Consider the following 576,716-nt stretch of genomic DNA (forward strand, 5'->3'; position numbering starts at 1 on the left):
TTCGATTTGTCAAACTTCTTCCCACCATGGGAAGAACTGGATTCAGAAAGAGAAACCTTCTCCTTCCCCTTCTTCGCGTTACTTGTTAAGGCACAGTTCTCTTCATCCTCGATGGATGAAGAACCATCTTTGGTGCTTCTTCTTATCTCCTCCTGTATCAAATCTGACCAAATTTGTTCCTAATCTGGCAGCTTCTCTCTTCCATTAACCGAGTCCTGGTAGCTATAGCAGCTCTTAGGAAGATCGAGGAGTGCAAGACTCACCATGTCCTCATCAGAGGTCACAATCCCTACACTTCCAAGCTCATCCCTGCATGAGGTGATCTTGTTCAGATACATAGAGATCATGTCCCCACTTTCACACTTGATCTTTCGAAGTTTGTCCTTCAGTGCCAGCTTCCTCTAATCACTGCTATTTTGATAAATATCTTTCAATGTTTTCCACATCGAAAATGGAGTCTCCTTCCCATGGAGGCTCGAGACAATGTGATCTCAAACTCCCTCCAATAGGATTCTCCTAGCTTTAGCCACACAATTCTTCCATTCCGCCAGTTGAGTAGTGTCAGTTGGTTTCTAGACTTCCTGATCAGTGAAGTCCTTTATACCATTATCTTCTAATACTGCCTCCATGCAATCCTTCTAGGCTATAAAATTCGAACTACCATCAAGGGCATATTCGAGTCTCAAACCATAGAATGCTATCAGTGAAATAGATGTGATAATAACTCAATTCAATATTCAGAAACCACAAACTTCAACTTCTCCCTTCTTGTATATTGTTCTTCCTTGATCACCTGTGCTTTGATACCATGTAGAATTTTCTCTACAAATCAGCTAGCTCGCTAATATCATGTAGAAATTTCACCTGCAGATCAAACTGATATATGCAATGTACTAAAGCATAATGCTAGATCTACATCTACCATAAACTTTGTGGAAGCTTAATCAAACCTGACCAACATCAAGCATGAATAGATATCACTGAGAATGAGATGTAATCAACCATAACACAGAAGATATGTTATAGCTGCAAATCTCACCCTTGATATTTGTGATGCTGCATTTACGGCCTAGGGCAACCCCTCCTTATAGACTTGGTCCAAATACTTAAAAAACAATGGTTTATTCCCTGTACACGACATTTCCCTGAGCTAAACGCGTGTGTACGCGGGTCAATGTATACCCAACCCGTGTATATGTCTTAAAACACTTAAAAAAATTAAATCTGGTTAATTTCAGGCAGAGATCACGGTTTTACCTATTGATTACATATTAGTGCCCATGGCCACAACTGTTCCCAATGAATTCCCAACTAAAAAACTACTTTGGGAGAAGTATAAAAAGGCTTCAATGGGAAGGCCTTAAGGAGGAGAGAAGAGAGAGAATTACTCTACGAAGATTATCCTTGATCAAGTCTGAAGACCGCTGTGCTTCCAACACTCCCCCCACTATAGGAAACCCTTGTTTCCTTGAGTTTTGATGTCGTTCCACTAGTTGAGATATCCTGAGTCATGGAAGGAGCCTTTTGAAGACTTGAGATTGGACAAACCCAGAGGATGGTTCCGCTTGGAGCCAGCAAGAGGAAGATTTAGGTGATATCCTTCCTTTCTTTGTTTTAGTTATCTGCAATAAAAGAAATATTTTTCTTGTTCCTGAAATCAATCTTCTTTATGCATATGACGTTATTGTTATCGTTCACATATGAATAATTGTTTCAATGTATAATTAACCATCTTTCAATATGTTATAAAGTTGATTTCTATATGATACTTTGTCCATATTGTTATCACTCAGATTTTCCCAGAAGTTGTAAGAAGGGGAAAGGGGTCTGAGGTAACCACAAACCAATCTTTTAGATACAGAATCTAACTAATCTGCATCCATAGAGGACTCTCTCTTTAAGGTTTAGCTCTTTTTTGGAAAGGTTTTAGACTAGTTTTGTTTCAATTTGGGAAGTGAGATTCAATAGAAAAGCGGTAGGACTGAGTACTTTAGGCCATTGGGCTAATGGAGTCAAAGAAGATGGCTTAACTGGATTCAGTTTCTTAACAAAGGATGGTTTCACAGGGAAAAATGGTCAGACAGGGAACAAATAAATACTTAGAATAAATGGAATGAGCTCAAAAAGGTTGAAGGGTAGTTAAGAATCCTCGAGCCTATTTAAAGAGGGAACATGAATGATTACTAATAAAGAGCAGTTAAGAATTCTTTACTAAATAATCAAAATGAACAAACTAGAAAACATGAGCAATTAAGATTTCGTTGTTTATTCTAATTCAAAAGAAAACATAGAGGATAATAACGATTGAAAACAGAGTGCAATTAAGCATATTCTGAATTAATCTTTTTCGTTTATCATTCATATATGAAACATAGATGATATAAGAAACAAGGAAAACTTTAAAACACAAGGCATAGAGAACTTATTGATCCAGTGTTTGATTTAAGAAATTTGTGGAAAGTCCTTTGCTTCAATTCTTCATCCAACAAGCCATACAAAGTTGGTCCAATCAGCACTTTATTTGAAAATAATCAATATTTACATAAATGTCTAAGAATCCACACAAAATACTTCAAATGAAGAAGTATTTATACTAATTATAAACTAAATTATCTTGAAAAAATATCAAGATTAGTTTCATAAAAATCTCAAACTGCTTTACAATAATAGAACTTAAATAAAGGACATTCAAAACTAATGAATCTATTTGGCACTATTTCTATCGATTAATGGTGACAAAAAAGAGAACGCCGAATTTTAGAGCAACTCTTAATTGATGATGAGGCATCCCAGTCACTAATTGCATCCTTCCCTTGTGCATTCTGCCTCAGAAATTCTGCAAACTTAGGGTCAAATGATACACTTGTATAGCTCAATCCGTGGTAAATATGTAAAACGTGAAATACATTTTTGTAGATAAGAATTTTTTTGAGATAAACCTTTCCCAGTTTCCCAAAATTCATCACCAGCTGTTCACAATATTCTCAACAAAAAGATGTCAAAAACAGGACTTTGCACAAACTGAAAACTAGGCTGTGAAGACATGCACTTATCTCCCTTTTGGCAATACCTATGTAAAAAGTGAGATAAAATTTTGTAGAATGTCCTGTTAGGAACAAAAACCTCCACCATTTTATTGAAATACTTCTTGGATTGGCCACAATAGTTCCTGCAAAACTATGACTTAAAAGGAAATTTCTGAAGAATGTACCATTTTTGCTCTAATTTCATCTTTTAGCCTTAAACTTCTTTTGAGTGTTTTTCACTTTTACGTTGGATAAACTTCATTGTAGCTGGTGAAAGTTTTTTCATCTTTGTTTAACCCTTAATGTCTTCATGTTTACTTTTAATTTTTACTTTTACCGCTCTGTTTTTTCATCTGTCTTCACTTTGACATGAATTTGTATACTTTTTTTTGTAATTGTCTTCCCTTCTATTTATCTTCATGCTATCTTATTTACTTGACTTGGTCTTCAATCTGATACTCTTTATTCCTGATACACTTTTACTATTCTTTACTGTGTCCTTTTACCTTCAATGTGTAGTTTAGGTTTTTACTATCTATTTCAACAGTAAATACTTTTAATTCCATGTTTCCTTTGCTTGTCTTTTAACTGTATGTTTTATCTTCCATCTTTGTCTGAATGGACCTGATAACAATCTTGCAGTAAACAAGTCTTAGGACTAGTATCGAGACTGCTTATCCAATGCTATAGTATTTTGATCACCTGTAAAACAAAACATACTGTTAAGAAAGCATTGGTTTGCAGGGGTGGTCGAAAAGGTTTCATTTGAGCTTGAAAGGTTTGTGGAGTGAGTCCAGAATGTTTTTTGGGAGGTGAACAATGCTCGAATCAGTTAACAGAAGCTTCGGGTGGCGCAGATGGGTTACATAGGGTTTTATTGCACAATCATGTGAAAAATGAGCGAAATTGGGGTTTCTGTATTTAAAAAGTAAATGGTTGATATTGGCAGGCGAATGAAAATTGGCATCAACTTAATGACGATACTTTTTGTCATTTAGTGGAGGCAGTGAGCAGTTTCTATCACACTACTTTTGGGAGGCGGGTGGTGTTAAGGGAGGGCCGCACGATTCTATACACTGTGTGACATGTAGCACAGGTAGTATTCATGAAACCACTCTCCATCGCGTGCTAAATGTTGACCAAAAGGATCATGCGATATGCGCGATGACTATTGGATCTACGGGAGCTGATCGGATGGTTTTCGGGGAGGTGAAGTGGTAGAAGGTTAAAGGAGGGCGGGCCTGACATAATTTAAAGGAATTAATCATATCAGGGGTGATGTGATTGGTTATAGAGTTATTAAGTAGTCCAAATGACATAATTAATCCTCATTAAATGGTGGCGGGGTCGAGTGTTGGAAATAATACTGAGAGGGGGGGTGAATCAGTATTATCAGATCAATAAAACCTTTTCAATTTCATACTCAGAAACATATACGCGACTTCAGTTAAGTGAATCCGCGTGTACACGCAACAGTGTCTAAAGAAACTAGCGTATATGCAGATATCTTATGATTCAGTTAATCTTATCTTCAGTAAATGCATCAAAACATTATTAAGCAATTTAACAGTAAACAGGTGCAGTCCTTTACCAGTATGCAGGCTACAACCTGCAGAGGGCTACAACCCTCTCTTTCGTTTTCCAACTACTTCTGGAAGGGAGCTACAACCCCCTCAGCTCTTGTACTAGCTGATCCATTTACTAGTACGTAGGTGCTGACCCTACAACCTTCAGGGACCACGTTTCATCAATTTTCAGACTGGATCCAAGAGTACAAAGCAAACATTACCGCAATACAATCATCAACTTATACTTGCATCATAATTCATTAAACAACCCAATACCGAATCACTGAAACCCTGTCATCAAGAACACAGAACCCAAACCAGAATCTAGAACTCTGCAACAACCACCAGAATCAGCAACAACCTGAAATATCAACCCTTATCATGCATACGCTACTTCACTGTACCAAAACCGCGTGTATACGCGCTTTCTCCAAAGGAAACCCGCGTGCAGATCTAGAAATGATTACTTCTGCCTTCGCTGTCAGATCCGACTCTTGCCAAGCGTCCCGAACAGATAACCAGTACTACCAGATCTTCTCACTGTGTCGGACACACCATCCACACCACTTTGCCTAGTGATCTTCTCCTTATATAGCCTTAGGCCTTGTTCAATACCAAGAGCCAAAACCATAGAAACACAATACCATCAACTTCAAAACTAGGGATCGACACGCCCGTCGAGACACAATGGTCCGAAACCATAGGCACAACTTCCAAGGACTAACCGCCATGGACCAAAGGTACTTTTCCACATACACGCGCTTTTTCTGAAGTCAACCTGCGTGTACACGCGACTTGGGCTTAACAAACCTGCGTGTATGAACTTCCTTGGCAAGCTGTACTAGAATCTGTCTTCTGATTAAGTTGCCATCACCTGTACCAACTTCTGAGCATCTGTACCAACCTCTGAGTGAGTTGCCATCAAGGACAACACTTGAATCATAATGCCAACAATCTCCCCCTTTGGACTTGATGGCAACCACCACACCAAGTCACTCTCCCCCTTTGACATCAAGGGCAAAGGGTGGACCAAGATATTCTCTTCTTTGGTATACCTTCTGCTGTCCATACTCCCCCTAAGTACCTGCTGAAATCTCCAAATGTGCTCCCCCTTTGTGTATGCCAAAGTGTACCAATCTATCCATCCTGCTCTTGCTGAATTGTGCTGTTCATTCTCCCCTTGACTGTAGGCAAGATCTGCAAAAGATGTTCTTCAAGAAGAACAAAGACTTATACATCATAGAAGACCTTCCTATCACCAAAAGACTCAACATACATTCATCACCCAACCTAGTGGGGATATACCAATATTGACTCATCCACCTAACCATGTGAAGATACATGATAATACATGAACATTTCATCATTCATCCCAGGCATAGTGGGGAAACCAACATAGGCCGTTACATGACCTTGACATCATAAAAGAGATACATGACATAGTGATGAAATATCTAGACCAAGACTTTATCAACAACTTCTAACCATAATGCCAACAATGCATTATTTGAAGAATATTCTCCCCCTGAGTGTGAGCCAACCATGTCTGAACCATTTCCTGAGTCTGTTCTGCTCCCCCTGAGCCTGAGCCAACCATGACTGAACCTGGGTCTGTTCTGCTGCCCTTTCTCCATATACGTGACTTTGCAGCCTGTAACTCGCGTATATACGCGACTTGTCTTCATTATATCAGCGTATGCAGGATGGAATACTGAATTTCATCACTTTCAGATTCCCCTGTGTCTGTTATGTCAGTTGACTGAGTTATCCCACACCTTTCTGTCTCTGTCTTCTTCAATTCCTGCAACTGTGATGATGTATGGTCCCCTTGTCTTGAATTTTGAAATCTGCTCCTGCATTCCCTTGCTTTATGCCCATAGTTGTTGCATGTATAACACCTTATATTTTTCATGTTCCTTCTATCACAATCAATTGCTTTGTGTCCATATGCATTGCAAGCAAAGCAATACCCTCTGAAATACCTGGGATGCGATGATCTTTCTTGAACCATTCTACTTCTGCATCTGGCTGCAACATGTCCAAGATTATGACATACATAACATTCAACATTATTCAGTGGAGGAAATAATCGTCTATCACGTCCATAGTTAGGAGTAAAGGATCTTCCTTGAGAAATTTCTTTCCTTGGTTGTTCCTTGAGTATTTCAGATTTCTCATTAGAGTTTCTTGCTTCACCTTGTGAACTAGATTCACCTTCAACATATTCATGAAAACCGAGACCAGTCTTGATAGCAGGAGATATTTGACTATTAAGAATATCATCCAAGATTTTAGAACTATCTTGAAATCGTAAGAGCTTATCCTTTTCTTCTAGTTTACCTTTCAAGATATTTACCTCAACCTGATGTTGTTCTTCCTTTTTCAGATACTGCTTCCTTAGGTCTTCTTCAACTTTTCTCCCTTCTTCCACTTGTCGCTTTAGTTTGATCACTTCATGTTCTTGATCTTCAAGATCTTCTTTTAGAGAGAGGATCTTTGATTCAAGTCTATGAATAGTTGTGCTCTGATCTTTTGCTATATCCTGCAATCTCTCCCTTACCCTGGTTTCTGTTTCCAATAGTTCTTTTAATTTGGCAGCTTCTTCAGTTTCTGCATTCTTCTCTTCATGTGCCATGAGACTTTTAATATCCTCGCTATTATTGGATGAAGCATTCTTCTTCTTGTGCGCCATGAGACTTCTAATATCTTCACTATCATTTAATGAACTTTTAATATGGGAATAATAGCTTCTACCATCTTCTTCATATATCCTTTCTTTGTTATGAGGACATCTAGCAGCATAGTGACCAACTCTACCACATAGAAAACATTTGAAAGGTAGCTTATCTTTGAACCGTCCAGTTCCCCGTTCAAGATTCTTGACAAAATTTACCTCATCTTCTTCCTCTGACACTTCGAATGCGGCCTCTGGTGGTACCTCTTGTCGCATTTCAAAAGCAGTTAAGATCCCGTGAAGCTGTGACATGGTAATTTTCCGCACATTCTCCTTTTCTTCTATGGCAGATACTTTAGAATCAAATTTAGTAGACAGAGATCTCAAAACCTTTTGAACTAAGACAACTTCCTCAAATTCTTCACCCAGATCCCTCATACAATTCACAATCTCATCCATACGCAGGAAATAATTAGCTACGCTTTCATTACTTCGCATCTTAAGAGTTTCATACCGGATTCTGAGAGTTTGAAGCTTCGCTATTTTTACCTCATCATCTCCTTCGTAGCTTGTAACGATTTTGTCCCATATTTCCTTAGCTGATTTGAGATGCATGATCTTCATAAATTCTGATTGAGTCAAAGTACTCAATAGGACATTAACTACTTTGGCATTGAGCTCATATTGCTTTTTCTCTGCTGGATCTGTAGGAGTTGCTGATGGGAATTTGTATCCTCCTTCTACGAGTCCCCAAACTTCTGCTCCAAGAGACTGTAGATATGCAGTGGTTCTTATCTTCCAGTGAGTAAAATTGTTCCCGTCAAAGACTGGTGGCCTGATGTGTGCCTCTCTTTCTGGATTAGCCATTTTGATGGATCTTTTCCTTCAAGCGATCAAGCTTCCTCTGAAGGACCTGCTCTGATACCAATTGTTGGAAATAATACTGAGAGGGGGGGTGAATCAGTATTATCAGATCAATAAAACCTTTTCAATTTCATACTCAGAAACATATACGCGACTTCAGTTAAGTGAATCCGCGTGTACACGCAACTGTGTCTAAAGAAACTAGCGTATATGTAGATATCTTATGATTCAGTTAATCTTATCTTCAGTAAATGCATCAGAACATTATTAAGCAATTTAACAGTAAACAGGTGCAGTCCTTTACCAGTATGCAGGCTACAACCTGCAGAGGGCTACAACCCTCTCTTTCGTTTTCCAACTACTTCTGGAAGGGAGCTACAACCCCCTCAGCTCTTGTACTAGCTGATCCATTTACTAGTACGTAGGTGCTGACCCTACAACCTTCAGGGACCACGTTTCATCAATTTTCAGACTGGATCCAAGAGTACAAAGCAAACATTACCGCAATACAATCATCAACTTATACTTGCATCATAATTCATTAAACAACCCAATACCGAATCACTGAAACCCTGTCATCAAGAACACAGAACCCAAACCAGAATCTAGAACTCTGCAACAACCACCAGAATCAGCAACAACCTGAAATATCAACCCTTATCATGCATACGCTACTTCACTGTACCAAAACCGCGTGTATACGCGCTTTCTCCAAAGGAAACCCGCGTGCAGATCTAGAAATGATTACTTCTGCCTTCGCTGTCAGATCCGACTCTTGCCAAGCGTCCCGAACAGATAACCAGTACTACCAGATCTTCTCACTGCGTCAGACACACCATCCACACCACTTTGCCTAGTGATCTTCTCCTTATATAGCCTTAGGCCTTGTTCAATACCAAGAGCCAAAACCATAGAAACACAATACCATCAACTTCAAAACTAGGGATCGACACGCCCGTCGAGACACAATGGTCCAAAACCATAGGCACAACTTCCAAGGACTAACCGCCATGGACCAAAGGTACTTTTCCACATACACGCGCTTTTTCTGAAGTCAACCTGCGTGTACACGCGACTTGGGCTTAACAAACCTGCGTGTATGAACTTCCTTGGCAAGCTGTACTAGAATCTGTCTTCTGATTAAGTTGCCATCACCTGTACCAACTTCTGAGCATCTGTACCAACCTCTGAGTGAGTTGCCATCAAGGACAACACTTGAATCATAATGCCAACATCGAGTCCTTAATTAACTACAAATTAGTTAATTAATCCCATTTTATTGTTTGATTTACGGTTATATTTAACCATCGGGCAGGATATGTAATATTTGGGGTTTTGTATAATAATATAATACGGGAGTGGGTAATTTTGTTTTATAGGGGAATTATATAATAAAACATTAGTGGTTAATATGACTAGAATGAATGGGAAAGAGCTAAGTCTAATGTTTTCCGAAAATGCATTTCATCATACAACACTTATACCTTAGGCTAATGATATATGAGGGTTTCATGTAGATAGAATGTTTTTAATTTTCCTAAATAGGAATTTACTTAGGAAAATCTTTATAAAGGGAATGAGTGACTTTATGAAAGGGTGAATATTGATGAAGAGGATTTAAGTGCTTTAGGTATTTCAAATTATTGGGCCAAGGGTCTGGTCCCTCCAAAAGTCAGAGAAATGCTCTGAGCCCCCTTAACTTGTTTATAGGTCCGTTTAGCACTTAGGGGAAATTAGTGAATTTTTTGGGAAAAGTGAAGGAAGTTAATTAGTTTGACTTTGTCTCCTTGATGTGTTGTCTCCAATGTGAGTTGTGCTTTGTCTAAGTGATGAAAGAAAAAGATTTAAGCATTTAACTTAACCATTCACCACGCATTTATTCTGCAACCATCATCTACTTACCCTACTTACTCTATCCTAGCATTTTTACTTCTTTATTAGGGTGCACTTAAACTGGCAAACCCTTATCACACTTTCTTTTTCTTTTACATGTAGATCTCTATCTAAGTCTACACTTATTACATCCATGGGCTCAGATTAAACTGTTGAGCTCCTTTTTTCACTCTACCTATCTACTTATCTGCCAAGATTACACTTGTTTGGTCAGATCTTTATTCTCTATTTCTACAACATGAAATTGAAATATGAACTAGCCAAGCTTAAACTATTTGACTATTCATGAATTATGGCATAAGTGACAGACTGCACACAATTTTTTATTATACAAAAGTAAAAATTAGTGGCGTTTAGACTTGCACACTTTCTTTGGTCTTTCTTTTTGTTGGGGTTCATTTTATTTCATTTTTTGACCATATTTATTATTTTTACCCTTTGATTTTCCTTTTAGGGTATACCCTCTTTACATTTTTTAAATTTTTTTATTTTTGGAAATATGGAAAACCTTTTCAACAAGTAAAGGTATGAACATATTACATAGCTCATCAAGTCAATCATGATATATGACACCTATTGGTATAGGAGCATAACACTGGCTCCACTTAGGGATGGCTTTTCCTGGTGGAAAGTCAAGAACAGCAGGTCAGAGGCCTCTGAATGATTTTGACTACACTATGAAATGCTTTTTCTGTTTGTTGCTTTATTGTATGTATGACAGTAATACTTCTGAAGCTTAGTGCCTTCTCTTCGGGCTTCAACTCCAACAAGTTTACCATCCAATCAACACTTAAACATTTATTCTTCCTTCTTGAATCCACTCGAGCACCTTGTAACTTAGGTAGGTATCTTTAGTTTTGGTCTTTTTATCAAAAATCTTTTTAACCTTTTCCTGCACAACTTGAGATCTGACTTGGAACTAAAAGGTGTTGCAACCTTCAAACCAAATTAGTAAATCATCAAGACCTTAGGTCCTTTTGATTGGATTCAAATCTTTAAGGATTTATTTCATAATCTACTAAAAACTGAATTAAATCAAACTAAAATCCTACCTACTTACTCTAATCAACTTTCTGACTGCTGGTTAGGTAAAATGAAACAACCAATGCAACCACTCAAGTAGTATATATGTTGATGGATTTTGCTGCTTGGGCTTGTTGGTGGTTAAAATTGAGATCTTGAAATCAAATATCACTTTGTTAAACTTTGAGAAGATAAGGAAATTCCCGATCTACTTTGTTGAATCTAGAAACTGTACGAAAGGATCGTGTAAAATATATACACTTTTCTGGAGCTGATTCAAACAACTGCACATCTGTTGTGTATGGCCTACATGCCATGGAACTAAAATATCACTTTTATCTTTATCACCCTGAATGTTTTCAACTGCTCTTTGTGATGATATTTCTACTGATTGTTGTGTCTGTATGGTGAAACTATTATCATCTTCATTTTCACTCTCATAGTCTATTAATGGAGAAAAATTTTGATTGCATTCATCATCCAACATATCAACTATTGGATCATAAAGAACTTGGAAGGATTGTTGCAACTTATTACATATAGGTTCAAATGGAACTTCATAAATTTCTACAAGCTACTCCTCCTTTTCTTTAAAAAATTTATACCACATTTCCTTTAAAAATTGAAATGATTCAAAACAAATAGGCAGGGAATCATCTTGGGTTATTTGATCATATGTTCTAGCTTCCATGTTTTCTTCTGAAACCTCACATTCAATGGAATTTTGGGGCAAATCTAGATATGAGAAGTCTTGAACAAAGATTTTATTGCCCTCTAGATAGTTAATATCAAGCTTTGTTGACATTTGATTTCTAATTGCATGATAGTTATCTCTGATAAACTGAAATGAAGCAAAACAAAATGGTAAAGTTCCTTCACTGATTTCGAAATTTTCTGCACTTTCCTCCTCATTCTCATAGCTGAAATGAACAAGCTGATCACTATTTTCAAGTTGCTGAACCTCAACTTCCTTATTTCTCAAATTAGCTTTTGATTGCTCTGTAAAGTTAGCTTGGATTTGAAGAACATAATTATCATCATACTGATCATATTTGGGAAAATCATCAAAAGAAGTAATATCATCAAACATACACATTAGGTCATTAGATTTCCTCTCCACATATGGTTCTATAACTCTATCTTCATATTTATGGTAGTTGAAATTAACAGGAATTTGTTCATGGTTGTCAACCTCTTCATTTTGTGAAACAAATGTGTCATGGTAATTTTGAACAAAAAATTCAACTTTCATGGTGATCTTCTGCATCATTTCCTTTGTTTTCTTTATCAAAATGTCGAGTTTTTCCTCTTTTTCTACTTTCAACTTTTCTCTTCTAATTTTCAGATTAACTTCTACATCTACTACCATGTTTTGCATCTATTCCATTGTTGAGGGGTTTCTTTCTCTTAGATGAAATTCTATCTCTGAATCAAATTCTCTTTGGTAATGGAAAAGAGCTAAATTAGGGGGAGCTCTTATATTTAATTGTATTTAATAATAGATTTGATTAAATATGTCTGAAAATTGTTGTATTGTTTCATCTAGTTGTCTTTTTAACTGATTATATTCTTCTATGATCACAAGAAGATTGACTTTAAATATCAATCTATCAAGGAAGAGTTTGAGAAACTGATCAAGATTTGAGATGCTTGCCTCAAGCAGGGTTTTGAACCAACTCTTGACTTTGTCTTGCAAATAAAGAGCAAAAAGCCTAATACTGACATCCTCTTCATCTACTTCAAATAAGTTAAGATAATATTCAAAAGCTTGAATATGTTTTTGGGCAGTAATACCATTCTCTCCATCAAGCCTAGGGAGATACTTGGGATAATCATTAGGGAAAGCATGGAGTGTAGGAGGCAAAATGAGTGGTTTATATCTATCAGGAACTTTATGAGGTAATGGAATATGTACAAGGATTGTATGATTAGTCATAATTTTTTTACTCTCCTCAATTGGAAAATGATCTTCATAAGAATTAGAAGGTTGTTGTTCAAATGTGTAAGGAGACTTTATATCTACATTTTTCAAAGGAAAATAAAAAAAAAATTAATCTAAAATCATCTCTAAAATAAAATATAGATTGAAAAACTTTATCAATGAGAAAGAACATAATGTCTTGGATAACAATCCAAGCTAAAAGCCTGATCTTTTCACACAGTTCTTTCAGGTTCATTTCTCCAGTGGAGTCTTGATTGTAAAACTGATTTGGAGTCACTAGGTGGATGATTTTAACCTTTGTGTATCTGATCCCTGTCCACCATCATAGATGAGTTCTAAACCTATAAAACAATTCTGAAGAAAAATTTAGTTCTCCAGGAAGCCAAATTTTGAGTATTTTACGATTATTTTGCTTTTTTACGAATTTTCAAAACAACTTCTATGATTTCTTTAAGAGGCTTTAGATATGAGATTTAAACTTTCTTAAAGACTTATTTGACAAGAGGAACTGATCAAGTGTTTGAAACCATATGTTTAATCCATAAACTAGACCATAGATAGACTGAAGCAACATTCATTTACTTGTGCAATTGCAAAGAAAGAGGAGTTCAAAGGATACCTGGCTAACTTCAGGCTCTGTCTGTAGTTTATAAAGTAAAAAATTAGTAACAAACAAATTATTCTATCCCCAGTATGGTCGCCACTATGTTATCACTCAAATTTTCCCAGAAGTTGTAAGAAGGGGAAAGGGGTCCGAGGTAACCACAAACCAATCGTTTAGATATAGATTCTAGCCAATCTATATCCAGAGAGGGCTCTCTCTTTAAGGTTTAGCTTTGTTTTGGAAAGGTTTTAGGCTAGTTGTGAAGTTTAGGAGTTTTTTTTGAATTTGGGTGGTGAGATTCAATAGAAGAGGGGTAGGACTGAGTACTTTAGGCCATTGGGTTAATGGAGTCAAAGAAGATGGCTTAACTGGATTCAGTTTCTTAACAAAGGATGGTTTCACAGGGCAAGATGGTCAAACGAGGAACAAATAAAGACTTAGAATAAATGCAATGAGCTCAAAAAGGTTGAAGGGCAGTTAAGAATCTTTCAGCCTATTTAAAGAGAGAACGTGAATGATTACTAATAAAGAGTAGTTAAAAATTCTTTACTAAATAATCAAAATGAGCAAACTAGAGAACATGATCAATTAAGATTTCACTGTTTATTCTAATTCAGAAGAAAACATAGAGAATAATAACAATTGAAAACAGAGTGCAATTAAGCATATTCTGAATTAATCTTTTTTGTTTATCATTCAGATATGAAACAAATATGATATAAGAAACAAGGAAAACTTTAAAAAACAAGGTATAGAGAACTTATTGATCCGGTGTTTTATTCAAGAAATCTGTGGAAAGTCCTTTGCTTCAAGTCTTCATCCAGCAAGCCATACAAATTTGGTCCAATCAGCACTTTATTCAAAAATAATCAATATTTACAACAATGTCTAAGAATCCACACAAAATACTTCAAATGAAGAGGTATTTATACTAATTCTAAACTGAAATATCTTGAAAAAATATCAAGATTAGTTTCACAAATATCTCAAACTTCTTTACAATAATAGAACTTAAATAAAGGAAATTCAAAACTAATGAATCTATTTGGCACTATTTCTATGGATTAATGGTGACAAAAAAAATAAAGTTGAATTTGATAGAAACTCTTAGTTGATGATGAGCCATCCGAGTCACTAATTGCATCCTTCCTTTGTGCATTCTACCCCAGAAATTATGCAAACTTAGGGTCCAATGATACACTTGTGTATCTCAATCTGTGATATATGTGTAAAAATTGAAAGAGGTTTTTTTATACAATAATGTTGGCAAGAGAAACCTCTCTCAGTGTCCCAAAATTCATCTCCATTTGTTCACAATATGCTCTGCAAAAAGATGTCAAAAACAGGACTTTGCACAAACTGACAAATATGCTGTGAAGACATGCACTTATCTCCATTTTGGTAATACCTGTGTAAAAAGTGAGATATTTTTTTATAGAATGGCCTGTTAGAAACACAAAACTCCTCCATTTTCTTGAAATAATTCTGGTATTGGCCACAATAGTTTCTGTAAAACTATGACTTAAACATAAAATTTCTGAATAATGTACCATTTTTGCTCTAATTTCATTTTTTAACCTTAAACTTCTTTTGACTGTTTTTCACTTTTACTTTGGATAAAAATAATTGTAGCTGGTGAAAGTTCTTTCATCTTTGTTTAACCCTTAATGTATTTATGTTTACTTTTACTATTTACTATTTACTTTTTACTTTTACCGCTCTGTTTTTTCATCTGTCTTCACTTTGACATGAATTTGTATACTCTGTTTTGTAATTATCTTCCCTGTTGTTTATCTTCATGCTAGATGATTTACTTGAATTGGTATTCAATTTGATACTCTTTATTCCTGATACATTTTTACTGTTCTTTACTATGTCCTTTTACCTTCAATGTGTAGTTTAAGTTTTGACTGTCTATTTCAATAGTATATCCTTTTAATTCCATGTTTTCTCTACTTGTCTTTTAACTGTATGTTTTATCTTCCATATTTGTTTGAATGGACCTGATAAAAATCTTGGAGTAAATAGGTCTTATGACCAGTATTAAGACTGTTTATCCAAGGCTATAGTCTTTTGATCACCTGTAAAACAAAACAAACTATTAAGAAAGCATTGGTTTGCAGGGGAGGTCAAAAAGGTTTCATTTGAGCTTGAAAGGTTTGTGGAGTGAGTCTAAAATGGTTTTCGAAAGGCGAACCATGCTCGAATCTGTTAATAGAGGCTTCGAGTGGCCCAGATGGGTTACATAGGGTTTTATTGCACAATCAGGTGAAAAATGAGCAAAACTAGGGTTTTTGTATTTAAAAAAGTAAATGGTTGATATTGGCGAGCGAATGAAAATTGACAGCAACCGAATGATGAGACATTTTGTCATTTAGTGGAGGCGGTAAGCGGTTTCTATCACATCACTTTTGGGAGGCGGGTGGTATTGAGGGAGGGCTATGCAATTCCATACACTGTGTGACATGTAGCATAGGTACTATTCACGAAACCACTCTCCATCACATGTTAAATGTCGACCAAAAGGATTGTGCGAAATGCGTAATGACCATTGGATCTACAGGAGCTGATCGGACGGATTTTGGGGAGGTGAAGTCACAGAAGGTTAAAGGAGGGCAGGCCCGATATAATTTAAAGGAATTAATCATATCGGGGGTGATGCGATTGGTTATAGAGTTATTAATTAGTACAAATGACATAATTAATGCTCATTAAATGGTGGCGAGTTCAAGTTCTTAATTAACTATGGATTAGTTAATTAATCTGATTTTATTGTTTGATTTACGGTTATATTTAACCATTGGGGTGGGATATGTAATATTTTGGGTTTTGTATAATAATATAATACGGGCATGGGTAATTTTGTTTTATAGGAAAATTATATAATAAAACATTAGTGGTTAATATGACCAAAATGAATGGGAAAGCGCTAAGTCTAATGTTTTCCGAAAATTCATTTCATCATACAACACTTATACCTTAGGCTAATGATATATGAGGGTTTCATGTAGATAGAATGCTTTTTATTTTCCTAAGAAAAATATGATTTTACTTAGGAAAAGCTTTATAAAGGGAATGAGTGACTTTATGAAAGGGTGAATATTGATGAAGGGGATTTAAGTGCTTTAGGTATTTCAAATTATTGGGTCGAGGGTCTAGTCCCTCCAAAAGTCAGATAAATGCTCTGAGCCCCCCTAACTTGTTTATAGGTCCCTTTAGCACTTAGGGGAAATTAGTGAATTTTTTGGGAAAAATGGAGTAAGGAAGTTAATTAGTTTGACTTTGTCTCCTTGATGTGTTGTCTCCAATGTGAGTTGTGCTTTGTCCAAGTGATTAAAGCAAAATATTTAAGCATTTAACTTAACCATTCACCACACATTTATTCTGCAACCATCATCTACTTACCCTACCTACTTTATCCTAGCATTTTTACTTCTTTATTAGGGTGCACTTAAACTGGTAAACCCTTATCACACTTTCTTTTTCTTTTACATGTAGCTATCTATCTAAATCTACACTTATTACATCCAAGGGCTCAGATTAAACTGTTGAGCTCCTTTTTTCACTCTACCTATCTACTTATCTGCCAAGATTACACTTGTCTGTTCAGATCTTTATTCTCTATTTCTACAACAAGAAATTGAAATATGAACTAGCCAAGCTTAAATTGTTTGACTATTCATGAATTGTGGCATAGGTGACAAACTACACACAATTGTTTATTATACAAAAGTAAAAAGTAGTGGCCTTTAGACTTGCACATTTTCCTTGGTCTTTCTTTTTTTTGGGGTTCATTTTCTTTCATTTTTTGACCATATTTATTCTTTTTACCCTTTGATTTTTCTTTTAGGGTATACCCTCTTTACATTTTTTATTTTTTATTTTTATTTTTGAAAATATGGAAAACCTTTGCAACAAGTAAAGGTATGAACATATTACATAGCTCAGCAAGTCAATCATGATATATGACACCTATTGGTATAGGAGCATAACACATATATTGATATGCTTCTTTGAATTGGCTGTTTTGCAGGTTCAAGGATTGATAGAAACTCCAAGGGGGTTTGGACCTTGGCTGGATCTACCCAAACAAAGGACCCCCAGGTGTGCCTCTCTTTGCATAGTTTGCTTATTTAAGTATCATGTCTGTGTGGAATGCTTTTGTTTTACTATAGATAACCCCTTGCTCTACTAGGGTGTTGACCCAAAGCCCTAGGCGACTTAGTCCCTCAACAGCATTGGCGACTCCACTAGGGACAACAGTATTGTTGTTCCTAGTTTGGGTTAATTTATGCCAATCAGGGCTCAGCGATTGGCTTTCTTGATGTAACTGATTTATCTGTTCCTATAGGAAATCAGACTTTAAGTCTGAGCAGTTTCTTCAAACCTCTTTTTCGTTTTTTCTTGTGAATTGTTATATATGTAGTTTTGTCAGGTTACAGTGGCGTATGTACGCAAGTTTCCCCATATGAACCCGTGTATATGCAGGTTTCTTTGGGCTAAATAATGTATACATGAAACTGTGTATTGAAACAGTCGTGTATACCCTAATTTTCCAAGACTTTTTCACGTCTTTCTGTTTCAGAAGATTTGTTTGCTGGTCTGAGTATTTCCTGCGCATTCATTTTTTGTTGCTAGTCTTTGGTTTTGAAGCAAGTTAATAGTTTCGAATTCTCTCTTGTTGTGGAAAGTTTTGGTCTTGTTTTGTTTTGTTGCAAGTGTCATCATTTGTGTTTGAGCACACGAGATTTCTTTCTGAGAATCTTGGCTGTTTTGGTCTTCCAGAGCAGAAAGATTGGTTTCAATCTTTGTGACAAACTTTATCTTTGTGATCTTCTTGCTTTGTGTCAAAATTGCATCTTGTGGCCATTTGCTTTTCTCGCTTTTTGAAAGTTTTTGATTGACGATTTTGAAAGTTGTCTTTCTTGGTCTTTTGATCATTGTTACCAAGCTATTTTTGTTGCTTTTTGGTCGTTCAGGGCATCTTGAAACACCTATTTTGTTGAGTTTTCGACCATATTGAGTTGATAACTTGCAAAGTGTTTTTGTTGCCTATTTTTCGGTCTTAAAGTCTTCAATAGTATTTGGAGCACTTTTGAAAAGTTGTGTTTTTCTTTTGTGAAAAAAGAAAACTCCTTAAAAACTTGGTTTTTTGCTTTCTTTTGCCTTGTTTTGATTTGGTTTCTTTTTGCGAGTGAGACTGCATTTTGTTTCTCTTAAGATTTTCTTTTAGTGTTTGGATGAAAATGAGCATTAGGAACTTATATTCTATCTAAACATCTAAGGTGGCTAATTAAAAAGCGATAAACAATTTGCTTTCATTTCTTTGCTTTAGAGTAATCTTAAGTTTTTGCATCAGCATATACTCACTGCATTAGGGTAGTGTTGTGACCACCAACAACCCCCCTACTTCTTTAGTATTAGCAATAATTCTAAAGAAGTGGGACTCTTAGTAAAAAAAATCAAAAAGATTTTATAAATTGTTTTTGTATTATTCTCCTCAAAAATACATCACACGGAGAAGAGTGAAGCACTTCCTTATGAGCACATTAAAACAACTGCGAAGAAGCGGTGCTAAATTCATCACATCGCATACATTAAGAAACGCCCATAAATGAGAATCTTAAGAAATCTCCGATGGCCGATATGCGACATCGCATATCGCAACATCACATAAACAACATACGAATAACTTGACAAATTGCAGCGATCTGAAATCCGCGATGATGCGATAAAAGCGATCTGCGATAACAACGATCTGCGATCTTGCGATGCTGCAATCTGTGAGTCGCAGAAATTACCCATCGCAAATTTTCCTCGACTCAGCATTCAAGAAAAGCTATCCCTAAAACCAAAAATTGGGCGCACACCTTAAAGAAAATTAATGAATGTACGCCAAGGTATTCATGAAGGACAGTTTTGTGTTTTTCGAAGAGTCAGTTCACTGTGGGTGTCATGATTTTATACATTCGTAGAGCTTAAAGCTTTCATGTCAAAATTTATTATCATTACTTTTTTTTCCTTTGCGTGAACTGCAGGAATAAAAAACAGGGAACAACATGAAGCAATGTGCAGGAAACTTCTAAGAAAAAAGGGAAAGCGTCAATGCGTGAAGAACAGAGAAGAGATGCCCTCATACATAGATGTCGCATGCAACAGAAACGCAGATTTCAGAATGTTACTGAGCAGATGCTGATATCAATAGGCGATTCGACACTCAAGGTCAAAAACTCACAAAAGAAGCATGTTTACAAAATTCTGAAGCTCATGCCCGGTAAAGGAAAAAGCGCTAAAGGCGGAAAACGCACCAGAAAGGCCCGGATCAAAGAACGGAGGCAGTTTTTGATGCGCGATTAGCGCTAGCTAAGAAAATTGTTTAGAAAGCAAAGTCCCTAACTTGCTTAGTCATCCACGAGTCCGGAAGCCGAGATAGCAAAAGCAGAGGCAGTTTAAGAAGAATCTGGGTTGTTACCAAGCATACATGCAGTAAATTCGCCCAACCAGAAGATGATTCTCAAAAATATCTTCTAGTTTACTAAAAAGAGGTGCCAGCGCTTGCCATTTCTATTTTCGTAGCTCAAACAAAAGCAGAAGACGACCAGCTGACTCTTCCCAGGAAAATGTTGCATGCTCACAGCACTAAGGAGAAAATGCAGAAATAGTTAGAAATTAGATTCAATTTTTAGAAATAAGTTTGCTTAGATAAAGGGCGGTCATTTAAACCGTATCCGAAATTTATGTAATTAAGTTATTTAGTTAGCAGTATTTAAACCCTTCTCATGCATTTGGAGAAGGGTCCGGAAATTTGTCAAAAACTTGTCCTCAAAACATGCACTTCTGCACCCTGAGAGGAGGTTTTGATGAATGAATGGATCAAGGTTTATTAATTTTTGCATTTGATATCTGCTACTGATGTTGCACTTCTATACTCTTGGTAGATATCAGAACAAGGAGAGATAAATCATTGTTACTTGAAGCTTATGAGTAAGACCAGTCATAAATGGTACTTTTATCTCTTGGCCATTTCTGCTTATATTCTTAAAGTGATATATAGCTTTTAGTTGTTTATATGTTATTGCATGAATGTGCGAGTTACCATTTGGAACTTTTGTACGGTGGAGTCATTTATTTATGTTTGATATATGAATAACTTATTATGCGATATGTTGTTTACAACTATTTTGCCTAGCTTTTTATGCAAAGTGGTTCATCTTAATTGATTTCCATTCTTATGGTAGCTGAATGATCTTTATTATTAGTTATTGTTTGAAATCTCTTTAGATCGCATAATAGAAGAAATACACCCCGGGTTAGCATAGATTAGATGTGTTGTTTTCATTAGATTACAATAGCATAGAATTAGATTAAAGTAGCTTAGATTAGAACTCTTAGATTAGCATCATCCAACTTTTCACACACACACCCTTAGATTGGGAAACTGGTCCCATTATCACCAGTCGGACCCTCTAGACCAAACGGATAAGGAGCTGCCAACCAAGGTCTGGACCGGGTGGGTTCCCCCCCTTGTTGTCGACCCGATTTTCGGGGCCTTCAACATATTTGGCGCTAGAAGGAGGGCCTGAAATATGAATGGCACTTAAATCAAAATCTAAATACCATTCTGAGAGTAAATCACCCTTATCATCTCCCCCGACTTCTCCAGTATATTTAAATCCAGAGTCGGAAGTCGCTCCAGTATCAATCGTTGCTACACACCCTGATATTTCAGACCAATTTACCATTAAACCTCCTGGAGTCGAATCTCTGATTCACAAACTTCAGGGACTTTCCATTTCTCCTCAGAGGTGTGATAAATCTCAAAGCAGTGTGACTTCGCAGTACAATCCTGCTCATCCCCTAACGAGACTGAAAAGTGAAAAATTTGGCATCCAGCCAACTGAGGTGCCTCTTCCCACCAGGAAAAGAGTGAGGAAATCACAACAAGAGTCTGACAGTGAGACTCTTTCGTCTACATTTCCCATTTCAACTACCTCACTGTGAAATCAAACACCCACACCTCCATTCCAAACCATCACTCATCCGTCTACCACAATCCCTCTTCAATCATCCACGATCATAGTATCCTCATCTTCCCAACTATAGAGATCATCTCCTGCACTTTTCTCTACTAGCAGCTCAACGATGGCCCAATCTCCATGGAACAACCCTGGGGCAGTATTGATGCCTGCACCCTTGAGCCTAATACCGGCCCATCCTGAGAAATGGCTACCTAAATTCAATCCACAAGCAGGCATGCTAGCATAAGAACACATAAACAATTTCATGCTTTCTATCAATCTCAACAGAGTTACTAACGAAGATGTTGTTGTTCGGATTTTTCCCTATACACTGCAAGGAACAGCCGGGTCATGGTATTTTTCATTATCTTCCAGGTCTATCACAAGTTGGGATATCTTCCACAATCAATTCCTTATCAAGTTTGGTGATGACAGATCAACAACAACATTAATCAATGACCTATCCAATCTTAAGGCCCAAGCTAAAGAACCTATCAAAGATTTCAATTTACATTTCAATAAGATTCTCAACAAAATTCCTACTGCTTCCCAACCCAGCGAAGAAGTACGATGTGAATGGTATATTACTACTTTACCATCAAACATAACAATCTTCATAGATAGAGCAAATAAAACAACCTTAGTTTAAAACATGACAGAGGTGATAGCAGTAGAGAAACGCGTAATAGCCCTGGAAAAGAGATCCGCGATAGAGGAACGAAAGTCTAAAAAAGTCACCTTCAAGGAAGACTCCAAGAAGAAACAAACAAAAGACTCTTTCGATTTGGAAGGATTACAGAAAGTATTAAAGACCATGTCTAATGAGATCATTGACATAAAAAAACAAGTAGCAGAAACTTCTTTAAAAAAGCCCTACAGAGCTTTTAAAAGATGTCCTTCAACGGATGCAAAACCACCCAATGTCATCTGCAATGCTGAAACTGAGGAAGAGGAAGAAGAAGAAAGTGCCACTGAAGGGAAAACCGATGACAAAGAAGTTGTGGAATTACAAGGAATGTGGGATTTCATTCTCCCATAAGAAGAAGATCAAGAAGTATTTCCGGTTAGCACATGAAGCAAAAATCAGCTTGATCCTCACCAAACTACCCATAAGCAGAAGGGCGCAAGCCCTACAACAAAAGATAAAGTCGCAACAAAGAAAACAACAACTAAAGTGACTCAATCTAGCCCAGTCCAAGCAGATCAAACAACTCCATCAAAAACACTGATAGTGTCGGATGAAATGGAGTACAGTATTGTTGATGACATGAAAAAGACTAGGGCTAATATTACCCTTTATGAATTGAGCAAATTGAAGCATCAACAGAAGATAATGATGAAATAATTACATGCTTTTCCTATTATACCTTTGCCTGTCGCTGTACTCTCTCAAGCTTCCCATAACATAGGAAGACCTCCAACTAACGCGATCAATAAGATTGATCCAAATGATATCGCCTTAATTGGAGGAAGATCAAGATCTCACACTCCCTCGCTTCTTCTCACTTACGAGATTTTCAAAAAAAATGTGCACAATTGTTGGGTAGATTTCGGTGCTTCTTCAAATATTTTACCCAGATCAATATGTACTAAGCTAAATGTTCAACCACAAAAATCTACAGTGCGTATAGTTCAGCTTGATCGATCTCAAGTCGAAGTGATTGGTGAAATTAATCAAGTAACCATAAGATTGTCATCTAACCCGAAGGTATGTCAGGTTATTGAAATTCTAGTGGCCGATATCCTAGAATTCTATGGATTAATTCTTAGCAGGGATTGGTTCGAGAAACTCCACGGATACTTTGCAACCGACTGGTCGCACATCTATAACGGTAAACCAAACCAGATAAAGGTTGAACGAGAGTTACAACAAAAGTACATAGTAACGGAATTGGAGGGAGAAAATGAAACAGTATCATATAACAGCAGTATCATAGGCAATTACTTGGTAGATTCTTTTCTCGATAATTTCAATGCTCACCCATCACCTTACTTAGAAAATTCACTTTTTTCCCAAGTCGAAAATTTTTCCCAAACTGATAATTCAAAGTGTATTAATTTTGTAGATGAACCTGTAAATACATCTTTGTTTCAGAAATTATATTTCGATGGCTCTAAATCTAACGAAGGAGCAGGAGCAGGATGCATTCTGATTAGTCCAGAAGGAAACAAGACCATGCTTACAGGCAGACTCGAATTCAATTGCAGAAACAATACAGCAGAATATGAGGCCTTGGTGCAAGGCCTATACAAAGCAATCGACGTCAAGTATCTTCAAGTCTTTGGAGACTCTAAGATTATCTTCAAACAGGTACGTAACACTATACATTGCCTATCAGGTCATTTAAAACACTATCAATCTTTAGTACAAGATCTGACTGAGCATTTCATAGCATTTAATATCTCTTCAATCCCGAGACTCCAAAACGCGAGCGCAGACCTTTTGGCTAATGTAGCCTGTAGGCTTATTCCCTCCGAAGATTTTAGTCCAGATAGATTCTCAATAGAATTAATCTTTAGACCATCCATCCCTGACAACATTACAAATTTGAGAGTATTCAATGACGATCATGATATTGTAAATTTCCTCACTTCTGAAGGATCCTACTCCAATCAGATAATTGACGAAGACCATCACGATTGACAAACACAACAAAATAGCACTGATAATGCTATACCTAAATCGGTGGTTAAGATAGAAGCACTGATAATGCTATACCTAAAGCTCCATAATTCAACTCTAAACTACGAATTAGTAAACCTATGAACCGATGATAAACCACAAAACGTTAATCTAGGCATAGGCCTGGTCCCTGAAGAAAAACTAGCGTATATTCATCTTTTGAGACAATATAAAAATGTTTTTGCCTGGAATTACGATGAGCTTAATACGTACGACACTTCTATCATTCAACACATTATTCCTATGATTGACAATGAAAAACCTGTCCAACAGAAATTGAGAAAGATCCACCCCAATTTAGAAAATCAGATAAAAACTGAGCTAAATAAGTTATTAAAAGCCAGAATAATTTTCCCCGTCAAACATTCCAAATGGGTCTCCAATATGGTACCTGTTATAAAGAAAAACGGAGATATTAGAATCTGTATCGATTTTCGGAATCTTAACAAAGCCTGTCAAAAAGACAATTTTCCTCTTCCACCTATGGAACAGATATTACAGGCAGTAGCAGGCTCAAAACTGATGTCTTTCTTGGACGGATTTTCAGGATATAATCAAGTGCTGGTGCATCCCAATGATCAGTTGAAAACCACATTCAGAACTAAATGGGGCACATACGCATATCGGAAGATGAAATTTGGTTTGATTAATGCCGGCGCTACATTTCAAAGAGCCATGGACATCGCATTTAAGGATTTAGTCAACAAATCTGTAGTGATTTATTTGGATGATATAACGGTGTATTCCAAGAAGCGAAGCGACCATCTCAGAGATTTAAAGCAAATTTTTCAATGATGTTTAAGGTATGGGATTTCACTTAACCCAAAGAAATTTTTTTTCGCATTAAGTGAAGGAAAACTTCTAGGATTCATAGTGTCAAAATCCGGCATTCACATTGATCTTGACAAAATCAAAGAAATCTCTGAAATATCCCTACCTCATAATAAAAAATCCATGCAATCTTTCCTTGGTCAAATCATTTTTGTAAAGAGATTTGTCCCAGATTTTTCATGAATTGTGTCTCCTTTGCAAACCATGATTAAAAAGAATTCAACTTTCAAATGGGGTCAAGATGAACATGAAGCATTCAACCTGATCAAACAAGCTATTATTAATGCTCCATATTTAGCAACCCCGAGTTTTTCAGAATCTTTTGTTTTATACACATTTTCCTCAGAGAAATCATATGTTGCGATTCTAACCCAAGCAAATCAAGAAAAAACAGAAGCTCCAATTGCGTTTTTTAGCTCAAATTTACAAGGTGTTGAACTCAATTATTCAGACGTAGAGAAACAGGCCTATGCTATTTTCAAAGCGGTCAAATATTTCAGACCTTTCTTACTCAAAACCCATATTAAGATTATAGTATCGTTTCCAGCGGTAAGAAATCTTCTAGTACAGAAGGATATGGGTGAGAAAAGAGCAAATTGGATCACTGCTTTACAGGAATACGATCTTGAGATTAAACCAGTGAACATTGTAAGAGGTCAAGGCTTCTGCAAGATGTTGGCTGGAGCATCGAAAATCCCTGAAATTTCATCCGAAGAGGTACAAATGTATGAGGTAAGCCTAAACGATGTGGAATCATTGTATGCTGATATCATTTATTATCTTAAGAATGGGTATGCTCCATCACACCTGGATCACACTAAGAAAAGAGCTCTGAGATTGAAAGCTAAACAATATCAAGTCATAAATGATATTCTTTTTAGAAAAAATTATGATTCTGTTCTTCTTAGATGTCTTGAAAAAACTGAAGCCGAAAAAGTTTTGCAGGAACTCCACGATGGACCAGCAGGTGGACACTATGCTAGAGATGCTACTGCACATAAAATTTTACGTGTAGGATATTACTAGCCTACATTCAAAGATTCACACAGTTACATGAGGAAATGTCAAGTCTGCTAAACAACTACTGGAAGACAAAAGAAGCCATCCCTACCACTACGACCGGTGAACATCAAGCAACCATTCAGCCAGTGGGGCTTGGACATAATAGGTGAGATCGTTCCTCACTCTTCTAAGAAGCATAGATACATCCTCATGGCAACAGATTATTTTACTAAATGGGTAGAGGTAGTTCCTCTCAAGACAGCTAATTCTGAAAATATTATCAAATTCATAGATCAATTTATAATCACTAGGTTTGGATTGCCAACGACTTTAATGTTTGATAATGCATCATACTTTTCTGGAAATGCAATGACTGAGTTTGCACTTAAAAGAGGATTCAAACTAAAATATTCGGCCAATTACTATCCGCAAGGTAATGGGTTAGCTGAGTCAACAAATAAAAACCTAATCAGGATTATTAAAAGAACAGTTGACCAGAACCAAAAGAATTGGCATAAAGCTTTGGTAAATGATTTATGGGCAGATAGAATAACAAAAAAAGCTTCGATCGGCACTTCCCCCTTTAATTTAGTTTATGGGAAAGAAGCGGTTCTTACAACTCACTTAGTCATTCCCTCTTTGTCTTTAATACAATACATTGATGAAGTACCTACTTCCTCCATACAACTAAGACAAATGGAAATAATCAAATTAGAATAGCAACGAGAACAATCTAAGAAAACCCATGCTCATCATCAAGCACTAATAAAATCCTCTTTCGATTCAAACAAAATGACCAGAAATTTTTTTCGAATGGGAGATTTAGTTTTAAAATGGGATAAGTCTCATGAAGAAAAGGGCAAACATACAAATTTTCAAAAGATGTGGCTTGGTCCTTTTCAGATTGTTGAAGTCATAGGTCAATCAACGTTTGTCTTATAGGATCTAGCAGGTAGAAGGGATTCTTTGCCTGTTAATGGTCAAATCCTTAAAATATATTTTCCATAGAAGATTATTCTTCTATTTTATAGAATAGTTTTGTCTTTTCTTTTTTCCATTTTTTCATAATAAAACCAGTTGTTAATGGTTACTATCGGTATTCGCAAAAAGACACCAATTCTCTTTCAGATTTTGAGCTTTTCGCTTGTATAAATAGAAATTTTTTGAAAATATGATCTTTATTATTGACAGATACAGTTAAAAACTTTAGCCTAGATATGATATTAGTTTCAACTTCAAAATATTTTGATGAAAGCAACCTTTAGTGAAGGAATTGTTTTATATCAGCAAAATGAAAGGTATCAATAAAAAAAATAAATATTCTCTGTAAAACTGATGTTTTCACACTCTATTATTTTCGTCCAGAGCTTTCTTAAGGAAAACAATGATATCCTCCCTGTTAAAGAAAATTGCAGCATTCAAAGGGACAATCCAAGAAACACTATATCTCAAAGAATGAGAGGTCTCATCACGAGCCGGCTTATCATGATCACAGATTTTATAACTTTGCTGACTTTGCCAAACACTATCCATCAAAACAGGACAATGACTCAAGATTATTGAAATCAAAAGACAAGGGGTCTCATCACGAGCCAGCTTGTTCAACAAAAGTGTAAATCAAGTGAATGACTATGTCATAATTTGGCTACCAAACCAAGACATTGTTCTTTAAGAATAAAAAAGGAAAAAGTGTCAAAATGGATTTTTTCTTTGGGGGTTGTAGATAGCCTTAAAACAGGATAAAGGATCATTGCTAGGTAACAAGTAACCCTACCGAGGCTATGGATGCCTGCTGGCAGCAGAGGCTCTACCTAAGGCAAACGAGCATATTTTAAGGCTAGCACGCAGAGAAGAGTTTATTTTATCTTTACATGACCAAGTAATGGCTGATGTATATACAAAGACAAGCCTGAGGAAGCAAACAATTAGAAAAGAAAGAAGTTGAAACAAAATATCATTGATAGAATGAGGCATAATGTACTCTATCTGTCCATAACAAAGTTTAGTTTTGTGAAAAATTTTTTGTTTTGGAAGTTTAAAGAATTCATTAGAAAAGCAGAGATAACTGGTTCTTCCAAGTGAATCGCCATTGTTGTGACCACCAACAACCCCCCTACTTCTTTAGTATTAGCAATAACGCTAAAGAAGTGGGGACCCTTTGTAAAAAAAATCAAAAAGATTTTATAAAAAAAATTTGTATTATACTCCTCAAAAATACATCACATGGAGAAGAGTGAAGCATTTCTTTATGAACACATTAAAACAACTACGAAGAAGTGGTGCTAAATTCATCACATCGCATACATTAGGAAACACCCATAAATGAGAATCTTAAGAAATCTCTGATGGCTGATATGCGACATCACATATCGCAACATCGCATAAACAGCACACGAATAACTTGACAAATTGCAGCGATCTGCGATCCGCGATGCTGTGATAAAAGCGATATGTGATAACAACAATCTGCGATCTTGCGATCTGCGATAAATGCGATCTATGATCTTGTGATGCTGCGATCTGCGAGTCGCAGAAATTACCCATCGCAAATTTTCCTTGACTCAGCATTCAAGAAAAGTTGTCCCTAAAACCAAAAATTGGGCGCATGCCTTAAAGAAAATTAATGAATGTACACCAAGGTATTCATGAAGGACAGCTTTGTGTTTTTTGAAGAGTCAGTTCACCGTGGGTGTCATGATTTTATACATTCGTAGAGCTTAAAGCTTTCATGTCAAAATTTATTATCATTACTTTTTTTCCTTTGTGTGAACTGTAGGAATAAAAAACAGGGAACAACATGAAGCAATGTGTAGGAAACTTCTAAGAAAAGGGGGAAAGCGTCAATGCTCGAAGAACAGAGAAGAGATGCCCTCATACACGGATGCCGCATGCAACAAAAACGCAGATTTCAGAATGTTACTGAACAGATGCTGATATCAATAGGTGATTCAACACTCAAGGTCAAAAACTCACAAAAGCAGCATGTTTACAAAATTCTGAAGCTCATGCCCGGTAAAGGAAAAAGTGCTAAAGGCAGAAAATGCACCAAAAAGGCCCGGATCAAAGAACGGAGGCAGTTTTTGATGCGCGATTAGCACCTAGCGCTAATCGCGCATCGCTAAGAAGATTGTTTAGAAAGCAAAGTCCCTAACTTGCTTAGTCATCCATGAGTCCAGAAGCCGAGATAGCAAAAGCAGAGGCAGTTTAAGAAGAATTTGGGTTGTTACCAAGCATACATGCAGTAAATTCACCTAACCAGAAGATGATTCTCAAAAATATCTTCTAGTTTACTAAAAAGAGGTGCCAGTGCTTGCCATTTCTATTTTCGTAGCTCAAACAAAAGCAGAAGATGACCATTCGACTCTTCCCAAGCAAATTTTGCATGCTCACAGCACTAAGGAGCAAATGCAGAAATAGTTAGAAATTAGATTCAATTTTTAGAAATAAGTTTGCTTAGATAAAGGGCGGTCATTTAAACCGTATCCGAAATTTATGTAATTAAGTTATTTAGTTAGCAGTATTTAAACCCTTCTCATGCATTTGGAGAAGGGTCCAGAAATTTGTCAAAAACTTGTCCTCAGAACATGCACTTCTGCAACCTGAGAGGAGGTTTTGATAAATGAATGGATCAAGGTTTATTAATTTTTGCATTTGATATCTGCTACTGATGTTGCACTTATGTACTCTTGGTAGATATCAGAACAAGGAGAGATAAATCGTTGTTACTTGAAGCTTATGAGTAGGACCAGTCATAAATGGTACTTTTATCTCTTGGCCATTTCTACTTATATTCTTAAAGTGATATATAGTTTTTAGTTGTTTATATGTTATTGCATGAATGTGTGAGTTACCATTTGGCATTTTTGTATGGTGGAGTCATTTATTTATGTTTGATATATGAATAACTTATTATGTGATATGTTGTTTAAAACTGTTTTGCCTAACTTTTTATGCAAAGTGGTTCATCTTAATTGATTTCCATTCTTATGATAGCTGAATGATCTTTATTACCAGTTATTGTTTGAAATCTCTCTAGATCGCATAATAGAAGAAATACACCCCAGATTAGCATAGATTAGATGTGTTGTTTTCATTAGTTTACAATAGCATAGAATTAGATTAAAGTAGCTTAGATTAGAACTCTTAGATCAGCATCATCCAACTTTGCACACACACACCCTTAGATTGGGAAACTGGTCCCATTATCCCCAGTTGGACCCGCTATACCAAACGGATAAGGAGCTGCCAACCAAGGTCCGGACTGGGTGGGTATCCCCCTTGTTGTCGACCCGATTTTCGGGGCCTTCAATAGGTAGTTTGTGCACTTTTTAGGGCATCTAATAGTTTTCGTTAGTTTTTCTGAGTGTGAAGCTTGTTGAAAGAAAAGAAAAGGGAAATTTATTTCTTTATTAGAGGTTCCTTAGAACCTGGTAGAAATTTCTTTTCAGCGAAGAACAAAACAAGTGCATTTGCATATAGTTTGGTTTTTATTAATTTCTTTTGCGTCGACAAACACACCGCTAGTTTCATTTTCATTTATCCCTTGACTTAAGAACAAGCCATTTAAAAACAAGCGTTAAATCAAATATACTAGAATTTTTTTATATTGTCAATTTAGACACACCAAAAATTTTTACGATATTTTAGGGCCTTGGATTAGGCAAGTGGAGAGAAAACTCTCCAAGGCCAATTTAAACTGTCAAACATAGAAGTCTAAATAATGAGTGCAAATCCAATAGCGTTAGGGAGACTAGGAAAGCTCCTGATCTGGGAGTTAAGCACAAGGGTTTTTGAAGATAAGGAAGAGAGATGCCCCCTCTCCTACTTGTCGGATCTTACCTCAAGATTGTTCCGCCTGGCTTTTGACACGAGTTGGTAACCTTAGTTGCTTATCCTAGGGATCTACACAAGTCGTTGCAGAGGGGAATCCCATGGCACCTGAGATCGACATTGTATCACTCTCAATAGTACTTCTGTAGGGCACCCTTACGAAGCTCGGGGGCTTGCACTAACATAGGCTGTTGTTTGGAGGTCAGCGTAACTTCCTCTGATACCTTCACTGGTAGGCCTAGGCTGTCATTATCCCAGACTATCTTCAGAATGACCCTACTTCACTTTCTTGTATTTTGGTGTCTGGTCCTCATCACCCGAAGAGGAAATACTTGAAATTTGTTTGACTGGATGACTTCTTTTAGGGACTTTATAGTTGAGTGCTCTTTCCTCCTTGTATATAATTGGCTTTAGGTATTTTTGTCTAGTCACTTTTTGGACTTTGTATTATGAGTGACTGACTTACGACTCTGCTGATCTTGAAAAGATTTTGGTCATTCTTTCGGAAGTAGTGGAGTTTCCTCCTCAAGGGCGAAGGTTTTGATTGTGTATCTATCTTCCTTGAAAAGTCATTTGTACATTCCTGAAAGGGAAGGGTCTGTGAATCAGTTAGATATGGCAAATATTCCTGTGGAAACCAACCAATATACCCTCCCAAAAGGGGATCCTTGTGCTTTTCTTTTCTTTGGAAATGTTGGTACTCCCTTGATGGCTAGTTTGAATATTCCTGGATTGAATGTTGGACTACCAGTTTGGTTATGGTCCACTCCGAGTATTCCTAATGTTCTTGAAGCTTTTCTGTTGAATGCTTTATTTCAGGGGCATCACATGGGTGCTAATTGTTCATCTTCTTTCAAAGAGAAATATGGGATTCCTTTTTCTCCCCCTTCTTGTAATAAGAAATCTAAAAAGAGGAGAAAGAGGAAGTCAAAGAAGAAGAAATAATTCTATCCATTCATCTTCAACCTCTACTAGTTATGTTGGAGATGAACCTTCAGCCACTGCAAGTAATGTTGGGGGTATACGTCTAGTCACTACAAGTCATACTAGCAATTCATCATCAACCTCTGCTAGTCATGTTGAAGATGAGCCTTCAGCTGCTACAAGTCATGCTGGGGGCACAAGTGTAGTCACTGTAAGTCATACTAGAAATTCATCTTCAACCTCTACTAGTCATGTTGGAGATGAGCCTTCAGCCACTACAAGTTAGGCTAGGGGCACGAGTCTAGGCACTGTGAGTCATACTAGCAAAGAGTCAAGGTCCTCTGAAATCCATGTTCAGGACTCTCTGCAAACCACTGCTAGTCATGTTGGCAAATTGGAGGTTGATAAGAAACCTGGACGTAGAAGTTTTAAACCTAAGTTCCCTTGTAAGATATGCAAGGGAGACCATCTTACTCATTTATCCCCTGGTATTCCAGACGTACAAAGGATATGGTCTGAGTCTGAAATTTCTTCTACTCTTGGATTGGATATGGTTTCTCATCAATCCCATCAACCATTGGTTGATAATGTGGTAGATCCAGTGCAATCTCTAGCCGATTATACTCCTCTTTTGAGGGGTGAAGTGCCTAACAAAAGAGTCTAATTGATTTCTACCACAGATTCTTCTGGTATAGGGGGAATTCTTGTTTCTTCAAATGTTCCGCCTCCAAGTTCTAAGAGTGTTTCCTTTGATTGGCATAGCCTTGTTGAGACTCGTCTTCCTTCCACTGCACTTTTCCAAATAAAGGTCAGAGTTAATTCCACAAACATTTATCGATGTATGGTGGATGAAGGATCCTCTGCAAGTATTATATCCTCTTTAACTTGGAAAGCTTTGGATTCCCAAAAGTTGTCGACAGCTCAGAGTCAGTTGATAGTCTATGATAAAAGACATGGTGAATCTATGGGTGTTCTTCCTTAATTGCCTATTACTTTAGGTGGAAGATTGTCATAATCGATATGATGGTGGTTGATAGCTCTTTAAACTTTAATATGCTACTTGGGCATGATTATGTCTATGCTATGAATGTTATGGTGTCTTCACTCTTTCGAGTAATGTGCTTTCCTCATAAAGGGAACATTGTCACTATTGATCAGCTTGCATCTGATAATTACCACCCTAATTTGAATTTACTGCAGAATACCCCTTGGTTTGTTCCAAGTGTTCAAGTAGACTCTACCTTGCCACAGGTGAATTATGTGGCATTGAATCCTCAATCTTCAATCTCTTCTGAGAAGGATCCTTTGACCTATTATTCTCCTTCTTGGGGCTTGGTCCTAGCAGATGACTGAGAGATTCTTCCTATGGGGACATGGGACCCCTTAATTCCCTCTTTTGATCCTTGTAGTTCTCATGATTTCTCATAACTCAATTTGTCTTCACAGGAGGAACTCTTTGAAGCCATGAGTTTTGACTACCAAAGGAGTCTTTGGCCCAAGCCTTGTAGGGGGTTTGTCCAGAAGAACTATTATGCGTAAGCTACAAGGTTGCGTAGTTCCCTGTACCATATTGTATATATAAGGTACGCATTTTCAAGTTTTGTATTCTATAACACAATATTTATAGGAAGTTTATATGTGGGATGTATTAGCTTCTTGTCTAGTGTTCCTATTTATGTTTACAGAACTTGGAATATTTCTCCTTTGGAATTTTTTATGGTTGATCCGTTTGGACAGGTATTGGTTCTCGAAACTGGCATATAGGTTAGTTTTTCACCTAGATTGTGCACTTATCATTTTCCTTTCCCATTTTTGCCTTAAGATCGACCCCACCAAGTTATGGTGCAGAAAATTCTCATTGCTTAGAAGTATCATGACTTGTGTGGTAGAGCCTACCTTATCATCAGTGCCCTAGATAGTACCTTGTTGTCACTTGGCACCCATGCTGATTTTTAATTCCTAGGCTCGGGAGTCCTCTCTAGTCCCGCCACGACTTGTGCTTTGAAGACTCATTCCTCTTTACTTCTTCACCTCATTCTAGCCTTATACCCTAGAGGCTCCTTTATGTTCAGTTGTAGTACTTTTAATTGCATTTTGACCATTTGCACCTTTTAGCCTTGAGCCAGCTTCACTTGGACTCGTGTTTAAGCCAATTTTTGACCATATCTTCTACAAAAGTCAAACTTTTAATCCCTTAGCTTTTGCAACTCGGCACACCTTCATGACCCATGGAAAGAACATACCTTTGAGTGTCTTTGACCAGTTTTCGCCTCCCTACATTGAGCATAAGATTGTTCCAATCCCAAGAACTAGATCATCTACTTCACCAACACTCATTCTTTCCACTGTATTATAGCATTCTTTTATTCTTTTTCAAGCTTGATGAAAAAGACAAAAAATATATATATATTCCAAAAAAGAGCGGGAACGAGACAATATTTCCATTTATTGTAGGCAGGTAGATTTGTGTCGCCGTTGAACAAAGCACTCAAACAAAGTGTCTCCTTTGTTTGGGTGGGATTTAGCTTGGCTTAGGTATGCCTTAACCTTGTTATTGAGTCAGTCCTCCTCTGATTGGTTATCTCTTCCAATCATATGGAGAGTTCATTCATGCCTCCTACATGACGAGCTTATACAAAGTTATCGTATGCTGCCACAAAGTCATCATTTGAGTTGTGCTTTTGTTCAAGGGAAGTAAGCCTGAGTCAGCCTCTCTGTAGTGTCTCTTGACTCATTTTTCAATCGGCCATCCCTGATTGTCAGTGTCTTGTCTATCATCACATCAGTTATATTTGTCCTTTACTCGTGCCTGTTTGAGAAGGTCTCCATTGACTTCTTGCTGGCGGGTCTTATCCTTATCGACGATGACACCTTGCTCCAAGGACAGGCCTAGAGTCGCAGCCTAGCCCTATTTTCCTTATTGATAGGTCACCTTGTGCTCAGCATCGATCAGTATCATGGGTCTTTGACTTAGTGGTTTCCCTTGTGTTTGACATCAGCTTACATTATCACACATTGGGATTCGTGCAATACCTTGGTTTCCATTTGACCCCATTGGTGGATACCTCACCTTTGTGTCATCTTTCATTATTGGTTGGTTTAGAGGGTTTCTATCGTGCACTAGCTACATCTTGTGTATGCCGGAAACATGCTTCGGTTGGGTTACTACATCTTTTTTGTCCGGTTCCTTCCACATTATTGGCCTGTGGGTTACACTCATGCTAGACTGATGAAGGATGCCTTAATGCCTTCCTTCTAGTGGATATTTCCCCATCGGCTACAACTCATTGCTCTAGGGAAAAGGTCTAGAGTCCATTTGGTAATACCTTGGGGTTTGCAGTCATTAGTGGCAAATCCTTTGCTATCGATAATGGGAAACCATCATTGTCTCCTGATATATATATTCCTCCAGGTGTTCGACTTCAGATCATTTATTTGCGCTTGTTATATTGTACTGGGGTACCTTGTCTCTCATTATCATTATCTGTGACTAGTCTCATGTTTGTTAATGTTATACATCAATGACCAATAATCAAATGATTTCTCACATGGTTGACTTTAGCTCATTCATTCCCATTGTGTAGAAATGTACCATGACGGTCAGTGAAGACCTTGGGTTGCATCAACATTCTTTGGTTCACTTGTTAGTTGCTCGTATTGTTGTTAGTTGACACCATTCCACATTATATGTTGCAGTCCTTCACAGCGACATCTTATATGCTGGCATCCAAGTTGCGATGTAGTACCATATTATTCCATCATGTTCATTTGGTACTATTGGGATCAGTCTTTTGCATCAGTGATCAGCTCCATCTTTCAACATCATTGATCATCTTCTTATATGTGATATTCAGACATGTACTTGTTTGATCATGATGAGATGATCCATTATGTATTTCCAATCTCCTATACTTGTATACTTAGTGGATCTGCTTGCACTTGATATGTGGACATGCTTTACTTTCTCTGAGCATGGGTATGCCCACCTCAGATAGTGTTTCTTTTTTATCTCCTTTTGTGGCTTATCAAGCTAAAATCTGGTGAATTTCTTCTCAGTTTTTGATAGGTTTCCTTTCCATGTACTTAATACATTTCGGCCATCATGAACCCTTTCTGACCTCATATGTTAGGGGTAATTTGTTATAGCTCCAAATATCACCCTTGATATTTGTGATGCTACATTTATGGCCTTAGGGGAAAGCACCAGCCTAAAACCCCATCTCTGTATTATCAATCAAGTGGAAATCCTCACAACATATAAAAAGAATCAACTAAAAAGCTATCCTGCTCTCTATGTACCCTGATGATGTAACTCATGGACTATCTAGGCCTGAATATATATGCTCCACAAGTCATCCAAGCCCTTATTTCCTTGCGCATTTTTTATTGGGGTCCAATTACATAACATGTGCGAATTGGCCCAAATCATATCTACTGTCACCTCAAGTCCAACTACACAGTCATAAAAGGAAGAATATTCCTTCCTCATGCAAGGAATATCCACTAGGAATATCCTAGCATCCAATAGTACACTATCCCTCATCTGATCTCAACTAGGTCTTTGTCTAAACTGCCATGCATCAGTTATCCATGAGAGAATACTTAGTTATCTGAAAATAACAGTTGTCACATGCATGCAAGCATCAAAAAACTGTATCTCATTAATTTAACAACTTGTTAAATTAATCTAACTAAACTTGACTAAGTTAAACTAAGTCAATTGATCCTCTCAATATAGAACTCATCCTTAATTCCTCAATCAGTGGAGCAAATCAAGGAAACATTCCCCAATCAGTGGAGAAGTTATTGCATATTCTCACAAAGACTTCAAGTTTGGTTTTCCTTAACTAATTAAATCATGGAGAATTAATTAATTAATATTCAAACTGTTGGTAAGACCAAATTCGAATTTTACTTCCTATTTTAGAGCAGGGACTGTCTAAAAATAGGAATCCAACTTGAAATGCTAAAAATATAACTTCTATTTTTAGCACTACCATTTTTCATTCCCTGTTGCCCAATCCAGCATTGATGCCCAAACTTCTATTTTTAGTAGTGTTATTTCTAGCACTTCTATTTTTAGCAATTTCTTGTTGCCAATTTTCAACACAACACCCAGCCGAATAGTCCACATGAGTGTGACAGTCAGGATAACAAGTTTTCAAGAATGAATTTGTGAAGTGTCCAATGGAATAGTCCACATGGGTTAGACAGTGTGAACAACTAATACAACACATTTCCAACAACATATGCACTAAAACAACTGAAATAATTCAACTATCTTAGTACAGGTTAAAGCAACATGCATTACAAGCGTCCAAAGAAAAGTCTTACAAACGAATACAATACATGTGTGAAAACGTGTTTCCATGTAAACAAGCTTCTAAATTTAGCGAAAGTTCCAAGACACATTTGTACACCATACATCACTAATCTCGAGAGCAGGGTATTGGAGCCAATGCTCGCTCCTTAAAGAAAAGACTACAAACTATCAAGGCTATGTGGGAGGAGCCAAGGTGAAAAAGTCTTTTGCGTGTACAAATGAAGAGTATATGTAGCCAAGCGTGAAACTGAACCTTGTGATTATTCGACTTCCCTCATGATTGTTCAACTTACATGGCTCTTTGACTTACATGACTCTTTGACTTCATCTGTGGGTCTCTTGGACTTCCACGTTAAATTACATTTATTACACAGTTATGACGCAAAGTAGTGATGTGGTCGAGGCCACTCATGACACAACTCGACATGACGTTGCAAGTATACACATTTTGGATGTGTTGTTCGTGTCGAGTTGTTGAGTGATGAGTGTGTTGGGGGTGTACCATAGCTTCACTTCCACATGGAAAAGTGCGTAGAGTCTTCAATGGTCTTGGTGTTCGCTTCATGGTTCATGCATGTGCATGTGTCCCCTTCGCTTGATACTTGGTATGCTTCGTGTGTTCGTTCAACCACAATCAAGTCTTTTAGCATGCACTCCTTATTCATCTCGTTCATCATCGAGCCATGTCTCATCCATGTATTTATTTCTACAATCACTCATGACGAGAAGACATCAAATTTATAAATCCCATAGTATACCATCATGCATTGTCTTTCGTTTTTGGGTGCAAGTGACCGGGAGAAAAGCTGGGTTAATCATTCCAAGATAGCAGTGACATCTGTAGGATCTGTCTCGGCTAGGAGGTAGAACTACACAATTTTTCCGAGAAAGATAGTGCAAATAGCAGGAGGCACTCGCATTGCAAATTGTGTAGATTTACATAGGAGGTCGGGAGTGAGCTGCAGGAGCTTTCTGGTCAGAACTATGCAGATCTGGGAGGCAGTCATGCAGGACATGTCTGCACAGTTTCCAGGCTGAGCAGGGTTTCGGGAAACAGGTGGACTATCCAAGAAATTTGTACAATTTTTAGTAGTGTCAAGCAGGCCATCAAGGGGACTCACTGACAAAACTGCGTAATTTCTAGAGACAGTGCAGTGACACGCAGCAGGTGCCTCTTCTATGTTCATTTTCTTCAGGTAGTATAAGCAAGCAGAACAATAGCTTCTAAGAAATTTTGAGGATGAGTGTAGCCCTAGGTCACTGCTAAAGTCAAATTCTCTAGTTGACTAGCGGGAGGCTTGATAGATAGGCTTGCGAGAAGTGTAGACTCAGATGGACTCTTGGGAAACTTCTATGTTGTTCTGGGTGATAGTCACCCAGGTTGATTCCAAGATTTTGCAGTGAAAAATAACTGGAGGGAATCCTCAAGCTCTGCACAGCTCTGGGCAGTAGTCCTTGGTCACTGAGGGCTGAGACTATGCAGTGCACCTCAGTGGAGGTCCTACTAATGGAATGTGGTCTGGTCAATAGATTTTCGGAAAAATGGCTAAGTGTGTGAGTGAGTGAATTCATGTATACATGACCTTGCAAACACACACTCAACATGACTCAATGATAAGACACCTCAAACCAACAAGTCAACTTGTCTCAATGCGACTGTCTAACAGTGAAAGTGACAAGTGCGACACTCAAAAGTAGACCTTGAATGACAATGACGACACTTGTGCGACATTGCTATCAACTTCATGTGTGTTTGCGATAGATATTTACATAGCGAACACAACTCATAACCACAAAGAAACACCTTCAACATTGGCAGAACAAGGATGCAAGCATGACATAGCAATAGACATGCCTAAGACGATAGTTGGTCAAACAAGCGAAAAGGAAGCAATTCACGTAGAGGAAACACATGAAATGACTTTTGTGTTTTCACACATGCATCTTATTGACGATATGATGATATGACATTGATAAGCAGTCTTGCAAACTCAACTAAGAGGTTTACTTTGAAAGTTGTTCTTTACTTACCATACTTACCCTTGGGATGATCATGCATCAGACAGAGTTTTCATGCGATCTTGCTATTTTCCATCACTCAGTCTATTGGTCCTTCTTCTTAACTCCTTGGGAATGATCTTAGCATGTCACATTTTCCTATTGTCACTGAGAGATAGGTCAACATTAATTCAGCAGGCAGTGATTGCTACTGGAATGAGGCCGTGGAGGCCCATCTGTCAGATTCTGCATCCAATATAGACAAGGAAGCTTGGAAAACATTGCATAGTTTTGAGGCATAGGGCACTGATGCAAGATGGGGGTCCTCGGAGGACACCTCTCTACAATTTCTCAATGCAGGGAAGGAGTGAAATATATATTACTCCTATATAATTACAATTCAGAAATGTTAGTTGCCAGATTAATTAAGTATATATATACTCTCATGTGTGGGGATTTGAGGCAAAACAAAGGCAGTGAATAAAACAAATAACGGTGAATTTTTAACTATAAATTTTTGGAATAAATTATGTTTGGAGTGATAGTAAAGTATTTGTATCTTTTTTTTTTTCAATTGAAGAAATTGGTCTAGTAGCAGCTTTCTCGTGTACATAGTTTTCGCGAGGATTGGGTCACTCGGTTTGTGAAGACTAAACCTCCAAATTTAGCTGTTGGTTTGAATGGAGTTTAATTTTGAACAAGTTTAGGTTTTAATTTTATGGAGAAGGATTGAGGATAGAATTCACATTTGGGGAATTAAACTATTTCAAAACACATTCAATCTTGATCAAATTTTGCATAATCATGGCTATACCATACCACTAATGGTTAAATTATTCTTCTATTTAATAGATAACCAAACAAAATCCCTAAAAAATACACACACACACATAATTAAAGTTTAATATTTTTGTAATTAAGATGAAAAATAAAAAACAACTAAAATAGTTAAACTATCAATTGGTGTAGTCTAAGGACGCAACATTTTCATCCATAAAACAATGGAAATTCTTATAAGATTTTGACAAAATCTGGTAGAAAATTGTCAGGTTTAGGATTTTGGGCGCCCTATGATTTTTTTTGGTGTTCAATCCATTTCTACATTCAAAAACACAATTCAAACACTCTCACTGCCTAGACATTTTGAAAAAGAACAGGTTGGATTTTGGCGAGAAAAGATCATCCCAAAGAAATTGTAGCCTTAAGAAAGTGGGAACCTAGGTCATTATGCCCACCACTCTGCATTTGACTGAATGGAGATCATTAAATTTTGGGGTGGTGTGGCCACCGTCATGCATGCATCTACATCTAAAGCCTTAACAATAAATTACTTAGCAAGGAATGTTTTATATTGGTTAGGTTGTGAGGATTTTGGCATTCTTTTTGCACAATGAACTAGTAACCCCCGCTATTATTAATAAGCTTGAGTCGAGATTGACTACTAATTGCTCTTGGCTAAGGAAATTCTATTTCAGTTGGTCCAACATTCTTATGAATGATAGCATATGGAGGAATGGAGAACCTCAACAAAGAAATTATGCAAGAACTTTGGAGTTGTGTTCCATCTCCATGTCAGTTTCTAGAAGGCTAATTGATAGTCTCTACATGTAGAATTTAGTGCCCGCTCCATTCCGGATAACTCTTCTGTCACCCGATTTTTCTTCCTCTACAATTGTTTTGTGGTTGAAAGTATATCTTGTTAAATGGATTCATATTTGTTATGATGAAACTATCAATTGGCTTATTACATGGGTGTTCTGGTGCTATCATCATGTCTACGTAAATTTTGATTTTAGTCTAATTTGATGGAAAGGTCTTTATTTTTATTTTATGGAGCTCAAGAGGAAGGGGGGCATACTGTTATATGTATTTCTTTCTCCTAGGGTTCCTGTAGAGCTAATCCACCTATGTTGTAAGTAATAAGTGTCATGTTGTGGGTGGGGTGTAATTCTCTAGGATTTATTTCTATCATGAAGTTTATAGTCATCCTGTGACTCACGCTAGGTATGTACGACATCTCCAGGTTCTTGTAATTAGTGTCTTGAAGCTGTATTTGATAGTGGTCACCATCCTCTACCTCAAGGTGGTGGGAATTCTGTGCTTCCATTAGTGATTTTGGCTTTCGAAGAATTGCATAGCTTTGAGCACCAACATTCTTCTATCTGTGTATTGTACCTTGTGAAGAATTGGGTCAGTGTTTATTGGACTACTACCATGCAACAACAGAGGGTGGGAAGTTCAAGAGGTGGGGAAGGTAGCCACAACCCTCAAGGGTGCAACCGTGATGACTTGCAAGCTTGAGAGGCTACAAAAGCCTTTCAAGAGACCACTCATGCTGATGTTAGAAGTGAGTTGTGAATTTTGGAGAATTTGGATGCCAAAGATCCACATGTTATGTTGAACTTGGAGATACTAGAGGATTTTAGGAAACTACGTTTAAACCCTAACCATACCAAGGGTTAAAGAACATAGTACCTCCAAGGCCTCTTTCTTTACTAGAAAATAAAGACTATTATGAGTATAATTCTTATGGAGCTCAGCAAGAATATGAGTAAAATATATTTGCTAATCTAATAGACATTAAGAGGGAACAACAAAATATCAAGTTCTACAAGGAACATATGGACAACTAGGTAGCTCAAATGGAGTATCATATCCCCTGCATTGCTACTTCATCAGCTCCTCTAGGATCCAATGCAAGAGATCTGACTCGGGTGAACTCTTCTGACTCATAATTGTTTGATGTGTTTTGTGAATCTGCTCTAGTTTGGTGTTTTTTTTAACTCTTTAGTGATGTTAAAATTGTTGTTACTATTATATTTTTGAACATATTATTCAATTAATAGATGGCCAAAAATGCATGGTTTCCTACTAGGAAAATCAAACCCTCTAATAAAAAAAATCTTGATAACCCTAATGGGTTGATCCATGTCATCTTTTTTAATTTATAGAAAGTAATATAAATTAACTTGAAAAAAATATAAAATTATTTAATAATTTTATTAATTTCAAAATTAATATTATAACTTTATTTTTATTTTTTTTAAATCATAAGTAGTAATATAAATTAGATTTGAAAATTTAATTTTAATTTATTTACATATAAGGAAAAAAAGGTTAATTATTAAAATTAATAAAATAAATAAATATATTAAAACTTGACATTATCGGTATTCACGTTAATATTACAAATTTTAATATCATTAAAGATTAAATTTTCAAATCTAAATATTCTTAAGAGTTAGATTTTTGAAAAATGAAAAAAGTTTACCCAGAATAAATTTATGAGTCAATATTATTTTATACTTTTATATATTCTTTCTTAAAAGACATATTTCCACCCAATGCACATATTCTAATTATGATAATAATATTACTTCAAAAGTGCACGTGACTCATGATTTGGTTGAAAGAATAAAAAATTTTCTTAATTATTAAGGATAATTTTTTTTAAGGGAAATATATATATATATATATATATATATATATATATATATATATATATATATATATATTAATTAATTAATTAATTAAGGTTAGCTTAGTATTTTATTGATATTTAAATAGAAAACTATATAAAATAGTAAATGTCATTTGTATTAATAGTATTTGAATATATTTTTTTCCTAAATTGTGTGAATAAGTTTAATATCAAAGCAAAACAATACAAAAGTATGAATGCTCAAAAAATAGTATTGATAGTTGCTCTCTGGCCTAGTATAATAGAGATGTTGTCATGCTTAATTAAGCATTATATAAAAGTATCAATGTTCAAAAAATAGTATTGATAGTTGCTCTCTAGCCTAGTAGAGTAGAGATGTTGTCATGTCTTATTAAGTATTATAATGTCCTCTTAAACATTTTAACTTAGTCAAAATAAAATAAAAATTAAAGTAAAATCCATATGGTAGAGATATTGTAATGTCTTGTTTAAAATTTTGACTCTGTCAAAATAAATTTCAATAAAATATAGTAAAACATAATTAATAATTTAACCATCGTAGATTCAACTTAACTTTAAATGTATCAAGAACCTAGAGGGATCAAATCTCTTGATATGAAAATATCTTTTAGAGTGAAAAGAGATTTGATCCTTCTTGGCACTTGGTAGATCCATAGTTAAGATGGATCTAGGCTAGTAAGTTTTACAAATGTATAAACTAAAAACATAGTAAAAATAATAAAACTAGTGAATCATGCAATAGAAAGCACCAATTAAGGGTTTGAGCCAATAGTCACAAGAGCCTTGGAGAAACATTAAGTAGCATGGTGATAGTGATATGACTTTGATGATGTTGATAATCTAGCACTATTGCCTTTTAGCTAAAGTTGGATTTCATCAAATTGCAATAAAATTTCTTCCTTTCCTTCAACTCTTTTTATCAATAGCTTCACAACAAGTGTTTTTATATGTCCTTATAGCTCCACAATTTTCCAATATTTAGTTTCCCATGCCCTATAATTCGCCATGTGAAGGATATAGTTCCTCGGGTCAACATTAATATCCTAAATCAAAGATAACCCCACATTCTCTGTAAATGTCATTCTTTATTTTCCTAATTTATTCTCAAATATGAGGGGGGGCTTGCTCCCAAAAAAACATTGGGAAAATCCTTGGCTTGCACTTACACTCATGTGGAAGAGTTGTTAGGATTTCTTCCATGAGATGCTAATTATTTTATACCAGATCTAATTTATTTTACTTCAATAATTTATTGAAAACACAAAAATATTTATCTCAAATATTTCTAAAATTATTGATAAAATAAACACACTCGTATATATTAACTCTAAAAATAAAATGTAGTGGAAGTAAAATAGGGAAATCAATCACACCATAGCAAAGAATTTGTGCCTTGAGACAATCTTCCTTCATATTAAATTTCATGGGAAAATTTGGGCCTAGACACATAGAGAATACACAGAAAAATACAATTGTTTGGAACCTATATAACACAATCAACCTTAAGGGAATTATGTTGGAAGTAATGCTTCCATGTAATGTGTGAATTTTCATTGTGAGTCCCTAGCTGTCAATCTAGAAGTAGTCAGTTTCCTATGTGTGAGTTGTAATAGCTATCTAGATGTGTCATTGTCTGTGATCTAGATAATATAAATATGTAACCCTTGAGATCAATAAAACACAATGACTGTGATTTGTGTTGTGTGTAAAATATTTGTCGCTCTCTCTCATGTTTCTAATATGATATCATAGCTAGTTCTAACTTGACTCCCTCAAGGGAGGGCTAGGAAAATGTGAGAAAGCCCTAAATTTTATTCCTGTACATAAATAGGGTAAGAGATTGTGTTGTGTGAGTAAATTATATTATTTTTGTTTGTAAATTTGTTCACCATATGTTTGATATAGATTGGTTGTGTTGGGTTTTATAGATATGGATGTTGAATGGTTGTTGAAGTATTGAGTTGATCCATTGTGAGTCTTCGAAGAAAAATAATTTTTCAAAGGTTCCTTATGCGGCTACAAAAATTTCAATATTTGAAGGGACTTGTTGTTATGCTTCTTCTGCTTCAATGTGATTGCGGTCACAACAAATGGGTGGCTTTGCTCATTTGATGCCAAATCGTGATCTTAGGTCAGATGTGCGAAATGTTGAAGATAAGACCTGACGGCATAAGACAGATTCCTATGAAACCCATATATGTGATGGAATTGTGGGTGAGTGCCTTGATAAGGGTGAATCTTAGGAGTTCATGATGAATTTCATTGAAGTATTAATTCTCCCGGAATTCTTCAATGTGTAAATCTCAACAATGATGATAGAAAATATTGAAATCATTGTTCAATGAGTAGTGAATGACCCATGGATATGATCTAGCATATCAATAATAGACAATTCATTTATATGGAAGAATTAGTCATTGTGTCTAACGGCAGTAAGAGCTTCTTGCAGGTTGATTCCTCTCATGGAATTTCCAGAACATGATGAATTCATTGGAGTTGCTCAATGGAAAATTCTCTTGAGTTTCTCAATGAGTGTAGATTTATGTTTGCGTCCATTTGAATTTCGATGTTGTATAACCATCATAAAGTATGTCTCATATGGATTATCAAGGGTCAACGTCCTGATGTGGAAGTCACTTCATATTTGTCTTTAAACATCCAAGGTGATGAATCTTCATGGAATTATCTCATATGAAACACTTTCTTGGACGTTTGTTGGACTTATTAATCTTATGTTGGTTTGCTTATGGATATCAATGGGTATTGACATTATTTGGTGTGGAGAGAATATATTAGTTTGGTTTTAGTCGTGTTCTAATATTATTGTTCAAAGAATTATCTTGCGGTGTGAGTTGAACTAGTATGTTATTAAATTATGCAAAAGTTAAATGATGTAGAACCAGAAAGAACAGGTCAGTTATTCAATAGAATAATGTGACCCGTTGTGATCCGAGAGAATTAGTCACATGTATTTCTTAATAAGGTCAAGTTGGTGTGACCCGTCGTGCTCCGGGAGCATTAGTACAAGTTATTTTATGCAAGTTCAAGTTGTAGAGTTGTATGTTGAAAACATTCTATATCTAGAATGATATCCTAGATAACTGATGAAGGTTGTGGAGGGTCATGGATTCATACATGGTGGAATTTCCATAGGATGGTTCAGTATCAAGACTGACCTGTTGCTCTCTGTGAGGTTGAGAAGTGTAAATTCTGCAAAGTTCATCAATGGTGGTCAGAGGCAATTACATTTTAAATGGAGGTCAAGTGACATCTCAAAGATGTGGTGGTGAAAGAGTAGTGTTTGCGAGATTCCAGAGTGGATGTGGGTGTTGATGATGATCATATGAGAAATATCTGGCAAATATTTATTTACTGTTATAATGTGAGATTTTTATATTTTCTACATGTAATAATTAAGGGAGGGTGTTGGAAGTAATGCTTCCATGTAATGTTTTAGTTGTCATTGTGAGTCCCTAGCCGTCAATCTAGAAGTAGTCAGTTTCCTATGTGTGAGTTGTAATAGCTATCTATATCTATATGTGCCGTTGTCAGTGATCTAGATACTATAAATATGTAACCCTTGAGATCAATAAAAACACAACAAGTGTGATTTTTGTTGTGTGTACAATCTTTGTTACTCGCTTTTAGATTTCTAATTAATTGGCCCCTAGAAATCAACACTACTAAAGAACTCAACCTTTGGAAAATTTAGCCTCCCTCAGCAGCAATTCAACCCCCCTATTTTTCCTCGTACGACTCTTACACACTTGAGCAATTTGACCTCTAGATATTTTGGCCCTCCTCTCCACCCTAACATCCCTCTCTCCTAGCATCAACTTCCCTAAAATATTCTCTCGAAATCCTCTGATGCAATTCTTCTCACTTTTCAATTTAATTGAGCCTCTCACTTGTTTTTTGGGATATTTTTATTTTATTTATGTATATTTCTCATTTGATATAATTTTTTTGAAACAGTATATTTTTATTTCAAATGTTTTAAGTTTTTCCAAAATATTGTATTTACTTATATATTCAAAAACACAATTTAAAAATAAAATTTATAATATTTTTAAAATCACTAAATTTATTTTTACATCAAAAAAAATTTAAACGATAAAATTTACAATATATGAAAAATGTCCTCAATTAATTTCATCTTATAAAAAAAAAACAAAAAACAAAAAACAAAAACAAAACACTTCTAATAACCCTTTAAATATTTTAAAACCTACCCAGCCCAAACTTCCTCACTCCATCATTTCTGACTCCATCATTTGTGAAATAGTTGCTTATGGACTTGTGCAATAGTCCCTTTTAAGATTTAAATAAATGTTTAAATGGAAATTAAAACTTTTTTCCAACCACAAAAACCTTCGTACTTTTATTAACAAAATAAAAATAGATACATAAGATCTAAATCAACATAACAAACTCTTCTTCTATTTCGCTTTCTTCATAGAAATAGAAATATCTAGTGAAAACTAAAAGTTTCTTGCAGACAAAAAGAAAAACAACAACTAACTGAAGAAAATGTTCATAGAAACACTATGTAAAAAGACATTCAAAGATTGAAGCATCCAGAACTGTATAGTAAGTCACTGTCATAGATTGAGTAGTACATCTTTCATGGTGGATGATAGCAACCTTTCTAGATTCTTAGACACTTTTTGAAAAGATCTTATGAATGTTGTGATGCGCTGCATCCAGAAAATGAGATAGGGTTGTCTAAAAAGAGAACGTGGTTGAACCCAGTCTAGTATAACTTTTGAGTCACCAAAAACAACCCAGTTTTCAATGGCCAACGAATTAGCAGATAGTAACGAATTAGCAGATAGTAGTGTTCCCATGGAGCTAAAAAAATCCGGCTCTATTTTTGGATCCAGAGCCACCGAGCCAATTGAAAGTCACCAAAAACAACCCAGTTTTCAATGGCCAACGAATTAGCAGATAGTAGTGTTCCCATGGAGCTAAAAAAATCCGGCTCTATTTTTGGATCCTGTTTTATAGCTAAGAGGATCTAACTGCCTCATAAATCCTCCTACAACAAATATAGGATGCATTAACTCACTCCCAACAAAATAGAGCTAATATAGCAACCAAATCATATTGTTGTCACCTACTGATATTTTTGCCTATTTTATTAAAACAAAAAATCTCAACAATCTCCAACTTGACAACAATTAGCCTGATGCCCTGTTTCTTTATTATTTATTTTTTCTGCAAGCCAATAGAAGCCAAACACCAACACAGCTTCTCCAACAAAACTGGTTTCGTGAACATGTCTGCACAGTTTTCCTTTGTATGCACCTTTTCAAGAGAGACTCCCCTTTCAGTGATAACGTGTCTTACAAAATGGTACTTAATTGGAATATGCTTTGATTTACTATGATAGGCCGGATTCTTAGCCAAATGTACTGCACTTTGACTATCACAAAGTAACTTGATGTTGTCATGTAACCTACCAAACTCACCAAGCAAACCTTTCAGCCAAACTGCCTCTTTGCAAGCATGCGAAGCAGCAATGTATTCTGCTTCAGTAGTGGATAAAGCAACAATGTTTTGTAGCTTTGACATCCAGCTAATAGCTCCACCTGCAAGAGTAAAGACATACCCTAAAGTTGACTTTCTCTTATCCAAATCACCTGCAAAATCAGAATCAACATACCCGCAAACAGATTCACTACTCTTATTGTAAGTAATACAATAACTACTTGTGGCTCTCAAATACTGAAGCACCCATTTCACTGCTCGCCAGTGTTCTTTACCCGGATTTTCCATATACCTTCTGACAACCCCAACTGCATGTGAAATATCTGGTCGAGTACAAACCATCGCATACATCAAACATCCTACTACATTGGCATATGGAATTCGAGACATATAATCCTTTTCTTCATATGTATTAGGACATAAACTGGAAGAAAGCTTAAAATGGGAAGCTAAAGGGACTGACACAGGCTTCACATTGTTCATACCAAACCTCACAAGTATTTTCTCAACATACTTTTGTTGTGATATCCATAGCTTACCATTGCTCCTGTCTCTGAAAATCTCCATGCCCAAAATCTGTCTTGCTCCTCCTAGATCTTTCATATCAAACGTCCTTGCCATCTGAGTCTTCAACCTATTGATTTCTTCAATGCTTTTGCTTGCTAAAAGCATATCGTCAACATAGAACACTAAGATAATGAACATGCCATTACTTAACTGCTTAAAGCAAACACAATGATCATATTCACTTCTTATATATTTTTGACTCAACATGAAATAATCAAATTTCTTGTACCACTGTCGAGGTGACTGCTTCAGACCATACAATGACTTCTTAAGCCTGTAGACAAATTTCTTATTGCGATGTTGAACAAACCCTTCTAGTTGTTCCATATAAATTTTCTCATCTAAATCACCATGTAAAAACGCAATCTTAACATCTAGTTGTTGTAATTCTAAATCAAGCAAAGCAACTAACGCTAACACAATTCTAATTGAAACAATTTTAACAACTGGTGAAAATATCTCATGAAAGTCTATGCCAGCTTTCTGAGAAAACCCTTTTGCAACCAACTGTGCTTTGTATCTGTCTTCTGAATCATTCACACCCCGTTTCACCTTGAAAACCCATTTACATCCCACAGTTTTCCTGCCTTTCGGAAGTTCAACCAGATCCCATGTGCCATTCTTACCTAAGGCCATCATTTCTTCCTTCATGGCTGCTTTCCATTTGTCACTATTTGAACCTTCTACAGCTTCCTGATAGCACAAAGGTTCATCATCGTTAGCGGTCAAAGCAACTGAAGTAACATAATCATCATACCTTCTCAGAGGGTGTTTGATCCTTGTAGACCTCCTTAACGATGTTTCCAGTGCTTCCACAATTGGCTGACTACCATCTGTAGGAACTTCTTCATGATCACCATCTGAGACCTGTTCATGACCTACATCTGAACCCTGTTCATAATCTGATTCTGAAACCTGTTCATGACTAGAATCTGAACTATGGTCATCATGACTATCATCAGAAGTGTTGTCAAACTGAATGTGCTGAAAATCAGATACATCATCCTATTTCAACTTATTATCTACATCTAACTGTACAAGAGAGGATTCATCAAACTTTACATCTCTGTTGATGATGATTTTTCGGGTAGTATGAGCCCACAATCTAAATCCCTTTGTTCCATCACGATACCCAACAAAGATATACCTCTTTGATTTTGGATCTAATTTAGTTCGTTGATGTTTAGGCACGAGAGCATATGCATCACAACCAAACACTCTGAGTTTAGAATAATCACAAGGGTGACCTTGCCATACCTCTTGAGGAATCTTGCAACCTATCACTGTCGAAGGTGACCGATTTATCACATAACAAGCTGTAGCCACTGCTTCTGTCCACAACTCCTTCTGCAAACCAGCGTTACTTAGCATACTCCTTGCTCTCTCCAAAAGAGTCATGTTCATGCGTTCAACAACTCCATTTTGCTGAGGATTATAAACAGTATTCTTATGTCTCTCGATCCCTGCATCCTTGCAATAGTTTTCAAACTCCTTGGAGGTAAACTCACCACCATTGTCAGTTCTTAAACATTTTATAGTTCTACCAGTGTTGTTTTCTACCAATGCTCTAAACTGCTTGAAAACTGTAAAAGCTTCAGACTTCCTTTTCAACATGTAGACCCATACTTTCCTAGAAAAGTCATCAATAAACGACACAAAATATGACGAGCCACCATACGAGGTTGTAGGTGCTGGACCCCAAACATCTGAATGGATATAATCAAGTATTCCTGTACTAGTATGTTTGCCTGTTTTAAACTTTTGCTTACTTTGTTTGCCAAACAGACAATGTTTACAGAAATCTAACTTTCCATACCTTATATTAGGAAGTAACTTGCGATCAACCAAAATCTTTAACCCTCTTTCGCTCATATGGCCCAACCTCTGATGCCATAGGCAAATGGAACTACTATCATGTTCAGACACGGTAGACACATGAACTGACCCTGTTCTTCCTTCTAACTGAAACAGATTTCCTACTTTCTTAGCTTTCATTACTAGTAAAATACCTTTGTAAATTTTCATTACTCCACCTTGAATGACATTTTTATATCCATTTGTGTCAAGTGCCCCCAGTGAAATTAGATTTTTCTTAAATCTGGTACATGTCTTACATCAGTTAACATTTTGGTTGTCCCATCAAACATTTGCAACTGTATACTCCCTATTCCCACAATATTAGATGTGACATCATTACCCATGTACACCACTCCATCATTCGCTGATCTATATGTCTTAAACCAGGCTCTATGAATACACATGTGGTTTGATGCACCGGAATCTAACAACCAATGTTGATCATGATTTGACAAATTAACTGATAAGACTTCGTCGCTCATACCTGAACCAGATGCTGAACCTGTATCAGTCGTGTTCGCTTCCTTCTTTTCTGTCGATGAAGCTTCTTTAGAAGTTTGTTGTCGCTTCCAGCAATCCTTCTTCAAATGCCCTGATTTGCCGCAGAACCAGCACTTTACTTTACTCTTCTTTCCTTTTGACTTTGAACACGAATCGCTGTGCTTACCAGAGCGTTTTTCTGTAGAACAACCTCTAGCCAGCATTGTCTCTGATGTAGAGGTGTCAGCATTCGACCGCTTCCTGGTCTCCTCGGACAACAAAGCTCCGACGAAATCATCAAATTCAATGGTTTCGGATGAACTAAGACTTATAGAAGTAACAAAATGATCCCCACGACTCACGAAACGAGCACAATAAAGTTATGGCTTTATCCTCGGCTTCAAATTTTACTTCTATGCTTTCTAATTGCACCATTAGAGTATTAAACACATTCAAATGATCAGTAATGGAAGTACCTTCCTTCATTCGCAAACTATATAGCTGCCGCTTCAGGAGAATCTGATTTGTCAAGGATTTTGTCATATACAGCTTCCCCAACTTTGTCCACAAACTAGCAGCAGTCTTTTCGGACACGATGTTAAATAAAACATCATCAGCCAAACACAATCGAATACCGCTCAAGGCTCTTCCATTCAATTCATTCCATTCATCATCTGTCACAGGGTAAGCTAGTTTGGATCTGCCGAACAACGCCTTCGCCACGCCTTGTTGTACCAGCAGATCATGCATCTTTACCTTCCATATCTCAAAATTATTTTTGCCATTAAATTTCTCGATTTCAAATCGGCCACTCTGAGTTTTCGCCATCTCGTTTAAAAAATCAAAGAATCTCCAATTCCAACTTTAAAAAAAAAAAATTAATATATCACACTATCTTTGCCTTAAAAAAAAACTTTTTTTCTGTGCGGATTACAATACAAAACCGAGTAGTAAATTTTACCAACAAAATTGGCGCGTTGGCGCTATCGCCACTTCAGCAAATCCGCGCCGGCAGCAAAATCGCTTAGAGTGACAAAATTGGCGCGACTATCACCTTCGGATCCGCGCTAATGAGGAAATGGGCGCATTGGCGCACTTAATAAAACTTTATCTGCGCCTTTCTGATTTTTGGCGCTACTATCTTACCATATTCCGCGCCAATCCCAAAACCGAGAACAAAAAAACCGCACTCAGTCAACACGCATCAATCTCCTGCGTGTTCTGGCAATCAACACGTGCCAGCACTCAATTATTGTCGTAGATTCTATTATTATGCACCAATTTTTTTTTCCGCACCAATTATCAGATTCAGCGTGCAGGATTATACGCACAGATGGCAGGACTTACGCACGCTAAGGACTAGACGCCACCAATCCACAGTCTTCGTCAATACCTGAACCAGATACGCCACGCATTATAGTAACTATTCACCGCAGACAGTTTCAAAACAGGGCTGTGCTTTATAACCAGCGCGCACAGATAGTTTCACGTTGTCACTTATCATTTGAAGCCCCCCACGCAACAATTTATTCGAACCACTGCAGGTCCACACACGCAGCAAAGTTTAGTCCACCCAGATTTATCAACAAACGCTTTCAAATACAGGATATCCACTGTAAATTAATAATATAGCGTTGAAGATCATGATCACAAACTAGACATAATCACCTTGTTCCGTTGACAACGAGGTAGGTTCCCAATCTTGAGAGATGGGTCAATCCATTTTTTTTTTGGACAGCAAAACTAAAAAAAAAAAAATGCGTGCTATTACCATGTGAAAATGAATAAAGATTTGAATTCACATGATACGAAGTTGCGCCACGCCAAGCCACCGTATTAATGTGATCAACATGAAAATCGACGTGATACCAGACCACCGCCACGCAGGTACATTTAGTGCGCAGGTAAATTGGCATATGCCGGTTCCAGATTATGCCACTCCTCTGCTGCGCCACGCCTCCAACATGCTCGCATACCACTTGTTGGAGAAATCAGTGCGCAGCTAAATAAAAACAAGCAATAGCAGATAATACACATCACAAAAGAGACACAGGAGTTTTACGTGGTTCACCCAACTATTCTGGGCTACGTCCACCAAACATAGGTATCGGCAAAATTTTATTATCAAACAGGAGATTACATGATAATTTAGTTCCTCACAAACTCTCACGCACTCCACCCAATCCGTCTAGACACCTGTTTTATAGCTAAGAGGATCTAACTGCCTCATAAATCCTCCTACAACAAATATAGGATGCATTAACTCACTCCCAACAAAATAGAGCTAATATAGCAACCAAATGAGATTGTTGTCACCTAATGAGATTTTTTCCTATTTTATTAAAACATAAAATCTCAACAGTGTGTATATTTTTTTATGAATATTTATATTTTGGTATTGGAAGAAATTTTAGATCGAATAGATTTAATTATCTTTTTCTTTTGATCTTTTATTGTTTAATATTAAATTTGCATAAAACCATTTCAACTTATATGATTGTGCTAGTACTAATATAGTAATATAAATTAAATGGATGGGAAAAAGACATGTAATAAGATTCTTAACCATGGATACCCCATTTTATCATGGAAATTCTTAACTTATAAATATGTTTTGTTACAAAACCATGGGCCAATATCATATTCTACTAATACCACATACCCAAATAACAATAACTCATGTTCATATTAGATATTTTTAACTAACCAATTTAACTGAAAATGAAAAATAGGTAGAAATAAATATAAATCTCAATATTTCATATGTCAATACTACTAAGAATATTCTAGAATATTCTATAGAAGTTAAATTCCTAACATCCACTTAGTAATTATTGATAATTAAATTAAAAAAAATTAAACCCTATTCCAAAATGGGCATGCCTATCTATATAATTATTACTTTGTAACTCCTTTCATGACCTTAATGATAATTAATTTTTTTCTTCCATGGATTTACTTACGAATTGTTAGGAAAACTCTTCAATATTTATAGTTATAAGTATTGGTTCTTGCAATACATGAAACATTCAAAAGAATCAAACATGGTTATAGGTCCCTTATTGAAACAAGTCTTCCCCCCATTGGAAGCATAGGTATGACTAGGCTATGACTAGGCATCTTATATATAAGAATGTGCTATATGACATGAAAGCGTGATTTGCTAAAATTGTTTCTAACTCTAACCAAAACAGTTGCCTTTCCCTCAAGTGGGGATAGGATAAGGATGTTCAGTCTTAGCTATACCATTGGGGTAAAGGAAGAGATAGTTTTGCAAAATAAGGATTATATTAGGAAGATTATTACTTCAAAATTGTAGAAATTGTGTAGTGATAAAGAGGAAAAAGAAAACTACGATATTATAAGGTGGTGATCCACCCCAATATCTAAACTCAAAAATATCTATACGTCTTGACTAGTGTTAAGAATAAAATAAATATTGTTAAAATAAGAACTAATTCCCATGAGCTTCCTAGTGAAAGTGACACTTGGTCAATTCCCAAAACACCATGGGATGAAAGTATTCGTCACCTTTGCCATACTAAGAAGGTGGAAGATAAAAATTACGTGATCTTACACTATCCATCTTATATTTACATTCTATCTAATTTTTAAAATATTTGTCACAGTACCAACCTTTTTAAGCTTATTCAAATGTTAAAATAAAATGTTAAAAAATAAAGTAATATATATATATATATATATATATCTTTGGTGAAATTTAATTATGATAATGTATTTACAATATAAAGAAATGCATATTTAACTTATTAATAATATAGTAAACATACATAATATATTATATTTATGGAATACTTGTTGAGTAGAGAGGTTTATTCTACAACCCATTATGTATGATGTGTAAAGCTGTCCGTTTGTTATTAAAGTTGAAATTTTGCTATGTCTACCAAATAATAATAATAATATTTAAACAATAAAAAAATTTATAAAATGAAGAAATTAAATCTTCTTTGCTCATATTAAATTCGTATTTAAAATAGATCTATATTTCATAATAAATATATATAAACCTGCAACAATTTTGCTGCAGGATATTTGGCTTCACATTAAATCACTCGTCCATTCATCCTTCCAACTGTTTTAATATGAACTAAATCGCAGACTTCTTAGCAGTTTAACCGTTAACGTATTCACCATTAACTATGTGACCGCAAGTTTGATAGTGTTGAATAAGAATTTCAGGCGACCTCTCTCGACGACCTCTGCTTTCCATTTATAAAACTAGTTAGCGCCTGATCCACTATTCTTGCACAAGCGACCCTCGTCAAGAGCCTTGATCTTTGTTCTTTGCAACTCTTCTGACGGTTGTTTTAATAAATCTCCAGTGTCTGACATGTAAACTTTGTTGTAGCTTCTCAAAACAGAAATATATGACAATTTATTCATTGATATTACTGGTAGGGAGGAAAATTGGATTACTTCGTTAATTGTTATAAAGATATAAATAAACCATGCTCAAAATCTGTGTAAAATGTTTTAGTTTAAAAAAAAAATCCAATATATTAATATGATAGGAAAAAGTAATTATTAATATAATTTTTTAAAAATTTCTGGAAAAAGTTAATAAAATATAATAAATTTTTTTATTATAAAAATGTGTTATTTTGATTTTTTGACTTGATTTCAGTAATAACTAGTACAACCACATTAATAAATATTATTATACATGTTTCTAGACATATATCAATCATACACAATAACATTAGTAAATATAGTTGATATATGTAAACTTGTAGAGTAAGAATGTAATATTGATTATTAATTTTTATTATAATAACTAGTAATATATATTGTAATTATTATATTAAAAATAGTAATCAATAATAATTATTATAATTTTAATAATAATTTATAATTATTATTACTATATCATAACATTGAATGCTAAGATTAATATTATAAACCTTAAGTTTAATATTATAAAGTTTTGGATTAATATTAAACTCTAGGATAAATATCATAAACCCTAAGATTATGTACCTTATTATTAATATTATAAATCCTAGGCTTAATATTAAACCCTGAGATTCATATTATAAACCTTAGGATTATAAACATTCTAATAATGATTTTCACAATATTAGGATTTAATATATTAAATCCTAACATTTATATTATAAACCCTAAGATTAATATATTAATATTATAAAATTCTAGTATTATAAAATTCAATATTATAAACTATAAGATTAATATTATAAACCCAAATATTACTTTTAAACACCAACATCAATATTATAAACCCTAGAATTATAAAACGTAAGATTAATATTATAAACCCTCAGATTAATATTATAAACCGTAGGATTAATATCAAACCTTAAAATGACTCGATTGTATTAATTATGGGGGTGAGATGGTAGTGTTAGTAGGTAGAGTAAGAGCATAGGCGAGTGCATGTGAACCTTGACCTAGGACCTTGGTGTGATGGAGGAATGTGGAGCTTTGTAATAATGTTGCAGGTTTCGGGGCAGCCACACATATGTTGGCCCCACTTTCGGTCTAGGTGTCAAGGAAAGTTTTGAGACTTTCAAGGCATCGTTTTACATGAGGAAATGTTCTCTGTTTTTTCCATTCCCATGATTTTTTTAGGTGACCAAATGTGGTTTCACTATGCTACTCTACAATTTCACTCATCCTTTCATTTATTATCCTTGTGTTGTTAAGCTTTTCCTCGGTTTCACCTTAGGCTTCTTAGTTACTCAGGTTTCAGGTCATCGGTGATGTACTGTTCTCGAGTGGTTCCTCCACATTGGGTAATCTCCCGGTATTTTCGCCTGCTTGCAAATTTCACCAGTTAGTTCAGTGATGTGTTAGTTTTTTAGTTTTTTCTCATTTCATTATTATCAAGATGGTCAGCCTAAGGGACTATGTGGATTTGGATCTGACACCGAAGGATATATTATCGGTATGGGGTTTGGAATTGATGAAACAGAATCTGATGAAGGTTGTCTTTCCATCTAGGTATCCACCTGGAAAAAGTAGCAGTAGGAAGAGGGCATAGAATTTTGGCAGTGGCCTAGGGTTGCTAGACGAGTCTAAAACACCGTCCACAAGAACAGTTTGTTGGTTTCTTGACTCTGGAGTTCTTGAAGGTCAAGATGGTGCAATATTGGTAGGCATATTTGTCAGGTCGTCGGTGGAATTACTGGTAAGCCCTAAAACCCCTCATGTAGTCTTTGTTTATGGGTTTCTAATGGGCAGTTTGGAAGATATCATTAGAAGTAGCGGGCTTAAGAGAAAGGAAGGGTTGCAATCTTGTTTAAAAGAATTTTTGGGGGTGGAAAGGTCAGTTGTGGGTTTGATCTTGTACAAAACACATAAATGTAAAATTATCGCTCTAGCATGTGCCATTAACTTCTCAAAGTATTTTTGTTTAGCTTCCAAGACTTTCGGTAATGGTGAGAACTCCTTTATTAGCTTCCCAGAGTTAAATTCTTAGATGGAATAGCCAGTCCAGAAAGAATTATGGAATGAAGTGCTAGGGCTTCTAGCTCTTCATGGCCAACGTTTGGAATTGGTTGGTCAACTAGAGATGGGTCTTAGGGGCCGAAGGAGGGAATTTATCCCCCCATTCTCAGCTTTGGTGAGCAGGCACTGGTATTTGAGGCTCTGCAAAACATTAATTTTGTACTCGATGAGCCATTGGAGGGTTTTTTGTGCTTTGAAATCCAAGAGGGTGAAGAAAATACTTCAAAAGCCCCTTCAGTTAATGGTCACTCCTCGGACCTGAAGACGGGGAAGACGAAGTTGATAAGAAAGAAAGCAGAGAAACTGAACATGATCCTAGGGATCAACATTCATATGGATGAAGCTATGGATGCATCAAAGCACATCATAGTGGGGCGAGTAAAGGGAAGGAAATTCATTGCAAATTTCATTATGAAATGAATAAAAAATGAGTGGAGTGCAGGTCCAGTTTCAGAGACGAAGGTAATATGTTTGGCCATGGGTTGGTTCATGGTTAGATTCTCTAATTTCAAAGTTGTCGATATGGTGCTTGAGCAAAACTAGGGTTTTGGGAAAGCTCAATTTTTTTTTAAATATGGACTCCCCTCTTTCATGCTCAAAGAGAAACATTAGGAGAGATCCTTGTGTGGGTGTTTCTGCTGACACTTTCCCCTCAGGTATGGTTGATCGATGTCTTCAAGGTGATTGGGAACACTCTGGGTACTTTTTTGGAAGCTAATATGTCCTTTCAGGTGACTAAGGAAAGAAAGGTGGCAAGTATACTAGTTAGGTTAGACCTGAGGGAGGGTTTGGCATATATGATGCAGATACAGGTCGATGGCTACTCTCCCACTCAGTTTCTCGACTATGAACAACTGCCCTATAGATGTCATTATTGCCATAAACATGACCACTTCGCAAGGGACTATCCTTTGGGGATTATACGCTAAAGGAAGAACAAGGTGGAGCTGATACAAGAAATGTACGAGCAATCTAAGGACGTAGTTCTGGAGTAGTCAAAAAATCCTGGGGAACAAAAAGCAGAGGTTCTGGTTCAAATTGTGGTCAAAGAGGTTCCACTAGCAGTACTTGAAGATGTTGAAAGACTTGTAATAGTACATATGCGGGACGAGATGGTATAGGTGGAGGCAACTCAACCTGCAAGTACCGTCTTTTCCCCTCCTCTTTCTCATTCTAATATGTGTATGCCCCTTATGGATCCTGTTCTTAGGCCTAGTCCTTCCAGGCCCCCTATTGATGGTTTTTCTCCATAGTGAAATATTTCTTTAGCCCTTGATAGTATCATTACATTGATCTCAATTTTAAATCTTTCTGGACCCCCTTTGGTGGGCTCTAGTTTACCCCTCCCTTCTGAACATTACCCTGACAAGCCCCATTATAACCTTTGGCCCTAGGACAAAATAGACCATCTTGATGAACCTATAGGTGGTCTCGGCCTTATCCCTATAGGTCCCCCGAAGACTTGGGGCTGGAAAATGAACATTTCAAAGGCCTAGTTAAAAGCAAAACTTTACATAACTGATGGGAAACAAATCTCCCTCAAAGGGTTGCTCAGAGCAGTGATGACCCCTGTGGTGGTTTCCAAATGATTTTGATGTTCTTCAATTGTAGAGGGATTCCCAGCACCCAAAAAAAGTTGTCTTTAAAACAATTACTTAAAATTGTATGTTTTGATGTAATTATTCTTTAAGAGACTCTTGGTCCTGGGGATTCTATAATAAATATTTTGAGAAACATGTTGCCTGGTTGGACTTTTGTGGCATTGGATGCATGTGGGCATTTTGGGGTTTAGCTATGCGATTTAAGGACTGCAACTTAAAACACTTAAATTCTTAGGGCTCTAATTTAATGCTAGGAGTAGATGTTTACTCCTCCAATCTTTGTTCAAATCTAAATCTTATCAACATTTATAGACCTTGTCAAGGATGTATACCCTTTCGGAAAAAGTTGTTTTCAAAATATTTGCTAAATTGTTCTAAGCTTGTGGTTTGAGGGGATCTCCATGTTTCCTTAGGGTTGTCTGAATCTTGGGGAAAAAATGCACAAGTGGACCCTTTGGTTGATTCCTTTCTAAACAAGATTTGGAGGGGGAGACTTATTGATGTTGATCTTCTGAAAGAAAAACCTACCTAGATAAATATGAGGGTTGGAGAGGCAAGGGTGGCAAAACGTTTCAATCGGTTCTTGTTTAAAGAAGTTCTCGCTGCTCAAATTCCTTTCTTTCGTCACTAGGTCAGTTCTCGAGGTGATTTGGATCACTTCCCAATTTTTTTGGAACTAAAAGGGGCCAATAGGATTCCTGGGTCCCCTTTTAAATTCAACTCTTCGTGGCTTAAATAATTTTCGTACAATAAGTTGGTTTGTGAGATTTGGAGATCTCATAATGAAACTGAGGGTTTATCCCTTGTTCAGTCTTTTATGTAGAAGCTTAAAAATTTGAAACAATCAACGATCTCTTGGGCAAAGGAAAAACCTTTAAGGCATGAAGTGGCTCTAAAATCCATTGATATTGAACTGGAGGCTTTAGAAAGTTTGGAAGGGGATGGGTATGAGACAGAAGAGAAAAAGGGAAGGATAAAATCCATGGAGGGTGAAAGGTATAGGATTCTAAAAGACATCAAAGAAAAGTGGAGGCTAAAAAGTAGAGCCATTTGTCTTGAGGTTGGGGACAAAAACTCCAATTTTTCCCAAATCTATGCTAAGGGAAGGAAAAAATCAAACACCATTGGGAACTAAAAAATGATGATGGGGGATCGACATCTTCTTTCATCGAGTTGATAGCCATGGGGGTCTGCTATTTAAAATATTTGTTTAAATCCCCCCGTGAGGCCATCATTGCTGAAGTCATTCGGGTGGCACAAGTTTTTCCTAGCTTTGTTGAAGATGAAAATAATGAGATCCTCATGGCCCCTGTATCAAAGGGGAGAGTGGAGGGATTTCTTCAATCTATGCAAAAGGAGAAGATCTTGGGTCTTGATGGTTGGAACGTGGACCTTTTCCAACATTTTTTTGACTTAATCGGTGATGACTTGGCTGGATTGGTGGAGGAGTCCAAAATCAAGGGTTTTTTGCATGAATCCCTTAATTCAACCTTCTTGGATTCAATCCCTAAATTCCATGATCCTCAAAGTTTTGATGACTTTAGACCCATCTCGTTGTGCAATTGTACATACAAAATTATTGCCAAAACTATTGCAAAACACTTAAAACCAATGTTTTCAAAAAATATTTCTCAGGAATAGTTCAGGGTCGGAAAATCTATGAAGCCATCGAGGTGGCCTAGGAATCCTTGCGCAGTATAAAAAGATAAAAAAGAAAAGGAATGATTTTCAAGATTGATCTTTCAAAGGTGTATGACAAGATTAGTTGGATGTTCTTGCGTCTTTTGATGACTCATCTAGGTTTCAATATTGGTTTCATTAATTGGGTCATGGGTTGTATAACTAATGTGAGTTTTTTTGTTCTCATCAATTGGGCTACCTCTCCTATTTTCACTAGCCAGAGGGGTCTTCATCAGGGATTCCCTTTATCACCCCTTTTGTTCCTTTTTGTTGCTGAAGGTTTGAGCCAATTGATCCATTCTTCCATAATAAGGGGTGAATATAAAGGAATTGAAATTGTTGTTATAAATATTTTTATTACTCATATGATTTTTGTGGATGACATTTTACTATTTTTTTATGGGTCTAGGGGAGTACTTGCACAGCTGAAGTTAGTCGTAGACTTGTTCTTAAGGAAATCAGGATGAGGATTAATGCACACTAGTCCTCTATTACTCACAATGGGCTCTCTTGGGATGGGATAAATAGATCATTACCTTTATTACCCTTTGAAGTAAATCCTTTGTTAGATAGTCTCAAATACCTTAGGTTCCTCTTAAATCTAGACTCCTACAGGAAATTGGACTAGAAATCGTTAGTTGCAAAAATTGAAAAGTGTGTCAAGAATTGGAGCTTTAAGTGGCTCTCAAGAGTAGGGTCCTGAAAGGAATTCCCTCATTTCTTTCTCTTAATTGGATCCTGAAAGGAATTCCTTCATTGATCAGGAAATTTTCCAGTCATTTCTTATGGGTGGTCTCGAAGGAAGATGATGTTCTCCCCTGGGTTTCCTCGGAGAAAATTTCTCGTCCAAAAGATAAGGGTGGGTGGAGCATAAATGATCTTACATGTTTCTCTCACTCTTTGGTAGAAAAAGCAAGTTGAATTTTTTTAACCAAGGAAAACCTATGGACATATGTGATAAAAAATAAATATATTGATCCTCTAGAATTGGATGTGTGGCTGCGAACTCTGGAAAAGTCCTCAAGAAACTCTTCGATGATCTGGAATGCTACGATTGAGTCTTTTGACATTATGGTTGATTGTATATATTGGCTTGTTGAGAATGGTACCAGTGTTCATTTGGGAGTGGACCCTTGCGTTGGTTGTAATGAGATTTTTACTCTTCCAAGGGAGCTAAGAGAGTCCCTTGCTACTAAGGGGGTTTACTTTATCAATCAAATTTCAAATGAGGAAAACACTTCTTTTTGGAACCAGGGCTGGAAGTTGGCTCAGGATTTAAACCTTGAGCCCCAGTGGGAGGGTGTTTGGCTAGACTACACTATGGATTTGCAGAGAACACATGTTCACATAAGGGAAAGGGAAGATGAACTCTGATGGGTCCACTCCCCCTATGGAATATATGCTCTAAAGTTTAGGTACATCTTGTAAATGAATCGAATGGATGGTGGAGATAGACATTGGTTGTTCAATCCTTTGTGGAAACTTGGTTGCCCATAAAAATCCAGAATCTTGTTCTGGTGCCAAAGTCCCAACCTGGGATAACCTTCAAAAAAGAAACAAACAGGGTCCGGGTTGGTGTACACTTTGCAAAAATTTTGAAGAAAGCACTTCTCATCTTTTTTTAAGCTACCCTTTTTCTTTAAGAATATGGGATATCTTTTTGAAGGTAGTTTTTATTAGCATGAATTGGTCTAGTTCTTCCTTGTTGGATGCTTGGAAAAATTGGTGGTCATCTACAATTGATACTCATTATAGGAACATTCCCCCGATAATTTGTTGGGGGATCTGGTTGGCTCGAAACAAAAGCGTTTTTCAAGACCAGCGTTCTCATCCCTATCCTATTGATATTCAATGTGCCTCTATCTATGAACTAATTCCACAAACCACTCTTCATTGCATTGTAGGAATATTCAAGAAGAAATCATCAGACCTGAAATCCCATGGGAATATTTTGATGGGGCTTCTGATTCTCATGATAAATGTGGGGAAGGGATCATCATACACATATATGAACACAGAATTCTAAAAGCTTCAGTGGGTATTGGCACTGGTTCAAACAACTATGCAGAATTAAAAACTCTGAAAATCCTTTTATGTTGGTTAAGACAGTTGGGGATTGATTCAATATAGATCTTTGGTGATTCTTTGAATGTGATAAAATGGACAAACAATGTGCAACGCTGTCAAAATCTTACATTGATTCATATTTTAGAAGAATTTTCTTTTATTAAATCAACCTTTGTTGATTTCTCTTTATGTCACATTTACAAGGAAAGGAATGTGAAAGTAGATTACTTTTCTAAAAAAGGTTTACAACAGGATTTAGACTCCTTTCATATAATTGATTCTAACAATGGGGAGGTCACTGAATTTGATCAACCTCCATGCTTTTAATAGCTCGGTTTTTTCTTTATGGTTTATATCTCTACATATTTTTGTTGTGGGGAAGTTCAGTTCTTTTGGGGTTTTTTCTCTCCTTTTGGATCATGTTTTTGTATATGATTTTTGGACTATGAATAAAACACAATTGCTACTATTTTTTTTTGATGGGTTGTTTTCTCTAAATGTTCGAAGAGACCCAAGTTTATGATTACAGTTCTATAGTCACTTCATATGATTATCACTATTGAGCAAGTGCACTTTCCACTTTCTTTAGTATGTTTTGGTTTCACTTTCTGCGTATGGTGGATTCACAATTTGGTTTTGAATTATTTGATACGTCTACATTGTAACTTTTTATTTCCTTAATAAAAAGTTCAATTTTCTTGTAGAAATAATATATATATATATATATATATATATATATATATATATATATATATATATATATATATATATATATATATATATATATATATATATATATATATATATATAAACCCTAAGATTAATATTAAATCCTAATACTAATGTACGAATGTTATAAAACCTAGTATTAATATTACAAATGCTAGAACTAATATTATAAACCCTAATATTGTAAGCCCTAGGATTAGTATTATAAACCCTAAGATTATTATTATAAACTCTATAATTTGTTGGGGGATCTGGTTAGCTCGAAACAAAAGCGTTTTTCAAGACCAGCCTTCTGATCCCTATCCTATTGATATTTAATGTGCCTCTATCTATGAACTAATTCCACAAACCACTCTTCATTGCATTGTAGGAATATTCAAGAAGAAATCATCAGACGTGAAATCGCATGGGAATATTTTGATGGGGCTTCTGATTCTCATGATAAATGTGGGGAAGGGATCATCATACACATATGAACACAGAATTCTAAAAGCTTCAGTGGGTATTGGCACTGGTTCAAACAACTATGCAGAACTAAAAACTCTGAAAATCCTTTTATGTTGGTTAAGACAGTTGGGGATTGATTCAACATAGATCTTTGGCGATTCTCTGAATGTGATAAATTGGACAAACAATGCGCAGCGCTGTCAAAATCTTACATTGATTCATATTTTAGAAGAATTTTCTTTTATTAAATCAACCTTTGTTGATTTCTCTTTATGTCACATTTACAAGGAAAGGAATGTGAAAGTAGATTAATTTTCTAAAAAAGGTTTACAACAGGATTTAGACTCCTCGCATATAATTGATTCTAACAATGGGGAGGTCACTGAATTTGATCAACCTCCATGCTTTTAATAGCTCGGTTTTTTCTTTATGGTTTATATCTCTACATATTTTTGTTGTGGAGAAGTTGAGTTCTTTTGGGGTTTTTTTCTCTCCTTTCGGATCATGTTTTTGTATATGATTTTTGGACTATGGATAAAACACAATTGCTACTATTTTTTGTTGATGGGTTGTTTTCTCTAAATGTTCGAAGAGACCCAAGTTTATGATTACAGTTCTATAGTCACTTCATATGATTATCACTATTGAGCAAGTGCACTTTCCACTTTCTTTAGAATGTTTTGGTTTCACTTTCTGCGTATGGTGGATTCATAATTTGGTTTTGAATGATTTGATACATCTACATTGTAACTTTTTATTTCCTTAATAAAAAGTTCAATTTTCTTGTAGAAATAAGATTATATATATATATATATATATATATATATATATATATCTATATATATATATATATATATATATATATATATATCAAACCCTAAGATTAATATTAAATCCTAATACTAATGTTATAAAACCTAGTATTAATATTACAAATGCTAGAACTAATATTATAAGCCCTAGGATTAATATTATAAACCCTAAGATTAATATTAAACTTTAATGTTAAGCCCAACACTATAAACCATAATATTAGACTTTAATTTTAATATGGTGCAATGGGATATTGAATAAATTGCAATGCAAGGTCAGATTGTGACAACTATTGTGACACTTATTATCACATTACCTCAATGCTTTTCACACTACGACATAGATAGATTTCCATGTCATTCCAATATCACAATATTAAACCAAATATTATAACTCTAACATTATAAAACCTAATATTATCATATTAAACCTTCAAATTATAAACTCTAAAATTCTTTTATCAATGTAATTTTTTGTTATTTATAATTTATTTTTAAATTTAAAAATAAAATAAATGTTTTCACAATATTTAAAGATAATATAGATCCCAAAACTCAAACTTATTATTTGCAATAAATTTTAGGTGGCAATAAATTTCTGTTGAATTTTACAAAAATCAACCAGGAAAAAACCAAAAATATTCATTAATTTGACTGCACTTATTTTTTACGGCTCCAATTTGGGAAACATAGAAATTTTTTTTTTTTTAACTCGTCTTTCTAAATTAAAAGAAATAAAGTCAACCAGAATTAAACAATTTAGGGTTAAAAATTCTAGATGATGCCCCGCGTCGTCCCATAATTTAATGACTTCCAAATTAGCAAACTTGAAACTTTTTTAGGAATTGGCTCTCTAGGTTAATAACCCAGCCAGCATTCGATTCATAAATTTGAAATAATTTAAATGCTGCGTTACTTTTTGGAATAATGATTGAAATATTTCAAAACTAAATTTGGATTTTCCGAGCATATCTTTTTCTATATTAGATGGAAAGAACGCATATAATTAATAATTAAAAAAAATTATAATTTACTTTGGGTATAATCAAAAGTTAATAGGTATATTTCTTAAAAAAAAATCAAATATCACTAAATAAAAAATAATGCCACTTATAATTTATATATATATATATATATATATATTTAAAATTATTATATAGAGCTTAGTAGGAAGGAAATATGTAACTGAAAAATGTCTCATAAAATAATTAAATTATGCCCTAAATATAATAAAATCATAGCAAAAAATATAAATATAAATATACATATTTAATTAATTTTAATTAAAATGATTATTGTTGATTTATATTACAATGCAAAAACAATGTCAATAATATTACTAAACAAAATTAATTATATAGATTTTCTTAGTTTTAATAGAAATCATTATTGTTTATTAAGATTATAGTTCATGAGATGTGGAATTTCACATGTGATATATATATATATATATATATATATATATATATATATATATATATATAAAAGAATGTTTCTTCTTACAAATATTCAGGTATTGACATTCACTATGAGCTCAACTAGAACTATAGCATTGTAAAAAGGATTTTAGGAGGTTGGAAAGCTTACTATGAGTTTGAAAGCAATTGTAAGACCACTGATCTTTGGGTTTGGAGTAAAAAAAAAAAATTGACTCTCGTTGCCCTTGTTATTTTATATGGATGTGGGGTGTGTAGTCGTAGTCTACTAGAGCTTCTTGGAGAAAGATCAAAATGATCCAAAAGAAATTCATAAACTACAACCTCAAGATTAAAGGTAATACTCCCTACCCTATTCTCTTGATTGACACTAGCATTTCTCCCATTGAATGCACAACTATGTTTAACTCAAGCGAGGGTGGCATAAGGATTCCAAGTCCTGGCTCAACCATTGGGAGATAAGGGAAGAAATCCTCTTGGGGATTAAAGATTATATTAAGAACATAATTACTTCCAAATTTAAGGATAAGTTGTGGAGTGATAAGGAGAGGGGAAAAGAAATTTAAGATACTATAAGTGGGTAATCAACCCCACGCTTACTAACGAGCATTACATTTCTGTATTAACTAATGCTAAGAAGTGAATGAATATTGCAAGGATTAGAACTAATTATCATGAACTTTGGAGTGAAACTGGGCGTTGGTTTATTCCCAAGATTCCTTGGGATGAAAGAATTTTCCTCATTTGTGATACTAAGAGAGTCGAAGAGGAAAATCACTTTCTCTTGGATTGTCCCTCCCTTACTCACATTCGTTTTCACTTCCATAACATTTGCCCCACTACCAACCTCCTTGACTTGTTCAGGCGGGTAAACTACACTGACTTCAGAACAATTCTTTCCCTCCTTTTTTATCATAGAAATAAAATCTTAAACAATCTCATTTAATTGCTTCTTTCTTAAGGTCGAATAGACCATGTTGGATCTTAAACAATCTCATTTAATTTCTTCTTTCTTAAGGTCCAATAGACCATATTGGTTTTAGTGGATGCAGTGATGCGAAAATCGCAATATTATCGTGATATTATTGGATTATCGTGAATTTTAAAATTTAACGATATTATCAGCTAATTTTTAAACATATTTTTTTCATGATTTTTTCCAAAAACAAATTGCGATAATTTCAAAAAGTTGTGATAAAAATGAAAAAATCACGATTTGATAGGGTTGTTATCGTTGGGCCAGCGAACAGCGAGTTTATAACACCAAAAAATGATTTTTTTTTTTCATTTGGAAAGACAACGGTAGCGGCGTGGATTGGGAGTGACCTAGGACAAAAACCTTGGTCGATTGGGAGCTGATTGGAGGAGAAAACCGATTCAAAAACTTTGTTGGATTGAGAGCTGAGGAGGAGAGGAACAATTTTCTCTAGCAAACAGGTATGGGCACCAAATTTATGTGTTTTGTTTTGGTTTTTTTTTGTTTTTGGTTGAGTTTGGATAACCCATTGTTTATCAAATATTTTTGAGTTGATTTGATAGTGTTTTTGTTTGTTAAATTATCAAAAATTCAATGTGTTTTGTCATGTTACTCATGTATGTAATTTTTTTTAATTTTTGTAACTTGCAATCCTTATTTTTCCATAGGTTCACCATTCAACTTCAAAGTTCAAAGTTCAAACTTCATCTTACAAATTTAAAACTCAAGAGTCAAGAGTTCAACCAATTTACAAATATGCCAAGGAAATTAGACCCTCTGTGGGAATTTGGTGAACGTGATGGAGGGTTTGATAGAATAAACTTTAGTTGCAAGTTGTGTGGGCATCATATGTCAGGGGGGTTTATAGATTGAAGTATTACCTTGCAAAAACCCTAGATTCGATGTAGGGTCTTACACAAATACAAATCCGAAAATCATTCGAAGAGCCATTAGATCATTGGAAGAATTAGAGCACAAGAGAGAGGCCAAAGTAGAAATGAAGAAGCAACTAAAAAAGAGGGTGTTAGGCACAAGTGAACAAGGAAGTGGCACTCATTCTACTTTACCATCAATATCTACAACCAACCCAGTAGCTACCCCATCATTTTTTGTTCCTAGAACCACTCCTCATTCACAACCATCTATCACTTAAATGCTTAAAAAAACTGCGAAAGAACAAGGTGACAAGTTGTTGGCCAAATTTCTCCTTTGGAGTGATATTCCTTTCAATGTTGCAAGAAATAATCCATTTTTCCAGCCTGTTGTTGATGCTATTGCAACTGTTGGCCCAGGGTACAAAATCTCTTCTTATGATGACTTTAGAGGCCGGATTCTTCAAAATGAAAAGGTTGACTGCACCAAAAGATTGGAGGAGTTTAGGGCATCATGGGCACAAACAGGATGCATTGTGATGTCAGTAGGTTGGACTGACCAAAAGAGGAGAACCCTTATAAACTTCTTGGTTAGTTGTCCTAAGGGAATAATGTTTATGAAATCTGTTGATACCTCTTCACATATCGAAGATGCAAAAACTTTATGTGATTTGTTGGATGTGTTTATTTTGTATGTGGGTGCAGAACATGTTGTCCAAGTCATAACGAACAATGCTGCAAATTATGTTGTTATTGGCAAGATGCTTATGGAGAGGCATCCTACTTTATTTTGGACACTTTGTGCTGCATATTGTATTGATATGATGTTGGAGGACATAAGAAAATTTTCCTTTGTCAAAGATATTGTTGACACATCAAAAAGCATTACAAAATTTATATATAATCATACATTTATGCTTATCTTCATGATAAAATTAACCAATAACAAGGAGTTGGTGTGCCCCACCATTACACGATTTTCCACCAATTTCATATCTCTTCAACCCCTTTTGAATTCTATGTGGGATGTGAAGAGAATGTTTCTTTCAGAGGAGTGGCATGCTTTGACAATGAGCCACAAATCAGAGAGAGAGGCCATATGTAGATTAGTTTCATACCAGGAAGACTTCTAGGCGAGAGTGCAGGAAGTGTGCACCATTACTGAACCTTTGGTAAAGGTTCTTCGATTAATTGATGGTGAGAAGCCCGCAATGGGATATTTGTATGAGGCCATGCACAGGGCCAAAGAATCCATTTGGGCCTACTATGATGATAAGAGAGATGATGGGTTTCAAAAACAACTCATCGTATGCGAAGTGATTGATGAATAATGGAACAACACATTCCATCGTCCCATTCATGCTACAGGGATCTACCTGAACCTTGCATTTTGTTACCCTTGTGGGTTCATATTTGATGCTGAGATCATGGATGGATTCTTAACCTATGTTCAGAGGATGGTGTGATCTCCAGCAGAACGTACAGAAATTTCCAAAGAAATGGAGACATACAGGATGGCACGTGGCACACTTCGCTTTGAGATGGTTGTGACTGATAAGATGATTAAAATGCTAGGTATTTTTTAGTTTGTTTCAAATTTCATTGTCTCTTCAAGTACATAACTTCATACTTTTTTTCAACTTTTAAAATTCATTTTTTTCTTATGTTTATTTAAAATTTTATTTGTAATTTTGTTGTAGATGCATAGTGGAGAATGTACGGTGTCAGGGTACCCCATCTACAAAATTTTTCCATTCGAATCCTCAGCCAAACATGTAGCTCCTTGGGATGTGAGCGCAACTAGAGTATATTTGAAAAAATACACAATAAGAAGCGCAACAGGTTAAACTTAAAACTTAAAATATTGCAAATTTCCAATTAATTTTTTGAATTCATTAAACAATATTTTTTTATAATTATTATTTCATGATCTTTATACAGGTTGGAGTCCCAACGACTTAATGACATGGTCTACATCTACTACAATATTCGATTGTGGGTGATGCAATTTGAGAGGATACCTTATATGGAAGCCATCTCATTGGATGGGATTGACACCACTGCTGCATGGAGGGTTGAGGGTGAGAAGCCTTTCATGGAGTCTGCCAATGATTGGTTAGAGCAAGAGGTAGTGGAAGGCGTAGGGGGGGAGGAGGAGGAGGAGCAACAGGAAGAGGAGGTCACACCACCTACCTGGGCTACCCCTGCCACCAATAGAGGACGTGGTCTACCCCCTGTAGCTCCTAGTTATTCAACTTTTAGAGCACACCAGAGTCCACTTCCAACTCCACCGATATCTACATCTAGAGGGAAAGGAAAAGCTATTTCATTTCTCGCAAGAGGGGCAGAGGAAATCAGTAGTATTAGACTTTAGTTATTTGGTTCATTTCATTGTATATGACATTATGACTCATGATATGAGATACATTATTATATTTTTTGTTGATTTTTTGAGGCTGAGTTGGGACTCGGGAGTTAGGACTTACTATTCAAGACATGATTGAGTGTTATGTGCGATGTAGCACTAGAAATGATATTACACATCTTATATATTAGTTCTTTTATCATATTTATGTGTCAATGTATTTATGTTATGTTGTAGATGCTTCATATATTAAAAATTTTGAAAACAAATGATTTTTTTTGTATTTTACCATTTTTTCTGATTATTTCTCCATTTTTACTATTTTTTCCCATTTTTTCCCTTGCTGAAAATATCCTATAACTGCAACATTGAGTGGGGGTTAATCATCATATATATATATATATATGGACTATTAAATAACATATTTTATATCAACTTTATATATGGAAATACAAAAATTGAAAGTAAAAAAAAATACCTAGTATAAAGAAGATAATGCAATTATTTTAATTTAAATGTAGACCTAAATAAAATATTAATATTTCAACATCCTTGTTAATTAATATATTTAATTTTATTTATATAAAAGAAAACAAATCAATATATTAATTATAAGTTAAAATATATATATAGTTGTTCAAAATTATATATATATATATATATATTTCAAAATGAAAGAAATATATAATCCATATACAAAAAATTAATATAAATTTATTTTAATTTTGGTTGAGTATTATAAATTTGACTTCTAAACTTTAATTCAAATATTACATTTAAAAAAGTTAAACATCTACAAATTTAATCCAAAATCTAAAATTAAAATAAATATAAATATAAAATAATAAATAATTCAATAATTTTATTATTAAATGTAAATTTAAAAACAAATTCAAACATTTTTAATACCATTTGTAAACTGAATCATTTTTAATACCAAATATCTATAATCATTGTAAACTGAATCAGAACTGGAAAATAAAGAAAACTTAAACCATCACTAGAGTGGACGTGTTGGCTCCCAATAATAGCCCCTAATTCCACCGCCAAAAGCTGCTCTGCCACTGGAGCCCTGAGAAGTTCCATATTCCAATCAAGAAAATAGAAAGAGAGTGAACCATTAATGAGATACTGAACCAAAACGACGAACAATAAATTTACCGTAAACGAAGATTGCAATTCTGAATATTCCCTCACCTTATCACTAAATTCTCCAGATATATTAGGTGAATTTTTTTGATGAAAGTATCTTATTTTTAGTCTTGTGGATTTTAGAATATCATTTATTTATTTATTTTGGTTGTATCTTCTCAAAAATAATTATTGATTCAGAAATATTGGAATTAATCAAAAAAAATATCAAAAAAGTTAAATTTTTTAGATATATTATGTGTTCTTTTAGTATTATAGACTATTTTTAGTCTATAATCTCAATTTTAGTATTATAGACTATTTTTAATCTAATAGATTTTAAAGTATCATTCATTTATTCATTTTTACTTTATCCTCTCAAAAATAACCATTGATCTAAAAATATTGGAACTGACCAAGAAACATAAAAGAAGAAAAAGAAAAAGTTACCAAGGTACTTCTAGAACCTTCTAGAACCCCATGGTGAACCCAATGGTGGGAGAGACACCCATTCATCTTCAGATGTGGCATAATCTGGTTGACGGTAAATATGAGCACACATAATCTCTTTTTCAGTGTATTAGTAAGTGACTTACTGTCTTTACAAATAAAAATAATGTTCCATGGTCTCTAACACCATTGGTTGTTCTTTTTCTTCCTACCCAAATCATTTTGTCTGCCTGTTCAGTGAAAAATATGCAATATTAATGAAGAAAACGAAAACGAAAATAAGTATTGAAATATATATTACTCCTATAAAATTACAATTGAGAAACGTTAGTTGCTAGATTAATCAAGTATATATATACTCTCACGTGTGGGGATTTGAGGAATAACACAAATAACTGTGAATTTTTAATGGTAAATTTTTGGAATAAATTATGTTTGGTGTGATAGTAAAGTATTTGTATCTGCTTTCTTTCAATTGAATAAATTGGTCTAGTAGCAGCGTTTTGGTGTACATAGTTTTAGCCAGGATTGGGTCACTTGGCTTGGGAAGACTAAATCTCCACATTTAGCTGTTAGTTTGAATGGAATTTAATTTTGAATAAGTTTAGTTTTAAATTTTATGAAGAAAGATTAGAATAAAAGTCACATTTGGAGAATTAAACTATTTCAAACAACATCCAAACTTGATCAAACTTTGCATAATCATGGCTATACCATACCACTAATGGTTAGATTATTCTCCTATTTAATAGATAACCAAACAAAAGCCCTAATATATATATATATATATATATTGAAAGTTCGAGATTTTTGTAATTAAGATGAAAAATAAAAAACAACTAAAATAGTTAAATTATTAATTGGTGCAGTCTAAGGAGCCAACATTTTCATCCAAAAACAATGGAAATTCCTGTAAGATTTTGATAAAATCTCGTAGAAAATTGTCAAGTTTTAGGATTTTCTTAGACTTTTTGAAAAAACAAGGTTGGATTTCGGCTAGAAAGGATCATCCCAAATAAATTGTGGCCTTAAGAAAGTCATTGCCTAGGTCATTATGCCCAACACTCTGCATTTGATTGAATGGAGATCATTAAATTGTGGGGTGGTGTGGTCACCCTCATGCATGCATCTACATGTGAAGCCAGAAATTCCATAGCAAGGAATGTTTTATATGGGTTAGGTTGTGAGGATTTTGGTATTTTTTCTTCAAAGGGAACTGGTAACCGAGCTATTATTGATGAGCTTGAGTCGAGGTTGACTACTAATTTCTTTTGGTTAAGGAAATTATGTTTCAATTGGTCCAACATTCTTATGAGTGATAGCATATGGAGGAATGGAGAACCTCAACATAGAAATTATGAAGGAACTTTGGAGTTGTGTTCCGTCTCCATGTCAGTTTCTAGAAGGCTAGTTGATAGTCTCTACATGTAGAATTTAGTGCCCGCTCCATTCACGGTAACTCTTTTCTCACCCGATTTTCCTTCCTCTTTGCGGTTGAAAGTTTAGCTTGTTAAATGAATTCATATCTCTCATGATGAAACTATCAATTGGCTTATTACATGGGTGTTCTAGTGCTATCATCATGTCTACATCAATTTTGATTTTAGTTTAACTTGAGGAAAGGTCTCTATTTTTATTTTATGGAGCTCCGGAGGAAGGGGGCCATACTGTTATAGGTATTGGTTTCTCCTAGGTTTCATGTAGAGCTAATCCACCTATGTTGTAAGTAATAAGTGTCATGTTGTGGGTGGGGTGTAATTCTCTAGGCTTTATCTCTGTCATGAAGTTTATGGTCATCCTCTGACTTAAGCTAAGTATGTAGGACATCTCCAAGTTGTTGTAATTAGTATCTTGAATCTTTATTTGATAGTGGCCACCAGCCTCTACCTCAAGGGTGGTGGGAATTGTGTGCTTCCTTTTGGGATTGTGGCTTTTGAAGAATTGCATAGCTTTGAGCACCAATATTCTTCTATCTGTGTATTGGTACCGTGTGGAGAATTGGCTTAGTGTTTATTGGACTGCTACCATGCAACAACAATGGGTGAGAAGTTGAAGATGTGGGGAAGGTAGCCACAACCCTCAAGGGTGCAACGGTGATCACCTTCAAGCTTGAGAGGCTAGGAAAGCCTTTGAAGAGACCACTCATGCTAATGTTAGAAGTGAGTTGGGAAATTTGGAGAATCTAGATGCCAAAGATCCACATGTTATGTTGAACTGGAGATATTAGAGGATTTTAGGAAACTACTTTTAGGTCCACATGTTATGTTGAACTTGAGATACTAGAGGATTTTAGGAAACTACATTTGGACCTTGACCATACTAGGGGTTAAAGAACATAGTACCTCCAAGGCCTTTTTCTTTACTAGAAAATGAAGACTCTTATGAGTATAATTCTTATGGAGCTCAGCAAGCATATCAGTACAATATATTTGCTAATCTAGTAGACATTAAAAGGGAACAACATAATATAAAGTTATATAAGGAACATATGTACAACTAGGTAGCTCAAATGGAGTATCATATCCCACATTACTACTTCATCAGCTCCACTTGGATCCAATGTAAGAGATCTGACTACTGTGAACTCTTCTGACTCATAATTGTTTGATGTGTTTTAAGGATCTGCTCTAGTTTGGTGTTTCTTTAAACTCTTTAGTGATGTTGAAATTGTTGTTACTATTATATTTTTGAACTTATTATTCAGTTAATAGATGGCCAAAAATACATGATTTCTCACTAAGAAAATCAAAACCCTCTGATAGAAAATCAAGATAACCTTAATGGGTTGATCTATGTAATCTTTTTTAATTTATAGAAAGTAATATAAATTAACTTAGAAAAAATATAAAAATTATTTAATAATTTTAATAATTTCAAAATTAATATTATAATTATAATTTTAAGTTTTTAACTCATAGAAAGTAATATAAATTAACTTGAAAAAATATAATAATTATTTAATAATTTTAATTTTAATTTATTTACATATAAGAAAAAAAAAAATAATTATTAAAATTAATAAAATAACTAAATATATTAAAACATGACATTATCGGTATTCAGATTAATATTACAAATTTTAATATCATTAAAGATTAAATTTTCAAATCTAAATATTCTTAAGAGTTAGATTTTTGAAAAATAAAAAAATTTACCTACAATAAATTTATGAGTCAATATTATTTTATACTTTTATATATTCTTTCTTAAAAGACATATTTCCACCAAATGCACATATTCTAACTATGATAATAATAGTACTTCAAGTGCACATGTGACTCCTGAGACTCCTGATTTGGTTGAAAGAACCAAAAAAAATCTTAATTATTAAGGATTTTTTTTGGGGAAAAAAAAATAAAAATATATATATATATATATATATATATATATATATTAATTAATTAGGGGTAGGTTAGTATTTTATTGATATTTAAATAGAAAATTATATAAAATGGTAAATGTCATTTGTATTAGTAGTATTTAATATATTTTTTTTCTAAATTGTGTGAATAAGTTTAATATCAAAGTAAAATAATACAAAAGTATGAATGCTCAAAAAATACTATTGATAGTTGCTCTCTAGCCTAGTATAGTAGAGATGTTGTCATGCCTTATTAAGCAGTGTATAAAAGTATCGATGCTTAAAAAATAGTATTGATAGTTGCTCTCTAGCCTAGTATAGTAGAGATGTTGTCATGTCTTATTAAGTATTATAATGTTTTGTTAAATATTTTAACTTAGTCAAAATAAAATTAAATTAAATTCAAATTAAAGTAAGATCAATATGGTAGAGATATTGTAATGTCATGTTTAAAATTTTGACTCGGTCAAAATAAATCTAACTAAAATATATAAAACATAAAATTAATAATTATTTTTATAATTATAGTTATAATTAATAATTTAACCATTGTAGATTCATCTTAACTTTAAATGTATCAAGAACCTAGAGGGATCAAGTCTCTTGATATGCAAATATCTTTGAAAGTGAAAAGAGATTTGATCCCTCTCGGCACTTGGTATATCCATAGTTAAGATGGATCTAGGCTAGTAAGCTTTACAAATGTAGAAACTAAAAACATAGTAAAAATAATAAAACTTGTGAATCATGCAATAGAAAGCACCAATTAAGGGTTTGAGCCGATAGTCACAAGAGCCTTGGAGAAACATTAAGTAACATGATGATAGTGATATGACTTTGGTGATGTTGATAATCTAGCACTATCGCCTTTTAGCTAAAGTTGAATTTCATCAAATTATAATAAAAGTTCTTCCTTTCCTTCGACTCTTTCTATCGATGGCTTCACAACAAGTGTTTTCATGTGCCCGTATAGCTCCCCAATTTTCCAATATTTAGTTTCCCATGCCATAGAATTCACCATGAAAAGGATATAGTTCCTTGGGTCGACTTTAATATCCTAAATCAAAGGTAACCCCACATTCTCCGTAAATGTCAATCTTTATTTTCCTAATTTCTTCTCAAATATGAGGGGGGACTTGCTCCCAAAAAACATTGGGAAACTCATTGGCCTACACCTACACTCATGTGGAAGAGTTGTTAGGATTCCTTCCATGAGTTGCTAATTATTTTATATTAGATCCAATTTATTTTACTTCAATAATTTTTTGAAAACACAAAATATTTATCTTGAATATTTCTAAATTTTTTTATAAAATAAACACACTGGTATATATTAACTCTAAAAATAAAATGTAGTGGAAGTAAAATGGGGAAATCAATCACGCTACAACAAAAAAATTACGCCTTAAAACAATCTTCCTTCATATTAAATTTCATGGGAAAATTTGGGCCTAGAGCCACAAAGAATACACAAAAAATACAGTTGTTTGGAACCTATAACTAGCCCCATTAGGAAAAATTGACCTTAAGGGAATTGTGTTGGAAGTAATGCTTTCATGTGATGTCTGAATTGTCATTGTGAGTCCCTAGGTGTCAATATAGAAGTAGTGAGTTTCCTATGTGTGAGTTGTAATAGCTATCTAGATGTCTCGTTGTCTGTGATCTAGATAATATAAATATGTAACCCTTGAGATCAATAAAACAAAACAAGAGTGATTTGTGTTGTGTGTAAAATCTTTGTCGCTCTCTTTCATATTTATAATATAGAATCACAGCTAGTTCTAGCTTGACTCCCTCAAGGAAGGGCCAGGAAAATGTGAGAAACCCTAAATTTTATTCCTGTAAATAAATAGGGTAAGATATTGTGTTGTGTGAGTAAATTATATTATTTTTGTTTGTAAATTTGTTCACCGTATGTTTGAGCTAGATTGGTTATGTTGGGTTTTATAGATATGTATGTTGAATGGTTGTTGAAGTATTGAGTTGATCCATTTTGAGTCTTCGAAGACAAATAATTTTTCAAAGGTTCCCTAAGCAGCTGCAAACAATTCAATATTTGAAGGAATTTGTTGTTGTGCTTCTTTTGCTTCAATGTGATTACATTCACAACAAATGGGTGGCTTTTCTCATTTGATGCCAAACCATGATCTTAGGTCACATGTGTGAAATGCTAAAGATGAAACCTGATGGCATAAGGCAGATTCCTATGGAACCCATATTTGTGATGGAATTGTGGGCGAGTGCCTTGATAAGGGTGAATCTGAGGAGTTCATGATGAATTTCATTGAAGTATTACTTCTCCCACGTTGGAATTCTTCAATGTGTAAATCTGGACAATGGTGATAGAAAATATTGAAATCATTCTTCAATGAGTAGTGAATGACCCATGGATAAGATCTAGTGTATCAATAATGGAAAATTCATTTATATGGAAGAACTAGTCATTGTGTCTAACAGCAGTAAGAGCTTCTTGTAGGTTGATTCCTCTCATGGAATTTCCAGAACATGATGAATTCATTGGAGTTGCTCAATGGAAAATGCTCTGGAGTTGTCTCAATGAGTGTGGATTTATGTTTGGGTCCATCTGAATTTCAACATCATAAAGCCATCGAAAAGTATGTCTCATATGGCTTATCATGGGTCAACGTCTTAATGTGGAAGTCGCTTCTTATTTGTCTCTAAACATCCGAGGTGATGAATCTTCATGGAATTATTTCATATGAAACACTTTCTTGGACGTTTGTTGGATTTCTTAAGCTTATGTTTGTTTGCTTATGGATATCAATGGGTATTGACATTATTTGGTGTGGAGAGAATATATTAGTTTGGTTTTAGTGGTGTTCTAATTTTATTGTTCAAAGAATTATCTTGTGGTGTGAGTTGAACTAGTAGTATGTTATTATATTATGCAAAAGTCAAATGATGTAGAACCAGAAAGAACAGGCCAATTATTCAATAGAATAATGTGACCCGTCATGCTCCAAGAGAATTAGTCATAGGTAGTTCCTAATAAGGTAAAGTTGGTGTGACCTGTCATGTTCCAGGAGTGTCAGTATATGTTATTTTATGTAAGGTCAAGTTGTAGAATTTTTTGTTGAAGACATTCTATATCCAGAATGATATCCAAGATAACTGATGAAGACTATGGAGGGTCATGGATTCATAGATGGTGGAAGTTCCATAGGATGGTTCAGTATCGAGACTAACTTGTTGCGCTCCATGAGGTTGAGAAGCATAAATTCTGCAAAGTTCATCAACGATGGTCAGAGGCGATTAAGTTTTCAATGGAGGTCAAGTGACATATCGAATATGTGGTGGTGAAAGAGTGGTGTTTGCAAGATTCCAGAGTGGATGTGGGTGTTGATGATCACCATATCAAAAAAATCTAGCAAAGATTTATTTATTGTTATAATGTGAGTTTTTTATGTTTTCTACATGTAAGCATTAAGGGAGGGTGTTGGAAGTAATGCTTCCATGTAGTGTGTTAGTTGTCATTGTCAGTCCCACGATGTTAATCTAGAAGTAGTCAGTTTCCTATGTGTGAGTTGTAATAGCTATCTAGATGTGTCGTTGTCAGTGATCTAGACACTATAAATATGTAACCCTTGAGATCAATAAAAAAACAATGAGTGTGGTTTTTGTTGTGTGTACAATCTTTGTTTCTCTCTTTCAGATTTCTAATAAATTTGCCCCTAGAAATCGACACTACTAAAGAACTCAACCTTTGGAAAATTTAGCCTCCCTCACCAGTAATTCAACACCCCTATTTTTCCTCGTACGACTCTTGCACACTTGAGCAATTTGACCTCTGGATATTTTGGCCCTCCTCTCCACTAGACCTGACATCTCTCTCTCCTAGCATCAACTTCCCTAAAATATTCTCTAGAAATCCTCTATTGCAATTCTTCTCAATTCTCTTCAATTTAATTGAGCCTCTCACTTGAGAAAATAACTTCCTCAACATAATGATTCTTCACCTCTCCCTTAGGCTTATATTATAATTTCACTAAGCTGAAATCCTTGACCCTAATCTCTTGAGTGATCAATGTCTAGGATTAAATCTTAAGCCTTAATTGAGATTTTATTTAAGCCACTTAAAATTTTTTATTATTTATCCTTAAAACTTTGTCCTAATTGTCTACAATAATTAATTAAATTAATTATTATACTTTTCTAAAGTAAACCTTATAAAGTAAATCATAAAATCACTTACTCCGCCAAGCAAGCAGCTAAAGAGGCAAAAAAGTATCTCCAACATGCCAATACATCAAGTCAATGTAGAATACCTTCTCAGGCTATAAAATCAAAACTCTCTCCTAGTAAGGAAGATATTCTCCACCACCGCCTTATTATCTCTATAAAAAAAAAAAAAAAAACTTCCTCTTTACTAGAGACTTGGTGAAAATATCTACTACATGCTCCTCTTAGAGATGTACTACAATCTCGCGTCGCCTCTTGAGACCCTGCCTCCAATGAAGTGGTATATGATCTCTATATGCTTACATGTATCATGAAATATTGGCTTCTTAGAGAGCCTAATCCAACTCTTATTATCATAGTGAATCATAATGGGCTTGTTGATGGTGTTAGACCCACCAACATTTAGGGGATCTCCTTGATATGAAGTCCCAACTAGACCTCACATCATTTGGTGTAGGAGTCCCATCTAGTATGATAGCCTAGTTTCAATTACCTTAAAGATATGCCTTAGCTCTTTCTTATCAGCACATGAGAGTGGTATACTTAGTCTTCAAATAGAAAGGTTTTGTGCCTAGTGAGTGCTTAGTGCAACTTGTGTCTAAGTTCTTCCACTAAAGAGGGAGAGGGTGAGAGTGAGTCTCAAGTCGAAAGGGGATGGTCGCAACTCAGTTAGAGACACACAACATAGCAGGACATGTGCATCTTCTAGTGGAGTATTCCACATAGATGCGGAAGTCAAAACAGAAAGTGAACAGATAGCACGTACAACACCTAGTGGAATAGTCCACATGAGTGCGATGGTCATTATAACAACTTTACAAGAATGAATCTGTCGAGTGTATGGCAAAATAGTCCACACATGCGAGACAAATTTAACAACTGATACAATACATTTTCAACATTATATGCACTAAAACAACTGAAATAGTTCAACTATCATTGTACAGGTTAAAGCAACATTCATTACAAGCATCTAAAGTATAGTCTTACAAATGAATATAATACATGTGAAAACATGTTGCCCTATTAATAGGCTTATGAATTAAGTGAATTTTCCAAGACACATATGTACACGATACATCACTAACCCCAATAACGAGGTGTTGGAGCCACTGATCTCTCCTGAAAGAAAATACTATAGGCTCTCAAGGCTATGTGGGAGGAGCCAAGGTGAAAAAGTATTTTGCATGTACAAATGAGGGGTATATATACCCAAGGGTGAAACTGGTCCTTCTGATTGTTCGACTTCGCTCATGATTGTTCAACTTACATGACTCTTCAACTTAAATGAATCTTTGACTTCATCCGTGGGTCTCTTGGACTTCCACATTACATTACATTGATTACACAGTTATGACCCAAAGTAGTGATGTGGCCAAGGTGACTCATGACACAACTCGACATGATGTTGCAGGTATGCACATGTTGATTGTGTTGTTCATGTCGAGTTGTTGTGTTGTTGAGTGTTGAGTGTGCTCTTGGTGTACCATAGCTTAACCTCTGCATGGAAAAGTACGTGAATTCTTCAATGGTCTCAGTGTTCACTTGATGGTTCATGCATGTGCATGTTTCCCCTTTTCTTGCTATATGGTATTCTTCATGTGTTCTTCCAACCACGAGAAAGTCTTCTAGCATTCACTCCTTATTCATCACATTCATTATCGCACCATGTCACATCCATGTACCTATTTCTACAATCATCATGACTTAACGACATCAAATCTAGAAATCCCTTAGCTTACCATGATGCATTGTCTTTCATTTGGGGTTTAGGTGACTGGGAGAAAGGAAAAGGCTCTCAAACAACATAGAGAACATGTCTACTCAGGATGTGAGGCTTAGGTACACTGTTGAGAAAAAAATACACGGAGGTCACTAAGAGGCTGGGTTGAGCAATATGGGGCAGCAGTGACATTTGTGGGATCTGGCTCAATTGGGAGGTAGAACTGTGTAATTTTTCCACGGAAGGCAATGCGGGCAACAAGAGGCACTAGTAGTGAAAACAATGCAGATTCCCAAAGGAGGCTGGGAGTGAGCTGCAGGATATTACTGGTCAGAACTACAAAGATATGGGAGGTATTCATGTAGGACATATGGACTATCTAGGCTAAGTGGGGTGTTGGGTAGCAGGTGGACTATCCAAGAAAAATGTGCAATTTTCAGGAAGAGTGTTAAGCAGGCCGGTAGGGGGACTGACTGACAAAACTATGCAATTTCCAAAGACAATGGAGTGATAGGCAATGGGTTTCTATCCCTCTTGTCTACGTAATTTATTCAGGAAATGCAAGCTAGAAGGATGACAACTTCGACGCAACTTTGAGGATGAGTGAATCCATGCGTCAATGCTTAAGTCAAATTCTTTGGTTGACCAGCAGGAGGCTTGATAGATAGGCTTGCAGGAAGAGCAGACTAAGATGGATTCTTGGACAACTTATGTGTTGTTATGGGTGACAGCCACCCAAGTTGATTCTAGGATTGTGTAGTGCAAACTACGTAGATGGAAGCCTCAAGCTCTATGCAATTCTGGGCAATAGTGCTTGGTCACTAAGGGTTGAAACTACGCAGTGTATTTTAGTGGAGGTTTGGCTGATGGAGGGTGGTTCGATCGACAGATTTTCAGAAAAATGGCTAAGTGTGTGAGCGAGTGAACTCGTGTATACATGACTTTGCGAACACATACTCAACATAAGTCGACGACAAGACACCTCAAGCTAACAAGACAACCTATCTCAGTGCAATTGTCTAATGGTGAAAGCAACAGAGCAACACTTGGAGTAGGCCTTGAATGACCACGACGACACTTGCGTGACATTGCTCTCAACTTTGTGTGTGAGTGCAATAGATTTTTACATAGCAAACACAAATCATACCCACAAAGACACCTTCAACATCGCTAGAACAAGGTTGCAAGCATGACATAGCAATTGATATGCTAAACATGAAAGTTGGTCAATCAAGCGAAAAGGAAGGAAGACATGTAGACGAAACAAATGAAAATAATTTTGTGTTTTCACACATGCATGTTACTGAAGACATGATGATATGACGCTGGCAAGCAGTCCTACAAACTCAACTAAGAGGTGAAATTTGAAAGGTTTTCTTTACTTACCATACTTACCCTCGAGATGATCTTTCTTTCGATGGAGTTTTCATGCGATCCTAGTCTTTTCCATCACTTGGTCTCTTGGTCCTTCTCCTCAACTCCTTGGGAGTGATCTCAGCATGTCACATTTTCATATTGTCACTGAAATATAGGTTAGCATTGTTTCATCGGGCAGTGACTGCTTCCGGAATGAGGCCCTAAGAGGCCGATATACATAGTTTTGGCATGCAAGATAGGTAGGGAAGCTTGGACAACACCGCACAATTTTGAGGCACAGGGCACTGCTAGGGGATGGGGGTCCTAGGAGGAAACCTCTACGTAATTTCTAAATGCAGGGAAGTTTAATTGCTCTGCGCATTAAATATGGAGAGTAGTGTTGGTTGGGAAGCTGAGGGATGACACTGCGTGGTTTCTAAAGACAGTGGGTTCTAGCTGTAGTAAGGACACTGAGGGAAACCATTGTGCAGTTTTGGATGCCAAGGGAAGCTGGGGTCTCTACGCACTATGGAGTTTGAGTAAGCTTGAGGGTTGCAAAAGTGATGTGTAGAGTTTCGGGAAGCTGGATGAGGCTACGTTGCTTGGGAAAATGTCTAAGTGTGAGACCATTGAAAACTATGTAAACAGTGATAGGACTTGAATATGATTACACATGAAAACTTAGTGATATAATGTAGACCATCCAGAATGTATAAAACATATAATTGTTGATGCAAAAACCTTCATGACAAGAGTTCGTGAAGTGAGTGTGAAACATGTCTATGTAATGATAACAACTCATGCGTGCATGATTTCCCCTGAATCAAAACAAAATTCCCTTTGCATGAAAAACAACAATCCCTATGCCCAAAGATGGCACATGTTGCATAAAGATGAGAACATGAATAACTCTTATGATCAAGGAGTGGAAGCTTGAGATCATCAACTTACCAACAAGTGACCAATGATGATCAATTGCAGGATCTAATGTGGGCTCTAAAATTTGCATGTGAGCCAAAAATTTGGAGGGTGGTTGTAGCCACTACAACATTGGTGACACACTTAGAGGACTCAAGCTCTCTGTATGGACCTTGTTTCATGAAAAACGAGTCTAACCCTTTCGAAAGTATTGCTTGATTCTTTTATCGTGATGGATTCCACACTAGCTTGTGTGAATGATGTAGTCCCTACCATTCTCTTGATCGGTCAACACACATTCCAAGAAAAGTAAGCTTATTTGTTTCAATTGGCTATGAGGGGTATATTGATGCACAAGTAATATAACCGTCAAAGTTTAGTTTTCATCTCTAGTGTTTCTTTGTTACGAATAGGCCTGGACAGTACCCCGACGGAGTCACACAGGAAGACAAGCATCACTTTGCTGCCAGTGATCCTAGTTAGTACCCCGACAGAGTTACTTGTATCACATATCTTTGCAGGAAGCCTTTCTCTTCTTTCACCTCACTCATTTTTCATTTTTCATTTTTTCATTTTTTCAAAGAACTATGCATAGGCACTTATTTATTTTAGTGGTGGAAGATGGATCCTAACTTGTTGAGATCATAAGAGGTTTTTCCTTCAGAGAAGTATGTTATATATACCTTTGACATACTTTTTAAGGTTTTTCCCCTCTCCTTACTCTACTTGACCAAGTTAACAAGGGTTAACCCAAAAGAACCGATTACAATATGAGGTACTAGTTAACAGTGTAAGCGTTGTGTTTTCACCAAGACTCACTCTAAACATAACATATTTTCCATCAAGGCATCATTAACTCAAGACAACAAGCTCTTCATAAAGAGAGAGTAAAATAGATAACCATATGTTGATATTTGTACAAGTCCTCTTATATTTTCTCGGCTTGTCTCGAGAGCCAAATATGGTTTCATGTGAGGCTAACCTACATATACAAGCAAGAAAAGAAAGAAAAAAGAAAAAAGCAGAAATAAAGAGAAAGTGAACAAGTAAGCAAAGAAAGCAAGCAAAGTAGGCCAAACCAAGTAAGAAAGCAAATAAACATGCAAACTAGAAAGCAAAGCAAAGAAAGAAAAGAAAACACTACTCATATTCCTATGCTAAACAGTGCATGGGCCTACTCACTTGAAGTGATATTTCTAATGCAACCATTAGCGCATTGGCTAGCCCATGTTGGTGAAGGCATGGCAAACAAGAAAGATATACATGTAAACCAGTGAACAAGAAATATTTAAAAATGAAGACCAACACACTCTGAGTTTAAACGCATCCATAGAAAAGAAAGAGTGAAAGCGCAAGACAAGAATTCTGTGAACTTAACATGGTGTTATGACACACCGCTTGCAGATGATAAGAATGCATACTGTTTTGATTGTGACAGACAAGAAAACATGAGAAATAGAGACAACTTACACTTTTCAAGTGTGCTTGCTGTGTATGACTCCTCTAGTGCATAAGTGATGGGATCATGTGATTGCGGTGGATGAAGAAACATTTGTGTGTTGGATTGATCTTTAGTGCATACAGATGAGTGATGAGGAGCCTTGTGTTGACACCTAATCCGAAACGGATGAGGTGAAGCCGGACAGTCATCTAGAAGATGAACTGATCCATTTCTTGTGTATATAAATAATAGTTATCTAATGTGAAATAATCAGTTCAGTATTGCACTCATAAATTGCTGGAGTTACCCTGGCCTGACATGGTATCAGAGCCCAGGTCCCAGTCCCTAAAATAGTGTAACTCCTCTGCCGCCTCATGAAACCTCTGCTCCCTGGCGCACCAGCCTGACATCCCTTCTGACATCGCTGCATACGCTGCGTTGAGGACCGTTCAAGGAAGAGAAGGTGATGATGCTGTGACCTGCGTTTTTTGCAAGGTATTGAGACCTGCGTTTCATGTATTGAGGCCTGACATGGTAAGATAACTGCGTTTAACGAATAGATGACTGCGTTTATGAATTGATGACTGCCGTTGTTAATGAAACCTGCGTATTGAAGACCTGGCCTGAAACATTGCATTCGCTGCCTTTAATGTTATGCCTTTAACGTTTTGAAGTCTGTGTTTATGGTTGAGTGTGTTTATGGTATCAAAGACCTGCCCTGAAACGTATGGAAGCCAGCGTTTAACGTATGGAAGACCTGCGTATGGTATATTGAGACTGCGTTTTATGTATTGAGACTGCGTTTTTTGCAAGCCTGCGTTTTATGCCTTTAACGTATGTGAAAGAAGTGACTTGAGACCTGCGGATATATATATATATATATATATATTGAGTTTAATGCTGAGATATATATTGAGACCTACGTGTGCTATTGAGACCTGCGCAGTGATATATTGAGACCTGCCTTTTAATATTATGGTTTAACGTATTGATAACCGGGCCTGAAGACCTGCGTTTATGGTATGAGGTGAAGACCTGCGTTTATGGTATGAGGTGAAGACCTGCGTTTATTGCTGCGCGTTTATGGTATGAGGTGAAGACCTGCGTTTATTGCTGCATCTGAAGTGTAAAATTCAAAGTGCCAAAGTTGAATGCCAAGAATGAGTCATGGGTGGATCAGTAGATAAAGGAGGCATTGAGTGACTGCGTTTTCCTTTATAGACTGCATTGAGTAACTGCGTTTTCCTTTATTGTAAATGACTGCCTTACGTTGTATTGATATATATTGAGTTTAATGCAGTGATATATATATTGAGACCTGCGGTGATATATATTGAGACCTTAATGCTATTGGTAACTGCATTTTTTTTTTAAACAGTAATATATATATTGATATATGGAAAAGCAGTGAGCGCCCTCATTTTTTTGTTAAACAATGATATAGTGATATATGTGAGCAGTATTTGAGCAGTGAACACTATTTGAGCGCCCTTTGATTTTTAAACAGCGGTGTATTTGAGCAGTGAACAGTGTATTGAGCCCCCTTGTTTTGTTGAACAATGATATGTGAGCAGTGATATATATATATACTGTTGGAATGTTAGAAGAAAAATAAAATTGCATAAGGCAATCATATAAGGATTTTTTTTTCTCTCAACAGAAGTGTTTTTGGCAGAGATAATTTTTTTTTACAGAATGCATTCAATCATTTCAATGGTTGGAATAGTTCTCACTGGCAAGGAGAACTATCCTGAATGGTCTCGGATGGTGAAACACACCCTCATCTACAATGAGTTGTGGAAAGGTGTGTGTGTCGGAGAAGAAGACAGAGACCTTGTGTAGCCCACATCAGACAAAGAACTCGCCATTTGGGAAAACAAGAACAGCAAAGCCTTTGCATTGATCGCAGCATCTGTAAATGAGGAAGTAAGTCGTCATATTTCATGCTATTCCACTGCCTTTGAAGCTTTACAAAAGCTTAAAGAACTCTATGATACACATTCTGCACTAGAAGTTGTTCAGCTCATGATTAAACTCTTCACTCTTGAACTGAAAAATAATGATCCTCTTACTCTTGCTTCTGAAATAAAGTCTATAGTGCATGACATTAAATCCACTAAGGTTGAGCTGGATATCTCTCTTATTGCCTTTCTCAAAGCACTCTATCCTACCTACTCTAACTATCTTGAGTCTTTACAAGCAAATGGAAATCTTAAAGATATAACCTTTGACACTCTTGTGAAAAAGTTTGCTGAAAGAGAGAAAGCCTTTGGAAAGAAAACAGTCCCTGAATCTTCTGAAGAGACTGTTTGCCTTGCTCATAAAGAAAAGCAGCCTGCTCAAGATTCTACAAGAGGAAGAGGTGGACGAAGAGGAAGAGGAAGATACTTCAGAGGCAGGGGGGGTAGACATCCTCAAGCAGAAAAGGCAGATCTGCATTGCATTCGCTGCAAACGAAATGGATCACATGATGCTTCTACATGCAAGCTACCATGGGACAAAGTTGAGCAGAGAAGAAATCAGCAGAAAGGTAAAACTGATGACACAGACAAAGGTAAAGCACCTGAATCCGCTCACTATATTGAGGCACAATGTAACATTGGAGTAAATGAAGACTTGTTTAATGCTTCACTTGCTTCTTCAAAAAATGACTGGTTGCTTGATTCAGGAGCAACCTATCATATGACTCATAGGAGAGATTTCTTTGAAGATTTCACTAACAATGTTGATGGAGCAGTATACTTTGCAGATCAGTCAAAAATCAAGCCATCAGGGCTTGGCACAATCAGGCTTAAACTGCCTGGTCTTCCAGACTTTCTTCTGGATCATGTTCTATATCTCCCACAGCTGAAGAGAAACTTGTTGTCCCTGGTCCACATCCGCCAGCAAGGTCACTCCATTCACATGTTTTATGGCAAGCTTGAGGTAAGAAAGGCATCTGACCACTCACTTGTCATGAGGGGTATAGAAGAAGAAAGACTCCTTAAACTGCAAGGAACCTCTGCTCATGCACAACATTTCTCATATATTTCTCATCATGAAGAAGGTGCACTTCCATCAAGTTTATTATGGCATGCTAGATTTGGACATTTAAACTATGATAGTCTCCGCTTGTTGAAGAAAAATGGTGTTGCTGGTTTGCCTACAATTCCTAGAAAACATAAACAATGTGATGCTTGCATTCTAGGAAAGCATAGCAAACAGTCTTTTCATGATTCACATTCAAGAGCACATAGGAAGCTTGAACTTATTCATTCAGATTTATGTGGTCCAATGCCTGTTCCTTCTGCAAATGGAAATAAATATATCATGACATTTATTGATGATTACACCAGAATGTGTTGGGTTTACTTATTGAAGAACAAATCTGATGCTTTTCAAACATTTAAGAATTTTCATAAGTGGATTGAAAATGATGCACAATCTCATATTGGGTCTATTCGCACTGATAATGGAAAAGAATATACATCAAATGAATTTGAACACTATCTTCGCCAACATGGGATTAAACATCAAACAACTGTGCCTTATAATCCTCAACAGAATGGTGTAGCTGAAAGAATGAACAGAACAATTTTGAATATGGTACGATCCATGCTTTTCTTCAAAAATGTAAAGACAATGTTTTGGGCTGATGCTGTTCTATGTGCTGCATATATAAAGAATAGATGTCCATCTAGTACTATAAGAAACAAGACTCCTTATGAATTGTGGTATGGACATGTTCCTTCGGTAAAACATCTCAGGATATTTGGTTACACCTGTTATGCTTTAATACCAAAGGTACATAGAAACAAACTTGGTGCAAGAAGTCGTAAGTGTATCTTCCTGGGGTATTCAAACACATCTAAAGCATACCGCCTTTATGATGAAGTAAATAAAAAGTTTGTTTTATCTAGAGATGTCATTTTTCTTGAATCATCCAAATCTGACAGTGTTGTTGAGCGGCAACTTGATCGCTTGGATAGATTCACAAAACCAAAATCATTCCAAGAGTTTGATAATCAGATTCCACATCTTGAAGGGGGGATTCCTATACTAGATCAACATGTGGAATCTTCTTCTGAAGAACAATCTCCCCTGCATGACACTCCAACAACGGATGATGCTTTAAGTGATGTAATTGATAGAATTGGGAGACTCAATCTTGATTCAGACCCAACTCAATCAACAGAACAGCCTGGACCATCTCAGAAAGGTCCCCCAAAGTGGCTGACAAAGACACTTGAAAGTGTTCATCCTGATGAAATTGGAAAAACAGGAACCCGAAATTCAAATCGACAAGATGGAGGTGATGTAGATAACTCTAATTCACCTGTTGATATGGATGTTACTTATGATTGTGAATTGAACTTGTCTATAGATTTTGAACCAACTTCCTTCAAAGAAGCTGCTTCTTATGATGAATGGAAAGAAGTGATGCAGAAGGAGTATGATGCCCTCATAAAGAATGACACTTGGAAGCTGGTTGATCCTCCATTTGGAACCAAACCAATTGGCTGCAAGTGGGTCTACAAGAACAAGTACAAAGCTGATGGCTCACTTGACAAGCACAAAGCTAGGCTTGTGGCAAAAGGTTTTGCACAGAAAGAAGGGGTCAATTACGAGGAAACTTTTGCTCCCACAGCAAAATGGGCCACCATCCGGACACTCTTTGCACTAGCTGCTCAGAACGGTTGGAAAGTCCATCAAATGGATGTAAAAACTGCATTCTTGAATGGAGATCTAAAAGAGAATGTTTTTATGTCCCAGCCTGAAGGATTTGCTGTGAAAGGACATGAACACAAAGTATGCAAACTTGTGAAGTCCTTGTATGGCCTCAAACAAGCACCACGAGCCTGGTATGAAAAACTAACTGAGCATCTTCTGAAACTCAACTTCAAACATTTTGATCTTGATGATGCAACTTTATTTGTCAAGAAAGTTGGCAAAACAGTTGTATATCTTGTGGTATATGTAGATGATCTTTTAATGACAGGGAACAATGAAAGCTATATTGCATCCATAAAGAAAGAATTAGGAAAAAATTTTGAAATGACTGATTTGGGCTATGTTCATTACTATATTGGCATTGAAGTAACCCAACATCCAAAGTCCATATTTCTTTCTCAAAAGAAATACATTGGAGATTTGTTATACAGATTTGGCATGACAGAGTGCAATCCCCTTTCTACTCCAATGGAACAAAACTTGAAGCTCACATCTACTGAAGGAAAGGAATTTGAGGATGCAACAAGGTATAGACAGCTTGTAGGAAGTCTCATCTACCTCACTACTACCAGACCAAATATTTCATTTGGTGTTGGAATCCTCTCCAGGTTTATGCAAAAGCCTTGTGAGGGACATTGGTCTGCTGCAAAAAGAGTTCTAAGGTACTTGAAGGGAACTCAAGACCTTGGAATCAAGTATACACAGGTGGACGACTTCAACTTGATTGGATACTCTGATTCAGACTTCGATGGAGACAAAGAAACTGGGGTATCTACTTCAGGATATGCTATGAGTCTTGGATCAGGAGCTGTCTCCTGGAGATCACGCAAACAATTAGTACCAGCAGATTCCACAACAGAAGTAGAATACGTGGCAGCAATTGAAGCAACGAAAGAAATTGTGTGGCTCAAGAAAATTCTTGAAGATTTGCAAGTAAAACAAATACAATCTACTCCACTCATGATTGATAACACATCTGCAATAAAGTTGGCCAAGAATCCAAAGTTCCATGATCGTACTAAGCACATCAATACTAAATATCATCTGATCCGACATCATGTTGAGGCCAAAACAATCCATCTCCGTCATTGTTCCACAAACGAACAAATTGCAGACATCTTCACCAAAGCGCTTGGAAGAGAAAAGCTTGAAAGATTCAGAACGATGCTTGGACTCACCAACATCCCTTCAGATTAAGGGGGGGAATGTTGACACCTAATCCGAAACGGATGAGGTGAAGCCGGACAGTCATCTAGAAGATGAACTGATCCGTTTCTTGTGTATATAAATAATAGTTATCTAATGTGAAATAATCAGTTCAGTATTGCACTCATAAATTGCTGGAGTTACCCTGGCCTGACACCTTGGGTGTTTCACAAATTTTCTGATCAAAAGTGGAACTAACCTCAGGACAGTGAGGGCCTAACATAACCATCAGCTCAAGCTGAAGTGCCTCAACGGCCTACGGGGTTTCCACTTCATAAATAGATATAGAATCGGAGACCAGTGGCTTAGAAAGATTAATAGCAAGTGAATCAAAATCATGATCAAATGAAGAAGTACAAAGATCATGACAACCACGATCAAAAAATTCAAGATGTTCATCGGCATCCTCATGATTTAATGAATCATGTAGAGGGGTAGAATATAAGCAAGGATGCTCACCCTATGTCTTTTCATAAATGACATATGACAGATGGGATGGATTTTCAGAGGAATATGTGTCCCCTTCGTAATGTAATGTTAGGCTGACATCTAGTGTGTCCTATGAATGATCAAAAGTAGAAACATCCGGAGATGAGTTTTCACAGGGAAAATCAAGGGTGGAAGAATCATAAGAGATGTCAAGATAGAGCGTATGAGGTGCAGATGGAAAGGATTCATCCTTCACTGTGGGTTATTCTTCATATTCCCACACACACTCATCATGAATGATAGCGCAGGTTGGTTGTACGACATCAACTTCGTCAATGGATTGATCCTCGTTCGCAACAAGTGTGGGGTCTAGAACGGAAGAACACAAGATAGTACAATCTGAAGGATCAATAGAACGTGGGGGTAGAGGTTGACGTAACGAGTGCATATGACAACCCATGGGCTTCCCAACCAAATCTACATAGAAATTAAGAAAAGTGAGGGTGGGAGGATGTGACAGTTGAACACGCTTGTGTGCATGCTCTCCCACATCACTCTATGGGGGTGGATTTGTTTGATGAGGGGAAGGCGGATAGTCACTTGTGACAGCGACTATGTCTACTTGAGATTGTGCAGCTCCATCACCAAAGTATGCTGAGCAGGGTTTTATTTTTTCTTCCTTTTTGGACAGAGTGATTTCATACATACATACTCATATCTATCCCAAAGATATTGGAACTTCATCTGACTTTTTGGAGCTTCAAAAGAGAGACGACAGAAACACTCCCGAAATTCTGGTAGAGATTCATGTGGGGCCTTCAATTCTTGTAACATTTGTTTATCATGTGCTTCAAGATCAAAATGGTGAAAAACAGATTTTATTAGATCACTGAATTGTTTGAATGAGTGCACAGAGTTATGAGGTAGTATGCTACACCACAGGAATGGGTAGTTGCAAAGTGTGTGTGTGAACAACATACAGACCTCCATTTCATTAAAACCTTCCATGTTCTCCATGAGTGCATGGAAGTCAACTAAGTGTTCAGACTAAGCCACTTCGCCTTCCACATCATACATGATTTCTGACAAGTCATCCCAGAACTCCCTCTTGAAATCAAAGATAATTCCATTGGATAGACATTTTGGAGGGTGAACTATAAAAAACTCCATGATAGATGTGCGAAGATTCAAAACATGTTGGAAGGACTTAGCTTGTCATCTAGCCCTCCTTCTAGCGCCAAAAATGCTGACAGTGCTAGACCCACCAACATTAAGGGGATCTCGCTAGTATGAAGTCCCAACTAGACCTCATACCATTTGGTGTAGGAGTCCCATCCGGTATGATTTCCATTATCTTAAATATATGCCTTAGCTCTTTCTTCTCAGCACATGAGAGTGGTATACTTAGTCTTCAAATAGCAAGGTTTGTGTGCCTGGTGAGTGTTTAGTGTAACTTGTGTCTAAGTTGTAGAGGGAGAGGGTGAGAGTGAGTCTCAAGTTGAAAGGGAATAATCCCAACTTAGTTAGGGACGAACAACACAGCAAGACATGCGCAACTTCCGGTGGAGTAGTCCACATGGATGCAGTAGTCACAAACCCAAAGTGAATAGATAGCATGTACAACACCCAGTGGAATAGCCCACACGAGTGTGACAGTCATGATAACAAGTTTTTAAGAATGAACCTATCGAGTTTCCGGCGGAATAGTACACATGGGTTAGACAGTGTTAACAACTAATAAAACACATTTCCAACAACATATGCACTAAAACAACTGAAATAATTCAACTATCTTAGAATAGGTTAAAGCAACATGCATTACAAGCATCCAAAGAAAAGTCTTACAAACGAATACAATACATGTGTGAAAACATGTTGCCATGTTAATAGGCTTCTGAATTTAGCGAAAGTTCCATGATGCATCCGTACACCATACATCACTAACCTCGAGAGCGGTGCATTGGAGCCATTGCTCGCTCCTCAAAGAAAAGACTTCAGACTTTCAATGCTATGTGGGAGGAGCCAAGGTGAAAAGTATTTTGCATGTACAAATGAGGAGTATATGTAGCCAAGGATGAAACTAAACCTTGTGATTGTTCGACTTCCCTAATGATTGTTCGACTTACATGGCTCTTCGACTTACATGACTCTTTGACTTCATCTGTGGGTCTCTTGGACTTCCACGTTACATTACATTTATTACATAGTTATGACCCAATGTAGTGATGTGGCCGAGGCCACTCATGACATAACTCGATATGATGCTGCAGGTATAAACATGTCGTTTTTGTTGTTCATGTTGACCTCTTGAGTGATGAGTGTGCTTGTGGTGTACCATAGCTTCACCTCAGCATGGAAAAGTGTGCGGAGTCTTCAATGGTCTTGGTGTTCGCTTCATGGTTCATGCACGTGCATGTGTCCCCTTCGCTTGATACTTAGTATGCTCCATGTGTTCGTCCAACCACGATCAAGTCTTCTAGCATGTGCTCCTTGTTCATCTCGTTCACCATCGAGCCATGTCTCATCCATGTACCTATTTCTACAATCACTCATGACGAGATGACATCAAATTTAGAAATTCCCTAGTATACCATGATGCATTACCATTCGTTTTTAGGTGCAACAGACCAGGAGAAAGGCTGGGTTGATCATTCCGAGACAGCATTGACATCTTTGGGATCTGGTTAGTTGGGAGGCCGAACTGCACAATTTTTCTAGGGAAGATAGTGCAGATAGCAGGAGGCACTAGCATTGAAAATTGCATAGATTTACTGAGGAGGTCAGAAGCAGGCTGCTGGAACTTGCTAGTCAGAACTATGCAGATCTAGGAGGCAGCCATGCAAGATATGTCTTTACAGTTTCCGGGTTGAGCAGGGTGTCAGGCAGCAGGTGGACTGTCCAATAAATCTTTGCAATTTTTAGGAGGAGTGGCAAGGAGGCTGGCAAGGGGACTGAATGAAAAAATTGTGCAATTTCCAGAGACAGTGCAGTGAAAGGCAGCGGGTACCTCTTGTATGTGCAATTTCTTCAGGTAGTGTAAGAATGAAGACTAATAGCTTCTAAGAAACTTTGAGGATGAGTGTAGCCATGGGTCACTGCTAAAGTCAAATTCTCCAGTTGACCAACGGGAGGCTTGATAGATAGGCTTGCGCAAAGTGTAGAATTAGATGGATTCTTGGGAAACTTCTATGTTGTTCTGGGTGATAGTCACCCAAGTTGATTCCAGGATTGTGTAGTGAAAACTACCTGGAGAGAAGCCTCAAGCTCTGTACAGTTTTGGGCAATAGTGCTTGGTCACTGAGGGTTGAGACTATGCAGTGCACCACAGTGGAGGTCCTACTGATGCAGTGTGGTCCAATCAACAGATTTTTGGAAAAATGGCTAATTGTGTGAGTGAGTGAATTCATGTATACATGACCTTGCAAACACACACTCAACATGACTCAATAATAAGACACCTCAAACCAAAAGGACAACTTGTCTCAGTGCAACTGTCTAACGGTGAAAGAAACAAATGTGACACTCAAGGTAGACCTTGAACAACAGTGGTGACACTTGCGCAACATTGCTTTCAACCTCGTGTGTGGGTGTGATAGATGTTTACATAGTGAAAAATACTCATACCCACAAAGAGACACCTTCAACATCACTAGAACAAGGTTGCAAGCATGCCATAAAAATCGACATGCCTAAGATGATAGTTGGTCAAACAAGCGAAAAGGAAGCAATACATGTCGAGGAAACACATGAAATGAATTTTTTGTTTACACACATGAATGTTACTAAAGACATGATGATATGACATTGATAAGAAATCCTGCAAGCTCAACTAAGAGGTTTACTTCGAAAGCTGTTCTTTACTTACCATACTTACCCTTGAGATGATCATGGATCAGATAGAGTTTGCATGCGATCTTGATATTTTCCATCACTCAGTCTCTTGGTCCTTCTCCTTAAATCCTTGGGAGTGATCTCAACATGTCACCTTTTCCTATTTTCAATAAGAGATAGGTCAATGCTATTTCAGCAGGAAGTGACTGCTACTGGATTGAGGCCCTGGAGGCCCATCTGTCAGTTTCCGCATCCAATACAGACAAGGAAGCTTGGAAAACATTGCACAATTTTGAGGCACTGGGCATTGCTGCAAGATGGGGGTCCTGGGAGGACACATTTGTGCAATTTCTGAATGCAAGGAAGCTTGACTTCTCTCCATATTTATGGAGAGTAGTGTTGTTTCTCGGACTGCTCTGTGCAATTCTAGAGAGCAGTGTTGGCGGCCGAACTACTCTCCATCTTGAATCTCTTCAAAATCTAAACTACATACTTTCCTTGCCTTAGGAATATCTCTCCTAGCGACGGTGACACCTCTAATCCAAAGGAGTAGTACATCAAACTGTTTTCCTTCATCTCAAACTCCAAATAAAGGAACTCCAAAAACGTTGAAAGTTTTCACATATTCAAATTAAGAAAATAGAAAGTGAGCCATTGATGAAATACCCACACAAGACGAACAACAATAAATTTACCTTAAGTTAAGTCTGCAATTTTGAAGGTTCCCTAATATTATCACTAAATTCTCCAATATATACACTAGTGGGAACTCCATATGTAGGAGAATTAGTATTTTCCTCTCCACTGTAGTTGTGATTGATTTAGGAATATTGGGGTTGACTAGAAAATGAGAAAAGATAGTTAGCATGATACTTCTAGAATCCATTCATGGTTGTTCCTAAGAAACACACCACCAATTCAATTTTAGATCTAGCATAATATGGTTGAGTGTAAATATGAGGGCACAAGATCGCCTTTTTGTTTTATATATACCTAACACCCAAGCGTTCAATATGAGGGAATTCACCGAGGTGATGCGCATGACCAAGGACATGGTAAATGGACTAACTATGATGCTAAAATCAATTGTTACAACATTGATGCACTGTAATGAACTCTTTGATTCACTAAATGGAGCCACTAATCAAACACGGAATTTGCTACAATGGATTAACTTCAATATCGAGGAGGCCAGGGTGAGAACTAGGTACTAGAATTATTGGGAAAATTGGCCTAGGTTTTGAGTGGCCAGATTAATTTCTATTTCTCATTGGATAGATAATTCATTAAGGTATTTCTACCTCATTCCCCACCCCATAGTTATGGACATGCACATCGTTTTCATAGCCACATTACTATTGAGATGGACTAGAGCCTCCACCACAGAATGTAATGAAAACATTTGGTGATCGTATCTTCAGGATGAATCAAGGATAAATGAATAATTCTATTAACAGGTGTCCCCCTATTGGAATTGGGCATTTTAATCCTTTTACTGATTACAAATTTGATCACGTGATGTAAATTTATAGATGTCAATATATTCTCATCATCGTCACTACATCAATGGATGAAATTCACACCACTAACTTCTTTGCAATCTAAATCATATGATGAAAGCATGTTTGAATTAAAAATTTACAAAACTTGATTATAAATTTATTATGCCATTTGTTAATTTCCACCTATCATCATTAAAAAGAAGTGGAAGCTTAAAAAAATGTTTGATTTTATACTCCAATATTACAATAGTACACTTGGATCAAATTGAATGAATGAGGGTTATCAAAATCCAAAAAATTCATTATGCATTGAATGAATGAATAATTCTTGTCTTAAATCCAAAAAAGCTATAGCACATTCTTTCATCCTTCATGAAATCCCATAACATATTACTTTAATTATACCTTATTTCACAACCATGAAATGAATTCATATCTTCGATTTATCTTCCCAAGGTTTTTGTCTAGCCAATTTCATTATTCTTTCCAATATTCTTAGGTTTTTGGCCAAAGGATTTGATTTGATTAGAGTAACCATTTATGGTCAGGGTTTGAGCCATGTACCACCAATGATACAATCAGATTATAGTATTGATCAGGTTTGAGTGGTGAAGCACCATATTTCGTTGTTCAATCCTCAAATATAAATAAGCATTAACCTATATTTTCCTATTCCATAAAGTAGTATTGTTATTCAAATATTAATTGTCTTGATCTATTAATTCAATGTGGAGATGGTTATAAAATAGGAGTAAATATGGTGATAAAATAGGAGAAATTTACTACACTATAGGAGGTGATTTGTCACTTTCAAACTAAGTGGTAACATTGATGTATTGGAAGCTTCAAGGAATTCAGGGATTGATGTAATCATGAGTGTGGGTAATGGTGAATTAGATGCCATATCGTCCAAAAAATACTTACTCATTTTACTTAATATTTTATTTACTCATGTTGCAAGCCATATATTATTGTAGGTGAATCATGAGTAAAGGTAATGGAACATTACAAGACATGTTCTGCAACCTGAACTTATTTTATTTAGTGTGTTAATGAATCACAGAATAGTGTATTAAAACTCATAGACCCTATATTGAAGGTGTAGTAGCCTCCTTCCACATTTACCTAAGCTAATCAATCCACTAGGATAAACATGTGATGAAGATTTATTATGATATGATTTAACTCCCCATGTATAGTTAAGGAAGTGGAATTGACACACCAAAAAACCAAAATGGCCTTCCTAAAAAGCTATAGGACCCCCAGGGACTATATAACCACTACAGGTGCCCAACCCCTGAGTTAGCTTGTTTTTTCCATAGAAAAAGCATAGTTGCATACACAAGCCTGCATCCATGTGACTGTATTCCTCTAGTCTCTCCCATAAGCCTGCAAGGGAGAGACTCTAGTCTTTTTCATCCAATTTTGTGCTAGATACTACGATATTTAAGACACTTTTCAAGGCTAGTCTCCATACTAGTGCCTCGAACTTGATGATACTTTCCAAAACAATAAATGGCACAAGGAAAAATCCTCTAATACAAAACTTAATCAACGACTTGACCTAACCAATCCTAACCATGACAAGAATTTCGTTGAACACATCATGAGCATGTAATCTATAGGCTATAAATGCATAACTAAACATAAGCATCTGATACTTATCTAAAAATCATCAAGAAGGACTAGTTCCTTCTCATAATAGCTGAAATAACATCTATTAGGCCATGAATTCAATAGCCTTTAATTTACCTATCAAAACATGTTAAGATCCATAACTAAAATTTGTCATGAAAACATGACTATAACTAGCATATAACCATAATAATATCAGTGATAGAATAACCATTAAAACCACATAATAATAGCTGCATTTACATATAGAACACAGGAGGAAAAGATCTATTATTAACATATGCAAAATCCGACCAAGTAAGGGACTTCCATGTACCATCCGACCATAGATTAGGTTGAACCAAATCTTTCCTTCAACTAATCACCCCTGTGCCATATTCCAAGCATGAATGTGGCACTCATCACATAACCAATCAAGGCTTCCTCAGGCTTTACCACATATACGACCAAGGGATTCCTAGGCCCAAACAATGAACATACACCTTACGCTTTACCACAATCCTGTCATATACCAGTTAAGGGATCACTAGGCCCTAAACTAGCATGGATGCCTCTGGATCTCTCCACCTAAACCATCAGGAATTTGTCTAACTAAACCTATAGTCTTTACTGTTTATACCACCATTACTGGTCAAGGGATTCCCAGGCCTACAAGATCTCCACCCTCTAGGATTTACCATGTATCTTGTCATTACCAATCAAGGTATTCCTAGGCCCAATCAATGGTATTCATAACCAGGATTTACTATATATCCCACCAAGGGATTCCTAGGCCCAATCAATGGTATTCATAACCAAGATTTACTATGTATCCCACCAAGGGATTCCTAGGCCTTATGATTAATTATGAGACCACTCCACTTAGCCTCAAATCCATCCAGCAATCCAGTGCAACCAAAACAAGAGAACCCCATCACACCATGGCTATCTAGAAATGGAAAGGCAAGGTTGAAAACCACTATCACATCTAGAAAAGCCCATGCCAATGACAGTAAGAGAACCGAAAAAACACATGCATGTACTATGCATGCCAAAACTAGCAAGGAAAACATATATGTAAATCGATACATGCAAGTAATCTTGCTATAGCCACTTGATCTAACTCTTCCTTGCTTGATCTTTCCTTTCATTTTTCTCTCTTTTCTTTCCTTTTCCTTCCTTTCTCCAAAGCTAGAGTGCTTTAAGAATACTCTAAGTGTCCAAGAGTAAGAGAGAGTAGAGAGAATAGAGAGAGCTCCAAAACTGAAATGACAAAAGGCTATGAACCAATCCTCATAAGCCTTTTTATTAATGCGGCCTCTATTTCTTCAATTTCCATTATTGTTCCTTCATTTTACTCCTCACGTGCAACATGTGACCTTTCACCTTCCTTTTTTTCCTAACTCCCTTTATTTTCATAAATAAAATGCCAATTAATTCCACTTTTCCTTTTCAAAGCCTTTTCCATTGCCTTTGTCTATTTCCTTTAGCCATAGTAAACCAAATGAACACCCACACTAGGATATTTTTCTCAACATTCGGCTTGGAATACGTGTCCTGTGACCTTGGTCTTATTTTTTCCTTTATTAACTTTATTACATGGATTTTTTTACCAAGGTTATTATAGAACCCTCCCCCTTGGGGGAACATTGTCCTCGGTGTTTAATGACACCTATAACTAGCAAGATCATTGAAAACTAAAACATACTACCCATGGAGCTTTATAACCCAACTCATTGCAGTATTTACAATGACTCTGCTAAAAGCATGACAATCATTCCATTTACTGGAGCTTTATAAGATAGCTCATTACGATATTTACAATAACAACCACATATACTTATGCACATTTTCTTCAACCAACAAATAATCATACTATCGATGGAACTTTATAAATCGAGCTCAATATAGTATTTACAATAATATATACATATGCACATTTTCTCAACCAGAAAACAAAAAGATACGATGCATGTATCAACAAGAAGGGAATCCATAGGCTCACACTTCCACCCTCAAAGTAATACCAGGATTCACCTCCTTCCTAGGAAGTCCATAATCTACTTCCAAAGTCAAAGTTGCATCCAATATCCAGCGCTATAATCCTGTGCTACATGTACCTTCAATGAATAGCTATCGGCTCAACGTTCTAGGGCACACTCCCAATGTGCATCTGATTCCATATGGTAATGCTAATGACCAAATAAATTCATTCCCTGCCCTTCCCTTCTCTACTACACAGTCCCTCGGGAAATCTAGTCAGTCCTTCCGTGTAGTACTCACCTTCCAAGTTCCCCGATGTCCCCTTTCTCAGGCGATCCATCCCTTGGCAAGGCTTCCTTGCATTGGAAGATCCAAAAACCAAGGCATGTCCCTACCTCAAAACCATCATACCAGTCATAGCATGCGCATGGAAACCAATGGACAGTATTTGGTACCAGTGTCCCATGATGGCCCTACTCCTAAATAACTTTACCAACATATTGTTGCTTGTTCCAATTCCTTTTGCTACTGCTAATTCTTGCATTCAATTTCAACCACCCAACTAGGAATTTTCATGCTTTCCTATACCAAGCACATAATTTCCATTAGATTCAAAATAAATAGAAATAAATAAACTCAAATCATACCTCATTAGTGGCCCGTCAATAAGGTACATTTGCAATTATGTTCAATTCCTATCACAACAAGTCAAACTAGTTGTTTGATAAAATCATCATGTATAAACATATCACATCCAATTAGCTCAAAGCACAACCATCATAAATAAAAAGCATAGATCACATGTAACCATCATAAACCAAATTCATAGATCACATAAATAATGAAATATGGAAATAAAATATTGATACTTATCCTTCAAATAATTCTTTGCTTCTACATTTTATTTCTATTCACATACCAAATCGATTGCCACACCGACAAGCACCTAGATCCTTTTCTTCTCTTCAATCACATACACATACACACATTGTACACCACACATAGCATACAACACATACACCTACACCTGGTGTACAACACAACACATACACATATACCCTATGTACAAAACCACACAATAGATACACCTATACCCGATGTACAACACCACACAATACATACACCTACCCCCAGTGTAAAATACAACACAATACATTTATGTACATAGAGTACAACACAACAAATACACATTTCATGATAGCATGACTACAAAATGCATATACATAGTATTGCATGTACAGAACATAGCATGTATAATATGCACACAATACCACATGTACAACATGTACTCAGTACCGCCTATACACAACACCACCTACACAATGTGTACACAAAACCACATGTACATAAGACCACCTACACAACATGTACACGACATCACATGTACACAACACCACTTGCACAATATGTACTTAGCACCACATGTACATAGTACCACCTTCACAACATTTACATGGCACCACATGCACACATTACCACATATACAACATGTACACAACATCGCATGCACACAACACCTTATGTGCAACATGTACATAGCACCACATGTGCAAAATACTATATGTACAAGATGTACTCATCACCATATATACACAACACCATATGTACCATGTGTACACCGCACCATATGTACACAAAACTACATGTACATAGCACCATTTGTACCCAACACCACATATGCAACATGCACCCAAAACTTATGTACAGAGTACCGCATATGCAATATGCACACAACACCATATATTCAACATGTACACAACACCATAGATACAAAATATTGCATATGCTACATGTACACAACACTAATACTGCACATCCTAAGACCACACTATCCTTACCAAGTAACCTTGCTTCTAGTGTCTTTCCACTATCCATGTTTTTCCTAGAATTTCGCAGATCCCACTACTTTTATTCCATTGATGTATCCTTCAACATTACCTATCATAGCATAAAAACATACATAGTATAAACACCTAATATCAAATCATATCCACATGATACTAACCTCATGGATATTTCAGGGCTACTCTTCCCACTTGATTCCTCATAAACCAGGAACTGCTTCATGCCATTAACTTGCATAAGCAATCATTTCTCCACAAGAATGATACCTGACAACCCTGTCAAACATCAAAATACATGCATACATATATACATAGAAACATCAATATAAAACAATCATTACCACTAACAACCCTATCAAACAACAACATACATGCATACATTTATACATATACATATAAGCATTAGAAAAATATAATCATGATCCTTGATGAAACTGTTAGACAAGAACTTACACACATACATATGTACATATATAGACATCATCATAATCCTGATCACAACATAATTCCCATATATCATAAGGTCAAGTTTAAGAGAACACCCTTTATCCATGCACAACATTGAGAACATTAGTTCCCAACATAGCGAAGGCATATGATGCTTCAATCTATTTACTTTACCTTTCCAGTTACCTTTCTCATAATTTTCATGTCATCATCCTTTTATACCAATAGACCCAACCAATCCAATTGGTTGTCATATTCTTGCCTTTGGTTTCCCTTATACATGCATTAGCTTCATCAGGGTCTCATATTACCTGTTGGGTTTCATTCACACATGTACGACATGTACAACATGCACACAGTACCACATGTGAACAACACAACATGTGTGACATGGACATAATACCACATGTGCAACATGTACACAGTATCACCTATACACAACGCCACCTGCACAACGTGTACACAAACACCACATGTACACAACACCACCTACACAACGTGTACACAACATCACATGTACAAAACACCACCTGCATGATGTGTAATCAGCACTACCTACACAACGTGTACACAACATCACATGTACAAAAGACCACCTACATGATGTATACTCAACACCACATGTACACAGTACCAACTACACAACATGTACACAGCACCACATGCACATAACACCACATATACAACATGTACAACTATGTACATGTAGTGATGGACTAAGTGGTAGATATACAACATGGATATACAACATGTACAACTATGTATTCCCTGGAAAATTGTCCTAAAGTAAGTGTGATAGCTGAAGGTTGGGTAAAATTGATGAGCTTAATGTGCATTACATTGATGGACTAGTGGACTACTAGATTGAAAGATTGGAGCTCAGGTGTTGGACAAACTACAAGAGAAGATTGGATCAACTTTTGTTCATTGTAGTAGAAGTGACTTGTAGTAGTGATAGGTGGTAGCCCTCATGGAGACTCTATGTGTTTTCCCTTGATGGACTAAGGGGTAGCGAGAGAGAAGAACAAAAGTGAAGGACTGGCACGATGAGATACAACATAGAGGCTGCAATGAGATTGTCAATGCATCTTGTATTCTTGTAATTGTGGGTAATTGAGGGTCGTTATCCCTTGTATGAGAGCCCTGGACTATTTTACTATATATTTATTAATATAACTAAGTTGGGTTGAAAAATTTGTAAAACTTTTTCTATACTTGTGCATGTGTGATTTACAACTATTTATATTCTGCTATGCAAAGTAGATTTGTTGATATTCTTGGTTTGGTAGCATCAGATATTTTTAGATTCTATCATAGATCCCAAGTTGTAAAATTTTAACAATCTACACAACACAACATGTATGACATGCACACAATAATACCTCTGCACAACAAAGCATGTACGACACACACACAATACCACATGTACAACAGTACCACATGTACACAATACCACTTGCACAACATGTACATAACACCACATGTACACAGAACCATCTGCACAACATGTACACAGCATCACATGTATACAACACCGCATGCACACAAGACCTTATGTACAGCATTTACATAGCACAACATGTACACGTACCCTATGTACAACATGTACTTAACACCATATATACACAACACCATATGTACCACATGTACACTACACCACATATACACAGCACCACATGTACACGGAACCATTTGTACATAGCACCATTTGTACCTAGCACCACATATGCCACATCCACACAACACTATATGTACATAGTACAACATATGCAACATGCACACAACACCATAGGTACACAATACCACATATGAAACATGCACACAACACCATATATGCAACATTACACAACACCATAGGTACACAATACTACATATGCTACATGTACACAACACCATAGGTACACAATACTACATATGCTACATGTACACAACACTAGTGTTGCACATCCTAAGACCACACTGTCCTTACCAAACAACCTTACTTATAGTGTCTTTCCACTATCCATGTTTTTCCTAGAATGTCGTAGATCACACTGCTTTTATTCCATTGATGTATCCTCCAAAATTATTGTCATAGAATAAACATTGACATAGTATAAACACCTAATATCAAATCATATCCACATGATACTAACCTCGTAGATCTTTCAGGGCTATTCTTCCCACTTGATTCCTCATAAATCAAGAATTTCTTCATGCCATTCACTTGCATAAGCAATCATTCCTCCGTAAGAATGATCCCTGACAACCCTGTCGGAAATCAACATACATACATACATATATACATAGAAGCATCAATATAAACCAAACATGACCACTCACAAGCCTATTAGACAACGACATACATACATACATATACACATATACATATAGACATTAGCAAAAAAAAATCATGATCCTTGATGATCGTGTCAGACAACAACATACATATATACATATATAGACATCATCATAATCATGATCACAACATAATTTCCATATATCATAATGTCGAGGTTAAGAGAACTCCCTTTATCCATGCACAACATGAACAACATTGACAACAAAAATTACCAACATAGCGAAGGCATCTAATGCTTCAATCCGTTTACTTTACCTTTCTGGTTACCTTTCTCATAAGTGTCCTACCATCATCCATTTACACTAACATACCCAACCAATCCAACTGCCTACCATATTCTTTCCTTCATCTACCCGTATACATGCACCAAATTCATCGGGTCTCATATTACCTGTTGGGTTTCATTCAACTCTCCCTGAGCTCTATTAACTTTCTTCTTTCCTAACCAATTCCGAAGGCCCTCAAAACACAAAAGGAAAGAATAAGAAACAAACAAGAAGAAAACCATGAAAACAAATAGAAATATGACATCAGAAATAAAGTGGCAAGGCCTTGGACCATACATAATCAAAAACCCTATTCAAGCTCAAAAAAAATCACAAAATATCGAAGGCACAAAACTAGAAACAAACATCATGGCTCAATCCCCATGGGTTCCCAATGCTTCCGAGGGGAATCTCAATCCGAGCCTTATTCAAGATTTCATTGTAGTCTATTTTTCTATGCATTCCCCTTCATCATACTTCCATAAACACATAATTGTCAGTGCATGAATAAATATAACAATACACTAGTTATCTTACCTTTTTGTGCTAAGCACACTGCCTTGTAATTGAATAAATCCATGCCATCTCTCAAGGAACAACAATTCCTTAACGAATCCATCTATAATTGAAAACTATATGTTATACCTATCAAATACATGTTCAGTAATAGAGCACATATCCACATAATTTGAGACAAAATCAAGGTTAAGAGGACTTCCTATATTCATGTAAAGCACTCCTTTGTTTGGAATTCCAGTCTCCAAACATAGCCAAAGGAATTCTCACCCAATTCTTTTCTTTTACCTTTTACCTTGATACAATTGAGTTGTATTAAGTGTTATCACATCACCCAACTATTAGTTATATAACAAATCAATTGTTACCTTGTCATGTTAATACCAAGCATGTTCCCTTACAACTATTCACATATGTTAGCAACATATTCCAAAGATCAAAAAATCATGTCTATTAATTTGAAATCAACTTTTACCAAGACTAACAACCATGTCATAATATGAAATCAACTCATAATCATAATCATAATACTACAACTAGCACCCGCTTACGCTCAAGCACATATTAGTTTTCACATCACATAATGTGTTAGTACAATCATCTTAAAACAAGATCATTCCTTCAAGAAATATTATAAACACATACTCATATCATGCAATTAATCAAGCATTCAAACAAAAAATAGACAACATAGCATACACCAAGCACTCAATCTCCAAATGGATAGCATAATCAAACTCATACCTTAATGTATCCCAGGGGAGGCTATCACATCTGCACAGGTCAGTCTAGATTAGTCTGACACAATATCAGAAGTATATTGACTCATACTTGAATACCATGACCATAATCATCTAAATAAACCAATCCAATTTATCATGATACATGTAACATCAAGATCCCAAGTGAAATGACCATAATCATCACGTGTATTTCCACAATGCATACAACAACAAGTTACTACCATTCATGACTATTTGACACATATGCATATGACCACACTGATTAACTATCATTTATCATGTATGTAACCACAAAAACAATAGAATGACAAACATGTATATAACCCTAATGCATATAACAATCCATTAACTAACATACCTGCATGCCCAAAATACAAACATGTATGACGATCTGCTCTTACCCCGAGGTCTCGTGCTACAACCTCACTTTGATAATCTACTTCTCCTACTCTATCTCAGCCAACACATCAGCATCATAATATACCAACAACATCATGATGACACAAACTACATACAATTACCTCACAATGCATGTATGGCCCACTATACATGCATAACTATAACCATGACAATGCATACATAAAAACATATAGACACTAACATGCATAACAAATACATATACAACCAACATGCATTCATGAAAAATACATCCCAATAACAACATCATCAACTTCTACATCTCAACACAACTGTAACAATAACCACTACCATGCATACATAACAAGCACATATACATCCTACATGCATGCAAGACAAGTACATTCCACCCATCTAGACCAAGTACTGAACCATGCTCGGATACCACTCTATAACACCCTCCTCCCACATTTTCCCAAGGTAACCAGTCCGCCCGGGTAAAAATGTGATGAAGAGTTACTATGATATGATTCAACTCCCCATGTGCATTTAAGGAAGCGGAATCAACACACCAAAAAACCAAACTGACCTTCCTTGAGAGCTACAGGACCCCCAGGGACTAACCAACCACTCTAGGTTCCCAACCCTTGACTTAGTTTTCTTTTTCATAAAAAATCCCCCATTCTCATGCGAAAGCATCTTTCCATGCTACTGTAGGCCTCCAGTCACTCACATAAGCTTGCAAGGGAGATATTGTAGTGTTTTTCATCTTCTTTTGTGCTAGAGACTGTGATATTTAAGCCACTTTGCAGGGCTAGTCTCCAGACTAGTGCCCAAAACTTGATGAGACTTTCCAAAATAATAAATGACATAAGGAAAAATACTCTAATACAAAACTTGATTAAGGACTTTACCTAACCAATCCTAACCATGACATACATTTCGTCAAACACATCATGAGCATGTAATCTACAAGCTATAAATGCATAACTGAACATTAGGGTCTGACACTTATCTAAAAATCACCAACAATGACTATTGCCTTGTTGTAATAGTTTCAATAACATCTATTAGGTCATGCATTCAATAGCCATTCATTTACCAATTAAAACATGTTAATATCCATAACTAAAATTTGTCATGAAACCATGCTTATGACTAGCATATAACCATAATAATATCAGTGATAGAATAGCCATTAAATCCACATAATAACAAGTGAATTTACACATAGAACATAAGAGGAAAAGAGGTCTTATCAACATATGAAAAAGTTATCCAATTCAAGGACTTCCACGTACCACCCGACCATAGATTGGGCTGAACCAAATCTTTCTTTCAGTTAATCACCCCCATGCGATATTCCAAGCATGAATGTGGGGCTCATTATAGAACCAATCAAGGCTTCCTTGGGCTTTATCGTATATCCCGCCAAGCGATTTGTAAGCCCAAACAATGAACATACACCCTAGGCTTTACTGTAATCCCACCGTATATCAATCAAGGGATCACTAGGCCCTAAACAAGAATGGATGTGTTGAGCTCCAAAACTGTCATTTCCTTAACAACTTTTCCCATCCATTCTTATTTGATTTTCCATAAAAAAAGGCATCCTTATCATCAAAAACCATTACACATTGCCTCAAGGAGTATATTTCATTGATTTACAGGTTATACTTTTATGTTTGCTATTTGAATAAGTTTTTGTCTTTTAGCTATGGAACGCAGCCACATTCTACAGCTAATCGGCTATTCCGCAGCTACTTCCATGCTTCTGCAGGTTCCACGTGTCAAGAGGGGAAAAGGACTACATGGGTAGCTTGGAAAACATCAGGCCATGGATTGTATCCTATTCATATGGCCTAGATTGACAAGGAAGACTCCGGTCAAAAGCAATTCAAACATAGAAACCTATGGCAAATAGGACTATGTTTTGTACATGTTTCTCAGTGATGGGATACAAAGCAGTTTCCTAAGGCCACGAACTTCATCTACCACCTACGAAAATAGAATCCAATAGCCATTACCATAATATTTATGTTTCCAAGAAACCAAGGACAAGAATTCCGCATGCTTTCTTGTCTACGTGTTTTTCTGTAGCTTATTTCTCTCTTTAAAACAGTTGTATAATTTCTCTATAAATACATGTGTGAAGAACGCAGAACAAGTTCAGTTTTTGCTTATTTGTTGAGTTCATATTTCCGCTTTGTAGTTTGAAGAACTCATTCTATGTTTTTAATATAAAGAGTGTGTTTCATGGATATTTGAAGCATTGTTGGAGTTTTGATTCAGTGCTTATAATCTAAGACCTTTGCAGAGGGCACTTGCGTTGGTCAAGGTTACATTTTATTTCTATTTTTTCTTTCATAGTTAACTATAAATTCACTATGTTTTTTTTCCATGATGTTTATAACTATTTTTTTAACTATGTTCATAATGCAGCTTGTGTTGTCTTCTTATTAGCATAGAATAGCTCTTTTGTTTCACTACTTTGTAGTTTCTTATGAGTAGCTTGAGGTTGATGTCAGTAGCATAGAGTAATTTAGATTTGCTGATCATTAGTCTAGTTTCTTTCATTTGCTGTTCATTAGTCTTTAGATTTTGAATTTAACTGATCAATGCTATTTTGATGTTAGTTTAATAACTCATGTTGTCAGTGAATGTTTCCAAAATCCCTTTCGGTTGATGGTTCATCTTAAAGCTAAGTGGTGAAATATTTCATTTATGAATGAGTCTTTCTCTACATTTTTATGTTTACTTTTTCTTAGAACAATGAAGTATGGAGTCCCTCAAAATGCTATCACAAGGAGGTAGTTCTCCCAAAATTGTGTAGCAGAGTGATAAAGCACTTCATTTAGTTGTTATAGTAGATTAGTTATAATTTCACTTTCAGTCTTAGTCTTTCATTTAATTTTGTTGTAATTTCATTTTCAGTTTTAGAATAATGAAGTATTGAATCCCTCAAAATGCTATCACAAGGAGGTAGTTCTCCAAAATTGTGTAGCAAAGTGACAAAACACTTCATTTAGTTTTTATGATAGATTAGTTGCAATTTAATTTTCAATCATAGTTTTTCCATTTTGTTGCAATTCCATTTTCAGTTGTTCATTAAGTTTTGATTCAGAAATTAGACAATAGTTGTAATCTTATTTTCAGTATTTCATTTTTGGTTCATCATAGATAGTTGCAATCTCATTTTCATTTTTAATATCTCATTTAAGCTTTGGTTTTGTAATTGATAGTATTTGCAATTTCACTCTTAAGTCATTTTAGTTCATTTTTTGGAAATAATCATAATAGCAAGAAGAGACTCTGTTTTCATTTTCTTGGTTAAAACTTTACCTCCAAATCTGGCTTAAAGCATTTTTAGCTCCCATTTCATTTTCTCTAGATTCTTAGCAGCAGTAGATTTAAGATTTTGTTAGGAATTAAAAGATCAAAACCCCAAAACAACTTAAAACTCAAAAACAGTGAAGTAGGAAGGGCCATCTAGCACATATAGTGCAATACACTTCATCAATTTACGATACCCGGATTCATAATTATTGTAGATCAATTTAGGACACTAAATTGACCAAACATTTTGGCGCCGTTGCTGGGGAAGTGTAACTAGGTAGCCTTATCTCTTACATTCATGAACAAAAAAACAAAAACAACAAAAGAAAACAATGACATGCATAAAGAATGAGACTCAAGGGGTAGATTTATAGCTAGGGGTAGAATTTTGATTCCTACAACTCCACCTACTCCACTAAGAGTTAGAAAAGACACACCTCCATCCTAGACTCATACTCCTAGCCATAGGATTCCTGGAATTCAAAGGGCAGAAATTCAATCAGAAGATTCTCCTACATCATCCACCAAAATAGTCCTAGGAGAGAAGACCTTTTTCACCTCCACAGGGGAGCCTATTGTAGTTGAAGAATCAGGAATACCTGGTGAGGAATAAAAAGTAGAAACTCTCTCTCATATTCCATTAATAGAAGAACCAGAGGTGGAGGAAATAACTTTGCAGGTTGAGCCCTATACTAACTCTAAAGAAACTATAATGGCAGAAGAAGAACAAGATGGAGAATTCACACTGTTTGGAGGAGGGGGTAGAGGGAGAGGGAGAGGAAACACTATAGGAGGTAGAGGTAATAATGGAGGAGCCAGAGGAAATAGGGAAGTAGATAACTCATTTGGATTCCCTATAGTAGATGAAGAAACACATACCACAATGAAAAACATTTCACCATCTGTCCTCCCAAACTTTTATGGGCTGAGAAGTGAGGATCCTAAAACATTTTTGTTTGAGTTTGAAGTCTTGTGCAGAACCTATGACTATCTAGAAGACTCTCAAAAACTAAAATTGTTCCCTTCAACACTAAAAGGGGTTGCTTTGAAATGGTTTATGGGGTTAGTCACTAAATCCATTAGAACTTGGAATGACATGAAACAAGAATTTTTGGATAGATATTTGGATTATTGTATGCCTACCAATAATAAAGATGAGTTGTTCAAAATGATGCAAAAAGAAGATGAAAACTTAGAGGATTTTCTTGAGAGATTCATCTATAATTTGAAAAGAGAAAAGATGAACAATTTAGGTGAAGAAACTTTGAAAGCTCTTTTGTTAAACGCCCTTAGAGATGAATGGATAGATATCCTTAACATGATGGGGAAGGGAGGTATCTCTCAACTTCCATTGAGTGACATAGCAGAACTATGTGTTCAACTCTCAAGAGGGAAATCTAAAACTGAGAAAGGGCCAAGTGATCCTTCTTTTGTTAGAGCAAACAAATCTGCAACCGGATCTGTAAGTAGGGTAGAAATTGGCAATATGCCTGATGAGTTTAAAACTAATAGTTTAGGGAGCCTTAGTGAGCAATTAGACACCCTTAAAACTCAAAACAAGTAAAAAACAAAGGTTGATGCTTTAGCCATTCTTTTTCAAAAATGCAGAAAGAAACATGCTCTAAGGGAATGCCCTTTAGATGCAAAAAATTGTAGAAACTTGTATGATTTGTTCAGAAAGTCATGAGACCAAGGATTGTCCTTTAATCCCAGGTCTTAAGGTTGTCTTTCAAGAGGAAACAATCCCAAATCCTGTAGAATCTCTTTGTTTTGTTGCAAGAAGACCTTGGCAGGGGCCACAAAATTAATGATTCAAAAATCCAATGTATTGTATAGATTATCTTTTGGATACATCACATAATCTTGTGAAAGATAATATACATAATCATGAAACTCGCAGAAACCTCAAAGACAAAATCCAATGTATCTTCAACCCCCACCAAACTGGAATTCTTGGCAACAATCTTGGCCTCAACCTCAATCTTAGTATCAATCTTAGCCATGGGCACAAGGGGTACAAAATACTTATGGGAGACTTTCCCAATATTATCAATATCCTCCATCTTATCAGAATTATCCTCCTTCACAAAACCAACCACAAAATTAGCAGCAACTTCCAAATCAAAACCCTCAACTTTCATTGCCATTTCCACAACAAGGTCAAAATCCTCAACTCTTACTTCCATTTCAACAAAAACCAAATTAGCTACATGCCCAACCATTAGCAAACCCCAATAATAAAAACCCTCAAAATGCTTACATGGTAGAAGGACAACAATTTCCAACTTACATGATTACTCCTCTAGATCTTAATGATGTTTAACTTAGATCTGGTAGGATATTAGAAAAGGAATAACCTTCTGTAGTTATTCAAGAGTAAGACACTTCTAAGGAGGATTCTCTGAAATTCAATAAAAGTTTTGAGGGAACATCCCTCCAAAACCAAAACATTGAAAAAGAAAAACAAAAAGAATCAATAGACACAACTCCTATAATTGAGCAACCAACATCTACTTCCACACCTCCTTTTCCTGAGAGATTACAAATTGATAGAAGGGTAGAAAAATAGATCTTGTTGCCCAATTATGATTTTCTAGATGAATTAAAGAATGTTTGCATCAAAATCCCTTTGCTGCAAGCCATTAGAGAAATTCCTATTCTAGGCAAGACAATAAAGGAGTTGAGCATCAAAAGACCAGGAAGAAAACCAAGAGAAACAAAAAGAATTCACTTAGTAGGAAAGATAGAAGACATCATGATGGGAAAGATTGCCATGCAGAAATATGTGGATCCAGGAAGTCCAATTGTCAAGACACATATAAATGGGATTGAAATTCCAAATACATTGATTGACTTAGGGGCAGCAATAAACATTATGAGTAGACAAACTATGGAGCAACTTAAACTTCCTAACCTTCTTTACACACCTACCCTACTGCAACTTGCAGATAGATCAGTAATTAAACTAGATGGTGTGCTAGAAGATATTTCAGTCTCCTTAGATTCTTGGGAATATCCTGTTGATTTCATGATTTTAACTCCCAAGAATAATTTAGGAGGACACCCACTCATATTAGGAAGACCTTGGCTTTCCATAGCTGATGCTTTTATTAGTTCTAGATCTGGTGACATGTATATTTCTGATGGTAATTCAACAAAGAAATTTACTTTGTATCCTCCAGCAAAAGCAATAACAGAAATAGATGACAAGGAATGGATTAGTGATGAAGATGATATTCAACCTCTCTTTACTATATCTGAAATTAGTGAAGATAGTCAAATTTTGAACACATTGGAAAATTTTGAAACATCTTCAGAATATGATCATGCACAATTTCAGGAAATATCTAATATTGAATACTTGTCATCTAGGCAGATGTCTCTCTATTCTATGGAAGAGTTTGGTAGCTCTACAATTGAAATTTTTCCAGGTAGGACATTGAACATAAACAAAAACTTGGAGAAACTACAACAAGAAGAGCTAACCAAAATATTACAAAAACATTCTGCTGCATTTGCATGGGAGTATACCGACATGAAAGGTATTGATCCTAAGACTTGTATCCATCATATCTATATTGAGGAAAACAGTGGACCAATCAAACAACCTCAAGGAAGAATGAATCCAAATCTTAGGGAAATTGTGAAAGAAGAGCTCAAAAATTACTCAATGTAAACTTCATTTACCCAATTTCAGATAGCCAATGGGTTTCTCCTTCAGTAATTATGCCTAAAAAGGATGGTAAATGGAGGGTGTGAATTGATTACCAAGAATTGAATAAAGCAACCTTGAAATATCACTTTCCTTTACCCTTTATAGATCAAGTGTTAGATATATTAACAGGTAAAAAGTATTTCTCATTCTTGGACGATTTTAATGGTTATAATCAAATCCAGGTAGCACTTGAGAATCAGGATAAAACCACATTTACTTGTCCATGGGGAAATTTTTCCTACCAAGTGCTTCCTTTTGGGTTATGTAATGCACCTGCAACATTCCAAAGAGCAGTACTAGGGATTTTTTCTGATCTAATACATGATTGTGTGGAGGCACATATGGATGATTTTACAGTTTATGGTAACACATTTGAAGAAGCTTTGGAGAATTTGGAAAAAGTCCTTAAAAGGTTAAAGAAACAAACCTTTCACTGAGCCATGAAAAATTCTTTATGATGTTTACAGAAGGTATTTTTTTAGGACATCACATTTCAAGAGAAGGGATTAAAATTGACAAATCTAAAGTTGAAGTTATCTCTAAGTTGTCAATTCCAAATTGCCAAAGGATGTTAGAAGTTTTCTACGATTTACAGGATATTATAGAAGATTTATAGAAAACTTCACTAGAATAGCATCTCCACTCTTAAAATTGCTTACAAAAGATTGTGAATTCAAGTGGAATCCTCATTGCCAACTAGCATTTGAAACCTTAAAAGAAAAAATATCTAAAACACCAATCTTAAGAGGACCAAATTGGAAACTTCCATTCCATATTTCTAAAGATGCTTCAGATATAGCCCTGGGAGCTATATTGGGAAAAAAAGACTTGATTTCTTATGCCATTTAATATACAAGTAAAAATTTGCCTCCCACTAAGTTGAATAATACTGTAACTGAAAAATAATTCTTAGCTATTATTCATGCAATTAACAAGTTCAGACACTATATAACAAGTTATGAACCTTTGTTCATACAGATCACTCTACAATTAGATATTTGATGAATAAAGCTATTACTAATGGAAAAGTTACAAGATGGCTTTTACTTTTGCAAGAATTCAACATTATTGTGCTAGATAGACCTGCAAAACAAAACACAGTTGCTAATTTCATGTTTAGGATTCATAATATCAAAGAAGACTCTCTGGTTGAAGATAACTTTCCTGATGAATATCTCTTTGTAGTAACTACTCAAACTCATTGGTTTGCAGATGTTTCTAATTACTTGGTTAAAGGGAAGTTACCTTCACATTTATTTCCTAGAGAGAAAAGAAAGATTATTCAACATAGTGCAAGATATTCATGGATCACTAACGAATTGTATAAAATAGGGCCAGATCTTATGATTAGAAGGTGTGTCAGGGAAGATGAGATTCCTGATATTCTCAAAGCATGTCATGATGAGCCATGTGGTGGACACTATGTTGAAAAGAGGATATCCTATAAAATCCTTTCCTTAGGATATTATTGGCCATCCATCTTCAAAAATGCTAAAGAATATGTCAGAAGGTGCGACAACTACCAATGGGTATGGAAACCTGCTCCCTCAAATGAAATGCCATTACAACCTCAGGTACTTATCAAACCCTTTGAAAAATGGGCTTTATACTTTAATGGACCTATTAATCCTCCATCCAAGTAGAAAAAATATATAGTGGAATGCAATGATTATGTCACCAAATGGGTGGAAGCCAAAGCATTACTTTTTGTTAACGAAAAATATGTAGTTAGTTTTATTTTTGAGGATATTTTTACTTGCTTTGGTGTTCCAAGAGAAATTGTGACAGATCAGGGACCTCAATTCACATCTAACATGATGGAGAAGCTTATGGAGGAGTATAAAATCAAGCATAGGAAATCCACTCCCTATCATCCACAAGCAAATGGTCAAGTGGAGTCTACAAATAAAGTGATTGAAAGAATCCTCACCAAGACTGTGCATCTACATAGAAGAGATTGGGCAGAAAGGCTTCCTGAAGCCTTATGGGCCTATAGAACTACATGGAGGAACACAATTGGACATACACCCTATGAACTTGTTTATGGAAAGCAAGTCCTATTCCCCATAGAGTTCCAAGTCAAAACTTTCAAGATGGCAGTCCAGTTGGGGATGGATTTATCAAAAGCTCAAAAGCATAGACTAGAGCAATTGAATGAACTTGATGAAATCAGACAAGAAACTATTCAAAGGACCGATCTAGTTCAGCAACAGAGGGCTAAGTGGCATGACAAGTACATCAAGGACAAGAAGTTCCAAGAGGGAGATTGGGCACTATTATTTGATTCAAAGTTTAAAGATTTTCAAGGGAAGTTTCAAAATCATTGGCTTGGGCCATATGATATTGAAAATTTTTTCAGTAATGGAGCAGTAAGGATCAAAACAATAGATGAAAGTCAAACTTCTCTCCTTATGAATGGTCATAGATTGAAAATTTATCAAAAACCAATCTCAAAAGAGGAGTTCATCAAGATCTTTCAGAACAATTCTGAAATGAATTTGGTGAAGAAGAATCCTTATTCTCCACCAACTTAGTCTTTTCTTTTCCTGTCTAAATAATAATAATAATAATAATAATAATAATAATAAATTGTATAAGGTTGAAAACTAATCACTGATTGGCATGCTTATACAGAAAATACAGGGTAAAAATCATAAGCTTCTGACACCCTATATTTTCCATTTCCTTTTCTGAAAAAAAAATGGTGACTCACTTTGCATTCTGAATATTTCATTGCTTTATCTCATTTTCACTATGTTTTACTTTTGCAAAGTTTCACTTCACTCCACTACCATATTCCACCAATAAATTTTTCCTCTCTAGCATTTCTTCCATCTCCATTTTTCATTTATCATCTTGTCATATTTTCACTCACACAGCCATCTCCATTTCATTCATTCATAAAGTCATATTTTATTTTTTGTTTTACATTCTACAGCTATTTCCATGTTCTGTAGTTGTTCCCATTCCATAGCTAATCTTGTTCTGCAGCCAATCTGATTCTACAACAACAGTTTGATCATCAGTCCAAGAATAAAGAGGCCAGTTCATAATAAAATTTCATATGCAAGTAATTGAGGAGAGAACAACTTTTGAATACCAATCACATCTACGCACCTGTGGAAGAAAACAATAGGAGATTAGCAAGCGGAAGGTATGGTTCTAAAGGTAAAAACAAAAACTTATTTCAAAAAGAAATACAAAACATAAGTTTGCATAACTCGTATAATCACATGACTCCTTGATTTATCATTATGAGATTTGATTGCCATGATGATTAAGCCACACCTTCAGTCTTTAATGCCAAATGGCCTAATGATGCAATCTCTATTTTCAACTCAATGACTCATACTTAACTAGACTTCTCCAGCACACCTGTTAAACGGTTAGATTCATGACATAACCTATTTGAATACAACTCCTCAAAACCCTGATTGTTCATTTATTACACCAAGTTTTTTTTCTCTTATACTTTCACAGCCTTTTCATACAAACACTCTGTTACCTTGTACACACAGTCACTCTGTTTTCATATTCTCTTTGTATAACAATCACTCTATTTTTCACACAGTTTACGTGAACAACTCCATTTCATATACCTTGAACACATTCCACACATTTTATGCATACAACTACTCTGTTTTTGTATACCCCGTATGTACAGTCATTTTATCCCATACTCATAGTCATTTTACTTCCATATATTTTTTCGCTTCGTCCCCATATCCATAGTTAATTTTGTTTCTATATACCAATTGTTCCACTGCCGTATACACAGTCACTCCATTTCTCAAATAGTGAAGGGAATTTTGAAGAATAGCAGAGAACAGAGGTGATGGGGCTCATCATTAGAACTGAACCCATAGGGGTGAAATACATGGAATGCTATCCTCAAGTGAAAGGAATGTTGCAAAAGGCTAGTTGGTTGAGTTTCATTGAAAAATTCAATGGTTACCATAAAGAAATCACCAAATCTTTTGCCAGGTCGTTTGAGGAATGGACATGGAAATAGGTGACATAAAATTTGCAGTGACCAAGTCTTTTATTGCTGAAGTAATCGAGCTACCAAGGCTAGGAGAAAGGTGGTTCAAGAACAAAGAATTTCATGATGAAACCATGAAGGTCATTCTCAAAAATCAAGGTATGGACACTTCAGTTTTTAGGAAAGGGATTCCAATCTCTGCACTTAAGGGAAAATGGACTACCATGTTATTAATTTTGAAAAAGTTTATTACATGCGAGGGAAGGTTTGGTTCCATGTATGTATATCACATAAAACTTTTAATGAATTTTCTTGAAGATGGAACCCTCAATCTCCCATTTTTCCTATTGAATAGTTTGAGAAGAATGGCTAGTAATGTTCAGAAGAAAATTGAAGCAATAGAAACCACTCTTTATCATCATGAACTAGTAAATATTTTACTTAAAGAGTGTAGGGGACACATGGAAAAACGTTTTGGTCAGAAATTTCTTCCAAGATGCTCCAGAATTTCCTGAGGGAAGTCCTATAAAAAGAGGTAGGAGAAGGAAGACCAGTCTCAGCATTCAAAACACTCCTAAAACTTCAGCACAGAAAAACAATCAAGAAGAGCCCATCTCTGAAACAATAACAGAGATCAGAAAGCAGACAAAGCAGAGAAGAAAAATGAAAGAAAAGATTGAGGAAATCCACAAGAATATTCATAAACCTTCATCATCTAAGGAGGATGAGTAGCTGCTTTCAGAGAGATTAATCAAAATCAAAGATCAACTCAATAAAGAGAAGGAGAAGGGAAAAAAGGAAACAGGTTATAGAGGAAGAAATCATAGGCTCCCAAAGTTTGAGGAGAAGTTCTAGACTCGGGGGAAAAGTGAAGAAATCAAAATCAAAAGAAATCCAGTTCATAGATTTGGGGGAAGAAACTCCAACTCAATCCCATGACAATATTCCATATGAGCAAATCCTACAGAACTCTCCTGAACAAAACTTTGAAAGCAGCCCAAGAAGAGCCTCTCCAAGTATTGATCTAGTCCAATAGTAGATTTATGACTAAATAGAGTCATTGGAGAAAAAGAGTACATTAGTGGACCCAGGGACTTCATCTAATCCAGAGTAGCCTGCCACATCACAAGAAACTTTGACTAGCTCACTTAAACAAGAAATCTATGAGCTATAAGTTCTAAATATGCATATCCAAAGAGAAAATGAAGCCTTAAAAGAATAGAACAAGTTGGCTAAGATTATCCATGATAACACTATGCTTCACTTGGGTTTATGGCACAAAAGAACAGAAAACTAAAAAGGAAGAATAAGAAGCTAAACAAGGCACTCATCTACCTCAAGTACAAATTCCTCATGAGGAAGCCTAGGATGGAAGTTGGTGCAAAGAAAAGCAAGAAGAGGTTGGATGTTTTGGCTGAAGTCTCAGAACAAATGTAGTAGGAGGATGGAGTTCACAATTTTGATTGCATGGGGACATGCAATAGTCTAGCAATGGTGGTATGTTGAGCTCCAAAACTGCCCTTCCCTTAATAACTTTTCCCATCCATTCTTCTTTGCTTTTCCATAAAAATTGCATCCTTATCATCAAAAACCATTACACGTTTCCTCAAGTAGTATATTTTAGTGATTTATAGGTTATAGTTTTATGTTTGCTATTTGAATAAGTTTTTGTCTTTTAGCTACGGAACACAGCCACATTCTGTAGCTAATCGACTGTTCTGTAGCTACTTCCACGCTTTTGCAGGTTCCACGTGTCAAGAGGGGAAAAGGAATACATGGGTAGCTTGGAAAACATCAGGGCATGGATCGTATCCTATTCATCTGGCCTAGATTTATGAGGAAGACTCCGTTCAAAGGGAAATCAAACATAGAAACCTATGGCAAACAGGGCTCTATTTTGTACATGTTTCTCAGCGATGGGATCCAAAGCAGTTTCCTGAGGCCACGAACTTCATCTGCCACCTGCGTAAACAGAATCCAACAAACCATTACCATAAGATTTATGTTTCCAAGCAACCAAGGAAAACAATTCTGCATACTTGCCCGTCTATGTGTTTTGTTGTAGCTTATTTCTCTTTTTATAACAGTTGTATAATTTCTCTATAAATACCTGTGTGAAGAACGTAGAACAAGTTCAGTTTTTTCTTATGTTTTAATTTCAGATTTCTCCTCTCTATTTGAAGAACTAATTCTCTGTTTTTAATATAAAGACTGCGTTTCATGGATACCTGAAGCATTTTTGGAGTGTTGATTAAGTGCTTATAATCCGAGACCTTTGTAGAGGACCCCTGTGCTATTCAAGGTTATATTTTATTTCTGTTTTTTCTTTCATAGTTAACTGTTAATTCACTTTGTTTTTTTCCATGATGTTTAGAACCATTTTTCTAACTCTGTTCATAATGCAGCTTGTGTTATCTTCTTATTAGCACAAAATAGCTCCTTTGTTTCACTACTTTCTAGTTTCTTATCAATAACTTGAAGTTGATGTTAGTAGCATAGAGTAATTTAGATTTGTTGATCATTAGTCTAGTTTCTTTCATTTGCTGTTCATTAGTCTTTAGATTTTGAATTTAACTGATCAATGCTATTTTGTTGTTAGTTTAATAACTCATGTTGTAAGTGAATGTTTCCAAAAGCCCTTTCAGTTGATGGTTCATCCTAAAACTAAGTGGTGAAATATTTCATTTATGAATGAGTCTTTCTCTGCATTTTTATGTTTACTTTTTCTTAGAACAATGAAATATGGAGTCCCTCAAAATGCTATCACAAGGAGGTAGTTCTCCCAAAATTGTGTATCAGAGTGATAAAGAACTTCATTTAGTTGTTATAGTAGATTACTTGTAATTTCACTTTCATTCTTAGTCTTTCATTTAATTTTGTTGTAATTTCATTTTTAGTTTTAGAACAATGAAGTACTGAATCCCTCAAAATTCTATCACAAGGAGGTAGTTCTCCCAAGATTGTGTAGCATAGTGACAAAACACTTCATTTAGTTTTTATGATAGATTGGTTGCAACTTCATTTTCAATCATAGTTTTTCCATTTAGTTGCAATTCCATTTTCAGTTGTTCATTAAGTTTTGGTTCAACAATTAGACAATAGTTGTAATCTTATTTTCAGTATTTCATTTTTGGTTCATCATAGATAGCTGCAATCTCATTTTCAGTTTTAGTATCTCATTTAAGCTTTGGTTTTGTAATTGATAGTAGTTGAAATTTCACTCTTAAGTCCTTTTAGTTCATTTTTTAGAAACAATCATAATAGTAAGAAGAGAAACTCTATTTTTATTTTCTTAGTTAAAACTTTACCTCCAAATCTGGCTTAAAGCACTTTTAGCTCTCATTTCATTTTCTCTAGATTCTTAGCAGTAGTAGATTTAAGATTTTGTTAGGAATTAAAAGATCAAAACCCAAAAACAACTTAAAACTCAAAAACACTGAAGTAGGAAGGGCCATCTAGAACATATAGTGCACTACACTTCATCAATTTACAATACCTAGATTGATAATTTATGTAGAGAAATTTAGGACACTAAATCGACCAAATAGGATGCCTCCATAAATATCCACCTAAACCGTGAAGAATTTGTCCGCCTCCACCCCTGGGCTTTACCGTGTATCCCACCATTACCGGTCATGGGATTCCTAGGCCTACGAGGTCTCCACCCTCTCGGCTTTGTAGTGTATCCCACCATTACCAATTAAGGGATTCCTAGGCCCAATCAAGGGTATTCACAAACATGATTTATCATATATCCCACCAAGGGATTCCTAGGCCTTGTGATTACTTCTGAGATCACTCCACTGAGTTTCAAATCCATCCAACAACCCAACTCAACCAAAACAAGAGAACCCCATCACACCATTCCTATCAGTAAATGGCAAGGAAAACCACTGTCACACCTGGAAAAACCCATGCCAATGAGAGAAAGAGAACCAAAAACACACATTCATGTATCATGCATGCCAAAACTAGTAAGGAAATCATACATGCAACTCAACACCTGCAAGTAATCCCACTGTAAATTCTTGATCGACCAACTCTTTCTTACTTGATCGTTTCTTCCCTTTTTCTTTCTTATCCTTCCATTGCCTTCCTTTCTCCAAAGCTTGAGTTCTCCAAGAATAATCTAAGTTCAGAAGAGTAAGAGAGAGTAGAGAGAATAGAGAGAGCTCCAAAACTGAACTAACAAAAGGCTATGAACTGATGCTTAGAATCCTTTTTATTAACGAGGCCTCTTTTCTCTTCAATTTCCATTATTTTTCCTTCATTTTCCTCCTCACATGAAACATGTGACCTTTCACCTTCCTTTTCTCTTAATTTCCTTTCTTTTCATAACTAAAATTCCAATTAATGTCACTTTGCCTTTTCAAATCCCTTTCCTATTTACTTTATCCATAATAAACCAAATTAACACCCACACTAGGAGGTTTTTCGCAAAATTCAACTTGGAATACATGTCCCATGACCTTGGTCTGATTTTTTCCTTTATTAACTTTATTACATGGATTTTTTGACTAGGGTTGTTATATGAGGAATGCATTTTATAGATGAAGTTCATAAAAGGAAATACATTTTGAATTAGAGAGTTGGGTTGTTCCTTAGGACCCAATGCTATATTTCCAAGTCCCTCAAAGTCAAGTATTTTTTTGTGGGAATCCTATTCTTGAGTTCCACATATTTTTTAACAATCTTCCTTACATTGATTTCAAAAGGATCTCTTGGAATTTTCCTTCTTTAGGAGTCCTTGAGTAAAATGACATAACGGATAGAAAATATTTCACTGTAGGCTTATCAAGGTATTGACCTATCCATATGAAACACTACAAGGACATACAACGAGCGGAAAGAAAATGAGGATGAAACAACCTGTTAATAGAAAAGGTTTAATGGAATTTAAGCGAGCACAATTTAAGTTGATAACGGTTGTAATTTTATAATACAATATATATTTCATTAAATGGTTTGTTATTTTGAATATATTATAATCGAATAGAGCAACCATCTTTCAATGATGTTTTTATATGATGTGCTATATTGTTTCTCCAAGGAAGTTCTTGGTTGGGAAACTATGTTGAGTAACCAACTCGACCAATCTTTAGGTTCAAGTTGTCCCTTGAACTAGAGGGGGGTCCCTCAAGTGTTACAAGGCTTTTAAATGTTGTTCATTGTCACTGGACAACAACCTATGAAGAACAATGTCTATATCTAAGATTTTTTGTATAGGTGGTTGTTGATGAGTCACAAATCCCTGCTCATTAATAAAGCCCTCCCTTCAAAAGGCCTTATAAAAGTGCCAGTGTCCAGCTATGGAAAAATAACAGAGCTTGAAAGAATTTGATCGAGAAATGGAGGAGAAATCAAATGATTAAATATCCTCCCTAAATATCTAATCATGTAATCACGATTAGAGGCATGTAGAATAATTTCTACAACTAACAACAATATATTTACGATATGACAGAAGGAAAAAATTTGTTGATGTTGAGGTACTAATCCACACAAATTGTTCAATTAGTTAGTCTCAGTCTAGATAATAACTTTGCAAGGGCTATGAAGGATATCAAAACTCAACCTAGCCTTACCCAGTACTTCAATGTTACCTCAAATATATGAAGAATAACAGATTATGAAATCAATAGAAAGGATGCATAAGTAACAAATTCTATCATGAACTAGAGCTAGAATTTCTTGATAAAATTCTTTGTAATAACATACTTTACAAAAATATAAAGGTCTTTGGGCACAAAATCTAACCCTTTTACATTACAAATGAAACAATATTGATGGGCCTCTAAGTTAGACATAAATTAAGTCCTATGACCATCCTTCAGCACATTAAACCTCTCTTTTGGCATTAGATAATTTATTTTTAACTTTTATATATATTCATTAGAAAGGTTTATGAATAATTGAATATTTGTGCCTACTATTATTTATTTATGTGGAATATTATGAGAATATTGGGCAGAATATGAAGAGTTGGAGGAGGAGATAATTTAGGACTTGTTCCCTACTACTGGAGGATCAATAATAAATAATAAGTCAACAAGGTATTATGGAATTATGGCACAAATTGTGGAACTCCAATGATTGAGAAAATCTAGGAATGTGTTCCACTAATCAAAGGAGCAAATCCACTAATCAAGGGATTTCAGTGGGGAAATCTTCCTCCATTCATGGGGAATGATTCTTAATAATTTTGTATAAGTACCAAATCGAATATTCCTCTAGGGAATGATTGAGAAAATCTAGGAATGTGTTCCTTTCCATTTAATGCAAATTCCTAGTATTGGGGACTAGATCCACTAATCAAGGGATTTTGGTGGGGAAAGATTCCTCCATTCATGGGGAATGATTCCTAATAATTTTTTATAAGTACCAAGTTGAATTTTCCTCTAGGGAGGAGATTTTCATTAGTGTTATTGGGGAGAGAGCTTGTATTTTTGCAGCTCCATTGTATTTTCTTGCAGGAATGTAATTCTATTTATGAAAATAATGAAGACCGGTGTCATGTTCAACTTCTAAATCTTGTTCTTCTCCATAGCTATCTGAGTTTCCTTGGGCTTGGCCATACCAGGAACCTCAGAGCCCTTTTGTTTCATTTTCTTTCCTTCTTTTCATTTCTTATTCGCATGCATCTCTAATTTGTATTTCTTTCTATTTCTGCATTTAGTATTAATGATTTCTTATTGTAGGATTGAATTAAATGGTTGATGTAAGTTCTTTTGCAAGATCACAAGAATTATTTCATCCTCAGAAAAGCTTTGGAAGTTCATAATAATCATTGAGTTTCTTGGATTAGTCTTCTTATTCCCAAATCTACATTGTTGGACCTCCTTTTTAGCAAAGAACAGTAAATTTCTGCTATTTTTTAGAGCATGATAACTAACTTCACTAGACTTGATTCCACTTGAATTAGATCACAAAAACATTATAGTTCATAAAAAAATTACCCCATTGCTTTTTCACTTGATTTGGTTATGAATTTCTTAGATTTACTAGCTCACTAGTTCTCAAATTTCTAGATTTTCGACTAGTAATGTTTTATTTTTATTTTTATGCATGGGTTAACGTAGGTGTTTTTGGGTGATTCCACTTGGAATAGGGACCTAAGACATCCTATTTAATAACAAAATTTGTTACATCCAATTTGGATTTTATTTTCTTGGTCATTAAATTCTCACCAATTTCATCATTTCACAAGGAAAATTCTCCAAGCTTTTTGAACGAATCCATCCATCTCTCAGCTTTGGTTTTGATTTCTTAGTGATCCTAGGAATTTTCCCACTCCATTACACCCATCACACACATTTCCTAGGCCGCCCATCACCTCCAACACCTCACATTTTTCTCTTGGCTATATCCTGTAGGTTTCCTATAATTCCTACAGGATCATCCTATATGTTTCTAGTACATCCTCTAGGTTTTCCTAAAACGGACTGTTTTGAGGCTGAATTGATGGAAAACCTCTAAGAGGTCACCAAACGCCTCCCAAGGGTCTCCCAAACCATCCAACCATCTCCTAACACTTCCATCTAACCTCCAACATCCTTAATTCACCTTCCACATCACCAAAAGACATAGTTTTCATATTTGATTTTGCATGAAAAAAACAAAAAGAAAAAAATTGATTTATTTCAGTCTCTTTACTTGCACATTAGTGATGTTTGATGCTTCTTACTTCCATTCTTAGATAGTAGCATTTGGTTCATGATAATTTAACGTTATTGCAAAGCATAGTTTCTTGGCAGTTAATTAGGACATGGTGTGATTTAGCATTGAATTTCTGTCTCTTTCCTTGTACTTTCTTTCTTGCAATAGGTTAAGGTTCCATTTCAAACATTTCATTTTCTACAATTCATTTAGGATTTGACTTTAGTACATGCACTCCATTACATCATGACAACAAAGGAAGGACACATTGTATGATGCATATCTAGTGCCGACACCTCTTAAGTTTGTATGAACCTTAGGTTGATAATTAAAGTCGGCAGCCTTAGGAGTTGCAACATTCTTGTTGCAATACTGAGGCTCATCACTTTTTGGCGGAATTTCCAGGGAGGTGTCAAAGTATGTATTTTTTTCTTCCCTAGTTGATTCATTTTTTTTCATTTTTTGTAAAAACAAAATATTTGCATTAGGCATATTTAATTTCAAAAGTAGAAAATTGCATTGCATTATAGTTTTCATTCAATCATAAAAACAAAAACAAAATTTCTCCAACACCAACCCACCCCCCCATTTGATCACATGGTGCAGTAAGAGCCATATCACCATTCACTTTTGTAGGTAGAAGAAGAAGATGGCAAAGAATGTAGAATAAATGGATGGAGATGATGACAATGAGGAAGATCCTCTCGGATTTCCCATTCAAGATATTGATGGTAGTGTGCACATGAAGAACATCCCTCCATCTTTTCTTCCAAAATTTCATGGTCTAAGGTCAGAGGATCCAGAAACCTTTCTCTTTGAATTTGAAATTGTTTGTAGATCTTATGGTTACTTATTAAAAACTCAAAAACTGAGATTGTTTCCAACAACATTGAAGGATAGAGCTCTTAAATTGTTCATGAGTTTAGGGACTAGTTCAATTAGATCATGGAATGATATGGAAAAGGTATTTCAAGAAAAATATCAATATCATAATCTTAAGGAAAAAATCTTTAGAATGAATCAAAGAGAATATGAGAGCCTTGAGGATCTAATAGAGAGGTCCATGTATTGTTAAGAGGGAAAAACTACACCATTTAGGATCTGACACACTAAAAACCCTCTTACTTAGAAAAATTAGGGGTGAATGGATTGATCTCGTTAATCTCATGAGTAGAGGTGATGTATATCAATTATCATTTGAGGAAATTTTTGAAACATGCAAACACATATCAAGAGGGAAAGCAAGGGTAGGTAAATCAGCATCAAGATCAGTAAGTCAAGCTAAACTTGGAATTTTTTTTGATGATTTTAAAATAGAAATTCTTAGGAATCTAACAAAACAAGTAGAAATGTTAAGAATGCAAGATGAAGGAAAAGAAAATTCTGATATTTGTGTTCTAGAATCACATGATGTTAAACATTGTCCATCATTACCAAGGTTGAAGGAAATTCACCAAGAGAACAATGGAGCAAGTTAATTGCCAATGCAGCAATGTTATGTAGCTCCAAGATGACCATGGCAGCCTATTCAGCCTAATATGATGCAAGAGCCTAATTCCCAATTTCAAGGTTATTCATATTCACCTCAAATTAATTGGAACACACCTTTTCCTTGGCAATATTGGCCAGCTCAACCCCAAAACCAATCTTCGCAACAAGGTTGGCAAGGAACTTATGGGAGCCATCCCCAATATCCTCAATATTTTCCTCAATATCCTCCATACCCAACTCCATGTTATCCCCACCATTCACCTCCACTGCAACCACAACCCCATCCACATCCATCTCAAATATACACTCCCACTCAACTACCTGTACCACCATTTCCAAACCCACACATTGAAGTGGCTTAGCCCACTTACAATGCTGAGGTACAACACTTCCAAACATCTCCTCTTGAGCTCAATGGTATTCACCATAGCACATGAAGATTATTACAAAAGAATGATTTTCTTGATGCCATTGAGGGACAACACGTAGAGAAAGAAGATTTGAAAGAGAATATCAAAGAATCATGGGCTACACTTGATGAAGAATAGACAGTAAAATCAGAGATTTAGAAAGCTCCCTCGTGGTTACCATCAAATCCTCCATGTATTCAAGAGAACAATCAACAAAAAGAGGAAGATTTGAAGGTCATAGTAGAAGAAGACATGAAGAATGATCCATCTCAGCAAAAGGACCAAGGACATCACAACTATATTGAAATATGGTTGTAGACAGTCACTAAGTTGATGCAACACTCTCTTCTTCAATTGTGCTTGATATCATCAAATTCAAATAATCTGATCTCTCAAATTCAGGTACATGTCAAAGCATACATCTCAAGCATGCACATCAGTTTTTATGTCATATTGATGTGCACATGGCTCCATTGGAAGTATTCTTATACTTGAAAGTGATTTTGTTTTTCAGGTAAGGTAGGGTAGAAGAAAAGAAAAAATGAAAAATAAGAAGAAAAAAAAAATCTAAGGTGAAAACCTCCTTGGAGGTGCCTCAGAATGGCTCGTTGATTGAAAACCTCCATGAGGCAATGAATGGGTTGGAGAAAAAGAAAAAGAAAAAAAGAAAAAAAAGAAGATCCTAGGTGAAAACCTCCTATGAGGTGCCTAGGTAGACCTACTAGTTGAAAACCTCATTGAGGCGGCTAGTAGGCCTAGAAAAAAATGAAAAAAAAAAGGAATCCTTGCTCCATGCATGCATGTACTCTCCAACATCTGCAAGCAATAAGTACAAATTGGTACAAAAAAAAAATGGTCAAGCCTAGTCAAAAGAAGTCAAATTTTGACTTTCTCCTTCTTTTCTCACATGCTCAACAAGGCGAAGGCTATGCCTATCTATCACCCTCATCTATTTCCACCATCCACTCATCATTTCCAAGATTCTACCATCCATTTTCCTTGTTGTCCTAAAAAACTACAGGATACTCTGTTTTCCTACAAGATGCAAAAATACATAGAGCAAACATTTATTTTTTCCGTAAATTGAAAACCATGCATCCATTTGCCAATTTGTTTCAGGGGAAGATGCATATGGATGATGGTAACATGCTCAAGAAATCTTAGCAAATTATAGTGCACGGTTTCCAATAAATTGGCCTCCATCACCTTCAACCATTTTTGCATTTTCTTGATATCCATGCATTCATTTAAAAAAAAAAAATCATGGGGAGATGTATATGGATGATGGTAACATGCCCAAGAAATGTCAGAAAATTCTAGTGCACGGTTTCCAAGAAATCGGCCTCCATCACCTTTAGCCATTATTATCTTTTCTAGATATCTGTGCATCCATTGACCAAAATTTTTCCATGGGGAGGTGCATAATGATGATGGCAACATGCTCAAAAAGTTTTAGCTCAATCTAGTGTACCTTTTGGGAGATATGGACAAAACAATTCGTTGTCTTGTAAACCTACATGATACAAAACAACACCTACACGATTGGCAGTGAGTAGTTTTAAAGGAGATCTAAAGGTCAAAGAAGCTTCTCTAGAGCTTAGCAGTAGCATCATGATCATCAACATTGCCATCCAACACTTGCACATCAACATCAACTCAGCAACAGCGTGAATGTCTCTCCAACAACCATCAAGTAGGTACATGTATGAAATATTCTTAACCTCTTCTCTTGAGCATATTATAGTTAGAAATTTGTTGTTAATGCATGAGAGATGAGGTTTTATAAGCTAAGGATGGGTCAGAAGTCTCAATCGCCTTCAACTAGTTGAATGCAACTCACTCCTTCACTCATGCAATGTTGAAAAGTCAAATTATGGAGGGTGATGATTTCAAGGAATGAGGAAAGTAGTTAAAAGAAGAAATTTTTGCAAAGGCCAAGGTCACCACAACACCTCAAGCCCTCCATCCACTTCATATTCATTATCTATTCATCATTCATCCATCCCATTTCATTCTTGAAAAAAAAATACAGAGAGAGCATCCTCTCCATTTTCATGAAATTTCCATTTGTAGGTCAGCAAGAAGGATGGTCAAAGAGCAGAGGATCACAAAGAGACCCCTGTCACTCACATATTTATTTTATCACTCATTACCATTCGTTTCCCCACCATTTATGTCATTTTTTCCACTCCTTTACTTCAGTTTACAAAGGGACTATGTTTTCTATAGGATGATCCAATAGGAATTACAGTGACCTAGAAATCCTACAAGAGGCAGTCTTAAGGAAAATAAATGGTGGAAAAAAGTAGTAGAATGTTGATAAGGGTGTGGAAGACTTTGCCAAACTGAAAAAATAATCAAGAACCATCTTGAATAAGGGGAAGAAGGCAAACTAATGGTCTCAATAAACAAGGATTTTTCTTTGCACAAATATGTTTTATGGCTTGTCCTTGCAGAACTTATGGCCAAGATTCTTAATGCACTAGAGAGAGGCCACTAGGGCCATGGATGAGGCACAATGAGGTCACTAAGTTGCTCAGAGGATGAGAAACGCTTTCTGCAGGGGGTATGATGGGCCTCTAAATTAGACATAAATTAAGGCCCATTACTCTAATTTAAAACATAAATTAAGGCCTCTGACCATCCTTCAGCACATTAAACCTCTATTTTTGCATTAGATAGTTTATTTTTAACTTTAATATATTCATTAGAAAGGTTTATGAATAATTGAATATTTGTGCCTAATATTATTTATTTTTGTGCAATATTATGAGAATATTGGGCAGATTATGAAGAGTTGGAGGAGGAGATAGCTTAGGGACTTGTTCCCTACTACTGTAGGATCAATAATAAATAATAAATCAACAAGATATTATGGAATTATGGAACAAATTGTGGAACTCCAATGATTGAGAAAATCTAGGAATGTGTTCCACTAATCAAGGGAGAAGATCCACTAATCAAGGGATTTCAATGGGGAAAGCTTCCTCCATTCACGGGGAATTATTATTAATCATTTTGTATAAGTACCAAGTCGAATTTTCCTCTAGGGAGGATATTTTCATTAGTTTTATTGTGGAGAGAGCTTGTATTTTTGCAGCTCCATTGTACTTTCTTGCAGGAATGTAATTCTATTTATGAAAATAATGAAGATTGTGTCATGTTCAGCTTCTAAATATTGTTCTCCTCCATAGGTCTCTGAGTTTCCTTGGGCTTGGCCATCCCAAAAACCTCAGAGCCCTTTTGTATCATTTTCTTTCCTTCTTTCCATTGCTTATTCACATGCATCTCTAGTTTGTATTTCTTTCTATTTCTACATTTAGTATTAATGATTTCTCGCTGTAGGATTGAGTTAAATGGTTGATGTAAGTTCTTTTGTAGGATCAAAAGAATTATTTCATCCTTGGAAAATCTTTGGAAGTTTATAATAATCATTGAGTTTCTTGGATTAGTCTTCTTATTCTCATATATAGATTGCTCGACCTCCTTTTTAGCAAAGAACAGTAAATTTCTTGTATTTTTTAGAGCATGATAACGAGATTCAATAGACTTGATTCCACTTGAATTAAATCACAAAAACATTATACTTCATAACAAAAATTACCCCGTTGCTTTTTCACTTGATTTGGTTGGGCATTTCTTATATTTACTAGGTCACTAGTTCTCAAATTTCTATATTTTCGACTAGTAATGTTTTTTTTTTTTGCATGGGTTAACATAGGTATTTTTGAGTGATTCCACTTGGAATAGGGACCTAAGACATCCTAGTTAATAAAAAAAATTGTCCCATCCAATTTGGATTTGATTTTCTTGGTCATTAAACCCTCACCAATTTCATCATTTCACAAGGAAACTTCTCCAAGCCTGTTGAGCGAATTCATCCATCTCCTGACTTTGGTTTTACATTCTGAGTGATCCTAGGAATTTTCCCACTCCATTCCACCCATCACACACCTTTCCTAGGCCTCCATCACCTCCAAAACCTCACATTTTTCTCTCAGTTGTATCTTATAGGTTTCCTGTAATTCCTACAGGATCATCATGTAGGTTTCTAGTACATCCTTTAGGTTTTTCTGAAACGACATGTTTTGAGGCCGAATTGATGTAAAACCTCTAGGAAGTCACAAAAAGCCTCCCAAGGGTCTCCTATAAATCCAACCATCTCCTAATCCTTCCATCCAACCTCCAAAATCCTTAATTCACCTTCCACATCACCAAAATTCATTAGTTTGCATATTTGATTTTGAATGAAAAAAATAAAAAGACAAAAACATATTTATTTTAGTCCTTTTACTTGCACATTAGTGATGTTTGATGCTTCTTACTTCCATTTTTAGATAGTACCATTTGGTTCATGATAATTTAGCTTTATTACAAAGAATATTTTATTGGTAGTTAATTAGGACATGGTGTGATTTAGCATTGAATTTTCGTCTCTTTCCTTGTACTTTCTTTCTTGCAATAGGTTAAGGTTCCATTTCAAACATTTCATTTTTTGTAATTTGTTTAGGATTTGACTTTACTACATGAACTCCATTACATCATGACATCAAAGGAAGGACACATTGTATGCCGCACATATAGTGCCGACACCTCTTAAGTTTGTATGAACCCCGGGTTCATAATTAAAGTCGCTAGCCTTAGGAGTTGCAACATTCTTGTTGCAATACCGAGGCTCATCCAATATATATATATATATATATATATATATATATATATATATATATATATATATATATATATATATATATATATATATATATATATACAATATACCAAAAAAAACAATCTTTAAATAGTTCGCTGGAAATTTAGAGCTGCTTGTAAGTCTCCCACCTTGGAAATTGGAGTTAGTTTACTAACTGCTGATATTTTTCCTCGAATATATAGATGATTCTTACTCTCCTCCTTCAAATTTGACTTTGTTCAAACTATCTATTATAAATCTACAATTTTATCCATTGTTGATTGCTAAGATAATGCCTTGAAATCTAGAATATATTCTACAGTTGTCGATTCTTCTCTTTAAAATCTGAGATATGAATTTGTTCCCTGAAATCTATCAGATTCCCTTTAAACATTGGATTTGACCCTTTGAATATTCAATTAACATGGTTGAATTGATCACAAGGGTGAATTTGTAACACATAACCTGGCTTCATGATATTCTCATTAGCCAGATAATCTTGTGTTGTTCATTTTGCATGTTTGGATTATTCTTGAACCTAGCTACCAAAACATCTAATTTTTCTGCCTGATTTTTTTTTGTCTCAAGTTTCACTCTTGAAATTAGTTGTTAATTTCAATCAATTGTTAAATAAGGACCATCCTTTGATAACAACATAATGTTGAGCTACTTCAATCCCTCATCTTTTTTTGTGCTTCCTTTGTGTTTAATACTTACCTCAATAAATTTGTGAGGCTAACATATTTCTTGTCTCAATTCTTGTTGTTCATACCCTAGTAAATTTAAATATGAAGGCAAGTAATCTTCTTACATAGAATGAGACGTGTTCATGACAAATCTTTTGAAAACCTGTCTCTATGAATTGTCATTACAGTTCACCAACACTAATATTCATGATGTTCATCAACACCTTCTCTAATTAAGGAAAACAACTTGACCTGAGATTTCACAACATATGAATACAACCCTCATCATCCAATGCATCCATGCATTAATTCTTGAAGAATGGACTTAGATTGATCCTTCTTTATATCAAGTATGTTTTCAAATGTTGAGCTAGATTCTAAAAGTTGTAATGTTGATTTAACATCATTTGATAGAAATTATATGCCTACGATTTTATTTATTCTTGTATTTACATCCACAATAATGATAAGAATCATGAAAATTCTTTAAAATTTAAGGAGAAGCATTGTCCAAATCACATTACAGGTACACTTAAATTTCCAATTTCTAAAACAAAAATACAAATGGTGAAGAAATGTGAAATCACTTAGTTCTAATTCCATGCCTTCATACTACAATGGAAGTCAGACTCCATATATTTGTTAATTGGGTCATAGGGACTGTTATCACCCAGCAATTTCCCAAGGTTAAAGAAGGAGCTCACCGGGGTAACCATAAACCAATCTTCAGACTTAGGTTCTAGCCAACCTAAGTCCAGAGAGGGCTCTCTCTTTATAATTTAACTTTGTTTGGGTGGGATATTAGGCTAGTTATGAAAGTTCAAGGGGGTTTTGATTTGTGTTGAATATTGGGTGGTGGAATTCTTGGAGCAAATGGATAGAGCTAGGTCTTCAAGCCATTGGGCTATGGAGTCAACAAATGGATAGCATAACTGGACTAGATCATTAAAGGGAATGTTCACAAGGCAGGCTAGCAAAGCAAAATGCAAAGCTTTAGGCCTAATGGGTGAAATGATTCTAACCAAGGTGAAAGGGCACTTAAGAATCCTTGGATCAGGATCAGAATGAAGAACAGAGGGTGATCATGAATAAAGGGCAATTAAGAATCCTTTGTTATAGATCAGAGGAGAAACTACGGAAGCTAAGGAGTAGTTAACAATTCCCTAGCTAAGATAGTTTAGGAGAAAACATTCAGAATGTAAAACAGTCAAGACAGAGTGAATTTAAGAAATTTCTGAAATATCATTCCTTGTTATACATTTACATTTTAGAAATTTACACAAAATATTTCGAAAAAACATAAGGAAAATAACATTGAACATAGGAGAATACTTATTTGTATTTCACTTTACACAAGAATCGTGCAAAATATCTAATCTTTATTCCTTAATCCAGTAAGCCAATCCAGTCATTGATACAATAGAACTTTGATTTGAGAGAAAAATTCTATAGAAATGTCTTGGAATCCACCCTGAAAAACTTCAAATGAAGAAGTATATATACAATTTCTAGACTGAAATATCTTTAAAAATATCAAGATTTGTTTACAAATATCTCAAATTGTTGTACATTAATAGAGCTTAAATAAAGGACACTCAAAACTAATGAATATATTTGGCACTATTTTTAAGGATTTAGGGTGACAAATAAGATAAATTCGAATTCGTAGCAACTCTTAATTGATGATAAGGCATCCTAGTCACTAACTGCATCCTTTCTTTGTGCATTTTGCCCTTGCAATTCTGCAAAATTAGGGTCCATTGACACCTTTGTATGTCTCAATCCGAGATAGATATGTAAAAATTGAAAGAGGTTATTGTAGATAAGTATGTTTATGAGATACTCCTCTTTCCGTTTCCCAAAATTCAGCACTAGCTGTTGACAATATTCTCTGCAAAAAGATGTCAAAAGTAGGACTTTGCATAGTCCAAAAAATAAGCTGTGAATACATGCACTTATCTTAATTTTGGTAATATTTATTTAAAAAGTGAGATAGGTTTTTGTATATTTGACTTTTAGGAACACAAAACTCCTCCAGTTTCTCAAAATTCATCTTGTATTGGCCATAATAGTTTCTGAAAAATTATGACTTAAACAGGAAATTTCTAAAGAATGTACCATTTCTGCTTTGATTTCATCTTTTAACCTTAAATTTATTTTAACTATTTTTCACTTTTACTTTGGATAAAATTAATTTTTCCTGGTGAAAGTGTTTTCATCTCTATTTAACCCTTACTATCTCCATTTTTACTTTTGTTGTTTACTTTTACTGCTTTGTTTTTTCATTTATCTTCACTTTGACATGAATCTGTATGCTTTGTAACTCTCTTCCCTGCTATTTGTCTTCATGCTAGTTGCTTTACTTGACTTGGTCTTCAATCTGATACTCTTTGACCATGATACCCTTTGAATATTCTTTATTGTATCCTTTTACCTTCATTGTATATTTTAGGTTTTTACTATCTATTTCAACAGTAAATCATTTAATTTCATGTTTCCTGTATGTTTTAACTGTATGTTTTATTTTCCATCTCTATTTGAATAGATTTGATAACAATCTCGGAGTAAATAGGTCTTATGACTAGTATTAAGACTATTTATCCAAGGTTTTGGTCTTTTGATCGCCTGTAAAAGAAAACAAACTGTTAGGAAAACGTTGGGTTGATAGGGAGGGTCATTAATGGCTTTATCAAGCTTTATAGGTCTATGGAGTGAGTCAAAAGTGATTTTGGGAGGTAAACCATGTTTGAATTGGTTAGCAGAGGGTTCAGGTGGCATAGAAGGGTTGCACAGGGTTTTACTGGACAAACAGGCAAAAACAAGCAACACTCGGGTTTTTGTGTTTAAACGGGTAAACGTTTTAATTTGTTTGAATTTTGGCGCAAAGTGAATAGTAACCGGTTTGTCATGTAACATGTAGCGGTATACAGTTTTCTTCCCACCGCTTTTGGGCACTGGGTGGTTTTGGGGGGAGGCCACCCAATTCCACTCATCAGGCACCACATAGCCTCGGGGGACCAAGGGAAAACAGCCCAATTCGGGCGAGTAACATTCAGATTTCGGGCTTGTGCAAAATCAACGTGGACCGTTAGATTTGGAGGGGAGAGATTGGGTGGTGATCGGTCGATGAAAATGCACGGATGGGAGTGGGGGGACCCGACAGGCAATTAAATGTGGTGGTTTTAATCTAATTCAGGTTAAGGCAGGGGTTAAGGGATCGGGAGTAATTATATTGGTGAAAGGTTTGAATTTTTAATTAATTGAAAATCAATTAATTTACGTCATTTTTCGGGGTTTTATTTATAAAGTTTATATTACAACCTTTGGGATAGGGGTATTAATATTAAGGGGGTTTAATAAAATATACAGGAAAGGGGTTTTTTTCGGGAATTACCATATAAATAATGTTAATAGTTAATATGAAAATTGCGAGGGATAAACGAAGTGGCACCAAGCATAATGTATTTTTGTGATTTCATTCGCTTTTTAAATAGAGACATTACAACTTAGGCTAAGTGAATTTTTTGGGTTTTTTCATAAAAAGGGGTATCCATGGGGGTGATTTCTTTTCCTTAGGAAAATGATGTTTTAACCTTAGGAAAAGGGATTTCTTAGGGAAAATGAATGAATTAAAAGGGGTGAATGTTTATGAGGGGTTTTTAGTACTTAAGATCTATAAGTCATTGGGTCGAGGGTCTGGTCCCTCCAAAAGTCAGAGAAATGCTCTGAGCCCCTTTGACTTTAGATTTTAGGTACTTGAAACTTATTGTGGGAAATTAGTTAAGGAAAAGGTGAAATGAGTGAGGGGAAATTAATCAATTTGACTTTGTGAACTTTATGCCAGTCTAATTTCTCATTCATACTTAGAACTTTCATGATGAGGGTGATAAATATGCTTTTGTTTGACAATCATCATAATTCTGCAACATTTCTTCTACTTACACATCTACTCATCCTACCATTTTTACTTCTCTTTATTAGGGTGCATTTAAGCTGGAAAACCCTTATCAAAACATTTTTCTTTTATTTTACAATAGTAATCTAACTAAGTCTAACCTTATTACGTCCAAGGGCTCAGGTTAAATAGTTGAGCTCCTTTCATTCACTCTACCTATCTACTTATCTGCCAAGATTACACTGTTTGGTCAGATTTTATTTTCTATCTATAAGCATGAAATAGCCAGGTTTAAACATTTTGACTATCATGGATTTGTGGCATAGGTTACAAACTGCACACAATCATTTATTTTGCACAAAAAGTAAATAGTAGTGGCATTTTGACTTGTACACTTTCTTGGTCTTTTCTTTCTTTGGGGTTCATATTTTTCATCTTTTTTGACCTTTTTCATTCTTTCTTGTCCTTTGATTTTTCTTTTAGGACATACCTTCTTTTTGTTTTTTGACATTTCAATATGGAAAACATTTACAGAAAGCAAAGGTATGTACATATTACAAGGCTTAACCTTAGCCATTCAAAATTATGACTCCTACTGATATAGGAACCTAACAGTGGCTCCACTTGGGGATGGCATTTCCTTGTGAAATGTCAAGAACACCGTCGAATAGTAGCCTGATTCATTGGGCCAATCCCACATATGTATATGATCAGTTGTATAATCTTTGTGACTGAAACTTTTGAACTGAAAATACACCGTTTTCTGCAAATTGAAATCTGATCTAACATAAAGTTGCTGCTAAAAAATGAATTTATTCAATCTGAAATCCCACTTACTTACCCTAATCAACTATCCAACTGTTGGTTAGGTAAAATGAAACAACCAATGCAACCATCCAACCATCATGTACATTGGTGAATTTTGTTGCTTCTGCTTGTTTGTGGTTAAAACTAAGATTCTAAAGCCATTTATAACCTTGTCAACAAATGAGAAGATAAGGAAATAATCAATTCCTTTGTTGACTCTAGAAATTGTACAAAAGGATCTTCCAAAATATACACGCTATTTTTGAATTGATTTAAGCAACTATACATCTATTGTGGATGGCCTCCAGGCCATGAAACTGAAATATCGCTTTCACCTTTATCACCCTGCATATTTTCAAGCAAGCTTTGTGATGATATTTCTTCTGATTGAAATGTTGGACAAATGAAACCTTTATCATCTTGATCCTGAATCTCATTGTTAGTTAATGAAGAAAAATTTTGATTTCATTCACTATCCAACACATTAGTTATGGGATCATGAAAAACTTGGAAGGATTGCTGCAAATTATTACTCATAGGTTTGAATGGAACTTCACAAATTTCTACAAGTTGCTAATCCTTTTCTTTAGAGTTTTCATGCCACATTTCCTTTAAAAATTGAAATGATTCAAAACATAGTGGTATAGAAATTTCTTGTATTATTTGATCAGGTGTTTCAATGGAATTTGATAACTGTAATTGTGAAATTGAAGGATCTTGATCAGGGATTTTATTGTCTTCTTTGTTGTTAATGTCAATACCTAAAGATTGCTGATTTTTAATTACTTTAAAGTTTTCTCTGATGAACTGAAATGAAGAAAAACAAAGAGGCAAAGAAGCTTCACTTATTTCCAAATTTTTTGCACTTTCTTCCTCACTTTCATAGCTGATATGAATAAGATGATCACTGTTTTCAAGCTCATGAAACTGAATTTCCTTATTCCCCAAAGTAGTTTTTGATTGCTCTGTAAAGTTATTGTGGATTTGAAGAACATAATTATCATCATACTGATCATATTTAGGCAAATCATTAAAAGAAGTAATGTCATCAAACATACACATTAGATCAACAGATCACTTCTCCACATATTGCTATATAAATCTATCTTCTGATCTATGGTAGTTGGAATTAGCAGGAATTTGTTCATGAATATCAACCTTTTCCTTTTGTGAAATAAATGTGTCATGGTGATTTTGAGCAAAAAAATTCATCTTTCATGGTGATCTTCAACATCATTTCCTCTATTTTCTTCATCAAAATGTCAATTTTTTCCTCTTTTTCTACCTTCCATTTTACTCTTTTAATTTGCAAATTAACTTCTACAGCTATTGCAATGTTCTGCTTCTGTTCCAATGTTGAGGGGTTTCTTTCTCTTAGCTGAAATTCTATCTGTGGATCAAATGCTCTTGGATAATGTAACAGAGCTGAATTAGGGGGAGGTATTATATTTGATGGCATTGAATAATAGGCTTGATTAAATCTGTCTAAAAATTGTTGTATTGCTTCATTTGGCTATCTTTTTAATGATTATATTCTTCTATGATCACAAGAAGATTGACTTTGATTATCCATCTATCGAGGAAAAATTTAACAAGCTGTTGGAAATTTGAGATGCTTGCATTAGGTAAATTCTTGAACCAACTCTTTACTCTACTTTGCAAAGAAAGAGAAAAAAGCCTAATAATAACATCATCTTCATCAATTTCAAATAAGTCTAGGTAATTCTCAAAACCTTGAATATGTTTTTGAGCAGTGATACCATTCTCTCCATCAAATCTAGGGAGATGTTTGTAATAATTATTAGGGAAAGCATGGAGTGTAGGAGGTAAAATGAGTGGTTTATATCTATCAGGAACTTTATGAGGTACTTGAATATGTACAGGGATTGTATGATTAGTCTTGATTGTTTGATGCTCCTCAATTGGAAAATGATCTTCATCAGAGTTAGAAGAATGCTGCTCAAATGCGTAAGGAGACTTTATATCTACAATTTTCAAAGGGAACTAATCAAAAATTAATCTAAAATCTTCTCTAAAATACAATATAAATTGAAAAAAATTATCAATGAGAAATAACATAATGTCTTGGATAACAATCCAAGTCAAAAGACTGATATTTTCACATAGTTCTTTCAGGTTCATTCCTCAAGTGGAGTCTTGATTGTGGAATTGATTTGGAGTCACCAAGTGGATGATTTTAACCTTTGTGTGTCTGATCACTATCCACCATCATAGATTAGATCTAAACCTGTAAAACAATTCTGAAGAAAATATTAGTTCTCCCCAGTATAGTCACCACTATGTTATCACCTAGTAATTTCCCAAGGTTAAAGAAGGAGCTCACTGGGGTAACCACAATCCAATCTTCAGACTTAGGTTCTAGCCAACCTAAGTCCAGAGAGGGCTCTCTCTTTATAATTTAACTTGGTTTGGGTGGGATTTTAGGCTAGTTCTTATTGTTCATAAGGTTTTGATTTTGATTGGGTGGTGGAATTCTAGCAACAGATGGATAGAGCTAGTTTCTTCAAGCCATTGGGCTATGGAGTCAATAAAAGGATAGCATAAATGGATCAAATCATTAAAGGGAGTGTTCACAGGGTAAGATAGCAAAGAAAAAGGAAAATCTTCAAGGGCTGATGGATGGAATGATTCTAACCAGGGTAAAAGGGCAGTGAAGAATCCTTAGACGAGGATCAAGATGAAGAGCAGGAGGTGATCATGAGCAAAGGGCAACTAAGAATCCTTTACTATAGACCGAGGGGGAAACTACGGAAGTAATGGAGCATTTAAGAATTCCCTAACTAAGATAGTTTAGCAAAAAACATTAAGAATGTAAAAAGTCAAGACAGAGAGCATTCAAGCCAGTTCTGAAATACGATTCCTAGTTTACCATTCATATTTCATAGAAACACATATGATTATTAATAAACATAAGGAAAAGCAATAATACACATGAGAGGAAATACTTATTTGATTTCCTCTTTACACAAGAATCCTGTGAAATGTCTTTACTTTATTCCATGATCCAGCAAGCCAATCTAGTCTTGATACAATAACACTTTAACTTGATAAGAAAATGCCTATAGAAATGTCTTGGAATCCACCCCAAAATAATTCAAACAAAGAAGTATTTATAAAATTTATAAACTAAAATATCTTGAAAAAATATCAAGATTGGTTTACAAATATCTCAAATTGTTTTACATTAACATAACTTAAATAAAGGACACTCAAAACTAATGAATCTATTTGGCACTATTTTTATGGATTGAGGGTGACAAAGAAGAGAAATTCGAATTTGATATCAACTCTTAATTGATGATGAGGCATCCCAGTCACTAATTGCATCTGCAGTTTCTCAAAATGCATCTAGGATTGGCCACAATATTTTCTTCAAAATTATGACTTAAACAGGAAATTTCTGAAGAATGTACCATTTCTGCTCTGATTTCATATTTTAACCTTAAATTTCTTTTAATTGTTTTTCACTTTTACTTTGGATAAAATTCATTGTTTCTAGTGAAAGTATTTTCATCTCTGTTTAACCCTTATTGCCTCCATGTTTACTTTTACTGCTCTATTTTTTCATCTATCTTCACTTTGACATGAATTTGTATGCTTTGTAACTATATTCCCTACTGTTTGTCTTCATGCTAGCTGCTTTGCCTAACTTGGTCTTCAATCTGATACTCTTTAACCCTGATACACTTTGACTATTATTTACTGTGTCCTTTTACCTTCACTGTATATTTTAGGTTCTTACTTTCTATTTCAAGAGTAAATCATTTAATTTCATGTTTCCTCTACTTGTCTTTTAACTGTATGTTTTATTTTCCATTTATGTTTGAATAGATTTGATAACAATCTCGGAGTAAACAAGTCTTATGACTAGTATTAAGACTATTTAAACAAGGCTACGGTCTTTTGATCGCCTGTAAAACAGAACAAACTCTTAGGAAAACGTTGGGTTGACAGGGAGGGTCATTAATGGCTTTATCGAGCTCTATAGGTCTATGGAGTGAGTCCAAAGTGATTTCGGGAGGTAAACCATGTGTGAATTGGTTAGAAGAGGCTTCAAGTGGCGCAAAAGGGTTACACAAGGTTTTACTGCATAAACAGGTGAAAACGAGCAACACTGGGGTTTTTGTGTTTAAACGGTAAATGTTTTGATTTGTTTGAATTTTGGCGCAAAGTGAAAAGTAGACGGTTTGTCATGTAGCGTGCGGTGGTATGTGGTTTTCTTCACACCGCTTTTGGGCACTGGGTGGTTTTTGTGGCAAGTCGCCCAATTCCACTCATCAAGTGCCACGTAGCCTCAAGGGCCCAAGGGAAAGCAACCCATTTCGGGTAGGTAACGTTTGGATTTCGGGCCCGCGCGAAATCAACATGGACCGTTAGATTTAGAGGAGAGAGATCAGGTGGTGATCAGTCGATGAAAATGCACAGATGGTAGTGGGGGGTATTGGCGGGCAATTAAACGTGGTGCTTTTAATTTAATTCAGGGTTAAGGTAAGGGTTAAGGGATCAGGAGTAATTCTATTGGTGAAAGGTTTGACTTTTTAATTAATCGCAAATTGATTAATTTATGTCGTTTGTCGGGGTTTTATTTATAAAGTTTATATTACAAACTTCAGGATAGGGGTATTAATATTAAGGGGGTCTACGAAAATATACGGGAAAGGGGTTTTCTTTTTCAGGAATTACCATATAAATAATGTTAATAGTTAATCTGAAAATTGCGAGGGATAAATGAAGTGGCACCAAGCATAATGTATTTTTGTGATTTCATTCGCTTTTTACATAGAGACATTACAACTTAGGCTAAGTGCATTTTGTGGGTTTTTCATAAAAAGGGGTATCCATGGGGGTGATTTCTTTTCCTTAGGAAAATGGTGTTTTAACCTTAGGGAAAGGGATTTATTAGGGAAAATGAACGAATTGAAGGGGGTGAATGTTTATGATGGGTTTTTAGTACTTAAGATCTATAAGTCATTAGGCTGAGGGTTCAGTCCCTCCAGAAGTCAGAGAAATTCTCTGAGCCCCTTTGACTTTAGATTTTGGGTACTTGAAACTTATTGTGGGAAATTAGTTAAGTAAAAGGTGAAATGAGTGAGGGGAAATTAATCAATTTGGCTTTGTGAACTTTATGCCAGTCTGATTTCTCATTCATACTTAGAACTTTCATGATGAGGGTGATAAATATGATTTTGTCTAACAATCATCACAATTCTTCAACCTCTCTTCTACTTACCCATCTACTCATCCTACCATTTTTACTTCTCTTTATTACAGTGCATTTAAGCTGGAAAACCCTTATCAAAACAGTTTTCTTTTCTTTTACAATAGTCATCTAACTAAGTCTAACCTTATTACATCCAAGGGTTCAGGTTAAACAGTTGAGCTCATTTTATTCACTCTACCTATCTACTTATCTACCAAGATTACATTGTTTGGTAAGATTTTATTTTCTATCTATAAGCATGAAACTGAAAGCATGAAATTGCCAAGTTTAAACATTTTGACTATCATGGATTTGTGGCATAGGTTACAAACTGCGCACAATCATTTATTTTGCACTAAAAGTAAATAGTAGTGCCATTTTGTCTTGCACACTTTCCTTGTCTTTTCGTTCTTTGGGGTTCATATTTTTCATCTTTTTTGACCTTTTTCATTCTTTTTTTTCCTTTGATTTTTCCTTTAGGACATACCATCTTTTCATTTTTTGATTTTTCAATATGGAAAACATTTGTAGAAAGCAAAGGTATGTACATATTACAAGGCTTAACCTTAGCCATTCAAAATTATGACTCCTATTGGTATAGGAACCTAACAGAGACAATGATCACAAAGTTGGTCTTAATTATATATTCAGTGTGAGTATTTTGAGTTTCCTTAAATCACTGAGGGACAACCACCATAAAATCCTAGATTTCAAGCACCAGGCATTTTTGAATGCATGGAATCATTCAACAACAATATCGTAGAAATGTGGCACCAATTTGTTCTTTCAAATCTAATTTAATTTCTTTGCAGAATTACAATCCCAAAGAGATGCTTTGTTGTGGTAAATCCTCCATGAATGACTATTTTTTATCCTAAATCATTGCATAAGTTATCCTTGACCTTTTAACATTGGCTACCTAAGTTAATATCACTTTTATCTCATAACATAGCATTAAAACTGGTAATAGAAGCAGCCTGATTGAATCAGCTCTAGATTTTCCTTATTTTTATCCCTGAGATATTTTGGATCTTAGATGGGAAATTTTTAAAATGTAAATAGAATTTCCATATAGTAAACGGCCTCACTCTAACATATTCCCTTTATGTATTTTCTGCAAGATAACATTCCAATGTACCCTTTCCACAAAGTATTTTGGTTCCACACACTTATGAATCTTGGATCTTAAAACTTTCTCATCAATGACGACAACATTCATTTTATCCTGCCCCATTTTTGTATATGGAATCTCAAACATGGAATCTGTCAAAATGTTTTTTGAGGATAGTGCATAAACCACGGGCTCCAGTACCCTTGGCCATTGCATTCTATGCATTTAGGCTCTATGAGCACCATAATAAATTAGTCTTCAATCAACGCTAAGATGCTAACAAGGACCAAAAACCATCCAATGAACTCTAGAATCAAGTCATATATAGTATCCATCTCATAATGGAAACCACCACTATGCTTTGGGTCATGAATTCACTTCATATTGGATCTATAGAAGTCCACCAAGAGAATACAGATCACCAAGTAGATAATAAAATTCCTTATGCTTTAGATTTGGACCATTCATGATTTCTAAGTAGCAAAGACATATTGGTGTAGAGAGCCTTGACACTGCTAACATTGTGTCAATAGTGTATCAAAGAGAAATTATAATCCCCTCATGTTTGCAACTGTTTTCGCGTATTTTATATGCATCTAGGATCAACATTTTTGTAATAGCAACAACAATGAAAACATCTACATAGCAAATTTATAGCCACCTGCTCCCCAATCTTACATGTATATTTCTCTTCCACATAAATGTTGAAATGGATGAGTCTTGTGTTGATGTTGGAACCCACAAACGGTATGGCGGTGGTTGGTGGGGCACTCACGATTTCTGGTTTTTAGCTGGGGGTGCATAATTTTTCCCAAGAAACCATGTATGGAAGTTTGCTTCTATAACAAAATAAATTGCGGGCCCCCCTTCTGTTAAAGCTCAGTTAGCCTAGGGGTCACAGAATTTAACTGGAGTTGTCGATCTGAATTAGCAAAATCTCCACCATGCAAAGTTGTCAACACTTAAAGCTTTGGATTTTTATTTTTCTTAGTGTGTGACTTGGATGTTGTGGCTTAGTTGAATTTTATTAACAAATATCTAGCATTAAGGGAATAATCCCCCATTCACAAAGAAACATGACAATGTTTTATTGATAATGCCCCTTGTGCTCAATATCTCTTTATATGTTAAGCATATAATGCCCTTTGTGGCTCCTCCACTCGATGGTTTGTATTGGTACTTGATATGTTGAGTGTTGCCTTGGTTTGATACTTAGTTGCTTGGTGAACTTCGATGTTGAAATAGAATTGGAGATTGGCCCACTAAGGCCAATATATTTTTTTAATAGAAGTTTAAATAAATTAAATAGAAATTTTATAAAATATATATAATATAAATTTTATAAAATATATATAATATATATTTTACAAAATCAAATTTATTTGATTTCAAAACTATTATTAAAAATGGCCCAAAAAAATGCATAAGAACCATTTTCCCATTTCAATTTGCATATGCCTAAGAATTTAGGTAGGAAGCAGATTGGAAAAAATTGAAATTTTTTGTAACATTTCAAGGGGGTCAGAAAATGTTATAGCATTGCCTCCAACTGGGGACTACTTCCCCCTATGGGATATAGAGAACTGGTGGACATGTGCCTTTCTATTAGACATGGAGTCATCATCACAAAATAATCAATTACTTGCCAGTTGTAAACTGTAATCGGTTGTAATCAAACTGATGTGAATCTTCAAATTTGCACCTTGTACCATAACCATTGCAACTTGTGACGTATTCCAAATCCTTATCTAAAATCATTGTCGAAAACTAAGAGCTGGAATGAACTAGATTTTGAAAACGAAATTTCTCTACAAAATTCTAAATTCCCAATAACAAAATTAACAAGATAATCATTCCATTTTCTAAAGCTTTGAAGAGAAATATGATTTTCTATAAACATCATTTTCTTTATTCACACATTCAAGAAGATGAGCCAAAATCCTTGAAACAATAGTAGCAACAATTGAGTTTTTCATTAAATCCAGTCAATTATTTGATCTAAAAAAAAATTGACAGTGTAGTTTCCATGAACACTTTGAGTTCTTTGTATACTAAAACAAATCAAAAACCAACTAGTATTTTTCGTCTTCTCAATATGAAACAATCTATGAACCGTAAACAAACTGGAAACCAAAATCCTTTATTGCAACTAGTGATAGTTCCATTCTAAAAACCACACACTTCAAACTAAGTTTGTTGAACTACATTGCTTCTACAAACTGAAATATGCACACTGAATATGAAAACTAAACTGAAACAATTGTTGAAGCAAAACAAGTTGATCTACTACACACATACATACTTTACTGGACTAAAATTTTGCATTGTTAGGTGTAGTCAAACTTCCAATGTAACCACATGAAGACTGGATTAATTACAAAACACCTTGTATGCAGCTGAAACTTGAAAAATATTTACAATATGAAACATAAACTCCATAGACAACCAATATTTACAACTAAATTCTGAAAGCTTCATCCTTTATTGATTTCTGAAATTGTTGACTACCATTAGGGGGAAGAAAAATATGTTTCTCAATGCTTCCATTATTAACCCTTGAAAAAACACAATAGTAAAGACAACTAACATTGTGTTGGAAATAATACTGAGAGGGGGGGTGAATCAGTATTATCAGATCAATCAAACCTTTTCAATGCTCAGAAACATATACGCTACTTCAGTTAAGTAAAACAGCGTGTACACGCTACTGTGACTAAATAAAACAGCGTATAAGCAGAAAACTCATAACTTAGTTAGTTTATTCTTCAGTTAAGTTCATCAGGACATTATTCAGCACATTAACAGTAAGCAGATGCAGTATAACAGAACTGATCAAAAGCCACACACATGAACACCAAGATATAAGGTGGAAACCCAATGTGGGTGAAAACCACCTGCTGCAAGTTATCTCTATCTTTCTTTAAGAAACTTCAGTTTACAATCTTTTGTACTGGTGCAGCCTTATACCAGTACGCAGGCTACAACCTGCAGAAGGCTACAACCTTCTCTCGTTCTCCAAACTTCCTTGGAAGGGAGCTCCAACCCCCTTTGTTCTTGTACTAGCCAAGATACTAGTACGTAGGTGCTGACCTACAATCTTCTTTTCTTCAGGTATCACCTTTCATACATTTTCAGACTTGAATATTCCTGAAGCACAACATTACAATCTGAAGACCACAATTCATTCAATTTCCACAACAGATCATTGAAGCATAAAACAACCAAACTCTGAATCACTGAACCACTGAACCCTGTCAATCACCAGTTACCAGAACACAGAGCAGACTACAGAACTCTGCAATAACTGTCAGACCCCACTGTAAACCCAAAAACAAGCTTCAAAAGATATACGCTACTTCAAGGAGCCAAACCCGCGTATACACGCACTTTTACCGAAGCCAACCTGCGTACAGATCTAAAAATAAACTTTCTCAATTTGCAGCTGTACCAGACATTAGTTAGACCCAGAACATAGCATTGCGACAATATGCAGATCTAGAAATAAGCATAATCAACCATATCATGATAGTGCATTTCAAACCATTAGATCTCGATCTATCCTTAGATCTAGTCTTCCATCAACCAATGTGATCTCTCCTTGGCTTAGATCAAGCAACCCAGCACCTGCAAATCAGATCTCTTTCACTCTTAGATATTCAAGCCCTTGTCGAAAGATGATTTTGCCTAATGATCTTCTTCTCCTTATATAGTCTTAGGCCTAGCTCAATACCAAGAGCCAAAACCATAGTAACACAATACCATCAACTTCAAAACTAGGGATCGACACGCCCGTCGAGACACAATGGTCCGAAATCATAGGCACAACTTCCAAGGACTAACCACCATGGACCAAAGGAACCTTTCCACATACACGCGCTTTTTATGAATCGAACTAGCGTGTACACGCGACTTGGGCTTAACGAAACGGCGTGTATGAGCTTCCTTGGCATGCTGTACTGAGATCTGTCTTCTGATTAAGATGTCATCACTTGTACCAACCTCTGAGCACCTGTACCATCCTCTGAGTGAGTTGCCATCAAGGACAACACTTGAATCATAATGCCAACAATCTCCCCCTTTGGACTTGATGGCAACCACCACACCAAGTCACTCTCCCCCTTTGACATCAAGAGCAAAGGGCTGTGCTCCCCCTGAGGACATGCTGATACCTCTGCTTGGCTGTGCTGACTCGTGCTCCCCCTGACAGTAGGCCAGATCTGAAAAAGATGTTTTTCAACAAGAACCAAGATTTATACACCATAAGGGACCTTCCTATCACCAAAAGACTCAATACTTACATCCATACTCCCTATCAAGAGGGGACATATCAGAAACAACCAATTATATTACAGCATTCATCCCAGGCATAGTGGGGAAACCAACATAGGCCGTTACATGACCTTGACACCATAAAAGAGATATGACAAGAGAGATACATGACATAGAGACAACAGATCTAGACCAAGACTTAGGAAAGACACCAGCAGCATCAGATAAACAGCTTGTTAGATCAGCAACCAGAATTTCTTTCTGAGCTCCTTCTCCTGAAACCAACAACCAAAACATCTGAATGCCAACAATGCTTTATGAGACTTTTGAGCTGCTCCCCCTGAACCTGTGCCTGTTGCACTCCCTGAAACTGTGCCTGAAGAATTCTGACATTCCTATTGCTGTTCAGAACTTCAGAGTTTTCCCTTGCTGTTCAGAACTTCATATACGCGTTTTATCCTGTATAAAACAGCGTATGTACGCGGATATTCTTTCTGCAACAAGCGTCCAGAATACACGCGACTTACCCGACATGAATCCGCGTGTATACGCTCATATCCCTTTCGTAACCTGCGTATACCAATTTTTCTGTAGAACAAACAATCTTCAACAACAGGATGAAGCATCAACTACTCCCAGCTTTTGTCTGAGATATTCAAAAGTTTCCCTGGGCAGTGGTTTTGTGAGAATATCAGCAACTTGCTCCTTAGAAGGAACATACTCCAACTTGACCTTCTGCTCAAGCACTTGTTCCCGAAGAAAATGGTACTTGATTGGTATGTGCTTGGTCTTTGAGTGCATGACAGGATTCTTTGAAATGCTGATTGCACTTGTATTATCACATAAGATAGAGACAGGTGGAGTGCAAGTGATTTGAAAGTCCTGCAAGGTCTGCATCATCCAAAGAAGTTGTGTGCAACAAGATGCTGCAGCCACATATTCTGCTTCAGCTGTAGATAAGGCAATCGAACTTTGTTTCTTGCTGAACCAAGATACTAATCTGGAACCCATGAAGAAAGCACCTCCACTTGTGCTTTTCCTATCATCCACACTTCCAGCCCAATCTGCATCTGTGTAAGCATGAAGAGTGAGATCAGTATTTCTAGGATACCATAAGCCATAGTTTTGGGTCCCTTGAAGATATTTGAAGATTCTTTTGACTGCCTGAAGATGAGTTTCCTTTGGGTTGGCTTGAAATCTTCCAACCATTCCTACTGCATGTGTAATATCTGGTCGAGTACCTGTCAAATAAAGCAAACTCCCAATCATGGATCTATAAGTGGGTTGGTGAACTGCTGCTGATTCATCATTTGCACTGAGGCTGCATCCTGTAACCATGGGTGTACATACTGGCTTTGACTCTTCCATGCCATACTTCTTCAAGATCTGCTTGAGGTATTTGGTTTGAGACAAGAAGATACCTCCTTCATTTTGTTGGATTTGCAATCCAAGAAAATATGTCAATTCTCCAAGAAGTGACATTTCGAATTCTTTCTGCATAACCAAGGCAAAGTTTTGACTCATGGTCTCTTCATTGCTGCCAAAAATAATATCATCTACATAAACAACAAGATTAGCAATTTGTTATTTTCAACTTTTATATAGAGATTGCTATCTGCTGATCCTTTTGAAAAGCCTTGTTGGTGAAGATATTTGTCCAACCGATAGTACCAAGCCCTTGGAGCTTGTTTGAGCCCATAGAGTGCCTTTTTCAATCTGCATACAAGGTTTGGATCATTTCCAAGAATGAACCCATCTGGCTGCTCAATATATACTTCTTCTTCTAAGTCTCCATTCAGGAAGGCTGATTTCACGTCCATTTGAAATACCTTGAAGTTTTGAAAGCTTGAGAGAGCAAGGAACATTCGGATGGCCTCTAGTCTTGCCACAGGAGCAAAGGTCTCTTCAAAATCTATTCCTTCTTGCTGTGCATACCCTTTACAAACAAGTCTGGCCTTGTTTCTAATTACTTCTCCATTTTCATTTAACTTATTCTTGAAGACCCATTTTGTTCCTATTACATTCTTATCTTTTGGTCTAGGAACTAATTCCCAAGTGTTGTTCCTTTCGATTTGCTCAAGTTCTTCATCCATTGCTTTGACCCAACATTCATCTTTGCATGCTTCTTTCACATTTTGTGGTTCAATGGAGGAGAGTAGAGCCAAGTAGCTTGAAGCTTCTGCAAGTGTCCTTCTTGTTTGTACTCCTGCTTCTTTCTGCCCCACAATCTGAGTTTCTGGATGATTCTTTTGGACATATCTGGATGGAGTCTTCTCTTCTATTCTTGTCTGCTCCTCTGGTTCTTCTTGAGATTCTTCTTCTTCTTGAGGTTCTTCTTCTTCATCATTTCGCCTTTGAGAGTAACCTTCATCTTCTTCAATGTCTTCATGATGAACTTGCCTAGGAATATATCCCTTCTCATCAACCACTATATCAATACTGTCAACAATTCTGCCAAGTCTTTTATTGTAGCACTTGTATGCTTTGCTATGTGGAGAATAACCAAGAAGAATGCCCTCATCTGCTCTAGGTTCAAGTTTGCCAAGTTGCTCATCAGTATTCTTAATATAACATTTGCTCCCAAAGATTTTGAAATGCTTCACGGAAGGAGTTTTACCACTCCAAAGCTCATGAGGTGTTTGAGTGCTGTTTACTCGGACATTTGTTTTGTTAAGAATGATAACAGCAGCATGTGCAGCTTCACCCCAGAAGGTTGCAGGAGTACCTGATTCATCGAGCATAGCACGAGCCATTTGTTGGATAGTTCTGTTCATTCTTTCCACAACCCCATTTTGCTGAGGAGTTCTAGCTGTAGAGAATTCTCTTCTTATCCCATGTTCATCGCAGAAATCGAAAAATTCATTTGATGTGAACTCCCCACCTCTGTCAGATCTGAGGCACTTAATTTTGTGTCCTGATTCATTTTCAGCCAATGCTTTGAAGGATTTGAATTTTTCGAATGCTTCATCTTTGTGCTTCATAAGCCCTAACCAAACAAACCTTGAGAAATCATCAATGAATAATATCAGATATTCTTCTCCTCGAGGTGTCCTTTTCCTAAATGGACCACATACATCTGTATGGACTAGCTCAAGAGGCAAGCTAGCTGATCCTTCCTTTTCTGGAAAGTTAGTTCTGGTTTGCTTTCCAAACTGACAAGATTTGCATATAGTGTTGTCTGGAATTTTGATATCTGGAAGATCGCGAACTGCCTGATATTTGCATGCTTTTCTTATTTGTGAGAAGCTTAGATGTCCCAACCTTCGATGCCATAGCCAGTGCTCTTCATCCTTGCTAAGATAGCATTGTTGTTGTCCTTCTTCAAATATGTACAGATTATTTGGAGTTCTTTTGCCTTTGAGAACTGTTTTACCTGTATCAAGATCACGAACAAGACATCCATTCGATCTGAAAATAACCTCGGTTTTTTGATCACACATCTGACTGACACTTAGAAGATTATGCTTCAATCCATCAACATACAAAACATTTCCAGCCTTGACCTTTTCTTTCAAAGGAGCAATACCTTTTCCTTTTATAGTTGCAGGAGTATCATTTCCAAAAGAAACTTTCTTTCCCTTTTCTAAAGTAGAATAAGATTCAAGTTTTTCTTTATCACCTGTCATATGTTTCGAACATCCACTGTCAATGTACCATAGATTTTCCTGTCCTTCTGCATAAAACGCTATCCCACATCTTTCTGTCTGAGGTTCTTTTATTCTCCATTTTTTGGTGCTCGTGGCTTGTTCCTTTTTCTCCTGAAACCTGCTCCTGCATTCAGATTCTTTATGACCAAAATTATTGCAAATAGAACATTCAACTTCATTTTCAAGAACCGAAAAGTTGTTATAGGTCCTCTTTGTAATCCCTGTCATACTTCTTTGTTTTTGAGCTTCCCTAGTCATGATTGTTTTATATGCAACACATTGAGCTGCTTTGTGACCAAAGTTATGGCAAGAAAAGCATTGTCCATTGAAGAAGCTTCTGCGGTTATTGAATCTACCAGCCAACTGATTGTAATTTCTATTTTCATCTATTCTTGTGCCAAACTGAGAAGATTTTACCTGTGGTTGGTTGTAGCTTTTGTTCACCCTTAAGAAGGATTGTCCCTGATAGTTTCTGTTTGTAATTCGTCCCTGCTTTACCTGATTATCTTCATTGTTCTTCTGCTCATTTCTTCTTGCTGCATCAAGATAACTTTTTGAGGTGGATGCTTGAGAGGTTTCTCCATTATAGCCCAAACCTGTCTTGTTTAGAGGAGACCGCTGCACATTGATAATCTCATCCAAAGTTTCAGATCCTTTGACAAACTTAAGATTAATAGCTTTTGTTTTCTCAATTTCTTTTCTGAGACCAACAATTTCACCTTCTAGTTTTTCAAGATGTTTTTCCTTTTCATCAATTTGAAATTGCAAAGTATCAATGATCACACTCTTTTCTTCTATGCATCTCTTGAGTCTAGTAATTTCATTATAGAGATTATCCACATCTACAGCATCCTCATAATCATCATCTTCAAATGCCATTAATAGCTTATATTTATTACCTTGTTCATCTTCATCACTGTTTGATAAGCCATCACTATCTTCATGGGTGTAGTAGCTTTTCTTATTTGCACTTTGTTTCTTATTCCATCTAGCAGGTTCTTTTCCTTTATCTTATTAGGACATTTTGCAGCATAATGACCTACTCTTCCACAAGCAAAGCATTTGAAAGGTAGCTTACCTCTGAACCTTCCAGCACCCCTTTGAAGATTTCTGACAAAATTTGATTCTTCTTCCTCTTCTTCTGGAACATGGCTTGCTTCATAGTAATCTTCTTTTCCTGATGCCTTAAAAGCAGCTTCCCTTCTGTCTGATGGACCTCCCTTTCTCATTTCATAAGCAGTTAGAATTCCATGTAACTGAGACATAGTGAGAACTTTGAGATTTTCCTTTTCTTCTATTGCAGATACTTTAGATTCAAACTTGGGGGATAATGATCTTAGAATCTTTGAAACTACTATAGTCTCTTTTATTTCTTCACCCAAATTTTTCATACAATTAACAATCTCATCTACCCGAAGAAAATAATTAGCCACACTTTCATCATTATACATCTTGAGAGTCTCATATTGAATCCTGAGAGTTTGAAGTTTAGCTTCCTTTACCTGTTCATCTCCTTCATAGCTAGTGATCATTTTGTCCCATATCTCTTTTGCTGATTTGAAGTGCATGACCTTCATGAATTCTGTTTGGGATATACTTCCTAATAGAGTACTGACTGCTTTTGCATTTGTTTCATATGTCTTTTTCTCAGCTGGATCTGTAGGAGTAGCTGAAGGAAAAGCATAGCCTGTTTCTACAATGTTCCAAACTTCTGTACCAAGAGATTGAAGATATGCAGTAACTCTTACCTTCCAATAATTGAAATTTGTTCCATCAAAAACCGGTGGCCTGATTGATGCTTCTTTCTCGTAGTTGCTCATGATGAATGATCTACCTTCAAGCGATCAAGCTTCCTGAAGGACCCGCTCTGATACCAATTGTTGGAAATAATACTGAGAGGGGGGTGAATCAGTATTATCAGATCAATCAAACCTTTTCAATGCTCAGAAACATATACGCTACTTCAGTTAAGTAAAACAGCGTGTACACGCTACTGTGACTAAATAAAACAGCGTATAAGCAGAAAACTCATAACTTAGTTAGCTTATTCTTCAGTTAAGTTCATCAGGACATTATTCAGCACATTAACAGTAAGCAGATGCAGTATAACAGAACAGATCAAAAGCCACACACATGAACACCAAGATATAAGGTGGAAACCCAATGTGGGTGAAAACCACCTGCTGCAAGTTGTCTCTATCTTTCTTTAAGAAACTTCAGTTTACAATCTTTTGTACTGGTGCAGCCTTATACCAGTACGCAGGCTACAACCTGCAGAAGGCTACAACCTTCTCTCGTTCTCCAAACTTCCTTGGAAGGGAGCTCCAACCCCCTTTGTTCTTGTACTAGCCAAGATACTAGTACGTAGGTGCTGACCTACAATCTTCTTTTCTTCAGGTATCACCTTTCATACATTTTCAGACTTGAATATTCCTGAAGCACAACATTACAATCTGAAGACCACAATTCATTCAATTTCCACAACAGATCATTGAAGCATAAAACAACCAAACTTTGAATCACTGAACCACTGAACCCTGTCAATCACCAGTTACCAGAACACAGAGCAGACTACAGAACTCTGCAATAACAGTCAGACCCCACTGTAAACCCAAAATCAAGCTTCAAAAGATATACGCTACTTCAATGAGCAAAACCCGCGTATACACGCGCTTTTACCGAAGCCAACCTGCGTACAGATCTAAAAATAAACTTTCTCAATTTGCAGCTGTACCAGACATTAGTTAGACCCAGAACATAACATTGCGACAATATGCAGATCTAGAAATACGCATAATCAACCATATCATGATAGTGCATTTCAAACCATTAGATCCCGATCTATCCTTAGATCTAGTCTTCCATCAACCGATGTGATCTCTCCTTGGCTTAGATCAAGCAACCCAGCACCTGCATATCAGATCTCTTTCACTCTTAGATATTCAAGCCTTGTCGAAAGATGATATTGCCTAATGATCTTCTTCTCCTTATATAGTCTTAGGCCTAGCTCAATACCAAGAGCCAAAACCATAGTAACACAATACCATCAACTTCAAAACTAGGGATCGACACGCCCGTCGAGACACAATGGTCCGAAATCATAGGCACAACTTCCAAGGACTAACCACCATGGACCAAAGGAACCTTTCCACATACACGCGCTTTTTATGAATCGAACTAGCGTGTACACGCGACTTGGGCTTAACGAAACGGCGTGTATGAGCTTCCTTGGCATGCTGTACTGAGATCTGTCTTCTGATTAAGATGCCATCACTTGTACCAACCTCTGAGCACCTGTACCATCCTCTGAGTGAGTTGCCATCAAGGACAACACTTGAATCATAATGCCAACAATCTCCCCCTTTGGACTTGATGGCAACCACCAAACCAAGTCACTCTCCCCCTTTGACATCAAGAGCAAAGGGCTGTGCTCCCCCTGAGGACATGCTGATACCTCTGCTTGGCTGTGCTGACTCGTGCTCCCCCTGACAGTAGGCCAGATCTGAAAAAGATGTTCTTCAACAAGAACCAAGATTTATACACCATAAGGGACCTTCCTATCACCAAAAGACTCAATACATACATCCATACTCCCTACCAAGAGGGGACATATCAGAAACAACCAATTATATTACAGCATTCATCCCAGGCATAGTGGGGAAACCAACATAGGCCGTTACATGACCTTGACACCATAAAAGAGATATGACAAGAGAGATACATGACATAGAGACAACAGATCTAGACCAAGACTTAGGAAAGACACCAGCAGCATCTGATAAACATCTTGTTAGATCAGCAACCAGAATTTCTTTCTGAGCTCCTTCTCCTGAAACCAACAACCAAAACATCTGAATGCCAACAATGCTTTATGAGACTTTTGAGCTGCTCCCCCTGAACCTGTGCCTGTTGCACTCCCTGAAACTGTGCCTGAAGAATTCTGACATTCCTATTGCTGTTCAGAACTTCAGAGTTTTCCCTTGCTGTTCAGAACTTCATATACGCGTTTTATCCTGTATAAAACAGCGTATGTACGCGGATATTCTTTCTGCAACAAGCGTCCAGAATACACGCGACTTACCCGACATGAATCCGCGTGTATACGCTCATATCCCTTCCGTAACCTGCGTATACCAATTTTTCTGTAGAACAAACAATCTTCAACAACAGGATGAAGCATCAACTACTCCCAGCTTTTGTCTGAGATATTCAAAAGTTTCCCTGGGCAGTGGTTTTGTGAGAATATCAGCAACTTGCTCCTTAGAAGGAACATACTCCAACTTGACCTTCTGCTCAAGCACTTGTTCCCGAAGAAAATGGTACTTGATTGGTATGTGCTTGGTCTTTGAGTGCATGACAGGATTCTTTGAAATGCTGATTGCACTTGTATTATCACATAAGATAGAGACAGGTGGAGTGCAAGTGATTTGAAAGTCCTGCAAGGTCTGCATCATCCAAAGAAGTTGTGTGCAACAAGATGCTGCAGCCACATATTCTGCTTCAGCTGTAGATAAGGCAATCGAACTTTGTTTCTTGCTGAACCAAGATACTAATCTGGAACCCATGAAGAAAGCACCTCCACTTGTGCTTTTCCTATCATCCACACTTCCAGCCCAATCTGCATCTGTGTAAGCATGAAGAGTGAGATCAGTATTTCTAGGATACCATAAGCCATAGTTTTGGGTCCCTTGAAGATATTTGAAGATTCTTTTGACTGCCTGAAGATGAGTTTCCTTTGGGTTGGCTTGAAATCTTCCAACCATTCCTACTGCATGTGTAATATCTGGTCGAGTACCTGTCAAATAAAGCAAACTCCCAATCATGGATCTATAAGTGGGTTGGTGAACTGCTGCTGATTCATCATTTGCACTGAGGCTGCATCCTGTAACCATGGGTGTACATACTGGCTTTGACTCTTCCATGCCATACTTCTTCAAGATCTGCTTGAGGTATTTGGTTTGAGACAAGAAGATACCTCCTTCATTTTGTTGGATTTGCAATCCAAGAAAATATGTCAATTCTCCAAGAAGTGACATTTCGAATTCTTTCTGCATAACCAAGGCAAAGTTTTGACTCATGGTCTCTTCATTGCTGCCAAAAATAATATCATCTACATAAACAACAAGAATTAGCAATTTGTTATTTTCAACTTTTATATAGAGATTGCTATCTGCTGATCCTTTTGAAAAGCCTTGTTGGTGAAGATATTTGTCCAACCGATAGTACCAAGCCCTTGGAGCTTGTTTGAGCCCATAGAGTGCCTTTTTCAATCTGCATACAAGGTTTGGATCATTTCCAAGAATGAACCCATCTGGCTGCTCAATATATACTTCTTCTTCTAAGTCTCCATTCAGGAAGGCTGATTTCACGTCCATTTGAAATACCTTGAAGTTTTGAAAGCTTGAGAGAGCAAGGAACATTCGGATGGCCTCTAGTCTTGCCACAGGAGCAAAGGTCTCTTCAAAATCTATTCCTTCTTGCTGTGCATACCCTTTACAAACAAGTCTGGCCTTGTTTCTAATTACTTCTCCATTTTCATTTAACTTATTCTTGAAGACCCATTTTGTTCCTATTACATTCTTATCTTTTGGTCTAGGAACTAATTCCCAAGTGTTGTTCCTTTCGATTTGCTCAAGTTCTTCATCCATTGCTTTGACCCAACATTCATCTTTGCATGCTTCTTTCACATTTTGTGGTTCAATGGAGGAGAGTAGAGCCAAGTAGCTTGAAGCTTCTGCAAGTGTCCTTCTTGTTTGTACTCCTGCTTCTTTCTGCCCCACAATCTGAGTTTCTGGATGATTCTTTTGGACATATCTGGATGGAGTCTTCTCTTCTATTCTTGTCTGCTCCTCTGGTTCTTCTTGAGATTCTTCTTCTTCTTGAGGTTCTTCTTCTTCATCATTTCGCCTTTGAGAGTAACCTTCATCTTCTTCAATGTCTTCATGATGAACTTGCCTAGGAATATATCCCTTCTCATCAACCACTATATCAATACTGTCAACAATTCTGCCAAGTCTTTTATTGTAGCACTTGTATGCTTTGCTATGTGGAGAATAACCAAGAAGAATGCCCTCATCTGCTCTAGGTTCAAGTTTGCCAAGTTGCTCATCAGTATTCTTAATATAACATTTGCTCCCAAAGATTTTGAAATGCTTCACGGAAGGAGTTTTACCACTCCAAAGCTCATGAGGTGTTTGAGTGCTGTTTACTCGGACATTTGTTTTGTTAAGAATGATAACAGCAGCATGTGCAGCTTCACCCCAGAAGGTTGCAGGAGTACCTGATTCATCGAGCATAGCACGAGCCATTTGTTGGATAGTTCTGTTCATTCTTTCCACAACCCCATTTTGCTGAGGAGTTCTAGCTGTAGAGAATTCTCTTCTTATCCCATGTTCATCGCAGAAATCGAAAAATTCATTTGATGTGAACTCCCCACCTCTGTCAGATCTGAGGCACTTAATTTTGTGTCCTGATTCATTTTCAGCCAATGCTTTGAAGGATTTGAATTTTTCGAATGCTTCATCTTTGTGCTTCATAAGCCCTAACCAAACAAACCTTGAGAAATCATCAATGAATAATATCAGATATTCTTCTCCTCGAGGTGTCCTTTTCCTAAATGGACCACATACATCTGTATGGACTAGCTCAAGAGGCAAGCTAGCTGATCCTTCCTTTTCTGGAAAGTTAGTTCTGGTTTGCTTTCCAAACTGACAAGATTTGCATATGTGTTGTCTGGAATTTTGATATCTGGAAGATCGCGAACTGCCTGATATTTGCATGCTTTTCTTATTTGTGAGAAGCTTAGATGTCCCAACCTTCGATGCCATAACCAGTGCTCTTCATCCTTGCTAAGATAGCATTGTTGTTGTCCTTCTTCAAATATGTACAGATTATTTGGAGTTCTTTTGCCTTTGAGAACTGTTTTACCTGTATCAAGATCACGAACAAGACATCCATTCGATCTGAAAATAACCTCGGTTTTTTGATCACACATCTGCTGACACTTAGAAGATTATGCTTCAATCCATCAACATACAAAACATTTCCAGCCTTGACCTTTTCTTTCAAAGGAGCAATACCTTTTCCTTTTATAGTTGCAGGAGTATCATTTCCAAAAGAAACTTTCTTTCCCTTTTCTAAAGTAGAATAAGATTCAAGTTTTTCTTTATCACCTGTCATATGTTTCGAACATCCACTGTCAATGTACCATAGATTTTCCTGTCCTTCTGCATAAAACGCTATCCCACATCTTTCTGTCTGAGGTTCTTTTATTCTCCATTTTTTGGTGCTCGTGGCTTGTTCCTTTTTCTCCTGAAACCTGCTCCTGCATTCAGATTCTTTATGACCAAAATTATTGCAAATAGAACATTCAACTTCATTTTCAAGAACCGAAAAGTTGTTATAGGTCCTCTTTGTAATCCCTGTCATACTTCTTTGTTTTTGAGCTTCCCTAGTCATGATTGTTTTATATGCAACACATTGAGCTGCTTTGTGACCAAAGTTATGGCAAGAAAAGCATTGTCCATTGAAGAAGCTTCTGCGGTTATTGAATCTACCAGCCAACTGATTGTAATTTCTATTTTCATCTATTCTTGTGCCAAACTGAGAAGATTTTACCTGTGGTTGGTTGTAGCTTTTGTTCACCCTTAAGAAGGATTGTCCCTGATAGTTTCTGTTTGTAATTCGTCCCTGCTTTACCTGATTATCTTCATTGTTCTTCTGCTCATTTCTTCTTGCTGCATCAAGATAACTTTTTGAGGTGGATGCTTGAGAGGTTTCTCCATTATAGCCCAAACCTGTCTTGTTTAGAGGAGACCGCTGCACATTGATAATCTCATCCAAAGTTTCAGATCCTTTGACAAACTTAAGATTAATAGCTTTTGTTTTCTCAATTTCTTTTCTGAGACCAACAATTTCACCTTCTAGTTTTTCAAGATGTTTTTCCTTTTCATCAATTTGAAATTGCAAAGTATCAATGATCACACTCTTTTCTTCTATGCATCTCTTGAGTCTAGTAATTTCATTATAGAGATTATCCACATCTACAGCATCCTCATAATCATCATCTTCAAATGCCATTAATAGCTTATATTTATTACCTTGTTCATCTTCATCACTGTTTGATAAGCCATCACTATCTTCATGGGTGTAGTAGCTTTTCTTATTTGCACTTTGTTTCTTATTCCATCTAGCAGGTTCTTTTCCTTTATCTTTATTAGGACATTTTGCAGCATAATGACCTACTCTTCCACAAGCAAAGCATTTGAAAGGTAGCTTACCTCTGAACCTTCCAGCACCCCTTTGAAGATTTCTAACAAAATTTGATTCTTCTTCCTCTTCTTCTGGAACATGGCTTGCCTCATAGTAATCTTCTTTTCCTGATGCCTTAAAAGCAGCTTCCCTTCTGTCTGATGGACCTCCCTTTCTCATTTCATAAGCAGTTAGAATTCCATGTAACTGAGACATAGTGAGAACTTTGAGATTTTCCTTTTCTTCTATTGCAGATACTTTAGATTCAAACTTGGGGGATAATGATCTTAGAATCTTTGAAACTACTATAGTCTCTTTTATTTCTTCACCCAAATTTTTCATACAATTAACAATCTCGTCTACCCGAAGAAAATAATTTGCCACACTTTCATCATTATACATCTTGAGAGTCTCATATTGAATCCTGAGAGTTTGAAGTTTAGCTTCCTTTACCTGTTCATCTCCTTCATAGCTAGTGATCATTTTGTCCCATATCTCTTTTGCTGATTTGAAGTGCATGACCTTCATGAATTCTGTTTGGGATATACTTCCTAATAGAGTACTGACTGCTTTTGCATTTGTTTCATATGTCTTTTTCTCAGCTGGATCTGTAGGAGTAGCTGAAGGAAAAGCATAGCCTGTTTCTACAATGTTCCAAACTTCTGTACCAAGAGATTGAAGATATGCAGTAGCTCTTACCTTCCAATAATTGAAATTTGTTCCATCAAAAACCGGTGGCCTGATTGATGCTTCTTTCTCGTAGTTGCTCATGATGAATGATCTACCTTCAAGCGATCAAGCTTCCCTGAAGGACCCGCTCTGATACCAATTGTTGGAAATAATACTGAGAGGGGGGGTGAATCAGTATTATCAGATCAATCAAACCTTTTCAATGCTCAGAAACATATACGCTACTTCAGTTAAGTAAAACAGCGTGTACACGCTACTGTGACTAAATAAAACAGCGTATAAGCAGAAAACTCATAACTTAGTTAGTTTATTCTTCAGTTAAGTTCATCAGGACATTATTCAGCACATTAACAGTAAGCAGATGCAGTATAACAGAACTGATCAAAAGCCACACACATGAACACCAAGATATAAGGTGGAAACCCAATGTGGGTGAAAACCACCTGCTGCAAGTTATCTCTATCTTTCTTTAAGAAACTTCAGTTTACAATCTTTTGTACTGGTGCAGCCTTATACCAGTACGCAGGCTACAACCTGCAGAAGGCTACAACCTTCTCTCGTTCTCCAAACTTCCTTGGAAGGGAGCTCCAACCCCCTTTGTTCTTGTACTAGCCAAGATACTAGTACGTAGGTGCTGACCTACAATCTTCTTTTCTTCAGGTATCACCTTTCATACATTTTCAGACTTGAATATTCCTGAAGCACAACATTACAATCTGAAGACCACAATTCATTCAATTTCCACAACAGATCATTGAAGCATAAAACAACCAAACTCTGAATCACTGAACCACTGAACCCTGTCAATCACCAGTTACCAGAACACAGAGCAGACTACAGAACTCTGCAATAACTGTCAGACCCCACTGTAAACCCAAAAACAAGCTTCAAAAGATATACGCTACTTCAAGGAGCCAAACCCGCGTATACACGCACTTTTACCGAAGCCAACCTGCGTACAGATCTAAAAATAAACTTTCTCAATTTGCAGCTGTACCAGACATTAGTTAGACCCAGAACATAGCATTGCGACAATATGCAGATCTAGAAATAAGCATAATCAACCATATCATGATAGTGCATTTCAAACCATTAGATCTCGATCTATCCTTAGATCTAGTCTTCCATCAACCAATGTGATCTCTCCTTGGCTTAGATCAAGCAACCCAGCACCTGCAAATCAGATCTCTTTCACTCTTAGATATTCAAGCCCTTGTCGAAAGATGATTTTGCCTAATGATCTTCTTCTCCTTATATAGTCTTAGGCCTAGCTCAATACCAAGAGCCAAAACCATAGTAACACAATACCATCAACTTCAAAACTAGGGATCGACACGCCCGTCGAGACACAATGGTCCGAAATCATAGGCACAACTTCCAAGGACTAACCACCATGGACCAAAGGAACCTTTCCACATACACGCGCTTTTTATGAATCGAACTAGCGTGTACACGCGACTTGGGCTTAACGAAACGGCGTGTATGAGCTTCCTTGGCATGCTGTACTGAGATCTGTCTTCTGATTAAGATGTCATCACTTGTACCAACCTCTGAGCACCTGTACCATCCTCTGAGTGAGTTGCCATCAAGGACAACACTTGAATCATAATGCCAACACATTGTGAACTAGTGGAATCAATAACCCAATGGAATCACCATATAGACAAAGTGGAGCCACTAGGTGAAAGAAATGCAACCAATATCAAATGTCTACTCCTTGTTCACAAGCAAGGAATAGATCTAGTCTTGATCATTCTCTCAAGAAAAATATCTTCGTTACTTCACTCCCAAAAAATGGTGCCAAATGTTGTAATGTTTCTCGAAAGTAGTTCTTGGCTACGAAACTGCACTGAGAAACCAACTCTGTAACAACCCTGGTAAAAAATTCATGTAACAAAATATAAGACCAAGCTCATGGGGCACATACTCTAAGCTAAATGTTGGGAAAAACATCATAGTGGGCGTTCATTTCAATTATTATGGCTAAAGGAAATTTGAAAAGGCAATGGAAAAGGCTTTGAAAAGGAAAAGTGGCATTAATTGGCATTTATTTATGAAAATAAAGGAAATTAGGAGAAAAGGAAGGTGAAAGGTCATAGGTTTCATGTGAGGAGAGAATTGAAGGAAAATAATGGAAAATGAAGAAAGTAGAGGCCTCATAAATAAAAAGGATTATGAGGATCAGTTCACAATATTTTTGACAGATTTTGGGTGGAGTTCTCTCTACATTCTTTCTCTCACACACTTAGAGCATTCTTGGAGCTGATCCATGTGGATATTGGTGGCCACCCACCAAGTCCACTTGGACCCCCACCATTTTTCTTTCAGCTTTCCAGTTTCCTTAATTGTAGCACAGTTTACTATTTTCAGTATTTTTTTGGGTCTTGAACTTCCAGAGCCGTTTTGAGGCCCTAAACGATGTTTTTTGGGAAAACTAGGAACAACATGGGTCCATGGACTAATGTTTATCTTCCCAAAGTTGTATTTCTTGGATTTATCTTTCTAATGAGATATTGTGCACGTCAAACAGAGATCATATGCCAAAGTTACGACACCAGGAAGTTGATGTACCAATTTACCCAAACGAGGCCCACAGTTTGGCATTTCATCTTCTAGGGTTAGGTTTTTGGATGTTTATGGTTTTCCATTGTTTCTCAACAATAAATAGGCCTTCGAGCCTCATTGTAACATAGTTCAAAGGCATGTAGCTTCCACATCTCTTCTCAGACATAAGCTACCATCGCCCTAGCTAGTTTATTTCCAATTCTGTTAGTAAACATATTTCAGTATTTTATAATAATGAAATGAAGTGTTATTTCTGCTACATCTCTATATGTATGGTTATATCTATAATTTGTTACATTCCTATTTAAATCTAGATTAATGGTATCAGAGTGGTCTACTCTTTCTCTGTCTTTCTTTGCATGTCCCCAACGAGGTCGGGATATAAGGAGTTAGGCCTTGAACTGGTCAAACCTTTGCAAGACCAGCCTTGCAAATCTGACGGACTCCCATGGTGGATGAAAAGAAAGACAAGGGGGCAAGAGATCCTATCAAAATCTTGCTCAAAGAGGCCCTCAAGAGACAAAGGAATGCGATGATGGACAACTTTTCCCGAATCCTTCAACATCTACCCAGGGGCGACACATCTACTTCCAGCAGCTACTCTAGAAGCGCCACACCCTTTAAGGTACATGTTAACTTTGACATTCCCATATTTGAGGGTCAAATAGATGCAGACGCTGTAGATAAATGGTTAAATATACTAGAATGGTATTTTTCTGTTCATGATTTTTCTAGCTAGTGTTGGCTTATTGGGGCTTGACCTAGGTTCAGAGTTAATTAGCCAAACAAATCCATGTAATACTTGCCCTTTCGGCAACAGTCCACAGAGCATGGACTGAGGTCTCACCCGAAGTAGTATGGGCGGATGCTAGAACCAAGTTTCTGCACCCTTGAGATGTCTGAGGGGTTGATTTAGTCCAACTGTGAATACCTTCGCACAGGTTACTTCATGCGCTCCCCTGACCTGCGGGGCCTTTACACCCTCTTATATTCACCTTCGCGCAGCCCTAACCAGGGGTTGTGGGTCTTTCGTGCTGCTGGAGCAGCGATCTATGCTATCTCCCCAAGTCACATCACAGATCTTACTTATAACAATTATTTATCTTCGCGTAAATAGATACCTTATATTACATTTACTTATTCAGCACATTTAAATAAGTTCGCATAGTAAATAAACAATAAACTTGCAATTCATACCCAATAATGCATAAAATAGGAAAATATATACAGAAATATGGTAAAATTTCTCTTTATTAATGCGTCCAATGGTTACAGACTCGACCTACCCTGTGCACTCAACTACAGGGGCCCATGCACTCAGCTACAGACTACTAGGCCTTTGTGCACTCGGCTGCAGAGCCTTCTCCTACTCTACAACCCAAAGACACAACTCTACACTTCGAATCACTGCTTCATTGATTTCTTCTCCCTCAGATGATGTCTCTTTACACATAGAGCCTCGTTTTATTTATACAATCCCATGGACCTGGGTAGATCTCTCAAATTGACAGTACATTTACAAAAGTAAGGGCGGACAACACTATGACTCTATTACAACTTCGCGTGCCCATAAATCATGGAGTTTTTACAATGGACTTAGTCAAAAATTGGGCTTTAAGCCCCACAACTTTCCTTGGGGGGATCCCATGCCCAACAAGTCCCCAACACAAACATCATTACTAACCCTCGAGTCACTCTGTCGGTGCGGATATCTTCGCACGGAGACCTCCCAACTCTGCTTAGACTGCTGCAAGGTTGGCAACGCATTGAGCAGTTGCCTTATGTATCTCTTGTACATGTTGTTCTGAGAGCATTGTGTCAGAACTGCTCCCTTGTATCTAGTCTTGTGTCCCCTACATCTGCTTATAGTCATATGCCTTCTTTCAGCTGCCCGGAGCACGAAGATTGTGCTTCTGATGACTAGTCTGATAGTAGGGCCACCCATGTATGGCTTCAATCGACTGCCATTCACTTTTCCTGGGAAACATTCTCCATTTAGCTTTACCAACTGCACCACACCTCCATCTGTGACCTCCTTAACAACATACAGTCCCAACCAATGCATTCTAAACTTTCCTAGGAATTTATCAAACTTACTGTCATATAGTAACACCAGATCATTTACCTTGAAGGTGCACAACTTAATATGTCAATCATGCCAGGCCTTTTCGCGCTGCTTTTGTACCTGCTGATGGAATCCAGCCAAAAACCATTCCTCTTCGAGTTCCTCCAACTGCACGAGCCTCTCCTCCAGGGCTCTACAGTCCGTCATACCTGTGAGCGCTGCTATGCGTAGACTAGGCACAATATACTCCATTGGCATTACAGCTTCCACTCCATAGACCAACCGGAAAGGTGTCTGTCCCATCAGTTTCTTGCAGGTTGTCCTATAAGCCCATAATACTGTAGGTACACGTAGGTCCCAATCACTTCGTTGCACATTGCATACTTTGGTCAGCGCAGTCTCCAGTATTTTTTTAAATGCTTCTATTGTCCCATTGGCTTGTGGGTGATATGGTGTGATTTTCTGATGATACACCTAAAACTCTTTTGTTAGCGTGTTGATTGTTTCATCCAAGAAATGTGTACCACGATCACTAATCAAGATCTTCAGACATCCAAATTGTGTTAATACATGTTCAAACAGAAACTTCGCGGTTGTGGTGGCCATGCAATACTTTACCAACTACACTTCTACCCAACAAGTCAGGTACTTTGTCGCAATGATAATGTATCTCGCACTCGTCTTTCCCTGAGGTTTGATAGGTCCTACAAAGTCGATCACCTATTTTACAAAGGGTTGTAGCATCATTTATGGACTCAAAGTCATCTCATCCCTTCGTGATGATTTACCTATTCTTTGACATACATCACAAGCCTTGCAATGTGCTTTTGAATCTTGATGAAGGGTTGGCCACCACAACCCTACGCGGATAATATTTTACGCGGTCGCTCACCCTGCATAATTCCCTCCCACAACACCCCCATGCATGTCCGCAAGGATATGAATTTTTTCAAATTCAAGTACATACCTTCGCAGTATCTCATCATTGCCCATCTTATATAGGTAACTTGCGATGATAGAAAAATCTACCGCACGCACCACCAGTTCCTTCTTCCGCTGGATAGATTATTCTTTCGGCACAGTTCCAGCCATGAGAAAGTGGATTATGTCTTCAAAGTGCCCATCCTCTACGCATACCAAAAAGATCCGTGCGTCAGGTAATCCTTCCTCCATATCAGTAGGTTCCTCCCCTATCTCAATGCGTGACAGGTGATCTGATCCCGTGTTCAGGTGCCCAGGCTTCACAAGGACCTCAAAATCATATTCTTGGAACAATAGGAACCACCTGCATATGTTGCCCCCCAACATAGGCTTATTGTATTTCAACATGGAATGATCTATATACATCTTGAAGTGTCCCCCTAGCAAATAGTGATGATATTTTTGGAGCACATGCACCATAGCCAATCCCTCTCATTCAGTTGTGGAATAGTTCTTTTCTGCTTTAGACAACCAGCGACTCGCGAACGCAATAGTGTGATCCAAGCCCTCTCCACCCTCCTGTGTTAGTACCACTCCCAATGCTATACATGACACGTCAACATGGACATGAAACTCCTCATCTCATTTCAGGAAAACCAGAATCGGCGCAGAGGCCATTTTTTCTTTTAGTACATCCAGGCTTGTCTTGTAGTCATCATTCCAGAAGAACATGACATCTTTTTTCAACAGCTTCTCCATCAATGCGGTGATTTGGGCATAGATTTCGATGAAATTTCTATAGTACCCTGTATGTCCCAGGGTAGTGCGAAATTGTTTCACACTTCGCGGTGCTTCCAAATTCAGAATCACCACAATCTTGGTGGGGTCTACCATTAATCCCTAGCTGCAAACCACATGTCCCAACAAGTTCCCAAAAGGAATGAGGAATGTACACTTCTTGAGGTTCAACTCGATTTGGTGTCTGCAACAGGTATCCAGCATCAAGCATAAGCTCTCTACATGGTGCTTCACTATTCCAAATACAATCCTATCATCCAGATAAACCTCGAGGAACTTATGGATATACTCTTTGAATGCTACAACAACTATGCACTAAAAGATGGCCAGCGCGTTCTTGAATCCAAACAACATAGTAGTGTATTGAAAGTAGCCCCACTCAGTCATGAAGGTTGTCTTACTCCTATCTTCCGGTGCGATTTTGATCTGGTGGTACCCTGAAAATCCATCAATGAAAGAATATTCTTCCTTCCCACCGACATTTTCCAATACTTCATCTGTGAACGGAGTTGGGAATGGATCATGCACACATGCGTCATTCAATTTTCTGAGGTCCACGCATATTCTTATCTCACCCTTCTGCTTCTTTTACTGCACCACCATAGGGCTTACTCAATCAAATTCTTCCACCAGCTCAACGATTCTAGTTGCGAGCATCTTGTCTAGTTCTATGCAGACCTTCTCCTTGTACTTTGGATTCAAGCGATAAGGCCTCTTCTTAACTGGCTTCGCTCGAGCTTTAATGTGATCCACACCATTCCTAAATATCCGATGATTCCCTTTAAGTTTGTGATATTGGTCAGGAATAGGTCTTGGTACTCGCGGAGTAAATCATTTACCTTATCGACCATCGTGTCATCCCAGTATTTGTCGAGCGTTGCATACTTAGGTTTGTCTTTTGCACCAATGTTCACCTGCTTTATCTTTACGGGCACGGTTATGTCAGGGTCTTCAATTAGTGGTCCTTGAACCTCATGATAACCTTCAGTTTCTAGAAGGTTAATGTTTCGCAGATCCTCGTCGTCTTCTTCAATGTTTACATTATAACACTCCAACACGAAGCTCAGCTGAGTAGCCCATTCAGGCTGAATCAATTCTATTGGATCCTGGGGTATCTAAAACATAGCTGCTTTTACTGCTTGTAGCGCATCATCAACAGTGTCCCACCAATGATCCTCAAACGTGAATTTTAACAAGAACCATTCGCACAAAATATCCCATTCACTCATCCCATGGCAGAGCTCCATCTCTATGTACTAGTTCATGGGTATAACATCCAGTGTATGACAGAACAAGTGCACCCACTCAAGTTGTGGCTCTTCCCCATTGACCTTTGTCCACTTGGCGAGGTGCACATGCGGATCATCCCGTCCATCATACTTGTCTGTTAGTCGCATCTGAGGCTTCCCAAAATGCATGCCCATCATTTTCTGGCATTCGCGCCAGTCCTCAAAGCTTCCTTGGTGCGTGCTCCACCACCTCGTGGACGTAGCACATGGTACCCATTTTAAAGCCTCGAAACATCACTGTTTCGGCACCTCTCTTTCAAATATGTTCAGGAAAGCATCTACCTCACTTAGCCCATCATACGTAGGCATTTCCCTTACTTATGTTGATACCCAACGCAGCGATCTTGTCATCATGTTGCAGTTCAGCGTGGTTACCTCGCGTAACTGGTTCTACCACTGCTCTATCTCTTCATCCGAATCCGACATATAGGAGCTTTTGCACTACCATGGGATTCATCCATCCGCGGTAGGATTTACCTAGTCTTGCTCTCACGTAGTTATCTTAACAATGTAAAATTTGAAACGGGAACTGATACTGTTACCCATTTCATAGAGATGGCAAAAAAGTGACCTGATTTTGAAAAGGGTTGATGCAGAACACACATGTTCTTTTTAGAGCATAGTTTTTGGCACTTTAATTTTCTTTATGTGCATTATGTTTTAGAATGGTAGTGATTTTCATGCGGATTTAAAAAAGTGGGTATTCTGCATCAAACCCTTTTTTAAAAGACCTATTTTTTGGCTTTAAATTTTCTAATGTATGAAATGTAAATAATTATTTTGTAAATTTGATAATTTTTGAAGTGGTTGTTTTCTTCATATTTTCTTGTTTTTTATTTTAATTTTAATTTTTTTGTAGTGAGGTTTTTATTGTTTTGCATTTTTAGATTAGAAGGTCGATATTTTGAATTTTCGATATTCTACATATTTATACATCCTTAATTAATTTGTCCATCCACATGAAATAATTGTTTCTAAAAAACAATATTTTTTAATAATGGACATAAAAATAACCATTTTTAACATAAATATAACTAAAAAACTACATGTTTTGATCATCTTTTCTAGAATTGACATGTCAAAATCACAATTTTTATACGAAAATTTTAACTAAAAATGGTTAAATAATAGTTTTTTATGAATCTCATGTCAAAAAAATAATAATAATCACTTTTTTTCAAAAAATAATAATTAACTTAAAAATCAATGTGAAAATCACATACTACAAATATTGAACGCATAACAACCTTAATTGAGTGTTTATTCTTTTCATAAAATGTCAAAGTCAAAACATTGCAAAGCTTGATTTCCAAGCATAACTTAAATTTAATCAACAATGTCACGTAATCCAAACTCTTCGTCTTCTAGAGCTTCATCATTGTCTTCTTCCACAATATTTTATGCTTCCTTTTTCTCATTTTCTTCTTCTAATGGAACTTTGAATTGGGCGTGAGTGGGTGAGTGGGTGGGTGTGTGGGTGGGCGGGCAGGCAAGGGGAGGGCAGGCGGGTGGGCAAGCCACCAGGGTGGCGTCGGCCTAGGTCGCGCCACCCGACGGCCTGCCCACCCACCCAGCTAGTGGCTAGGAAATTCTAGGAATCACCCAACCACCAGCCGTGTAGACGGGCGGGCCGCTGAGGTGGCACCAGCCCTGGTCGCGCCACCCTGGCGACCCACCCGCATGCTCGACTGGTGGTAGCCGAGTAGCCCGCACGCACGCCCGGCTAGTGGATGGCTGATTCTAGCTACTGGGTTGGCGCCGGCCTATGCCGCGCCACCCCGGCGGCCCGCCCACCTGGCAGCCAGCGCCCAGCCACTAGCTGGGCAGGCGTTCCGGCCACTGGGGTGGCGCCAGGCCTAGCCGTGCCACCCCAGCGGCCGGCCCGCCCGCCCAGCTGATGTCTGGGCGATTCCCAGAATCGCCCAGCCAGCAACCGGGCAGGCGGGCGGGTCGGCGCCACCCCGGTGGCCCACTAGCCGGGTAGGTGGGTGGACCACCGGGGTGGAACTGGCCTGGGTCGCACCACCCCAGCAGCCTGCCCACCCACCCAGATGGTGGCTAGGTGATTCCAGGAATTGCCCAGCCACCAACCGGGCAGGCGTGTGGGCCACCGGGGTGGTGCCAGCCCTGGCCGTGCCACCCTGGCAGCCTGCCCGCCAGCCTGACTAGTGGACGGGCGATTCTCGGAATCACCCATCCACCAGCCAGGTGGGTGGGCAGGCTGCCGGGACCCGCCCGCCCGGCTGGTGGCTGGGCGATTCCGAGAATCGCCTAGCCACCAGGCGTGCGGGCTGCCGGGGCCCAGGCGGACCGCCCACCCTCCCACCCGGCTAGTGGTTGGGCGATTCTGAGAATCACCCAGCCACCAGCCGGGTAGGCGGGTGGGCTGTCGGGGTGGTGCCAGCGCACGCTGCACCACCCTGGTAGCCCGCTCGCCCACCCGGCTAGTGGCTAGACAATTCCATGAATTGCCCAGCCACCATCCGAGTAGGCGGGCAGGCCGCCAGGGTGAAGCAGCACAGACCGGTGCCACCCCGACGACCAAAGTCACCCAGCCCGGAATCGCCCAGCCACCAGCTGGGCAGGTAGGCAGGCCGCCGGGGTGGCATGGCCTTGGCTGGCACCAACCCGGCAGCCCGCCCACCCGGCAGCCCGCCCACCCACTTGGCTGGTGGCTGGGCGATTCCACCAGCTGGGTGGGAGGGCGGGCGGGCGGGCTGCCAGTGTGGCGTGGCCAGGGCTAGCGCAACCCCATCAGCTCGCCCGCCTGCTCGGCCAGTGGCTGGGCGATTCCCAGAATCGCCCAGCCACGAGCAGGGTGGGCAGGCGGGCCGCTTGGGTGGTGCCCCTGGTGTGGCTATGGGTGGCTGAGGGGGCGGCTGAGGGGTTGGGGAAAGCATTGGCATGGGCGAGGGTGGGTGAGGGGGCGGGGTGGGTGCGTGCGCGAGGGCGAGTGAGGGGGTGGGGTGGGCATGGGCATGGACAAGGGCGGGTGAGTGGGCAAGGGGGCTGGCGAGGGCGGTTGAGGGGGCGGGTGAGGGCGGGCGAGGGGGCGGGCGAGTGCGAGGGCGGGTGAGGGGGTGGGTGGGTGTGTGAGGGAGTGGGCAAGAGGGGAAGTGGGTGTGTGAGGGGGTGGGCAAGAAGGAGGGGGAGGGTGTGTGTGAGTGCGGGGAGGGTGGGTGTGTGTGTGGGGGGGGGAGGGCGAGGGCGGGTGAGGGGATGGGTGAGAGGGGAGGGTGCGTGTGGGGGGGGGGGGGGGGGGGGATGGCGGTGAGGGGGGTGGGTGGGTGTGAGGGGAGGGGAGGGGAGGGTGCGTGTGAGGGTGTGGGCGAGAGTGGGGGTAAGGGTGCGTGTGATGGGGGGGGTGGAAGGGCGAGGGTGGGTGTGAGGGGGTGGGCGAGAGCGGGGCAGGAGGGTGGCCAAGCAAGGGGGGTGGAGGTGGGTGTGAGTGGGGGGGGGAGTGGGTGTGGGGGAGGGAGTGCATGTGGGTGTGTGGGGGGTGGGCGGCTGGGGGTGGTTGTGTGTGACGGGGGTCCATGTGGGGGGGACGTGGGTGTGAGGGATGATGGTGCATGTGGGGGGAGGTGGGTGTGAGGGGGGAGGGGGCCGGGGTGAGGGTGTGGGGGTGAGGCGGGTGGGCCGGCGGCCCCCCCCGCCCGTCATGGGGGTTGGGCGATTTTGAGAACCGCCCAAGCCCGCTTGCCCACCCGGAAAACATGTTGAATTTATACTTAGGAAACAAAAATGATATTCTACCAAAAACATTAATGTGTTCTTTTCCTCATAAACAACTTTGTTTGGCACATAAAAATTTGGTTTTACTATCATTTTTTAAAAAGTTTGAAAATTGACCCTAAAAAAAAAATCATTTTTCTTGTATCATCACTTTCGTTTTGAAGCTATATTTTGCACGAAAATTTCGTAGTCATTGCCATTTTTAAAACATGTTCCAAATTGACCCCTAAAATCTAAAATCATCGTTCCAGTACACACACTTTTCGTTTTTAGCACTGTTATTCATGTTTTTTTGGGGTTTTTTGGCCAGAGTTCCCATTTCAAAGTTTACATTGTTTCTTGTAGATGCAGTCTAATTCATCGTCACTTTCATAGTCATGCACTGGTTCCATGTAGCGTGATCCTTTTGCAGGGTCCAAAGGTACGACTACGCACATAGACTTTTTCTCAAAAATCACCTTGCGCTTCTTCAGATTTATCACCCCGTTCATGTCAGTGGCCCAATCAATTCCTAATAGCTCAGGGTAGGGATTGTTGTCATCAACAATATCTATCACTTCAAATTCTACTAGTGTGCTTACCCCTTTAATATCCATGGTGATTCCCTGCAGTCTCCCCATAGGTATGATCTTTTGTTAGTTCACCATTTGTAGCTAGATTGGACACCATTGTAGCATAGGCCTTCCCATGCACTCCCATGTCTGCTTCAGTAGAACGTTAACATTTGATCCTAAATCTAGAATCACTTGGTCCATCTCATATTCTCCAATTTGCGCGGTCAATCTCATTTCTCTTCCCATCCTCATCGCATGCTTTCCAATCTTTCGGACTACGTGCGGTTCTTTTGGCACGGTCCTAGCACATCTATTTATGAGTTCCTTCAATCCCTTTATAGCCTTTCTGTCGCGCAGTAGCCTCATACATGTTTCTAGGAATGTCATGAGCATTGATGGGTCCATTTCCGGCTACAGTCTATCTTTGCTTCCTGAAGTGGATGCATCAACGAAGCTCTTCCTAGCTTCCATGAAGTTTTCCTTAACACACTCCAAATCAAACTCTAGTTCTCTCATTGGAGCCTTGCGAACCCAAGTACTATCTTCAGGCTACTTCCCTTTATCATCCCCTATCGTAATTCCACTTCGGAGCACAATCTTTGTGTTAGGGTTTTCCTTGCGCATCTTAGACCTAATCATTTGCAGGTTATAAGTCAGGGAAGGTTGGAGCACTCCCTTGTCGTGTAGCCTTGCTATCAGTGTGGGACAATCCTTTGTCTTATGATCAAACGAGGTAGAATACAGACATGATGGACGCATTGGATTCGTACAATCATGGGCATAATGTCCTAGCCCCCCGCAATTGTAACATATACCTCTTCCAGGTCCTCCTCCACCTCGACCTTGTCCATGCCCCTGAAATCTGGGTCCTGCCACTCCTGCGTTCTGGTCAAGGGGTCGTGTTTTGGCCTGAAATCTATAGGTGGGAGTCCTATCCATCATCAGCTCATAGCTTCTACAGGTGCACTCATCATGTCCCACTGATCTACAGAAATTACAGAACAATTGTTGCAAATTCTGCATGTACTTCTGCAACAAATGGCAGTTGTCCATAGCATGCTTTCCTCCTATTTGACAAATTGCACACCACAAAGCAGGCACTGCGCTAGATCCTGCTTGTGCCTCTGGTCTTAACGGCATTAGTCCTCCTCCTGCAAGGTAATTAGCAAAAACTGGGTAGTCATCCTTGTCATGACCTTGACCCTTACATTTAACACACCATACCTCTTCGCACACTTCTGAGTGAGCTGCCTTGTCCTATTTCAGACTCTGCATCTCAAGGCATAATTTTTTCAACTACGCGTGGATCTACTGAGCTCACAAGTTATGATCCTATATCGGGGTCTCATGTAGCCTCATCAGGATCTCTAAGGCCTCTGCTTGAGTTGTTAACCTTTGTTGTGACAGCGCGTTCCTCAAATGTGGCGTTAGCAATGCTACAAACCATTTGCGGTGCTGTACATTTTTCAAATTCATATTAGCTTCGCGAATCATGCACTTCAATCTCTGATCTAATTCCCAAGTGGTCTCACTTGGTATCATCGTGATCTCCTTGAATTGAATGATCGAATGCACCTCTGACTTTGGCCTACTAAATTCTCTGTTCAGCGCAGTTTGGATGTCTGCAATCCCCGCATTCAAGTTGTCATTAGAATGCTTAATATACCAGGTCAGCGCGTGATCCTATAGAGCACTGACCAATGTCACTTTCTTTATATTGTCGTCTATAACTCCCTGTGCTTCCCATACATATTTTATCACCAACCAAAAATATTCTGGATCATCATTTCCTACTCCCTTAAACACTAGAAATTTTCTCAGGCTTGCTATATTGACTCGTGGTGGTGGTGAAGGTGGTACGGGCGATGATGGGGGTGAAGGCGGTGAAACTGGTAGTGGTGTGGGTGGGGGTTGTATGCGCAGGATCCTCTGCCTTATCAAATTGATCACACTTCTTGGTGAGACCTGCGCAAGCTCTCCCTCGTTCGCTCGCAGAGGTGAAATCAAGGGGCTAGTTTCTAGTTTTGTACTACATTCATTTCTGTAAATTCTCTCACTTCACAAAGCCCTAACCAGTGGCTGTGGGGCTTTCGCATTGTTAGAGCAGCAATCTGTGCTATCTCACCAAGTCACACCGTAGATCTTACTTATAACAATTAGTTATGTTCATGTAAACAGATACCTTATATTACATTTACTTATTCAACATATTTAAATAAGTTCGCAGAGTAAATAAATAGTAAACTTGCAATTCAAACCCAATAATGCATAAAACAGGAAAAGATACACAAAAATATGGTAAAACTTCTCTTTATTAATGCTTCCAATAGTTACAAACTCAACCTACCCTGTGCACTCAGCTACAAGGGTTCGCGCACTCAGTTGCAGACTACTAGGCCTCTACGCACTCATCTGCAGAGCCTTCTCCTACTCTACGACCCAAAGACATGACTCTACACTTTGACTCACTGCTTCATTGATTTCTTCTTCCTTATATGATGTCTCTTTACACTTAGAGCCTCACTCTATTTATATGATCCCATGGTCTGCAGACCATGGGTAGATCTCTCAAACTGACACTACATTTACAAAAGTAAGGGCGGACAACCCTATGTCTCTATTACAACTTCACGCTCTACACCCACAAATCACAGAGTCTTTACAATGGAATTAGTCAAAACTTGGGTTTTAAGCCCCAAAACTTGTCTTGGGGTGATCCCATGCCCAACATCCTGGAAAAGATTACTTTCTCTCTTCTCAAAGCCACCCTCCACGTCAAGGACTAGTGGGAAACCTACTGCGAGCAGGAGGATGAAAGTACAGCCTCACTGTCTTCGGTGGCACCCACTTGGAATTCATTCTGGACTGCCATCAAGGAGTAGTACCACCCTGTCAGAAGCTATGAGGATTAATATATAAAGTGTACCACGCTGTAGCGGGGAAGGGACCAAGATGTGTCGAAGTTTACCAATATTTTCCATACCATTCGCACAAAGTTGGGTATCAAGGATTTAGAGCCGCATTTGGTACTCAAATACTGCAACTTCCTACATAGGTACATATAGGAGAAATAGAATTCCTAAATATCTCCTCGCTCAGCATGACATACCGATATGCCGTCAAGATCGAGCAAAAGTTTAAACAGAAGAAGAAAGACTTTGGATCTGTGAATCTAAAGCAAGGGAAAGGTGCCCCAAACCGAAAAATGAAGGAAAAAGCCAACGCGGGTGGCCCAAGACAACCAGCCAAAGCTACAAGCAAAGAACAACGCCGCAAAACCGAAAAAGGACACAGGAAAGTGGTGTGAGTTCCATAAGAGCTCCACTCACAACACAAGTGAGTGTCGGGCCAAGCAGTCACTGGTGGCCAAGCTAAAGGTTTCAGAATCAGATGCATGTTCCAACTCTGAGTCAGAACCCAAAAAAGGGAATGACAAAGGGAAGCAGATCATTGATGTGGGGCCCAACGCCACCGTTGCTACCATGAAGATCTAGAAGGAGGAACTCGAAGATCTAGAGGAGGAGGAGCGTCTCTTCCACTCCTAGATGTGGGTAAAGGGCTCCCCGCTACAGTTCATCGTCGACAGCGAGAGCCAAAAGAACCTCATTTCGGCAGAGGTCATGAAGAAATTGGGCTTACCAACCATAGCACATCCACAACCATACACCATCGGGTGGCTTCACCAAGGACAAGTCTTCGTGTGAGCGAGCAGTGTCACCTTCCATACAACATCAAGCCCTTCACGGATGAGGTATTGTGTGACATTTTTCCCCTTGGTGTTTGTGATGTATTATTAGGACAACCATACTTGTGGAAGCAACATGTTGTGTATGAATCAAGACCTCGTGATGTTATTGTTACTTTGGGAAATAAGTTGTACAGGATATCGGAGGTAGCACTGCCTACCGCCATCTCTTTGGTTACTACAAAACAATGCAGTAAGCTCATTTCCAAAACCATGAAATTTGTTTTCTTAATGAGACGCCCTCAAGAAAAGAAGAAGACAGTGGCCACAACCTCCAGAAAGGGGCCCTCCGCACAAAAAATACAGATGGACAAGTTCGTGAAGGAGTATGAGGACATCTTCACCTCCCCCACAGGGGTTCCTCTACACTGTCAGGTCAAGCACTCCATTGATATGACCCCAAGTGTGTTGCTGCCTAATGGACCAATCTATCGGTGCTCCATTCTGGAGAATGATGAAATCAAGAGGTAGATTTAGGAGCTGCTATAAAAATGTCACATCCATCTGATTTCATCGCCCTGTGGGAGCCCGATCATGTCGGTACAGAAGAAGGATGGGACTTGGAGATTCTGTATTGACTATCAGGCACTCAACAAGATCATTGTCTATAAAAGGCACCTGATCCCATGGATTGATGACCTCTTGGACCGACTAAAGGGGGAAAAATATTTCAGCAAGATCGATTTGAAGTCAAGATATCACCAGGTATCGATCGAACCCTCTGATGTGTGGAAGACTGCCTTCAACGCCAAGGAGGGCTTTTTCAAATGGTTGGTTATGCCTTTCAGATTGACGAATGCTCCTGCAACCTTCATGAGGCTAATGGATGACATCTTATGGACATTCACCAACTCATTTGTAGTCGTATACTTGGATTTCATTCTGATCTTCAACCAGAGTTGGGAAGAGCACCTCCACCACATCTGACAGGTTCTCCAAACACTACAGCAACACAAGTTATGTGCCAATTTGGAGAAATGCACTTTTGGCATGACCCAGGTTCAGTATCTGGGATAAATTATTGATGAACAGGGGGTGAATGTGGATCCAACCAAGATGCAGGTCATTTGGGATTGACTATATCCAACCACTCTGATAGAGATCCGTAGCTTTCTAGGTCTTGCCAACTGCTATTGCAGGTTCGTGTTGGGATTTTCCCATATCACTTGGCCCTTGAGTCAAGTTGCCAAGGGAGGAGCGAAAGCAAAATTCTTTTGGTCTGAATATCAACAGAAGGCATTCACAGAGTTGAAAGATTGCCTTTGCTCGGCACCAGTGCTCACATTACCAGACTTCCAACAACCATTTGAGGTCGAGACAGATGCCTTTGACTATGCTATTGGGGCAGTCCTTACTCAACACGGGCATCCAGTGGCATATCACAGTGAGACACTTTTAGACACAATCTAGAAGTATCCCACTTGTGACAAAGAGATGTATTCCATTGTGTAGTCCTTCCGACAATGGAAGCATTACATTTTGGGGAAGGAAATGGTCATCCACATAGACTACCGACCCCTATAGTTCATACATACCCAAGGGAAATTGCAGAATGATTGTCATCAGAAGTGGTCCACATACCTACAACATTTCCATTTGAATATCAAGTATAAGAAGGGCCGCACCAATAATGTTGCGAATTTCCTTACTCAACCACCGATCATGGTGTTAACCACCATGCTCAACTCTTGTGGGCAGGAGACTTCTGATTGGCCACTTCCCTACAAAAGCGACCTAGGATTCAACCACACATACCAAACACTCTTGGAGGGTCAGCATATTCCAGATTTTCACCTCCAAGATGCCCTGTTATGCCACCTAGGTCACCTTTGTTTTCCTTAAAGCGAGTGTTCCAAGATGATTTGGGAAGCACACTACAGTCGGGCTGCTGGGCATTTCGAGGTCGAGAAAATGGTGGCAGTATTACAAAAGTATTTATATTAGCTGAATCTTTGACAGGATGTCAGGAAGTACATCAGATCATGCACTTCCTATGCCATTGCCAAACCGACCATCAAGAAGCAAGGCCTATATACCCTATTGCCTACCCCTAGTATACCTTGGAAATCCATCTCCATGGATTACATGTCGGGCCTTCCTTCTACTAAGCATGGAAACGACTGTTTTTTTGTGGTCGTCAACAGATTCTCGAAGATGGCCATTATGGTAGCCTACAAGAAGAATATCATAGCAGAAGCCACTGCTAAAATCTTCTTTGAATGAGTATGGGTACACTTTGGGATCCCACAGTCTATCATCTTAGATTAGGACAACAGGTTCCTCAGTACATTTTGGTCCAGTCTCTAGTTGATGCTCGACACCAAACTCACTAAGTCCATAGCCTTCCATCCTCAAACTGATGGCCAGACAGAGGTTGTCAATAGGATGATCGTACACATTTTGCACATGTAGAACTCAAAGCATCCACACACATGGGATGAGAGCATCCCCTATGTTCAGCACAGCTACAACCGGTCTCTCCATAGCTCGATTGGCCACAACCCTTTTCAGGTGGGCTTGGGATTCCAGCCACTATGTCCCATTGATGTGGCCATGCCATTTGTAGCTACTCACGTAGATTTGACTCATGTCTAGTCTGAAACAAATACAGAAAACAGATTCATTGAGCACATCCAACATATTTTCCAGTAGGTCCATGACATTTTGGAGAAATCAAATGCCAAGTACAAGCAACGACATGATCAACATCGGGTGCCAAACAAGTTTCAGGTAGGTAACAAAGTCTGGTTGCATTTGCAAAAGGAATGCCTTACCAGAGCCTATCGGAAACTCATACCACTCTGATATGGTCCTTACACCATTACCAAGGCTATGGGAGACAATGCATTTGAGCTTAGCATTCCCCCATTCCTTGGCCTGCTCCCAGTGTTCAATGTGGACCACCTTCGGCCATACTTACCACCATTACTAGACACATCTGACATTGCAGAACATCTCACACCTAGAGAGTTAAATCCAGATTACATGGAACAAGCTATAACTGATTGGATCATGGACATACAGATCAAGCACACTCGCCAACAGAATATCCAACTGTATCGAGTTGTCAAAGTAGGCCAACTCCTTCACCAGGGAAAATGGCTCACCAAGGACCAAGTTCAGCAGAAGTTTCCTCATCTCATGGAGGAATTCAATGCAATGGGGACCATTGATTCCTAAGGGGGGAGGAATGATCCAGGTGGATATTGGTGGCCACTCACCAAGTCCACTTGGACCCCCACCATTGTTTCTTTCAGATTTTCAGTTTCCTTAATTGTAGCACAATTTACTATTTTTAGCATTTTTTCGGGTCTTGAACTTCTAGAGCCATTTTGAGGCCCCAAACGATGTTTTTCAGGAAAAATGTCATATTGTGCACGTTAAAAAAAGATCGTATGCCAAAGTTACAACCTCGGGAAGTTGATTTACCAATTTACCCAGATGGGGCCCACAATTTGGCATTTTATCTTCTAGGGTTAGGTTTTTGGATGTTTATGGTTTTCCATTGTTTCTCAATAATAAATAGGCCTTCAAGCCTCATTGTAACATAGTTTAGAGGTGTGTAGCCACCACGTCTCTTCTTAGAGATAAGCTACCATCGCCCTAGCTAGTTTATTTTCATTTCTGTTTGTAAGCATATTTCAGTATTTTATAGTAATGAAATGAAGTATTATTTCTGCTGCATCTCTATATGTATGGTTATATATGTAGTCTGTTGTGTTCCTATTTAAATCCGGATCAGGAGCACTCTAGAATTGGATCAAGGAAAGAAAAGGATGGAAAAAGAAGGTGAAGGGAAGAAAAGATCAAGAAAGGAAGAGTAGGATAAAGAGACTACAACAGGATAACTTGCAGGTATCGATTTGGTTGTGTGATTTCCTTGCTAGATTTGGGATCCATGTGTGTATTTGGATCTCTTGTTGTCATTGGCATGGGTTTTTCTAGGTGTGACAGTGATTTTAAGCCTTGCATTTCCATTTATAGATAGCCATGGTGTGATGGGTTCTCTTTTATTTGGTTAAGTTGGATTTTTATATGGTTTCAAAACTCAGTGAGGTGGTCTCTGGAGAAGAACACAAGGCCTAGGAATCCCTGGACCAGAGAAGGTGGGATTGAAGCAAAGCTAGATTTTATGTACCTTGGTGGGACTAGGAATCAACAATCGGTGAACGGTGGGTTACACGAAAAATCCTAGATGTATGTGCCATTGATCATCACTAGGAATCCTCGACTAGTGAATGGAGGGATATACGGTAAATCCTAGAGGGTGGAGTCTCTATTAGGCCTAGGAATCCTCAACCAGTGACTGATGGGATATATGTCAAATCCTAGAGACTGGGATATAGGTAAATTCCTCACGGTGTAGGTGGAGAGATCCAGAGGCATCCATGCTTTCTTAGGGCCTATTGATCTGGTGTAGATTGCGGTAAAGCATGAGTAAACTTGGATTTGTTTTGTTGTGAGTCCCACATTCATGCTTGGAATATGGCATGAAGGTGATTGGATGAAAGAAAGGTTTGTGTCAGCCCAATCTATGGTCAGGTGGTGCATGGAAGTCCCGACTTGGTTGGCTTATGCATTCATTAATAAGAGCTCCTTCTCCTTGGTATTTCATGTGTAAATGTATTGGTTCATATGTAGTTTTTATGGTTATTGTAACCTTGTTATTCTTGTTGGTTGTATGTTGGTTATGAGTATGTTTTATGACAAACTTGATGTATGTATATCATCATGTTTTAATTAGCAAATGAATGTACAATGAATATATGACCTAATAGACGAAAATGTAGCTATTGTAATAAGGCATCAATGCTTCTTTACGAATCTTAGTTAAGTATGAGAACCTTGTGCTCAGGTCTACTATTATGACCTATAGATTACATAATTGTGACATGTTTGATGAAATTCTTGTCATGGCTAGTAGGGGTCAAATCAAGTACATGTACCAATGATTGCATTATAGCCTTATTGCATCATTATTTATCATTTCTGAAAGTTTCATGAAGTTCTTTGCAGTGGCCTGAGACCTAGCCCTGAAATATTGCCTCATAATATGGGGTCATTGGCTTAGAACTACATGGAAAATTCCACAGTCGTTGGCATCTCTTGCTGTGGGAGTGACTGGAAGGCCTCATTTGCATGCATGGATTGTTATGGGAGTGGTTGAGGATCCAGATCAGTCAAATGTCAAGTTGTCTCAGGGGTTGGTAACCTGGAAGGGTTGTTTTGCTCCTAAAGATTTTGTATCATGTATGGAAGGTTAGTTTGGTTTGGTTTTGTCAATTTCACTTCCTTAACTATACATTGGGAGTTGATTCACATCATAGTAACCTCTCCTCACATGTTTACCCTAATGTACTGGTTAACTTGGGTAAATGTGGGAGGAGGGTGTTACAGAGTGGTATCAGAGTGTGGTTCAACACTTGGACTGGATGGGCGGAATGTGTTTTTCATGCATGCATGTAGGTTGTATATGTTCTTGTTATGTATGCATGATAGTGGTCATTTTTACAATTGTGTTTCCATGTAGGAGTTGATGATGTTGTAGTTGGGATGTATTTGTCATGAATGCATCTCAGTTGTATATGCATTTGTTATACATGTTAGTTTCTATATGTTGTTGTGCATGCATTTTCATGGTTATATTCATGCATGTATGGTTATTGCATTAAGTTCTTGATTTTATACGTATGGTTCTAGTCTAGATATAGATTGTGAAAATGGTTATGGTTACAATATTCAAGTATGAGCTGACATATTTGTGATATTGTGTTGTACTAATCTAGATTAACTGTGCATATCTAATTGTTATGCATGAATGACAATTGTTTATGAGCTTATGATGCGAACATGTTAGAAAGTTATTGTCATGGATATCATGATATTATTAATGTTTGAGTTGATGTGTTGTGAAGTTATATTGTGCTAATCTAGATTGATTGTGTAGATAAGATAGGCTCCCATGAGATACATTAAGGTATGAGTTTTCTTGTGTCATCTATTTGGTGTTGGAATGTTTGATTATGTCGTTTATTTGGTGTTTGAGTGTTTGGTGTCTATTATGTCATCTATATGTTGTTTGAATGTTTTTTACTTGCATGATATGAGTGTTTGTCTATAATATTGCATGAAGGAATGATCTTGTTTTAAGACAGTTCTACTAACACATATGTGCTGACACAGCTGATATGCACTTGAGTGTAAGTAGGTGCTAGTTGTAGTAGTATGAGTAATGACTGTTAGTTGATTATGACATGGTTGTTAGTCTTGGAAAAGGTTTATTTCAATTAATATACATGATATTTTGATCCTTGGAACATTTGGCTAACATGTGTAAACAGTTGCAAGGAAACATGCTTGGTATTAGCATTACAAGGTAATAGTTGGTTTGTTTATATAAATATTTGTTGGGTGATGTTACATTACATAGTAAGACGCATTTGCAGGAAGGTAAAGGTAAAAGAAAGAAATTGGGTGAGAATTCCTTTAGCTATGTTTGGAAACCGCAATTCCAAATGAATTAATGCTTTGAATACATGAAGTCTTCTTAACCTAGATTTTGTTTGATATTATGTGGATATATGTTATATTCCTAAACATGTATTTGACAGATATATTAAGTTGGTTTTCAGCTATGGCTACATTAGTCAAGGGAATGGAATACCTTGAGAGATGATATATCCATGAGTTTAGTTACAAGTCAGATTGTTGGGTACAACAAGGTAAGGTAACCGATGTATTGCTATATTTATTTATACACTAACAATTAACATTGTTTATGGAAGTATGATGCAAGGATTGCATGGGAAAAGAGACTACCATGAAACCTTGAAGAAGGATCAAGTTGAATTTCCCTTAGAGGCATTGGGAACCCATGGGGTTGATTCATGGCATTTGTTGGAAGTTTTATGCCTTCAGTATTTTGTGATTTGTTTGAGCTTGTTTTATGGGTTTTGGCTACATCTAGTGAAAGGCCTTGCCACTTTGTTTGTGATTTCATATTTCTATTGGTTTTCATGGTTTTCTTCCTATTGGATTTCTTGTTCTTGCCTTTTATGTTTTGAGGGTCTTGGGAATTGGTTGGGAAGGATGAAGCTAATGGAGCTATGGAAGAGTTGAATGAAACCCAACAATGATGTAAGGACCGGGTGAAGCTTGGTGCATGTATAAGAGAAGTTAAAGGCAAGAGTATGATAGCTAGTTGTATTGGTTGGGTCCATTGATGTAAATGGATGGTGGTAGGACATATATGAGAAAAGTAATCGATAAAGGTAAAGTAAATGGATTTTAGGTGTCAGATGCCTTGGAAAAGTTGGGAATTGTTGTTCTCAATGTTGTGCATGTTGTGCACAAATAAAGGGAGTTCTCTTTACCTTGACCTTATGCTATTTGGTAATTATGTTGTGATCATGATTATGTTGATGTCTATATATGTATACATGTATGCATGTATGTCATTGTCTAACAGGGTCATTAGAAATCATGATTATTTAATGCTAATGATTATATGTATATATGTATGTATGTATCTAATTGTCTAATCGGATCATGATTGTTTTATGCTAATGTGTATATATATATGTATGTATGTATGTATGTATGTATCTTTGTCACTGCCTAACAGGGTTGTTAGGGATCATTCTTGTGGAGGAATGATTGCTTATGTAGGGGAATGGCATGAAAGAGGTTCCTGGTCTTATGGGGAATCAAGTGGGAATAATAGCCTTGATAGATTTATGAGGTGAGTATCATGTGGTTGGTATTATATGTTTATAGTATGCCTATATTTATGTTATGGATAGATAATTCAAATATATACATCAGTGGAATGAAAACAACATGATCTGTGGCATGTTAGGATAAGCATCGATGGCAGAGAGACACAAGAAGCAAGGTTGCTTGGTAGAGACAGTGTGGTTTTGGATGTGCAGTGCTACTGTTGTGTATATATTGTGCATATTTTATATTCAATTATTGTACCTATGGTGTTGTACGTCTATTGCATATATGGTGTTGTGTGTATATTGCATATGCAGTACTAGGTATAAATGGTGTTATGTACATGTTGTATATTCAGTGCTATATACATATGGTGTTGTGTGCATGTTGTACATGTGGTGCTATGTACATATGGTGTTGTGTGTATGATTTTACATGTGGTGTTGTTTGCATGTGATGTTGCGTACATGTTGTACATGTGGTGTTGTGTACAGGTGGTGTTGTGTACATATCGTGCATGTGGTGATGTGTGCATGTGGTGTTGTGTACATGTGGTGTTGTGTATATGTAGTATTGTGTACACGTTGTATAGGTGGTGTGGTGTACATGTGGCATTGTGTACATGTTGTGCATATGCTTCCATGTACATGTGATGTTGTGTACATGTTGTGCATGTGGTGCTATGTACATGTGGTACTATGTACATGTTGTACATGTGGTATTGGTGTACATGTCATACATGTTTTGTTGTGTACATGTGGTACTACGTGTGTGCATTGTATTTTTATGGCATTGTGACAAGTGTATTCATTCTTTTGTACTATGTGTACATATGTGTATTGTGTTGTACACTGTGTGTAGGAGTATGTATTGTGTCTTTTTGTACACCAGGTGTATGTGTCGTGATGTATATCAAGCGTAGGTGTATGCATTGTGTGGTGTTGTACACTGTGTGTGGATGTATATGTTGTGATGTACAATGTGTATGTGTACGTGATTGAAGAAAAGAAAAAGGTTCTAGGTGTTTTTTGGGTGTGGCAACCAATCTGGTGTTTGTACGAAAAGGACAAAGGATAAAGGTAGAAGAAAAGGACCAAATGAAGGATAAGTATAAGTATTTTATTTCAGTTTTATTATGTATGTGATTTATGATTCTGGTTTATGATGGTTATGTTTTGAGTTAACTATGTGATATATTTATACATGATGATTTGATCAAATAGCTAGTTTGACTTGTTGTGATAGTAAGTAAACATAATTGCAAGTGTACCTCGTTGACGAGATACTAATGAGGTATGATTTGGATTTATTTCAATTTTTTTTAGTCTAATGGAAATTATGTGCTTTGTACAGGAAATCATGGAAAATGCCTGAGTTGTGTGGTTGAAATTGACTACAAGCATTAGAAACAACAACAAAATGAATTGGAATAGGTAGCATTATGTTGGTAAAGCACTTCAGGAGTGGGGTCTTTGTGGGACGTTGGTACCCAATAGTGTCCATTGATTTCCATGAGCATGATATGATTGGTATGATGGTTTTGAGGAAGGGTGTTACATCCCTATAATACTAGTGATTCCCTCATTACTATTGTCATTGTAGCCCTTACTGTTATTATTGTGCCCCTATTGTCCCCATATTGTTATTATTGTGCCCCATAGAAACCCATTATTATTATTATTGTGCCCTTATGTTATCACTGTTATGTCACCTTTGATTATATTGTGACCCCTTATACTCCTATATATAGAAAGGAGGTTTATTCATTTGTATCATCCAAGAATTGTTCATTTGTGTAATGTAGAGGAGGTTTCCCCCTCGAAGAGGCTGAATTCTAAGGCGTTTATCTCTCTTTTCTTTCTTTTTTTGAGCTCGAGGCTGAATTCTAAGGCTTTTATCTCTCTTTTCTATCTTTTTGTGAGCTCGTTTCATAACATTTGGTATCAGAGCTTTGGATTCTAAGGTTCCGCTGCTCCAAACAGGTCATCATGGAATTTTCACTATAATGTTTTTTTCTACGATGTTTCAGATGCTACAAAAAAAACCCGTTTGAGCCAAAATATATATGAACCTAAGATCTAAATTTCAGAGCTTTTCTCTCTATATTTTTGAAGATATGATCCAAGGAAGTTAGGGTTTTTGCAAGATCCCAAATTATATCTCAAACAGGTGCTCTAGGGAAAATCGTCATAACTTTTGTTCAGAGCATCATATTGAAATTTCGTAAGATGCTTTAGAAATAGGATGGGAGTTAGTTTTCTATATATTAGTTTCAGGTACTAAGGTCGAAATAGTGACACATGGCACTTCGTAAAAGTTCACTCCATTGAACTAGTATATAATCAAGTCACAGTGGGAGATTTCGCATAACTCTTCCTTGGAGAATCCAATCTTTATCAGACTTGCGGGGTTAGAAAGAGGACTGAAAGGGCTACTGTAGAAGACAATTTCCAATTTTGGAGATCCACAATTACAGAGATAAAATAGATTCAATATCGAGCTCTTACAAAGTCAGAAAAGGTGTGTAGTTTTTTTTTTTTTTTTTTTTTTTTGCATAAGATTGTTTTGAAAAATTAGTTTGAAGGAATTCAAACAAAATAGTGAAGCATTATTAGCATTAATTGATGCTGTGAATAAATAAAATGGAAACACCTAGTAAGCAACCTAAAATCTCTAGCATGACTCATGAAGAAGAGGAAGAAATGCAACATGATATATCAAAATTACAAGACCAAGTGCAACAAAATTCACTCTCACAAAAAGTAACAGAAGCTAAGATGGATGGTTTAAAGAAAGGCATGGAAGATAAAATGGATGGTTTAAAGAAAGGCATGGAAGCTAAGATGAATGTCATGGAAGCTAAGATGGATGGTTTGGAAGCTAAGATGGAAGGCAAAATGGATGATTTGAAGACAGATTTGACAAAGTTGCTACAAGAAATGTTTACGAACAGAGAAAAGGTAGTAAAGGAAACTCATGATGAGAAAAAAATAAATGTTAATCATGATTTCATAGACTCTAACATTGGATTGAAGACCCACCATGTTCCAAATATCAATATGAGGATGTTTGATGGCAAGGATCCCAGAAAATGGATACTACATATGGAGCAATTTTTCGATCTCCATAATGTGCAAAACACACAAAAGATATGTATTGCAACTTTATATTTGGAACCAAATCAGTTTGTATGGTATTGATGGCTTTGCTCTCATAAACAAATTGTCACTTGGGTAATCTTTATGGAAGAAATGATAGCACATTATGAGGATACAAAAAGAAACACCTTTTTTAGCCAATTGATAAATCTCGAACAAAAGGGTTCAATGATGGAGCACATTGAGGACTTCCAAAAATTGAACATAAGGGTAAAATATATTCTAGAGGAGCATAGGATTGATGTGTTCATAGGGAATTTAAAGGGTAACATCTAACATGAGGTTCGCCTTTGGGAACCTAATTCATTGGAGAAGGCATTCAGGTTGGTAGAAAAAATGGAAAGCAAAATTATGGGAACCAGGAAGCCTACCACTCACAACTATAAATATGGAAGTGTTGTTTCCCACAGCCTTCCACAACCTACAAGGTTGACACCACAAAAATTGGAAGAAAAAAGAGAAAAAGGGCTTTGTACAGTTGTGATAAAAATTACACTAAAGTTCAGAAGTGTGCTGAGGAGAAATTATTCTACATAGATTGTGAAGAGGAGGAAGAAAAGGAACAAGAATCATCAAAATAAGAGGATATACACCAACAGCAAACCCTAGAGAAAGAAGAAATGAATCTGACCATATCTTGTAATGTATTGGCTAGAATTACCACTCCTAAAACTATCAAGATAGAAGGGCATATCAAGAAGAAAAAGGTAATAGTTTTGATTGATTCGAGCAGTACCCATAATTTTATTCATTGTAAGATAGCCAAATAATTGAATTTCTTCCTATATCCAGTTCCAGAGTGTTATGTGATGGTTGCAAGTGGAAGAACCATAAATTACTTTGGAAAGTGCCATAATATAAAGCTATCCATGGGAGAATATGTATTGAATAGCTCAATGTTCTCCATTCCAATGGGTGATGTTGATGTTGTACTAGGAGTCCAATGGATGCAATCCTTGGGTACAATAGCTTTTAATTTTCAAGAACTTTTCATGAAATTTTGTGCTGAAGAAAAGGAAGTTGAATTAAGGGGTATTGCAGGGAAATCGGGAAAGATAATCAACTCTAACAGTCTGCCAAATCTTCTAAAGAAGGAACAATGAGGCGTAATTACACAATTATGTTCACTAGAGGTTCCCACATTGAAATCATTTATTTCGACAGATCTCCAAAAAGTCTTGGACAATCATTCCAAGGTATTTGAGACTCCCAAAGGCCTCCCACCTATTCGTGATCATGATCATGCTATTCATTTGATTCCAGGAAGTGTTCCTCCAAACATCAGGCCTTATAGATATCCCTATGCCCAAAAGAGTGAAATTGAATGTATGGTTGCAAAAATGCTAGAGGCTAGTATAATTCAACCTAGTCAAAGTTCTTTCTTTGCTCCAGTAGTATTGGTGCACAAGAAGGATGGATCATGGTGCATGTGTCCGGATTATAGGGAGCTCGACAAGCTCAGTATTAAAGATAAATTTCCCATTCCTATCAATGATGAATTATTGGATGAATTGCACGGATCAATTTACTTCTCCAAGTTGGATCTTCGTTCATGATATCATCAAATCAGAATGAAAACTGAAGACATTCTAAAAAAAAACATTTAGAACTCATGAGGGGCATTATGAATTTTTGGTCATGCCTTTTGGCCTTACCAATGAACCTTCTACATTTCAAGGTTTGATGAATTCCATTTTCAAACCCTTCCTTATAAAATTTGTGTTAGTATTTTTTGATGATATACTAATCTATAGCAAGTCTTGGAAGGATCAGTTCAACATGTTGACGAGGTGCTCAAACTATTGGAGGAGAAACAATTATATGGAAAAAGCTCCAAATGTTTCTTTAGATTACAAGAGCTGGAATATCTACGTCATATTGTATCTCATGAAGGTGTTAAGGTAGACCCTAGAAAAATTAAATTAATTAAGGAATGGAGAATCCCCACATCCATAAAGCATCTGCGAGGATTTCTCAAGTTGACAGGGTATTATCACAAGTTTGTTAAGAATTATGGGAGAATAGTAGCACCTCTAACAACATTATTGAAGAAAGATACATTTTCATGGAATCCAGAAGCAACAAAGGCCTTCAAACATCTTAAAGGGGAAATGTGCCAAGCACCAATATTAGCTATGCTAAACTGCACAAAAACCTTAATTGTGGAATATCATGCTTCAGGAAATGGAATTAGTTTTTTTTAAAGCAAGATGAAAGACCAATTTCTTTCGAAAGTCATCCAATCAAAGGAATGTATTTACACAAAGCTATTTATGAGAAGGAAATTTTGGCAATAGTACATGCACTTAAGAAATGGTGGCCCTACCTAATGAGAAGACACTTTAAGGTAAAAACGGATCATGATAATCTTAAATACTTTTTAGAACAAATATTATCCTCTGAAGATTAGCAAAAATGGGTCACAAAGATGTTGGGTTATGACTTTGAAATAATGTACAAAAAAGCGAAGCAAAATGTTGTGGCAGATGCACTCTCAAGAAAGGATGAGGATGTGGAAGCATTGCTTTGTGCCATTTCTATGATCCAACCAGATTGGATAAATGAAGCAAGGGATGAATGGAAGAATGGCGAAGAAGTGTGGGCACTCATTCAAAAGTTACAACAAGATCCCAGTACAAAGATAATTATGGTACAAAGATCGCTTATACCTATGTAAGAATTCCCAACTCAAACAAAAGATTCTTATGGAATTGCACACTTCTCCATTAGGAGGGCACTCAGTATTTTTAAAAAATTACCATAGGGTTAAGAAGGAATTTTTTTGGGATGGACTTAAATTGGATATTCAAAAGTTTGTGATGGAATGTTTGGTTTGCCAACAAAATAAAGTTAAAACAACTAATACCCGAGGTCTATTACAACCTTTATCCATTCCAAGCCAATGTTGGGAGGAGGTTTCAATGGATTTTATCATAGGTTTACCCAAGTCCGAAGGAAAGAGTACCATCATGGTGGTAGTTGACAAACTTACCAAGTATGCACACTTTTGTGCATTATCGCATCCATTTAAAGCCAGTATAGTTTCTACTGCATTTATGGAAACAATTCAAAAGCTACATGGAAACCCAAAGATTATTGTAAGCGACAGAGATCTCATTTTCACTGTAAATTTTTTGACAGAATTATTCTCTTGTCTTAGTACTCAGTTAACTCATAGCTCATATTATCATCCTCAATCTGATGGGCAAACTCAGATAGTAAACAAATGCTTGGAAGGATATATTTGTTGCTTTGTATCTGATAAACAGACACAATGGGTTAAATGGTTACCTCTAGCTGAATGGTGGTATAATACTTCCTTCCACACTGCAGCAAAAATGACCCCATTTATGTCACTTTATGGATATCATCCAAAATCCATCACATCATATTTAAGAGAAAATTCTAAGGATCAAGCAGTGGAACTTCACATCGAGAATCAACAACAAGTTCTCCAACTCTTAAAGGATAACCTCACATTGGTTCAAAATAGAATGAAACAACAAGCAGATCAACACACAGTGAAATAAATTTCGATGTAGGTGACTGGGTATTCCTACGGCTACAACCATATAAACAAGTGTCGCTCAAGCAAGCTAAGAAGGATAATAAATTATCGCCAAAGTATTATGGTCCATACAAGGTGTTGCAAAAGATTGGTACTATGGCATACAAATTGGAGCTTCCTGCAGCTTCCTAAGTTCACCCAGTTTTCCATGTTTCATGCTTAAAGAAGGTTATAAGGGACAAGCTCCCAGTTCAAACAATATTTCCAGAAATTGACGAGGAAGGAAAAATCATATTGGAACCCGAAGAAGTCACAGAAATAAGAACTTGACAGCTACGAAATCAATCAATTTCGGAGTATCTCATCAAGTGGAAGAACTTATCTGCTGAAGATTCCACATGAGAGGATGAGAATTTTATATAGAAGCATCCATAACTACTAAAGCATTGAGGACAATTCTTTTCTGAAGGAGAGGGGCATGTTAGGTCCCTATAATACTAGTGATTCCCACATTAATATTGCCATTGTAGCCCTTATTATTATTATTATGCCCCTATTGTCCCCATATTGTTATTAGTGTGCCCCATAGAAACACATTATTGTTATTATTGTGCCCTTATGTTATTACTGTTATGTTGGCTTTGATTATATTATGACCCCTTAGACTCCTATACATAGAAAGGAGGTTTGGTCATTTGTATCATCCAAGAATTGTTCATTTGTGTAATGTGAAGGAGGTTTCCCCCTCAAAGAGGCTAAATTCTAAGGTGTTTATCTCTCTTTTCTATCTTTTTTTGAGCTCGTTTCATAACAAAGGGATATGCCTTGGTTTTTGGACCTTCCGATATGAGGAAACCTTGCCAAGGGATGGATTGACCAGGACAGGGGATGCCAGGGAACATGGAAGGTGAGTGACTGCATGGAATGGGTGACTGAATTTTCCGAGGGACTGTGTAGTAGAGAAGGGAAGATTGAGGATGGATTTGTTTTGGTCATTATCATTTCCAAATGGAATTAGATGCACATTGGGAGTCTGCCCTAGAACAATGAGTCGGTAACTATTCACTAAGAGGACAAGTGGCACAAGATTGTAGAGTTGGACATTAGATGTAGATTTTATTTTGACAGTGGATTCTAGACTTCCTGGGAAGGAGGTGAATCATGGTATTACTTTGAGGGTGGATATGTGAGCCTCTAGATTCCCTTGTTGTGGACGTAGGCACTCTATCCTTTTATTCGTTGGTTATAGAAAATGTACCTATGTGTATATGTGTATATCATTGTAAATATTGTATCGAGATGGATTTACATATATCCATAGGTAGTATGATTATTTTCTAGTTGAAGCAAATGTGCATAAACATATGTGGTGGTTATTATAGATATCATAATGATTTGTGTTATAAAGCTCCAATAAACAGTATGTTTGTCATCTTTTAGCAGGATGTCATTGTAAAGGCTACAATGAGATGTGTTATAAAGCTCCATGGGTAGTATGTTTTGTTTTCAGCGTTTTTAGGTTTATATGTGTCATTGAACAACGAGGATGGTGTTCCCCCAAGGGGGAGGGTTCTATAACATCCATGGTCAAAAATTTATGTAAAAAAAAATATAAGACCAAGGTCACGGGACACGTATTCTAAGTTAAATGTTGGATAAAACATCCTAGTGGGTGTTCATTTCAGTTATTATGGCTAAAGGAAATTCGCAAAGGCTTTGAAAAGGAAAAGTGGAATTAATTGGAATTTTATTTATGAAAATAAAGGAAATTCAGAGAAAAGGAAGGTGAAAGGTTGTAGGTTGCATGTGAGAAGGAAATTGAAGGAAAATAATGGAAAATGCAGAAAATAGAGGCCTCATTAATAAAAAAGGCTTATGAGGACCAGTTCACAATATTTTTGATAGTTTTTGGGTGGAGATCTCTCTCAATTCTCTCTCACACACACTTTGTGCATTCTTAGAGGACCCTAGCAATGGATCAAGGAAAGTAAAGGAAGGAAAAGAAGGAAAAGGGAAGAAAATATCAAGCAAGGAAGAGTGGGATCAAGTGGCTACAAAAGGATTACTTTCATATATCAATTTTCATGTGTGATTTCCATGTTAGATTTGGCATGCATGTCTATGACTCTCTCTTGTTGTCATTGGCATGGGTTTTTCTAGGTGTGATAGTGATTTTCAACATTGCCTTGTCATTTCTAGATAGCCATGGTGTGATGGGTTCTCTTTTATTTGGTTAAGCTAGATTGTCGAATGGTTTCGAAACTGAGTGAGGTGGTCTCTAAAGAAGAACACAAAGCCTAGGAATCCCTGGACCGAAGAAGGTGGGATTGTGGTGAAGCCAGAATTTTTGTACCTCAGTTGGCCTAGGAATCCTTGACCAATGAATGTCGAGATATACGGTAAATCCTAGAGGCGTGTGCCCTCGATCAAGCCTAGAAATGCTAGACCGATGAATGGCGGGATATATTGTAAATCTTGCATAATGGAGTCTTGATTAGGCCTAGGAATCCTCAACTGGTGAATGGCGAGATATACGGTAAATCCTAGAGACTAGGAGATAAGAAAATTCCTCGCAATGTAGGTGGAGAGATCCAGAGGCATCCATGCTTCTTTAGGGCCTAGTGGTCTGGTGGGGATTGTAGTAAAGCCTGATGAAACCTAGATTGGTTTTGTTTTGAGTCCCACTTTCATGTGTGGAATATAGGACGCAGATGATTAGCTGAAAGAAATATTTGGCTTAGCCCAATCTATGGTGAAGTGGTTCATGGAAGTCCCAGACCTAGTTGGCTTATGCATTCAGTAATAAGAGCTCCTTCTCCTTGGTATTTCATGAGTAAATGTATTGGTTCATATGTGGTTTTTATGGTTTTTGTATCCTTGTCATTTTTGTTCATTATATACTAGTTTAGAGTATGTTTTATGACAAACTTAAAAATGGATCTCACCATGTTTTAATTAGAAAATGAATGTACAATGAATATATGACCTAATAGACGATAATGCAACTATTTTGATAAGGCATCAATGTTTCTTTATGAATCTCAGATAAGTATGAGACCCCTATGCTCAGATCTACTATTATGACCTGTAGATTACATAATTGTGACATGTTTTATGAATGCATGTCACGTCTAGTAGATTTCAGATCAAGTATTTATAGAATTGATTGAATTATTAGCCTTATTCCATTGTTATTTATCATTTCTAAAAGTTTCATGAAGTTTTGTACAATGGCTTGAGACCTGGCCCTGAAAAATTAGCTCAGAATTCGGGGTTGCTAGCTCAAAACTGCCTGGAAAATTCCACAATCACTAACAAGCCTTGTTTTGGGAGAGGTTGGAAGACCTCAGTTTCATGTATGGCTTGTAATGGGAGTGGTTGAGGGTCCAGATCAGTAAAATTTCAAGTTGTCTCAGGGGTTGGTCACGGTTGGCTCCTGAAGTTTCTGTAGCATGTGTGGAAGGTTAGTTTGGCTTGGTTTTGTTGGCTCCACTTGCATAACAATACATGGGGATTTAAATCACATCATATCAACCGCTTGTCACATGTTTACCCCGACAAACCAATTAACTTTTGTAAATTTGGGAGGAGGGTGTTACAAACTTGGCCAATCTTTACGTTCAAGCTGACCCTCAAACCAGAGGGGTCTCCCTCAAGTGTTACAAGGATTTTTAATGTTCTTCACTATAACTGGATAACAACCTATGAATCACAATGGCCAGATCTAGTATTTTTTGTATAGGTGGTTGTTAATGAGTCACAAATACCTGCTCACAAAAAAAGCCCTCTCTTGCAGAGGCCTTATCAAAGTGCTAGCATCTAGCAATGGAAAAATAACATATCTTGAAAGGATTTGATGCAGGAATGGAGGAGAAATTAAATTATTAAATATCCTCTATGAATATCTAATCATCTAATCAAGAGAAAAATCATGTAGAATAATTTCTACAGCTAACAACAATATATTTAAGAGATGACAAAAGGCAACAATTTACTGATGCAAAGGTATTAATCCAAAAAAATTGTTCAATTAGCTAGTCTCAATGTAGATAATAACTTTGCAGGGGCTATCAATGAGATCAAAACTCAACCTAGCCTTACCCAGTACTTTTATGTTACCTCAAATATATGAAGAATAATAGATTATGAAATCATTGTAAAAGACATACATAAGTAACAAATTTTGTCATGAACTGGAGTCAGAATCCCTTGATAAAATTCTCTATAATATAAGACTTTACAAAAATATCGGGGTCTTTGAGCAGAAATGCCAACCCTTTTACATTACATATGAAACAATATATATAAAAATGTGTCAAGAAACTATCTAGCTTTTTGGAATAAAAATCTAAACAATATACTGAAAACCAAAACAATCTTTAAACAGTTTGCTAGAAATTTGGAGTTTCTTGTAAGTATTTTGCCTTGGAAATTGGAGTTAGTTTACTGATTGTTGATCTCTTTCCTTGAATATCTCGATAATGCTTACTCTCCTCCTTCAAATTTGACGTTGTTCAAACTATCTGTTGGAAATCTACAATTTCATCCATTGTTGATTGTTGAGATAATGCCCTCAAATCTGATATATATTCCACAATTATTGATTCTTCTCTTTAAAATATGAGACATGTATTTGTTCCCTGAAAATCTGTCAAATTCCCTTTAAACACTGGATTTGACTGTTTGAATACTCAATTAACATGGTTGAAGTGATCATAAGGGTGAATTTGTAACACATGACCTAGCTTCATGATATTCTCATTTTCCAGATAAGCTTGTGTTGTTCATTTTGCAAGTTTGTTTGCATTATTCTTAGGCCTAGATACCAAAAAATCTAATTGTGTTTCCTGATTTTTTTCTATCTCAAGCTTCACTCTTGAAATTAGTTGTTCATGTCAATGAATTGTTAAAGAAGGACCATCCTTTGATGACAATAGAATGTGAACTACTTTCATCCCTCATATTTTGTTGTGCTTCCTTTGCCTTTAATACTTACATCAATAAAGTTATGAGGCTAACATATTTCTTGTCTCAATTTATGTTATTCATCTGCAAGTAAATCAAAATGAAGGCATTAATCTTCTTATATAGAATGAGACTTTTTCATGACAAGTCTTTTGAAAACTTGTAGCCATGAATTTCCATTATTGTTCACCAACACTAATATTCACATTGTTCACCGACACCTTCTCCAATCAAGGACAACAACTTGACCTGATATTGCATAACATATGAATAAAATCCTCATTGTCCAATGCATCCATGCATTAATTCCTGTAGAATGAGCTTTGATTGATCCTTCTTTAGATCAAGTATTTGTTCAAATGTTGAGCTAGATTCCAAAAACTGCAATGTTGATTCAACATCATTGGATGGAAATTCTATGTATGCGGTTGTATTTATTCTTGTATTTAGATTCACCATAATTATAAGAATCATGAAAATTATTTAAAAGGAAATCATAAGCACTTTCCAAATCACATTACAGTTACACTTAACTTCAACCATAGCCATCACAATTGCTAGTTTCTAGAACAAAAATACAAATGGTGAAGAAATGTGCAAGAGATTAGTTCTAATTCTATGCCTTAATATTATGATGGAAGGCAGACTCTAGATATTTTTTAAGAAGATCACGGGGACAATGATCACAAAGTTTGTCTTAATCATATATTCAGTGTGAGGATTTTGATCTGCCTTCAGTCACTAAGGGACAACCAAGTCTAGATTTCAAGCACTAGGCATTTTTTAATATGTGGCATCATTCAACAACAATATCATAGAAATTTGGCATTGATTTCTATTGTTGAACCTAAGTTAATTTCTTTGCAGAATTGTGATCCCAAAGAGATTCCCTGCTATGGTAACTCCTCCATGAATGACTATTTTGTATCCTAAATCATTGCATAAGCTATCCTTGATCTTTGACCAATATATACCTAAGTTAATATCACCTCTATCGCATAGCATAGCTTTAAAACTAGAAATGGAATCATCCTGATTGAATCAACTCTAGCTTTGCCCTATTTTTATCCCTAAGTTTTTTTGGATCTCATATGGGCAACTTTTTAACCTCTAAATAGAATTTCCCCAACAATCGATGGCCTCATTCTAATGGATTCCCTTTGTTTATGTTTTTCAAGATAACATTTAGTCCACCCTTTCCACGAACTATTTTGGTTCCACACCCTTATGAATCTATAGATCCTAAAACTTTCTCATTAGTGACAACAACATCCATTTTGTGTTGCCCCATTTTTGCATCTGGAATCTCAAACATGGCATTTGTCAAAAAGGTTTTCGAGGATAGTACATAAACCATGAGCTCCAGTACTCTTGGCCATTGCATTCTGTGCATTTAGGCTCTGTGAACACTAGAATAAATAAGTATTCAGTCAATAGTGTGAGGCTAACAAAGACCAAAATCAACTGATGAACTCTAGAATCAAGACATATATAATATACATCTTAGAAGGAAACCACAATTATTCTTTGGATCATGAATTCACTTCATATTGGACCTATATAAGTCCATCAAGAGAATACATATCACCAAGAAAACAATAAAATTCATTATTCTTTATCTGTGGACCATTCGTGATTTCTAAGTAGAAAATAACATCTTGGCGCAAAGAGCCTTGACATGGAACATTGTGTCCATAATTTATCAAAGAGAACTTCTAATCCCCTCACATTTGCAACTATTTTCTGGTCTTTATATGCATCTAGGGTCAACATTTTTGTAATAGAAACAAAAATGAAAACATTTGCATAGCAAAGTTATAGCCACCTGCTCCCCAATCTTACACATACATTTCTCTTCCACATAAATGTTGAAATGGTTAAGTCATGTGTTGATGTTAGAAACCACAAATGGTATTGCAAGGGGGGAGCTCTGGCAGTTTTAGGTTTTTAGTTGGGGGGTGCAAAATTTTTCCTAATGAGCCACATACGAAAGGTTGTTTCCATAAAACAAGAAATTGTGTACCCCCCCTTCTGTTAAAGCTCAGATAGCCTAGGGGTTATGAAATTTAACTAGAGTTGTCGATATGAATTGGCCAAATATCCACTGAGCAGAGTTGTCAATGCTTAATGCTTTTGATTTTTATTTGTCTCAGTGTGTGGCTTGGTTATTATGGCTTAGTCTTTGAATTTTTTTGACAAATATCTTGCATTAAGGGAATAATCCCACGTTCACAAAGAAACATGACAATGTTTTCTTGATAATGGCCCTTGTGCTCAATATCTCTTGAAGGGTTGAGAATATAATTCCCTTTATCGCTCCTCCACTCGATGACTTGTGTTGGTACTTGATATGTTGAGCACTACCTTGGTTCAAGACTTAGTTGCTTGGTGAACTATGATGTTGAAATAGAATTGGAGATTTTCCCCTAAACCCAATATACATTTTTAATAAAAATTTAAATAACTTAAATATATAATTTTATAAAATATATATAATATATATTTTTATAAAATTAAATTTATTTAATTTCAAAACTATTCTTAAAAATGGCTCAGAAAAATGCATAGGAAACACTTTTCCATTTCAATTTGCATATGCTCGAGGAAGTAGACTGGCAAAATTTGAAATTTTTTGTAACATTTCGAAGGTGTCAGAAAATATTACATGTTGAGTATATGAAAGTGAAATACAATATAGTGTTTTTTATCTCTTTTGAGATTTATTTTCAATGTGATGACAATGTGTATTTGTTTTTATTAAACAATATCATAAATATTTATAAAAATAAATAAATTTATTATATCAACAAATAAATAAATTCAATATATCATATATAATGGTTATGTTGTTATATGTATTTTAAATTTGTAAGTGATATGAAGACTACAATAACATAAAATTACAATTACAATTAATTTATTTGGAAGTTTAAGAAGATAAATTGTTGAGACTCCATTAACTCTTCTTTAAGCAGTGTCACCTTCAACGTTTTGTTCTTCTTGTTGTAAAATTGTAGTTCACTTGCATGGTGTTTTCTTTGAACATAAATGATTAAAATATTGTAAATTCTATCTGCTATAGTTATAATTTGGGTATGGTTTGGAATTTATTTTCACGATAGCATTCACGCCCTTTTACCTTAATGGTTTGGAATTTATTTTCACAATGGCATTTATGCTCTTTTACATTAATATTAGTGTTTGATGTATGTGAATTAATATTAATGTTTGACATATGTGATATAATATGCATTTGATTCACACATTTAAATGAATTCGTGATTATTCTTCACTTAGAAGAAAGTATGTTCTTCACTTAGAAGAAAGTATGCTTTTATTTTGAAACTTTGTTACTCTAAATTAAATATGTTTGTAAATTTTCTTACTTTAAATTTGTGTTGAGATTAAAATTCAATACTTTTATATTTTACTTATTTATTTCAAATAATGGAGACCTTTTCCATAAACTTTTGGCTAAATTTCCTTTTAATATTTTTTATTTAGTTAAGTGTCCTACAATTTTACCAATTTTTTATTTTCATTAAATTTCTATTTTGATTTCTTCTTTGAGTTTGAAATTTTGCTAACTTTCCATCGATACTCGTTTCATTTTATTTGGATACACAGTTTGCAAATGGTGTTCATCCAAAGTTCAATAATTTTTATTAATTGATGTAAATATTAATTCCTAGTTAATTTTTACTAATTAATTAATTTTTCATTAACGGTCCTACAAAATCACCGCAGCCAAATTGTAGAACAATTAAAATTATGTGTTTTTGGTATCTCATTAATTTATTCCAAATCTCAATTTTAAATAAATTACAAGACCTGAAATCTCAAAATTGGAAAGAGGTCGTAGTTCATTTTGTCGGATTCTTAAATTACCAAGTGGATGTAGTTTATAATGGATGAGTCTCACTCATGTGGGCCCCACTTCACCTCGCCTCCTCCTTTACTCCTTCCCACTTTGGCACATCAAAACCACATGAAATAAAAATCGCGATATAAAAGTTCCAATATAAAAACTTCTCATAAAAATAAATAAATAAAAACAAACCCCTATATAAAAGTCCCAAAAGAAAACTCTCAATAAAAAGTTCCATTATATAAAAACAATCAATAAATAAAATTCCAATATAACATATCAGACCTTATCATTTTTTTTTATGTCGAAACTTTGACATTTTAAAATTCCCGATATCCAAACCCTCTAATGTCCTCATATATTTAACGCTATGATGGTTTATGTATTTTTCACATGGGATTTAATAAAAGGTTTTCATGTTAGTTTATTTCATTTACAAAAGCTAATACGTTGAAGCCAAAAAGCCACTTAGGTCCATAATTTTGGACCAATAGCCACTTGACACATCACTACAGTTATTTTTTATATTAATTAATTTATTTTATTTAATATTAATTTAAATTTAATTATTTCAATTATAATATAATTTTAATTTTATAATCATAATTAGTTTGTAAATTAATTTAAACTTTTTAATTAATTAATTTGATAACTATAATAAATTAATAATTATATAGATAAATAGGATCAAAATTTTTAATTAAAAATTCATAGTTTTGTCTCAAGCAGAAATTTTTCTAGAATTCTGGAATTTTGGACACTTCAACTTTGGAAACTCATAAGTTGAGTTTAATTTGGTCAAATGAGGCTCAGGATAGCTCATTAAATAAATAAAATCATGGAGAATATCTCCTAAGTGGTTGAATAGATTCAATCACTAAATGAGACTAAAATTTAGTAAAAAATTAATCTCTGAATTTGTAACCAAAACTAGTTTTCTGAGTTTAATTTTTGCGTTTTCATTTGCTCAAAACCTTTGTTGATTGTAGATCCATTCAATTATTTTCTATTTGACCAATAAGATCTTTACAATGATCAATGTAAAACACATATTTCTTTTTATTTATTTATTTTACTAAAATTTGATTCAAGATGTTTGTTTTCCACATTTTGAATTTTTTATTTTGATTTGCATTTTAATTTAATTTTTTATTGGTTTTTGGCTGGAGAATAGTTGAGGAGATGACGAAGAGAATATTTGAATCAATGGAATTGCTCCAGCAAGAGAAGAAAAATAATTTTGACCAATGAAAATTGTTGGAGCATATTTGATTTTCAACAGCTCTCATATTTGGAATTCGTTTTTGTAATTATAAATAGTGGTTTGTAGAATAGAGAGAAGATTGGGCAAGGGGGGGGGGAGGGGGGGTAGATTCCTCTTCTCTGCACCTAAGGAATTCTAAAGAACTATTGTAAGGGATTTTTAGCTGTAGATTAGGGGAGAAAAATTAGATTTGAGTTATTGAGATTATTCTTTTTCAATTCTAGACTTTGTATTGGGAGTAGAGTTTGCACTATTGCAGCTCTTTTTTTTATCGTGAGGCTTATGATTTGAGAAATATGTTGGATATCAATTCAAGGAACAGAACATGAGACCAGGTTTTAATCAATTTGTAGTTTACATAATATTATTTTTAATGCAAATTTCATCTTTTTAATGATACATTTGTGTAAAATGTTTTTCATGTTGAGAATTATTGTTTTTATAAGTAAATAGTGCTCAAATTTATTTTATACTCAAATCAGATTTTTGAGTAACTATTTACTTAGAAATCTGCTATCTAAATTAGATTTAATTACCATCAACATTAAGAGAACTATTTCCTAATGTGTTTGGTTAATCATTCACCATTAATTGGTCTCTAAACAGAGCATGTTTTGGTAAGTATAATATTAGCTAGTAGAACTATTTCATTAGCCATATATTCACATAAAATTAGGCATGTTAAAATCTCAATCATTTAATTAATTTTCTCTTGTTTGGGTTAGATATACATCTTCCTAATCATTATGGGCTTTGGATTTATGTACTTTTTCTTGTATTCTAGGATTAATTTGCCTTTAGATTTAATTCTGAATTTCTAGATTTCCTCTTATCAAAGAGGAAAGATTTAGTTGTGGCTTAGTTGAGCCCTAGATCAGCTTAAGGATCACTTTCTTACATGAGCTTAGCAAGAGGGTTGATCTGATGTATCTTCTCTATTGTTTAAAAAATGTATACTTTAAACTAGTAGAGATAGAGAGAAGGTAATTGGACCTATTTTAACCAGTTATAACCACCATTTCAAACAGAAAAGAAACTGCTTTAAGTTCCCGACCAAGTGATCTCCCTTATAATGTTGAATGGTCATTTTGGGTCATCAACATTTTTGGCGCTAGAAGGAGGGTCATAGTAAAATTGTGTCTCTCATGATTTTGTGCTTTAAAATTTTATTTTATTACTATGGCTCCATGTAAAAGACTTCAATGGAGTTGCTTTATTGGACCTCATGCAACTACCACTCTGATCAAGGCAGGCAAGGCCCTATCTCAGGTAACTTTTAATGGTAATACATATACTTTTAATTATCTCCTTCAATTTATGTTAAGTTTCAATAATTTCAATATTGACGAAGGTGTTATTTGTGGGATTGTCACTATTACTTTGAAAGGAAAATCTAAATACTGGTACTTATTACTTCTAGTTCCCTCCGTACATGCTGGGATGAATTTTCAAAGATTTTCCTTCACACATTTCAGGAATATGATTATGAAAAGGTGTGTGATCAATTAGAAGAATTGTGTAAGATGGAAGGTGAGACTTTGGACATGTTTTATATTAGATTTAAATTAATTCTAATGCAATTTCGGTCCAAATATTTTCCTCCTTGATTCTAATTAATTGGATGGTTTAAACATTTAGTGTCTTTGTCCTATGATAACTATGAAGAACCAAAAATTATATCCATTGTTGAAAAAATTGTTCAAAACCACAACTCTAATTCTTCACATATTAAAATTACAAATGTTAATCATTGTGCGAGAACTACTCCAAATTTGCATAATGTTAATCAGCTAGAAATTCAACAAGATGCACAATCTATTAGAAGAAATCAACAACAATTAAATCAACCAAAGAATGACAGCAATGCACAGTCTACTGTTGAATTTAATTCATAATTTGTTAATAATAAAATGGAGCAGATCAACAACAATTTGTTGATCGATCAAGTGCATGAAAATTTTGATTTTTGTGAAGACACTAATCAACAATATTAAATTGAAAACAACACAAGAATGGAAGAATTTGAAATGTCTATTTTGGGGAATGAGAAACATTCTTCTAATAGAGAAATTTACATGTTTGTAAATTCAAATTCTCTTTTCTTGGTATCCTGATTTGTTTGATAATTCATTAAATGATAATGCAACTACTCTTTTCAGAATTGATAACATTTCAAAATATGAAGGAGTTCTCATTTACAAAATATCAGTAAGTCCTGATAGGGATAAAGAAAATTTAATTATTTACAATTCTAAAAATTATCTGGCATATGATTCCCTATCTGATTCTAATTTAGGAAAAGAAGATACTAATGAAATTGTTCATGATGATGAAAACATTGAACCTTGTTATTCTTCTTCTTCAAAAATTGTTTTAATTGACTCTCATTCTTTAAGTGAATATGTTTTTGAAGAGGGGAAGGATGTTAGTTTAAATGTTTCAGTTAATTCTTCATCATTCGATCATCATGATGATTTCAGCAATCATGAATCTGCCCCAATTTATGACTCCTACGATGATGACATACCTTTTTGTGATCATAATCTTGAAATTTTCTCATCTCTGCAAGTGAACGAAGACAAAAATGACTTTAATTTTATAGTCACATGTGGAAATGAATTTTTTACAAACAAAATCCCACTATGTTGTACTATTATTGGTGAAATAAATGTACATTATAGTTTCCATTCATATCATTTTCCCCCATTTCAGTTTCTTTCTTTTTCAAATTTTATTTTTTATTTTCTTGCCATTTTGGGTATCAAAACTATAATCTCTCATCAAGTGCATTAATTAGCGTATATGAAAATTGATTTCAGAATTTCAATCATGAACATTGGCTACTTCATATTTTGACATTTTATTTGATGCCTATGTGTGGCCAATTTGTTTCTAATTTTAAATTAATTTTCACAAATGTTGGCATTCAAAAGCCCACTATTGTATTCTCGCTAGCCATGTAATAACTTTCAAAATTTTCTGCATTGTTATCCATGTTTCATCAAAAAGAATATTTCTAATCATGCACTTTATTTTTTGCATGAAATAGTTTTCTTGCAGTAGCCTATGATAGTTAAAGACATCTCATTCAAAGCTGGCCTGTTGTCTCCTCTTCCCCTGAACCTCTTTCAATCATCAATTGAAATACATCCTGGATTTTATGATCATGTATGAAGATGTTTGAATGAATTTCAAGGTAAGGCATATGTAAATAATTTTATTTTTTGAGGTTAAGATGTAAACAGTATCCTGAGTTTTTATTTTAATGATTTAGCTACAATTTTATTTTTGTTACTGATTTTCAAAATTTTCATTTGTACATAATTAAAACTTAGAGAATGGTGTCATTGGAAGTATGACGATACTTAGTCATATTCTCTCTCAATTAGTTACAATAGTAATAGGATTAATTTTTTTTTTCGTAGTTCATATCTCTTTCATTTTTCAATTTAATTTGTAAATTTTTAATAAACAAGTAATGGGCTCAAATGTTTCCTCTGTTATCCATTTCATTTTTGGAAAAAGTGGCTTAGAGCATTTTGGATCATACACATGTGTGATGCTCTTGATTATCCCTCTTCACAAAATTTCATCATAAGATCAAAATTCATTTTCTCAAACAAAATCATGAATGGTGAAATTTCAAAGAATCATTACAACTGAGCATACCAATTTTTCCAAAATTCACAAACATTTATTATGGTCATTTTACCATAGTTTCCTCAATTTAAACGGGAAACAGATGCAAAGTGCTCATTACTTCGTAGTTAATTTAAATTGGATAAGAAAATGATTTTGAACTTATGAAAATGCATGGGAGAACTTGAAGATTCATGAGATAAACTTACAATTCGACTCTTCCACGTATGCATAAATATGTTCATATGCATCTGCTACTAGTTTTCTATTTTCATTAGTCTATTTATTATTTCTCTTTTACTTATTTTTGCATGTATTCATTAGTTTGATTTGGAGACTTGATGTTACAAACAAATTCAGATGGATTTAGAATAAAGTGAGAAATCATCCCTTTAGAATCTGCAACATGTTCAAGGAAGTATTTGCTTTTTCATTAGAATCTGTGTATTTTATGTTGTTGTTTCTATTCATACTTCTTTGACAAATGCACAAGATGAGATAATAATCGGTAATGTAGATGAAATTGAATTCTTAGACATTCTTTGTTCATATTTGTCGTGGGTCTATATATTCTCGCATTTAAAATAAAATAAGGCCCATAAGCAATGGAAATTTGCTCCAAAATCTTGCAGCAAGTCATAAAATAATCATATCCATGATTTTATCTCTACCCATTCCAAACCTTACAATTCCCAAGTTGAGTTGAACCATTGCATCACACTCGTTTATATTGTTTTCCCTTTGGTCATATTCTCTTTTCCAAAGTGACTCAGAGCCTCTATTTGGTAAATCTTGGAGTCTCGATCCTCTACTTTTCATTTTTTCGAGATCTTTCCTCAAAATTTCAGACTTTCTGGCTTATCAGACTCTTTTGTTTGTATAGTATATTGGAATCATTTAAAACCAAATTCCAAGATTTAACTCCTCGAGATACACTTTTCATTTTCCTCCATTATCATGTCCATTACGCTTAGTGAAGGAAATGACCCATGTTTCACTATCTTCATTGGAATCTTTTGGTCTCCAAGTCTTGTAAGTTGATTTGAGTTTCAAAAAGGTTTTTGAGATCTTATACAACCAATTTATTCTCATATTTATTAAATCTTGAACTCCTTTCCTTGGAAGCTTATTTTTATAGAAAATGTAGGTGTTCTTGTTATTTTCTTATCAGAAAAAAATCTATCGGATTCATTTTATAAAAATATTATGATATTGATTACCTTCAATAGTTGAATGCCCAATATACAATATTCCCATTTTATACGTTAAAATTCATTCACTATCGGGCATATTTGATATCGTAAGATTAATTTATAGGAAGTTACAAAAAACTTTTGTTCCAAGATCTTGTTTTCCTTTAATATTATAGATATCAGGACTTCTTATATTGGTGATGAAATTGAATTAAACTTTTGAAAATGAATGTCATTGAAAAGATTATGAAGCAAGGTCTTTGTTTGTCAGAGTTTTCTCATTAAGAAATTTTTGGAAGCCTTGATTTCTTACCTTTGGCACATCATTTATTGATGCCTTCCATATCAGGACCTCTTTTAAAATTGTTACGAGATATTATCTTGCCAAAATTTAGTTTTCTGATAGATCTTTTTATACATTTAAAATATTGTTATTGGAACATATTTATATCATAGCCTTTGTAACTCGTAGTATATATATCGAACCTCCCTATTTCTAGACATTGGAATATTGTAACTTTATCCTTTCTGAAATCCAACGTGGAAAGACTCTCGCTGTCTAACATATTTTCACTCAAAGTGATATAAAAGAGGTTCAAGTCCTTGGCATATTGAATAAATGAAGAAGGTTGACAAGGCACATAAAAAGGCACTCTTGAGCAACTAGCTGGTAAGCAAGTTTGGAACACACAAAGGTAACAGATCATGCTCAATTCATTTTTAAACTCTCTTTTGTTCGAATTTTTAACATATCGCTTTATATTTAGCATACAAAATTCAAGTCCTCTCCCTCTACACAAAGTTTTGATTTGGTCTTGAATTTTGAGATTTTATGAAAATTTTGAAGTTGATATGAAATCTCAAAAGACAAAGAGAACAATTATTGCTGCAATTAATAAAGAAGCATATCTTCATTCTCATTTTTTATGGATTTTATTCATTTCATATTCCTTGAACATGAATCATTATTTTCTTCTAAGTAATTCTTGCTTTAATTTTGATTGAATAAATCATGATTTTGGGCCAATGAAAACTACATTGAAAGCAACTTCTTCATGCTTTTACTTCCAATTAAAAAGAGAGGTTGTGTTTATTAGAGAAAACGATATCTCTCAGGTAAAATTAAATATAATTCTCTAATTCTAAGATTCATATGCCCATGTTCATCCTTTTCCACTTCTTTATATTTTTTTCACTGTTGTTTTTAGTTTTCGTTGATCTTAAACTATGGTTTGCAGGACTTCAAGAATTACTGCACACCACAGATTTGGAACTCATTCTCCTTTGATTGGTATTCTTTCATGTTTTGGGGAGTAGTAGTAATGATCTTCATCAAAACAACTAAATTAGGGAGTTTCAGAACATGTAGTTTGTTTCTTAAGCATTTCTTTTATCAGGAAATGGTTAAGATGCTTTTATGCGGAATTTCCTTTGAAATAAGAAAATTCGTAGCAAGCAGAGACTTCTCATTTAGCTTATTATCTCTCATGACTGCTATTCATCCTTCACATGTTGAGATCCTCATTTCTTACAACTCTGCAAGATAAAATTTATTAAAATCTCAACATAGAATGAACGTTCACATGATTGTCTTATTTTACTCTTTTGTTGAGACATTTGTATAATCAAACGTGTTGGAGTTTGTCTTTTAAATTTGAGCTTTTCTTTCAACTTTTCCTTTCCTCATTTTTGGAGTTTTTTCATTTCTTTCACTTAACTTTCGAATTTTTTTTCACTTTCACAATTGGTTATGGTTTGATTTTGGTGACTCCGCTAAGATTTATGTGAAATACCTTCTTGTCACCAAACATTTATTGGCATACAAGGGAAATTCGTACTTTGTCAATTTCATGAATTTCATTTACCATTAAAGGTGTATCTTTATGGAATCATAAAGCCCTCTTGCTTTAAATATTTTCCTTGGAGGAACATACATCATTTCTAAGTAATATAGTTCACATTTTCAAGGAAAGAACTGACCTGAGTTTAATTCAATGGATCCCTCCCATCCCTCCACTTTATAAAAGCCTCTGATTGATAGTCGCGGGGAAATATTTGGAGTCAACATTATGGAAGTATTATATCCATTAGCATAAGTTTCTATTACCATCCCACCTCTTTCACTCAAGTACATCATAAACTAAAGCCTGCAAATGTGCTTATCAAAAGGGGAAGCATGAGAAATACAAGTAAACTCATCAGGGCTATAGACGCTCTTTGGTAGTGGGGCAATGCTTGTATACCATAAAAGACAACTTCAATGGGGTATTGTTCAGGCTCACTGGCAGCAAAACAATGTCAGAGAACATTCATAACAATGGATATATGCTTTATCAAAATAGTTCTGTTTGTACCTTCTATTTTTCATACGAGGTAATCTTAAATAATAATGTTTTTCCTAGAATTTGAATTCATGATATTAGGCTGAGTCTGTTTTGAGTACTTATCCTTTTAAACTTATATTCCTTCACATTAATTTGGGACCCTACGAGATATTTATTGTTTGACGGTTTAGTAGAATTCCTCACTTTTAACCTTTGGGTAAATTGAAGTTCATCACTTTTAACCGTTGGGTAAATTGAAGTTCATCACTTTTTACCTTTGGGTAAATTGAAGTTCATCACTTTTAATTAGAGATAACTGGTTCTTCCCCGTGTGTCACCAATTGTTGAACTAAAAAATCAACACCCCCATTTTTTACTTATTTATTTCAAATAATGGAGACCCTTTCCATAATTTTTTTGGCTAAATTACCTTTTAATATTTTTCATTTACTTAAGTGTCCTACAATTTCGCCAATTTTTCATTTTCGTCGGATTTCTAATTTGATTGCTTTGTTGAGTTTGTCTTTTTGCTAGATTTCCATCCAGACTCATTTCATCTCAGTTGGATACACGGTTTGCAAGTGGTTCTCATCCAAAGTTCGATAATTTTTACTACTTAGGTTAAAAAATGTACATAATATATATTATTTTAATTTCTGTAAATAATTAGTAATTGTTTATAAATATTAAATTCTAGTTAATTTTTATTAATTATTTCATTTTTCAATAATAGTCCTACAAAATGGCCTCGACCAAATCGTAGAACAATTAAAATTATGTGTTTTTCAGACCTCGGTAATTTATTCCAATTCCAAATTTTGAAAGAAATTACATGACCTGAAATCTCAAGTTTGCAAAGTGGTTGTAGTGCATTTTGTCATATTTTTATATTACCAAGAGGTTGTAGTTTATAATGGATGAGTCCCAATCCACGTGGACCCCACTTCACCTCACCTCCTCCCTTACTCCTTCACACATCGGCACATATCGAAATCACATGAAATAAAAATCCCGATATAAAAATTCAAATATAAAAACTTCTAATAAATAAATAAAAACCACAAAAACAACAACAACAACAACAAAAACAAAAACAAAAAAAACTCCTGATAAAAAAGTTCTAATATATAAAAAGCACTTCCAATAAATAAAATCCCGATATACTTTGACATTTTTTCATGTCAAAACTTTCACATTTTTAAATTATCGATATCCAAATACTCTGATGTCCCAATAAATTTAACCCTATGATGGTTTATGTATTTGTCACATGGGATTTAATAAAAGGTTTTCGTGTTAGTTCATTCCATTTACAAAGGCTCATATGTTGAAGCCACAAAGCCACTTAACACGTCACCACGTTTTGTTTTTAATATTAATTAATTATTGTATTTAAAATTAATTTAAATTTAATTATTTTCAATATAATATAATTATAATTTGATAATCATAATTAATTTGTAAATTAATTTAAAAATTTTAATTAAATTTTATATAATTAATTAATTTCATAATTGTAATAGATTAATAATTGTGCAGATAAATGGGATCAGAAATTTTAATCAAAATTTTCTATTTTTGGCCAATGAAGATTTTTTTCCAGAATTTTGGAATTTTGGACATTTCAACTTTTAAAGTTCATAAGTTGAGTTTTATTTGGCCAAAAGAGGCCCCGAATGGCTCGTTAGATAGATAAAATCATGGAAAATATCTGTGAAGTGGTTGCATGACTAGATTCAGTCATTAAATTAGTCTAAAATTTAGTAGAAAATTAAGCATCAAATTTATAACCAAAACTAGTTTTTTGAGTTTAATTTTTGCATTTTCATTTGCTCAAAGCCTCTGTTGATTGCAGATCCATTCGATTATGTTCTTTTTGACTAATAAATATTTACAAGGATAAATGGAAAGCACTGATTTCTTTTTATTATTTATTTAATTAAAATTTGATTGGAGATGTTTGTTTTCTAGATTTAGTATTTTTCATTTTGATTTGCACTTTAGTTTAATTTTTGATTGGTTTTTGGTAGGAGAACAGTTGAGGAGATGAGGAAGAGAAGATTTCAATTAATGGAATTACTCCAGCAAGAGAAGAAAATTAATTTTGACCAATGAAAATTGTTGGAACAGATTTGTTCTTCGACGACTCTCTTATTTGGAATTCATTTTTGTAATTATAAATAGTGGTTTGTAGAATGAAGAGAGGGGAGGGATTCCTCTTAGCTGCACTTAAGTAATTTTGAAGGACTATTGTGAGGGATTTTTAGTTATAGATGAGGGGAGAAAACTCATATCTGAGTTAATGGGATTATTCTTTTTCAATTCTCTTCACTTAAGTAATTCTGAAGCACTATTGTAAGGGATTTTTAGTTGTAGATGAGGGGAGAAAGCTCATGTCTAATTTATTGGGATTAGTCTTTTTCAATTCTAAACTTTGTATTGGGAGCGGAACTTGCACTATTAGAACTCTTTCTTTTAATGGTGAGGCTTATGATTTGAGAAAGATTGTTGGAGACCAAGTCAAGAAACAGAACAAGAGAGTAGGTTGTAATCAATTTGTATTTTATATGCTATTATTTTTAATGCAAAATTCATATTTTTAATGATAGATTTATGTAAAAAAAATTCATGTTGAGCACTATTGTTCAATGTGAAGATGAAGGTTTTTTGAATTAGTTATCTAGTTCATTAGCTTCGTAGATTTGTTGCTAATTTTATCTTTTGATTTTATACTCAAAGCATATTTCTGAGTAACTTTCTACTAAAAAATATACTATCTAAATTAGATTTAATTACCATCAACACTAAGAGAACTATTTCCTAATGTTTTTTGTTGATCATTCACCATTAACTGGCCATGCTTTTGTAATTATAATATCAGGTAGTAGAACTATTTCATTGGCTAGATATTAACCTAAAACCAGGCATGTTAAAATCTCAATCATTTAAGTACTTTTCTCTTGGTTGTGTTAGATCTACATCTTCCTAATCGACATAGGCTTAGGATTTCTTTCCCTTTTCTTGCATTATAGGATTAATTTGTATTTGTATTTAATTTTTCATTTCTAGAATTCCTCTTATCAAAGAGGAAAACTTGATTTGTGGCTTGGTTGAGCCCCAGATTGGCTTAAGGATCACTTTCTTGCTTGAGCTCAGCAAGAGGGTTCGTCTGACTTTTCTTCTCTATTGGTAAGAAAAAGATATACTTTAAACGAGTAGAGATAGAGAGATGGTAACTAGACCTAGTTGAACTATTTGGAACCACCATGTCAAACAGAAAAGGAACTCCTTTAAGTTCCTAACCAAGTGGTCTTCCTTATAATGTTGAATGGTCATTTTGGTCTATCAACAACTTGAGAATCAAACTAGAAAAAATCATTTACATAAGTAACTCATGGAATGCATGGATTTAGTAATTCAAACAGATGATTTACACCACTAACTCGAACAAATCATTTGCATTAATTGTCGAATACTCAGAAGAATTTTCTTTACAAAATACACTTCTTCAATAATATTACATTTAATATTAGATGTGGGTTTTTTAATATTTAGGTTTAACAATTTTAGGTTTAAATTAGGTTTAATATTACTAGAAATGACAGATCAGAGACAGATGGATGTTGAATATAAATCTTGGAAAGGTATACATGGATCATATGCAGAAAGGTCACATACATATGCGGGTATTATGAAGAAAAGTTGCATATAGAATATGCACCATAGTAACTTTAATATCGGGAGTTTTTACCATGGTATTGGAGCATAGTGATGAGTGCAATAATGGTTATTTGATATCGTCAAAGAATACCAAAGGCATTACTAAAAAATTGGCCCAAGGTATTGGTTAAGGATAAAGTTATATAAGGAGATGGAGATCAAAGTGTTAAGTCTGTAAGTATTATGTTGTCTATGAATGATTTTATCTGGAACAGGTGTGCAACAAGGAGAAAGAAGAAGACTTAGATTTGAAAGATCTAAAATATGTTGACATGTATGCTTAATTGATTTAATTAATGCAAATGTCTAATATTGATGAAACTGCAATACAATGTGTTGTACCTCTGAGATAATAATGGTCAGCTATTATGCCAGAACATCTAAGGTAAATGTTTTGGGGGTTTTTTTTTAATTTGGGAGACCAATGGATGAAACAGATATAGAACTGATGTGCCTAACCTTTTGAATAATATCGATATCTCAACAAAGGGTTTCTATAAATATTTACATAGTGAAATAACTTTTATGATGATGATGAGCAGAAACAGAAAAGTAATATGATTGCCACAGTTTTCAAATGGAAAGCTAGATAATCATAAGTATGAAAACCTTTAAACTATGTTTACAGGTTTGAGAAAATACACATGAGCTTACAAAAGATGTTGATGCTTTATTAATTTTGAGGGAATTAATTAAAAAAACAACTCATTAATTCATTCTCTTTGTAGATTATCACTTCAGAAAGCTTTTAGGAATAAATTGAAATACAATTACTCCTACCTAGTTATCTCAGCAAGACATAAGTATATGAAGAAAAAAATAATGAATGATATTGGAAACACTTACAGGAAACACAAATTGTGCAAAATAGAATTCAAAATCCTTGCTTCAAATCAATGATCCAAAAAGATTAATTACATTAGATGTCTAGAAATGCTTCTTCAAGGGTGCAACCTATGATAACTCGTGAAGAGAGTTATTTATACAATAGTAAGATGAAAAATATCCTAAACTTCTTTTACAAAAATATATTATTTACACAATCAAAAATAAAACTGTCTAATGATGTGGAACTGCATTGGTGCTATGTTGTTTGATGATTGTCACTGAAAAAGTTGAAAAGTGGTTGAAGTTGGCTAACTGTTGCCTCAAATGATGAATGTTGTTCAATAATCCTTAATCAAGTAAATCTGTTAATTCTTCCCAGTGTTTCTTATCTGTGATAGAAATCTTTGTTACCCTCGTGTAGATTTCATCCATCTCGGTGTATTTAGTAAAACTGGGCTTTACCAAAAATATATGCTTGATTTCATCCAGGATGAAGAAAGAATCCCTTAGTGTTTTTACTATGAGAGCTAGTGTTGCTGATCCTTTGATATTGGCTACTGAGGCTGCATGGTTGCTCACCTCTGTTAACTTCTTGACATAATCCTAGATTTCTTTAGACATTGGATCCTCAGATGTTGTTAGTTTCAGTTGTTTCTTTAATGTTGTATACTCTGTCTGGTTCCTCTATTTTGACAGTCAATGTCTGTGTAGTTGTCTTCTTCTCTGTTCCTTGTGTAATGGTCTTCTTCTTCTTAATATAGATTTTTTTTCAAGTCTTGGAGTAAACAAGTTCTGCGACTAGTATCAGAATTGTTTATCCAAGCTTTGGTCTTCAGCTGATTACCTACAAAAGTAAACGATAATTAAGAAAACATAGGTTCAGCAGGAAAAACAATTGATGGCTTTCTAGCACAGGGATGCCTGGGGAAGGGGTTGTGACAGCGTTTTGAACGTAAATGGAGGTGAAATTATGTTACAGAGGTTCAGGGTGGTGTTGAAGGATTTTAATGGTTTTAGCTGTGAAATGGGCGAAAGGCATGAAAATGAAGGTTTTTGGGGTTTTATGCTTAACGAGAAACTTTTTAAAATATGGCACGAAATTTCATATTATGGATAATAAGTGGTTTATTGGGTTAGCAGGGAGGCAGTATTAAAGGGTCATCGCACTGCTTATGAGGTGAAGGCAGTTTTTAGGAGGGATCACACGATATAGTCCATAGCTTGACACGTAGCCTTAGGGGGTCGGGGAAAACCACTTTATCGGGTGGGTATTGTTCGGCCATCAGGCGCGGCTGATATGGATGTGGAGCATTGGATTAGGCCAAAATTGATTTAACGGTAGTCGAGCGAGGGAAGCAAGCGAGATATAAATCCTGGGTTTATGGAGGGGCCCAACACTTTAAAACTTGGCAGTATGGGTTTATTTAAGGTTAATGACGAGTTTAATCGATCGGACGTGAGATATGAAGTGAACGTGACATGGAGCGACAATTGTGGGTCCAAGTGATTTAATGAATGAAGTGATAGCATATCGCAAATCACACGTTCTTCCGCCCAATGGTTCATTCATTTATGAATGATGCGATGTGATATGATCCTTTAGGAAATAACCATTTCAGCATTTCAAACCTTCAATTTCTACCTACCCTTCTACTCTTAACATTTTTACTTATCCTCCCAAGTGCATTTGAACTAGCAACCTAACATTTTATTTTTATGAACAATCTATCTCTATACCTTATTTCTTTCATTGGCTCAGATTAAATTGTTGAGCCAATTTATTTTCTACCTATGAGAATTAATTTATAACAAATCCAATTATGATGCAACTGTATAATTGAATAAAATAACCTAGTGTGGCATCTAAACCAACTACACACAACTATTATTTTTCAAATTGAATTTAGAACAAAGTAGTGGCATTTAAATTTGCAACACTGTCAAAGTTTATTCTTTTTCTTTTCTATCTAACCTAACATTTTATTTTGCCTTCATTTTTTAGGGCATCTACCCTAACATTTTCTTTGATACGGACATATTTATCAAAATATTTTCCTAACATCTTTTATTCAATATTATTTTTGTCAATATGCTATCTTAACATTTTGTAAATACATTTTCATTTTTTGTCTAATTTATTCTAACTTATCAAAACCACAAAAATGCTACAACATTGGCTCCAACTGGGGACTGCTTTCTCCTATAGAATGTAGAGAACCTACAGATCCATGTACCTTCTCCTAGGGCTATGGAGTCCTTTGCTGTAAAAAATCTCACTGACAGCTTAAAAAGTAAAAGAAACTAGAGTTTTTACAATGAAATGTATCCCAACTTCTTAGTATTGAATGAAATGTTTGAGAAACCTTCCATTTACAGAATAAGTGGAATATAGTCCCTCAAGATATTGTAGCACAAAAGTGTTGTTACCCTTTACTTAAGCAATTGCTAAAGTACCAAACCATAGGTTATCAAGCCTACCATGCTTTCCCTTTTCCTCCCTCCTGGAGTCCCAACTTAGAACTAGGTCACCTTCCCTGAAGTCTCTTTCTCTGGCTCTTCTGTCAAACAGGCTTTTCAACTTATTCTAATATTTCTTCAATTTGTATTGAACTTCATCTATGTTTTCATTTAGCTCAATAATCTAATTTACCCTTCTTGAAAAATCATTAAGTTCATCTGTTGAGTCCTGCAAGAATTTTAAAACTAGGAAAGCCAAATTGGTGGGAAAAATTGCATCTTTCCCATAGACTAATTGAAAACGAGATTTCCAAGTATATCTTTTTGGATTTATTATATTTTCCCATACTGCATAAATTAAATGAGAGTCCCAGTTCTTTTTATTATCTGCTAGGGTATTTTTGATTACCTTTACCAGACTTTTATTTTAGGATTCTACGAGGCCATTACCTTGAGGGTAGTATGGAGTTGAATGATGTAAAAAAACCTGATATTTTTGGAAAAAATCAATCATTTTAACACTAGAGAATGTTGCTACATTATCTGTGACAGTTTGAGTTGGGCAGCCAAACATAGATAAGATATTTTCTTCAATGAATTTAATTACTACCGAATCGGTAGCATTTCTTACCGGAATTGCTTCTACCCATTTAGTGAAGTAGTCTATTGCTATGAGGATCCATCTGTGTTGATTACTTGAAGTGGGATGGATTTCTCCAATAAAATCTAATCCCCATTGAAGGAAAGGTGTTGATATTATTGATGGTACTAGTGGAAGAGTTGTTAGTTTCTGCTTACCAGCAAACATCTGACAAGGAACACAGCCTCTAACCTTTGCCTCTACTTGCAAGAACAATGTTGGCCAATAAAATCCTCCACTTAAAATCTTGTATCATGTTGCTCTCCAAGCATAATTTCCTCCACAAAATCCTATATGGAACTGATCAATGATTCCTTCAGTTTCTGATTCTGTGAAACATAATAACAAAATATTCAGTGGATCTTTCCAATACAAATTTGCATTTATGATGTAGTAATTGACTGCTTTCAATTTAAGATTTTTACGTTGGGCTTTGGAAAATGATGCTGGGAATTCAAAATGGAGCAGAAAATTTATAATGTCTTGATACCAATTTGACAATAGAAATTTGTCATCAATATGTAAAGGGATAATCTGATCTGAAGGTAAAGGTTCTTATGGATTCTTTTCTTTGGGTTGAAGAGGAGGTTCTTGTGGATTCTCCCCTTGTAAAATTAGGAAAGGTTCTTTTGGATTATTCCCTTATGCAAGGAAAAAAGGTTCTTATGGATTCTTCCCTTGTGCTTCTAAAATAGAATTGATTCCAATCACTTTGCAATTGGATTCTGCTAGAAGCTTGGCTAATCCCTGGCCTTTTACTGGCTTTGTAGTTTTGATAGTTAGATCAAACTCAAGTATTTGAGTGGTCCACCTACCTCTTTTCGCATTAGTGTCAGGTTAAGTTAAAACGATTTTTACAACACCATTAGGAACATAAGCAGTAAGAGGTGAATGTAGGACATACATCCTGAAAGATTTCAGGGCTTGAATGAGGGCATAGGCTTGCTTCTTGATTATGTCATACTTAAGCTCGACATCTCTCATAACCTTACTAGAAAAGGATATGGGTTGGTCATGAGAATCTTCATTCTTTTGTAATAGAATAGCAACAAGGGTTGTTTCTGAGGCAAAAGAAAAGATACTGAATGGTTTATTGTAATCGGGGTTAGCCAAGGTGAGAGATTCAGAGATAGCTTTCTTGATCTAATCAAATGCATGCTTGGAAGAGATGGTCCATTTAACTTCATGATCCTTTCAAAGCATGTCAGATACATCTTTTACAATCTCTGCATAATTCGGGATGAATCTCCTTAAAAAATAAATATTACCTAGAAAAGCTTGAATTTCTTTCTTGTTTCTAGGTAAGTTCAATGTTTCAATGGTAGACACGTGCTTGGGATCAATTACCACTCCTTCCTTTGAGATTACATGGCCCAATATTTTTCCTTCTTTGATAGCAAACAAAGACCTTTTAGGGTTCAATGACATCCCAAATTTCCTACACCTGTCAAAAATCTTGATCAAGTGCTTTAGATGTTTCTGATCAGATTTAGAAAAAAAAGTAATGTCATCAAGATAAATAACCACAAATTTGTTTACCTAACCATGAAAGCTACATCCATAGCTCTCTAAAATGTTTCTCTAGCATTTGATAAGCCAAATGGCATTCTAGCGTACATAAATGTACCCCATGTTGTAGTGAAGGCTTTCTTTTCCCTGTCTATTGGATCAACATTCACCTAATTATAACCTGAAAAACCATCAAGCATAGAAAGTCTTTGTGCTCCTAAAACCATTTGAGGCCATTGATCAATTTTGGGAAAAAGGGTAATTATCCTTTAATGATGCTTTGTTCAAATTTCTAAAGTCCACACAAAGTCTAATTTCTCCATTATTTTTCCTCACAAGAACTAAATTTGCAACCCAATTAGAATATCTAAGAGGGAGAATGATCTGGGCATCTAGCATTTTATTAATTTCCTTTCGACAGTTGGTATAAGGGTTGGATTAATCCTCCTAAGTTTTTGTTGATAAGGTACTACTTCTGGCTTCAAAGGGATCTTATGCTACATTAATGAAGTATCATAAGTTTTTAGATCAACATAGTTCCAAGCAAAAACATCCTTATAATTTTGAAGTAACTTAAGATATTGAGTTTTAATCTCAGGGTCTAGAGATGCACAAATTTTGATTCTTTTGACATCATCATTTGTTCCAATGTTAATTTCCTCTATGCCCTCTTTCAAATAAATGGACTGAGGATTTTGGAGGACATCATTTTGATCAAACAATTTTTCTAAAGGTATCAAGCCTTCGGGAATAAAATTGTTAGACAATTGAATAATATCATGATCAGCAATTTTTTAACTGAAATCTGAAGTATCATTCTCACTTGTATTTTCATTTATTTTGGATCTATCTTCATCAATTTGTAGAACATAAAATTGATCTGAAACTTGCAGAAAAGATTTCAAGTGTTCATCATCTTCAAATATCTACTAGTGTTTCAAATTGTCTGGGATAGATGGTCTATACTTGACTTGTATTTGGTAGAGTAAATTAGTCTGATCAAGAATTTTAAATGAACTAGCAGAAATAGCTAAGGCATCTGCATGAATATTATGATCTCTTAGAATATAAGTCAAATTAAAATCATCAAAGAAGTTTTCAACTAAATCCCATACTTCATTTTGGTAAGACCTAAGTCTAGGGTGTTTAGTCTAGCAAATATTTCTCACTTGTTTGACAATAAGTTTTGAATCAGTAAAAACACTTAAGTTTTGAACCTTTAAGCTTTTGGCTAATTGCAATACCAAAAGGAAAGCTTCATATTCAGCCACATTATTTGTAACTTTGAAGTCGAGCTTACATGATTGGGTAATTTTTTGTTTTTCTGGTGATATTAAAACTATTCTAGCTCCTGATCGATCTTTTGTACATGAGTCATCAAGGAATAGTTTCCATATATCAGTTTGATTTAGTACCGGACTTTCAATTAAATCTTCAATTTTAACTTGAGTTTCATGCACTTGGTTTGAAGAGAGTTGAAATCAACCAAAATCTTGGTCAATTGCATAAATGGGATGGTTCCTTCGCTGGTCTGTTTTGAAAACACTATGCACAAATCTCACCTCCCTATATAATCTTAGTTGTTCTCCCCCATAAACTGGAATAGAAGGATAAGACATATCCATCTGAAGAGTTCCCCCTAATTTGGCACAACAAGACCTTGAAAGGAGCATTCCAAATTTGGGAGGGATATCTATGACAACTATATCAAGTACTACACTTTTCACTGGAATTTGGGCAAGGGTGACTCCTAAATCCTTAATCAATCCTAAGCAAGGCACCCTTTTAGAATCAAAGGTGTACAAGTCATGATAGGATCTAGTTATGTCAAGTTTCAAATATCCATGATATTTGTTGGCATGAGGTTATGTGATGCTCTAAAATCAAGCATACAATTATACAACATGGAATCATTTGTCTTAAGAGTTACACAGAAAGGAGGCACTATTCATCTATCGTATCTGAGCTTGGGCCAAAAACAATTGCTAATTTTTCATCTTGCAGACTAATGATATCACCTTCAGCATCAACCGAGGTATTTTTTATCCATTTGGAGACCTAATTTTTATACCCAGGGTTTTTAGAGAGTTCTAAAAGAGGAATTTGGATTTTAACTCTTTCTAACTCTTTTTCAACATTAAATGTAGTCAATGTATTTTTGTCATTTTGAGGAATAACAATTGGTTGTTCTAATGGTCGAATAAAATTCGTTTGAGTTTGAGTACTTTTGACACGAGGTTCAATTACTAGAGTTTCTTTAGGAGGTCTTCCAGGGCTAGGCATAGGCCTAAGGTCATATCTTTTGTTCAACTCTACAATTGAAAATTCAGAGAAGGCATGGTATTTAGAAACATGTGAAGATTCTTGATCTTCTTGAACCTGATTTTGTTGTGTAAGAGGAATAATAACCGTTTGATTAGAGGAAGTATCCATATTATTTATATCTTTAGTGATGGTCATAGTATTATCATCAGGTTGCTAATCATCTATCAACAAAGGAGTGGGAATCTGCTGATCATTACTAGGTCTCTGAAGAATTTGTAATTGTGGATTTCTTTTATACTGACCTTGATTTTGATTTTGGGGTCTAGAAAATATTTGTTGAATTGTCCTAGGTTAAGTCTCAATCTTGGAAATTCTATCAAATATATTTCTAAGAAGAGAATTTATTTCATCTATTTTAGGATCTTTTGTTTTAGTCTTAGAGGAACTAGAAGCCTCTGGTGTCGATTTTAGTTTTATTTGGGCATTTTCCTCTTTATATTTCAAATAAGTTGAAGCATCCCTATTTGATTCTACCTGAATAGCATTTGTTTGCATATCTTCAAGAATTCTTGAAGTTCTCTCTCTCATCGTAATAGAAAAATCATCATCAAAGGCTTTAGAAAATCTATACTTTGCTGCTGCTACAAGGGGTTTACAATTAGGGGGCATTTTATGATAAAGCTTATTGAAACTTTTGATAAAGTCTGATATAGGTTCACCAACATTTCTTTTAAGTTGATCAAACTCAGTGAGAAAGTAAAGAGGATCTTTTTTCACACCCCACTGGTTTTTAAATATATTTGTAAGTTCTTCCCAATTTCTAATGGTATTTGCAGGTAACTGCCTAAACCAAATTCTTACATTTCCTTCAAGTGATTGTACAAACAACCTCATGTAAACGTTTTCTTGTTCAGTATTCATGTTATCTGCAAAGACTACAAAGGCTTGAAGATGGTCTTCAGCAGAAGGACCTGTTTCCCCATTATACCTAGGAAGGTATATCAAGTATCCAGCTATGAATGCATCGAGATTAGGAGGTAAGACTAAATCTACGTATCTAGCTTGTAAAATAGGTTGAAAATCCATAATAAGAGGTGTTGTATGAGGTGTTTGTGTGGATGAAGAAGTTGAAGAATATGGAGAAGAAACTGAAGAAGGTGATTGAGGGGGTGAAGAACTAGTTGGAGGTGAAGAAGGAGGGGATCTCCTGAATGATTTCAAAGGAGTCTTAAGAACTAACTTTTGGACCTGTGGATGAATACCTTCCTTTGTTTCAAAGAGTGGATTTGAATACACAGAGAAGGCCTCTTCAGGTTGTTCAGAACTAGAAGCTTCTGGTTGTCCAAAAGTGGGAGGAAACAAAAAAGTGGTAGGGGATATGAAATCTATTAGTTTATATTCTGGTAAATTAACACCCAAGTCAGACTTAGTTTTAGGTGATCCTGGTGGTAGTGAGGGTTCTGGATGAGTTTCAAATGAATTATTTAGGAATGTTGATTTAAAATCAACTCCCCTATTTAAGAGTTCAGCAACCCTAGGTGATAGGTGGGAGTAATCTGGATTGGATGGAATATTACTATAAGCATCAAATGATGCTAAATATTCATACTGCAAGACTGAATAAGAAGAAGAAGAAGAGGAGAAGGGTTGATGTCCCCTTTTAGAACTGGCTTTTCTCATAATTTTTTCAAGGTCTGACAGAGGATCAACTAAGTTACCCTCTGAACGAGATCAGGTGTGCTTAAAAGGTGCCAGTTTGGGAGAGTGGAGTCACCAAGTGAAGGATTTTAACCTTTATAGACCTTTAATCACCTTAAAGGAATAGAATACATATCATTTCCCCAGGAAAACTTAATGAGATTAGAGTCCTCGGTAATGGCGCCAGTTTGATGTTATACCTCTGAGATAATAATGGTCAGCTATTATGCCAGAGCATCTAAGATAAATGTTTTGGGGGTTTTGTTTTAATTTGGGAGACCAATGGATGAAATAAATATGGAACTGATATGCCTAACCTTTTGAATAATATCAATAACTCAGCAAAGGGTTGCTATAAATATTTACACAGTGAAATAACTTTTATGATGATGATGAGTAGAAACAGAAAAGTAATATGATTGCCACAATTTTCAAATAGAAAGCTAGATAATCATAAGTATGAAAACCTTTAAACTGTGTTTACATGTTTGAGAAAATACACATGAGCTTACAAAATATGCTGATGATTTATTAATTTTGAGGGAATTAATTAAACAAACAGTTCATTGATTCATTCTCTTTGTAGATTATTACTTCAGAAAGCTTATAGGAATAGATTGAAATACAATTACTCCTACCTAGTTATCTCTGCAAGACACAAGTATATAAAGAAAACATAATGAATGACACTGGAAACACTTATAGGAAACACAAACTGTGCAAAACATAATTCAGAATCCTTTGCTTCATATTAATGATCTAGAAATATTAATTACGTCAGATGTCTAGAAATTCTTCTTCAAGGGTACAACCCATGATAACTCGTGAAGAGAGTTATTTATACAACAGTAGGATGAAAAACATCCTAAATTGATTTTACAAAAATATATTATTTACATAATCAAAAATAAAAATGTCTAATGATCTAGCACTGCTTTGGTGCTGTGCTGTTTGATGACTATCATTCAAAAAGTTGAAAAGTGGCTGAAGTTGGCTAACTGTTCCCTCAAAAGTTGAATGATGTTCAGTAATCCTTAATCAAGTAAATATGTTAATTCTTCCCAGCGTTTCTTATCTGGGATAGAAACATTTGTTACCCTCCTATATATTTCATCCATCTCGGTGTATTTAGTAAAAGTGGGCTTTACCAAAAATATATGCTTGATTTCATTTAGGATGAAGAAAGAATCCCTGAGTGTTTTTACTATGAGAGCTGGTGTTATTGATCCTTTGATATTGGCTACTGAGGCTGAATGGGCGCTCACCTCTATTAACTTGTTGACATAATCCTCAATTTCTTTAGCCATTGGATCCTCATATGCTGGTAGTTTCAGATGTTTCTTTAATGCTTTATACTCTATCTGGTTCCTCTGTTTTGACAGTCAATGTCTGTGTAGTTATCTTCTTCTCTGTCCCTTGAGTAACGGTGTTCTTCTTCTGAATATAGACTTTTTGTCAAGTCTTGGAGTAGACAGGTTTTATGAATAGTATCAAAACTGTTTATCCAAGTTCTGGTCTTCAGCTGATTACCTGCAAAATTCAACAATAATTAAGAAAATATAGGTTCAACAAGAAAAACAACAGATGGCTTTTTGGCACAGGGATGCATGGGGAAGGGGTTGTGGTAGCATTTTGAACGTAAATGGAGGCGAAATTATGTTACAGAGATTCAGGGTGGAACTAAAGGGTTTTAATGATTTTAACTATGAAATGGGCAAAAGGCACGAAAATGAAGTTTTTTGGGGTTTTAATCTTAACAAGAAACTTTTTAAAATATGGCGTGAAATTTCATATTATGGATAATAAGTGGTTTATCGGGTTGGCAGGTAGGTGGTATTAAAGGGTCGTCGCACCGCTTATGAGGCGAAGGCAGTTTTCAGGAGGGGTCATTCGATATAGTCCATAGCTTGACATGTAGCCTCAGGGGGGTCGAGGAAAACCACTTTATCGGGTGGGTATCGTTCGGCCATCGTGCACGGCCGATATGGATGTGGAGAGTTGGATTAGGCAAAAGTTGATCTAACGGTAGTCAAGTGAGGGAAGCGAGCGGAAGATAAAGCATGGGCTTAGGGAGGGGCCCAACACTTCAAACCTTGGCGGTATGGGTTTATTTAAGGTTAATTATGGGTTTAATCAATTAGATGGGAGATATGAAGTGAACGTGACATGGAGAAACGGTTGTGGGTTCGGGTGATTTAATGAATGAAGTGATAGCATATCGCAAATCACACGTTCTTCCGCCCAATGGTTCATTTGCTTATGAATGATGCGATGCGATATGATCCTTTAGGAAATAACCATTTCAGCATTTCAAACCTTCAATTTCTAACTACCCTTCTATTCCTAACATTTTTACTTATCCTTCTAGAGTGCATTTGAACTAGCAATCGAATATTTTATTTTTATGAACAATCTATCTCTATACCTTATTTCTTCCATTGACTCAGATTAAACTATTGAGCCCATTTATTTTCTACCTATGAGAATTAATTTAAAACAAATCCAATTATGATTGAACTGTATAATTGGATAAAATAACCTAGTGTGGCATCTAAACAAACTGCACACAACTATTATTTTTCAAACTGAATTTAGAACAAAGTAGTGGCATTTAAATTTGCAACAATTTCATAGTTTATTTCTTTTTCTTTTCTGTCTAACCCAACATTTTATTTTGCCTTCATTTTTTAGGGAATCTACCCTAACATTTTCTTTAATATGGACATATTTATCAAAATATTTTCCTAACATTTTTTATTCAATATTCTTTTTGTCCATATCCGATCTTAACATTTTGAAAATACATTTTCATTTTTTGTTTAATTTATTCTATCTTATCAAAACCAAATAATGCTACAACACTATGATCTAAACAATTTATTCATAAGTTTGTAGTATTGACATTCAAGGTTGTGGAAAGTGAAATTATGTTTGCCACATAAATTTTTCAAATCTATACACATGCATGTTTGGGAATAATCATGTACATACATGGATCCACCTTTGAAGGCTCACGTATATTTTCTATGAAATAATTTTCAGTTTGTGCATATCTATATGCGAGTGTGGTGCATGGAAAGCACATACATACATTCATATTCCTTATGAAAGTCATGTACATAAACCAAGGTTTGATCTATTTATTGATGCTTATAGATTTTATTATTGATGTTTACAGTTGATGTTATCTGGTTTTCTTGTTTTTGTTTGTCGATGATGTCTTTATCATGATTGAGGTGACTTGGTTGAATTTAATGGGACAGAAGTGTGACTGAGTATATGATCTATAATTGGTTCAAAAATTTGTGATTGATCTGTAGTTGATGAAATAGTCTATGAATGGTTTAGTGACTAATGATTTAGGTATCCAGTATTCTGAGAATTGTACACAGATTTTATAAAGAGAAAGCGCGTATATACACAATTATTATTCAATGCAATTGCGTACATAATTTGATATTTATTTTTTCTGGTTGGGTTCTTCTTTTAGCAACTTAATACTTTAGAATTTCAGTTGATTTACAATGTGACAGTGTCTCAGATTCAGTGCTTCAGTTTGTTTGGGTTTATGGTTGATATGGGTCCAGTTTGAAAATTTGATGAAAGGTAGCCTACAGGTTGGTTTGATGATTGTTTGATAGGTGGATCCAATTTGAAAAGTGATCCACAAGGAGCTGAGGATAGCAGCCTTCAAAAAGGGGATAGGATCTCCCTTCTGTTAGGAGTCGATAAACAAGTTGAGGGGGTTGTAGCTCCCTTCCAGTAGGTTCTGGAGAATGAGATAAGGTTTTATCCTTCTGCAAGTGGGTACCTGCATACTGGTTAGAGTCTGCGCGAATACAAGATTGTGAGAATTTTTCCTTTATAATAAAAGAAGATAGAGACAACAACAGTTGTGGTTTTCTCCCACATTGGGTTTCCACCTAAAATCCTAGTGTTCATGTGTGTTGATATGTTTCTTGTGTGTTGATGATCTATCCACTCTTTACTGCTACTTAATGAATGAATAATGAAGTAATTATGCAATGATTAAAGATGAGTAGTTAAAGAAATTAATGATAAACTAGTTATCTATATATATGCAGGTTGCATTAATCACAATCGCGTACATATGTTTGTTTCCTTAATGATAGTAGCATACATAAATTAGAATAAGAAATTTAAAAATTGAAGTGTGTGAAATATTGATTCAATCCCCCAATTAGTTTTCCTAACAATTGGTATCAAAGTAGGCCCCTCAGAAGAATCTTGAATGCTTAAAGGGATATCCACCAAGATGAGAAATCAAGAGGGAGTATCTTCTATCTGACCACTTTTGTTTAATGAAACTAACTTGGTTTTCTGGAAAGTTGGAATGAGAGCATATTTGCAGTCACTTGGAGCTGATGTTTTAGAAATTGTTGATGGAGACTACCAATATCCATCCTTCATTCCCACATATGATATAGGGAAGAAATAATATGAGACCAATGCAAAGGAAATCAATGCTCTTTTAGGAAGCTTGGTAGAATCATAATTTGTGAAGGTTATGCAGTTGAATACCGAAAAATCTATATGGGACAAGATTATCCAAATCTATGAAGGTGACACTAAGGTAAAGAGTGCTAAACTTCAAACATTTAGAATTCAATATGACACTCTCATAATGCATAATAATGAAAGTATTGCAAGTTTTTTCCTTAGGGTAGATGACATCATTAACTCGATGAAAATTATTGGTGATGAAGTAAAATATTTGATTGTTGTTGAGAAAATTCTAACATCTCTAACCCCAAAGTTCAATTCCAAAGTCTCTGCCATTGAATAAATGCAAGATTTTAAGAACCTCACTATTGAACAGCTCCACGGGATCTTAACAACTTATGAGATGAGAAAAGGGGATCCATGAGATATCAAAGAAGTAACACTGAAAGCTACATACAAATGAAAGGAAAAGGAGGATCTTAAGGAAACATGTTACATTTCAGATGAAGAAGAAGTGAATTTCATAAAGAAACTCCAAGTAGGAACTGGCAAGTTTAGAGGTAAGCTTCCTTTCAAATGCTTTTCCTATGGAAGGGTTGGTCATTACGGTGCTAAATGTCCTTATAAATAAAATCATGAGAAAGGGAAGAATTCTTTAAAAGGGAATGTTAGAGGAAGGTTTGATAACAAGAAAAGTTTTTATACTCACAAAGATAGTGAATATTCTTCCAATAATGAGGATGTTGAATCTAATCAAGATTGTCAATTGCTTATGGAATTTGAATAAAAATGTGTAAATGAATATGATGATGTTTTTATAGATGCTTTAGAAGAAAATATACTCTTATTGAAGAAATAAATCATCTCAAAATCCATCTAGAAGAAGCTAAATTATTTGAAGAAGTATTAAAGAAACAAGTTATAGAAAAGGAAAGGCATAGTGAAAGTTTAGAACTTGAAATAGTGGGTTTAAGAAAGGAACTTGAGAAAACAAAGGCTCTCAATCTTAGATTTTCTAAAGGACCTGAGAATTTAGAAGAAATCATCAAAGTGTAATGCTCTCCTCTAATTAATACATGTCTTGTATACAATGGTGAATCATCAAAAACAATAAAATCTTATGAAATGGGTACATAAAGTTATCTCAATGCAATAAAAAGAAGTTGTCATTAGAGTTCCAGCTCTCAGCAAAAGAATGAAGGATAAAATATCTCTCAAGAAAAAAAACCTTACCACAATCAAAGGGGAAGCTACTCAAGAGGGTATTAAACTCCCAATTACTCCTACTTCAATGGTCAATGTTTCACTTTTGATCATTTTGGTCACAAAGATATTCAGTGTGTCACTTATAAAACTATTATGACTAGAGAAGAAAGAAAACAAAAGAATGAGATTGGGGAAAATAAATCTTCTTATAATGTTTTCTCACCTCTTCAAGATGAAATTGAATATTCTCTTTCCAATAAATTTGGTCATAAAGAAACTCAATGCAAAAGAAGAATGGGACCATCTTACTAGCATGAAAAAAAAAGAATAACACCTACGGTATGGAAAAAGAAAACCATAGACTTTGAAAATTGTGGTCTCGATTTATATGCATGAGATCAAGAAATTTTTTGGTACATTGACAGTAAATGTTCAAATCATATGACAAGTGAAAAAGATAATTTTATCTCTTTTAATGAAACAAAGAAAGAAAACAGTGTAAATTTTGGTAATAACTCACATGTTGTTATCAAAGGGAAAGGAACCGTGTTGTTAAAGAAAAAGATCAAGGCTGAAAAAAAATTATTTTTTGATGGATTAAGACATAACTTATTAAGTGTTAGTCAAATGTGTTACCAAGGGCATGAAGTTGTTTTTATATCAAATAACTATGTCATAAGAAATCTAGACACAGGTAAGATCATAATAAAGGGAGCAAGAACTCCAAGAAATGTTTATGTCTTGGAAGGCAGCCAAGAACATTGTTACTTAAGACAATCTGAAGAAAGTTGGTTTTGGCACAAAAGGTTGGAACACCTTAGATTTTCTCAATTATACAAATGAAGCAGAATGGGAGTAGTTTGTGACTTTCCCAACATCTCTCTACCTAAAAATAGCATCTGCAAATCATGTAATTTGTTAAGAAAACCGAAGTTAAGTAAGGTACTTCAAGTAAGCCACTTGAACTTATTCATATTGATTTGTGTGGTCCTATGAGAAAGAAGTCTCCTCGTGGTGAACAATACTTCATATTATTCATTGATGATTTTATAAGAATGTGTTGGATTGGCTTACTAAAATATAAATATGAATCATTTGATAAATTAAAGTATTTAAGGCTCTGGTAGAAAATGAGTTATATTTGAAAATAAAATGTCTTAGATATGAATAGGAGAGCTTATTTTAGATAATTTTTTCAATTTCTATGAACAACATGGCATCAAAAGACAATTTTCTATCACTAAAACTCATCAACAAAATGGAGTTGTACAAAGAATGAATAGAACAATCTTGATGAATCAGGAACTCTGCATACTTCTTGGGGAAGCAGCACATACAACCATAAACACTCTTAACAAATATCATCTTCGAGTAAATAGATATAAAACTCCATATGAAATATGGTATGGTAAGCCTATAACTATCAAAAAACTGAGAATTTTTGGAAGCAAATGTTACATAAAAAAAACAATGATGATACCCTTGGAAAATTTGAATCTATAGTTAATGAAGGAATCCTTCTTGGATACTCTTCTAGAAGAAAGGGATATAAATGTTATAATAAAAGGCTTAAAAATATTTTTGAATGCATGAATGTTGTAATTGATGAATTATCCACGGGTACCAAAAGGAAAGAACCAGTAGATGTCAAACCAATCCCTACTACAAGCCAAAAGGTTGTAGGAGAAGGGAATAGAGAAGCATCAGAAGAAAGAAATGAAGCTATAGATACATCAAAAAAGACTCCTCAAAGGTATGTTCATAAAAATCATCATTAGTCTCTAATTATAGGTGAAAAGGATGCAGGAATACAAACTAGAAGAACTCTTGTTGGAACTTCTAGTTACCTAGATTTAGTATCCACAATTGAACCTCAAAATGTGAATCAAGCAAGAAAGGATGAATGTTGTGTAAGGACTCTTGACACCACATATCTCCACAATGGTATGATATTTTCCACTTTGGGCCTAAGCCCTCATGGATTTGTTTTTGGGCTTTACCCCAAAAGGCCTCATACCAATGGAGATATTTGTCCATCCTTATATACCCATGATCCTCCCCACTTCTAGTCAATGTGGGACTTTGGTCGTATACCCAACAATCCTCCCCTCGAACAAAGGACCATCGAGCCTCCCCTCAAACGATTATCCATCCGTCCACTCTCTACCAACCAGGATTCTATGCTCCAATGCGGTTGAAGCACACGCCTTACATGGAAGCACCACCTGCCTCGAGAGCTTGCTCTATCCCAGGTCAACTCATCTTCACCGTGTTGGGATGAGGACACATCCATGAAGAATCCGGAGCACACTGCATGTCTAACAGAGCTCATCCACGGATCCCATCGTGATATTACCGGGGCCCACCACCTTCGTTCGGCATTCCGAGGATTCATCCACTTGGCTAACTTCGGGGCATGGCTCTGATACCACTTGTAAGGACTCTGGACACCACATATCTCCACAATGGTATGATATTGTCCACTTTGGGCCTAAGCCCTCATGGATTTGTTTTTGGGCTTTACCCCAAAAGGCCTCATACCAATGGAGATATTTGTCCATCCTTATATACCCATGATCCTCCCCACTTCTAGTCAATGTGGGACTTTGGTCGTATACCCAACATGTTGGGTTAAGACAATGAATGAAGAACTTGATCAAATAGAAAATAACCATACATGGTAATTAGTACCAAGGTCTCATGATAAAAATGTTATTTTGACAAAATGGGTGTTCAAAAACAAACTAAATGGAAATGGAAAAGTAATTTGAAATGAAGCAAGACTTATATGCAAAGGCTATGCTCAACAAGAAGGTTTAGAAGTTGAAGAAACAATTTCACCTATAGCTAGAATTGAAGCCATAAGAATGTTTCTTGCATTTTCAAGTTTTCATAGATTTAAAGTATATCAAATGGACTTCAAATATGCATTCTTAAATGGGGATCTAGAAGAAGAGGTTTGTATAGAACAACCTGAAGGGTTCATTCTTCGTAGTGATAAAAATCTTGTGTGCAAACTTAAAAAGGCATTGTATTGATTGAAACAAGCTCCTCGTGCATGGTATTATTGTCTTGACAGGTACCTTCAGCAACAAGGGTTCAAAAAGGGGTCTGCAGATAGAAACATATATATTAAAATGGATAAAGATAAACTTTTAATAGTTGTTTTTTATGTAGATGAAATCATTTTTGGAAGAAATGTAGAATCTATGAGTCAAGGATTAGTTATGCCGCAAGAATTTGAAATGTCTCTACTTGGTGAACTAACATACTTTCGTAGTCTTCAATTTCAACAAACTGAGAATGGTATCTTTCTTTCTCAAACCACGTACCTCAAACAAATTTTGAAGAAATATAGAATGGATGACTACAAGTCAATATGCACACTAATGGTAACATGATGCAATCTTAGTCAAAACGATGATTCTCCTTCAGTCAATGAACCAAAATATAGATCTATGATTGGAAGATTTCTATACCTTACATGTATAAGACCAAAAATTATGCATGCAGTTGGAATTGGTGGATGACTTCAAGCTAATCCTAAGGAAAAACATCTCCAAGTAATTAATAAAATATTCAAGTATCTACAAGGAACTCAATATTTTTGTCTATGGTATACCAAAAATGCAGACTTTTCACTTCATGCCTACACAAGTGCATATTGGGCAGGTAATATTAATGATCGCAAGAGTACTAGTGGAAGAGAATTTTATTCGGGACCCTACTTGGTATTATGGTTCAACAAGAAATAAAGTTCCATCACGTTATCTATTGCTAAGGCAGAATATGTTGTTGTTTCATCTTTGTGTTCTCAACTTCTATAGATGATGCAAACATTACATGACATTCAAATCACTTGTCCTCAAAATCTGCCTATTCTTTGTGATAATAATAGTGCCATAAGTATCTCTAAAAATCCTGTCATGCACTCAAAAACCAAGAATATTCCAATCAAATATCATTTTCTGAGAGAACAGGTGCTTGAACAAAAGGTCAAACTGGAATATTTTCCTTCAAAGGAACAAGTTGCACATATATTTACAAAGCCACTTCCCTATGATTACTTTGAATATCTCATACATAAATTCTAAATGATTCATGCTTCATCACTCTGATAATGATTCTAACATGTATTTCATGTTTAGGGGGAGATAAGATTGTACTTTACTATATTTTACTTTCTGTATGCGGATGATGTAAAGAACAGTCACGTATGTACATGGTTTCTAAGTTAGATAGTTGTGTATACATATCAATGATTTGTAAAATTGGCACAGATTCATGGGGATCCTCCTATATGCCTTCGTCATTATTGTATTTATTGTTGTCATTAGTTTGCTACATTTTTTTGGTTCGGGGGGGGGGGGAACTATTATAACTCTAAATCTCCTTGGTTGCATTATGGTTCCATAAGCATGTTATTTTGCATATATTTTCTCATGTGTGGATTCTTCTACTGTTACTATTGGAAATTTATATGTTTCTATTATAATGTTTCTATCAAATATTCATGTTGCAAGTTCCTATATGATATATCGAGGTTGCTGATAACTGTCATGATCTTACAACCTCATCGTTGAGGTCTTAGTTTTGGTTATATATATGTCCCTTGATGCAAAAGTCATGTGAAGAACCAGGATGTAATCATTTTAATATTTAGTCATGTATGGGCTATTGGGATCAAATCATGCTTTGTATGTAATCCCATTGTTTTGGGAAATTGATGTAATAATGAGTAAAAAATGTAAACCTAAATGTTTGGGTATATGATCTAATCATGAGTCATTGGTGTTAGGAAAGGTCATTTTTTTTTAAATCATCTGAATATATTCAACACATGCTTAGGGGGAGCATGGTCACTATGAAATTTCTACAAAGAGGGTCTTCAGTTAGCATTGGTCAGCCCTTTGCCCTTGATGTCTAAGGGGGAGAGAAGCTTGGTGTTTGGGAGAACAATGCTTGGAGGAAGCCTTGGTATTTGCAGGTGTGTTTTCAAGTGTTTACATAGGGTTGGATGGTGACCAAACACCAAAGTGGTTGCCATCAAGTCCAAAGGGGGGTTATTGTTGGCATTTTAGCTCATGTGTTGTCCTTGATGGCAACCTACTTGACAAAGATGTCAACATTGCAATAACATGATGATTATGCAAGCTAGAATAGATGTTATAGAAGTGATGAACAGAGAAATGACAGATCAGAGATAAATGTATGTTGAATATAAATATTGGAAAAGTATACATGGATCTGATGCAGAAAGGTTTTGTACATATGCGGGTATTGTGAAGAAAACTTGCATACAAAATTTGCACCATGGTAACTTGAATACCATGAGATTTTACCATGGTATTGATCCATAGTAATGAGTATGACAACAGTTATTTGATCTCATCAAAGAATACCAACGACATTACTAAAGTATTGGCCCAAGGTATTGGCTAAGGCTAAATCTATAGAAGGAGATGGAGATCAAAGTGTTAAGTGTGTGAGTAATATGGTGTCTATGAATGATTTGATCTGAAACAGGTGTGCACTAGGGAGCAAGAAGAAGACTCAGATATAAAAGATCTGGAGTATGTTGACATGTATACTTCATTGATTTTCTTGCTGCAAATTTCTAATATTGATGAAACTGTAATGCTATGATCTAAAAAATTTATTCAAAAGTATGTAGTATTGACAGTCAAGGTTGCAAAAAGTGAAATTGTGTTTGCAGCAAAAAAATTCAGATCTATACATAGGTATGTTTGGGCATAATCGCGTACATACGCAGATGCACCTATGAAGGTTCACATATATTTTCTGCAAGATAATTTTCAGTTTGTGCAGATCTGTACACGGGTGTGGTGCATGGAAAGTTTGTACATATGTCGATATTCCTTATGAAAGTTGCGTACATAAACCAAGGTTTTATCTGTTGATTGATGCTTACATATCTAATTATTGATGTTCACAATTGATGTTATTTGGTTTACTTTTTTCTATCTGTCAATGATGTATTTATCATAATTGAGGTGACTTGGATGAACTTAATGGAATAGAAGTGTGACTAGGTATATGATCTATAATTGGTTCAAAAATCTATGATTGATCCTATGATCTGTAAATTTTTAAATGGTCTATGAATGGTTCAGTGAATAATGATTTAAGTATTCAATATTCTAAGAACTGTATGCAAGTGTTATATAGAGAAAGTGAGCATGTACATGAGTCTTATTCAATACAGTCATGTACATAATTTGATATTTATTTTTTATGGTTTGGTTTTGCTTTCAGTGGCTTGATACTTCAGAATTTCAGTAGATTTACAGTGTCTCAAATTCAATTCTTCAATTTGTTTGGGTTTATGGTTAATATGGATCTAGTTTGAAAAGTTGATGAAAGGTGGCCTACAGGTTGGTTTGATGATTGTTTTTTAGGTGGATCTAGTTTTAAACATTCTAAAAAGGTGGTCCATAAGGAGTTTAGGGTAGCAGCCTTTAGAAAGGGCATAGGAGCTCCCTTCCAGGAGGATTCGATAAACAGGTTCAGGGGGTTGTAGCTACCTTCTAGTAGGTGTTGGAGAATAAGAGAAGGTTTTAGCCTTCTGTAGATGGGTGCCTGCGTACTGGTTATAGTTTGCACCAGTACAATATTCTAATATTTTTTCCTTTATAATAAAAGAAGAAGACCGAGACGACGGTAACGATGGTTTTCTCCCACATTGGATTTCCACCTAAAATACTGGTGTTCATGTGTGTTGACATGTTTCTTGTGTGTTGATTATATATCTTCTCTTTAATGTTTCTTAATGAATGAATAATGAAGTAATGATGCACTGGTTAAAGATGACAAGTTAATGAAATTAATGATAAACTAGTTATCTAGATATACGTGGGTTGCATTAATCACAGTCTTGTACGTACACTTATTTCATTAATGGCAGTAGTGTACATAAATAAGAATAAGAAATTGAAAAATTAAAGTGTGTAAAATATTGATTCACCCACCTCCCCGCATATTAGTATTTTTCCAAACAATTTTTACCCAAAAAAAAACCATTGTTTGATGCCTCAAAATGCTCCTAGAAGGTTTCAAACCCCAATTTTCCAAACTAAATCCCACTCGTAAAAGTGGTCTTTTGAGGTGATTCCTCCACTTTTTCCACTTTGAAAGCATCGAGATGGATGGTAAACAATATAATGATCCAATCTAGATCACACCTATCCATTTTGGGAGGCTTGGGGTCCCCAAAATCTTCTACTAAATGAGGTGAGGAACATTTTCCTCCACCTTCTCTTAGGTGTACCATTTATCCTTGCCTGGAAGTTGTCCATTCAACTCAATCTACTGAAGGTCATGTTGCACTTGTCTTAAAGTTTTTGACCTCTTTTAATAAATTTAATCTTTTTTCAACCCTTCCTAATCATCTAGTGCCAAATCCTCCATAAAAGGTAGGACTTGTTCATCTTCTTCATCTAGCATGGAAGGCTCATACAATTTCATATTCTTCACATTAAAAAATGAGTAAATGCACATGTATGGAATTATAGTGAGTATATAGGAATTATCTCCCACCTTCTCCATTATCTCAAAAGTCCATATTGTAGAGTCTTGATTTTACTACCAAGACCTTGTAGCCTCTCCTTCTTCAACTATATCCATACTCTATTTCCCACATTAAACGAATTCCTTGTTCTGTGTTGATAATGGTTGGCCTTATATTTTTCTTGTGACTTCTACAGTTTCTCTTGTACTTGTATATGGATTTTTCTAATCTTGTCAATATTTTTTTTTTCCCTTAAGGCATCCCTTGCAAGAGCCTCCCTTAATCCTCCTTGTTTCCCATATGCAATATCCAAAGTTGAAGGTGGGAAATATTTACAACAAGTTTAAAATGGGAACTTACCAATAGAAGTGTGAACTAATCTATTATAAGAGTTTTCTATAGATACGAAATTTTCATCCCAATTATTTGAATACTTCTTATTGTAACCCCTCAAAAGCTGCACGAAATTCCTCTTGACTACTTATTCTATCATTTTGTCTGAGGATAGAATTTTTCATACTTCTTCAAATTTGAATCCATCTTCCCCCACAATGAAGTCCAAAATGCACTAAGAAATCTCATGTCCCTATCTAAAACAATGCTCCTTGGTATCCCAAAGTGCACCTATACCTATCCAAAGAACAATCCTATTTCTTCTTGTCCACTCATGGTATTTTTATAGGACATCAGAACACAAATCATGTTGAACATATCAACTAATGTGAATAGGTAATAATGTCCATTCTTAGTTATTGGTAAACCTCCCAAAAATTCCATGGAACTGCTTTCCCAAGGATGAGTGGGTATAGGTAATTGATGATATAGACCATGTTTATTGTTATTAGGATTTCTCTTACAACAAAAAATGCATCCTCTTATGAACCTAGCTACATTTTCTTGCATCTTGGGCAAATACACATACCTCTACAGGTCAACCATTATCTTCCCTACACCAAAGTTCCGTACAAACTTGGAGGTGTGGGCCTCTCTAATCAGACGTATTTTCTCACCATTAGAAACACATAATTTATCCATCTTGTAGAGTAATTTTTCCTAAAGATGGTATTCAATAGTTATGTCACCATCGTGCATATGACTATGGCCCTAAAACTGTTAAAACACCTCCTTGAAGTCCTCATCCTCTAAATAATTCTCTTTGTATGCATCATGGGTGAATTTCTTTATGTGCATCAGAGTTCCCAAAATTGTGATCTTTTATGTGAGTGGCCTCGAAAGCATATCAACCAATTTTCTTGTGCTATCCTTCTTATATCGTATCACTAAATGAAATTGGTTTAAAAACCGCATCCAATTGTAATACCTAGTCTTTTGTAGCTTACTTTGGACTTGTAGGTCATTAGAGAAAATTTCAGCCTAAAAGTGCCCATGAAATTTTCATGTAATTTCCATGTCATAATATGTAAACCAATAAAAATATTTTAAATTTAAAAAGAGGTGCGTGTAAATATTTTGAAGGGAAAAGAAGAAAAAATACTTTTTTTAAGTGTACTTTTAGCTTATCTCCTTATAGGTTTACTCAAATTTCAAGTGTATACACTCGTTGGATGTAGAATTAAATTCCAAATACAATGAGTACCTATTATGCATACTTTTGAGAAGACCCACATTGATAAAAATTGAAGATACATTACAAAAAAATTCAATAGACTTTTTTAATATATCTTAAATGTTTATCAATGTGAGTCTTCTCAAAATTATGCATAATGGGTACTTGTTGGATGTGGAGTTCAATTTTTCATCCAACCAGTGTCTACACTTAAAATTTGAGTAAAACTATAAGGATATAAGCCAAAAATACAATTAAAAAAAATTATTCTTTTCCCTCAAAAACTAATAACTCCTATTTTATTATTTTAACTATTAATTTTCCTTAAGATGCCACTTTTAGGCTGAAATTTCCTCTAATGAGTATAGTGGTTGGTGTTTTGTGTGGATTATTGTCTTCTTTCCCACCAGATAGTGTTTCACTTCTTCACAGCTTGCACCAAGGAATAAATATCCTTATAATTGGCAAGATAGTTAAGAATTTCCCTATTAAATACTTCATCATGGAGCATATATGTCTTCATCCTTGCATCAAGACCACTCCCATATCATAACGACTTGTATCTATCTCCAGTTTGAAGGGCTACTACAAGTTTGATAATGCCAAAATTGGTGCTTGATAGATCTTCTTCTTTAACTCCTCAAATGCCCTCTAATTACCCTTTCCCCACTAGAAAATCTTTCTACTTGTTGTTAGGGCATAAAGTGGTGCTTCTACTATAGAAAATTAGGCTATGAATTTCCTTTGGTATTGTACCACCTCAAAAAAACTCTTAACCTCAGAAACATTAGTATGCACAAGTCGTTTCAAGATCACCTCCATCTTGGTAGGATCTATCTTCATCTCTCCTCCCCCTATCACATGCCTCGGATATACCAAAGACTGTTTTGCAAACTCATGCTTCTTGAGATTTTCTAGCAATTGGTGCTTATTTAATGTCTCCAACACCCACGTCAAATGTGAGATGTGGCCCTCCCAAGTAGCACTATATACTACTATATCATCCAGATAGACTATAATAAATGAATCTATAAAAGGGAATAGTATATCATTCATTAACCTCCTAATTGTAATTGGTGCAATGCATAGGGTAATTAACATGACTAAACACTCATGCAAACCTTGCCTAGTTCTAAAGGTGGTTTCTAGGTATCTTCTTTGAGTTGAATCTCGTGATATCCAAAATTTTAGGTTAGCTCAGCGATGGCCCTCAGTATTGGAGCAAAAATGCTGCAACTCCTAAGGGTCTCAGCTTTAATTATCAACCCAGGGTTCATACAAAGCTAATAGTGGTCAGAATTATTTGTTTAGTATGTACTTATCCTTTTCCTTTGTTGATTTTTATATGGGTGAAAACATTGAGGTGAGATCTAGTTACTCAAAGACCATTTTATTGTTCTATGCTACAGACAAAATTTAAAATGTGAAATCCAATAAGTAAACCTATGCGAAATACAAGAAAAGTAGGTAAACCATCTTAACTATGATGAATAAAATCATATCTACTCTATTTTGTAGAGAAAGCAAACTCACAATTGAAATAAAGCACATAAATAGAGAACCATGATTTTGTAAGAAAAAGGAAAGTTCTACAACAAAGTAGGTAAAGGAATATACTTGGTATCTTTACATTTAAATTCCATCTTCATGGTTCCATGGACATTGTAACACATCAAATAATATTTATGATGAATTACATGCAAGTTTGGATGAGTTTTAGAAGAAAAATCCAAACTACTACAAGAGTCCTTGTTTTTCTATAAGAGATAGTATAGCAAGAAGTGAGATGTGATAAGGATGTATTTTGAAAGAAAAATGAGGCTAATGAAGACTAAGAAATTATAAATAACTAATGTCCATTTCATCATGTCATTGGTAGAAGGATTTATTCAGCAAATGGATGGTTGTAGAGTCTCTTGTAGCTCTGCAAAACAAGGGATTGTGTTGTCACAACAAAACAACAATGATGGACAAAAAATAAATATCAACAACTAAACTGAAATTAGATGCATTAAAAGAGATTCTAACTAAACAATATAATTACTGTCAAATCTACCATATAGTTCTCAAATACTATGCAAGTAAATATTATTCACAAACAAGCTAATTAATCCTGCATAAAAACAATACATAGAAATAGATTGAAAAAATGGAAAAATTCATAAATAATCATGACAAGTAAGGGATCTTGATCACCTAGGGTGGGACCTAACCCAAGGAAGTTCAATCCATGAAGGAGAAATAGTATAAGAACCAAATATATCTTTCATTAATAAGGAACTTTGTTGTACATAAAAAGTTGCAGAACTAAAACTCCTAGATCTCTCTAGTACAATTATGTTATACTACTTCCACTAACTTCGACTAGTTGCCTAATGGGCTAATCAAGCCCTTTATTTATAAAAAATTAATGAGGGTAGACTCCTTGAAAGGAGGATTTTTCCCCCAAAAAGCCCTAGAAAAAAAGATCATGCTCCCTAAGTGACCTTGCAGCTACACGGAGGGGTATTTAGTGCTCCAAGCCAACTCACTTTGATCTTCCTGTAGCAAGGGACAAGTCGCATGAATATCCTTGACTAGATATCTCTGTGATTTGTGCCAGATATTCTCAATACCCTGTATCATAATCACATTATGCACATAAATCATGATAAATCTCCTTAACCTTCCTAAGAACTCATTTAAGCTAAGAAAACATTATAAAGTGTAAAATCGAAGGTATAATATAGCCTTTATGTGCCTACGGAATGTTAGATGGGATTTATGTTTTACCTAATTAGGAGTTACATCACTTGGTGAAGTAGTTCACTTGTTGCAATTGATTAGGCAATCCATCTACCTTGTGAAATGGGTAACTATTCTTGAGTGTGATTTTGTTCAACAGACTGTAATCAATACACATCCACCAAGTCACATCCTTTTTTGGCACTATGATGATGGGTGACCCACTTGGTGATGTACTCAATTGAATGACACCTTGTTCCGATAGATATTACAACTATTTCCTCACCTTGCGTTATTTTATAACATACTTTCTTTACAGTCCAATGTTTGGCAATGGGGAGTTTGACAATAGTTGGATCTCGTGCTCCATTTATCTCTTGGGTGGTATCCCTTTAGGCTCTTGGAACACATCCTTGTATGCATGTAGAAACTCTTACAATTATTATTTTTTCTTATTAGTAAAACCATCCAAGGATGCATTTCCTCTTACTAACTCTTCTATAGAATGTTTTTTTAAAAATAGTAAAACATACTACTAGCTATAATTACGTAGCTTCTTAGCTTTGTTGGCTCTTACTAGAGAAATTTTTTACTTTCCTTTGTGCGCATTGATGGTGAATTTTTTCCATACTTGAAAAATTGATACTAGTTGGCTCTCCACATGAATATTACATCATTCTTGTACATGTAGGGACTTCTAAACACCACCTCACATACATTAAGAAGAACTACATGTAGTTCTACTTCATCAATAAAATTACCAAAGATAGAAAATCTAATATTGCACTATTTTCTTACCTTTATCTTTGCATTCTTATTCACCAATCCCAATGGATATGTACTTGGATGATCAAGAACTTCCAATCCCAATTTTTTTACCGGATCTATTGAAATGACATTTTCATGTGATCTTGAGTTTAAAATTTCATCAATTGTGGTCTTTTTAACATGTATCTTTATATAAAAGTGCCTAGTATTTTCATTTTATTATTGTTGCTAAAGGCTACTCAAATTTACCTCCTTCTACACTAATATTTTCAACCTGGTTGCTTGAGTCAGTGGCCATGAGATGCTTCTTATTACTCTCTTTTTTACTCTTCATGTTAAGCTCTGGATGCAACTTCCAACATTTCTCCTTTGTATCACCATCAATATTATAGTGGTTGTAAAGTTTGTTCAGATATTTGCACCAGTGTGATGTGTTTTCCATATTTTTATCTTTCCCCCTCTCCACTTCTTACTCCTCTCCTTAGAAACATCTTGGTACTCCTTCTACTTGAATCTGCTTTATTTCCCTTTATTCTATCCCATGTTTTCCACGTAATATGTCTATACACAAGCCTCACCTATCAATGTAATCTTTAACAGCATCATTTTCTTCCGCAAATGGTTGTGTATACCCCTCAAAGACTTATGGAGTACATATGGATTATTTGGGGAGATACCTAGCATCGTGGTCATATTTATAAATTTTGTGATGTACTCTTGTACACTCAGCCCCTGCTTCCACCTGAAGTAGTTTGATCAGATCCATTGGTCCTTTACATGCCCAATAGGGTAAAAATGTTACTTTATAAAGGTTTTAAAGTCCTCCCACTTGGTCATTTGAGGATGTCCCTACAACCTCAAGGTCTTTGTGTGTCTTTCCCACTAGTTCAAGGCATGGCCCTCTAATTTCAATCGTGCAAATGAAATATTTTGTTGTTTCTCTATATGATGAAAACTGAAATAAACTTCTAATTTCTATAACCAATGATTTAGTTTCAAAGTTTTGATATCATCTTGATATGGCTTGAGATCAACTTTTGATTCCATTTTGAATAGGGACTATGAATGGTTCACAACACTCCCTGGGTTGATATTTTTCAACTCCTTTCTTTGACTCATTCTTTGTTTCTTCTTGACATTATGATCTCCCCTTTGATTGGACCTCTATTTTAGAACCCCCATATTCTCTAAGATTCTCGAGCTTATTATTAAGGACAACCATTAGCAGATTCACATTCTGGTTTATATCTACATCTTATGCTTCCAGCCATGAAAACCTCTCCTCCACGAGATCACGAGGGTTATTCACAAATTCATCGGTCATGATTGGGGTTTTCTGACATTTGGCTTAACAAAACTAGATTCCCTCCAAATCTCCATAGTATACCTAAAGAAACTTGCTCTAATACCAACATGATTTATAAAATGTTGTGGATATTCCACTGGACAGTTTGTCACAACAAAATTGAAAAGATTATACTTAAAAATCTAAAATCTATACTATGTGGGTTTATTTTTCTTTAGATGTCTGGATCTATAAATTATTATTTATTGTGTATGAATGTAAATTATCATTATGAAAAAAATAGATAAAAATGAAATAAAAACCCACAAACCGCTATTGACACAAGATATATCATGGGAAACCCTTTTAGGAGAAAACCCAACTTGAAGGTGAGGTTGCTCTACTCTCTTTCTCTTAATAGAAAATGGATGCAAGTACAAATAAGTAAGGCATGCAGTCCATGGGATACTCCAATGGAAAATTCCTCTATGTTTTCTCTCTCCCTATCCATCACAACTACTATGCTTGTCTATGGAATGAAATTTCTTCGAAAAGAATGGAACTCCTTTTCCTCCTAGTGGCCTAGTTAATACACAACCCAATTTCCTAGTAGTGGTTATGTTTGAATAAATTCAACTCTAAAATAGAGTTAGAAGATGTAATCTTTCATATTCGTCTTCATCATTATCACATGGCTAGCCACTTTTCCTTCAATAATGGGGGCTGACATGGCATCCTCTCAAATTATGGTGGCCAAAATAGGAAGGTCAACTTCCAAGTGGCATAAACTTTGTATACTAACTCCAATTGAGGTGATTGTTGTGTCGTTGGAAAGAAATATGTGTGTATAATAGGAATAAATGATGCCACAATAAAGCAACAAATTTTTACCCCAAAAAAATGTCATTTTATGCTTGCACCTGAAAGGTTTCATACACCATTTTTCCAAATTGGTTCCCACCAATAAAAATGGCCCTTTGAGCTAATTTCTCCACTTTTTCCACTCTAAAAGCATTGATATGGATGACAAAGAAATGTAATGATCCAATTGATATGACCTATGGTACCCTATATAGTTGACCTACTATATTAAATGACATTATGAGAATGAACCCATAAATGACATTATGTTTCCACATATAAGCATGTCCTAAACGAACAACACAAAATTCAAGTGGGGAAACATTACAAAGTACCTCACATTTGAAGGGATTGATGTCATAGGATAAGAATCATTCTCTTTTGATGTTTATGTCTCACCCTTGGTCAACTAATCTATCTTGTATGGTTGAGGGTGTAGCTCTATCAACAGCTTCAATTTATTGATAACGTCATATGAGATCAGGTTCTTCTAGCACACACTATAACCAATGAAATGTAGTGAATTGAAGACATGTTCCCCCTCCTTGATATTTTTTAACTCTTATAGTTGCGTATTTGTTTTCATAATGGTAGCATTTGGTTCTACATTGATGATTTGCTTTCTTTATCTTGCTTTGAATCAAAATTCGAGCCAAATCCTATTTCTTTTTCTTTAAGCTTGTCCAACAATTATTGTTTCAAATAACTTCCATCAAGGATTTTGTGGAACTTACACCATTTTCTAATTTCCTTGGTTGACTTACCATTACCCTTCTTTCCTTGCAACCACCAATAGTCATTATCAAACAAAAATACCTTTATGGGAATGCATATCATTGTAGAATCATTCACAGCTTGAAAGAGTGATTATATTGCAAATTAATTAAAACAACAATCTGTCAATGATATCTCATTTTATGGTTGAGGGTAAAACATTGGAAATGAACCACAATGATTTTATTTAAGGGTAATTGCTCATACATAAGCCTACGTTGATTTTAATGGCACATAGACTAGTAAGTCATCCATCTAGTTGAATTACAATAATATAGCTATAATTTAAAATAATGAACTAGGTTAGTCATTTAATTGTAGTATTGGGATAGTTTTTGTGGTTCATTGAGAATGTAATATTAGGTCAAAACCACAACTAAAACAAGAATAAAGATAATTACATTAGCAAATCGATGAACATGTATATTTTTACTTCGGAAACCCAAGCAGAAAAACCATCATTCAATGAGGTGTTTTATTCTTCATTGGAAATAGTTATAATAGTGAGTTATATTTTCAATAATAATGTAATGCATCCTTGCTCACTAACAAAGTTTCAAATGCCTCTGGATTAGCTTTTGTGTTCGATCTTTAAAATGGTTATTCTTCTTAGTCCTTCATGTTCTTCTTCTACCATGCTTCTTCATTTCCTCTCCATATTTCATTCCTTGAATCCATCTCTTCTCCACAACCTTCATATTAATGGGATATATTGGAAGACCAATCATCACTGTGGCTTGTTTTCATCTTTTTAGTGATTCCTCGAATCCACTTCTTCTCCATAAACTTCATATTAATGGAATATATTGGAAGGCCAATCATAAAAGTGGTTTGTTTTCATCTTCTTAGTCAAAAGAATCTTTGGACTATTCACTCTACCTTGCCAAATTGTACCAGTATGGGTGTCGAACCGACAAATATAAAATAAAGTAACCATTAGTAATACTAAAGTATCTTAAAAGAACAAGTAACCATTAGGAGTGCTAAAATATGTTTAAAGACAAAGTGACCATATTAAACAACTCTAAGAAATATAGAGCACTAAAAAAAATAAAGTTAAAAATATAAAATACCACAGCCTAAGAAGCCACAAAATATAAACAACTACCAAAAAAAATCCCTAATCTAAAGATGTTATCATATTCCAAAATCCAAAGTCAAGAATTTGGTGATGGATTTCCTTATCTAATTGTTTGGCATTTCGTATATCTTCCTTAACATCATGAAAGAGATTTGGTATTGAGGTTCAAAGTATGAGATAATGGGTTGGAACTAACAATGTGGGAAGATCAACTATGAATAATAGTATGTAGAAAGTGGTGCATCTCATTAAAGAAATATGTTCAACATATTTACACTTCATACTCTACAGAAATCCTAAAACAATTATGAAGAGATAACGATAATAGCTTCAAATATATATAATAATAATAAATATTCATAAATAATAATAATAATAATAATAATAAATAAATAAAAGGACACAAACCCTTCAACATCAAAACTAGTCAATGCAAATAAGTGTATTGTCACATTGGCATTATATCAATTATTTAATTATTTTCCTCTATGAAGTTCAATTTATTGTCCTTACGTTGGATATTTAATTTATGAATTTTCATTCACTACCTTTTTAAATCACTTCCATTGATTTCGCCATTTAACCACACCAATTTTTCAAATTTTATTTGAAACTTAAACAATAAGCCAACTCATCAAAGACAATCTTTTCAAAATTTATGTAATTACCAAGTCTTTCACTATAACCATAATTTTGGCCATTTTAAATTGAGAAAAAATATTCCACTACATGGTAGAGGAATCAAAACAATAATTCAATCTTGTCGAGTATAATGTTGCCATACTATAAGTCATAAAATTATAAGCAATCAGAATGTCCAGTAGTTTAATGACTTGAATTTTGGACATTTTTCTAGATAGATTTTTGGTCAATTTTACCTTAAATTTGATTAGAAATTAGAAGAATATAGTTTCCAGTTATTGAATTTTCATAATTTGAATGCTCCAGATATTTCAAGGAGACTAAATCTATTCCTCCATTCAAAAATACAATTTAAATATTGAAAGATTTGAAAACTACTCATGAGGAGCAAATCAATTGGTTTGATTGGGGTTTAGTCTCCACTAAGTATTAGGTTCAATCCTCATGTGGTGGGGTTGAGGATAAAAATCACATTTGGGGAATTAAACTATTCCCAAGGGACATCCAATCTTGATTAAGCTTGTGGGTATATATTTCTTCCATCTAATACATAGCTTAGCCTGAATCTAGACTCAACCAAATTACAAAATAAAAACCAAAACTTTGATATAAAATCATTTCACCCACCTCTAACCCAAAATATGAAAAATTCCAAAGGGTTTCCTCCTTAGAATACGATATCCAATAGCCCATTAATTTTTAAAACAAGAAAAGCCATTTAGGATTCTTCTATAGTGTTAACGCCACAGTGTTGAGCATACTAATCAACTGCATTACCACTATATTGAAATCATGTGACATTTATTAACTAGCCTAGATTCATCTTAACGTTGCATCCACCAAGCACCAAGAGGGATAAAATATATTTTCACTCTAAAAGAGGTTTGCATCTCATGATATTTGATCCCTCTCAGTGCTTGGTAGATACAAAGTTAAGATGGATCTATTCACGCTAATTATGTTTCTGTTCAATTACCAACTTATTTCATTTCTTAATTTTAATATGCATTAAAAAGTTTCCTTAACTGTCAAAAACCATCTAACATAGGCATTTAGAATAGGCCGAAATATAAAAGAAAGCAATAAGTGTTATAGTAGAGTGTACAATGAATTTAACTATCTTTTATGTTGATATACTAGTATCGCAAAATAAATTACATGGTAGGAATCAAAACACTTATTTCATCATACATCTCAATCATTTTAGATCGAAAAAATAAAATAAAAACAAGAAGTGTTTAAAGATTGAATATAGAACTTTGTATTAAAAAATTATTTCATATTCCCTATTCACTTATTATTACATGTTATTAGTAGATTCATGGAATGAACAAAATTACATAAATTATTGGATGAATATTTACAGCCTAAAGTAAAAAAATTATAATAAGGAAATCCAAATTTAAAAAGAAATTTGAAAATAAACTAGTATAAATTCATTTTAACATGGCTCTATTAAGCGCCCAAAAGGATCAAATCCTTTGAGGTGCGAACCTCTTCTAGAGTGCAAAGCTTGAAAAAGGGGACATGTGTGTGTGTTCTTCTAAGATATATAATATATAAATAGTTGACATTGAAATATGTTATTTATGGATCATATTATCTATATTAGTTCGTTTTTTTCTTATTTATATATTGTAAATACATGTTAATATTACTTAATCTTGCACATTAGAATATTTTATCTATGATCTGCACTTAGTTTTATTATTATTATTATTAATTTTTAAATGCCACATATCAATTTTATATTAAGAATTAATTAATTTATTTTTATTTTCATTTAAAAAGTCCCATGCACACATACATACTTACTTATAGCTACTCTCTCTATCCACATATATAAATATGAAGTTGATATTGAGATGTATTAATTAAAATGGATATTCAAGTGATTTTTTTTTTTTTTTTAATTAGACACATTGTATTACTAATATCAAAAAGTCAAATAAATCCTGGAGCTTCCATGTTCTAGTTGACTTTGAACAAGGCCACACAAAGTTACATAAATCCTGGTGCTTCCATGTTCTAGTTGACTTTGAAGAAGGCCACTCAAGATATTGAACTTTAAGATCCTTATATTATGATGTATTAGCTTGATAAGAGCATAGTTAGACAAAAAAGAAAGACCATAGTATAGAAGGAATGGATAAAATTAGACTAAGAATGGATTGACATAGTAGATATAGAGGCGGAAGAGAGACATGGTAGTTGTTAGCCTCATCCTTCTTGCTTTTTTTCTAGTGTATTCCCTAAGAAGTTTTGATTGTAAATGCTAAGAAGCTGTTGTGGTGAAACACAACCCCCCCATTATTAATTTGTTCACTTCAAATTATGGGGACCCTTTCTATAAAAAAATTTGCTAAACACCTTCTAGGATTTTTATTTTGATTATCCTACACTTTTGTTAATTTTTCATTTTCTTTGGATTCTTGTTTTGATTGCTTTGTTAAAATTTATTTTTTATAAGCTTCCCATTAACACTTGTTTCACCTTATTTGGTCAACTGGTTTGAAAATGGTACTCCTTTAAAGTCTCATCATTTATCTAGCCTAGGTTAAAAATGCATAAAATGTACAATATTTCATTTTGTAAATAAATTAGTTCAATAATGCATGTATTTTAAATATTAACCCCTAGTGAGTTCTTACTAACATTTTTTTGTTTTTTTTACTTATATAGCCAAATCATGAAGCAACCGGATTTTAATAATTTACTCCAATATTTCAAATAGATTACTAATCTCGAAAAATCATAATTTCGAAGTAGTTGTAGTTTATAAAATAAACCTCATAAAATAAAACCAAAATAAAAATTGATATTTAATATTAAATCTTAAATTAATTGAATTATAATTTAAAATATATATATATATATATATATATATATATATATATATATAGCTTATTTCGCGATCAGAAAATCGCATCAGGGCTTTTCAATTGCATTGGGACTTTTCAATAGACACATCTCTTAAAACCCCGATACCCCTCCCAACGTTGATTTGCCGATTGCGAAAAGGGCATGAGGCATTAACTTGTTTTTGGGTTTAGTTTATAAATTACTCATACGTATGAGTAATATGGAGTGATAGTTATGAAATAGGGACTTATGAAATAGGTAGGGTAGTGTTAATATAATATTATATTTAATATTTAATATTAAAATTAATATTTTATAATAATAAATTTATATTAATAAATTTAATTAATATATAAAATTTAATTAAGTTAATTAAATTTAAATTTAAATATTATTTAAATTAATTAATTTATAAATAGTTAATTATAATAGTTAGTTGGATTAATAATTAGTTTATTTTATGATTAATAATTAAATTAGAATTCTAATTTATGATTAAATTTTTAATTAAAATTCTGATTTTTAGCCGAGCGACAGAATTTCCAGATTTATGCTAGATTTGACTTATCAATTTTGGAAGTTCATAGAATGAGTTTTACTTGGCCAAATGAGGTCCAGGACGGCTCATTGGAAAGATAAAATTAAGGAGAACATTTCTAAGGAGTTTTCACTAATATATTTAGTAATTAACTGAGTCAAAAATCATGCAGAAGATCAATCTATGAATTTCTAAAACAAAATCAAATTTCTGAGCTTTATTTTCTGCATTTTCATTTGTCCAAGTCTCTTCTCAATGTAGATTCATTCGTCAATAATATCCTTGGCCAGTTAAACCATCTTAGGCATCAATAGAGAAATTATATTTTATTTTCAATTATTTATGTAAATTAAATTTGATTGGATTTGTTTTAATGCCAGAAATGATATTTTGATTTTATTGTTACATCTTAATTCATTTTGATTTCTTTTTGCAGGAAAACAGTGGAAGAAATATGGAGAAAATGATCTCAATCAATGAGAATGCTCCAGCAATTGAAGATTAGAATTTTTGAGCAAATAAAATTGGATTTGGCAGATTTACCTTCAACAAACTTTCCTCTCAAAAATTCCTTTGCAAATATTATAAATAATAGATTGCAGAATGTAATAAAGGGCTGCTCTCCTCTACAATTTTAGACTTCTAAAAGCACTATTGTAATAGGAATGTAGAGTTGTAAGAGGGAAGAGAGAAAATCTCAGATCTGGGGATTATTGAGGATTTTTCCTTTGTATCTTGAATTATGTATGAAGGGTAGAGTTTGCACTATTGTGGCTCTAGTTTTGAAGGCAGAAGTTCAAGCAATGTAAAGGACTATTAGAGACTGGAGCTGGAGAAATGGATTCAATAAATTGGTATTTCGAATACTATTATTTTAAATGCTGGTTTCATTTTTGATGACAGGAATGTCTCAATTTACTTTCATATTTGTGCACTTTTGTCGGTATGAGTAATTTGTCTCTATTTTTTGTTATTATGTATCTCTGCTCTTATGGATTAAATTCTGATTTCTGAGTAACTATTTACTCAGAAATCTATCTTACAAAACTGATTTATTAAATAATGATGTGTTATGAACTATTTTTGCATATTATTGTTTAATTATTGAATTTACTGATTTGATAATCAATATCATTTTTGTGAACTACTTCCCGGAATGTTGTTGGTTTATTATTTCAGTTAATAGGTCTCAATAGGATGTGTTTTGGTATCCATAATATCAGTTAATTGAACTACTTCATTAACTTGATATTCATTATAAACAAGACATATTTAAATCTCAATACTTCAATTATCTTGCTCTTAGTTGGGTTAGATCTATATCTGACTAATTAAGATAGGATTAAGATTAGTTTCTTTTTGCTTGCATTATAAAATAAGTTTGCATTTAAATTAATTTCTACATTCTTTTAAGTCCTCTTCTCGGAGAGGCAAAATTTTAGTTGTGGCTTGGCTGAACCTAAATCAGCGTAAGGGTCATTCTCTTGCCCGATTAACAAGAAGAAGTGATCTGATATCCCTAACTATTGGCAGTGAAGGATATATCATAAACCAATAGCGATAAGGAGAAGATAATTGGACCTAATTAAACCAGTCGGAGCCACCACACCAAACGGAAAAGGAGTTGCTTTAAGGTCTGGACCGAGTGGTTATCCCCTAATGTTGTTGCAGTGATTTTTGAGGCATCAACATTTTTGGCGCTAGAAGAAGGGCCTGAAACTTGTTGTCTTTTGGAGTATTTTCAATTTTAACATTTTATTTAAATCACGATGGCTTCTCTTAAGCTTCCAATTTGGAGTTGCATCCATGGACGTGCATCTTCCAACACTCCACTCGAAGTGGTAAGACTCTTGTCTCAGGTAAAGTTCAATGGTAAGATAAATTCTTCTGCTTTTAATCATGTATTTCAATTTATTCAAAGGGTTTCAAGTTATGCTTTTCAAGGAATTGATGAAGGCATTTTATGCAGATTTTTACTCTCACATTCATAGCAAAAGCCAGAAACTGGTGCAGAACTCTTCCAGTTGCCTCAATTCACAACTAGGATCAATTTGTTACAATCTTCATTTCTAAATTTGACAACTACGATTATGAACAGGTATGTAATGAAATTGAATATTTACGAAGATTTGAAAATAAGTCTGTTATTGATTTTAATATTCGATTTCATTTGAATTGTTTAAGATTTAAAGTTGAAGATAAACCTATGGAAGAACAATCACTAGATTTGTTTGAACATATTTGTTCTCTTCCTCCCATTCCCAATCCATATGAAATTAGTTCAAGTTTTGTTTCATCCTCTTCCAACATAAATGACAATTCCAATATGGATATCCAAATAAATTGTGATGAAGTGGTTTCACAAAGCTTGGAAAATATTTCTAATCAAATGCAAGAAAACAATAACAATAATTTTGTAGAAAGAGCTGCATTGAAATCTGAAAGTTACTCTGTATTAAATTCAAAAAATCAGATTGAAAATCAGCAAATGCAAGCAACAATCAAAGTAAAAGATATCATGCAAACTGCTTTACAAATTTCTGCATTTTTCCATGTTGAGCAAATGCCGAAATCAGAGCAGCAAAGCAGCCTTCTTCAAGAAAGCATGAATACACAAAGGAATGATTTTGAATCTAAAATTTATAGTGAATAGAATGCACAAGAGTTCTCAAACACAGACATTTTTAAATGCATTGTTTCGGATTCACATTTTTCCCTTTATCTTGATATTTTTAATGATGATAATTTTTCCCCTCTTGCTATTAATGATATTTTAGAAAATAAAGAGGATGATATAAATGAATTACCAATAAGTTTTTATCAAGATAGAGAAACAATAATTGATCATTCTTTCGCCATTAATGAACATGGAATTCTTGTTCCTCATTATTTGGATATATTGGATGAGATTGAAGGGAATTCTAGAGAATCTTGTGAAGTCATTTATGATAATTACTCTGACATTGAGGACGTTGATTTCTATTCTTCTAAAGAGAGTTTTCTTGAGAAAATTCAAATAACATCTAAGAATGAGGGACATTTCAATTTAGAAATTATTCCAACCAATCCTCATTCTAGATCAGAAAATTATCTTCATGATTTCACTATTCAAGAAAGCATTCCAATTTACGATTCATATCATGATAAGGCTCTCATTCCTACTCATAATCATAATTCAATTTTTAATTCACAAGTTAGCATTCGCAATTACTCAAATTCTATAATTCTGGCCTATCCTTGTGAAAAAAAAAAATTATTTCAAAATGATCCCAATTGTGTTGTAACATTAGTTGTAACAATAGTTATTTCATTTTATTTTTGTTTCCTCACTTATTTTGTTTAAAATCAAATTTTATTTCTATTTTTATTTTTCAGATTTTTGATACTTTTATGCTGCCATATTGAGCACTTTACTATCAAACACTCAATTGATGAATTTCCTTATTGGGAAATTGAAGTTTCATGTTATAACCATGAACATCAAAAGTTGTTAACATGTCAATGTCAATCGATGTTCATTTCCTATCAAAAGCTTCTATTTTCTCAAAGGCAATATCAACAAGAGAATGTATTTTTACAATCTGGCCAGCAATCCAATTTAATTAATAATTTTCCATTTTATTTGAAAGATTTCCATCCATTTTTCATTAGCTTATTTGAAAATTATTTGGAAATTTTTCCTTCAAGGAAGATTGTTAATAGTTTAACATTTGTACATAACACTAACAATTTCTTCCAGGCCTTTGAATGTAAAAGTTCATATCCACAATCTGGCATGTTATCTCTTCGTTTGAACATTTCCCAATCTTTAATAGAAATCCATCCAGATTTCTATGATCCAATTGGTATTCAATTGGAAAGGAAATTTCAAGAGAAAGAGATTTTAATTAACTTGCTAACAATAACTGTGCATTCTACTTACAGATTTAATTTTCTTAGTTCAATTGAATTTGTATTTTTATTACTAACATTTGAATTGTACATACATGAAGGAATTAAAATTAGAAAATGGTTACATTGGAAATATGACTATACCTAGTCATTCTCATGTATATGGTTAGAATAGAAGTAGAATTAATTTAGTTTGTTTATTTTTATTTCAATAGTTTTGCAGATTAAAAAATAAAACAAAGCAATCAACCCTTCTCATACATGTTCAGTGAAAACATTTTCTTCCTATCAGAAAGTTTTAATTTTTGTTTTCCTTTTTAAATTTCTTACAGCAATACCTCTACTCTGCCTATTTTGAATAATGTCTTGATTAAATTCAATTGAGGTTGCACTTGGCATCGATCACCTCAAAGCCACTTTTCTTCATTTCGATATTTCCTTCTAAGATTTTCTTTTGAAATTTATATGATAAAGGTTTTGAGGATATAAAAGCTTCATGATCTCATTATCCCATGAAATGTATGACTGTCTATGATAAGCTTAATTCTAATTCAATCATTATTAGTCAGTCTAACCTTTCACGGTAATCATATGAAGTTCATATTATCTTCCTCGAAATTTGCTAAACTGACCTTAAGGATGTCCATTTTGTTGTGTGCACATATTCAAATCTATTTTGATATTTTTCTACAATTAGTGGCTTTAACCCATTCTGATCTTTAGTTTATTATTTAATTTTGCAATACGCATCATATTAATTTACTAAAGGCATTATTGAATAGTCACTATAACAATACGGATTCTTCTCAAGTTTTTCAGAATAAGCAGAGGTAATAAATTGTTGTTTCAATTCAAAAGGGAAGACTATTTTCATATTTATTTTTGGTAAATTTTATATTTCCTAAACATGAATAAATAGATTTTGTTTAGGCTGATTGCACATTCCGATTTATAATAAATGATGAGATGATTTTGAACAAAGTCAAAATTTTGATAAATCCAAGGAAGAATTTGAAGATTCATGAGGTAAAATCTACAGACAATTTCCTTCCAAGTACACATTTACAAGTTCGTTCTCATCTATTATTAGTTTCTCTTTTCCTTAATTTATTTTTTACTTTTGTTTTGTTTTATTTACAGGGTTTCATTTGTTTTCAAAACTTGAAGTAAGCAGCAAACCCATTTCATATTTACAGCAGGTTTAGGGAAATTTTATTTGTAATTCATTAGAATTTGAGCATTTTTAACTTTTCTTTCAACCATCAAAAAACCCAAATGAAATTTCAAGCAATATCATAGGATTCAACTTGATTTTCATATTGCTGATACTTCAGTGAAAATATATACTACCATCCCGCTCATCTTTGTCAATAATTTCATTCCGATATCACATCATCCACTCCACAACCATTTGTAGCGAAATATTTCATCAGAAGTAGCTTTTAGCATTTTTGATAACAAATTGTTTATAAAATATCTCCAATGTATTACCTCACTCATATGTCATATCGCATTTCGCATATCAGAGATTTGCAATTGAAGTATACTTTCGTTATTGTGAATCGCTGATCTCCGGTAATCGACTTTACCAATATTGCAACGACCACATAATCCCGGACTCGATATGAAATTCAAATCAAATTCATAAAAAATATCGCGTCTGCTCAATCGCAATAATGGTAGGAGCATAACTTCAAAAGGGTCGATGTCTCAGATCCGATATGTTATTAAATTTTCATCATAAAATTATCGGGTCCACTCTTCATCACATATTGAGAATTGTTACATCATGTGTTTAAGATTGCCAATCGTGATCGTCGATTAACCACATCATTCATCGCATATCGGCATCGCAAGAATCATATTGTGTTTCATTCAGTACTTAAAGTTCGTCGATCACCGATTAGCTACGTCATCCATCGCATCGCCGATATTGGCATTTCCAACATGATTATTCTCCTATGTTCTGATACGCTGATATTGTAATTGCTTCATCACATTTTTATTCATGGCCATACCACTATTCCAAATTTGCGATGCGCAATGTACACTATGCAAAGTACAAATCGCGAGATGCGATGTGTGATCTGCAAATTGCAACATAACTATCCCCAATTCGCAATATAACAGTTCTTCAATAGTGTGATCGCTACATCTCATCGCACATATTTTCTTCGCATCATCTCATATCGGCAATTTGTTATTTCAACCTCCGATGCAATAGCTTTCAATGCATGCCTCTAAGCCATTAACATTTAATCAATATATGGCATAGCAACAAAGGTGAAGTCTTGCAAATTAAACTTGAAGCATGGTGAAGAAACATGTTATGCGAATCATCCGATACGACAATATGTTATTTTAAAAGCGAGCTTGGATAACCACTATGGTAAGAAAGCAGTTAATGACCAATTTGCAACATATTTAAATCATTTTGATTTCTCATATATTTTAGTTTTAAATATATAATTCCATAATTAAAAATGGAATTCAAGACCTCTCTATCTTCATATTTAAATTTTATCATCTTGGATTTGGTCTTGATTCTGGACAATTTATAAAATCATGGAGTTTATATGAAACTTACAATATTTTGAGAAACAGTGATTACTGCAAATTTTCATTCTCATTTTTTATGCATTTGTTTTAATTTTGATTCCCTTGAACATAAAGCATTCCATTTTTACATTTTTCGCTTTCTTTAGTTTAAATAAAATAAATAATGATTTTGGGTTACAGGATTTTGGTTAGTTTGAGTTCTTCATGTTTTTAATGTTAATTAAAATAAGAAGTTAGCTAGTTTGGAGAAACTAATACCTTTCAAGTAAGATCAAAAGAAATTATCCAATGGTAAGATTCATATACCCACTTTCATTAATTTCCATTTCATTACTTTAGTTTTGTTTTTAAAGTATGCTGATATAAAAAATTTGTTTTGAAATTCTCCATTTGAAGCTTTCAATCCTCTATCGGATCATATTCTCGAAGTCCTATACTCTTCTCCTGGCTTTATTTCAATAAGCAGCGATAATCTTCGTCAAAACAGCTACACTAGGAAGTTTCTGAACCTTTAATCTATTTCTTTAAGCATTCATTTTTTAGAAAATGATTAAGATGATGCTTTGAAACAAGAAGATTGACATTAGATAGAAATTTTCATTGTGATTGAATTTTACAATCACTGCTATCTAAAGCCTAAAACATCCACAACCTTGCAAGGTATAATGTTTCTGAATCTTGACATAAGAAGGAATGATTACATGATTTTTTTTCTTTTACTTCATGTTGTTGAGACATTGGTCTAACCATTCTTGTGAGGGTTTGTATTTCCAAACTTGTATTTTCCTTTCCACTTTCAAATTTCTTCATTTTTATTTTTGTTTGTTGATTTCTTTTCTCACTTCAGCTTAAGTTCTTTTCCTTCGGTTTTTAGTTTTGATTTTGGTGACTTTGCTGTGATTTATATGGAAGGCATATTTGTTACCTAATAATGGTCAGCATACATTGAGGAAAATTGTTAATAGTCACCTATAAGCTTTTTCTTAAATCTCTTAGTAAAGTTTGATTTTCTTATTATAAAAGTAGACATACTTAAGGAAGAGATTACTAATTTAGAGAAGTTGACAAAGTATCATAAAATCTGGAGAAATTTATTTTTCATCAAAATTGTAATTATTTTAAGATTTCAATATTTTATTATGATCTTTCAAAGTTCTATTATCAGTCAATAAAAGTTATTTTTAACTAAGTAAAGACACTTTACAGTAAAGCACCCTCAACTATGAAATTGTCATTCTTGACTCTTAAGGAATCAATGATTTTCCATGTCCCAAAGGGTCTTATTTTTCTAGAGTGTAATCCAAAAATATATTTAAACTTAAAAGATAAGAGGTTTCATCATGAGCCTGCTTACCATGATCATAGGGAAAAATAGGCTGACATTACCAATACTGCTAAACAAACTACGGTAATGGCTTATGATTGGAAACAATTATAAAACAAGGGGTCTCATCACGAGCCAGCTTGTTCAGTCCAATTGTAACCAATGAATGACATTGCCAACTATGGCTACCAAACCAGGACAATGGCTTTTAGGAAAAAAAATAAAAAATAATACATATATAAATGGATTTATCTCTAGGTCAATAATTCTTAAAGATATGGGATTCTAAATCATTGATGATTAAAAGGTAACCCTGTCGAGACTATAGATGTTTGCTAGCAACAGTGGCTCTACACGTGAAAAATGAGTATATTTTAAAAGCTAAGCTGTAAAGTGACCCCTGCTTTATCTCTGCAACTAATTAAAGACTGATACAGAGTTTTGAAATATTTTAATTTAAAAGAAAATTTGAGAAAAATTACAGTTAGATGATTCTGGCTTTTATTTAGATTAATAAATCTAGTCAAACATTTCAAACATAATTCTCTCTTCTTTAATTATTTTTACTTGAATTTTGGGGAAACATCATTCATATCAAACGGAGATAACTGGTTCTTCTCCCGTGTGTCGCTATTGTTGTGGTGAAACACAACCCCCCAATTATTAATTTGTTCACTTCAAATAATCGGGACGCTTTCTATAAAAAAATTGGCTAAACACGTTCTAGGATTTTTATTTTGATTATCCTACACTTTTGTTAATTTTTCATTTTTTTTGGATTCTTGTTTTAATTGCTTTATTAAAATTAATTTTTGTAAGCTTCCCATTGATGCTTGTTTCGGCTTATTTGGTCAACTGGTTTGAAAATGGTACTCCTTTAAAGTCTCATCATTTATCTAGCCTGGGTTAAAAATGCATAAAATGTACAATATTGTATTTTGTAAATAAATTAGTTTAATAATGCATTTATTTTAAATATTAACCCCTAGTGAATTCTTACTAACATTTTTTTTTGTTTTTTTACTTATATAGCCGAATTATGAAGCAACCGGATTTTAGTAATTTACTCCAATATTTCAAATAAATTACTAATCTTGAAAAATCATAATTTCGAAGTGGCTGTAGTTTATTTTTTCATTTATTTTCAAAATAGTTGTAGTTTAATTTTCATTTTTATTAAAGTGGCTGTAGTTTATAAAATAAACCTCATAAAATAAAACCAAAATAAAAATTGATATTCAATATTAAATCTTAAATTAATTATTATATAAAATATAATTAATTTAATTAAATTAAATTTATATATATATATATATATATATAATCTTATTTCGCGATTGGAGGATCACATCGGGACTTTTCAATAGACACATCTTTTAAAACCCCAAACCCCAATACCCCTCCCAATGTCAATTTGCCGATTGCGAAAAGGGCATGAGGCATTAACTTGTTTTTGGGTTTAGTTTAATAAATTACTCATACGTATAAGTAATATAGAGTGATAGTCATGAAATAGGAACTTATGAAATATGTAGGGTAGTGTTAATATAATATTATATTTAATATTTAATATTAAAATTAATATTTTATAATAATTAATTTTAAATTAATTAATTTAATTAATATATAAAATTTAATTAAGTTGATTAAATTTAAATTTAAATATTATTTAAATTAATTAATTTATAAATAGTTAATTGTAATAGTTAGTTAGATTAATAATTAGTTTAGTTTATGATTAATAATTAAATTAGAATTCTAATTTATGATTAAATTTTTAATAAAATTCTGATTTTTAACATGCCAGATTTGACTTATCAACTTTGGAAGCTCATATAATGAGTTTTACTTGGCCAAATGAGGCCCAGGATGGCTCATTGGAAAGATAAAATCAAGGAGAACATTTATGAGGAGGTTTCACTAATAGATTTGGTCATTAACGGGGTCAAAAATCATGCAGAAGATCAAGCTACGAATTTCTAAAACAAAATCAATTTTCTGAGTTCTTTTTTGTATTTTCATTTGTTCAAGCCTCTTCTCAATGCAGATCCATTCATCAATATTATCCTTGGCCAATTAAACCATCCCAGACATCAATAGAGAGCTTATATTTTATTTTCAATTATTTATGTAAATTTGGATTTGTTTTAATGCCAGAAATGATATTTTGATTTTATTGTTACATCTTAATTCATTTTGATTTTTTTTTTGCAAGAAAACAGTGGAAGAAATATGGAGAAAAGAATCTCAATCAATGAGAATGCTCCAGCAATTAAAGATTAGAATTTTTGAGCAAATAAAATTGTATTTGGCAGATTTACCTTCAACAAACTTTCCTCTCAAAAATTCATTTGCAAATATTATAAATAATAGATTGCAGAATGTAATAAAAGGCTGCTCTCCTCTACAATTTTAGACTTCTAAAAACACTACTCTAATAGGAATTTAGAGTTGTAGGAAGGAGGAAGGAAAATATCAGATCTGGGGATTATTGAGGATTTTTCCTTTGTATCTTGAATTATGTATGAAGGGCAGAGTTTGCACTATTGTGGCTCTAGTTTTGAAGGCAGAAGTTCAAGCAATGTAAAGGACTATTAGAGACTGGAGCTGGAGAAATGGGTTCAATAAATTGGTATTTTGAATACTATTATTTTAAATGATGGTTTCATTTTTGATGACAGGAATGTCTTAATTTACTTCCATATTTGTGCACTTTTGTCGGTATGAGTAATTTGTCTCTATTTTTTGTTATTATGTGTCTCTACTCTTATGGATTAAATTCTGATTTCTGAGTAACTATTTACTCATAAATCTATCTTACAAAATTGATTTATTAAATAATGATGCGTTATGAACTATTTTTGCATATTATTGTTTAATTATTGAATTTACTGATTTGATAATCAATATCATTTTTGTGAACTACTTCCCGGAATGTTGTTGGTTTATTATTTCAGTTAATAGGTCTCAATAGGATGTGTTTTGGTATCCATAATATCAGTTAATTGAACTACTTCATTAACTTGATATTCATTATAAACAAGACATATTTAAATCTCAATACTTTAATTATCTTGCTCTTAGTTGGGTTAGATCTATATCTGCCTAATTAAGATAGGATTAAGATTAGTTTCCTTTTGCTTGCATTATAGAATAAGTTTTCATTTAGATTAATTTCTACATTCTTTTAAGTCCTCTTCTCGAAGAGGAAAAATTTTAGTTGTGGCTTGGCTGAACCCAAATCAGCTTAAGGGTCATTCTCTTGCCCGATCAGCAAGAATAATTGATCTGATATCCCTAACTATTGGTAGTGAAAGATACATCATAAACCAATAGCGATAAGGAGAAGGTAATTGGACCTAATTAAACCAGTCTGAGCCACCACACCAAACGGAAAAGGAGCTGCTTTAAGGTCCGACCGGGTGGTTATCCCCCAATGTTGTTGTAGCTATTTTCGAGGTATCAATAGAAGCATATCAAGATTTTGATCCATGATTTTAGAGACATGGTAATTGTTAGCATGATCCTTCTTGCTTGTTCTCTAGTGCATTTCCTAAGAAGTTTTGACTGCACATCCTAAGAAGCATATCAAGCTTTTGATCCATGATTTCCAATTTCTCTTCAGACTATTCAAGATTATGGACCTTTTGTTGTTGATTTGTGTGACAATCTACTAGGATACGCCCAAGAAGGATCTTGGTGTGCTTGTTGGCAGTAACTACCTGCATGTAGCTGGTATGCCTAGCACAGGTGGAAATGCCCATGTTGGGAATTCATTGATGAGTTTCAACCTGTATGTCTTGATCAGAAGTATACCTATGATCCCACCTAACCAAAGTTTCATAATGAGCCATTTCCTAGAGCACTATTTCAAGAATTATTTTCTCATAATGAGCTTGAGATTGGTTGGCACGAGTTTCAGAACATTTCTAGGTGACTGGAGGAGTGTTTATGGGTGAAGGGGAGGAGAGGGAGGCGTGGCCTCTACCCCTTCCTCATCGAGAAGTTGAAGGAGTTCCAGAGGTCATGTTGTTAAGAAGAAAATGGCTGAAGTGGGGAAGAAGTAGCAGTGGTTTGCAAGGGGGATAATCTTGCAATATGGAGAATCAGGTGGATTTGTGGAACAGGGGCATGAGAGGAGCGCTATGAAATAGGAGAGTTAGACAAGAGGATTGGCAGGGCCAAAGGAGAATGAGAATTTCGATTTGAAATATGTTTGCTCAGTGAAGAAACACCAATCCACAAATTGAAAAATCCAAGTGTAATTACAGAGAGTGTGATCTCACCCTGAGGTTGGGGGAGTGCGTTATGAAGAGACGGGTGATCCAGATCGCTACCACCCGCAGCTTTATTAATCGTGGAAGGATGAAGTGCGGGAATGGTGTTTCATGGTCATGATAAATGGAAAAATGAACCTCGACAAGAAAAAAATTCCATCATTAGAGTGCGTCGATTGATATTTAAGGAGATCCTTGCCTAAGCTGAGATGTTGTCATGATTGTGACTGGTACCATGATTATAATTGTTGGAGGTGTTGATTGGAGCCTTGTCCTCAAAAGGAGGAGGATGGATCATCTAATTATAATGATATATAGTCATTTACAAATGATAAATTAGAGTGGCATTTCCTCACTGTGTGGATGTGTAGCCAGAGGTTGAGGTTGCATAGTGCATGTGAGCTTAACAGTTTTGGCAAATCACTAGTGAGCCATGCCTAAGTCATGTATTGGTATACTATGAAGCGAGTGGAAGACATGCAAATTTCCACAGTTGTGTGTATTCATCGATTCATTATAGATTAGTGAGTTCTACCTTATCGAACCCACCTTGGGGAGAATATAAGTGGTTTATTTATGCACTACATTGAATTTTGTAAAAACATATAATAATTATACATATGTTTTTGGAAATTCTAGGATTTTTTTTTAATAATTATTTTATCTTCTTGTAATATTAATGACCAACGAAGTAAGTAAATTTATGGCAGTGGAATTGTTAATTTTTTTAATTAAAACTAACCAATGTGTATATTCTCTTTTAGTATAGCTGATATTGTTTTAAATTTACAGAATATTTTATTTTTATTTAGAAGGGACACATGTCAACTCCACATTAAATATGAAAGGAATCACAAATTTCCCTCAGTGCTCCTCTTGAAGCAATTGGTGATTGAAATAATGTGAGTCCTAAGAGAGCTGATAGATCCAATGTTCAAATCCTGTACATTGTGACCTTGTTTATGAAAAGGAAGAAGGGTCATAGACCCCAAATAAGCAGTGGAATTGTTAATGTTTTTAATTAAAACTAACCAATGTGTATATTCTTTTTTAGTATAGCCGATATTGTTTTAAATTTACATAATATTTTATTTTTATTTGAAAGAGACACATGTCAACTCCACATTAAGCACGAAAGGAATCACAAATCACCCTCAATGCTCCACTTGAAGCTGTTAGGATATTCCGACACATAGGATATAGTTAAGTTCAACTTGGTCTAGCATAGAGTTAGGTTAGAGTTAGGTAAAATGTGTTTCTTTACCGTTGTACATTTTGTAACTTACAATCCGACGGTCACGATATGTAGTGATCCGACGGTTCACTCTCACCTCGGTATTACCGACACTTGATCCGTGGCTTGACACCCGATTGGTCCATGAGTTCTATTTAAAGCGCATGGAGGGTCATTGTTCGGGTAATCCGTGCATGAGAGAAGCTTATGTAAATTTTCATTCTTTGATTAATAAATTGTCTGTACCCACGTTGGGACAGGCCGTGGACTGTTTCCCTCCTTGCACTCTGAGGGTTTTAACCACGTCAAAAATACTGGTGTATTGATTTGAGATCTGGTTGTGAGCGGTGTCCTTTTGGTATTCTTTCTGAGGAACTTACCCTGTAAATTCCTACATGGTATCAGAGCTATTTGAGGGCCGCGTCCGTTGGTGATCCAAATCTGAAGCCGGTAGAACTGCATGCGGCTGTCGTTTCCTAGATCTGCTGTTTCTGACTGCTTTCGGGCCGAGAGGACTGCTCTGTTGCGTTCGGAGCATCTGTTTCAGTGAGGAACCCCTTTCGTTTCACGCGAAAAGGTTTCCGGTAGCCCTAGCTGCGTCATTTTTCAGATCGGGAGGTATACAGTGTTTTTTTTTGCAGTTTACTGTCATTTTCTCTCTGCTTATTTCGGTTTCGGTTTATTTAGCCTTTTTTTTTCCCGGATCTATACCTTTCATTTCTGCGTATGCTCTTTGCCCTGCGACTCTGTGCGATCTGGGCAAATCAGAAACAGAAAGAAAGGATTTTTCTCATGCGTATGCTCTTTTCCCTGCACCTTAGTGTGATCTCGGAAAATCAGAAACATTGAGAAAAATATTTAGTTTTTCGGCTAAAAGCTAACTTTGAGATTTTTTTTTTAAAATTCTAGTTTTTTGGCTAAAGCTAACTTCGAGCCGTAAGGTTCGTTTTTCTTTGCATATTCGTGTTGGGTTTTGTGTTTTGTGTTTTGTAGGGGAAAAGAGCCTTCCCAAGGCAAGCACGCAAATCGAGGCCCCCCCCCCCCTCTCTCTCTCTCTCTCTCTCTCTCTCTCTCTCTCTCAAATATTTTGTATAGATCAATTGGTTCAAAGACTTTTTAAGAGAGTAGAGGTCTTGGGTTCAAGTCTCCATTTTGTGGGGGCGGATTTTTTCATTCCCGCACATTCGCGCACTTTGCCGGCAACGTCAACAATTTTTTTTTCAAAAAGCCATAACTTCTTCATCCGGAAGCCTTTTTCAGAGCCGTTTTTTTTAAAACCGCCTATTTTTTCGAGATCTATCCATTGGACCACTTACTTTCAGCATCTTCAGCTTCAGTTTTTTTTTCAAAAAATGGAAAGTCCATGCCAAGTCATTCTTGACAGCACTAACTACTTCCAATGGGTAGCCTACATGGGAGATTTACTTAGAAGTAAAGGTCTCTTCAGAATAGCCACAGACCAAGAGAAGAAACCCAAAGATGAAGACAAGGCCGAAAAATGGGAAAATAGACAAGATCAAGCACGTGGTTTGATAGGAATGTCTGTTTCTCCTGATCTTAGATTCCACATTGCAGAAATTGAAACTCCTCATGAAGCATTAGAAAAACTTGCTAAAGTTTTTGGGATTAAAAATGAAATTAGAGCCCATCAACTTGAGAATGAGTTGCTTACTTTGGATCCTAATAATTTTTCTTGCATTGAAGATTTCTTGTCCAAATTCAAGACCCTTAGATATCTCTTGGAAGGTGTTAAAGTTAAGAAAGAAGATGGTAACCTTATTTATTCCATCCTTACTAAGTTGGGACCAGCCTACTCTGTATTTGTTTCCACTTTCCATTCTACAAGGGAAGCTTTCATTTGTCAAGGCAAAGACTACAAACCCCCTTCCTTTGACTCCTTTTGTGATTCCTTAATAAGAGAACAAGAAAAACTCTTACACCTTGGTCTTCTTAATCTTGGAAACTCTTCCACGAAAGCGTTAGCCGCCCAGCAGCAACCAAATTCAAAGAATCCTAAGAAGTCTTATCCTCAAAGGAATGGTCCTAAACCAACTCAGCCTCAAGATGAAAGATCATTTCAGCAAAATGACAAGACCAATAAAAACAAATGGAAGAAGACTGACAGACATTGTAACTTTTGTAATCGAGATGGCCACTTAGAATCTAAATGCTTTAAGAAGATGGAAGCCTTGGAAGCCGCAATGAAGAAACATAACATCCATCTGGAGCCTACTTCAACTTCAACTTCCGGAACGGCACTTTCTGCATGTCATCGTCAATCATCTCAGTCTGGTTATGCATTAAATGTATCTTCTTCTTCTTCTCATTCTCATGAGTGGCTCATTGATTCTGGAGCCTCTTGTCACATGGCCAAAAACCAAGCCATGTTTTCTTCTTTAAATGATTGTAACACCAAAAATATATATGTTGGTGATGATAGATCTCTTAATGTTGTAGGGACTGGAACTGTTCATCTAGACAATGGTCAGTTCAATGATGTATTATGTGTTCCAAACTTATCCTGCAACCTTCTATCTGTCTATCAGATAACTCATTCAGGTGAAGGTAAAATTGTTGAATTTTCACCTCATGATGTTGTAATCAAGGATCTAAAAGATCCTAAACAGATTCTAGCTACTGGTCTTGCTGATGATTCCAAAAGGTTGTATAAGTTTCACAACTTTGGGTCATCCCATCTTCCCTCAGTATTTGTTGCTCATAATGATGAAGTGAGCAAACTTTGGCATGAGCGGTTTGGTCACTTAAACTATCGCTCCCTTCAGCATCTATGTAAAGAAAATATGGTGACAGGTCTTCCTATGGTATCTTGCAAAGATGGTGTTTGTTCCGGATGTGTACTCGGAAAACATCATCGGGACAGTTTTGACAAACGTGCCTCTTGGCACGCCTCAGCCCCTTTACAGCTTGTGCACAGTGATTTATGTGGTCCTCTTCCTGTTGCTTCATTCTCTGGCTGCAAGTACTTCTTAACTTTCATTGATGATTTCTCTAGACGCACTTGGGTATACTTCTTAAAACTCAAGAGCGAAGTATTTAACACTTTTTTGGCCTTCAAAGCATTTGTTGAAAAACAATCTGGACATCAAATTCTTAAGCTAAGAACTGATAATGGTGGAGAATATGTTAAAAACACATTCATCAACTTTTGCACCGAAAATGGAATTCAAATGCAACATACTGTTCCATACACTCCACAACAAAATGGTGTAGCTGAAAGGAAAAATCGCACCTTAAAGGAAATGGCTAATTGTATGCTGCAATCTAAAGGACTCAGTCTTAGTTTTTGGGCCGAAGCAATTAATTGTGCAAATTATATAATCAATCGCACTCCTACTAAGGTTCTAGAGAATATCACTCCAGAAGAAGCTTGGAGTTCCATTAAACCAGATGTAAGTCACTTTCGTGTGTTTGGAAGTGAAGCATGGGCCCATATTCCAGATGAAAAGCATAAAGCTTTAGAACCTAAGAGTGAGAAATGTACTTTTGTTGGATATTCTGAAGATGTAAAAGGTTATAGACTTATTCCATTTAAGTCCAAAAATGTTATCATTAGAAGAGATGTAAAATTTGATGAAAATAAATCGGCCTGCGAGCCTAGTCCGGCGGATGTGCCACCTCTTCCTATCTCTTCTATCTTTGAAAACATTTCTTCTTCTGATGATGAAAGCGAGGATGATAATCCTCCCCCACCTTCTCAGGATCCTCAACTTCCAAGATGGGTCCGTGCTACTCGGGATGCAGCAGGTGATCTTGCCGGTGATCCTACAGATCAGCGACGTACACGTTCTCAGTTTGAAAGAGCCTCTTCTTTACTGGCTCAAGCTCCAGTAAATCATGATCCTGACACTTTTGCAGAAGCTTCAGGCCATCCACATTGGGAAGCAGCTATGAATGAAGAATATCATTCATTGATGACAAATGATACATGGGATCTTGTTCCTCTACCAAAGGGACGCAAACTTGTTAGATGCAAATGGGTTTACAGAACCAAGTATGGACCAGATGGGAAAGTTGATAAACATAAAGCTCGTCTAGTTGCTAAGGGCTTTTCACAGGTTGAAGGCATTGACTACACTGAAACCTTCTCTCCAGTTGCCAAAATGAACTCTATCCGCCTTGTTCTTTCCCTTGCTGCCTCTTTAAAATGGGAAGTCCATCAAATGGATGTTAAATCTGCCTTCTTGCATGGGGACTTGCAGGAAGAAATCTATATGGAACAACCCATTGGCTTCATACAAACAGACTCCAGCCTCGTTTGTCGACTTAAGAAATCCCTTTATGGCCTCAAGCAAGCTCCTCGGGCTTGGTATGCCAAAATGGATAGCTTTCTTTTAGAATCTGGCTTTTCTAGGTGTCATTCTGACAATACTGTCTACACCAAGAAAGTGGGCAACTCTCTTATCATCCTTGTTCTTTATGTTGATGATCTTATTCTTACTGGTAGTGATCCCAACCTTATAAACCATGTGAAGTCCAGCCTTAAAAAGAAATTTGAAATGACAGACTTAGGACACTTACACTATTTTCTCGGTCTTCAAGTCTTGCAATCCCAAGAGGGTATTTTCCTTTCCCAGTCCAAGTATGCTTGTGATATTCTTCGTCATTTTCACATGGAAGACTGTAAGCCAGCCCCTTCTCCCTTTCAGTCTGGAGTCAAACTTTCAGTCTCTTGTACTTCTCCTGAAGTTGATGCTACCTTATACCGTCAACTTGTCGGAAAACTCTTGTATTTAACCCATACTCGTCCTGATCTTTCCTTTGCTGTTGGCCTTGTTGCTCGTTTTATGCAAAACCCCCGTGAAAGTCATTGGAAAGCAGCTAAAAGAATACTTCGTTATGTTCGAGGTACAGTACAGTTTGGGATTCATTACAGTGCCAAAGCAGCTCCTCTGTTAGTTGGTTTCACTGATTCTGATTGGGCTGGTGACCTTGATGATCGGAAGTCTACTGCCGGTTATGTCTTCACTCTTGGTTCAGGACCTATTACATGGGCTTGTAAGAAACAGGCTGCCATTTCTCTTTCGTCAGCAGAAGCAGAGTATCGTGGTGCCGTGGAAGCTAGTAAGGAAGCCTTGTGGCTTCGTCAGATCCTATCAGAGTTTGGCTTTGAGCAGCAGCATCCAACCACACTTTGGTGTGATAATCAAAGTGCCATTCAGCTATGCAAAGATCCAGTCCAGCATCAGCGCAGCAAACACATTGAACTACACATGCACTTCATCAGAAAGCTCATTCATGACCATGTTCTTGAAGTGCAATATTGTCCAACAGATGATCAGGTTGCAGACATCTTCACAAAGGCTCTCACAGAGGCGAAGTTCACTAAACTTCGATATATGCTTGGAGTTCAGGAAGTTGTCACTAAGGGGGGATAGGCTCTAGTGCCTCCTTCCTTCTCCTATTGTGTCATATTTGTAAATCCTTCAATCCTATCCCAAGTTGTTCTTAAGGGGGGATGTTAGGATATTCCGACACATAGGATATAGTTAAGTTCAACTTGGTCTAGCATAGAGTTAGGTTAGAGTTAGGTAAAGTGTGTTTCTTTACCGTTGTACATTTTGTAACTTACAATCCGACGGTCACGATATGTAGTGATCCGACGGTTCACTCTCACCTCGGTATTACCGACACTTGATCCGTGGCTTGACACCCGATTGGTCCATGAGTTCTATTTAAAGCGCATGGAGGGTCATTGTTCGGGTAATCCGTGCATGAGAGAAGCTTATGTAAATTTTCATTCTTTGATTAATAAATTGTCTGTACCCACGTTGGGACAGGCCGTGGACTGTTTCCCTCCTTGCACTCTGAGGGTTTTAACCACGTAAAAAATACTGGTGTATTGATTTGAGATCTGGTTGTGAGCGGTGTCCTTTTGGTATTCTTTCTGAGGAACTTACCCTGTAAATTCCTACAGAAGCAATTGGTGATTGAAATAATGTGAGTTCCGAGAAAACTGATAGATCCAATGTTCAAATCCCCTCTGTTGTGACCTTGTTTATGAAGAGAATGACAAGTCATAGACTCCAAATAATGTGAGTCCTAAGATAACTAATAGATCCAATGTTCAAATCCCCTCTGTTGTGACCTTTTTTATGAAGAGAAGGATAGACCATAGACCCCAAGAGATTTTCCTATGGGATACAAAAAAAAAAATATAGATAAATCAAGATTTGTTTAAAAATGAAAAATAATTATCGAAGTAATATTGATTAAAAAAATTATTTCAATAAACATAATCAAAGGTCGGTGACACAAATCAAGAAACTAAAGAAAAATAATAAATTGTAGAAAGGAAAATTAAAGAAATTTACAAAAATAAAATAGCTAATCAATAAATAAACAATGACTAATCCTATTGAAATGGGGAAGGTTGATAAAGGAACAATGACTAACCCTATTGAAATAAATCAAAGATATTACATGCAAAACCAAAGATGTGTTTATATAGAAATGTTATCAATAAATAAACCACGCTAAGTATCCAAAGAAGAATGTTCCAAAAAGAGATACAAGATATAAGAATTATCTATCATCATCTAAATTATAATAGTCATTGTATTATTCAACGTGTTGAACTAAAATGACATCAATATAAAAAAGCAATTAACAATCCAAGAAATTTAGAAGGTAACTTAATTGTGAAATTTATCATCCCCCAAATCATAGAATCTGTCCACATAGTTTCACAAAGAATCAAATTAGAGTAGTAATACTCCTTTAGAATTTGAAAATTATTCTCAACGCTTCATAATTCATATTATCGTATGTCTTCAACTATCACAACATCAAGAATGATGAATTATGAGAAGATATTGCATTCTAGAAAAAAATACATATCATTTTCCATAAAATAAGTTGAGGACAAAGAATACATAAAGGGAGATGCATTGTAATGAATATAAAATACATAAATAATAATAAATAGAAAATAAACAAAGTGTCACAGCCTAGCTAAGGGACACATCCCTTCACCATCATGACCAGTTAATGTATATAAGTACACAATTTATCTATCTCATAATCATTTATTCATTATATAATTATAATCATATGTAGGTTTCAACCTATTGTCATTCTTATGATAGATATATACTTAATGAACTATTATCCATTACAAGCTCATAATAGGTAGGGCCTTTAATTATGAAAATGGATGCTTAGTGACAAAACCCTTCACTATCATAGCTTAGTCAATCCATATACTATATTGTCATATGACATTGTTTCTATATATCTATTTATCTCATATTCATTTATTCAATTATATAATTAGTATGTTATATGGATTTCAACATTTTCCTCTCTTATGTTGGATGTTTAATTCACGTTACAATCTCATCATTATATGTAGAATGCCTAAAAAATGTATACATCACCATGAAATTTTATATGCAGTGAATAACTCCAATATCCAAAATAAGGAATGAAATGATATCACCTAGTGGAAAATAAATGACACTTAAAAAGAAAATGTGTTTAAAGACTAAAATAATGGCTCAAAAAGTTGTAAAATGACGAAAGAACCTATCCTTAAATGTGATGGATTATTAACTTACAATGAAACCAAAAATGGTGATAACAATGACGAATTACAAAAAAATTCCATACAAATATGAAAGAAGGTTGCATAAAAAGTGAAATATATATCATGGTTAAAATTAAGAAATGGAATGTAGAAAACAAGGAAATTTGTAGAAAGGTGTTGAAAATGTAGCGAAGGAAGGTCTTTTGGCTTGTTCCTTAGCTAGTAAAGACTTTGAATTGTCTTTCTCTACTGTGAAGCAAATTCGTGAGATAGACTTCAGTATGGTGAGTTGAATTTTCATTAGGGGAATTTTGAGGTCTAAAATGGGCCTCCTAAGGAAATTATAAAATAATAGTGGAAATATTAAAATAAGATTATATTACGTCATCAAATTTTAGAGGGAAAAAAGAAAAAATTGTTTTTTCAACTCGTATAATTTTCAACTTATCTCCCTATGGGTTTACTCAAATTTCGAGTGGGAACACTCGTTAGATGCAAATTTTGATTCATCATCCAAGGAGTACCCATGTTTCATACTTTTGATGGACCCTTCCACATGAAAAAAGAGAAATACATTAAAAGAAATGTGATTAGCTACACGAAAAATGAGAAATACATAAAAAAAATGTGATTGTAATCACGTTGTTTTATGTATTTCTCATTTTTCATATAGTAGGGTCCATCAAAAGTATACAACATGGCTACTCCTTGGATGAGGCATTAAATTTTACATCCAACAAGTACTCCTACTCAAAGTTTGAGTAAAACCTTAAGGAGAAAAGTTGAAAAAATAGTTTTATTATTTTATTATTTTTTAATATTTTTACTTTTCTACCCCAAAATGGTGAATCATCCCCCATGATTGACATAATAATATTGAAACCTATTGGTTATTATAAAGTTTATTTTGGTTTTACATTTTTCTTAGGAGGCCCATTTTAGACCTCAAAAGTTCTCTAATGTAGTTTGCTAGAATGACCATCAATAGATTACGTGTGTAGTGTTGGAGCTTCAGTTAACTAGAGTCTTCTTCAGTTAGACTACAGGATGAGGTGGTAAAGACAAATCTAGTTAGGACGAGTTAAGACTGCAGAGGGAAGTTTAGTTAGGACAATTTAAGACTTCAAAGACAAGTGAAGAGAATACAAGTTAAAGTTAGTCAACTCAGTTCACAACTAAAGGAAATCAAGGAGAAACTCAACCTAGTTAATTGAGAGCTAGTCCAAGTGTAATTGAGACTTAATCTAGTTAATTGAGAGCTAGTCCAAGGGAACTTATTTGAACATAAACTTAAACTTTGCCTCCTTACATGAATCAAAGATCTAATAAGGTAGAGAAGGATGAAGGAATAGATTGATTATTATTTATGCTGAAATTTGTGCCTTGGGAGGTAATCCAGGCCTTAAGGATCAAGGGTTTGGAGGAAGGAGCTACATAAGTATGGCTTGTGGGCTTGAAACCCAAGCTCGGGGTTTTATACCCATTGATTTTGAGGCCAAAACCATGGATATAATTTTGCATGTGATGATTTCAGTTGATGGAGGACTTCGAGAGTAACCAGACACAATCAAAATCACTCGAATTTGAGTTGTAGAAGTGAAGATATGAATTTTTTAAGTTAAGTGTGGGAAAGTTGTCTAGAGAATTCAAGTCAGCCTTGATATGATGTGACCCTTTGATGGGATAGATGTTTCCCTAGAGACTTGTATAAAAAGAGGTGATTTAGACCTCATTTTAGACACATCCAAGCAAGCAAATCAAGAGTATACATCTATTTTTGGGCCACAGTGTTATGCGGTATTTATGACTTTGGATAGAAATATCTCCCTTAGATTTGGTGGCTAACCTAGAACAAAAGAATGAAAAAGGACCCAATGTTTTCCTTAAAGTAAGTAGATGATGGGAAGAAACCTACTTGGAATTTGTCGTATGTTTCGCTCCTTCTTTGGCTTGAATGCTCCAATACTTGCTCCAACTATCAAAATTTGAACCTGCACAACTAGACAACACAAGCCAAGAAACTACGAGATATATGTAGCATCGTCTATCTACTTTATTCAACATATCGACAAGGTATTGAAATATATGAAATAAAAACATCACATACAGGAAAATAAAAGAACTCTTTGTATTGATATAAATGGAGTGAGTTACAACGATAAATAGGTGTTGATCTTGTAGAAGAGATCCTCCAAGTTATTGACTTGTCCTTTCTTTGTCACAAATTTTACCTCCAATCACCCTAAATACATGAAAGGATAACTCTCACAATAGCAGCATAAGGGTAGAATCACTCTCCAAAAGTCAACCTCTTGCATATGGAAGGTTATAAATATATAGAGGACTGGGGTAAGTTGAGAGTTCTTATCATTTTACCAATCTTGGGATTGAGATCCACTCTTGATGGGAGGATGAGATCTAAGGGTAATGGATGGAAACTCCAAGGTGGGATAGGATAATATTTGAGTGTTTTATCTGAGGTAAATGGTTACAACAGATCCTGGAAGCTTCTGGAAATGGAGGCTTCTAGATTCTCTCTCTTTTTCTCGACTTTCTAAAACCAACGTAGGTGCAAGGAGAGAAACATGTAGGTTATCAATGCACGCCATAGTGGAACAACCTATAGGTGAATGTTTTCCAGCAAGAGGCTAGGGTGCGTTGGTCCTAAAATTGGCTCAAATGATGCAATTTATGGAAAAAATTGTGGGGAATGAGAGATTCATGCATAGGATTTTGCGAAATGATAATGTAAAGGGGTAATAGTATGTTGATTGATCCCATTAGGAGGTTGATTGATCATATGAGACAAAATATCCTATAACAAATTCACCCCTAAAGCGCAAAGTCATAGATGATGACTGAAGTGTTTCACCTTGTGGCAAATCAGAATCAAGAACATCTGGCGAGACTGTCTCTTATTACAATACATTTACATCATGATATCTCTTTTGTTGAGGGAGGCATACCCATACTCAGCGCATAAGCTAACATTACATGTATAATGATCAAAAGGCATGTCCATTGATGACTGATGGTGGACTCATGACTGGAAGATTGTCAATATGATCATGGCCATCATACATAGTGATATCTATATAATTCTGAAATTGCAATCTGGATGGAGGAAACTAGATCTTGGGTCTTTTATCTCGTTCACATGACCAACCAACATACAATTCTAACAATGTGAATCAATGAGCTAGGTCAAACATGGTAGACCCCATATGATTATGGTCCAATGATGTAAGTTGTTAACAGAATCGAGAGAAACCACTGATGGTGTTAATGGCTCTCAATGTACTCAAGTACAGTCCATATGGTTTGAATAAATGAGTTGACCTCAAACACCACACAGAATCTTTTGATCGAAGGCCATTGATGTAAACTTATCTTTGAGAGTGAGGAAACTTGTCATTGATGTATGCAAGCACCAAGGTACTAATGGGAGTTTCTACGTCAACTTCCTAGATAATGTGTTGATGTCGACAGAAGGCAACCCATCACAGGAGGTCCTTGATGTATCCCCCACCAACGACACGAAAAAGGTATCATGATTGAGACAAAATGATCATAATGATGTTGATATTGAACTGGATTAGGAAAGGAAAACATGGAATGAAGGCTTAAGAGTATTGCAATGGATAACAACGGAATGGCTTCTCTTGAATATAGTAGCGACACTAAAATGGAGTTGGTAGCATTGACCCAAAACTGATATCGGGGTTCTGTGAATGTATGATGAACCGAAATATAAGCAGATTACCCAACCCAATAGCCACAGAGATGAAGTGGAAGAGTGTCATGTTCAAGAGCGACTCACTACCATTAACAAATAGAGTACCATGTTTTCTCAATTTTTCCAACCATACTCGCCACTACCTCTTTATTTTTTAACAAGATTGAGGAGGATAACATACGCTTCATCTGTAATTCCATCCTTCGGATGAATCCATCAAGTACATTTAACAAACCCAGAGAAGGAGTGGTTCAGTCCCATCATGATCGACAAGTCTATCGTTGTTTGATGTTTTTACGAGTCCAAGGGGGGTGAAAACTAGACTTCCTTTTCATGTTTAAAGAGTTTGAAAAAGAGGAGAAAAATAAAACTCCAGATGTTCCTTTTTGTAGGTAGTCCCTTAGGTCCAAAGAGGAAGAAAAAAAATACCTATTTTAGACTAAGGTATTCCTTTTTCATAATTAGTCTATCTCAGTCCGAAAAATGGTTAAACTTGTATTAAGTAAATGTATTTCCATTTATTTTTATGAGTTTGAAAAGGCAAGTGCTCGACAATATTTTCATATTTTGGGAGTTTGAAAAGAGATTAAAGAGGACTCCTCCTGGAGGAACAAGTGGTATAAATGGTAGAAACTGGTTCTAATCATGATGTAACTGCTCAAAACACACAAAGATCAAGAGGTTGGATAATAAGACCACCCATCACAGTTGTTCCTCAGAAAGGTTAAAACAACCAAGTGAAAGCGTATGATCGGCCAAGCAGATGGTGATGATGGAATGAAAAAACAAAGGCTCATCTGGAAAGAACAGGCTGATAAAATGGAAATCGGGATGGATAAAATTGGATTGGTTTCATTTTTACAGAAGCTTGAAACATGGGAAACTATGCTTGAAATTGGTTTCATTTTTACATAAGCTTGAAACAGAGGAAAAAACTATGCTTGAAATAAGTTTGCATTCCCCCATCATAATGACTCAATTCAAGGTACATGCCCCCCAAGCTTCATTTCATGCACCTAACTAGACTACTAGGTACTAATAGGTGGATGGAATGAAGGTTCATTACAAGATCAAGTGAAAGACTCGACTGGAAATTTTCAAGATCTAATCAAAGACTCTAATTGGAAGGGGATCTTTTTCATTTTTTAACAAGATTGACACATAAAAATAGTTATGCTCATAGGAAGCTATTTCATTTTTTAACAAGGTTTACATAGCAAAAGAACTATCCGCATAAGAGCTTGTTTCATTTTTTAATGAGCTTGACACAAAAAAAGGAAATCTACTCCAAGACCTTTCCTCCATTTTTAAGGAGACTGACACAAGAAAAGCACCTATGCTCTAGATATTGTTTCATTTTTTAAAGAGCTTGACACAAGAAAAGGAACACTTCTTCAGGAACCTTATTTCATTTTTTAAGGAGCTTGACACAAGAAAATGAAATTTGCACCAGAATCAAATCATGGCTTCCAAGAGGTTCTCATCTGATGGAAGAACAACGCTCTGGAAGGGATCAAAGGACCCAATGGAAATATCATACTCAAATTCCCCCAATAAATGATTCACCATATCACCTACCGGATCTAGGTTGAAATAATTTGAGTAGATAGTGAAAGGCTCATCTTTAGTAGTAGGTACGTGAATGGGATAGTTTGCCACATAATTAATTTGTGGTGGGGAAGATACCACTTACACATTCGGAACACTTTGGGAAGTAGGATGATTGGTGGTCAATTCAGGACCAACCAATGAAAGTTGATTGATAGCCACAATCCCTCCATCGTGTGGGAAGTACATCACACAAAAGAGTGTGGATACAACAACATTCATAGAACAAAAATAGTCCAGGATAAATTTGAATTCCAAAGGGTCTATGACAACCATAACATCAATACATATAGTTTTTCCTCCCAAGGTAATAGGAAACTAAGGAAGGGCCCCTTAGGGTTGACTAGTTCCTCTAATAAAAAGCTAACATATTCTGGTTAATAGGCACAAGCTACAGATAGCATAAATCTTTCCAAGCAATTGAGGACAGAATACTAACAAATGTTCCTTCATCTATGATTGTGCTAGGTACAGCCACAGTATAAGCATGTACCATGATCTAAAAGGGCAAGTAAGGGGGAAGACGATATCCTGTCAAGCGACTCCAATCAAAGGAAGTGACCATACTACTTGGAGGGGGTGTTGTGAGAATGGGAGAACTACCCCCTTGTGCTATGGGAACAGGAAAACTATCCCCCAGTTCATTGGAACCTAAAGAAACAAGGAGAACCTGAGAGATATGAAGTTCACTCTCTGTAGGAAAGTTACAATTAACTGAAGGTGGAATCGAGTCAACCATTTTCTCAACCATTAGTTGGTCAAGAACGGACTCGTGGGATTCATGTTCAGAGAGACAGGGATTGATTGGATTTGGATGTTGATCAATCACTTCATCAACTAGTGGAGGATTGGGAGAAATCTTCTGGTAACTAGTTGGAAGTCGTGGTTGAGAAGCTATAGGGTTTTCCAAAACTTCTTAGGCTTCATCCATATAAGGAAAAATGTGAATAGGATGATTCCCTTGACATAACTTACAAGGAAATTTCACGTTACCCTTTTCCCATGGACCTTACTATCGCTAGTTGATGGTTTGTCACTAACATGATTTCCAGAAGTTGATGTCAAGGGCTGATGTGAGCCTGTGGACCACACTTCTAATACCTTGGGAATACCAGGACAATCATTAAGAAGGTGGTAACCCTTACATAACATGCAATGTACTTTAACTTTGTGGGGTTGATTGGAATATTTGTCCATACTATTTGTGTCCGTAGCAATGGTTTTTTGGTTTCCCCCTGCTTATTTTGCTTCTTCTTCATCATCCTTTTCTTCTTCTTCTTAGCTTCCTGGTTACTAGAATCAAGACTTTCACGAGGTGAAGAGGAAGAAAGGGATGAAGAAACAATAGGTGAACAAGGCAAAGGGAAAACTTTAGGATCAACTTCAGGTTGATATGGTTCAAGTGGAGGAGAACTTGGTTGAGAAGCAGTTTGGACATTCGGAACCATAGGGTTGAAAACAACCAAACTGGCAAACCAATGGTAAATATGAGAAGGTTCAACGTTGCCATATAAGGAGAATTAATATTTCCAAAAGAATAAAAAGGTCCAGGATTCCCATTAGAGGGGTTCCCTTGGTTGGTAGACTTTGGAAATGTTTCCATCAGTCTCAACCTAAGATCCGCTAAGGAGTTGTTCGACGGGGAGGATTTTGTTCCGTGGTCAATTAGTTGATTTTAGAAATTAAAGACACAAACAAAACAAGGGGTAACTAGGCATAAAGGTTTACCAAGCAACCATGAACTACAATGTACACCTTGGTGAACCAAGGACTTAACGTATGTGCAAGGAATCTCCCCGAATGTTGTGTTTGGTGTATCACAGTATACAAGGCATCCGACTCGGTTACCTATGGATGGATAGAAACCTCTATGGGACTCCCAAAATATACTTGACGGTATCATTAGATGAGAGTGTATATACTTTACATGCATGTAGAATCATCCAATAGACCCAAAGGTACATGGAGAATGATCATGTACACTCGCATACATGGAACGGGATTTCACCCTCGATATGAAATGCTAGAAAACAATGACAGCTCCTATGTTTAATGATGTTGGAACACGTCTCTAACCTAGACCTCGAAATGTTTGCATTAATGTTACAAATGATACTTAGGTTAATTAAGGTGAATTTTAGAGTTTATCTTGAATTAGATTTCAATTTCAAGGCTCAAAATTTGATGTCACCTGAACATGCCTATGATGCAACTAATATGATGAAAAAATATCTTTTCAAATTCCTTTTAACAATGAAAGTCCTATCTAAGTAGGGGAAGAAGAAATCAATCAACAATGCAACAAACAAGTGATGCAACAATCAATCTCTATAACTTCACTTTTCCAATCAAAAGCAAAGCCCTATACGCAATGCATGATGCATAGGTTTTTCTTTTGGATTACACTTAATTTTTAGATGAAAACTAAGAGATTTTTCTTATCATTCATAAAAGAAAACTATTTAGAACGATGACTAAAACACCAATTATTTCAAGCACTCAATGACTAAACAATTTAGTTTGCTAATTACTTAATGAAAAGAGCAAAGGAAAATACAAAAAAAATCTTATCAAAGTGTTAAGTTATGGTATGTTCTATGCTTATAACAGTTTACTTCTTTTTCTTATTATATTCCACAGATTAGCAATCACATGTACATAAAGTAAAGTGTAGATAGAACATTAAACAATTGACAGAAAACAAGCCAAGACAAGAGACACAAGATGTGGAAGCTAGCCAAGGACGAACCCCACAATGTGTGGGGAAACCCTTTGATCAAATCTTCTTTTATATTCAATAATTCAATAGAGAGAAATAGTACAATAAATCTGATTCATATCAGCAATAGCAAACCCTAGATCAGTAGTATCAGCATTAGCGGCTTCATTATCAAACTAGGGCAGATGATATCTCACAAACCAACCGTCGGATTGACTTCATTCCACCACCAAAAGTTTCAGCTTCCAGAGGAGGTTCAGATGAACCTACAGCGCAGTTTAGATTAGGAGATATTCTAGGCCATGCAGGTCAATCTTTACTTCTGCAGTTGCAACTTCAGTTTCAGCAGTTTCCGGCTTCAAACTAGGGCAATCGATATCTTGCAAATCGTTCATCGGAGTGACTTCATTCCACCACCAAAAGTTGCGACTTTCAGAGGAGGTTCATATGAACCTATATCATAGTTCCAAAGAGGAGATCTTCTAGGCCACGTAGGTCAATCTTTACTTCTGCAGTTGCAGCTTCAGTTTTAGCAGTTTCCAGCTTCAAACTAGGGCAGTCGATATCTTGCAAACCGTTCATCGGATTGACTTCATTCCACCACCAAAAGTTGTGGCTTTCAGAGGAGGTTCAGATGAACCTACAGCGCAGTTCCAAAGAGGAGATCTTCTAGGCCATGCAAGTCAATCTTTACTTCTGCAGTTGCAGCTTCAAATTCAACAGCTTCCGGCTTCACATGTGTGAGAGAGAGACCCATTTCAGCGCAGTAGAGAAGAGACTCATTTCTGCGTAGTAGAGAGAGAGAGAGATGTGATGATATGAGTGAGTCCAAATGAGGAAAAGTCCTCTTATATTTATACACAACGTTGGTGGGTGAATAGATGTGACTGTTGGGCTTCTGAGCCTACATGAGTTGTAGGTCGTCTTGATAATAAGTCCATAATCAAAATAAATTCATATCTCCATGAATACTTATCGGAATCAGATGATCTTTATATCAATCCTACACCTCTCGATAAGAGGAATCTAATAAAAATATTATCAGCCATGAATAAGATGACCCACATGAAGTTTTGCCCTGGTTTCCAATTTTAACACAAAGGCACTCAAAAATGAAAGCAAACCAAATTGAGGCTTATGAGAGACCAAGGCACACTCAGGGATGTAAGGAGGACCAATCAAAACAAATTTAATCAGAGAGAAAATCACAAAAAGGAAATTTTTTGCATCAAACTGGGATCATAGCAGGTGCTGAAAGGGCCAGGGTGCATTGCAATGCAAGGGCAGTGAATTCTAGCTTGCACTGCAACAAACTGTCTCTAGACCATAGGCTGTGGTGATCAAGGAAATCCAAGTTCTAACACAAAAAATGCAAGTAAATCTCAATGAAAGGTCTTCTTAGGTCTGTTCTTGGCTTATTAAAGCAAAAACATTCTATGAAAGAGGTAAAGCAAACACAATGGACAAAGAAACCACTAATGGAATACATTGTTTCCCAGTATGGTCTCCAATTTGTTATGCGGAATTTATGACTGCGGATAGAAATATCTCCCCTAGGTTTGGTGGCTAACCTATAACAACAAAATGACAAAGTACCCAATGTCTTCCTTAAAGTAAGTAGATGAGGAGAAGAAACCTACTTGGAATTTTTTGTATGTTTCACTCCTTTGGCTTGAATGCTCCAATCCTAGCTCCAGCTACCAAAGTTAGAACCTTCACAAATAGACAACACAAGCCAAGAAACTACAAGATATATGTAGTGTCATCTATCTACTTTATTCAACAGATCGACATGGTATTGAAATATATGAAATAATGACATCACATATAAGAAAATAAAAGAACTCTTTGTATTGATATAAATGGAGTGAGCTATAACCATTAATAGGTGTCGATCTTGTAGAAGAGCTCCTCCAAGTTGTTAATGTGTCCTTCCTTTGTCACAAAGTGTACCTCCAATCACCCTAAATGCATGAAAGGATAACTCTCACAACCACAGCATAAAAGCATAATCACTCTCCAAAAGCCAACCTCTTGCATATGGAAGGTTGTAAATATATAGAGGAGTGGGGTAAGTTGGGAGTTCTTATCCTTTTACAAATCTTGGGATTGAGATCCACTCTTGATGGGAGGATGAGATATAAGGATAAGGGATGGAAAATCCAAGTTAGGATAGGATAGGATTTCAGTGTTTTATTTAAGGTAAATGGTTACAACAAATCCTAGAAGCTTCTATAAATGGAGGCTTCAAGATTATCTCTCTTTTTCCTGACTTTCTAGAACCAACATAGGTGCAAGGAGAGAATTTTGTAGGTGAGAAAAGCGGCCATAGTGGAGAAACCTATAGGTGAACATTGTCTAGCAAGAGGCCAAGGTGTGTTGGTCCTAAAACTAGCTCAAATGATGTAGTTTAGGGCATAAATTGTGGGGAATGAGAGAGTCATGAATAGGGATTTGTGCAATGATGATGTAAAGGGGTAATAGGATGTTTATTGATCCCATTAGGAGGTTGAAGCGAAGAAAAAGAGAGCCCGTATGGCATATTTGTGACTGTTTCTTGGAGTCGAGTTAATCTATAGCAACACCGAGTATTTTGGAGCAAGGTTGGGTTATTTTGATGATGCTTTTGGTATGGTTTATCACTCTTGAAGAGGCTACAAGGATTGGCATCTAGGCCTCATGGATTAGAGGATTGTTTGATGTCCCTTTTATATGTATTGCAAACCTAATTAGTTGTAGAAGGGAAGTTTCCTTTTAGAAGGAATTTTGGGCAGGTTATGGTGACATTTATGTGTGGAAAAACATTAGAAAAGGAGGTTGTATGATTATATAGGTTTTTGGAGCAAGATCAAACCCCATACCTCAATAAGAGAGGGGTCGTAGGGATATTTTGGGGCTGGTACTAGCTCTAAACAATGAGTTTATAAGAGTAGTGAACTTGTGGAGGGAAGTCGCAGCTAAGATAAATGTCTTGATGCTTGAAGGAATGGTTAACATGGACTATTACATGTCCTGACTAATAGGAGAACCCTATAGTCGTGTCACATCATCCTAGAGTTTTTTTTATGATGTATTGAGATTATTTGTTTTACTAGATGGATGTGGGTCCAGGTTGCACTGGTTGTAGGAGACTTTTATCAACCAAGAGGAAGAGTGATCCTAGTGTTTGGATTCCCTAACCAAAGTGTAGATGATATAGTAAGGATTGGTCACTCGTGATCTATTGGAGGGTAGTGTGTTATGGACCAAGTGTGGATAGTGGATTGGGAATATATGGTCTATTGGAGGGAATTGTGATAGTGCCCAAGTTGGAGCTTGGTGTGCACCATATTGATGGACTTAGGTGGTTGCTAGAGTGGAAGAAGAGATCAAGGGTTTGATCAACTAGGAGTAGTTTAAGCAGACCTAGACTTATAAGCGGAGAAGGACATCTACTACAGAATATGAGAAATCCTCCTATAATGTGTTCATTATGGGAGATGGAAATCTTGTAGTGATTAGTGGAAGCCCTCCATTTCCTATGTTAGTATTCATTAGAGAAGCACATGAAGAATATAGTGGGTTGAAGTCCCTGAGTAGCTAAGGAGAAGCAGTGGAAAATTGTGATTTGTTCAAAAACAGATTTATGACCAACTCAATAGGAGCCTTAACGTGTTTTTCCCTTGATGGACTAAGGCACAAGTAGTGAGCAGAATTGATAGTTGAGGTTCGGTAACCAGATGGACTTGGATCATTGATAGAGGTAGTGTTTCAGATTGGGAGCCAAAGGACCGAGCAGGTATAAGGTACAACCAAGAGGAGTTGTGATTACACGCTACATTAGCTAGATGGTCAAAGTATCTTATTGAAGGTAGATTGTTTTTCGATGGACTGAAACCATACTTTTGTATTCTTGTACTTCTAGATATTTGAGGCCCATTATCCCTGGTACGGGAGCCCTAGATTTTTGTATTATTTATTTGGATTAATATAATGAAGTTGGGTTGAAATTTGCGTAAAAAAAAATTATATTTTGTGCACTAGTAGATTTAATGATGTTTATATTCAATTGTGCAAAGTAGCTTCGTTGTGATTATTGGTTTGGTAGCATCAGTGATTTAGGATTATATCCTAGACACTAGGATCATGGAAAAATGACATGGTATCAAAGCATGTTTGATCTACTTTGAAGGGTCAATGAATTACAGTGTGCATGGCGAAGAAACTTAGAGGGAGGTGTGGGTGTCTATATCATGAAGCAGAGGGTTCAACTAAAGACATGGAGATGTTGTCTTGACTGGCTTGGCAGTGACATTGGCTAGGAGTTTTGGTGGATTGGTAGAGAGCCTGGTGAACAATAGTTTGGTGTAGTACAGTTTGATGATCGTGGACTTCCCATGACTTATCATGGATGGTTGGGATAGGTCGAGGATTGATTTTGCATGAATGAGATCATTATTATTAAGATTGCTTCATGTGATGGACTACATATTGATAGGCTAGATTCTTCATCGAATCATGATGTTGCATCTCTGAGATTAGAGGAATTTTCATGAGTGGTATTTGATCCAGGAGGATGAGTGCTTGTAGGAATGAGCCACTAGAGATCATGTAGGATCAAAGGGAGTCCAGCTTCAAAGGGATCATCCCTATGGAGGTTTTGGATCTTCAGGTTTAGATGTGATGAGCGAGAGACACTGCCGAGATTTCAAGGTTCATTTTATAGAGTATGTTGCAATGATGGATGCCAAATGGCTAGTGTCACCGATAATTATGGATACTTCATAATGTTGGAAGTAACCCCCTTGCTAAGAGGGAGTGCTGAGATTTGTAGGTTGGGAGGTACTCCAAGCCTTGAGGATCAAGGGTTTGGAGGAAGGAGCTACACAAGTATGGTTTGTGGGCTTCAAACCCAATCTTACGATTTTGTACCCATCAAAGCTAATGCCAAAACCGTGGAGATAATTCCACATGTGATGGTTTGACTTGATATAGGACACTGAGAGAAATCATATACAACAAAAATAACTCGAATCTGAGTTGTAGAAGTGAAGATATGAATTTTTGAATTTAAGTGTGGGAAAATTGCCTAGATAATTCAAGTTGACCTTGATATGAGATGACCCTTTGATGGGCTAGACATTTCTATAGAGAATTTTTTAAAAATACATGAGTTAGACATCATTTGAGACACATCCAAGCAAGAAAATCAAGAGTATACTTCTATTTTTGGGCCACATATTGGAGGTAGATCCAAGCAAAATAAAAGAGAGCTCGTATTGCATCATTGTGACCCTTTCTTGGAGCCAAGTTAATATGTATCAGGTTCAAGGAGTTTGGAGCAAGGTTGGGTTTTCTTTATGATTATTTTGGCATGGTTTACCACTATTGAGTAGGCCACAATGATTGGAAACTAGGCTACATAGATCAGAGGATTGTTTGATGTCCCTTTTATATGTATTGCAAGTCTGATTAGTTCTAGAAGGGAAGACACTTTGTTAGAAGGAATTATGGGCAAGTTATGGTGACATTTATGTGTGGAAAGACTTCAGAAAAGGAAGAAATAGGTTTGTATAGGTTGTTGGAGCAGGACTAAACCCCATACCTCAGGAAGATAGGGGTCATAGGGATGTTTTGGGGCTAGTACTAGCTTATAACAATGAGCTTCTAGAATTAATGACCATATCTAGGGAAGCTAAAACCGAGATAAGTTTCTTGACGCTTAGGGGAAGGGTTAATGTGGACTATTAGATGCCCTAACTAGTACCAGAACCCTACAGCGATGTCACATCAACCTAGACGTATGTTTGATGATGTATTGAGATTATTTGTTTTGTTAGATGGATGTGGGTCCATGTTGGACTAGTTGTGGGAGATTGTTAGCATCCAAGTGGATGGGTGATCCTAGTGTTTGGATTCCCTAACAAGAGTGCAAATGCTACAGTAAGTATTGGTCACTTGTTGTTTGTTGGAGGGTAGTGTGAGAGTGGACCAAGTGTGGACAGTGGATTTGTCATTTATGTCCTATTGGAGGGCAGTGTGATAGTGCCCAAGTTGGAGCCTGGTGTGCACCATCTTGATGGACTTAGATGGTTTCTAGAGTGGCAGAAGAAGAGCTCAAGGTTATGATCATCCAGGAGCAGTTTGAGCAGCCCTAGACTTGTGTGTGGAGAAGGAAGTCTATAGCAGAATATGGGTAGTCCTCCTAGTGCATGTTCATTATGGGGGATGGGCATCTTACAGTGATAGGTGGCAGCCCTCTGTGCCCTATGTTAGTCTTCATTAGAGCAACACAGGAAGACTGTAGTGGGTTGAACTCCCTAAGTAACTAAGGAGTAGTAGTGGGTAGTTGTGAGTTATTCATAAATGGAGTTGTTAACAAGTTGACAGGAGTCTCGATGTGTTGTGCCCTTGATGGACTAAGGCATGACTAGTGAACAGATTGGATAGTTGAATTTTAGTGGCCATATGGACTTGGATCATTGATAGAGGTGGTGTTGTAGACCAAGAGCCAAAGTACTGAGCAAGTATTGGGTACGACCAAGAGGAGTTTTGATTTCACGCGACATCAGCCATATGGTCAGAGTATCTTATTGAGGGTAGATTGGTTTTTTATGGACTAACACCAAGCCCTAGTTTTATATTCTTCTACTTGTGGATATTTTAGGGCCATTATCCCTGATATGAGAGCCCTAGACTATTTTATTATTCAGTTGGATTAATATAACGAATTTGGGTTGAAAATTGTGTAAAAAAATATCTATATTTTGTGCACTAGTAGATTTATTGTTGTTTAGATTTCGTTGTGCATAGTAGCTTTGTTGTGATTCTTGTTTTGGTAGTGTCAGTGGTTTTAAGATTCTATCCTAGATAGCAGGATCGTGGAAAAACAACATTTTATTGTTAGCAAAGCGCATTTGTTGGGGAGCGAAGATTAGAATTTGAAGAGCAAATGTGAAGCCTAGTTTCTGCAAGAAACAATTGTGTGTGCAGGCCAAGATCAAGAGGCAGGGCCGACAGTAGTGATCTAGGAGTAGGCCAAGAGCAATTGTGGTGGTGAGATTAATTTCTTAGAGGCTATTTTCTATTTGTGGTAGCAGCATACTAAATTTGTAAAAGATCTATTTTCTCAAAGAAGAATGAATAAAAATCCCACAAAAAAGAAAGCAGGTTTTCTCATTTGGTTTTCCTAGCTAAAACACTAGTGTCAAATTTCTTAGAAAATTATATATTACAGAGCAATGGAACACATATAATATTGTAGAAATATAAACACAGAAATGCATAAAACAAGAGAGACACAGATATACATGGTTCACCCAGTTTGGGCTACGTCCATGGAGAAATAGTCAGTCCTTCCTTTTATATTATCCTGCAAACTGAAGAGATACAACCTACAGCAGATCCATTTTAATTCCCTCTTCACTCTTAATCTCCTCTCTCTTCCTCACATAGAATACAAATATACCTAGACGCAATATAATTCCCTCATATATAGCGAGGGATTTCCTTCCAGGGCAAAAAGCCCTAAATTAAACATAACTTCTATAGTCAGATCTCCACCTAATGAACGACCCAAATTGACTACGAAATTACAACACTTTACAAGGAAATTTTACATCTATTCTTAGCTTCGGGGGCACTTCCCCCGATCCCCCCGCCAAGGAGGGGCTCCCAAAGGTCACAGTTGCCCCCCGCAGACCCCCCCCTACACTGAATATTTTAAGAGCGGTGTTGCCACCCCATTATGAACTGGGGTCCAATGTGGTGATACCTTTGAATGCAGAAGATCATCAGGCTCCACACCCAAAAATCTTCCACTTAAAGACTGATTATAGCAACTCCACCCCTGCTGCATTTTCTAGACAATGACTCCACTTTGGACCTGGTTGTTTCTCATCTTCTTCATCATACTTGAAGACCAATTGAAACTGAGAAAATTCTCAGTTTCTCCCTAGTTACAAATTTTGGTAACATATCTGCAGGATTCTGGCTAGTGTGTATCTTTTCCAACTTCAACTATCCATCTTCCAATGTTGACCGTATGAAATGGTACTTGAGCTGTATTTGTTTAGTCTTGGAATGAAATGCAGAGTTCTTTGAAAGATGTATGGCACTCTAGCTATCACTGTATAACTTTCCCAACTCCTACTTCTTACCCAATTCATCCAGAAACCTTTGTAACAAAATCATTTCTTTACGAGCCTCTGTAGGAGCAACATACTCTGCTTCTGTTGTTGAGAGTGCAACAACACTTTGCAGTTTTGAGACATAAGAGCCATTTCTTCCTGAGTCTTGGGACACTTCTCCTTACTTGATTTGAAATGGCTAGCCAAAGGTATACTAACTAGTTTTGCATTCTGCAGATTAAACATTTTCAACACCTTTTCTATGTACTCACTTTGAGATAATGTTAATTTGTGATTCTTCCTGTCTCTAGTTATTCTCATACCAAGGATTTGTTTTGTAGCACCCAAATCCTTCATTGCAAATGAGTTTGCCAATTTTCTTTTGAGTGCATTTATTTCCTGCATGTTAGAACTTGCAACAAGCATGTCATCTACATACAATAACAATATAATATAGCTGCCATCATTTTTCCTTTTGAGATAAACACAATGGTCTGAGTGACATCTAGTATAACCTTGTTTAGACATAAACCTATCAAATTTTAGATACCACTGCCTTGGAACCTATTTTAAGCCATATAAGCTCTTCTTCAACCTGCACACTAGTTTCTCCTTCCCTTTTACCTCATATCCTTGTGGTTGCTGCATATATATCTCTTCCTCCAAATCCCCATGGAGAAAGGTTGTCTTTAATTCTAACTGCTCAAGATGAAAATCTTCAGCTGCTACTAGACTTAAAATAGTTTTGATTGAAGTCATTTTAGCAATAGGAGAAAATATCTCATCAAAGTCTATACCCTCTTTTTGTGCAAACCCTTTCACCACAATTCTAGCTTTATACCTTTTTCTAACTCCATGTTCTTCCTTCAACCTGTAAACCCATTTATTCTGCAATGTCGTTTTACCTACAGGCAACCTAACTAAGTCCCAAGTCTGGTTATGTGATAAGGAGTCCATCTCTTCTTTCATGGCTTGCTTCCACTTCTTCCTAGTTTCTACCTGCACTGCTTCTTCATAACATTCTAGATCACCAGAATCAGTCAACAATACATAATATAATGAAGAAGAGTATCATTCAGGGGGTATACTTATCCTAGTAGATCTTCTAACACCACATTCAGGTGTTTGAGGTGCTTATTGCTATTGTCATTATTGTTCTGGTCATTGATCATTATGATTTTGAGGCACCATCACTTTTCCTATGATCTCATCAAACATTATGTCTTCTCTATTTTCTTTTTCCTGTTTCTTTTCCTACAGTTGATCCTTATACAAAACCTTTTCATTGAATATGACATCTCTGCTCCTAATGATTTTGTGTTTTTCATAATCATAAAAGAGATAACCAAAATTATTAACACCATATCCAATAAAGGTACATTTCTTTGATTTTGCCTCAAGCTTTGTTCTATTTTCTTTATTAATGTGGACAAAGGCTTCACAACCAAAAGTCTTTAAAAAAGAGTAGTTTACCTTTTTACCTGTCCATGTCTCCTCTGGAATACCACCATCCAAGGAACTTGAAGGCCCTTTGTTTATTAGATAAATATCAGTATCTACAGCGTTTGCCCAAAATTGTAAAGGAAATCCTGCATGCAATCTCATGCACCTTGCACACTCCATGATTGTCCTATTCATCCTTTCTGACACACCATTTTCTTTTGGTGTTCCTGGAACTGTCTTTTCTCTACGAATTCCATTCTATGAACAGCACCTATTGAACTCTTTGCTGCAATATTCACCTCCATTATCTGATCTGAGACACTTCAACCTTTTTCCTGTCTCATTTTCAACCAAAGCTTTCCATTTCTTGAAAGTATCAAATACATCAGATTTATTTTGAATACAATAAATCCAGTTTTTTTTGGTTGCATCATCAATAAAAGTAACATAATAATGAGAACCACTAAGAGATGATACCTAAGCAAGTCCCCATACATCTATATGCATAAGCTCTAATTTTTTGCTCTTCTTTTCTTTCCCAACTCTAAGGAATCTGACTCTCTTCTATTTTCCATAAACACAATTCTCATAGAATTTTAAATCAACATGCTACAAACCTAGCAAAAAATTTCTTGAGTGAAGAATTTTCATCCCCTTATCACTCATGTTCCCGAGCCTATGATGCCATAATGTTGTATCTTCTCCTGTAGAGGTTAAAACATTAACAAAATTAGAGATACCATTTCATAAATACAATGTACCAACCTTTCCTCCTTTCACTATTACTAGGGATCCTTTAGTGACCTTCCAAGTTTTATCTGTGAAAGTAGTTACACAACCTTCACCTCCCAATTGCCCTGTTGAAATCAAATTTTTCTTTAGATCTGGAACATGCCTTACCTCCTTCAATAACCACTGATTTCCATTTTGTTGTTTTATGAAAATTGTACCCATTCCAATGATTTTACAAGGTTTATCATCACCCAATCGAACCTGTCCAAAAACTCCTTGAACATAATCATAAAAATGTTTCCTATCAGGTGTGGCATGGAATGAGGCCCCTGAATCTACCACCCAGGCATCAATAATATTTTCTAATGAAAGAATCAAAGAATCTTGCAACACATCACCTGTTACATTCACTTCATGATTAGTTTCTTGATGCACGTCTCCTTGTTTTCCCCTTCGAGACTTGTAGTATTTCTTCAGGTGTCCCTTCTTCCCACATTTACAGCACTTATCCCTGATCTAGACTTGGATCTGCCTTTTCTTGACTTACTGTGATATCCAGGTCCTTTTCCTCTTTCCATTTTTCTTCCCCTAGTCTCTGCAGTCAAAGCATTACCTGATGTCTCACTGGAGCTTTTTTGTCGCATTTCCTCACTAAGGATTGCACCGAAAAAGCACTAGATCTAGAGATAGAGTTACTAATGGCCATAACTAAACCATTCTAACTTTCTGGAAATGAGCACAAAAATAACAAAGCCCTAACTTCATCATCAAAAGCTACCCCTACAGAACTTAACTGACTGGTAACTGTATTAAACTCATTTAAATGATCAGCAATAGATCCACCTTCTAACATCTTCATATTAAATAAACGCTTCATAAGAAATACCTTATTTGAGGCTGAGGGTTTTTCATATAGTTTGGCCGATGTCGACATTAAACCCTCTGTTGTCGTTTCCTTTGAAATATTAAACTGTTAGTTTTAGGTATGTTCTATGCTAGAGTAATTTATTTCAATTTATTTTCCACATTAGCAATCACATCAGCATAAAGTAAACTGCAGATAGAACATAAATATAAGTCGCAGAAGACAAGCCAAGACAAGAGGACACAAGATGTGGCGCTAGCCAAGGACAAACCCCATAATGTGGGGAAACCCTTGATTAATTATTCTTTTATGTTCTTCAAATTTCATCAGAGAAAGTGAGGGAGATAGTACATTTACAATAGAAGTCAATCACGTTGACTTTTGATATCGTCATGAGATAAATTGAATACATATTTCTTCAACTAATTCTCTAAGGTCACTCGTTCACCTATCATAGTGCTTCGTCTCGTCTATATGCTGCACATTACCATGTGACACCTTGCGGTACTGTCACATGTTTTGAAGCTTAATGACTAAGCTATTCTCATCTTCATGCTGCTCATCATGCTGCATCTTCCATGGTCTTATTCATCATCAAGTTGCCCATTCTCATGATCTCATTCATCATTATGTTGCCCATGCTCATATCATCATGCATCATTATGCTGCCCATGCTCACATCATCATGTTGCTTATTATGCTACCCATGATCTCATACATCATGCTACCTTCCTTCGGAGACAAATTCTCCAGCTGTTTCGGTAGTTCCCAGTAGTTCCGGCTTTTCAGGTAGTTCCAGCTTTTCTGGCAGTTCTGATAGTTCCAGCATTTCTGGCATTTCCATATTTTCTGGCTTTTCCAGATTTTCTAGTATTTTTGGATTTTCCAGCATTTCCAGATTTTCTGACAGTTCCGGCTTTTCTAGCAGTTCCAGATTTTCCGGAAGTTCCAGCTTTTCTAGCTTTTCCGGTAGTTCCGACTTTTCCAGCATTTTCGGCTTTTCTGGCAGTTCCAGCTTTTCTAGATTTTTTGGCAGTTCCAGCTCTAATGGCTCTGCTCTACTCTGTTGGCTCTACTCTGTTCTGCTCAGCTCTGATGGCTCTGCTCTACTCTGTTGGCTCTGCTCTGTTCCGCTCAGCGCTACTGGCTCTGCTCAGCTCTGTTGGCTCTGCTTTGTTAGCTCTTCTCTGCTCAACTTAACTTTGCTAAACCATGAAGAAGAAGAATTGATCGAGAATATTTCATACCATTCTCCACTGACCCGAAGTCAAGCTCAAAGTGTGTACCACTGGTCCCAGACCAGTCCTCAACCGACCCAAAGTCAGTGTCATAGTAGGTACAACTCCTACCACTGGTCCCAGACCAGTACTCTACTAACTCAAAGTCAGTCTCAAAGTATGTACCACTAGCCCTAGACGAGTCCTCAACCAACCCGAAGTCAGTGTCATAGTGGGTACAACTCCTACCACTAGTCCCAGACCAGTATCATTGATCCCAAATCAATGAAGGTCATCCTAGCATAGAGAGTATGATAGATATAGTGATGCATCCATCAGTACTACTATGGTCCCTATCCTCATTTCCCTGTTCATTGATCAAATGATAGGTACTTCCCATGAGTCCTAAACTGCATGGGTAGGATGCCTCAACAGGAGAACTTAATTAATCGTGTCCTCATAGGAGAACTAATCATCCTCCTACACAATCACCATGGAGAACACATCATCCAGGCCTCACAGGAGAACTAATCATCTTGCTACACAATCGTCATGGAGAACACATCATCCAGGCCTCACAGGAGAACTAATCATATTGCTACACAATTTTCATGGAGAACACATCATCCAGACCTCACAGGAGAATTAATCATCCTGCTACACAATCGTCATGGAGAACACATCATCTATACCTCACAGGAGAATTAATCATCCTACTACACAATCATCATGGAGAACACATCATCTAGACCTAACAGGAGAACTAATCATCCTGCTACACAATCGTCATGGAGAACACATCATCGAGACCTCACAGGAGAATTAATCATCCTACTACACAATCGTCATGGAGAACACATCATCCAGACCTCACAAGAGAATTAATTATGCAGTTTTCATATTTCCAGCGATGTATCTCAATCCATGAGAGATTGTGCCCCGAAGATATCTCAGAGGATTCTTGGCACCAATCCAGTGAGGCTCAACCAAATATGAGCTCACCATGCTAACTACAAAACATATGTCCAGACAGAAGTTCACCAAGAACATCAACATGATTGAGTTCATGAAACTTAGAGGCATTTCCCAAATCTAGTCCAACATTACTACCATATAACTTCTAAAAGTTAATATCCTTGAGGTAGTCATAGGCTTGCAGTTTATCATTCCACATTCAGAATCCAACTCCCTCTTACTTCTGTAGATGAGAGGGTCTACACCTGTCAGAAATAGGTCATCCTTATGAGGTTCCAGTATGAGAGGTCTATCATCCACAACCTTCGGGTAATGGTTTGGATTGGTTTCACTCCTAGTGAATCTCAGCTTCATCAAAGAGCTATCAATCCTCTCATACTACGCCTGGGGTGTTTTGCTTCAAGCCATAGAGGGCTTTCTTCCACCTGTATACATGAGATTATCGTTCATGAATCTCAAACTCCACGATTGTTCCAAACCTGTGGACTTTCTACATGAGGGGAATGGTCCCCTTGTAATATTTTCCTTTGGTGCATCTCAGACATGTACCTTCATGCTCTTTTTGAATTCAGGCATCCTGGTCACCATCTGACTCACAAACCTCCAGTGCTGAGTCAATGGACATGGTCCCCAGTGGACTTGATACAACCTTGAACTCTAAAACATCTTTGAAAAAGCTATTTTAAAACACGTACCTTTCCATCGATGAGTGCCACCCTGAAACCGTAAACTTCCATTTCCGAGATGGACACCAGGTTCTTCTTGCAATCAGGTACATAAAAGAGATTTTGGGGTTCCTTACTTTCTTTGAAGAGTCGACCATTTCCTTGATGACCTGCATTACTTATCATTCCTCTGATAATTGAAGATGTCCCTGGAATGATTGTTATCTTCATCAAGAGATGTGTCTCTGCTATTCGAACACTCCTTTGCATGATGGCCGAACTTATTGCAACCAAGGCATCTGCCTTTCCTTCCACCCTTAGATCTGAACTTCCCAATGAAGTGATCTTCTGCTATGCCATTCTGATAATATTCTCTACTTCCACTTCACCCTTAGCGAACTTAGAAGAGAGATGTGGAACTCATTGATCCTTTTGCCTTGTCCCTATTGTCTTTGGTGAATTCTCTTTCACTCGTGCTTGGGCATTGTCTTCACCTCAGCTCTGATATAGTTTTAGGTACATTATATGCTAGAGCAATTTATTTCAATTTATTTTCCACATTAGCAATCACATAAAAGCATGTTAATGTGTATCACTTTCTCCCTTTTTCTGGCAAAGAAGTTTTATAAAAATAAATGGAGTTGGAAATTTTACTCTTAAATTTACAAAATCATCAAAAACTAGGTGGTGGTAAAAGAAGTCAAAACATGTCAATTTAAATTCAATTTCATGTCATATTTTTTCTAAAATTTAATATATATTTTTTATCTAATTTATTCATTTTCTTTAAAAGATATCATTAATATTTTAGATAAATTTTTAAGTAGTGAAAAAATTGCGACCCCCCATTTCTCTGTTGATTTATGTTTTTCAATTCCAATTTCTTTAAGAGATGTGTTGTAAACATTCTAATGATTGCTAAACAAATTTAAAAATAAAAAGTAAGCATATTTTTTATTTTTTATTAAAATACTAGTAAAAATGATCATCTTTTCATATATATAAAACGGGACCCAAGAAACTACCCTTTCAAGTTTATAAAATCGGTTTTTTTTAATATAAATTTGAAAATAAGATATAACAAAATGTTAAAATTATTTTTTGAAAATTTTTAAAATATATTTTAAATTTTTTATAATAAAATTTTTAATTATGATTATAATAACATATTTTATATTATTCAAAATATAACATATAAAATTATTTGTTTAGAAATTCTAATTCTATTTTTATATATATTTTTAAAGAGTTTTAGCATTTCATTTAACTTTACATAAAGTTATTTATATTTTGTGAGTGTAGTTTTTACCAATATTTACTATCACTTGACTTATTTGAAAATTTAGTATTTACTTTTTATAACATTATTTATATTTTCTAAACCCATTAAATAGGTTCACTATAGCTTTTACTAAAATTTATTGTGAGTTAGCTTTGTTACAAATTTAGCATTTATTTTTTATAATTAACAAGTATGAAACTCAACTCATTTAATTGATATTTTTATATTATTTTTTTTTATCTTTTTTCATTTGAGTACTTTTTTGCTTTCGCCATATAATGAGACACATTAGCATGCTTTTACACTTTCGCAGAAGACAAGCCAAGATAAGAGGACACAAGATGTGGCACTAGCCAGGGACAAACCCCACAATGTGGGGAAACCCTTGATCAATTCTTCTTTTATGTTCTTCAAAGTTCAGCAAAGAAAGTGAGAGAGATAGTACATTTACAATAGAAGTCAATCACTTTGACTTTTGATATCGTCATGAGATCAGTTGAAGACATATTGCTTCAACTAATTCTCTAAGGCGACTCAATTACCTATCATAGTGCTGCATCTCATCTATTTGTTGCACATTACCGTGTGACACCTTGCAGTACTATCACATGTGTTGAACTTTGATGGCTGAGCTACTCTCATCTTCTTGCTACTCATCATGTTGCATCTTCCATGGTCTTATTCATCATCAAGATACCCATGCTCATGATCTCATTCATCATTGTGCTGCCCATGCTCATATCATCATGCATCATTATGCTACTCATGCTCATATCATCATGTTGCTTATTATGTTTCCCATGATCTCATACATCATGCTGCCTTCCTTCGGAGACAGATGCTCCAGTTGTTTCGACAGTTCTCGATAGTTCCGACTTTTTCAGCAGTTCCAATAGTTCTGGAATTTCCAGAATTTCTAGCTTTTCCAGCATTTCCATATTTTCCAGCTTTTCCAGTATTTCTGGCTTTTCCAGGGTTTCTAGATTTTCTGGTAGTTTCGGCTTTTCTAGCAATTCTGGCTTTTCCTCCAATTCTGGATTTTTCGGCTTTTCCTTAGGATCTCTCCTCCTACTAAAACCCAAAGACAAGTAGAGAGAGGAAGCGATCCAAGTGTGTGTAGAATTGACTTGAAGTCCTCTTCTATTTATACTAAAACGTAGAGGTTGAATAGACATGACTGTTGGGCTTCTAAGCCTACATAAGTTGCTGGCTGACTTAACAATTTGTCCATAACATAAATAAATTCATAACTTCATAAATACTTATCATAATCGAATGATATTTAGATCAATCCTACACCTCCCAATGAGAGGGATCCAATAAAAATATCAGCTTCCATAAATAATATGACCCACATGGAGTTTGGCCCTAGTTTCCAATTTTAACATAAACGCTACCGATGCCGCTAGGCACAGCCGTATTGTTCCAAGTGCTTTTCTGTCTAGAATATCCCATTCTATGTCTATCATACTCATCGACTTCTTTGTCTTTCTGCTCAATGGTTGGTATAGATCTCTCTGGTATAAATAATCTTCCATCTACATCTTCCATAGCTGGTAGTTTTGGCCATTAAATTTTTTGACCCTAAACCTACCATCTTCTGCCATTACTCCCACTCAAACCAGAAACCCTTCTCTCCTGCAAGTTTATCAGCCAAATAGACCTTAGGCTCTGATACCAGTTGTGAGAAAATTATATATTATAGAGAAATGGAACACATAAAATATTGCAGAAATATAAACACAGAAAACGCATAAAACAAGAGAGACACAGATATACATGGTTCACCCAGTTTGGGCTACGTCCACGGAGAAACAACCAGTCCTTCCTTTTATATTATCCAGCAAACTGAAGAGATACAACCTACAGCAGATCCATTGTAATTCCCTCTTCGGTCTCAATCTCCTCTCTCTTCCTCACTTAGAATACAGATATACCTAGACGTAATACAATTCCCTCATATATAGCGAGGGATTGCCTTCTAGGGAAAAAAACGCTAAATTAAACATAACTTGTACAGTCAGATCTCTGCCTAATGAATGGCCCAGATTGACTATGAAATTACAACATTTTACAAGGAAATTTTACATCTATTCTTAGCTTCGGTGGCGCTGCCCTCAACCCCCCCGCTAGGGGGGGCTCCTAAAGGTCGCAGCTACCCCCCTAGACCCCCCTGCAGTGAATATTTTACAAGCGGCATTGCCGCCCCATTATGAACTGGGGTCCAATGCGGCAATACCTTTGAATACAGAAGATAATCAAGCTCCACACCCAACAAAATTTATATGTGCATGTGTTTTTATCTCAACTATTTTCTGTTGCATGTTGAATGTTAAGAAACTTTGTATCTTGGTGAAAGTTAAACTTGGTTTCAGTTTTCAATTGCCTATAATTTTCAGTAAATTCATCTATGTAGTTTTAGAGTTTCAAGAAAATTAACATGGTATGAGATCCATGCTCTATATAAAAACCAGCCCCATGATTTTTTAGTCAATGAATTGTGCAGTTCAGTTAGTATCATTGCGCTAGAGTTTGAAGAGAAATATTTTGGATAGTAGTATGTCATTCCAAAGACTAAGGGAAGATCATGATTTAAAGGGAGCCTCTATTTCTTTCTCATAGAAGGAGAGGATTTCAGCAGGGAAAATTTTAAGAGCGCCCCCTAAATTTATAAATATAATAAATGGGCAAATCTCCATGGTATATAGGAAAAATGGAAGGCGATTTTATCAATAATATAATATGTATATATAATTTTTTGGCGAATCTCTCACCAGGCATGGCGAATATTTTACTCAATTATAAAATATTGTAAGATATTGGCGAGTCTTTCACTAAATAATAGAACTTTGTAAAGTCCTAGTGAATCTTAGCATAGGCTACATGCTAGTTTAATTCCCCCATTTAAATAGGCTACATTCCAGGTGAATACCATGGGTCAATACCATGTGCCATTTTGGTGAATACCATGGGTCAATACCATGTGCTTTTTTTATTTTTATTAATTCTAATATTAGGGTTAATAATGGTTTTTTTGCATGGTATTAATAACAATCTATTCCATGGTATTTGTCCCATAGTATTTTGGCCATAGGTTTCACCTAAATATAACCCATTTTTTGAGTGTTCGTAAATATAAGGTGACTTATGGAGTAAATATAAAAAAATGTTTTATTTGTTTACCATACCTCTCGTTTATTTATATTTTTATTAATTTACCATACCTCTTTTACAAATATGGTATTTGGCCCATAGGATTCACTTAAATAAAACCTCTTTCTTGAGCCTTCATAAATAGAACGAGGGTTATGGACTAAATATAAAAAGACGTTTTATTTATTTATGATACGTCTAGTTTATTTATATTTTTATTTATTTACCATACCTCCACTTTACTTATATTTTTATTTGTTTACACCCTTACATGTATATAAGGTGATTTATGGAGTAAATATAAAAAATGTTTTATTTATTTACCATACCTCTCATTTATTTATATTTTTATTAATTTACCATACCTCTTTTATAAATATGGTATTTGGCCCATAGGATTCACTTAAATAAAACCTATTCTTGAAAATGGGCGAATGGATTCACTTAAATAAAACCTATTCTTGAAAATGGGCGAATGGAAGGTTGTAAGTCCTAATTTCAAGGGCTAAATTTACCTTTTTTACCCTCTCCCTTAAAATAAGGTGGGCTATTTGAGGTGATTTGTAAAAATGTACTATGATACAAAATATTCGCCCACTAAAAGTTTAAAACCCCTTAATTTCGCCAAAGGGCGAACATTCCCCCCTAAAATTATCCTTGGATTTCAGTGGTGTTGGAAGATAATGGGGTGCTATAATTTTGGAAGAACACACAAAATATGCCTACAGGTTCCCAATAATTGATCCAACATAACAAAAATGACACGAAGGCCAGGAGGATCATTCTTGAGGAGGTCAAAGACCACATTATCCCTCATATCCATGGGAAAACGACAACAAATGATATTTGGAAAGCCATCTTAGATTTGTATCAAGGGTCCAGTAATTCCAAGAATCTTTCCTTGAAGTACAAGCTAAGAAATGTCTGGATGAGCAAAGAAGAGTCCATCATTACGTACCTTTCCAATTTCACCTAGGTTCAAGATGACCTAGATGGATTGGGTGAGACAATAATAGACAAAGAACTTGTGAATCTTGCACCACTGGGACTTCATAAGTCTTGGTATAATTTCCAGGATGCATTCAATGGCAAAGAGAATCTTCCCAACTAGGAAAGGTTGCGAGGAGATTGTGTCCAAGAAGAAATATAGAGGGGAACTAGAGCTGGAATTAAGTAAATGTTAAAAATATGCAACTACATTCAAATTCAACTTTTTAAATCTCATTTCATTAGAGGAAATTTCACCTCAAAAATAGCCACCTAAGAAAAATTAAGAAAATAAAAAAATAATGCCATGTAGACAATTTTTTAATATATCATTTTTATTATTTTACTTTTATCAAAATTACCCAAATAAATGTGACGTTTATCAAAATAACCATATATATAATTTATCTTTATATTATTTGTTGGCACAAGACATAATAAAAATTAAATTAAAAAAATAAATAAATAAATAAATAATATAATTTAAATTACCCAAATTTAAATTAAAAAGGAAATTTTAAATTACTTAGACGTCATTAATATCTATATATATATATATATATATATATATATATATATATATATATATATATATATATATATATATATATAAGCACAAGATTTAATAAAATTTAAATTAAAAAAGTTAATTTAAAATTTAAATTAGTTACACGTCATTAAAAATATTATTGATACTATAACTTTTATAGAATAAGATATTAATTTTATTTTTAATATTTAATGTAGTTTTGGGTCACTTGGATACCATTCATAGTTAAAATTAGTAAATTATGTTATTAAAAAATTTGTTAGTGCCTAGTCACACATGTATCTCTTTTGAATTTTAAAGGATTTTGATTGGCTTAGACATTATGACATGGAAATTCAGTGTTAACATTTTAAAATAAAATTTCCTCTAATGTGTGGATATGATTATGTAATTGAATTCCTCTTTTTTAGAGCACCAAAATATACCTAAAGATCACTCAAATCAGATAAGGGAAAGTGTACTTATGAAGGAAAGCCCATATATGCACATTTGAACAAGGACAGACCCAAAGAAAATTGGACAACCATGGAAGCCTATAAATACAAGTGACCTCAAACTCATTTGGACATCACCAATCATCCTCTTCTTCTCTTCTTCATTGGCTTGCATGGGTCTAAGGCAAGGATGACAACAAAGGTTCGCAAATGTCAAAAATTATAGGGTCTGAAGCTCGCATTTGTTTTAGAGTTTTCGGCTACAGTCGTTGGCTTGCCACAAGGAAAATTTGACCATAGTCGTAGGAATCATAGGCTCAAGGGAGTGACTGGAAACCTTCAATCACATGCATAGCTCCTCATCCATGTGACCAGGAAATTTCACTCAGATTTGACCGAGGACTAAAGTTGACCGCATTTAACAAAAGTTGTCTCTAACATATTTTGTTGTTGCAAACATATTTAGGACATGGTATTAGCTCATTGCTCACAGATAGAAACTACCTACACAAGTGCCTCTAAGAATCAATCTGTTTCCAGCCTAACATACCTTCAGGGAATCAACTAGTTTTCACCTTCGGGAAAGTGATATTGAACAACCCCCTAGCCTAGGAGTATTAGTCTCATTGTACTCTTTGTTGAACATTTTATAACAATCTAATAGAAGAATATTTTTCAAGGGTTTTCCCCCTAGTGAGGTTTTTCCCTGGTCTTTGACCAAACCTGGTGTCTCTTGTTGATGTGTTGATTGTCTCCTTTGTCATTGCATTTATTTTTATATATTCAATTATTGTTGATGAATGAAAATACTAATTGTATTTGGAAAGATTTATAATTGAATTATTGAATTGGACTAAATTATTTGATACACCATAGAACAATCTGAAAAAACAAAACAAAACAAAACAGAAAACAAAAAAACAAAAACAAACAAACAAAAAACAAAAACAAAACCAAAAAACATAAAACAAAACAAAAACAAAAACACAAAAACATAAAACAAAAAACAAAACAAACAAACAAACAAATAAACAAAAAAAAACAAAAAAAACAAAAAAAAAAACAAAGAAACAACAAAACAACAACAAACAACAAAACAAACAACAAACAACAAAAAACAAAAATAAACAAAAACAAAAAACAAAAACAAAAAAAAACAAAAAACAAAAAACAAAAAACAAAAACAAAAACAAAAACAAAAAGACAAAAACAAAGTACAAAAAACAAAAACAAAAGGAACAAAAAAACAAAACAAAACAAACAAAACAAAACAAACAAACAAACAAACAAAAACAAAAAGACAAAAACAAAAACAAAAAACAAAGTAACATGGTATCATAGCTAAGGTGAAGGACAAGCCCAAAAGGAGACAAGCATTGAAGAAATCATCTTTGGAAAGTTGAAAGAGTTGATCTAGTCAAGTCAATATGACTTCCCTCTTCAAGGAAAATGAGAAGTTGGGTAACTCATTGAATTTTGTTGCATGGAAAGTTAGGTTGGAGATCATAGCTTATAACAATGATGTTTTGGACTACATTCAAGGAAAAGTACCTGAGCCTCCATAGAAAGCTTTCGCTGCTATTAAAAACAAGCACAAGAAAGGTGAGTTAAAAGCAAAGGAAATTATAGTTGATTGTTTAAAAGATAATTTACTTGCATATGTTGAAAATTTGATAAGGTCTAAAGACATGTATAATAAGATAGTTGGCATGTATCGAGTCAATTTGAATGAAATCATCTCCTTGAAAGATCAAGTGAAATAAACAAAAATGAACAAGGGAGAGTCTGTGCAATCCTACATTATGAGGATACCTCGTCTTAGAGATCAATTGCAAAGAGTTGGGAAATTTTTGTTTGACAGGGAATTAGTGATCATAACTCTAAGAGGTCTCCCTCCGGTTTGGGAAACCTTCATTACTACTAGAAGCAACAACAACAGGTTCAATGATCAAAGAAGAAGATATGACCGAAGAAATTATCACAATGGAATATATGAAAGAAGAAGAAGAGATGCTCCAAGTGACCATGAAGAAGATCGTTGTCCTCAAAATAAGTCAAGATACTCTAGGTATTAAAGTAATGTTGACAAACAAACTGAATATATTGTTATTTCCACTCTTACTAGTTCATCTCCTCTGTATTCATGGGATAGTTTGTTGGTTGATAATGTGGCCACTCATCACTTCTCTAGTGTAACAACCTCCGGGGTAAATGTGCATATAAAAAAAAAAACATAATAGGAACAGAAATACAATAAACATATCAGCCATCAAAATCCATATATACATCAGTACATTTGCACATGAAAATCAAGGGAATGAATTTTTTTTCATTAATAAATGCAATGAACCAACCGGAGATGGGACTACCACGTTCCACCTGACCATAGATTGGTTGAGCCAAGTCTCTCTTCAGCCAATCACCCCCGTGCCATATTCCAAGCATGAATGTGGGATCTCATAGAACACATCAATCAAAACTCATCCAGGGCTTCCAGAGGCCACCCACCTCAACCCATCAAATAGTGATTCCACCTCACGGTCAAACATCACCAAAAACCTTCTTTAGATCGGTCTCCATCCAAGCCTTCCAGGGCTTCTAGAGCATTTGTCCAACCAAGGCTTCTAGAACTAGTAACTCAACCCACAGCTTATACAGGGCTTACAGAGCATTTGTCCAACCAAGGCTTCCAAGACTAGTAACTCAACCCACCAATGGATTCCAGAGCATTTTTCTAGCCAAGGATTCCAGGACTAGTAACTCAACTCAAGCTGTTATAGGGCTTCCAAATCATTTGTTCAACCAGGGCTTCCAGGACTAGTAACTCAACCCAAGCTATGGAAAAATGAGAACCAACCAAAACAAAGCAATGAAAGTAAACCCGCAATCACCATGGCTATCGAGGAAATGGCAAGGCTAAGCAATCCACTGTCAATCTCGGCCATCCTCCATGCCAATGACAGATCATAACTAAGAAACCACATGCATGTGCCATACATGCCAAAACTAGTGAAGAAATCATACATGCAACTCGGTACCTTTAAGAAAATATGATGTAGTTGTTGATGTCGATGCCTTCTTGCGCTTTCCTGCTCTTCCTGTACCTCCTTGCTCCAAGAACCCAAGTATGCCACCCCCTCCAAGAGTGCTCCAAGAAAACTCTAAGTAACCAAGAGTATGAGAGAGAGAGAGAGAATAATGAGAGAGCTCCAAAACTGAACTGACCAAGTCTTTCCCACTGATCCTCATAAGCCTTTTTATTAATGAGGTCTCTAGTTTATTCATTTTCCATTATTTTCCTTTAATTTCCTCCTCACATGCAACCTATGACCTTTCACCTACTTTTTCTCCTAATTTCCATTATTTTCATAAATAAATGTGCCAAATACCTTTTTTCCTCTTTATTGCCTTAGCCATTGCGTTTACCAATTTCCTTAGCCATAAACAACCAAATGAACACCCCCTAGGATGTATTTTCCACCATTCAACTTGGAATATGTGTCCCATCATCCGTGGTATTTATATATTTTTACATGGAATTTTCACCAGGGTTGTTACAAAACCCTCCCCTTGGGGGAACACCGTCCTCGGTGTTCAATGACACCTACAACCAAAAGACCATTGAAAACAAAACATATTGCCCATGGAGCTTTATAACATAGCTCATTGCAGTATTTACAATGAAAGATCTACTCAAAATCAAAACATCATGACAACATGACAACATACCGCATAATGAAGCTTTATAACACAGCTCATTATGGTATTTGCAATAACCACACATACACATATTCACATATGCACATTTTCTCAACCAACAAATAAAATAATATGAATCCACAACAAGGGAATCTAGAGGCTCACACCTCCACCCTAAAAATAATACCATGATCCACATCCTTCCCAAGAAGTTCAGAACCCACTACAAATTCAAATTTTTGCATCCAATGTCCAGTGCTATAATCCTACGCCACTTGTCCTCTTAGCGAATAGTTACCGGCTCATTATTCTAGGGCGCACTCCCAATGTGCATCTGATTCCATCTAGCAATGCTAATGACCAACACAAATCCATCCATGACCTTCCCTTCTCTGCTACATAGTCCCTCTGGAATCTGGTCACCTCTTCCGTGTTGTCACTCACCTTTCAAGTTCCGCTGTCACCCCCATCCCAGGCAATCCATCCCTTGGCAAGGATTCCTCGCATCAGAATATTCAAATACCAAGGCATATACCTGCCTCAAAACTACCATACCGGTCATAGCATGCTCATGGAAATCAATGGACACTATTGGGTACCAATGCCCCACAATGGACTTGCTACTGAAGTGCTTTACTAGCATATTACTACAAGTTCCAATTTCTTTTGTTGTTGTTGCTAATTCTTGTAGTCGATTTCAACCTTCCAACTGGGCATGTTCATTCTTCCTGTAGCGAGAACATAACTTCCATTAGGTTCAAACTAAATTTAAATAATTTCAAATCATAGCTCATTGGTAGTTCGTCAATAAGATACACTTGGAATCTTGTTTGCTTCCTGTCAAAAGAAGTTAAACTAGCATCTTTGACCAAATCAACATGTATAAAAATATCACATCAGGTTAGCTCAAAACACAACCATCATAGATCAAAACCATAAATCACATGTAACCATCATAAACCAAAATCATAATTCACATGTAATCATCATATACCATAATCATAAGTCACATGCATAATAAAACTGAAATACAATGCTGATACCTATCCTTCATCAATCCTTACTTCTCCCTTTGTTCTTTTGTATAGACACTAAATCAGTTGCCACGCCCAGCAAACAAAAAGTGCCTTCTCCTTTACCAGGTGCATATACCCATAATGTGCATCACACACATACATCCACACCTGACACACAACACCATGCAATACATGCACCTACACCTGATGTACAATTCATACACCTACAACCAGTGTACAACATAGTGCATCCATCTATACTCGATGTGTAATACCATCCAATACATGTGCCTATACACAGTAAAACACAACGAGTACACATGCCACAATACCACTACTACATGATAAACATACATAATACCGCATGCTCATAACACAACATCAATGTTATGCACACAATACCACATGTACACCAATACCATATGTACAACATGTACACATTACCACTTATACACTACACCACCTGCACAACATGTTCACAACATCACATGTACACGGCGCCACCTGCACAACATGTACACAATGCCACATGTACACTACACCACTATACAATGTGTACACAATACCACATGTACACTGTACCACACGCACGATGTGTACGCGACACCATATGTACATAGCATCACATGCATGACATGTACATAGCACCGCATGTTCATAGCACCCTATGTACAACATGTATATGACACCACATACTCACAACACCATTTGTACAATCATGCACACAACACCATATGTACATAGCACCATATGTACAGCATGCACGCAACACCAAGTGTACATAGCACTACATATCCAACATGTACATAGCATCATCCGTACACATCACTACATATCCAACATGAACAGAGCACCATATGCACACACATCACATATACATCATGAAGACAGTGCAATATGTATACAACGCCCCATATGCAATATTTTCACAACCCTATTTGTACCATTCTATACATAACATTGCATAAATAACATGTACACATGCTATGTATACACAACACCACAAGTGCACACATCCTAGATGCAACATATACAATGTATGCTCAACAATAGTACCACACATCCAAAAGCACATTGTCCTTACCAAGAAACCTTGCTTCCGGTATCTCATCCATGCTTATCCTAGCATGCCACAGGCCACACTGCTTTCATTTTGCTTATGCATCCTTCAACATTACCTGTCATACCATAAACATAAGCATAATACAAGTATAAAATACCAAATCATATCCACATGATACTGACCCCGTATATTTACCGTGACTACTCTTCCCAATTGATTCCTCATAAGACCAGGAACATGTTCATGTCATTCTCCTGCATAAGCAACCATTCCTCCACATAATGATCCCTGACGATCCTGTCAAATAATGACATCGATACATACATACATACATACATACATATATAATCGTTAGCATAAAACAATCATCACCTTGTCAGACAATGACATACATACTGTTATCTCAAAATCAGACCCTGACAGGTTGTTGATCAAGTAGACTTCAAGTAACTATTTCAAACCTACTTTAGGCTGAGGCTTAGCCTCCCCAACCTGAGAGGGCTCTCTCAAAGGATTAATGATCTTTGATTATGATAAATATGGCTAACTCTTATGAAACAAAAGTAAAATGTGAGTGGTGGAAACACAATTAGAAACTATCCATTGGGCTTATGGAGTCAACATCATTTCATTATAACAATGTTATCAACCTTACATAGAAGTCAAGGCATTCAAGATTCAACACATTTAGAACATACCAGAAACATATAGGACCACACAGTCTATGAATGCATACAGGAAATTAGAGCACCATGAGTGAGTTCTAAGTGATTACACATTCATACCATTGCAAATATTGGGAAAAGAAAAATATAACACATTCTGAAAATCAAATCCCTCCTGAGTCCTGAGAAGCAAAGCCAATCTTGTATTACTGAAAAATAGTCTTTACATAAAGCCAAATATCAGAGCTTTTCTGAATAATTTTCCAACCTCTATTACATTGCTCTTTCTCCTATATATAGAGCTCTTCTACCTAACTGAGATTCCTCCTCAAGCATGAGGGGAACTCGAATTCTCCTTATCATGACACCTATTGACATATTAAACTAACTATTAAAATCAACTTACTACTAATTGACAGCTCTAGAAACCTAAAACAATTAGGATTCTAATTCTACATCATGCTGAACATAGCATTTATTACAATCAAGATTCATTCTCTGACAAGTGGTTTCCTTTGGCATTAGCCTTGATGGATGTTTAAAGCTCTTTGTTGGCCCTTACTGTCTTATCTCTTCATTGCTGCTGAGAAATAGGAAACTGCCCCTGTTTTTATGCTTTTGGTTTCCTCATAGATATTCGGAAATAATTAACCATGTTGATCTTTTTGAATATACAAAAAATGTGTTAAAGTGCCACGTTCTTTATGTGCTGTCGATTTTTCGCATGTGTGAAGACAAAACCTCCTCTAAGCTGTCTGAGGCATCATGAACCAAACTGGCTATGAATAATGACCATTAGATGTACTAGGCCAGCATGTGTAATATTGTTATAGGCCATGTTCAGAGTCTTTAAATTCAAAAGTTCTTCAAGCTTTTAGCATCCAGCATCAGTTATACATCATGACTTTATGTTGAGATATGTCAAAGCAACAAAACCTGAAATTGTATCCATGCATGCCACAGTCACCGGACAGCCTACATAAACAATGCCTGAATCAGTGACTTTATTTCGATAAATTTGCAGCTCCTTCAAGTTTGTAAGTCCACATGTTGCCAGTGATTGCAATCTTCTTTGTATAAAGATGAAAATGTGCTCCCTGATATTGCCTGCTCTAGAATTCAAATAATGAAGCCTGTGAGATATTCTGGTCCAGCATCAGAAATACGTTGACAATAGTTAAAATTCAGATGCTGCAAATTTAGACAATTTTGTAATAGTGAAAGCCCTGAATCTGTAACGTCTGAACTAGAAATATCAACTGCCAGGAGGGACGGTCCCTGCGTTGCAAGAATTTCAAGTCAACTATCTTCCACACCAGGGTATTCTCTCAGAAAAACATCCTGAAGATTACAGTCTTGAAATGGGTGGAGCGAAGTTCTTGTGAGAACTTGAGTACGAACCAACTCATTAAAAATATGCTGACTCAGATCTCTAGGAAGCATATTAAGAGAGTCATATCTGCCAATACTCTCATAGATTCTTTCGAATGGACAGCTCTAGAAGAGAAAGAGCTTTACTGTCTCCTTTGCCAATATCTGAATACCACCTTCATATAAATTATCAGGAGCCCTGTTGGAAGTGGAAACCAAGATAATTCCTTTGTTAAATAAAATGTTTAAACATCTGATTCAGGATCAATGCATCTGAGGAGAAATGAAGGCTTTATATTAAAGCTTCATTAGGCCCTACATTGTAGTCTATATATAATGCTTTTTGTTAATATCCACAATCTTACAGAACAAAACAAGCACGTAACCAATAGAGGAATATGGGCCTGCCAAAGGCCTTCATTTCAAGAATCTCTTAAACCAAAGTCCAATGTTCAGAAAGCTTTCGAAATCAGATTGCAGCCTGTCAATGCTGTGTACATCATTTGGGAAAACGATGACTTTTACTTCCACCCCCTTCTCCCGCAGAGCTCGAGCATACTGCAATCCATTTGATACAGGAACCCTGAGGTCTTGCGCACCCAAAAGTAAGAGAACGAGTACTTTTACCTTTGAAATATGTCTAATTGGTGAACACTGATAAAACATGGTGATATATTCTATTGAAGGTGCTTCAGTGTAAACATTTTTCCCATTCTTTCCGTATGCCTCCACATAACACCAATCAGGAATATCTGTTGTGCCAACCATTAATGAGAGATTACACACAGGATTCCGGACAGCTGTAGCAACAAACCTATCTGGTGCCTAGCCAATTAAATTGGTTGCAAGAAACCCTTTGTGGGAGGGCAAGTCCCTTATGAATTACTAGATCAATAGCATTTATGACATCAGCCACATCCTGTCGCCCAACATTACCAGTTAGAGATTGCAAAGCCTCCTCTCCAAAACCCACAGAACCTTTGTAGTTTACATAAAGTAGGATGTAGCCCATTGATGACAAAAAGGCTTGAGTTCTTGAAAAGCCGGTCAATGAAGTAGAATGTGGCCCACCCTGGAGGATAACAATGAGTGGATTACAAGCATCCTCCTGAAAAGCATTTTCCTTACTTTCTGATTCACTGGAGAATCTAGATGACACAAATATCACCTCGAAAGGTTGTTTGGAACCTTCTGTTAACAAAAATTCTTGATCTTTAACTGGAATCTTCAAAATATTAAATTCAATTGAGGACAGTGAAGCTTTGACTTTCTCTGAATAGTCCATATCTAACCACCTCCACCCTGTTTTTTTTATCATTATCCATGTCAATTCTTGACAGATGGCCATATTTCAGTTTCGAAGGATTGGTTGGGCTGCTAGACACTGCAAGAACAATGTTATCATGCACTGCAAGAACACTCCAAGAAGAATTTGAATTCTCATGGCTAATTCTTGAAACTTTTCCACTGACTACATGTGGGAAGAACAATGGAATTTTGAATAAGACCAACACGAACAATGCGTGGAGCTCGAATCATCTCTGGCTTAGCATTGAAACGATATGCCTGCAACATTTGTAACCACGATGCCTCCTCCGGCATCAAGTAGCATATTCATCATAGAACAGGGACCTAATGTGGTTCGAATAATATCTGCAACAACCTTTGATGCTTGAATATTCGCATGGCACACCCTATTTCTAGTTTCCCACTTTATAACATCATTCAAAACGAGAACAAGAGCATACATGGCTGCAAGTGAAAGCGGATAGCAGTCCGTCGAGGGAACAAACGCTAGACTGGAAAAAAACCACCGAATCACAGCTGAATTCGACAGGGGAAAGTGTATAAGCTGAAAAATGTTGATGTTAACACAACGGATTTTGGTAAATATGACAACTGGGGTGAGATTTGCTATGGATCAGCACGAATTCCCGATTTTGTAGCGCAGTTAGTGCAAAATCGGTGTTTTGCGCTACGAAATCACCTAGACCGAGTTTCTGCGTTATGAAATTTGAAATGAGTTTCAACATATGATATTCATGTGAGATATGAGACCAATGATAGACTAAAACAAAGAATTGACCCCATTTGACATACTAACAAGACTCTTAACAAGGCTCTAAAAGACTAGACCCAAAACTGACACCAACCCTTTGACAAATTTAAAAAGATTTGATGTTCAGAATTTAAAATATTTTTTCTTGAGTGATAACACATACATTCATGTATACATATATAAACATCAGAATAATCATGATCATAACATAATTACCAGATAACATAAGGTCTAGGTTAAGAGAAATTCCTTTATTTATGTAACACATGTGCAACATTGAGAACAATAGTTCCCAACATAGCCAAAGAATATGACACCTCTGATCCATTTACTTTACCTTTTCTAGTTACATTTCTTGTGTCTATGTTGCTACTGTCCATTTAGCACAATGGACCCAACCAGTCCAACCAGTTTTCATAGTCTTACCTTCTGCTATGCTTACTCATGCACATAGCTTCATATGGGTCTTATATCATCGGTTGGGTACCACAAATCTCTCCTAATTTCCATCAACTTTCCTCTTTCCCAACCAAATCCCAAGAATCAAAACATAAAAAAGGCAAGACAAGGAACAAACAAGAAGAATACCATAAAAACCAATAACAACATGACTCTGCAAACAAAGTGGTATGGCCATACACTAGACATAAACAAAGTCACAAATCAAGCTCAAAAATTCATAAAAGACCAAAATCACAAGACTAACAACAAACACCATGACTCAATCCTCGTGGTCCCCAAGGAAAGCTCAACCTAAGCCTTCTTCAATATTCATGGCAACCTCTCTTTCCATGCAACTCCATGGATCATGCTCACAGATGTCAACCACATGTTCCAAACATCAAGACAATCATATTTATCAATTGAAATCAACTTTTACAAACAATCATGTCATAATCCATAGTCATCAATCATAATACTACAACTATCACCTACTATACTTAAATACATATCAACTATCTCAACACATGTATTTTAGTACAATCATCTTAAAACAAGATCATTTGAACACATACTCATATTATGCAATTCATCAAACATTCATACCACATGCAAACATACCATGTTAAATGAATCAACTAGGCACAAACACTCAAACACCAAATAGAAGTCATATAAAACAACCAAGCACCAAATATACGACATAAGAAAACTCATACCTTAATGTGTATCAGGGGAGGCTATCTTGTCTACACAATAAAGCTAGGTTAGCATGATACAACTTCACAACATATCAACTCAAACATAAATCATGATATCCCTAACAGTAACTAATTAACATGTTCACGTTATAAGCTCATAAGAATTTGTTTTTCATGCATAACAATCACATATATATGATCAATCTAGATTAGTACTACACCATATCACAAATATTTTGACTCATACCTGAATATCGCAACCATAACCATCTACATAGGTCAAACCAGGTTAACACAATGTATATAACATCAATATCTTCAAGGTAATGAAAATAACCATTACGCATATGACCAATCCAAATTATAACATCAATATCTCAATGAAATGACCCTAATCATCAAATTAATAGCATATAACAAAAATAATCTATATATCATACTCATCAACAACATACAACATAATAATCAAGTTATCTAATATAAAACAACAATAGCAATGCATACAACTACATGTTACTATCATTCTTGACTATCTGACACATGTGCATATAACCACACTAATCATCTAACATCTATCATGAATGTAACCATAGCATCAAAAGACATGTACATAAACCTAATTCATATAAAAATACTTAACTTACATACCTGCATGCCAAACATACACTACTTGTATGACGATATTCTCTTATCCCAAAGTCTAATGGTGCAACCTCATTATGATAATCTGCATCTCCTCCTCTATCTCAACCCACACATCAGCATCATAACAACCAATAGCATCATGATGACCTAAATTTCATACAATGACTTCACAAGGCATGTTTGACCTACTATACATGCATAATCATAGCCACGACCATACATGCATAACAACAACCATTACTCCATTGTACACATTGCCACATGCAACCAACGGTATGCATAAGCAATTCCAAATCAACTACACCTATGCATAAACGCATGTAGTTGAACATAAGCGATCAATTCTTGTAATCAACCTACAAGTCTAATACATGTTGTAGAAATTTCTCTATGGATCAGCTAGCTCTGATGCCATGTAGAAATTCTCACTATAGATCACCTGATAATGCAATGTAACTAAAGAAAAATACTTGATCTACTTCTACAATCAAACTTGAGGAAGCTTGATCGATTTGAGCAAGATCAACCAAAACACATATAATAGAGAAGAAGATTCAATCACACATGAAACACAGAAGAATAATATGGGGAAAGCCTCAGCTAAAAACCGTGTTATCTATATTATCATACAAGTGGAAATATCTCAGGATTAAACAAAGCTTTAGCTCACAAGCTACCTAGCTCTCAGTACAATCCCTCATTACTGCTCATAGACAGAATAGACAACACATATGCCTTCCTTCATAGAATAGACAACACATATGCCTTCCTCTAGTCCTCCAAGCCTCCTATTTCCTTGCACAGTTTCTCTTGGGTCCTCCAGCTGCAACCTGTGTGATTCTCACCTCACCCACAACACTGACCTCTAAAATAACTATGCAATCCTGAAGGAGTTAATTCCTCATGCACGGATGAGTTTCCTTTATAGGAAAAATCCTCCAACTGATAGTACAATGTCCTTGTCTTTAATCTCAACTGGGTCTCTATCTGAACTAACATGCATGAGTTATTTATGAGAAAATATTTAGTTATATAGAGAACACTAGTTGCATGCATGCATGCATTCACTGACTAAACTCACAATTAGTTCGTCCAACTGTTTCGAACTAATTTAACTAGAATTAACTTAGTTAAATGAGCTAACTAATTACAACTCATCCTTATCTCCTTAATTAAGGGATAACTTCCTCAATCAAAGGGATAATTGTTACATGTCTTCACATAGACTTCATGTTTGATTTTATCCAACTAATTAACTCCAGATGAATCAATTAATTATTTTTCAAACAGCTAGTGAGACTAAATTCAAATTTTAATTCTCAATTTTAATTTAGGGACTAATTAAAATTGGAATCTATCCCGAAATGCTATTTATAGCAATGTTATTTTTAGAACTTCTATTTTTTACTATTTCCAACAGAGTTGGAGTATATCTTGAAATGCTATTTATGGAAATGTTATTTTTAGTGTTTCTATTTTTAGCATATCTTGTTGCCATTTTCAACACTCCCTCTCAACAAGAAAGGCCTTAAACTAAAACTCGATCCTGAACCTTTGGAATGTTTTTCATGCAACACTTCTCTCAAGTGTTGTTGCTCCAACAACTCTAGGAACACAAAAAATATCCAACCTAAATCAGAATGATGCCTCTTTCATCAAAGTCTCTGACTGCCATTGTCTCTGTCGACAGAAGACTCTGCACCTCTGTGCTCTTCAGTATCTGATGCTCTAGCCTTTGTCACTTTGATCTTTGACTGCATCAATCACATTGATTCCTCCTACTGCATCCATGTTGTTGGTGGTCCTATCACACAGCACTGCATCCGCACTGCACCTCCTCTCATCATGTTACATCGTGATGCCCACTACTGCACTGCAACTTAGTTACTGAGAAGTAAGTAACTGATCTTTGAACTGACCTCCCTGTTGGGCTAGAAACACCCTCTGATGCTGAAGCTTCCTCTGCCGCTCCATCTGCATTTGTCTCTACCCACTTAGCCAATCCTGCTACTTCTCATCGGGGCTCCCGTAGCAAGGTCTAATCAAAGAGGTTGGGTACCTCAAGGATTCTACCGCTATATCAACCTTCTTGGGACTATCACTTCACATTGTCCCACCTCACACCTAGAGGTATGGATACATGTGATCCCTCTACCCACTTGGCTTGAAATTTCCCCCTACCGAAGGTCTCTACATGAGTGGATGCCTCCACTCAGTCTACTCTCCGCTTCTCCAGTTGTGGCTGCTCCACAACCTCCTGAAGCTGCTTCACCAATTGTGGCTCCTCCACAATTGTCCGAGACTTCTTCTGGCACTGCATGTTGAGAGGTAATGTACTCTCCCTCTCAACCACCAAGTATCCAACATTTTCCTTGCTCCTCAAGGCTTTGCATGCATCTTGAACCTTAAGAGCATACAGGTTCTTGACTCGTGAACTGATCTGCTTCACTTGTCTCGTGGTGATGTGTCTAAGGAAAACCTTTCCCTTACTAAAGACTACATAATAGCCTTTGTCCTCCAACATCATGATTGATACTAAGTTATTCTTCAGTCCTGGCACATACTTCACATCTGTCAAGGTGATGCGAGCTCCATGCTCCCTCCAAAAAGCAACCATACCTTCACGTGAAAAACGGTACTTTTCATCATCACCCATCTCTATGCACATCTGGAGGTCCTTCTCCTCCAAGGTACTAAATAAACTTTTATCGCTGGTCATGTGGAATGAGGCTCCACTGTCAAGAAACCAACCACAACCCATCATCAAGAAACCATGCATGTGATGAGGGTAAAATCCAATTTGAACTAAGAGGCCAATGCCTCACCTTCAGATCCTTCAGAGGATCCCTTCTTGGATTTATTCAATGGACAATTAGTTGCATAATGGCCCACCTCATGAAAATTAAATCATCTCACTTTAGTTCGTCAATCTTCTTCCCTCCATGAGAAGAACTCGATTTGGGATGAGAATCCTTCTCCTTCCCATTCCTTGCCTTACTCGCTAAGGTGAAATTTTTTTCATCCTCCTTGGATGGAGAACCATCTCTGGTGCTCCTCCTGATCTCCTCCTATAGCAGATCCGACCATAGTCATTCCCATTCTGGCAGTTTCTCTCTTTCATTCACTGAGTCCTGGTAGCTATGCTAGCTCTTAGGAAGACCGAGGAGAGGAAGACTCACCATGTCATCACTGGTTGTCAAGATTCCTACACTTCCAAGCTCATCTCTGCAAGTGGTGAGCTTGTTTAGATATGTAGAGATCGTGTCAGCCTTTTCAAACTTGATTTTCCAAAGCTTTTCCTTCAATGCCAGCTTCTTATGGTCATTGTTGTTCTCATATAGATCCTTCAATGTCTTCCACATTGAAAATGGGGTCTCCTTCCCATGGAGACTCGAGACAATATGGTCTCGAACTCCCTCCAAAAGAATCCTCCTTACTCTCTTCACACATTTCTTCCATTCCGCAAATTCTTGAGCATTAACTGTTGTTGGCTTGGGGACTTCTTGATCAATGAAGTCCTTCAAACCGTTATCCTCTAATACTACTTCCATGCGATCCTTCTAGGCTATGTAATTCGAGCTGCAATCCAAGGCATACTCGAGTCTCAAGCCATTGAACACCATTGGTGAACTTTGAGATGTGATAATAAATCAATTTTGTACCTACAATCAAGAACTTCAAACTTCAAACTTCTCCCTTCTTTGTATATTTTTCTCCGCTTTGATCACCTTTGCTCCAATACCATGTAGAAATTTCTCTATGGATCAGCTAGCTCTGGTACCATCTAAAAATTCTTACTGTAGATCACCTGATAATGCAATGTAACTAAAGAAAAATACTTGATCTACTTCTCCTATCAAACTTTCGGAAGCTTAACCGATTTGAGCAAGATCAACCAGAACACATATAACAGAGAAGAAGATTCAATCACACATGAAACATAGAAGAATACTCTAGGGAAATCCTGAGCTAAAAACCCCGCTATCTATATTATCATACAAGTGGAAATATCTCAGGATTACATAAAGATTTAGCTCACAAGCTATCCAACTCTCAGTACAATCCCTCACTACTGCTCCTAGACAGAATAGAAAACACATATGCCCTCCTTTAGTCCTCCAAGCCTCCTATTTCCTTGCGCAGTTTCTCCTGGGCCCTCCAGCTGCAACTTGTCTGATTCTCACCTCACCCACAACACTGACCTCTGAAATAACTGTGCAATCATGAAGGAGTTAATACCTTCTGCATGGATGAGTTTCCTTTATAGGAAAAATCCTCCAACTGATAGTACAATGTCCTTGTCTTTAATCTCAACTGGGTCTGTGTTTGAACTGACATGCATGAGTTATTTATGAGAGAATATTCAGTTATCTGGAGAACACTAATTGCATGCATGCATGCATTAACTGACTGAACTCACAATTAGTTCCTCCAACTATTTGGAACTAATTTAACTGGACTTAACTCAGTTAATTAAGCTAACTAATTACAACTCATACTTATCTCCTTAATTAAGGGATAACTTCCTCAATAAAAGGGATAATTGTTGCATGTCTTCACATAGACTTCATGTTTGATTTTCTCCAACTAATTAACTCAAGATGAATTAATTAATTATTTTTAAAATAGCTAGTGAGACTAAATTCGAATTATAATTCAGGGACTAATTAAAATTAGAATCTATCCCGGAATGCTATTTATAGCAATGCTATTTTTAGCACTTCTATTTTTTGTTATTTCCAACAGAGTTGGAGTAATCCTAAAATTATATTTATAGCAATGCTATTTTTAGCATTTCTTGTTACCATTTTCAACACATGTAATCAAAATACTAAAAAATGTAACCTAACATACAAGGATGTAAGTAGGTATCATGAAATCAACATGCAAGCGACATGTAATTCATACACAGTCAGTCACATGTTCCAAAAAATCAAGACATCATGCCTATTGATTTGAAATTAGCATTCACCAATACTAACAACCTATAAGCATACCCCCTTACTATCCATGGTCCACACTAAGGTAGAAGGAGGAAGCTACTATAATGGCCTGATCTCCAATGTCCAATTATGGAAATGGGATCTCCAAAGCTCTATTAAATTTAACCACACTTTAAAAGAAATTGATTTTTATTTCTCCTACATTTGTATGAGATTAAGTTAAAACATTTCACTTATTCCACTTGTAACATAATAACTAAAAACATGCCACTTTTCCATTTCCTTACATGAAACTTTTCAAATTCCTTGCATGCAACCTTTCAAATTCCCTACATGCAACTCTTCAAATTATTTGCATGCAAATAGGCATAGATTAGCTACATCCATATTATCATACTAAAATACTATCCCATCCAAGAAAAAATATCATTTTCTTCAAACAATTACCATACTTTTACATTTTCCACAAACAACTACTATACTATTACATTTGCATGTAAGCATTTATTCAAACACTTTACTTGCAAACTAATATAGAAAAATATTTGCATACAAGTAAGAATATATAAACTACAAAAATACTATTGCACATAAATACTATCCCCAACCACAAACAACATACTCATTGGGGCATTTTATCAAATAGTTTGTATGCAATTAATCATTGAACCATATAAGCATTTCATCAAACACTTTGCATGCAAACTAATATAATGAATGATTTAATACATATATCCTAAACTATAGTAGTACAAGTTATGGAAATTGAACCATATGATCAGTGGAATTATTCTTGACTATGGTTAAAGTTTTAGCTTTTGAGATTTCATAGATGAAAAGTTATGACAAAATACCAACATAATCCTCTTTGGTGCACAATTCTAGGAGTATCCAGAAATCTTGATTTACACTGGTCATATCTCCTAAAATATAGCGAATAAATGTATAAAATTTTTATCACAATATAAGTGGGATTTCCTCTCATTGTGGAAAACATTTCAGCTCATGAGAGTGCCCAGAATAAAATTTATAACAAAAATGTCAGCATGACCTATTTGAGACCTGATTTTAGGAGCATTTAGAAGGCTCGACTCCCTCTGCTCATATCTCCTAAAATATTGCGACACAATATCTGAAATTGCTACCACATAATCATTGGTATTTCCCCTCAATGTGGAAGATTTTTCCGCTTTTGAAAGCCTATAGAAGAAAATTTATTGCAGAAATACCAACGTGACTTGTTTAAAGGTGAATTCAGGAAGGTCATCTTCCTTAGATCATAATTCCTAAAGTATTGTGAACCAATATCTGAAATTTTTACCACATCATCAGTGGGATTTACCTTCAATATGGAAAAAATTTTGACTTCTAATATTCCACGGAATAAAAGTTATAACATATATGACATAAAGGTCTAAAATTTAACCTTTGTTCTTCATTTTACCTATGATAGAGCCCATCCAGTCCAAGTGTTTGAACCATGCTCTGATACCACTCTGTAACAACCTTTGGGGTAAATGTGTATATAAAAAAAGCATAATAAGAATAGAAATACAATAAACATATCAGCCATCAAAATCCATATATACATCAGTACATTTGCACATGAAAATCAAGGGAATGAGTTTTTTTCATTAATAAATGCAATGAACCAACCAGAGATGGAACTACCAGGTTCCACCCGACCATAGATTGGTTGAGCCAAGTCTCTCTTTAGCCAATCACCCTTGTGCCATATTCCAAGCATGAATGTGAGATCTCATATAACACGTCAATCAAAACTCATCCAGGGCTTCCAGAGGCCACCCAGCTCAACCCATAAATCAGTGATTCCACCTCATGGTCGGACATCACCAAAAATCATCATTAGATTGGTCTCCATCCAAGCCTTCCAGGGCTTCCAAAGCGTTTTTCCAACCAAGGCTTCCAAACTAGTAACTCAACCCACAGCTTATACAAGTATTCCAAAGTGTTTGTCCAACCAATGCTTATAGGACTAGTAACTCAACCTGCCAAGGGATTCCAGAGCATTTGTCCAACCAGGGCTTCCAGGACTAGTAACTCAACCCAAGCTGTTACAGGGCTTCCACAAAAAATTTTCAACTAAAGCTTCTAGGACTAGTAACTCAACCCAATCTATGGAAAAATGAGAACCAACCAAAACAAAGCAATGAAAGTAAACCCACAATCACCATGGCTATCCAGGAAATGGAAAGGCTCGGCAATCCACTATCAATCCCGACCATCCTCCATGCCAATGACATATCATAACCAAGAAACAACATTCATGTGCCATGCATGCCAAAACTAGTGAACAAATCATACATGCAACTCAGTACCTGTAAGAAAATATGATGTAGTTGCTGATGATGATGCCTTCTTGCGCTTTCCTACTCTTCCTTTGCCTTCTTGCTCCAAGAATCCAAGTATGCCACCCCCTCCAAGAGTGCTCCAAGAAAACTCTAAGTAACCAAGAGTATGAGAGAGAGAGAGAGAGAATAATGAGAGAGCTCCAAAACTGAACTGACCAAGTCTTACCCACTGATCCTCATAAGCCTTTTTATTAATGAGGTCTCTATTTTATTCATTTTCCATTATTTTCCTTCAATTTCCTCCTCACATACAACCTATGAACTTTCACCTACTTTTTCTCCTAATTTCCATTATTTTCATAAATAAATGTGTCAAAATACATTTTTTCCTCTTTAATGCCTTAGTCATTGCCTTTACCAATTTCCTTAGCCATAAACAACCAAATGAACACCCCCTAGGATGTCATGCCCACCATTCAGCTTGGATACATGTCCCATCATCTGCGGTATTTATATATTTTTACATGGAATTTTCACCAAGGCTGTTACATCTAGTTATAAGGAAGTTCTCTCTAATTTGGTGGAGAGGGAGTCAAATTTGAAAATCATTATTGGAGACAACTCCACTCATCCCATTAAAGTTTTTGGGTCCTTCAAATTTCATTTGAATTCAGGAGAATATATTTTCTCCATGATGTAATGTGTGTGCCAGGGTTGAGGAAGAAAATGGTATCAATAACCACTTTGGAAGAGAAAGGGGTGAGGGTTGCCTTCATCAGGGGAAAGGTTCTTACTTGGCTTTTTGGATCGCCTATGAGATATGCATTCACATTAGTATCAAGATATGAATGAATCTACAGGGTTACTGGAAGACCACTTCTAACATTGGTATGTGATACTAATCATCTAAACGAGCTATGGCACCGAAGATTGGTCCATCTACAGTATGATGCTTTTCTAAAACTGGAGAAATTGGTGTCAAGGACTCCCAAGGTTCAAGCCCAACATGATAGAGTATGTCCAGGATGTGACAGAGGGAAGAAGACAAGGGGACCATTCCCCTCTAGTGAGAACAAGTCAAATGACATCCTCGATCTCTTTCATTCTGACTTGGTTGGTCCAATGCCTGTACACTCTCTTGGTGGCCATGTCTATTATATCACCTTCATTGATGACTTTTCAAGAAAGATGTGGATATATTATTTGAATCACAATGATGAAGCCTTTGAAATGTTCAAGGATGATCCAGGTGGATATTGGTGGCCACCCACCTATTCCACCTAGACCTCCAATCAGTTTCATATGTTTCCTTGTTTATTTTAGCATTTATTAATTTTTGTAATTTTTCGGGTCTTGAACTTCAAGAGCAATTTTGACCCCCTAAAAGGCCTTTTTTTTAATGTCCACAGCCGGCCCTTATCCATAAGTAGGGGCCTATCAAAAATCATGTAGTACTCAAAGGGACCATTCCAAAAAGGTATCGTACGCACCAAACGGAGATAATATGACCATGTTATGACCCCGGGAAGTTGGTTGCCCAACTAACCCCAATGGGGCTGACAAACTCTTGGTGTTACATCTCTTGGGGTTAGGTTTTTGGTTGTTTAGGGTATTCCATTTTTGTTGAATAATAAATAGGCACTTGAGCCTCATTGTAACACAGTTTAGAGGCATTTAGCCGCCACATCTCTTCTCATAGATAAGCTACCATCGCTCGAGCTAGTTTATTTCCATTATGTTTCTAAGCATATTTTAGTATTTTGATATTAATGAAATGAAGCATTTTTCCTACTACATATTTGTATTTATGGTTATATTATAATTTTTTTCATTCTTATTTAAGTTCGGATCAATGGTATCAGAGAAGTCTTCTATTTCTCAGTTTTTCTTTGCATGTCCCCAACAAGGTCAAGGTATAAGGAGTTAGGGCTCGAACTGGTTGAACCTTTGCAAGATCAGTCTCACAAACCCTGACAGCCTCCGGTGGTGGAAGAAAAGTAATATGAGGGGTTAGGATATCCTTTCAAAATATTGCTTGAGCAAGCTCTCGAGCGACAGAGGAACGCGATGATGGATAAATTTTCCCAATTCCTTCGACGGCTACCCATAGGAAACACATCTTCATCTAGTAGCCACTCTGGAGGTGCCACTCCTCTTAAGGTACAAGTTAACTTTGATATTCACATATTTGAGAGCTAGATAGATGTAGATGTTAGAAAATTATATATTACAAAGAAATGGAACAGATAAAATATTACAGAAACACAAACAACGAAAATGCATAAAACAAGAGAGATATAGATATACATGGTTCACCCAATTTGGGATACATCCATGAAGAAATATCCAGTCCTTCCTTTTATATTATCCAACAAAATGAAGAAATAAAATCTATAGTAGATCCATTGTAATTTCCTCTTCGCTCTCACTCAGTATCATCTCTCTTTCTCACTCAGAATACACATATACATAGTTGTAATATAATTACCTCATATATAGCGAGGGGTTGCCTTCTTGTCACACGGAATTGGTCAAGGGTGCGGACACGGCTGACCTTCCTAGAAGTCTAAGACATTCTAATGACAAACAAGACAAAATGGAGTGATCTTTCTCTAAATACACCTTTTACAACATGAAAACTACAAGTGTTTAGGCTTACCTTATTCCAAAACGCTGTTGTTGAAGTCCGTCCTTGGCGATCCGGATGAGCTCCTCCTTCATGTCAATTCCTGCAACCACAAACAATCAAACAATTACCAAGCACTTGTATTTCATATAATAAAACATATATTCAACATGCAGACCAAGGAACACATGAAATAACTCATTAACACAAGCTATTGAGAAAAATAAACCAGTTTGTATTAATAACGAAACAAAGAAACTCTTACAACCTGGCCTTGGTGTTGTGCAAGTTCCTCCCAGGGTCCATCAAGGGTTTTCCTCTACTTTGACAAAGCTCACCCACTTCCAAGTAGAATCAAGTAAAGACAATCTCTCCTCACAAAGGTTCTAATGGAAGACCTAAATCCTGCAGCATTTACCCAAAGAAAATGTATAGCTCCAACCTCCCCTCCCTCTGGCTCAATGTCTTTATTTATAGTGCTGTAAAGAGGTTATTCAGGTCCACTATCAATGGGATCATCCCCCTCTATGGGTGGGATAGCTCCCTTATTGATGGGATAATTTCCCTCTTAATAGAGATACATGAACCAACTGGAGGCGCATCCATTTCATCAAACCGACCTCTAGAATGTTCTAGAAGTAACCACAAGTAACTTTTTTAAGATGAAACTCGCGCATTTTGCCTTTTACAGAAGGACGCACCTGTCCCTTAACATACAGAGCGTCCATGGACGCAGCTTTTGTGAACATGGTCAGCGTCCCCGCAGGTAAGGCTAGAGAGAACCTGCGACCCCAGAGATAAACATAGTTTTTACAAGACTTTCTCTCTTTTTTGAGTTTGAGATGGATAACAGAGGCATGAGACTTGCCTAAAAGGGGTAGCATGACTGTTGATTTGAGTCATACTAACTGTAAGTAGTCAAGGTGACATTTTTTAGTGTAACAGATTGCCCCCTAAAGTGCGAAGCCTGGAATAGATTAGGGTTTTGTAATTCTAGGAAGGGTGAAGCGCTTTATCATTTCAAGGATTGTCTTGTGGATGACCTGGTTGGAACCTGCAATTTTCAACACAAAATACATGTATAAGATTATATCATCACTGAGGTAGGCATTCCCATACTCAGATTCAAAACTTTAACTAATGGACTAACTATTCTGATACAGGAATGATCTTGCAGTACATCATTTTTATAGACTTTTGTAGACACAGTATGGACGCAGCCATCTGTTTATGATTAGTCTACATAGATAATGAATACAAAACTCCTCGCAGCCTGGATGGTAAAAACTAGATCCAGGGTCTTCACTTCTACTTCCTGAATTGGTACGATTCTAAGCATGTGATTAAATGATTTGATGTCGAACATGTTAGAAACCACTTGATTACCAGTCGATGATGTGAACTGTTAACAAGCGTGAGAGAGACCACCAGTAATGTCAATGGTTCTCAAAGTACCAAGCACAACCCGTGAAATGTGAATAGATGTTTTGATGTCGAACACTTCACGGAATCCTTTGATCGAAAGTCAATGATGTAAACTGTCGTCAAAGGCGAGAAACCTGCCATTGATGCATGCAGACTTCAAGGTACTGTCGATTCCTAAGTCATCTTTCTAGATAATGTGTCGATGTCGATAGAAAGCGACTCGTTGCAGGCAAGCCTGCAACACGAAATCATTGTTCAAGTTGAAGAAATGTTGCTGTAAGGACTGACTCAGGGATGGTCAAATGGATGACAAGTATTTTGCAGATGAAAGTTTTACTTGCAGACCTCTTGAACACATAACGACACGACAGATGGTTTGGTGACGAATAACTCAAAGTTAATCCCTGGAACCCGGTTAAAGACTTTCAAAGTGATTTGGTCAACTGTGAGGTAAAAGATTTCCCAACCCAGGTGAATGAAAAGTGTCGTGTTCAAGAGTGGTAATAAAGTTTCTTTTGAAATAAAAGTAACAAATAGGCTCATTCTTCTCTCTTTTCCCCCACCATTTCTGGCAAGTACCTCTTTATTTTTAACAAGCTTGAGGAGGATAACATATGCTTGATTATAAGCTCATCCTTCGGACGAGTCCAACCTAGTTTAAATTCGAACCCTAGGAAGGAGTGGTTCGTTCCTGTTTGTAATTGAACAGGTCCTTTACTGTAAAAGTTTTAACGAGCCCAGTATAGGAACAACTCGGCGTTTTTCAATTTTAGAGAGTCTGAAAAAACTTAAGGAAACTCCACGTTGAACTTTTTCGTAAATTTGTGTCCCTCAAGCCCGAAAAAGTATAAAATAATACCTGGGGGAACCGCTTGATCTTGCGACCAAGGAGTACTTTCATGATAGTGTCGTCGACCTGAAAAGTAAAAAGCGATCAAGGACACGTCGTTTTATTTCCTTATCGAGTTTGAAACAACAAAAACCCGGCAATCTTTTCTTGATTTTACGGCCAGAAAAGAGCTAAAAGGGGACCGTCTTTTAATTCCATTTTAACGAGTGAAAAAGAAACACTCGGCGATCTTTTCATGTTTTAGGAGTCAGAAAAGGGCTTAAAAGATGACTCTGATATTTTGTTTGTGAAAAATGACAGTTTCCCTCGAAGTCCTTTTATCCTGTACAAAAGTAACACATTACTCATACCTGTTTAAAAATAGGCAAAAATACATCGAAAAACATCTTTTCATGGTAAAAAATGAACTAATTCACCCAAAAAACCTATAAAAAGACCTTTTACCATGTCATTTTTACCGTTTGACTTTGGAGGTTGAAAAAGGAGCTTTTGACAAGAAACTTCCCGTGGTTGCTGCGGAAAATCTGACCGTTGGAATCGAACGCCGTTTCATCCAGGTATTTTACACATCCTACTCTGCATTTCTATCCGTTTAGAATTAATTTTTAGGTCTTAATTTCATTTTTTGGGGGGGTTTTGGTTTTGGAATGCGCCTCTCGGCGGACGCAGGTGCCCTTCGGGTGACCTGCGTCCCCCGACTTTTTCTCATACGGGAAAACGGTCGGGGGACGCAGCCCGCCTTCAGGCCAGCTACGTCCGGACGCCCTGTGCTACAAAGCTGGGGTGCGTCTTCCGAGAAGTGCGCATTCCAAAACCCCAACTCCCCCAAAAAGCTACCAAAAATCCTCAAATCAATTTCTAATTGCCTTTTTTGATATGCAGGGCATTAATCATGTTAGACTGGAGAGAGAGAGAGCATGTAGAGGAAGATGAAGCTGCAATAAATCACCAACCTTCTCTGGATGCCCTAAGAGCATGCGGATTATACAAATATTGGACCATACCGGGCATGAGGGGCCAGGTAAGATTCTTGGAATGGCTGGTTGAGCGATGGAACGTTCAAGAACAATGCTTTTACATAGGAGGGCACCAGCTCGAGATAGAGCCCTCGGATGTATACTTTCTCACTGGCTTGCCAAACAGAGGCGAGCAACTCAATCTTGCGGGGACTAGGCCGGGTGGCCAATCCCTTGATAGTCTCCGCGAGGATTGGTGCACACGTGGGGCTCACCATTCAAAAGGCATAGAGATAAAACACATCACTCTGCCTGAACTCAAAGTCATTGCGTTCACGGTCACCAGAATTTGCGGCGCGGCCGCTTTGCACATTGCTTCCGGATCCCAAATGCGGATGGCAATTGACTGTTACCAAGGCACCATTTTCAACTGGTGTGAAGCTGTGTCGGCTCATATGAAGAGCCAACTGACCAAGGCAAAGAACGGACGACTAAAGACTTTTGGATATGGGCCTATAGTCGTGAGCTTTGCCTTGGAGAGAGTTCCAATGCTGATCCCTCAGCAACTCACTGTTGATATCTTGGGTCCTCGGGAGCCAAAGCTGATTCGATGGGTTGCGGTGATGGCCCGGCATCCTGACGAGGGTGCGGCAGTGGTTCGATTCTCAGATAGTTACTTTGACTGGTTAGAGGGCCAGCTTTTTGTGATACAGGACTTTCCGTATGCCGGAATGGATTTCAGAGGTGATCCGGACATGGTTCTTCCACAGGGAGAACAATGGGACGACAGAGGTACTTTTTATTTTCACAAGTTTCCTAATTATGTATTTTTTGTATTTTTTATATATATCGTCTCAAAACTAATAGTAAAACTTTTTCAAAATGCAGATGTTGGTCCACAGCGTCCAGCCAACCTCCGGCCTTATGATAGACTACATCCAGCTGCACCGGTACCGGCCCCACAGGACGCGGCTGCAGACGTACTAGCTGAGTTGGAGCATGATCTAGAGCGTCTCACGGCAGACATACCTGAGACTACTATGGACGACATTCCTATCAGGCTTCAGCGTTTCGTAGTTGCGGTCCCTGGACCGTTTAGGAGATTTTTGCGTAAGGTAGCCCGCGCAGTGGTGTCGTACAGAGAGCACCACCAGTGATTGACTAGTCACTTTTGTAGTCACATGTGACATTTTTGACTTTTTGTACTATCATTTTGCCGATCATAAGGTGTTTTCAACCTATGATCGAAGACGATGTATATATTTTTTGACACACTTCTATCTATATATATCACTATTACCGGCTTATCTTGTTTAACATGTATGATGAAATGTTTTTAAATTTACTTGCATGATTATTATAAATGTCTGTCCAACACTCGAGAAGCAATTGCATCTGCTAATGTATTCAGGGACCTTGGAATATGTTGATATTCAATGTAATCAAATTCACGTTCCAAGAGACGCACTCTCAAAAACAACCTTAATAACACAGGATTTCTAATGGCATAAACTCTATTAAGCTGTAATACAACAAGTTCAGAATCTAACCTCACTATCAAACGTCGAATTCCAAATGAAATAGATTCGGATAATAATTCAACCACTGCACTGTATTCTGCAATGTTATTCGTTGTTTGACCGAGGCTTACCCCATGCATAGAAACTAACTCGTCAGAGGGCGAATAGATAACCCAAGCTGCGGAAGAGATATTCCGTGTACTACGACAAGCACCATCAGCAAATCCAATGTATGTTTGGAGAGGCGTCGACATCTACAATATCAAGAGTAAAACCAAGATAAGCCAGAATAATGACGAAAAACCACACTCGCTAAGCTAAGCACACTGACTAAACTAACACACTTGCTAGCTAGAAAGGAAATCTAACCTATCTAAAAATTTCTCCATACCCATCATTTTAAGCATAATACCTCTTTAGGTAAAGTCCATTTCTGGGTTTACCCAAAGAGTCCCCATCAAAATCAACTAACTCATAAGCCCCTTTTGCTAGCTTTCGCTTTACAATGTAGGGCCCATGCCACATGGGAACGAATTTTCCGGCACCTAGCTTATCGTTAGCTTGATCATATAATAGTACTAGGTCTCCTTCCGAAAAACTTCGAGGGGTTACATTTTTATCGTACTGAGCTTTCATTCGTTTCGCGTGAGTCTCGATAGCTAAAGTAGCGTCACGTCGAGTCTCATCTAATTTAGCCAAGTATAATAACCGTTTCTCCTCTTCGGAAGTAGCTGGAAGTAATTCGACAGCCATTTGAAGTGATGGGATTTCGCATTCAATAGGTAACACAGCTTCTAAGCCATAAACTAGCTGGAAAGGGGTGAAACCTGTTGAATTTTTCACTGAAGTTCGATATGCCCATAGCGCCGAAAATAACATGTTATGCCAATTCGTTCGATGGATACCAATGATCCGTCGAATCATGATGACTAGAACTTTGTTGATTGACTCAACCAAACCGTTGGCTTGCGGATAATAAGGAGTAGAGCTATCGTGGCGCAAACCAAGCTGGCTTGTAAGCTCAGTCATCATGACGTTTCGAAAATGGCTCCCATGGTCAGTAATGATTGCTTGTGGGACACCAAACCTAGTTATGATATGATTGAATACGAAAACTGCAGCTGTCTTGCCGCTTGCGTCGAATGTAGGCATCGCCTCGGCCCATTTTGTAAAATAATCAACCGCGAGGATGATATACGCATGCCCCCCGGCCGAGTGAGGGTTACAAGTAATAAAGTCAATACCCCATTTGGCGAATGGACCAGCGGCAATTATAGGGTGGAGAGGAGCAGGTGGAGCGCGCATCTTTCGATCAAACACTTGACAGTTGTGGCATTTTCTGACGGCAAGGATACAATCTTTAAACATAGACGGCCAGAAATAGCCAGCGCGCAACACCTTCTGAGCTGTGGCATACCCAGACATATGACCGCCACATGCTCCAGAGTGACAATCATTCAAAACTCTCTCAGCCTCTTCGTGAGTTAAACAACGTCGAAAAACTAAGTCTGCCCCCGGCGATAAAGTGTATCTCCAATAATTCTGTATTGCTGGGATCGAAACCGAATTTTTCGACGGTCTTCCTTGGAAGCTTCAGGCCGAAAGGTTTGGGTTTGGAGATAGATGATTATATCCCCATACCACGGATCTAAAGTGCTAATAAGAAACAAAGATTCGTCCGCAATGGACTCCTCTGCCACAGTCTCTGTGTCAGCACTCGGGAAATCACACATCAATTCCGCAAAAACTAAAGATTTCTTAGACTTGGACTTCTCGAACTCCAAGTCGAACTCTTGCAGGATGACAATCCATTTAGAGTACTTGCCCCCTAGCAGTTGTTTTGTCAAAATATAAATCATAGGGTTGCAATCCGAAATAACTGTAGTTTTGCGGAGAAGAATGTAGTGACGAAAACGCTGGACAGCTTGAACGGCTGCCAGGGCCAATTTCTCCACATGCGAATATTTTAACTCAGTGGGATTTAAGGTTCTACTAAGATAATATATCACATGCTCTGCTTTGAATTCATCTTCTTGAACTAACACCATTCCAATGGTGGAATGCGAAGCTGCGAGGTATAAGAAGTAGTCCTGGTTGTAGTTGGGAGGATGCAATAACGGTGCATGGGTCAACGCGTGTTTTAATGCATCAAAAGATTGTTGGGCAATCTCGTCCCAAAAGAATTGTGCGTTCTGTTTCAACAACCGTGTAAAACCTTTAGTGACCTCGGCGTAGTTTGGGATGAATCGGCGTAAAAAGTTCGCTTTCCCTTGCAAACTTTGGAGTTGGCGCAAACTCGAAGGAGGAGGCAATTTGATGATAGCCTCGACTTTCGAGGGATCGACGCGAATGCCGGCTTTTGAAACAACAAATCCCAGCAATCGACCTGTTTCTATACAGAAAACACACTTGTGGGGATTCAACCGAATTCGATAATGCCTACACCTCATAAAGATTGCTCGTAGGTGGACAAGGTGATCAGCTCGATGTAAAGAATGAGCAGGCAAATCATCGAGATAGGGTTGCACAATGTGCTTGATGTCATGAAATGCATAAGACATCGCCCGTTGAAAAGTAGCGCCGGCATTCTTAAGCCCAAAAGGTAATTTGCAATAAGCAAATGTCCCCCATGGACAAATGAATGCCGTTTTTGGTTGATCGGCAGGTAGAATATTGATTTGATTATAGCCTGAGAAACCATCCATGAAGGAAAACATCTCACTTCCGGCACAATCATCAATAATTTGATCGATATAAGGCGTAGGATAGTTGTCTTTTGGACAAGCTCGATTGATATCCCTATAGTCGATACAGATTCTTATTGTTCCTTGTTTTTTATTGACGGGAACAATATTCGATACCCAATCCGTTAACGGGATCGGATAAATGAAACCTGCTTTCAACAGCTTTTCGACTTCTGCTTTAATTGCAGCCGCTTTTCGAGGGTGAATCTGACGCAACCGTTGCCGAATGGGTTTAGCATCCGGGTAGGTTTTGATTTCATGAACAACAATGGCAGGATCGATTCCTGGCATTTCCTCGTAAGACCAGGCAAACACGTCGCGGAATTCTTGGAATAGGGCCTTGTAAGTTTGGATTTCTTCTTCAGTACATGCGGCACCTATATGAATGTTCTCCTCGATTCCGGGCTTCACTGAAATATCAATGGGAATAGTACGAGAAATATTCCCTAAATTCAACTCTGAATCAGAATGTTTCGTTGGATCCTGAGCGTCTTTGACATATTCAGCGGTAAAGATAGATGAAAAATCATTTTCAAATGCATCGCCCTTAGGTAAAAACGAAGATCTGTGATGGAGATCTTCCCATGGTAGATCATCTACACTTAGGATTTCGCGAAGTTGTTCGTCAGATGACACTTCTTCGGGAAACGTTATCCGTTCTAAGGGTGAGGTGAAAAGTGACTCTTCACTGACCACATTCATTTGGTCGGTTTCGGTTGAATGAAAATCGGTAAAAGACATAAGAGCTTCATAAGCAATCTCATACGGACTCAACGGCATAACATCACCGAGTGAGTCTAGCTCAGAGTCAGATGGGAACATACCAAGGATCATCATAAATAATGTTTTCTGACGTGATCATATGAATTGTTGCAAACGAAGGGTCTACGTTGAGTGGAGGGAGAGGAAAAGTTCCCAGTAAACCGGAATCCTTAACTAAACCTACACCAATGTCCCTATAAGGGATTGTCGTTTTACCAACATGTTGAATACTTTCTGAAGAGGCTGGGTCGGATGAAAAGTATGTCAGCTGATCAATAGTCACGATCTTACCGTTATGTGGAAACTTAATGACTCTGAAGACCGATGAAACGACCGCTGTCATAGCATATGACCAACTTCGACCCAAAAGAAGGTTGTAGTCTAGAGGGGCATCAACCACTTCCACATCCAGACTAACGGTTTTACCTTCGACCCCTATAGGCAATTCTTGTAGAATACCAAACGGACGGAACCCACGGCCATCAAAGGCCTTAAGGATGGTGGGGGATTGGTTCAACGAAGGAGAACCAAGCGATCTCCAACATTGAATCGACATAATACACGTAGAAGCTCCCTCATCAATCACAGTCCGATGAATAGGCCTGTTTTTGACTATCACTGGAATTTGGAAAGCCATTTGATGGGGGAGACGTGGTGTACTATTTTCTAGATCAAAGATCATTAGGTTCGGGTCCTGAACATCGACAGCTCCGATAGCCGACAAAAGCAATTTTCGTTGCGCTGGACATGATTGCAGCACTTCGAGTGCCGACATTGCTGAAGGTGAAACAGCTAAGTCCTCAACAATGTTGTAATTCTGGGCTGCTCTCGCATGTGGATTGAAAGCAGACCTTCGAAGTACACCCTTGGCGGGCGGCTTAATCACTAAGTCTGGGTTAGGTTTTTCGATCTGTAGTGGATCGGAACCAGGAGCTGAGGTTGATGGGTTAGAGTGAGAAGATTCTGCTTCCTTACCATCAACAGGAGCCTTACTACCATAATCTTGCGATCGAGTCGCAATCCTGACATGAGACATCATCAAAATGGGTTCTTCACTGGCATTCGAAGAAGAACCTATCATCTTATTCTCCTGCTCTGGAAATGGATTTTTTAACACAGCAGGAGTGGGAGAACCTTTGACTATTTTCACTACCTCGGCCCGATGAGGGCAGTCTCTCGTAAAATGATCTTCTTCACAAATGAGACAAGGATATCGAGGTTTGCGCTTTTCGTCATTGGTTTCCGACTTTTCCGTTTTCTCCTTTGGAGCCTTGTCTGCTTTAGCCTTCTTCTTTCCTTTCTTCTTTCCACCGTTTTTTGGTTTGGCCGTAGATGACTCTACAGCGTGAATGTCGGCGGTGAGTTCAGGAGAAGACTCTCCTGTCGGAGAATCAGGCAAAGTGATAATTGGAGTAGTTGAAGCCTTGGAAGACTTCTTCTTGCTCTTCGTAGTCACGATACCAATCATACCATCAGCGGCATGAGATCCCGAAGGAGCAGCAGCGATTTGGTTTGACTTTGGAAGATCCGGAATTTTCTCGTGTAACGTACCCGACTGAGTGTAAACTAAGTCAAGGTATTGTGCCTGAGCAATGACTTGCTCCTCAGTAACTACTCCGGCCTTAGCTACATCTTCAGTAATTCTTGGTAATAATGATTTGACAAACCATTCAGCTAAGATTTGGTCCGGGATAAAAACTTTCACTAATCTCCTTCGACGTCTCCACTCATGAATGTGATCAGAAATGTACGTGGATGTCGATTGTTTTAGCGAAGTTAATAATTCTGTACCATTATCGTATCTGACTGGTAACTGAAAATGAGTTAAGAATGAGGTAGCTAACTGGCTAAAGTTGTAAAAAGAGGCCCGTGGTAACTCAATGTACCACTTGGTCGCGAGACCAATGAGTGTACGCTGGAAAAGACGTAAGCGGATGGAATCATCTGAGATGGAATTTGAAGCACACCAGAGGTGGTAAGTCATCACGTGATTAGACGGATCCTCTCCAGACTTACCTTCGAACTTGGGTATATCGCTGGGCAACTTATTTGGCATTGGCGGCCAGAACTGAAGATATTGAATTGGATCGTTCGTTAGGCGCGTCAAGTCGGGTAAATCTAAAGTCGCAATAAACGGTAACTGCCGGTTAGGATCTCTAAAACTCTGAGTCACAATACCAGCCCCAGGAGGAGGATATCCAGGATAACTAGGAACAGGAGTCGCATTTGGGATATTATATCCTCCTGGAAAACCAGGATTAACCGGACCGTACTGGGGTTGCTGAGGTTGTTGATAAGTGTACCCAGGATACGGTTGATACTGGTAAACCGGTTGTTGGGCAGCTTGCCCAGGTTGATACTGTCCCTGGTACGGAGGTTGAACAAATTGAGGTTGAGTAGTAACAACCGTACTTGTACCAGGTTGGCCTACAGGCATCTGGACTGTGGTTTGAACCGTAGGTCCAGACAACGGTACAGATGTCTGAGGAGTGGTTACAGGGACAGTAGAAACCGGAGCTGCCGATACTCCAGAAGTAAGCATGGTAGATGTAGCGGTAGTTGCTGCAGCCGTGTGAGGTGGAGTACTAGGTGCAATTGGCGGCTGAGTAACTACGGAAGTTACAGGGGTCTGAACACTTGACTGGACAGGTTGCGGTTGCTGGGGTGGACCAGGAACTACAGGTTGTCCTGCTTGAGGTACCGACTGTATACTTGGTTGCGACATCTGTTGACCCTGTGATGGATCCCATGTTAACATTCCAGGGTATTGACTCGTAACAGGTTGAGGATACTGAGATCCATAGCCGTATTGAGGATAGGGTTGATAATTGTAAGGTGCAGTCCCATATGATTGCCCTTGAGGTGGTTGATAACCTTGACCAGGGTATTGACCCGTAGGTTGATAACCTTGAGGTAAATACGAGTACTGGGGTTGACCTTGACCTTGAGGTTGGTATCCTTGAGGTTGATACCCTTGGGGTTGCCATCCTTGAGGTTGCCATCCTTGAGGTTGATATTGATACTGAGGTTGACTTTGGGGTACATATTGAGGCTGGGGTTGACCTTGAGGTATGTATTGCCCCATAGGAGCGTACTGACCTTGAGGTTGCCCCCCAGACATGAATGAAGTACCTTGAGGTTGCCCCCCAGGCATTAACGAAGGTTGCCCCCCAGGCGGTAATTGGCCACCTTGAGGTTGGTTAATGGGAGTTGAACCTGACATCATATAAACATCACCTATACTCAATGGTACATTACCACTGTTTCCAACTAATAACCCATGATCAATGGGTTGAGGAGATGCTCCCGCAAAGGTACCAGAAAGTGATTGATACCCAGTAGGAACAGAAGGACCGCCATGTAAAAATGATTCAGGACTTTGCGTAAACACAGATGACTGACCAGACATATTTACAGGAGTATGAATTCCTCTAGGTGAAAAAGGAGTACGAGGTGTAGAAAAACCTACTGAGTTGTCTAAAAAATTGGTTAATGCAAGGTACCAAGATTCACTTCTAGGAGGACTGTAAAAGATGGATTCACGCTCCCTTAGATCAAGGGTAATTAGATCTTCAGAATCAGAAACGCCTATTTCTTCCTCTGGAACAAGTTCTTCTATAGCAATTAATCCAACAGGAAGATTTTCGGTGATAATTCTTTCTATTCTTGGTGAATCAGGAACACTAGGAGTTGGAGTAACAGGTTCGGAAATTTCAGGTTCTTCGCCTGTTTCACTGGCAGATGAAAAACTACCAGCAAGCTCGGAAACTGTAACAGCTTCGGGATTGTAACCTGTTTCTAAACTTTGGTAATCTGGATGGACTACCAAGGAAGATTCTCCTTCTTCAGGTGAACCTACTCTACTGTCACTAGGAGGAGTTACAAGGACCTTTAAACCTTCTAAATTACTGGGGTCGTCTCGAGGAGGTGAACCCCTAAGTTCACGGGATCTTCTCAACAATTCGGCCACAGAAACAACTTCAGGAGACTGGCCCGCAATTCGACGGGACCGTCTCGGTAATTCCGCCACAATTAATGATTTTTAACTACAACACACGAAAAAAAAGTAAAAAATTTCAAATCAAACCACCTAAAGTCTTCTAAAGAACCAAACAAATTTGAAGCACACGCCTAAAGAATCTAGAGCGTCAAAGCACACACAAACAGTATCTTCCGGACCAAAAGCGCTAGTTGGTGATTAGGCCCAACCTCGCAGGATTCAGTACAGAAATGGCGGGTGGAACAGTTACGCCGACAACCTGCTTAATGAATAGACTGGACCAAGTTCCTCCACTTTAACCGTCTCGAAGTGAAGCGAACCCCCCAGAAAATCCAAGTGAGTATAGCCGACGTCTGCTCCAGGTACAGTGGGACCTTCCCTCCACCGTCACCTTGGGTAGAATCCTAGATATTATGGCCACTAAGGTTACCAATCACAACAATTACACCTGGGGGAACAGTCTAAACTCCGACAGCACGCAAGGGCAGAGTAACAAGCTCAATCCCCTTACCGGCTCCTTGACAGTAATCCAAGGTTTACCGATAAGTGACCCCTGGCTCCTCGACAATGGTTAATCCGAGGTTTACCGTTTGTAATACGTACTGTCTGGCGTCGTTCCCAACGAGGGAGGAATGATCCCCTCACTGGTTCGGACACGAGCTCGTGCTTCTCCTTTAAGAGGAGCTTTCCCAGAATGTAACTGAAACAATTGGATTTGTTCTACTCAAGATAGACTATCTGTTTGGTTTTGTAGTCTTGGAGAGTTAAGTACTCACCTACTCCAAGACCCTAGCCTAAGCTATGTTGGTGCTTTAGAGCCCTAGAAAATAAAAATTACTAGATTGATTTTAATTTAAGCGTTACTTTTAAGGTTGTTTCTTAAGTCAAAAGGTGATGGAAGTGAAACCAGTGGTGTGTTGACTCGACTCGAATCCGCTACAAAATGCACCTAGGATGATTTACCCACTACTTTTCTTTTTCGATGAATTGTTTTAACTAAAAAGTTGAGAGAATGCAATCTTTATAAAAGCAACTTCTTAATTGAAGACAATCAAAGAAACAATTCGTTTTTCTTTTCCAAGCATAAAAACATAACCTCTCTTTACATGCACGAAAAAACTCTTTTCTTCTTTCAAAAACAAAAAGCTACTTGAAACAAGACTTTTTAAGAAGATGTTTTTGTATTTTTCTTTTAATAAAGCAAATAAATCTAATATAACCAAAAATCAATCTTAACGACTATTAAAATCTATGAAAATCCACTCATAAGCAAACTAAAGGCAAATTTATTCTAAGCAAGTTTAACGAGGCCAAAACTAACAATGATTATTCTAAGGTGTTTTACTTGATCACAATCAAATCAAGGACTAGCTTATTGCAGAACCAAAAACTAGCCAAAACAAAACTCTAATCTTTTTGTTCTTTTTGTAAAATGGAAATCAATACTTTATAAACAAGCAATTCGAAATTTGACCCAAAACAACTTAAATGGCAAGCTGCTCACACAAGGAGACTTTACGACAGGCCCGACTTCTAAGAAGGTTGACTAACCAGAGAGATCTAAGGCTGGACAACTTTCTACTATCAAAGTCACTACAAAACCTATCCAAAAATCAAACCCTAGGTCTAAACTTCGTTGAAATCCACTAAAACCCCCAAAGCTCACAAAACAAGTTCAGGTGAAAATTTTTGACAAGGTACTAGAGGATCTGGGCAGAAAACACTAACGAAAATCAAAATCTAAAAGCAATTTAAAGCAAAAATGGAATTTTCTTGAATTTTACAGGAAGACGCAGGCCACCCGTTGTCACAGGTGCGGGCCCGCTCTGTGCAAACGGCAACAGCGCGTCCAAAGACGCACTGTGCAGTACTCAGAGGGTGCGTCCTTCTGAAAAAATGAAGAAAAACCAAATCTAACTAAATCTAAAGCTAAGCCACCCAAATACTAATTCTCACAATAAAAAACCAGAAAATAAAAATGATTTTCTCAAAGCAAAGTTCACATAAAGGAAAAGACTCTCTCATTAATGGATTCCCCAGTGGAGTCGCCAATTTGTCACACGGAATTGGTCAAGGGTGCGGACACGGCTGACCTTCCTAGAAGTCTAAGACATTCTAATGACAAACAAGACAAAATGGAGTGATCTTTCTCTAAATACACCTTTTACAACATGAAAACTACAAGTGTTTAGGCTTACCTTATTCCAAAACGCTGTTGTTGAAGTCCGTCCTTGGCGATCCGGATGAGCTCCTCCTTCATGTCAATTCCTGCAACCACAAACAATCAAACAATTACCAAGCACTTGTATTTCATATAATAAAACATATATTCAACATGCAGACCAAGGAACACATGAAATAACTCATTAACACAAGCTATTGAGAAAAATAAACCAGTTTGTATTAATAACGAAACAAAGAAACTCTTACAACCTGGCCTTGGTGTTGTGCAAGTTCCTCCCAGGGTCCATCAAGGGTTTTCCTCTACTTTGACAAAGCTCACCCACTTCCAAGTAGAATCAAGTAAAGACAATCTCTCCTCACAAAGGTTCTAATGGAAGACCTAAATCCTGCAGCATTTACCCAAAGAAAATGTATAGCTCCAACCTCCCCTCCCTCTGGCTCAATGTCTTTATTTATAGTGCTGTAAAGAGGTTATTCAGGTCCACTATCAATGGGATCATCCCCCTCTATGGGTGGGATAGCTCCCTTATTGATGGGATAAGTTCCCTCTTAATAGAGATACATGAACCAACTGGAGGCGCATCCATTTCATCAAACCGACCTCTAGAATGTTCTAGAAGTAACCACAAGTAACTTTTTTAAGATGAAACTCGCGCATTTTTCCTTTTACAGAAGGACGCACCTGTCCCTTAACATACAGAGCGTCCATGGACGCAGCTTTTGTGAACATGGTCAGCGTCCCCGCAGGTAAGGCTAGAGAGAACCTGCAACCCCAGAGATAAACATAGTTTTTACAAGACTTTCTCTCTTTTTTGAGTTTGAGATGGATAACAGAGGCATGAGACTTGCCTAAAAGGGGTAGCATGACTGTTGATTTGAGTCATACTAACTGTAAGTAGTCAAGGTGACATTTTTTAGTGTAACACTTCTAAGGAACAAAAACATAAATTAAATATAACTTATACCATTAAATCATTCGCCTAATGAACGGCTCAGATTGACTACGAAATTACAATATTTTACAAGGAAACTTTACATCTATTTTTAGCTTCAGGGGCACTGGCCCTGAACCCCTGCCAAGGGGGCTCATAAAAATCATCGTTGCACCCCCTGGCAGTGAAAAAATAGGCAGCATTTCTACCCCATTATGAACTAGGGTCCAATGTGGTGATACCTTTGAATATAGAAAATAATTATGCTTCACACCCCACAATTTCCTACTTGGAAACTAATTATAGCAACTCCATTGTTGCTTCATTTTCTGGATAATGACTCCACTTTGGACTTGGTTATTTCTCATCTTCATCATCATACTCAAAGATTGAAACTTAGTAGAATCTCAGCTTCTCCATGGTTACAACTTTTTTTAACATATCTGCAGGATTATGGCTAGTGTGTATCTTTTCCAGCTTCAACTTTCCATCTTCCAACACTGACCGTATGAAATGAAACTTGAGTTGTATATGTTTTGTCTTGGAATGAAATGCAAAGTTCTTTGTAAGATGAATGGCACTCTAGATTTCACTGTATAACCTGACCAAATCCTTCTCCTTACCCAATTCATCCAAAAACCTTTGTAACCAAATCATTTCTTTACTAGCCTCTGTAGAAGAAACATACTCTGATTTCATTGTTGAGAGTGCAACAACACTTTGAAATTTTGAAACCCAACTGACATTTGTTCCACCTACAGTAAATACATACCATATGGTGCTCCTCCTTTTATCTCTATCACCTGCCATATCTACATCAACATATCCCTGTAGAGCAATGTTTGAACCACAAAATCATAATGCTTGATATGTGGTACCTCTCAATTACCTGAGAATCCACTTCATTGCCATCCAATGTTCTTTTCCTGGATTTTTCATGTACTTGCTTACAACTCCCACTGCATGTGCAATATCGGCCTTGTGCAGACCATTGCATACATTAATCTTCCAACTGTTGAGGCATATGGAACTTTAGACATATAATCCATCTCTTCCTGAGTCTTAGGATACATCTCCTTACTTAGTTTGAAATGGTTAGCCAAAGGTTTAGTAACTCGATTTACATTTTGCATATTAAATATTTTCTACACCTTTTGTATGTACTCACTCTGATACAATGTTAATTTGCAATTTTTCTTGTCTCTAGTTATTCTCATACCAAGGATTTGTTTTATTACACCCAAATCCTTCATTGCAAGTGAATTTCCAATTTTCCTTTGAGTAAATTTATTTCATGCATGGTAGACCCTACAACAAGCATGTCATCTACATACAATAAAAATATGATATAGTTTCCATCATTTTTCCTTTTGAGATAAACACAATGATCAGAGTGACATCTAGTATAACTTGTTTAGACATAAACATGTCAAATTTTAGATACCACTACCTTGGAGCCTATTTTAAGCCATACAAACTCTTCTTCAACCTTCACACTAGTTTTTCCTTACCTTTGACCTCATATCCTTGTGGCTGTTGTATATAGATCTCTTCCTCCAAATCCCCATGGAGAAAGGTCGTCTTTACATCTAACTGCTCAATAGGAAAATCTTCTTATGCTACTAGACTTAAAATAGTTTTAATTGAAGTCATTTTAACAACAGGAGAAAATATTTCATCAAAGTCTATACCTTTCGTCTGTGCAAACCCCTTCACCACAAGTATAGATTTATACAGTTTTCTACCTCCATCTTCTTCCTTCAACCTGTCAATCCATTTATTTTTCAATGTTGTTTTATCTACAAGAAACCTGACTAAGTCCCAAGTCTAGTTATGTACCAAGGAGACCATTTCTTCTTTGATGGCTAACTACCACTTCTTCCTAGTTTTTACCTACACTACTTCTTCATAACATCCTGGTTCACCAGAATCAGTCAACAATACATAATATAATGAAGGAGAGTATTGTTCAGGGGGTCTACTTATCCTGGTAGATCTTCTAACACCACTTTCAGGTGTTTGAGGTGCATGTTACTGTTGTGGTTGTTGTTGTTGTTTTGGTTGTTGATCATTATGATTTTCAGTCACCTTTACTTTTCCTGTGATCTCATTAAGCACTATGCATTCTTTGTTTTCTTTTTTCTATTTCTTTTCCTGCATCTCATCCTTATACAAAACATTTTCATTGAATATGACATCTTTCCTCCTAATTATTTTGTGATTTTCATAATCATATAAGCGATAACCAAAATCATTAACACCATGTCCAATAAAGGTACATTTCTTTGATCTTTCCTCAAGCTTTGTTCTATTTTATTTATTAGTGTGGCCAAAGGCTTCACAACCAAAGGTATTTAAAAATGAGTATTTTACCTTTTTACTCGTCCATGCCTCCTCTGGAATACCTCCATCGAAGTAACTTGAAAGGCCCTATGTTTATTAGATAAACACCAGTATCTACAATAGCTTCCCAAAATTGTAAAGGCAATCCTGTATGCAATCTCATGCACCTTGCACATTCCATGATTGTCTTGTTCATCCTTTCTGACACACCATTTTCTTCCAGTGTTCTTGGAACTATCTTCTCTTTGTGAATTCCATGCTCTGAACAATACTTAACAAATCTTTGTTGCAATATTCACCTCCATTGTCTAATCTGAGATACTTCAACATTTTTCCTGTCTCATTCTCAACCAAAGCTTTCAATTTCTTGAAAGTATCAAATATATCATATTTATTTCAAATACAATAAATCCAAATTTTTTTGGTTGCATCATCAACAAAAAGTAACATAATAACGAGAGACACTAAGAGATGATACCTGAGCAGGTCCCCATACATTTGTATATACAAGATTTATTTTTTCACTCTTCTTTTATTTCCCAACTCTGACGAATTTGACTCTCTTTTTTTCCTATAAACACAATTATCATAGAATTCCAAATCAACATGCTTCAAACCTGGAAACAAATTTCTTGATTTAAGAATTTTCAACCCCTTCTCACTCATGTGCCCGAGCCTATGATGCCACAATATTGTATATGATCCTATAGAGGTTAAATAATTAATAGAATTAGAAATACCAATGCATAAATACAATGTACCAACCTATTGTAGCGGTTACAACCACCCTCCAAAAATTTTCCTTAGCTTCATTTTAGAGCCTCCCTACCAACCATCCTTAGCAGCATGTCTTGCACTATCAAGTACACAGGCTTCAGCTGATTTTCTATGGCCTTTCAACCTATGCATGTCAATTTTTCTGTTCCCCACCCACAGGCTGTCATTTCGGACTTAGACAATTTTCTGGCTGAGATTCTCCCCTTGAAAATTGTGCAATTATGGATGGGAACCATAATTCTCTCCTCTAACTACACAATCCTATTGGGTTGCCTGCTGTGCTCCAGAATTACACAATACAATCAGGCAACCCTCCCATTACACAATCTAGCTCGACACTAGGCTTCAGCCTAGAAATTGCATAATTACGGGAGACAATGACTTGTTGACCCCAGAAATTGCGCAATGCCTTAGGGACATCCAGCCTTTCTTAGCCCAGAAACTACATAAATTTCATCCACAAGCTTGTAGACTACTGCATGTGCCTTCAGGTTGACCGATTCCCTCCAAGACTAAGAAATTTTGATTGCATGCATGGGCTACTTTTCCTGAAAAGGCAAAAAGTAACATGCAAAAAGCATCCCTAGATTTTAGGGATCTATTTTTAGCAATTGGAGGTTACACGCAAAGATCATTTTAGAAACTTCCCTCCAAGTGTCGTTTTTTTCTAGATTTGTGGCATGCATATCATAAGCCTCAAACTTATTTATTCGATGTTGTAGAGCTCATTCCTCACATCGATCTTGGAGCTTTGACATCCCACATCACATTTGGGAGTCATTGGCACATTCAGCATAACTTTTTCTGGGTAAGTTCACTTTACATGTCTTTTGCTACTTTTCTATTGCTTTTTGTATTTTGGCTTGTGTGAGTGTTGTCTCCTTGGTTTCAATGAACGCTTTATGTTGTTTTGATGTATGTTAGCTTGTACAAGAATCATTTTAGTTTTTATTTGCATCTCACTACTGTCGCAGGCATGACACTAGTTTTGCACTAACATCATTGTTGAGGTTACTCGCTTCACACACATGCATGCTTTCCCATTTTTTTAATCTTGGATTCATTGTTTTCATGCATCATCATTCACTCTTGCTTACACTCAGTCTCACCATGAATTTGAACCTTCTCATGTTTTCAGTCACCCGTCGGTCAGTCTGGGCTGCCTTGCTCGGACAGCAATGTGCATTTTTGAGAATGAAGGAACTCCCTTCCTCCTAGAAAATGTGTAAAACTGTCCAGCACTAACCTCCAATCTTTCTCTGTACAATTCTAGGAGGAAGTGCCCTACTGGCCTATAAAATTGCACAATGCAGTCCCTGGGCTTGCATTCCTTGTTGACTGAAATTGCACATTTCTCAATCTCAATCCCCAACAGGCCAGGTTGGACTATGCATTCTACATTTTCAGTAGACAGTCAGCCTCCTAACAGTACGGACTATGCCTTGCATAGTTTTGGCAGTCAGTCTCCCAGCCTCCCAGTGAAAATTGCGCAATCTTTATTGTCAGTCACCCAAGTATGTTGCATGTCAATCCTCAAATTTGTTTTGGTTTTCAACTAATAGATTTCATGCCATGAGTTTCACTCTGTCTCCAGGTATCGCAAATGTTCATATGTCTCTCAACAATTCAGGTTCAATAGCCTCCAAGAGAGCAGGGTCAAAGGACACTGTCGAAAGCACAATTGGAGATGCATTTAAGCAAGTGTCTATGAGCTTTCCAATTTACTAAGAAACCAAGTTGATCGTAGACAAAGACATCAAGTTGAAATGGAAAGACATCAATGACACATTCTCAAGCAAATTTGAGGACAATATGGAAGACCGTAGGGTCTATGTGAACATCCACAAGTCTATCTTGTAACGAATTGCATGCAAGTATCCTATGTTTCCATGCACAGACATGATCCACTGGATCCTCTCACACACTGATCCTGAGATCATGTTTTTAATGTGTCACTGGGGCAGAGCGATCTATCTTCAGGGTGAAGGACTTTCAGCAGATGTACCACTTGCCACAACCAGTGATCATGATGGAGACACCTTTCAGCAGACCCAACAAAAGTGCAAACTCTAGAGAAAAATTGAAGAGTTGGGTGAAATATCCAACCAAGTTTAGGATGACACCCAACTAGGTTTACAAGAAGAAGATATTTTGGAAGGCATATCATTACTTGGTCATATTTTCATGCCACTTATATGACCAAGAGAGCATAGAGACCTTCCTGCAGAGTTGGGTGATCACATTGGACCAACTAGCCAGCGAGGGCAGACCATGCAACTAGTCCAACATGTTGGCTCTCAGGTTGAAGGAATGGATAACAGAAGCCCTGCATCTACCCAAAGGTTAGCAATAATATATTTACATGTCTGCATACATTCTTGATGTAATCTATGCCTGTCAGCATTTCCCATGCTTGAGTTGGGCATGGACACCTTATGAAACCTCTGTGCACACTTACTGCAGGTTGTTCTCTAAATGTAGCTTCGGTGGAGTTATCACACAGTTGTTAGACCACTTTTTCACCCTGGTGTACAAAATGATATTTGAGGAGGATCCACCCTGCATGTCACAGGTGGTGATAAAGGCATTGATTGACATAGAAGATTGGTATGCCTCACCCCTTGGCACCTTCATACAGATGTACATCGCGGAGAAGACTTTGCATGTTTTACCAAAGTTTTCCATGGACAAGCTCGTCATGAAAGAGGTGTCATATTACATCTTGACAAGGTTTTTAGCTAGACTGCTGAGGAAGAATAAGGCACCTTGACCTACTCTTCCTTTGTGGATTGGTTTGTATGAAATACAAAATCTCAAGCATGCTGAGGCTGAAACAAAGGATTTCAATAGATTCACCTTCGGCACTAGAAATTTCAATCTGTATGACTTGCATTGCTTGGTGAAAGAACAATGTGTGTGAGTGTGGTTTTCTTGGATCCACGGGGCATATCATTAGCCCGAGGAAGACCCGTGGAGATATTGTCACAGCTTCTCCAAGCTCAATGAACTAGTTAGCATAGTTGCGGAATGGTTAGTAAAGCAGAAGGAAGAATCATCGCAAAGAGCAGCAACTTCCACAGCAGTAGAGGGTAATGTACTTGGACGTGACAAAGGCAAGAGAAATGTTTTTGACAATGCAGAGGCAGAGCAAATTTGCAAGTTCAAAGTAGATCCACTTGTGTTGAAAATATCTTTGCAGATTGAGGCTAAGAGGTGATAGAGCGACAAGAGGAACGCACAAAGGCAAAGAGAGAAACAGATGATGGAGGAAACAGAAAATGAGTTGCAAGAGTTGAAGTAGAAACTCTGGGAAGAACAAGAGTTGTGTAGAAAAGACAAGGGAGTGCAGCAGGGATAGATACATCACGAGGGGAAACATGCACAGATTTATGAAACTACACCCATACAGGTTGTAGACTCATCCGAGAAACTATCAAAAAATAGATAAGGTGAGTAGTTGCAGGAGCAGGACTTCACTCAAGAGATTGAACATATGCTAGAGAAAATGGACACAGAGATAGCTCATCCAGAGTCAGAATAGGATACTGACCTCATGCCTTGTAACCAAGAGTCAACCCACCAACTTCACCAAATCCAGAAGTAGAGCAAGTCCTAAGGGATCAAGGAGACACTGAGATTCTTGAATAAAATATAGAAGTAGAGATGCAAAACATATATTTCGATGAGTCACAGCACAGATGTGTGCAGTCACGGAGAATGACTACTCCGGATGTCAATGTATATCCTACATAGTTTGAAGAACGAGTGATCATATCTGATATGTGCAAATATCCAATAGCATTGGTTAATGATACTAGATCATATTTCAAAGACACCATCTCAAGTGTTTGATTCTTGATAGCAGAGAATGAGAGAATGGCTAAGGAGTTATAGGCGGCCAAGAAGGGAGGAGAACAGGTTACAAAATCTGCTAGAGTGGAGTTGAAGAGAGCAATAGTGAGTGAAGTATCGTCTCTTGAGACAGTCATGTGGATGTTGTATTCCAGATTCATAACCTTGCATAAGTCATTTGTCTATCTCAACAGTTGGCAGCAGCACTGTGCTAAGAGACCATGCATCTTGTCATATTTGCACATGGTCATCAACCACATGTAAACATGGACAATGAGATACAAAGGAGCCCCATTACACTTGCCCAAGTTGATGAAACCAAAGGTGGTAGAGTTGAAGGCACGCATCCAAAGTCAGATCTAGAACTATGAGGAACTCCCATAGCTCATGACTAGTTTGTAGGCTTCACATGCACATGTATTCAGGAGCATGGATTTTATTGTGCGCACGCATGTGATCCCATCTATTGGGACACTCACCGAGGCGAAGATGAAGAATCAAGTCTGACTAGAGCCGTACATGTACTTTGATGAGTTGATGCGCATAGCCACTAGTGGAGACACTATGCATCAGTATGTTGTTGGTCTGGCTACACTCAAGACTATGATGCACATGTTATCATATGAGTTGTACAGAGGAGCCAAATCAATGTACCCAGGTGCAATGGAGGCAAGAGTTCACTTTCAAAAGTATGTCACCACATAGTACACGGACACCATCACATACTAGCAAGCTTGGCATCGGTTTTCCACCATCGATCATCGTGAGGATGTTGAAGAGTTGGTATTCCCACAGCTGTCTGAGTCTTAGTGATGTCTTGCATGGCTTGCTCAAGCCTATTTTGTCTCACATGGGTGATGTGCAGATTGTAATGTAACATATTATAAAATTGAAAGACCAAGTGTCGATAGTCGAATGTAACAGTCATGTAATAGTTGAAGAGTCATGAAGGTAGGTGAAGAGTCACAAAGGTGAACGTCAAGGGTCAACCCGTCCTTTGCTATTTATAGAACCTCATAACTCATTGTAGATGCTTTTGGGGAGCCAAGATTCCTATAGGAGTATCTTATAGAAATCTTGGAGTGTATTTTAATGAGCCTTGGCTTCTCCATAGTGTAGAGCTAGTATATCTCTTTAGAGGAGTAGGCGGAAATGATTGTAATGTTCTGTTATCGAGACTAGTAGTTGTACATGGTGTTCGAAAATTATATATTACGAATGGAACACATAAAATATTGTAGAAATATAAAGACAGAAAACGCATAAAACAAGAGAGACACAGATATACATGGTTCACCCAGTTTGGGCTATGTCCATGGAGAAACAACCAGTGCTTCTTTTATTATATTATCCAGCAAACTGAAGAGAGACAACCTACAGCAGATCCGTTGTAACACCCTCTTCGCTCTCAATTTCCTCTCTCTTCCTCATTCAGAATATAGATACACATATATGCAATACAATTCCCTCATATATAGTGAGGGGTTTCCTTCTAGGGCAAAAAACCCTAAATTAAACATAGCTTCTACCGTCAGATAATCCACCTAATGAATGGCCCAGATTGACTAGAAATTACTAGACTTTTACAAGGTAATTTTACATCTATTTTTAGCTTCGGCCCTCGCCGGGGGACTGCGGACTCCCTAGGCAGGGGATATTTACCCCCCCCGCATGGAAGGGTATACATCCGGCTGAAACTTTTGAATACATAAAATAATTAGGCTCCACACCCAAAAATCTCCCACTTGGAGACTGATTATAGCAACTCCATCGCTAGTTCATTTGCTAGACAATGACTCCACTTTGGACCTGGCTATTTCTCATCCTCTTCATCATACTTGAAGACCAATTGAAACTGAGTAGATTCTCAGTTTCTCCCTAGTTACAACTTTTGTTATCATATCTGCAAGATTATGGCTAGTGTGTACCTTTTCCAACTTCAATTGTTCATCTTCTATTGCTGACCGTATGAAATGGTACTTGAGCTGTATATGTTTAGTCTTGGAATGAAATGCAGAGTTCTTTGCAAGATGTATGGCACTCTAGCTGTCACTGTATAACTTGCCCAACTCCTGCTTCTTATCCAATTCATATAGAAACCTTTGTAACCCAATCATTTCTTTACTAGCCTCTGTAGCAGCAACATACTCTGCTTCTGTTGTTGAAAGTGCAACAACACTTTGGATTTTTGAAACCCAACTGACAGTTGTTCCACCTACAGTGAATACATATCCTATAGTGCTCCTCCTGTTATCTTTGTCACCTGCCATATCTGCATCAACATATCCCTGTAGAGTAATGTTTGAACCACCAAAGCATAATGCTTGATTTGTGGTACCTCTCAAATACCTGAAAATCCACTTCACTGCCATCCAATGTTCTTTTCCTGGATTGTTCATGTACCTTCTTACAACTCCCACTGCATGTGCAATATCAGGCCTTGTGCAAACCATTGCATACATTAAGCTTCCAACTGCTGATGCATATGGAACTTTAGACATATGAGCCATTTCTTCCTGAGTCTTGGGACACGCCTCCTTACTTAATTTGAAATGGCTAGCCAAAGGTATACCAACTGGTTTTGCATTTTGCATATTAAACCCTTTCAACACCTTTTCTATGTACTCACTTTGAGACGCTGTTAATTTGTGATTCTTCCTATCTCTAGTTATTCTCATACCAAGGATTTGTTTTGCAGCACCCAAATCCTTCATTACAAATGCGTTTGCCAATTTTATTTTGAGCATATTATTTCCTACATGTTAGAACCTACAACAAGCATGTCATCTACATACAATAACAATATAATATAGTTGCCATCATTTTTCCTTTTGAGATAAACACAATGATCAGAGTGACATCTAGTATAACCTTGTTCAGACATAAACTTGTCCAAGTTTATATACCACTGCCTTGGAGCCTGTTTTAAGCCATACAAGCTCTTCTTCAACCTGCACACTAGTTTCTCCTTCCCTTTTACCTGATATCCTTGTGGCTGCTACATATATATCTCTTCCTCCAAATCCCCATGGAGAAAGGTTGTCTTTACATCTAACTGCTAAAGATGCAAATCTTCAGTTACTAATAGACTTAAAATAGTTCTGATTGAAGTCATTTTAACAACAGGAGAAAATATTTCATCAAAATAAATACCTTTCTTCTGTACAAACCCCTTCACTACAAATCTAGCTTTGTGCCTCTATTTTCCTCCATCTTCTTCCTTCAGCCTGTAAACCCATTTATTCTGTAATGTTGTTTTTCCTGCAGGCAACCTGACTAAGTCCCAAGTCTGGTTATGTGCTAAGGAGTCCATCTCTTCTTTCATGGCTTGCTGCCACTTCTTCCTGGTTTCTACCTGCACTACTTCTTCATAACATTCTGGTTCACCGGAATCAATCAACAATACATAATATAATGAAGGAGAGTATCGTTTAGGGGTTCTACTTATCCTAGTAGATCTTCTAACACCACTTTCAGGTGTTTGAAGTGCTTGTTGTTGTTGTGGTTGTTGTTCTGGCTGTTGATCATTATGATTTTCAGGCACCATCACTTTTCCTATGATATCGTCAAGCACTATGTATTCTCTGTTTTCTTTTTGTTGTTTCTTTTCCTGCCACTGCTTCTTATACAAGACCTTTTCATTGAATATTACATCTTTGCTTCTAATTATTTTGTGATTTTCATAATCATATAAGTGATAACCAAAATCAGTAACACCATATCCAATAAAGGTACATTTCTTTGATTTTGCCTCAAGCTTTGTTCTATTTTCTTTGTTAATGTGGACAAAAGCTTCACAACCAAAAGTCTTTACAAATGAGTAGTTTACATTTTTACCTGTCCATGCCTCCTCTGGAATACCACCATCCAAGGAACTTGAAGGCCCTCTCTTTATTAGATAAACAACAGTATCTACAGCATCTGCCCAAAATTGTAAAGGCAATCCTGCATGCAATCTCATGCACCTTGCACACTCCATGATTGTCCTATTCATCCTTTCTGACACACAATTTTCTTGTGGTGTCACTGGAACTGTCTTCTCTCTATGAATTCCATTCTCTGAACAGTACCTATCAAACTCTTTGCTGCAATATTCAGCTCCATTATCTGATCTGAGCCACTTCAACCTTTTCCCTGTCTCATTTTCAACCAAAGTTTTCCATTTCTTGAAAGTATCAAATACATCAGATTTATTTCGAATACAATAAATCCAGGTTTTTCTGGTTGCATCATCAATAAAAGTAACATAATAATGAGAGCCACCAAGAGATGATACCTGAGTAGGTCCCCATACATCTGTATGCACAAGCTCTAATTTTTTGCTTTTCTTTTCTTTCCCAACTCTAAGTAATCTGACTCTCTTCTGTTTTCCATAAACACAATTCTCACAGAGTTTTAAATCAACATGCTTCAAACCTGGCAACAAATTTCTTGAGTGAAGAATCTACATCCCTTTCTCACTCATGTGCCTGAGCCTATGATGCCACAATGTCGTATATTCTCCTGTAGAGGTTAAAGCATTAACATAATTAGAAATACCATTGCATAAATACAACGTACCAACCTTTTCTCCTTTTGCTATTACCAGGGATCCTTTAGTGACCTTCCAGGTTTTATCTGTGAAAGTACTTATGTAGCCTTCACCTCCCAACTGCCATGTTGAAATTAGATTTTTCTTTAGAGCTGGAACATGTCTTACCTCCTTTAATAGCCACTGATTTCCATTTTTTTATTTTATGAAAACTTTACCCATTCCAATGATTTTACAGTGTTTATCATCACCCAAACGGACTTGTCTAAAATCTCCTTGAACATAGTCATGAAAATATTTCTTATCAGGTGTGGCATGGAATGAGTCCCTTGAATCTACCACCCAGGCATCAAAAATATTTTATAATGAAAGAATCAAAGCATATTGAAACACATCACCTGTTACATTCATTTCATGATTAGTTTCTTGTTGCGCGTCTCCTTCTTTTCCCTTCCGAGACTTGCAGTCTTTCTTCAAGTGTCCTTTCTTCCTGTATTTCCAGCACATTATCCCTGATCTGGACTTGGATCTGCCTTTTTGTTGGGTCCCTATAATACTAGTGATTACTCCATTACTATTGTAGTTATACCCCTTATTTATATTGTTGTGCCCCTATTACCCCCATGTTGTTATTTCTGTGCCCCATGGAATCCCTCTATTTTTATCTCTGTGGCTTTATATTATTATTGTTAGGTCGGCTGGATTATATTGTGACTCCTTAGACTCTTATATATAGAAAGGAGGTTTTTTCATTTGAATCATCAAAGAATTGTTCATTTATGTAATGTAAAGGAGGTTTCCCCCTCGAAGAGGCTGAATTCTAAGGCGTTGATCTATCTTTTCTATCTTTTCTTGAGCTGGTTCCATAACATTTGGTATCAGAGCTTTGGATTCTAGGGTTTCGCTGCTCCAAACAGGTCATCGTGGCATTTTCGCTATAAATTTTTTTCTGTGATGTTTCAGAAGTCACAAAAAAAACCCATTTGAGAATAAATGTCTCCGAACCTTGGGTCCAAATTTCAGAGCTTTTTGCAGGATGCTTTCGGAGATATGATCTGAGGAAGTTGGTCTTTTTGCAGACTCTTGAATTACATTCAAAACAGGTGACCTGGGGAAAATCGTCATAACTTTCTCTCTGAGGATCGGATTGAAATTTCATAAAAATTTATAGAAATAGAACACACTGTAGTTTCTTGTATGCATGTTTCAGATCCAAAGGTGGAAACAGTGACTCGTGGCACGTCGTACAAGTTCGCTCTACTAAACTAGTCTATAAGAAAGTCATTGTGGGATATTTCACATAACTCTTCCTTGGAGAATCCAATTTGGGTCAGACTTGTGGCATTGGAAAGAGGACACAGAGGGCTACTACAACTCACAAATTTAGAAGTAGGTGATTGGAAAGTACAGAGATACATCAGAGGCAATATCGAGCTCCTACAAAGTGAAAAAAGGTGTGTAGATTTTCTTAAATTTTTGCTTAAGCTTGGTTTGAAAATTTATTTTGAAGGAATTCAAAGGGCATAGTAGAGCATTATTATCAGTAACTGATGCCCCGAGGAAAGAAAATGCAAACACCTAGTAAGGAACCTGAAAGCTCTAGCATGACTCATGAAGAAGAAGAAGAAATGCAACATGATATATCAAAATTACAAGACCAAGTGCAACAACTGTCCCTTGCACAAAAAGGAACAGAATCTAAGATGGATGGTTTAAAGAAAGATGTAGAGGCTAAGATGGATGGTTTAAAGAAAGGTGTAGAAGCTAAGATGGACTGTTTAAAGAAAGGCGTAGAAGCTAAGATGATTGGCGTGGAAGCTAAGATGGATGATTTGAAGATAGATTTGAAGACAGACATGGACGAATTGAAGATAAATATGAATAAGTTGCTACAAGAAATAGTCCCTAAGGGTGAAAGGGTACTAAAGGAAACTCATGATGAGAACAAAAGAAATGTTAATCATGATTCCATAGACGCTAATGTTGGATTGAAGACTCACCATATTCCAAAAATCGATATGAGGAAGTTTGATGGCAAGGATCCCGCCACATGGATATTACAGATGGAGCAGTTCTTTGATCTCAATAATGTGCAAAACACACAAAAGGTACGTATGGCAACTGTATATTTGGAACCAAATCAGTTTGTATGGTATCAATGGCTTTGCTCTCGTAAACAATTTATCACTTGGGCAATTTTTATAGAAGAATTGATAGCACATTATGAAGATACAAAAAGAAACACTTTTTTTAGCCAATTGATAAGTCTCAAACAAAAGGGTTCAGTAATGGAGCACATTGAGGAGTTCCAAAAATTGAACATAAGGGTAAAAGATATTCCAGAGGAGCATAGGATTGATGTGTTCATAGGGTCTTTAAAGGATAATATCCAACATGATGTTCACCTTTGGGAACCTGATTCATTAGAGAAGGCATTCAGGTTAGCAAGAAAAATGGAAAGCAAAATTATGGCAACCAGGAAGCATACCACTCACAACTATAAAGACGGAAGTGTTGTTGCCCCTAGTCTTCCACAACCTATAAGGTTGACACCACAACAATTGGAAGAAAAAAGAGCAAAAGGGCTTTGTTACAGTTGTGATAGCAAATACACTAAAGGTCATAAGTGTGCTGAGAAGAAATTATTCTACATAGATTGTGAAGAGGAAGAAGAAAAGGAGCAAGAAAGGTCAAAAGAAGAAGATATACTCCAGGAACAAAGCCTAGATGAAGAACAAATAAATCCAACCATATCTTGTAATGCATTGGCGGGAATTACCACTCCTCAAACCATCAAGATAGAAGGACAAATCAAGAAGAAAAAGGTAATAGTGTTGATTGATTCAGGAAGCACCCACAATTTTATTCATTGTAGGGTAGCAAAAGAATTGAATTGCTTCCTATATCCAGCACCAGAGTGTCAAGTGATGATTGCAAATGGAGGAACAATAAATTGCTCTGGAAAGTGCCATAATATCAAGCTATCCATGGGAGAATATGTATTGACTAGCCCAATGCTTTCCATTCCAATGGGAGGTGCTGATGTTGTACTAGGAGTCCAATGGCTACAATCCTTGGGTACAATAGCTTTTAATTTTCAAGAACTTTTCATCAAATTTTCTACGGAAGGAAAGGAAGTTGAATTAAGGGGTATTGCAGGGAAACCAGGAAAGATAATCAGCTCTAATGGTATGACAAAGCTTCTAAAAAAGGAGCAAAGAGGTGTAATTGCACAATTATGTTCGCTAGATGTTTCCACATCGGAATCATCTATTTCTCCAGATCTCCAAAAAGTCAGGGACAATCATTCCAAGGTATTTGAGACTCCCAAAGGTCTCCCACCTATGCGTGATCATGATCATGCTATTCATCTGATTCCAGGAAGTGTTCCTCCAAACATCAGGCCGTACAGATATCCCTATGTCCAAAAAGTGAAATTGAACGTATGGTTGCAGAAATGCTAGAGGCTGGTATAATTCAACCAAGTCAAAGTTCTTTCTCTGCTCCAGTAGTATTGGTGCACAAGAAGGATGGATCATGGCGCATGTGTCTGGATTATAGGGAGCTCAACAAGCTCACTATTAAAGATAAGTTCCCCATTCCTGTCATTGATGAATTACTGGATGAATTGCATGGATCAATTTACTTCACCAAGTTGGATCTTCGTTCAGGATATCATCAAATCAGAATGAAGATTGAAGACATTCCGAAAACGGCATTTAGAACTCATGAGGGTCATTATGAATTTTTGGTCATGCCTTTTGGCCTTACCAATGCACCTTCAACATTTCAAGGTTTGATGAATTCAATTTTCAAACCATTCCTTAGAAAATTTGTGTTAGTATTTTTTGATGATATACTAATCTACAGCAAGTCTTGGAAGGATCATGTTGAACATGTTGACAAGGTGCTACAACTATTGGAGGAGAAACAATTATATGCAAAAAGATCCAAATGTTTCTTTGGAGTCCAAGAGGTGGAATATTTGGGTCATATTGTATCTCATGAAGGAGTTAAGGTAGACCCTAGAAAAATTAAAGCCATTAAGGAATGGAAAATCCCCACATCCATAAAGCATTTGCGAGGATTTCTTGGGTTGACAGGGTATTATCGCAAGTTTGTTAAGAATTATGGGAGAATAGCAGCACCTCTAACAACATTATTGAAGAAAGATGCATTTTCATGGACTCCGGAAGCAACAAAGGCCTTTGAACATCTTAAAGAGGCAATGTGCCAAGCACCGGTCTTAGCTACACCGGACTTCACAAAAACCTTTATTGTGGAATGTGATGCTTCAGGAAATGGAATTGGTGCTGTTCTAATGCAAGATGAAAGACCCATTGCTTTTGAAAGTCGTCCAATCAAGGGAAAGTTTTTAAGCAAAGCTATTTATGAGAAGGAAATGTTGGCAATACTCCATGCACTTAAGAAATGGCGACCCTACCTAATGGGAAGACACTTCAAGGTAAAAACGGATCATGATAGCCTTAAATACTTTTTAGAACAAAGATTATCCTCTGAAGAGCAACAAAAGTGGGTCACAAAGATGTTGGGTTATGACTTTGAAATCATCTACAAAAAAGGGAAGCAAAATGTGGTGGCAGATGCACTCTCAAGAAAGGATGAGGATGTGGAAGCATTGTTGTGCGCCATTTCTATTATCCAACCAGATTGGATAAACGAAGCAAGGGAGGAATGGAAGAATGATGAAGAAGTGTGGGCACTTATTCGAAAGCTACAACAAGATTCCAGTACATCTGATACATTTAGCTGGAAAAATGATTCGTTATGGTACAAAGATCGCTTATACCTCTGTAAGAATTCCCAGCTAAAACAAAAGATTCTTATGGAATTGCACACTTCTCCCTTAGGAGGGCACTCAGGATTTTAAAAAACTTACCACAGGGTTAAGAAGGAATTTTTTTGGGATGGCCTTAAATCAGATATTCAAAAGTTTGTGGCGGAATGTTTGGTTTGCCAACAAAATAAAGTTGAAAAAATTAAGACACCGGGTCTATTACAACCTTTATCCATTCCAAGCCAACGTTGGGAGGAGGTTTCAATGGATTTTATCACAGGTTTACCCAAGTCTGAGGGAAAGAGTGTCATCATGGTGGTAGTTGACAGACTTACCAAGTATGCACACTTTTGTGCATTATCACATCCATTTAAAGCCAGTACAGTTTCTACTGCATTTATGGAAACAATTCAAAAGCTACATGGAAACCCAAAGATTATTGTAAGTGACAGAGATCCCATTTTCACTGGAAATTTTTGGACAGAATTATTTTCTTGTCTTGGTACTCAGTTAGCTCATAGCTCATCTTATCATCCTCAATCTGATGGGCAAACTGAGATAGTAAACAAATGTTTGGAAGGATATCTTCGTTGCTTTGTATCTGATAAACAACACAATGGGTCAAATGGTTGCCTCTGGCTGAATGGTGGTATAACACTTCCTTCCATACAGCAACAAAAATGACCCCATTTATGGCACTTTATGGGTATCAACCACCATCCATCACATCATATTTAAGAGAAAATTCTAAGGTTCAGGCAGTGGAACATCACATCGAACATCAACAACAAGTCCTCCAACTCTTAAAGGATAACCTCGTGTTGGCACAAAATAGAATGAAACAACAGGCAGATCAACATCGCAGTGAAAGAAGTTTTGATGTAGGTGATTGGGTATTCCTACGGCTACAACCATATAAGAAAATGTCCCTAAAGCAAGCTAAGAAGGATAATAAATTATCACCAAAGTATTATGGTCCGTACAAGGTGTTGCAAAAGATTGGTACTATGGCATACAAATTGGAGCTTCCTGCAGCTTCTCGATTGCACCCAGTTTTCCATGTTTCATGTTTAAAGAAGGTTATAGGCGACAAGCTCCCAGTTCAAACAATATTTCCAGAACTTGACGAGGAAGGAAAAATTATATTGGAACCGGAAGCAGTCACAGAAACAACAACTCGACAGCTACGAAATCGATCAATTTCAGAGTATCTTATCAAGTGGAAGAACTTATCCGTTGAAGATTCCACATGGGAGGATGAGAATTTTATGTAGAAGTATCCATAACTACTCAAGCATTGAGGACAACACTTTTTTGAAGGAGAGGGGCATGTTGGGTCCCTATAATACTAGTGATTACCCCATTACTATTGTAGTTATACCCCTTATTTATATTATTGTGCCCCTATTACCCCCATGTTGTTATTTTTGTGCCCCATGGAATCCCTCTATTGTTATTTCTGTGGCTTTATATTATTATTGTTAGGTCGGCTGGATTATATTGTGACTCCTTAGACTCCTATATATAGAAAGGAGGTTTTGTCATTTGAATCATCAAAGAATTGTTCATTTATGTAATGTAAAGGAGGTTGCCCCCTCGAAGAGGCTGAATTCTAAGGTGTTGATCTATCTTTTCTAATCTTTTCTTGAGCTGGTTCCATAACACTTTTCTTGACTTACTGCGACATCCTGAGCTATTTCCTCTTTCCATTTTTCTTCCCCTATGTTATGAAACCAGCTCAAGAAAAGATAGAAAATATATATCAACACCTTAGAATTCAGCCTCTTCGAGGGGGCAACCTCCTTTACATTAGATAAATGAACAATTCTTCGATGATTCAAATGACAAAACCTCCTTTCTATATATAGGAGTCTAAGGAGTCACAATATAGCCCATCCGTGCTAACAATAATAATATAAAGCCACAAAAATAACAATAGAGGGATTCTATGGGGCACAGTAATAACAATATGGGGATAATAGGGGCACAAAAATATTAATAAGGGATGCAACTACAATAGTAATGGGGTAATTACTAGTATTATAGGGACCCAACATGCCCCTCTCCTTCAAAAAAAGTGTTGTCCTCAACACTTGAGTAGTTCTGGATGCTTCTGCATAAAATTCTCATCCTCCCATGTGGAATCTTCGGCGGATAAGTTCTTCCACTTGATAAGATACTCTGAAATTGATCGATTTTGTAGCTGTTGAGTTCTTGTTTCTGTGACTGCTTCCGGTTCCAATATAATTTTTCCTTCCTCGTCAAGTTCTTGCAATATTGTTTGAACTAGGAGCTTGTCGCATATAACCTTCTTTAAACATGAAACATGGAAAACTGGGTGCAATCGAGAAGTTGCAGGAAGCTCCAATTTGTATGCCATAGTACCAATCTTTTGCAACACCTTGTACGAACCATAATACTTTGGTGATAATTTATTATCCTTCTTAGCTTGCTTGAGGGACATTTGCTTATATGGTTGTAGTCGTAGGAATACCCAATCACCTACATCAAAACTTCTTTCTCTGTGATGTTGATCTGCCTGTTGTTTCATTCTATTCTGTGCCAACACGAGGTTATCCTTTAAGAGTTGGAGGACTTGTTGTTGATGTTCGATGTGATGTTCCACTACTTGAACCTTAGAATTTTCTCTTAAATATGATGTGATGGATGGTGGCTGATATCCATAAAGTGCCATAAATGGGGTCATTTTTGTTTTTGTATGGAAGGAAGTGTTATACCACCATTCAGCTAGAGGCAACCATTTGACCCATTGTGTCTGTTTATCAGATACAAAGCAACGAAGATATCCTTCCAAACATTTGTTTACTATCTCAGTTTTCCCATCAGATTGAGGATGATAAGATGAGCTATGAGCTAACTGAGTACCAAGACAAGAAAATAATTCTGTCCAAAAATTTCCAGTGAAAATGGGATCTCTGTCACTTACAATAATCTTTGGGTTTCCATGTAGCTTTTGAATTGTTTCCATAAATGCAGTAGAAACCGTACTGGCTTTAAATGGATGTGATAATGCACAAAAGTGTGCATACTTGGTAAGTCTGTCAACTACCACCATGATGACACTCTTTCCCTCAGACTTGGGTAAACCTGTGATAAAATCCATTGAAACCTCCTCCCAATGTTGGCTTGGAATGGATAAAGGTTGTAATAGACCTGGTGTCTTAATTGTTTCAACTTTATTTTGTTGGCAAACCAAACATTTCGCCACAAATTTTTGAATATCCAATTTAAGGCCATCCCAAAAAAATTCCTTCTTAACCCTGTGGTAAGTTTTTAAAAATCCTGAGTGCCCTCCTAAGGGAGAAGTGTGCAATTCCATAAGAATATTTTGTTTTAGTTGGGAATTCTTACAGAGGTATAAGCGATCTTTGTACCATAACGAATCATTTTTCCAGCTAAATGTATCAGACGTACTGGAATCTTGTTGTAACTTTCGAATAAGTGCCCACACTTCTTCGTCATTCTTCCATTCCTCCCTTGCTTCATTTATCCAATCTGGTTGGATAATAGAAATGGCGCACAACAATGCTTCCACATCCTCATCCTTTCTTGAGAGTGCATCTGCCACCACATTTTTCTTCCCTTTTTTGTAGATGATTTCAAAGTCATAACCCAACATCTTTGTGACCCACTTTTGTTGCTCTTCAGAGGATAATCTTTGTTCTAAAAAGTATTTAAGGCTATCATGATCCATTTTTACCTTGAAGTGTCTTCCCATTAGGTAGGGTCGCCATTTCTTAAGTGCATGGAGTATTGCCAACATTTCCTTCTCATAAATAGCTTTGTGTAAAAACTTTCCCTTGATTGGATGACTTTCAAAAGCAATGGGTCTTTCATCTTGCATTAAAACAGCACCAATTCCATTTCCTGAAGCATCACATTCCACAATAAAGGTTTTTGTGAAGTCCGGTGTAGCTAAGACTAGTGCTTGGCACATTGCCTTTTTAAGATGTTCGAAGGCCTTTGTTGCTTCTTGAGTCCATGAAAATGCATCTTTCTTCAATAATGTTGTTAGAGGTGCTGTTATTCTCCCATAATTCTTAACAAACTTGCGATAATACCCTGTCAACCCAAGAAATCCTCGCAGATGCTTTATGGATGTGGGGATTTTCCATTCCTTAATGGCTTTAATTTTGCTAGGGTCTACCTTAACTCCTTCATGAGATACAATATGACCCAGATATTCCACCTCTTGCACTCCAAAGAAACATTTGGATCTTTTTGCATATAATTGTTTCTCCTCCAATAGTTGTAGCACCCTGTCAACATGTTCAACATGATCCTTCCAAGACTTGTTGTAGATTAGTATATCATCAAAAAATACTAACACAAATTTTCTAAGGAATGGTTTGAAAATGGAATTCATCAAACCTTGAAATGTTGAAGGTGCATTGGTAAGGCCAAAAGGCATGACCAAAAATTCATAATGACCCTCATGAGTTCTAAATGTTTTTTTCGGAATGTCTTCAGTCTTCATTCTGATTTGATGATATCCTGAACGAAGATCCAACTTGGTGAAGTAAATTGATCCATGCAATTCATCCAGTAATTCATCAATGACAGGAAAGGGAAACTTATCTTTAATAGTGAGCTTGTTGAGCTCCCTATAATCCGAACACATGCGCCATGATCCATCCTTCTTGTGCACCAATACTACTAGAGTAGAGAAAGAACTTTGACTCGGTTGAATTATACCAGCCTCTAGCATTTCTGCAACCATACGTTCAATTTCACTCTTTTGGGCATAGGGATATCTGTACGGCCTGATGTTTGGAGGAACACTTCCTGGAATCAAATGAATAGCATGATCATGATCACGAATAGGTGGGAGACTTTAGGAGTCTCAAATACCTTGGAATGATTTTCCAAGACATTTTGGAGATCTGGAGAAATAGATTATTGCAGTGTGGAAACATTTGGCGAACATAATTGTGCAATTACACCGCTTTGTTCCCTTTTGAGAAGCTTTGTCATACCATTAGAGCTAATTATCTTTCCCGGTTTCCCTGCAATACCCCTTAATTCAACTTCCTTTCCTTCCACAGAAAATTTCATGAAAAGTTCTTGAAAATTAAAAGCTATTGTACCCAAGGATTGTAGCCATTGGACTCCTAGTACAACATCAGCACCTCCCATTGGAATGGAAAGCATTGGGCTAGTCAATACATATTCTCCCATGGATAGCTTGATATTATGGCACTTTCCAGAGCAATTTATTGTTCCTCCATTTGCAACCATCACTTGACACTCTGGTGTTGGATATAAGAAGCAATTCAATTCTTTTGCTACCTTACAATGAATAAAATTGTGGGTACTTCCTGAATCAATCAACACTATTACCTTTTTCTTCTTGATTTGTCCTTCTATCTTGATGGTTTGAGGAGTGGTAATTCCCGCCAATGCATTACAAGATATGGTCAGATTCATTTCTTCTTTATCTAGGCTTTGTTCCTGGAGTATATCCTCTTCTTTTGACCTTTCTTGCTCCTTTTCTTCTTCCTCTTCACAATCTATGTAGAATAATTTCTTCTCGGCACACTTATGACCTTTAGTGTATTTTCTATCACAACTGTAACAAAGCCCTTTTGCTCTTTTTTCTTCCAATTGTTGTGGTGTCAACCTTATAGGTTGTGGAAGACTAGGAGCAACCACACTTCCATATTTATAGTTGTGAGTGGTATGCTTCTTAGTTGCCATAATTTTGCTTTCCATTTTTCTTGCTAACCTGAATGCCTTCTCTAATGAATCAGGTTCCCAAAGGCGAACATCATGTTGGATATTATCTTTTAAAGACCCTATGAACACATCAATCCTATGCTCCTCTGGAATATCTTTTACCCTTATGTTCAATTTTTGGAACTCCTCAATGTGCTCCATTATTGAACCCTTTTGTTTGAGACTTATCAATTGGCTAAAAAAGTGTTGCTTTTTGTATCCTCATAATGTGCTATCAATTCTTCCGTAAAAATTTCCCAAGTGATAAATTGTTTACGAGAGCAAAGCCATTGATACCATACAAACTGATTTGTTTCCGAATATAAAGTTTTCATACGTACCTTTTGTGTGTTTTGCACATTATTGAGATCGAAAAATTGCTCCATTTGTAATATCCATGTTGCGGGATCCTTGCCATCAAACTTCCTCATATCGATTTTTGGAATATGGTGGCTTTTCAATCCCAGATTAGAGTCTAAGAAATCATGATTAACATTTCTTTTGTTCACATCATGAGTTTCCTTTACTACCTTTTCACCATTGGTAAGTATTTCCTATAGAAAATTTGTCAAATCTGTTTTCAAATCTGCCATGCCTGTCTTCAAATTTGTGTTCAAATCTATCTTCAAGTTGTCCATCTTAGCTTCCATGCCATTTATCTTAGCTTCTGTCAGCTTTTGTGACAGTGACATTTGTTGCACTTGTTCTTGTAATTTTGATATATCATGTAGCATTTCTTCCTCTTCTTCATGAGTCATGCTAGAGCTTTCAGGTTCCTTACTACGTGTTTGCATTTTCTTTGCACAGGGCATCAGTTACAGATAATAATGCTCTACTATGCCTTTTGAATTCCTTCAAAATAAATTTTCAAACCAAGCTTAAGCAAAAATTTAAGAAAATCTACAGACCTTTTTTCACTTTGTGGGAGCTCGATATTGCCTCTGATGTATCTTTGTACTTTCCAATCATCTAGTTATGAATTTGTGACCTGCCGTAGCCCTCTGTGTCCTCTTTCCAGTGCCACAAGTCTTACCCAAATTGGATTATCCAAGGAAGAGTTATGTGAAATCTCCCATAGTGACTTGATTATAGACTAGTTCAGTAGAGCGAACTTGTATGACGTGCCACGAGTCACTGTTTCGACCTTTGGATCTGAAAAATGCATTCAAGAAACTACAGTCCGTCCTCTTTCTGTACCTTCTTATGAAATTTCAATATGATCCCCAAAGAGAAATTTATGACTATTTTCCCCAAGTCACCTGTTTGGAATGTAATTCAGGAGTCTGCAAAAACACCAACTTCCTCAGATCATATCTCCGCAAATATAGCACGAAAAACTCTTAAATTCGGACCTGAGGTTCAACGCGATTTCTTCTCAAATGGGTTTTTTCAACTTCTGAAACGTCGCATAAAAAAAATTATAGCGAAAATGCCACGATGACCTGTTTGGAGCAGCGAAACCCTAGAATCCAAAGCTCTGATACCAAATGTTATGAAACCAGCTCAAGAAAAGATAGATCAACGCCTTAGAATTTAGCCTCTTCGAGGGGGAAACCTCCTTTACATTACATAAATGAACAATTCTTCGATGATTCAAATGACAAAACCTCCTTTCTATATATAGGAGTCTAAGGAGTCACAATATAACCCAGCCGACCTAACAATAATAATATAAAGCCACAAAAATAACAATAGAGGGATTCTATGGGGCACAGTAATAACAATATGGGGATAATAGGGGCACAACAATATTAATAAGGGATGCAACTACAATAGTAATGGGGTAACTACTAGTATTATAGGGACCCAACACCCTAGTCTCTGTAGTCAAAGCATTACCTGATGTCTCACCGGAGCTTTTCCATCGCATTTCCTCGCTAAGGATTGCACCAACAACATCATCAAACTTTAAAGTACTAGATCCAGAGACAGAGTTACTAATGGCCATAACTAAACCATTCCAACTTTCTGGCAATGAGCACAGAAATAACATAGCCTTAACTTCATCATCAAAATTTACCCTTACAAAACTTAACTGACTTGTAACAGTATTAAAATAATTTAAATGATCTGCAACAGATCCACCTTTTGACATCTTCATATTAAATAAACTCTTCATAAGAAATACCTTATTTGAGGCAGAGGGTTTTTCATATAGTTTGGTAAATGTTGACATTAAACCCTGTGGTGTTGCTTCCTTTGAAATATTAAACACTACCGATGCCGCTAGGCACAGCCATATTGTTCCAAGTGCCTTTCTGTCTAGAATATCTCATTCTGTGTCTGTCATACTCGTCGACTTCTTTGTCTTTCTGCTCAATGGTAGGTATAGATCTCTCTAATACAGATAATCTTCCATATACATCTTCCACAGTTGGTAGTTTTGGCCATTGAATTTTTTGGCCCTAAACCTACCATCTTCCGCCATTTCTCCCACTCGAACTAGGAACCCTTCTCTCCTTTGAGTTTATCAGCCAAATAGACCTTTAGCTCTGATACCAGTTGTTAGAAAATTGTATATTATAGGATAATGGAACACATAAAATATTGCATAAATATAAAGACAAAAAACACATAAAACAAGAGAGACACAGATATACGTGGTTCACCCAGTTTGGGCTACGTCCACGGAGAAACAGCCAATTCTTCTTTTATTATATTATCTAGCAAATTGAAGAGATACTACCTACAGTAGATCCACTGTAACACCCTCTTCGCTCTCAATCTCCTCTCTCTTCCTCACTCAGAATATAGATACACATAGATGCAATACAATTCCCTCATATATAGTGAGGGGTTGCCTTCTAGGGCAAAAAACCCTAAATTAAACATAACTTCTACCGTCAGATCATCTGCCTAATGAATGGCCCAGATTGACTAGAAATTACTAGACTTTTACAAGGAAATTTTACATCTATTTTTAGCTTCGGGGGCGCTGCCCCTGAACCCCCGCCGGGGGACCACTGGCCCCTAGACCCCCTAGTCGGGGGGGATTTACCCCCCTGAACTCCTGCAAGGGGGACAAGTCCCCCCCGCACCCCCCACATGGAGGGGTGTATAGCCTTCCTGGGTATACATCTGGCTAAAACCTTTGAATACAGAAGATAATTAGGCTCCACACCCAACACATGGTTGTATGTATGATTGGAACTTTCACTTCTTAATATAACAGAGCCATGATCTTTCATGCATATGTTGTTATTGTATTTCAGTTATCTTGGTTACTATAATGATATATGTAGTTGTTTTCTTATGCATGTATATATGGACTCTTTTTGTATATGGATGTATGAATCTTATTGAGATGTGTTGTTGGTTTAACCATAATTTTGGATTGTTGGTTCACTTGCCTTCCAGTTTGTGATGTATCTTTGCTCGTGTGTTCCCTTTCAAGCCACGTGTTCCCACAGGTTTCCAAGGGACGCACTCACCCCACTTTCTATGTGTTAGAACCCTTCATGTACCTTCCTTGGCTTGTTGCACATGTCACACCATTGCTACCAACAAGGACATCCTACTTACCTCTACACGCAACTACGGTCAAGTTGATACCGTATGACCCACTGCTAGGACTCCTACACCAAATGATCTGAGATCTAGTTAGGACCTCTTACTAGGGAGATCCCCTGACATGTTGGTGGGTCTAGCACCGTCAAAATTTCTGGCACTAGAAGGAGGGCCAAATGAAAAGTTGTGTCCTCTCATCCTGTTTTGAATCCTCACATATCCATCATGGATACTGTTAGATTCATCCCTCCGCTATGTTTCTCTAATGCTTAACATCTCAACATCATGAGGAAGTTTTTTGATCTCTTGTCAGAATTCATGTATGATGGTGAAGGTGAAGTGGCCTGGCTTGAGTACTTGCAAGACTTCTTTGCATTTCTTGATGATGTAGAAGAGGTTACTGTGGAGTACTAAAGAAGGTATGTTTTTTATGATTATTTCAGTATCTTTTCATTAGAACTTACAAAACTTTTGCATCATGAACTAGGAAAATGATAAAGAATTTTAATAGACCATGTGAGATTAATATGCAAGATGAAAATGCTGACAATTGTCATTTCCCTATGCAGAAAGGAGGAAAAACGAGAAGTTGCCGTTCCAAAGGAAAGGACAAGGATGTGTTAACCACTGTCCCTTTGACGGGAGACCGAATGCAAACAAGGCAAAGCAAATCAAAGCGAATCAGCCTGGGAAAGGAGGTAGAGATATCAGCTTGGCGTAGGAGAGAAAAGAAATGCCTGAGGACTAACGGTTTGGCAAATCCCTCAGGATCCTTGATCTTGAGGGATTGTTGTTTTATCTATTTTTTCACTTAGATATCTCCGCTGTCACCCTTATAAAAAGGGCATCACTGTTAGCTCGGGAGAGAGTTAGATACGGTTATGCTTTTATGTAATTTCCTTTAAAGATAAAAACTTTGATCATCGAGTCTCGTTAAGAACTGGTTTATTGTAATTCTGCTCTCTGCATTAATACAAACTTGGTTACTATTTCATCTCTGAGTCCGAAATAACTTCAAGCAGTGTACCCCTGGAGGCTAAGGGCCCGGCCTTGGAGGACACTTGCTCCTGTATTATTACGTTTTGGTTTATGCGTGGTCTGCTTATCGACGTCATTTGGTAATCTGGTGTGTTTTATAATTTTACATCGCATGCTCTGTTATATTTAATTTATTAAGGTTTCTACAGACCGAACGATTGTATTGACTCTACATCATATTGTTGTTCTTTAGGAGTTGATATAATACTGCTAGTCTTTATAGAATATTGTTACTGTTTCATTACAGAGCCTTTGTGTTGTGCACTTGTTCATTAACGTTACGGAATTCATCTTGGAAGTTATGTTCTTTGCAATTGTTTGATTTATGAACAATGCTGTTCTATTCTGAATTACAGTCGTATTCTCTCTAACTGAGATTGATATTTGGATCAAATTACTATTTAAGTGTGTTGTGTGTGTATATGGTTTTCAAGCATTGTTCCATAATTTATCAGTAATCAGTGTTGTTCCATTGGTGTGTGTTATTCAATCCGCCCTTAAGAGTGAAAGATTGTCGTTTGATTCCTGTAGATTACGATTAATGCATTTGATCTGATAGACTAAGATTGTTACTACTTGTGAGACTTAGTTGCTGTTCTATTTCTTAGCTACTGTTCCATTTCAGATTTGTTGTTCCATTTCAGACTTGTTGTTCGATTTCTTAATTGTTGTTCCATTTCTTATCTGTTGTTCCATTTATTGGTGTTGGCGTGAAGAACGATCTTATATTGTAGTGAGCATTGGAATCTATTGTCCGGCTCCCAGATTCACGATCTGTTCTCTTATTTCTTTTTCCATCAGTTTCCAAAGGGATGGGTTATTTCTACCGAACCCTTGACTAATAAGTTGCTTAGTCTTTTGAATGTGTGATTTAATTTTTTGAAGTGGTTAAGTTGTAGACAATCATCCATTTACTCTTGTATTTCTAAACACTTTACTACTAGCATTACTCCGACAAATGATAGCCTCAAACTGAGACACTATTTGAAATAACAAAACATTCCCAGATTGACATATTAATGTGAGGTAATTAGAGGTGAAAGAGACCCTTTTTATAGCTCTACATTTTGGCGTCGTTGTCGAGGAAAGAGTGTAGCCATTTGTTCTTTTTTCAGAGTAGTGTACGAACCTGCTAGGGAAGAATTGGGTTTTAAAAACGGAAGGTAAGAACCTACGTGTGGAGCATGTAAAAGCCCTACTCCTCTGCCCTCTTTCCTATAGATTTTCTGTTGTTTTGTTTGAATATAATTTATTAGTTAATTTGAGTGCATGACTAAGCAGAAAAAGCCAGAAAAAAATTCCAAACCTCTACCCAAGCTAGAAAAAGCTAAGGGGTCGGTGACCCTTGGCCGACCAACCTTCATAGACGAAATCTACAAGAAAGCAGAATCTTAGCCCTCAGTAGGACCTAGGAAAGTCATTTCTAAACGGCCTACTAGTTCCCTTCAGGCCATAGGATCACCATTTGTAGCCTTTGCTGAGGTTCATAGTCAAACTGAAGAGCAGGACTTTCAAGAAATTGAAAATTCTACTCCAGAACTATTGCAGGAAGGGAATTTCAGCAATCTTTGTGAAGGAGAAGGAGAAACAGGGGAAACTGAGGAACCAAGGTCTCCTATTGGAACAACTCATCCATTAAACAGCCCAGACAAGGGAAGTGCTGCAAAAATCATTGTTGAAGAAACTCAATCTCCTCAGACATCAGGCACTCTCATTATCCCAGATAGAGGAAGTGTTATTAAAACTGTCCCTGTTAAAGCCATTCCCTCTCAACCTAGGAATACCCTCCTAGATATCCCAGAAGGTTATTGGCATATATTCGACCCAATGGCTCAAAACCAGCCAAACACTCAAACTTCTACATTACAATACCCCATAGTGGATTCTGCAGCAAATGCACCTATGAAAGCAATCCCTCTTCAACATATCCCTACATTCCACGGTCTTACATCAGAAGATCCGGATGCATTTTTATTTGAATTTGATGTACTGTGCAGGGGATATGATTACACCACCAACCCCCAGAAAATGAAACTATTTCCCTCTACATTAAAAGGGGCTACTTTAAGATGGTTTATGGGATTAGGTGGCGGGGTTATAAATAACTGGGATCAAATGAAAGAATCTTTTCTAAAAAAATATCAGGACTATTGCAAGTATAGAGAATTGAAGGACGAAATATTCCAAATGACAGCTAGAACAAATGAAACATGGAACGTTTTCAGTATAATCTTCAAAGATCTCCTTATGCATCACTATATTTACCTGATAATGTGTTAAAAACAACATTAATAAGGGGCATGAAGGAACAATGGATTGAAACATTAAACATTATGGGAAAAGGAGATATTTATCAAGAAAATTTTGCTGACATTATTGATTTATGTATCAGGAGCTCGAGAGGCAGCACAAGAGTAAAACCGACAGAACATGATCGGTTTGTAAGAGATAATAAAATTTCGATAGAAGGAGTAACGCGTGTAGAAATTGGAAATTTATTGGAAAATTTTAAAACTGATATACTAGGGACACTAACTACACAACTTGATATTATGCAGGCCAAACAGAAGCAAATGGAGGCAGAACAGAATTTGGCAATCTTTTGTCCCCGATGCAGGAAAAAGCATAGCCATAAGGAGTGTCCACTAGATGCAGTCCAAACATGCGCCATCTGTACAAAATATCACCTGACAGAGAGCCGTCCCTCACTCCTTGGATTGAAAGCAGTATATAAGGAAGTAGAAGAAGAGCCAGAATCTGTGTATTTGCTCAATCAGCACCGTCAGTCGTAGCCGAGACAATCTGGTATGTTTCCAAACCCAACTTCTTCTTTTCAGCCTCCGCAGTATAATGCTCAATAATATAATATGTGGCAAATTCAATCCCAATCCCCATTTCCAAACTGGTCACTGCAGTCGTTTCCTTTCTCAAACCCGTGGCTGAATCAGGCAAGCCAATCTAGTTGGCCGAATCTTCCTTATACTCCACCATATTGGCAAAGTAACTCATACCCACCGCAATGGACTCCCCCTACTTCACAAAGTTCAGCCTGGCAGGAAAACTGGCAGAGACCGATGCATCAACTAGTAGAAACCATTCCGCTCCCTCAACCTACACTGCCAGCCTTACAACAAAATCCCCAGTCTAATCTGAGACCGCAACTCCCAGCCCAACCCAACCCAAATCCAAATAACAGACTGGTCCAATCTGTCCAAATCATAGAAACACCAGAAATAGGAGCCGATATGAGGGAGTGTAATGATCTTCAGTTAAGATCTGGGCATATTATTGAAACCGAGGGAGATAAGACAGTTCAGGTTGAAAATCAGTTACCCAGAGAACATTTGTCACAAGAAGAGGATGTGAATAAACAACAAACTCATAATCAAGCAACCACATCCTCTCCCCCATTCCCAGAACGATTAGTCATACCTCGACCTATACAATATCCTGATTTTGACATTCTGGGAGAATTACAAAATTTGTACATAAAAATTCCATTCCTCCAAGCCATTCAAGACATCCCGATATACGCAAAAACTATCAAAGAATTGTGCATAAAGAAACCAAGGAGGAATATAAAAAATAATCCAAGAGTCCAAGTAGTCGGCACTCTATCTGACTTACTATCAGGAAAAGAAACACCCATTAAATACGAAGACCCAGGAAATCCAATTGTAACTGTCCAAATTTATGGTCAGACCCTGTCCAATGCCTTAGTTGATCTAGGAGCTACAATTAATATTTTAACAACCACTACTTGCCAAAAGCTAGGCATTACATCTGTAGAACCCACCTCTACCTTGCTATAATTGGCTAACCAATCTGTGGCTAGGCTGGAGGGTACACTACATGATTTCATGGTCTCTGTTGATTCCTGAGAATATCCAACCGATTTCCTGATAATAAATCCCAAAACCTAACTTGATGGACATCCATTGATTTTAGGTAGACCTTGGCTTGCCACTGCCGATGCTTATATTGGCTGCCGGCAAGGAAATATGACCATAACCAGAGGACCAAATATCAAGAACTTAGTTCTATATCCTCTAGCGCAGCCAAGTGTCACAATAATCAAAACTAATAAGCACCTTGTATCATACCTTACTGATAACATTAGATCTCCATTAACCATACAAGAGGCACTTGATTTCAAAGACCAAACAGAAGACGATGCCATTAATAATTTCATTAGTCAAACTGAATCTAGATCCTGCACACAATGTCATATGATAGAAGTAGCATTTGATAATGAATTAGAAGAAGATCCTCTGAAAGATACACATGATCAAACAATACCTATTACTTCTGTTGCAAATAGTAAAATTGTGGAAATTAAACCAGGTAAAACCTTAAATATTAATGCCAACCTCACACCCGAGCAGGAAATGAAGCTCATCCATTTGTTAAGAAAATATAAAGAAGCATTTGTATGGGACTACCCTGATATGAAAGGAATTGACCCCCAATTATGTACACACCACATTTATATAGAAAAAGATGCGAGACCTGTTCGTCAACCTCAGAGGAGTTTAAATCCTCATCTAAAAGATGTGATAAAAGCTGAACTTCAAAAAAATTTATATGTCAATTTTATCTACCCTATCTCTGATAGTAAATGGGTCTCTCCGCTTGTGGTGGTACCAAAAACGAATGGGAAAGGGAGAATCTGTGTGGACTACAGAGAGCTAAATAAGGCAACACAAAAAGACCACTTCCCTCTCCCATTCATCGACCAAGTATTAGACACTTTGGCAGGAAAGAAATTCTTTTCTTTCTTGGATGGCTTCAGTGGATACAATCAGATTCAGATTGCCCCTGAAGATCAAGACAAAACTACTTTTACTTGTCCTTGGGGAACATTTTCCTACTGAGTTCTACCTTTTGGCTTATGCAATGCTCCTGCCACATTCCAAAGGGCTATCCTTAGCATTTTTTCAGATTTAATAAATGAAGGACTTGAAGTATACATGGATGACTTTACACCATACGGAGATGATTTCGATCCAGCATTGGATACCCTAGAAAAAGTCCTACAACGCTGCATTGCTACCAGGCTTTGTTTAAGCCACGAAAAATGCTATATGATGATGACTGAAGGACTTATCCTAGGACATTATATTTCAGCAGCTGGCATTCAGGTAGACCCAGCCAAAATCCAAATAATTTTGCTTATTCCCACTCCTACCACTCAAACGGAGGTACGCAATTTTCTTGGATTTTCTGGTTATTATAGGAGATTTATAGAACATTACTTGCACATTGCTGCACCTCTGTATGCACTAACTGGTAACGTTGATTTTCTTTGGATAGAAAAATGTGAACGTGCTTTCAAGGATCTGAAGAAGCTTGTGTCCATAGCCCTAATCCTTCGAGGACCAAATTGGGATTTGCCATTTCAGATATCATCTGATGCCTCAGATACAACCATTCGAGTAGTCCTTGGGCAGGAAGAGAATAAAAAACCATATGCAATTTACTACATCAGCAAAAATTTATCCCCCACTGAATTAAACTACACTGTTACTGAAAAATAATTTCTAGCTGTAATACATGCTGTCAATAAGTTTAGACATTACATTACTGGATATCCTGTTATCTTGTACACAGATCATTCTGCCATAAAATATCTAGCAAACAAGCCTATCACAAATGGTAGAATAACTAGATGGCTGATTTTATTGCAGGAATTTGATATTACAATCAAGGATCGACCTGGCAAAGAAAATCATGTAGCCAATTTTCTTTCAAGAATTCCAAAGCCAATTGATGCAGCAGAAGTTGAAGACCAATTTCCGGATGAGCATCTATTTGATGTGGCTGTTCAAACACCCTGGTATGCTGATGTTGCCAATTATCTAGCAGTGGGTAAATTACCAAAGCATCTAACCCCTAATGAGCGGAAACAAATTGTTCAGCGAAGTGCTCGATTTCCTTGGATTGGGGGCTATTTGTTCCATACATGGGCAGACATGCATATGAGGAGATGTGTTCGAGAAGATGAAATCTTTGACATTTTAAAAGCCTGCCATGACGGACCATGCGGTGGACATTTTGCCGATCACAGAACTGGACATAAAGTGCTGCAGACAGGGTATTATTGGCCCACGATTTTCAAAGATGCAAAGAAATTTGTCCAACCCTGTGACAGTTGCCAGAGAGTAGGATGCCCTGGTCAGTCTGATGAGATGACTCTGAAACCACAGCTAGTCATCGAACCATTCAAGCGATGGGCTCTTGATTTCGTTGGACCAATTAACCCATCATCAAACTAGAAAACATATATTTTGGTGGCAATAGAATATGTCACCAAGCGGGTTGAAGTAGAGGCATTTCCAAGAGCTACAGAGAACTCTGTCATACAGTTCATGTTCCATCTATTTGTACGTTATGGCCTTCCAAGAGAAATAATTACAGACAGTGGACCACATTTTGTTGGGAATAGAATAGCTGCAACACTCAACAACTATCATGTCCAGCATAAAATCACTACTCCATACCACCCACAGGGAAATGGGCAGGTAGAAAGCAGCAATAAAATAATAGAAGCAATCCTAACGAAAACCGTTGTGTCACATAGACGTGATTGGGCTGCTAGACTACCTGAAGCACTGTGACCTTACAGAACAACATGGAGAAGCACCACTGGTTACTCACCTTATCAATTAGTGTTTGGAAAACAACCCATTTTCCCCATAGAATTCGAAATCCAAACATTGCGAATAGCACAGGAAGTTGGCTTCGATCTAACCGAGGCACAGATTAATAGATTGCAGCAGATCAATGAGCTGGACGAAATTAGTCTCTCTGCACTTCAAAATACTGCCCTAATCCAATAGCAGCGAGGTAAATGGCATGATGCTCTCATTAAAAATAAAGTCTTCCACGAAGGAGACTGGGCTCTTTTGTACGACTCCAGGTTTCAGGACTTCCCCGGGAAACTCCAGACTCATTGGTTGGGACTATACGAAATCCAGAAGGTACATGACAATGGGACCCTTACTCTAATCACTATTGACGGTTCTGGATATGCCTTCAAGGCAAATGGCCACTGAGTTCGTCTCTATCATAAACCACTCACTCGGGAGTCCTTCTACCAGCAGCTATGCCGAGACTCCAATATGGAGATTTTGGGGGAGGAAGAGAAGTCTTCCTCACCTGTAATTCATTAAGGAATTTATTTCTTTTTACAGTTTGTATATAATTTCTTTTCTTGAATCATTTTTGTACCTATTTTTGAATCAACGTTTTGCTGTTCCTTTTTTTCAAAAGAACAGCTTTTTCTTTTGGCTGTTCCTTTTTCAAAAGAGCAACCCCCTTTGGATCAACCGTTATTTTATTGTAATTTGGTTCTTTTTCTTTATTTTTGTGTTCTGTTGTTCCTTTTCCAAAGGAACAACATTTTTTATTTCTGTCGTTCCTTTTCCAAAGGAATGGCATTTGTGTGTTTTTGTTGTTCCTTTTCCGAAGGAACAACATTTTTTGGATTTTTTCCGTTCCTTTTCCAAAGGAATGGCTTATGTGTGTTTCATTGTTCCTTTTCCAAAGGAACAACAGTTTCGATTTTTTCTATCCCTTTTCCAAAGGAACGGAATTTTTTATTTCTGTTGTCCTTTTCCAAAGGAACAACATTTGCCTATTTTTCTGTTCCTTTTCTAAAGGAACAGCTTTTTTTTATTTTTGCTATTTCTTTTCCAAAGGAACGACATTTCTGTGTGTTTTTTTGTTCCTTTGATTTTTGATTTCTGTTGTTCCTTCTCCAAAGGAACGAAATTCCTGTGTGTTTTGCTTTTCCAAAGGAACAGCGTTTTCGATTTTTGTTGTTCCTTTTCCAAAGGAACGACATCTGTGTGTTCTGTTGTTCCTTTTCCAAAGGAACGACATCTGTGTGTTTTGTTGTTCCTTTTCCAAAGGAACGACATCTGTGTGTTCTGTTGTTCCTTTTCCAAAGGAACAATGTTTTCCATCTTTGTTGTTCCTTTTTCAAAGGAACGACATTTACATTTTTTGTTGTTCCTTTTCCAAAGGAACAACATTTGTGGCCTTTTGTTATGCCTTTTTTTTCAAAAGGAACACCACTTGCATGCTTTTGCTCTCCTTGTGCAACAACTTGTTCCTTTTGCTATTCTAAATTGAGGATGCTTATTGCTCCTGTTCTTTCAAGTCTTTTAGAATACAGTTATGCACTTATGCAATGGATACAAAATCGCAACATACTGGAATCAGTCAATCATAACTCACTATCTTTATATGAAATTTCTTTGAATTGGTAAGAGGACAGAAGGAAGGACACGCTTATTTATCATCTTTTTTTGTCATTGTTCTACTAATTCTGCTCTTATTGGTCATATTTATCATGTTGATCCCTTTTAACCCTTTTTGATTATTATTTAGGAATAAGGGCAAAGGGTTTATATCTTCCTATTGAGATGTTAAGACTTCTTCCACCATTCATACTCTTAAGGAGTGTTGAACCACCCTTTGTGTATAAATAAGGAAAAGTACTTTATGAAAAACAAAGAAAAAAAGAACAAACATGACTTATAAGTTGTCAAATGCAGGATAGGGGGTCTCATCAAGAGCCAGCCTACCATGATCATGAGGACGAAAGCGAAGTGGCATTCCCATTATGGCCACCACACCAGGGATATGGTCCAAAAGGTATATCAAATAAACAACCCTTGGAATAGGAGGTCTCACCACGAGCCAGCCTGCCCACTTCTCGCTCCTTCCTCGTGAATGGAATTATGCCTAACTGGTCACCAAGCCAGCATAATGGCCTACATTTTGACATCACACAACATTTCCTAAGCATACACAAGGGATCATGGTTCCATGGGTGAAATAAACAACTCTGCCAAGGTTATGGACACCTGTCGGCCGCAGAGCACTGTTAATGGTATTGAAGTCATATTATTTACACCAATAGGTAAGTTATTAGCACCCTTCTGTTTCTTATACCTTAGTAATCAATCATATATTATTCCCCTAACCATATAATGCGTGGATATCTATTATTACCAATCATGACAGAACAGTTGACAATGACCGCATGAGATTCAGTTCCACGGCAGATGTCCTATCCCCCAGCCTCGCATCATATCACAGCAGTTTCTTACGTATTAAGCGATCCAACTCTATGCCTCGATTGCGGTAATTCACTACTTTTGTAAACATGGCATATTTCCATACGTTTTTCCTTTATGACTCTGCCTCAGAGCGGGCGGTGCTCCTTTATTTGACGGCTGGGACAACCTATCACATTGCGGGGGGAGAGTGATAAGGGTTATGAACTCAAAGCAACGCAATAGGAAAGTTCAGGTAAAACTCCCAGCCTCCACAGCCGCATGGAGAAGAGATCCAAAGATAGTAACCCTACGAAAGGGTTTGAAGCAAGGTCAACAAGAAGTAGAAAGGCTTAGAGATGCCTCTGAAACCACAGCTAGTCATCGAACCATTCTAGCGATGGGCTCTTGATTTTGTTGGAACAATTAACCCATCATCAAACCAAAAAACATATATTTTGGTGGCAACAAAATATGTCACCAAGTGGGTTGAAGCAGAGGCATTGCCAAGAGCTATAGAGGAGTATGTCATACAGTTCCTGTTCCATCTATTTGTACGTTATGGCCTTCCAAGAGAAATAATTACAGACGGTGGACCACAGTTTGCTGGGAACATAATAGCTGCAACACTCAACAACTATCATGTCCAGCATAAAATCACTACTCCATACCACCCACAAACAAATGGGCAAGTAGAAAGCAGCAATAAAATAATAGAAGCAATCCTAACGAAAACCATTGTGTCACATAGACATGATTGGGCTGCTAGACTACCTGAAGCACTGTGGGCTTACAGAAAAACATGGAGAAGCACCACTGGTTACTCACCTTATCAATTAGTGTTTAGAAAACAACCCATTTTCCCCATAGAATTCGAAATCCAAACATTGCGAACAGCACAAGAAGTTGGCTTAGATCTAACCGATGCACAGATTAATCGATTGTAGCAGATCAATGAGCTGGACAAAATTAGGCTCTCTGCACTTCAAAATACTTCCCTGATCCAACAGCGGTGAGCTAAATGGCATGATGCTCTCATTAAAAATAAAGTCTTCCATGAAGGAGACTGGGCTCTTTTGTATGACTCCAGGTTTCAGGACTTCCCCGGGAAACTCCAGACTCGTTGGTTGGGACCATACGAAATCCAGAAGGTACATGACAATGGGACCCTTACTATAATCACTATTAATGGTCTGGATATGCCTTCAAGGCAAATGGCCACTGAGTTCATCTCTATCATAAACCACTCACTCGGGAGTCCTTCTGCCAGCAACTATGCCGAGACTCCGATATGGAGATTTTGGGGGAGGAAGAGAAGTCTTCCTCACCTATAATTCATTAAGGAATTTATTTCTTTTTACAGTTTGTACATAATTTCTTTTCTTGAATCATTTTGTACATATTTTTGAATCAACGTTTTGCTGTTATTATTTTTGTTGTTCCTTTTTTCCAAAAGAACAGCTTTTTCTTCTGGCTGTTCCTTTTTCAAAAGAGCAACCCCCTTTGGATTAGCCATTATTTTGTTGTAATTTGGTTCTTTTTCTTTATTTTTGTGCTCTGTTGTTCCTTTTCCAAAGGAACAACATTTTTTATTTCGGTCGTTCCTTTTCCAAAGGAATGGCATTTGTGCGTTTTTGTTGTTCCTTTTCCGAAGGAACATCATTTTTTGGATTTCTGTCGTTCCTTTTCCAAAGGAATGGCATCTGTGTGTTTTGTTGTTCCTTTTCCAAAGGAACAGCATTTTCAATTTTTGTTGTCCCTTTTCCAAAGGAACGACATTTTTTATTTATGTTGTTCCTTTTCCAAAGAAACGACATTTGCCTATTTTGTTGTTCCTTTTCTAAAGGAACAACATTTTTTATTTATGTTGTTCGTTTTCCAAAGGAACGACATTTCTGTGTGTTTTTCTGTTCCTTTTCCAAAGGAACAACATTTTTTATTTCTGTTGTTCCTTTTCTAAAGGAACAACATTTCTGTGTGTTTTGTTGTTCATTTTCCAAAGGAACGGCATTTTTTATTTCTGCTGTTACTTTTTCAAAGGAACGGCATCGATATGTTCTGCTATTCCTTTTCCAAAGGAACAACGCTTTCGATTTTTGCTGTTCCTTTTCCAAAGGAACGACATATGTGTGTTCTGTTGTTCCTTTTCCAAAGGAACAACATTTTCCATCTTTGTTGTTCCCTTTTCAAAGGAACGACATTTGCATTTTCTGTTGTTCCTTTTCCAAAGGAACGATGTTTGTGGCCTTTTGTTTGTCCCTTTTTTTTCAAAAGGAACACCACTTGCATGCTTTTGTTCTCCTTGTGGAACAGCTTGTTCCTTTTGTTGTTCTAAATTGAGGATGCTTATTGCTCCTGTTCTTTCAAGTCTTTTAGAATACAGCTATGCACTTATGCAATGGATACAAAATCACAACATACTAAAATTAGTCAATCATAACTCGCTATATTTATATGAAATTGCTATGAATTGGTAAGAGGACAGAAGGAAGGACACGCTTATTTATCATCTTTTGCTGTCATTGTTCTACTAATTCTGCTCCGATTGGTCATCTTTATCATGCTGATCCCTTTTAACCCTCTTTGATTATTATTTAGGAATAAGAGTAAAGGGTTTATATCTTCCTATTGAGATGTTAAGACTTCTTCCACCATTCCTACTCTTAAGGAGTGTTGAACCACCCTTTGTGTATAAATAAGGGAAAGTACTTTATGAAAAACAAAGAAAAAAAACAACAAACATGACTTATAAGTTTTCAAATGTAGGATAGGGGGTCTCATCAAGAGCCAACCTACCATGATCATGAGGATGAAAGCGAAGTGGCATTCCCACTATGGCCACCACACCAGGGATATGGTCCAAAAGGTATATCAAATAAACAACCCTTGGAATAGGAGGTCTCATCACAAGCCGGCCTGCCCACTTCTTGCTCCTTCCTTATGAATGGCATTATGCCTAACTGGTCACCAAGCCAGCATAATAGCCTACATTTTGACATCACACAACATTTCCTAAGCATACACAAAGGATCATGGTTCCATGGATGAAATAAACAACTCTGCCAAGGTTATGGACACCTGTCGGCAGCAGAGCACTGTTAATGGTATTGAAGTCATATTATTTACACCAATAGGTAAGTTATTAGCACCCTTCTGTTTCTTATACCTTAGTAATCAATTATATATTATTCCCCTAACCATATAATGCATGGATATCTATTATTACTAATCATGACAGAACAGTTGACAATGACCGCATGAGATTTCATTCCACGGCAGATGTCCTATCCCGCAGCCTTGCATCATATCATAGCAGTTTCTTACGTATTAGGCGATCCAACTCTACGCCTCAATTTCGGTAATTCGTTGCTTTTGTAAACATGGCATATTGCCATACGCTGTTCCTTTATGACTCTGCCTCAGAGCGGGCGCTGCTCCTTTATTTGACGGCTAGGACAGCCTATCATATTGCGGGGGGAGTGATAAGGGTTATGAACTCAAAGCAACACAATAGGAAAGTTCAGGTAAAACTCCCGGCCTCCACCGCCACATGGGGAAGAGATCCAAAGACAGTAACCTTACGAAAGGGTTTGAAGCAAGCTTAGCAAGAAGCAGAAAGGCTTAAAGAGCAAACGGTCCCTCGCGAAAAGTATGAAGGGCTACAGCAACAACTTAGGAACATCAATCTATCTGAAAGCCGGGCCTTTGAAGGGTGGCGAAGGGAACAAGAGAAAGTCGTGAAGGTAACTCGTAGGTTAGATATAGTTATCAAGCAGATGGATACCTTGTGTTCTTTATACAATGACGTCTTAGCATGTAGAGCCCCTGCTAAGAATTATGCCTTGTTTTTACTGGAACGGTATTTGCAATTAAAAATAAAGGTTGTTAAAGCAGGTGCTCCCATACAAATTAACACTGTCAATGATTTAATAGACTGTTGTAAGCACTATGGGGTAAAAGTCCAAAGACTACTGTGTGAGTTCTATTTACATAACCTTGTATTAGACCAGGAGACCGAGCTGAACCCTGGCCCTTTTTTTGGGGATATCCAATTGCAGGAATTCAATTCATTTGGGGTTAATCAAATTAAATGGCGTAAAGCCTATAATACTTTCCAAAGGCAAGAAAACGGATTAGATTTGTGGGTAAGAGCTGAGCCTAGGGACCCAGTACAGTTGTGGAGAGCACATAGAAACCTCATGAAGACTCCAGGTATAATTGAAGCATTAGGACCCATGCATGAGGCACTCATTCAACAGGGATTAGAATACTTTTTCTCTATCGAAGAACTTGCCATTGATGCAGCTAAATTTCGGTATCAAATCTCTAATCTGAATATCCATCTCAGGGAACCATTTAAGTATAAGAATTTTAAATTAGTTTCCAACCGCTTGCACCTCTATGGCGAAATCATTTTGAGGGTAGGGCCACCCTGGTTAGGATATAGGTTCCAGAGTCCAATTATTTGGCACCCTACACCCGGATACCAAGCCCTGTATGAGATTTCTGAGGGTCAGACAGGCCATTTCTTTGAATACCTAGTTACGCATCATGGCTGTAGGCCTCCACATGAGATTCCATCTCTAGCCTATTCTCTCACTACCTTACATGTCAACTAAAATGTTTTCATGAGGGCATGAAATAGGGTAAGCAGGGGGGTGTGTGGAGTACTAAAGAAGGTATGTTTTTGATGATTATTTCAGTATCTTTTCATTAGAACTTACAAACCTTTTGCATCATGAACTAGTAAAATGATAAAGAATTATAATAGACCATGTGAGATTAATATGCAACACGAAAACGCTGACAATTGTCATCTCCTTATGCAGAAAGGAGGAAAAACGAGAAGTTGTTGTTCCAAAGGAAAGGACAAGGACGGGTTAACCTCTATCCCTTTGACGGGAGACCGAATGCAAACAAGGCAAAGAAAATCAAAGTGAATCAGCCCGGGAAAGGAGTTGGAGATATCAGCTCGGCGTAGGAGAGAAAAGAAATGATTGAGGACTAACGGTTTGGCGAATCCCTCAGGATCCTTGATCCTAAGGGATCATTGTTTTATCTATTTTTTCACTTAGATATCTCCATCGTCACTCTTATAAAAGGGGAAGCACTGTTAGCTCGGGAGAGAGTTAGATACGGTTATGCTTTTATGTAATTTCCTTTAAAGATCAAAACTTTGATCATCGAGTCTCGTTAAGAACTAGTTTATTGTAATTCTGCTCTATGCATTAATACAAACTTGGTTACTATTTCGTCTCTGAGTCTGGAATAACTTCAAGTGGTGTACCCCTGGAGGCTAAGGGCCCAGCCCTGGAGGACACTTGCTCCTATATTATTACGTTTTGGTTTATGCGTGGTTTGCTTAGCGACGTCATTTGGTAATCTGATATGTTTTATAAGTTTACATCACATTCTTTGTTATATTTAATTTATTAAGGTATCTACAGACAGAACGATTGCATTGACTCTGCATCATATTGCTGTTCTTTAGGAGTTGATATAATACTGCTAGTATTTACAGAATACTGTTACTGTTTCATTACAGAGCCTTTGTGCTATGCACTTGTTAATTAACGTTACGGAATTCATCTTGGAAGTTATGTTCTTTGCGATTGTTGGATTTATGAACAATGTTGTTCTATTCTGAATTACAGTGGTATTCTTTCTAACTGAGATCGATATTTGGATCAGATTACTATTTAAGTGTGATGTGTGTGTATATGGTTTTCAAGCGTTGTTCTATACTTTATCAGTAATCAGTGTTGTTCCATTGGTGTGTGTTATTCAGTCCGCCCTTAAGAGTGAAATATTGTCGTTTGATTCCTGTAGATTACAATTAATGCATCTGATATGATAAACTAAGATTGTTACTGCTTGTGAGACTTAGTTGTTGTTCTATTTCTTAGCTGTTGTTCCATTTCGGATTTGTTGTTCCATTTCAGACTTGTTGTTCGATTTCTTAATTTCTATTCCATTTCTTATTTGTCGTTCCAGTTATTGGTGTTGGCATGAAGAATGATCTTAGGCTGTAGTGAGCATTAGCATCTACTGTCAGGCTCCCAAATTCACGATTTGTTCTCTGATTTCTTTTTCCATCAGTTTCAAAAGGGATTGGTTATTGCTACCGAACCCTTGACTGATAAGTTGCTTAGTCTTTTGAATGTGTGATTTAATCTTTTGAAGTGGTTAAGTTGTATACAATCATCCATTTACTCTTGTATTTCTAAACACTGTACTACTAGCATTACTCTGACAAATGATAGCCTCAGACTAAGACACTCTTTGAAATAAAAAAACGTTCTTGGATTGACATATTAATGTGAGGTAATTAGAGGTGAAAGAGACCCTTTTTATAGCTCTACAATTAGCTTGTTGATTTTCACACACACTTCGTGAATCCCCATAACGATGGTGCAACAGCCTACCACCCAGCAGCATGCACTCACTTGAGCAGTTCTATGATCTTATTGAATATAATTTCCATCATTTTGATCCAGAACCTCTTGACAAAAAACTATTAAACAGCGGAAGACTCCGCAAGAATCGCCTATGGATTTTTGGCAGCGCTTCCATGTATTGCAGTTTGAAGCTCCAAAAAGCCGGATGAAATTACAAAATCTTTGGGACATATTCAAATATTACCTTAATAAATCAGTTAATCCCAAGATGAAGTTGAAGTTCAAACCATGCTCATCATACATTGGTGATGGAGTTGCGCAATCACAAATGAACACAATCGTTGTCACAAGTGATTGTCCATCATTCCCTCATCAAACAACTTCACCACCATAGAGTGATGTGGGAGAACATGCACACACGTCTGTTCAACTGTCACATCCTCCCCTTCTCTCAACTTTCACACAGATTTGGTTGCGAAGCACTTGGGTTGTCACATGCACTTGTTATCTCAACCTTAGTCTTCGTGTTTTGTTGATCCTCTAGATTGCATTGTCCTGTGTTATTTCGTTCCAAAGTCTACACTTATTGTGAATGAGGATCAATCCATCGATGGATTTGGTGTTTCACAACCAAACTATGATGTCATTCATGAAGAGTATGACTGGGAACCAGAACATCAACCCACGGCGAAGGATGATTCCCTTTTGGCCTTTCCTCCTCCGCTTTTTCCTGACATCTCCAGTGATTTTGCTATCCTTGATTTTTCTTATGTATCTCCATCTATGGATGCACCCATTATTGACCATTCGTGGAACAGACCAGATGTCAGTTCCTCATTCGACAATGGAGGGGACAAATCATTCATTGAAAATCCACTTGATTTTTCATCTTCCTTTTTTGGGAACGCTGAGGGTGAATTTTCTCGCTTCTCATCTACCCCTCTATTTGATTCATCAGATCATGAGCATGTCGATGAAATAATTGATTTTTCGGGTCATAGCTATCATGATATTTTTACTCCCGTATTCGATCACAATGATGATTCTATCATTGTTGATATTTTAAAGCCACGTGTTTATGATGATCTATCTATCGATGAAGTCGAAACCCCACAGACTGTCATGACACTTTAGCCCGAGCTTATGGTTATGCCAGGCCCTCACTATCCTAAGGTTGATTTCACTTTCGATTTAGGAAATTTTTGAAACACCCAAGGCTCCTCGTCACTTATCTATATGCATGGAAGATCAACTCAGACACATATTTCACATCCTCCAGTCAAAATACATGATCCCGTCACTCATGCATTGGAGGAGTCCTACACAGCAAGCACGCATGCGTGACGCAAGTTGTCTTTGTTTCTCTCATTTTCTTGCATGTCACAGTCAAGAGAATGTGTATTCTTAACATCTGAACATAGTATCACACAGCACCATGGTAAGTTCACAAACTGCATGTCATGCGCTTACACTCATTTCTGTGTTGTGGACACATTTAAACTCAGAGAGTGTTTGTCTTCATTGTTATATCTTTCATGTTTGTTGGTTCACATGGCTGTGCTTTTTGCAAACCATACCTTCACCAACATGGGTCGACCAATGTCTCTCTAGTTGCATTAGAAGTATCACTTTACGTAAGCAAATCCATGCATCGTTATTTTAGGAGTAGGAGTATTGTTTGCTTCTTGTCTTGTTCCTTGCATGCATTTTTGCTTCTTACTTTGTGTGTTTGTTTTCTTACTCGCTTTTCTTTCGCATTTTTCTTCTGTTATTTTCTCTTTTAGTTATTTGTTTGCTTATTTACGTTGGTAAGTTAGTTTTGCATGAACCATGTGCAACTCTTGAAACAAGCAAGGTAAAGTACAAGAGGATTTGTGTAGTTACCAATACTTGGTTATCTTTTACCCTGCCTCTATTTGAAGAACATGTTGTCTTCAGTCCATGGTACACCAATGGAAAATATGTTATGATCGAAGTGAACCTTGATGAAAACACAACGCTTGGGCGCTAACTAGTATCACCTACTCTAGTTAGTTGCTTTGGGTTAATCCTTGTCAGCTCATTCAGGTAGAGTAAGGTGAGGGGGCAACCTTAACAATCATGTCAGAGGTATATACAAAATACTTCTCTGAAGGAACAACCTCTTCTCCTCTCAATAATTCAAGATCCCTCTTCCACCTCTAAAATGAATAATTTTTATGCACAGTTATGAAAATGAAAAATGAATAAGGCGAAAGAAGAGAAAGGCTTCCTGCGTAGAGAGGTGATGCAAGTAACTCTACCGGGGTACTGACCAGGCTCAGTGGTAGAAGATCGATGCTTGTGTTCCTGTGTGACTCTGTCAGGGTACTATCCAGACCTGCTGGCAGCGGAGAAACACCAGAGATGAAACTTAAACTCTAACTCTCATATGGCTTGTGCACCAATATACCCCTTATCCCAATCGAAATAACTATGTTGGCTTGCCTTTGAATTTTTGCTGACCAACCAAGATCATGGGAGATGTTCCATCTTTCAATCAAGCTAGTATGGAAACCAAGATGATCAGAGAACCGAACAATACTTCCATAGGTGTTAGACTTGATTTTTACGAAACAAGGTCTATTCAGAAAGCTAGAGTTCTACCAGTGTACTGCCAAGTGTTGTAGCAGCTACAACCACCCTCCAAAATTTTTCCTTAGCTTCATTTTGGAGCCTCCCTACCAACCATCCTTAGCAGCATGTCTTGCACTGTCAAGTGCATAGGCTTCAGCTAAGTTTTAGTGGCCTGTCAACCTGCATGTCAACTTGTTTCTTCCCCACCCGTAGGTTGTCATTTCAGACTTATACAATTTTCTAGCTGAGATGCTCCCCTTGAAAATTGTGCAATTTAGGAGGGGACCAAAATTCCCTCCAGAAATTGTGCAATCCTACTAGGCTACAGAATTGTGCAATCCAGTCAGGTAGCCCTCGCTCATAAAATTGCGCAATCTAGCCCGACACTGGGCTTCATCCCAAAAATTTCACAATTATGGGAGGTAGTGACCTACTGACCCCAGAAATTGCTCAATGCATGAGGGACAGCCAGCCTTAATCATCCGAGAAACTACGTAAATTTCATCCCCAGGCTTGCAGGCTACTGTATGTGCCTTCAAGTTGAACAGTTCCCTCCGGAACTGAGCAATCCTGATTTGCATGCATGGGATTCTTTTCCTGAAAAGGAAAAAAGAAACATGCAAAAATAATCCCTAGATTTAGGGGATTTATTTTTAGCAGCTAGAGGTTACATGCGAATATCATTATAGAAACATCCCTCCAAGTGTCGCTTTTTCCTAGATTTGTGGCATACACATCATAAGCCTCAAAATTATTTATTCCATGTTGTAGAGCTCATTCTTCACATCGATCTTGGAGTTCTAACATCCCACATCACATCTAGGAGTCGTTGACACATTCAGCTCATCTTTTTCTAGGTAAGTTTGCTTTACATGTCGTTTGCTACTTTTCTATCTCTTTTTGTATTTCGGCTTGTGTGAGTGTTGTCTGCCTGGTTTCAATGAACATTTGTTATTGTTTTGATGTATGTTAGCTTGTACAACCATCGTTTCAGTTTTTATTTGCATCTCACTATTGTCGCATGCATGACACTATTTTTTCACTGATAGTCGTTGTTGCAGGGACTCGCTTCACACACATGCATACTTTCCCATTTTTTGAATCTTGCATTCATTGTTTGCATGCATTATCATTCACTCTTGCTTACACTTAATCTCACCTTTCATTTGAAGCTTCTTATGTTTTTAGTTGCCCGTAAGTGGGTCTGGGTTGCCTTAGCCCGAGCCTTTCCTTGCCCGGATAGCAATGCACATTTCTAAGAATGAAGGCACTCCCTTCCTCCTAGAAAATGCACAAAACTAGCTAGCACTAACCTCCAGGCTTGCTCTACACAATTTTGGCAAGAAGTGCCCTGTTGACCCAAAAAATTGCACAATGCAGTCCCTGGGCTTGCATGCCTTGCTAACTGAAATTGCGGAATCTCAGTCCCGAGCAGGAAAGGTTGTACTACACATTGCGTAGTTTCAGCATATATTCAACCTCCTGACAGTCTAGACTATGCCTTGCCCAGTTTTCGCATTCAGTCTCCCAGCCTCCCGGTGAAAATTGCGCAATATTTACTATCAGACACCTGGGTATGTTGCATGTCAGTCCTCAAATTTGTTTTAGTTTTCAACTGACAGATTGCTTTCCATGAGTATCGCTATGTATCTAGTTATTTTAGGTGTTCGTATGCCTCTCAGTATTTCAAGTTCAATGGCCTCCAAAGGAGTAGGGTCAAAGGACACCATCAGAAACGGAACTGAAGATACAGTTGAGCAAGTGTTTATGACCTTTCCGATTTATGAAGATACCAAGATGCTCGTAGACAAAGACATCAAGTTGAAATGGCAGGACTTCAATGACACATTCTTAGGCACATTCGAGGAAAATCTAGAAGACCATAGGGTCTATTTGAATATCCACAAGTCTATCTTGTACCGTATTTCATGCAGGTATCCTACGTTCCATGCGTGGACATGATCCACTTGATCATCCCGCACACTGATCCAAAGATGATGGCGTTAAGCAGTGCCAGCGGGAAAGAGCTTGCTATATTTAGGGTGAAAGACTTTTAGTAGATTTACCACTTGCCATAGCTGGTGATCATGATGGAGACACCCTTTAGCAGACCCAACAACAGTGCAAACTCCAGAAACATCTTAAAGAGCTGGGTGAAAGATCCAGCCAAGTTCAGGAAAACATTCAACCAGGTTTACAAGATGAAGATACTGCAGAAGTCACATCAGTACTTAGTCATCTTTGCATGTGCTTATACGGCCAAGAGAGCACACAGACCTTCCCATGGAGTTGGATGATCACATTGGACCAACTAGCCAATGAGGGTAGACCATGCAACTGGTCCAACATGTTGGCTCACAGGTTGAAGGAACGGGTAACATAAGCTTGGTGGCTGCCCAAAGGTCAACAAGGATAGATTTACATGTCTGCTTACATTCTTGATGTAATCTGTGCTCGTCAGCATTTCCTAGGCTTGAACTAGGCATGGACACCTTCAAAAACCTCTATACATACTTGCAAACTTACTGCAGGTTGTTCTCCAAATGCAGCTTTCGCGGAGTTATTACACAGTTGTCAGACCACTTCGTCACCCTGGTGTACAAAATGATATTTGAGTAGGATCTACCTTGCATGTCGCAAGCAGCGATGGAGGCATTGATCGACATAGCATATTGGTATGCCTCACCTCTTGGCACCTTTATACAGATGTACAGCATGGAGAAGCCTCTGCATGTTTTACCAAAGTTTTCCATGGAAAAGCTCGTCATTTAAGAGGTTACATATCACATCTCGACAGGGTTTCTAGCTAGACTACATAGGAAGAAGAAGGCACCTTGGCCCGCTCTTCCTTTGTGGATTGGGTTGTATGAAATATGGAATCTCAAGCATGATGAGGTCGAAACGGAGGAGTTCAAGAGATTCACCTTCAGCACCAAAAATTACAATCTGTACGACCCGCATTGCTTGGTGAAAGAACATTGTGTGAGAGTGTGGTTTCCTTGGATTCACGGGGCATGTCATTGGCCTAAGGAAGATCCATGGAGATATTATCATAGCTTTTTCAGGCTCAATGAACCGGCTAGCATAGATGTGGAATGGTTAGCAAAGCAGAAGGAATCAGCATCATAGAGAGAAGTATCATCGCAACAACATAGGGTAACATACCTGCATGTGAAAAAGGCAAGAGAAAGGTTGTTGACAGCGCAGAGGAAGAGAAAAGTTGCAAGTTCAAAGAAAAGCCACTTGTGTTGAAAGCAGCTTTGGAGATTGAGGTTAAGAGGTGATAGTGCGATAGGAGGAACACACAAAGGCAAAGAGAGAAATGGAGGATGGAGGAAATAGAAAAGGAGTTGCAAGAGTTGAAGTAGCAACTCCAGGAATAACAAGAGTTGCGTAGAAGAGAGAAGGAAGTGTAGTAGGGATAGATACAACAAGAGGCATAGCATGAACATATTAATGAAACTGCGCCCATACAGGTTGTAGACTCGTCTAAGCAACTGGCACAAAGAAGACAGGGTGAGCAGTATCAGGAGCAGGACTTCGCTTAAGAGAATGAACAGATGCTAGAGAAAATGGACACGGAGATGGTTTAACCAGAGTGAGAAAAGGTTATTGACCTCATGTCTCGTAACCAAGAGGTCAATTCACCACCTTCACCAGATCTGAAAGAGGATCAAGTCTAAGTGAACAAGGAGACACTAAGATCCTTAAAGACAATCTAGAAGAAAAGATGCACAACATATCATTCGACGAGTCACAACACATAGTTGTGCAGTTACGCAGAGTGACTACTCTGGATTTCCATGTATCTCCCATGCAGTTTGAAGAATGAGTGATCGTATCCGATGTGCACAAACATCCAATAGCATTAGCCGATGCTACTAGAGCATATGTTGAAGCCACCAACTCAAGTGTTTGATTCTTGATAGCAAAGAATGAAAGAATGGCTTAGGAGTTATAGGCAACCAAGAAGGGAGGAGAATAGGTTACAACATCACCAGAGTGTATTTGAAGAGAGAAATATTGAGTGAAGTATCATATCTCGAGACATTCATGTGGACGTTGTATTCCAGAGTCATCACCATGCATAAGTGAGTTGTCCATCTCAACGGTTGGCAGTAGCACTGTGCTAGGAGAGCACGCAGATTGTCAGATTTTCACATTGTCATCGACCACATGCAAACATGGAAAATGAGATACAAAGGATCCCCATTTCACTTGCCCAAGTTGATGAAGCCAAAGGCGGTAGAGTTGAAGGCACGCATCTGAAGTCAGATTCAGAAATATGAGGAACTTTTGCAGCTCATCACGGGTTTTTAGGCTTCACATGCATGGGTATTTAGGATCATGGATGTTATTGTGTGCATGCATGTGATCCCATCTATCGGGACACTCACTGAGAAAAGACAAAGAATCAAGTCCATCTGGAGCTAGACATGTACTTTGACGAGTTGATAACTTGATGTGCATAGCCAACAGTACGGACTTGGAGATTAACACAGACACTATACATCAATATGTTTTTGGTCTGGCTACACTCAAGACTATGATGTGCATGTTATCAGATGAGTTGGACAGAGGAGCCAAATCAGTGTACCCAGATGCAATGGAGACAATATTTTTCTTCCAGAAGGATGTCACCACAAAGTACATGGACACCATCATAGACTACCAAGCTTGGCATCGATTTGCCACCATTGATCATTGTGAGGATGTCGAAGAGTTAGTCTTCCCACAGTTTTCTGAATCTTAGTGATGTCTTGCATGGATTGCTCAAGCCTTTTTTGTCTCACATGGGTACATGCGCAGATTGTAATGCAACATCTTGTAAAAGTGAAAGACCAAGTGTTGATAGTTGAATGTAACAATCATGTAGTAGTTTAAGAGTCATGAGGGTAGGTGAAGAGTCACAAAGGGGAATGTCAAGGGTCACCCCACCCTTTGCTATTTATAGAACGACATAACTCATTGTAGAGGCTTTTAGGGAGCCAAGCTTCCTATAGTAGTATCTTAGAGAAGCTTGGAGTGCATTGTAATGAGCCCTAGCTTATCCACAGTGTAGAGCTAGTATATCTCTTTGGAGGAGCAGGCAACAGTGACTGTAACGTTCCGTTATCGAGACTAGTAGTTGGACATGGTTGTATGTATGATTGGAACTTTCACTTCTTAATATAACAGAGCCAGCACGTTTCATGCATATGTTGTTATTATATTTAAGTTATCTTGGTTACTCTAATGATATATGTAGTTGTTTTCTTATGCATGTATGTATGGACTCTTTCTATATATGGATGTATGAATCTTATTGAGATGTGTTGTTGGTTTAACCATCACTTTGGATCGTTGGTTCACCTGCCTTATAGTTTTTGATGTATCTTTGCTCATGTGTGTTGTCGTTCTGTATTTTTTAGGTTGAGGGAGTAAACACATAGGACAGCATGAAAACCACTTTAGAAGCTGGGATCTAGCCCTGCTAGCTTCAGAGAGGGATCTTTGTTAGGGTCCAACCCTAACCCCTTTGTTTATGTAATAGGCTCAAGTCATAGTTATAGTTATTTAAAGAGTCAATAAAGCCTGTATTAATAATTGTAAGTGGTTGACCCGCATTTAAGAAAGGGACCACAGTTAGTTGCAAATGGGCTATGGTATTAGATAGATGGTTTTGAGAGAACCATGGTAATGACTCATGGTATTGTATGTATTAATCTTGTATAAAGGATAGAGACTCCCCATTGTGAAATATCAAGTCTTATTTTGTAATCGAGCTTTGCTCTACTGGAGGTTTCCCCCTTGAAGAGGCAAGTGAACATTGCTTTCATCTCTTAATAATAAAATACTTGTTGTTTTTCTCATTTTGTTTTGTGTTTTGGGTTTTATTTCTTCACATACTTGGTATTCTGGAATTTCTCGCAAGTCAAGAGCATAACAAGTGGTATCAGAGCGCTTTCTAGGGCCAGTGGTACCTCCATTTTTGTTAGAAATTTTTTTTTAGGCTAGAGACGTGTTCTAACGTCTTTAAACCACGAGATCTGTTGTTGAGCATATAAACCTGTGGATTTGGGGATGCATGCACACAGGAAATACAAGAGTTGGTCACACTTGTTGGACTCCCTTGTAACCCCTGTGGATACCCCTTCGAGTAGTAGCACATTAGACAGAACCATGAATGGACTAACTTCCACGTACCCTCTGGGTGTATCAGAAGCCCCTTAGGCTCACCTGAAACCTCTCCTTAGATAAACCATCAGTTGTCTTGCTGCTACAGTACACTAAGAACAACACTCAGGGAGATTACTCGCGTGTACAATAAGGTAGTCGGATAGTACGACTAAGGATATGGTTAATCCTCCTTAGTTAGTGCTCTGAAAGATTGGGCTGAGTACTATTGTTGGACCCTTATGTATATTGCGATTTGTAGCACCTGACACTCCTTTGAGACCATAGTTCCCTTGACTCTCTGAAGATCGCCCATTATCTTATTTTCCAGATTAGATCTAGCAGTTGTGGTTATGTCGTCGCCACAACAATCAGATCCAGAAGTTGGGGTTTTGTCACCACCGTAATCCAACTCACATTTAACAGTTGGGGTCTTGCAGGCAGATATGACCATTTGTGCAGTGAGGCTTGTGGCTCCTATAGTCTCAGCCCGATTTTCGCAGGACATTGGGTAGGATAAAAGTTTTCTAGAATTTGGTGACTGCAGTATTGATCAGCGGGGAGTAAAACTCCATTCTGAGTAAAAAAAAAATGATGCCTTCCCTAGATGCTTACAAGAGACTTAGCCCATAAGATTCAGGATGACGAGCTGATCGTAGTGGTACCATTCACTTGTCAGCTTCAATTTTTGGGCGGTCCCCAATTTTTTCAAAGTGACGACAAGTGACCAAGATCTGTGTATGGTAGAAACCAAAGCTCAAGTCATGGCCAACGAGAAGATCGAGCACCTTGAAAAAAAGTTGGATTCTTTCCAAAGCATAGTAGAACAGATGCAGAAATTCATGGCACAATTCAAAATAAGCACATTAGGGTTGCATCCGAAGGCACAAGGTATTAATGAAGACCTTGAAGGAGAATCTAACCATCATATTCACTTCCATGGAAATCACCAACATTCCCACCCTTTCCCACCCAAGCTGGACATGTATAAATTTGATGGCTCTAATCTAGCAGTATGGGTAGCACAAATGGAACAATATTTCATTCTGAATGATATCCGAGATGATCAAACTAAACTACATGTGGGAGCCCTTTACTTGGACCAAGAGAGATGGCAATGGTGGCAGTGGCATCGGAAATGCTATCCCAGGAACATAACTTGGCAGGTGTTCTCAAAATCTCTTTGTGACCACTTTGACAGAGAATCTAATTTTTTGGGTCGCCTTACTAAGCTCCGACAGACATGCATAGTAAAAGACTACATTCCAACCTTTGAGACATTGGTCATTTTCACATAAGGTTCGGGAGATGAATTCTACTTGGAATGTTTTATAAGTGGTCTCAAAGAAGCCATCCAAGACCATGTCCAAATGCACCACTGACCTACATGGATGGGTGCTTTCACAAAGGCTATCAAAGTGGAACATGCTTTATCTGCCCAGTCGCCTTGTCCAAATTTCATAGCCAAGGGATGCCCTGCCCAGGCTCGGGACCATACCCAAACACTTAAGGTTCAAAAGGTTTCTCCAGCAGAAATGTTTGAAAGAAGAAAACAAAGATTGTGCTACTACTGTGACGAAAAATACTCCCCCAAGCATAAATGCAAGGAAACCAAATTCTTTCAAATTGATGTTACTGATCACAGCTCATCTGAGGAGCCCCAACCCTTGAGGGACAAGAGGATGAAGTTGATGAAATCTAGTAGGACAATGAACTCACAGCTATGCCAGAGGAACGAGTTATCTCGCTACATACTTTAGAGGGAATTTCTACGGCCCAAACTCTCAAAATTAGAGGCTTTATTAAACATCACCCTGTAGTAGTATTGATTGATTGTGGCATCACTCATAACTTTATCCATCAGTGAGTTGCCGAAGCTATTCATTGTTTTGTCAGGGCAGTCTCTAATTTCCAGGTCCAGATTGTTGATGGGGGGACGATGAAATGTGAAGGACGCTGCAAAAATATCAAACTTCAGATGGGAGACTACCACCTAAAGACCCACATGTTTGCGATTAACATGGGTGGTTGTGACATTTCCTTGGGTGTTGAATGGCTTCGCACATTAGTCCTAATCACCATGGATTTCCAGGAGAATATATGAGCTTTAAGCATAATGACCACATGCATACCCTCTGTGGACTCCAGGCAAGTGCTTCTTCTATCATCAGCTCGCATCGCATGAAAAATTTGTTGAAAAAGGGCCATCATGGATTTATCACCCAGTTTAATTCCATCTAGGCCATACAGCCCACTACTCTTCATATTCATCCTAAGATGCAACAGGTCTTAAATCGCCACTAGAAGGTATTTGACAAACTCAATGAGCTTCCACCCTCTAGAGGGGAACATGATCATAGCATCACTTTGGTCCCAATGGCACAATTGCCGCATGTGCACCCATATCAATATTCTTTCAGGCAAAAGAATGAAATTGAAAAAATCATCAAGGAACTCCTTGAAATCGGTGTTATTCATCTTCGCATCAGTCCTTATTCATCACCATTGATCATGGTGCTCAAGAAAGATGGGGAATGGTGCATGTGTCTAGACTTCAGGGCCCTCAACAAACTCACTATCAAAGACAATTTCCCTATCCTGGTTGTTGATGATCTTCTTGATGAACTACATGGTGCTCAATTATTTACTAAGCTAGATCTTCGCTCTTACTATCACCAAATACGCATGAAAGAAGTAGGCATTCCCAACACTGCTTTCCGAACTCATGAAGGCCATTATGAATTCTTGGTCACTCCATTTTGTCTCTGTAATTCCCCATCCACTTTTCAAAGCCTCATGAATCACCTGCTGAAACCATATCTCCGAACATTTTTCCTTGTTTTCTTTGATGACATTCTCATCTACAGCTTAACCTGGGAAAAACATCTTCAGCATGTAGACCTGCTCTTGTAATTGCTCCGGAACCACAAATTATTTGTCAAATTGTCCAAGTTCTCTTTTGGCATGGAAGAAGTTGAGTATTTGGGTCACATTTTCGGTCATAAAGGTGTTCGGGTGGATCCCAAAAAGATACAAGCAATGCAAGATTGGCCCAAAACAAAAACCTTGAAGAGTTTGAGGGCATTCTTGGGTTTCACCGGCTACTATCATAATTTTTTCCGCAATTATGGTCGCATTGCTAGACCCCTCACTAACCTTCTCAAGAAAAATTCGTTCCTCTAGACTGATGCAGCACAATAGGCATTTATGACTCTCAAGAAGGCCATGTGTTCCACTCCCGTATTAGCACTGCTGGACTTCACCAAATCTTTTGTGATTTAATGTGATGCTTCAGGTATTGGTATTGGTGTTTTCTTAATGCAATAAGGTCGACCCTTGGCTTTCACCAGCCAACAAATGAGTGGGAAACATTTGGGACAATCTACCTATGAGAAGGAGATGAAGGCCATATTACATGCAGTAGATACCTGGTGACCATACTTATTGGTGCGGTGTTTCCAAATTCGTACAAACCATCAAAGCCTCAAATATGTTTTGGAGCAATGCCTATCCTCGCCCTAGAAAAATAAATGGCTAGCCAAAATGTTGGGATATTATTATGAGATAATTTACAAGAAAGGACGTGACAATGTAGTAGCAGATGCTTTATCACACCAATTTGGGGATGAAAGCACCCAGCTATCAATCTCTCTTCCCATACCCGATTGGATTGAAGAAGCCTGCAAGGAATGGTTTTCACACCCCTCTCTCTCCCAACTCATTAATAACTTGAGAGCATATCCTAATTCCTTAATTGGCTACTCTTGGAAGGATGAGATTCTTTGCTACAAGGATAGAGTAGTTATATCATCGACATCCACCCTCAAAACGTGCATTTTGGTAGAGATGCACTCATCTCCCACTACTAGCCTTGTAGGCTTTTATAAGACTTATTCTCACACTCGTCATTCTTTCTTTTGGACAGGCATGAAAATTGATGTTCTTACTTTTGTAGCTGAATGTGAGGTGTGTCAATGCCACAAAGGAGAAACATTCAAGTTACTAGGCTCCTTACAACCATTGCCAATCCCTGCCTCTATCTAGATGGATATTTATATGGATTTCATTATTGGTCTCCCGAAGTCAAGCAAAAAATCAGTTATCATGGTGGTTATGGAAAGACTTTCTAAATATGCTCATTTTTGTGCTCTACCCCACCCATGTATGCCCACTTTGGTGGCTCAAACTTTCATGGACCACATCTTTAAACTGCATGGCATGCCCACTTCCAATGTGTCTAATCGTGATTCGACTTTCACTAGTAACTTTTGGAAAGAACTTTTCAAGCTACAAGGCACCCAACTCCAACTAAGTACTTCATATCATCCCCAAACTAATGGTCAAACTGAAGCAGTCAACAAATGTTTGGAGACATACCTAAGGTGCTTCACTTCAGAAAAGCAACATCAATGGGTACGGTGGCTACCTTTATCTGAATGGTGGTATAATACTAACTATCATGCAGCCACCAAGATGACTCCATATGAAGCAGTGTATGCCCAACTCCCACCTTCACCTATTTCTTATATCCCTGGATGCTCTAAGGTGTAATCAATGGATCAACTCCTATAGAACCGTGCAGCCATGATAGCCCGTCTCAAAGATAATCTCCATCAAGCTCAAAATCAAATGAAGAAACAGGCAGACCAACATCATTAAGAGAGAAGATTTCAAGAAGGGGATTAGGTATTCCTATGGATGCAACCATATAAGCAAACATCGCTCAAATAAAATGGCTGCCCAAAATTAGCTCCAAAATTCTACGAACCTTATCAAATACTTCAGCGCATTGGAACAGTAGCCTAAAATCTAGCCTTGCCACCAACTTCAAAAATCCATCCAGCCTTCCATGCATCATGCCTACAGAAAGTGGTGGGGAACAATTGCAGAATTCAAACCAGTCTACCTAAATTGGATGAAGAAGGTTCACTCTGGCTCCAACCTGAACAGGTCCTCAATACGCGAGAATGACATATGCGCAGTCGCATGACCAAGGAAGTCCTCGTCAAGTGGAAAGACACCTCTACAGAAGATGCAACCTGGGAACCAACCACTATTCTTCAGTAGTTTCTGCAACTTCAGCTTTGAGGATAAGGCTGCTTTTGATGGGGGAGAGCATGTTAGGATCCAACCCTAGCTCTTTTATTTATGCAATAGGGTCGAGTCATAGTTATAGTTAGTTAAAGAGTTAATAAATCTCATATTAATAATTGTAAGTGGTTGACCCACATTTAAGTAAGGGACCACAGTTAGTTGCAAATGGGCAATGGTATTAGATAGATTGTATTGAGAGAACTATGGTAATGACACATGGTATTGTATGTATGAATCCTATATAAAGGATAGAGACTCCTCATTGTGAAATATCGAGTCTTATTTTGTAATATAAATCTGCTCTACTGGAGGTTTCCCCCTCAAAGAGGCAAGTGAACGTTGCTTCCATCTCTGAATAATAAAATACTTGCTTTTTTTCTCATTTTGTTCTATGTTCTGGGTTGTATTTCTTCACATACTTGGTATTCTGGAATTTCTAATAGATCAAGAGCATAACAATCTCTCTATAAAATTTAGTTTTGTTTTAGTGTAAGTTTTAGGCTAGTTATGATTGTACTTGTTTGGTTTGGTTGATTTGAGTGTTATAATTCCATTGGGCTATGGATTCTATAGATTAAACTGGATTTTGCATCAATTTTTAGAGGAGTTCTCACAGGGCAAGCTAGGTTGCACTATCTGGATCTTTTCAGAAATTAAATGGATGGTGAAATAGCAAAAGTGTAAGTAGAAATCAAGGAGCAATTAAGAACTCCTTGATTTGACTGCAGTGGAAAAAATTAAAATTATCAACAACCAAAATAGGGTGCTCTAAATAACAAATCCTATTTATCACAGTTTCTGTTGAATAATTCATATTTTTTTAGAAAAACATAGAAAGAAAAACAATGTTTGAACACATAAACAGAAGAGACACACCACCATTTGGTACACCACATGAATCCTGTGAAAGGTCCTTGTATTATTGATGCTCCAGCACTTTGAAAATTTACAATATGCAGAAGTAAATTACATTCAGAAATCAACCCTTAATACTTCAAACAGTGAAGTATTTATAATGAAAATTACAAAATCACTGTCAAAATGACAGTGTATTATTAGCCTAATTACAAACAATATGATCTGATCCTAGGAGACAGATAGGCCACATAGGAAACTAAAAGGAAAGGTGACCTTGTTTTGATGGTTTCAGTTTTTGAGTCAACCCGAAATAGTGTTGTGTTGCTAAACTGGTTGTCGTGCTGCCTATTGCGCTGGCAATTGTTTTACTGCTTTTGAATTATCCTTCAATATAATAAATCGGAAAATCCTTCCCATCTCTTTTCATCTGGTACTATCAATTTTGTTACCCTACAGTAAATTTTGTCTACCTCTGTGTATTTGGAAAAAGTTGGTTTGACAGTAAGAATGTGTTTTACCTCATTCTGTACATGAAATCATTTGACATGGTTTCAAAAAACACCTTTGTTGTCACACTGCCCTTAATTCCACTGAACTTGATGTTGCTTCTAGCCATTTATTTCATTTTCAAGATGTAGTCTTCCTGAGTGATCAATTTGTCATTTATAACATAAATGTTGGGCAGTCCCTTTTGGATTAATGCTTCAATTATGTTTGTGAACTTGTTTACTTGCAGCTCTAAGGTTTCACATCTTTCTTCCAACTGATCAATGAGATTTCTCTTTATCAAGACTTTCTTGACTTCTAGAATGGTGGCAGTTTTGTCACTGGTCCCTACTTCTTCAAGCTCATACTTGGACTTAGAGTTCAAGAACCTGATTATGCTAGAGGTTTATGTGGGAATTTCTCTCAGTTTCTCTCTCCCTTGCACTATAGCTTTTGTAGCCTTTTCTATCAGCTCTTTCTGCTCAAATATGATTTGGATAGAAGGCCAAATCTCATTTATAGAGTCCAGTATATTCATCTAAATCGTTTCCTTGACTTGGGCCAACGTCTGACCAATTGAAGTGTCTCTCTCTACCTTCTGCAACTTCTCCAACAATCTCTAGGATTTCTGCATTTCAGTAACCCGAGTAGCTTCAGCTTTGGCTTGTTGCACTTCTAGAGCTTTGAGTTGGCCCTGCAAATTCTCAATCTCCTTTGACTGGAGTGACATGTTCTCCAGTGTCTTTGTTGCTTGTTTAGCACTCATAGTCTGAGTGGAGGAAGTGGCTGAAGTGGTTGTCCCTGTCGATGGAAGTTGAGAAATAGGTATGGCATCCACGGGGACAATTTCTGTTTTCTGACTCTCTTCTTTCTCCTTTCTCATTTTCTCCATCTCTACCTCCATTTGCCTAATCTGCATATTATGTTCTATGATAAAGTTCATCATATCTACTTTCTATGCTTCAATTTCTTCAATGTCCTTGGTTAATGGATCCTATGTGACTGGCAGCTTGAGCTACTTCCTCAAGGCTGCAATGTCTAGATTCTTCTTTTTAATAATCTCTTCAGCAGCATTGACATATTTGGGATCATATCCTATTTTTAGTACCAAGTCTTCCAAAGACTTGATCTTGTTATCATTTGCCAAGGAGGACACTTTCTCCATCTTCAACTATGACTAGACATTTGCAAAAGAAACCTGCAATTTAGATAGTGACATAGCAGTGTTAGTCAAAGTGGAGGATATCATTTCACCAGTTTGCTTGTGCATCTCCATTTGATCAATGGGATGTATGTCCTTTGTGCTGAATTCAAAAGTAGTGCTCTTGTAGTCTGTTGCTAATTTTGGCTGTGGAATCTGGGCCTCAAGAAAGGCCATCTGCATTTTTCCATGCTCTGTGTCAAAGACTAACAGCAACCTACTCTGTGAGTTGGAGGTCTACTTCCAGAATTGGTTATAGGTGCTATTTTTTAAAATCTCATTTCTGAGCTTAATCTCCCTGTACCTGTCAAAAATTGTCTTCTCTTTTTCTATTTGGACATTTTGTGATTCTAGCTCAGTTTCCTTGTGACCTTGTGAAGATGAAGGTCCCACAGGAGATATTTTGAATTTTCTAGTTGCAGGTGGTGAATTTGTGATGATGATGGAAACCTCCTCTTCAGTTTCTTCATCCAATTCTACTCTAGGAGTTAAATTTGTTCTCTTCCTGTAGCTGATCCTGAATTATTTGGCTTCACTCCTAGTTGTTGATGATGATCCTTCCTCCCTCTATATTTTGCTTGATTTTTCCTGAGGAATGGGAGTCTGCAAATTGGAAGTAGAAACAAGTTGTTCTTCAACTTCCTGTAAGATGTTTTCTATCCACTCCAATTGATTGGCATATTGCTTTATTTCTGGTCGTGAAGTATGAATCTAATGAGTGTTTTTGTTCTCCACTCTGTGCTTTGAAATAATGCCACAGGGGTCATAAGACCATGTAAAGCTCATAATAAACTTCATTTCTTTAAGCATTCTATCTGCCTCTTCGCCTGCTTTCCTTGTGTTATGCACAAATGGGCCCACCTATGTTTTTATCTTGAACCGTGACTTCTTCTTGGCCACTACAAAGTGGATGTCATTCGAATTCAGCATCTATCTAATATACTCAATGGGAAAAATCCTCATTGGGAGGTATTTGGGGAGTTTATAGGGTGCTAATTCACAACCATACACCCTAATCTATGTATAGTTTTGGTATAAATACTGATCCCCAGCCTTTGCCTCATCTATCAAATGAAAAATTCTCTTGATATCTTCACTGATCCTGGGCTGCATTGCACTATTCAGAATGTTCATGGCTGGATGAACAAAATCTTCAATAAACTACTTATAAGTGAATTATTGATGTTCTCTCATGACGAATGAGATCCAAAATATCATTGGTTGCTGGTTCCCTGCATCATCAATTTTTTGTAGTGCAAAACCGAATTTGTCTCACTGATAGAAAAGGAACATGTAAATCAAAATGGTGTAATTAAACACCTATTATGTAGGAAATTTTATGAACTATTCATGAATACTTTCAGCCAAGAATTGACTGAAATTAAACATCGAGGGCCTGTTGTCTATCAAAAATATGGAGAGGAATCCTAAAATGGGCTCATCTACCCACTGATTAGAATAATAACCTAAAATGTAGGAAATCATGGATATAATTTACTTGGCCTAGTCAGGGAAGATGAAGGAAGTATATGGAGGATTATTTTTAGGCAATTGGGCATTCTCAAGTAAGAAAATCTTAAAGATTCTAGCTCTGGTGGTAAAATCCAGCTTCTGGTAAAGCTGGGTGAGGTCTTCTAGGGAGAAAGGAGTGTTAATCTCCACACAGGGAGCCAACATCATTTGGTCAATGGATTGGGTTGTAATTGTGAAGAGAATGTCACTTGTAGGGGAAATGATGGCTCTTTGGGCAGGGACATAGCATGCTTAACATCTTCTGGTAAATTTTGAGGCTTGGAATGTCAGGGGGGGAATGTAATGGGGAAGGTTGGACTCCCAGAGCCCAATTTCATTAGTCTTGTCTGTATGTTTGTCCTCTAACCAGCAGTACAATTCCAGAAAATCACAGTCACATTAGGCTTCATTAATCCTATAATCCCTATCAGCTAAAGGTATATGAGCTAAATCTACAAAAGGGGGAATCAAAGCATTAATTGGCTTATCTTGAGTTTTATTCTTTGGAGGCATGACTGTAAGAATAAGAGAACATGTGATATTTACATAAGCTCTTACCCAAGAAAGTATTTAACTAATCAAACTATCAAGTAACAGAAACAGGGAATTATCGGGTTTCTGTCATGATCTAGTTGTGAAATAGTTTTGAGAGTAATCATTGAGTAGAATTGTCAATAATAGAAAAACAGGAGTGAAAAGGGATGAGAATGATAGGTTTAGAAGCTTTTAAATGTTGTGGCAAATTTCCTGTTCAAAATGGTGCGGGACTGTTAGGCCTAAATTGTTACCCAAAGATTACAAACTTAATGCAAAATGGTCATTTTTCTGGAAAGCATTTAATAGGCCAACAGGTATGCAATGTGTTGAGAGGAGAATGGTGGGGTAAATCATGGTGGGGCATAATAAATATGGTGGGGAACGACAGTTTTGGAGGGGGTAGAGGGCAGTAAATGGTTTTGGTGAGGGGGGGTGTGAAATTGCGAGAGGCGGACATGTAGGGGAAGGGGCCCGGTGAGGGAAACTGCTTTTCAGACCCACCCCCCACCCCCCCCCCCTTGGCAGTAAAGGTAGAATGGAGAGGGGGGCCGAAGGCAGGTGACGGTCGTGGATGAGGAGTGGGAGCGAATCCCGAGGCCTTCAATTCTGATGTACTTTAACCATTAGAGACAAAAATATTTGTCCACTTGCGCTTTTACATTTTTGCATTCCCAACTTAGGATGAAAAGAAATATGAAAAATATGTGGGAACACTTTATCCTTTAGCGTATATTTGGTCTTTTCCACCATATGATAAAAACTTAGGACAAAAATTACATATGTATATATTTACAATAATCCAATCTACCTACCCTTAGCTAAACTAGCATTTTTTGTTTTTCTCGAGGGTGGACTTAGACTAACAAACCCATTTTATTTTCTTTTATTACAGAATAAAAATTATCTAGCCTATCCCTTATTTCTTCAATTGATCCAAGTTTGTTATCGGGAAATCTAGTGTCTATTCAGAGCTGCTAGTCCCACTAACACGGGTAGCTATCTTAGAAACAAATATATTAAAGTCACTTGTTTTTCCTTTACGAGAGAGAGATGAGAAAGAAGCATAGAGTACCAACCTTAGTCTTCCGTTTGGCTCCTTGCTTGTTTCCTTTCCCCTTTGACAGAATCTCGCCATTGCTTCCTTACTTGTCCCGCTTCAAAGAGCACCTGTAGATTCACAGTAGCATAATACCATCAAAGCATAGAGATCTTTCACTGTAAACAATATAGGATCAGATATATATTGACCATACAAATGCATATATCAACACAATATTCAGAGATACACAAGAATCCATAGCTTTATTAGTAAAATTCGCAGAAGAGAGGATTACAACCACTTGGTCTGACCCAGCACCATCCTCCCAGCTTGAAAGCCCTCTTCACCTCACACAAAGCAAGATCACCCAATAATGTCTTCAAAGAGAAACCAGCAGCACCTCTTTGAAAATTACCAAATTCCAACCTCTGGATCTCTTGGATGAGGGATCCATTTATAGATATTTGTAGGGGGGTGAGTTAGCTTTTGGGATTTTGATTAGTGTCATCTCTCTTATAGTTCTTAGTTCCACATGAAGATTTTAGATCTCTTACTCATTCCTGGGCGAACTCAGAGAGGCAAGTGTCAAATGAGCAGTTTCTAGAAGATTCTTTGGGTTTCCACCTAGCAAAATGCTAGTGCCATTTGTCTTCTCTCGCTCATCGCACCCTATAGAAGGGCTTTCCAGTATGAATCACACTTTTTTCATGTGGCAAGTGAGATGCATCACACCTTTAGCACTGGGCGGTTTGTATGGTCCTGCTTTGACTAGTTCTGAGTAGCTTTTCATGGAGAACTTCTGGGAGATGATGTAATCAGCTGACCTTGCTCCTTTAGGGTATGAAACAACATTTTTAGGGACTTAGAAGCCCTTGGTTTATGGACATATGTGATTGGGGTTGTAGTGCCCAAATATATCTATAACAGTTTCCCCCTAAAGCATGAGGTCGTAAATCTTTTGATGTAGGGTGAAATGTTTTATAGTGAGGATCCAAGGTTTTTCGCACTGGAAGGTGACCTATAATAAGATACAATACAATACATTATCTTCATAATATTTTCATGATCTAGCTGAGGCGGGCATTCCCATGCTCAGCTTGATAAACTCATTTTCATGTACATAGGACAGACAACTGTTTGTGTGCAGACTGATGCTTCTGGAGGAGCCATCATCGCTTAGTTTGGATGATTATCTATGTAGCAAGGATGTACATTTGATTTCTTTATTTTCCTGAATATATCACAGCCCGGATGGATGAAACTAGATCCGGGGTCTTCAAAACTCGTTCAATCTTCACCTGAAAGTACAAGTCGATCCATGTGAATAGATGTTCTAATGTCGAACATGGAAAGACATCACCTGATTACCAATCAATGATATAAACTGTTAACAGGCATGAGAGGAAACACCGATGATGATTATGACCCTCAAGGTACTGCAGTACAATTCACGTGGTGTGAATACATGAGTTGATGTCGAACACCACACAATGTCTTTCGGTCGAAGGCCATTAGTGTAAACCTGTCGCCGGGAGTGAGAAACTTGCCATTGAGGCATGCATGCTTCAAAGTACTGGAAGGGTTGTCCCTAGGTCTGCTTCTTGGATAATGAGTTGATGTTGACAAGAAGTGACCTGTCATAGGAGGGCATTAATGGATCCCATGTCTACGACATGGAACGGAGCAAATGATTTTGTAGAGGTGAAAATGATTTGATGATACAAGGTTCAGGGTGGCGATCATGAAAGAATGAAGTGTGAAGGTATTTTAGCGGATGAGACACAAGTTGAGTAGGTGAATTCTCTGAGAGACTTCTCTTGAACATATTGGCGACACTGAAATGGATTGGTAGCATTAACCCAAAAAGTGGATGGTACATTGGACCAATGGTGATATGACCGATGAACGAAATAACCCAACCCGACTCAATCATGGTGATGGAGTGAAAGTGTCATGTTCAAGAGCGTCCTGCTACCAATAAAGTTTCTTCAAGTTTTCTTCCCAATTTTCCCAAGTCATTTCTGACCAATACCTCTTTATTTTTGTCAAGCTTGAGGAGGATAACATATGCTTGTTTTATAATTTTCCCTTTGGGCAAACCCGGCACTATGTTTTAACGAGCCTAGCAACAATGGAACTCGTTCTTGTCTGAATGGACAAGTTTGTCGCTATTGTTTTAACAAGTTTAATGACAAGGATAACTCAGTCCTTTTCAATTTTAGAGAGTCTGAAAAGAGACAGAAAGAAGACTCCAATATTCCTTTTTTGTAATATAATCCCTTAAGTCCAAAAAAGTATAAAACAATGCGAAAGGGATGACTTTTCGATAGTTTTAACAAGCCGAACAAGACAAACGCTCGATCTTTTTGTGTAATAATCCCCCAGGTCCAAAAAGATTAAAATCTAGAGGAGGGATAGCACTTCCAATCACTTTAACACACTGGAGAGGCCAATCACTCGGAAATCTTTTCATATTTTATGAGTCATATGAAAAGATCTTAAAGGAGACTCATTTTTTGAGGAACGAGTGATGTTTTTAGATAGCAGTTGGTTCCAGGTGAGGTTTGGAACTTTCCAATAACGACACTGTAAAGAAGGTGGCTAATAGGATCAATCGTCGCAGCTGTTCCTCAAAAAGGGGTAAACAATCAAATGGAGGTGAATGATCAGCTAAAACAGAGTGGAGGTGATGGTAAGAACACGACCAAGGCTCAAAAAGCTGATGATAATCATTCACAATGGTTATTTACCGGAGGTGGGTTCATTTTTTAATGAGCTTAAACTCTGGTGGAACATATGCTCATTGCTAGGTTCAATTTTTAACGATCTTGAACTTCGCATAAAACTACTCACGCCAGTCGTATAATAAGGATGTCTCATCGATAGGTTCATTTTTAGGGAGTTTGCACCATTCAAAATTATGCTCCAACTCCTTTTATTATGTAAGCTAGGAATGACCAGTCCTACGAGTTTAAAGGGTTAAGAACCTACAAACTAAAAAAATAAATGGTCTCTTTTCACTTTCACACCAAAAGGTTTGCATGCCCCCAGGTATAGTGAAGTAGAGTTTCCTAGGTTACCCCTCAATTTGCAGACAAAACATTTGTTCTATCAGGAAAGGCCTACCTTCTCCAAGTTACCCCTCAATTTGCTGACAAAACATTTGTTCTATCGGGAAAGACATACCTTCTAACAGAGGTATATTATTCTGGTCTAATCCCATTTTCCTAAATGGATGGGTGTGTTAGACTAGTCATATATCCTCTGCGGAAACCTACCCTATACCTGAAGTTTTCCTTCTGAAACAAACCAGGGTGCATGCCCCCTGGGTTTCAATCATGACCACCAAATCACTCGTGGTTATCAGGTGGACAGACTGGAGACTGACGAGACATTCCTTGTGCAAAAAGACCTATTAGGGATGGCATTTGACTATTAGCTATGTGTGAACTGGGGAATGAAAGCTGGTCTATAAGCTAGACCACTCTTCCTTCATGCGGAAAACACATTACTCGAAAGAGAGAGGAGACGATGGCTCCCATGCTATAAATGTAGTCGCACCCAAGGAGTAGATTGTAATCTAAAGGTCCTTGGACTACCATTACGTTTAGATAAATGGTTTTCCTTCTCAAAGTTATAGGTAAACTTGGAAGGATCCCTAAAAGTCGACTGGTTCCTTTATCAAAGCATGTCATATTTTGCATCTTAGGCAAAAGCAATGGCGAACCAAGCACTTTCCAATCAGTCGAGGAAAGGATACTCACAGAAGCCCCTTCATCTATGATAGTACCAACCATGACCATTTTGTAAGTTTGCACTATGATTCAAAATGGTACATTATATGGTAAACGGGGTCTGCCTAGTTGATTCCAATCAAAGGAAAAGACTAGGTTTCTTGGAGGTGGGACAGAATAAACGGCCAGATACAACTCTGACGAATTTCCTTCCTGTGGTAAAGGAACGAGCAGATTGCCCCCATGTTCATCGAAGTCTGTGTTTACAAAAAGAATTTGAACAGTGTCGTTTGCATTCTCTTCGGTGACTGTATCATTTGAAGGTAAATCTTCTGAAGTCAAGAAGGGGTCGACTGTCGTCTCGACCTGTTGACTTTGGTCCAATGTGGACTCAAAGGGTTTATCTTCAATGATAGGTGTTTCGACCGACACCAAAGGTGGGTCAGTCGGATTTTCAACTAGTGATGGACTCGGCAAGAGTTTCTTGTATCCAGGAGGGAGTCACTGCGATGATGCAGGATGATGAAGGGACAACAGTGGAGGGCATGATCGCCTTCACACAGTTTGTAGGGAAATTTAGATTTCCCTTTTTGTCCGGTGACTTCGCTTTCACTAGTTGATGGTGTACTTTCAACATGATCGTCAGAGGTTGACGACACCAGATTGTGCAAGCAGGGAGACCAGTCCCTTAGGATCCGTGGGATGCAAGGAAAATCTCAGTGATAGCAGTCTCCTTTGCAGATGACACATGGAGATTTAGGTTTGGATGGTGCAGTGTGTGGATTTTTGCTAGACGATACATGGTTACCCCTTTTTGTCGTCGGCTCCTTCTTCTTCTTCTCCTTCCCCTTCTTATTCTTCTCAGTCACTTGGTTTTTAGTTTTACTATCTTCACCAAGCGAAAAGGAAGAAGAAGAGGGAGAGACAAACGAAGTAGAAGGTTGGGGGGAACTCTGGTATCATCTAGTTACTGATTTGATTGTTTAGGAATCATGGTGCTTTGAACAACAGAGGTCGAGAAAAGCCATACTGGCAGGCCAATTATTAGTCCTGGAAGGGACAATGTGGCCATATGAGGTGCACCAACATCACCCCAAGAGGAGAAAGGACTAGGACTTCCCCCAAGGGGAAATCCTTGGTTGGTGGACTCCATCTTCTCAACCTAAGACCAACAAGGGAATAGTGACATTATTCTCATTAAAATAAATTTTAGACGCTTTGACACAACTTGCTTTTTCAATTTTTAAGAGTCGAGAAAAAGCTAAAGATGACTCTTGCCTTTGATTTTTAATGAGCCTAAAGTAACAAGTGCTCAGATGGACCTTTTCTTTTAAGGAGTCTGAAAAGGAATGAAAGAGACTACTCTGGAAATCTAGACAGAGGGATTACCAAACCAATCGCAAAACTGCAAAATACTTTTTACGGTACGGTAGTCAATCTTCCCGAATGTTGTGTTCAGTGCATTGCGATCGATAGGGCGGCAGACACATCTTCCTAAGGATAAAGGATATAGCCTATTGTGGTCTCCCAATATATACTTGACGGTACGTGAGAGCACAAGTCCATACTGGCACTTATCGTCTCAAAGAGGAGGAATCACCCAACCTATGATGAAAGCGACAGTTACCAGGCTTTACAACATCGGAATACGTCTCTAGCTTGGACTTCTAGATGTTGTGCATTAGGTTCCAAAGCGTTTTTATGTTCATTAAATTTATTTTATAGTTGATCTTTCTTAAGAAATTTTCCTTTCAAGTTCACTGCATGATGTAGATATACAATTCCTAAAATGAAATCTAAGATGATAAACAATCGTTTAATCTTCTTTTTGCAATGAAAATCCTAGCTACTAAGGAAAGAGAAATGAAATGCTTTCAACATAAAGCAGAGAGCACACACTAGATGCATTATCCTAAATCAAAATCAACAAGCAATCTAAATGCAAATGCACGTGCATGTATTTGTTTTCCGCTTTCCTAATGTGTGAATGACAAAAAGAATGCTAAATACAAATCTGAATTATCTCTTCTTTCAAAGCACCAATACTAATGATTTTCTTTTCTTAAAACGAAAAAGAGACAAGATGACACTTTACGATTTTGAATTGAAAACTGCTTTCAACACTTGAAATACTTATAAATCCAGATCAAATACAGGAGTAACAGTGTAATCGACTATAAAAAAGAGAAGTATTATTTTCTTTGACTGAAAATGACACTTGCGACACTTCCAAATCAAAGGACTACAGTTCAATTAATCTACTTCTTTGTAAAAGAGAACTGTAAATGGCGCACAATACATAAAAACATTCACAATTCTTTGTACAATGGAGGTTGGATGATGCAAAGAAATTGGGTTTCAACAGTGGTCTACTTATCACAGACAGCAAAACTCCTTAATAAAACTGAAGAGAGTGAAGAAAAAACCAAAATCTGGAGGTAGATTTAGTCTTGTTTGATCATCGCACCTGTAACACAAGGAAACGGGGATGCATCCCATCTACTACACACGGGAGGTGTGATACATCCAAACTGCCAAGAAGACAGGGTGCGATGGTCCGGGGACGAGACTTTAACTTGGTTTTTGGTCATAGTTTGCAGTTCAGTTCAGGGATTTAGGCCGAGAAAATGATAGTTAGTAACTACAAAGTACATGGGCTGATCTAAAGAGGTTACTCAAGCTACCTCTAGGGCACATAGGATTTTTGCAAGTCAATTGTTCAGTTCATAAACAAACTCGGAGACTGACTGAAGCAACGTTGATCTACTTTGCACTTGCATAGAAAATGCAGTTCGAAGGCTAGCTGGCTTAACTTCAGGCTCCATCTGTGGTTTATGAATCAAAAAAATAGAGACAAGCAATCAAACTAATCTCTCCCCAGTGGAGTCGCCATTTTGTTATTGGGAAATATAGTGTCTATTCAGAGCTGCTACTCCCACTAAGACAGGTAGCTATCTTAGAAATAAATAGATTAAAGTCACTTGTTTTTCCTTTACGAGAGAGAAATGATAAAGAAGCAGAGAGTACCAACCTCAGTCTTCCATTTGTCTCCTTGAGTGTTTCCTTTCACCGTTGATAGAATCTTGCCACTGCTTCCTTACTTGTCCCACTTCAAAGAGCACCTGTAGATTCACAGCAGCATAATACTATCAAAGCATAGAGATCATTCACTGTAAAAAATATAGGATCAGATATATATTGACCATACCAATGCATATATCAACACAATATTCAGAGATACACAATAATATGGAGGAAAACTCAAATAGCTTTATTAGTAAAAGTCGTAGAAGAGAGGATTACAACCACTTGATCCGACCCAGCGCCATCCTCCAAACTTGAAAGCCCTCTTCACCTCACACAAAGCAAGATCACCCAACAATGTCTTCAAAGAGAAACTAGCAGCACCTCTTTTCAAATTACCAAATTCCAACCTCTGGATCTCTTGGATGAGGGATCCATTTATAGATATTTGCAGGGGGGTGAGTCAGCTTCTGGGATTTTGATTAGTGTCATCTCTTTGATAGTTCTTAGTTCTACATGGAGATTTTAGATCTCTTACTCATCCCTGGGCGAACTCAAAGAGGCAAGTGTCAAATGAGCAGTTTCTAGAAGATTCTCTGGGTTTCCACCTAGCAAACTACTTGTGCCATTTGTTTGCTCTTGCTCATCACACCCTATAGGAGGGATTTCCATTATGCATCACACTTTTTGCATGTGGCAGGTGAGATGCATCGCACCTTTAGCACTGGGCGGTCTATATGGTCCTGCTTTGACCAGTTCTGAGTAGCTTTTCATGGGGAACTTCTGGGAGATGATGTAATCAGCTAACCTTGCTCCTTTAGGGTATGAAACAAAATTTTTAGGGACTTAGAATCCCTTGGTTTATGGACATATGTGATTGGGGTTGCAGTGCCCAAATATGTATATAACAAGGTTGAATAGTTGAATCAATTTCATTTTCTTCCTAACTATTGATTTACCCATATTAAACTATTGGGAAAATGTTTATTCTCTAACCTAATTTACAGAAATTGAAAGGAGTTTAATCATGATTACACTATATGATTAAACTAAAAGCTAGTGATTGTGGCATTTTGAATAAGCGGCACACAACTTTATTTTTCAGTGATGAAGCAAAATTATCTATGAGTAGTGGCATTTAGACTTGCAACACTTTTAGTGTTATTCCCTTTTTTCTTATTTTTTCTTTCTTTTGGTGGGGTTCAATATTTTTTTTTTTTTCAATATTAATGTTTTTCTCTTTGTTTTTCTTATTTATACCCTCTTTGCATTTTTTACTCTATTTTTCTTTTATTTGGAAATCATTGACGGATTGAAAAGTATTTACAAAATAAATTTTTGAGATACAATACTCAATTACCTTGAGATCCTATCAATTATAGGACCCTAACAGTGGCTCCAGTTGGGGATGGCACTCTCCCTGTGAGGTGCCAAGAATATTTGATCAGTAGCCTTGAGTGTTTTATTTCAACAATATCCACTTCTAATTTCTTTGTTGCAATACTTATGGTAACACATCAATAGAGGCTTAGGGCCTTCTCTGCGAGATTCAACTTATGTTAATAGGTCACCCAATCAAAATAATAAAGACAATGATATTTACAATTATAAATGCTAGAAAAATCTCTATTGCTTAGAGAAATAATGTTTGAGCATCCTGCCATTGAAAGGTCCACCGGGTAATTCTGTCCCATCTAAATTTCTGATAAATAATTCATTGTGCCCTTTGAAAGCATAAATGACATAAGGTCCCATCCATAAATTGTCAAATTTTCCATGCTTCCCTTTGTCTTCTCTTCTACAATCCCACTTTAAGGCTTTATCACCCAAGGTGAAATCATCTACTTTTGTCCTTCTGTCAAAAACTTTCTTTATATCCTCATGGATGACCTAAGCCTTATTGTAAACTTCTTCCTGGATTGCTACAACTGGATTGTCTAATCAATTCTCCTTTGAATTTCATTTGGTTCAGCCTGAAATTCTTGAATTAACTTCATGACTGGAACTCCCAAAGAGGATGGAAAAATAGCATACATTCCATAAACCAATTGGTATGGTGACATGCCAATTGATTTCTTGTTGGTGATCCTATCAGCTTTTTGACGGTGTTGGTCCCGCCAACATGTCAGGGGATCTCCCCGGTAAGAAGTCCCAATTATACCTCAGACCGTTTAGTATAGGAATCCTAGCAGTGGATCATACAGTAATGCCTTGACCTCAATTTCACACAGAGGCAATTAAGATGTCCCTGTTGGTAGCAAGGGTGTGACAGTTGCAATAAGTCAAGGAAGGTGCATGAGAGGTTCTAACACACTGAGGGTGAGGGGATTGCACCCCTTGGAAACAATTATACCTCAGACCGTTTAGTGTAGGAATCGTAGCAGTGGATCATACAGTAATGCTTTGACCGCAATTTCACACAGAGGCAATTAAGATGTCCCTGTTGGTAGCAAGGGTGTGACAACTGCAATAAGTCAAGGAAGGTGCATGAGAGGTTCTAACACACTGAGGGTGATAGGAGTTCACCCCTTGGAAACCTGTAATAGTACACGGCTTGGAAGGGAACACACAAGTGAAGATGCATCACAAGCTGGAAAGCAAGTTAGCAAGCATCCAAATTGATGGTTAAACCAACAACATATTTCATAAAGATTCATACATACTTATACAAAATAGTCCATACATGCATGCGTAAGAAACAAAATACATATATCATTTAGATTAAACCAGATAGCATAGAATACAATACAACATATTCATGAAACATGTTGGCTATGTTATATTAAGAAGTGTAAGTTCCAGTCATACAATACATCCATGTCCAACCACTAGTTCCAATAGTGGAACGTTACAGCCACAACCGCCTGCTCCTCCAAAGACATATACTGGCTCTGTGCAGTGGAGAAGCCAAGGCACATTACAATATTGTCCAACCTTTCTCTAAGATACTCCTATTAAAGCTTGGCTAACCAAAAACCTTTACAATGAGTTATGAGGGACTATTTATAGAAAAGGGTTGGGTGAACCTTGACAGTCACTTTTGTAACAGTTCATCTACCCTTATGACTCTTCATCTACTCTATGACAACCACATCCAACTATTGACACTTGAACTTACACTTGACAAGACGTTACATTACAATGCACATGTACCCATGTGAGACAAAATGGCTTAAGCAAGCCATGCAAGACATCACTATGACTCGGAAAATCGTGGGAAGTCCAACCCTTCGACATCCTCATGATGATCGACAGTAGCGAACTGATGCTAGGATCGATATTCTACGATGGTGTCTGTGTACTCCAAGGTGACATATCTCTGGAACCTGACTCTTGCCTCCATAGCATCCGAGTACACTACTTGGGCTTCTCTATCCAACTCGTCTGAAAGCATGCACATCATTTTCTTCAGCACGGCCAAACCAGCAACATACTTGTGCATGGTGTCTACACTGATTGAGAAGTCTAGGCTGGTGGCTATGCACATCAACTCGTCAAAGTAAGAGTCAAGCTCTAATCAAACCTATGTCTCTGTATTCACCTAGGTGAGAGTCCCAATAGATGGGATCACATGTGCATGCACCACAACATCCATACTCTTGAATACATGTGCATGGGAAGCTTGTAGACTAGTAATGAGCTGTAGAAGCTCTTCATAGTTTTTGATCTGACTCTGGATGCGTGCTTTCATCTCGACCACTCTGGGATTGATCATCTTAGGCAAGTGAAGCGGGGGTCCCTTGTATCTCATCGTCCATTTTTTCATGTAATAAACAGAAGCATGCACATTCAACAAGATACGTGCTCTTCTAGCACATCACTATTGCCATCCATTGAGATGGATGACTACCTTATGCACGTTACCAAACTTGGAATACAATGCCCACATGACTGTGCTAAGGGACAATACTTCATCTAGTATTACCTTCTTCAATTCTTCTCAGGTGGATGTTGTAACCAAATCTCCTCCTTGCCTGGCTGTATGTAGCTCCTTAGCCATTCGCTCGTTCTCAGCTATCAGAAAGTGAGCACTTGAGCTATTGGCTTCGGCATATGCTCTAGTAGCATCAGTCAATGCTTCTAGATATTTTCACATGTCATACATGATCACTCGTTCCTCATACTGTGTAGCATATGTATCATATTCTGGAATTGGCACTCTATGAGATTTCACAACTCTATGTTGAGACTCACCGAATGAGATGTTGTGCATCTCTCCTTCCAGTTGATCTCCAAGGATCTCAGTGTCTCCTTAGTTTCTTGGGCCTTTCTCGTCTTCTCGATATGATGAAGCTAGTGGTTTGACCCCTTAGTGATGAGGAATGAGGTCGATGTCTTTCTCTAACTCTTATCGCTCCATATCCATTTGTTCAAGTGCTCGCTCTATCTCTTGAGTGAAGTCCTACTCCTACGATGGGTCACCCTATTTACCTAATGTCATCTATTCTGATGAGTCCACTACATGTATGGGCACTGTTTCATCCATGTTCACAAGTTACGCCCCCTGTTGTACATGTTCTTGTTGCACTTTCTTCTCCTGTCTATGTAGCTCATGTTCCCTCTAGAGTTTCTCCTTTAACTCATGCAACTCCTTCTCTGTTTCCTCCATTCTCTATTTCTCTCCCTGCCTTTGTAGGTTTCTCTTATCACGATATTTCTCTTTGCCTCTATAGCCATAGCTTCTTTCTCCACAAGTGGATCTGCTCAGAACTTGCAGCTTTACTCTTCCTCCATGTGATTGATAATCTTCCTCTTGCCCTTGTCGCGCATTGGTATGTTCGCCTCTACTGCTTCTAGTACTCTTTGGGATGTTGCTTCACATTGCTTCGCTAACCATTCCATGGCGAAGCCAACCAGTTCATTGAGTCTGGAGGAGTTATAACAATATCTCCATGGGTCCTCCTCCACATAATGACATGCCCCGTGGATCGAGTTGAACTATACTCTCGCGCAGTGATCTTTGACAAGACAATGCGGTTCATATGGATTGTATCTTATGAGGTCAAATGGATACTTTTTCATCTACTTTGCTTCGACATCTGCATGCTTGAAACTCTGAATCTTGTATAACCCAATGCACAGCGGAAGAGTGGGCCAAGATGCCTTCTTCTTCTGGTGCAACCTAGCTGCCAATCTTGCTAAGATGTGATATGCTACTTCCTGCATGAAGAGTTTTTCCAAGGCAAATGTCGGTAGAAAATGCGTAGGCCTCTCCACACTGTACATCCGTATGAAGGTGCCGGACAATGAGACATACCAATTAGATATGTTTATCAGTGCCTCCATTGTTGCCTTCGACATGCAGTGTGGATCTTGTTCGAATATCATCTTATAAATTGGGGTGACAAAATGATCGAACAGTCATGTGATAACTCCTTTGAAGTTGCATTCGAACAACATCTGAAAATAAGTGTTGACAACACTCTCCGTCGGTGTCCATGCCCACTTCAAGCCCAGGAACTCCTGATGGGCCTCTAAATTAGACATAAATTAAGGCCCATGTCTCTAAATTAAAACATAAATTAAGGCTTATGACCATCATTCAACACATTAAACCTCTCTTTCTACATTAGATAATGTATTTTTAACTTTAATATATTCATTAGGAAGGTTTATGAATAATTGGATATTTGTGCCTAATATTATTTATTTTGTGGAATATTATGAGAATATTGGGTAGATTATGAAGATTTGTAGGAGGACATAATTTAGTGACTTGTTCCCTACGATAATAGGATCAATAATAAATAATAAATCAACAAGATATTATGGAATTATGACACATATTGTGGAACTCCAATGATTGAGAAAATCTGGGAATGTGTTCCCTGCCATTTAATCCAGGTTCCTAGTATTGGGGACCAGATCCACTAATCAATCGATTTTGGTAGGGAAAGCTTCCTCCATTCATGTGGAATGATTCCTAATCATTTTGTGTGAGTACCAAGTCGAATTTTCATGGCACATATTTTGGAACTCTAATGATTGAGAAAATATAGGAATGTGTTCACTGCCATCTAATGCAAATTCCTAGTATTGGGGACCAGATCCACTAATAAAGGGATTTTTGTGGGGAAAGATTCCTCCATTCATGGGGAATGATTCCTAATCATTTATAAGTACCAACTCTAATTTTACTCTAGGGATAGATTTATATTAGTGTTCTTGTGGAGAGAATTTGTATTTCTGCAGCTCCATTGTATTTTCTTGCAGGGATGTAATTGTATTGATCAAAATAATGAATATTGTTGTCATGTTTAGCTTCTAAATCTGGTTCTCCTCCATAGGTCTCTGAGTTTCCTTGGGATTTTCCATCCCAAGAGCCTCATATCCCTTTTGTATCATTTTCTTTCCTTCTTTTCACTTCCTATTCACATGCATCTCTTGTTTTTATTTCTTTCTACTTCTACATTTAGTATTAATGATTTATTTTTGTAGGATTGAGTTAAATGGTTAATGTAAGTTATTTTGTAGGATCACAAGCATTATTTCATCCTTGGAAAAGCTTTGTAAGTTCATATTAATCATTGAGTTTCTTGGATTAGTCTTCTTATTCCCAAATCTAGATTTCTGGAACTCCTTTGTGGCAAAGAACAGTGAATTTCTGCTATTTTTTAGAGCATGCTAACGAGCCTAAATCAAGTTGGTTCCACTTGCATTAGATAAAAAATAAATAAATAAAAAATAAAAAAAATCTAGTTCATAACAAAAATTACCCCATTGCATTTTCACTTGATTAGGTTAGGCATTTTTTAGATTTACTAGCTCACTAGTTCTCGAATTTCTAGATTTTCAACTAGTAATGTTTTTCTATTTTTTAGCATGGGTTAACAGAGGTATTTTTTAGTGATTCCACTTGGAATGGGGACCTAAGACATCCTAGTTAATAAAAAAAATTGTCCCATCCAATTTGGATTTTATTTTCTTGGTCATTCGATGAATTATAGTAAATTTGTACATCCTGTAGTAAATCACTATAGCATCCTATAGGAAAGCCTATTTTGAGCCTGAATTGAGAAAATCATCATTGAAGTTAGGATTAGGCCTCTATTTGACCTCCATGCCATCAAGACCATTTTAACCCTATTGCTCCACACTTAGGTCATCATTTTGCTAGTTTTCAAGAGTAGGATTTGATTTCCATTTCTTCTATATTCATTCTTACATTAGATCTCAGCAATTTTTTATATCATTCTACAAGTTTTTTTCCATCCATGAAATAGGAAGCTAGCACATGAAATTCTGTTTTCCTTAGTTAATTGAAATCCTCCTTGTTTACATGATTTATGGATAAATGTCAATGGTTGATGCAGCTCAGGAGTTCAGTAGTACATAGAGATTTCATTATTAGCAACCTCATCCCAACTTCATCCACCCATGGTCCTCACTTTCTTTCACTAAACCCTCACCAATTTCATCATTTCACAAGGAAACTTCTCCAAGATTTTTGAGAAAATCCAGCCATCTCCCAACTTTGGTTTTGAGTTTTGAAGTGGTCCTATACACTCCCTTGCCTCATTCCATCCACCAACCAATCGCAAAACTGCAAAATACTTTTTACGGTACGGTAGTCAATCTTCCTGAATGTTGTGTTCAGTGCATTGCGATCGATAGGGCGGCAGACACAGCTTCCTAAGGATAAAGGATATAGCCTATTGTGGTCTCCCAATATATACTTGACGGTACGTGGGAGCACAAGTCCATACTGGCACTTATCGTCTCAAAGAGGAGGAATCACCCAACCTACGATGAAAGCGACAGTTACCAGGCTTTACGATGTCGGAATACGTCTCTAGCTTGGACTTCTAGATGTTGTGCATTAGGCTCCAAAGCGTTTTTATGTTCATTAAATTTATTTTACAATTGATCTTTCTTAAGAAATTTTCCTTTCAAGTTCACTGCATGATGTAGATATACAATTCCTAAAATGCAATCTAAGATGATAAACAGTCGTTTAATCTTCTTTTTGCAATGAAAATCCTAGCTGCTAAGGAAAGAGAAATGAAATGCTTTCAACATACAGCAGAGAGCACACACTAGATGCATTATCCTAAATCAAATTCAAAAAGAAATCTAAATGCAAATGCATGTGCATGTATTTGTTTTCCGCTTTCCTAATGTGTGAATGACAAAAAGAATGCTAAATACAAATCTGAATTATCTCTTCTTTCAAAGCAACAGTACTAATGATTTTCTTTTCAAAAAACGAAAAAGAGACAAGACGACACTTTACGATTTTGAATTGAAAACTGCTTTCGACACTTGAAATACTTATAAATCCAGATCAAATACAAGAGTAACCATGTAATCGACTATAAAAAAGAGAAGTATTATTTTCTTTGACTGAAAATGACACTTGCGACACTTCCAAATCAAAAGACTACAGTTCGATTAAGCTACTTCTTTGTAAAAGAGAACTGTAAATGGTGCACAATACATAAAAACATTCACAATTCTTTGTACAATGGAGGTTGGATGATGCAAAGAAATGGGGTTTCAACAGTGGTCTACTGATCACAGACAACAAAACTCCTAAATAAAACTGAAGAGAGTGAAGAAAAAACCAAAATCTGGAGGTAGATTTAGTCTTGTTTGATCAGATTTAGTCTTGTTTGATCATCGCACCTGTAACACAAGGAAACAGGGATGCATCCCATATACTGCACACGGGAGGTGTGATGCATCCAAATTGTCAAGAAGACAGGGTGCGATGGTCCAGGGACGAGACTTTAACTTGGTTTTTGCTCACATTTTGCAGTTTAGTTCAGGGATTTAGGCTGAGAAAATGATAGTTAGTAACTACAAAGTACATGGGCTGATCTAAAGAGGTTACTCAAGCTACCTCTAGGGCACATAGGATGCTTGCAAGTCAATTGTTCAGTTCATAAACAAACTCGGAGATTGACTGAAGCAATGTTGATCTACTTTGCACTTGCATAGCAAATGCAGTTCGAAGGCTAGCTGGCTTAACTTCAGGCTTCGTCTGTGGTTTATGAATCAAAAAAATAGAGACAAGCAATCAAACTAATCTCTCCCCAGTGGAGTCGCCATTTTGTTATCGGGAAATCTAGTGTCTATTTAGAGCTGCTAGTCCCACTAAGACAGGTAGCTATCTTAGAAACAAATAGATTAAAGTCACTTGTTTTTCCATTACGAGAGAGAGATGAGAAAGAAGCAGAGAGTACCAACCTCAGTTTTCCATTTGGCTCCTTGATTATTTCCTTTAACCTTTGATAGAATCTCGCCACTGCTTCCTTACTTGTCCCACTTCAAAGACCACATGTAGATTCACAGTAGCATAATACCATCAAAGCATAGAGATCTTTCACTGTAAACAATATAGGATCAGATATATATTAACCATACCAATTCATATATCAACACAATATTTAGAGATACACAAGAATATGGAGGAAAACTCAAATAGCTTTATTAGAAAAAGTCGTAGAAGAGAGGATTACAACCACTTGGTCTGACCCAGCACCATCCTCCCAACTTGAAAGCCCTCTTCACCTCACACAAAGCAAGATCACCCAACAATGTCTTCAAAGAGAAACGAGTAGCACCTCTTTTCAAATTACCAAATTCCAACCTCTGGATCTCTTGGATGAGGGATCCATTTATAGATATTTGCAGGGGGGTGAGTCAGCTTCTAGGATTTTGATTAGTGTCATCTCTTTGATAGTTCTTAGTTCCACATGGAGATTTTAGATCTCTTACTCATCCCTGGGCGAACTCAAAGAGGCAAGTGTCAAATGAGCAGTTTCTAGAAGATTCTCTGAGTTTCCACCTAGCAAACTACTTGTGCCATTTGTTTGCTCTTGCTCATCGCACCCTATAGAAGGGCTTTCCATTATGCATCACACTTTTTGCATGTGGCAGGTGAGATGCATCATACCTTTAGCACTGGCCAGTCTGTATGGTCCTGCTTTGACCAGTTCTGAGTAGCTTTTCATGGGGAACTTCTGGGAGATGATGTAATCAGCTGACCTTGCTCCTTTAGGGTATGAAACAACATTTTTAGGGACTTATAATCCCTTGGTTTATGGACATATGTGATTGGGGTTGCAGTGCCCAAATATGTATATAACAAGGTTGAATAGTTGAATCAATTTCATTTTCTTCCCAACTATTGATTTACCCATATTAAACTATTGGGCAAATGTTTATTCTCTAACCTAATTTATAGAAATTGAAAGGATTTTAATCATGATTACACTATATTATTAAACTAAAATCTAGTGATTGTGGCATTTTGAATAAGCGGCACACAACTTTATTTTTCAGTGATGAAGCATAATTATCTATGAGTAGTGGCATTTAGACTTGCAACACTTTTAGTATTATTCCCTTTTTTCTTATTTTTTCTTTCTTTTGGTGGGGTTCAATATTTTCTCCTTTTTCAATATTAATGTTTTTCTCTTTGTTATTCTTATTTATACCCTCTTTGCATTTTTTACTCTATTTTTCTTTTATTTGGAAATCATTGACGGATTGAAAAGTATTTACAAAATAAATTTTTGAGATACAATACTCAATTACCTTGAGATCCTATCAATTATAGGACCCTAACAGTGGCTCCAGTTGGGGATGGCACTCTCCCTGTGAAGTGCCAAGAATACTTGATCAATAGCCTTGAGTGTTTTATTTCAGCAATATCCACTTCCAATTTGTTTGTTGCAATACTTATGGTAACACATCAATAGAGGCTTAGGGCCTTCTCTGCGAGATTCAACTTATGTTAATAGGTCACCCAATCAAAATAATAAAGAAAATGATATTTACAATGATAAATGCTAGAAAAATCTCTATTGCTTAGAGAAATAATGTTTGAGCATCCTGCCATTGAAAGGTCCACCAGGTAATTCCATCCCATCTAAATTTCTGATAAAGAATGCATTGTGCCCTCTGAAAGCATAAATGACATAAGGTCCCATCCATAAATTGTCAAATTTTCCATGCTTCCCTTTGTCTTCTCTTCTACAATCCCACTTTAAGACTTTATCACCCAAGGTGAAATCATCTACTTTTGTCCTTCTGTCAAAAACTTTCTTTATATCCTCATGGATGACCTGAGCCTTATTATAAACTTCTTCCCTGGATTTCTACAATTGGATTGTCTAATCAATTCTCCTTTGAATTTCATTTGGCTCAGCCTGAAATTCTTGAATTAACTTCATGACTGGAACTCCCAAAGAGGATGGAAAAATAGCATACATTCCATAAACCAATTAGTATGGTGACATGCCAATTGATTTCTTGTTGGTGATCCTATCAGCTTGTTGACGGTGTTGGACCCGCCAACATGTCAGGGGATCTCCCGGGTAAGAAGTCCCAATTATACCTCAAACTGTTTAGTGTAGGAATCCTAGCAGTGGATCATACAGCAATGCCTTGACCGCAATTTCACACAGAGGCAATTAAGATGTCCCTGTTGGTAGCAAGGGTGTGACAGTTGCAATAAGTCAAGGAAGGTGCATGAGAGGTTCTAACACACTGAGGGTGAGGGGAGTGCACCCCTTGGAGACAATTAGACCTCAAACCGTTTAGTGTAGGAATCGTAGCAGTGGATCATACAGTAATGCTTTGACCGCAATTTCACACAGAGGCAATTAAGATGTCCCTGTTGGTAGCAAGGGTGTGACAGCTGCAATAACTCAAGGAAGGTGCATGAGAGGTTCTAACACACTGAGGGTGAGGGGATTTCACCCCTTGGAAACCTGTAATAGTACACGGCTTGGAAGGGAACACACAAGTGAAGATGCATCACAAGCTGGAAAGCAAGTTAGCGAGCATCCAAAGTGATGGTTAAACCAACAGCATATTTCATAAAGATTCATACATACTTATACAAAATAGTCCATACATGCATGCGTAAGAAAAAAAATACATATATCATTTAGATTAAACCAGATAGCATAGAATACAATACAACATATTCATGAAACATGTTGGCTATGTTATATTAAGAAGTGTAAGTTCCAATCATACAATACATCCATGTCCAACCACTAGTTCCAATAGTGGAACGTTACAACCACAACCACCTACTCCTCCAAAGAGATATACTGGCTCTGCGCAGTGGAGAAGCAAAGGCGCATTACAATACTGTCCAATATTTCTCTAAGATACTCCTATCAAAGCTTGGCTGACAAAAAACCTTTACAATGAGTTATGAGGGACTATTTATAGAAAATGGTGGGGTGAACCTTGACATTCCCTTTTGTGACAGTTCATCTACCCTTATGACTCTTCATATACTCTATGACAACCACATCCAACTATTGACACTTGAACTTACACTTGACAAGACGTTACATTACAATGCACATGTACCCATGTGAGACAAAATGGCTTGAGCAAGCCATGCAAGACATCACTATGACTCGGACAATCGTGGGAAGTCCAACTCTTCGACATCCTCGTGATGATCGACAGTAGCGAACTGACGCCAAGATAGATATTCTACGATGGTGTCTGTGTACTCCAAGGTGACATCTTTCTGGAACCTGACTCTTGCCTCCATAGCATCCGAGTACACTACTTTGGCTTCTCTATCCAACTTGTCTGAAAGCATGCACATCATTTTCTTCAGCACGGCCAGACCAGCAACATACTTGTGCATGGTGTTTGCACTGATTGAGAAGTCTAGGCTGGTGGCTATGCACATCAACTCGTCAAAGTACGAGTCAAGCTCTAATCAGACCTATGTCTTTGTCTTCACCTAGGTGAGAGTCCCAATAGATGGGATCACATGTGCATGCACCACAACATCCATACTCTTGAATACATGTGCATGGGAAGCTTGTAGACTAGTGATGAGCTGTAGAAGCTCTTCATAGTTTTTTATCTGACTCTGGATGCCTGCTTTCATCTCGACCACTCTAGGCTTGATCATCTTAGGCAAGTGAAGCGGGGCTCCCTTGTATCTCATCATCCATTTTTTCATGTAATAAACAGAAGCATGCACATTCAACAAGATACGTGCTCTTCTAGCACATCACTATTGCCATCCATTGAGATGGATGACTACCTTATGCACATTACCAAACTTGGAATACAATTCCCACATGACTGTGCTAAGGGACAATACTTCATCTAGTATTACCTTCTTCAATTCTTCTCAGGTGGATGTTGTAACCAAATCTCCTCCTTGCCTGGCTGTATGTAGCTCCTTAGCCATTCGCTCGTTCTCAGCTATCAGAAAGTGAGCACTTGAGCTATTGGCTTCGGCATATGCTCTAGTAGCATCTGTCAATGCTTCTAGATGTTTTTGCATGTCATACATGATCACTCATTCCTCATATTGTGTAGCATATGTATGATATTCCGGAATTGGCACTCTATGAGATTTCACAACTCTATGTTGAGACTCACCGAATGAGATGTTGTGCATCTCTCCTTCCATTTGATCTCCAAGGATCTCAGTGTCTCCTTGGTTTCTTGGGACTTTCTCGTCTTCTCGATATGATGAAGCTAGTGGTTTGACCTCTTAGTGATGAGGAATGAGGTCAATGTCTTTCTCTAACTCCTATCGCTCCATATCCTTATCCATTTGTTCAAGTTCTCGCTCTATCTCTTGAGCGAAGTCCTACTCCTACGATGGTTCACCCTATTTACATAATTCCATCTATTCTGATGAGTCCACTACATGTATGGGCAATGTTTCATCCATCCGCACAAGTTACGCCCCCTGTTGTACATGTTCTTGTTGCACTTTCTTCTCCTGTCTATGTAGCTCATGTTCCCTCTAGAGTTTCTCCTTCAACTCATGCAACTCCTTCTCTGTTTCCTCCATTCTCTATTTCTCTCCCTTCCTTTGTAGGTTTCTCTTATCACGTTATTGCCTCTTTGCCTCTATAGCCATAGCTGCTTTCTCCACAAGTGAATCTGCTTAGAACTTGCAGCTTTACTCTTCCTCCATGTGATTGATAATATTCCTCTTTCCCTTGTCGCGCACTGGTATGTTCACCTCTACTGCTTCTAGTACTCTTTGTGATGTTGCTTCACATTGCTTCGCTAACCATTCCATAGCGAAGCCAACCGGTTCATTGAGTCTGGAGGAGTTATAACAATATCTCCATGGGTCCTCCTCCGCGCAATGACATGCCCCGTGGATCGAGTTGAACTATACTCTCGCGCAGTGATCTTTGACAAGACAATGTGGTTCATATGGATTGTAGCTTCTGAGGTCAAATGGATACCTCTTCATCTACTCTGCTTCGACATCTGCATGCTTGAAACTCTGAATCTTGTATACCCCAATGCAGAGCGAAAGAGTGGGCCAAGATGCCTTCTTCTTCTGGTGCAACCTAGCTGCCAGTCTTGCCGAGATGTGATATGCTACTTCCTACATGAAGAGTTTGTCCAAGGAAAATGTGAGTAGAAAATGCGTAGGCCTCTCCACACTGTACATCTGTATGAAGGTGCCAGACAATGAGGCATACCAATTAGCTATGTTTATCAGTGCCTCCATTGTTGCCTTCGACATGCAGTGTGGATCTTGTTCGAATATCATCTTATAAATTGGGGTGACAAAATGATCGAATAGTCATGTGATAACTCCTTTGAAGTTGCATTCGAACAACATCTGAAAATAAGTGTTGACAACACTCTCCATCGGTGTCCATGCCCACTTCAATCCCAGGAACTCCTGATGGGCCTCTAAATTAGACATAAATTAAGGCCCATGTCTCTAAATTAAAACATAAATTAAGGCTTATGACCATCCTTCAACACATTAAACCTCTCTTTCTACATTAGATAATGTGTTTTTAACTTTAATATATTCATTAGGAAGGTTTATGAATAATTGGATATTTGTGCCTAATATTATTTATTTTTGTGGAATATTATGAGAATATTGGGAAGATTATGAAGTTTTGGAGGAGGAGATAATTTAGTGACTTGTTCCATACGATAAGAGGATCAATAATAAATAATAAATCAACAAGATATTATGGAATTATGACACATATTGTGGAACTCCGATGATTGAAAAAATCTAGGAATGTGTTCCCTGCCATTTAATGCAGATTCCTAGTATTGGGGACCAGATCCACTAATCAATGGATTTTGGTAGGGAAAGCTTCCTCCATTGATGGGGAATGATTCCTAATCATTTTGTATGAGTACCAAGTCGAATTTTCATGGCACAGATTTTGGAACTCCAATGATTGAGAAAATCTAGGAATGTGTTCCCTGCCATCTAATGCAGATTCCTAGTATTGGGGACCAGATTCACTAATCAAGGGATTTTGGTGGGGAAAGATTCCTCCATTCATGGGGAAAGATTCCTCCATTCTTGGGGAAGTATTCCTCATCATTTATAAGTACCAACTCTAATTTTACTCTAGGGATAGACTTATATTAGTGTTCTTGTGGAGAGAATTTGTATTTCTGCAGCTCCATTGTATTTTCTTGCAGGGATGTAATTGTATTGATCAAAATAATGAAGATTGGTGTCATGTTTAGCTTCTAAATCTGGTTCTCCTCCATAGGTCTCTAAGTTTCCTTGGGATTTTCCATCCCAGGAGCCTCATAGCCCTTTTGTATCATTTTCTTTCCTTCTTTTCACTTCCTATTCACATGCATCTTTTGTTTTTATTTCTTTCTACTTTTACATTTAGTATTAATGATTTATTTTTGTAGGATTGAGTTAAATGGTTAATGTAAGTTCTTTTGTAGGATCACAAGTATTATTTCATCCTTGGAAAATCTTTGTAAGTTCATATTAATCATTGAGTTGCTTGGATTAGTCTTCTTATTCCCAAATCTAGATTTCTGGAACTCCTTTGTGGCAAAGAACAGTGAATTTCTACTATTTTTTAGAGCATGCTAACAAGCTTAAATCAAGTTGGTACCACTTTCATTAGATAAAAAAAAGATCTGGTTCATAACAAAAATTAACCCATTGCATTTTCACTTGATTAGGTTAGGCATTTTTTAGATTTACTAGCTCACTAGTTCTCGAATTTCTAGATTTTCAACTAGTAATGTTTTTCTATTTTTTAGCATGGGTTAACAGAGGTATTTTTTAGTCATTCCACTTGGAATGGGGACCTAAGACATCTTAGTTAATAAAAAATATTGTCCCATCCAATTTGGATTTTATTTTCTTGATCATTCAATGAATTATATTAAATTTGTACATCCTGTAGTAAACCACTATAGCATCCTATAAGAAAGCCTATTTTGAGCCTGAATTGAGAAAATCATCATTGAAGTTAGGATTGGGCCTCTATTTGACCTCCATGCCATCAAGACCATTTTAACCCTATTGCTCCACACTTAGGTCATCATTTTGCTAGTTTTCAAGAGTAGGATTTGATTTCCATTTCTTCTACATTCATTCTTACATTAGATCTCATCAATTTTTTATATCATTCTACAAGTTTTCTTCCATCCATGAAATAGGAAGCTAGCACATGAAATTTTGTTTTCCTTAGTTAATTGAAATCCTTCTTGTTTACATGATTTATGGATAAATGTCAATGGTTGATGCAGCTCAAGAGTTTCAGTAGTACATAGAGATTTCATTATTAGCAACCTCATCCCGACTTCGTCCACCCATGGTCCTCACTTTCTTTCACTAAACCCTCACCAATTTCATCATTTCACAAGGAAACTTCTCCAAGATTTTTGAGCAAATCTAGCCATCTCCCAACTTTGGTTTTGAGTTTTGAAGTGGTCCTATACACTCCCTTGCCTCATTCCATCCACCAACCACCTTCCCCAAGCTTTCCTTCACCTTCAACATCCATCCTTTTGATCTTGGTTGTATCCTGTAGGTTTTCAGGGGATCCGGTAGGTTTCAAGGGGATCCTGTAGGAAATCCTGTAACATCCTATAAGAAATCTTGTTTTGAGGCCGAATTGAGGAAAATCCTCTAGGAGGCTAGAAAAGGGTCCCTATTTGTCTCCCAAGCCTTCTGACCATTCAACATCATCTCCAAGCCACTTGCCACATCACCAAAAGAGATTAGCTTTCACACTCTCACATGAAAAAAGACAAAAAGAAAAACAGATCTATTTTATTCAATTACATGCACAATAGTAGAAGGTTGGATGGTTTGAATCTGCATGCTTAGGATAGTAGGATTGCATACATCTTAACTTAGCATTCTTTTGAAGCAAAGCCTCTTAGCAGTTAGTTAGAAAATGGTGTATTTTAGCATTTGATTTTAGTCTCTTTCCTTGTACTTTCTTTCTTGCAATAGGTTAAGGTTCCATTTCAAACATTTCACTCTCTTCAATTAGTTTACGATTTGGCTTCAGTACATGCACTCCATTACATCATGATAGCAAAGGAAGGACACATTGTATGTCACACATATAGTGCCGATACCTCTTAAGCTTATACAAACCCAGGGTTGATAATTAAAGTCTGTAGCCTTGGGAATTGCAACATTCATGTTGCGATACCAAGGCTCATCAATTTTTGGTGCCATTGTCGGGGAGGTGTCAAAGTATGCATTGTTTTCTTCCCTAGTTGATTCATTTCTTTTTACTTTGTGCAAAAAAATAAAAAATATTTGCATTAGGCATATTTAATTTCAAAAGTAGAAAACTGCATTGCATTATAGTTTTCATTGAATCATAAATAAAAAAATCTCCAACACCAACACACCCCCCCATTTGATCATGTGGTGTAGTAAGAGCCACATCACCATCCACTTTTACAGGTAGAAGAAGAAGAGATGGAAAAGAATGTAGAATAAATGGATGGAGATGTTGACAATGAGGAAGATCTTCTCAGATTTCTCATTCAAGATATTGATGGTAGTGTGCACATGAAGAACATCCCTCCATCTTTTGTTCCAAAATTTAACGGTCTAAGATCAGAGGATCTGGAAACCTTTCTCTTTGAATTTGAGATTGTTTGTACATATTATGGTTACTTATTAAAAACTCAAAAAATGAGATTGTTTCCGGCAATATTGAATGATAGAGCTCTTAAATGGTTCATGAGTTTAGGGACTAATTCAATAAGATCATGGAATGATATGTAAAATATATTTATAGAAAAATATAAAGATCATGATCTTAAAGAAGAAATATTTATAATGAATCAAAGAGGAGATGAGAGCCTTGAGGATATAATAGAGAGGTTCATGTACAATGTTAAGAGGGGAAAATTACATCATTCAGGATCTGACACACTAAAAACCCTTTTACTTAGAACAATTAGGGATGAGTGGATTGATATTCTTGATTTCATCAGTACAGGTGATGTATATCAATTATCATTTGAAGAAATTTGTGAATCATCCAAACAAATATCAAGAGGAAAGGAAAGAGTAAGTCAATCAGCATCAAGATTGGTAAGTCAAGCTAAACTTGGAAAAAAAAATTATGACTTTAAAACGGAAATTCTTAGCAATCTAACCAAACAAGTAGAAATGTTAGGAATACAAAATGAAAAAAAATAATGTGTTTGTGTTGTCCATGCATAATCACATGATGTTAAATGTTGCTCCTCATTACCAAGGTTGAAGGAATTTCACCAAGAGGACAGTGGAGCAAGTCAATTGCCAATGCAGCAATGTTATGTAGCTCCAAGAGGACTGTGGCAACATATTCAGCCTAATATGATGCAAGAGCCTAATTCACAATTTCAAGGTTATGCATATCCACCTCAAAGTAATTGGAACACACCTTTTCCTTGGCAACATTGGCCATCTCAACCCCAAATCCAATCTTGGTAACAAGGTTGGCAAGCAACTTGTGGGAGCCATCCACAATATCCTCAATATTTTCCTCAATATCCTCCATACCCAACTCCATGTTATTCTTACCATTCACCTCCACCACAACCACAACCCCAACCACATCCATCTCAAATATCCACTCCCACTCAACTACTTGTACCACCATTTCCAAACCCACACATTGAAGTAGCTCAGCCCACTTACAATGTTGAGGTACAACACTTCCAAACATCTCCTCTTCATATCAATGATATTCACCATAGCTTAGGAAGAGTATTGCAAAAAAGAGATTATCTTGATATCATTGAAGGACCACATCCAGAAGAAGAAGATTCAAATGAGAAGACCACAGAATCATGGGTTGCACTTGATAAAGAGTAGACATAAAAATCAAGGATCGAGAGAGCTCCCTCATGGTGACCATCAAATCCTCCATGTATTCAAGAGAACAATCAACAAAAAGACGAATATTTGAAGGCCATAGTAGAAGAAGACATGAAGAATGATCCAGATAAGCAATCAAACCAAAGGAATGAAATTTATATTGAGGTTTGGTTCCAGACAGTCACTAAGTTGTAGCCTCACTCTCTTCTTCAACTATGCTTGATGCTTTCAAAGTCAAATCATTTGGTCTCTGAGATACAGGTACAATTCAAATCATATATTGCAAACCTACACATCAGTTTGAGTGTCATCTTGATGTGCACATGGCTCAATTGGAAGTATTCTTATACTTGAAAGTGATTTTGTTTTTCAAGTAGGGCAAGGTAAAAAAAAAAAAAATTAAATAAGAGAAAAAAATAAAAATCTCAAGTGAAAACCTCCTTGGAGGTGCCTCAAATTGGCTCATTGATTGAAAATTTCCATGAGGTGGTCAATAGGTTGGGAAGAAAAGAGGAAAAAAGAAAAGATCCTAGGTGAAAACCTCCTTTGAGGTGCCTAGGCAGACCTACTAGTTGAAAACCTCCTTGAGGCAGCTAGTAGGCCTAGAAGAAAAATAAACAAATAATAAATAAATCTTTGCTTCATGTATCTCTCTGATGGATACATGTACTCTCCAACATTTGCAAGCAACAAAAACAAGTTGGTACCAAAAGAAAAATTGGTCAAACCTAGTCAAAAGAAGTCAAAAATTGACTTTCTCCTCCTTTGCTCAAATGATCCAACAAGGCCAAGGCCATGCCAATCCATCACCCTCATCTATTTTCACCATCCACCCATCATTCTCAAGCTTCTACCATTCAGTTTTCTTGTTGTCCTAAAAAACTACAGGATGCTCTATTTTACTACAGGATACAAAAATACATAGAGCAGAAATTTGTTTTTTTCCATAACTTGAAAACCATGCATCCATTTGCCAAGTTGTTTTAGGGAGAGATGCATATGGATGATGGTAACATGCTCAAGCAATTTCAGCAAATTCCAGTGCACAGTTTTCGAGAAATCAGCCTCCATCACCTACAACCATTTTTGCATTTTCTCAATATCTGTGCATCCATTTAAAAAGTTGTTTCATGGGGAGATGCATATGGATGATGGTAACATGCCCAAGAAATTTCAGCAAATTCCAATGCACAGTTTCCAAGAAATTGGCCTCCATCACCTTCAGCCATTTTTAGATTTTCTCGAGATCCATGCATCCATTGACAAAATTTGTTTTATGGGGAGGTGCATAATGATGATGGCAACATTCTCAAAAAAATTTAGATCATTCCATTTTATTGTTTCGGAGATATGGACAAAACAAGTCATTGTACTGAAAACTATTTGGTCAATTTAGTGTGTCCTAAATTGCTATTTAAAATGTCAATCCGGGAGTCATAAACTGCTGAAGTGAAGTGCACTGTATATGCAAGATAACCGATTTCTTAGCTCTTTGTCATTTTTGAGTTTTTGGTTTGTTTTTGGGTTTATCTTATGTGGATTCCCTAGTGTGAGATGGCGAAATTGAAAGTCAAGTATGGATGGTAATGGTGATTTCTACAATGATTCAAGTATGGATGGTAATGGTGATTTATACAATGATTTTCCAAACTTTAAAGTTCTCAAAAAGAAGGTTTCAAACTGACTGTGATGAAATCAATTCTCAAAAGGAAATAAATGTACCAAAATAGTAAACTTAGTGACAATGGCCCAGTATCCTTACTTTTGTATGAAAAGAAAATAAAAACTGAACTCAAAGCAACTCAAAGACTGAAAGCAAAGCAAACTAAATCACACTACTTCAACCCACATTCTGATCCTTCACCTTTCGACTCGCTCTGGCTATATGAAGTAATCATAAATAAGCTGAGTAATATGATATCTAAACTGCAGGAAATCAAATTGCATAAAAGGAAACTAAGATTTAACTACTCATTCATATTTCAATTCTTGAAAATGACATAAGTAATTTAATCTCTAACTTGCAGGAAAGAAAACTAAATCATACTACATCAAATAATATTCTGATTCCTCACTAATTGAGTCACTTGGCTATAGGAAGGAAATCATAAATAGATGAGTAGTATGATATCTAAGTGGCAGAAAAGTAAATAATCAAAGCAAAACTGAAAGAAATGACAATGCTGAAATTAAAACTCAGTAAATGAATCAATAGAAAGGACAAGATGATCTCATGTCAGTAGTCATTAAAACTATGTAATTTTCCCAGGATGCCTACAAGAACCTAAAAGACAAAGACTGATCAACTAGCAACCATAAGAAAACATGAAAGGAAAAGATGAACAGCGGTTAGTTATAAACATTAGGAAATATATATACAGGCAACTAATTATAAAAGCAGTAACATAATGAAAGAAGGCGAGAAATTATACAGTAGATATAGGGCTTTCGTGTATAGGGGCCCTCTGCAACCTCAACCAATCAATACTCAGTCACAAATGGAACTTAAGAATGTTGTCTTCTCATATATTAAAGTGCAGTAAAAACATAGAAATAGAGCACAGTACAGTGGCTTGTAAAACACAGTCAAGATTACATATGAAAATCTAACTGTCAAGCGTTTGATAACGCATTATTTATAAGTGAAAATGCTATAACTAATTCCTAGATTCTACGCTGCCAAACAGACACATAAATCTCCACTGCCTGAGATCTAGCAGTATGGTAATTATGACAGTTAAATCCATGGAGAGGTGGTTGCTCGATTCAGTTCACGGATTGATCCACAAGTGTTGTCACACCTCCGTAAATTGAGGATCTTACCACGCAAACCTTCACGTGGGCAAAACAGAGCCGTGCCACCGCAAAACTCTTGGTTTGACCCCTCCTTTGACCGTCTTTGACCATGGCTGTTTGTGAGTGATTCGGCTGAACTGAGGGGACACGCTCCATGTACATGTCATTTGCAGCTTGCCCATGTGGCCGGATTCTCCATTGGACACCTGTAACATAGTCTTTAACAAAATGGTTGCGGAAACTTGAGCTGGTTGCGGAAAGTGACAAGTTTCTGCAACTGCTTGAACAAAAATCTAAATCAAACAGCAGTCATAAACATAGTTAGGAAACCATTTCATAAGCTCTTTTTAGACTAATATGCAATGATTTGACAGCTTGGTGGATCAAATAAATGGAAAAGAAGGCTGAAAAGGTATATAGGGAAGATGCAGGTTTGGGACTCAACATACCCCCACTGTGAAGGTGTTGCATGTCCTCATGCAACCAAAATTTAGTCATTCCCCTCTAATCCATATGTTCTGAAGCCTCTGCTAGGAAATCTAGCCATCTTTTCTTCTTCTTTGGTGCTACCACCATCCTGGGTTTCCTTATTAGACATCTGAATTTGATATTGATCAATTCTCTGCTCAACTTTCTGCACTTTTTCTTTAGTTTCTTGTTTTTCTTTTGCCATAGTCCCAAATGAAGCATAGTGTTATCATGAATAATTTTATCTACTTTGCTCTGCTCCTTGAGTGCTTCATTTTCTTGCTTGATATGCCTGTTTAGAACCTCTAATTCAAATACCTCCTGCTTTAAGGATTGAACTTGTGCATCTGGTGTCATGTGGGGAAGAGTGGTACTCAGACCTACAGCTGATTTTTCTAAAGATTCAGGGTAGTCATATACCTCCTGTTGACTGGGATCTATTTCAGGTGTCTTTCTTGGACTGAGTTCAAAATCTTGTGGAGGAGGAGGACTGCTCTCTAGCTCTGGATGAGAAGGGCTTTCATCAATATGTGGAGGACTAATTTCAATACTTGGCTGAGGACGAGGTGGACTACGGCCAACTGGAGGTTTCTCGAGTGTTTCCCCACCCAAGTCAATGAAGTGGGGCCATTTTACTTGTGTTTTACTCCCCTTTCCTCTTAGCGTGGTGCTTCTCCTTAAGTATGGTGGACTAGTACTCCCTTCTTGTATGCTTTGTTTCCCTTTTTCCTTTTTCTTTGTTATAGTAGCCTGTTCTTGAAGATGCACTAATCTCTCCGACAGTGTTTGATAATCTTCCTCTATAGATGGCTCAGGTGATTGGTAGACTTCTTGTATGTTTCTTTTTCCTTTCACTTTTTTCTGTTTCTTGTCCTTAGTTCTATTCTCTTTTTCTTTTTGACCAACTTCTTGAGTTTCTGTAGTAGGAGAGTCTTGGACTATGGCACTCTTTTCTTTTCTCCTACTCTTTCTTGGTGTCTTTGGTGTACTACTTTCAGATGCCTCAGATGGCTCTTGAAAGTAGTTCCTTATCAAGAATTGTTCCAGGCATCTTTGTTTTTCTTTAGTTGGTCCTCAATGAGAATGTTTACAAGTCCATGATGATATAGATGAGGTTCTATATTTCCTATGTGTTTTTGGACTGTAATACTCATCTTTTTCAAACTCAACAGTAAGAAATAAGGCAAATTAAGAGTTTGACTCTCTAAGAAATTCATCAACAGTCTAGCATGGTACATGTACATTGAACCAAAGCATCCTTCGCAAGTGATAAATTTTTGGATAACTATCAGCAGACTAGCCCATTCTTCTTTCAATGCATGAACAAGAATTCCTTTCGTAAACACAGTGGTGTCCATACCTGGGTTTCTTAGCATAATTCTCCATGCCTTTTCGTCCACACTTTTGTTTTTGAACCATCTCTCACCTTCCTGGGGTAAGCCTGTGGCATCTGCTACTGTTGTTTCAGTCACTATGAGCTTCAAGTCTCCAATCTCCACCATTTGGCCATCAAAAGACCATGCAAAAGCTTTGGTTACCTCTTTATTATAGCCCTTAAAATTTTGGATGAAGCGTAACCATTTGGCTTTCTTCAGCAAATCTTTTGCTTGAGGGTAACCTTCTAAATATTTCGGTCCTTCTGGTTCTACCCTTAGTAATTTTCCCATTCCTTCCTCTGTTTTGAATTTCAACTGAAAATTCAATTGCGTGTGAGGGTTTAGCAGAGGGAAGGTGGCTCGGTTGCAGGGTTTATGGTAAAATGCAGTGGCTGCAATCGGTAGATGGATAGCAGGTAATGGGAATGCTTCGGGATTACAGGTGGAACAGAGGATGAGCAGCCGCAAATGAGTTCACAAGATGAAATGCGGATGTATGTGAAGAGGATGGTCTTAATAGAATGGTAAGGGAATGGAGTGAGGTCGAGATTTTTGAATTAAACGGCTGCGTACAAAATATTACACGTTTTAATGGATGGCTGCGGAAAATGCGGTGGAGAGGAGCCGTAATGGGATAGGTCACATCTCATGAGTACAAGTGGTAAATGAAAGTGCAGTCCACTATGAGTTTAAACCCGAAAATAAATCATGAGACCGTTAAGAAATGAATGCATGGTGTGTGGAATAATATCGTGGAATGGGTGAGGGTAATGGAGCTATCGTACCGATCATTGCACATAGTATAGCTTTTATGGTTTGATAACTATGCATAATCATGACTTTAATTGCTATTTGATTAAAAAATTTTGCTCATACCTTTGGAAACCTTGTCATTTCTTGCTCATAGATTTTAGCGAACTGCTCTTCCTTGATGTCTTGGAGATGCTCCATGTCTTCATAGCATATGCTCAATTACACCTGCATTTTCATGATTATTGCACTAACATTTTGACTGCGAATTTGAAAAACAGAGTGGTGGCTGCGGAAACTGCTTCTGGATGCGGAAACTGCTACCAGCTGCGGAAACTGCACAACACCCTCTTAGCTGAACAAAGATAGTTAGATAATAACTAACTGAGTGAAAATAATCCTGAAAGGGACTTTTATTGATGAAATGAAAATGAAATGAATGGAATGGAGTGAAAGTGAAGCGGAGTGAAGTGAAATGAAAATGAGATGGAGATGGAGTGGAATGGGAAATGAGGTGGAGTGAAGATGGCAAAATAAGGGGAGAAGAGATTTTTTTTTTGGAAAATATAGAGTGTCAGGTGTCCTTGATTTTCACTCTACATTTTCTGTATAAGACCACCAATCTGTTATTGGTTTTCAGTCTTATACAATTTTTTATTTTTATTTTTTTTACTGAAAGAAACAAAGGCTAGGCTGGTGTGGAAGAAGAATTCTTCTTCACCAGGCTTATTACAGGTTCCTCTTGAAACATTTTGACAAATTCCTCTTTTGAGAGTGGCTTATGATAAATTTTCAATCGGTGGCCATTCACAATGAGAGGAGTTTGAAATTCATCAATGGTCTTGATTCTTACCGCTCCATTGCTAAAGACTTTGTCAATCTCATATGGCCCAAGCGAATGAGTCTGAAACTTACCTTTGAAGTCTTTAAACTTGGAATCAAATAGTAGTGCCCAATCTCCCTCTTGAAACTTTTTCTCTTTGATGTATTTGTCATGCCACTTAGCTCTTTGATGTTGAACTAGAACAGTTCTTAGAATTGCTTCTTGTCTGATCTCATCTAGCTCATTCAACTGCTCCATTCTGTGCTTTTGGGGTTCTGATAGATTCATCCCCAACTGAACTGCCATCTTGAAAGTCTTGACCTGAAATTCAATGGGGAGCAGGACTTCTTTCCCATAAACAAGTTCATAGGGAGAATTCCATGTTGTGTTCCTCCATGTAGTTATGTAGGCCCACAAGGCTTCAGGAAGCCTCTCTGCCCAATCTCTTCTGTGTAGATGGACAGTTTTGGTGATGATGCTCTCAAGAACTTTGTTTGTAGACTCCACTTGGCCATTTGCTTGCGGATGGTAAGGAGTAGATTTTCTGTTCTTGATTTTGTATTCTTCCATCAGCTTCTCCATCAAGTTAGATGTAAATTGACTTCCCTGATCTGTCACAATTTCTCTTGGGACACCAAAACGAGTAAAAATATCCTCATAAAGAAAATGAACAACTGAATTTTCAGTGGAAGAAGGAAATGATTTGGCTTCTACCCATTTAGTGACAAAATCAGTGCATACCAATATATACTTCTTCTGTTTAGATGGTGGATTAATGGGTCCAATGAAATCTAAAGCCCATTTTTCAAAGGGTTCGATGAGTACCTGTGGTTGTAATGGCATTTCATTTGAAAGAGTCGGTCTCCAAACTCTTTGGCAGCTGTCACACCTTCTGACATATTGTTTTGTATCTTTGAAGAGGGAAGGCCAATAATATCCTAAAGAAAGGATTTTATAGGCCGTCCTTTTGTCAGCAAAGTGTCCACCGCATGGTTCATCATGACATGCCTTAAGGATGTCAGGCATTTCATCTTCTTGAACACATCTTCTTATCACACAATCTAGCCCTATTTTAAACAATTCATTAGAAATCCATGAATAATTCGAACTCTCCTGAATAATTCTTCTTTTTTCACTAGGAAATAAATGTGGAGGTAGCTTCCCTGTAACCAAATAGTTAGCAATGTCTGCATACCAAGGAGTCTTAGTAGTTACTGCAAATAAATATTCATCTAGAAACTTATCCTCTACAGGAGAATCTTCGTTAGTATTTTGGATTCTAAACAAGAAATCAACTACTGTATTTTGTTTCCCTGGTCTATCCAACACAGTAATATTGAATTCTTGTAAAAGAGCCATCTTCTAACTCTACCATTAGTAATAGGTTTGTTCATTAGATATCTAATTGCAGAATGATCAGTATGGACAAAAGTTTCATAGCTTGTTATATAATGTCTAAACTTATTGATTGCATCAACAACAGCTAAGAACTATTTTTCAGTCACAGTATAGTTTAACTCGGTGGGAGTCAAATTTTTGTTGGTGTAGCAAATGGCATAAGGAACTAAATCCTTTTGACCCAACACAGATCCTAGAGCTGTATCTGAAGCATCTGTAGAAATATGGAAAGGAAGTTTCCAATTTTTCCCTCTCAAAATGGGTGCTTCAAATATTCTTGTTTTCAAAGTTTCAAATGCAGATTGACAATCAGGATCCCATTTGAATTCACAGTCTTTTGTAAGTAATTTTAAGAGTGGAGATGTTATTTTGGTGAAGTTTTCGATAAATCTTCTATAGTATCCAGTAAATCCAAGAAAACTTCTAACATCTTTCTAACAATTTGGAATAGGCAACTTGGAGATGACTTCAACTTTTGATCTATCAACTTTAATCCCATCCCCCGAAATATGATGTCCCAAAACAATACCTTCAGTAAACATCATAAATCATTTTTCATGACTCAATGAAAGGTTTGTTTCTTTACACCTTATAAGGACTTTTTCCAAATTCTCTAATGCCTCTTCAAATGAATTACCATAAACTGTAAAATCATCCATATAAACCTCTACAGAATCATGGATTAGATCAGAAAATATTCCTAGTACTGCCCTTTGAAATGTTGCGGGTGCATTACATAATCCAAAAGGAAGTACTCAGTAAGCAAAAGTTCCCCATGGACAGGTAAATGTGGTCTTGTCTTGATCTTCAGGTGCTACCTGAATCTGATTATAGCCACTAAAACCATCCAAAAATAAAAAATACTTTTTGCCTGCTAAAGTATCTAATACCTGATCGATAAAGGGTAAAGGAAAGTGATCCTTCAAAGTTGCTTTGTTCAATTCCCTGTAATCAATGCATACCCTCCATTTACCATAATTTTAAGTACTATAACCAAAGGAGAAACCCATTGGCTATCTGAAATTGGATAAATGAAGTTTACATTGAGTAGTTTTTGGAGCTCTTCTTTCACTATCTCCCTAAGGTTTGGATTTATCCTTCTCTGAGGTTGTCTGATTGTTCTACTGTTTTCCTCGATATAGATGTGATGAATGCAAGTCTTAGGGTCAATACCTTTCATATTGGTATACTCCCATGCAAATGCAGTAGAATGTTTTTGAAAGATTTTTGTTAGCTCTCCCTGTTGTGATTTTTCCAAGTTTTTGTTGATATTCGATGTTTTACCTGGAAAGATCTCAATGGCGGAACTACCAAACTCTTCCATAGAGAAAAGAGACATTTGTCTAGATGATAGATACTCAATGTCAGAATCTAACTGAAATTGTGTGTGGTCATATTCTGAAGATGTTTCAAAGTTTTCTAATGTGTTCAGAATTTGACTATCTTCACTGATTTCAGAAATGGTAAAGACAGGTAGTATAGTATCCTCGTCATCAACCCACTCATTATCTCCTATTTCTGTAATTTCTTTTTTTGGAGGATACAGATTGAATTTCTTTGTCGAATTATCATCAGAAATATACATATCCCCAGACCTACAACTGATAAAAGCATCAGTTGTGGCTAGCCAAGGTCTTCCTAAGATGAGAGGGTGTCCTCCTAAATTACTCTTGGGAGTTAAAATCATAAAATCTACTAGATATTCCCAAGAGTCTAAGGAGACCGAAATGTCTTCTAATACACCATTTGGTTTGATAATTGATCGATCTTCAAGTTGCAGTAAAGTAGGTGTAAAAAGAAGATTAGGAAGTTTCAGTTGTTCCATAGTCTTTCTACTCATAATGTTGATAGCAGCCCCTAAATCAATCAAAGTATTTGGAATTTCTACCCCATTGATATTTATTTTGACAATTGGACTACCGAGATCTACATACTTCTACATAGTAATTTTTCCCATCATGATATCCGCAATTTTTCCTACCAGGTGGATTCTTCTTGTATCTCTCGGTTTCCTTCTGGGTCTTTTAAGACTCAACTCCTTTATTGTTTTTGCTAGAATAGGAATCTCTCTAATGGCTTGTAACAAGGGAATCTTGATACAGACATTCTTTAATTCATCTAGGAAATCATAGTCAGGCAACAAGATTTGTTTTTCCACCCCTTTGTCAATTTGTAATCTTTCAAGAAAAGGAGGTGTGGATGAAGATGCAGGTTGCTCAACTATAGGAGTTGTGGGGGTTGACTATTTTCCTTTTTCTTTTTGAATGCTTGGGTTTTGAAGAGATGCTTCAGAACCTTTATTGGCTTCAAGAGAATCTTCCTCAGAAATGCTTTGATTTTGAGCATCTATAGAAGGCTTATCTAAAACTCTACCAGATCTGAGTTGTACATCATTGAGAGGAACAATCATATAGGTAGGAAATTGTTGTCCTTCTACCATGTAAGCATTTTGAGGGTTTTTATTGTTGGGGTTCGGCAATGGCTGGGAAGGTAATTGATTTGTCTTCTGTTGGAATGGAAGCAAGAGTTGAGAATTTGGATTTTGTTGAGAAGGTTTTTGTTGTTGTGGAAATGGCAATGATAGTTGTGGGTTTTGATTTGGAAGTTGTGGAGCTTATTGGTTTTGAAAAGATGGAGGATATTGATAAAATTGAGCAAATCTCCCATAAGGATTTTGCATACCTTGTACCCATGATTGAAAAGGATTTTGAGGTTGGGACCAAGGTTGTTGCCAAGGATTCCAATTTGGTGGGGTTTGAAAGTTCATAGAGTTGTTAAACCCTTGGTTTTGTTGCCCCTGCCAAGGTCTCCTTGCAACAAAACAGAGAGACTCAATTGTATTTGGATCTTCTTGAAAGACAGCTTTGAGCCCAGGAATTGAAGGACAATCCTTGGTCTCATGGTTTTCTGAACAAATCACACATGTTTCTACAACTTTTGCATCCAAGGGACATTCCCTTAGAGCATGTTTCTTTCTACATTTTGGGCAAAAGATGGCCAAAGCTTCAGCTTCTGCTTTCTGTTTGTTTTGTATTTTAAGGGTGTCTAGTTGCTCACTAAGACTCCCTAAGATATCAGTTTTGAATTCATCAAGCATGTTGCCAATCTCAGCCCTACTTACTGATCCAGTTGCAGATTTGTTTTCTCTAATGAGAGAAGGATCTCTAGGCCCTTTTCCAGTTTTAGATTTTCCCCTTGAGAGATGGACACATAGCTCTGCTATATCATGAAGTGGAAGTTGAGATATATCTCCTTTTCCCATCATGTTCAAAATATCTATCCATTCATCTCTAATGGCTTTTAATAGAAGGGCTTTCAAGGTTTCCTCATCTAAGTTATTCATTTTTTCTCTTTTCAGGTTGTATTGAAATCTTTCAAGTAAATCTTCTAAGTTTTCATCTTCTCTTTGCACCATTTTGAATACCTCATCCTTGTGATTGGTGGGCATACAATAGTCCAGGTATCTATCCAAAAATGTTTGTTTCATATCATTCCAAGTCATAATGGATTGAGTGACTAATCCCATGAACCATTTCAAAGCAGCTCCTTTCAATGTTGAAGGAAACAATTTGAGTTTTTGAGAGTCTTACAGATAATCATAAGTTCGACATACGACCTCAAACTCAAATAGAAATGTTTCAGGATCCTCATTTCTTAACCCATGAAAGTTTGGGAGGACAGATTGTGAGATGTTTTTCATTGTTGCTCAAGAATCCTCATCGACTATAGGAAATCCGAATGAGTTATCTCCATTCCTATTTCCCCCATTGTTACCTCTACTTCCTCCATTGTTTCCTCCTCCTCCTCCTTTACCTCTACCTCTACCGAATCCGTTTACTACTTCCTCTATCATGATAGTTTCCTCAGAGACTTCAGAGTCCTCTGGCTCCTCTACTAATGGCGAACGAGGAGGAATTTCTCCCTCTTCTTCTTCAGGTGATTCTACGTCTTCAACTACAATGTGTCTCCCTGTAGAAGGAAAGAAAGGATCTTTTCCTAATTCAGATTCGATGGATGGTGTGGGAGAGTCTCCTAATTCAACTACTACCTCTTGAATTCCAGGAATCATAAGGCTAGGAGTGTGAGTTGGAGATGATGGAGGTGTCTCTTGTCTATTCCTTGAAGTAGATGGAGTTGTAAAAATCGAACTCTTGGCCCTAGCTAAAAACCTTCCCCTAGAATCTCTTGCTCTATGCATGTCATTTTTTATTTTTCTTCAAGTCGAGCTAATAATTCTCTTTCTGATCTTCCAGGTCACTCTAGGTGCAAGAAGAGAGCATACTCAAGAAATTATTAAACCAATAACTCTCTCTTTTCTGATCCTCCAGTTCACACTAAGTGCAAGAGGAGAGCATACTTTGAGAGGTTATCAATTTTCCTTCCTTGAAATTTTCTTGTTTTTTTTTAAGAAATTGGCTACCTAGTTTCACTTCCCCGACAATGGCGCCAAAATGTTTGGTAAATTTAGTGTGTCCTAAATTGCTATATAAAATGTCAATCCGGGAGTCGTAAACTGCTGAAGTGAAGTGCACTATATATGCAAGATAACCAATTTCTTAGGTCTTTGTCGTTTTTGAGTTTTTGGTTTTTTTTTGGGTTTATCTTCTGTGGATTCCCTAGTGTGAGATGGCGAAATTGAAAGTCAAGTATGGATGGTAATGGTGATTTCTACAATGATTCAAGTATGGATGGCAATGGTGATTTCTACAATGATTTTCCAAACTTTAAAGTTCTCAAAAAGAAGGTTTCAAACTGAATGTGATGAAATCAATTCTCAAAAGGAAATAAATGTACCAAAACAGTGAACTTAGTGACAATGGCCCAGTATCCTTACTTCTGTATGAAAAGAAAATAAAAACTGAACTCAAAGCAACTCAAAGGCTGAAAGCAAAGCAAACTAAATCACACTACTTCAACCCACATTCTGACCCTTCACCTTTCAACTCGCTCTGGCTATAGGAAGTAATCATAAACAAGCTGAGTAATATGATATCTAAATTGCAGGAAATGAAATTGCATAAAAGGAAACTAAGATTTAACTATTCATTCATATTTCAATTCTTGAAAATGACATAAGTAATTTAATCTCTAACTTGCGGGAAAGCAAACTAAATCATACTACATCAAATAATATTCTGATTCCTCACTAATTGAGTCACATGGCTATAGGAAGGAAATCATAAACAGATGAGTAATATGATATCTAAGTGGCAGAAAAGTAAATAAGCAAAGCAAAACTGAAAGAAATGACAATGCTAGAATTAAAACTCAGTAAATGAATCAGCAGAAAGGAAAAGATGATTTCATGTCAGTAGTCATTAAAACTATGTAATTTGCCTGGGCTGCCTACAAGAACCTGAAAGACAAAGACTAATCAGCTAGCAACCATAAGAAAGCATAAAAGTAAAATATGAACAGCAGTTAGTTATAAACATCAGGAAATATATATACAGGCAACTAATTATAAAAGCAGTAACATAATGAAAGAAGGCGAGAAATTATACAGTAGATACAGGGCTTTGGTGTACAGGGGCCCTCTGCAACCTCAGCCAATCAATACTCAGTCACAAATGGAACTCAAGAATGTTGTCTTCTCATATATTAAAGTGCAGTAAAAACATAGAAATAGAGCACGGTACAGTGGCTCGTAAAACACAGTCAAGATTACATATGAAAAGCTAACTGTCAAGCGTTTGATAACGCATTATTTATAAGTGAAAATGCTATAACTAATTCCTAGATTCTACGCTGCCAAACAGACACGTAAATCTCCACGGCCTGAGATCTAGCGGTATGGTATTTATGACAGTTAAATCCATGGAGAGGTGGCTGCTTGATTCAGTTCATGGATTGATCCACAGGTGTTGGCACACCTCTGAAAATTGAGGATCTTGCCACACAAACCTTCACATGGGGAAAACAGAGCCATGCCACCGCAAAACTCTTGGTTTGACCCCTCCTTTGATCGTCTTTGACCATGGCTGTTTGTGAGTGATTCGGCTGAACTGAGGGGACACGCTCCATGTACATGTCATTTGCAGCTTGCCCATGTGGCCAGATTCTCCATTGGACACCTGTAACATAGTCTTTAACAAAATGGCTGCGAAAACTTGAGCTGGCTGCGGAAAGTGACAAGTTTCCGCAGCTACTTGAACAAAAATCTAAATCAAACAGCAGTCATAAACATAGTTAGGAAACCATTTCATAAGCTCTTTTCATACTAATATGTAATGATTTGACAGCTTGGTGGATCAAATAATTGGAAAAGAACGTTGAAAAGGTATATAGGGAAGATGTAGGTTTGGACTCAACAAAAACCTACAACATCTTATAGAAGATCCTACAGGATACAAAACATCACCTACAGGATTGGCAATGAGCATTTTTAAAATGGAAAAATAGAGTTGGCTTCATCAAGAAGTGATAAGGATGGGGAACCCATCAACACAGTGAGGATTCATCAACACCCTCCTATACTAGATATATTCACAAGGCACAATTGGATGGGTTTCTTTGAAAAATTGAGGGGATATGATGATGAAGTAGCCAGAGATTTGCAGTCAGCTTCAACATGGAGATCTAGAGGTCAAAGAAGATCCTCCAGATATTAGCAGCAGCATGCAGGTCTCTCCAACAACCATCAGGTAGGTACAGGTATGTAATATTCTTGACCTCTTCTCTTGAGCATATTATAGTTAGAAATTTGTTGTCAATGCATGAGAAATGAGGTTTTATAAGCTAAGGATGGGTCAGCAATCTCAGTCGCCTTCAAAGTTAATTGCAACTCACTCCTTCACTCATGTAATGTTGAAAAGTCAAATTATGAAGGGTGATGATTTCAAGGAATGAGGACAAGATTTAAAAGAATAAATTTTTGCAAAGGCCAAGTCACCACAGCACTCCAAGCCCTCCATCCACTTCATATCCATTATATATTAATCATTCATCCATCCCATTTCATTCTTGAAAAACAAAAATAGAGCATCCTCTCCATTTTCACAAACCTACACTACTCCCTTTGAGCCCTAGCATCATCATCCAATCCCTCTTCATCATTTCTCATCACTCCTGTATAATTAGAAGACCCTAAAAGAGGGGGAATGACTACTACAGGAAGGAAAAATGTTGCTACAAGAAGGAATAAATGAAAAAATTATGCTAAACCCCAAGATGGAAAAGCTTAAGAGAGACCTAATCAAAATAGAGAACTCCAAGGCCATTAGACAGTCATCTAGGCCACAAGAGAGAAGAAGAAGGCAAAAAAGGAAATGAGGCATTCACCATCAAAACAAAACTCAAATTGCATTGATGAAAAGATGTTTTCCAAGAGGTCTCCAATCTCTTTCTAGCTTTTTCCCAAGGCCTAAAAATTGGAAAAAGGCATGAGATTCAAGTTCAGGGCCTGCCCTAGGCCCAAACTATCATTTATGCTCAAAAAGGGTATCTTGTAGTTTTAACAGGGTTTCCTGTAGTTTTGATAGGAATTACTACAAGATGTCCTAATTCTCATCTAAATGTATTTTGAAGGTGTTAGAGGTGTCCAAATGGAAGAAAAATGTAGCAGAAGGTTGATAAGGGTGTGGAAGACCTTGCCAAACTGAAAAATATTCAAGAACCCATCCTGAATAAGTGGAAGAAGGCAAGTTGATGGTCTCAAGAAACAGTGATTTTTCTTTGCACAAATATGTTTATGGGATTTTCCTTGCAGAACTTTCAGCCAATATTCTTAATGCACAAGAGAGAGGCCACCAGAGCCATGGATGAGGCATAATGAGGTCACTAAGTTGCTCATAGGATGAGCAAAACTTTCAAAAGGGGGGTATGATGGGCCTCTAAATTAGACATAAATTAAGGCCCATGCCTCTAAATTAAAACATAAATTAAGGCTTGTGACCATCCTTCGGCACATTAAACCTATATTTCTACATTAGATAATGTATTTTTAACTTTAACATATTCATTAGGAAGGTTATGAATAATTGGATATTTGTGCCTAATATTATTTATTTTTGTGGAATATTATGAGAATATTGGGCAGATTATGAAGATTTGGAGGAGAAGATAATTTAGGAACTTGTTCCCTACTACAGGAGGATCAATGATAAATAATAAATCAACAAGATATTATGGAATCATGGCACAAATTGTGGAACTCCAATGATTGAGAAAATCTAGAAATGTGTTCCCTACCATTTAATGCAGATTCCTAGTATTGAGGACCAGATCCATTAATCAAGGTATTTTTGTGGGGAAAGTTTCCTCCACTCATGAGGAATGATTCCTAATCATTTTGTATGAGTACCAAGTCAAATTTGCATGGCACAGATTGTGGAACTCCAATGATTAAGAAAATCTAGGAATGTGTTCCCTATCATTTAATGCAAATTCCTAATATTGGCCACCAGATCCACTAATCAAGGGATTTTGGTGGGGAAATTTTCCTTCATTCATGGGAAATGATTCCTAATAATTTTTTATAAGTATAAAGTCAAATTTTACTCTAGGTATAGATTTCTATTAGTGTTATTGTGGAGAGAAATCGTATTTCTGCAGCTCCATTGTATTTTCTTGCAGGGATGTAATTGTATTGATGAAAATAATGAAGATTGGTGTCATGTTCAACTTATAAATCTTGTTATCCTCCATAGGTATCTGATTTTACTTGGGCTTGGCCATCCTAGGATCCTCAAAGCCCTTTTGTATCATTTTCTTTCCTTCTTTTCACTTCCTATTCACATGCATCTCTTGTTTTTATTTATTTCTAAAACTACATTTAGTATTAATGATTTCTTTTTGTTGGATTGAGTTAAATGGTTAATGTAAGTTCTTTCTCAAGATCAAAAGCATTATTTCATCCTTGGAAAATATTTGGAAGTTCATAGTAACCATTGAGCTACTTGGATTAGTCTTCTTATTCCCAAATCTACATTTCTAGAACTCCTTTGTAGCAAAGAACAATAAATTTCTGCTCTTTTTTAGAGTATGCTAACGAGATTCAATCGAGTTGGTTCCACTTGCATTAGATCAAAAAAACATTCTAGTTGATAACAAAAATTATCCCATTTCATTTTTACTTGATTAGATTAGGATTTTTTTAGATTTACTAGCTCACTAGTTCTCAAATTTCTAGATTTTCGACTAGTAATGTTTTTCTATTTTTTAGCATGGGTTAACAGAGGTATTTCTGAGTCATTCCACTTGGAATGGGAACCTAAGACATCCTAGTTAATAAAGAAAAATTTCCCATCCAATTTGGATTTGATTTGCTTGGTAATTCGATGAATTATAGTATATTTGTACATCTTGTAGTAAATCACTGTAGAAGCCTGTAGGAAAGCCTGTTTTGAGCTCAAATTGAGAAAAATCATCATTGAAGCTGGGATTAGGCCTCTACTTGACCTCCATGCCATCAATACCATTTTAACCCTCTTTCTCCACACTTAGGTCATCATTTTTCTAGTTTTCAAGAGTAGGATTGATTTCCATTTCTTCTATCTTCATTCTTACAGTAGATCTCATCAATGTTTTATATCCTTCTGCAATTTTTTTTCCATGCATGAAATAGGAAGCTAGTTCATGAAATTATGATTTCCTTAGTTAATTGAAATCCATCTTGTTTACATGATTTATGAATAAATGTCAATGGTTGATGCAATGTAGGAGTTTCAGTAGTACATAGAGATTTCATGATCAGCAACCTCATCCCAACTTCATCCACCCATGGGCCTCACTTTCTTTCACTAAACCCTCACCAATTTCATCATTTCACAAGGAAACTTCTCCAAGATTTTTGAGAAAATCTAGCCATCTCCAAACTTTGGTTTTGAGTTATGAAGTTGTCCTAGGTACTCCCTTGCCTCATTCTATCCACCAACCACCTTCCCCAAGCTTTCCATCACCTTCAACATCCATCCTTTTGCTCTCGATTGTATCATGTAGGTTTTCAGAAGATCCTGTAGGTTTCTAGGGGATCCTGTAGGAAATCTTGTTTTGAGGCCGAATTGAGGAAAAATCCTTTAGGAAGCTAGAAAAGGTTCCCTACTTGTTGTTAGAAAATTATATATTACAGAGCAACGAAAGACATAAAATATATTGCAGAAATACAAAAACAGAAAATGCATAAAACAAAAGATACACAAATATATGTGGTTCACCCAATTTGGACTACATCCACAGAGAAACATCCAGTCCTTCCTTTTATATTATCCAGCAAACTGAAGAGATGCAACCTACAACAGATCCTTTGTAATTCCCTCTTCTCTCTTGCTCAATCTCCTCTCTCTTCCTCACTCAGAATACAGATCTACATAGACGCAATACACTTCCCTCATATATAGTGAGGGGGTGCCTTCTAGGATAAAAAAAACCCTAAAATAAACATAACATCTACCGTTAGATCTCCGCCTAATGAATGACCCAGATTGACTACAAAATTACAACATTTTACAAGGCAACATTACATCTATTTTTAGCTTCGGGGGCGCTGCGCCCCATCCCCCTGCCAAGGGGGGTGGGGCCCCGAAAGGTCATAGCCACCCCCCTTGGACCCCCTTGCAGCGTATATTTTATGGGAAGCTTTGCTGCCCCATTACCAACTAGGGACCAATGCGGCGATACCTTGAATATAGAAGATAATCAGGCTCCACACCCAACAATCTCCCACTTGGAGATTTATTATAGCAACTCATCTACTGCCTCATTTGTTGGACAACGACTCCACTTTGGACTTGGTTGTTTCTCGTCTTCTTCATCATACTTGAAGACCAATTGAAACTAAGAAGACTCTCAGTTTCTGCCTGGTTACAACTTTTGTTAACGTATCTGCAGGATTCTGGCTAGTGTATATCTTTTCCATCTTCAATTGTCCATCTTCCAATGCTGACTGTATGAAATGGTACTTGAGTTGTATATGTTTAGTCTTGGAGTGAAATGCAGATTTCTTTGCAAGATGTATGGCACTCTGGCTGTCACTGTATAACCTTCCCAACTCCTACTTCTTACCAACCTTTGTAACCAAATCATTTCTTTACTAGCCTCTGTAGTAGCAACATACTCTGCTTCCGATTTTGAGAGTGCAACAACACTTTGTAGTTTTGAAACCCAATTGACAGTTGTTCCACCTACAGTGAACACATACCCTGTTGTGCTCCTCCTATTATCTCGATCACCCGCCATATCTGCATCAACATATCCCTATAGAGTAATGTTTGAACCACCAAATCATAATGCTTGATTTGTGGTACCTCTCAAATACCTGAGAATCCACTTCACCGCCATCAAATTTTCTTTTCCTGGATTTTTCATGTACCTGCTTACAACTCCCACTGCATGTGCAATATCAGGCCTTGTTCAAACCATTACATACATTAAGCTTCCAACTATTGATGCATATGGAACTTTAGACATATCAGCCATTTCTTCTTGAGTCTTGGGACATGTTTTCGTACTTAGTTTGAAATGACTAGCCAAAGGTATACTAACTGGTTTTGCATTCTACATATTAAACCTTTTCAACACCTTTTGTATGTACTCACTCTGAGACAATGTTAATTTGTGATTCTTCTTGTCTCTAGTTATTCTCATACCAAGGATTTGTTTTGCATCACCCAAATCCTTCATTGCAAATGAGTTTGCTAATTTTATTTTGAGCACATTTATTTCCTGTATGTTAGAACCTGCAACAAACATGTAATCTACATACAATAACAATATAATATAGCTGCCATCATTTTGTCTTTTGAGATAAACACAATGATTAGAGTGACATCTAGTATAACCTTGTTCAGACATAAATCTGTCAAATTTTAGATACCACTGCCTTAGATATTGGTTTAATCCATACAAGCTCTTCTTCAACCTAAACACTAGTTTCTCCTTCCCTTTTACCTCATATCCTTGTGGTTGCTGCATATATATCTCTTCCTCCAAATCCCCATGGAGAAAAGTTGCCTTTACATCTAACTGCTCAAGATGCAAATATTTAGTTTCTACTAAAATTAAAATAGTTCTGATTGAAGTCATTTTAACAACAAGATAAAATATCTCATCAAATTCTATATCCTTTTTTTGTGCAAACCCTTTCACCACAATTCTAGCTTTATACCTTTTTCACCTCCATCTTCTTCCTTCAACTTGTAAACCCATTTATTCTACAATGTTGTTTTACCTAAAGGAAACCTAACTAAGTCCCAAGTCCAGTTATGTGCTAAGGAATCCATCTCTTCTTTCATGGTTTGCTCCCACTTCTTCCTGGTTTCAACCTTCACTGCTTCTTCATAACATTCTGGTTCACCAAAATCAGTCAACAATACATAATATAATGAAGGAGAGTATCGTTCAAGGGGTCTACTTATCCTGGTAGATCCTCTAACACCACTTTCAGGTGTTTGATGTGCTTGTTGCTGTTGTGGTTGTTGTTCTAGTTGTTGATCATTATGTTTTTTAGGCACCATCACTTTTTTTGTGATCTCATCAAGCACTGTGTATTCTATGTTTTCCTTTTGTTGTTTCTTTTTCTGCATCTGATCCTTATCCAAAACCTTTTCATTGAATATGACATCTCTGCTCCTAATGATTTTATGTTTTTCATAATCATAAAATCGATCATTAACACCATATCTAATAAAAGTACATTTCTTTGATTTTGCCTCAAGCATTGTTCTATTTTCTTTATTAATATGTACAAAGGCTTCACAACCAAAAGTTTTTAAAAATGAGTAATTTACCTTTTTACCTGTCCATTCCTCCTCTGGAATACCACCATCCAAGGAACTTGAAGGTCCTCTATTTATTAGATAAACAATAGTATCTATAACATCTACCCAAAATTGTAAAGGAAATCCTGTATGCAATCTCATGCACCTTGCATGCTCCGTGATTGTCCCATTCATCCTTTCTAACACACCATTTTGTTGTGGTGTTCCTGGAACTATCTTCTCTCTATGAATTCCATTTTTTAAACAGTACCTATCAAACTCTTTGCTACAATATTCACCTCCATTGTCTGATCTGAGACACTTCAACCTTTTTCCCATCTCATTTTCAACCAAATCTTTCCATTTCTTGAAAGTATCAAATACATCAAATTTATTTCGAATACAATAAATCCAAGTTTTTCTAGTTGCATCATCAATAAAAGTAACATAATAGTGAGATCCATCGAGAGATGATACCTGAGCAGGTCCCCATACATCTATATGCACAAGCTCTAAATTTTTGCTCTTCTTTTCTTTCCCAACTTTGAGAAATCTGACTCTCTTTTGTTTTCCATAAACATAATTTTCACAGAATTCCAAATCAACATGCTTCAAACCTGGAAACAAATTTATTGAGTGAAGGATCTGCATCCCTTCTCACTCATGTAAGCCTATGATGCCACAATGTCGTATCTACTCTTGTAGAGGTTAAAGCATTAACAGAAATAGAAATATCATTGCATAAATACAATGTACCAACCCTTTCTCCTTTTGTTATTATCAGGGCTCCTTTAGTGACCTTCTAGGTTTTATCTATGAAATTAGTTATGCAACCTTCACCAACCAACTGCCCTGTTGAAATCAGATTTTTCTTCAAATCTGGAACATGCCTTATCTCCTTCAATAGCCATTGATTTCCATTATGTTGTTTTATGAAAACTATGTCCATTCCAATGATTTTATAGGGTTTATCATCACCCAATCGAACCTGTCCAAAAAATCCTTAAACATAATCATGAAAATGTTTCCTATCGGGTGTGGCATGGAAAGAGACCCCTGAATCTACCACCCAGGCATCAATAATATTTTCTAATGAAAGAATCAAAGCATCTTGCAACACATAACCTGTTACATTTTCTTCATGATTATTTTCTTGTTGGGCGTCTCCTTCTTTTCCCTTCCGAGACTTGCAGTCTTTCTTTAGGTGTCGTTTCTTCTCGCATTTCCAGCACACTATCCCCAATCTGGACTTGGGTCTGCCTTTCCTTGACTTACTGTGATATCCTGGGCTCTTTCCTCTTTCCATTTTTCTTCCCCTAGTCTTTGTAGTCAAAGCAGTACCTGATGTCTCATCAGAGCTTTTCCATTGCATTTCCTTGCTAAGGATTGCACCAATAACATCATCAAACTTTAAGGTAATAGATCCAGAAGCAAAGTTACTAATGGCCATAGATAAACCATTCCAACTTTCTGGCAATGAGCATAGAAATAATAGAGTTGTAACTTCATCATCAAAAGTTACCCCTATAGAAATTAGCTGATTGGTAACTATATTAAATTCATTTAAATGATCAGCAATAGATCCACCTTCTGACATTTTCATATTAAATAAACGCTTCATAAGAAATACCTTATTTGAGGCTGAGGGTTTTTCATATAGTTTGGCCAATGTCGACATTAAACCCTCTGTTGTCATTTCCTTTGAAATATTAACCGCTACTGACGCCGCTAGGCACAGTCGTATTTTTCCAAGTGCTTTTTTGTCGAGAATATCCCATTCTGTGTCTGTCATACACATCAGCTTCTTTGCCTTTCCGCTCAATGGTTGGTACAGATCTCTCTGATATAGATAATCTTCCATCTGTATCTTCCACAGCTGGTAGTTTTGGCCATTAAATTTTTTGACCCTAAACCTACCATCTTCTGCCACCACTCGAACATGGAACCCTTCTCTCTTGTGAGTTTATCAACCAAATAGACCTTTGGTTGCAATACCAATTGTTAGAAAATTATATATTATAGAGAAACGGAACACATAAAATATATTTCAGAAATACAAACATAGAAAACGCATAAAACAAGAGAGACACAGATATACGTGGTTCACTCAATTTTGGCTACATCCATAGAGAAACAGACAAACCTTCCTTTTATATTATCCAGCAAATTGAAGAGATACAACCTACAGCAGATCCATCGTAATTCCCTATTCTCTCTCACTCAATCTCCTCTCTCTTCCTCACTCAAAATATAGATCTACATAGACGCAATACAATTCCCTCATATATAGCAACAGGGTGCCTTATAGGGAAAAAAACCCTAAATTAAACATAACATCTACCATCAAATCTTCGCCTAATCAACGACCCAGATTGACTATGAAATTACAACATTTTACAAGGCAATTTTACATCTATTTTTAGCTTCGGGGGCACTGCCCCCGATCCCCTCGCCAGGGGGGACTCCCAAAGGTCACAGTCGCCCCCCCCCCCCCCCGGGACCCCCCTTGCAGCATATATTTTACGAGCACCTTTGCTGCTCCATTACGAACTAGGGTCCAATGTAGCGATACCTTTGAATACAGAAGATAATCAGGCTCCACACCCAACACTTGTCTCCCAATCTTTCTGACCATTCACCATCATCTCCAAGCCACCTGCCACATCACCAAAAGAGATTAGCTTTCACACTCTTACATGAAAAAAGACAAAAAGAAAACCAGATTTATTTTATTCATTTACATGCACAGCAGTAGAAGGTTGGATGGTTTGAATCTGCATGCTTAGGACAGTAGGATTTCATACATGTTAACTTGGCATTCTTTTGAAGAAAAACCTCTTAGTAGTTAATAAGAAAATGGTGTGTTTTAGCATTTGATTTCAGTCTCTTTCCTTGTACTTAATAGGTTAAGGTTCCATTTCGAACATTTCATTCTCTACAATTAGTTTAGGATTTGGCTTCAGTACAAGCACTCCATTACATCATGACAATAAAGGAATGACACATTGTATGTCGCACATATAGTTTCGATACCTCTTAAGTTTGTACGAACTCCGGGTCGATAATTAAAGTCAGTAGCCTTGGGAGTTGCAGCATTCTTGTTGCAATATTGAGGCTCATCAACTCCTGTCGGGCACAGATTGCATCCAAGATGTAGGAGGACATGTAGATATTTGCTTTCATACCTTTGGGTGGTTGTCAATCCCTTGTTATTTCTTCCTTCAGCTGATGAGCCAAGATGTCGAACCAGTTGCATACTTTTCCTTCTCTGGCCAGTTGGTCCAACGCGATCACCCAACTCTGTGGGAAGGTTTCCGTGCTTTCTTGGCCATACAGTTGACATGAAAAAATGACCAAGTATTGATATGCCTTCCGTAGTATCTTCATCTTGTAGAACTTGTTGGATGCCATCCTAAATTTAGCTGGCTCCTTCACCCAGTTCTTCAAAATTTATTTGGAGTTGGAATTGTTGCTGTGTAAGTTGAAGGGTGTCTCCATGATGGTCATAGGCTCCGAAACTTAATACATCTCATCATAATCTTATACCCTTAAGGTAACAATCTCCATCTCGCTGACACTTCTCAATGTCATCATCTTGGGATCAGTGTGCGAGACGATCCAATGTATCATGTATGTGCATGGGAACATAGGATACCTACATGCAATCTGGTACAAGCTGAATTTGTGGATGTTCACATAAACTTGGAGAACTTTGAGGTATTCCCAAAATGTGCCTACAAATTCATCATTGACCTCTTGCCATTTCACCTTGATTTCCTTGTCTACAATCATCTTGGTATCTTCATAGATCGGTAGACTTGTATACACTCGCTCAACTGCTGCTCTAGTTGCACTTCTGTTAGTGTCCTTTTATCCTGCTCTCTTGGAGGCCATTGATCCTGAACTGCTAAGAAGCAAACAAACACCTGCATGATCTAGAGACAAAGCGACATGAATGGCAAGAAATTTGTCAGCGAAAACCAAAGAAAACTTGAGGAAAGACATGCAACATACCTGGGGATTGTTTAGCAAGGATTGCATAATTTCTTCTGGTAGGCTAGTTGTCTGGCTGCTAGAACTATGCAAAAGGTTGTTTGGGTTGTCTAGGGAGGCTGGTTGGTTGTTTCATTTGCACAATGCACAACCCAGGCTGGCTTTCTAGCTACTGGAATTGTGCAATGCGCAATTTCATCTGGCAGTGGTTGCAAGCCCAGTGACTGCATTACGCAATTTTTTGAGCCAAAAGTCATTGTCCCTTAGAATTGTGCAATTTAACACTGGAGGATAGTTATTGGGTAGAAATGCACATTTCCTAAGGGGAAGACAGAGCCTTCCTTCTCAATATTGCGCAATGTTGTCTTGGTGAGGCAGAGTCTAGGCCAAGGCTGCCGAGACTCGCCAACAGGCAACTGCAATAAAATGTGAAGGTGATTGCATGGTGATACATAGTGTAAGCATAAGTGAATGATCGTGCATGCAAATAGTGAATGAAAGATTCAGAAAATGGAACAACATGCATGTGGGTGAAGCGAGTCACTGAATTGGTGACCGTTCATGCAAAACAGTTTCATGCATGCGACAGCAGTGAGATGCTAACGAAAACTGAAATGGTGCTAGTACAAGCTAGTATGCATGTAAACGATAGCAAGCATTCACAGAAATCAAGCAAACAACACTCACACAAGAGAAAACACAAAAAGTGACAGAAATGTTGCAAAAGACAAGTTAAGACCACTTACCCGTGAATAGCTGAGCTGGATATGTCGAAGAGTCCTGGATGTGCTGTGGGATGTCATAGCTCCAAGGTTCATGTGAAGAAATGAGCTCTGATGCATTGAATAAATAAGTTTGAAGCTCATGACGCGCATGCCAAAAATCTAGCAAAAATTGATACTTGGAGGCAATATTCTAAAACGATCTTTCCATGTAACCTCCAACTGCTAAAAATAGCTCCCTAAAATCAAGGGATGTTTTTTGCATGTTGCTTTTTCTATTCTAGGAAAAATAAGCCCATGCATGTAAGTCAATTTTTCTTGGTCCCAAGTGGAACTGGTCAACTCAACTACACATGCAATAGTCTGCTCAGCTGGGAGGAAAAAAATGTGCATTTCTAGGAGGGAGCTGGGATGCCTGCCCAAGAGATTTGCATAATTTCTACGTAGAGCAACTGACTGTTGCCCAGGATTGCGCAATTCTTGGGCTAAGCAACCCTGCTGGGAGGAAATGCACAATTTTCTCAGTGAAGCTTGACTGGTAGATTTGCGCAATTCTAGAGCCCAGCAGGCTACCAGATAGAACTGCACAATTTCTAGAGGGAAGGTTGGTTGCCCTCAAGAATTGTGCAATTTCTTGAGGGAGTTGCTCAGCCTACAACTAGACCAAGTCTTGGGAAGTAGCCTGTTAGGGGAATGCAACAATATCTCATGAATAGGCTATCATTCTGTAAGAAAATCACTGAAGCTTGTGTACTTGATGAACCAAGATATGTTGTTGTGAAAGGTTGGTAGGGAGGCTACAAAACGAAGCTAAGGAAAAATTTTGGAGGGTGGTTGTAGCTTTTAAAACACAGCCCAAAGTGCATTTATTAGCTTGTTGTGTCATGACTTCTTGTTGTCAGATAACATTTTCTTAATGATATTTACCAGACTTTTATTAGAAGATTCAGCCAACCTATTACCATGTGTGTAATAAGTACTTGAATGCCCCAAAGTGATATGGTGTTTGCTGCAAAAATCAGTCATTTGCATAGACCTAAAGGCTGTAGCATTGTCTGTAATAAGCTTATTTGGGCAACCAAATCTAGACAGGATATTTTTTTCTAATAATTTGATGATAACAGCATCTGTGGCTAGTCTAGAAGGAGTGGCCTCAATCCATTTGGTGAAATAGTCAGTAGCAGTAAAGATCCATTTATGTTGAGCAGAGGATGGTGGATGGATTTCTCCAATGAAATCTAATCCCCATTGTTGGAAAGGGCTTTCAATAGATATGGGATTCAAAGGTAGAGGAAAAATATTTCTTTTCCCTTCAAAGATTTGACACTTATGGCAAGAGGTTGCCTTCTTATGAACATCTGGGAAAAGTGTAGGCCAGTAAAAACCAATTCTAAGGATCTTATTGGTAGTGGTTTTCCAATACAAATGGCCATCATAGTTACATTCATGGAATTCCTGCATTGTTCTTTCTGCATCATCTCTCAATAGACACTTTAGTAGGATACCACCATCATCTTTGCATTATAAAACATTTTCTATGATGCAAAATTTAACTGCTTTTAGCTTCAGAAATATAGCCTTTGTCTTTGTTAGACCAGGAGGAGCATTTAAATTAAATAAAACATAAATAAGGTCTACATACTAGGGTGAGTTCATGAAAGCCTTATCTAGTTGAGGAGTCACATGTTCCTCTTGATCATCCAATTCAGTTACAAAGTTGATATCTAAAGCATTAAAATTAGATTCAGCCATAAATTTGGTTAATCCTTGTCCTTTGTTAATATTGGTTGGCTTGATTTCCATGTCATATTCCAAAATGATGGCAACCCATTTGCCTCTTTTGCCATCTGGTCCATTCTGTGTCAAAATATCTTTAACTACAGCATTTGGTACATAAGAAATTATGTGAGAATGAAGGATATATACTCTGAAATATTTAATTGCTTTTATCAATGTGAAAGCCTGTTTTTCCATTATATTATACTTGAGTGTAGAATCCCTTAAAGCCTTGCTAAAGAAAGCAATGGGTTGTTTATATCCTTTATCATTTTTATGAAGGACAACTGCAATAGTATGTTCAGAAGAAAATGAAAAAATTATGAAATTCTTAGTGAAATCTGGGCTGATAAGGACTACTGCTTTTTTCAATGGTTTTTTAACTTGGTCAAATGATTGCCTAGCTTCAATGTTCCATTTGATTTCAAAATCTCGTTTTAGCATGTTTGTTATGTTTCTAAGAAGTTTTGCAAGGTTAGGGATAAATCTTCTCAGGAAGTTTATTCTACCAATAAATGATTGAAGTTCTTTTATGTTTCTTGGATGATTGATTTTCAGAATAGCTGCAATCCTTTTAGGATCAATTTTAATACCTTCCTTAGATATGATATGACCAAGAATATTTTCCCTCTTCAAGGCAAAACATTTTTTTCTTAACATTTAAAGAAATCCCAAACCATCTACATTTCTCAAATACTCTTCTCAGATGTAACAACTATTCTTCATCAGTTTTAGAATATACAGTTATGGCATCTAGATAGACCACTATAAATCTGCCAATCTCATCAGCAAAAGCAATGTCCATTTCTCTTTGAAATGTGGCTCCAACATTCATTAATCCAAAAGGAATCTTCATATACATGAAGGTACCCCATTGAGTAGTAAAGTTTTTTTATCTTGATCTTATATATGGAATAAAACCTGATTATAACCTAAGAAACCATCTAATAAAGAAATCTTAGAAGATCCAACTACCTTTTGCAGAATATGATCCATTTTAGGTAAAGGATAGTTGCCTTTTAGGGAGGCTTTATTAAGGTTTCTAAAATCTATGCACAATCTAATTTCACCTATTTTCTTCCTAGTTGGCACAATATTGGAAACCCATTTAGGGTACCTAAGAGGAACTATGATTTTAGAATCATACATTCTTTTAATTTCCTTCTCAATTAAAGGCATCAGAAGAGGATTTATTCTGTGAATCTGTTGTTTAAACAGTTTATGATCTTCCTTAATTGGAATTTTGTGTTTTATAATTTCTACATCATATTTTTTAAGATCTTCATAGCTCTAGGCAAAAACATCACTAAATTCCTTAAATAAAACAATGTGTTTTTGTTTTTCAGCAGTTGGGATTGATTTAGACAGTTTTATGATTTTGGGGTCTTTTTCAGTACCTAAATTACAATTGTTAATTGCTTTTCTTGTGGGCTCAATATTAGGATTTTTAGCCACATCATTGAAATCAAATAATTCTTCTAATAGAGCTAGACCTCTAGGAAAAACATTATATTTTAGCTGGAGTGTTTCAAATTCTTCTTTTTCAGGATCTATCTCAAGCAATTCTAATTTATTTACAACTTTATCTATGGGTATATTTACATCTAAATTTTCTAATTTCCTTTCTAGATTGGAATGTACAACAATTTGACTATCTACTTCAGATAACAAATCAATACTATCATCTTGAAATTCATATTTGGATTGCAGAAAACTTTCAATCTATTTATCATTTCCAAAAGCCTGCCAATTCCTCATGTTATCTAGTACAGCTGGTCGTTGTTTCACCTCCGATGCATATTCTTTATTAGGAGAAGGCATTTTATAGGAGCTAGCTGAAAAAGACAGATTGTTTGGAATGATATTTTGTTTTCTAGGAATTGTAAAAAGTTCATGTTCAAGGATTCTTTCTAGAAATTCAAGCACAACATTTATATATGCTCTCATCCTAGGATGTTTGCCTGAATATTCTCCCTTAATTTGTTTTATAATTAATTCAGTATCCCCTTGAATGGAGATTCTTTTGGAACCTAATTTTTTCAACAACTGCAATCCTAATATAAGGACTTCATATTCTGCTATATTATTGGTACATTGAAAATTAAGCCTGTATGAATGACCCTCGGCATGATTATTTCATGTGTTCACTACCCAAATCCCTGCTCCATAACCATCTTTGCTACAAAATCCATCAAAACTCATGTTCCAAAGAGTTTCAGGAGGATTATTTAGTTCTTTTATTTGTGTTTGGGTTAGGTCTGTTTTAGAAATTTTAGTTTCATCATTGATCACCTAAGTGTTGATATCTCCATCATTGTAAAGAATGAAAGAATCCAAATCTGAGTTAACATAATAAAGAGGATAGTTTTGAGGTTTCTCTTGGCTACTCACCATGAATTTCATCAAGGTTTCCCTATATAATCTTCTTTGTTGCCCAAAAACTGGTATGGTAGCAAAGGTCATATCCATCTGTAGGGTTCCTTGTAATTTTTCTCCCCATGAGCGTGACAACAACATGCCATACTTAGGGGGAATATCTGCAACCACTATATCGATTACCAGACTTTTAGCTAGTATTTTTCCTAAAGTAACAGACAGGTCTTTGATGAGACCTAGCCATCTTACTTTACTGGAATCAAAAGAGTATAAGTATTTATAAGGTCTGGTAATGTCAAGTCCTAATTTCTCCATAAAGGCTCTAGGCATCAAGTTTTGAGAATCTATTGAATCTAACATAGCATTATGGATGATTTTATCAAGAATATTCAGGCTAACATAGAAAGGAGGAACACCCCCTTCCTTTGGTTGGCCCTAAACTTTTGGACCAAATAAGAGTTCAAGTTGGTCATCATTCAGATTTACAAAGTCAGTGTTTCCCCCTATGTTTAAATCTTTCATTACTTGGGGTCTGTACATGCTTTTGTTCATTAACTCTGTGAGAGGAATAGGGATTTTCAATTTTGCTAATTCATTCTCAATGTTGAATGATGTTTGAATCTTAATCAAATTGGGAAGTTCAGATTGATCTGTGTTTTTCTTTGTTATAGGTTATTTTTGTTGATTGGTGGTTTTGATATCTGTTTGAGTAGTTTTAGAAACACTATCAACAATCTTCTTGACAATGATTTCTATCTTTTTCTTACCAGAACTACCCATAGTTTTCTTAGGAAGACTATTTGTGGTTTTCCTAGGATCAATTCCAGATGACTTTTTAGCATAATTATTGAGTTTTTGTTGTTAAGAGTGACTGGATTCTTTTTTCTCCTAAGGTGATATTTCATATGGACTTCCATTATGGTATTTTCAAATCCTTGTTTATATTCATCTGATTCTTCAAAATCTAGTTCAGTTTGAGCTAGGAGAAAAATTGTTTGCTCCTCTTGAGTGAGGAAAATTGTTTCATCATCATTTATCCACATCAAATTTATTTTATTATCATCCAAATCTTTAACAATATTCCCCTCATCATCTGTGTAATTTTCTTGAAAAGGAGGCCGAACCTGTTGGTCTAGACCTTTTTGTTCTCTTTGTTTAATTTGGGGAACATTCCTTCTAAAGTTTTGGTTTCTATTTTGCGGAGCATTTTGGTTCTCTCTCACTTGAGCTTGGTCATTAATTTTTACTCTTTGCATCATCTAATTCACTACTCTCACTAGGTTATCAATTTTATGATCAATGGTACAAGTAGAAGGCTCTTCTTTTATGGTAACCATGCATTCATATTTTAATTTGGCCTTCTTGGCTAAGATGTTAGCTTCAACTTTGATAGCATTTTCTTGCATTTCTTCCAAATTTTCCGAGCTCTCTCTCTAAGTTGATATTCCATATCTACATCAAAACCATTAGGAAAATCAATTAAATCTAGGCCAGCGGAGCACTTGAAGTCTTGTGGAATGGCATTGTAAATAGTATGAAATTTTTCGCGGTATTCTTCCACACTTTCATTTGGTTTTCTTTTCAGCCTTTTATATTCATATAGGAGTTGAAGTGGATTTTTCTTGGTCTTCCATCTAGCTAAGAAAGTTTGATGGAATGCATCAAGGTTGGATATACTTCCTATGGGTAAACTCCTAAACCTTTTTTTGACATCACCTCCTAAAATTTGAGCAAACAATATCATTTTAACATTGGCTTCTTCTACTTCTTGAAGGTCAAACACATCATTCATCCTATCCATGTGATACTAAATAGTATAAGCACCAATGTTATATAAGGTCACAGTTTTAGATTGGTAATCTCCAGGCATAGCATTTAGCTAGCCTAGTAACACCAAAGGTGCATACCTACCTGCCATAACTGGTCTGGAAGATTGACTGGAAGATGGACCTGATGTAGGTGTAGTTGTGATAACTACAGGGATAGTAGGAATAACAGTTTGATATATCACAGGTGATGAAGTTTAGACTATGGAATGAGTAGGACTGGGAGGTTGTAGATGAACAGACTGGTAAGATTGACAGACAAAGAGGTTGTTGTAACTGTTATAGCAGAAAATTAAACGGATTGTTGAATATAATCTTTTTCAATAGCTTGGTCCAAAACTGAAACTATACCTTGTAATTTGTCAAATTGTTGTAGGGATTCAAGATCAGGATCTGTTTCAAGAATTTTGGTTTGGGGTATGTATGGTTTCACTAAGGCTTTATCGATGATAGTTTGATCTACAAAAGCCTCAGGTTTTGATCTAAACAGACTATGTTGGAAAGGCAAATCAAACTCTATATCCTGAATAGTTTCAAATTTCTCTGCAAGAGAGTTAAACCTAGACAAAGGAATATTCTCAAGAAGAGAAATAAATCTATTCAAAGGACTATTACTGCCTTGACTCTCTGTAAAACTTCTATTTGTCGCCAATTTTTTTGGATTATCTACGAATTCAGTAGGGTTGGGATCAGGGTGAGATTTGGTGAAAATTGTTTTGGGAGATAGGTCTATTAAAAATCATCACACAAATAAAAATCAAATCAATGACACACTACAATATATACAAAATAACAACCTCGGATCATGTATTTCATAATCAAATATAAGTTTAATTTATAGAAATACTGATTAGAAACCAAGGAATAATGATTTTTCAATCTAAAGAGTTTTCTCCCCATTATGGTCGCCACTATGTCGTCGTTCTGTGTTTTTGAGGTTGAGGGAGTAAACACATAGGATAGCATCAAAACCACTTTGGAAGTTGGGATCTAGCCCTGCCATCTTTAGAGAGGGATCTCTCTATAAAATTTAGCTTTGTTTTAGTGTAAGTTTGAGGCTAGTTATTATTGTACTTGTTTGGTTTTGTTTGATTGGTTTGGTTTATTTGAGTGTTATAATTCCACTGGGCTATGGAGTCCATAAATTAAACTGGATTTTGCATCAATTTTTAGAGGAGTTCCCATAGTGAAAGCTAGGTTGCACTATCTAGATCTTTTCAGGAATTAAATGGATGGTGAAATAGAAAAAGTATAAGGTTCAGTAGAAATCAAGGAGAAATTAATAATTCCTTGATTTGACTTCAGTGGAAAACATTAAAATTATCAACAGCCAAAATAGAGTGCTCTAAATAATAAATCCTAGTTATCGCAGTTTCTGTTGAATAATTCAGATTTCTTTAGAAAAAACGAGAAATAAAAACAATGTTCAAACACATAAACAGAATAGACACATCACCATTTGGTACACCACATGAATCCTGTGAAAGGTCCTTTTATTATTGATGCTCCAGCAGTATTAAAATTTACAATATGTAGAAGAAAATTAAATTTGGAAATCAACCCTTAATACTTCAAACAATGAAGTATTTATAATGAAAATTACAAAAATGATTTACAAAATCATTGTCAAACCGACAGTGTATTATTAGCCTAATTACAAACAATATGATCTAATCTTAGCAGACAAATAGGAAATGTAGGCAACTGAAAGGAAAGGTGACCATTTTTTTATGGTTTCGGTTGTTGAGTCAGCTGAAACAGTGTTGCATTGCTAAACTGATCGTCTTTTTGGCTGCTACGCTGGCAATTGTTTTACTGCTTCTGAATTATCCTACAATCTAGTAAATCGACCAATTCTTTGCATCTCTTTTCATATGGTACTGTCAATTTTGTTACCCTGTGCTAAATTTCATCTACCTTCGGGTATTTGGAAAAACTTGGCTTGACAGTAAAAATGTGTTTTACCTCATTCTGTACATGGAAATCATTTGAAATGGTTTCCAAAAACACCTTTGATGTCATACTACCCTTAATTCCACTGAACTTGATGCTGCTTCTAGCCATTTCTTTCATCTTTAGGATGTAGTCTTCCTAAGTGATCAATTTGTCATTTATAACATAAATTTTGGGCAGTCCCTTTTGTATTAATGCTTCAATTCTGTTTTTGAACCTGTTTACTTGCAGCTCCAAGGTTTCACATCTTTCTTCCAACTGATCAATGAGATTTCTCTTTGTCAATACTTTCTTGACTTCTAGAAAGGTGGCAGTTCTATCACTGATCGCTACTTCTTCAAGCTCATACTTGGACTTAGAGTTCAAGAACCTAATTATGTTAGAGTCTTGTGTGGGCATTTCTCCCAATTTCTCTCTTCCCTGCACTATAGTTTCTATAGCCTTTTCTATCAGCTATTTCTGCTCAAATATGATTTGGATAGAAGGCCAAATCTCATTCATAATGTCCAGTATATTCACCCAAATGGTTTCCTTGGCTTGGGATAAGGTCTAACCAATTGAAGTGTCTCTCTCTACCTTCTGTAACTTCTCCAACAATCTCTGGGATTTCTGCGTTTTAGTAACCCGAGTTGCTTCAGCTTTGGCCTTTTGCACTTCTAGAGCTTTGAGTTGGCCCTGAAAATTCTCAATCTCCTTTGATTGGAGTGACATGTTCTCCAATGTCTTTGTTACTTGTTCATCAATCACATTCTGAGTGGAGGAAGTGGCTGCAATGGCTGTCTCTATTGATGGAAGCTGAGAAATAGGTATGGCATCTAGGGGGAAAATTGCCATTTTCTGACTCTCTTATTTCTCCTTTATCATTTTCTCCATCTCTGCCTCTGTCTGCCTAACTTGTATATTCTGTTCAAGATCAATTTCAGCATATCTGCTTTCTGTGCTTCACTTTATTCAATGTCCTTGGTCAATGGATCCTTTGTGCCTAGCAGGTTGAGCTACTTCCTCAAGGCTGTAATGTCTAGATTCTTCTTTTTAATAATCTCTTCAGCAGCATTGACATCTTTGGGATCTGTTAGGGTCCTATAATTTATATGATCTCAAGGTAATTGAGTGATGTATCTCAAGAATCTTATTTTGTAAATACTTGTCATCAGTCAATGATTTCCAAATCAAAAAGAAAAATAGAATAAAAAATGAAAAGAGGGTATAAAGAAAAAGAATAAAGAGAAAAACAAAAATATTGAAAAAAGAGAAAAGATTAAACCCCACCAAAAAAGAAAGAAAATCAAAAAGAGAATAATACTGAAAGTGTTGCAAGTCTAAATGCCACTACTCATACATAGTTTTTTTCGTCAACTCTGTAAAATAAATTTGTGTGTAGCTTGATCAAAATACCACAATCACTTGCTTTAGTTTAGTCATACTACTTAATCAGGATTAGACTTCTTTAATTTTTTGTAAATTAGATAGAGAATAAATGTTTATCCAATAGTTTAATCTAGGTAAATCATTAGTTAGGTAGAAAATGACATTGATCCAATTGTTCAATCTGGGTCAATAGGAGAAATAAGCAGTAGGTTATATATTTTTTATTTCTACATAAAAGAAAAATAAAAATGGGTTTGCTATTCTAAGTGCACCCTAGAGATTAAAATAAAAAATGCTAGTCTAGCTAAGGGTAGGTAGATTAGGTGGTTTGCTTAAATATTAGCATGCATAAGTTTTATCCTAAGTTTGAGGTTAGGGAAAAAGGGGCAAAAGTGCAAGTTGTGCATTATGTATTTCAAAATGTTTATTATTAATCCCTTATCCTAAGTTTAAAGGATAATTTATGCATGGGGATGAAGTTTTTCATTACCTTATATTTCCCATTTATCCTAAGTTTGAAAATAAAATCATACAAGTGTAAGCGGACAAATATTTTGTCATTTGTGATTAACCCTCAGTCGCCTTCGACACCTTGGGATCTAGTCCCTCACTCCATCCACAACCATTGTCCTTTTTCGACCCCCCCTTCGCATTCTCCCTTTACCGCCAAGGGGGAGTCCAGAAGGCAGTTTATTCCATCAGGCCCTACTCCCTACGTGGCAAGTCACAGTGATTTTGTACCCCTCTTGTCGATACCACTTACTGAGCATCGCCCCCTCCAGAAACCGCTTATCCCATATCTGTTCCTGCCTCACCCCCAACGCTCCCCCTCCACCACTCTCTGCCTTCCACCTGTCTGGACCATTGCTCCAATTAAATGCCTTCCCGCTTAATACCTGTTTCTCATTTAATTTTCCCAAGTAACTGTTCAGTAACGGCCCCGCGCCATTTCCAACGGGACTTTGCCTCTACGTTTAAATAAATCCCAAGCTTGTTATGCTCAATCTTTAATTCTCATTGCTTTATACTATTCATTATTTCCGGCAGCGACCTTCGCCAAAGCTTCTTCGCCACCAACTTCCCGACATTCATTGATATCCTTGTTCTTTGTTTTCTCACATACTGTTATCTTTTTGATCTCGGTAAGCCTCCTAATGCTATAGTCATGCCTCCTAAAACTAAGACCCAGGACCAGGCCATTAATCCATTAATTCCACTTTCTATAGACCTAGATCTACACTATTAGAAGATAGGGATTGAGATAACTTAAACACTTTGTGACTGTGATTTCCTCAAGTTATATTGCTAGTTAGAGGCTAAACACAATGATAAAACTGATGAGATAGGACTCTGGGAGTCAAACCTCCCCCACTATATCTTTTCTTTGACATTTCAAGCCCCAAAATTTACCATTAGATGCTAGGCTTGTTATGTCCCTGCCCAAAGAGCCATAATTGCTCCTATAGGTGATATTTTTTTCACCATTACAGCCAAATCTATTGACCAAATCATGTTGGACCCTTCTATGGAAAATGTTTCCCCTTTCTCCTTAGAAGCTCTCACCCAGCTTTATCAAAAGCTGGATTTTGCCACCAGAGCTAGAATTTTTTAGATTTTCTTGCCAGAGAATGCCCAATTGCCCAAGAAGAATCCTCCTTATCCTTCTTCCATTTTCCCTTATCAGAACAAGCATATTATTTCTATCCTTTATCACATTCTAGGCTACCATTCTGATCAGTGGGTAGATGAGCCCATTTTATGATTCCTTTCCACATTTTCCACAAATAGCAAGCCCTCTACAATTTTCAATTTCATTCAATTCTTGGCTGACAATATCCATGAGAAGTTCATCAAGTTTCCCACAGAGCAGGTGTTCAGTTACACCTTTGTTTTAATTTACATGTTCATCTACTATCAAGCAGAAAATTTCAGTTTTGCATTACAGAAATTGGATGATGCAGGGGAACAACAACCAGTGATCTTTTGGACCTCATTGGTCATGAAAGAACAATAGGAATTCACCTACAAGTAATTTATATAAGACTTTGTTCAACCAGCTATGAATATTCTCTATAGTACAATGCAGCCTAGGATCAGTGAGGATATCAAATGAATACTACATCTATAATACCAAGAAAAGATCGAATATTGGTACCTCTACCAAAACTACACAAAGATTAGAGTCTATGGATGTGAATTGGCCCCCTACAAGCTCCCCAAGTACCTCCCAATGAGGATCTTTGCACTAGAATATATCAGGAAAATGTTGAACTCAGATGAGATCCACTTTGTAGTAGCAAAGAGGAAGGTAAAATTTAGGATTAAAACATAGGTGGGCCCATTTTTGTGTAGCACAAGGATAGTAGGTGAGGAGGCAGATAAGATACTAAAGGAAATGAATTTCAGCTTGAGCTTCACATGGTCTTATGACCCCTGTGGCATCATTTCAAAACTCAGAGTGGACAATAAGAATACTCCCTACATTCATACTTCACATAGAACAATATGCCAATCAGATGGAATGGGCATAAAATACCCTGTAAGAAGATGAAAAGCAGATTGTGTCCACATCCAGTTTGTTGACTCATGTTCCTCAGGAAAAATCCAACAAAAGGCATAGGGAGGAAGGGTCATCATCTACAACTGGGAGTGAAGCCAAAGAATTTAGAATCAGTTATAGAAAGAGGCCCAAGGTGACTCACAAACCAGAAGTAGACAAATAAATTGAAGAACATGCAGCTATCATCATCACAAATTCACCACCAGCAACCACCAAGTTCACTACATCTCCTTTTGAACCTTCCTCTTCATAGGTTCTTAAGGAGACTGGCTTGGAATTAAACATTGTCCAGATAGAAAAAGAGAAGGCAGTGTTTGATAGGTACAAATAAATAAAGCTCAGGAATGGAATCTTGAAGAACAACACTTACAGCCAATTCTGGAAGCAAACTTCTAGTTCACAAAGTATACTTATGTTAGTATTTGATACTGAACATGGCAGAATGCAAATGTCCTTTCTTGAAGACCAGAATTCACAACCCAAATCAGTAACTGACTACAAGAGCATCACCTTTGAGTTCAATACAAAGGACATGCATCCCATTGATCAAATGGAGATGCACAAACAAACTGGTGAGATGATATCCTCCACTTTCACTAACACTGCCATGTTTTTATCCAAATTGCAAGTTTCTTTTGAAAATATACAGTCACAGTTGAAGATGGAGAAGGTCTCCTCCTCGGCCAAATACAATAGGATCAAGTCTTTGGAAGACATGGTGATTAAGATAGGGTATGACCCTAAGGATTTTATTTCTGCTAAAGAAATTATTAAGAAGAAAAAATTGGACATTAAGGCATTGAGGAAACAGCTCAAGTTTCCAGCTACAAAAGATCCAATGACCAAGGACATTACAGAAGGTGAAGCTCAAAAAGAATACATGATGAAACTAATTATTGACCAAAACATACGGATCAGGAAGATGGAAGTAGAGTTGGAAAAGTTGATAAAGGATAAGGAAGATAGTTTGAAGATGGCCATTTTTCCCTTGGATGATGTACCTCTTTCTCAACTACCATCAACAGGAGAAACTACTACACCTACCACTTCAACTGAGACACCCAGCGCTGAACAGGTGGCACAGACACTGCAAAACATGTCATTGCAATCAAAGGAAATTGAGACCTTGCAGGAACAACTCAAAGATTTGGAAATCCAGAAGACCAAATTTGAAGCTGCTTGGACTGCTGAATTGGATAAATCTTAGAGACTTCTCAAAAAGTTGTGCCAGGTAGAGAGAGACATTTCAATTGGCTAGACCTTGGCCCAAGACAAGGGAACAATTTGGATGAACATAATTGACTCAATGAATGAGATTTTTCCTTCTAGCCAAATTCTATTTGAACAGGAATAATTAATAGAGAAGGCCACTGAGACCATTGCGCAAGGAAGGCAAAATTGGGAGAAATGCCAACTGAAGCTGCCAATATTATCAGGTTCTTAAATTCAAAGTCTAGATATGAGCTGGAGGAAGTGGGAGTCAGTGACAGAACTGCCACCATTCTGGAGGTCAAGAAATTATTGACTAAGAGAAATCTTATTGACCAGTTGGAGGAAAGGTGTGAGACCTTGGAGCTGCAGGTGAACAGATTTACAAACAGGATTGAAGCCTTAATGCAGAAGGGACTGCCCAGTATCTATGTCATCAATGACAAGTTGATCACTCAGGAGGACTACATCTAGAAGATGAAAGAGGTAGCCAAAAGCAGCATCAAGTTCAGTGGAATCAAAGGGAGCATGACAGCAAAGGCATTTCTGGAGACCATGTCAAATGACTTCCATGTGCAGAATGAGGTAAAACACATTTTTACCGTGAAACCAACTTTTTCTAAGTATACATAGGTAGATGAAATCTATCGCAGGGTGACAAAGTTAACAGTTCCAAATGAAAAGATATGGGAAGAGTTACTTGATTTACTAGACTAAGGAATAACTCAGCAACAATGAAATATTTTTCCATCACAGCAGCCAGTGCAGATTCAGTTCAGCATCGTATTATTTTTTGGATGACTCAGCAACAAAAACCACCCAAACGGGTCCACTGCTTTCCTCAACAGCCTACATGGCCTTTTCTTTTGCCAAGATTAGATGTTATTAGTTTGTAATTAGGCTAATAATACATTGTCAATTCGACAACGATTTTGTAAAAAATTATTGTAATTTGTATTATAAATACTTCATTGTTTGAAGTATTAGTATTGATTTTCGAATGTAATTTCTGTTGCATATTGTAATTTTGAAGTACTAGAGAATCAATAATACAGGGACCTTTCACAGGATTCATGTGGTGTGTTAAATGGTGATGTGTTTCTTCTGTCTATTTGTTTAAACGTTGTTATTTATTTCCTCTGTTATTCTAAATATCTGAATTAATCAACAGAAATTGTGATAAATAGGATTCGTTATCTAGAGCACCCTATTTTGGCTATTGTTAATTTTAATGTTTTCCACTGAAGTCAAGTCAAATAATTCTTAATTACTCTTTGGTCTCTACTGAACCTTACACTTTTTCTTTTCCACCATCCATTTAAATTCTGAAAAAGATCCATTTACTGCAACCTAGCTTGCCCTGTGAGAACTCCTCTAAAAATTAATGAAAAACCCCAGTTTAGTTTATAGACTCCATAGCCCAATGGAATTATAACACTCAAATCAACCAAACCCAATTAAACAAAACAAACAAGCACAATCATAACTAGCCTAAAATACACATTAAAAAACAAAGCTAAATTAAATAGAGAGATCCTTCGCTGAAGATGGAAGGGCTAGATCCCAGCTTCCAAAGTGGTTTTGATGTTGTCCAATGTGTTTACTCCCTCAACCTAAAAAATACAGAACGACAACATATTGATGACCATACTGGGGAAGAATATATTTTAATCCAAAACATTATTATTCCCTAGTTTTAAATCAGTATTTCAATAAGCAATTGTTGTATCATTATGAAATACATGATCTGAGGTTGTTATTTTGTATATATTTAGTGTGTCATTGATTCTGATTTTAATTTTTGTGTGATGATTTTTCATAGCCCTGGCTCCCAAAAGAATTTACACTAGATCTCACCCTAATCCCAACCCTGCTAAAATTGTAGATAACCCTGAGAAATTGGTGAGAAAGAAAAGCTTTACTGAGAGTCAAGGTAGAAATAGTCCTCTCTCTAGATTCAATTCTCTCTCTGAGAATATTCCTTTGTTAAGGTGTAATTCTCTCCCAAAGAAATTGGAAACTTTACAAGATATAGAATTTGATTTACGTTTCTAGCAAAGTTTGTTTAGATCAAATTCTAAGGATTTTGTAGACCAAACTATCCTAGATAAAGTCATACTGCAACCATATATACCCTAAACCCAACCCCTTGAAAAAAATCTTGATCTTGAATATTTACAACAATTTGACAAATTACAAGGTCTAGTTTCAGAGTTAGATCAAGCTATTGAAGAAGCCTTTATTCAACAGTCAGTTGAATTTTCTTCTTTAACAGTTGCAGCAGACCCTTTGTCTAGTCAATCCTCCCAGTCAGTTCATCTACAACCTCCTAGTCCTACTCATTCCATAGTATCAACCTCCTCATCTTTGGTTTCCCAAATTGTTGTGCCTATTATCCCTATAGTTATCAAAACTACACCTACATTGGGTCCATATTCAAGTCAATCTTCCATAGAAGTTATGGCAGGAAGATATGCACGTTTGGTGTTGCCATGCCAATTGAATGCTATGCCTAGAGAGTATCAATAAAAAATTGTGACCTTTGATAACACTGGTAATTATACTACTTAGCGGCATGCGGATAGGATGAATGTTGTGTTTGACCTCCAAGAAGTAGATGAAGCTAATGTTAAAATGAGATTGTTTGCCCAAATTTTAGGAGGTGATGTCAAGAAATGGTTTAGGGGTTTACCTGTAGGAAGTATAACCAAGCTTGATGCTTTCCATCAACCTTTCTTAGCTAGATGGGAGATCAAAAAGAATCCACTTCAACTCCTAAATAAATATAAAATACTGAAAAGAAAACCAAATCAAAGTGTGGAAGAATATTGTGAATGGTTTAATACTGTTTACAATGCCATTCCATAAGACATCAAGCCCTCCCCTGGCCTAGCTCTGATTGATTTTCCATATGGTTTCAATGTAGACATGGAATATCAACTTAGAGAGAGAGACCCAACAAATTTGGAAGAAATGCAAGCAAATGCAATTAAAGTTGAAGCTAACATCCTGGCCAAAAAAGCCAAACTGAAGTCTGAATACAGAGTTACCATAAAAGAAGAACCTTCTACTTTTGTTGTTGATCATAAGATTGATAACTTAGTCAGAGTAGTGAATCAAATGATGCAAAGAGTGAACATTAATGACCAAACTCAAGCAAGAGAAAACCAAAATTCCCCTCAAACTAGAAACCAAAAATTTAGAAGGAATGTTCCCCAAATTAAACAAAGAGAACAAAAGGGTCCAGACCGGTAGGTTTGGTCTCCTTTTTAGGAAAATTACATAGATGATGAGGGGAATATTGTGGAATATTTGGATGATAATCAAATAAATTTTTTAGGGATAAATGATGATGAAATAGTTTTCCTCACTCAAGAGGAGCAAGAACTTTTTCTCATAGCCAAAATGAATTGGATTCTAAAGAGCCAGATGAATACAAACAAGGGTTTGAAAATTCCATAATGGAAGTCCATAGGAAATACAACCTTAGAAGAAAAAAGAATCCAGACACTCTCAATGTCAAAATCTCTTAACAACCTGCTAAGAAGTCCTTTGAAAATGAACTTAGGAAAACCACAGATGTTCTTCCTAAGAAAACTATGGATAATTCGGGTAAGAAAAAGGTAGAAATCCCTATCAAAAAGGTTGTTAACAATGTTTCTAAAACTACTCAAACATATTACAGAGAAATTTGAACCTCCTAACTTAAGTAAAAATCAAACATTTTTCAATGTTGAGAATGAACTGGAAAAATTGAAAATCCCTATTCCTCTCATAGAGTTAATGAACAAAAACATGTACAGACCCCAAGTAATGAAAGCTTTAAACATTGGGGAAAACACTAACTCTTTAAATCTAAATGATGACTAACCTGAACTCTTATTTGGGCCAGAAGTTGAAGGAAAACCATAGGAAGGAGTTCCTCCATTTTATGCTAGCCTGAATATTCATGACAAGATTCTCCATAATTCTATGTTAAATTCAAGTGCATCCCAAAATTTAATGCCTAAAGCTGTGATGGAGAAATTAGGACTTGACATTACTATACCCTACAAAGACTTGTACTCCTTTGATTCTAGTAAAGTCAGATGCCTAGGTCTTATCAAAGACCTATGTGTTACTTTAGCCCAAATCCCTGCTAAAAGTCTAGTGATGGACATAGTGCTTGTAGACATTCCCCCTAAGTATGGAATGTTGTTGTCACACTCATGGAGAGAAAAATTACACTGAACCCTACAAATGGACATAACCTTTGCTACCATACTAGTTTTTGGGAAACAACGGAGACTGTATAGGGAGACCTTAATGAAATTTATGGTGAGTACTCAAGATAGACCTCAAAATTATCCACTTTATTCTGCTCATTCAGATTTAGATTCAATTATTCTCTACAATGATGGGGATATAAGAAATCAAGTCATCAATGCTGAGAATGATGTTTCTAAAATAGACCCAGCCCAAACACAAATAACAGAACTGAAAACTCCTCCTGAACCTCTTTGGAACATGAGTTTTGATTGCTCTCGCATCAAGGATGGTGCTGGAGCCGGAATTTGAGTGGTTAACATAGGAAATAATCATGTTGAGGGTCACTCATATAGGCTTAATTTTCAATGCACTAACAACATAACAGAGGATAAAGCCCTCATTCTAGATTTGCAATTGTTAAAAAAGTTAGGTGCTAAAATAATTTCTATTCAATGGGATGTTGAATTAATTATTAAACAAATTAAAGGAGAATATCCGGCCAAACATCTTAGGATGAGAGCATATAGAAATGTTGTGTTGGACTTCCTAGAAAGTTTCCTTGAATATGACCTTTCTACAATCCCTAGAAAACAAAACATCATCCCAAAAAATCTGGCTTTTTCAACTAGCTCTTGCAAAATGCCTTATTCTAATCAAGAATATGTTCTGGAGGTAAAACATCGACCAGTTGTACCTGACAGCGTAAGATATTGGTAGGTATTTGGAAATGATAAACCGATTGAGATTTTCCTACAATCCAAAGATGAATTTCAAGATGACAGTATGGATTTGGAATCTGAATGAGATAGTCAAATTATTGAACATTTTGATCCAGAAATGCAACTAGATAATTTAGATGTAAATACTCATTTTGATAAAATGTGAATAAACCATAATAGCTTGAAATTGACCTAGAAAAATAAGAGTTTGAAACACTGCAGCTTAGAGATAATATTTTGCCTAGGAGTCTAGCTCCATTAGAAGAACTATTTGATTTTAATGATGTGGCTAAAAATCCTAATATTGAGCCCTCAGGAAGAACAGTTGAAGATTGTAATTTAGGTACTGAAAAAGACCCAAAAATCATAAAACTATCTAAATCAATCCCAACAGCTGAAAAATAGAAGTATATTTATTTATTCAAGAAATTTAGTGATGTTTTTTCCTGGAGCTATGAAAATCTTAAAACTTATGACACTAAAATCATACAACACAAAATTCCAATTAAGGAAAATAAGAAACCCTTTAAACAAAACCTTCGTAGAATTAATCTAGTTTTGATGCCTTTAATTGATCAAGAAATCAAAAGAATATACGATTCCAAAATCATAGTTCCTCTTAGGTACTCTAAGTGGGTTTCCAACATTGTACCAACTAGGAAGAAAATAGGTGAAATCAGATTGTGCATAGATTTCAGAAACCTTAACAAAGTTTCCCTAAAAGACAACTATCCCTTACCTAAAATGGATCATATTTTGCAAAAGGTAGTTGGATCTTCTAGGATTTCCTTATTAGATGGATTCTCAGGTTATAATCAGGTCTTAGTTCATCCAGAGGATCAGGAAAAAATAGCCTTTACTACTCCTTGGGGTACCTTCATGTATGTGAAGATGCCTTTTGGATTAATGAATGTTGGAGCCACATTTCAGAGAGCAATGGATATTTCTTTTGCTGATGAAATTGGAAGATTTATTGTGATCTATCTAGATGACATAATTGTATATTATAAATTTGATGAAGAACATCTCATGCACCTTAGAAGATTTTTTTAAAAGTGCAGAAAGTTTGGGATCTCATTAAATCCTAAGAAAATAGTGTTTGGTCTTGAAGAAGGAAAACTTTTTGGTCACATTATATCTAAGGAAGTGTTGAAGCCCCAAAAATCGGGTCGACAACAAGGGGGATACCCACCCGGTCCGGACCTTGGTTGGCAGCTCCTTATTCGTTTGGTATAGCGGGTCCGACTGGGGATAATGGGACCAGTTTCCCAATCTAAGGGTGTGTGTGTGCAAAGTTGGATGTTACTGATCTAAGGATACTTAAAGCTAATCTAATTCAAACTTTTAAACTAACTTTATGCTATTGTAATCTAATGAAAAACAGCACATCTAATCTATGCTAACCCGGGATTTATTTCTTCTATTATGCGATCTAAAAAGATTTCAAACAATAACTGGTAATAAAGATCATTCAGCTATCATAAGAATGGAGATCAATTAAGATAAACCACTTTGCATAAAAAGTTAGGCAAAACAGTTGTGAACAGCATATCGCATAATAAGTCATTCATATATCAGACATAAATAAATGGCTCCACCGTACAAAAGTGCCAAATGGTAACTCAGACATTCATGCAACAACATATAAACAACTAAAATTATATATCACTTTAAGAATATAAGCAGAAATGGCCAAGAGATAAAAGTACCATTTATGACTGGTCCTACTCATAAGCTTCAAGAAAAAATGATTTATCTCTACTTGTTCTAACATCTACTAAGAGTACAAAAGTGCAACATCAATAGCAGACATCAAATGCAAAAATTAATAAACCTCGATCCATCCATTCATCAAAACCTCCTCTGAGGGTGCAGAAGTGCATGTTCTGAGGACAAGTTTTTGACAAATTTCTGGACCCTTCTCCAAATGCATGAGAAGGGTTTAAATACTGCTAACTAATTAACTTAATTACATAAATCTAGGATATGGTTTAAATGACCGCCCTTCTTCTAAAGCAAACTTATTTCTAAAAATGGAATCTAATTCCTAACTACTTCTGTATTTGCTCCTTAATGTTGCGAACACTCAACATTTGTCTGGGTAAAGTCGGCTGGTTGCCTTCTGCTTTTGTTTGAGTTACGCAAATAGAAATGGTAAGCGCTAGCACCATTTTAGCAAACTAGAAGATATTTTTGAGAATCTCCCTCTGGCTGGGTGGGTTTACTGAGTGTATACTTGGTAATAACCCAAATTTCTCTCAAACTGCCTCTGCTTTTACTATCTCGGTTTCCAGCCTTGCGAATGACTAAGCAGGTTAGGGACTTTGCTTTTTGAACAATTTTCTTAGCGATGCGCGATTAGTGCTAGGCGCTAATCGCGCATCGAAAAATGCCTCTGTTCTTTGATCCGGGCTTTTTTGGTGCGTTTTCCGCCTTTAGCGCTTTTTCCTTCACCGGGTAGAAGTTTCAGGATTTTTCGTAAACATGCTACTTTTGTGAGCTTTCTGACCCTAAATGTTGAATCACCTATTGACATCAGCATCTCTTGGGTGATACTCTGGAATCTGCGGTTTTTTTGCATGCGGTATCTGTTTATGAAGGCATCTCTTCTCTGTTCTCCGAGCATTGACGCTTTCCCCTTTTCCTTAGATGTTTCCTGCTCATTGCTTCATATTGTTTCCTGTTTTTCATTCCTGCAGTTCACGCAAAGGAAAAGAGTAATGATAATAAATACTGATACGAAAGCTCTAACCTCTATGAATGTATAAAATCATGACACTCATCGTGAACTGACTCTTCGAAAAACACAAAACTGTCCTTCATTAACACTTTGGTGTACGATCATTAATTTCCTTTAAGGTGTGCACCCAATTTTTGTTTATAGACAGCTTTTCTTGAATGTTGAGCCGAGGAAATTTGCGATGGGCGATAGCAGCATCGCGTCATCGCATTACCTGGATGTGTCATCGCAAATTTTTTCAGATTAGATTATCGTAGATCGCAGATCGCGTTTATCGCAGATCGCGTTTATCGCAGATTGCAAATCACGACGAGTCGTTAAATTATTGTGTGTTGCTTATGCGATATTGTGATATGCGATGTCGCATGTCGGCCGTCATAGATTTCTTAAGATTTTCATTTAAGAGCGCTACTTAATGATGCGATGAATTTTGCATTTTTCGCAGTTTTATGCTCATAAGGGAATGTTTTATCTTCTCTGCGCGATGTGACATAATTTCGAGTAGAATACAAAAAGTTTTATAATATGTTTTTAAAATTTTTTATTAAGGGTCCCCCCTTTGCTTAGTGTTATTGCTAATACTAAACAAAGAGGGGGGTTGTTGATGGCCACAACAATGGCGATTCACCTGGAAGAACCAGTTATCTCTGTTTTTCTATTGAATTTTAACTTCCAAAACAGAAAAATTTTCATAAGTCTAAATTTCGTTATGGATAGATAGAGTACATTATGCCTTATCCTATTAACGATATTTTGTTTCAACCTTTTTCTATTCTAATTGCTTGCTTCCTCAGGCTTTGTCCTTGTATTTACATCAGCCATTACTTGGTCTTGTAAAGGTAAAATAAAGTCTTCTTTGTGTGTCGGCTTTAAAATATGCTCGTTTGTCGTAGGTAGAGCCTCTGCTACCAGCAGGCGTCCATAGCCTCGACAGGGTTACCTGTTACCCAGCAATGCTCCTTTATCCTGCTTAAGGCTATCTACAACTTTTCAAAGAAAACCCACATTGACACTTTTTTGGTAGCCAAATTATGACACAGTCATTCACTTGATTTACACTTTCGCTGAACAAGCTGGCTCATGATGAGACCCCTTTCCTTTTGATTTCAACGATCTTGAGTCATTGCCCTGTTTTGATGGACAGTGTTTGGCAAAGTCAGGGAGTTATTATATCTGTGATCATGATAAGCCGGCTCGTGATGAGACCTCTTATTCTTTGAGATATAGTGCTTCTTGGATTGTTCCTCTAAATGTTGCGATTTTCTTTAACAAGGAGGAAATCATTGTTTTCCTTAAGAAAGCTCTGGACGATAATAATAGAGTTTGAAAACAGCAGTTTTACAGAGAATCTTTATTTTATTATTGATACCTTTCATTGTGCTGATATAAAACAATTTTTCGCCAAAGGTTGCTTTCATCAATTTTTTTTTTTTTTTGAAGTTGAAACTAGTATCATATCTAGGTCAAAGTTTTTTAACTCTATCTGTCTATAATAAAGATCAGATTTACGAAAATTTTTGTTATTTATACAAGCGAAAAGCTCAAAATCTGAAAGAGAATTGGTGTCTTTTCCGTGAATACCTGTAGTAACCATTTACAACTAGTTTTATTATGAAAAAGAAAAGAAAAACTAAAACTATTCTACCTAATAGAAGAATAATCTTCTATGGAAAATATAATTTAAGGATTTTTCCATTAACAGGAAAAGAATCCCTTCTACCTACTAAATCCTGCAACACAAACATTGATGGACCTATGACTTCAACGATCTGAAAAGGACCAAGCCACATCTTTTGAAATTTCATATGTTTGCCCTTTTCTTCATGAGCCTTATCCCATTTCAAAACTAAATCTCCCATCTGAAAAAAAAATCTGATCATTATGCTTGAATCAAAAGAGGATTTTATTAGTGCTTGGTGATGAGCATGGGTTTTCTTAGCTCGTTCTCATTGTTCTTCTAATTTAATTATTTCCATTTTTCTTAGTTGTATGGAGGAAGTAGATACTTCATCGATGTATTGTACTAAAGACAAAGAGGGGATGACTAAGTGAGTTGGAAGAACCACTTCTTTCCCGTAAACTAAATTAAAGGGAGAAGTGCCGATTGAAGCTTTTTTCGTTATTCTATCTGCCCATAAAGCATTTACCAAAGCCTTGTGCCAATTCTTTTGGTTCTGGTCAACTGTTCTTTTAATAATCCTGATTAGGTTTTTATTTGTTGACTCAGCTAACCCATTACCTTGCGGATAGTAATTGGCCGAATATTTTAGTTTGAATCCTCTTTTAAGTGCAAACTCAGTCATTACATTTCCAAAAAAGTATGATGCATTATCAAACATTAAAGTTGTTGGCAATCCAAACCTAGTGAGTATAAATTGATCTATGAATTCAATAATATTTTCAGAATTAGCTGTCTCGAGAGGAACTGCTTCTACCCATTTAGTAAAATAATCTGTTGCCGTGAGGATGTATCTATGTTGCTTAGAAGAGTGGGGAACGATCTCACCTATTATGTCCAAGCCCCACTGACTGAAAGGTTGCTCAATGTTTACCGGTTGTAGTGGAAGGGACGACTTCTTTTGTCTTCCAGTAGTTGTTTGGCAGACTTGACATTTCCTCACGTAACTGTGTGAGTCTTTAAACAGTGTAGGCCAGTAATATCCTGCACATAAGATCTTATGTGCAGTAGCATCTCCAGCATAGTGTCCGCCTGCTGGTCCGTCGTGGAGTTCCTGCAAAACTTTTTCAGCTTCAGTTTTCTCAAGACATCTAAGAAGAACAGAATCATAATTCTTTCTAAAAAGAACATCATTTATGAGCTGATATTGTTTAGCTTTCAATCTCAGAGCTCTTTTCTTAGTGTGATCCAGGTGTGTTGGAGCATACCTCTTCTTAAGGTAATAAATGATGTCAGCGTATAATAATTCTGCATCGTTTAGGCTTACCTCATATATTTGTACCTCTTCAGATGGGACTTCAGGAATTTGCGATTCTCCAGCCAACATTTTGCAGAAGCCTTGACCTCTTACAATGTTTGCTGGTTTGATCTCAAGGTCGTATTCCTGTAAAGCAGTGATCCAATTTGCTCTTTTCTCACCCACATCCTTCTGTACTAGAAGATTTCTTACCTCTGGAAATGGTACTATGATCTTAGTATGGGTTTTAAGTAAGAAAGGTCTGAAATATTTGACCGCTTTGAAAACAGCATAGGCCTGTTTCTCCACGTCTGAATAATTGAGTTCAGCACCTTGTAAATTCGAGCTAAAAAATGCAATTGGAGCTTCCGCTTTTTCTTGATTTGTTTGGGTTAGAATTGCAGCATATGATTTCTCTGAGGAAAATGTGTATAAGATAAAAGATTCTGAGAAATTCGGGGTTGCTAAAGATGGAGCATTAATAATAGCTTGTTTGATCAGGTTGAATGCTTCATGTTCATCTTTTTTTTTGTGTAAGTCAGAAGTTTATATTATAGCACAAAATATAGTACAAAAATCTGTAAAAGCAGATCGAGAAGCAGTGACAGACTAGAGATCATAACTCATCACCTGCTCAGAGAGTTCAAAAATAAACTGCAAAGTGCACACCGCGCAGGGTGGCTCGAGCAAAACTGATGCCTAATTACCCGACACTATCGAAACATTACAGTACATGACATTAACAATAAGAGACAGAGGCCGAAGCATGGAGAGAGAAGCAGGAAACAGTGAAAGGGACGACCCTAGATGAACTTGCCCATGCGGCTGATGGTGTCCAGACCAATCTCCCGAACGTGATTGTCCACTCTGGCTTGCAGGGTTTCGATTGGTTCGTTCTCCTGCACCTCAGTTGTGGCTTGCTGCGAAGTCAAGGGTGTTGGGTTCACCGTGTCCCTCAGGATCCTGATGAGCAGAGTTAGCTTTCTGTTGACTGTTTGAACGGCTTCATGCACAGTAGTGATTCGGCGGTCCAGCGAACTGTTGTAGTCGATGATTTTGGCCATTTGTGCCTCCGTCAGGTTCACCTCATTCACGATTTGCGGCTTTTCTTTCTCGATCGATTCCAGAGCTTTAGCAATGAGAGTTTTGGTGCGCCAACTCTCTGCTTTTGTTCTAACAAACTGCGTAGCTCTCTTCGAGGGAGTGCCCGGATCCTTCATCCAGTCCACCTCTTCCGCAATCTCCTCCTCCGTGCGCCCATCTTCCTCCTGTTTAGCCTTGGCTTCCAGCTCGGCTACTTTGCGTTTATTCTTACTTGCCGTTCGGGTTTCATACCCTCTCTTCGCATCTTGAAGGTCCTGATTCGCAGCAGCGCAACGGCAACTCCCCGCGTCCATAGCTAACTTTCTATACTCCTCCCAACTGATGCAATTGCCGATAGAGGATGCGAGCTCAGCAATAGAAAGAAACACTGTGGAGAAAACAGGGTATCTACCCTCTGATTTATAGTGTCTTCGCTTGTAAATCCTCCTGAGGCCTGTCTTAATCCAGCTGGTAGTGGGAGTACTGTTGTAATAAATTTGGTTGATGTTCGCATAGGCCGAGCTGCTCCAGGTCGAATTAGTTCGAATGTGGCTGCTGATGATCCATGTGGAATTATGCCAAGTGTCCTGTACGTTTGATATGTTGCTATGGTGCGTAGTGGTGGTTGATTTATCCCGATTGCCTGCAGGTCTGGCCTCCTTGTGCGAATCCTCGATCCAACCCGCTCCACTTGAGATCACCATAAATGTAGTTGATGCTTCCCCATACGGAACCATCCCAGGTGTCTCATTTTTGATACTGCTGATGCTGAGTGCTTTGTGGCGCGATCTGTTATGATCATTCGTCTGGCTGGCCTGCCGCCGCCAGGAAATCCACCGCCAAAAATGTCCTATCATCCCATTACCGTGGTTATAATTGCTGCCATAACCGGTGATTTCAAAATTCCGGTTACTTAACCCAAAACCGTCGCCGGCTAGGTTTGATCGGCTTGGATTAAATCCTTCTCTGCCAGCTGTGCACATGTCCCTTTGAGGATTGGGCAGTCCACCTCCTGCCAACAGCTGTCCAAAATTTTGTCCTGGTTGTCTGCACCATGGTTTTCCAAATAGTCTGCCAACCCGTTCGCTTTTCTTCTGACTGTTTGGAACACCAAGCCTCTCATTTCTGCAATTAGCTCCGCTATATTCTCAGTCGCCTTAGCCAACCTCCAATGTTTGGTGGCTTTACTGGCTCTTGTTCCTGCTTGTAATCGTTTGGCCGCCGTGATAGCTAGGGATGAATCCCCTTCAACGATAACATTGCCTTGTCGAATTGTCCTTAGAATTTTCAAACCTTGTTCGAGCGCAGCAAACTCTGCTTCATTGTTTGTGCTTTCACCAAGCGCCCTACAGTAGATGTGAACAATTTCACCATCCTGATTGCGAATTACGCCTCCGATACCTGTTGTGCCTGGGTTGCCCCTCGAAGCCCCGTCGAAATTCAATTTTAGGCCTCCCTCCGGCGGGCATTGCCATCTAAGGATTTGCGATGAAGGTTGTGACCTGTTTCCCCCAATCGGTGGATTGCTGGATGACTCCAAGTGAAAGCTCTTCAGGATGCGTAAGTCCTGAGCCGTTGGTTTTTCATTCGGTACTTCTTTGCATTTTGTTTGTATGAGCTGTTTGATGTTAATTGTGATTGAGTCTTTGGCAAACTCTATGTTTCTAATTTCCTCCTGAAAAATCCTTCGATTACGCTCTTTCCAGATCGTCCAAGCGATAAAACCAGGGACACATTTCCATATGCTTTCAACTCTTCGAATGCGAGAGAAGTTTTTCCTCCAGTTGATGATGGTTCCCTGAATGGAGTCTCTGTCCCGATCAGAAGCACCTAGAATTCCTTCCATCCAGTGCCAAAGCTGGTTAGCCCACTCACAAGAATTAAAAAGGTGATTCATTGTTTCCACTGCAACCATGCACATAGGGCATCTTGAAGGTCCCCTGAACCCTTTTTTTAGGAGGTTTTCCCATGTTAGAGTTTTCTTTTGCATAAGAAGCCATAAGAAGGTTCTGATCTTCGGCCATTGAAGGCTATCCCAAACTTTGTCGGACCAGGGTACTGTTTCAGGCTGCTCTTCCCTCTCTATTATACTCCTGGCTTCTTTCAGGGAGAAATCTTCGTTGCCTGTCGGGCCCCATCTAAGCTTATCATTCTCTTCGGAAATTCGAATTTTCCTTTTGAGGAGTTGCTGATTTAAAGCTTGAATGATGTCCTGAATGTTTTCGTTGTTGCTTGAGTTAAAGACTGTCCATTTCCTCCAATCCGGGTCTTCACTAATTGGGTTCCAGTATTGATTGACTCTGAATTTGCCCTCATTTTGATTGTTTTGCTTCAAGAGTGCTAGATGTGGGGTGTCCAATTTGGGGGATTGCTGCCAGGCATCCTCCCAGAAAAGTGCTTGAGTGCCATTTCGTATCTCCCAGAAACTATGTTCCTGAACTATGCCTCTGTTGTTTTTGGCATGGTTCCATATTGGCGAGCCGTTGGGAGCGTCCTGCATTCTTATGAGGTCTAGATTGGTACCATTTGGCATATACTTTTCCTTCCAATGATTGGCCCAAGGAAGGCTTGTGTCGGTGACCCATTTCCACCAGATTTTGGCCCCGCAGATTCTATTTACCACTGAGGGATCAACCAAATTTAGTCCCCCCCTATCCTTAGGTTTACACAATTTCTGTCAGGCCACCAAAGACCATTTTTTCTTTTCACTGTTTCCACTCCACAAAAAGGATCGCTGGATGATTCTCATTTGATTTAAGATTCCTTTTGGAGCAGGAAGAATTGATAACAGATAATGAGGGATGGCCTGCAGGACAGCTTTGGTTAGTATAAGTCTACCTGCGAAATTTAGAGCCCTGTTTGTCCAATGTTTGCACTTCCTTTCCATGCTGGCCAAAACTTTCTCCCAATGAACCTTTTGCCAAGGTTTGAGAGTAAGAGGGGCACCAAGATATCTCGAAGGTAAGGATCCAATTTTAAACCCCAGAAGCCGAGACAGATGAGATTGGATAGCCTGATGAGTATTGAAGAAGAAAATTGTAGACTTGGAGAAATTGATCTCCATTCCCGAAGCTCTGCTGAACAGATTGAGAATATCCCTGTAAGCTAAAGCTTCTTTTACTGTAGGAATACCATGTAACATGGTGTCATCCACAAATTGTTGATGAGTTGTGGCTGGAATGGATCTGATGGGTTGCAGACCTCTAATTTGACCCTCTGCTTTTTTCTTGGCTATTATTCTACTTAGGCCTTCCATTAGAATGACAAACAAGAAAGGGGACAGGGGATCACCCTGTCTGATGCCTCTTGAGGGGCTGAAGGGGGCAGATGGGGCGCCATTCACAAGGATGGAATATCTAGGGGATTTTATGAGGGCTAAAACCCATTTGATCCATTGCCTGCTGAATCCAAAAGCCTCTAGAACAGCTTCCAGGTACCTCCAACTTACTTTGTCATAAGCTTTAGATAGATCTAATTGCATAAGCATTCCGGCTTCTTTCCGCGAATGAAGTGAATGAATCATCTCCTGTGCCAGCAGAATGTTGTCTAGAATTTTCCTTCCTTCAACGTAGCCCGATTGCTCCTGCGAAATTATGCCAGGGAGGACCGACTTTAGCCTATTGGCTATGACCTTCGAGATGATCTTGTAGATGACATTACAAAGGGCTATGGGCCTGAATTTCTCTGGTTTGTTAGCTTCCTCCACTTTGGGTATAAGAGCAATGAAGGTTGAGTTTAGAGATTTTAGGATAGATTTGGAACATCTTGAGTCTTCCACGATTTCCCATATATCTTGCTTTACAATGTGCCAGCATGCTTTATAGAAATTGATGGTAAATCCATCCGGTCCTGGAGCTTTGTCATTGGGCATACTTCTTACTGCCTCCTCCACTTCTTCCATGGTGATTTCTCTTCTTAGGGCCCAGTTCTGATCCTCTGTGATGGATTTAGGTATGACATTAGTAATTTCTTTGATAGCTTCCTCTCTGTTGATCCCTGGTTCTTGCGCTATGAAGCTGAAGTGATCCGATAGGGAAGCAGATATCTCGTTATGATTTCTAAGGAGTTCTCCCTCACTGTTTTTTAATTCTAAGATTTTGTTGGCACTTCTGTAATCCATGGTTGATCTATGGAAGAACTTAGTATTTTGCTCCCCTTCCTTCAACCATAGAATTCTTGATTTCTGCCTCCATAAGGATTCTTCCTGCTTGCATCTGTTGTGCCACTGCTGGGTAATCTCTTTTTCTTGCTCAAAGTCTCTTCATTTCTGCAACCTGCCACAACATCCTTTTGAATTTGTTCCAGCTTATTTTCGATGGTAATCTTCTCCTGAAAGATATTTCCAAATACTGTTTTATTCCAATCTTTTAACCTTATTTTGATGTTTTTTAGTTTCTTTTGAAGATTGAACATTTTGGATCCTGTTTCATCTAAAGGTTCTGACCACCACTTTTCCACCATTGAGAGAAAGTTGGGGTGTTCTATCCAGAACTTTTCGAACCTAAAGGGTTTATTCCTGGGGGAGCCCTGAAGCTCGACAGTTAGTGAGATCGGCTAATGGTCCGACCCTCCACTTGGGAGGATGTTTGATTCAACTACTGTTCCATCTAAAATTATGCTTTCCGAGACTACGAAATGATCCAGTCTGGATGCTATTAATCTTTCACCCCCCCTTCTGTTGTTCCAGGTAAATTTACCACTTTTAGGGAATACATCTACCATTCTGGCATTGTCAATGAAACTAATGAATGCCTCCGCATCCCTGTTTAGTTTTCTGAGGCCTCCTTTTTTCTCCAGGAGGGATGTGATCATATTGAAATCTCCCCCCAATATGTAATTAGCATCAGGGTGCCTTTCTATAAGTTTGGATAACGAATCTAGGAAACTTATCTTATCTTCTAACTTCTGAGGGCTATATACATTGATGCAAAGGAAAGATTTAGAGTTACCTGTTGGTTGAAATTCCAGTGCTATGTAGTTTTTGCTTGCCTCAGCTGTTAGAATCTGGTACTTCCTTGTGTCCCAAAATGTAGCTAAGCCTCCTTCTCGCCCTTGGCTCTCGATCTCTAGGACTTCAAAACTCCTTCCCACCTTGTTTCGTAGGCTGTCTATGATGACTCTGTTACATTTGGTCTCTTGTAGAAACAACATATCCGGGTTGTATTTCTGCATCTGCCGCTTCAGAATTCTCTGTTTAGCCTGGCTGTTGATCCCCCTTGCGTTCCATGAGACAATCTTCATAATTAAACGGTTAGTTGGAAGGACGGAAAATCACTTAGCTGCTTTATCTTACCTATGTTAAGCAGCATCTCACCAATCTCTTGAAAAAGTTCTCCGCTTGATTTGCGGCCTCTATGACGTTTATGCCTTGAACTGGAGGTTTTTCCCAGGAGTGCTTTATAATGTGGGCTGCTTCCTTTGATTATGCCTAACTTTCTCTTATGTTTTTCTAGTTCTGCATTCTGTCGTGCTATGAAGAGATCATTGACCTTCTTGATTTCTTCCTCCGGTACTGCTTCAATCCCTGTTGCTCTCCAGCTTTCTACAATCGTTGTTAGTTCCATTCCTTCCATAGCTAGGGTTTCTTCCAGCTCGAGATCCTCGCTCCCCGCCTCACTGGTTAACATTTCTGTTTCTTCTTCCGTTTCGGCTGTTCTTTCTTGCATGTGGATTTCATTATTAAATTCTCCTTCCGTATTTCCTTTTCTTGCTGGTTCTTCCTGATCTTCTTGCCCTGCCTCCACATTAGGTATGTTTTGCTTGTCCTCCGAATCAGTCTCAAGATCCAAGATCTCAAAGGGGTTGCTGAAGTAGTTTCTTTCTGTGCTACCTTTATTAGATCTTCTTCTGTTGTCTCGCTTCCTGTTCTTTGGTTTGGTGAAATTGTTCTTGTCTTTGTTGTTTTGTATTTTCTCATCTTCTACCTCCTTTCTATTCAGTGGACAGTCCCTTATCAGATGCCCATGCTCATGGCATTTACGACACCTGAACGGTATTTGCTCATAGTCTAAGGCTTGAAAGTATTCCTCATCCCTGTACTCAAGCCATAAACCTTCATGTAGTGCGTCGGACACATCCAGTTCCACACAGATTCTAGCGTATGAAGTGTATCTTTTCTGCATGGTGGCCTCTGAGGCTTTGACAAAGGTGCCCAGCTTATCACCTATTTGCTTTAAGGCATTCAATCCCCAATAGTCTATTGGGAGAGAGAATAGTCTGATCCAAACCGGGACTTGAGTAAAAGATTCCTTTTCCGGGACAAAGTTTGGCTTCCAAGGTCTCATATACAAGTCTGCTGCTGCTAGGAAATAAGGGCCACCTTCGAATACTCTGTCTTTATCTTCTAGACTTGTAAAGACTACTGTGAAAAATCCTTTAGCCCCCAGGTGCAACTACACATCCCCTTTCAGCTTCCATTGTTGTCTTATCCATTGGCACAGAGTCCTTTCAGACGGCCATACTCCCATAAATTTACAAATGATGGCATGTTCAGCCATGTTCTCCCTGTAAGCCTGGATTTCAGGGTCAATGATTATTACCCTTAGGTTGTCTTTTTTCTTGGGCTTACAGGCATTACTAGTCATGGAGGTCTTGTTGGGGTTCGTGCTGGTCCCCCCCTCCTTCTTCGGTTGATCCTCGTTGTTGTTTTTTGGCTCTTTGTCTTCTTCTGGTCGTTCCTCCTCGTTTCCTTAGGGTTGAAGCTTTGCGGCCGTTTTGTCTTTTGCGTTTACTCGGTTCTGCTTCTCTATATTCCTGACTTCTGAGGGAATGTCTGTCTTGTCAGGCTTCATTGGTGTCTTTTCCTTGTTTTTTCTGCTATTCTGCATCTTGCTATTCATTCCATCTATTCTGACTCCCTCTTTCATTTTCTCTTGCTGCTTCTGCATGACAATCTGCTTAAAAGTTGGGGTCCCACTGGACCCCTCTGCTCCCATCCAGTCCGACAGCACTTGCCCCTTTCGAAACAGTGCTGCCAATCTGACTCTGTGTTGTTCCAGCACTGTCTCAAATGCTGGACCACATAAACCCTAGCTCTCGGATCTGGTACCCCATTGCTTCCTTGAAATCAATAATACTCTCATGTTCATCTTGACCCCATTTAAAATTTGAATTCTTTTTAATCATGGTTTGCATAGGAGACACAATTCGTGAAAAATCTGGGACAAATCTCTTTAAAAAATTGATTTGACCAAGGAAAGATTGCATGGCTTTTTTATTATGAGGTAGGTATATTTCAGAAATTTCTTTGATTCTATCAGGCTCAATGTGAATACCAGATTTCGACATTATGAATCCTAGAATTTTTCCTTCACTTAATGTGAAAAAAGATTTCTTTGGGTTAAGTGAAATCCCATACCTTAAACATTGTTGAAAGATCTGTTTTAAGTCTCTGAGATGGTTGCTTCGCTTCTTGGAGTACACTGTTATATCATCCAAATAAATTACTACGGATTTATTGACTAAACCCTTGAATGCGATGTCCATGGCTCTCTGAAATGTAGCACCGGCATTGATCAAACCAAATCGCATCTTCCAATATGCATATGTGCCCCATTTGGTTCTGAATGTGGTTTTCAATTGATCATCGGGATGTACCAGCACTTGATTATATCCTGAAAATCCATCTAAGAAAGACATCAGTTCTGAGCCTGCTACTGCCTGTAATATCTGCTCCATAGGTGGGAGAGGAAAATTGTCTTTTTGATAGGCTTTGTTGAGATTCCAGAAATTGATGCAGATTCTAATATCTTCGTTTTTCTTTCTAACGGGTACCATATTGGAGACCCATTTGGAATGTCTGACGGGGAAAATTACTCTGGCTTTTAATAACTTATTTAGCTCGGTTTTTATCTGATTTTCTAAATTGGGGTGGATCTTTCTCAGTTTCTGTTGGATAGGTTTTTCGTTGTCAATCATAGGAATAGTGTGCTGAATGATAGAAGTGTCATACGTCTTCAGCTCATCGTAATTCCAGGCAAAGACATTTTTATATTGTCTCAAAAGACAAATATACGCTAGTTTTTCTTCCGGGGCCAGGCCTATGCCTAGAGTAACGTTTTGTGGTTTATCATCGGTCCCTAGGTTTACTAATTCGTAGTTCAGAGTTGAACTGTATAGCTTTGAATTGGTAGACCTTTTAAACTGATTTTTCAAATCGTATAAGTCTTCTAACTTAACCACCGATTTAGGTATAGCATTATCAGTGCCATTTTGTTGTATTTGTCGATCGTGATGGTCTTCGTCAATTATCTGATTGGAGTAGGATCCTTCGGAAGTGAGGAAATTTACAATATCAGGATCGTCGTTGAATGTAACTCTCCAATTTGTAATGTTGTTAGGGATGGATGGTCTAAAGATTAATTCTATTGAGAATCTATCTAGACTAAACTCTTCGGAGGGAATAAGTCTAGAGGCTACGTTAGCCAAAAGGTCTGCGCTTGCATTTTGGAGTCTTGGGATTGAAGAAATATTGAATGCTATGAAATGCTCAGTCAAATATTGTACTAAAGATTGATAATGTTTTAAATGACTTGATAGGCAATGTATAGTATTACGTACCTATTTGACGACAATCTCAGAGTCTCCGAAGACTTGAAGATACTTGACATTCAACCTGATTGCTTTGTATAGGCCTTGCACCAAGGCTTCATATTCTGTTGTATTGTTTGTGCAATCAAATTCGAGTCTGCATGTAAGCATGGTCTTATTTCCTTCTGGACTAATCAGAATGCATCCTGCTCCTACTCCTTCATTAGATTTAGAGCCATCAAAATATAATTTCCAAAACAAAGATGTATTTACAGGTTTATCTACAAAATTAACACACTTTGAATTATCAGTTTGGGAAAAAATTTCGACTTGGGATAAAACTGAATTTTCTAAGTAAGGTGATGTATGAGCATTGAAATTGCCGAGAAAAGAATCTACCGAGTAATTGCCTATGATACTGCTGTTATACGCTATTGCTTTGTTTTCTCCCTCCAATTCCGTTACTATGTACTTCTGGTGTAACTCTCGTTCAACCTTTATTTGATTTGGTTTGCCATTGTAGGGTAACCACATGTGTGACCAGTCGGTTGAAAAGTATCCATGGAGTTTCTTGGACCAATCCCTGCTAAGAATCAAGCCATAGAATTCTGGGATATCAGCTACTAGAATGTCAATAACCTGACATACCTTCGGGTTGGATGACAATCTTATGGTTACTTGATTAAGTTCACCAATCACTTCGACTTGAGATCGATCAAGTTGAACTATGCGCACTACGAATTTTTGTGGTTGAACATTTAACTTGGCACATATTGATCTGGGTAAAATATTCGTTGAAGCACCAAAATCTACCAAACAATTGTGCACATTTTTATTGAAAATTTCATAAGTGAGAAGAAAAGGGGGAGTGTGAGACCTTGATCTTCCTCCAATTAAGGCGATGTCATTTGGATCAATCTTATTGATCGTGTTGGTCGGAGGTCTTCCCATGTTGTGGGAAGCTACAGCTGTAGGCAAAGATGTAATAGGCACGGCATGTAATTCTTTCATCATTATCTTTTGTTGATGTTTCAATTTGCTCAATTCGTAAAGGGTAATATTAGCCCTAGTCTTTTTCATGTCGTCAATAATATTGTATTCCATTTCATCAGACACTATTAGTTTTTTTGATGGAGTTGTTTGATCTGATTGGACCGGGCTAGGTTGAGTCGCTTTAGTGGTCGTTTTTTTTGTTGCGACTTTATCTTTTATTGTAGAGCTTGCGCTCTTCTTCTTAGGGGTAGTTTGGGGAGGATCAAGTTGATTTTTTCTTCGTGTGCTAATCGGAACTGCTTCTTGATCTTCTTCTTGTGGGAGGATGAAATCCCACATTCCTTGTAATTCCACAACTTCTTCGTCATCAGTCTGCCCTTCAGTGGTACTTTCTTCTTCTTCCTCTTCTTCGGATTCAACATTTGAAATAGCGTTGGGTGGTTTCACATCCATTGAAGGACCTCTTTTAAAAGCTCTATAGGGCTTTTTTGAAGAAGTTTTTGCTACTTGTTTTTTTATGTCAATCATATCATTGGACATGGTCTTTAATACTTTCTGCAATCCTTCCAAATCGAAAGGGTCTTTCGTTTGTTTCTTCTTGGAGTCTTCCTTGAAGGTGACTTTTTTAGACTTGCGTTCCTCTATCGCAGATCTCTTTTCCAGGGCTATTACGCGTTTCTCTACTGCTATCGCCTTTGTCAAGTTTTCAACTAAGGTTGTTTTATTTGCCCTATCCATGAAGATTGCTAAGTTTGATGGTAAGGCCGTAATATACCATTCACATCGTACTTCTTCGTTGGGTTGGGAAGCAGTGGGAATTTTGTTGAGGATCTTATTGAACCGTAAATTGAAATCTTTGATGGGTTCTCTAGCCTAGGCTTTAAGATTGGATAGGTCATTGATTAACATTGTCGTTGATCTGTCATCACCAAACTTGGTAAGGAATTGACTTTGGAAAATGTCTCAACTTGTGATAGACCCGGAGGGTAATGAAAAGTACCATGACCCAGCTGTTCCTTGCATTGTATAGGGAAAAAACCGAACAACAGCATCTTCGTTAGTAACTCCGTTGAGATTGACAGAAAGCATGAAATTGTTTATGTGTTCTTCTGCTAGCATGCCTGCTTCTGGATTGAATTTGGGTAGCCATTTCTCAGGATGGGCCGGTATTTGACTCAAGGGTGGAGGCATTAAAATTGCCCCAGGATTATTCCATGGAGACTGGGCCATCGTTGAGTTGCTAGTGAATGAAAGTGCAGAAGATGATCCCTGTGGCTGGGAAGATGAGGATACTATGATCTCAAATGATTGAAGAAGGGTTGTGGGAGTTCCGGTAAGCGGTTCGATGATGGTTTGGAATGAAGATGTGGGTGGTTGACTTCGCGGTGAGGGAGTTGAAATGGACGATGTAGATGAAAGAGTCTCACTGTCAGACTCTTGTGGTGTTTTCCTCACTCTTTTCCTGGTGGGGAGAGGCAATTTAGTTGGTTGGATGCCAAATTTTTCACTCTTTAATCTCATCAGGGTATAAGCAGGATTGTACTGCGAAGTCACGCTGCTTTGAGATTTATCAGACTTCTGAGTAGAAATGGAAAATCTCTGAAGTTTGTGAATCAGAGTTTGAACTTCAGGAGGTTCAATGGTCGATCGGTCTGAAATATTAGGGTATGTAGCAGCGGTTAATACTCGAGCGACTTCTGACTCTGGATTTAAGCGTAGTGGGGAAGTCGGGGGAGTTGGTGAGGGCGATTTACTCTTAGAATGGTATTTAGATTTTGATTTAGGTGCCATTCATAGTCCGGGCCCTCCTTCTAGCGCCAAATATGTTGAAGCCCCGAAAATCGGGTCAAAAACAAGGGGGATACCCACCCGGTCCGGACCTTGGTTGGCAGCTCCTTATCTGTTTGGTATAGCAGGTCCGACTAGGGATAATGGGACCAGTTTCCCAATCTAAGGGTGTGTGTGTGTGCACAGTTGGATGTTATTGATCTAAGGATACTTAAAGCTAATCTAATTCAAACTTTTAAACTAACTTTATGCTATTGTAATCTAATGAAAAACAGCACATCTAATCTATGCTAACTCGGGATGTATTTCTTCTATTATGCGATCTAAAAATATTTCAAACAATAACTGGTAATAAAGATCATTCAGCTATCATAAGAATGGAGATCAATTAAGATAAACCACTTTGCATAAAAAGTTAGGCAAAACAGTTGTAAAACAGCATATCGCATAATAAATCATTCATATATCAGACATAAATAAATGGCTCCGCCGTAAAAAAGAGCCAAATGGTAACTCATACATTCATGCAACAACATATAAACAACTAAAACTGTATATCACTTTAAGAATATAAGCATAAATGGCCAAGAGATAAAAGTACCATTTATGACTGGTCCTACTCATAAGCTTCAAGAAAAAATGATTTATCTCTACTTGTTCTAACATCTACTAAGAGTACAAAAGTGCAACATCAGTAGCAGACATCAAATGCAAACATTAATAAACCTCGATCCATCCATTCATCAAAACCTCCTCTGAGGGTGCAAAAGTGCATGTTCTGAGGACAAGTTTTTGACAAATTTCTGGACCCTTCTCCAAATGCATGATAAGGGTTTAAATACTGCTAACTAATTAACTTAATTACATAAATTTAGGATACGGTTTAAATGACCACCCTTCTTCTAAAGCAAACTTATTTCTAAAAATTGAATCTAATTCCTAACTACTTCTGTATTTGCTCCTTAATGTTGCGAACACTCAACATTTGTCTGGGTAAAGTCGGCTGGTTGCCTTCTGCTTTTGTTTGAGTTACGCAAATAGAAATGGTAAGCACTGGCACCATTTTAGCAAACTAGAAGATATTTTTGAGAATCTTCCTCTGGCTAGGTGGGTTTACTGAGTGTATACTTGGTAGTAACCCAAATTTCTCTCAAACTGCCTCTGCTTTTACTATCTTGGTTTCCGGCCTTGCGAATGACTAAGCAGGTTAGGGACTTTGCTTTCTGAACAATTTTCTTAGTGATGCGCGCCATCGAAAACTGCCTCTGTTCTTTGATCCGGGCTTTTCTGGTGCGTTTTCCGCCTTTAGCGCTTTTTCCTTCACCGGGTAGAAGTTTCAGGATTTTTCGTAAACATGCTGCTTTTGTGAGCTTTCTGACCCTAAATGTTGAATCACCTATTGACATCAGCATCTGTTGGGTGATACTCTGGAATCTGCAGTTCTGTTGCATGCGGCATCCGTTTATGAAGGCATCTCTTCTCTGTTCTCTGAGCATTGACGCTTTCCCATTTTCCTTAGATGTTTCCTACTCATTGCTTCATATTGTTTCCTGTTTTTAATTCTTGCAGTTCACGCAAAGGAAAAGAGTAATGATAATAAATACTGATACGAAAGCTCTAACCTCTATGAATGTATAAAATCATGACACTCATCGTGAACTGACTCTTCGAAAAACACAAAATTGTCCTTCATTAACACTTTGGTGTACGATCATTAATTTCCTTTAAGGTGTGCGACCAATTTTGGTTTATAGACAGCTTTTCTTGAATGTTGAGCCGAGGAAATTTGCGATGGGCGATAGCAGCATCGTGTCATCGCATTACCTGGATGTGTCATCGCAAATTTTTTCAGATTAGATTATCGTAGATCGCAGATCGCGTTTATCACAGATCGCGTTTATCGCAGATCACGACGAGTCGTTAAATTATTGTGTGCTGCTTATGCGATATTGTGATATGCGATGTCGCATGTCGGCCGTCAGAGATTTCTTAAGATTTTCATTTAAGAGCGCTACTTAATGATGCGATGAATTTCGCATTTTTCGCAGTTTTATGCTCATAAGGGAATGTTTTATCTTCTCCGCGCGATGTGACATAATTTCGAGGAGTAGAATACAAAAAGTTTTATAAAATGTTTTTAAAATTTTTTATTAAGGGTCCCCCTTTGCTTAGTGTTATTGCTAATACTAAACAAAGAGGGGGGTTGTTGATGGCCACAACAGGAAGGTATCAGAATTGATCCTAAAAGGATTGAAGCTATCTAAAAATAAATCATCCAATAAATGTTAAAGAACTTAAGTCATTTATTGGGAGGATAAACTTCCTGAGAATATTTATCCCTAACCTTGCATAACTTCTCAAAAATATCACTAACATGCTAAAATAAGACTCTAAAATCAGGTGGAACATCGAAGCTAGGCAATCATTTGACCAGGTTAAACAGGCATTAACAAAAGCACCAGCCTTTATTAGCCCCGATTTTACTAAATATTTTATAATTTTTTCCTTTGATTTCGAACATATTGTTGAATTTGTCCTTCTGCAGAAAAACGTTGATGGATATGAACAACCCATTGCTTTCTTTAGCAAATATTTAAGGGATTTTGCACTCAAGTGCAATATAATGGAAAAGCATGCTTTTGCACTGATAAAAGCAATTAAAGATTTTAGAGTATATATTCTTCATTCCCATATAATTGCTTATGTGCTTAATGTTGTTGTTAAAGATATTTTGACACGGAATGGACCAGATGGCAAAAGAGGCAAATGAATTGCCATCATTCTAGAATATGACATGGAAATAAAGCCAAACAAGTTCATCAAAGGATAGGGATTAGCCAAATTGAGGGTTGAATCTAATTTTAATGCTTTCTATATTAACTTTGTAGTTAAATTGAATGATCAAGAGGAATAGGAAACTCCACAACTAGATGAGGATTTCATGACCTCACCTTGGTATGAAGACCTTATTTATGTTCTATTTAATTTAAATTCTCCTCTCAATCTAACAAAAACAAAGGCTATATTTATGAAACTAAAAAAAGTTACATTTTGCATCTTAGAAAATGTTTTATATTGGAAAGATGTTGGTGGTCTTCTACTAAAATGTCTTTTGAGTGATGATGCATAAATAACTATGCAGGAATTCCATGAAGGTGACTATGGTGGCCATCTCTATTGGAAAACCACTGCCAATAAGATCCTAAGAGATGGTTTTTACTAGCCTACACTTTTTCCAGATGTCCATAAAAAGGTAACCTCTTGTCACAAGTGTCAAATATTTGAGGGAAAAAGAAAACTTTTTCCTTTACCTTTGAAGCCTATATGTGTTGAAAGCCCTTTCCAACATTGGGGATTGGATTTTATTGGAGAGATCCATCCTCCATCCTCTACTCAACATAAATGGATCCTTACTGCCACTAACTAGTTTACCAAATGGATTGAGGCCATTACTTCTAGACTAGCCACCAATGTTGTGATTATCAAATTCTTGGAAACAAACATCTTGCCTAGATTTGGCTGCCCAAAAAAAATTATTATAGACAATGTTGCAACCTTTAAGTCTAAGAAAATGATAGATTTCTGTAATAAATACCATATTACTTTGGGGCATTCAACTGCTTATTACCCACAAGGTAATGGGCTAGCTAAATCTTCAAACAAAAGCCTAGTAAACATTATCAAGAAACTGTTAGTACACAACAAGAAGCCATGGCGCAGCAATCTCATAAATGCACTTTGGGCTAATAGGCTCACCACAAAGAAATCAATTGGAATGTCACCATACCAATTGGTTTATGGAATGGATGTTGTTTTTCCATCCTCTTTGGGAGTCCCAGTCATGAATTTAATTCAAGAATTGCAAGTTGATCCCAATGATATTCAAAGGAGGATTGATCAAACTATCCAGTTGCAGCAATCCAGAGAAGAAGTTTATAATAAGGCTCAAGTCATTCATGAGAATATTAAAAAAAAAAATGATAGAAGGACAAAGGCAGATGATTTCACCATTGGTGACAAATTCTTAAAGTGGGATTCAAGAAGAGAGGATAAAGGGAAGCATGGAAAGTTTGATAACCTATGGATGGGTCCTTATGTCATTTATGCTTTCAAAGGAAATAATGCATATTTATTAGAAATTTAGATGGCACAAAATTACCTGGTGGACCTGTCAATGGCAGGATTCTCAAATATTATTTCTTTGAGAATTAGAGATTTTCTTACAGTTTATCATTTTATATATCATTGTCTTTATTGTGTGATTGGGTTACCTATTAGCAGAAGTTGAAGCCCGTAGAGAAGGACTTGAGCTTCTATTGAAGAGTTACCATAAATACTATAAGAAAGAAATCAGAGGTGGATATTGTTGAAATAATAACTCAAGGCTACTGATCATATGTTCTTGGAACTTCACAAGGAGAGTGCCATCCCCAACTAGAGCCACTGTTAGGGTCCTATAATTTATAGGATCTCAAGGTAATTTAGTGATGTATCTCAGGAATCTTATTTTGTAAATGCTTGTCATCTGTGAATGATTTCCAAATAAAAAAGAAAAATAGAATAAAAAATGAAAAGAGGGTATAAAGAAGAAAAATAAAGAGAAAAGATTAAACCCCACCAAAAAAGAAAGAAAATCAAAAAGAGAATAATATTGAAAGTGTTGCAAGTCTAAATTCCACTACTCATACATAGTTTTTTGCTTCACTTCTCTAAAATAAAGTTGTGTGCAGCTTGATCAAAATGCCACAATCACTTGCTTTAGTTTAGTCATATTGCTTAATCATGATTAGACTTCTTTAAATTTCTATAAATTAGATACATAATAAAGGTTTATTTTACAGTTTAATCTAGGTAAATCATTAGTTAGGTAGAAAATGACGTTGATCCAACTGTTCAATCTGGGTCAATAGGAGAAACAAGGGGTAAGTTAGATAGTTTTTCTTTCTGCATAAAACAAAAATAAAAATGGGTTTTCTATTCTAAGTGCACCCTAGAGATTAAAATAAAAAATGCTAGTCTAGCTAAGGGTAGGTAGATTAGGTGGTTTTCTTAAATATCAGCATGCATAAATTTTATCTTAAGTTTGAGGATAGGGAAAATGGGGAAGAAGTGCAAACTATGCATTATGTATTGCAAAATGTTTATTATTAATCGCTTATCCTAAGTTTAAAGGATAATTATATGCGCGGGGATAAAATTTTTCATTACCTTATATTTCCCCTTTATCCTAATTTTGAAAAGAAAATCATACAAGCGTAAGCAGAAAAATATTTTGTCGTTTGTCATTAACCCTCAATCACCTTCGAAACCTTGGGATCTGGTCCCCCGCTCCATCCATGTTATGAAACCAGCTCAAGAAAAGATAGAAAAGATAGATCAACGCCTTAGAATTCAGCCTCTTCGAGGAGGCAACCTCCTTTACATTACATAAATGAACAATTCTTGGATGATACAAATGAAAATACCTCCTTTCTATAAATAGGAGTCTAAGGGGTCATAACATAATCATAGCCGACATAACAATAATAATGTAAGGGCACAATAATAACAATAGTGGGCTTCTATGGGGCACAATAGTAACAATATAGGCACTACATGGGTACATCAATATAATAAGTGGGTTATACTAATAACAATAAGGGGTTACACTAGTAGTATAGGGGCCTAACATGCCCCTCTCCTTCAAAAAGCGTTGTTCTCAACGCTTGAGTAGTTCTTGATGCTTCTGTATAAAATTCTTGCCCACCCATGTGGAATATTCAGCGGATAAGTTCTTCCACTTGGTGAGATACTCTGAAATTGATCGACTTTGTAGTTGTCGGGTTCTTGTTTCTGTGACTGCTCCAGGTTCCAATATGATTTTTCCTTCCTCTTCAATTTTTGGAAATATTGTTTGAATTGGGATCTTTTGCAACTTTTGAATAAGTGGCCATACTTCTTCGTCCTTCTTCCATTCATCCCTTGCTTCGTTTATCCAATCTGTTTGGATAATATAAATAGCACAAAACAATGCTTCCACATCCTCATCCTTGAAGAGTCTTCCCATTCGGTAAGGTCGCCATTTTTTAAGTGCATGTAGTATTGCCAACATTTCCTTCTCATAAATAGCTTGCTTGAGATGTAGCAGTAAAAATACCCAATCACCTACATCAAAACATTTTTCACTACAATGTTGATCTACCTGTTGTTTCATTTGATTTTGCACCGAAGTGGCGTTATCCTTTAAAAGTTGGAGAACTTGTTGTTGATGCTCGATGTGATCTTTCACTGCTTGAACCTTTTTCTTCTTGATATGTCCTTCTATCTCTAAAGTTTGAGGAGTGGTAATTTCTTCCAATCCTTTACAAGATATGGTCGGATTCATTTCTTGACGCTTGATGTGATCTTTCACTTCTTGAACATTTTTCTTCTTGATATGTCCTTCTATCTTGATAGTTTGAGGAGTGGTAATTTCAAACAATGAATTACAAGATATGGTTGGATTCATTTCTTCTTTCTCGATGTGATCTTTCACTTCTTGCACATTTTTCTTCTTAATATGTCCTTCTATCTTGAGAGTTTGAGGAGTGGTAATTCTTGCCAATGCTTTATAAGATATGGTCTGATTCATTTCTTCTTTCTCTGGGGTGGGGTCCTGGCATATATCTTCTTCTTTTGATGTTTCTTGATCCTTTTCTTCCTCCTCTTCATATTCTATGTAAAATAATTTCTTCTCATCACACTTATGACCTTTAGTGCATTTTCTATCACAATTGTAACAAAGCCTTTTTTCTCTTTTTTCTTCCAATTGTTGTGGTGTAACCCTTGTAGGTTGTGGAAGGCTAGGAGAAACAACACTTCCATCTTTATAGTTGTGAGGGGTATGCTTCCTGATTTCCATAATTTTTCTTTCCACTATGTCACAAAGCCCTTTTACTCTTTCCAATTGTTGTGGTGTTTCTCTAAAGAAGGTGTTGCTCTTTGTATCCTCATAATGTGCTATCATTTCCTCCGTGAAAATTGACCACGTAACAAGTTGTTTACGAGAACAAAGCCCTTTGTACCATAAAAATTGATCTGGTTCTAAATATGAAGATGCAATACATACCTTTTGTAACAGTTTTACACCATGTAGATCAAAATATTGCTCCATCTAAAGTATCCAATTTACTGGATCCTTGCCATCAAACTTCCTCATCTTGCTTTTTCTTGATTTTAGGAGCTCGACCTTGAAACGACTGTAACTCTGTACTTTCAGATCTTTAAGTTCTAAAATTGTGATCTATAGTAGCCCTCGGTGTCCTCTTTCTAATGCCACCAGTCTGATCCAAATTGGATTCTCTAAGGAAGAGTTATACACAATCTCCCAAGATGACCTGATTATAGACCTTTCTAGAAGAGCGAACTTGTATGAAGTGCCATGTGTCACTGTTTCGACCTTTGGATCGGAAAAATGCATACAAGAAACTACAGTCCTTCCTCTTTCTGCACCTTCTTACGAAATTTCAATCTGATCCCCAGTGAGACAGTTATGATGATTTTCCCCAGGTCACATGTTTGGAATGTAATTTAGGAGTCCGCAAAAAGACCAAGTTCCTCAGATCATATCTCCGCAAATATAGCGCAAAAAGCTCTGAAATTCAGACCTGAGGTTCCGTGCGATGTCTTCTCAAATGGGATTTTTTTGCAACTTCTGAAACGTTGCAGAAAACAATTTATAGTGAAAATGCCACGATGACCTATTTGGAGCAGCGAAACCCTAGAATCCAAAGCTCTGATACCAAATGTTATGAAACCAGCTCAAGAAAAGATAGATCAATGCCTTAGAATTCATCCTCTTCGAGGGGGAAACGTCCTTTACATTACATAAATGAACAATTCTTTGATGATACAAATGAAAATACCTCCTTTCTATATATAGGAGTCTAAGGGGTCATAACATAATCAGAGCCGACATAACAATAATAATGTAAGGGCACAATAATAACAATAGTGGGCTTCTATGGGGCACAATAGTAACAATATAGGCACTACATGGGTACATCAATATAATAAGTGAATTATACTAATAACAATAAGGGGTTACACTAGTATTATAGGGGCCTAACAATCCATGACCATTGTCTTTTTTTGTCCCCCCCTTTCGCATTCTCCCTTTACCACCGGCGGGTGTCTGGAAGGCAGTTTCTTCCATCGGGCCCTACTCCCTACGTGGCGCGTCACGATGATTTCGAGCCCCCCCTACTGATACCACTTACTGCCCATCACCCCCTCTAGAAACTGCCTATCCCGTATTCATTCTTGTCACGCCCCCACCACTCCCCCTCCACCACTCTCCGCATTCCACCAGTCTACACTATTGCTTGAATTAAATGCCTTCCTACTTAATACCCATTTCTCATTTAATTTTCCCGCGTAACTGTTTAGTAACGGCCCTGCACCATTCCCAACGGGACTTTGCCTTTGCGTTAAAATAAATCCCAAGCCCGTTATGCTCAATATTTACTTCTCATTGCTTTCTATTATTCATCATTTCCTGTAGCGACCTTCACCAAAGCTTCTTCGCCACCAGCATCCCGACATTCGTTGATCTCCCTGTTATTTTTCGCCTCACAGACTATTATCTTTTCTGAGCCCGGTAAGCCTCCTTTGTGTATTCATTTTGTTCAGAAACTGCTACAGTCATTCCTCCTAAAACCAAGACCCAGGACCAGGCCATTAATTCCACCTTCTATAGACCTGGATCATACACCATTAGCAGACAAGGATTACCAGATAACTAAAACACTCTATGACTGTGATTTCCTCAAGTTATATTGCTGGTTAGAGGATAAACACAATGATAAAACTTATGAGATAGGACTCTTGGATTCAAACCTCCCCCACTATATCTTTCCTTTGACATTTCAAGCCCCAGAATTTACCAAAAGATGCCAGGCTTGTTATGTCCCTGCCCAAAGAGCCATAATTTCCCCTACAGGTGATGTTTTGTTCACCATTACAACCAAATCTATTGACCAAATGATGTTGGCCCCTTCTATGGAAAATTTTGCCCCTTTCTCCATAGAAACCCTCACCCAGCTTTATCAAAAGCTAGATTTTTCCACCAGAGCTAGAATTTTTAAGATTTTCTTGCCAGAGAATTCCCAATTGCCCAAGAAGAATCCTCCTTATCCTTCTTCAATTTTCCCTGATCAGGCCAAGCATATTATTTCTATCCTTTCTCAGATTCTAGGCTACCATTTTGATCTATGGTTAGATGAGCCCATTTTATGATTCCTTTCCACATTTTCCACAAACAGCAAGCCCTCTACAATTTTCAATTTCAGTCAATTCTTGGCTAACAATATCTATTAGAAGTTCATCAAGTTTCCCACAGAGTAGGTGTTCAGTTACATCTCTATTTTAATTTACATCTTCATCTACTATCAAGTAGAAAATTTCAATTTTTCATTGCAGAAATTGGATGATGCAGGGGAACGAAAACTAGTGATCTTTTGGACCTCATTGGTCATGAAATAACAACAATAATTCACCTACAAGCAATTTATAGAAGACTTTGTTCATCCAGTTATGAACATTCTCTATAGTACAGTGCAGCCTAGGATCAGTGAGGAGATCAAATGAATAATACATCTATCAGACGAAGAAAAGATCGGAGAATGGCACCTCTACCAAAACTACACAGAGATTAGAGTCTATGGATGTGAATTGGCCCCCTACAAGCTCCCCAAGTACCTCCCAATGAGGATCTTTTCACTAGCATATATCAGAATAATTTTGAACTCATATGATATCCACTTTGTAGTAGCAAAGAAGAAGGAAAAATTCAGGATTAAAACACAGGTGGGCCCATTTGTGTGCAACACAAAGACATCAGGTGAGGAGGTAGACAAGATAATAAAGGAAATGAATTTCAGCTTGAGCTTCACATGTTCTTATGACCCCTTGTGCAATTGTTTCAAAACTTAGAGTGGACAATAAGAATACTCCCTACGTTCATGCTTCTAGGCCAGACATAAAACAATACTCCAATCAGTTGGAATGGGCAAAAAATACCCTGCAAGAATTGTTTCGGGTGAAAGCACCCTAGGGCTTTGGGTTAGAACACCAACAGAGTAGAAGCAATCTACAACAAGAAATACTCATACAACTTAGGCAAGATGATTATATTATCAAACTACGTAAGAGTTACCGTACCCAGATTTCCTTTGTTCGATTAGGTCCCACAGGGTTCAGACCCTCTGCAACTCCCAATGTTCTTCAAACCTGAAAATCATTCAATTCAAACATATATAGCAGTATAGAAGTAAAGAATATTCATGAAATTAACTTTATATCATATAAACAAATGATTGATCATACATCAAAACGACATTCATATACGAATTAAAACATAATTTGATGCATAAACATAGTTAATTTTGGAAACAAGACATCATTTCTTTAATTGAAGTAAGCTATAAATAACATGGAGAGAATTCACCTGAGTCTTCTTATGGCTCCAAGCAGAACCATCCTCTAGATTCGTCCTATCCTAGCCTTCAACAATAGTCTTCCATCACCAGCAAAAGGGAGGATATTTATAATCAACGAAACAAGGGTTTCATGAAGCTTGGGGAAGTGCATGAGGCACAGGGATTCATTAGACTTAGTCAGGGATAATCTCAATATAATAACTCTATCTCTTCTCCCCCTTAAATCCTTCCTATGGAGGTCTATTTATACCTCTCCCAATTAGTTTTTTAGTTGGGAAATAGTTGGGCCATGGGCAATAGGAGGTAGTCAATAGGTAAAACCCCTGAACTCCGCCCATAATTAAGGAAATTTAATTTTTTTAAGTGTTTTAATACATATACGCGGGTTGGGTATTGACTGACCCACGTGTACACACTTTTATCTTAGGGAAAAGTAGCTTATAGGGAATAAAACACTTCTTTTTATATATTTGGACCAAGTCTTGAAGGAGGGGTTGCCCTAGGCCATAAAGAAAGCATCACATATACCAAGAGTGGTAAATGGTGCTATAACAGATGCCCCCTAATATATGAGGTTAGAAGGGGTACCATAACAGATGGCCGAAATGTATTAAGTGTATGGAAAGAATCATGTCAAGACTGAGAAGGACTTCACCAAAATTCAGCCTGCCAAGCCATCAAAAGAGATCAGAAAGAAAATGTTGTCTGAGGCAAGCATACCCATGCTCAGAGAAAGTAAAGCATGTCCACATATCAAGTATAAGCAGATCCAATATGTATACTAGTATAAAGGAATTGAAAGTACATAATGGATCATCTGATCGTGATCGAAAAAGTACATGTCTGGATATCACATATAAGAAGACGATCAATGATGCTAAAGGATGAAGTTGGTCACTGATGTCAAAAACTAATCTCAATAGTACCAAATAAACATGATGGAATAAAATGATACTACATCGCAACTCAGATGTTAGCATATAAGATGTCGCTATGAAGAACTGCAACATATAAGGTGGATGGTGTCAACTAGTAGCAATAGGAGCAACTGACAAGTGAACCAAAACATGTTGATGCAACCCGAGGTCTTCACCAACCACTGCGGTACATTTCTACACAATGGGAATGAATGATCTGAGGTCGACCACATGAGAAATCATTTGATTGCCGGTCATTGATGTATACCGTTAACAAATGCGAGACTACTTACTGATAATGATAATGAGAGTCAAGGTACCCAGTACAATCTAACAAGTGCGAATGAATGAGCTGAAGTCGAACACTTGAAAGAATCTATCAATCAGGAGACAATGATGGTTTCCCACTGTCGATAGCGAAGGAATCTGCCACTAATGACTACAAACCCCAAGGTACTGCCAAATGGACTCTAGATCTTTTTCCCAAAGCAAATAAGTTGTAGTCAATAAGAAAAGATCCGCTAGAAGGAAGGAATTAAGGCATCCTTCATCAATCTAGCACGAGTGTAACGCATAGGCCAATAACGTGGAAGGAATCGGATGAAAAAGATGTAGTAACCCAACCGAAGCACGTTTCCAGCGTACACAAGATGTAGCTAGTGCACAATAGAAACCCTCCGAACCAACCAATAATGAAAGTTGACACAGAGGTGAGGAATCCACCAATAAGGTTAAATGGAAACCAAGGCACTGCATGAATCCCAATGTGTGATAATGAAAGCTGATGTCGAACACAAGGGCAACCACTCAATCAAAGACCCATGATATTGATTGATGTTGAGCACAAGGTGACCTATCAATAATGAAAATAGGGCCAAGGTGCAGCTTTAGATCTGCCCTCAAAGAAATTTGTTGTAGTCGATAAGGACAAGACCCGCTAGCAAGAATTCAATGGAGACCTTCTCAAACCAGCATGAGCAAAGGACCAATATAACTGATTTGATGAAAAACATGACACTGACAACTAGGGATGGTCGACTAAAAAATAGGTCAAGAGACACCGCAGAGAGGCCGACTCAGGTTTACTTCCCTTGAACAAAAGCACGACTCAATGATGATTATATGGTAGCATATGATAACTCTGTATAAGTTTTTCATGCAAGAGGCATAAGCAAACTCTCCATATGATTGGAAGAGGTAGCCAATCATAGGAGTACTAACTCAATAACAAGGTTAAGGCACTCCTGAGTCAATCTAAATCCCACCCCAATAGAGGAGAGACTTTCTTTTGAGTGCTTTGTTCAAGGGCGACACAACTGACTCTAGCTTCCAACAAAATATGGAAATGCCGTCTCGTTACCGCTCTTTTTGGAATATATAATTTTTTTGTCTTTTTCTTTAACCTGGAAAAAGAATAAAATAATGTTATAGTACAATGGAAAGAATGAGTGTCAAAGAAACAGATGATCTAGTTCCTGGGAGGGGAACATTCCTATGCTCAATGCAGGGAGGTGAAACTAGTCAAGGACACTCAAAGGGATGCTCTTTCCATGGGTAAAAGGATGTGTCAAGTTGCAGAAGCTAAGTGATTGCATGGTTGATTTTGAAGACATGGTCAAATAAGTGGCTTAAACACGAGTCCAAGTGAAGCCAGCTCAAGGCCAAAAGGTGCAAATAGTCAAAATGCAATGCAGCAGTACAACTCAACACAAAGGAGCCTCTAGGGTATAAGGCTAGAAATTAGCGCGGAAGAAAGGAGAATGTGTCTTCAACACATCAGTCATGGCGGGACTAAAGAGGACTCCCGAGCCTACTCAGTATAGCAGCATGGGCAACCAATGTTAGCGAGGTTCTAACTAAGATGCCCATGTAAAGGATGGCTCTACCATCACATCATGATTTCAAAATCGGTGAGTGAAAATGGTTTTCTAACCAAGATATGATGGGGTCGACCCTACGACTAATGTATCATTGAATGGAGGCTAGTATGCAAGATGCAATGGAAAATGGTTTTCCCTAACCTAAATGTCAGTGAGAGAATAATACCTGCCATGACGGATCATCAGTCATGGGACCGAAATGACATCTCGAAGAAGTCTCCAAAATTTCCTGTAAAAACAGCCCACTCTCGACAATCCAAGCCCACAGGTCAAAAAATCCATGAGACAAAAATCAATTTTTGAAAAAATATTTTGCAATTTCAAAGTTATATAATGACTTTTGGGCTCATAGTTTTTTCATTTCTATTTGGAGCAAAACAAAGCAAGCTTTCCTCTGAACAATTGGACCGTTCAAATCACCCCAAAGTCTCCAGGTAATCTTCAAATCCCACTTGTAATGTTTTATCATAGTTTCTAGAATTTTTTTCAAAGTTTTAACCGTGGGAAACTATGCCCAAAAATTCAACTATGCGCACACGCGGGTTGGATGTGAGCAACCCGCGTATACGATGGCCCTACATGCGACTGTGTGTAAAGGGAACCCGTGTGTACACGAGTTAAAGTTTTAACATATAAACTAATAGTTGAAACTTCAATTTTTTGCAGGATGATTATCACTTGGAGAGAAAGAGAGCATACCACTATAGATAATGAGGTAATGAATGACCCAAATGCATTGGATGCTCTGAGAGGTTGTGGCTTACTTAAGTTCTTAAAAATGCCAAATATGAAATCCAATACACACTTGCTAGAACTTTTGATCCACTACTAGAGCGCAGAGGATGATGCTTTCATGATCGACCAGATATCTCTACAGATTGAGATCAAAGATATCTATTTTATTACCAGTCTCTCCCGAAGAGGGGAGGTCGTGCACTCAACAGGCAAGATGAGAGGTAGTCTTTCGATGGAAGACTATGTCCACATATATTGTCTTGGACGTCTAGAGAAGATTGGAAGTCAAATTCCAAACAAACATGTAGAAATTTTATCCTTGAGGATTTTTCTATTTACCATTTCACGAGTAAATGGGTCAGCTTCCCTGCATTAGGCATCACAAGTATCTATGATCCTGGCAGTGGAATGTCTTACCACAGTATTTGACTGGTGCACACCTCTTCTAACTAACAAGAAGAGTCAATTGACCTCTACACAGAAGGGTCAAATGAAGAACTTTGGATATGGAACCATCTTCTGTTCATTCTTCTTCAAGAAGGTACTTGGGCTACGTCCCAAAGTATCAGTGTTCATCAGCAACCCTAGAGATCCATGAATGGGTAGATGGGCGGACTTGATGAAATGCCTTGGGGGCGGTGACGTGCCCAGAATGACTTTTGATGATGAGTTTTTCACCTGGTCGGATCAACAGATCATCGTCATCAATGACTACCCATATGCCAACATGGATTTTCGAGGAGATCCAGACTTAGTGTTACCACCAAATGCGGCATGGGGAGACATAGGTAACAATTTTTAAGTTTTGTGAGTTTTTTAAGATTTTTTGGATTTTTTAATATGAAATGAACTTAGAAAAGATATTTTTGATGAGACAAAATACTAACAAAATATAATTACCATGTTCTAGATGTGGGTCCAATGAGACCTGATGGATTTCCAAGACACAGGCATCACGGAAGAGGGGCCGAAGAGGTGGCAGCTGAGACAGGGAGAGTCCTCTATGCTATTTAGAGAAACTTGGTGAGATTAACTCACCAGGTACCTATGATAGCTGTAGAGGAGATGCAGCGCCGTGTGGTAGGGGTACCATGAGACTGGGTCTGGATACTTCGGCGTGTAGCCAACACTATGGTTAACCTTTTAGCCATTCATCCTGAGCCGGCTCGATAGATAAATCTATGTATGACTAGACATGATTATAGGCATAAGCCCAAAATTTGAGGGAATTTTGTCCCAATTTTGTATATTATTTTTTGAACACTCCATCTATATACAATAATTTTTATGATATATATGCAGATTCGATTTTTTTTATGTTATTTAATTTGATGAATAATTATTGTGCCAATCTAATGCTTGATTAGCAATAGAGTCTGCTAACGAATTCTCAGATCGTGGAATGTGAACATATGTGACATAAATAAATGATTGTTGCAACACTCTCGCTCTCAAAAATTGGCGATAGAAATAAGGATCATGAACCTGATAAATGTTATTTAACTGCGACACCACCAGTTGTGAGTCTAGATAAACTACCAACGAATCAATTCCATAAGGTATTGCTTCAGATAGTAAATTAATAACGGCAGTATATTTGGCAATGTTGTTCGAAGCAGGGCCACTACATACTCCCCTCGACACCATCAACTTGCCAGACGAATAATAAATCACCCAAGCCGTGGAAGTAAGATTCCAAGTGTGCCTACTCGCACCATCGGTGAATTTGAAATACAAAGATACAATATATACAAACGAGAAATTACTTGGCCGAAGCCTAAGCAAAATACTCCTTAAGGTAGAGCCTATTTTTGGGCTCCACCAGCTTGTTCCCTTCAAAATAAATTAATTCATAAGCCCCTTTTTTCAAAACACGCTTGACTATAAAGGGACCATACCACATAGATTTGAACTTGCCTGCCCCCAGGGCAAATTTGTCTTGGTCATAGACTAAGACAAGTTCGACTTCAAGAAAAACTTGAGGACGGATAGCTTTATCATATTGAGTTTTAATCCTCTTCTTATGGGCTTTGTTTATTATGGTTGCATCTCCACACTACTCATCAAAATGTTACAAATGAATGAGGCGTTCTTCAAGACTAGATGTCTCTGGAAGAAGTTCTATAGCTAGCTTAAGGGACGGAATTTCACATTCGATAGGGAAAATAGATTCCAACCCGTAAACTAGTTGAAAAGGAGTAAAACTAGTGGCAGTCTTAACTGAGGTTCGATATGCCCAAAGTGTCGGGTACAACATGATGTGCCAATTGGATCGAGCTTTATCAATTGTCCTTTGCAGGATGGTCTTAAGGGACTTATTCATGGCTTCAACCTGCCCATTGGCCTAAGGATAATATGGAGATGAATGCTCCTGCCAGAAGCCCAACTTGAGAGCCAATTCGGTCATCAGTTGATTTTGGAAGTGACTACCATGGTCAGTGACAATCTCTCTTGGGATACCAAATCGTGAAATAACCTAGTTGAAGAGAAACAAGGTTGTTGTCTCACTATCATTTTTGAAAGTAGGCATGGCCTCAGCCCACTTCGTAAAGTAGTCTACGACCACAGTGATGTACTTGTGATTCCCTGCCAAAGGCGAATTACAAGTAGTAAAATCAATGCCCCACTTCGTAAATGGACCGACAGTGATAACAAGAAAAAGTAGAGCTGGATGCACACGCATTTTCCGAGTATAAATTTGACATGGATGGCAACATTTGACCGCTTCAATACAATTTTTGAAAATTGATGGCCAAAAGTAGCCTGCTCTCAAAATTTTCTAGGTTGTTTCAAGCCTTGATAGATGACCACCACAAGCTCCACTGTGACAATCATTAAGTACTAACTCAGCTTCTTCCAAAGTTAAGCAACTCCTGAGGGTTGAGTCAACCCCTCTGCGATATAATGTATCACTAATAATAACATAGTTTTTGGCAAGGTGACATTACTTTCGACGCTCATCTTTGGAGAAAGCAGGTGGAAACTTCGAAGTGTGGATATATATAATGATATCTCTATACCAGGGATCTTGTGGAGAAATGAGGAATAAATGTTCGTCGGGAAAATTTTCCTCATAAACAATAGCTTCCTCACAAGGTAGCTCCAAAATCAATTCCGCAAAAACTAATGACTTCTTAGATTTAGCTGACAAGAATTCGAGATTGAACTCTTGAAAAATAACAATCCATCGATTATACTTACCCCCAATCACTCACCTACTGAGGACAAACTAAAAAGGATTGACAGCTGCTAAGACGAATGTTTTGCGAAGTAGAATGTAATGACGAAGCCACTAGACAGCATGGACAACCTCCAAGGCAAATTTCTCGATAGGAGAATAGCGTAGCTCAAGTCCTACTAAGCCTCAACTCAAGTATTAGATTACATGCTCACTGAGAGCATCATCCTCCTGAACCAGAACCATACTGATGGTTGATTCTGCCACAGTGAGATACAAAAGGAAATCTCTGCCATAATTTGGTGGACTCAATAATGGAGCAGAGGTTAATTCTTTTTTCAGAGAATCAAAAGATAACGCAAAATCGTCCCATAAAAATGGAACTCCTTTCTTAAGCAACTACATAAATCCTTTGGTAATCTCAACGTAATTTGCTATAAATCTCCTCAAGAAATTTGCCTTTCCTTGGAGACTTTGAAGTTGACGAATGGAATACGGAGAGGCAACTAAATTATTGCCTCAACCTTGAAAGGATCAACATGAATCCCTTTAGTCAATACAATGAATCCTAACAGCCGACTAGATGTGACCGCAAAAACACACTTATTCGGATTCAACCAGATTTTATAAAAATGACACATCTCAAAGACTAACTGAAGGTGGCTTGGATGATCAATTCTCTTGTGAGAATGAGTAGCTAAGTCATCCAAGTATGATTTGATAACATGTTTGATTTTGTGGAAAGCAAAAGACATGGCCCGCTGAAAAGTAACTCCAGCATTTTTAAGTACAAAAGGCATCTTCTTGTATGAAAACGTGCCCCAAGGACAAATAAAGGATGTCTTGTGTTGATTCTCTAGACGGATAGTAATTTGATTGTAACCAAAGAATCCATCCATGAACGAAAAAATTTCATTACCCGCACATTCATCAACAATTTGATCAATAAAAGGTGTGGGGTAATTGTCTTTTGGACAAGCTTTATTTAAATCCCTAAAGTTGATACATACTCGGATCGTTCCTTGCTTCTTATCTACTGGGACTGGGTTGGAAACCCACTTAGTTAGAGGAACGGGGTATATGAAACTTGCCTTAAGTAGCTTTTCAACTTCAGCTTTAATAGCTTCCGCTTTCTGAGGATTGACCAGTCGAAGTTTTTGACGAATAGGTTTGGCGTTTTCGTATGTCTTGATCTCATGCTGGACTATAGATGGATCAATTCCAATAATTTCCTCATAAGACCAAGTGAACACATCTTGAAACTCTTTAAAGAGATTGGTGTAAATCTGAATTTCTTCTGGGGAACAATCAGCTCCGATGAAGAAATTTTCTATTACGTTAGGATTCCTAGAGATGTTGACAGGTACAGTTCGTGAGATAATCGACATGTTACCTTCAGTAGAAAATTGTGTTGGAGCCAAAGGGTTTGAAACTATACAAACATCACTAGTAGACAGATTGGACAAACTAGATTCAACTTCACGCAATGGAGGGAGAAAATATGAACGATGATGTAAATCCTCCCATGGTCGATCCACACCCATCATTTCTTCCAAAATTGCTTCTTCATATGGTAAGACTGTATCCAAGCAATCCAGAGCTGAAGTAGAATCGAGGGTCCAAGCTAGAGCCACATCACCATCTAACTCCTCTTGTGAAAAAGGAATGGGATGGTTGTCTACAGAGTTAATGATAGATTGATAAGTGAGTTCTGCTGCAGACATGGGAAATTCCATTCCACCTACCTGCCCTCCATCTAATGTGGTGGTAGATGAAGGTAAGGGCCAAGGGTCCAAAAAATAATGAGTTCGAAAGAACTCTTTCTGAGAAGGTCCCCTAGAGGATGAAATCGCATTAATTATAGTTGTAGGAGGAGGGAGGTCAAATATACCCATTAACGAAGAGTACATCCCAACTCCTAAATTCTCAATAGGTTGACGGGGATTGTCCACCAATGGAATGGTAGAATCTGAAGTTGCGTGAGAGTCACCTGGAGAATAATCTAACTGATCAACTCTAACAATCCTCCCCTCATGAGGAAAACAGAGGATGTGGAATAATGATGAAACTATGGCATCCATCTCATAAATCCAATTCCTGCCTAAGAGGAGGTTATAATCCAGGTTCGCATCGATGATTTCTACCTCAATATTCATTACCTTTCCCCCAACACAGATAGGAAAGGCCAGGATAATCTCGTGCAGCCTATGATAATTTCCATAAAATTCCATCAAAAGAGTTGGTGAAGGAACAACTGAAGGTGATCCAATGGCCTTCCAACATGACATAGACATCACGCATGTGGAAGCTCCCTCATCTATAACAATCCGAAAAATATTGGTCTTTTGGTATGTGGACTTTATCTGGAAAGCCATATGGTGAGGAAGTCTCTTTTTGACATTCAACATATCAAAAGTGAGCACTCAATAATTCTTTGGATCTACTGCGCCAATCGTCGAAAGCAAAGCACTTCTCTGAGCAGGGCATGACTTGAGTACCTCCAGTGTAGACATAGCACAAGGACTTTGAGTCAGATCTTCTACAATCGAGTAGTTCTGGGCTGCCCTAGCATTAAGTTTAATAGTCGAGCACTTTGGGAAGCCTTTTGGTATCTGAGGTATAGACTCAATAGAGGGCTGCTCAATATGAAGTGGTTTTGTGGCTTCGGGAGCATATTTATCCTTAGATTTTTCAATTCACCATAATTGCGTGCTCGCGTAGCGATGTCGATATGAGAGCTCATCATATAAACATTTGACAAATTTTCCCCTTCCTGGTTACCCCCTGTTATAGACATTTTTGTGCCTTACAGCATAGAGCATGAAATGTCAATAATCTAAGGGATCCAAAGTCCCTAAACATGTTGTTCTTACCCTTAGAGGAACAAGGTCAGCAAACCACAGCACTGCAAATCAGTTCTCCACTGAAAAACACTCAAAAACAGGACAATTTTGGATCAAAGCAGCTGCTCCACTAGGCATCTGCATTGAAAGTCAAAAGCTCTGTGGTGTACCTGTGCTGCATAGCAAGTGCAACAAAGGCTACCTGCGCTGGGCGTACTTTGACATGTGGAGGAATCTTTTCTCAATGTGCCAGTGCCCAGGAAGCTTCCAAAATGACACTTGGATCAGAAGATTCGCCTAATGATGAGTTAAGAGCTTCTAAAACTCCAAGTGGAAGGTAGAAACTCCGAGTGAAGGACTGAAGAACAACTGGAGTTGAAGAGGACAACAAGTCACACATCAAGCTGACTTATCTTCACTCCAAAACTCTATATAAGGATCTCATCCCATGGGATCTAGAGGGCGGAATTTAGCGCGAAGAATTGCTGTTGGTTTACAGTTGTGAGCATTGGGTGATTGCTTGAGGGAGGTGAAGAAGAGATTTCTCTCCGTCGGGAAGGTGATGCTGGATTGGACCTTTCATGGTTGTATCACCGCCTGAACCTTACTTCCATATATTAATAAAGCATTTGAGGTTCTTCTATTCGCATGTGTTTCAATGGTGTATTGTCTTACTTGCGTATTTGATTTATGCTAATCCTTGAATCAGTTATGAATGCATGCTTCTTGTAGTTTCCTTTCTTTGTCTTGTTTGCAGGATCTCGTGTAGCTGGGCCCATGAAAAGACTTGGAGCCAGGAGCAAGCGGCAAATAGAGGAAATTGGATCGACCATTTGCGCAAGACATCGGTAAGTGGATCTCTTCCTTTTGTCTCTTGCATGTCATAAAGAAGTAACTTTAGATAGCTTTGCTTTCAGCTGTTGCTAAGGAACTGTCACCCTTAGAGTGGGTTAGGGTCATTTCGAGTTGGATACTTTCCCCCACAACAGACTGGCGACCATACTGGGGATCGTGTCTTGTTGGTAGCTTGTGTTTCTTGCTATTCATTTCTTAAACAGAGGGAGTACCGAATCGAACTGCATTCGAGTTCTTCGAATGCAAAGTAGAGGGCAGCTACTCTAGCCCAGTGCTGGGCATGTTTATGATTTGAAGAGCTGATCCACAAGGACTCTTTTTAGCTCTTTCTGATAGTGTTCATCTTCCTTTAATCATCCTCTAGTGTATACTTGACTGATAGCCTCTGATTTGGCCAAAAACCGTTGATTTTTGAGCAAACTGTGACCCGGAATCTGAGAGAGACGAGAGTTGTCTCTTCAGTGCAGCTGCAGCAAAGGCTACCTGCGCTGCAACGCAGGTCCCGAAGGGGCTACCTGCGCTGCATCTCAGATTGACAGTGCAGCACCTGCGCTGATCCAGTTTTGCCTTGTGAAACTGGGATTCCCCACTGTCTGTTGCCCAGTTTTCAGTATTGTTTTGCAGCCTGTTGTCAACCTGTATACCCAGCTGAAACTACCTTTCTTTGCCTTCATTCCACCTCAGTTGTATGAAGAAACCGTGATTGTTCTTATTGTATTTCTTGTTGTCATTCACAGTTTCCCATAGCGAAAGTGAACTAGTCTTGCTATGACCTCTTGGATCTAGACCTATGAGAAAGTGTCGTTGTGATTCTAAGAGCTAGTTTATTGTTGTTCATAGCTGCTTGAGCATTTGCTTTCGTTATATGGTTCGAATTTCAGTATTTCTTGTGTTGAAACGAGTGAATCTTAAGGTGTTCTTTTGATTATTGGACAAAAACTTGTTTGCTTTCGCTTGAAATTGAATTCAAAATTATACAACAGCTTTCTTTTTGTAATACATCAACATTAAGGAAGAAGAAAAGAAATACTTGCATTGTGCATGTGCATTTTGACAGTTTGCATGTCGATTTAGGAAAAGTACATCAGTGTGTGCTCTATGATCTGTTTGAAAAGATGATGTCTTTCTTTTCCTTCAGTAGTTAAGGTTTTCATAAGTTGAAAGAATTGAAAAAGCTTGCTTATCATTCTTAGACTGCATTTAGGAGTTGTATCATACATCACGTGGTGATCCATAAAGGCAAACTGCTAAGCAAGATCAACCTAAAAAGAACTGAATTTATCTAACAACGCTTTGAAACATAACGAAACACAATAGAGGTCTAGGTAGAGACGTGAACCGGCGTCGTTAAACATAGTGACTGTCGATCTCTACGAAGGTGGGTGATTCCTCCTGAGGGACGATAGCACTAATACGGACTTGTGCCCCCGCGTACCGTCGCGTATATTGGGGGACCCCTATAGGAACAAAGCCTTTATCCATAGGAAGCCGTGTCGGCCGCCCTACTGATCGTGATGCAGTGAACACAGCATTCACGAAGATCGACCACTGGTACCGTAAAACGTATTATGTGGTTTCGCGAAAGGTTTGGCACACCCTCTGCCTAGAACTCCAGAGTAGTTTCTTTTGGCCTTTTTCAAACTCTATAACTGAAAAATTCCATCCGAGCATTTGTCACTTCGGGCTCGTTAATACATCGAAGGAGACTAGAGTCATCTTTAGCTTTTTCTCGACTCTTAAAAAGTGAAAAAGCAAGTTGTGTCTAAAAGCGTCGTCATATAAAATTCATTCTAAGCGGAACATAATCACCCCTTATTCCTACGTTGATCTTTAGGTTGAGAACATGGAACACACCAACCAAGGGATTCCACGTGATGGGACCCCTAGCCCTTTCTCCTCTTGGGGAGAAGTTGGTGCACCCCACATGGCCACATTGTCGCTTCCAGGACTGACAATTGGCCTGCCAGTTTGGCTATTCTCAACCGCTGTAGTTCAGACCACCACGGTTCCTGAACAGTCAAGTCAACAGTTAGACCAGTCTAGAGCTACCCTCCAGCCTTCCACTTCTTATACGCCTCCCTCCGATCCTTCTTCTTCGAAAGGTCAAGACGCCAAAAGCGGAGCTCCCATAGAAAAGAAGAAGGAAAAGAAGAAGAAAGAAAAGAAGCAGAAGGAGCCAAAGGCGCCTGGGGGCAAGCAAAAGGCATCTAACGAAAATCCACACACAGCACGAACCGGGCCCAAATCGCCATGTGTCATATGTAGAGGAGGCCACCTCCACCGTGATTGTCCCAGTATTCCCCGGATACTAAGGGACTGGTCCCCTCGTTTGCACAGTTCGGAAGCGTCAACCTCTGACAACCAGGTTGAATGCTTACCGTCGACCAACGAAAGTGAAGGTCCTAGACGACGAAGGGGAATGAGACTCCCCTGCGAACTGTGTGAAGGCAATCACACCCTCCGCCGTTGTCCCTTTTTAGACGAAGCAAAGAGAGTTTTAGAAGATCGACCGGTTGCACCGTTGCTACTTCCTCCTGGATATCAAAAACTCGCGCCAAGTCCTTCGTTGGTTGAAAATATAGCTGCCCCGCTCATAGGGCCAGCTGAAGTGTCAGTCACTGAAAGTGAACCTACTGAATCCGAACCGGACGAAAGTCCAAAGGTCGAAACGGCAGTTGACCCGGTTCTCCCTTCAGAAGTTTCATCTTCAAATACCACAGTCACTGAGGATTCATCTTCAGTTGACACCCCTACCGAAGAGAGTAAGGATGACACCGTCCAGATTCTTTTCATCAACACTGATTCTGATGAACATCAGGGCAATGTGCCCACTCCTTTACCGCAGGAAGGAGCATCGTCAGGATCATATCCGGCCGTATATTCGGTCCCACCACCAAGCAACCTAGTTGTGTCCTTTGATTGGAACCAACTAGGCAGACCCCGGTTACCAGCCAGTATACCATTTAGAGTTATAGTCCAAATATACAAAATGGTGATGGCTGGAACTATCATTGATGAAGGGGCATCTGTGAGTATCCTGTCCTCTATTGCTTGGAAAGCACTGGGTTGCCCGGCGCTTTTGCCTGAGACAAGGCATCTCTCGGGTTTTGACAAAGGAACCAGTCGACCATTAGGGATTCTACCTAATATGCCTATTACCTTGAAAGGGAAGGCTGTCAAGATGAACTTGATGGTCGTCCAAGGACCCTTGGATTATAACCTACTCCTTGGGCGAGACTACATATATTGCATGGAAGCAATAGTCTCCTCACTCTTTCGAATAATGTGTTTTCCATACGAAGGAAGAATGGTCAAGCTCGTAGACCAACTTTCATTTCCGGGATCACGCATCGCAAATAGTCACATACCTATCCTGAATGGTCTATTTGATCAAGAAAGGTCTCTACCTCCGGTTTTTCTTCCTGATGAGTGCGAGTGATTCGGGAAAGAAAGGCTGGAACCCAGGGGGCATGCATCCTGGTCTGCTCTGGAGGCAGAAGAAACCTTGGGTGTAAAGTAGAATTTCCGCGGGAGAATATGACTAGTCCGTACCCCATCCCCTCCTTCTTCTTCATAAAACAGAAGAGCCGGCAAGAGCTCTCATGCGGAAGAAGGGGCAGTTAGGAATGGGGTTGTTCTGGAAAAAGATTCTTTTGTTAAAGTTATGTGGGAGGACGGGGGCCCGTTACTCACCTTTGTCTAAATAAGTAGGCTCTGCCAAAGAGGGGGATCCGTTTGCGGCAGCAAGTAGTAACCATCTTTGGGTAAAAGGCAAGCCTCACCCACTAAAACAAATGTTTTAGAGGATAAGTAGGGGCAGCCTCCAAAGAAAGAGATTCTATTGCTGCAACAAATTGTAACCATCTTTGTGTAACCTAATGATAGACATCGCCGAAGAAAGTTTCTGTTTGAAAGGATTAGCATAACGATGTTTGGGTAACCTGAAAGAGGTAAGCCTCACCTGTTGAAAACAAAGGTTTTGACGGAAAAGTAGGGGCGACCTTGAAATTAGACTTACACCTGGGGGCATGCAAACCTCTTGGAATGCAAGCACGGGCGGCTATTTTGTTTTTTAGTTTTTTAGGTCCTCCCTTTAAACCTGTAGGTCTAACCCGTTAAACTCGTAGGATTAGCCGATACCCAGCTTGCATAAAGAGAGGATATGGAGCAATACGTAGGGAGATGAAGCTCTTTAAAAAATAGCGATCTTCCATGAGACCTTACTACTTTATGACTGGTAAAAACGAGCAGTTTTGGCAAAGTTCATGCTCGTTAAAAAATAAACGCAAGATCCGAGCAGTTTTAATGCGGAAATTCATGCTCGTTAAAAAATAAACATAAGCATGTGAGCAAGCTTCCCCCAGAGTTCAAGCTCATCCAGAAAAAATGAACCGGTAAATAACCATTTGAGACCGTAAATTCATCAGCCATAAAAGCCTTGGTCGTGTTTGTGCACCGTCACCTCCACTTTTCATTTGGCCGATCATTCACATCCACTTGATTGTTTACCTATTTTGAGGAATAGCTGCGAAGAGTGATCCCACCTAGCCATCCTTGTAATACTGCCGTGATTGGAAAATTCCAACCTGTACCTGGAATCTGCTGCTATCCCTGTTTATCACTCGTTCCTCAAAATACGAGTCTTCTTTGAGCTCTTTTCACTGACTCGTAAAAAATGAAAAGTTTGCCGAGTTTTGGCCTTCCAGCTCGTTAAAAGGACCGGAAGAGCTATCCCTCCTCTAGATTTTAATCTTTTTGGACCTGAGGGATTATTGCACAAAAAGATCGAGCGCTTGTCTAGTTCGGCTCGATAAAGATATCGAACATTCATCCCTTTTGTATTGTTTTATACTTTTTCGGACTTAAGGGATTAGATGACGAAAAAGGACCCCTGGAGTCCACTTTATGTACCCTTTTCAGACTCTCTAAAAATGAAAAGGACCGAGTTGTCTTTGTCGCTGGGCTCGCTAAAAATATTAGATAGCGACAAACTTGTCTTTAGACGAGAACGAGTTTCCCTATCACTAGGCTCGTTAAAACATAGCGATGGGCTTGCCCGAAGGGCAGGTTATAGAACAAGCATATGTTATCCTCCTCAAGCTTGACAAAAATAAAGAGGTACTGGTCAGAAATGACTGGGGAAAAATTGGGAGAACCTCAAAGCTTAATGGTAGCAAGTCGCTCTTGAACATGACACTTTTGCCTCCGTAAATATCGGGTTGGGTTATTATCATTCACCGGTCCCTTCACCATGGCCTCGCCATACCATCCATACATGGGGTAATGCTACCGATCCATCACATTAGTGTCGTTATATGTTCAAGAGATGTCATTCAGAAAGTGTCAACCGGGTCCCATCCACTACCATACATCATCTTTCATCCTTCCATGACCGCCACCCTGAATCATATTTCACAGATCGTTTTCACCACCATCACTAGCTCCGTTCCGTGTCACTGATGTGGGATTCATTAAGGCCCTCCTTTGAAGGATCACTTCTTGTCGACATCAGCTCATTATCCAAGAAGTTGATCTAGGAACACCCCCTCAGTACTTTGAAGCTTGCATGCCTCAATGGCAAGTTTCTCACTCTCGGCAATAGGTATACATTAATGACCTTCGACCAGGAGACTTTGCGTGGTGTTCGACGTCAGATCCTATATTCACACCACGTGAATTGTGCTGCAGTACCTTGAGGGTCATCATCATTATCGGTGATTCCTCTCGTGCTTGTTAACAGTTTACATTATTGACTGGTAATCAAGCGATGTCTTTCCATGTTTGACTTCAAGAAATTCTCACATGGATCGACTTGTACTAGAGTGAAGATCGGACAAGTTTGAAGACCCCGGATCTAGTTTCATCCATCCGGGCTGCGATATATATTCAGGAGATAAAAACATAGACATGTGCAGCAGATGATCATCCTACTAAAAGGATGATAATTAAAAGCAGAGAATTATCAGTCTATTATCAGACGATCATCTGTTTATGTACAGCAAATGTATTTATAAAGCTGAGCATGGGAAATGCCCGCATCAGCTAGATCATGAAAAGAAAGTATGAAAAGATAATGTATTGTATTGTATTTTGTTACAGGTCACCTCCCGACGATTGAATGAACTTCGGATCCTCCTAATAAAGCATTTCACCCGATAAACGACCTCATACTTTAGGGGGCAACTGTTATAGACATTTTTGTGCCTTACAGCATAGAGCATGAAATGTCAATAATCTAAGGGATCCAAAGTCCCTAAACATGTTTTTCTTACCCTTAGAGGAACAAGGTCAGTAAACCACAGCACTGCAAATCAGTTCTCCACTGAAAAACACTCAAAAACAGGACAATTTTGGATCAAAGCAGCTGCTCCACTAGGCATCTGCATTGAAAGTCAAAAGCTCTGTGGTGTACCTGCGCTGCATAGCAAGTGCAACAAAGGCTACCTGCGCTGGGCGTACTTTGACATGTGGAGGAATCTTTTCTCAATGTGCTAGTGCCCAGGAAGCTTCCAAAATGACACTTGGATCAGAAGATTCGCCTAATGATGAGTTAAGAGCTTCTAAAACTCCAAGTGGAAGGTAGAAACTCCGAGTGAAGGACTGAGGAACAACTGGAGTTGAAGAGGACAACAAGTCACACATCAAGCTGACTTATCTTCACTCCAAAACTCTATATAAGGATCTCATCCCATGGGATCTAGAGGGCGGAATTTAGCACGAAGAATTGCTGTTGGTTTACAGTTGTGAGCATTGGGTGATTGCTTGAGGGAGGTGAAGAAGAGATTTCTCTCCGTCCGGAAGGTGATGCTGGATTGGACCTTTCATGGTTGTATCACCGCCTGAACCTTGCTTCCATATATTAATAAAGCATTTGAGGTTCTTCTATTCGCATGTGTTTCAATGATGTATTGTCTTACTTGCGTATTTGATTTATGCTAATCCTTGAATCAGTTATGAATGCATGCTTCTTGTAGTTTCCTTTCTTTGTCTTGTTTGCAGAATCTCGTGTAGCTGGGCCCGTGAAAAGACTTGGAGTTGGGATCAAGCGGCAAATAGAGGAAATTGGATCGACTATTTGCGCAAGACATCGGTAAGTGGATCTCTTCCTTTTGTCTCTTGCATGTCATAAAGAAGTAACTTTAGATAGCTTTGCTTTCAGCTGTTGCTAAGGAACTGTCACCCTTAGAGTGGGTTAGGGTCATTCCGAGTTGGATACTTTCTCCCACAACACCCCCAAAGGAGGTACTGGCATTAGAATTCATGCTAGCAAGTAATTGCTTCCATGGAAAATTTTAGGGGCGAATTTTCGCCCTTAAGCGAAATTAAGGGGTTTTAAATTTTTAGTGGGAAAATATTTTGTATCATAATACATTTTTACAAATCGCCTCAAATTTATTTTATAAAAAAATTAGGTATGGAGGTTAGCCCACCTTATTTTAAGGGAGAGGGTAAAAAAGGTAAATTTAGCCCTTGAAATTAGGAGCTACAACCTTCCATTCGCCCTAATTTTCAAGAATAGGTTTTATTTAAGTGAATCCTATGGGCCAAATACCATATTTATAAAAGAGGTATGGTAAATTAATAAAAATATAAATAAATGAGAGGTATGGTAAATAAATAAAACATTTTTTATATTTACTCCATAAGTCACCTTATATACATGCAAGGGTGTAAACAAATAAAAATATAAATAAAGAGGAGGTATGGTAAATAAATAAAACCTCTTTTTATACGTACTCAAAAGGTACGGTGAATAAATAAAAATATAAATAAACTAGAGGTATGGTAAATAAATAAAACCTCTTTTTATATTTAGTCCATAACCCTCTTTCTATTTATGAAGGCTCAAAAAAGAGGTTTTATTTAAGTGAATCCTATGGGCCAAATACCATATTTGTAAAAGAGGTATGGTAAATTAATAAAAATATAAATAAGCAAGAGGTATGGTAAATAAATAAAACATTTTTTTATATTTACTCCATAAGTCACCTTATATTTAAGGACACTCAAAAAATTTGTTATATTTAGGTGAAACCTATGGGCAAAATACTATGGGCCAAATACCATGGGCTAGATTATTATTAATACCATGCAAAAGAACATTATTAACCCTAATATTAGTATTAATAAAAATAAAAATGGCACATGGTATTGACCCATGGTATTCACGTGTAATGTAGCCTATTTAAAGGGGTGAATTAAACCAGCATAGATCCATATTTACTCTGTATCTACTAAGCCCCGAGAGGGATCAAATATCGTGATATGTGAACTAGCATAGAGTGAAAAAATATTTGATCCCTCTCGGGGCTTGGTGGATCAAGAGTAAAAATGGATGTTGTAAATTAATGTATGTTAAACATTTTAACTTGGTTAAAATGAAAAATAAAATAAAAATCAATTATTAATTTTATTAATTTTTTTAAATTACTAATAGTAATTTTTAAGCTCCAGGTTTATGATAACCCGTGGTATTGACCCATGGTATTCATGTGAGCATAGACTATTTAAAGGGGAAATTCTATCATCTTAGATCCATCTTAATTCTGGGTCTACCAAGTGCTCAGAGGGATAAATAGATTTCATCCCTCTAAGAGTGGTAGATGTGGAGTTAAGATGGATATAGGTTGGTTTTTATGATAATGAAGATATTAAATAGACTTAGAAAATTATATTGTAAAAACATCTTAAGGTGAATGGTTAAAGCTACATTTAGTCACTTCACAAAATTTAGTAAAAAATACCAATATCTCCATTAATATTGGTTTTTCTGATTTAACAAAAAAAATTCAAAATAGTGAAACCTTATCACTCTTTCCGCATCACCCTCGCAGAAGATTTCCCACCATTTTTCAAACATTCTCAATATGATATCTTCATGAAAAAGTTTAGGTACTGATGTTGGATTAGTTGTTTGAAAAATAAGCTGGTTTGTACAACCTTTCATCTTTTGTGCTATTCTTAGTTTGTCCTAATGATCTGTAGGGGTTGGAGCCATTGCACCATATTTTCCTAAAAGGTGGAGATTGTTCACCAAAAAGGAAATTAATCTACATGTTACAACTTAAAAAATGTGAGACGTATGAGGGTAGTGAATTATGCTAATAAGCAATTTATATTGGGAGAGACTTAATTAAATTTTATTATTTAATTGAAGATTTCCAATTAAAATAATAATAAATCTACATTTATATATTCATATATTGATTGGAAGGCTTCTCACGATGGTCACTTCTTTCAATTAGATCCCCTTCAAGCCTTTGGGATACCTAATACTTTCTTATATAATATAGTTGGGGCTTGCTACTTGTTGGCGTGTTGGGGTAAACAAACTTAATTTGTTTTTTTTATCTCGCAGTTGGAGTCTAAGGAATAAGAAAGAAATTTGATAACTTGAAAAAATTAGTAGCTTGACAAAAGTTGTAGAGAAAATATTAATCTCTCCTACCTTGACAGAACTCGTGGTCAATATCAACACCTACAAGAACTTTGTTGTGGAATATTATCAAAACTAATAGAAGGATATGAAAGAGTGTATTGTAAGAACCTTGACAAACACGGCCACTGAAACTTGGAACATTGTTTGTAGGAAGAGAAAATTATGTTTCTTTTTTCCAAACATGTATGTTAGTATATTACAGTTTAATGAATATGTTTTCTTATTATCATATATGGTTTCATACTTTAAAAAAACATTCGCCAAGACTTCACAATCTTTTATTATTCAGTAAAATATTTGCCAAGATCTTACAAGATTTTATAATTCAATGAAAGTTTCTCCATCACTGTACAAGATAATATAATCTAGTGAGAGATTCACCAAAAAAATTGTATATACATATTATATTATTGATAAAATTGCCTCCCATTTTTCCTATGTATCATGGGGATTAGCCCATTTATTATACATATAAATTTAGGGTGGTTCTTAAAATTTTCCCTGATTGTTTCCCTTGGGGAAAGGGTTAGTCAGAACAGCTTGGGAGCTAGAGGACCCTTGTTGCACTAATAAGCACTGAGCGTCTTGCATCTTAGGGCAGAGGTGAGTCAGATGATCTCCATTGCATAACTTGCATGGAAATTTTACCTTTTTCTTGGACTCTTTCCTACCCTCTCCAGCATCATTGTCGGGTTTGTTTGCATTGCCTTTCCCTTCCTGGTTCTTCTTCTTACCTCGTCCCTTCCTCTTCCCATCGGATTGTTGATTTCCTTTGGGGTTAGAGGTTTGGACGGCATTTATAGAGGTAGGTTGGGAAGGTGTAGGTACAGACGGTGCTACCTAGTTAGAAGAAGCAGTTTGTAGAGACAACTGTTGTAATTGATTCAATAGGTTCACTGTGTTAACATCAATCGATCCGACTATACCATCGGCGTGGGGGCCTGGTTTCGGTTTGGCTAAATCGACCTTAGATCTAGGAGCATCAGGTAGAATTTTCTGAAGAACCCCAGACTGAGAATATATCAGTTCCAATTGTTGGGCTCTGAAAATGGCCCGCTCTTCTATATAAACATCGGAGAGAGACACATCCTTTGAGATCTTAGGTTGTAATGATTTGAGAAACCATTCTAGAAGGAACTCTGGTGGGACTTCAGCTTTGATAAGCATTTTCCTCCTCCTCCACTCCTGGATGTGATCCGAAATGTGAGTTGTGATGTCTTGCTGAAAGTTAGCCAGAAGTTCAGTTCCGGCTTCATATCGGACAGGCAAATGAAAATGGTTCAAAAAGACATTATCCAAATCACAGAAAGAAGTATAGGTGCCCCCTGGCAACTCTATATACCATTTGGTCGCATTTCCGGTTAGGGTGTGCTGAAATAACCTCAACGTGATCGAATCATCTATCAGGGATTTGGATGAGCACCATAAGTGAAATGTGGTTACATGGTCTCACGAATCTTCACCACTCTTCCCTTTGAATTTTTGGATATCTGAGCGAAGTTTTGTTGGTACCAGGGGCCAATCCGGATCGTACCGAATCAGATCATTTGTCAATTTAGTTAAATCTGGAAAGTTCAGCGTGGCCCAAAAAGGGAATCGTGGCGGATCTTGGGAATTCCATCCAGTGCGGGTGGGGTTCCCAAAGGTCTGAAAATAATGACCTAGATTTTGAAAAACACCTGGTTGTCTAAAGTAACTCGTAGAGCCTACTGAACCAAAAGGTTCTCCTTGTGGTCTAGCAAAATTTGGAGTTTGACCAACTCCTACCGAAAATCCTCCATAACCAGTGAAGTTACCCCCTAACGAAGTGTTGAAAGGAGCTGATAGCCCCTGATAAGGATTCCATGCATTAGCAAAGGGTGGAAAATTCTGAAACAAATTAACTGAAGAATACAGCACATTCCCTTGTTGGCCAAAAAATTGATTCCCAGCTCCTATCCCACTAACCACAGGGTTTGTCCAACTCTGGAATGGGTTATTACCTTGACTTGTAAAAGAAAAAGGAATTGACCCTACTGTTGGATTGGAGTGTGGTATATGACCACTTCCAAATGGGAAACCCTGAAAAGAAGTTGATCCACTCATCATGGATGTGGAGGCGATCGATGGTATGTTCAAAGGAACTGAAGGAATCTCGTGAGATGGCATTCCATAAGGGATAAATCCAAAACCAGATGTAGTAGCCTGAGAACTTCCACTCGTTAATGGAATGGAAGTAGACCCAAATATAGTCGTGTTGGGAGTAATATAAGGGATGGAAATAGTTCCTCCTCCTTGTACAGATATGGGAGTCTGCATGCTCGCAACACTGGTCATAGATGCCATGCTTCCAACAGTGGTCATCGAAGGAATAGATGGGTGTAAATCTAGGATTGAAGGCCTATGAGTCAGGGTTCCGACATATAATAGAACATCAGGATGATCAGGAGGAAGAGGAGAATTCAGAGCCGCAACTGACTCTAAAAGCTCTCCAGCCTCGATATTATCTTTCGACTGAAAATGCACTCAAGAAAGAATTGATGTGTTCCTCTCTCACTCTCTACTGGTTCCAAGTTTATCTTGTGAATTAATGACTCCAAGAGGAGGATCAATCTCCGATGTGCCTGTTGTCATTGGTTGAAAAGCACTCACAGAATCACTCCTACGCCTTCTAGGGGAAGGCTCAGGACTCGTAGGTGATAGCCCACGAAGTCTCCTAGACCGTCAAGATGGTTGATCATCCACTTTGAATTATTTAAAAGATCTACTTCAAGAATCAAAGTATTATAAAGCTAGGCCGATTAGGAGCAAATAAAACTCACTAAAAATTCCCTGAAGATATCAACAATCAAACAACTCTCAAGTATTTCCACTCTGGGTGATTAGGGATGAACAGCAAAATACAATAAATTTAATAACAAGGGCCTTTCGAAAATAGAGTGGGGTAACTACACCCCAGGCATACTAGCGAAGGTATTAGAGGCATTTACGCTAACCTCCAGATAATAGCCTTTTCCAGTGCAAGCACCCAATCTTCTTAAGGGTACCCTCTAGAATTACTATTGAACGTGATACAATGTCAGCCTTAGGTGCCACGGGATTCCCCTCCACAGCCACTTGTGTGATCCCTAGGATAGGAAACTATGGTCACCAACTCGTATCAAAAGCCGAGCGAAACAATCGTGAGGCGGGATCCGACAAGTAAGAGAGGGGGTATCTCTCGTCCTTATCTTCACTCTCCCTCGTGCTTTACTCCCAGTTACAAAGCTTTCCCGAACTCCCTAACGCTATTGGATTTTTTTCATTAATCAAACTTCTATGTTTTTTAATTTTGAGTGGCCTTGGAGAGTTAACTCTCCTCTCGCCTAATCTAAGGCCCTAATAAACCTAAACTTGTTGGTGTATTCTGATAAAACATAAAAGTTCTAGTTTATTTTAATTAATCACTTGATTTTAATGGTTTTTCTTTAAGTCAAGGGTAAAGATGGGAGTGAAACCAATGATGTTTTTATGACGCAACAGAAATAAATGAAAAACTAACTACATGCATGCAGTCATTTTTTTCTTCGATGAAAAGAGATCTCTATATGGGTTCTACAAAACTTCTACAAAGCAAAGTACTTTTTTCCTTTTCTTTTCTTGAAACACACTTCACACACCCAAAAACTAAAAGACTATGAATTCTTTAACAATGCAAACTACCCTAATGCAAGGTATAATGGAGATACAAGATCCTAAATCACTCAAAAAGAAAAAACAATTGTTTATAACTAACAATGAGCCAACTTAAGTATTGAAGAGAACACAAATTTCAAACACAAAATTCTCTCCAAACAAGAAGGACAAACTATAAAAAGATCGCAATTCACTTTCAACAATAAAAATAAACCATAAACCAAACTCTTGGAAAAAGAAAAACAAAAACAAAGTTTTTAGAGATCTTTTCTTTTTTCAAGAAGCAACCAAAACAACTTTTTGAAAACACTAAAATGCTACTAAAACTCAAAAGATCGAAAAAGAAAGCACAAGGAGTCTTTGCAAGTTACAAACTCGAAAATGAATGAAAACTTGAGCAAAAATACTTCAACTTGTACCAAACGACCCAAATAGAAGCAAAGAGCTTGACAAACTGACCAAGAAGCTAGGAAAGAAATAATTCCAAATTCCTCAAAAAGAGTTTCAAAAAGAAAGAAAAACTATTAGGCCATAAAAAAAAAGGAGAGCAAAGCAAGTAGATTTGAAATCTAGGCTTGCCATTGGAACTGAAAACAATCTTGTGTTCTAGAGGACCAGAATAATCAAGAACTTCAGGATGAAGTCTTGTGTGCCAAAACAGAAATTACAAACTCTCTAAAGAAGAAAACCTAGGCCAAATATTTTCAATGAGGAAGAGACTTCGAAACAATAAGCTTGCAGAATAATTAAATTCTTCAGACAGCAATTGACCACAGAAAAACAATGCAAAAATTTGCATATGCGATTGTGTTCAAACACGGAAGCATGCACATGCGCTTCTAACACAGGAAACTCGCATATACACGAGTTCACTTTACAGAAACAAGCATGTATACACTACTATAAACAAAGTAAAGAGCGTATACAAAGCTTTGCAAGAAAAATAACAAACAAAGTCTGATCCAAAAGATCAGACTTAAAACCTGGGACTCTAGTAGACCAAATAAGAATATAATAGCGAACAAACCAAAGACTGAGACCTGATTGAGAATGAACAACCCAAACCATGAATAACAAGATCGTTATCCCCAGTGGAGTCACCAATTCTGTTTCAGGTGAAATCACCCTAGGGCTTTGGGTTAGAACCCCAACAGAGCAGAAGCAACTACAACAAGAAATACTCATACAGATCAGGTAAGATGCTTATATTATCAAACTACGTAAGAGTGATCGTACACGGATTTCCTTTGTTTGAGTAGGTCCTGTAGGGCTCACACCCTCTGCAACTCCTAATGTTCTTCAAACCTGAAAATCATTCAATTCGAACATACATAGCAGTATAGAAGTAAAGAATATTCATGAAATTGACTTTATATCATATAAACAGATGATTGATCATACATCAAAACGACATTCATATATTAATTAAAACAAAATTTGATGCATAAACATAGTTAATTTCAGAAACAAGACAACATTTCTTTTATTGCATGAAGCTATAAATAACATGGAGAGAATTCACTTGAGTCTTCTTCTGGCTCCAAGCGGAACCGTCTTCCGAATTCTTCCTATCCCGGCCTTCAACAATCTTCTTCCATCACAAACACCATGATATCTCAAGCAAAAGGGAGGATATCTATAATCAAGGAAACAAGGGTTTCCTAAAGCTTGGGGAAGTGCATGAGTCATAGGGATTCATCAGACTCAGTCAGGGATAATATCAGTATAATAACTCTATCTCTTCTCCCCCTTAAGGCCTTCCCATGGAGGTCTATTTATACCTCTCCCAATTAGTTTTTTAGTTGGGAAACAGTTGGGCCATAGGAAATAGGAGGTAATCAACAGGTAAAACCTGTGAACTCCACCCATAATTAAGGAAATTTAATTTTTTTAAGTGTTTTAATACATATACACGGGTTGGGTATTGACTGACCCGCGTGTACACACTTTTAGCTCAGGGAAAAGTAGCGTACAGGGAATAAAACACTGTTTTTTATATATTTGGACCAAGTCTGGAAGGAGGGGTTGCCCTAGGCCATAAACAAAGCATCACATATACCAAGATTGGTAAATGGTTCTATAACAAGAATTTGAAGAGAAGATTATGTCCACTTCCAGTTTGCAGACTCCTATTCCTTAGGAAAAATCCAGCGAAAGGCAGATGGAGGAAGGGTCATCATCTACAACTGGGAGTGAAGCCAAAGAATTTAGAATCAGTTATAGAAAGTGGCCCAAGGTGACTCACAAACCAGAAGTAGACAAAGAAATAGAAGAATAGGCAGTTATCATCATCACAGATTCACCACCAACAACCACCAAATTCACTACATCTCCTTGCGAACCTTCCTCTTCACAGGTTCATAAGGAGACTGAGTTGGAATCACACACTGTCTAGACAGAAAAAGAGAAGACAGTGTTTGATAGGTACATAGAAATAAAGCTCAGGAATGAAATCTTGAAGAACAACGCTTACAGCCAATTCTGGAATCAGACTTCCAGTTCACAAAGTAGACTTCTGTCAATGTTTGATATTGAACATGGCAGAATGTAGATGGCCTTTCTTGAGGCCCAAAATTCAAAACCCAAATCAACAGCTGATTACAAGAGCACCACCTTTGAGTTCAGTACAAAGGACATACATCACATTGATCAAATGTAGATGCACAAAAAAATTGGTGAGATGATATCCTCCACTCTCACTAGCACTGCCATGTCTTTCTCCAAATTGCAGGTTTCTTTTGTACAATGTATAGTCATAGTTGAAGATGGAGAAGGTCTCCTCCTTAGCCAAAGACAATAGGATCAATTCTTTGGAAGATTTGGTGATTAAGATAGGGTATGACCCTCAGGATGTTATTGTTGCCTAAGAAGTTATTAAGAAGAAAAACTTGGACATTGTGGTGTTAGATTCAGTATTTACATACTTCCATCAATGGTCAAAAATCCTCTTTTCATATTCATATTAGGGTCGCACTCATATATTTTTGTCATTCCCCTAGGCCCTCATTCAAAAATTTACTCACTGATGGTAGCCCTAGTCAAAAAACCTCACTCTCCCTCAAAAATCAATACTTGTTGGCCCACCTTCATGTCTTACTGGGCATACATAAATCATAAAAAGCTTATTTCATCATGTCTTTAGGTCAGTCAAGTCACCATGAAGTCTGCTCACTCAAGGTTCCCATTAGGTCACTAGGTTTCATTTTCAAAGGTTCAATAATACTCCATTTCATCTCATAAGGTTAGAAAAAGTGTGAGAGTGATTGAAATAATATTTCTTTATCATCTAAATAATATTTTTTAGTAAGTAAAAATGTTTTTCGGAAGTTGTAATTTTGGTTTCAAAGTATGATTTTCATACCAAAGTGTAATTTCATTCAAAAAAGAGATGTAATTTATTTTTATTATTTTTTATTTAATTTTATGTTCACTATATGTAATAAGTAATGTTTCTAAGCTTCCAACTCAAACTACATATGCCAACTTCATCATAGCAAAGTCAAATGTAAATATTGCCAAACTCCAGCACCATCAATCTGCAAAGAAGAAAATCAAAGTGTAAGGGGTAATTAGCAAAGTTTTCAAAGGTGAATTGAAACATTAGAAAGTGGGTTTTAAAATCAAAATATCAAATTCACTCTAGTATAAGAGCCTTCATAGCATCAAATTAAACTTCATTTGTCTCCTACCATCATTGACCAAACTCCAAGAGAGCATTTTTCAAGTTCCTAGGTGAAATTGCAAAAAACAGAGCGAGCATTGCGTGTTTTCCAAAGGGAGGGCGCGTTTTCTTATGGCACTGGGCACCTACCAAAGAGAGGGTGCACTTGCTTGTGGTGCTGCTCACTTGCCCAAAAAAGCCAGAAATGCTTCCAGACTTCACCAAATTCTCTCCAAAACTTTAGCAACGTTGTTTTCAACCTCTATCAATTGAGTGATAGTTAAATATACCATTCTTCTTCCTCCTACAGTCATTCCTTATGGTATTTTGAAAGTTTCATTAAATATTTGGTGTTTTACTCATTTCAAACTCTAGTATCTCCCTCAAATCACCATTTCACTCTCAATTCCCAATTTGCATTTCCCTACACTTTCATACCCTTCCCTCATTACAATTCCCTTTCCCTAAACCTTTTATCCCAATACCCTAAGCACTAAGTGCTACAACTACCTAAGCTCCCAACCCCCAACCTGTAAATAATTTCCCCATCCTAAATTTCATCATATTACTACTCCCTACCCCCTCCCCCATTTCATAAATCCCTAGCACCATCTCCCTCAATTTCCCTTCCCATTCCCTATTCCTAAAAACCACATTCCACGAACATCATACCTCCCTAGGGTTTTTACGTTAAGACACCATGGTAGAAGCATAAAATAGACCATACAGTGAGGGAGAAGAAACAGAGGTGAAGGGACCACACAAAGTGGGGAGAATACTCATATTCAAGCCAACAAATATCAGGGAACTCTTGACATCTCCTATGGCTGTGACGTTTTCAAAATGTTGGTTGTTATGAATTCTGTGAGCAAATTCAAAAAGTCCAACACCATGCCATGTTGACCAGACTTTTCATATATAACCTCCATGACAACCAGGTTACTCTAGCTGGTGTCACTTTTACTATATCCATTGCCATTATATCAACTGCCACCGAGATCCAAAATGTTGGGGAGAAATGGTTCAAGCAAAGTGAATTGGAGGAACATTACTATGTTCCTTTCATAAAACCAAGGTACATGAATGAGAAAAAGAGGTTTTCTCCTTTTTCTTACCTCCTGGACAGATATGCCCCAATGATGAAGATTATCATGAAATAATTTTCATGCGAAGGTAGATTTTGTAGACTTTATACCTATCACATACGGCTCTTAATGCATTTCACTAGGGTAAAGATGCTCAACATACCCTACTATCATTTCCGGAGCATTGATAAGATGGCATTTATTGTCCAGAAAAGAGAGTATGAACATCAAATGAGAAGTCTTTTCCATCATTCCCTCATCAAAATCATAGTCCTCTATCATCTCAAAGAACTGAACATTGCATGGAGTACCTTCATAGCCAATGAGATATTCACTAATCCATCTATTCAACATGCACAAAATCTTCCTTCATCATCTCACCCTTCCACTTACATTCCCCCATCTCAGCCCACAGCACATTTGTCTTCATCATATTAGTCTCCTTCACCAAATTCACCACCCTCATCACCTTTTCATCATGACATTGGATCACCTAGCGGGATTGAGGTCAGTAAGCCTAACAGAGCTAATGTGGTTGAGGTTGAGCCATTGGAAAGAACATACCAGAGAGGTCACAGGCATGTGTTTTCTTCACACATAGTCAGAGGGGTCTTTCCTTCTACATTAGCAAAGCAGGTAGACAAAGGCAAACAAAAGGTGAATGAGGCATAGATTGAGGCAGAAATCAGACATGAGGAGGACCTCCATGAAACTAAATAGGATTTTGAGATTGTTTACCTAAGTGAGCATGATGATTATGAGAACAAAAGTATAGTCATCAAAGGAAATTATCTCGAGGTTAGAAAACTCCAAACTAATCTTGACAGGGCCAAATTTGTCATAAACTTCCTTGAGTAGGAGAATAAGCAGTGGAAGACTAAGTAATTCATTGATGAGGTAAAATACATCACAGCCCAAAGGGAGACAGAAAAAGCCAAGGTTTTGTTAGAAGATACACTTGAGAAGCATGGTTTTCTTGAAGAGAAAGATGAATAAGCACCAAGAGGCAGGCCTAGAACCAGAGGTTTGAAAAGAGCCTTGGAACTTGAAAGGCAAAGGCAAGGAGAGATAGTTGATGAAGTCATGCTTGATGATCAATTCTTGGATAGGATCAAAGAAGACCAGGAATGTTGGCTTTAGGCCATCAATGATCACTTGGATAAGTTATTGAATAAATCTAAAAAGGACAACAACATTCAAAGGATTATGGAAAAACATTATGCCAAAAGAGAAAGAAATGCAAGGGAAAAGCTCAAGGCAGCGAATGCAAAGATTGAAGCACTACCTCACCAAGAAAAGAAAAAGAAACTTGATATACTTGCGGAGGCTTCAGTCCAAGCCTAGCCACACTATCATCATCCACTTCACCAATTTTGAATCATTTTGGCTCATTTTTTGCAAGTTCTGTCTTTTTCTGTGTGTTCCTGGACAACGGTATATCAACAAAATGGTCAAACGCGCAGTGCCCTTGGTGCTGTGCACTTTTTGAGTAAATGAAGACCACCAGTGGATTCCAAATGACTAATATATCTAATAAAACCACTTTTCCAGCCTTAGTTTGCAAAACTAGTAGGTAAAAAGGGCAAAAAACAAGCAAAAAAATCATGTTTCTGCCTCAATTTTGGCCTAGGCACTGCGCACTGAGTAGTCTTGGGAGAATGAAGTTTTGAGGGGTCAAATCAGCTTCATTTTGCAAATTGGAGGCATATTCAAAAAGTAGACTTGAATTTTCCAACAAGCCATCTTGAGCCTAATTTGGACACATACAACTTAGTCCAAATCAGCCTGCAATGGGGAGGGCGCACTTGACCATTTGCCGATATTTTTGAATTTTCACTATAATTTTGACTTTCATCTCAGAAAATGATGTTTTCACCTATTTAATTGAGGATGGTAAATGTAATTATGATGTTGATAATTTAACTATGGGTAGATTCATTAGGTAAAATTTATCATCAATTCAAATGAATCAGTTTCAATGTAATTAGGGAGGAGTCACGTAGAGCTCCCTATACTCCGGGTATCAGTTCAGGCTTTTGTGGATCTCTTCCTCAACTCAGGGATTCGACCCCTGAATATGATAGAAGGTTGTTTTGATGTCTATATCATTCCCTTCTTCACTCTTGGAAGAGGTTGGCCTCAATTGGATGCTGTTAGATTGATCAGAGACACTATTGTATCAAAATTTGGCTAGTTTTAATAGATGAGTTGCAACTATTTCCTTGGGATACCTGTGGTATGTTTATCTAGCATTGTTTTTTCTTCAATTTCATTTGTATGAATTTATTTCTGGTCCATATTCCATTTCATGTCTATTGTATGATCTCTTTCAAGTTGATAAACATAAATCATCTCATATGCTCTGTTTTGGGAAAGTTTTCATAGTTTGTTCATCTTTCTTCAGGTTAGGAAGAATACATCTTTCATGCTCTTCCTAGCTCCTCACCTATCTGAATCATCTCATCCCAAGAAATCCTAGTGTGCTAGCCTACCTACCTACCTTTCCCCATTGAATGGACTGTAACCCTAATCTTATTTGCGCTAACCTAGCCTCTTTGACCTAATATCCTCATCAGAAATAACCCCATTAAATCAAATCAAAAGAACCTTTGCACTTTATACCTAGCCTAAAACCCTAATTCATCCAACCGTCTTGGCTATGATGTTGTGGAGAGAGCCCTCTTCGGCTTGGTAGTGCTAGCTACCAAGTCAAAAGGTTGGTATGTGGTTACCTCAGCTGGACTCTTCCTTAGCCTTGGAGATCCGGAGGAGTGATAACATGTGGCATTGAGGAAATAGCTCAAGTTGTCAACTACAGAAGATCTAATGACCAAGGAAATTGTAGAAGGTGAAGCTCAGAAAGCAGACATGGTGAAACTAATTATTGACCAAAACATACAGATCGGGCAGATGGAAGCAGAGTTGGAAAAGTTGATAAAGGAGAAGGAAGATAGTTTGAAGATGGCCATTGTTCCCTTAGATGTTGTACCTCTTTCTCAAACTACCATCAACAGGAGCAACTACTGAAGCTACCACTTCAACTAAGACACCCAATGTTGAACAGGTGGCACAGACACTGTAAAACATGTCATTGTAGTCAAAGGAAATTGAGACCTTGCAAGAACAACTCAAACCTTCAGAAGTCCAGAAGGCCAAATTTGAAGCTGCTTGGATTGCTGAATTGGAAAAATATCAGAGACTTTTGGAAAATTTGTGCCAGGTAGAGAGAGAGAGACTTCAATTGGCCAAACCTTGGCCCAAGTAAGGAAACAATTTGGATGAACATTCTTGACTCAATGAATGAGATTTGGCCTTCTATCCAAATTATATTTGAAAAGAAAGAATTAATAGAGAAGGCCACTGAGACCATTGTGTAAGGAAGGGAAAAACTGGGAGAAATGCAAAATGAAGCTGCCAATATTATCAAGTTCTTAAATTCAAAGTCCAGATATGAGTTGGAGGAAGTGGGAGTCAATGACAGAACTGCCACCATTATAGAGGTCAAGAAAGTCTTATCTAAGAGAAATCTTATTGACTATTTGGAGGAAAGGTGTGAAACCTTGGAGTTGTAGGTGAACATATTTACAAATAGGATTGAAGCCTTAATGTAGAAGGGACTGCCTAGTATCTATGTCATCAATGACAAGTTGATCACTCAGGAGGCCTACATATTGAAGATGAAAGAGGTAGCCAAAAGCAGCATCAAGTTTAGTGGAATCAAAGGGAGCATGACAGCAAAGGCATTTCTAGAGACCATGTCAAACAAATTCCATGTGCAGAATGAGGTAAAACACATTTTTACCGTGAAGACAACTTTGTCTAAGTATACAGAGATAGATGAAATCTACCGTAGGGTGACAAACTTAATAGTGCCAGATGAAAAGAGATGGGAAGAGTTACTTGATTTACTGGACTAAGTAATAACTCAACAGCAGTGAAATATTTTGCCAGCACAATGGCCAGTGTAGGATTCAATTCAGCATCACATTCTATTTTGGATGACTCAGCAACAGAAACCACCCAAACAGGGCCACCGCTTTCCTCAATAGCCTACATGGAATTTTCTTTTGCCAAGATTATATGTTATTAATATGTAATTAAGATAATAATACATTGTCGGTTTGACAATGATTTTGTAAAACATTATTGTAATTGTTATTATAAATTCTTCACTATTTGAAGTATTAGTGTTGATTTCCGAATGTAATTTTTGCTACATATTGGAGTTTTGAAGTACTATAGCATCAATAATACAAGGATATTTCACAAGATTCATGTGGTGTGTTAAATGGTGATGTGTTTCCTCTGCCTATTTGTTTAAACATTGTTATTTCTTTCCTCTGTTATTCTAAATATCTGAATTAATCAACAAAAACTGTGATAAATAGGATTCATTATCTAGAGTGCCATATTTTGGTTGTTATTAATTTTAATCTTTTCCACTGAAGTTGGGTCAAATAATTCTTAATTTCTCTTTGGTCTCTACTAAACCTTAAATTTTTCTTTTCCACTGTCCATTTAAATTTTGAAAAAGATCCATTTACTGCAACCTAGCTTGCCCTATGAGAACACCTTTACAAATTGATGAAATCCCCCAATTTAGTTTATAGACTCCATAACCCAATGGAATTATAACACTCAAATCAACCAAACCCAATCAAACAAAACAAACAAGCACAGTCATAACTAGCCTAAAATACACATAAAAAAAACAAAGCTAAACTAAACAAATAGATCCCTCTCTGAAGCTGGCAGGGCTAGATCCCAGCTTCCAAAGTGGTTTTGATGTTGTCAAATTTGTTTACTCCCTCAACCTCAAAAATACAGAACGACAACAAGATCATATCCTATTTTTAGTACCAAGTCTTCCAAATACCTAATCCTGTTATCCTTTGCCAAGGAGGACACTTTCTCCATCTTCAACTGTGACTGGACATTTGCAAAACAAGCTTGCAATTTAGATAGTGACGTAGCAGTTTTAGTCAAAGTGGAGGATATCATTTCACCATTTCTCTTGTGCAACTCCATTTAATCTATGCAATGTATGTCCTTTGTGCTGAATTCAAAAGTAGTGCTCTTGTAGTCTGTTATTGATTTTGGATGTGGAATCTGGGCCTCAAGAAAGGCCATCTACATTTTTCCATGCTCTGTGTCAAAGATTGACAGCAACCTACTTTGTGAGTTGGAGGTCTGCTTCCATAATAGGTTATAGGTGCTATTTTTTTAAATCTCATTTATGAGCTTAATCTCCCTGTACCTATCAAAAATTGTCTTCTCTTTTTCTTTTTGGACATTTTGTGTTTCTAGTTCAGTTTCCTTGTGACCTTGTGAAGATGAAGGTCCATTAGGAGATCTTGTGAATTTGTTAGTTGCAGGTGGTGAATCTGTGATGATGATGGCAGCCTACTCTTCAGTTTCTTTGTCCAATTCTACTCTAGGAGTTAACTTTGTTCTCTTCTTGTAGCTGATCCTGAATTCTTTGGCTTCACTCCCAATTGTTGATGATGATCCTTCCTCCCTCTGTATTTTGCTTGATTTTTCCTGAGGAATGGGAGTCTGCAAACTGGAAGTAGAAACAAGTTGTTCTTCAGCTTCCTGTAAGGTGTTTTCTGTCCACTCCAGTTGATCAGCATACCGCTCTATTTATGTATGTGAAGTATGAATGTAAGGAGTGATTTTGTTCTCCACTCTAAGCTTTGAAATAATGCCACAACGGTCATAAGACCATGTAAAGCTCAGACTGAACTTCATTTCTTTAATCATTCTATATACCTCTTCACTTGTTTTCCTTGTGTTACACACAAATGGGCCCACTTGTGTTTTTATCCTAAACTGTGACTTCTTCTTGGCCACTACAAAGTGGATGTCAGCCGAATTCAGCATCTTTTTAATATACTCAAGGGAAAAAATCCTTATTGGTAGGTATTTGGGGAGTTTATAGGGTGCTAATTCATAACCATACACCTTGATCTTTGTATAATTTTGGTATCAATACCAATCCCTATTCTTTCCCTGATTTGTCAAATGCAAAATTCTCTTGATTTCTTCACTAATCCTGGGTTGCACTGCACTCTTCAGAATTTTGATGGTTGGATGAAAAAAATCTTCAATAAACTGATTATAAGTGAATTCTTGTTGTTCTCTCATGGCCAATGAGGTCCAAAATATCACTGGTTTTTGGTTCCCTGCATCATCAAGATTCTGTAGTGAAAAACTTAATTTGCCTGACTGATAGTAAAGGAACATGTAAATCAAAATGGAGGTGTAATTAAACACCTATTTTTTAGGAAATTTTAGGAACTGTTCATGAATATTGTCAACCAAGAATTGAATGAAATTAGACACCAAGCAATGATTTCTCTCTGTAGAAAATATGAAGAGGAATCCTGAAATTGGCTCATATACCCATTGATCAAAATAATAACCTAAAATTTAGGAAATCATGGATATAATTTTCTTGGCCTGATCAAGGAAGATGGAGGAAGGATATGGAGGATTGTTTTTATGGAATTTGGCATTCTCAGGCAAGAAAATCTTGAAGATTCTGGCTCTGTTGGAAAAATCCAACTTCTGATAAAGTTGGGTGAGGGCTTCTAGGGAGAGAGGAGTATTATTCTCCACAAAGGGAGGCAGCATCATTTGGTTAATGGATTGGACTGTAATTGTGAAGAGAATGTCACCTGTAGGGGAAATGATGACTCTTTGGGTAGGGACATAACATTCTTGATATCTTCTGGTAAATTCTGGGGCTTGGAATGTTAGGGGGGAAATGTAATGGGGGAGGTTGGACTCCCAGAGCCCAATTTCATCGGTCTTGTCTGCATGTTTGTCCTCTAACCAGCAGTACAGTTCTAGAAAATAATAGTCACATTGGGCTTCATTAATCTTGTAATCCCTATCACCTAAAGGTATATGACCTAAATCTACAGAAGGGGGAATCAAAGGATTAACTGGATTATCTTGAGTTTTAGTCTTTGGAGGCATGACTGTAAGAATAAGAGAATGGGTGACATTTGCAGAAGCACTTATCGGGGAAATTATTTGAGTAATCAAACTATCAGGTAACAGAAACAGGGAACTATCAGGTTTATGTTTTCATTTGGTCATGGAATAGTTCTGAGAGTAATCGTTGAGAAGAACTATCAATAACAGAAAAATAGGAGTGAAAAGGGATGAGAATGACAGGTTTAGAATCTTTTAAACATTGTGGCAAATTTCCCATTGAAAATGGCGTGGGACCATTAGGCCTAAACGGTTACCTGGGTATTACAAAATTAATGCAAAATGGTCATTTTCCGAGAAAGATTTTAATAGGCCAATGGGTATGCAACATGGCGAGAGGAGAATGGTGAGGTAAATCATGGTGGGGGGTGGTAAATCTGGCGGGGGAACGGTGGTTTCGGAGGGGGTATCAGGTGGTAAATGGTTTTGGTGAGGGGGGTACGAATTTGCAAGAAGCGAACATGTAGGGGATGGGGCCCGGCGAGGGAAACATATTTTTGAAACCCCCCCCCCCCCAAGTGGTAAAGGAAGAATGGAGAGGGAGGGCCAAAGGTGGGTGAGGGCCGTGGATGAGGAGTGGGAGCGAATCGTGAGGCCTTTAATGCTATTGTACTTTAACCATAAGCGACAAAAATATTTGTCTACTTGCACTTTTACATTTTTGCATTCCTGACTTAGGATAAAAAGAAATATGAAAAATATGTGGGAGCACTTTATCCTTTGGCTTATATTTGGTCTTTTCCACCATAAGATCAAAACTTAGGATAGAAATTACATATGCAGATATTTACAATAATCCAATCTACCTACCCTTAGCTAAACTAACATTTTTTATTTTTATCTAGGGTGCACTTAGACTGGCAAACCCATTTTATTTTCTTTTATTACAGAATAAAAACTATCTAGCCTATCCCTTATTTCTTCAATTGATCCAGATTGAACAGTTGAATCAATGTCATTTTCTTCATAACTATTGATTTACCTAGATTAAATTGTTGGGAAAATGTTTATTCTCTAACCTAATTTACAGAAATTAAAAGGAGTTTAATCATGATTAAACTAAAAGATAGTGATTGTGGCATTTTTAACAAGCTACACACAACTTTATTTTTCAGTGATGAAGCAAAAATATCTATGAGTAGTGGCATTTAGACTTGCAACACTTTCAGTATTATTCCTTTTTTTTCTTAATTTTTCTTTCTTTTGGTGGGGTTCAATCTTTTCTTCTTTTTCAATATTCATGTTTTTCTCTTTGTTTTTCTTATTTATACCCTCATTTCATTTTTTACTCTATTTTTCTTTTATTTGGAAATCATTGGCGGATTGACAAGTATTTACAAAATAATATTCCTAAGATACAATACTCAATTACCTTGAGATCCTATAAATTATAGGTCCCTAACACTGTGTTCCCTTTCAAGCCGCATGTTCCCACAGGTTTCCAAGGGGCGCACTTACCCCACTTTCTGTGTGTTAGAACCCTTCATGCACCTTTCTTTGCTTGTTGCGCATGTCACATCCTTGCTACCAACAAGGAAATCCTACTTACCTCTGCGTGCAACCGCGGTCAAGTCGATATCGTATGACCCACTACGGGAACTCCTACACCAAACGGTCTGAGGTCTAGTTGGAACTTCTTACCGGGGAGATCCCCTGACATGTTTGCGGGTCCAACACCGTCAACACAACATTTTCTCCTTTTTCTATTACCAGGGCTCCTTTAGTGACCTTCCAAGTTTTATCTGTAAAATTACTTACACAGTCTTCACGTCCCAATTACCTTGTTAAAAATATATTTTTCTTCAAATCTTGTACATGCCTTACCTTCTTCAATAGCCATTGGTTTCCATTCTGTTGTTTTATGAAAACTTTACCCATTCCAATGATTTTACATGATTTATCATCACCCAAATGAACCTGTCCAAAATCTCCTTGAACATAGTCATGAAAATGTTTCCTATCAGGTGTGGCATGGAATGAGACCCCTAAATCTACAACCCAGGAATCAATAATATTTTCTAATGAAAGAATCAAAGCATCTTGCAACACAACACCTGTCACATTAGCTTCATGATTGTTTTCTTGTTGTGCATCTCCTTCTTTTCCCTTCCAAGACTTATAGTATTTCTTCAGGTGTCCTTTCTTCCAGCATTTCTAGCAAACTATCCCTGATCTAAACTTGGATCTTCATTTGCTTGACTTACCGCAATATCATGGGCTCTTTCCTCTTTCCATTTTTCTTCCCCTAGCCTCTGCAGTCAAAGCATTACCTGATGCCTCACTGGAGCTTTTTCGTCTTATTTCCTCGCTAAGGAGTGCCTCACTGGAGCTTTTCTCTCCTACAAGTTTATCAGCCAAATAGACCTTCGGCTCTGATACTAGTTGTTAGAAAATTACATATTACAGACCAATGGAACACATAAAATATTGTAGAAACACAAACATAAAAAATTCATAAAACAAGAGAGACACAAAAATATGTGGTTCACCCAATTTGGGCTACGTCCACGAAGAAATATCCAGTCTTTCCTTTTATATTATCCAGCAAAATGAAGAGATACAATCTACAAGAGATATTTTGTAATTTCCCCTTCACTCCCACACAGTATCCTCTCTCTTTCTCACTCAGAATACACATATACATAGTTGCAATACAATTCCCCCATATATAGCAAGGGGTTTCCTTCTAGGAAAAAAAATCTATGTTAAACATAACTTCTACTGTCAGATCATTCGCCTAGTGAATGGCTCATATTGACTACGAAATTACAATATTTTACAAGGCAATTTTACATCTATTTTTAGCTTCTGCGGCACTGCCCCCGAACCCCTGCCAAGGGGGGCTCATAAAAATCTTCATCACCCCGCCTGGTGGAGAAAAAATGGGCAGTGTTTCTGCCCCATTACGAACTAGGGTCCAATGCGGTGATACCTCTTAATAAAGAAGATAATCAAGCTCCACACCCAACAACAGATGCCACAAATAAATGATTGAGTCTGTTGGAAGGATATTTTCCAGTTCATGACTTTTCCAATCGGGAAAAGATTACTTTTTCACTTCTCAAAGCCACACTGCACGTCAAGGACTGGTGGGAAACCTACTAAGAACAAAAGGAGGAGAGGGAAACTTCATCCCACTTGGGATTATTTCTGAGACACCATCAAGGAACAATATTACCCTGTTGTGATCTATGAAGATAAATACATAAAGTGGACCACTCTACGACAGCGAAGGGACCAAGATGTGTCAAAGTTCACAAATGTTTTCCATACCCTCAGCATGAAAATGGGTATCAAGGATTCTTAGCAGCAATTGGTACTCAAGTACCGTGGCTATCTACACAAGTACATCCTGGACGAGATGGAGTTCCTGGACATCTCCTCACTTAGAACGACATACCGATATGTTGTCAAGATTGAGCATAAGTTTAAATAGAAGAAGGGAGACTTTGGATCTGTGAATCTAAAGTAAGGAAAAAGTTCCCCCAAACCATAGAGCAAAGGCCAAAGCCAAGGCGGGGTGACCCAAGATAACCCACTGAAGTTGTAAGCAAAGAACAACACCACGAAGACAAAGAAGGACACAGGAAAATGGTGTGAGTTCCATAAGAGCTCCACTCACAACACAAGTGAGTGTCGTGCCAAGCAGTCATTGGTGGCCGAGCTGAAGGCTTCTGATTCAAACGCATGTTCCGACTCTGAGTCAGAACCTAACAAGGGGAATGACAAAGGGAAGCAAATCATTGATGTAGAGCACAGTTCCATCGTGGCCACCATCAACATCCATAAGAATGAGCCTGAAGATCCAAAGGAGGGGGAACGCCTCTTCCACTCATAGATGTGGGTGAAGGGTTCTATGTTGCAGTTCTTTATCGAAAGCAAGAGCCAAAAGAACCCCATTTAAGTAGAGGTTGTGAAGCGGTTGGGCCTACCGATGATAGTACATCGATAGCTATACACTATCGAGTGGCTTCAGCAAGCCACTCAAATCTTCTCGTCAGCCAGCAATGTCGTCTTTGTAGAAAATCTGTTAAAGGCTAACCCGATAATGCAATATAAATCAAAGTAGAATATTATAACCTACTTATACTATCAATTTGTGGAAACTTAAAGATCAAGCTAAACAATATAACCAAAAGAAGAAGAATCAATGGCACAATACACATGAAAATACTTTGGGGAAAGTCTCAGATAAAAACCCCACACTATTGTATTATCATACATGGTGGAAATACATAGGAATTATACAAAGCCTTAGCTCTCACAGATAGCTAGCTCTCAGTACAATCCTCACAGATGCTTACAGGCAATCTTGGCTTCTCTCCAGCCTTCCTCTCTACCCTCCAAGCTCCTATTTCCTTGTGATGTTCCTTATGGATGATTAGCCTATTACCAAGTGGAAAAAAAAACCTTCAAAACTTTGCAATCCTTAAGGATGATTCCTTGACTACATGCATGAGTTTTCTCCATGAGAAAACACATGCAACTGATAGTACATTGTCCTTGAACATTAATCTCAACTGGGTCTTTCTCATAATAGACATGCATGAGTTTTTGATGAGGGAATCTTTAGTTAACTGGAGTAGCACTAGTTGAGTGCATTAATGCATCAACTGACTGTTAACTCACTATTAGTTTCTCAAACAGTTTGGAACTAATTTAACTAGACTTAACTCAATAAACTAAGTTAACTAATTACAACTCAAATATAACTCAATCTTATCTCCTTAATTTAAGGGATAACTCTTACATGACTTCAGAAAGACTTCTAACTTGAATTCCTCCAACTAATTAATTTAAAATAAATTAATTAATTATTTCCAAGTAGATGTTAAGACTAAATTTGATTTTAATTCACAATTTAATTCAAGGACAAATTAAATTGGAATATTCTTGTTGTCATATTTCAACACTCGCTCTCAACAAGAAAGGAATTATTTGCCACCCTGATCCTGTCTCTATGGAACTCGAATTTACACTTTGACAATGCCTTTGTCAAAATGTCAGCATCTTTCTCCTCTATCGAAATATACTGTAGCAACATGTTCCTCCTCGCTACATAGTCTCTGAGATGATGATACCAGATTTCAATGTGCTTGGACCTATCATGAAATACTAGATTCTGAGAGAGTTTGATACAAATCTAATTATCACAATAGATCACAGTTGGATTCATCCTCTGATCAAACAAACCAACTAGGATTTTCCGCATCCAAATGGCCTCACATGCTGCCTGACTTGTAGCCATGTATTCTGCCTCTACCGAGCTAACTGCAACCGACCTCTATTTCCTGTTGTACCAAGAAACTTTCACTGGCCCAAGGTTGAAAATTCCTCTTGATGTGCTCTTCTAATCTGATGGACTCCGTGCCCAATCTGCATCAGTGAAGCCCTGTAGCTTCACTCCCTCTATCCGTTTGTACCATAATCCATACTGAGATGTTCCTCTAAGGTATCTCAATACATGCTTTTATGCCTTCCAAAAGATCTTGGTAGGTTGAGCCATCGCTTGACTCAGCTGGTTCACCGCACAGCACAAATTTGGTCATGTGTTCATTAAGTACATCAGTGAATCCACAAGCTGCCTGTACACAGTAGCCTCTACCACTTCTCTTGAAGTAGCAACCTCCTTCCTCCAGTTACCTACTAGAGGAGTCTGCATGGGCTTGCACTTCTCCATGTGGAATCTCCTGAGTATCTCGTTGGCATACTTGCCCTTAGATACAAACAACTCCCCATCATTTTGCCACACTTCCATGCCCAGGAAGTAATGCATGAGACCCATGTCTTTCATCTCGAATTCTTTTGCAAGGTCCTTCTTGCAAGACACGATCAACTAATCATCACCAGTCAATATGAGATCATCAACATAAAGTACGATGATTCACAGCTTACCTTTAACCACGATGTGGTATAGGTTCGCATCTGCTTCACTCTTTGTGAAGCCCAACCCGGTGAAGTAGTTGTCTCTCCTGGTGTTCCAAGAACGAGGTGCTTGCTTCAGCCCATACAACGCTCTCTTAATTCGACACACATGCGACTCACGATCGAAGGTCTCAAAACCTTCCAGCTGCTCTATGTACACCTCTTCCTCAATCTGGCCATTGAGGAATGCAGTCTTCACATCCATCTGATGTAAATTCCAACCCATTTGTGCTGATAGTGCCAACATAGATCTGATAGATGAGTACCTTGCGACAGGAGCAAAATTCTCACCATAGTCAATCCCCTCGACCTGTGAAAAGCCACAGGCAACAAATCTTGCCTTATGCTTCTCCACACTACCATCAATAGCTTGCTTTACCTTTTAAAGCCATCGGGAACTCACAATTGACATGTTCTCCAGTCTCGGAACCACGTCCCAAACACTGTTACAAACTATGGAGTCATACTCCTCCACCATAGCATCAACCCAAATCGGTTGTTGCACGGCTTCCTCAAAGGAAGATGGCTCGGTCTCAACACGTTCCCTAGCAAGTGCCATGTATCTAGTGTACCTCTCAGGTGACCTCCTCTATCTGCGTTGAGAAGATGGTGCTCCCACATTCTCTCTCGCATCCTCCAACAATCTGTCAGCTTCTCTTGTGTGCTTCCGTCGATCTCTCGAAGACTCTACTTGAGTGGATGTCTCCACTTCTAGAACCTCTGCATGTGGCTACTCCGCATCAATCTGAGGCTCTTCCTCCTTAGGAACCAACAATTCCTCCACAGCCTGTAGTTGGAGCTCCCTCTCAAGGGAAACTCGCATGGCCTTCTGCTCATCAAACTTGAGATCTCTACGAACCACTATCCTCTGACTAGTTGGCAAGTGCACTCAATAGTTGTGAGGTGTATCAGTGTACACCACAAATATCCCCAACTCTATTGTCGGCTCAAGCATCTTCCATGCATCCTTTGTCACATGGAAATATACCGATGAGCCAAAGATCCTGAACTGACCCACATCTCGTCTCTTACCGGAAATAGCTTCCTCTGGTGTCTTCATCCTAAGCATGTGATGCGGGCTTCTATTCTGAAAATAGACCATTGTGTTGCATGCCTCAGCCCACAATTGAAGTAGTAGGCCTTGGTCATGTAGCGTTGTTTGTGCTGCCCCTATAATAGTTCTGTTCTTCCTCTCGGCCACCCCATTCTATTGTGGGTTATGAGGTGTCGTCAACTCTCGTTTAATTCCTTCCTCTGCACAGAATTCCTTAAACTCTTGAGAGACATATTCTCCATCATTGTCGCTTCTCAAGGCCTTGATCTTCTTCCCTGACTCTTTCTCAGCCAAAGCTTTGAACTCACAAAACTTTTTTAAGGTTTGGTCCTTCTTCTGCATGAAATAAATCCATCATTTACAAGAATAGTCATCAATTAAAATCACATAATACCTTTACTTCGCTGTGGATGCCGTCAATAATGGTCCACACAGATCAGTATGAACTCGCTCTAAGATAGCCTCTGCTCGACTGTCTCAATCATGAAAGGAAGACTTGGTGTACTTTCCCAAGGTACAACCTTTTCATGTGTCAACTTCCTCAAGTTTACCTTTTGGAATTCTTGTAGATATCTGATGCATTATCTTCAAAGCCACATGATGTAAATGGCCAAACCGCCTATGCCACAACTCACCAATTTCTTGGTTTTGCACCAATTCTGCTTTTGTACTCAATGATGCACAATCATCTACCTCTAGTTTATAGAGATTATTCACCCAAATCCCTATCCTCTTGGTCTGAACCGTGGCTATGTGTCTTAGGAATGCCTTTCCTTTACTGAAGAAAACATCGTAGCCTTTTTCCTCCAACATCACGACCGATACCAAGTTATTCTTCAGTCCAGGCACATACATCACATCTGTCAAGGTGAGAGGAGATCCATGCTCCCTTTGAAAAGAAACTGTGCACACTCCTAAAACACTATACCTTCTTTCGTCACCCATCTGTATGCGCATCTTTAGGTATTTCTCCTCCAAGGCACTGAATAAATTTTTATCACCGGTCATGTGGAATGAGGTTCCACTGTCAAGATACTAGACACAACCCATCCTTGATGACATCGTGCATGCAATAAGGGTAAAGTCCATTTCGAACTGAGAGGATAATGCCTCACCTTCCAATCCTTCCAAGGATCCCTTCTTGGACTTCTTCGATGGGAAACTAGTCACATAATGTCCCATCTTGTGACAATTAAAGCATCTTACTTTATACATGTCACCCTTCTTCCCTCCATGAGAAGAATTCAATTTGAAATGGGAAGCCTTCCCTTTCCCTTTCCTTACCTTACTTGTTAAGGCCAAATTTTCTTCATCTTCATTCTTGGATGAAGAACCATCTCATGTGCTCCTCCTGATCTCCTCCTACATAAGATCCGACCACAGTCATTCCCAATCCGAGAGTTTCTCCCTTCCATTCACAGAGTCTTCGTAGCTATTCCAACTCTTTGGAAGGCCAAGGAGAGTGAGGCTCACCATATCATCATCGGAAGTAGTTATTCCCACACTGCAAAGCTCATCTATGCAAGTGGTGAGCTTGTTCAGATATGTGGAAATAGTATCGCCCTTCTCCATCTTGATTCTTCGAAGCTTATCCTTGAGTGTCAATTTCCTCTGGTTACTACTATTCTAGTAGAGGTCCTTCAATGTCTTCCACATTGAAAATGGAGTATCCTTCCCATGGAGACTCGAGACAATATGGTCTCGAACTCCCTCAAGGATGATCTGTCTTGCCTTCACCACACACTTCTTCCACTCGGCCAACTCTTGTACATTAATTGAAGCTGGCTTTGGGATTTCTTGATCAATGACTTCCTTCAAGCCATTGTCTTCTAATACAGCCTCCATTCTATCTTTCCATGCTATGTAATTCGAGACCTTCCAAGGCATACTCGAGTCTCAATCCAAAGAACACCATTGGCCAACCTTGAATTTTGATATGAATTCGATTTGCACCTGCAACCCCGAACCTCAAACTTCGAATTCTCTTCTCAGTATATTTTTCACAACTCTGATACGATGTAGAAAATCTGTTATAGGTTAACCCAATAATGCAATATAAATCAAAGCAAAATACTATAACCTACTTCTACTATCAATTTGTGGAAGCTTAAAGATCGAGCTGAACAATATAACCAGAAGAAGAAGAATCAATGGTACAATACACATGAAAATACTTTGGGGAAAGTCTCAGATAAAAACCCCACACTATTGTATTATCATACATGGTGGAATACATAGGAATTATATAAAGCCTTAGATCTCACAACTAGCCACCTCTTAGTACAATCCTCACAGATGCTCACAAGCAATCTTGGCTTCTCTCCAGCCTTCCTCTCTGCCCTCCAAGCTCCTATTTCCTTGCATTGTTCCTTGTGGATGATTAGCCTATTACCAAGTGGAAAAACAAGCCTTCAAAACTGCGCAATCCTTAAGGATGAATCCTTGACTACATGCATGAGTTTTCTCCATGAGAAAACACATGCAACTGATAGTACATTGTCCTTGAACATTAATCTCAACTGGGTCTTTCTCATAATATACATGCATGAGTTTCTGATGAGGGAATCTTCAGTTAACTGGAGTAGCACTAGTTGAGTGCATTAATGCATCAACTGATTGTTAACTCACTATTAGTTCCTTAAACAGTTTGGAACTAATTTAACTATACTTAACTCAGTAAACTGAGTTAACTAATTACAACTCAAGTATAACTCAATCTTATTTCCTTAATTTAAGGGATAACTCTTGCATAACTTCATAAAGACTTCTAACTTGAATTTCTCCAACTAATTAATTTAAAATAAATTAATTAATTGTTTCCAAGTAGTTGTTAAGACTAAATTTGATTTTAATTCACAATTTAATTCAAGGACAAATTAAAATGGAATTTTCTTGTTGCCATATTTCAACAATCTTCCCTACAACATCAAGCCCTTCATGGATGAGGTATTGTGTGATGTTGGTCCTATTGAAGTTTGTGATGTATTATTAGGACAACCATACTTGTGAAAGTGAAAGGTTGTATATGAGTCTAGACCTCACTCTGTAATTATTACTTTAGGCAATAAGTTGCACAAGATACCGAAGGTAGCCCCACCTACTGCTATTTCTTTGATCACCGCAAAGCAATGTAGTAAGATCATTTCCCAAACCATGAAATTTTTTTTTCTTATGATTCTCCCTTAGGGAAAGAAGAAGGATGTGGCCACAGCTTCCAGAAAAGGCTCCTCTGCATAGTATAAATAGATGGACAAGGTCGTGGAGGAGTACATGGACATTTTCACCTCACCTACAGGAGTACCTCTACATTATTGGATCAAGCACTCCATAGCTCTGACCCTGAGCGCGTCGCTACCCAATGGACTGATCTATCGACACTCTATTATGTATAACGATGAGATCAAGAGGAAAATTCAGGAGTTGTTGTAGAAAGGGCACATTATGCCAAGCTCATTACCCTATGTGACCCCGATTGTATTAGTACAGAAGAAGGACGGAACTTGGAGACTATGTATTGACTATTAGGCACTGAAAAAGATCACTATCCGGAATAGATACTGAATCCCACATATTGATGACCTTCTGGACTAGCTCAAGGTGGCCAAATATTTCAGCAAGATTGAATTGAAGTCTGGTTATCACTAGGTGCCTATCGAACCCTCCGATGAGTGGAAGACTGCCTTCAAATCTAAGGGGGGTCTTTTTGAATGGTTGGTCATGCCTTTCAGATTGTAGAATTCCCCCGCAACCTTCATGAGATTAATGAAGACATCTTGTGACCCTTCACCAATGCATTCATGGTGGTGTATTTAGATGGCATCTTCATCTTTAGCCAGAGTTGGGAAGAGCACCTCCACATATTTGACAGGTCCTTCCAACCCTGCAATAACATAGGACGTGTGCTAATTTGGAGAAATTCACTTTCAACATGACCCAGGTTCAATATATAGGGTACATAATTGATGATAAGCATGTGCATGTGGACCTAGCAAAGATATAAGTCATTCGGGATTGGCTAGCCCCAACCACTGTAACATAGCTTCGCAACTTTCTGGGTCTTGCCAATTTCTACCGCAAATTCGTGTTTGGTTCTATCATATCACTTGGCCTTTAAGTCAAGTCAGCAATGGTGGAGAGAAAGAAAAGATTTTTTGGTCTAAAACCCAATAGAAAGTGTTTGTTGAGTTGAAGCATCGCCTTTTTCTCTTCACCAGTGCTCACACTGCCATACCTGCAGAAACCATTTGAGATTGAGACAGACACCTCTGACTATGTTATTGGTGCATTTCTTACTCAATAGGGGCATCCAATGGCTTAGCACAGTGATACACAGTCTGAAAGCATCCCACTTACAACAAATAAATGTATTCCATTATGCAAGTCTACCGTCAATGGAAACATTACATTCTGGGGAAGGAAATGGCCATCCACACAGATCACCGACCCTTCCAACTCATACAAACATAAGGGAAGTTACAGAATGATCGCCATCAAAAATGGCCCACCTACCTGCAATAGTTCCATTTGAACATTAAGTACAAGAAGGAAAATACCAATAATGTTGTAGACTGCCTCAACTGACCACTAGTCATGGCGGTGATCACTGTGCTCGACTCGTGTGGCCAAAAGACTTTGGGGTGGCCACATCTTTACCAGAGTGATCCAGAATTTGGCAACACATATCAGACAGTATTGGAAGGGAAGTAAGTTCCAAATTTTCACCTTCAGGATGCACTGTTATGCCACCTGGGATGCATTTGTGCTCCTTCAAGCGAGTGTGCCAAGATGATTTTGGAGGCACACTACAGTCGAGTTGATGGACATTTTAGAGTAGAGAAAATAGTGGTGGTACTACAAAAGTATTTTTACTGGTCAAAAATTCATCACGATGTTGGGAAGTACGTTAGATCATACATCACCTACACCATTTCTAAACCAACCATCAAGAAGCAAGGCTTATATACTCCTCTACCTACTCCTAGTCTACCTTGGGAATCTATCTCCATGGATTACATGTCAGGCATTCCTTCTACTAAGCACGGAAACGACTACGTTTTCGTGGTCGTCAACAAATTCTCTAGGATGGCCATCATGTCAGCCTGCAAGAAGAGTATCAAAGTAGAGGCCACTGCTAATCTCTTCTTTGAGCAAGTGTGGGTACACCTTGGGACCCACAGTCCCTTATCTCAGATCGGCACAGAATATTCCTAAGTGCATTTTGGTCAAGTCTCTGATCGATGTTGGCTACCAAGCTTACTAAGTCCATGGTGTTCCAACCCCAAACTGATGGCCAAATAGACGTCGTCAACAGGATGATTGTACACATTTTGTGCATGTACAACTCGAAGCATCCACACACATCAGATGCAAGCCTCCCCTATGTCCAGCACAACTACAATAGAGCTCTCCAGCTCAACGGGCCATAGCCCCTTTTAGGTAGGGCTAGGATTTCAAACATTATGTCCCATTGATGTGGCCATACCATTTGCAGCTACTCAGGTAGATTCGGTTCACGTCAAGCCTGAAGCCGACAAGGCTAACAACTTCATTGTGCGCATTCAACACATCTGCCAACAGGTCCATGATATATTGGACAAAGCCAATGCTAAGTATAAGCAATGCCATGATCAACATTGAGTGTCAGACAAGTTCTAGGTTGGTGACAAAGATTGGCTACATGTGCAGAAGGAGCACCTCGTTGGACCCCACCACAAGATTTTCCCGCTTTTATTTTTAAATGAGGGAGATATCTCTAATTTAAGATTAGCTATGTTGAGAAATTTTTCTAATGACAATTCATGGATCGAGGCTCTCCTATCATTTTTTGCATTTTTTTGTGCATAATTTCATAAAAATTATTGTATATCTGATCTCCTCTCGAAACATCACACAATTTCAAAAAAAAAATGGTCGAATCAGAGTTCGGATGAGGGAGATATCATTGATTTAAAATCAGTTATTTTCTTAAGAACTTTTTTTACGGTGGGATAGTTGCAGCACGAATTTGCGTTTCTAGAGTGTCCAAATAGAGATTTCAATAACATTTCAAGATACAGAATAATCATTCTATTTCCAAAAATAGGTTATAATAAAGATTCTGAGTTATATCGACCGAGTTATGCCCATTTCAAATTAGTTATTATATCTAGAGTATCGTTTGGAGTGGGTTCCCTTTGGAGACATGCCCTCCCAACTTGCTTTAGTAGGCACCTGCTTCACATTCATCAATTTCAGCATAGCAGTATCCATCTTGGGTTATTTTGAGATGTTCCCTCCCACCGCAGGTTATGTAGATGATTAGCACCAGTATTGTAGCAAGAATGTTGCAACACCTGGGGCTACCAACTTTACTTTATCAACGAGAGGTTCATATGAACTTGGAGGTGACATTGTTGTATACACAAGAAGATGCAATGGGTCCACTCTTTTTCACTGCTAAGTTGGTGATACACCACTATGGTTTCCAAACTAGCCTTCTATTGATTCAGAAGAAGCTTCATTACCAATGAGGAAAGGGCAAATTTGCACTAACTGAAATCTTATCTACTGTAGTAAGGAAAGACTGAAATCAAATTCTTAAACACACCATTCATCTAACTAACTTCTAAAAGGCTTTGCTTCAAAATAATGCTAAGTTAACATGCGTGTAATCCTACTTTCCTAAGCATACAATCTAAAATAACCAAACATTCTACTGTTGTGCATGTAAATGAACACATTAACTCTTTTTTCCTTTTTGTCCTTTTTGTGTGAAAATGTGAATGCTAAATCCTCCTAGTGATGTGGTAGGTCAGTTAGAGATGGAGGTGAAAGGTCAAATGGCTTGGGAGGCAAGTAGGGGTCTTCTCCTATCTTCTTGTATGTTTTTTCCACAATTCGGCCTCAAAATAGGCCACTACAGGCCGTCCTATAGGATGCCCTAATGCTTCCTACAGGACGTCCTAATGCTCCTACTGGATTCGGTCGAGAGCAATAGGAATGATTTGGAAGGTGGTGTAGGGATTAGGGAAGGTGAATGGTGGGAGAAATAAGGCAAGGGAGTGCTTAAGACTTCTTCAGAGCTCAAAACAGAGTTTGTAAGATGGTTGGATTTTCTCAACAAATCTAGAAAGTTGTTCTTATGGAAGGATGAATTGTTTGAGGGATGTAGTGGAAAAAGTGATGATCATGGATGGATGAGGTTAGGATGGGGTTGTTGGTCATGAGATCTCCCTGCACTATTGGAACTCCTACACTGCATCAATCACTGGAATTTATCCATGAATCATGTCAAATAAGGAAGATTTTCAATCAACTAAAGAAAACATAATTTCATTATCTAGTTGCCTAGTTTATGCATGGAAATACTTGCAGAATAATGTGAAACACTATGAGATCTAATACAAGGCTGAAGATATCAGAAATGACAATTGAATCCTATTCTTGAAAACTAAAAAGATGTTGGCCTAAGTAGCAGAAAACCCTAAATTCCATGAGAAATCGAAATTCTGTCTTTTTGCGCTACATAGGAGTTCTTTCCTCAAACCATGGTCCCTGAAGGAAAAATCCACCTGCTAATTGATTTTTTGTATTTCTTTATCTTTCTAATCTACTGCTAAAGTAAGGCAGAAATGGAAGCAAACTAATCCAAATTCACTAGTACTTGCAATGAAATAATGCTAAAACCAATTCAACCATTAATCTATGAAATCAACTAAGCATACAAATACAAGAAAGGAGCCCTTGCTGCTAGGGTTGGGCCCTAACCCAAGAGCTTCAGAACTTTGATTCAACTCAATGTTGGATCAAGGAAATCCTCATTCTCATTAACATATCAAAAAATTACATAGCAATGTCTTCCACAAGTCTTGAACTTGAAAACACTTAGTGCTATGTGTTTTCACTATTAGTTTCTCAAACAGTTTGGAACTAATTTAACTAGACTTAACTCAATAAACTAAGTTAACTAATTACAATTCAAATATAACTCAATCTTATCTCCTTAATTTAAGGGATAACTCTTACATGACTTCAGAAAGACTTCTAACTTGAATTCCTCCAACTAATTAATTTAAAATAAATTAATTAATTATTTCCAAGTAGATGTTAAGACTAAATTCGATTTTAATTCACAATTTAATTCAAGGACAAATTAAATTGGAATATTCTTGTTGCCATATTTCAACACTCGCTCTCAACAAGAAAGGGATTATTTGCCACCCCGATCCTGTCTCTATGGAACTCGAATTTACACTTTGACAATGCCTTTGTCAAAATGTCAGCATCTTTCTCCTCTATCGAAATATACTGTAGCAACATGTTCCTCCTCGCTACATAGTCTCTGAGATGATGATACCAGATTTCAATGTGCTTGAACCTATCATGAAATACTAGATTCTGAGAGAGTTTGATACAACTCTAATTATCACAATAGATCACAGTTGGATTCATCCTCTAATCAAACAAACCAACTAGGATTTTCCGCATCCAAATGGCCTCACATGCTGCCTGACTTGTAGCCATGTATTCTTCCTCTACCGAGCTAAGTGCAACCGACCTCTATTTCCTGTTGTACCAAGAAACTTTCACTGGCCCAAGGTTGAAAATTCCTCTTGAGGTGCTCTTCTGATCTGATGGACTCCGTGCCCAATCTGCATCAGTGAAGCCCTGTAGCTTCACTCCCTTTATCCGTTTGTACCATAATCCATACTGAGATGTTCCTCTAAGGTATCTCAATACATGTTTTTATGCCTTCCAAAAGATCTTGGTAGGTTGAGCCATCGCTTGACTCAGCTAGTTCACCGCATAGCACAAATTTGGTCATGTGTTCATTAAGTACATCAGTGAACCCACAAGCTGCCTGTACACAGTAGCCTCTACCACTTCTCTTGAAGTAGCAACCTCCTTCCTCCAATTACCTACTAAAGGAGTCTGCATGGGCTTGCACTTCTCCATATGGAATCTCTTGAGTATATCGTTGGCATACTTGCCCTAAGATACAAACAACTCCCCATCCTTTTGCCACACTTCCATGCCAAGGAAGTAATGCATGAGACCCATGTCTTTCATCTCGAATTCTTTTGCAAGGTCCTCCTTGCAAGACACGATCAACTAATCATCACCAGTCAATATGAGATCATCAACATAAAGTACGATTATTCACAACTTACCTTTAACCACGATGTGGTACTGGTTCGCATCTGCTTCACTCTTTGTGAAGCCCAACCCGTTGAAGTAGTTGGCACTCCTCGTGTTCCAAGCACGAGGTGCTTGCTTCAGCCCATACAACGCTCTCTTAATTCGACACATATGCGACTCATGATCGAAGGTCTCAAAACCTTCCAGCTGCTCTATGTACACCTCTTCCTCAATCTGGCCATTGAAGAATGCAGTCTTCACATCCATCTGATGGACATTCCAACCCATTTGTGTTGATAGTGCCAACATAGATCTGATAGATGAGTACCGTGCGACAGGAGCAAAATTCTCACCATAGTCAATCCCCTCGACCTGTGAAAAGCCACAGGTAACAAATCTTGCCTTATGCTTCTCCACACTACCATCAATAGCTTGCTTTAACTTTTAAAGCCATCGAGAACTCACAACTGACTTGTTCTCCAGTCTCGGAACCACATCCAAAACACTGTTACAAACTATGGAGTCATACTCCTCCACCATAGCATCAACCCAAATCGGCTGTTGCACGGCTTAATCAAAGGAAGATGGCTCGGTCTCAACACATTCCCTAGCAAGTGCCATGTATCTAGTGTACCTCTCAGGTGACCTCCTCTATCTGCGTTGAGAAGATGGTGCTCCCACATTCTCTCTCGCATCCTCCAACAATCTGTCAGCTTCTCTTGTGTGCTTCCGTCCATCTCTGGAAGACTCTACTTGAGTGGATGTCTCAACTCCTGGAACCTCTGCATGTTGCTACTCCGCATCAATCTGAGGCTCTTCCTCCTTAGGAACCAACAATTCCTCCACAGCCTGTAGTTGGAGCTCCCTCTCAAGGGAAACTCGCATGGCCTTCTGCTCATCAAACTTGAGATCTCTACGAACCACTATCCTCTGACTAGTTGGCAATTACACTCAATAGTTGTGAGGTGTATCAGTGTACACCACAAATATCCCCAACTCTGTTGTCGGCTCAAGCTTCTTCCATGCATCCTTTGTCACATTGAAATATACCGATGAGCCAAAGATCCTGAACTGACCCACATCTCGTCTCTTACCGGAGATAGCTTCCTCTGGTGTCTTCATCCCAAGCATGTGATGCGGGCTTCTATTCTGAAAATAGACCATTGTGTTGCATGCCTCAGCCCACAAGTGAAGTGGTAGGCCTTGGTCATGTAGCGTTGTTTGTGCTGCCCCTATAATAGTTATGTTCTTCCTCTCAGCCACCCCATTCTATTGTGGGTTATGAGGTGTCGTCAACTCTCGTTTAATTCCTTCCTCTGCACAGAATTCCTTAAACTCTTGAGAGACATATTCTCCATTATTGTCGCTTCTCAAGGCCTTGATCTTCTTCCCCGACTCTTTCTCAACCAAAGCTATGAACTCACAAAACTTTTTGAAGGTTTGGTCCTTCTTCTGCATGAAATAAATCCATCATTTACAAGAATAGTCATCAATTAAAATCACATAATACCTTTACTTTGCTGTGGATGCCGTCAATAATGGTCCACACAAATCAGTATGAACTCGCTCTAAGATAGCCTCTGCTCAACTGTCTCAATCATGAAAGGAAGACTTGGTGTACTTTCCCAAGGTACAACCTTTTCATGTGTCAACTTGCTCAAGTTTACCTTTTGGAATTCTTGTAGATATCTGATGCATTATCTTCAAAGCCACATGATGTAAATGGCCCAACGGCCTACGCCACAACTCACCAATTTCTTGGTTTTGCACCAATTCTGCTTTCGTACTCAATGATGCACAATCATCTACCTCTAGTTTATAGAGATTATTCACCCAAATCCCTATCCTCTTGGTCTGAACCGTGGCTATGTGTCTTAGGAATGCCTTTCCTTTACTGAAGAAAACATCGTAGCCTTTGTCCTCCAAAATCACGACCGATACCAAGTTATTCTTCAGTCCAGGCACATACATCACATCTGTCAAGATGAGAGGAGATCCATGCTCCCTTTGAAAAGAAACTGTGCACACTCCTAAAACACTATACCTTCTTTCGTCACCCATCTGTATGCACATCTTGAGGTATTTCTCCTCCAAGGCACTGAATAAATTTTTATCACCGGTCATGTGGAATGAGGCTCCACTGTCAAGATACTAGACACAACCCATCCTTGATGACATCGTGCATGCAATGAGGGTAAAGTTCATTTCGAACTGAGAGGATAATGCCTCACCTTCTGATCCTTCCAAGGATCCCTTCTTGGACTTCTTCGATGGGAAATTAGTCACATAATGTCCCATCTTGTGACAATTAAAGCATCTTACCTTATACATGTCACCCTTCTTCCCTCCATGAGAATAATTCAATTTGAAATGGGAAGCCTTCCCCTTCCCTTTCCTTACCTTACTTGTTAAGGCCAAATTTTCTTCATCTTCATTCTTGGATGAAGAACCATCTCATGTGCTCCTCCTGATCTCCTCCTACATAAGATCCGACCACAGTCATTCCCAATCCAAGAGTTTCTCCCTTCCATTCACAGAGTCTTCGTAGCTATTCCAACTCTTTGGAAGGCCAAGGAGAGTGAGACTCACCATATCATCATCGGAAGTAGTTATTCCCACACTGCAAAGCTCATCTATGCAAGTGGTGAGCTTGTTCAGATATGTGGAAATAGTATCGCGCTTCTCCATCTTGATTCTTCGAAGCTTATCCTTGAGTGTCAATTTCCTCTGGTTACTACTATTCTAGTAGAGGTCCTTCAATGTCTTCCACATTGAAAATGGAGTATCCTTCCCATGGAGACTCGAGACAATATGGTCTCGAACTACCTCAAGGATGATTTGTCTTGCCTTCACCACACACTTCTTCCACTCGGCCAACTCTTGTACATTAATTGAAGTTGGCTTTGGGATTTCTTGATCAATGACTTCCTTCAAGCCATTGTCCTCTAATACAGCCTCCATTCTATCTTTCCATGCTATGTAATTCGAGCTACCTTCCAAGGCATACTCGAGTCTCAATCCAAAGAACACCATTGGCCAACCTTGAAGTTTGATATGAATTCAATTTGCACCTGCAACCCCGAACCTCAAACTTCGAATGAGGGTAAAGTCCATTTCGAACTGAGAGGATAATGCCTCACCTTCCGATCCTTCCAAGGATCCCTTCTTGGACTTCTTCGATGGGAAATTAGTCGCATAATGTCCCATCTTGTGACAATTAAAGCATCTTACTTTATACATGTCACCCTTCTTCCCTCCATGAGAAGAATTCAATTTGAAATGGGAAGCCTTCCCCTTCCCTTTCCTTACCTTACTTGTTAAGGCCAAATTTTCTTCATCTTCATTCTTGGATGAAGAACCATCTCATGTGCTCCTCCTGATCTCCTCCTACATAAGATCCGACCACAGTCATTCCCAATCCGAGAGTTTCTCCCTTCCATTCACAGAGCCTTCGTAGCTATTCCAACTCTTTGGAAGGCCAAGGAGAGTGAGGCTCACCATATCATCATCGGAAGTAGTTATTCCCACACTGCAAAGCTCATCTATGCAAGTGGTGAGCTTGTTCAGATATGTGGAAATAGTATCGCCCTTCTCCATCTTGGTTCTTCGAAGCTTATCCTTGAGTGTCAATTCCTCTGGTTACTACTATTCTGGTAGAGGTCCTTCAATGTCTTCCACATTGAAAATGGAGTATCCTTCCCATGGAGACTCGAGACAATATGGTCTCGAACTCCCTCAAGGATGATCTGTCTTGCCTTCACCACACACTCCTTCCACTCAGCCAACTCTTGTACATTAATTGAAGCTGGCTTTGGGATTTCTTGATCAATGACTTCCTTCAAGCCATTGTCTTCTAATACAGCCTCCATTCTATCTTTCCATGCTATGTAATTCGAGCTACCTTCCAAGGCATACTTGAGTCTCAATCCAAAGAACACCATTGGCCAACCTTGAAGTTTGATATGAATTCGATTTGCACCTGCAACCCCGAACCTCAAACTTCGAATTCTCTTCTCAGTATATTTTTCACAACTCTGATACGATGTAGAAAATCTGTTATAGGTTAACCCAATAATGCAATATAAATCAAAGCAAAATACTATAACCTACTTCTACTATCAATTTGTGGAAGCTTAAATATCGAGCTGAACAATATAACCAGAAGAAGAAGATTCAATGGTACAATACACATGAAAATACTTTGGGGAAAGTCTCAGATAAAAACCCCACACTATTGTATTATCATACATGGTGGAATACATAGGAATTATATAAAGCCTTAGATCTCACAACTAGCCACCTCTTAGTACAATCCTCACAGATGCTCACAAGCAATCTTGGCTTCTCTCCAGCCTTCCTCTCTGCCCTCCAAGCTCCTATTTCCTTTCATTGTTCCTTGTGGATGATTAGCCTATTACCAAGTGGAAAAACAAGCCTTCAAAACTGCGCAATCCTCAAGGATGAATCCTTGACTACATGCATGAGTTTTCTCCATGAGAAAACACATGCAACTGATCGTACATTGTCCTTGAACATTAATCTCAACTGGGTCTTTCTCATAATATACATGCATGAGTTTCTGATGAGGGAATCTTCAGTTAACCGGAGTAGCACTAGTTGAGTGCATTAATGCATCAACTGATTGTTAACTCATATTAGTTCCTCAAACAGTTTGGAACTAATTTAACTATACTTAACTCAATAAACCGAGTTAACTAATTACAACTCAAATATAACTCAATCTTATCTCCTTAATTTAAGGGATAACTCTTGCATAACTTCATAAAGACTTCTAACTTGAATTTCTCCAACTAATTAATTTAAAATAAATTAATTAATTGTTTCCAAGTAGTTGTTAAGACTAAATTTGATTTTAATTCACAATTTAATTCAAGGACAAATTAAAATGGAATTTTCTTGTTGCCATATTTCAACAATCTTCCCTACAACATCAAGCCCTTCATGGATGAGGTATTGTGTGATGTTGGTCCTCTTGAAGTTTGTGATGTATTATTAGGACAACCATACTTGTGAAAGTGAAAGGCTGTATATGAGTCTAGACCTCACTCTGTAATTATTACTTTAGGCAATAAGTTGCACAAGATACCGAAGGTAGCCCCACCTACTGCCATCTCTTTGATCACCGCAAAGCAATGTAGTAAGATCATTTCCCAAACCATGAAATTTGTTTTTCTTATGATTCTCCCTTAGGGAAAGAAGAAGGATGTGGCCACAGCTTCCAGAAAAGGCTCCTCTGCATAGTATAAATAGATGGACAAGGTCGTGGAGGAGTACATGGACATTTTCACCTCACCTACAGGAGTACCTCTACATTATTGGGTCAAGCACTCCATAGCTCTGACCCTGAGCGCGTCGCTACCCAATGGACTGATCTATTGACGCTCTATTATGTATAACAATGAGATCAAGAGGAAAATTCAGGAGTTGTTGTAGAAAGGGCACATTATGCCAAGCTCATTACCCTATGTGACCCCGATTGTATTAGTACAGAAGAAGGATGGGACTTGGAGACTCTGTATTGACTATTAGGCATTGAAAAAGATCACTATCCCGAATAGATACTGAATCCCACAGATTGATGACCTTTTGTACTAGCTCAAGGTGGCTAAATATTTCAGCAAGATTGAATTGAAGTCTGGTTATCACTAGGTGCCTATCGAACCCTCCGATAAGTGGAAGACTACCTTCAAATCTAAGGGGGGTCTTTTTGAATGGTTGGTCATGCCTTTCAGATTGAAGAATTCCCCCGCAACCTTCATGAGATTAATGAAGACATCTTGTGACCCTTCACCAATGCATTCATGGTGGTGTATTTAGATGACATCTTCATCTTTAGCCAGAGTTGGGAAGAGCACCTCCACATATTTGACAGGTCCTTCCAACCCTGCAATAACATAGGACGTGTGCTAATTTGGAGAAATTCACTTTCAGCATGACCCAGGTTCGATATATAGGGTACATAATTGATGATAAGCATGTGCATGTGGACCTAGCAAAGATATAAGTCATTCGGGATTAGCTAGCCCCAACCACTGTAACATAGCTTCGCAACTTTCTGGGTCTTGCCAATTTCTACCGCAGATTCGTGTTTGGTTCTCTCATATCACTTGGCCTTTAAGTCAAGTCAACAATGGTGGAGAGAAAGAAAAGTATTTTTTGTCTAAAACCCAATAGAAAGTGTTTGTTGAGTTGAAGCATCGCCTTTTTCTCTTCACCAGTGCTCACACTGCCATACCTGCAGAAACCATTTGAGATTGAGGCAGACACCTCTGACTATGTTATTGCTGCATTTCTTACTCAATAGGGGCATCCAATTGCTTAGCACAGTGATACATAGTCTGAAAGCATCCCACTTACGACAAATAAATGTATTCCATTATGCAAGTCTACCGTCAATGGAAACATTACATTCTGGGGAAGGAAATGGCCATCCACACAGATCACCGACCCTTCCAACTCATACAAACATAAGGGAAGTTACAGAATGATCGCCATCAAAAATGGCCCACCTACCTGCAACAGTTCCATTTGAACATTAAGTACAAGAAGGAAAACACCAATAATGTTGTAGACTGCCTCAACCGACCACTAGTCATGGCGATGATCACTGTGCTCGACTCGTGTGGCCAAAAGACTTTGGGGTGGCCACATCTTTACCAGAGTGATCCAGAATTTGGCAACACATATCAGACAGTATTGGAAGGGAAATAAGTTCCAAATTTTCACCTTCAGGATGCACTGTTATGCCACCTGGGATGCATTTGTGCTCCTTCAAGCGAGTGTGCCAAGATGATTTTGGAGGCACACTACAGTCGAGTTGATGGACATTTTAGAGTAGAGAAAATAGTGGTGGTACTACAAAAGTATTTTTACTGGTCAAAAATTCATCACGATGTTGGGAAGTACGTTAGATCATACATCACCTACACCATTTCTAAACCAACCATCAAGAAGCAAGGCTTATATACTCCTCTACCTACTCCTAGTCTACCTTGGGAATCTATCTCCATGGATTACATGTCAAGCATTCCTTCTACTAAGCACGGAAACGACTGCGTTTTCATGGTCGTCAACAAATTCTCTAGGATGGCCATCATGTCAGCTTGCAAGAAGAGTATCAAAGTAGAGGCCACTGCTAATCTCTTCTTTGAGAAAGTGTGGGTACACCTTGGGACCCACAGTCCCTTATCTCAGATCGGGACAGAATATTCCTAAGTGCATTTTGGTCAAGTCTCTGATCGATGTTGGCTACCAAGCTTACTAAGTCTATGGTGTTCCAACCCCAAACTGATGGCCAAATAGACGTCGTCAACAGGATGATTGTACACATTTTGTGCATGTACAACTCGAAGCATCCACACACATGGGATGTAAGCCTCCCCTATGTCCAGCACAACTACAATAGAGCTCTCCAGCTCAACAGGCCATAGCCCCTTTTAGGTAGGGCTAGGATTTCAAACATTATGTCCCATTGATGTGGCCATACCATTTGTAGCTACTCAGGTAGATTCGGTTCACGTCGAGCCTGAAGCCGACAAGGCTAACAACTTCATTGTGCGCATTCAACACATCTGCCAACAGTTCCATGATATATTGGACAAAGCCAATGCTAAGTATAAGCAATTCCATGATCAACATTGAGTGTCAGACAAGTTCTAGGTCGGTGACAAAGATTGGCTACATTTGCAGAAGGAGCACCTCGTTGGACCCCGCCACAAGCTTTTCCCGCTTTTTTTTTTTAATGAGGGAGATATCTCTGATTTAAGATTAGCTATGTTGAGAAAATTTTCTAACGACAATTCATGGATCGAGGCTCTCCTATCATTTTTTGCATTTTTTTTGCATAATTTCATAAAAATTATTGTATATCTGATCTCCTCTCGAAACATCAGACAATTTCAAAAAAAAATGGTCGAATCAGAGTTCAGATGAGGGAGATATCATTGATTTAAAATCAGTTATTTTCTTAAGAACTTTTTTTATGGTGGTATAGTTGCAGCACGAATTTGAGTTTCCAGAGTGTCCAAATAGAGATTTCAATAACATTTCAAGATACAAAATAATCATTCTATTTCCAAAAATAGGTTATAATAAAGATTCTGAGTTATATCGACCGAGTTATGCCCATTTAAAATTAGTTATTATATCTAGAGTAGTGTTTGGAGTGGGTTCCCTTTGGAGACATGCCCTCCCACCTTGCTTTAGTAGGCACCTGCTTCACATTCATCAATTTCAGCATAGCAATATCCATCTTGGTTTATTTTGAGATGTTCCCTCCCACCCCAGGTTATGTAGATGATTAGCACCAGTATTGTAGCAAGAATGTTGCAACACCTGGGGCTACCAACTTTACTTTATCAACGAGAGGTTCATACAAACTTGGAGGTGACTGTCATGCAGAAAGAGTCAATTTTGCGGACAAAACCGACCTCCCTAGAAGCTAAGGCTTTCTAGTGACAAACAAGACAATTAAACACTATCTTTCCCTAAACATGCATTTAAAATACAAGCAACCAGGTGTTTACAACATACCTTTAGTCCAACGCTTGTTTGTTGTAGTCCAGCCTCTCTGATCCATATGAGCTCCTTCTCCTTGAAGCCTGCATTCACTAACAAGCAAACGATTACATATCACCTGAATAACTCATATAATAAAACATATTCATCATAAAGACCAAGGAGTATATGAAACAAATTATGTAAAACAACTTGTTGAGAAAAATGAGCTTAATTGTATTAATTGGAAACAAAAGAAACCATTACAACCAGTGCCTTGGTGTTGTGCAGGTCCCTCCCAGGGTCCAGCAAGAGTTCTCCTTTACTTTGATCAGCTCACCCACTTCCAAATGAAGCTAGGAAAGGATTGGAATCTCTCCTCTCAAGCTCTATAAGGGAGTCCTAATTTCAGCAGCATCTACCCTTAGGAATGTTCAGCTTTCAACCTCCCCTCCCTCTGGTCCAATGCCTGTATTTATAGTTCTTTGGAGGAAGTTAATCAGGTCCACCATGAATGGGATAAGCCCCTCTTTCAATGGGATGCATGAACCATCTGGAGGCGCTCAATCCACGTCAAACCATCTTCTAGAATGCTCTAGAATTGACCACAAGTAACTTTTTTGAAGTAAAACTTGCGCCTTTTGACCTTTATAGGAGTACGCACCCACCCCTTTATATACAGAGCGTACGAGTACGCAGGTTTTATGAACTAAAGGTGTGTACACGTAGTTAAGGCTAAGAGAAACTGCGTAACCAGAGTTAATTGACTTTTTAAGGACTTTCTCTCTTTCTTGGAGTTTGACATGAGGAGCAGAGGTGTAAGACTTGCCAAGGAGGATAGTATGACAGTTGATGGAGCCATACTAACTGCAGATAGTCATGGTGACAAATTTTAGTGTAACAGATTGCCCCCTAAAGTGCGAAGCCTATAGTAGATTAGGGTTTCATATCATCTAGGAAGGGTGAAGTACTTTATCATTTCAAGGATTATCTTGTGGAGAGCCTGGTTGGAACCTGCAAGTATTCAACACAAAATACATGTATGAGATCATATCATCGCTGAGGTAGGCATTCCCATACTCAGATTAAAAACTTTAACTAACAAACTAACTACTACTCTGATACAGGAATGATTTCGCGGTACATCATAATCATAGACTCATGTAGACACAGTATGGACGCAGCCATCTGTTTATAATTAGTCTACTATACAATGCATACAAAACTCCTCGCAGCCTGGATGGTGGAAACTAGATCTAGGGTCTTCATTTCTACTTCCCGAAATAGTACGATTCTATCCATGCAAATGAATGAGTTGATGTCGAGCATGGTCGAAACCACTTGATTACCAGTCAATGATGTAAACTGTTAACAAGAGTGAGAGAGACCACCAGTGATGTCAATGGTTCTCAAAGTACCCAGTACAATCCATGAGATGTGAATTAATGTGCTCATGTCAAACACGTCACGGAATCCTTTGATCGAAAGTCAATGATGTAAACTATCGTCGAAGGCGAGAAATCTTCCATTGATGCATGCGGATTTCAAGGTACTGACGATTTCTAGATCATCCTTCTAGATAATGTGCTGATGTCGATAGAAAGCGATCTGTCGTAGGCAAGCCCACAACACAAAATCATAAATCAAGTTGAAGAAATGTAGCTGTAAGGACTGAATCAGGGATGGTCAAGATGGATGACAGGTATTTTGCAGATGAATGGTTTATTTGCAGTGACCTCTTGAACACATAACGACACAACAGATGGCTTGGTGACTTTTGACCCAAAGTTAATACCCGGCTAAAGACTTTCAATGTGGTTTGATCATCTGTGAGGCAAAGGATTTCCCAACCCAGGTGAATGAAAAAGTGTTGTGTTCAAGAGTGGTGATAAGGTTTCTCTGAGACAAAGAATAACAAATAGGCTCATTTTTCTCTCTTTTCCCCCACCATTTCTGGCAAGTACCTCTTTATTTTTTACAAGCTTGAGGAGGATAACATATGCTTGATTATAAGCTCATCCTTCGGATGAGTCCAACTTAGTTTAGATTCGAACCCTAAGAAGGAGTGGTCCGTTCCTGTTTGTAATCGAACAGGTCCTTTACTGTGAAATTTTAACGAGTCCAGTATAGGAGAAACTCGGCGTTTTTCAATTTTAGAGAGTCTGAAAAACTTAAGAAGACTCCAAGGTTGAACTTTTTCGTAAGTTTGTGTCTCCCAAGCCCGAAAAAGTATAAAATAATACTTGAGAGAACCGCTTGATCTTTCACTACCAAGGAGTACTTTCATGATTAGTGTCTTTGACCTGAAAAGTAAAAAGCGATCAAGGACACGTCGTTTTATTTCCAATATCGAATTTGAAACGACAAAAATCCGACAATCTTTTCCTGTTTTTACGGTCAGAAAAGGGTTATAAGGGGACCGTCTTTTAATTCTGTTTTAACGAGTGTAAAAGAAACGCTCGGCAATCTTTTCATGTTTTAGGAGTCAGAAAAGGGCTTAAAGATGACTCTGATGTTTTTGTTTGTAAAAAATGACAATTTTCCCTGAAAATCCTTTATCCTGCACAAAAAACCAACACATTACTCATACATGTTTACGATAGATAAAAATACTTTGAAAAATACCTTTTCATGGTGAAAAATAAACAAATTTAACATTTATTTACCCAAAAAACCTATAAAAAGGGCTTTTACCAATTCATTTTTACCATTTTACTGTTGAGGGGAGCAAAAGGGCTTTTGGCAAGAAATTTCCCGTGGACATTGCGGAGAATCCGACCGTCGAAATCGAACGCCGTCTCATCAGGTATTCTACAACATCCTCCCTTGCATTTTCATCCATTTAGAATATATTTTTAGGCCCTAATTTCATTTTTTGGAGACTTTGGGGTTTCAAGGTCCGCCTTTCGGGGTACGCAGGTGCTCCACTGGTGACCTGCGTACCCCGACATTTTCTCAGTTGGGAAAATGGCGGGCGTATGCAACCTACCTTAAAGGAACCCGCATACCTACGCCCTGTTCATAAAGGCGGGGTGCGTACTCCACGCAAAGGGTTTACAAACTCCAAATTGGACCAATAAAATTTGATTTTATGAATTCTAATGGATGTTTTCTGGTGTGTAGATTGCCCACCATGCTTGATTGGCACGAGAGAGAGCACGAAGATGTTGATTTGGCCGCCATTAATCATCAACCGTCCATTGATGCTTTGAAGGCATGCGGCCTTTACAAATACTGGGCCATACCTGGCATGAGGGCCGAGGTGAGATTTCTAGAGTGGCTGGTAGAAAGGTGGAATGTTCAGGATCAGTGCTTTTACATTGGAGGGCACCAGCTCGAGATAGAGCCCTCAGATATTTACTTTCTCACTGGTTTTCCCAGGAGGGGCGAACACTTGACTCTGTCCGGGACTAGGCCGGGTGGCCAGTCCATCGCTAGTCTCTGTTTAGAGTGGTGTAATAATCAAAACCAGGAGAGAGGGATAGAGATTAAAACTATATCCCAACCTGAACTTATGGTAATTTCCTTTACAGTTACCAGACTTTGCGGAGCTGCCGCTTTGCACATTGCCACCGGGTCCCAAATGCGGATGGCGATAGATTGCTATCAGGGCACCATTTTCAACTGGTGTGATGTTGTGTTGGCCAATTTAAAGGGCCAACTGACTAGGACAAAAAATGGACAGTTAAAGACTTTTGGTTATGGGCCTTTAGTCGTGAGTTTTGCCCTAGAGAGGGTTCTGATGTTGATCCCACAGCAGCTCACTATTGAGGTTGGACCTCCCCGAGAGCCTAAATTGGTGCGATGGGTTACGGTTATGGCCCGTCATCCTGACGAGGGCACGGAGGTTGTCCGATTTACTCCGGAGTACTTTCACTGGTTAGAGGACCAGGTCTTTTCGATACAGGATTTTCCTTATGCCAGAGTTGATTTTTGTGGAGATCCGGACATGATTCTTCCACCGGGAGAACAGTGGGATGACACAAGTACTTCATTTTTCACAAGTTTTTAAATTATATACTTTTTTTTGTTTTTATATCGTCTCAAAGCTGACAGTGACAATTTTCAAAATGCAGATGTAGGCCCACGTCAACTAGCCAATCTTCGGCCTTTCGAGAGGAGACTACCAGTTGCAGTGGCACCGGCCCCACAGGACGAGGCCACAGAGACTTTAGCTGAGTTGGAGCATGACCTAGAGCGTCTTACAGCAGACATACCGGAGACTACTATAGATGATATTCCTATCAGGCTTCAGCGCTTTGTAGTCGGAGTCCCAGGACCTTTTAGGAGGTTCTTGTGTAGGGTGGCTCGTGCAGTGGTGTCATATAGAGATCATCACCAGTGATTTAGATGGTCGCTTTTGTAGACACATGTGACATTTTGCTTTTTGTACTTATCATTTTTGCTGATCATAAGGTGTTTTTCAACCTATGATCGAAGGCGATGTATTTTTTGACACACTCCTATCTATATATATATATCATTATTACCGGCTTATCTTGTCAAACATATGTGATAAAATGTTTCTAAATTTACATGTATGATTATTGCAAATGTCTATTTAACATTCGAGAAGAAATTGCATCTGCTAATGTATTTAAAGACCTTGGAATATGTTGATATTCAATGTAATCAAACTCACGTTCCAAGAGACGCACTCTCAAAAATAACCTTAATAACACTGGATTTCTAATGGCATACACTCTATTAAGTTGTAATACAACGAGTTCAAAATCTAACCTCACTATCAAACTCTGAATCCCAAATGAAATAGATTCAGACAATAACTCAATCATTGCACTGTATTCTGCAATGTTGTTTTTTGTTTGACCGAGGCTCACCCCATGCATAGAAACTAACTCATCAGAGGGTGAATAAATAACCCAAGCTGCGGAAGAGATATTTCGTGTACTACGACAAGCACCATCAGCAAAACCAATGTATGTCTGGAGAGGCATCGACATCTGCATCATTAAGTGTAAAACCAAGATAAGCCAGAATAACGACGAAAACACACTTTCTAAGCTAAGCACACTGTCTAAATTAACAAACACACCAGCTAAAAAGAAAATCCTAACCTAACTAAAATCTCCATACCCATCTTTTAAGCATAATACCTCTTTAGGTAGAGTCCATTTCTGGGTTTACCCAAAGAGTCCCCGTCAAAGTCTACCAGCTCATAGGCCCCTTTGGCAAGCTTTCGCTTGACAATATAGGGCCCATGCCACATAGGAACGAATTTTCCAGCACCTAATTTATCATTAGCTTGATCATATAATAACACTAGGTCTCCTTCCGAAAAATTCTGAGGGGTCACATTTCGATCATACTGAGCTTTCATCCGTTTTGCGTGAGTCTCGATTGCCAATTCGGCATCACGTCGATTCTCATCTAATTGAGCTAAGTATAATAAATGTTTCTCCTCTTCAGAAGTAGCTGGAATTAACTCCATGGCCATTTGCAGTGACGGGATTTCGCATTCAATAGGTAGCACAGCTTCCAAACCATAAACTAGTTGGAAAGGAGCGAACCCCGTTGATGTTTTCACTGAGGTTCGGTATGCCCAAAGTGCTGAAAATAACATGTTGTGCCAATTCGACCGATGAATACCAATGATTCATCGGATCATGATAACTAAAACTTTATTGATAGACTCAACCAGACCATTTGCTTGTGGATAATAAGGAGTTGAACTATCATGACGCAAACCAAGCTGGCCTGTAAGTTCTGTCATCATAACGTTTCGAAAATGGCGCCCATGGTCAGTGATTATCACTTGTGGGACACCAAACCTAGCAATTATGTGATTGAATATGAAAATTGCAGCTTTCTTGCCGTCAGCCTCGAATGTAGGCATCGCCTCGGCCCACTTAGTAAAATAATCAACCGCAAGGATGATATACGCATGCCCCCCGGCCGAGTGAGGGTTACATGTAATAAAATCGATACCCCATTTGGAAAAAGGACGAACGGAAATTATAGGGTGGAGAGGAGCAGGTGGAGCGCGCATCTTTCGATCAAACACTTGACAGTTGTGGCATTTTCGGACCGCAGTAATACAATCTTTAAACATGGACGGCCAGAAGTAGCCAGCACGCAACACCTTTTGGGCTGTGGCATACCCAGACATATGACCGCCACATGCTCCAGAGTGACAGTCATTTAGAACCCTTTCTGCCTCTTCGTGAGTTAAGCAACGTCGAAAAATAGAGTCTGCCCCACGTCGATAAAGAGTATCTCCAATAATTTTGTATTGTTGGGACTGGAATCAAATTTTCCGACGTTCCGACTTTGAAGCTTCGAGCCGAAAGGATTGGGTCTGGAGATAGATGATGATATCCCCAAACCACGGATCTAAAGTGCTGATTAGAAACAGAGATTCATCCGCAATAGGCTCCTCTGCCATAGTTTCTGTGTCAGCACGCGGGAAGTCACACATCAACTCTACAAAAACTAAGGATTTCTTAGACTTAGATTTTTCGAACTCCAAGTCGAACTCTTGCAGGATGACAATCCATTTAGAGTACTTGCCCCCTAGCAATTGTTTAGTCAAAATCTAAATCATAGGGTTGCAATCCGAAATGACTGTAGTTTTATGGAGTAAAATGTAGTGACGAAAACGTTGGATAGCTTGAACGGCTGCCAATACCAATTTCTCCACATGCGAGTATTTTAGCTCAGTGGTATTTAACGTCCTACTAAGATAATACATCACATGTTCTGTTCCGAATTCACCTTCCTAAACTAACACCATTCCAATAGTGGAATGGGAGGCGGCGAGGTACAAAAAGTAATCCTGGTTGTAGTTGGGAGGATGCAACAACGGTACATGGGTCAACGCGTGTTTGAGTGCATCAAAAGATTTCTGAGCTATCTCATTCCAAGAGAATTGAGCGGTCTGTTTCAACAACCGTGTAAAACCTTTTGTAACCTCGGCGTAGTTAGGAATGAATCGTCGTAAAAAGTTTGCTTTCCCCTGCAAACTTTGGAGTTGGCGAAGACTCGAAGGAGGAGGCAATTTGATGATAGCTTCTACCTTCGAGGGATCGACGCGGATGCCTGCTTTTGAAACTACAAATCCTAGTAACCGTCCCACTTCTATACAGAAGACACATTTGTGTGGGTTCAACCGAATACGATAATGCCTACACCGCATGAAGATTGCTCGTAAATGGACAAGGTGATCAGCTCAATGTAATGAATGAGTGGGCAAATCATCGAGATACGGTTGCACAATGTGTTTGATGTCATGAAACGCATAAGACATCGCCCTTTGAAAAGTTGCTCCAGCGTTCTTAAGCCCAAAAGGTAATTTGCAGTAAGAAAATGTCCCCCATGGACAAATGAAAGCCGTTTTTGGTTGATCAACAGGTAGAATATTGATTTGATTGTAACCGAAAAAACCGTCCATAAAGGAAAATATTTCACTGTCGGCACAATCATCAATGATTTTATCGATATAGGGCGTTGGGTAGTTGTCCTTTGGACAAGCTCGATTAATATCCCTATAATCGATGCATATTCTCATTGTTCCCTATTTTTTGTTAACCGGAACAATATTCGATACCCAATCCGTTAACGGGATCGGATAAATGAAACCTGCTTTCAACAACTTCTCAACTTCTGCTTTAATTGCAGCAGCTTTTCGCGGGTGAATCTGACGCAAACGTTGCCGGACGGGTTTAGCATCCGAGTAAGTCTTGATCTCATGAACAATAATTTCGGGATCAATTCCTGGCATTTCCTCATAGGACCAGGCAAACACATCGCGGAATTCTTGAAATAGGGCCTTGTATATCTGAATTTCGTCATCTGTACACGAGGCACCTATATGAATGTTTTCAATGATTCCGGGCTTTACTGAAATGTCAATGGGAAGAGTTCGAGAAATATTTCCCAAATTCAACTCTGAATCAGGATGTTTCATGGGATTCTGAGCCTCTTTGACATATTCAGCTGTAAAAACGGATGAGAAATCATTGTCAAAACGATCATCCTCAGGTAAAAACGAATATCTATGATGGAGATCCTCCCATGGTAAATGACTTCACGAAGTTGTTCGTCAGATGACACAACTTTAGGAAACACTATTAACTCCGAGGTTGATGTGAAAAGTGATTCCTCACGGACCACATTCATTTGGTCGATTTTGGTTGAATGCGGGTCGGTAAAAGACTGCACGGCTTCGTAGGCAATTTCATATGGACTCAAAGGCATAACATCACCAAATGAGTCTATCTCATATTCCGAAGGAACGATCCAAGGATCGTCATAAACAATGGTATCTGAAGTAATCATATGAATGGATGTAAACGAAGACGAGGCGTTGATCGGAGGAAAAGGAAAAGTTCCCAGTAAACCGGCAACTTTAACTAATCCTACGCCAACATCCTTATAAGGGATAGTCGTTTTATCGACATGCTGGATACTCTCTGAAGAGGTTGGGTCGGATGAAAAGTAAGTCAGCTGGTCTATTGTCACGATCTTGCCATTATGTGGAAACTTTATTACTCAGAAGACCGATGAAACGACCGCTGTCATAGCGTAAGTCCAACTTCGACCCAAGAGAAGGTTGAAGTCTAGAGGGGCATCAACCACCTCCACGTCTAGACTAACGGTTTTTCCTTCAACCCCTATAGGCAAATCTTGTAGAATGCCAAAAGGACGGAACCCACGGCCATCAAAGGCCTTAAGAATTGTCGAGGATTGATTTAGTGAAGGAGAACCAAGCGATCTCCAGCACTGCATTGACATAATACACATGGAAGCTCCCTCATCAATTACAGTCCGATGAATAGGCCTGTTTTTGGCTATCACTGGGATCTGGAAAGCCATTTGATGAGGCAAACACGGTGTACTATTTTCTAAATCAAAGATTATTAGGTTTGGGTCCTGAATATCAACAGCTCCTATAGCCGACAAAAGTAATTTACATTGTGCTGGGCATGATTGCAGCACTTCCAAAGCCGACATTGCTGAGGGTGAAACAGCTAAATCCTCAACAATGTTGTAATTCTGGGCTGCTCTCGCATGTGGATTGAAAGCAGACCTTCGAAGTACACCCTTGGCGGGCGGTTTGATTACTAAGTCAGGGTTAGGTTTCTCGATCTGTAGTGGATCGGAACCGGGAGCTGAGGTTGAGGGATTTGAATGAGAAGATTCTGCTTCTTTCGATCCATCAATAGGACTTTTACTACCATAATCGTGTGATCGAGTCGCAATCCTTACATGAGACATCATCAATATGGGTTCTTCAGTGGCACTCGAGGAAGAACCTATCATTTTTCTATCTTTCGGGAATGGGTCCTTCAAGACAGCAGGAATTTGGGAACCCTTGACGATTTTCGCAACCTCTGCTCGATGAGGGTAGTCTCTTGTAAAGTGTTCTTCTTCACAAATAAGACACGGATAACGAGGCTTGCATTTTTCATCATTGGATTCCGCTTTTTCATTTTTCTCCTTTGGAGTTTTGTCTTCTTTATTCTTCTTCTTGCCTTTCTTCTTCCCACTGGTTTTTGATTTAGCCGTAGATGACTCTACAGCGTGAATATCGGCGGAAAGTTCAGCAGAAGAATCTCCTGTCGGGGAGTCTGGTAAGGTTATAATAGGAGAAGAATTCTTTGAAGATTTCTTCTTACTTTTAGTATTCACCGTACCAATCATGCCATCAGCAGCATGAGATCCCGAAGGAGCAGCAGCAATTTGATTTGACTTTGGAAGATCTGGGATCTTTTCGTGTAACGTACCTGACTGAGTGTAAACTAAGTCAAGGTACTGCACTTGAGCAATCACTTGCTCCTCAGTAACTACTCCGGCCTTAGCTACATCTTCAGTAATCCTCGGTAACAATGATTTAACAAACCATTCAGCTAAGATTTGGTCTGGAATAAAAACTTTCACTAACCGCATTCGACGTCTCCATTCATGAATATGATCGGAAATATAAGTGGACGTCGATTGTTTTAATGAAGTTAGTAACTTAGTGCCATTATCATATCTGACCGGCAACTGAAAATGAGTTAGGAACGAGGTAGCTAACTGGCTAAAATTATAAAAAGAGGCCCGTGGTAACTCAATGTACCACTTGGCCGCAAGAGCAATGAGAGTACGCTGGAAGAGACGTAAACGGATCGAATCATCCGAGATGGAATTTGAGGCACACCAGAGGTGGTAAGTCATCACATGATTTGACGGATCCTCTCCAGACTTGCCCTCGAACTTGGGAATGTCACTGGGCAACTTATTCGGCATTGGCGGCCAAAATGGAAGATAATTGATCGGATCGTTCGTTAGGCGCGTCAAGTCTGGTAAATCCAAAGTTGCAATAAATGGCAATTGCCGATTAGGATCCCTAAAACTCTGGGTCACGAGACCAGTCCCAGGAGGAGGATATCCAAGATAACTTGGAATAGGAATCGCATTCGGGATATTGTATCCTCCTGGAAAACCAGGATTAACCGGACCGTACTGGGGTTGTTGTGGTTGTTGATAAGTGTACCCAGGATACGGTTGATACTGGTAAACTGGCTGCTGGACAGCAGGCCCGTATTGGTATTGTCCCTGGTACGGTTGATAAGCGAATTGTGGTTGACTAGTGACAACCGTACTTAAACCAGGCTACCCTACAGGCATCTGAACCGTAGTTTGAATCGTGGATCCAGACAATGGTAAAGATGTCTGAGGAGTAGTTGCAGAGACAGTAGAAACCGAAGTTGTCGGTACTCCAGAAGTAAGTGTGGTGGACTGAACAGATGTTGCGGTAGTTGCAGCAGTCGTTTGAGATGGAGTACTAGGTGCAATAGGCCCAGACTGAGAAACTACTGAAGGTACAGAAGTTTGAACATTAGACTGGACTGGTTGCTAGGGTGAACCAGAAACTAAAGGTTGTCCAGTTTGAGATGAAAATTGTACACTTGGCTGCAATACCTGTTGAATTTGCGATGGATCCCACACTATGTTCATTCCGGGGTATTGACCCATAACAGGTTGAGGATATTGAGATCCATAACCGGATTGAGGATAGGATTGATAATTGAAAGGTACATTTCCTGTACCTTGAACATAAGATTGACCTTGGGGTTGTTGATAACCTTGACTCGAGTACTGACCTTGGGGTAGATACCCTTGAGGTAAGTATTGATACTGGGGTTGACCTTGAGGTATAAATTGATATTGAGGTTGACCTTGGGGTACATAGTGAGGCTAGGGTTGACCTTGAGGAATGTATTGTACCACGGGTACATACTGTCCTTGAGGTTGCCCCCAAGATGCAATTTGTGTACCTTGAGGTTGCCCCCCAGGCGTTAATTGAGGCTGCCCCCCAGGCGGTAACTGGCCACCTTGAGGTTGAGAACTAGGAATTGAACCTGACATCATGTAAATGTCTCCTACGCCCAATGGTTTATTACCATTGTTTCCAGTTAATAACCCATGTTCAATGGGTTGAGGAGATGCTCCCGCAAAAGTACCAGAAAGTGACTGATACCCAGCGGGAACAGAGGACCGCCGTACAAGAAAGATTCAGGAGATTGAGTAAACATAGACGATTGACCAGACATATTTATAGGAGTATAAATACCTCCGGGTGGATAAGGAGTACGAGGTGGAGAAAAACTTGACCCTGAGTTGTCCAAATAATTAGTTAACGAAAGATACCAAGTAGTACTTCTAGGTGGACTGTAAAAAATGGATTCACGCTCCCGTAGATCAATAGTAGGTTGATCTTCAGGGATAGGGACGCCTATTTCTTCTTCCGGAGCAAGTTCTTCAATAGCTATCAAACCAGAAGGAAGATTTTCGGTGATGACTCTTTCTACCCTAGGTGAATCAAGAACACTAGAAGTTGGAGTAACAGGTTCAGATATCTCAGGTTCTTCGCCTATATCACTAGTAGATGAAAAACTACCAGCAAGCTCAGAAACTGCAATAGCTTCAGGATTATAACCTGTTTCTAGACTTTGGTAATCAGGATGAACTACCAACGAAGACTCTCCTTCTTCAGGTGAACCTACTTTACTGCCACTAGGAGTTACAAGGACCTTCAAACCTTCGTAATGACCCGGGACATCTTCAGGAGGTTGGCCCCGAAGTTTATGGGACTTCCTCAACAAATCGGCCACGGTTACAATCTCAGGAGACTGGCCCCAAAGTCTACGGGACTGTCTCGGTAATTCAGCCACAGTTAAAACTTTTAACTACTGCACCCGCAAACAAAGTAAAATCTCAAAGCAAACCGCCTAAAGTCTCTAAAGAATCAAACAAATTCGAATCACACGCCTAAATAATCTATGGCGTCAAACCAAACACAAACAGTAACCTTCCGGACCGAAAGCACTAGTTGGTGATGAAATCTAACATCGCCGGATTTAGTACAGAAGTGGCGGGTGGAACAGTTACCCCGGCAACCTGCTTAATGAATAGACTAGACCAAGTTCCTCCACTTTAACCATCTCGAGTGAAGTGAACCCCCCAGAAAATCCAAGTGAGTCTAGCCGATGTCAGCTCCAGGTACAGTGGGATCTTCCCTCCACCGTCACCTTGGGTAGAATCCTAAAGATAATGGTCACTAAGGTTACCAACAGCAACAAATATACCTGGGGGAACAGTCTACGACCCGATAGCATGCAAGGACAGAGTAACAAGCTCAATCCCCTTGCCGGCTCCTTGACAATAATCCAAGGTTTATCGACAAGTGACCCCAGGCTCCTCGACAATAATCTGAGGTTTACCGTTTGTAGTACGTGCGTATCTGGCGTCTTTCCCAATGAAGGAGGATTGATCCCCTCACTGGTTCGGACACGGTCTCGTGCTTCTCCTTTAAGAGGAGCTTTCCCAGAGTACAAATGAAACAGTTGGATTTATCCTACCACAAGATAAGCTACTTGTTTGGTTTTATTGTCTTGGAGAGTTAATTACTCTCCTACTCCAAGACACTAGCCTGATCTATATTGGTGTTTCAGAGCCCTAGTAAATAAAAGTTACTAAGTTGATTTTACTTTAAGCGTTAATTTTTATGGCTTCTCTTTAGGACAAAAGGTAGCGGAGATGAAACTGATGGTGTGTAGACTCGACTCAAATCCACTAAAAAGATGCACCTAGGATGATTTATACTACTTTTCTTTTTCAATGAATTCATTAGCTAAGAGAGTTGGAGAATGCAAAATTGATATAAAGACAACTTTCTTGGCAATGAAAATCAAAGAAACAATCTCTTTATCTTTTCCAAAGCATACAACACATGACCACTAATTATTTTACGAAAATTCCTTTCTCTTTTCAAAGACTTCAAATGCTACTAAAACAAACTTTTCTTCAAAAGAGATTTTTTTTGGGATTTTCCCTATATTAACAAAGCATATAAAACTACTTAACAAAAATCAAATTTTTAAAAATCTATGACAATCAAATCAATTTTACCGAAAATCAAATCTAAGAGAAATTCACCTAAAAGCAAATCTAATGAGGCCAAAGCCTACCAAGTATGATTCTAGGATGTTTTACTCAGTCATGATTTAACCAAGGACTAGTTCATGCAGAATCATAAACCAGTCAAAAACAAAAATCAAAATCTTTTGTTCTTTTTCTTAAGAATGAAATTCACAGCTTAACCAACAAGCTTTTTCGAAATTCCGCAAAGAGACAACACAAAGGTAGGTTTCTCACAAAGGTGGATTTTATGAAAGGTCTGACTCCTAAGAAGACTGAAAAGACCAGGGATATCCAAGGTTTTACAACTTCTAAAGCCAAAGTCACTACAGGACCAATGCAAAAATCAAACCCTAGGGCTAGAACCTCTATGAATTTCACTAAAACTCTTGATACTGATGAAACAAGTTTAGATGAAGACTTCTGATAGGTAACCAGTGGATCTGGGTAGCAAAAACAAATTATAAACAAAATCTAAGAGGAAAAAAGGAAAAAAATGAAATTTTCTCAACTTTGACAGGGTACGCAGGCAACCTGTTTGCACAGGTGCGTGTACACTCTATGTACAAAGCTGCAGTGCGTACAAGTACGCACTGTGCTTAACGCAGAGGGTGCGTACTACTAGCAAAACCAAGAAAAAATAAAATCTAACTTAACCCTAAGCTATTCCACCCAAATACACAGTCAAAAATCCAAAAACCAGAAAGAAAACGACTTTTCTCAAATCAAAGTTTCACACAAAGGAGAAATCATTCAAATCCATGGAGTTCCCCAGTGGAGTCGCCATTTTGTCATGCGGAAAGAGTCAATTTTGCGGACAAAACCGACCTCCCTAGAAGCTAAGGCTTTCTAGTGACAAACAAGACAATTAAACACTATCTTTCCCTAAACATGCATTTGAAATACAAGCAACCAGGTGTTTACAACATACCTTTAGTCCAACGCTTGCTTGTTGTAGTCCAGCCTCTCTGATCCAGATGAGCTCCTTCTCCTTTAAGCATGCATTCACTAACAAGCAAACGATTACATAGCACCTGAATAACTCATATAATAAAACATATTCATCATAAAGACCAAGGAGTATATGAAACAAATTATGTAAAACAACTTGTTAAGAAAAATGAGCTTAATTGTATTAATTGGAAACAAAAGAAACCATTACAACCAGTGCCTTGGTGTTGTGCAGGTCCCTCCCAGGGTCCAGCAAGAGTTCTCATTCAATTTGATCAACTCACCCACTTCCAAATGAAGCTAGGAAAGGATTGGAATATCTCCTCTCAAACTCTATAAGGGAGTCCTAATTTCAGCAGCATCTACCCTTAGGAATGTTCAGCTTTCAACCTCCCCTCCCTCTAGTCTAATGCCTGTATTTATAGTGATTTGGAGGAAGTTAATCAGGTCCACCATGAATGGGATAAGCCCCTCTTTCAATGGGATGCATGAACCATCTGGAGGCGCTCAATCCACGTCAAACCATCTTCTAGAATGCTCTAGAATTGACCACAAGTAACTTTTTTGAAGTAAAACTTGCGCCTTTTGACCTTTACAGGAGTACGCACCCACCCCTTTATATACAGAGCGTACAGGTACGCAGGTTTTATGAACTAAAGGTGCGTACATGCAGTTAAGGCTAAGAGAAACTGCGTAACCAGAGTTAATTGACTATTTAAGGACTTTCTCTCTTTCTTGGAGTTTGACATGAGGAGCAGAGGTGTAAGACTTGCCAAGGAGGATAGTATGACAGTTGATGGAGCCATACTAACTGCAAATAGTCATGGTGACAAATTTTAGTGTAACAGTGACATTTTTGTATACATAAGAAGATGTAATGGGTCCACTCTTTTTCACTGCTAAGTTGGTGATACACCACTATGGTTTCCAAACTAGCCTTCTATTGATTCAGAAGAAGCTTCATTACCAATGAGGAAAGGGAAAATTTTCACTAACTGAAATCTTATCTACTGTAGTAAGGAAAGACTGAAATCAAATTCTTAAACACACCATTCATCTAACTAACTTCTAAAAGGATTTGCTTCAAAATAATGCTAAGTTAACATGCGTGTAATCCTACTTTCCTAAGCATACAATCTAAAATAACCAAACATTCTACTGTTGTGCATGTGAATGAACACATTAACTCTTTTTTCCTTTTTGTCCTTTTTGTGTGAAAATGTGAACGCTAAATCCTCCTAGTGATGTGGTAGGTCAGTTAGAGATGGTGGTGAAAGGTCAAATGGCTTGGGAGGCAAGTAGGGGTCTTCTCCTATCTTCTTGTATGTTTTTTCCACAATTCGGCCTCAAAATAGGCCACTACAGGCCGTCCTATAGGATGCCCTAATGCTTCCTACAGGATGTCCTAATGCTCCTACTGGATCCGGTCGAGAGCAATAGGAATGATTTAGAAGGTGGTGTAGGGATTAGGGAAGTTGAATGGTGGGAGAAATAAGGCAAGGTAGTGCTTAAGACTTCTTCAAATCTCAAAACAGAGTTTGTAAGATGGTTGGATTTTCTCAACAAATCTAGAAATTTTTTCTTATGGAAGGATGAATTGTTTGAGGGATGTAGTGGAAAAAGTTATGATCATGGATGGATGAGGTTAGGATGGGGTTGTTGGTCATGATATCTCCCTGCACTTTTGGAACTCCTACACTGCATCAATCACTGGAATTTATCCATGAATCATGTCAAATAAGGAAGATTTTCAATCAACTAAAGAAAACATAATTTCATTATCTAGTTGCCTAGTTTATGCATGGAAACACTTGCAGAATAATGTGAAACACTATGAGATCTAATGCAAGGCTGAAGATATCAGAAATGATAATTGAATCATATTCTTGAAAACTAAAAAGATGTTGGCCTAAGTAGCAGAAAACCCTAAATTCCATGAGAAATCGAAATTCTGTCTTTTTGCGCTACATAGGAGTTCTTTCCTCAAACCATGGTCCCTGAAGGAAAAATCCACCTGCTAATAGCTTTTTTGTATTTCTTTATCTTTCTAATCTACTGCTAAAGTAAGGCAGAAATGGAAGCAAACTAATCCAAATTCACTAGTACTTGCAATGAAATAATGCTAAAACCAATTCAACCATTAATCTATGAAATCAACTAAGCATACAAATACAAGAAGAGGAGCCTTTGCTGCTAGGGTTGGGTCCTAACCCAAGAGCTTCAGCACTTTGATTCAACTCAGTGTTGGATCAAGGAAATCCTCATTCTCATTAACATATCAAAAAAATTACATAGCAATGTCTTCCACAAGTCTTGAACTTGAAAACACTTAGTGCTCTTACATAATGAGGCTTTAGGCCTCCTAATTTATACAACTGAAGTATCCAATGACTTCCTTAAATATAGGGAGTCTTGACTCCCAAACTCAAGATGAACTGGCTCTTTTACTATCACTGGCTCAGCTTCCTTTTGATCTTCATGACTCGGTTGCTTGCAACTCCGAGCTAGTGTGATTTGATGGAGGAATATTCGAATGAGTGAGGATTAAATGAGGAGGATCTCTCTCCTACAATCTCTCCTCCATGTCTCATTCGAGTTTCTGCCCTTAATTAGCCAAAATTGCCATGATTTTATCTCAAAAACCTGCAATCAATGCACATTAGTTTACTAGACATAATATCTTACTTTTACTCATCTCATTAAGCAAAATATGATTAAAATATGTAAGGAATTATGAGAAGAGTTTATTTAAATAAGCTTGAAGGTGTATTAAGGTCCATATAGTTACCCAATGATGAGGCTCATCATTAGCTGCCTACTAAAAGTGTTGCTCATCCTCTGGGAAACTCAATCTATGTCCATGTCCTTCATTGCTCTAGTGGACTCCCTAGCATCCTATGCTTTTGTTGTAGTTTCCTCTTCCTGTGAATAGAATATTACCTTCCTCTCTATTTCTTCCCACTACTTTATTTCTTCCTCTTCCTTCCTTCCTTCCAACATTCCTAAGAGCAATGGTGGACTGATTCTCAAGCCAATCCAATTTACTTTGAGTCTTTGTAGAGCTTTCTTGTACATGGATGTTTTGCTTAGTGCCTCTCTCATTCTCTGAGGAGAATGGTATTATCTGATTTTAAGGTTATAGGGAAAGGTGTTCCATCTCCTTTGGCAATCTTGCACGCTGTCATCTCCTAACAACCTGATCATGTCTTCATAGTGTGTAACTGCTTTCTCTTGGGCAGCAAGGTACCTAGGTGCAAGCTTAGGATCATTTGCAATCAGGTTGTGGGTGCTGATGACAGCCATTGGGTTAGATTTCTCAGCTTTTATCATGAGGGGTTTCATCTCTTCTCTTTCCATTACCTTCTTCATCTCTATAGCTCTTGCCTCCTCATGATTCATCCATGATGTTATGGCCATCAATTGCAAGTCCCCTAGTTTTGAATTTGGGTCCCACACATTCAAATCTGTCAAGGCCAATTTGTGTAGGTAAAACTCAAACATTTTAGCTCTATCTTCCAAGGTTATTTGATCACAGAGATTAATGAATTGTCTATAGTCTTGGAAGGGCATAGTTCCTCTCTGTGTTAAAGTCTTATTTTGGAACTATAGCCACTGCTCCTTAAGATACAATGCATAAGACTTTGTTGGAATCCTGCACTGGATTTTCTCTAAGGATAAACTAGCCATAGCCGCCAACTGACTTTATATTTCTTGTAATTGTACCCTCAGCCATGCATTCTCTGCCTCCAACTGAACTTTCATCATTGCCTCCTTGTCCCTTATGCTGCTTAGTTCTCTACCCATCTCCTTTACTTTCTCCTCCATGTGGCCCACATCCTCCACTCCTTTGGACTTGGCAATTTTCATCCACCTTTGTGTTCTTGCCCTTTCTTTCTCAACCTGAAAGAATAGGGGGATGGAAAATTTATCCTGTAGTAAGAGTCGAGGTTGGGTTGAGGACTAGGTTCTCTCAGTTCTGGGTCTTCCTTCTTTATTTCTTGTTGAGTGATACCTTCTTGGTCCATTTTTTTAGTTTCCTGTAGGTTTAGCAGAGTTTCTTGTAGGATGGACTTTGCTTCCTGTAGGTCCTTCTGTGTCTCCTATAGGATACCTTTTCCCTTTGATGAGGCAAACCTAGTGATATGCCTCCTAACATAACTGATGGGAGATTTGGGAGAGGTTTTTCCTGATGATCCTTCTCCTCGATTTTTCTCAAGAGGAGCTACCTTTTCTTGTTGCTTTGGTGCGTCTTCAATTACAATAAGAATTTTGGTGGGTGTTTGAGGTCTTCCTTGCCTTATTCTTGTGTTTTTTCTTGTCCTAAAGTACAATGGGTTTTGTCTCTGTCTCTTCCCTTTTTGCTTGATTGGTGTACTTAGGGTGGTAAGAGCAGTTGCTACCTCTTTCTCTGTGGGTTATGGAGATACCCTTAGTGATTTTTCCCCTTCTTTGCCTGGAACTGTAGACTTTTGTTCTTCCTTGTCTTTTGTTTCCTCTTTTCCAGTCTCCTTCTCATCCTTGTCTTTCTCTTCCTCTTCTTCCTCTAGTTCCTCACTTTGTTCATATGTTTCTTCTTTTTCTTCCTCTTCTATCTCTTCTTCATTTTCCTCCTCCTTTTCTCCCTCTTTTTCCTCCTCTGTTTCTTCTTCATCCCTCTCACTATTAGTGGCTTGGATTTTCATATTCAAGAGCTTTTATTTCTCCCTCTGCCTGCATGTCCCTGAAATTTGTCCATGTAATAGGGAGTCTTAGGTTTTGGAGAGCATCTTCTAGGATAAGTTTGATTAACCCATGATGGGCTAGATGTTGATGTTTCCCTTCCTACACTTTGATGCTCATATCAATCATTGATTGAAGAAGAAAGTAGGGTATACTTAGTCTGTTTTGAGGAGGTGTGTCTGCTCCAAATCTCAGTTCTTGGAGAAGCTTGAAATGGTATCCATACACCACGATGTATCTCCCCTCAATTGATATATACTTAATGAGGTGGTAGCCAATTTCATTCCAAGGGTATGGAAGGCTTTCTCTTATGACCCCATTTTTGTCCTCCATTGCCTCCTCTCCTTCCAAAAAGAATTTCTTCTTTACAAGGGTGTTGTTACCCTTATCTTCTTTTCTCCAAGGCAACCCTAAAGGAAGTGTCGTGATTCTGCTTATGACTTCAGGGGTGATTTTTCCTAAGAGGCCTTTCACCATAGCAGTGGCATGGGTCCTAGTTAGTGGTATGAGTGAGAGAGAAAAGTCTTTGACCACCTCATCATCGTATCCCCTCATTTTTTCAAAGAAACCCATTCGATTGTGCCTTATGAAGATTTCTACTACAGGAGGGTGCTAATGAATTTCACTATGTTTGTGGGTTCCCTCTTGTTAAATCCCCCTGTCATTTTTTCTTTGGTAATTTTGGAGGCTTGTATGGGTATAAATCGAGAATTCTAGTGGGTTAGAGATTTAAATGAGGACACTACAATATAATTCTCCTAGACTACAACTTCCTTAACCAAATGGAGGATTTTTCTTTACTTCTTTAACTGTAAAATGTGGAAAGCTATAGCTCCTAACTCCTTTTTATTGTCTGATGAAGCGAACTTGTGATCTTTCCTCCCTAAATGTCCATTGATAATCCTGTAGATGATTTCTCTGTATCCTATAGGTCTTCCTGTAGGATCCTATAGGTTTTCCTATATGTGCCTCTGCGTTGCAAAATACTCATTGTCTTTCTTGTAGATTTTGCTTCAAGAGGCCAATAGCAACCTTGTTTTGATGAATCCTTGAGATTGTCAATGCCTTCTTTGCATGGAAATCAGTGTTTTATTTCCTCATATGGGTGATCGTGTGGGATGGTGTGTTAGCTTCTGAAGTACGAGCACCCACTTTTGGACAGTTGGTCCCACTATCACTCCATCATTCCTCCTTACCTCGTAATCATATCCCACTTCGATCATCCATAATTTAACCATTTTTGGCCTTATCTCCTTTTTCCTCTGATTTGACTGCTGCCACATGTGGAGTGGTCTAACTAATTTCTCCTTGTAGACTGACCGAAGGTGGCAAAATTAACTGGCCACCTTTTCTTATAAAACCAACTCTTACATAATCCTACATTTTTTACCATATTATGCTAACGAGAGAGCTTAAGCAAGATGACATACATGTGGGTAAGATGCTTGATGATGCAACTTGTTGGAGAATGATGTCCCTGTGTTGTATATTTGCTGCATATTTTTTTGTATTGGCCTCTTTTGATGCTTGTTTTCTTTGATGTGCAGGTACTAGAGAGTGATGTTGATGATCCTGCTGCTGCTGTTGAGCTTTGGAGGAGCTTCCTTGACATTGGGATCTCCATGTTGAAGATGACTGCAACCCTGTGAAATTTCGTTTTGTGGGATAGGTTGCTACAGGATTTCCTACAGGAAACCTACAAGATGTCTTGTAGCTGCCTCTCCCCTAAACTTTTCATTTTTTTTTTCACTTCTGGAGCATGAGGATTGTTGTCATGGGTAGAGAAGGGGTCTAGTGGTTGGTAGGTGAGAGGTATAGCCTTCAGGTATTGTCCCCTTGTCCTCTATTCTCACCCTCTTCTATTTGTTTTGCTTTTTTTTTCTCTTTGAAAATTGTAATATTTTTGGAATTGACTTATTGGATGAATGCAGGGGTATCATGGTGATGGGAGGCATGGTGATGAGGTGGTGGAGTGAACATTTTATTTTTGGACACAGGCTAGTTATCCCCTTGCTCTAGGGTCACTTTTCTTGGGATTCCAATGCCACTGTAATTCCTACAAGATCCTCTTGTAGGTTTTCAGGGAATATTGTCAGATTACAAGGAATCCTGTAGAAAACACAGGGCTTGTGTAAACTAAGCTGGAGGAGTTCATAAATGGAGAGATTGATGGGATAATAAAGAATATGGGATGGAGGAATGAAAATATGGAGTGTATAGGTCCTTCTTCTCCTATTTTATTGCTATGATCCTCCTCCTGCTTACCTGCAGACAACATTTTCAAAGTTTTTCCTTTTCTCTCTTTTATATATTTTCTCTTTTTTCTTTATTTTCTTTTTTTTTGAAAACAACTGGTCTGCCTCCAATAGGTTTTCATCCTAGTTGCTTACTCTGGGTGTCTCAAAAGAGGTTTTCACCCAGAGATATTTTTATTTTTTTCTTTTTTCAACACCATTGGGCCGCCTCAAGAGGTTTTCAACCCAACAGTGGGACTCAGGTGCCTCATGGAGGTTTTCACCTGAGTCTCTTTTTTTTTTCTTTTCTTTTTTTTTTTTTCTTTTTCAGGGACTTGATGGGGTAGAAGCTAAGACTTGCTCCACCACCATCACTATCTTGTTGATGCCATTGATGAATTCTTGCTTTGACAAGGGCTTCTTGTAGACCTTCAACCTATACCCATTGACAAGTAAAGGAATAGCCTCTGCATCAATGGTTCTTATATGTACTAAACCATTATCATGACATTTTTCTATGACATAAGGCCATAACCATCTAGTCCTTAACTTGCCTTTAAAGTCCTTGTATCTGGAATCATACAACAAGCCAAATCACCTTCTTGAAACTATTTTTCCTTTATGTTCTTGTCATGCCAGATCTTCCTTTGAACTTGAGTCGCCTCCGTGTGCAGGAGGGCCTGCACTCTAAACTCATCTAACCCATTCAACTGGAGAAATCTCTCTTGTTGTGACCTGGTGAGATCTAGATCTAGTTGTGCTGCCATTCTTAAGGTGTTGTATTCAAATTCAATGGAAAGTAGGGCCTTCTTCCCATAGACCAGCTCATAAGGAGTGAATCCAGCGATGGTATTCCAGGTGGTATTGTAGGCCCAAGTGGCCTCAAATAATCTATCTACCCAAGCCTTTCTACTGCTGCTAATCACTTTGGTCAGAATTCCTTCCAGCACTCTATTGGTTACCTCCACTTTACCATTAGGTTGTGGGTGGTAAGGAGTGGATGTTCTATGCTTGATCTTGTGTTGGCTTAACAAATTTTCAATCATGTGAGATGTAAACTAGTTGCCTTGATCAGTGATCAGTTCTCTAGGGTACCCAAACTTATAAAATACATTTTCCCTTAAGAAATTAGTCACTTTCTCCTTTGTTGTTTCTTTGATTGCCTTGGCTTCAACCCACTTGGTTAAATAGTCAGTGCATGCAATGATGTATTGTTTTTCCTAAATGGAGGGTCAATGGGTCCAATGAAATCCATGCCCCACTTTTCAAATGGCTTGAAATTCACTTGAGGTTGTAGAGGCATTTCATCCCTTGAGGTAGGTTTCCCCATTCTTTGGCACCGATCACATTGACTAGTATACCTCCTCACATCCTGGTGAATAGTGGGCTAGTAATAACCAGCTTGTAGCACCTTGAATGTTGTCCTTTTGGCTGCAAAGTGACCTCCACAAGGCCCATCATGACAGGTTAGAAGGATGTCAAAGACTTCCTCCTCCCTGAGACATCTTATCAAAATTTGATCTGGGCCTAGTTTTAAGAGGTTGCCCCTAATCCAAGTGAATTGGGTGCTCTTCCTCACAATCTTTATTTTCTCTTTAGAGGAAAAATTCGGTGGAAACTGTGCAGATACCAAGTAATTTTCTATGTTAGCAAACCATGGGGAGAGAACTGAAATGGAAAATAAGTGTTCATCCGATAACTAATCATCAACCATTCCTTCCTCCCCTAAAGGAAAATTTAATCTGGATAAAAAATCTGCAACAACATTCTCCTTGCCAGGATTATCAATAATAGTTAGATCAAACTATTGTAATAAAAGTGACCATCTAATAATTTGGGCATTTACATTAGGTTTATTCATCAAGTATTAGTTGCAGCATGGTTAGTATGTGAAAATGTTTGGTAACCTATAATGTAATTCCTAAATTTGTTCAATGAATGCACGACAGCTAGGAGCTCCTTTTCCGTCACTGTGTAGTTCAGTTTGGCTTTTGACAAATTCTTAGTAATGAAGTAAATGGCATAAGATAGCTTGTCATCTATCTGGCCTAGAGCTACTCCTATGGCTTTGTGAGAGGCATCATAATGTATATGGAAAGGAAAGGCCCAATTTGGGCCTCCAAGAATAGGTGTAGTGGTCAACATGTCCTTTAGGGTGTCCAAGGCCTTTTGACAGCTTTCTGGCCATACAAATTCAGAGTCTTTGGCCAATAACCCAAACAAAGGAGAAGCTAACTTGATTAAGTATTTTATAAATCTCCTATAGTATCCAGCTAAACCTAAAAAGATTCTGATATCCCTCTGTTTTTGTGGAGGTGGGACCCTTTGGATGATGGCTATCTTATTTGGGTCCACCTGTAGTCCTTCCTGGGATATTGAATGACCAAGAATAGTCTCTGCAGTCATCAAGAACTCACATTTTTCGAGACTAAGGGACAAGTTCATTTCAATGCATTTGTTCAGTACCTTACCCAAGTTGGATAGAGCCTCCTATAAATCACACCCATAGGGTGTAAAATCATCCATATAAATTTCTACTGCATCATGGACTAGCTCAGCAAAGATACTCAGGACTGCCCTCTAGAAAGTGGCAGGGGCATTGCATAGGCCAAAAGGAAGGACCCTATAGGAAAAAGTACCCCAAGGACAGGTGAAAGTGGTTTTATCCTGGTATTTTGGGCTAATCTGGATTTGATTGTACCGTTGAACCCATCTAGGAAAGAAAAAAACTTTTTCCCTGCCAAGCCATCTAGCACTTGGTGAATGAAAGGTAGAGGGAAATGGTCCTTCTTTGTTTCTTTGTTTAACTCTCTATAATTGACACAATCTTCTACTTCCCATTTTTATTTGGCACCAACACCAAAGGAGAAACCCACTTACTATCC

General features: G+C 37.3%; 1 protein-coding gene and 1 pseudogene across 1 annotated transcript; both read right to left on the minus strand.

Annotated features, from left to right (window-relative positions):
- Positions 1-304,878: 304,878 nt before the first annotated feature.
- Positions 304,879-307,116, minus strand: LOC149200302 (acylamino-acid-releasing enzyme pseudogene; annotated as a pseudogene).
- Positions 307,117-475,427: 168,311 nt separating this feature from the next.
- On the minus strand, positions 475,428-476,114 carry LOC149200303 (uncharacterized). Its single transcript, XM_089400907.1, has one exon. The coding sequence runs from the start codon at positions 476,112-476,114 to the stop codon at positions 475,428-475,430; it is 687 nt and encodes a 228-aa protein (XP_089257033.1).
- Between the last annotated feature and the right edge of the window lie 100,602 nt (positions 476,115-576,716).

The sequence above is a fragment of the Pinus tabuliformis genome, chromosome 2_1, assembly GCF_031772625.1.
Source record: "Pinus tabuliformis cultivar Carrire ecotype Pingquan chromosome 2_1, CPIR1, whole genome shotgun sequence".
NCBI classification, from domain to species: Eukaryota; Viridiplantae; Streptophyta; class Pinopsida; order Pinales; family Pinaceae; genus Pinus; species Pinus tabuliformis.

Bases quoted from the DNA above. Each gene is read 5' to 3' on its own strand.
- LOC149200303 (XM_089400907.1), bottom strand. From the start codon at position 476,114: ATGAAGATTGTCTCATGGAACGCAAGGGGGATCAACAGCCAGGCTAAA.